Source organism: Cygnus olor, chromosome 19 (assembly GCF_009769625.2).
Source record: "Cygnus olor isolate bCygOlo1 chromosome 19, bCygOlo1.pri.v2, whole genome shotgun sequence".
NCBI lineage: Eukaryota > Metazoa > Chordata > Aves > Anseriformes > Anatidae > Cygnus > Cygnus olor.
The window spans coordinates 6,027,220-6,541,996 of record NC_049187.1 but is presented as its reverse complement, the minus strand read 5'-3'; the positions used below and the strand labels follow the sequence as shown (position 1 = coordinate 6,541,996).

The window sequence follows — 514,777 nt, the reverse complement described above, 5'->3', positions numbered from 1 at the left end:
CCTCGCCCTCTGCTGGCACAGCCGTAAATATATTTATATGTAGAAATACAGAGGCGTTGGACTCGATGAGCCTTACGGGTCCCTTCCAACTCGGGATATTTTATGGTTCTGTGAGTCTATGATAGAAATATACGCTTTGTCCCTGCACCGGGATACAACACGCCTCCAAGCGAAACCTCCCGTGCACACCCAGCCTCCTGGTTTAGACCTCCTCTGGCCTCCCCAGCAATAATTAGCCCCCCTCGTTAGGAGCTCGCCCAAACGAGGACGTGCTGGCAGGGCCTTGCAGTGCTCCTTTCCAGCAGGCTCGGCAGCACAGAGCCACCCCGAAAGCCTCATCTGTGCCGCGAGCCCCTCTGTGTGCCCAGCCACGGGGAGGGGGCTGCCGAGGGTGCGTAATTACGGGCTGCGAGACGCAATTAGGGGATATTAATAGCAAATTGCTCAGCGGCCGCTGCTTGCCAAAAGCACCCCGGCGGCTCCCAGCCTGCTGCGCTGGCAGCGGGGCCGGAGGAGGTGGGGACAGGCTGCACGCGTCTGCTGCGTAAAAGGGGGGAAAAAAAAAGGGATGTTGGCGAAGGGAGGAGCAGTGTTTTGGGGTGAGCGTGGCTCAGGCATGGAGCTGAGACACGACCACTTGTCCCAGCCCAGGAAGCGTGTGGGTAGGGTGTCCCCATCCCCACCGTCTGCTGGTGTCCCTTACAGCCCCTGCTCAGGGCACCCAGCACCCAAAGGTGGCACCCCCGGCCCCAGAGCACAGGGCGGTTTTGGGGGTGGCGAGAGGTGGCAAGCCCAGCCCGTGCCCCCCCGGAGACTGCCTGCCTCCCCCTGCTGCGCATCACAGACCACGGGTGCTTCGGTACCGTCATTAAGCTTTTATTTCCATTGTCACAAAGTTCCTGGGTTCTGTTTTCTTTTCATCTGTTTGTCTGTTTGTTTGGAACCGGTTGGTTTGCTCGGTTTGCTCTTGAATTCATCTCAAGACAAGGCAGCAGGGCATGCAAGCCGGGACGCCGGCACGGACGCGCAGACAGGCTTCACCTTTACAAACGAGGCTCTTTGCTGGAGCTGCTGCTTCTCAGCCCAGGGCTCGGCTGCTGCTCGGGGCAGGGCTCGCGGCCGCACGAGCAAAGAGAGAGAAGGGAGTGGGGTTTTCCTGCAGCACCGGGTCTTGTGCGGGCCACCGAGACCCCGGTGGGGACCTGCTCTGCGCGGCCAGCCCCGAGCTGCTGCGGTGCACCGGGGACTGGCAGCTCCCTCCTTCACCCCAAAACTCACCACCAACCTCCTGCCCCTGGCCTCCCCAAAGCCCTGGCAGAAGGAGGGGTGTGGCTGGCCTCCAAAATGCCCCAGGCCCCCTCACTTTACATGGGGGCCGAGTGGGCGAGCTGCTTCATGCCACTGTGCCGGCTGCGGGTCACTGCCTGTCCCCTCCAAACCCACCTGAGAGCAGCTCCAGCAGCCCTTGCAGCCACCCTCAGGCCCCCATGGCCCTGCTCCAAGCAGGGCTCAGACCCCCCAGGACCCTTTTTACCCCCTGGCTCAGGGTGGGGGGGATGCACTCCTGGTACCAAGAGGGCTGGGGTCCCCGTCCAGCTTGCTGGGAGCACTCCCAGGGCCACCCGATTGCAGCGATTAAAGGGCAGCTCCGGAGGAAAACCCCCGCCTCAATTCTCTCTCTCATACCCTGGTTTGTGCCGGTACAGAGGCTGGGGGGTTCTGCTCCAAGCCCCTGCTTTTCCAGGAGGAAAAAGCTTTCCTCCTGCTTTTCCAGGAGGAAACTTCTCAGCCCAGTCCCAGAGCGCAGAGAAAGGCGGACACAAAGCAGCGACAGTCAGCGCGCGAACAGAGGACTGAAAAGAAGGGGAGCACAGACACTGCATTTAATCAGGCAACACTGACGGGACAAATGAGGGGGGGGACACACGCTGCAGCCACCGGGGGGGGGGACCCACGCCTCTGCCTCGGGTCCCCCTCCCCGGCGTTGCGGCGTCACTTCAGCTGCGAAACCGAGCGCAGGGAACGGCCCGAAACGGACGGGCTCCTGCCGGCTGCTTGGTTTTAATGATGACCAGGTTGAAAATGAGGACTGAAATTAATTATTCCGTGGTGTCGGCTCCAACCCAGCAGCTCCTGCCATGCTCCTGGAGCTGCACGTGGGTGGGTTTTTGGTGGGTGCTGCCAAGCCCCCGTGGCCATGCCCAGCGCTGGCGCTCCCCTAGCCCAGCACCCAGCCGCTCTCCGGGGCTCACCCAATGTTTCATTGATGGGGAAACTGAGGCACAAGGAGGTTAAGGCCAACTTTTCCAAGCAGGAGGAGCTTCAAGCCTTATTTTCAGCAGTACCGAGGAGCTGCGGATCCCGGTGATGTTCAAGGAGGAGGTGGGGGCCCCAGGGAGAGACTGGAGGAGTTTCCAAGCCGGGGTCCCAAATCTGCAGCCAGGTCTGGGTGCTGTGGCCAAAATGATCTGCTCTGGGGCTTTCAGCATGCCAAGAGGGGGCAGGACAGACCCCACACCGGGACAACAGGACGGTCCTCTGCCTGGGAAAACTTCCCCTCATCCCCCAGCAGGGTCCTCATCAACCAGCAAAGAGCTCTTTAATGCAGGCAAAACCCCTATTTTTTTTCTCTTTTTTTTTTTCAAATGTGCAAATATTCAGAAAAGGGTGAGAGAGGGCAGAGGGGCCGAGGGACCACTCCATCCCAGCCAGCAGCAGCAGCAGGGGCTGCAGGCAGCCGCACTGGCTGGGTGGATGCTAAATTTTGGTATTTTTGGGGTGGAAAACTCCTTCTAGCTGGCTGCACACCCCGCTTTCTTTGCAGGTTCTCCCCAGAAACTGGTGAGGGGCAGAGCTCGCTGTGTCTGCGGTCAGACCTGGATGAGCGCTGGTGGAGCTGAAGCATGGCAGCGGGCTGGCAGGTGCAAAGCCAGCGCAAAAGGCATAAAAAAAAAAAAAAAAAGGAAAAAAAAAGAAAAAGAAAAGCCTTCCAGGGGGAAGTGGCAGAGCAAACATTTGCATTTGCCTGGGAATTATTCCAGATGCTGTGGGTCCATCATTTCCCAGCAGACGATTCCCGTAGTGTCACATTGACTGGGAGCAGCAATTGGCACCGGGGGGCCCAGCCCAGCAGGTCGGAGTTGGAGAAGTTGGAGGCACTGCGGAGATCTGCACGAGGGAGCTGCGTTTTGGCCACAAAGCGTCAAGAAAAAGGAGTTCCCAGGGTGAGGAGGGAGCGACGCCTTCCAGGAGCCCCCAACGGCGGGACACAGGCACCCTCGGGGCAGAGACGTTCCCGTGGGCTCCCAGGCTCAGGTCTTACAATTGCGCTCGGTGATCCAGTGGGTTTCCATGGTGGGGACGGGCTGCCCCGTGTGCTCCAGCTCCCGCAGCCCTTTCAGTGCACAAACCTCCAGTTTTTGGCTCTCCACCTGCCTCTTCCTCTCTGCCATCACGCACGGCACCCCCCAGCTGCAAAGCGAATCCTGGGTTTTGCTGAGAGGTGGAAAATCCTCCCAGCGAGGTCAGAGGCGCAGAGCACAGCGGGAGGAGAATGGGGACGAGGGGCCTTCACCCCACAGCCTTTGGATCTCCTGTGGGACGGGGCCGACCCCAACCAGCTCTTCCCCCAAATCCAGCCGCTGCCAGCGGTACTGCACACGGAGGGGAAGTCTGTTCTCCTTGGGCACAGGGAAAAGCTTTTTTGTAAGGGTATCCAAAAGCGCCTCAGAAGGAGAAGGCGTTGACAAAACGCGGGATCCCAAATGTCAGTGGGGTGGGAAAAGCACCCTCATCCCAACCCCGCCGGGCCCCAGCTTCAGGCTGTGCAGCAAAGCGACGTCTCTGCCTCTCTGTGCCGGGAGGGCTCAGACCCCATGGGGACACTGCTGTCACCTCCTGCCTCGTGGGGACACCCGTGAGAACGTCCCCCACGTCCAGCCACCACCCCACACCGTCCTGGGGGACATCCCTGGTGGCCAAGGGCTGTGGCACCGGCTGGGTTCAGCCACGGGAGCTGCAGGCAGGTGTCAGAAAGTTGGTGGCTCCATCTGTGGCCCTAGGGCCAAGCGAGGTGGTGGGAGAGCAGCGGCAGGTTGGGAGCAAAACGCAATGGAGCAGGAGGGGGCTGCAGCCTGGCTGGCTTCATGGAGCAGGATGATGGTGGATGGAAAAGGCTCTGGGCAGCACCCACTGAGCGCCCGTCCTCCCACGGAGGTGCCAGCACGTGTCCCACGTTGTGCCCCCAGGGCCGAGCCCGGCACTCCGGAGCAGCAGCGGGCGATGGAGGGGATGGTGGCAGCTCGGACACGGTCCCGTGGGGTGCGGTGACACCTCGGGGTGCTGCGGGTGCCTTTCTCCAGCCCTCTGCCTTCCCCCGAGGGAGAGGAGCACAAGCGGGGCGCAAGCTGGCTCCGCTTCGGGGCTGTGCTCCTGGTTTCCAGCAGAACCTCCCGTGTCCTATCCGAGATGCTACGGGGTGGGTCCGACCCGCCGAGGACACGCCGAGCTGCGCGTCTCCCCGCTGCTCCCGCAGCTGATCCGCAGCCAGCTCCGTGCGGGGTGCAAGCGCGCCTTGCCACCATTCCCAAAGAAAAATGGTAATAAAGGAATCGGCTTGGAAGAGAAACCCAACTCTTGGCTCCGTTAATACTTCTCATGCAGTAAGGAAATGAAACGATGCGAAGTAGCATGTGCTGGACACCGGCTGCTTCCTCGCTCTGCCCCACGGGGAGGCCCAGCTGGTAAAAACGGAGAGCAGAGGGATGGAGCAGGAGGGGTCTGCCCAAACCGACCCCTAGCTGAGCTGGCAAAGAGAAGGGAGACCAGGAAAATGCAGGAAATGGGGCAAATGGAAAGAAAAAAGAAGCTACGGCCAGCCCCCCTTCAAACATCAGCCAGCACACGGCATACGGGGGGCAGAGGAGAAGGGGGAAGGCAGATTTTTGGCTTCATCGTTATTGCAGGCTCCCAATGCCCCGCAATAGTGTATGAGCATGTAAACCTTACAGATCATCACCTAGGTGTTCGGACACACACACGAGAGACTAAACACGGCAGCAACATTTACAACGAATAAATAAAGATATCGATCGTCGAGATAGGCATATAAAAAAAAAGCCTCACTTCTTTCCACCAAAAAAAAAAGGAAAGAAAAAGCACGATACCGTCTCACAAAAAAAATAAAATAAAATAATCCTATAATAATATATATCCCTAGTGACCCGGGCTGGGCTGCCAGCGGCACCGCAGAGGGCGCGAGGGTTGTTCCCCGTCACCGTTCGTGCCTCGGCTCCCCGAGCAGCACCCCGGGGTGCCGGCGCCCCGCTACCTTTGGGCTCCATCTCCAGCCGGCCGGATCCCAGGAGAGGACCACGCCGGCGCATCCGCAGTCCGATTCCGAAACGTAGGGAAGAGGAGCAAAGGGGGCGAGGAGGCCGGGGGGGCTCTGCCTTCGGTGCCGCTCGACCCATTCCCCCGGCCCTGAAGTCCTGGGCGCTCGCCGCCGCTCAGACCGTGGTCTTTTGCGGGTTTTTTTGGAAAAAGCAGAAGTTGGCGAATGGCAACGGCTGGTTCGGAGTGCAGAGAGGGGGAGTGAGCTCGCGCTTCAGGTGCATCCTTTGCTCGCGGAACATAAAGGAAGGCCGGAGAGGGACAGGCAAGCTTCGCGCTGCGGTGGTCGGATGGCACGGAGAGCATCTTCCCCCAGGCATCTGCGGGAGGGGGGAAGAAAACCATGGAAGAATGAGGGGGGTGGAAAACGCTGGCCCCCAAAACCCTGCAAACGTCTTGGGGGTCCCCAGCTGGGAACACAAAGATTGTGGAAAGCTCAAAAGTCCAGGGGGTTAAAACAAAAACAGGACCCTGCATGGACGGTGACGACCAAACCCAACCCAAGACATCTCCGCATAGCCCCGTGGGGCACAGGTGCTCAGCCCTAGGATGCTGTGAGCCACAGCTTCCCAGAGACCGCCAGCTCCAGGGCATGATACAATGAAACAGAACATAATGAAGCATTTAATGGAATATTGCTGCGGAGCATCCCCGTGCCCCCAGCTCGCCAGCTGCCTCCCTGCCTCCCCTGCAGCATCTGAAGGCAAGAGCGAGATTCGTGCCGCGGGCCCTGCCACCACCAAACACTTGCCGGCTGGGTGGGTTTTAGGGCATCCTCGTGGACTGAGGGACTCTTGGAAGCATCCCCCGGACCCCCCACCCCCAGCTCCTGCATGCCGGACTCACCGCTGCTCGGCCCCAGGACTATACGAGCCCGTCGTAGAGGGAGAGGGCTTGCACGATGGAGGGGTCGGCCTTGGAGCCCTCCTGAAACTCCTGCAGCGTCAGCTTCCCGTCCGCGTTCTGCAAAACGCCCCCGTTGTGGTGCTGAGCACCCCAGGGCCCCAGCAGCACCCACGCTGTCCCCGCCACCGGCCCCCCTTCGGATCCCATTCCCCATCCAGCCCCCATACCCACAGCAGTGGAGCAGAGCCACAGGGCTCAGCGCACCCCTGGGACCTGGTGTGGATATGGGGACCCCAAAGGGCACGGATCCCGCAGACAGCCCCACGGCAACCCAGAGCCTGAATTTGTAGGGAGGGGAGGTACCTGCGAGAGCCCAAGTGTGGCAAAGGGGGCCCAGAACTGCCTCCTGAACCCACGTGTCTGACTCTGTGATCCTCACCTTGTCCATCATGGCAAAAATCCGATCCACCCTTTTCTCCGGTGTGTTTTCCTCCTCGGGAAGCTCCACCGTGTTGCCCTGCAGCAGCAGGATGGGACACAGTCACACGCAGGCACGGCTCGTGTCCTGCCGGACGGTGTCTCCAGGTGAGGGCACGCATTTTTGTCCCCCCCCCAGGCCCCCCCTGCAGCCCCCTCGCAGGACAAACCCAGGCAGGCCCGAGGGATGATGGCCCGGCGCTTACCACCATCTGGTAAATGGCATCCACAATGTCCAGCATCTCGTTCCTCGTGATGTACCCGTCGTTGTCCAAGTCGTACAGCTTAAACGCCCCTGCAAGAGCCACATGGAGATGCTTGGGGCCACGACACGTGCCCTGTCCACCTATAAAACCTGCTGCACCCCAACACCACCCCCCAAAGCCACCCCAAAGCCCAGGGCTGAGCCCACCAGCACCCCGCGGGGACACTTACACCTCAACTTCTCGTCCAGCGTCCCCCTGGAGGTGACTGACAGCGCCTGGATGAACTCCGAGAACTCGATCCTCCCATCCTGGGGAAGGAACAGAGGAGTGTGAAGGAGAGGAGGGGGCGAAGGTGCTGCTGCCATCCCCGTGCCACGCGAGCCATCCCCGTGCCACACGCCTGCATCCCGGCGGTGCGAGCCAGCTGCCGGCGCACAACGCGCAGCTGCCAGCATCCCGCTGCGAGCGCTGCCCCCGCTGCGAGCGCAGGGGACACCTTGCGGGTGGGCTTTTGTCATCGAGACATCTCATTTCTCCTCTCTCACTGCCTTTCCCCACGTGATTCTCATCGAATGGAACAAGCGCGGGGGCTCGCTCGCTCCAGCTGCTCCGTTTTAATTTCACGCCCCGGGGAGCGCTGGAATATTTTGCTCCTCGAGCGCTGCGCAGCTGCTTCGAGGCGCAGCATCGAGCCGAGCCAAGGGGGAGGCAGCGTGCTCAGTGCCTGGGGGTCCCCCTGTCCCCCCCCGCCCAAAGCACCACCAAACCCACCCTGCCAAAGCACAGCCGCCGGCCCAGCCTTGAGCCCCGTGCGCCGTGCCCGTGGCTCGCGGACTTACTTTGTTCTCGTCGAAGACATTGAAAACAAAGGTGGCGAATTTGGTGGGATCGCCGAAGGGGAAGAACTGCTTGTAGATCTTCTGAAAGCCGGCGGCGTCGAGCTGCCCGCTGGGGCAGTCCTTGATGAAGCCCTTGTACCTGCGGAGGAAGGGCAGAGGGACGGGCGTCGCGCGGCTCCGCTCGCTGAGCGCATCCCTGGAGGCACGGAGGTGCTGGGTGCCCCCGGCCCCGCTCCCCTCATTGCCTGCAGCACCCGACCCATGGGGGACGAGGTCCTGGTGGGCACCGCAGAGCTGGAGAAGCGCTGAGCAGCACCGGTAACACCGAGCAATGCCCGCCACCAGCCTAGAACTGAGCCACATTCATGTTGAGCACTGGCAGGACCCGGCAGGGGATGGGGACCCACTGCCTGGCCAGCAGCACTACGGAGCACACGTGGCACATCCAGACCGCAGGGCACAGCCCCAGAGCTGCAGCCACCCCATAAATCCCAAGCAAGGGAAGCTGACACCCTGCTGCCGAGCCAAATTCCCATTTAAAGACCCTTCCTCTGCAAGGCTCACAGCAGAAGCCCCACAAGCACCCCCAGGACCCCAGTGCCTCGTGCCCGTCCTACAGCAGCTCGGCTGTGCCATGGGATCAGGCACCCATGGGACCCAGCCCGGCTGCCCCGGCCCCGGGCAGCTCCTTGGGCTGGGCACAGGGAGAGGGGCAGGAACCCTTTAAACCCCAAAAAAGTGCTGCTGCACCGGGGGCAATCCCAGAGGGTGCAGGGGAAGGGGACGGACGGTTCCTGGTTGGGGGAAAAGCTCTGGGACCCCGTGGGATCCCGTGGGACCCCGCAGGGCGAACGAGCATTATGCAACGCGCCGCCCGGATCTGCCAGCGCCCGCTGCAGCGGCCGAGGGCTGGAGGAGGAGGGGAAGGGGGCGGCGAGGTGGGAAACCGAAGTGCCAGTGACATCTTTTCCACGCTGCTGCAGCGCTGACTCATTCGGGGGGGGGGGGGGGGGGAAGGATGAGAGAAAGAGATAAAGAAAGAAAAGCTTGACTGGTTTGATAGGGAGATGAAAGGGAAGCGGTGGCTTTTTTAGGGCGTCGCGTTTTGGGGGGCGGAGGGGACGGGGTGGAAGCACGCTGCCAGCGAGGCATCGCCGTGTCCTTGTCCCTGTCGGGGCCGGGCTGCAAAGGGACACACGATGGCACCACCTGCCCGCTGGGTGCTGGCGCCGTGCCTCAGTTTCCCCCACCTGGGTGCTGAAGGTCACCAAAGGCTGCGTTCAGCCCCAAAAACACCACAGGGTTGCGAACGTCCAGGGGCCTGTTACCGGGGGAAAGGTGCCCCATGCCTTGGGCAAACCCCTTGTGGGACCCCTCTCCACTCAGTCCCCGAGCACCCCCGGCTGCTGCCCCTCGCCCCCAGCCCCGCAGCCAGCACCTCACTGCCACGCCGGTACTCACCACTGCTGCACCTCCTTCTCCGTAACTGTAAGAGGAAACAGGAAAAAAAAGAGGGAAAAAGAAGAAGAAAAAGGAATTTAGTGTTTTCCCAGTGCTGGTGCTGCTCTGCACTTCCCATAAGCTGCTTCCAGGCCTGGAAGGGGGAGGAGGTGTCCGCGGGCACCACGTGCCCGAACCCAGGCATTGTGTCCCCCAAGGTACAGCCCGGGGCTCACCAGGGGTCACACCGGGTCCCCCCAGCCCCAAAAGCAGGGAGCCTACAAGGACGTTTTGCTCCAGCAAGGGGAGCACAGCGAGACGCTGTGAACCATTCGGGGCCGGGCTGGTTTGTGCGGGCAGGATCCGGCCCTGACCTCCCACCTCCCCGCAGCTGAAGCATCCCCGAAACACCTGCAGGAACGTCTGCTTTGGGGCGTCCCGGGGAAGGCGCCCACCTGGCACATACATCGGTGCCAGCACCCCCCCGACCAGGCTCACCAGCCCCTCGTCCCCCGCCTGCTGCTGCCCTCCAGCCCCGGAGGAAGCGCTCGCTGAGGCTCCGGAGCCCTTCTGATGCTGCCCTTTGCATGAGCCTGGTGCTTGGCAGCAGCTCCCTCTGGGTTCGCATGAATACGCGGCATGTGAAATTCGGTTCCTTTCTGCAGCCCCCCCCCGCCCCTTCCCGGGATTATTTTTAGCTGCAATTGTCAGGTTTCCATGCGGTGCTGCCCGCCGGGGATCCCCCGCAGCAAACTCGCTGCACGGCTCCGCGCCCCTGCGCACCTCCCGGGGGAGGAGGAAGGTGCCGAAGGCTGCGGGATTCACCCAGCGGAGCCACCCGCCCCCCCCGACAGCAAACCAAGAGGAGCACGCGGTGCCGACGGGGATGGTGACACGGACAGGGCTCTGATGGGCAGTGGGGACGTGGTGCTGCCGATGCCAAAACCACATCAAGCACACGGGACTGAGCAGGAGCTGTGCTGTGTGCAAGGAGGGCACGGAGCGCCCCGAGCATCGCACCCCAACCCACCCCTGGCACCGGTCTGAGCATTTCTAATAAGTTGTCGGGACACTTGGAGACCTGCGGCCTGCGATGGTTTTGCTTTCCCACCCTTTGGGGTTAGCCACGTGGCTTTTCCGGCTCAGGATACACCCGCCCAGCAATGGATGCTCACAACACATCGGATCCAGCTTTGAATTCGCACTTTTCACTACCCAGGTGCCCGCTGCCTCTGAGGCACATGGATGACGACGATGTAGCACATCACCAAACCCATGCCAGGCCTCTGGGGAGCTTCACAGGGCTTCAGAGAAACCCTAAAATACACCGACTAGAAGATGGTGCGCATCAACAGCCCTGAACGGCTCTGGGTGCTGTTCTGGAGCCCTGTCTGGAGCTCGCCTTGCAGACAGCATCCCCTGATTAGGGTGGCTGCACAGCCCAGACGTGCTCAGCAGAGGAAAGGCTGTCACGGCGCGGGTGAGCGATGGGGTGCAGCACTCCAGGGAGCCCCAGCCCCAAGCACCCAGCTGCGGGAGCGGTGCCTGGCTGGCACGCGAGCAGGGAGCCCGCTGCCAGCACGCTGGCACGGGGGAGCGGCCTCGTTAGTCATTTCCCTTGCATCATGCATCTAAATAATAATAAAAAAGCAATAGGTCTGAAATTCGCTGGGATAACGAGGCGGAGTGGAGATGTGTCAATGTGCAAACGGCTGATAAAAATAGAGACCCGAGCCACATCAACAGATGCCAATTACCTTGGGTGGCAAATAAAAGGAAGCAGCTTTCCAGCAGAAGGATTTATAACGCGCCTGGCAAAAGGCGCAGAGCGCAAAGGGCAAGGGCTGGCAGGAGGCGGGTGCGGGAGCACAGAGGGTCCCAGCCCCAGGCTCCCCACGCACCGTGGTCCTGGGAGATGGTGAAGGGAGCAGTGGGGTTGGACTCAGTAGGATGGCAGCCAAAGGGTCGGTTTGGTGCGGGCTGCGGGGGCAGGAGTGGGGAGAAGGGTGCGGGGATGCTCAGCACCAAGACTGGAGGACGCCGGCAGGCTTTGGCCACGCCACGGTAGGGATTTGGAGGGTTTTTTTGGCAGGGTTTTTTGGTAGGAGGAGAGTGGTCATGGGAAAGGGTCGCACAGAAGTGTCCTTCCAAAAGAGATGCTGAGCAATGTCTCGATCAGATGCAGCCTCCTCTGCACACATCCCCCTGGGCATCAGGACACCCGTCAGAGCTAACGGGATTCGCGCCTGGAGGTTGTGCAGAGGTGCCCCCGGGTACCAGCCCCGTGACCCCAGGCTCTCACGGCTACCAACACAGGCAGGCGGGAGGAGGAAGAGGAGGAGGAGGAAGAGCAGGACTTGGTGCAGCTCTAGGGGCAGCGGCAGCATGGGGACACAGCCAGGTGCTCAGCTCAGCATCTCTGGGAGACTCACGTTTCACTCTCTCCCACTCGGCTTTTCTCCCACCGTGCTATTTCGGTCCTGGGAGCTGCCTTTCAACTCCAGCAGGAAACAATTAAGAAATTTGTGCTTTTTTTAGTACAGGAGAAACGCTGGTAATGACACGCGCGGGCTGGGCAGAGAGCGGGGACGCAGCAGGATGCCTGGCACCCGCGGGGAGCGTGCCCTGCTCCGGGCGCTGCCCTTTGGGGCTCCCTGGGTCCGGCAGGGAGGGATCCCCAGCTCCACGGGTTTCCATATCTGCAGTTACCGAGCCCAGACAGGTTACTGCTTTGCGGCTGCGTCTTCCAGCCGGCCCATCCTCACCGGGTTTGGATGCCCCGAGCGGCACCGATGAGGGATGCTGACGAGTGTCCCTGCAGCAGGGAGCTGTGGCTACGTAAACCTGGGGGGCACGGCGCCCTCCTGGCCGGGCTGAGCTGCCTGGCCTGGGCACAGGACAGGGGGTGCATGCAGGGGCAGGGCTGTCCCCACACTCTCCCCCAGCCATCCTCAGCAGCTCAGGGCGCTCAGCATCTCTCCAGCTTGCAGAGTGCACCCGAGCTTACAGAAAGTGCGGCGGCTGCTGCATTCCCCTCCCCCAGCATCGATTCCAGTGCGATGCTGAGCTGATGCAAATCAATTTGCAGCGATACAACACAGGCAGGCTCGACCCCGAGCGCTCAAGGACAAGGGATTACCCGCAGCGCGTCCCAGCGGAGCCGGGCCCCGCTCTGCGGTGCCGGGGGCGCGCATCCCCGCCGCCCTGGGGCTCAGGCGTGGGCGGTGGTCCCCGGGGACAGCCGGCCCACAGAGGCTTTGGGACAGCTATAAATAGTGCACGTAGCAGCTCCTTAATGGATGCAGCATGCCCTGGGACCCTGCGGGATGAAAGGCACTAAATAAAGGCTGGGTTTCAGTATTCGTTATGAACCGCGATGCTGGAAGAGGCATCGCCGAGCTGGGAGCCCCCGCGCCGCGCTGCAGCTGCCCTCCCTCCCGCAGGCACAACGCCGCGCGGCAGCTCCGCCGTCAGCACCGTTGTTTCTGCTGCTCTTGTCAAAGCGAGGGGAAATGCATGGGGAAATGCTGAGCAAGGGGCTCGCACAGGGGCAGGAGCAGCACAGGAGCTACCCCAACCTGTGCCCACGGGCCCTTGTTGCCCCTTCGCAGCACCCCTGGGTCCGTCCCCGCTCCCATCTCAGCCAGGAGGAAGGTTTCGGCCGCACATCCCACACCGTGCACAGGGACACCCAGCACAAGGGGCCAAACCTCAGCTCTCAGCCCCCCCAAGCAGCACCCAGCCCCCTCCTCCCAGCTACCAGGACCCCAAACTCCCACCCCCCTGCCCCCTCCTCCCCATCAATTCCCAGCGGTGTGTGCGAGGAGTGACAGCGCTGTCACCACCCGCCCTCCGCATGCCCCCTCTCTTCCCACCACCCAGCTGCCACTGCAGCAAAAAACAGCTCCGGTTAATCATTGCTCGAGCCCGTTAATTTGCTTGCCAGGCTGCGAGGAGGGGAGGACACGGGGCTGCGAGTCCCCACCCGCCCCGTGTGGGAGCTCATCATTTATAGGACCAGGGCAAGGACGGGGACAGGGCAGCTGTAGGGCTGCAGGAGAGGTGGCTGGACCCCAACACCTATGGGGACACTTCTCTCACATGACAGCACCCTGACCCCAACAGGGCTGCCAGATCAGGAAAACCAGAGTTAATTATTTCCAGCCACAAATGGCACTCAGCTTTCAGCTTACCTGAAGACAACGCTCCCCGGACGGGCGGGTGGATGCTTGGGGCCGCCTAAACCTCCCTGGGATGCTCAGTGCAGCGCCCAGACGAGGGTAAACTGGGTGCCCACGTGTGTGCAGAGCGTGTGCTCCTGCGTGAGCAAAGTGTGAGCTCGCACGTGAGTCAACCGGGCACCCATGTGTGTGCTAACTGGGTGCCCATGCGTGTGCCAGCTGGGCACCCATGCCTGCACTGGATGAGCACTCCTGCAAAAATAAACTGGGTGATTCTATGTGGACAAGTTGGGCGCTCATGCATAAATTATTTGGGTGCTCCTGCGCAAATGAGTTGGGTGCTCATGCATAACTTCATGGAGTGATCATGCACACACTACCTGGGTGCTCAGGTGTGAGCAAAAGGGGGACTCATGCGTGACCGCGCTGGGCGCTCGTGTGTGATTCTGTTGGGTGCTCGCGCATTTATCGGGCACTCATGCATGAACTAATTGAGCACTCAGGAGTAAATTAGTGTAATTAGCAGATTACACACTTGTGCACGTACTAATTGGGTGCTCACGCGTGAATGGATCAGGTGCTCGTGCATAAATTAATTGGACCCTCGAGGGAGAACCGATGGGGGCACATGCACCAAGGATCTGAGCACGCGCAGGGACCAGCGTGCGACCAAGCACCAACCAACTGGGCACCCATGCATAAATTAACTGGGTGCTCCTACGTAAATTAATTGTGCGCTCGTGTGTGCACTAATTGGGCACTCATGCGTGAACTTATTGGGTGCTGATGCATAAATTAATGGGGCGCCCATGCATGAGCTAATTGGCCCCTCATGCGTAAAACAACGCGGCGCTCCTGCATGAACCTGGCGCACCCTGCAATTTGTGCCCAACACACTCCACCCCTCACCTCTGCGAAACACATAGTTAAGAATTGTCTGAAGATAAGTCTGTTATAAACTCCACTTTCAACATCATTACAACGTTAATCTGCATCAATTACAAACCGCGCTGCTCCTCCCCGCGGAACAGGCAGCCGGGACCAGCAGGACACATGTGTGCTCACTGAGATTTGCTCCTTGCCCTGGGATCGGGATTGCAGGGACGAGCATCACAGCCCGAACCAATACCCACCGCACGTGGAGCCCTTTGCCCATGGGCTTGCAGCAGGCTTCACACCTTGTTCTGCCAAACACGGAACCGGGAGGGTTGGGGTAGCTTGTACAGGACCCCCAGCCCAAACTCCAGCCCCTGTCCCTGCAGACTGGGTTGCAGGGTTAACAGCATCATAGCCGGAATGGCTGTTAGAGATTTCAAGCCTCTCCCCACAAAGCACGCACCGAGCAGGCAGCAGCAGCTCAAGCCCTTCACCAGGCTTTAGCCAGGACCACACCAGTCCGAGCAAGGACTGAAAGCAGCGCTGGAGGCACGCACAGACTCACGTGGTGGGGCTTCCTCCAGACCCCAAAACGCATTGAACAGCACCAGCCGGTGCTGCGTGGCCGTTCCCCTTTTGGGGAGCAAAATGCCCACCACGTGCCTCAGGACACGGCTTGTGCCCAGGGACTTTGTGCAGGCAGAGGGGGTGGAAAGCAGCAGCTTGCCCAGGGCCGGCTGGAGCGTGGGCATGGAAACTCCTTCAGCAAACAGCACGCCCCCAGCTCCGGCACGAAACTCCCCCGGCATGCAGCACGGGGCTGCGGGGACATGCTGCCAGGGGAGCAGAGCTGTGACACCCCCAGGCTGCTGCAGCACCGGGGGCTCACTGCTGGCCCCGGCATCGCCTGGCCCCCCCATGCCTCCTGCCTTGCTCTGCCACGTGGGGCAGGGGCCATCCATCACCCCCTTTTAAGGCACCACAGGGCTCCCCCAAATCCCCGCGGTACGTTTGGTGACGGCAGCTTTTAAGATACGACGCATGTCAGCACTTCAGAAATGTGGGTTGTTTGGCCCTGATGACTTGGTTTCATTTAAATTCTGGATTAAATATGTAACCAATGCCCTGGTTAAACATTACGGAGCACGTTGCCTTCCCACCCCCCAGCAGGGCTCAACCCTAGGGCTATCAGACTGCCCAAGAACTCGATCTGCTCCCCCTCCTGCTCCAGTGCAGGGAAGGGGCTGCGGTGCTGGGGTCACCCCCATGGACACAACCATGGGAACAGCCCGACTGCTGATGCTGTGGCCAGCCCAGAAGTATTTCCTTTTGCTAACCCAAACCCTGCACACCCACATCTCCTCCCCACGCACCCCAGCAGCCCCTAGTCCCGCTCCCAGCCGTACTGCCCACATGTCCCCACAGGGGTACCCGTCCTCAGCATCCCATTGCCACTGTCCTCCTCCAGGCAGCCTCGCTGTAGGGACACCAGCACCGCCAGAGCTCCCTACCTGTCGGACTGGGACACTGCCACCCCAGCACGTCCCCATCCCAGCATGGGCATCTCCCCACTCCTGTCCCCACAGCTCACACACCGCCAGCAAGGTCCGGGTGCCTCTGCGCTGTCGGGAGCACGGGAGTGGCACTGTGGTGACAGTGGTGAGGTGACAGCGGTGCCACCCGTTACGCTGAGATAGGAAGCAGCCCGCGGAGGGACTGCGTGTGCACCTGGCCCTCCTCTCCGGCGGCTGCCATTAGCGGCCTGTCTGCATACACGGGCCCGCGAGCCGCTCTGCTCTCATCTCCCCCGCAGCTGATACGGACAGGAAAACCAATACGCAGTTAAAATCCTTTTTAGACTTAATTAAATATTCAAGGGGCCGACTGCAGGCTTTGGAAATTGGGTTCGGGGAAAAAGCAGCAGTTGCTCTTTGCAGTACAGGCAGCAGAGGAAGGGCAGAGGATGGTGCCTTCGCTGGGGAGTTAATGAATCACGCTGAACGCTCCCATGGCACAAGCCGGTGGCTGCAGCAGGTTTATCCCTGGCCCTGTTTAACCCCAGCTTCCCCACGAGCCGAGGCAGCGATGCCCCACGGCGGGGCAGAGCACCCAAAATGGCCGGGAGCAGTGCTGGAGGAGCTGCAGGGTGGGCAGCTGCGTCCTGGCCACTGGCTCCATCCCTGCAGGGATTTGGGCATCGCCTGGTGCCCGGGTGCTGTCCCCAACCACAGAGTGATTCCTGACGTGGGCAGCTGAAGCAGAGGGTGCTGGAGGAGCCCAACACCCACTCCTCCACCAGGTTAAAGGGGACACGCAGCGCATCTCCGCGGGGTCCTGCCATCGGCGGGGAGATGCCAGAAAAGCACCCGCGGACGCAGCACGGCACAGCCAGCCCTCCCTCCACGCATAGACCAAGAACGAGCCCCGGAGGGCAAGCAGCTTGCAGGGGGCAGGGGAAGCGAGCCCTGCTCCAGCACTGCCCCCGGCACAGCTTGGATCCTGTCCCCAGCATGGGGAACCCGCAGCAGCGGCCACCGAGGAGCCACGGCATGGGGCTGGGCGCCCCGGGCACATAACTGGTGTGGGGGATACAGGCCCTGGCTGCCTTTTCTTAGGGCTCCCCCTGCCCTAAGAGGGCCCAGAAGGCGAGGAAGGCACAAAGCGAGGCCACGAATGTCCCCCCGATCATTGGGCTCCTCCGTGGAGCAGCCGCTTCCTTTGATGCCTTCAGAGCCTCTTGTTTCACAACCTTAATTATAACGGCAGCAGCAAAGGTCAGGAGAGTGGTTAAGCAGATCCATTAACATGTCAGGGGATAAATGAAATGTGATTCTTCTGATGCCTTCGCAGCACCAGGCCACGGCTGCTCCACTCAGTCGCAGGGGGGGCCAAGGTCCCCCTCATGTCCCCCCCCGAGCCGTGTGAGCACCCCTGGGACCACAGGGGCTGGGTGCTGCAGGTCTGAAGCCCCAAAGCTTGCTGTGCTCACACCTATCCTGGGACAACGAGATGTGGGATTCGCCACGAGGAGAGCAGGGTCTCCCCGGGGAAGGGGCTGCAGGTGCTCTCCAGGCCACCACAGCCCTCTGGAGACATAAAATCGGGTCCCTCCCCTCTAAGCTCGCAGTGACCAGGAGCCTGCACCACAGCCACCACCTCTGCAGCACCCGGGCTGGGCACTCCCATCCCAAAATTCCCTTTTGGGCTCCTGCAAATGCCCTTACACACCAAAAGCATCCAGCGGCAGCCCAGCCTGGGCTTCCAGCACTGGGCTTGCGCCCACCTCGGCACCCCAAGGGGGAGGCTGCAGCCCCACGCCACCCGCTCACCCCCAAGGAGAGGATCCCGAGGCCCTGGCTACCCCAAACTGGTGCACGTAGGGCAGAGAGAAGGGACACGGGGCTGACGCTGCACCCAGCCGTTGCGACCTCCCCATGCTCTGGGTGTTTCCCCCATCGTTTGCTGGTGAAGGGCAATGGGTGCTTAGGCACCAGGCTCGCTTCTCGCCAGCGTGCCCCGGTTTCCGCCGGGTGAGCAACAGGAGGGATTCCAAAACGAACCGGCCTGGCAGAGGAACCCGGAGCCCAGGGCCAAACACTTTGGAGGATAAAAATAAACCCGCAGTGGGAAGCCACCGACGTCCTCCGCTGCACCACCCAGCCCTCCGCTCCCCTCCGCCGGCACCACGGGGGCACCACGACCCCGGCTCCATCCCTGCACCCCCCCAGCCGAGGAACCCCCCCCAATTTCCTGGCTGCAGACTGCTGCGGCTGGAGAATTTTCTTTCTTTTCCCCGCAGAATTTAGCCAGCCGCCACATACCCCCGTAACTACCAATCGATATGTTTGTAGTTTGCTCTTAAACTAATGCCCATTAATTCAATGCATTACTGTCGAGCAGCAGAGCCAATTTTGCGGCTTATTGTAAAAGAGCAGAAAGTGATGATGCCGGAGTGAGCTGAAAATCCACAAAATAGATCACAGTGGGTGGGACGCGGTTCCTGGGAAAAGAGCATCTTCCTCTGCTCGCACCCTCTGCAGCCCGGGCACCGCTCCCGTGCCTCCCCCGGCACCCCGGGTCCCAGGGGTATCGCAGCCGGCGTGGAAATAACGTGGTGTTAGGGGGGCTGCACCTGGGAAAAAGCTATGGAGAGCAAACTTGGAGAGCCACCCCCAAAAAACGACCAGAAAGAGAGAGAAAACGTGCCTTTCTGAAGCAACCTCAGACTTTTAAGCCTGTTTCATGATTTTAAGGGTTGCCGGCACGGTGGTGGTGCTGCGAGCAAGGATACCCAGCGCTGCGTTTCTCTGCCAGGAGTCCATGTCGAGCTTTTCCCAAGCACAACGCACACTCTGCACCCACATCTGCACACGATTGCCTTGCACAACCTGCCTTCGAGGCCTGGCCAGGACTTTCACAAGCTCAGCAGAACCCTGCCCTGCACAGCTCATAAACCCATTCCCAAATCCCACCATTGCCCTGGCACAAGCACCTGGAGCAAGTTAAGCACGTGCTTAAGTCCTCAGCAAAGAGGGGAGCCGGGCACAGCCACGGGGAGAAGGGAGCTCCTCGAGTCTCGAGCGTTAACACCCCCGGGACAAAACACACAGCAACCAAGCCTGTCTCTGAGCTACTTCAACGAGGCATGGGGAGGATTAATAAATTAATGATTATAAAGCACTCTAACAGCTTTTGGATGAGAGGCTCCATGGAAGCACAAGGAACGAGATGATTTATTATTCATTATTATTGTCGTTCCTCCCGCACGCTCCCGCACAGCAGCAGCCCGGCCTCCAAGGAAGGCCGAGGCCTCGCAGGGCTCTCTTGGTGCTGCCAGATTTTCCTGGGCACTCGGGCACCTGGAAATGGTGAAGGGCTCACGGTGATGGGTCCAAACCAACAGGGCTTGGGCAAGCCCTTGGGCGTCCTTCTGCACCTTCAGGTGCCCGAGTGCCATTAAAGCCGCCCCCCGGCACCGTAACAGGGAGGCGAGCCAAGGTGAGGGTCCCCAGCTCCTGTCCTTCACCATTCACCCACAGCAGGCTCAGGACGAGCTGCTCCGAGCAGCAGCAGCGACACAATTCTAGCAGCCAACCTGCAGCATCCCCAGCAGCACCCCCAAATCGCTGCGCCCAGAGCCAGAGAAAGGCCCCGAGCAGCAGGCGCTGGTGTCACCAGAGGGGACAGGGGACACCAGAAGCCACCAGGCACCAGGACACGGCGCAGGCTGGGGGTGCAGGCCCCCCATAGTCCCGCAGGTGTGACAAATCTGCACAGAAGTGGCGTGGGGTGAGAGGGGGTGAGCGCTCTCCATCCCTCCCAGCCCAACCAAGATGGGGCTGGTCATCGTTCGCTTCGTCTCCTTTTCAGATCGCACAACCAGAAAATGATGCAATGGAAGGAAATCCCATCACGGGAGAAACCCTTCACGTACACGTTCTTCACCCTCGTGGGAGCATCCCTGGGGCACGAGCAGGTCCCCGTTATCAGCCCCTGGACAACACCCACCCAGATGTGCTGTAAGAGCAGCAGGACCGGCAGCAGGCACGGGGGGGCCCAGCACCCGCTCAGCAGCGTGGCAAGGGGCTGTGGTGACAGCAGCCACACACCAGGGACGGTCACCAAAGGGTGCTCACCACCTGCCAGAGAGGTGCTGCGACACCACGGACCGGTGTGATGTGGGCAGGAGCCACCCCAGCTGCAGGAGCCCCTGTCCCCTGCTCCAGCCGGCCCACCAGGCACAGCCCAGGGGCCTGCGTCCCTCCTAGTGCACCTGGTGCAAACCTGCACCGCCACCTGCATCTCCTCTGTGCCCAGATTCCCCCAAAAGCAGAAGGAAATCAGCATTTTCCAGGCTCCCAGGGGCTGGAGATAAATCAGAGGCTCCCAGAGGTGCCTGGGAGGGCCCCGTGCAGTGCTTGGCTAGCCAAGGGAGCGCGCGCTTGCCTTGACGGCTGCAGAGAAGGGGCAGAAACACTCAGCAAAAGGAATTAATCCCGGAGACGAGAGGGGGAATGAGCAGAGCTCAATAAGCAGGGCCTGGTATTAGTGATGGCCGCACAGCAGGCACCACCTGCATGGTGCTGGGGCACACATGGATGCTGCAGGGGCACCGACCACGCGGCTACCTCGGAGGAGACCCTGCAAAACCCCAACACGCTGGGGAGCGCCTCCAGGGAGCGATCAGATGACAGGAGGCTTTTTTGGAGGAGGTGTGGTGGAAAGGGGAGAGAGAGGTGTAGAAAGTTGCGAGCGAAGCGATTCCAAAGGCAGTGACCCTCCGCTGGCCTCATCCCGCAGGGGAGACACCCCCGGACGATGGCTCCACCGTGCTGCGTCTGTCAGCACCGCTGCTGGGAAGACGCAGGGCAGCTCTCCCTGTGTGCCGTGCCCGGGGGCAGCACCTGCCCCCACAAAGCCTGGGGCCACCCAAGGGTGCAGAAAGCCCAGCGCTTTCTGGACATCACCAGCGGACGAGGCTGCTCTCTCCATCGGAGCTCGGATGCTTGCACGGCAATACCCAGAACCAGCCCACCTGCACCCGCCATGGGGACACCACAACCCACGTCCAGCCCCAGCCACCACCGGGGGCTGGCCCTGGCACCTGTTTTTTGCCATTTCTGCTCTCCGAGCCACTGAGCCGGGGCGCCCCAAGCCGTCCTGCCACCCCTCGCGGGCTGGCTGTGCGGACGTGCCCCTGCGAGCTGCCCTCCTCCCGGCTGTGCAACGGCGAGAGAGAGAAGCAACCCGGCGTGTGGGGTTGTGCAATGCACCAGCATTGCCTCCTCTCCATATGGGAGAACTTGCTGCATCCTAATCTATTGCCTTTTTGGGTAAGCGCTGCTGTGGGACTGCAGCAATGACAGCGGGGAGAGCTCGCAGGTCTGGTGCACGTTAGCGGTTCCCCGGCGAAGGAGAGGGGGGAAATATCTGCGCCCGGCGAGCGGGGAGACAGACTTGAACCGCCAGAGCCTTTGTTTCCTTTGTGCATCCTTCAGGATAACAAAAAAAAAATAAAATAAAAGGGGTTGCTAAAACTGGATGGCTCAGCCGCTAGCCACACTAATAAGATTACAGCGGAGGATCAGAGGGGAAAGCCACTCACTCAGAAACCCGGGTTATTAAACTGCTACTGAGATACTCGCAGGAAAACACCGAACCCTCCGGTGTCGGCTCCTCTCTCCGCTTCCCAGCACAACAACAAAGGAGCCCCCGCCAAGTAACGCCCCCAAACTTTGAGGGCCACCCGGACGCCCTGGTTATGGGGGCAGAGCCCCCGGCCGGGGGTACGCAGCCGGCAGCGGGGCCGGGGGGCTGCAGAGCAGGGCCGGGGGGGGGGGGGGGGGCTGAGGGCAGGATGCGGCCCCCCGATACCAGCAGCTAAGAAACAGGCCGCGGAGAATTGGTTTGGGAAGAAAACGCCGGGTTCCTGCGGCTCCCTGCCCCTCTCCTTGCCCCCGCTGCATTATATATATATATATATATATAAATAAATAAACACACCCAGGATTTTTTTTTTCCTCCTCCCAGCCTAATCCCTGAATTCTTGCAACAAAGCCCGGCGGAGCCTGCGCCTTCTGCTCGGGAAACGGCCCCGGTGCCCGGGGAGCTCCCTGCGGGCCGCCAGGGGCCGGAGGGAGGCGAGGGGCTGCGGGGGGACCTGGGGGGACCTGGGGGGACCTCGGGGGGACCTCGGGGGGACCTCGGAGCCGCCGCCCCCCGCGCCCCAGCCGCCGCCCGAGGCACAGCCGCCCGTTTTCCCCGACCCCCCCCCCCCGGTACTCACAGTAGGTTTTCCTGGTCAGCTCCTCCACAACTTCGGGCTTCAACTTGCTGTTGGATTTCCCCATGGTGGCCGGCGGCTCCCCCCGGCTCACTGCGGGGGCATGGAGCGCCGGGGCCGGGGGTCGGGGGGGGGAAAGCTCCCTGCCGGGCTACATCCCGGGGAGGGCAGGAAGGGATCGGGGATGGTGTGGGGGGGGGAGTTAAAGGGGGGGGCTTTGTTGCCGGGGCTCGGCTTAGCAGAGCCGGGAGGCGCTGCGGGGCCGCCCCGTGGCTGCGCGCACCCTGCGCGCGTCGCCCTGGCTGCGCGCACCCTGCGCGCCCTCCCCGCTCCCCGCCCTCCTCCGGCAGCCGGGATGGGAAAGGATGGGGATGGGGAGGGGTGGGAAAGGTTGGGGAGGGGGTGGGAACGGGGGGCGGCCTCCCCCGGCACAGGGGGAGGAGGCTGCGCTGTGGGGTTGGGGTTTGGGGGGCTCCGGGGACGCCCCCCCCAAAGACCCCCCTGGGGATGCCCAGCGCTGCCCCCGGCTGAGGGCAGGTCCTTGCCTCCCCCCGCACCCCCGTCGGCTCTGCGGTGCGCCCATGGAGCCCGAGCTCGATGAAAAAGCCCCTGGATTCAACCTCCAGAGATTTGTGGCACTGCCAGGAAACCATGCGAGCGCTAAAAGCGGCGGCGCTCGGCTTTTTTTCCGCCTCGAAACCACGCAGGGCTTTAGTGCTCTGCCAAAGCTCTGCGTGCACGCAGGCACGGCCATGAGCTGCGCCGATGCACTCGATAAATTCGGTTTTTCTTCCCGCCTGTGTTGCAACCAAGGCCCCGCCGGAGCTGCCCAGGCATGCCTGCACTGCTGTGGCAGCAGCCAAGGAGGGGGAAAATAAAAAAACAAATCTGTGCTTGGATACAGCGAAACCTGTCCGCGAGGCTGCGGAGAGCACAGCACCAAACACGGGGGCCTGTGTTGTGAAGGGGAGGAGGAGCACAGCTCATGCGACATTGGCTCTGCACTTTCTTTTTTTCCTTAAACCAGCCAAGGGTTGCCTGCCACTCAGTTATCCAGGGATACGTTCCCCAGGTAGATGTTTCCAAAACACATAATCCTCCAGGATCCTGCCTTCCAAAACCGAGCTCGTTAAGGCAGAGGAGGAAAACCACCTCCTTCAGTGCCACGGCCCAGCTGGGGCCCCCAGCAGCAGTGTGCCCGCGGGGCGAGCTCCGGCTGTGCCCTGCTGCGAGCAGGAGCGATGCAGGATCCGCCAGGAGCAGTGCAGGATCCTCCAGGAGCGATGCAGGATCCTCCAGGAGCGGTGCAGGATCCTCCAGGAGCGATGCAGGATCTGCTGTGCCCAGCTGCAAGGAGGCAGCGAGGGTTGTGCTGCCCGCCAGCACCCCTTGCAGCTGCTAATGGGGTGTGGGTGGCTTTTAGGGACAAAGGCCCGCCTGCCACTCGTGCATCAACCCCCTCAGATTTTAGTTTTGCCCCCAAAGCTGCTGCAAAATGCCCTGTGTGACCCCTTTCTTCCAGCAAAACACCTATTTTTGTGATATTCTCCCCGAGCTGTGGTCGTGGTGCTGTAACCATGCTGCAGCAGGGGGGCCCTGCATGCACGCAGCGCATGACACCCCCAGCAGCTGGGGCAGGAGCACGGCTGACATCCCACACCCTCCCCGTGCTGCACAAGCCTTCTGGTACAAGCTCTGCTGATGCAAACCTGGTGTTGTAGGGATTTAATGCTATTTAAAACTCTGCCCTGTCTCCACCACTGAGAACACTGAATAGAGAGCTCGGATCTCAGAGGAGAGAAGAGTAATCAGAAACTGTGCAGGCCCGTCACTTTCTCTCCCTAATTAGTAGCTTTAACCCTCCTATTGCTTAAATAACACCACTAGGAGCATTTTCTGGGATGCAGTGACATTTCCACAGCCAGGGGAACGCAGCCCCGGCCCAGAAAGACTCCTGGGGCTGGTGGGTTTGAAATCAGGCACCGGGGCACAAACCAAGCTGCCCAGCCAAACGTGAAGCATTCAGAGGCGACCCTTGTGCCAGCAAAGGGGCCGGCTTGTCTGCTCAGAGAGGACATCCAGCGTGGGGCCAGCCCTCGAGAGCAGCTCTGCAAATCCCACTGGGGCTCCCTCCCAGCCCTCCTCGCCCCTCTGAGCACGCAGCCTGTGCAGCACAAGCTCAGGATTTTTCCTTGCTCACGGCACACCCTCTGCCTGCTCCCCAACGCGCTGCCATGGAAATCCTGGAAGCGCCGGGTCCCGCAGTGACATTTGCTGCCTGTCACCGCCGCGATGGCGCAGGTGGAAGCTGCTGCCTGTCCCCCAGGGGCCGGGAGCACGCTCCACGCCTCGCCGCGGGAACCGCGTGGGCTGCGCAGCCAGGTCTGCGCCCGCAGGGAGCTCGTCCTTCCCCAGGAATTCACTTCGGGGTTTAATAAAGCAGCGAGCTCTTTTTTTTCCCCAGGACACAGCGGGGCCGCTGGGCTCAGGCACGCCGCCTTCGCTCCACGTGGGCTGGCCGCGCTGCGTGAATTTAAGGAGCATCCCCAGGCACCATCACGGGGCTTCCAACACGTCCTCGTTGATTTTAGCATCCAGATTAGGGTCTCCTCGTCACAACTGCACTGCATGTAAGCAGCAATGCTCAGCCCCCTCCCTAGTACTCTCCAATTCACAAAAAGGCCTTCTCCTCCCTTCTCCCCCCCTGCAGATGTGTTCAGATCTGAAACCCGGCGGTGCTGCAGGGCTGAAGGAGCCAGGGGTGCAGCCTGCGGGTCCCTTGGGCACGGCCAGCACCAACGCTGCTGGCATTTGGGGACAGGGCAATACCCAGAGCTTGGCCAAATGTGCATTTAGATGGGAACTGGGGCAGGAGCTACCCCGGGGAACCTGGTTCTGGAGAGGGCAGCGGCAGGCAGCCTGAGCCACGCCATGAACTCAGCGAGCAGAGCACACACAGCCCATGCCGTGCCTCCTGGGGAAAAGCCAAATTTTGCTATGCCTGAAAATCAGGGAGTCGGGCGGCAGCGAAGGCTCAAAGCCTAGGATGGGGGATGAACACACGCGCGAGGTTAATTATATCAACTGCAAAAAGAGCGGCTATTTTAAGGTTAATACTTAATGATCGTGAGTCAGAAAAAAAAAAAAAAAAGCAAAAGAAATCATCGGCGTCAGCGCTGGCCGCTCCACCAGACAAGCTGTGGTCACTGCTGGCACAGAGAGCCGCTGAAATAGTTGCTTTGGAGTTGAAAAAATTCCAGCGGAATGAGTTCAGTTTCCTGGTGCCACAGCCGCAAGCCGAGGAGGCAGGAACGCGTCAGCTGGGCCCGGTCACATCCTCGCCTCCCCTGGTGTCACCCTGGGCTCAGACAGCAGTAATTGTACTCACGTGTGTGGTTTCATGGCAAGGGGGCTGCGGGCAGATCCAAACGGGGCTCTAAAGCTTTGAGCTTACCAACCAGGGGGTTTCCGACGCTCTTTTAGGCTTTACAAACGGGTGACTGATGCTGCTCTTGCTTTGTCCCTGGTTTCACCGCAGGCCGCGTCAAACACCCAGCGCCCGGTCCTGGCAGTCACCAGCACAATTGCTTGGATAACTGAGCCACACACGGCTAACAGAGGCCTCCGAAATCAGGCCTTATGACCCCAAACTGGGACACGAACACCAGCAGCTCTACTGGCTATCACCAGGATAAATTTAGATAGCACAGCCTTTTAGTGCCAATACGTAGCATGGTTTTGGACAAAGCACAACCGACACGAAGCACAGCGGATCTTTGGGTAAATGGCTGCAGCAGCAGTGCCTGCGGGTTCTTCTCCCAAGGAAATGGAGTTGTAGATGGTGAAACTCTGGCCGAGCATGGAGGAAGGCCTGGAGTCAGGCACCACCACACACAGGCTGCCCATGCAGCCGCAGGACTGACGTGCAGCCGATGCGCTGAGCGTTACAATTTGCTACGCTATTAATTTCTCTGCTAAATTCTATTTTTTTAAAATTATTTTTTCAAGACTATTCTCTTCACAGCCTCCGGGGCTGTCATTGTTATGCTAACGTGGGAACCTGCAAGGGGTGGCAGCGGGAGCCCATCAGCTGCGCTCGTGTCAGTGCCGAGAATTTGGCTGAGACAAAGCCAAGCAAGAGGCAGCGGCGCACGATCTTCCTTGGTGGCACGTCACAAATCCCAGCTGGCACCTGGGAAAACACCTTCTCTTCTTTTCTCTTCCCTTCCCGCAGTGCAGGAGCCACAGCCCAGCCTCCTGGAGCCTTCAAACGCCGCTCGCTACTGGAAGCAGGCAGCACCCTGGTGGGGAATAGAAAAGTAAAGGCTCCTCACGCTGCCAGCCCAGCACGCGCTGCGCCGCGGTGCCTGTGCGAGGGAAGATGCCAGCTGCACGGGTAGCAGCAGCTTCTTGCAGCCAAGACACCCCAAGACACCCCCACAGCTGCCACCAGCACCCTCGGGGCTGGAAGAGGGGTTGGAGAGGCCGCTTCACCACCCTGCGACTGTGTGAGGTTACTTGGGCACCGTTCGCCAATTCTACCGCCCTGCTCCAACAGATGTTTTTACCAAAAAAAAAATCTGAGAGAAGCATCCCTGTAAACGGCAAGACTGAGACCTAAAGCTTTTATCTTTAGAAATACACCAGAGCCTTCAAAATAGGGAAGCTGCTTTCCTGCCTCCATCCCTGCTCTGAAGGTAGCTCGGTGGCCGTCCATTAAATTCTCAGCTGAGAGCACTTGCAGGGAGCAGTTGCGGTGGTTTTCGCTCCACGAGCCAGATGGAAGGCAGCCTACTTCTGAGATTACCTGCGAGTCGTGTTCGACCATCAGCTTCTTGGTGCAGGAAGCCTGCCGGTGGTGTACACCCTGTAGGTGGCGGTGGCCCTGCTGCAGCGCAGCCCCAGGAGCAAGGCAGCGCTGGGCACTGCTCCCCTTGGCTGCTTTTAACACAAGAAACAAGCTTTTGGAGCAAGCTTGGTAAGCAAACGGTGCTCTCCAGCTATTTCTGTCCACCCAAACCCCATTGTGCTATAGCTGAATTAAAAAAAACCTCAAACATGCAAAAACCTTCTTGTACCTATTTTCAAATTTCATCGCCATAAGAGGTTGTGCGGCTGCCTCCCACAAGGCTGCTCTGATTCACGGTTCCGCACGGGCACTGTGGGGCTGGTAAATCCCAGCAGATATTTCTGCTCAGCTTCTGCAGCAGCAGTTGAAACCTCGACTGCCCAGGAATACAGATGAGGGAGCACATTTCCCAGCCTCGCTCTACCGGGGCACGTCAGCGCTCCTGCCAGGCAGCAGCCCAGCTCACTCAAGGTATGCGCAAGGTTTTATGGTGAAACTAAAAGGAGCCTCCACGCCAGCAATTAGGCAGGCAATACGCTTCCCACAGAGATAAGCAAATGGAAAAAGACCAAGTCAGGCATTTAGTCCAGCTCACGGCTGATAAGGGATTGTTCCCCGCAGTATATTTAGGAGGGATCTGTCCAGTCCGCTGTTCATTATCGGAAACAACACACAACTTCCTCCATTTCTCCGGGGAAGATTGTTTGCAGCAAAACCCATCTCCTTGGCAGAAGGCTTCTCCTGACATCTTTTTTTCCTCTGCTTTCACCTCTCCACACCGCAGCCCTCGGGCCCCACTAACGAATCCCCAACCTGTTTCCACAGCTCTCCCCGTGCAGCCGTTTTGTATAGCACTGCATCGTCTTTAATCATCGCGTAGTCAGGCTTAGAGCCTTAACTCCTGTAATCTTCTGTCATTGCCCAGTTCTCTCATCTCAGTCACTGCAGCTGTCCTTTGTAGTCCCTCCAGTTCGGCCAACACCTCCCGGTATGAGATCCATCCTGAAAGAGGAAAGTTTGGTTTCTCCCAGGAGATGCGGATCAATACCTTCATTAAGAGCTGAGCCAGGTGGGGGATTCCTCCCGACTTCCCAGAGCTCCTGTGGAACAAAGCATCCAGAGCAGCTCCACAGGAGAGGCATTTTCAGCCAAGCAGCAGCCGAGGCACCAACAATCACCTCCACACCCTGCGGGAAGAGCAGGGGGTGGATTTGTAGGGTGACAGACTGCCAGCGGGCTATTGTACTGCCCTACAAAAATGGCTTGAGACCGCAGATGGTATAGAAGATCACTGACTAAGAGCAGTCTTCCTGGGAAAAAAAAAAAAAAACCACTTGTATTTAAGCTTGCAGCAGATGCCCCATGAGCAGGAGCCCCCAGCTCCTCCCACCGAGGATGCTGGAAGTCTCTTGCCAAGCTCAGTGCAATCATCCCAAGAGGGAGCAGTAAGCTCTAAGCTCTCCGCTCCATTTTGATGCTCACCTATGCCACCTAACACCACCCTAACAGCCCCCCCGACATTCCTGTTTATTTCATTCAGCAGTACAAGAGTCATCTTATGCATTGTGTCTCAGCCATCCCACTAGAAATATTCTCTGGGGGGAAGCAGTCACAAGAAAGCAGCGCCACCCCGAGTTACATTATTTTCCATGAATGGGACTGGAGAGAAGAAATGGAGAACATGCAGTTCCTATTATTTCAGACACACGAAAGCCTTCGGCTCCTGACTGAGGACCCCAGTATCAGGAGCAGCTGTGGCAACGCAAGCTGTGTTATTACCTCGCTGTTCGAAGCAATTTGTTTTTATTGACCATTCGCTATACAGGGCACCACAACACACTCCTGCTCATTAGAGTCTGTCAGTCAGAAGGCAAAAGAAGGGAAAAGCAAGGTTTAAAGAGAAGAGATCTTCGCAGTCATGAAGATAATCTTGCTAGAGCATGAGCGCTGACAGCAGGCACCCTGTGCTGCGACGAGGAGCTGCACGCGATCAAGACCGCTCAGAATTTCAGACACTGAAAGAAAATCCTCAAAGCAGGTAGAACCATTTACCTCCTCTGGTCAGGACACCCACAAACGTGCATTCAGACACGGCACACTCAGGGAAGCTTTGTTAGGGCTCTTGTTTATCCTCACCCCTGTGCAGTTCCACCAGATGATCCCTGCCTGCAGTCAGCCTGAACCACACGGAGCTCTGTTACCGTTAGGGCTCGCCTCCCACCAGGAGGACAGGCAGAAATCAAGATTTTTCTCACATAACCCACACTTGGTCTCAAAGCTCAGGTGTGTCTTTTCACAATTCAGTCCCACTTGACATTCCCTTCCATTACAGCTGAACTGGTTTTGGTCCAGTACAACCAGCTCCCCTGGAGCCCCGTGTAGTCCATCAGTGATGAGTTTGCTGCCACTTCATGGGGAAATGTTTTAAGGTCAAATATACAACGGACAGAAAAAGCAGAGGATGTGCAGTTGGGAGAAAGCAAACCCCCAAGAACTACCTGCATGCAGTTTGTTTTATTCTACAGCAGGCTATTAAGTCCCAAACCCATGTACTTTTTACAGTTTAGCTCCCCAGTAAAACACCACCCACCCGAAAGCTCCAGGCGATGCACAAACGGCTGCTTGGGATTTGCAGGGAAGAGAACACAATCTATTTCTGGCACTACCCCTCGGTGGTAGCTTGGGAACTATAGGATAAACTGTAAAGCGTTCTGAAGACCTACATTTGGTGATGAAGGCCATATGCTTTTGAGGCAGGGGGTGGATCGTCAGGGAGGGCACTTATGGAAATACTCTGCCCTCCTCGTCCCTGCCAAGCCAGGCAGCTTGCAGAACTGAAATGCACGCTCAGACCCTGACATCTCACAAAGAGAACTACAATAGTCCCCAAATATCCTCAGCCTAGCCTAAAATCAAACCTGCTCCTTTCTTTAAAGCAGTACTTCCACGGAGATAATGGCACTGGATAGACAAGGTTATTATGGGTAGAAACCTGTATTTTCAGTAATTTGCCTCTGGTCCCAAGGTTCAGAGCACCAGCTCTGTGTACCCCCTTGCCCAGCAGGCTGACACCGAGCCCTGTGGCACAAGGAGACCCCGATGCTGGCTGGCAGCAGCGAGCCCTAGCTGCATCTGCCTTCCTGCCTGGCTGAGCCTGCAGGGCTGGGAGAAATGCTTCATTCATTCGAGACTCAGACCACAGGAATGCTGCTGATGTTCACCTTGCAAAGCCAAAAGGCTTCTCTCAAAGATGACGGGTACGCAGCTGATTTTTGTGATTTGGCCCCTGTACCCAAAACAATGTTAACGGCTGCAAGGGGATATCAGGCATGGGGAAAATAAGGACTTTAAAACCAAAGGTCAGCTCGGTTACTAGCAGTTCAGAAGCAGAAAACAAGATGCGTTAAACTTTCCAGTCATTCAACCTTTATTTTATACATTTGAATCACAGCAGGGAAGCCAAGTTGCACAGACCACCCTGATTTGTATCTGTCTTGCTTCTCTTCAAATACCGTTTGCTGTTCTTTTAATAAAGCTTAAAAAAATACTGAAAAAAGTTACTTACACTTCCGAACATGAACTGAAGAACAGGATAGTTACTGGTCACCAAAAACCCTGAAAGAGGACCTTGCTGTACAGGAGAGTCTTTGAGCTCTTTTGGAGATCATTTACTAAATGAATTCAGAGCTACGTTGTACAAGGTGCCCTAAAGCTGCTTAATGATACAAGAGGATCTGGAATTAATTATTAATAGGTACTGAAGGGAAAGGGAGGCCATTTAGGCCCATCCTCTGTTTTGATGGAGCAGGTACCAACCCAACACGCCAGTATCCTAGCTACAAGAGGAAGTGCTTCGGACAACGTGGAGGTCAGGCTCTACTTTATTACACAGAAAGCAGAACACCAAGCGAAATCCCACAGGAAAATATTTATTAAGAATTGTCCTTTCTACAGGATTGCTGCAGTCAAAACATAAATGGGTTCTTCAACCAGTCAACCTACAAGGAGTGACTCTTTTCCTCGGCCACTTTCTTCTTGTACCATCACTTCCAACAAGTGTAGCATCTCAGTATTTTTCTTAAATCCTGTTCCAGCCACTTGCAAGTACATATCATGCAGAGTTCTTACAGGATCATTGCTATTTCCAAGCAAACTACACGGGGGAAAAAAAAATGCACAGCTTTCTATATTACTAAGTGATTAATAAGCCTAACAGCATCATACCCAGCAGCTACAAGAGAAGCCAGATTAAACTGATTTAGCAATCAACCCCAGGGAACACGGGAACATTGGTCAAGTGCCTCTGGGGAGCACCGCCTCGGCTTTCGTGAAACATTCGGGTTACTGAAGTTACACACAAGGTCACAGGTTTTCGGCAGCAGAAGTCCAGTTATGTTTCACAAATCACTGTGCCTTCCACCTACTGCAGACCACGTCTCCATGCTTTTTACAGAAGTGAAGAATGGGGAAACAACTTATGATTGAGATGGAGGTCACAATGCAGAATCAATAAAACATTTGCTGTAAAGTAACAGTAGTCTGTTAGCTATTGTTACAGGTCAAACTGAAGGAGACAAACGAGGCAGACTGAAGGAGCAAGTGTTTCCTTCAATACCTGCGCTTTTACCTGATTTTGTACGAGCTAAGCAACTTCAGTTCTCATAGAGCTCAACAGAACCTACAAATACCCAGTATTTGCTTCTAATGCAGCCAGGCAATTTTCAAATAGACACACACTTTGTCCATTTGATCGCCACTGTTCAGCCTGCATTTCTCCTCGTTAAGAGAAGAGTACCATAAGGAAAAAGAAGAGTTAACACATTAAAAGCCTTCCATTGGACTTTCACCAAGTGTGCACACTGGAGTGGTTAGGACGTGCCCTTTCGTGGCCAGCAGGAACGCTACAGCGCTTGACATTTGGTGGATGCACGCTCACACTACAGAGTCCACCTAGTTTAGAAAATACATCTCCTACCTTACTAGCTCGAAGACAAAATACTGCAATGCAGCAAATTTTTACAACATGCTCCCAGGGTATGCCAGCATGGAAATCCAGGGACAGGGCAGTCAGATGGAGAGAGACAGCGAACAATGCACTGCGCAGACCACAACATGCTGAGTTAGATGACAACATTAAAGAGCATCTTAATAGGACAGCATGTGGCTTCTTCAGCTAGAACTGCTGCGTTTTGAGGAAGCAGCAGCAACGTTCCAGATGACCCCATTATGTCTTCCTATCTTTTAATGTGTCTCTTGATGAACCATCAAGGAAAATATTTTCAAGTCTGAAGAATGCAAGAGTCTGGCAGCTGCACTGCAAGGTTTCCTATGGAAGACAGCTTACTGAACAGTTACAGCAGTAAGGAGGAGTCCATCAGTGGCGTTTGTATGCCATCATCAATAGGGATTTATTGGGGCATAAGCTGCATTACAATTGGAGAATGAGCCAATCTTTTTTCTCTGCAGAGGGTGCCAAGCACTCCACAGCAGCAACATATGTGAATGCATTCATAGCCATTTACTCAGCACTGCGCCAGACCTCCCTTCCCAGGGCTCCTCTCAGCTATACTGCCGTATGCCCAGTGATTGTTTTGGCTGCTTGCTTCCGTAGGAGGCAGACAAGGAAGTAAGGCCGCATCCCAGGATGATCTGCACAGCCACAAGCAGCTCTTCCACTTTCCCTCCCTGTGAAAGAAAGGGAAAGTCTGTCTTCCTACCAGACTGACAGCAGTCAGCACATGAAAGGCAACCACTGCGATTATCCCGCCTGGCGAGCTGCTGCTTTTCACTAGCAGTAGTCATGCACTTGTCACTTGTGCAGATGTGGGTTTGCCTTGGGAGGAAGGGGGAAGGAGCAGTCCTCCCGTTGATGCTTTGTGGCACAGCACACACCGAGCCGTGCACAAAACTCAGCTGCAGCCACTCTCTCCATCCTTCAACATCCCAGCCGCTGTCCAATCCAACATGCAACCTCACAAGGCAGATTTTTCAACCTGCTCTGAGGACTTCTACGCTATAAAGGGGAAATTCACTTTGGACATGGCTGCAGTAGGAAAATACACCTTTTTCTTTTTCACTTGTATATCCACATATCATTTATTTTTTAATGCATAGGTCTGACAAGTCACTGTTGTACTGCTGGCTAGCGCCCTGCATTAAGTGCCAGCTGAAGTTGGTTGTGCAGCTGGTTGCTGAAGCTCAGAAAGCGAACTCCAGGAACAGCTCTTCTGAGAACACTTGCAGAGTCCTACCGTAGCTTTTCATGTCAAGACAAAGTCACCCATTTCTTGGCCTCTGACTAGGAAGGCAGGGTCTTGGCAGACACAACTACACTTTATGCAACGTTAGCAGAAAAGTGCACATAAAGAAACCTGAGACTAAGGTAAAAGCATTTGTCCTATCAGCGGCTTCACTGATGCTGAGGTACGGAACCGACAGCTGTTTGGAACCAGCTCAGCCCACGCTGGGACCCCAACACAGCCACCGGTGTTTTGGAGCGAATCACACCCATCAGAATTCCCCATTCCATCCACAAAAGGCATTAAGAGGTTCTAAGACAGCATCGTGTCTGGATTAACAATGTGTTATTGCACTTCTGTTCCTGACAGCAAATCCTTACATACCTCAGTGCTGACAGACTTTGGGTCTCCTGGACTACTCCGGGCAAAATTTACAGCCTGTTTGAGTAGCCCTTTGGGAGCAAATAGTGACACTTCCCCAGGGACAGAATAACCGTGCAGAGAAGGAGAGGATCACTTTTTCAGCTATCGTATTTAACTGTATGATGTGCTGGGGCTGCCTACATTTGTTTACAGTTTTAATTTCTCACACCTCAGCTACTTAATATGCAAAAGAATTTCTCCTACTGAAGGTCTAAAAGGGTGTTACATGATGTATGAGCCTTTCCAGCGGTGTAGCCTCTGTTTTCACTAAAACTTTATCTTCCCAAGACCGCGACAGCAAAAGTCAAACCAGCACTGCTGCAATTACTGTGCAGTTACAGCTGAGGAGAAAAATACAGAAGAGGACTCTGCACCAAGATAAGAGGGTTATTCTTTTGCTTTATCTGAAGAAAAACCAGTTCCAGGTATCAAAGCAGGTAGATTCATTTATACCACTTAGATGATGAATAGAATCAATACCGGGAAAAGAAGCTGCAACTGGAGAAAACAACGCTGCTCTTCAAACAGCAAGTCTTGGTACAGAGTGCTCACTTGTTAAGAGCTCTACAATCCATGTTCAAGACTGAGAAAGTGGTTCAACGTTTCAAACAAAAAACAACCCTGCAATAAAAAAAAACCTCACCCGCTTCTGAACTTAAAGAATGAAAAAAAACTTGCTGTAGGCCTTTAATCAGTTGTGCCCCAGAGATGCAGTCCCCTCAGTCAAAAAAAAAAAATCTCCTAAAAGTGTTTGTAAGACATCTTGGCACATCTGAAGCTCTGTGATGATGCCTGTCCCTGTCCCTGTATGTCTAATACCTCCACATGAAGATTAAGGCTTCATTAGGTCAGTGAGTTATACTTGATTTATTTTTCTTAAAGCCTATTCCCATTACATCCGTGAACCACTTCCGTCCTCCCACAAATTAACAATCCATCGCTATGCCCTACTACTACAGCTACAGGCACTGACTCGCCTTTCTAGCGATACCCAGAGCACTAGAGATAACACACTGCATTTGTAACATGTCTCTAAGTTTAGACTCCACTGCAGATTTGCAGCTGATAGATAAGACTTCTGTACTCCCAGGCATTGAACGTTCTGGCCATAACCCTCTCCTTTCCTGAGGAAAAAAACATTTATGACTGGGAGTTGCACTTGCCTGGTTTTCACAGCAATACCGTTTTGACCAGTTCAGCTCACCTTAAATAGTTCTATCACTACATAGCCAGAGATGTACAAGTCGCCATCCAGAGAGGCCAAGCAACTCAGGATAATGGTGAGCCAGAGATTCATGCTGCGGTACATTTGCTGGACAGATTTCTACTGGAGATCCTGGTACTGCTTACACGGTGCCAGGAAGGAGTGTCTTTTGAAATACCTTGAAAATATTTCAGAATGCAGATCGAAGTACTTTTGGCCACAGCTTAAAATTCGTTTAAGACTGCATGGCAGACCCCTAAGAAGTAAGCATCAGTCCTACACCTCTTGTGTACTTGTCACGTGGGCACGAATCAAGAGCAACCCAATTGACAGTGGAGAATTTACATTAATGCTTGTTGTGCTACAGGCTGATGTTTTCAATGAAACCAGTTGCTTGCTTCCTATACACCAATACATTTGAAAACCTGACGTGTTCAAGTGGAAACCTGCAGGAATAAGAGAAAACACTTCTCAGTGTTCCCACCGATGTGAGCACTGGTGGAATTCATCTGATCCAATACCCCATTTAGTTTGTCAAGTAACTGCAGTTATTTCTACTCATTTGTTTTGCTATATTTTGTCCAAGCCAAAAGAAGAGTTAAAAAAAAAATACTTACACCTCTTTTCTTCTTTTCCCCACCTTCTGTGATACTTTGCATTTCCCAGCATACGTTACATAGCGTGTGTATATATATATGCACATTATATAAAATATATACTTTACATACACACTAAAGGTCTCTCTTCACGTTAAAATTACACATTCTGAAGAACGCAACTGCAAACAATTCAGAATACCTAACTGATCCAGAAAGGGGAAAAAAAGAATAAGCCACCCAAAATCCCTAGGAAAGCTTCACACTCCTTGCAGGTACCAAGAGATCCCATTTTCTTACGATCAGAGGAATAGTTAGATTTCTGCACTGCTTTGCTCCCCCTACACACACCCCACTCTGCAGTTTCAGTGTTGGGAAGTGCTAGTTGCTCCCTTTCCACTGAGTAATATTAATAAATTAAAAAAGTTTCTGCAAAAGTGCTGCCTTAGTCCAGTCCATCATGCCATGCTTTCCCACTCGCCCCGCGGCTCTGCTGAACCATTCACCACTTTCTTGACCTTCTTCATGCCCTCCATTACTCCAGAAGTCGTCACCCTGGAAAAGAAGGAAACAACATCAGAATTTGAACTGCAACACTCATTTTGCCAACAGCCCATGCTTTTCCTGCACTTATCAAACAACATTTCTCCCAAGTGACTCTTTACCCAGACCTACCAGTCTTGATGTCCTGCCTTTCCTATTGATACCATTTTGTCGACCAGGCATCATCCTGGACACACCACTGATGGGTGTTGGGAGCAATGCTGCTGTCCTTGAGAGTCTCAAGACTCTCCTCATCTGTCATTAAACTAGAACAGACATATGTAGGCTGGCTCACAGTTTCCTGTTCAGACCAGGTGTCACAGCATTGAGAGAGGGCCAATCCTTTGTGCTTGGCAATGGGAAACAGAAGTCCCAACAGCCTTGGTGTGCCAGGATCTGCTACAGCTGTCTAGACAGGAAGAACTACCACCGAGGCCAGCTGACTTAGTTGCAGTTTTATCATAAAGATTGTTTATCCATTTATGCTTTACAGGGTTCAGATCAAAATAAACTACAGCGTGCTTTAGAAAAAAAGGTTCATGCTTATGGATCCGTATGCCAACAGTAACCACGCCACAGTCCCATCTACACTGCTTTTACCTCCTGAAGGAGCCACCCTCAACCAACCCAACAGACCAAAGAAAACCAAAGTAGCAGACTGCAGAGGATCAGAGCAAGAACAGAACGTAACATCAGAAACAAACGTTTAAGACACTTGTATCAGTACAAATGAGTGCAGCTCCTTAGTTAAAGCTTCTTCTCATGGTGGAGGAGATAAAATCACGATGGACTGGTAATAGACAAGGTCTAAACTGCACTCAGCTGAAACCACATCATTTAGTTTCCTTCTCTAATGTAGGGAAAGCTGTATCAAAACAGTATCAGAGACACTGCAAGGGAATAAGCATTATAATATTTGCTCATACTCAAAAGAAGTATGGCGTTGTTTAGTAAATAACCAGCTGGTATCACATTAAGTTTGAGCAGCTTGCTTAGAAACTTTTTGCTCTATAGCTGAGCACCCTTAATTCTGTGCATTGGACTTGCTGCTGCATTTGCAATGCTTTTAACATGTACCATGTCTTATACAAATGCACACGCTGTGGACGCTGCCCCAAGTGAACATTATTAGCTTAATGCACACCAACTCCTGTTAATAGCAAAATTACTCAATGAGCAGCAACAAAACAGAAGAGAGGTCATCCCATTTATACCAATCCAAGTCTGGATTTGTCGTTGCAATCTGACCATTGAACTACAAAGCCTCATAATGCTGTTCAAACACTAGGCAGACCGATCTGTTTATCCAACTAGAACAGCACCACTACTCTCACAACCACCTTGGCTTTCCAGCAAGCTCTTCAGTCCTGTACCTTTCTCCCTCGCCACACAACACAGGCTATTCACATGCACCAGACATTTGCTCTGTTCTTTTGCACAATATGATTCTCATTCCACACAGGTATTTTTTTTCCTACAAGTGTGCTGCAAAGGTTATTTTGGATGCTGGAAGTAAGAATAGCAACAGTTCAATGCATTCACAAGGGATGCCTGGAAGCATACATAAAACTGTCCTGTTCGATGTCACTGCTGTCAGTCTGTGTGTGCTTTCACCTGCTGTTTACCATGTAAGAATATTTGATCAGACTAGCTAACAGCATTTTCACAGTATCACCCAAGAGAACTAATCTTCAGATACACTCTTCTGACACCGCCCTTAGTCCCATACTAGATATCAGCTTCTGTTCATGTACTCTCTAAGAATAATTTACCCAAACAAAAACTTGTACATTTTGTCATTCTCTAGTGGTGGCAAAATTGGGAACATCAGTGGTTAAGATGCTTTGGAATGGGTCTAGATAAGTTTGTGTTCAAGGAAATAAAAAGGGCCAGAAGAGCACAGATCAAATACCAACTTTATTCCCTATTGAAATAAAAACCAGGGAGATTAAGCAAGCAGGTTGCTTAAACAAGAAAGACAGAATTAGTAAATGTTCACCTGGAAGAGATCACATCAAGCTTTTCAGCACAGAGAGCATACAGATCTCAAGTTTTCCCTGTTGACAGTGGTTTTCCCACAGCCACACAGGAAAAAACTGGGGAAACATGAGCTAGACAGATCTATCAGCGTAGATGCATAACTAATTGGAAAAGCATGCATTGAGATGTACTTAATGGTTTCCTGTCAAAAATGAAAGAACATTGAGTGTGGTTCCAGAGAGGTCTGTCCTGGGTTCACTTCTACTCAATATCTTCAGTAATTGCCTGGGTAATGGAATAGAGAACTTGCTTATTAAATCTGCAGAAGACACTAAGAGCTACATATTTGAGAACAGGACTAGAATGCAGAAAGGTTCTGGCAAATTGAAGTAATGGTCTGAAAATTATGGGACAATGTAGAAAAACAACTATAAAGTTTACTCTTCAGAAATAACTGACTTCATAACTACAGAGTAAGGAGTTGAGTATCAATTCTTCAGGGATGAGTTTAAGATTATAATGAACTACAAACCAAAAAAAGAAAAAGAACCACTACCATAGCAATCCAACAGCAGTCCTACTAGGATATATAAATAGGTGCTTTGCACATGCTTGACACCAAAGTAGTGCTAACACTTGACTCACATCTAGTAAGATCCCACCGGGCACAGAGTCTAGATTTTAGCACTGTACTTGAATGCAATTACAACCCATTATACATCACGAAGATAACAAAAACGATCAGAGGTTACAGCTCAGGGGGAAAGATCCATTTCCTACATTCATGGGGGGATAGGACAAACAGATACATACTGAATTTGCAGCCAGGTAAAGTCCTGCTATTTGTTTCCTGCACCCCCGTGCAATGATAGCACAGAACTGTGAGAGATTTTGGGAGGTGGGTAGGGTAAATTCCTCAGTGAAAATTAAAGACTGCCTGTCTGATTAGTGCTATTCTTGTCTCATGACAAGCGATCAGCATAACCCTTAAGGCCTCATTTTCTCAGACTGTTCATGCACAATGGGAAGTTCTCTTCCCTCTCAACATTAGTTCAGACAACATGCTTTAATGCCCAGTAAAATAAGGGCAGCAGCACCAAGATCAAGAACACTGCAATTCTCAGACTAATGCCCTGGGCAGTCTCTGAACTTGAGCTCTGACCTGCAACACTGCAAGTAAACATTCCTCAGCTGAACAGTTTGCTGAACTGCATTTCTAGCCCACAGATCAGTTGTAGCTGAAATGCAACAAATCCCCCTCACTAAACCATCTCTCCAGAGAGGACTCTGTCACAGAGAAAGAAAATCACTTCCAATGAAGAGCCTCATGAATCAGCCTGCCATGAAGCACAACCTGAGAGAGAGAGAGCAGAGAAAAGCAGCCAGCCAGGACGTTCAGCCTCAGCGCAGAATAGGCTGCCTCATGACACAGCAAGAAACTCCAGATCCCGAGGTATAAGCAGAGGTAGGTCAGCATTACCACAGCAGTTCACTATGTTGAGGTTGTTTGTGGTGTTAAGTAAACACAAAGTCAGCCTCCAAACACTCAGTAAAACGGATTTACTGAGTAAAGAACAAAACCGTTAATGTTTTTTCCTTCAATTCTTCCTCCCACGTAAGTATCTTAACCCCACATGCGTTTATGAGCACGATTTCAACCCAGATCTGTAGAAGAGCTCTTCTAAAGCAATGCCTACTGAGCTAATGAAATAACTTACTGCAAGAGTAAAAAACCAAAACTGCTTCCTCTGCCCTTCCTCACCCCACCTCATCTACTGCACCGTTTACATTTGTGTTCGTGCCCCAGAAATGGCATGAGGACTGGAAGCCTGACAGCTCTTTCTGCCAAGTGTGGCTGCACCTTTTCAAAGAGAGAACTTTAATCTAACAAACTGTCAGCAACAGGCCCACATACTGACAGAACAGGCTAAAGAAGCTGCCCAGCACAGAATGCACAGAGAGCCACTTTGTTGAAGATGAATGGCTATTGACCCTACTTGAAAAAGAGCAGGCTGGTCCTTAGTTCAGGTTTAGTCATCCTCTCCTCTCCACCAGGGCAACTTCTATTGAGTCTGGTATAATTGAAATGAGTCTTAAAACATTTGTGGATGCTTCCTCTCAAGACAGGCGTGTGTTAGCTGAAAAAAAAAAGTAGCTTTACAAGCTTATTACAAGTCACCTTCACTGTTCGTGATTCATAGAATATTTTTTGAGAATTACAACAGTCTACAGAGGGAGGACTTGTGCCTCACGTTGCTTCTGTCACCGACACCTAGATTTCGGATTTTTCTTTAAGCTCTGCAGATTGCCACACTGTCCTTAGCAATATTTACATTTACTGCCACACAGAGCTTTGTATAGTTTGCATTGCAAGAAAACAGGCATAAACTAGAGAGCTGCACTTCAAGCATCCTATTTTTCTTGCTGGAAGACAAGCAAGCCTGGAAAATAGACTTGCTGATCATACAGCTCTCCCCTCTATTGGTTCATGGAAATGTTGAGCCTAAAGAAACTGAATGCTTTTGCAGCAAGCTTTCTTTTCCCTTTTAAAAAAAGATAAATAAAAACCCTTTTAGAAAGCAAAACCACCTTAAAGCCTGGAAATAAGACATGGAAGAACACCACGAATTTTGCAACCTTTCAACTCTTCTGCCACAGCATCTGAAGACAAGTGGATATTTATCACATGAAAGACAAAACACTCATACAATGGTTAGTCAGGATGCTGTCAGACACTTAGTCACTTGCTTGAATAAACCTTGATATTTTTCCCTATAGAAACAACATTTAATATTCATAAAAGCAAACACAGGACTACCAAGATCAAGTCAAGAAGAAACTTTATACACATGCATTGCAGTGCTTCACCTATCACAGAACGTGTACACATCATGCTTCTGAAATGTGTAAGCTTAACCTCCCTGATGCAGCTAGGGAACGGAAAACAAGACACTTAGAAATTATCCTCTGCCAAGTGCCCACATGGAATAAAACTCATAGTGAATCAGATGAGAAAAAATCCAGCAAGGCTAAGGGGAACAACCCACAAGGCACAACAATGGAAACTCCCAAGGCAAAGACCAAAACGCCTTACTAGGAAGAGGCTCACAAAGAATTCTGATCCTCGAGTTTCTAGCAATGTCTGTATCACTGCTGCAAGATGTAAATCACTTGATTAGTTCATTAAACTTTAAGCTTTTTCCTGGCAGAGCCTCTAAAACTGAGCAGCTTCTCCAGTCCAGTGAAATCACTACATGTGAGAAATGCTTTATTATTAGGCCTAACAAAAACACAAACAAGTAAAAATTCATTAAGCACACAATGCAAAGTTAATTTCAATCTAGCAGGCAATCTTGCAGGAGCTCATTTCTGAACAACCACAAATCCTGCCACATCTTCCAGTTTAGATATTGCCTTCCTAACGAGGATGTTTGCTTACCAGCACCCAGACTGAAAACAGCTTCTTGTATAAACCCTTTAAACACCTTTAAGTGATAAGTAATGTTATGGTCACTTGGATTCATCTTTCAACAAAGAGGTTTTTATGAACCCAAAGCAAAAAATAACTATGCATTTGGCAAGAACATCTCTGTTACTGGAGACATTTCTGAGCATTAAAGTCCTTGGCATGACATTTCAGGCTGGATTCCACCTCACGCATCTATCCTTGTAGCAATTCCCTAGTAAGCTCCATTTCTTCCTGAGCTAACTATGAGGGTAGCAAACATACTCTAACTTTTTTGCCCCTGCAATAAAAATTGGAGGAGTGTTGATTTATTTCACACAAGAACAGGTAAAGGAGATTTGCCAAACGGGAAAGAAACTCTCAGAAACAGACTTCCGTGCCTGCACATGAATTGCAGCTATGCATGAAACGCATAACTACTAAGAGATTAGGGTAGCCCTGCTCCTACAAAGCCACAGAGTGTAGCAATTATAACCATGTTCAACACTTCCAGCATGCTGCACATCTTAGAGCAGTTTCTATCATAGAAAACGAGTGTCATTTCTGAAACTAAGTCCTCAGAAAATCACTGCAAAGGAAATGACAGGGATTAGGCTGACTCCCTCTTTATAGTTGCTCCAGAGTAATTCAGGTCCTACTGCATTCGTGGTGCCTCGTGGTTTAGCAGCAAAGAAGTGAACTGTGAAAGGTACTGTTAAAACCCCCATCTCCTTACTTAAATTTTTGCAGAGCTACAGACTGACCTCCATGGTAGAAGGGACCTTACATCATGCTCATTTATAGTCAGTAGACCGGTAGTTTATTTTTATGATTTGTTTGGTGGTTGCTTTTTTAACTACGAAGATTTATTTTCAGACACACTGAAAATACAGCGTTAATGACAGTCTATAAGGTATGTTGATGTTCAGCAACATAGTTTGCGTTTAATCTGTTTAGCCTGGCACTTCTCTGAGCATCTTTCTGCCCCATGAAATGCTTTACCAGCTTATTCTACTCTACTGCAATAGGTAGCTCAGAGATTCCTAGGCATATCACAAGCCTCTTTGGTAGTTTAACACACACCAAATAGACACCTCATCTTTAAATATGCAAGCAGAACCTAATCTTTTTTTCAAATAAAGACTTAGAGATTAAAACAAACTGTTTATAAACATTAGTTTTCTCAGGTCGAGTTGAGAGGTAAAAGAGGGAGGTTCTTACACAGCTTCCATCTCCAAATCATCCTCATCATCTTGAGAAAGCTGTAGATATGGGTTGTCTGATGCTGGACGGAACTTGTACCCAGTGAGGACAAAGAACACAAGTGTGGCCATTTCATCCAGCAGCTGTAAGTAAAAACACAAGATTAAGTTCAGTCCTGTAATCTTTGACAGTCATGAAACACTTCTCATTCATAAGGTTCAAGATTTTATGGCCAAGAAGCCTGTGCCATAGCAGAAATAAAAAAGCAATTCCTGTTCTGTTATCATTAATCCCAGGCAAAAGGCTGTCAAGCTCTTTGTTCTTCCAGCTTTCCCTGTCACTCTAAATACAGTTACGACTCTAGACATCACTCCAGTGCTTTTAAATAACTACAGCAAGACTTGGCTTTTAAATTGGAAAAAATACATATCCCAAAGTTGTTTGGTATTTTCAACAGTTAATGTATTCCAAAGACTCCCTGCACAGTTACTTGGATTATACGTTAAGAAACCAAGTATTTAAAAGTCACTAGGCAAATAAAGCCTGTAAGTGGAAAAGCAAAAGCCTATTTCACTGGCTCCCTGGGGCCTCAATTACACAGGGCAAACCTGACTAATTTTTTTTTCCTCTTTTGTATGTTCTTGATTAACTTCCTTCAGATATTTTTAATTTTAAAAGACTAAGATCAATAATGCAATTACTTTCAGACATCTCATGTGTAATCCAGCAACCTTGCTGGACAAACATAAAACTAAAAATACACTCCTGCCACCAGGAGCGATCAGTGATAAAAGTCAGGAGAAAACAGGGTGCAGCATTGTGCTTTGAGATGTTCTACCATAACATGAAGAACCCATTATGGATTTTTTTGGTGCAGTCATATTTAAAGATTACTAAGAAAAAAAATCAAGGAATGGATGTATTTTCCTTTGCAGACAAATACCTGGTACAGCCACTTCCACTGGAATGGAACAGCAATCTTTATGAGAATTGCAATGATCCGTGTGAAGTAAATGTAACACACAATCTGTGGGAAGAAAAAGGAGAAAGCGTGTGTGTGAACAACAGCATCATCCTGACTGAACCTCTTTTTCCAGAAAAATAGCTGAAACAGTTCCCAGACAACTCATTATGTCAAATTATGCTCCTTCAATAAACATGGAAGATATGGGCTGTGGCTCTGCAGCTTGTTGAACATCCAAATGACTCAAGCTGTTACTAACAAATTTAAGTTACATCAGGAAAATGCTTTAAGTGTCAGGATTTTGTAGAACTGAAGAATCAGTACTGTAATTTATTACTCTTAACACTCATAAGAGTCTGAAATGAGACCGCTGGAAATCATTAAGAAGGCTATGCTCTCTTGGGAGGTATGCTCATGGCTCCCACTGACTTAATCAGAATCTACACGCATGCATCTCAAGGCACCATTTGGTCCCATGTTTAGTTTAGCAAGTTTATAGTACGTTATTCAAGCTCATCAATTCAACTGGCAGCTGAAACTGTCTCCAGAGGAAATCAGTAAGCATTACAAATAGCTGGAGCCAATTTAAAAGATAGAGGGATGCAACTGCTTGGAAAAGAAGGTAAGTTGCTCTGAGGATTGTAACCCAGTTGGCCAAGATGCCAAAGAACAGCACTGCCACAGATCTAGGAGCATCTCTACCCCATTCATCAGCTATGGTAGCTTCAAAGAAGTAATCCATCACAAGGCTTGAACAACTTTGAAGCGCACTGTATGCATGAGTGCAAGATTTTTTTGTTGTTGTTGTTTTTGCTTGTTTACTTACCATAACATAGTAATGTCTGAAGAGCTTCAGCTTTGCTAGGTTAATGGCAGCTGTCAAAAGAACAAAAGTTCATCAGAAAATTAATCGAAATGAGAGTTTCTCCTGATGCTTGTCTACAAGGTAAGACTGTGACCAAGACTACGACTTGGGTAATTCCACACTAGAAGTTTTTTCCCCACAGCCTGCTGGGTGCTCTGAGGAATGCTAGTCTGGCTTGAATACATATTGGACAATCCCTAGGCTGTGGCGAATGACCTCTTAAAAAGGCAATTCAATGAGATCACCTTTACACTAAGTTTTACATATACACACACAACCTACAGCATAGAACCTTCCTCTAATGCTTATCTGTTAACTACTTACTGTTGCCTTAGGACTGCCACAAGGGCCATGCTGCTTGACACTATCTCAAAGCTGCTCACATCAGCTAAAGGCAGAGAACATGTCAGGAAGTACTCGATAAAAGACAGAGGTTTTCTAGGAGGCAATCCTGCATCCAGGAACCATTGCATCTTGTTAAAATACCCTGCTGCTGTTCAACAGCTAAGCTGTATTCTCCATCACTCACTGCTCAGTCATAATTTACGAGTGGAATGGGGAGACATACTACCCAGTTCGCATGGCAAATGCGTGTTTCAATCACAAACCCTGTGCGCTACAACCCCAAGCTAAGCTGCATTTATTGGACAGATTACATCAGCTCTTGAGGAACACGGCGCATATTCATGTGAATGAGCAGAGGTCAACACCAGATGGAGCAGCTGTCAGCTCTGGTTTAAGAGTCAGGTTTTAGAGGTGCAGCAGGATAACAGATACGGACTCCTGGTGGTTCTGTGACAACAGGAGAGGCAAAGAGTCCAAGATATGTTGACAGCATGCAGAGATGCAATTTAGAGCCAATGAACACATGTTGCCAGTTAGAAAACACTGCCACTCTCTTACTTGTATTCCCTCCAAGCCCTCCTTCTGTTTAAGGGAGATGGAAGTACAACACATGGCGCTTCAGTTTACCTGTGCTCCCCCACAGAAAACATCTGCTGCAAAAATCACATCTATAAAACACTGTGTGCATTTGCACATCAGATCTCTCCAAGGTTCACAACAATGCAAAATACAGTGTTATGCATCACAAAGAGAAGGACTAATGACTGCAATAAAACGTTTCACTTTGTGGCAAAAACAGTGATACGTTTCTTATGAAAAGGTAACTTCAGATGTACCACTCAAATTGTCTTGTATGTTCCCACTACATAAGTTCCAGTAAAGACAGATCATTTTGTTACAAACCTACTTCATTTTATCTAGAAACCAAGTGTCACTTTCCTAAACTTAAAACACTTCCCCTGGAACATTACAGGTAAGCTATGGCCGCCCTGAGACAGATACAAACCCTCCTCCAGTGGGCACAAGATCACCACAGCACCTGACTACCTGAAAGCATAAGGTGACTGGCAGGTGAATAAAACTCGGCTAAAAGTTGTTCTGATTTAGTACTGCCCAGCAGCATGTCAGTTAAGAGGAAGCAGAGCCACAGCTCCAGAGGGAGAAAAAAGCAAACCTTATTTGGGAAGGAACACCAAATTTGCTTTCATGCAGCTAAAACTCGTTCCATGGCACACTTATCCGAACGCCAGACAGGCTGCGATGGCTTTAGGAGAGTGTCCTTGTGGGGGCAATGTTATGGCACAAACTGTGTATCAAGAGCAACACTGGCTCTTGATTTTGGGAGGATGGTTTCTTGTGGACTGCATATGAAACACTGAACATAGAATAGCACTGACTCTGCAACGTGGGGTTCTGGACTCCAGAACGCAGTGCCCAAGCTGTAGGCTCACATTTGAAGAGTATCTGCAGTCGAGCACAAAGAGCACTTCCCTGTGCAACAGATGCCAAGACTTGCAACTGCTAGAATTAAATCCTAGATAGCTAAATCAGCCCTGAGACATTACCTTGCTCACAAATGCTAGTTTCCCACATTTAAATAGCAAAAACGTATGGATTTTCATAGGTCTAGTCCTCCACCAGACAGCTTAATGTTAGAAGTTTTCCATAATACAGTTAGAGAAAAATTAAAACATAAGTATGCAGAACTAACTCACTAAATCATGAAGCACAGAGGCAGTGTTGTCCTATTTAAAGAATTACATTAAGTGTGACCATGAACATCTTGTGATTCACCACGTATCGGTTTGTACAGAAAGATCTATTTTGAACTCAACGCATCCATCTCAAAGAACTGCTACCAACTGGTGCACTGACAGGCCACGAGAATTCCCAGGCTTTGTAGTTGAAGGAACACCAACTCAACAGCTGTGATTCAAACTGCCAGTCCATCAGTGTTTTAGTCAACAACCGAGTGAGCTGGGGAGTCATTTCTGTTGGATTCATGCGGCGCACAGGAGGAGGAAAGGATAGCGAAGCCAAAGATCTGGTTGCCAACTCAAGCATCACAACGCACTTCTCTCTCAACTGGTAGAGCCCAGCTCAACATCTCACCTGCCCATCTGATAATCAATACCAAAGAGTCATAGTGTTACATCTAGATAACTGGAATGGCTAAGCATGGAAAAGAAGGGTGAGGGGGAAAAAAAAAAGACAAGAAACACCAAAAAAAAAAAGACTGCAGAGGCACCTTTGGAAGCTGGCTTGCTTGGTTATCACAGCCAGGTGCTCCCCCATAGTTAACAACTTCAGGAATGCTCCTGTCCACTGTCAGATTCTAGAGTCAGTATTAATGCACAGTTACAAAATTCCACCAGTTTTTCTAAACAGCTCAAAGTTACAGCACACTTTCTTCTGAAGAAAGTCCAAAATCATCCTTGCTTGTCATCAGCAGCTTGTGAATTGTTTTATCATAGGCTGAAGGTGCTTCAAACGTTAATTCTTGAGTCTTGCTATACTGGACACTTTGAGACTTAGGCTCACCTAGCCTGGCAGCCCAGATACCAACAGCAACACTCCCAAGAGGGTAGGCCAGCAGCTGTCACAACTTAAATCACCTGCAGCCCCAGCCTGTAAAACTGTGATAAAACAGCAATCACAGCATGCAGTAAAGGTTAGGTAATTTTATATTTTGAGCATGATAATCATCCAAGGAACAGTGCCTAACTGCAGAGCATAACAAGAAAAGAGACTCTCTACCAAACGTTTTACAAACTAATTCATACCTGCATTCCACCTCTTTCATAGACTAATTAAGATGAAAGCCATCCTCCAAGATAGACTTATAACTTCTATAACTAGCTTCTTAGTTTCCCTTCTTCATCACCATTTACTTTAACAGCTTATGCCTGCAACAGCCTGATCTGCACTGATCAAAACATAACATGCCACAGAATTTTGGAAATCAATCACTTTTTCATTTTGCTCCCTGTGCTAATTTCAAATGCTGAGGCAGTCTGTAAGATGGAGAAAAAAAGCCAGACAGCGACAGCCCTGCACACTATCAGACAATAGCTTTCTGATGAGCAAATCTGAACTTTTCAGAATATGTATGTAATAACAGAAAAGGACTGCAGATAAGGGCAAAAGGAGCTCAAATTCAGACAATACAGTATGCAAAGACAAACCATAATGTGTCTAGAACAAGCAAAGTACAGCTAAGAGTATTTCCACAATGCACTGCACGCTATACTAACGTGTACATTTGAGATGCAATCTGTGCCATGACCAAATAGTAAACGGAAGTCTTGTATCCCCCCACTCCCCAGCAATGAAGGCAGCATGCAGATTTAGACCTCAAAAAGCAGCTCCAGGAGTAAGTCTGAGACATACAGCCCTATAATCTCTATGGCACTCTGCTTAAAAGCATTCCTACACGAGAAAGATGGGGTCAAGCAAACAGATACAGCAACTCTCCGTGTCATGCATTAGAAGGTGGCACTAGTTAATCTCGAATACTCTGAAGCACATTAGCCGTTTGGCACAGAAGTCCCCTGTCACAGTCAGAAGAAATTCCAAAGTACTGGATAAGCAGTGTGTCTCCAACACGTAACTGCTATTTCAACCTTGGATACCTAGAAGCAGTACACGAGAACATAACAGGTCCATTTCATTTCTCAACTTGCATTTCTCAACATTTCCCAGCCCTCCTGTGCTATCCACTGAGGTCTTGACACTTAAATCACTAAGCTTTATCTCAAGGTTTTGAGATGTCCGTGTACTGCCTGGAGCATGTTTACCCGTGCACTACCCCCTGCTCCTCGCCGGAGAGCTGCCGAGGTGTCTGAGCACAGGTCTGCACAGCCATCGCCTCCAGCGTCTGCTGAGCTCAGCTGAGCCCGGGGGGCTCTGCACCACGCAGGACCAGGCTCTTTATTCACAGCATTTGTGGCACAGAAGCAGGATGATGCTGAACGCAGCAAATGGTTTTTCCTGACATGGGGGCCAAGCATGAAAGCATTCATCATCATTTGCCCAGTGCACGGCACACAGGGGATGTTGCCTGGGAGCTATACGTTGCAATGTATTTCCCCTAGCACTGCTGCCAACTCTGCCATGCTGCAGTGCTTCGGGAAAATAGCTAACCATTCGTGATCAGACTGCACCGAGCTTCACATCTCTCACCACACGCAGAGGTACAGGCAGAACAAAAGCTGCAGCGGTGTTTCCAGCCCTCCGTTCCTCCCTCAAACAACAGACAACATGACAGGTAAGAGTGGGTTATAAGACTTCAGAGGTCCAGTGACCAAGAACTGAGTTTCAAATAAGGAAGTTTACTATATCATAGTTCTCCTCCTTTTTCTCATAATGCCTCTGAACAAGGTAGTGGTAGTTGAGCAGCACAAATGATTTAGCTTAGTTTGGCTCATTTCCTTAAATCTGCAAGCAAGACATTTGCAATGCAGATCCAGAAGTGGACAGAGAGCAGACTCCCTCTGAAAAACACGGTGACAGATCAGAAGAGCTAGGCACTCGCTTAAATTTGAAGGTGGTGATTTTTTTAAAAGAAGCTACTAAAATCCTATTTTCTACACCCATTTTGGTGCAGGACAAGCCTGTGTAGGTCAGGTATTTTGCTTCAGAGTTAAAGATCACCTTCAAAGGAATAAATAAATAAATAACCAACCAACCAGGCAGCTCAGACCCAGCTGTATCGCTGTGCCATGCCTATCTTTACCAGTAAACCACAACATCTGCGCTTGTGAGGTCATGCTGGTTACAGCTTTAGACCCATTCCTCTAGCTTTGCCACTTTAGGAAATCGTTTTTAAACCATCAAGTTTAAATGAACATTAGCTAGTGACTCGAGAGCACTAGCAGTAGTTTTAATGAGCCTTTTATATAATTGTAGATAGCTAATACAGAGGCCTACAGCAAGCACAGCTATAACAGACTGAATACTCGTAGCCAGGCCAGCTTGCTACTTCATTTCCATTCTAGTCAGACTGCAGTCATGACTGCACTTGACCCAAGGGAGTGCTATCTAATAAACAGGTTGTGAAGTAGCTGGAAGAGGACAAGACAAACAGTCAAGGAACACAAGCAGGATACTGAGCCATAAAGTCCCAGAGTCGTTAGTTCTGATGGACACAAGGAACCAAAAACAGTTTTCCTTAGATTTTCATCACCGGCTAAAAGGTCACCAGAAGACCCAGTGCCAGGAAAAACAGCTATTTCATTTTTAGTATCTAATTCCCCAAGACACCCTGTAAGTTAACGAAGCCTATGCAAGAGGAACAGTGAAAGCAGCCCTTGAGGTAATACTAGACAATAAATCCTAGCAAGCAATAGGCAGGCTGACCAGAACTCTGTCCACACAGGATTAAGACAACCCTAACCACAGGATAGATGGTGCAGCAGCTAAACTGCATATGAAAGGATCCAGAGGCTTTCACCACTTACGGAGAAAACAGTCTTCACCTGTGGGAAAAAAAGGGCTGATGAATTCAGCATTAGTGCTGGTTGTATTTTTCTTGTGAGAAGGCAAGACACTGAGCAGCACCTCTGCAGAACAGGACCTCCAAGGGAAGCTTACAGAGTTAGGAGCGTGTGGTTCCACTCAAGACACTTCATTTATAAGCCTAAGAATGATTTTACCTTATTGTAGTGCAACCAAATCATCTTCAGTTTCCTCACCAGGCACACCAGCAGCATGACACCATCAGGTAACGCTCCCTGTGGGCTTCCACCAGCCACCCCTAAACACTCCGACTACACGGTACCTGACGAGTGAGCCCCCACCACTGTGGCTGTCCTGGCCACAATCTGGTGACAAGTCTATGCAATGTTTTCCGCAAACATTTTCCTCTTTAACTATTCCTTTATTATTAGGCTTACAGCTGCCTTATGCTATGCTACCTAAACAATTATTGAACCTAGAGAATCTCCACAACTAAGCACGGTAACAGCAGTGGGTGGGTGACCCACAAACAACATTCACGGCAAAGATCACTGGTGCCCAAGCACAACAGTGGTACAAAACAGAGGGCTACAGGACAGTCCGAGGGGCTACTATGTGTACCAGTGACTAGCTATAAGGATACAAGCAGTGCTTCTCAGATCACCATTTTCTTTTACCTCCTTTTTTTTTCTTTTACCTCCTCTTTTACTGTCCATGTGACATAACACATCTTTCAGAATAAAAAGCCGAAAGCAATGCTTGGTTTTATTCAGATCAGGATCCCACCCATCACAGCATCAGACGGGCAGGTCAGGAGCCTTTATGTTGAACATCCTTGATGTTGTCCACCTTAATTCTGTCCTTCACTCAGTACGTTTTGAAGTTAAACTTCATAGCACCACCTTGTGATAAAAACCACCAAGTGCAAGGTGAGCACAGGCTAATAATCACCTTAGGACATATCCGCATAAACACGCTGATGAGAAAACTACCAATGTTAATTCATGGTAGATTAATGCTCACTTTTTGCATTGGTTTCTAGGGGTAAATAATATTTTTATCTCTTTTGTCTTACAGTCCCTCCAGAAACAATAGAATTAAAGGATAGGACTGGATTGAACGGATGTTTCAACAAAAGACCTTCTACAAATAAAGCCTTCAAGAAGAGTCAGCCCTAAATGACAGAGTATTGAAATGGCTGCCTGCTTCCTAGGAAGCCAGCGCTACGTTCCATGTGTGAATCCGCAGCCAACTGAGGAACTAATCTGGAAGCAGTGAGAGGGCAAGGCAGGAAAAGCAAACACCACAAAAGCCATATTTGGGCTGACTTTCCATCCATCGTCTCACTCACCGCTACAATAAACATAACGTGACTTTACACAAGCAGCCCTTTAAATTGCTGTACAAACATGGACAAGCCAAGAGCTGCATTACATTCAATGCCAATTTATGTTTTGTTTCCTACTGAGGTTTATTTCCCTTTGTCTAGGCAGGAACAGAATTCTGTAGAAATTAAATAAGGCTCACCATTAGTCAAAACGGACCCCCATTTCCAGAATTCGTTTCTAGATTGCTTCTGAACACCTGAGTCTGAGAACAAGGCAAAGCTGTCAGATGATTTGCTCTAGTTACCATGTCTAGCTTGAACACAGAGCTGTACGTGTATCAGGAAATAAGTCTCACGTATGAGTTCTGACAGTCAAAGCAATGCATGAAAAAGGGCATTTTCCAGAAGTTATTCCTAAAAGTCCACCAAGGAAAAGCAGCAAGGTAACAGTAACATTGTAGACTTATAGCTTTAGTTATGTATTTCAAAATCAACATTACACTGGAAATTTTGGCAATATCTTATGGCATGTAGCATAGAACAGCAAGAAAATTATGATTACTTGCCTTTCCCATCTGTTGCTGAAGCCTCCTGTAAATGTCTTATTGACCTGAAAATTTAAAAAAAGTAGAATAGCTATAATTTTCACACTCCCTTTTCACTGCAGCCCTCTAGAGCTCTAACAGTTTTGTTAGCTCTCTATGGCCAGGCTATGCCCATATTTAACTGTGCCTTAGCATGTTTGGCACTGCATACATTTCACCCCCATCTCAAGCAGTTAGTTCAAGTATCTGCACCTCCTTGTGATTAAGAAAGCTAAATTGCTAAAACCTGCTTCAGCCTACAGAAAGCTTTGAGGGATGGCGGGAGCAGAGTGAGAAACTGGGGCATTTTCCAGCTTAACGCTTTCCACTTGTACAAGTGAGCTGAGCTACTATTCAGAGTACTGCCAAGCATTTGGCATCTTACTGCTCTTTTAAGCTCTTTTCATTTAAAGACTTGATTACAGCTTACATGGCGACATAGGCAACTTATGTAACAGAAGCTACCCTGCAGGAATGGAAATTCGAGGGCCAAGTCTTAGTCACCTTGCTCATATGACTCAGCCCACCAGCTGCAGTGAGGCTGTCCAGATGAAAAGGGGCAGGATTTTGTGTCCTGGGCTTCACTGCCAGTTTATGTTGGTACCATGACAATGTAGGAGCACTGGTTGCACACTGTATAAACAGCTACAGGACAGTTCACACAAATGCATCTGTTCTAACAGTTCTGTTATGGAAAGCAAGTTTTGTACTAGCATATCGCTACACAGGACGCAAATTCTGCACATTATGCAGCTGAAGCTGTGGCTGTAAAAGTTCCCTTTACACAGGAAATCAGAATCTCTCTCCAATGAAGGTTATTATTCCTGTAGTTTTATTTACCCAACCCGAATGTTCTCCACCCAAATGCTCTCCTTCCAGTGGGGGAAGTGTCAAGTGGGCAGTGCAAATTTCTCGGAAGACATTTCCCTGCCTTGGCAGAAGGCCACTAAGACTGGGTTTGGTCCTTACAGAGGAGAACTGGGAAGCTGAAACCCACCCTAGTGAGCCAAGGTGAAGCTTACTCTCATCTACTGAGCACCGTGTATGTGTTTATACACGCTCATATGCATCATGAAACAGTTTTCTCCAAAACACTCAGGAGTTGCACACTATAGAGTGAGGACGTGTTTATTAGACAGACACATTCCTTCTGCATTTCAGAAAAAACATTGAAGATGCTGGAGAAAAACAAGAATATTGTGTTTACTAACCAATGAGCCAGAAGCTCCTTCATATCCTCTTTTAAATCCAGCTGTTTATCCAATTAAGACTAAAATGAATTTAGAATATAAACGTTCTGACAAACTGGCAAGCAGCAACAATAGTATTTATCTGAATTATCTGTGTTTTGGTTGGGTTTTATATAACCAACATTTTTCCTTGCCAAGTAGAGTGGAAGGAAGGGCAGGGAAATGTTCCCTGTGGGATTATTTCTTCTAAACAGTCAAGTAAATATGCAGCTACTCTGGCTGAAAGAAGCTCTGATCTCAGACAGCACTATTGTTTCAGAATATAGTGGCCTACTTTCCAACCTCAGGCAGTAATGCAAAACCCTATTTTTCAACATAAGGGAATCAGCACTCTGCCAAGTTCCAAGCTTCAAAGGCACCTATAGTCTGTTTGCACTGTGCTGGCCATGCTTTTAAAATGCCCCCCACTTTAATTTATCCTTTTAATATATTTCCAAAGCAAGCATCTTCCACAACATTGGACTGAAGTGTTAAAGACCGATACAGTTTAATTAACAGAAGACTTGACTCCACAAAGGACAGTCATTTACTTCTTTGCTTTGGTAGCATCTTAACCTTTAGCAGCCCATAACCATTAGCTGAGAAGCAGCCCAAGCCATCAGGGCTCAGAAACCATACATCACACACAGTGACTCACCATACCACTGGAAATAGGATGGCACCACAACACAGCAGGTCTACCAGGAAGAGGATTTCTTTCCACAGCCCATATTCAGTTGTTCCCTCTTCTGTCGACTCTATGATAATGTATGCCACGTTTGCCAGCACCTACAGGACAAAAGGTGCTTAATGGCTTCAGAAGCTTTCCAAAGAGAGATTAGACATGTGCTGCCAACTCGGTAAAAGCTGTCCCACAGTTGCAGAAAGAGGCTATTTGGTAACATCAATTATTCTTCTGCAGTTCTATGTCAAAAATAACACGTTCAGAAGCATCTTCACAGGATTCACAGAAATAACTGACTGGAATTAATTTCTGCTGACATTCAGGATGTAGCCCTTTTTGCTACATAATATGCTGAACCTACTGTACCAGTAGAGATTAAAAAAAAAAAAACGAACAAAATTCCCTTTTATTATTTTTTTACAATACCAAAACAGGAGTCTGCATACACTTAGATAGCAAACAGTCTAATCACATTATCCTAAGTCAAGTCAATAATTCAAACTGGTCATTCACAGCATTTTGTACTCCATACCCAAGCTCTACAAGAACCTCAGACACTAAGTATATACTTCTGATTTTGCAGCTGGGCAACAGATTCCATCTTGGAAAGCAGAAAGACTATTCTATCTACAACAGCAGATAGAATTGCTCTCTTCCTTTATTCTTCAGCTGCTCGAGTAGGACATAAGCTCTGACTGCTTTGAACATACTGGGAAAATTTCCCTCAGACGCAATGGGTCTACAAGTCTCAATTTTTCCCTCTCCTTAAACCCATTCAGCAAGCATTTCAGAAGTGGCAGCTTTCATTTAATAACTCTGCTGAGTAATTTAGTACTGTTTTGCAGCCCAAGTTTTGTCCCAGCGTGACTATACCTACATTACAGCTACTTGATGCTTACTGACACTATTCGATAACCATTATCTGATACTTGGTATGAGGAGAAAAAGGAGGAAAATTATAGAAATAACTTCTGGCCCTTTCACAGCTTCCAAAACACTCTAAACTCAACTTATATTGTAACCAAGAGACTTATACAAGAAGTAACTGTGATATTCTGTGTAGCATTCACAGTCCGTTACAGTTTCCACAAGCTGCTCTCTCACAATACATTAAGTATTGACACAGTTCAGTCCTCACCTGAAGCGGGATGACAATCATGAATATTTTTTTGTCTTTATCTGAAAGGATGTGTTTAATGAAAGCCCAGCCAGTTCCAATGAGAGCAATAGTGATGAACAGAAGAGCACCTTTCAGTCTGAAAGAGAAGCAGATAGGGCAAGGAGATTATTTTGTACTTCTGCCTGCTACCTCTCTCCTACAGACAGTAAAGCCACAAACCCAAATAAATGCCTTGCTTTTTGTAAGTCTGGCAAATGCTTATCCTACAAGAGTGAAGCAGATGTATTTGCTTACAACTGTGCACCACACAGCAACATTACCCTTCATTCACAACTGTCAATATAAGCGATCTTTTCCTGGGGGAGTCATCCATTTACCATCATGAACAGGAGAAAACACTGGCAGCTGCACCCTCTTACTATTCACACCAACAGCAAATTAGATACTTGAATATTACTATGAATAAAGAATAGCAAAGCATTTCTCCTTTTCCCACAAAGTACCAATTCTCTGCAGCTGCCCTCTGCAAGTAGAGCTTTCCCCTTTACACATGGCTGACTGTTGTCTTGTCACTCAGACCGTAGTACAAAAGGATCAGCAATTTCCCTGTTTTCTTTGGAGGGAGGGGGATGGCCACACCAGGAATTCAGTTTCATTGTTTGAATCTACCAAATCAATCTTCTGATCTACTTACAGGTGAGTGATGTAATAGACAACAGCCCAGCCTTCAATAGGAAATCCCTGAGAAGAAATGTAGTGATAGTCGATCTGGAAGCAGAAAATACAATATGTTACTTTATAATCCTCTCATCAGCACCCTAACCATGGCTATAAAATAGGTCTGCTCTCGCAGCCATGTCAAATTTCATTCTCCATCAGCATGTACAAACTCATCTCTTCCACAATTTAGAGGATGCTTCCTCCCAACACATTCTAGTTTTGTTTAGCACCAATCAGGCCATCGCCATTTGCTATATTTCCTAAGCATTAGTTAATACATTTTATACAATCTACATCCTTCCTACATAGCTTCTACACTTAATTACAGTTAAACAATTGCATATATAGCTTATTAATTCATTGCTCAAGTTCAGTTGCATTAGGGAACTAGAGGCTCCCTAGTTTTACTTTCTTTTGGAAACAAGATTCAAACCAGTAGACTCCAAAATTTTTGTAGGTATTATCCTTGTATGACCTTGATGGCGGAGATCATGACTGGCACTAACATTGGAAGATTAAATGTCTTTATCTTTGTTAATGGTATCTTTCAGCGGACAGGCAAAGTCAATACAATTCAATAGAGACATTATGTATTGAATGTGTTAAAGCTTGTAGTGTTAGGTCTGTCGTGGTATGCCATACTACGTCAGCTGAAGAAGCAGCCCTCAATTTTACAGACATCAACCAAGGCCAACCATTCATTAACATTTACTGTTAAGACATGTAGCTGGAGCTGTACCATTACTCGAGCTTCCAAGCCAGCCTCAGATGGCTGAAGCATTAGAATTCATGGAACTCATTCAAGCCTCCCATGTACGCTTGCTGCTTCCCCTTTTCAGGCCACAATCTCAATTGTATTTGAAGTCACAATTTGCTGATGAAAACTGAATCGCTTCCACCACACAGCTGTGGTTCAGTATCAACACTCCAATACGCAAGACATTTCTCTCCCCCTTCCCTTCTCTTTCCCACCCCCCTTGATGCAAATTCCTCTAACATCATGCCCTGAATTCCACATTTCTAATTCCCAGCTGAACAGCTTAGCGAATAAGTTATACGTACTGCATGGAAGACCAAGGACAGAGATTTTGTGAAAGGGAGGGCTGCCATTAGCCAGTGAATCTTAAAGACATCATTTCTGTGAAGAAGAAGAACTATCAGTTAAAGGCCAGCAGTAAAAAATCTGTTTCTGCAGGGATATTTTCTTTATCCTAAGTGTCAAAGTAACTCCCAGGAGGAGCTGACTATTAGTGTAGAGGGACTTTTTAATGCTGCAGTCCAAACTTCTGCAGCATCCTGAATAACATTTTAACTACATGTTCTACTATTACTTTTTAAATAGTTAAAAACGGTAGTTCATAGTTATGATCTATACATACAAGATGTTTTTTAGAAAATTACTGAATACGATTCCAATGGTATCACAACTGCCACCCCACCCCTCAAAGTCACTAAACCACACCACCAAATGAACTTCAGATCACCAAATAATCAGATCACCAAGTGAACTTCAGACTACCAAATCATCAGATCACCTATTGAACTTCAAACTACCAAATCATCACATCACCTACTGAACTTCAAATCAAGTCCGAGGGTCCAAGCTGCTCCTGGCTTCTGATGTTATGTTTTAACGATTAAGAAGCATGGTACATGGTGAGGAATTCCTACCACTTTGTCTATAATCAAAGTGTTTATGGCTCCCATCTGCCACTCCCCATAAGAAAACGATTATTAAAGATTTCTTGTTATGTAGCGTTACTTTCAAGTAGTATTCTCTGTTGTTCACTACAGGAATTTCCTGTGTAATTTTTGCCACAATATATTAAAATATGCATACTACATGCATAACCTCCTAACATAAGACTTGATAACTTTTGAACAATGGTCTCCTACAACAGCACTGATTAAAGTAACTGTTGCATCTAGAAGCAGTATTAGGTACATAGCATTGAGCAAGATTCAGAATTTTAAGTGATTAAATCTGAATTGGGTATAATAAGAGGAGGAAGAAAATTAAAGGTAGGTCCGTACTTGTCACTGATGCAGCATCAGTTTGCTTACCTGCGTTTACGAAGTATGTGGATCCACACAGTCCCAGACAGGAAAAAGAAGAGTGCCATGGAAATGTAAAGTTTTGGCAGTGGAATCTCACCCGCTGAGAGGTAGCTTTCAGGATTCTTTTCCGTAATTTCTATCTGAATGTTAAAGGTGTGTTATGCGTACAATTGAAAACAGATTTGGCTAAAGCACTGTGAACTTTAATTGTTAACTCAAACAGATATACTCATTTAAAATTAGCCTTTCTGAAGTAGTAATTTATGAAACAAAAAAATATAATCAGCTCTTCATCCTCAAGCATCTCAAGATATTTTTCAATATTTTTCAAATTGCACCTGTAATTTCCTTGAAAAGCAGAAAAGGACAGGCATTCCCTTCTGGTGCTTCAGTTATGCAACATAATTCAGAGAGAAAGAAATTTTCCCAAAGAACAGTTGCTCTATACACCAAATTTCACATTTGATTCAGTAACAGTATCTACACAACCTTGTGTGAACAAGCAGGGTTTTAGCACAGTCCTGATTTCAGGTGAGCAGAGAGTCACACCTAGCTGCAAGAACTGTTAGGTTTACTACAGTGGATTTCTTCACGTGTCAAGAGAAAAGTACTCTGCTGCAAGCCTATTACCTTGTGACTGAAAAAACAGCAGCTTTAACATCTTATTTACATCCCAAAAAAGCTTGCTTATGTGTGCTAGGACTTCCTTAAAATAATGTACCAAGACTAATTTGCAGCACTGAAAATGTCGTGCATCTCTGGATACAACTATGTAGGCTAGTTATCCAGGTTTTCTTCTCTTTCGAACTTCTTCAGGGGGTCAAAGCAACAAATTGCAATTAAAAGACTTGGCCTTCTAAACATACAACATTAGAAGCAGATTTAAAGCAGTTTAGTCCAAGTGAAATTAGGGCTACTAAGGTCTATCACCTACACATTCCCTTGCTGTAGCGTTAGCACAGCCACGTTAACAAGCAGTTCAGGGGCCTGACCCGAGAGTTACCTTAGTCAATGAGAGGATTCATTACAAAATAGGTTACATTAAATTCATTACAGCAACATGGAAGGCAGTATAAGCACAAGAAAGGGAAAAAATGTAAAGCGCACACTGTTCTAATAATCTCTGGCTCAAGACCACATAGGATTGAACCCTTGAATGATAAAAGAGATAGGATATGTGCTATGAAATACTACCCTTAAGGGTGTTCACCTAACACTGTAAAAATGCATCCTGATTTAGGCCATTAAAAGCAAAAAAACAATGAATTCACAAATACCAACAACTTAGATAGCAGCAACAGCCTTAGTATCTGTAACTGTTTAGAGGAAAAAAAAAAGTGATTTTGGAGAGTAACAAAACACGAACAGCTGTTTTAGCTCTCATCTCATTACAGCATCTAGTCACAACTGTGTACACTGAACCAATCCCACAAGCAGTCTTCGGATTTCCAAACATTTCTCTAAAAGTAGTATTTTAATTCTTCTTACTGTAGTTGCTGCCTTCAGAAACGCCACTACAGAGATTAAACGCACAGCTCTGAATCACTTCCCACCCCAGACATACACTCACGTACCGCATGTGCTTGGTATACAAGCTGGACTAAAATACACAGCTTTCAATTCTAAGTGAATGAGTTAATTATACTTTAGAAGCTATACTCACATCAAGACTAAATAGCTGCTGATTATTATTAGGCTGCCCCTTTTCGCCAACGCATTTATGGAAATACAGGCTGTAGAGACCTTCTTGGTTATCAGAGCTGATGTTAAAAAAAAACTGAAAACAAAGAATAGGAAAGTCAGCATTGTTCTCATTCACCACAGGGTTGCACTGTTAAGAAGCCATCTCTACTGGGGCCAGAAAAGTCATTTTGGTTCAGTTGGTTCTTTTCTGCAAACATACTGTTCTGAGGATACCTGCGTATCTGCACGTTTCAACAGTATTCCAGATACAGAATCACTATTGCTGTGCACTCTGGAAACCCAGGACATTTGGACATCAGTGTTTAAGTCAGTTCAACACAAAAAATAACAGGAAGTATCCTCTATTTAACATGGTGAAGCACAGAATTTTGATCATGCTTGCCCTAATGCATAAGAAGCTGTTCTGCTCCCACCACAACCACACAAATTTTCACAGCTATGCAAATTTGCTCTGTTTCACATTACGATCTAAAATACACTTGTTTTATAGTAACCACCAATGACAAATGAATCAGTGTACTGAAACAAAGCATTAATCTCGTTTCATGCAGAGCAGCTGTCCCTTAAGTGAATCATCAGACAGGTCACAGCTATTTGTTGTTAGAAATCTGCATGCACTAGCCAAATCCCAGTAAATGCTAAGGCTTTAACAGATTTAAGTATTTAACAAATACTTGGATATGCCAAGGCTCACTGACTATCATATTTAGTTGAACTGCAAAGAGTTTAAAATCAGTCCCCACACTTTATGAATGATGAGCTTTCTGGCATTTATCTCAAGAAGAGTCCGTCTCAAACTTACAAAGCTACTAAAGAGGCTCTGTACCAAGGAAACAGGCACTACAATAAGGAGCAGCAGACTTTTCACAAAATAGTATGTCAAAGGAACCGTCTGTACACATTAAGACTAGACAATGGCAGAAGCCCTACCTGAAACGAGAAAGTTCCTCCGTCGTTGCGAACATGATGCTCTTGTTCTATTATGCTCTGGGAAAAGGAAAATAGACACGAATTTCTAGGCAGGTACCTACCACATCTGGTTACATCATCCAGACAATCAGAACTGCCTCCTGTACATTTATAGTGGAAGCTGAGAGCAACAGAATACTCCTTTCAACTTTCTGGCCATACTTATATTGTAATGTTTTGCCATTTTTTTTCCGAATGAGAACAGCAGATTCTTACCTGAGAGGTTGTTGTACTTCGTTTGGACTTCTTATCTAGAGATAAAAGTATTAATGGTACGTTTAGAGTGTTTGCATTTAGACAGCTTCATAAGCTACCACCTTTTACACATTGCCAATACCTTACTCAAATATTCCTACACTCACCTGCGTGGCAGTTTCCAAGATGATCATCAGAGATTCTTCCCCAACCCCTCCTTACTTTCCCAGGACTCTTCCCTCCACTACCATTCATTCTGGATGCATCCTTAAATGTTAAGGCAGGCTTCCCTACTACTACACCCTTCCCAAAACCCTGCCCAAGGAAACTTTCCACCCCCTCCAGCTACAGGGATACAGGAGGCAGATGACATATACTGGATTCAGGCTACAGCTTTGTTTCATACACTCTACAACTACATGACTTTAATGTTATGACTGATTAGCCTCAATGTGCACGTGAGGCCTGACAAACTTACAAAAAACCTGACTTGTTTTGGGGAAGGAAAAGATTCTCAGCTCCTTACTAGGCAAGGTCACAATTTAAAAAAAAGCGACCTGTCAAGTAAAGATCTGTTCTGAACTGGAGAAATTTAAACTGGCAGGAGACTTCCACAGAGCAGCATGTGAAGTTCACGGTTTCACTCCACTCACTTCAACAGACCCTCTATGAAGCTTTCCAGACATACAGTCCTTCCATCCTACCAGAAAGTAAAAGTTTAAGACTTAAGCTTTGCTTTCGGCTTCCATGTGTCAGCACACTGTCAATGTTCACACAACACTACTGCAAGACAAGCAAAGCTAGAGCTGTCAGACAAATTATCTTCAGTGCCATCCAGCTTTAGCTCTTGACTTACTAAAACAGCTGTGCAAAATAAAGACAGCATACTCCATTTTCACCTATATCAAAGATCATGAACACGACACAACAACACAGACTCCAACTACTTCACATCAGACTGCTGCATTTAGGAACTCTTCCACAAAGAGATAACATGAACTGTTTAGAGCTAATTCCATAAGGGCAGAGATGACTGTCAAGTTGTTTCATATGGTCTGGAAGCCAGACAAAGATGTATCCCTGCAAGAAAGATTACCGGTATAGCTGCCTTTCCATCCCAGTAACTTCTAAGTGACAGACTAAATTTTAACCTCTCAGATAAGGAAGATCATCATCTCATAAAAATAAGGTCTGGAAAGGACATGTGGACGTCTCTAATCCAGCTTTTGAATCAAAGCAGCCCTACTGTCAGTAATGGACCACACTGCACACAAGCGTTTAAAATCTTTAAATACAGGGGTTCTACAAATGACATTTATAATCTGCTGCAATACTGTAATACCCACCTAGGAAAGTACGTATTGGCCTACCCCAACATTCAGAGTCACCCAAGACTTGATAATGGGAGCAACAGCCACAAGTTGCACTATGTGCCAATACATTGTGTGCCACTACTGAAAATACCTTCAAACCCCCCTTCAGTTTGAAGTAGGTGGCTATCAAATTCCCCTTTAGGCTTCTTTTTGCCAGATAAAAGACAATCAGATACTCCAACCCCTGCTCACAGATACTGTAGGTTTGACAGTCATGCTAAGCCACCAGGGGATATAATGCACGTCGCTGAGCAGGAGAGATTTAATCCCAAAGAGGAGCCCAAAGAATGGGCAGGTTTACACAAAACTGTGTCAAATTCTAGCACAAGGGGATACTGGAATGTGACCACAACACACTGCTGGATGCACATCAACCAGAAACTAGCAGTGACAGCACACACAGGTCAGGTTGAGCAGACTTACCTTTGCTGTCTGTATTTTGTTCAGTCTCCTCCAGACTTTTACCAGAATCAGCATTTTGTTCTGACGTTTTTGTTGGCTTGGTAATCGTGGCAGTAGCATTTTCCTCAGACACGAATGAAATTTTAGGTAACAGAGAAGAAGCTTCTGCAGAGAACCGTACTTTCACACTAAATAAATTTTTTATACAAAAGAAAAGCCAATCAACATTCTTAAAGAGGCTTTCATAGTCTACACATGACCAGTAAAAGACAATCACCTTATTAAAATACAAGAAAAACCTACACCAAAAAACCAAATCACATCCCCTCACCCCTTCAACATACAGAAAAAATTCTTGAACCACTTTATACCTCAAAATTTCTTTCACTCCCAATTTTCACGTAACCCACTGAGAATACAGCTACACACACTGCAGCTTTCCAAGCCCTTCAAGAAGTATCAAATGTTACATTGGCTTCAACTATCAAAGTAACCTAAGAATGCAAAGTACACTATTTACTCACACTTCATTTGTGAAGTCCAGAAGTAAGATTACAATAGACACATCTTGCTCTGGTTTCTTTCTCAGAATACAGTAATCCAATTCTTCATCCTGGAAAGGGAAGCAAAAACATTTTGGAAGCATCCTCCTGTTTATAAGAAATTGGTATGTTCTCCCGCATGTAGAGGCTACTATTTTTAGGGCAGCATCCGCATCTCTTACCAGGTAAGTGGAGAACCCATCGTTCCTTGTTCGATCCAAACTGAACCCCACCTATGAGACGATTAAGAAGAATCTGTCAACTTACAACAGCTCAGCCCCTCAGGATGGGAAGCCAAGCCACCATGGAATGAGTCAAAAATACTGCTCTCAAATTAAGCTATGTTTAAGGCAGAATTTTTTGCATTACCTATTTAGACAGAAAATCATTCAAATATAATAGACTTGCTGCTTCATCCATACCTACTAAGAATTCAATATATACTGACTCGAACTCAAACGAGAGTGCCTTCTGGCACTGATCCCTTTCAACTTGTTACAGTACTTTTCCAGATACTTTAGCTGAGGAGAAGATTTAATACTTTTCGTAATAAAGTAGAAGTATGCAGAAAAGTCAGAACACATCTGTTTTCTACCCAGGTATTTCAAAATCCCTACTGAAATCACTAATATAACGTACTATGTACCATGTAATGTAAAAGTTCTCTAAAAACCTGGATATGGTCACCGTACTCAGGATCTACTGACAATATGATTACGAGGCATATTCGAATGTAACAGGACAACAATATGAAGTGTCTCGCTTCAGAGGACTGTTTAGGAAACCTCTGTTCAATAGAGAATCGATACATACACACAGAATGTACTTTAGGATGTATGGGAATGGCACAAAGCTGCTCTGTGGGATGTTCAGACTGGACATCACGAAAACTTCCTTTGCCATGAGGATGGTCAAACACTGGAACAGGCTTCCTAGAGAGGTGGTTGATGCCCCATGCCTGTCAATGCTCAAAGGGCGTTTGGATAATGCCCTTAACAATATGCTTTAACTTTTGATTTGCCCTGAAACGGTCAGGCAGTTGGACCTCCCTTCCTACTGAGCTATTCTGTACATAAAATACATATATGGACACACACAGGTTCAGCAGAGGAGGTGATGAGTTAAAATTTGACCTTAAAGCAGAATGGATAGCACTTGAGGCTAAGTCCATAATGTATGTATCCTCACAGGTTGCTCGCAATGGGGAGCAAAGCGAAGAGCACCACCAGTTACAGTCTGACACTTCACACAAGTCCAAACATCCAGTGCAGGGGCAACTTGACAGAAAGCTTAACGCAGTGGTTGGACTCAAAGTGACTTACGTCTGAGCCCTTATCAGCACTCATGGGTGGCTTCAACGAAAGGTTGCTGACATTGACTTTCATGAAACCATCCTTGAAGAAGCCAAAGGTGTTCAGGTGCACTTTCTGCCTCACATCATCCTACGAGAAAGAAAAGATAAGTTTACAAACCCCATAAACAGGTCCTGGTTTTGGCTGGGTTAAACCACAACACGCAGCCACCTGCCCGAGCAATTACAGAGGAAGTAAGGTGACCGAGACTGACACTTAAGTATTCATGCAAAACATCTGTCTGACCACACCAAGAGCAAATCTCTTCAGGATACCTTCAGATACAACCAACCAACGCTTCCAACAACTTAGACTTGAACTTTAAACAAATGTGTCATTGCTAATTATTTGACTCCTGCGAACGTTGCAAGAAAAAAGTCTGGAGGAAATTAAATTGCTGGCATCACCGATTAAACAAAATATTGCTACCAAAAAAGAAAAGACTGGAGATGAATGAAGAAAACTCGTGTTTGAACCCTAGCCACCGTCACTGCAACAGACTGAAGAGGAATTAGTTGACTGTAGTACTCTTACCTGAGAGCTGGGTTTGGGCCATGTGTTTAGCAAGTATCGCGCCACATTATCGTCCTATCAGATCTTCTGTGTTAGGCAGGGTCACCGCTTGGCAGTCAAACACCTAACACTGGAAAGCTATCTGCACGGCGCAGATGAGAAAATATCTTATGTAGCCTCGTTCTTCCAACTGATTTTTAGTAAGGTCCTGGTAAAACTCGAGGCCTTGAGTCTTACAAGTAGGGTAAGTACCAAACATGGATAGGTGGGGTCCAACAGAACCACTAGGGTTAGTTTCTCTAATAGAAACCCCGATCTCCAATCCCTTCCTCTGCCCACAGGCTTACTTGCAGAATAATTTGCCTTCTCTCAGCCTGGCAAGAAAACTAGAAAGTAATACCTGCTTATGCCTTGCTCAGCTGATAAAAGTTCAAGTAAATTTGGCTTTTTCTTTTTTTTTTTTTTTTTTTTTTTTTTTTTTTTTTTTGGAGATCATGAAGCACCTAAGCTGAGAAGCAGTAAAAATCACACGCAGCTGCCACATCAGACAAGGCAAGGTCACATTCCTGGTACTTTGCATTCAGAAATCAGTAAGTAGGTATAGAATCACAGAATGGGTTGGGTTGGAAGGGACCTTAAAGATCATCCAATTCCAACCCCCTGCCATGGGCAGGGACACCTCCACCAGATCAGGTTGCTCAAAGCCCCATCCAGCCTGGTACATAACTGGACCCTCAGTCCTACGGGATCATAAACTGGAAGAAAAATAAGAACAGAGCAACAAAAATTAAAAAGCAAATTTAAAACCTAGTTTAAAGCACTTTTACAAGTGATCACTAAAAATAAGTTATTTCCTCCTCCTGCTACCTTTAGAAAAAGAAAATCAGATTTCAGAATACTTGAAGCAGAGAAGTCAACTGCTAAAGGCAATCAGACTCTTCTGGACAAGGCAGCGGAAGACTGAGCTGTGAATTGCACAAGTGAAATAAGTTGTCTCTTTCCCTTGATCACCAGTGTTAATTCTGATATCTGCATAAAACATTCCTTACACAAATGTCACTGTAAGAGCAGGACACCAAGCCTGGCACAGCTAACCTGTAATCTAGCTGTACTAAGAGATCACCCTAATAGAATCAAGCTAACCTGACAAATAACCAGATGGTTCCCTTAATGCTCAGAAGAGGAAAAAAAAAGTTAGTGACACGGCTTAGAGCAGATGCTTTGTTTAACCGAGTATTAAAGCGGTGCCATCTTTACATTCTAGGCACTTACATGCTTGAAACAAGAGTCCACCTGGGTCATTTAACAATGCTTTCTCTGTAATTTCTCAGTCAGAATAGAGGATTAATACCAGCTTTTTAGATATACACCTGGTGTGGTATTAACCACTTCTGGACAGAATCATGTGGTCGGCAATGAGAGAAACACAGCCAGCCGCAAGGCGTTCTGCATGTTGTAAATACAAACGGAGACACGGACGTCGTTCAGAATTCCTGCAAACACTACGCGATTTCAGTTCAATTTAATCATTTGCTTCATTGGTTCCCCAGTGTGCTTCCCATGAACAAACAGTACATAACACACACTTTCCTCCCTGGTTTTATATCAGCTTTGGGTGCTTAGAGTTTACGGATTTAGTTCACAAATCCTTCAGCTTTACAAGATCCTAACAAGCAACAGCACGCTCCCCAAGAGCATCTATTGCTCTGTGTATCAACAGCCTGAAGATGCTGGCTAACTAACAGTTGTCTCACCTCTCACGACAGGTTTAACGGGTTGGAAATATCTGGCTTTTACTTATACCCACTCAACTTCAGAAATATTTGATTGTGTGTTTAGAACAAAGGTGTGAACCAGGACAAATGAATACTTAAGCATCAGAGCTGTTAGCATGCACGTGATTTAAATTTATATAGGATGCCTTCAACATTTAAACATGCCCCTTCAAGAGGGGATGATCTGGGCCTTATTACTAACAGGTTACAGTTGTACCAACAGATTAAGTTGTTGGCTGCTTTCCATAAAAATGTTCCCTGCTTCTCTCACTCCTCTAGGATAAAAACCGATCCTGCACCATTTGAGTACAACTAAAGGGAAGTGGCATCCAAGATCTTACAGAATGGGTAAAGAAATTTTCTTTAACATTTTACCACAAATCTAATTGGGATGATGCTATCAGTATGAATCGCTTTGAAAGGTCTTTTCAACTTGTGCAACTGAAATCCCAGACTTACCAACATAAAAATGCCAGAGGGATTTACGGACAGAAACAACCACTGAAAACTAACATCTTCCAAATTAAAAATTAACATGACATCACAATCTTAACCGTGTCATAAAACAGGAGGGGTTCTACTTCCCTTTTGGAAGCCAGTGAATTACAAATCAATCTCACTTTAATAAAGTAACACCACGAACTGCTACACAGCATCGTCAGTTGGATGGTTCCTCTCGAGAAATCACTGGAAACCTCTAATTTCAGCTCGTCAGCATTAAACTTAACTGTGTACCTGACAAAGGTCTCATCTAGACAAACTTCCTCATTCTCTGAAGCAGTTGGTATTACGGTATTCAAATGTTAAGACCAAAAAACCCCAAACCCACAGCACATGCCCTGCTTACCATGTTTTTGGTAAACAGAAACATGCTAATTACCACCCACTTTTGGAAACCTCTGAAAATTGTTTCCATCGGTTTTCTTATGCTTGAACTTTCAAAGTGTTTTTTTGTTTGTTTGTTTTTTTAGGATACCACATTATTTTAAAGAAGGTGGTAAGTGCTAGCAAGGAAGTCTTCATTTGATGAGGTTATTCTAACAGCAACGGTCAAACAAATCCACTTTCTACCTCAGAAAAAATACTTGAATTTGTATGTTTCTATAAAAAGTTCTTTTCATAGCAGCAAGACGCGCTGATTGCGACTCGCTTTTCTGACATCAGAAGAAGTTTCACTTCCGGACGTTAATTACGAAGACAGAAGAAGGAGGCTTTTCCAACGTAAGCAACAACAGCTGGTTTGCGGAGGCCTCGTATCCAGCACTCGCTCAGAGCCGCGGCCTTCAGCTTGGCACAGCATCAAAGCACACACTGCCACCAGCAAGGAGCCAATGGCAGCAACACCAGAAGGGAGGTTTCATTGTGAAGGGGTAGCGTTGTTGGAAGCTGGTGTTTACATATACGCTGTAAAGCCACAGACGAAGAGGCTGCACTCTAACAATAAAGCTCCTGTTTGTACAGGTGTGTGAAGGCACGAAAGGACGTCTGTTTCCCTCAGTGCTTGGCAGCTCAGCAACGCAACTCATGCAGAATACCTACAAAACTGAAGCTATGCACCGCTTTGATCATAAGAAGGGAGCAAACAGTTCGGCACTTCAGAAATGCCCCAACAGGATCTGGGAACTGTGGTGTTTGCTGCTGAACACACTTGCTCGAAGCCAGCCCAAAAGTTTACTACGTAAAGGAAAAAAGTATCGCCCCAGGAGAAACTTCCAGCACTCAAGTGTTGGTCAAAATTCTTTCGAAACAATAAAGTAACCAGCAAAAGTTCCCTAATTTGTTGTTTCTGAGAAAGGTTAGCTTTTCCTGGGGCAGAACAATGTTCACTCAGTGGCACATCACGCAGCTGCATGGACTGGAAAACCCCCTACGGACGAGTGAGGAACGCATCTCCACGTCCCAACGGCTGAAGGGAAAATCCTGCAAGGCCTTGGCACTCTCCCTACACTGCTCCAGCAGTGCAGATCCCGCTCCTTTAGCGCTTTATTGACTCCTTTGGATGTTTTTATTGGCGAAACACGATATTGTTAGCTTTGCTGCGCAGAACTGGGACTGAACAACCCCGAGCCCCGCGGTGCGAAGCCCCCGGACACGCGGAGCCCCCTCAGCCCCACCACAGCCCCTGGCTCCCGGCGGCACGAGGGGCAGCACCGGCCCTCAGGGGACGAGGCAGAGCCGGGGCCGGCACCGGGACCAGGCCCGGGGGCTCCCTCCCAGCCCCCAGCCCCATCCCGCTCCCCTCAGGCGGCCCGGGCCTTACCCTGAGGGTGAGGTGATGGACGCGGGCAGCCGCCGGGCCCGCGCACAGCAGCGCCAGCCCCAGCCCCAGCCCCAGCGCGGCCCAGCCCGGCGCGGGCACGGCGCCGCGGGCCGCCATCTTCAGGCCAGCGTCAGCATCCTCCTCCGCGCCGCTTCCGGGGTCAGCGGGCGGGGCGCGAGGCACCGGGAGACACGCCCGCTCCCCGTCAAGCCACGCCCCCTGCCACCACGACCGCGCCCCCTGGTTGCGATGGCCACGCCCCCTGTCTGTGAGGGCCCGGCCCCGGCCCCTCAGCCCGGCCGCTCCCCTCACGTATTTCGCCCCTCGGAGGTGCCCTGCCCGGGTTCGGCTCCTCGCCGGGAGCCCTGCGGGGTGGTGTCAGCGGCACGCAGCGCGGACAGCTGAGAAAACGGGCTCATAAAAAGACGTGTTAGAGTACTGACTGGATATCTCAACGAAACAACCATAAAATAAAGCAAGAGGCTTTCAGCTTTCATACTAGGATGGCTTTGAAGCTTCTGAACTATTTGGAAGCTGTTTAGAACAATAGTTCCACTTGAAAATAAAATTTCAGACAGGTGGGGCCTGGCTTCGGTGCCTTCCCTTACTCAGAGCAGCACAAGAAGTGTAACACAACATAAATGTCTCTTGCTCAGAGTAACGCAACATAAATAGGGGTGACTTAAGTGGCTAACCCACTGCTAAAACCCTTTTTGAAAGGCTACACAATATATCTACATTATGGAAGCCATCAATGTAAATAAATGTAACTTTTCAATATTCTGCTACCTCATAACTCAAATGTTTTCATTTTCCCGTTTAACATATGAGGCAAGAGCTGCACAACACCCTTCATCCAGAGCCAGGTAAACAACTGGGCTGGCACAGGTGAGTAGCGAAGTGAGGGTGAATAGGTAGAGAAAAATCCCGACCTTTACAACAGCTACGTTGCGTACGTAGTATGTCACATCCTTGGTCAGACATGATTCAGGTCTTACTGTACAGGTTATTTCTTACAGTTTCGTTTCCCCTATTTTCTTGGATACTCTTAGGTAATAAAATAAACACAGAAACCTCGACATCAACCAAGGAAACCTGGACCGATACCAGAAAACACCTGGAAGCATGAAAACCGCACACACCCTGTGTTTTTCAAGCAGGATTTTTTCTGTAGGTAGTAACCGGGGCGTGCCGCTAGATGTCCTTTCAACACCAGGCCTTGGAGCGCACGGCCTTGTAGGAAGCCTACGTGACCACGGTCAGAGAATTTTTGAAAAGATGGTTCTGGTCCAGATATTTTCTCGGAATATTTTAATAGTGTAATCATAATTTCTGTGCACAGACCACCCTGGGAAACCCAGAGACAACAGACTCATGAGAAATGGTTGCTTGTAACCACTGTTGTAGCAGAGACTTCACGCCTTGCTCTGCCAAGTGTCAGCCACACTGACTTCTTCAGTAGCCAAATAGCATGAGGCTTCCCCCTATAATTCTGGAGACTGGTTCAGCTGATGAGCCTCTTCTTGTTTGAAGGTGCTTCCTAATAACAAGCAGGGATTTTTATGCCACAGACTGGAAGTGATCTGAAGACTGATTTGTTTTCTTTGTAACTCTCTACCAGCTATTGGAATATTTTAGTGACTAAGTTGCAACTAACAGACTAAGTGAACTGCACCTTGGAATTTGTGATGTTTACTTTCTTCGCCGAGGCACTTTTAAAAGAATATATATAAGATTCTATACTTAAATTTTCATCCCTATCAATATACCCTTGCCATAAAATGAATGGGATAGATCAGTTGGAAGGGACCTACAAAGATAGAATTCAACTACCTGACCACTTCAGGGCTAGCCAAAAGTTAAAACATTACCAAGGGCATTATCCAAGCATCTCATGAAGGTAAGGGCATATCATGGAGCAGCAAGGGCTCACTATTCCCTCAAGACCACAGAGGGCAACAATGCAGCCAACAGGGCAGGGGCCTCACCATGCTGGGTGCAGTCCCTCAGTTCTCAAGTAAGGCAAGCCCAGGGAGAGCAGCTGAGAGCCCAGGTCATCAAGCAAGTTTGTAGCAATAAGGCATGGATAAAACTGAATTGAGATGTTAACCTATAGTTCAGATGCTGAATTAAGAAGTTAGTATTTCAGGTGATGGTGAAGGTCAGACAGTATACCAATACCTGGATAACCTGGATAAGTTTGTAGTGATCAGGCAGGTCTGAGATCAATACTTCAGGGGAGTCAGATGTCCACATCAATATGGTCCATAGCCAAGCACATACACAGCTATAGTTGAACATAAAATGAGTACCCCTAAAACCCAGCTCAAACAGAAGGCAATGCCTCAGGCTAAAGCTTAAATAGGGCTCCTGCCTCTATGGGTGGAGGGTGTGAGGTGGAGGCCACAGGTGAGGATGACCATTAAGGTTTATCAGGCATTAATCAGGTGCTAATCAGGCCCCTCCGGGCCCTGATAGGACATGTAAAGAGAACCAAGGTCCCCTGCTGTGTGTCTGAATGAGCTGGATAGTGTTGCAACAGCAGAAAGGAAACAGCTGTAATGCCGGTGGCCTTAGGGAAAGGTGTGTCCTCTTCCTTTCCGGGTGCTGTTTTGGTCCTAGTGTATGAGAGGTTATAAGTAACATCTACGTTACTTGTCTTAGATGTGGATGATACAGGCAGAATTATAAAAAAATAAAAGGGAAGCAGCTGCAGGGGTGATGACTCCAAGGGGGAAAGGTGGGTCCTCTTCCTCTTTCTTATATCCTGGAAGCTGGAAATGCTTATACTTTGCAAGCTATGATTTTTTTCTTGCTTTGCATGATTAGACCCAGGGAGCAGGGATTTAAATTGAACTACAGTTTAGGGATTTGTTTTACATTGCTTGGCTGCTAAATGATTTAGAAGGTATTTAATCTAGCTACTTTTGATTAGGGTTAGAGTCTCTTAGATAAAGTTCTGTTTTAGAAAGGGAATTGCTTCTGCTTAGGATCCAGTTCAGAGACTATGCTAAATCATAACAGGAGGGGTAAACACAAAATTTACAGGAATAGGCCTGTATCTAGACAACAGCTCTGAATAGTCTTATTCCCACTGCAGGTGAGAGGAAAGCCCCCACTAGCTTCTGTACTGCTCTGATTTGGATTGTGTAAATCAGAAATGAAGAGAGAGAATCCATTTTCTAAGTGTTATTTTGAACTATACTTTTGAGCCTGGGACCTGCTGAGCCTTCCAGCATCATGCTGTAACATAAAGGGCTCGTAATGCTCCCATCATTGTTAATTACATTAGCAATTAGGGACCAATCATGCTGCAGGCCCTGCTGTTTTGGGCACTGTACAAATGAAAGTAATAATGTAAGTGGCAGTCCCTGTCTTGGAGAGTTTCAGACTAAATAATAAAGACGGGGAGAGTCTCCTTCCAGAAATATCTGGAATTCATTTTATTTAGTTTTTGTCTTGAGCTTCTGGCCACACATTTTAATAAATTTTCATACATTTTGGTATTGTTGATTCTAATGTTCCATCATAAATAAAAACTTGCATTTCTGGCCTGTATCTTTCTATAACCAGTTCAGCATTTTTTATCTTCTTTCAGCGTGGACAGGTTTCCCTGCCCGTGCTGGTGTAACAGGTTTGCCTTGTTCCCCTCCCAGGTCTTTGTGCAAAAGGAAATTCCACAGCAAATTTGCCTCAGATGATACTAGCGCTGCTCCGTTTGGACTCAGTACATTCTTTTTGCTTAAGTATTTATAGATTAAGCTCTCCAAAAGTTGTGAGCCTGGTTTTGTGATGTGTTCTGGGTGGACATAAGCCTAAGGAAGGACAGCGGGCTTTGGCATCCTTTTTCTGAGAGTCTGTGGAAGGACAAGCCCTTGGAAGACTGCAGTTGAGCTTTAGGCAGCATGGCAGACACAAATATTTAAATGTTGGCAATAGCAGGAAGAATTACTCTGTAAAATGAGTTGAAGAGCGTGTTTCTTAGTTGTTATGAAGTCAGTTCTTAAAAGTAATAACTTTTAATGATGAATAAAAGTGATGCCTGCTCTATGCATCCCTTCAAAGACAGCTGTGTGAGGAGCAGCACTCTACTCTTAAGTTCAAACCAATTGAACTAACCGGGAAAAATATAAATGCAGTTCCATTATATGCATAAAACTTGTCTTCATTGTTGTTCTAAACGTTGGAATCACTTAAATTATTTTCTTATTCTTTCTGATGTAAGTTAATATCTGAGTGCCAGCTAGTGAAAGGAGAGGTGCATTGATCTAAAGGAGATAAAACCTGCAGCAGCTGGTCAATTTTTATCTCCTTCATCAAGAGGATCCCAGCCCTCTATAAGCAGATACCTTTCTTCTCAGGTGAACAAACATGCTTCCCTTCTTTACCCACTGTGGAAATCTTTGATGAACAGATGCAGCAATAAATATAAAACAGCAATCTAAGGCTCTTTTTCAGCTACAAGAGATGTAAAAGCAAAAATGTAAAATCAGATTATGTATGACACAGCTCAAACAAATGTTGTTACAAAGGAAGACGAGCACAAAATAAATCTTATTTCTCCGGCAAGGAAATAAGCCATTTTCTGCAAGGCCAGCATAATTGCTACAACAACCCGCATTTATGCGAAAGCAGATAATTTGATTATTTTTGTGCTCGCCTGCTGAGCACGCTGGCGGCAGATGGCGGACTTAATATTTGTGGATTTGGGTCGGTTTGGGGCGTGGGGCTGGATTTGGGCAGCACCTCCCTACAGCCTGCCTGAAAGGCTGCTTTACTTGGCGGGACGGATGCCCGCATCCCAATACGTCCAAACAGGAGCGTTTACTTCAAAACACAAATAATAAAAATAGCACGATGGGGTGAGGAGAGGCGGCTGAGGCGCTTGAGGGGGGAGCGCGTCCCCGCAGCTCCCCTCAGGCACGGGAGCGCGCAGCGCCTGCGCAGTGGGCGCTTCTCCCCCTCCCCACGCACCCACCCGGCCGCGCCTGCGCAGTGCGGCGGAGCTGTCAAGCGCCCCCCCCCCCCCCCCCCCATCCACCCCCTCCGCCCCGCTCCGCCCGGGCCATTTTGCGGCGCGATGAGGCGGGAGCGGCGGTGAGCAGCGCCCGGCCCTGCCCGCTCCTCGCCTCCGCCGAGAGGAAGGGCAACGAGAGCCTGAGGGAGAGAGAAGGGAGGCAGCCTAGCGAAGGGGCGCCGAGACCCCCGGCGCCCCCCTTTTCTCTCAGCGGAGCCATGAGCTGGGGCACGGAGCTGTGGGTGAGTGAGGGGGGGGCGCCCGTGGGTGCTGAGGGGCGGCCGGGGCCGTAACGGTCCGTGCTGAGGGGGAAGGGGGGGGTCGGGAGGTGGCCTCCGGGGCTCCTCTGGGGGCGAGGGGTGAAAGGGATTAGGGTAAGGGGATGAAGGGGGTAAGGGGATGAAGGGGGTTAGGGTGAAGGGCTCGCCCTGCCCGCTCGCCCTGCCCGCTCGCCCCCCTTCGTGGAAACTTTTCTCGTGTGGGGAGATCCCGCCGGGGGTGCGGCGGTTTCGTTCGGCTGCCCCGTGGGGTGAAGACTGTGTGGAAAAATAAATAAAAAACCCACAACAGCCCTCACCAAAATGTAGCGTTAGGGTAGGGGGATTTCAGGTAGAGGTTTGTGTGGGGGCTATGGTGAGAGGGGAGCTTGGGAGGAGGTTGTAGCTGAGAGGCTTTTCGTGGGGAGAGGGCTGTGGGGGGGTGAGGGGGTATAGGGGCTGTGGGGGCTACAGTGGCTGCCCCGAGGGATGTGAGCAGGCACGGCTGGGGCTGGGGCTCAGAGGCTCCTTGGTTGAAGTGAGGCTGGAAAGTGGGAAGTGTAACGCCTCTGGTTTATGCCGAGACCCTGCTGGGAAAAGCGGAGCTGTTAAAGGCAAGTAGAAGGCCGGTGGGGATCTTCAGTGGGCCCCGCTCTGAGAAAACGAGGGGAGGCAGGTAGGAGAAGTTTGAGAAGGCGAAGGGGAAAGGCAGAGCCAGCCACAAAGAGGAGGCGATGCAGCCATGTTTGGCAGCGTGATGGGGGAGCTGGGAGCAAAACCTGTTCGCGAGGGCCGTGGCGGTGGGCAGCAGGCGTGCGAGCAGCCCTCCGGGCTCTGGGGGCTCCCTGCTTCGTGGGGTGGGCTTCTTGGGGGGCACGGCAGTGGTGTTTGCAGTGGGGAGTCAGAAATAAGTCGTGGGGCGTCATCTGGATTGCGAGGCGCTGCAGGGTTTCACTCCTGTATTCGTCTCCTTGTGCCTGGCAATCAGTGTAAGTTCAGATGTAAGCACATCAAAGCTTTTAAACCATCTCCGTGTAGAAATGGTTCTCTTATACATGCTGAATGCCATCCTTCTGGGATGCATTACTGCTCTGTTCAGTGAGCATCTCATCTTGCCGTGACATTGTGGTCATGATACAGCTAGATCTGGTTAGATCTAGATAATAAATTAAGGGGAAAATGCTTGCTGAGGGGTGGCTGTGGTATGCTTGTATTTTCCAAAGTAAGAGGCGATGTGTACCGATGAAATGCTGGAATGATGCTACTTTGATTCATCAGTATTTAAACAGCTCTGCTGCATGGGCATGTTGATGGGAAAATCTGCAGTTGCCTTCTGCATCTTGGATGCTTTGGGGGAGATTAAATAGTTTGAATGGAATTACAGTAATGAGCTGGTATAACAATTTTGACACAGAAAAATAAATTTTGAGTTTTCAAGATGGATTTAGTAGCTATTCTTGCATTTTTAAGAGTGCAAGCGATACCGAGAGGTTTCTGTATGTGAACAAGCAGAGAAGTGCTTATAAATAGTCCTTTCTGTTCATGGTAATCTTTGCAGGTGTGTATGCAGGCATGTCTTTGTAACAGCTTCTCTTCCCTAAAATTTTGTTGGTGAAATTCTGTCTTTGGTAGCATCAAAGTGTTATTTTCCATGTCTTCGATGTGCTTTGAGAACTGTAGCAGGTTACTGAGGAAAAGAATTGAGCAACCAGATTAAATGATTCTAGGTACCAGGTTGGCACGACTTGCTATGTTTTAAATCGCGCAGGGCTTTGAAAACTCATCGGTTTCCAGTGTCCTGGGTATCTAGGCCAAAACACTGATCTCCCTCTCTATATTCACCTTTTGCTGGGAAAGGAACCTCACAACCAACCAGTATTCAACAAAGGCCGTGGCATACACTGAGCCTGGTGGTTTTCAAACAAAATTAAATTTCTGTTTACCTTAAAACTTAGTATTTGTTTTAGGTAGTCAGGGAATGGGCATACAAACAGGTGTTGTAAATGTCAAATGCCTGCTTTAGGGTGTGACTGGGATATGGTTTGCTGCAACCATTTGATGGACTGGAAGCTGAGAAGGTAAGAAGTGTTTCCAATTGCAGTTTAGAAACTGAAAATCTGCTGGAAGATCAGTGGTGTTTGGTCAGGCCTGACTTGCAGTTTTTATCTCAGATGTGCAGATCTACCAGAGTGGGCACGTGTTCATCGTTTACCCCTTTCATGTAACAAAGGAGAAGCAAAATCAAGGTCGCTCTTTAGAGCACATAGCACGTTAATGTGCATGGATTTGGTAGGGTTTCTGTGCGTTCCTGGAGGAAAAAAGCTGCTTGCAGAAAGCCGTGTGCCTCAGAAGCAGTAAAACCTCTTCAGCAACATGGACGTCATTCCCAAGGCAGATTTTTAGCCTTGCACCCTGTTGGGAGGGTGATGAGTTCCTCTGGGCTGCAAATCCTATTGCAAAGTTCCTATGGCTATTTCACTTGAATCTAGACTTCTGGTTTCATTTTAGGATTGGCCCTGTGTGCGTACAGGGACCCAAAGCCAGCAGAACTATTAAAGGTACTAGGGCATCGTCTGCATCCAGCGTGAGGTTAAACACTCGGGATAATGAGATCAGCTGGGGCCTCCAAGCAATCCCGTGTGACAGAGCAAAACCTGAAGGTCTCGTGGAACTGACGGAGGTCCCCGTATGCGGGGCGCCCTGTGGGGTGGCAGCGGCTGCGCCATGCTCTCAGTACAGAATAAGTCTGTCTGTACCCCAAACAACAGGAGCCAGGGGGAAGTGGTGGGTGAAGGGCAATGTCGTCACAGGGCCAAAACGTTTTGTTTTCCACTCTGGTTCAAGACTAGCTGTTAGGGCTGGCGGGTAGGAGGTCACAGAACTTGCTTCGTGTTTGGTCTTTCACATTCACGCTGTTTTCTAAATACTTACGCTAGCATTAAGTGGTAATTAAAGATTGTGTACCAGCGTACAGACCCAACTTGTGACTTGGTTAACTAGGCTTTGGGGGAGATAGGCTGTAAAGCATACCGAGGTCTCCCTCCCTTCCCCTCTCTTGGGTAATGAGGAAGAACATGGTTACCCGTGTGTCGCATCCAGCTGCTCTGCCTCAGCTAGTGAAATGCTGCTGTGTTCTCAGCGACTTCCCGCCAGCGGCCTCTTCTGTGGGATGGAGCCCTGGAAGCAAGCGGTAGGAATTACACAGCAAACTGCGCTAAAACCGACCTCAGCCCTTCGGTCCTTGTCTTTTGAGTGGAAAAGGCTGTGGCTGCGCACGTGGTATATTGAAGGGAATGAACTCTCTTGATGATAAGTTTTGGTACAGTGTGTAGTTTGGGGGAGCTACGTGTAAATTTGTGGTTAAGTGGTCCAGAAAAACCTCTGGTGTTTCTAAACACTGTCTCACAGCATGGCAAGTGCAGCCAGCAAAGGGATTAAATGTGGGAAGATTCATCTTTCTGCTCTGAGTGTTTCAGAGGTGCAGACACCGTGGGTTTGATTCCACCCCCCCCCCCCCCCCAATGTAAAGTTCAAAAAAAGAAAAGATTAAGTGGTGAGAATGTGATTTAATCCAAGTTTTCGTTGACCTTTATGTGGCTGGGTGTCTGCTAACAGCTGTCAATGTCCTTTCAACCTGCGAGAAGGTGAGTAGTCTATTTGCAAAGGACTTAATTTGCTGCCTTTACGCAAGGGGCTCTGTTGGCCAACTCCTCACATGACTGACGCTTTGGGGACTGGGCCTTTTGTTTGCAGTGTTCAGTGTGCTTCAGTATGAAATAAATATGTCTCGTGGGTAGTTACTTTAGTTGTATAAAGTTCATTCTGCATATAAATGTGAATTGTCTCTAATGTTTTTATGGTTTAGAAAATGATTTTTTACAGTAATAGTAATTTCTTAATTCACAGAATGAAGACAAGTGGATTCATGTAGACCATGTTCTGCTAATTATTCCTTGTAGTCAGACAGTGAAATGTAGGTGCACATCTGAGAACTTAAGGCCTGCTTCCTACCTGTAACTGATAAATTGTTACCTCCTTCAGTACCCACATATCTAATTCATCAGCAGAATTTGTGTTTAAACAGCTGTAGTCTTGAATTTCTTCAACTTTCTTGAACGTAGTATTGTTCTTTAATAGTATTTATAATGTATAGGTGCTGCATTTAGTGGTGAGTCACATTCTGAATCTGTCTGGAGAACCTCGGTGGCTTTGACCTTGATGCCATTACCAAGTGCTGTTTCCTGGGCGCTGTAGTCAAATGTGATCTTAAATGAAGGCTCTGTTCTTGTCGGCGTGCTCCCTTGTAAGAGGATCTGCAGAGCTGGATCTGGGTTTGATGCACTGGATTATTAATTTTATTTGCCAAATCTTGTATTTATTTGCCAAATCACTGTATGCACCAGTGAAAGCTGAGTGCATAAAATAAAAATCTTTGTGTCCTCATGGTCCCTCACACCCAATTGCTCTTGGTTTGGGGTGTTAACCTTCAGTCTCTGTGAAAGGAAAAGCTGCTGATCTCTGATGGGACAAGGGCACAGATTAGTGGTTTAGCAAGCAAGGTTACTTGTAGTTAATTCTCTCCAAATTCATAATTAGAGATTCCTTAATGTAAGGTAGCGGGTCTAACCTTCAAAGGTGGTTGGATGGTTTGCTTGCAAGATAGAATTTTGTGATGGCAAGTGCTTTTATGAAAAGTGAGTTTTGTTGTAAATTGGTTGTGAGTTGTTACAATTTATTTGACGTAATTCAGACAACTCGTAGAGGCAGAACTGTGCCCCTGCCCCATTTCCCTTTGCATTTTAGTAGAAATTTGGTTTTCATTTAATAACGTTAAAACTTTCTTATATTTCAAAGAGGCTGGTGGAATTTGACCTACAAAAATATGTAAGGCAGGGTGACCAAGAGTAAGGTACCTTAAAAGTAAATAGTGAGAGTCTGATGAAGAAAAAAGGAGGAGGAAAAGAAAACCACACAACCACCAAAAAATTGAGGTCAGGAGTAAATGCATCATATTTATAACTTCGGCTTGTTGATTCCAAGGCTCTTTGTAAAAGTTGTGTACAGAATGCTGGAGATGGGCACTTCAAAGCAGAGTATGCTTTTCATTAGCTCAGTATTCTGCATAGTTATTTGGACAACTGTGAAGTAGCAAAAATGTCTGACACGAATATCTCCCTCTTATTTCACGGTGGATCACTGTCTGTTTTAAGTGGTCAGTCTGTATATGTAGATTACTGAGTAAGAAATTGTTTATAGAGATGTTGAGTCATTAGAGAGTATCTTAATTCTGCAATACACACCTCGGTGCATTTGCCTAGCACAGGATGGTATTTCAGGCTCCTGCAGCCTGTAAGTATGTGTACTTTAAAATTAATGCTACTGTAGTCCTTTTCCTTATCTTAAAAGTAATTCGGTAAGAAGATGTGTTGGGGGGAGCTCTCCTGCTGCTCTCAGAAGTCTAAGCGAAGCCGGTTGTGCTGCAGGGCTTCCACACGCAGCCTGTGGTGCTTCCAGGCACACTGAGTAGCAAGATTCCCTTCTGGTTTTTAAAGAGGTCGCTAGGTCTTGAATGTGTGTCTGAGTAATTTCATTTACAATTCTGCTTTGCTTTAAGAAAGGACTTCTATAATTCTGTCACTGGCCTATTCTTGTATTTTCTACCTATTCGTTAACTATCAGGGGATTTACGAGCTTTCAGCATGAGTCAAGACTGTAGAATATCTCCTTCTTTCCCTCCCAGTCACAGAATGGTCCCATCTGTATTGTGGCTGCCCGAGATCCCCCGCTTTCTTGAACCATGTGGGAAAGCAGTCAAACATGAGACAATGTTTTTCTGGACTCCTTGCAGCTCATTAGTGTTACTCATGTTGTGAAACATTCTGCTAAAGCAGAATTTCAAAAGCCATGCTCCACATGAAGAGCAGGAGCCGCTGCTGGACTGTAACTTAATAATGCACTTTACATGAGTGCCTTTGTTGTTGATGCTGGAAAGGTAACCTGCTAATGAATTTTTGGAAACTCATTTTCATCCTGTTTGAAATAGTGCTTCTGACATTGGTTATGCGTTGAATCTAATCCAGCCACCAAAATCCAATGCTCTGTTGATTTTGCTTAGCATTCATATAAATATTTTAAAATAACTTCCCCCTTCAACATAATCTTATGTTTTTCAGATGAAACATCTCCTCTTCCTTCCACGCCTAGAAATTCCACTTTTCTTTTTCACACTTTGTTTAAACAATGAGCTAGTTACATTGGCAAGAGGAAAAACACTGTTGTCTGTTGACATATTGAAGTCTTAGTTCTCCTTTGCAAGCAATAGTTTTGGCTCTAAAATCCACTACTTTTTTCCATCTTGTATGTGTTTTATGTACACATATCTATGTACAGGATGTGACAGTTTTCGTCTTCTCAAGCAGATGTGATGGGGGTGATTTGGATCCCTTTGGAATTTTTACATGATTGCTTTGCCTCTGTTGTCTGGATGGCCTTGGTGAAATGTTTCTCCTTGCATCTAAAAACGGGGGAAAAAAGTCAAGATGGGGTTTCTAGATTACCTGCAGTATAGAGCAGTGCAAAGTGCAGGAATTGAAGTGCTGATTATTCAGGGTTCCTTGCTGATTACTGCAGTAGCCGCGTGTGTTGTAAAGCTTGCAGAGAAAGAGTCCTATTGCAATGCTGTCCTTTATTTATGTGGGGAAGGCTCGATCTAATTGGAAATACAACCAAAAGAACAGCAGCAATCCCCCAGCCACCTTCAAAATCCAAGTAAAGGAATGAAACTTCTGAAATGGAGCCTCCCAGGAATTCATGTCTGGTTTAGAAGGGTGGTCCCCTGTGAGCTACCTAGGCATTCCCATGGCCCATAATCATAAAGAAAGCCATAGTGGGTTGTTGTTGTTGTAGGGGAAATAATGTAGGCTTCTTATCTCAAATACGTGTCACTTGGCTGTCTCTTGTTCAATATTTGTCAAGTGTTTCTGCTTGGTACTTAAAAAGATGTAAAAAGAACAAATGAAATCCTTGAATTCTACCCTTTTGGTGAGGCGGGTGCTGCTGGTAGCTCTGTGTCCGAAGGACAGGGAAGTTTGCAGAGTTTACACTTACAGTCCTGTGAACAGCAGGTACAATTCTTCTCACCAGTTACTCATTTTGTAGTTCAAAAGTTTTACTTGCATTGCACTCAGCCTGTGGATATGCAGATAAAGGAGTATTATCTATGTGACAGGAGAATATTTGTCTTGCAGAGATACTGCGAATATTTTTTTAACCAACTGGATTCTTGGAGACTTTGCTCAGCTTCTGTTAACTCTGGGAAATTGCTTATGGGCTGCGTTGCACGGTTTTCTCCCTTAGCCTGTGTTCTAGACTGAGCCGGTGGCTCTTCTCATGAAGGTGGTTTAACACTTTCTGCTAGGATCTTCTATTTTCTGCGGCTTAACATTGTTTCCAAGTTGGCATGCTCAGGGTGTCATTTTCTATGTGCCTACCTCACAGTTTTTTTATTTATATTAGTCAGGGTTATTCATTTGTTACCAGGGCCGGTGTCTTGCACATGCTAAATGCAATGCCTCTTTGGTTTTGGAAAGCTGCGGTGCTCGCGTTCACTGGAGGAAGGATTTGAAGTTTGGCAAACAATAGCTCTTGAACAGGGATATGCCTTCTGCCGGTCTTGAGAAAATCTGCCCAAATTAGGCAAGCTTGCAAGTCTTTGGAAAAATTTCAGTCTGTGAGTACTCAGTGGAGATAGCAGTGCTGAAGGCTTTGGCAGTCGTAGTGGGAGCAAGGTGCTCTGGCCTGGGAGGACTTTGTGTGGTCACAAGGAGGGTCCAAGGCTGTGCCGAGCCACAGCGAAGGTCTGTCAGCTGCTCATCTGCCCTAGGTGGTGGGCAGCGAGGGAGCAATACGGGGGCTGAGCAAAATGCCAGTGGTTCTTCTGCCACCTTCGCCTGCAGGGGAGGAGATGCTGTGGGCAGAGAGGAAGCAACGGGCTTGAGCCTGCAGTGGTGGGGAAGGGGGAGGAGAGCTCCGGGTAGGAACTGGGTGCGGAAACGTGGAGCTGTTTGCCTGGGAACTGTTCCTGGCGTTGCAGTGATGTGCCAGGGGTGATGGGAATGGGGTCACTGGAGGAGAGACGATTAGAATTGGCAGTGTGTGAGGTTCTGATTGCCAGCCTGGGAGGTTGAGACAAGCCGGGCTAACCGGGCAAATGAACAGCAGGAGGAGATAGGGTGTTTAAACCAAAAGGCCTGGGAACCAGGAACAGGGAGACAACTTATCTAAGGAGCGTGTGAGGACAGTAGGGTTGGTAGGGCCGGGAGAGCGAGGTAAGATCATGCACACAATTACAGAGCAGTACATTAGCAGTCACAAGCCAAGAATGTGATGGGATCAGGAGAGAGAGTAATGGAAAGGAAGAAGTGTGGGGCAAAGGATGAAGATTAGATGAGATGTAGGAAAGACGAGCAGTGGAGGGACCTAGCAGCTGTCTTTTGCATGTTTGGCTTCGTAGCGTTGCAATTTTTGTGTGGCTTTTTCCATGTAATATTTAAGTAGAGTTGACTTACTGGTCTAAATGTATGCACACTGACTTCTGTGGTTGCGTTTTGCATCTTTACTCACTGTGAGAGAATATTTGACTGCATCCCCAAGTGAGAGCTTTATCCAGAAGCACGCACGCTGTTTTTTCACCCTGCACTCATTTTTTCATTTTCTGCACTCATTCTGTGCAGAAAGGTCTGAGGAACTGTCTAGCAAATCACTTTTAAATACATATAGACACTGTTTTTCACTCTGCATCATGTTTTCTCTTAAAGCAAAAAACAAACAAACTACTTTAAGTCATTTATTCTGTATTTGCAAAAAGAAAAAAAAAAGATCAGCACGTAGCAGTGAGTGAATGAAAGTGTGTTTCCTCAGAAGTTAAAAGAGGAAGGGAAATATTTCTTGCCCTCATGAGTGCTGTTGATCTCTCAAATGTGGAGCGTATAGGAGTGGCATTCATTAAGAATGTGTAAGTAAGATTCTGCCGTAGTGAAAGGAAAGCTGGCAATGGACAAAGAGAGAAGGCTGTGATAGAGCACTACATAAATGTCTTTTCACCTCTCCTGTCTTAGTGTCTGAGATGCTTTTGCTCATGTTGTCACAGGAGAAGTGTAGACAGAAGGGCAAGAGGAAGGATTTGGGTGTGCTGGTCGAGAGCCTGTGTTTCCTTACAGCTCTGAAGTGTGAAACATCCGTGTTGCGCAGAGGATGCTTTCTGGTGTATGTTCTTAACGTGTAAAAGCTGAAAGACTGTGTAGCAAAGCTGTACCTCAGCTTGTGGTGTGCACAACCCCTGAGTGTTTCAGAAGTGCAAGTGTGGGTTAGTAATTTCAGTGCTGCTTTTCTCAAAGCCACTGTCATCAGATGATCCCAAAGGCTGCATGGGATCCTCCTCGAGGACGGCCCACCCCCAGTCATCGAGGCGTGCTTAAAGATCACCCTTGTGTGCTTTTTACCTGAAAACCCAAACTGCAAGCTGGGCAGATGCACCAGCCTATCTATCCTTTAGGTAATGAGAATGCGTATCACGTGATACGTGTGACTCGCTTCCTATTTAAATCAGTGCCCTGGGGATTTACAGCCTTATTTTTGGAATGGGGGGGATAGGGTTGAATCCTAGCTATTTAAAGGCAAAATAATGTTTCTGTGGCTGTGTACGGTCTTCTGAGGTGCAGTGAAGTAGGCCAACAAAGCAGTCGGGAAGCACGCATCCATTCCTGGTGCAGCATGATACGAGCTCTGAGTGCTTCTGCACCTCCTCTTCTACGTGACTGGGGGCTGTTTTCTTTTCCCGTTGTGGCTTTTGCTCTGATTCTCATCTGTCATCTTAATACCAGTATTATGTATAAAATTGCTGAAAGCTCCTTTTCCAGAGCTCCAGTATGATTGGCATGAAACTATCTTGAAATAGGAAAGCTATAATTGTTGGAAGCAGACGACTTTTGCAAGAGATGTGCTGTCGGGAAACACATGCACCTAATTTAGGGATCTTTGGAGACTGCATCTGCACTCTTGGTGCTGCTCTTTGAAAATACTTAGTCTTGACTAGAAAGTTGGTGTGTAATAGTGACAATATTGCTTGTGGGAGTGTGTTGAATTGTTCCGGCTAAGAAAAACATTTTCTGGGCTAAACAATACAAATATAAATATTTCTCTTGGTTATTAGCAGTTGATTTGAAACACTTAATACTTGCAGCTATTAACAATGTGACAAAGTTGTGCACTCCACTCATGCAGGGTCAGAAAACTTTCTTCAATATGTATGGTTTTCAGGCATATAAGTATAAATGTTTACATTGACTTGAGTGTTGAACGTCTTGTTGGCTTGGTACGGTTATCTTTTGTGGTTTGCTTGTGGGTTAATCTCTGGGAACAAAAAAATCGGGAACACTGATGGGGTGGTAAAAAGCTAGAATCCATACTTCTTGAAGAGTTTTTTTTTTTTTTCATTTAAGTGTCAAAATAGTGGAAATTCAGAACTGTATTTTAAAATCAGAATGAAAGAATTAAGTGTGTTTTTCTGTCTTCATAATACATCCGAGTATGCAGTGTTTGGAAGCTGCTGGCCAGTGGAGCAATGCTGATTTCCCTCTGGGGGCAAGGCATTCATTCAACCTTCGCAGCAGGGGGTGAGATTGATTCCTTAATCAGAATAGCAACAATCCATCCTGAAGCTTCCTCAAGGTATTAGGGCTAAATTAAACAGTCTGGGACTAATGTGTAAGCCCTAATGCACTTCGAGAGGCTTTCTGGGATGAGGAGAATTTTGAAAATAGTCAGAAAATGAGCCCCAAACAAAAAGAAAAAAAAGCTGCAGGCACAAATCACCCTTAAAGAAGACGACTAATACACTTTCTTTGTGTGGTACAGGGCTTAATGCTCGGATTCTCTTAGGGAAGAAAAGGGAAAAAAAAATACATGAACTACAAAGCTCTATTCATGGCATTGCATTAATAATTTGTTGTCCCTCCTTTGTGTTTGTGTTCCATAGTCATTCCAAAAATAGGTATGGTCACATATTAAATTAGTAGAATTAAGCATCTGAAAGCCAGGGAATACACCTTTCTTTTTTACAAGTCACTACAGAGAAAATGTGGGTACCTCTGCATATTGTATTACATTTTAATGTTGCAGCATTTCAAGATTGTGTTTACTTGTGTGTATTTACAGAGTCTACAATTACACGAGTCTCTTGAGGGTAAAAATGTCATGGTTGCATTCAGCTTTTCTGGAAATCCTATCATTAACTTGGATGAGGAATGGAATCGTATGACTGAGTTTTGTTCTGTATATTAAGTGCTCATAAGCAAGAATTAACTGTAATGTGTGAGTAACCTTGCTGAATACACATACTAATAATTATGAATGTCATTTGTGTACATGAGTAATCCAAAAAAAAAAAGCGGGGGGAGTAGAGCATATGACATTGCTTCTGTCTTCCTCTTTTCTTGGCCACTTTGTCTCATTTTACTGCAGTCTGCTCTCCAAACCAGGTAAGCAGTAGCTTCCCATCTTACAGGACATTGAGGTCCTTTCCATAAAAGAACAAATACATCCAAAAGACCTGAGGACTTCGTAAAAGTTGGACTATTTTAGAGTGACTCTTTGTTAATCGTGCCTGTGAAGATATGGGGAAAGTCCCTCATGGAAGCTGGTGGATGCTCTCTTCTTGTCTTCCGTTGAGCTCGGGCTTCAGAGATGCTCTGCCAAGGTATCTTACCATAACGTAAACTTCCCTGGTTCTACTGGTTCGTGGCCCACCCATTTGTATTTATCAGCCAAAACTCCAGTATTTGGGAAATGGGTTTAAACTTTAGGATTTGTGGAAAAATGAGCTCCTCACTTCCTGTTTCTTGGCTAAGGGCAGTAAGAGTTTCAATTGAACCTTTGAACCAAAGCTCTGGCTTCCGAACTCTAAGTGGAAGGTGCTGTCTGAATGACCTCACTGTCCTTGATGAGGGAGGGGATGTTCTTGGCAAATTGTGAGAAATTCCCGTTCTTCCCCTCATCCTCTGTGTAATAGGTAAGCATGCATTTGTCTTTCTCTTCCCCTCCCTCTTCCCCTGGTTCAGAGGCCAAGCTTTCTTCCCCTGCTTGGCGGATAAAACGTCTAGTAGATTCAAGTCAATATCCTCTCTCATATTTTTAGATGATTCAAATGGTCTGTCCCTGTGTTATAAAATAGTTGGGGAGTCATGGGACGTTCAGGGAGCTGTGCCCAGCAGCTCCAGTTGCTGTGTGGAGATCAGTAGGTCTAATCCACGTGTGGCAAAGGTTGGGCAGGAGGTTCCTGTTGTGCTTCTTTGAACGAGGATGTTTCTTCTGTGCTCGTGTGCTTTTCAATCCAGCAAAGTGGCAACAAAATGTAGTGGGTGAAAGGGGAAGAAGAGGAAGGCAGGCACGTGTTTGTTTTTAACAGTGGGAGGTGATACAGGTTACTGCAGGACAGTTAGACCTCCTATCACAGAACGCCGCTGTATCGAGGTTAGATTTCTGTCTTTTTTCTAAGATAGATGGTTTGGTTTACCTAAGAATTCCACTTCAACTAAACAATCAATTTAAAAACTGTTCTTAAAATGCAGTAAGTAACTGATCTTTGTGTTTAAGTCCAGATTTGAAAGATGTTTATTCTACATTTTGTCTTCACATTAAGAAAAAAAAAAAAAGAAAAAATAATATTTTTCTGATCTTCCCGTCCCAAGATAACGTTAACTACTGTTGTATAAATATTAAACTACGTTAAGATACGTGTTTTCAAACAACTGTTTTTAAAATTGATAAGGCGTGTGATTTTCTTCAGGCCAGACAGAAAAGTACAATTGAATAGAAACGTTAAGGGTGGCAAGGAAGCAAAGACATGAACAGTATACATACCTTTGGGGAGTTTATCTCTAGTGAAACTTATTATTTTTGCTTAAGTTACAGCCTCTTAATCTCAGGGAGAGGATAAACTCATGGGATTTATTTTTACTTTGCTACTACTATCACTCTAATATGAAGCCTTTATGATAAGTTTCATTTTGCATTATGTTTGCACTTGTGTAGAGCATTACTCAGATTGTCTTTATTAGCATATCTGTTTCTTTAGAAATGGCTTGTATTTTCAGCCGTTGATAAACTAAGTCACATAAGAGACTGGACCTTATTCTTCATCCCTTACTCATGTGAGTAATTTCAATTACTTTAGTGTAGATAAGAGCTAAAGGTCTGATCTTTTTGTTTATGTACCCGTTGTGTCTGTTTGCTTTATCGTTCTTTGCTTTTTTTTTCTGAGGTTAATAAGAAATTTAGATCATCATGCTTAGTTTAGTAATGCTGACTCTGCTCTCTGAACATCTGTTGCTGTTTGCATCAATGTCTTTGCAAGGCAGAGTAGTGTTCAGAACCTTAGGTCTCATTTCAGGCATGTTTTTCTAAAGCATTTGTGTTTTTACTATCCTCACTACAACTCTTTTCTACTTTTACACGCAGATGCTGCGTTACATTTCAGTCTTGAGCTCTGGTAAAGTAAAATTTCTCTCTTCTGATGTTCTGCAGCAGTGCCGGTTGTTCTGTTACTATCCCATTATCTTCCGTTGTCTCCCCACATGCCTTTATTTCAAGGAGTAGATTATTTATACTAAAACATACTCTTTTTCTGTGTCTCTCCTCTTGCATTACTCTTAAGATTAGCTCAAGTCACCATGTACTTTAGAATTTGCAATGTATGTTTCCAGAAATGTCAACAAAAGCATGGTGTGATAACCTTGCAGACTTGAGTTCTGAGTCAGAAAGTGTCATGTTTGATGAAGGAAGGCCTCTTACAGACTGCGACAGTTGATATATTCCATCAGAAATAGAAATAATTGACTTTGAATATAAGAATCCAGAGCACTGGAAAGAGACTTGCCAGTAGCAACTTGCTTCTGTGTCCTGTAGGATCATTCTGGGGAGACTTTATGCAGGAACTGCAGAGGCTTTTGTTTTGTTGCATACTTCTAACAACTCTTAATTCCTTGCGAACAAGAAATCACAAATATGCAGCACTTTTAGTGGGCCCTATCTTGCAGATTGTGTGACATGAATTAAAGATGAAGAAGATGGGAAGGAAGCAGCACGTGTCACTTAAGGACATAAAACTGGTACGCAGGGCTCAAACCTTTCTAACCTTTTCCTTGTGACTCTCCTGGCTTGGGGAAAAAATAATTTTTCATGCACCTGTATTTGTTATGAAAGTTCATGTGTTACCATATTGTAAATTAGTAAATAGTTATTGTACTGAGACAAAGTCACACATTAAAAATAGGTTATTTACTTTGTATCTTTGTATATTGAAAATCAATAGAATATGCTGATAGATTCCTAAAGTGGATTCACTTTGCTAGAACGGCTGTGTTCACTGAATGCTCTAAAAAGTCTGCATGTGTCTTAGCTGCATTTCAAAGAATGATTTTTTCCAATACTGTAATTAATTCCCTTCAAATAAATAGGCATGAAAAAAAAATAACATCAATATTTAATGGCATCTGCTTAAGCCTCCTCATCTAGACTTGTCAAGTTGTGTAGGGGTGATGAAGAGAGGGCAGAATGTTTTCACTTATGGCATTAATTACTCCTTAAAGTAATTGAAAGATGCCTAAAAGACTCTGTTCAAAAATAACGGGCTGTAAGAAGCATTTATCCCTCTTTGCAGGCTGTTGCACGGTGAGTACCCACTTGGCCGTTCCAAAGGCGGCTTCTGTCTCCCATGCAGCTGCGTGGGGTGAGCTGGTCGCCACCTTCCAGCGTGCAGGCTCCTGCTGTAGAACCAAGTGCGCAGAAGTCATGTTGGAAGTGGGCTGCAATTTTCCTCTTGCTTGAGGAGAGAGCGACCAAAGCGACTGACGTGGTATTCTGCACGTCACGTTGTTTCTGCTGCTGCTGGCAGAGCGTAGCTATGAGCTGGCCTAAATTTCTGGTTCTCTTGCAAGACGCCAGCCTACTCTTGAGCTGTCTGCAGTATTTTTATGCACGAACTGCCGGAATTTGGCGTCATTGCCGTGTTATCAGCTGCTTATTTTGAATGGCGGGCGTATGGGGAAGCGAACTTTAAGAGATTTGTATACAACTTGTGGGTGCTGTTTGCGCCAGACGGACTTCAGATTTGGGGAATCCATTACTTTGGAACCAGAGCGAAGAGTTGTTCATTTCCTCCCACAGCAGTGGTAGGAAGAGCAGCACTGTGCTTGCTGTCCTTTCTGATGCTTCTTAGTTTGTTATTGCTATGGTAGGACACAACACAGCTATCACGTTATAATGTAAGCATCCCCTCTGTTTATTTTTTTGTTGTGATAGTCCTCTACTTGCTCTTCCAAGAACATGAGAAGAGCGGAAACCAGCATCGTGTAGTGGTGTACTTGTATTCACAAGATTTCACTACACGTGCTCTGTGCATAGCATGCTTTTTTGTGACAGTCTTAGGAAAGTAATTCACTAAGAAATGCTCCTGTAGAATATAGTGTGCTACACTGCTGGCTCAGAACTGGACCAGCAGCTCTCCCATTACTTTTATTATGAAAATTTTAATAACGCTGAACCCTAGTTTGTGTTAGTCCTGTAACTAATAACGTCACTATTCATGTGGTGGTCTTTGTTTTCGTTTGTCTTCAGGAAGGAATGCTTTTTATCGCTGTCCCAGTAATCAGTCCAAAGTACAGCAAGCTGCTTTATGCTTGAAAAACTGTAGCACCCTTTCAGAAAATATCTTTGGCGCCTCAGATTTTTTCAGCCTGCTAACACATTCAGAACACAGGACAAGCAGCTTAAGATCTGAATGAGATTGTTCACCAAATGAGTTGGTGCAGCATGTTAATTTGCTAGCACTTGTAAATGCCTTCAGTGTTACAAGAGTCTGCAGTGTCACTAAAATACCAGGAGCTTTGTTGGTTCTAAACTCCTTAAAAGAGAGTTTTAAATTCTTGTCTACTTGCTGTAGCCTTACCAGCTTTATAAAGAATTTCGAGATCTGTATTTGAAAAATGTTGTGCTTAGCAAAGTTAGTAAGAACCTTTTCCTCGTAGTATTAGTGATTTTGGAGTTTCATTGTGCTCTAGGTTTTATTGTATAGCTCATTATTATATGAGGCTCATTAATGCTTTTATATAATGCCCATGGATACATTATTGCACGTTTTTTAATAAGCATTTAATCTCAACAGACAGTCTTAGGATTTATGATTTATGTCGACAAAGTGGTTGTCTTTACGTTTAGGTAAACTAAAATAATGTGGTTTTAATGAGTCAACCTGATATTTTTATGTGTACTTCCCATGGTGCCATTTTAGGCTTGCAGGTTGAGGCTTAAATGCCAGAGTACAACTGGTGTGTGTAGTATGCCAATACCTCCTTCTCCCTCAAAAACATTCTGTCTGGCACTTTTTGGACAGGAAGGATGTGAACAGACTTTTAAAGCTTCAGAAAGTTTTAGACTTTTTAAAAGAATTCTACTTTGGAGGTTTTCAATCTCTAAATCAAAGCATCCATTTAACACAAACGTTTCAGTGAGAGTTACCTAGATGGGTGAAACATAATTTTGTTACCTGCTGCAGCAGTACTTCTGTCTGACGAACATGAGGTCGTAGCAATTGACTGTTCAGAATGGGATATAAAGCTCTCACAGCTGCGTGTTTAAGAATTGAATCAAATCAAAACATTTATTGCTGATACTTATTTCAGTGATAATAGATTTAGGCAAACACGTAGCCCCGGAAGATGGGGTGGGGGAACTGGTGTGACAGACATGTGGCTTTTCATCCAAGCTCTGTTGCACTGCTGTTCCAAATGTTTTAATTTGGCTAGTGTTTTTATTTCTTGTCTATGCCTTTAAAACTAGATCAATAGATAATCAAAATTACATTAGTAAAGAATCTTTAGGGGTGTGATGATGCATCCTTATTCAAGTGTTCTGAAAGCTTGACACCTATACCCTGGTGTCGCTGTCACGGTATAGCACATGTTATAAAATACCCACGCTTCTGTCTGAACCCAAGGACCTAAGATCAAGCAAGCTGAATTGCCCCCCTTTGCCAGGCTAGGTTTGTTCGGTCAGTACTGCTGCCCTGCTTACTTCCTAGCGCCTGTAACTTCAGTTTACCTTTTAGCTAGCAGACTGAGCTTGAACATTTTCCATCGGGGCTCACAGCGCGGCCTTATTAGAGATGCTTTGTGGGACAGGCAGCAAACCACCTGGTCACACCGGCTGTGCTGTGGTTCCCCACTTGCCGCTGCTTTGTCGCCGAGCCTGGTGTCGGCACCATGTGTACAGCACCTCGTGTGCAGGCAGCGCTAGCATGGGGCCGCCACAAGACTGGCAGGGTCCTTGCTGCTGCTATCGCTGGTTTCAAATGCTCTGAGCAGGTCAGCAGGCGCTTCTTGTACATGGATGGGGAAGATGATGGGGTTACAAAACTCTAGTTTTGCGTGTTCCATGAATGTCAAGCTTGTAGGGTAGGAAACATCTATTTCTTCCTATTTTACAAAGCTCGGTGACGTGATCTCTGTACTGCTTGGATGAATGTTTCTTTGGTGCCATGGAGTTGCATTTACCTCTTTAGATGCTTGTAATTGACTTGTGCCTCTCGGAGAATCTCAAGCATCCTCGACCGAGTAGCTCCGATGGCTCAGCCACAATCCACAGAAGGTTGTAGCTTGGCTGTGTGCGTGCTGTGCTATTGACTCTGCAAAGGCAAGATGTGCGTGGGAGAACCTTCTTTTGTATCGTAGCATGTAATTTAATTGATGTTTGTTTGGTAATTTGCCTCTGATTCAATTATTCGTTTTCACCACTGAACAAATGCTTTGTGTGCTTTTGGTGGGTCAGCATTTTGCACAGTATTTCCCCTTCTTTATTCCACCTACTTTGGTGCATTCATTTAGTTTTGCTGGGATCTTATTGCTGAACTGAGAGAGGCTTCTATTGGGGAGGGCAGGGTGGTTTCAGAGAGGCTTCATACCGTGATTATTTGGCGAAGGGAAATGTGATTACTTTTCTTCAGATTTAATCTTTGACTTAAAATGAGCTCAAATTATAATTAATGTGAGTTGTACTACAGTACCTGAGGACAAGCTTTGTAGAAAAAGAATTGAACTGAGCATGTGAGAATGAATGAGTACGCGGTCTCTCCCTCCAAAGGAAAATATGCTGTCACTGAAGTTGTCAGAGGGTCCTTATTTACAGATAGCAATGTATGCCCTGACACGTAGGTGGGTGTTTGTGATCCCTAGCAAGATGTCAGCGGTACAGTTGGCACGTTAGGGTGGGTTTGGCCATGTCTGAGTTAGCTGAACATGGACGGGTCTGTGACTGCATGGGTGATCACATCTTCTGCAGGGGAGAAGGGGCACCTCAAGGTCCAGCTGGAGGTTTGGGTATGTTGTGCAGGTGGGCTCAGTCTGGAACAATGTCGGTGTCCAAATGAAGACAAAAGGCCTCGCTCTGCAGTTCCACAGTGTCCAGCAGGGGTTAGTCCCTTTTCTGAAGAGTTTATCATCTAAAAAGTTGGGATGAGAAACCTAATAGGTGATAGGAAAATATTTATCAGGATGTTAGCTAAACGGCTTGGTTGCTGTTTTCATAGCTGTAGAAAGTGTTGGCTCTTGCTCATTTAAAAAACGGTGTGGCAAACCCCAATGGGTGCATTCAAAGAAAACAGCCTTCTCTTTAACTCGTTTACTTTCTATTTCTGGTCTATTTCCAGAATTCATCTGTTATTTTCCAGTGTTGCTTGACTGTAGTCCGTGGAGTGTGGGAGTGGATAATACCGAAATATGAAATGCGTTTTTAGACAGTTTGTTAAGAAATTTTGAAGTGATCAACTTTGTGTATAAAATTTAAGGTGGCCTTATGCCTGTTTCTGCAGGCATTTAAATTGCTGTGAACTCAGAATCCCTTTCTTACAAAAAGGGAAAGTGTCATTCTCTTCATTGTGTTAGATTTCCTGACTCCCATGTAACTCTGATTTAGATGTATATGTCTCCTGTTTTGGAAACAAGCTATTTCTTGAATCAGAGCAGAAGCGCCAGATCTAATTTCTGGGTTATAAATGGAATGCAATGGTAGGTAGAAATGCTTAAGGCAAAGCAGTAATATTATTTGGTCCTGAGTTTGAAGTGGTCCTTGAAAAATCTAGGGCTGTATTTGTAATGGCCTGGTATTTCAGATGTTAAACGCTTTTTGAACCCCCATCTGCAAAGGAGTACTTCAGTCTTTATCAGGTGTTAGTTCCATTTAATTTGGAAAAGAGAGGAGGGAACGGTTAGCTTAAGAGATTTTTCACGTTTAATTTGAACTTCAGGGCAGGGCTGCAGACACACTTAAGGGGGGCTTTCTGACTGTAGATACCTCCATTGCTCCAACTGAAACAGAAGAAAACATGTAGAAAACATTTAATGACTGTAGGCAGCAGCCTCCTTCTGAACAAAATTGCAGCGACTTTTACAACATCCTTCTTTTCCAAACTTCAGCATAAACATCCCAGAAGGCCCAGGCCTGCAGTGGAGCTTGGTAGTCGCCCCTGAGAGTGCTTCGCAGCCAGAGGCGGTGGCAAAGAGGAGTAAGGGCTCTTCTATTTGGGGGAAAAATAAAATAAAAAATCTTTAGGGTTAGCAACCGTATAGAAAAGAGACCTAAGCCATGCTCAGTTCTAAATTCTGCACCTGACAGGTGATTTATTTTATGGAGATTAGAAGATCAGGGGTTTTGCTGTTGAGAATACCAGGCATTACTTTCTTATTAATGTAGCCCATATGGGCCACCTTCAGACAAAGAGATCCAGGGCTCTTAAATTTAACATGGTCACTGTTTGTTTTTTTTTAAGTGGTTATATAAAAAAATAAAAGACCACCACCATAATATAACTGTTTCAAAGACAATGAACAGAAGGGGATTGATCCTGATCCTGAAGTCCAGCTCTGTGCTTACACCAGGGATTATAACAGAAAAGGTTTGATAACCAAATCATGTGCTTTGAGGATGCGCAGAGCTGCTTGGATATTATGTGATGCATCCTGCGTGCTGTTGGTTTACAAAGAAGCTGTTTTGTTTCCCCAGAATGTTACCAGAGACTACTACAATTTGAAGTACTGTTCTTGTGGTTAAGATTCTAATATTGTAACTCTGTAGGATTTTGTGTAAGAGGGCAAAATTGCCTTTGTGTGTGTGTCTTTTTTTAAAGCGTATCAGCACACTTGTTTGTTTTTCTATTGTAGCTACCCGTGTGATGAGCAGGAACACTGCATGGTTCGCTCTTAATAATCAGTACACAATTGCCCAAAGGGGAACTGTGTGGGCAAGAGATCTTGTTGATCTTTGTTTTAACAGCTGGTATTATTAAGGAAGAGATTCGCAGTGGAAAAAAAAGAGGATGAAAATCAGTCAACAGTTAATCCAGAGGCATAGGCAGGCACCAGCAGATTTACTGAGAGTTAGTTTTAAAACTGCTTTTGTTGAAATAACTTCAGAATAAAAGAATGGCTGTGTATTAAATCAGGGAAGTGGGATGGTGCTGCGGAACAGTGAGAAGTTGCGACATTGTCAACTGAAAGATCTTACTGGAACAACAACAACAAGTATTTAGCATTGTTACCACGCTGCAACTCCGGAGGGAGGCAGCTCCGATGTGGAGCTGTGCTGCGCCTCCTGATTTATGCCGTCCCAGCGGCAGGGCGATACACGCCGGAGTCTGCTCATTTTCAAAGCTCTTGTTTATAGCGCACGCACCAGAACGACAAATCCCTGTGGGCCATTGCAGCTTTCAGTCTGCAGCTCTGGATACTGTCAGCAAAACTGAATCCTTGTCCCATTCCTCTTCCCCCAGGATGAGCAGAAGGAAGAGGTTAGCATTGTTTGTTTTGGTTCATTGTTTTTTAAATGAGTTTCATGGGTATCATTAATGCTAATGATAGAGATGCAGCATTTCTCTGGGCCCCAGAAGATTTTAGTAGTTACCAGCCTCTGCTTAGGCTTTGCTTAGCTAATGAGTCCGAAGAAATTTATCTGGATTTTAAGGTCCCAGTTCTGCTGTTTGCCCCCGTGTCTATTGGGATTAAGTCCGCATAAATCAGATGAATTGCACTAGTACCACCAAAAGGAGAAGCGGCGTGTGCACGTTTGTCTTCAGTTTAAGTGACTGAACATGTATAGAAAAAGGGTTGAAATGCAGTCCTCCACTAAAATGCTGGTATTTCCGACCTTACTTCTGGCATTAGTTGAGGTCTTATTATTTTGATCTTTAAGAGCGTTCTTATATCCTGGGTTGTAATTTGCACGTTATGCTATATTTTGAAACAAAACTCTGTCCCATTCTGGGATTTCTTGCGTGTGTTTTATAAGCAGAACTGTGTGCTTGAAAAAGAAGTGTTCATTGCTGAGCGGTCTGCTTGTGACAGATGGTTCTCATTGTGGCAAGCTCGTGCGGTACCTCAAACCTCAAAATGTATACACTTATTTGAGGGAAATGAGTCGCTGCTGCAGCGTGGTCATCTATGAAAAGTATCCTTGGACATGGCAAACGGTGCTTTTTAAGCCTTACCTTTTCTGTATTCGAAGAAAAGTGTAACGTTCATTTTTCAAGAATGGGACATTTTGACACCTCTAAGATGCACAGTTCCTCTTTTAAGAGCTGTATGCAACTTTTGTTTGAAACATCTTCCCACTGGTAACAGCAGATGACTTGTGTCGAGTCTGTAATGCCTCGGTGCAGCCTTTTTAGGTAATCATTTGAATAAAAATGAAAAGCTGCCTGAATAATGGCAGATAACGCTGGATGGACTTATGGTCATCCTTACGTGCCAGCCAGGGCACGTAACCTACATAATTTCACCTCAAAAATCTCAATTCTAAGAAAGTTGGACTTCCTGTTCTTCACTTGCATGCAAAAGGACAGCCTCACTGTCCCAGTCTGCCCGGTATCCTTGAGTCAGTTGCTGTTTGAGTCGCCTGTTGCTCATCGGGTCTGTCCCACCCTGGTTCAGCTGTTCACGTCCTCCTGTCCCGCTCCCCAGAATTAATCACTGCTCTCTGCTGTCTCCCCTCTGGCAGCACCTTCTGCAAGCTGCAGCAGCGACCACATCCTCTCTCCGATGGCACATCCTCTCGCACCTTCCTTCCTGTTACTTGCCCTGCTGCTAGAGCAGCACCACAAGCTCTGCGTTACCACATCCTTTGCAGGATACGTCGGGCCGGGGGAGCAGAAGGCCTTAGTTTGATACAGGGACGGCAGCGATGCAGGCTTTGGGGTTGTCCTCTGTGGACTCTGCTGGGAAAGGCAGTCTGTAGCAGCCCTGGGAACCAGGACAGGCGTCTGTGCTTGGATGAGGCAGGGCTGCCCGCAGCTGCATGGCTTGGCCCAGGGAGCGCCCCCAGCTTCGTGCTGGCAGCTCGGCGCTCTGCCGTTCAGCACGGGCACCTGGCAGCCACGGCAGCGGCTGTACTCGTGCAGGGAGGCTGCCTCCTGTGACCCGTGTGTCAGGTTCTCCAGGACTCCCGTAAGAGGTGTCAAAGTGGGTCACGATGCGAAGGGTCGGGCTGCGCTCCAGCCTCTCCCTCCCCTCGCTGCTTGCAGACCTTGCCAGGTCTTGTTTGGCACTGGGGCTGGCTCATGGTCCCTGTTCCCTGCTGCGGTGCTCTGGTGCTGTGAATCACTTCTCTGAAAGCCGGTTGAAAGCTCTGCTGGTACAGCGACGAGCTCCGCGTGGCGGTGGGTGGGGGATGTACCCGCACAGCTTTCCTGCAGGTGGGTCTGGTTGGCAGATGGCACAGCTTAACCTGCTCCCTGTGCACCCTGATGGTCTTGTGCTCCTGGACCTGGCGCAGCTCAGCGGGACCACGATTTTCCTTGTGCTGGCCCATGGGCTGTAGGCTCGGTGGCTTTTTCTGAAGTACCTCTTGTATGTCTTCAGTCAAATTTCTGTTAGGGGGTGGCCAAAACCTGCACGTGAGACAGCACTTCTGCTTAATTGGCAGGAGGGGTCACTCTTGAGTTTGTGGAAGGTGTTTTTTGGGGTGGGGATGTGTGTGGTTGGTCTCAGGAGCAATTAGAGGGATGCTCCATTGCCACCCTTTGCACAGGGCCCTGCTGGGGCAAGATTATTTTAAACCCCAAATTAAACCTGCCACAAGCATTGCAATTTACCTTGCTTTCCAGCTTCAGCAAAGTGCCGAAAATTGGAAGCGTCTCAAGGCTGAAAGGCAGACTGCTTAATTCCTAATGTTAATATTGGACAATTAGAGGTGAATTTATCTAACAACATATAGGATATTTCAACATAAACCGTAATCTGTTTCCACTCTTGATTTGTGGGATTTTTTCCCTACAAGTTTGAGGCGCACTCAGTTGTCTAAAAATGCAGCACGGAATTTTGTTTGTATTTTTCTTGTCTAGATCAAGTTCTGAGGAGAATCAGAAGAGAGAAAAGAATAAAAACCTTTCGGTCTTTATGGAAAATGAGTTAAGGGAGGGAGATTAAGAGGAAATGGAGGTGGGGAGAGCAGATTGGATTTTTCTGGGCTGCTCACCGTATATTTCAGGTGGAAATATGTCTGTTTAAGGTGGAAGGTCAGGAAGAATTTAAGACTTAAAGGTTAAAGTGAAACAAAGTGTGGATGAATAGGAAATCAGAAGGAAAAATGTGATCATAAATGGTTTTATCAGTGTGAACCGGATATACTAATGTAATCCTTCCATTACCCACGTAAAGCAGCCGGTAAAGCCACAGCACCACTTCAATGTCAGCCAAAAAGAGATGTTCTCCCCTTCTCGTCGGTTTGTCTTCCCTGGTGCTCTTAGTCCTCCTTATTTGTGCTGCTCGAAGCCAAAGGTCAGTGTCCGGTACTGTTTTAAATGCCTGCCGTGGATCAACACAGATGTTTGTTTAGTTGTCGTTAGCTGAGGATTTCACTGCCGAGAGCTGACAAGTTCTGTGTGGGACGTGGTCTCTCGCCGGCAGTGGCTGAGCCAACAAATGCTGAAGTGCTTTTGCGTTTTCTGCTCTTCTCTGCTCTCTTGAAGGCTCTTGCACTGGTAGTTTGTACTTCATGTTTGGTTTTTGTTTGTTTGTTTTGCATTATTAATTTGCCTGAAGGCTGCTACGTTTGCATGTAGCTTTATTGTAGGTCTGAGAACCTGTGTATCAGAACTGTCGTATTCTGCTAGCACTACATAGTGCCATATGGGACTTAACTGAGCTTGTGCAGGGCTCATCAGTCTTTTTTTTTAATTTGAAGTTTTTGAAATGGACTTAAAAAAGAAAGTAAATTAGAATTTGAATACTGTAATGTTCTTGATTTTTAATTCCTTTTTTCTATAGAAATGGACGTTTCCTCTTTTTAAATGAATGGGGGAGGGAAAGGTATGAACCGGAGAAGAAAAAAAATAATAACAAAATAACATTCAATTCCCCTATTCTAATATACATTTTTATGAGAGTGGATTCTGGAGTAAATGGAATGGAATTCTCTGGAGAGTGAGAGAGTAGAAAGTCTTAATAAGAGAACCATGATTATTAAATGCTAAAAATATTTATGTTGCAGGATTTAGTAATATAGGAGGATTATGCTAAATATAAAGGCTTTGTTTCTCTGCATCTGAATTTGCAGCATTCAAATTCACCACCCTTGGAGTAAAGGTTTTCCTCCTTTAAAGATTTTCCTCCTACCTAAAACCTACTGTCTTTTAGCTTAAAGCCATCCCCCTTGTCCTACCACCATACCCCCGATACAGAGTCCCTCCCCAGCTCTCCTGTAGCCCCCTTTGGGTTTGTTGGTGACAAATGAAGGTCTCGTCCATTCCTGGATTTGAATGAGCCCTGAGCTGAATGATTTCACAATAGATGAAAGCACTCTTGAAAGAATTAGGAATATCTTACTGACCTGATCCCTGAAGGCCACATGAATAACGTTATTGCTCAATAACTGGTTGTACTCCATGTTTTGTGGCTTAGGAATGGAGAGAGGGTTTTTTTAATGGCTAACTTTCTTCTTCCCAAAATACTTTGCTTTGTTGGGGAATGTGACTTCGGGAGAATAGTTGAGAAGTGAGGGAATTTGACAGCTTAAAGTAGCAGTTGAAACGAGGAAAAGCAAATAGCAGGACCATTTCCATTTTAAGCATTGTCAGTGTAAAAAGCCTGCAGCCGAGTTTCAGAAAGTATGCGTGAGCATGAGGTTATTTGGGTAAAAATACTGGGAGGGAATTAATGGAAACAGAAACAAAGTCAGAAACACTTTGCCTTAGGAATGAAATTTTCAAAGCCCTCTGGGTATTTGGATGCCCAGTTCCCATTCAGCTTAGCGATGAAGCTCTTCTCTTTTGAGTTTACATTTTTATCTAGCTGCTCAAGATGTTGAGCACTGAACAGATGCGAAGACGCAGTTTGTTTGTGGCAGCTCGCAGTCGGAGGCTGTGCTGTCCGCCCACGTGGAGCCGGGTGGGTCAGCTCGCGCGCTCGGCCCCCTGGCGCTCGGCGGAGGCTCGCCGTTTGTGCTGGCGCGCGGCACCATGGGTGGGAGCTGCTGGGGTCCAACGGAGGAGCAAGTCCCAGCTGTGTGAGCACTCTCATGATGTGCGCGTCCTGACCATCCTTCAGGACTCTGTGTCTCCTTTAGTGAGCTGTTGGTACCACAGGGAGTAAGCACAGGGATTTGAAAGTGGAGGAGGATGCGATTTGGCCCACTGGAAGGCTGAAGGACAGATGGTAACGTGGGGGCTGCGGCCACACGCACCTCGTTTGTCACTGTGGTGTTTTGCTCAGGAGCGTTTCTATATGCAAACAGGCCTCTGAGTCAGAGGAAAGTAGCAAACAGTTCTAGAAAACATTTGAGTTTACAGAAAACAGGCGCAAAGTGCCCTTCTGTCCCCCCGCCCTGTGGTCTGGTGGGAGCTGAGCACCACGCCATGCTTCTCATCTTGTTTTCTCACTTTTCTCGAAGAGTGCTAAGGCCTTGTGGAATGTATTGTTTTCTAACGCCCTCTGAGTAGGAGGGTGAGAAGACTGCAAAAAGGAACAGAGAAGGATGTGCAGGTTGAAATGAAAAGCTGAAGCAGCAGTTCATCGAGGTATCTGAGCCAACTTCCAGCTGCTGAGCACCGCCGTGGAGCCGTAGCATAGATGCTTTCCCAGTCGCCAGCTTCTCCCAATTGCTTTCAGTGGGACCTTGATACCTTTATTGAGCTCCGTGTTTGGAAACCCTCACCAAGTTTTGCTGTTGGAGTACAAGAAGCTGCTTACACCTGGTGCTACAAGTGCTTAAGTTAGCCCAAGTGCTAGCTGACCTGCTGCTGGCTCTGACCTCTTCATGATACCTTTTTTACTGGAATTACTTGTTTTAAGTGCTTGTTTTATGCAATATAATGATTCTGGAGTTCAGTGAAGACTGAGATGAAACGTAGTACTGAAGTACTGGGAGTCTTTCGAAGAAATGTATTCACTTTTTTCCCTTCCCAACCTACTTATGGGAAATGTCTTTATGGGAAGCAGTCTATTATGGAGAAGGGTGAAGACTTCATTGTTTATGATACTGAAACTAGACCAAATTTTCTACGGAATAGTTGAGGTTTTTTAACTTTTCAGATTCCAAGTAGTAATGCATTTTTGTAACAAACTTTGGAAATACTAAATGCCTTTTAAATCTTTAAAATTGTTAATTTCTTAAAGGCATGTTATTGTTGATGATTACTGTAAAAAAAACTCCTTTTAGAAATCGTGGTTTTGTACTGATCGCACGTACTGGCGGTATGGGAATTCTGTAAATTAAAGGTTGCACTTTGATGACCAAAGCATTCTGTGTACCCTCATTTGTCGTTACACTTCATTAGCTTTAATGTAGAGCCTTTCCCTACCCTCAGCTTGCTGAGCAGATGCAGGACACGAGGAGGGCATGCATGTTGTAGGCCCCTCTGGCTGCATTCTTTCCTCTGAAATCTCATTCTCTCAATTTTACCGACTTTATTTCATCCTTAAGGAGCACAGAAAAGAACTGAAGGTGGGCCACATGACCCCAGTATAACACATCGTTGCAGGGCGTTGGCAGTTCAGTGAAATGACACTCAGGCCAAAACTGTTCAATGCCCGGAAAAGGACAGAAACTCTATCTTTAGCAAAATCTACAGAAAGGAGCTAAATTTCACCTTGCCTGATAGCAGAGGTTAGTGCTCATTGTTTCATCTGGTCACGGTTCTTCTAGTTACCACTCGGTGCAGGACACAAGTTTCTTTCCTCACTTTATAAATAGAAAGTTAGCATCTTCTCACGGTGTATCAGACAGCAGCAGCACGGTGTGTTTGCCTCTGCACAGCATGGAGTTCTCTTTCTCCAGACGTGACATAACGAGGCCACTGAAACAGCCCAACAGATTGATCCAAAGGACCACAGAGCAGACCGTGTTAGCTTCTTGGAGTCATCTTCAGGTTTTTTTCCTACTTTAAAGGGTGCTCTGAGAACAGAGCCTGAGGGGGGGGAGGAGGGGGGTGGTGGTGGAAGAGGCTTGTACTGCTGGTGATTTTTGTTCAGAAAATAACAAGCCACTACCAAGATTGCTTTTCCAGGGTGTCTTTCCGTGCACTTAGCACAGTTTGAATTCTCTCAAAGGGCGCGATCCTCCTCAAAGGGCATTCTTTCCTAATGGGAAGCTATGACCTTTCCTCTTGGGTAGGGTTACAGTAAGATGCAAGCTAGTTTCTTGCTAGCAGTACAGCACATCTGAGAAGAGTGGTCTGATTTGCTTACAGGGGGTTGGTGCATGGATTTCCCTACCTGAGACTTCCCTTTTCAAAGCTGGGAGTGTGTGTGAATATATGTAAACTTGTGGGTAATGGACTGCCTTGCCGGGTATTTATTTTATATGTATGTGTTTATGTTAAATCATGTAAATTGTGGAAGAGCAGAGCGTGGGATAGCTATACGGCCTCTTTATCAGAACCCTTACAAAGGCCATGTTTGCAGCACTTTCTCGACGCCAGCGTAATCTGAGAGATTTAGAGATTTAGAGGTTGTATATTGGGAACCGAGCAGGAGATGCCTCTGTGCTGCGTGGTCCTCCAGCACTGCAGGGAGCCCCACAGGCCGAGGAAAGGTCTGTGTGTTACCCCAGCATTGCTGTGCTCTCCCTGGCTGTGCAGTCTGTATGCAAATACCTGCCGGCACAGTACATGCCTTTGCTTTCTGCAGAATACAGACATCCTCTTTTTGAGTGCATGATGTGACTTTGCTTTAAGGGTGACTTATTTTGCTGGATATCAGAGTTTTATTCTGTGCAGTTTGAGTCTTTTTTAGTTGCCTTTAACCATTTTTTCCATAGCTTCTGGAACGGGTCTCAGGGAATCATAGGAGTTCTTTGCTATTTTGGTATTGTACAGTATTGCCCTTTGCTGTTTCCCCCTGCCCTGTGACTCTTTCGTTGTCTAAAACTGACATTGTTTAAACCGAAGCCTAGTCTGCTTTGGCTGATTGGTTTAAAATAGTCCCTTATGCTAAACCAGAGCAACCGTGCAGCTACCCAGAGCCGATGTGTCCAGCTCCGTGCATATTACCTGCTGTTTTAACTAGTTTCTTGATAGTTCTGCACGTTTTCTTCCTGTAAGGCATTTCTGACTTCTTCCCTTCAAAATACACTTAAGACACTTTCATTAGCAAGTAGCAGCTTCTGTGTGCAGTTGTCTTACTCAGTGCTGGGAGAATCTTTCCTGATACGATCTCATTTTCTGTCCGAACCGGAAACGCTGCAGCGCACAAAGTGGTATTTGCTTAAAAGCAGCAGAGTCAGAAACGAGGCTCTGTAGTAGGCTTGTTATTTTTTCACTTTGTGCATCTAAGGAAGTGGGTTTATAGTGAGTGCCTTGATAACGCTTGATGATAGCCCTACGAACTGGTAATCAGAAGACAGATAGAAAGCAGCATCGCTTCTGTCAGAAGCTTTAATTATGGCAGCTAAGCATTTGACCTAAATCTCTTGGTGTATAGGTATTTTTGGAAAACATTGCAAATCTAACTTCTGTACCACAGATGTACAAAATCTATTCTTTGCTTTCCACATAATACAGAATGGAACCTGATGCCAAGTCATTCAGGCTGAAATTAAAGAGCTCGTTTATATTGCATTTCGGTAGGGCTAAGTATGCAGTATATCAAGTTTGCTTAAAACATAGTTTTAAAGTGTTGTAGAAACAGGGACTTTTGAAATGCTACGTGGAATCGATGACTATGGAATTTGAGTGCAGTTGAAGTAACTAAATTTAAAAAAAAATAAAAGTAATTTCAGGTTAACTCTGTATATACTGATAAGTTGGCTTGGATAATTAATTTGGATTTAGAGTTGCTTAATTTCTCTTGGCATTTGCAAATCCCAAACTGACTTGTGGAATGTTCTTGATTGAAAAAGACTTTATTGAAAACATGTGTGACTGTGTTTTTGAGGGCAGTGATATTTGAAGAACAAAGTAGCATCTGTATATAAAAGTAGATAGACAAGAAGAATTACTGTAAACATAGCTAATGTAATTTTGTGGCATCATTTGCTAGCACGTCTTCTATTTTTGAACAAATCGTGAGGCTGTAGGGGGAAGTAAATTCTATTCTGTAGAAAGCTTTAGCTGTTCTAAGTGGTATTTTAAATTCTTAGCACTGACAAAGGCTGAATACAAATTATTTTTCAGGCTAATATTAGAATTATTAATTAGGAGTAGGCCTCAAATTCATGGAACTCCTATTAACTCTTAGAGTACGATAAAATTCTGGCAAGAGTTTTCATTTCTTATCATTTGTCTTGGTATGTCTTGATATTAGAAAATTGTGTTTAGTTAAATTGCCAGAATTTTATGAAGTGGAAGTGATTCAGAATGAAGAATGAAGAGCATTACTGACTTGGCCTCATGTTAAAATATAGATTTCTGTTGATTTAAAAAACCTGTGTTGCTACAAAAATGTCTAACTGTGGTAATGGAAAATATTAATAACACTTTGTAGTGATATGTACTTTGGAAATTATTTTTAGTTATTTCTATGTTCAATGAGACTAAACTTTTTTTTTTTTTGCTTCATTGCAGGACCAGTTTGACAATTTAGAAAAGCACACGCAATGGGGTATTGATGTTCTGGAAAAATACATCAAGTTTGTAAAAGAAAGAACAGAGATTGAACTCAGCTATGCAAAGCAGCTTAGGTAAGTTGATATGCAAAGTTCTGGACTGTGAGTTGCATCTGTTCAGCGCCTGTAATCGTCTGTAAGTTCATGTTACAGTGGTGGTAATTTGTATAGCTTATAATGATTGCTTTTAGATGGAGAATAGCTTTAGTTTAAAGAATGGAAAGCTAAAATTAATTTAACATGCTGGTTTTTATCTCTGCTAAACATCATATGCTTTGTAAAGGTAAGGTTATTTAGGTGACTGAATAGCACACTAGGGCTTACTCATGATTTACTCATGGTTAATGGCTCAGGCTTTGGGGTAGCGTTGTAATGTTTTCCATGAAATTAGGACTGCACAGGAATTCTGAAAGCTTTAAGAATTCAGCACAATAATGATAATTTGTTACAGGACAAAGTTTAGGGTTTCTTTTCATAAGAAAAGAACCCTACAACCTCTCGTTGAACTGGTGTTGAAGAAACTGCAGGTCAGAAAGTCAGTCTCCGCACATGGAAATTTAGTCTACAGTCATATTGCAGCCTAAGATTTGGATTTTGACACTTCTAGAGTCTTGCCAGTGTTCTTGCAATGCGTCTTGAACAGAGCAGAGGTCCTGTGAATATATCTTAAGTAGCTAAATTACTGAAAATTCCTGCTAGGTGTCTTCTGGGTTGACCGTCAGGATACGAGTATAAGCGAACCAGACTTAGAGAACCAATTCCTTGAGGTCAGACCCAGTGTGAATGGAGAAGAGGGAGGAGGGAAGGGGTGTGAAGAACCATCCCACAATGGGTAGCTCTTACCCTTTTCCCCAGAAGGGCAGAAGAGATGAGAGGTGAACAAGGGTTAGTGGGGAGCACAGCACACAGCCCAGCTGTTGTGGAGAGAGGCTATGGTGCAACGTAGTTGGCAGCCGCTAGTGCCCAGGGTAATTAAGTGGAAGGGGTGAAGGGAATGGAAGCTAACTAGGGAGGGAAGTACAGGAGTAATGCTTCCCAACCCCTCCAGTAAATCCATCTCTTTTTTCCCCCTGCATGATTATAATGCATATTAGAATCTCCTCCCATCTTCCTGGTATTTATAGAGATTGAGATCTGCACTTGTAGTTGATCTGTATATACCTAAAGCAAAATGTCTATTAAAAAGAAAAAAAAAACTAGCTCAGATTTTTTGATGCTTTAGTTAGAATGGCTTTTGAGATGGGCAATGGCCTATTATTTGCTAGAGGCTGGTACCTGATAAAGCCCTGCCTTCATGGTTATGTGCTTTCTCAGGGGAATGCCACAAGGATTCCCCAGGGTTTCTGCTATATAGACAAGCAGGAAATAGAAAATAGAAGTTGTGCAGGAACAAATTGCTCACATCCTATGGAGATGAGAAGAGATTGAGTTACAGAGGCAAAGTGAGGTGGAAGAGAGGATGAGTAGACTGGGAAACCCCAGCAGATTACCTGTGTGAGCAGGTCTGTCTTGCAAAGAATCACACCCTTGACCCACTGAATTTCTTTGGATGATGAATTTTAGGCGTAAAGAGCATAATCATGAAAATAAATGAACAAACAAAATGTTAAGGGAAAGAGGGAGATGGTCGGAGAGAAGGCTATCCAAAGCTATTACTCTGACAATCACAAACCTCTGCTGAATAATTGTGTGAAAGAATAAGGTGTCAAAAGTGAAAATGAGGGAGCAGAGAAACAAGCTAGAAAGGCATAAAAATGATGCAGAGTGAAAGGCACACAGAAACATGAATTGGAGACAGGTGCACAGGCTAGCACAGAATCTTTTTAGAATTGCTATTTTATTGCTGATCTTTGTTTTTATGCATTAGTTGCTTTTTTAATTGCTGTTAGATTTGCAGGTGTCATTGCTTTACAAGCTTGAACCTGAGAAGTGCCAATATTTTGCTCCTGACACTGCATAATTGCATGCTGAATTTCAACATGTGAGAGTCAGATTGGCTCTTACTGGATGAAGTATCACTTCTGGATTCTGTATCACTTCTGTTTTTTGTGGGCATCATGGTCAAAACCCTATGTACTTTTTTTGATTAACAAAGAGGAGATAGAAACCAAAGAACCCAGTTAAATGATATACATTTTTATAAGTGCATTATAAGGATTAGCAACTGGGTTAAATGTTTTATTATTTTCTGTGTACCTTATTATATATTTTCTAAATCCTTTTTCTGTGAAAGCATACTGTCTGCTGTTGTTTTACCCTAACCCAGTAGCATTTCTGTACCTTTAGAGCTTCAGTAGACTGTAGTTTTGTGTGTCAGAATTACCTGGGCAGCATGATAGTGCAGGATGTCCGTCCTGAGTATGAAAATACCTTATTGGTTTAGTCTTTAATGTGTTTCCTTCTGTTTTTTTTTCTTTCCTCTTTAAGCAGGTGTGTGGAGGCATTCCTTCCACACTTAATCAGGCGGAACAGTTTGCATAATTCTTGCTGTGCTGATATTTGGTTGAAACTGCTGTGTGCAGAACTAGAGAAAAGTTCATTGTTCCAGAGCATCCTCTTTTCAGAGAAAGCAGAGACTGGAATGGAGATGCTTATCTGGGGGCCTCCCAGGAGGGATACTTTACATTTTGAGGAACATATGGCTGTCCAAGTCTGCCAGGGCTCTGGCTAGTACTCTGTTGGTGCTGATGCTACTTAATTCCTTAGGGAAAACAAAATGAGTAAGAAAAGTGAGGCAAGAGGCTCTGCTGTCTCCCAGTTAGCAGTAAAAACAGCACACGACAGGGATTGGGTTACGCCTACTTGAAAAGAAACTGCTTTTTCAGAGAGAAAAGACTTAATTCTGGGAATTATCCAAAAAAGTTAGCATAGATAGGCCAATGAATTTTAGTAGTTCCTCTGTCAGCGACTGCATCAATACGACTCAAATGTTACTTGGAATCAGTGAAAAACAATCCGTAAAATTAACACAACTGTTTTCTATTTAACTGTAGGGTAACAGAGGCTGCAGGAAGGCATAGAGTAACAAGGCTGAGTTTACAATGCAGGACATCCCAGGGCTGCAGCCCTGGTTTGCATCATGTGTGGTGTTATATTTTTGCTACAGTCCAAATATGCAACATCATTCTGAGTTTTAAGCATCAGCGAGGTGCACTGAGTGGTGGACAGCACACGATCAGTAAATCTTAGATTTGCTGCTGGCGAGGGGTTTGCAGTTATCTTTTTCAGGAAAAATGAAAGCTATAGAATAAGTCAGATGTGCTAACCAAGTTAGGTTCAGCTTCCTTGCTCAAGATACGATCACTGGAGAAGGATATCAATATTTTAAAATGAAATCATTAGTTGCGTATGTAGTAATGAGATGTAATCATCTGTGCTAATTGGAATAATCAAATTTCACATTTCTGCCAGCATCAGTTAACGATCACGGAACGATCCCCTTTGTATCACCTCTGTGCAGCTTCCCATAGCTTTACCAGGATTGTTTCTCTTCCTTGGAAGCATCCTGCAGAAGACAGGCGAACTTGCTGGGTCAGTCATCTCCTGCAGCAAATCGCACTTCAGTGAGCTGCCTGCCTTTGTGTGTGGAATAGCACCTTCTACTGGGGGGACTTCTTACAGCTTCTCTGTGCATCTGAGGGCCAGGAAAAGGGCTGTAAAAGGTTCTCTCAGGCGAAGGGGATGTGCATCAGCAGAACCAGAACTCAAGCGTATTGTGTATTGACTTTATGATTTTAATTTATGAACTTCTTGGGTTCAGAGCCTGTTAATTCATTGCAGTTACGCAGATGGAAGCACAATGGGGCCCCTTCTTTTGTGATCATACTTCTGATAAGGTAGATACCTAGCCAGCACAAATAAAAACTGAAGTGCCACTGTGTGCATGCAAAGACTATCCACTTAGTTTAAAGGGGATTTAAAATTTAACTTTGTATATGCTTTTAATTTTAGGAACCTTTCGAAGAAATATCAACCCAAAAAGAACTCCAAAGAAGAGGAAGAGTACAGGTATGTTCATGATCTACTGCTGGGTAAGCATTCATTGACAGAGGAAGGGGAGCTAGTTAGGTTACCTACCAGGATTTGGCTTCTAAACCAAAAACTTACATTGAACTCTAGAGAAGAGAGAGATCATATGTTCAGACGCAGGCTTATATGTATTCTGGGTATTAGAAGCCTGGCTTTTTGTCTTTGGATTTTTTTAATGTACTTTAAAATCTTCAAGCCAGACTATACGGTCCTGGTCCTTTGAAGTGAATGACCATACTCTAATTACCTTCAGCAGGAACAGAAGCAGTTGTTAATTTTAGCATGAAACTTGAGCAGTCCATGCAAGTATTAAATTACTCTAATGGACTGACGAGGCAGTCTAGTACGTTACTAAAGAGATCATGTTGTAGCTCCACAGGAGAAATCAGGGTCTCTTGAAGAGTAAGGTAGAGAGATGTAGCTTGTAACAGGCAGTGTCCTGGAGCAGATCGACATGTGACTTGCTGCTGTTGAAGGATGTTACACTGCCTCGGGTACCTGCTGTTTGTTTAGTTATTCAGACTGTGTCTCCCTGGTGGCAGGGGACTAATGTAGCGTTTGCAGATAGCGACTGCAGTCTCAAAGCACAGGTCCTTTACTCAGTGACACTGAAAATGCATATGGAAGGCTGTAAACCACGTCAAAAAAAAAACAAAAACACAGAACACAACACATTCCTGCCCTTGCTGAGATCAAAGATATTATTAAAGAGCGCTTTCTAGAGGAGAAGCTTTCCAATGGACAAGCTATAAGCCAGAGCTGTAACCTTTTCTGTGGAGCACTCTGACTTTTTTTCTAAAATTACTTAACTTCAGTGTTTTGTAATGCATCAGCTTTGAGCAAAGGCACTATAAAAGATTCTGACCCTGCAGCCTTAAATTGCAGGAGGCTGCTCTGCTTCAGAGTCGAACCATTGACCTTGAAATTTGAAACGTTTCAAAGGAGTTTGGATTCAGGTCCAACTGTACAATTATACTGATTTAAATTCTTGGGTCAGGACCCCCCTCCCCAGCTGGATTGTACAGCTATTCTAATGGTTTGTATTAACCAAGATAACAGCCTTTTCATTTTGTTTTTGATTGAATTTTAGTAACACTGTTTGGGAATCGCTTATTGATGCCATTGTTTCCTGAAACATTGATATTTACACAAGGAAGCTCATGTTACCAGCACTCTGGCTGTGTTGGTCTGTACACGGGGTTAGCAGAAATGTGTCTTTGGGTAGCTATACCGTACATGGGTATTTTTAGTTTACTGCAACCTTTTTGACACATCTTCCTTTGCTGGAAAAGGATATTGGAGCTAAGTAGCTCATGCGATGTGACACAGAAGACTCTGTGTATCCTTTGCCCTTTTAAATGTAGTGTCCCCGTGTCTCTCACATCTGTGGAGTTGTCATGTGACCTTTGGATGCCTTGGAACGCTGCATTGAAACAGCCTGTCTAAAAATGATGCATTTTCAAGTTTATTATCAGTCTGTAGTTCTGTGGTTGGATCCCCTGGCTTTTGCAACTGGGATGTCTTTTGAGGTACCGCAGCTTGACTGTGAATGTGGCTGCTTTTATTGGTTTGGGTCTCTTCTTTTTTTCCCCACTGTTTTTTCTCCAATGCCTTTCATCCACATTCATACCACTCCACTTTATTTCCTCTAAATCTCCCCCCTTTCGCTTTGGGTTTTCGCCTGAAGGTGATGTTATATGTGCAAACTGCTACCATTTAATACTAATAGTTTTTCTAGCGTGCGCAAGTGCAGCGCTTCAAAGCAGCGTTCTTCCAGCTGAGCAGTACAACAAGCAGAGGAATTTAAATGCAGCTCTGTTGGCTCAGTGCTGAATATGCTAGTGACATCATCTGCTGTTTTTGAAATTGTGTGCACAGATGTTCAGTTCTTCCTTTTAATAATATGTGGAATGTTGTATTGGAGATTAATATGAAATGTAAACCTTGCAATGGAAGGGACTAAAATATATGGTTTGACAATAAACACCTGGTTAGTAAATTCACTGTCTTTTGGAAAACTTTGTAAGTTATAGCTAATCTAAATCCAACTAACATTTTGAAAAGTTTTTTTTTTCTGCACAGTGTTAGCCAAAGGTTGGTTGGTTGGATTTTGCCAGGTGGAGTTCACTAACTCTGTGCCCTGAATTGTAGGACTTGAAAGAGTGTAACTAGAAAATGTTTGGTGAGTAAAGATTAGAACAGTGAAGTCCCAGAGCAGTACTGATAAAAACACTTGGCTTTCTGAAAGTGTTGTATTCTAAGAGCCAATGTCAAACTGTCGAAATGAAGATAAATTTATCAGACCGTCAGTGTGCGGGATCGGTTTCCTTGTGAGGAAATTTTCAAGTGAACCTGTGCTAATCCGTATTCAGTCTCGTGCAGCAACAGTAAATGCTTAAGAAGGATACAACCCCCCTTTGCCATGTGTATTTCTGAAAACAAAGGGACTAAAAGCAAAATGCATTTTTGTCCTCTGCAGGTACACATCAACTAAAGCCTTCCTAGCCACTTTAAATGAAATGAATGACTATGCCGGACAGCATGAGGTCATTTCAGAAAACATGACCTCTCTTATCACTGGAGAGTTAACACGCTATGTGCAGGAGCTGAAACAAGAGAGGAAATCGGTAACTGAATGTTTTTTATTATTCACAATTAATTGCTAATTAAGACAGATAATTAGTGGTAGTGGAGTTCAATGTTAAGCAAAATTAACATGCAGTTAATAAACAAAAGGTTTTCTAATGAACCAAGCATTAAAAAAGTGGGTTACATGCCCTGGCCAAGGCACTGAACCGTTTGAATCAAATGTTATAAAATCAGACAGCTACGCCTTCAGGAGAATGCCTGCTAAATAAGGTCAGAAACCCATCTGTGCTCAAGGCTCTGTTAGCCAAAAGCTTGTTTAGGGAAGAGTCCAGCAGCACCACGTAAAGCATGAAATAAACAGAGAAGCTGTATTACTGAAACTTTTATAAAGAATTATTATTACGAACTTGATTCACATTTTCCTGCTTCTCAGCCAGATCTGGTCAACAAAACTCTTTCAGAAAATATTTATAATGAGGGGTGTGGGGTCTGCTTTGTTTTGTGATGTTGAGGAATATTTTTTCAACCTGTTGTCTTTCAAGATTGCTAAAATTAGGATTTTGTTAATCCTGTATTTTAACTGATAGCAGGCACGCAGGTTCCTCAACTACAGGAAATGTTGAAAGCTGATTAATTTGCATGTCACCAACTCTGAAAGGCATATACTTGGTGTGTTTGTTTATTTCCCCTGCCTTGAAATCTTTTATCCCTGGAATGAGTGGGCATAAAATACTGTTTCTAAGGATTGGTGTTAAAAATATTCATAAGCCATGTATGAAATGGCTAAGCAAAGCGCAACAGGGTAAGGGAGCATCAGGCCGCATACTTCACTTCCAGATGGCAGCCAAACTGTTGGTCCATTATGGAAAGTGCAAAGTACTCTTGTTAGTCCAGCAAAACTTAAGCATTTATAAATAGCCCCACTAAATGTTAAGCCTGTGTTAAAGTGCTTTGCAAGACCAGACTGCTGAATATTACTGTATTTTCCTAAGTGTAGTATGAGAATAGTAAGCCTGTCAACAGCGGATGTGAACATACGGACACACCTTTCATTTGCAGAATGGTGTGTAATCTTTCAGAGAGACATTATTTGGCCAGCAGCATGGAAACGTGTTTTGCATATGGTTGGGATGGGAAAGTTAGCTCAGCTACTTCCATGACCTTTTATTCTATATGAACTCTGTACTATACGCAAAGCCAAAAAAAAAAAAAAAAAAGTATTCTGTATTGTGTTTTGTTGTCATTTCTAATTTTTACCTGATTTTTAAATTATAGGGACTTACGAGGTGATTATTATACTTAGGATGTCTAATAGATATTCCAATGAGGGGCTTGGTATCTTGTAAAGAATGCGAGCAGTAACTGTATTGCTTTTTTCTTACATTTGTAGAGTTTTATAGTAAGTTTGGCTCACAAGTATCTGATGGGTGAATGACAAGCAAATTATTTTAATATCAGTCCAGCAATACAGCATAGGAACAGCAAAAAAGGAACTGACAGTGTGTTTATGTGCTGCTGGTAATAACTTCTAGCTTTTAACAGAAGATAGTTGTCAGTCATGGGTGGTTGTTTTGTTCTCGTAACATGAGTATAAACGATGTGAATTATGAATCCTTGTCTGATTCCTTTGGATTTTTCGTTTATGAGCAAGTGGTGTTGAAAAGGGAATTGCTTCTGCCTTCAGGCATTTTTCATACATAGTCTCTCTCATTTCATACCATAAAACACAATTTCATCAATCATGCTGGGATCTGCAGGGTAAGGTGATTGTTGTGTAAATATCACAAAGGTCTGATGCTCTGGCAAAACCTCTTGTGATACGAATTGATGAATGGCTTGGGATTTCTGGTAATATTGCTGGCAGAGTTCTCATGCTTACTGCTTGATACATAATCAGCCATTATGCTAAATGTTGCTGTAAGCTATAGGAAAAGGTGATTGTTCCTGAGTCTAGGAATGATCCACAGATAGGAGCTATGGGGGGGCTTCTTGTCTAGAGTCTTGAATGATTTAATCCAAATAATACAAGAGCCTAAATACCTGTAAAATGGAACAAACTTCCAGTGTTTTCAGTATGACTGAGTTACATAAGTACCCTTGCTTTTATTGTCTTAATTTTCTCCATGGAAGAGGGGAATGATACACAGATGCATCGTAAGCACAAATATGTAAAAGGGGTACTCAGATACAGCAAAGTGGTCAGACAAATGCATCAGACTTGAGAGCTTCTATTTCTAAAGGGAATCCCTTTGAAACACAGTCAGTAGGAATTGTGCATTTAGCAGACGTGAGTGATGAGGCTGGTGACGTTTACACACATAAGGTCTTATGTATGCCTACATTATTCTGTTTTCATGCTCATTTAGCTCTATTGATTAAAGTGGAATTACACCAGTAGGTGATTGGTTGCACAGAAGTAAATCACACTTCTTTGTTTTCCTCCGTGACAGCTACAAGTCCATAGCCTGTAAGTAAGCAGCACAGAACCAGATAGTACATAAAGCCTTACACTAGTTTACTGTTGGATAAAACTCAGTTTGCGTGCAATTTTTAAGTACATTTGTTGGACTGCTGTGAAAGAGGTGTGCTTGATAGCTGCCTATGTAAAGCTTTCCATATAGCGTAGTTGCTAATGGTGAAAATATGGCAAGAAGCTAATTAAAAACAAGCAGGATGACTTGCAAATTCACAGTGGCTTGGTGCTGTTGTTCAAAAGACAGATAACTCCTATTTCTCCTGGTCTGGTTTGAAGCCTGGGGAGAGTCCTGGGTTACCTTTGTTTTTACAGATGACATGTATGATGGTTTTTGCTCACTAGAGCAAAAAAATCAGGCAAAGAATCTTTTTGTGAGACTTGATTATCTTCAGCGACGACGGTCAGTGTGTTCAGTGTGTTTTATTGTGTTGTGCATTCCTCTTCCATAGCCCACGCTGACGTTAACACTGTACCAGATGATGTTTTGCCCTTGCAGTCACTGGAGTTGCACATACACCCTGCCTGCTTTTCCCATACAGCATGTGTGTGTAAGAGGGAGAACTCCTTGCACTGTTTCAGTTCTTCCCAGCTCTCCGGTGAAGTGAAACTCGTACAGTACAGTTCCTCACTTTCACTTCTTTTTGTGCTCTCTTGATCTTAGTGTGTCTGTGCTCTCATGTGAGTAATTCTCTTTTTCAGCCAGGACCTTGATAGCTGCTTCCAAGCTGAAATGTCAGTTCCTATGCTACGTGTGAAGGTCATAAACCATCCACCTTCCTTTTGGGGTTATTGAGGCCATGCCTGAGTTCCCCTTCACTGTAGGAAGACATCTGTCACCAAACCACATCAACGAGTGGGGGATCGCCAGTGCAGTTCAGGGAAAGAACTTCTACAGGCATTCTTTGTGCATTCCCAATTTCACAAGGACCTTATTTTGAGGTAACTGTGGAAGCTGTCAAGTTTGAGCCAGGCACCCTGTGAAATTGGGTCTTAATCTTGCTCATCTGTGATGAAAGAAAAGGAGGTGCTCCAGGTAACATCAGGAGAGGCTCCTTTGAGGCTCCTTTATTTCACAAGCATTAACAGGTTGGAGATGTACTCAAGAATTATTCTACTCCCACTGAGTGTGACTGCTGGTTGTGATAGCAGCTCCTAAGCAGACCACTTGTTCTTGTTATGGGAGAACGATCACCAGCATTTTGGTTGCTTAGATGAGGGAGTCTCCTCCTCCACATTGCTGTGCCTACTGAGTTACTCAACACGTTTTATTCTGTTAAGAATATGTATACATTTAGACACCGGATATTTTTTGCTACCTTCTTTTTTGGTGACACCAATGCTTGGACTTCTGAGCAAACGTAGCCAATGCAGTCCAAGCACTGAGAATTTCTTTTTATTTTTTTTTAATTCCTTAAAGCTTCTCAAGAGAGATGATTTAGGTATTTTCTCAACTATGGCTGAGGAAGACTCTCAGTGCTGTCATTTGTCTGGATAGGAACTCACAAATTAATTTCTGTGACAATTCACATTTCGGGTCCCTGTTCACAAACCAGGTCTGACTCAAGGCCTTCTCTTGCAGCAGCTGCTTTGTGTTTCTGTGTAGCCACTGCTCTGGCATCAGCTTTGCTAAAAATGTGTTTGGGAGTCATGAACTATCCCTCTTGTTACTGCTTCTGCTTTCACCTCTACCTCCACCTCCCCACGGGGATCGGCTGGCTCCATACAATCAAGCATGAAAGTCAAGCACAAGCCAAGAGCCCTGCTGCAGACTGAACTGGTGCAGCACTGGGATTCTGTGGTTGGGGGAGAATTTACCTGATGTCAATACGTTCCATTTTGTGCCAGGATAGAAGCAGAGCAGGGAATGAATGCATCCTTATGGGTACTGCAAGGGTAAAAATGGTCTGGTTCTTCATGGTGGAGCATGTGCGCCCTCCCTGTGTGTATTCATACTGGGGGTGTGCATTTCAGAGAACTTTCTGTTTCTTAGAGACTCTCAGGTGTTGATGAAAAGTAAATAATTGGAGGAATTCTGCCACGTTCGTTCATTCTGAATAGTGCCCTGTTCTGCAAATAGTCCTGTGGTTTTCAACAGGATTTCTCATGGAGTTGCAGGCGTGAGGCAGGATGGCAGAATACAGCCCTGTCAAGTGCACAATGGATTTTCCGTGTGGCGTTCTGAATGTGCCTCCAGGTTGGAGCACAGCTGTGCTTTGTGCTGCAGAGGTACAGAGGCACACTGCTGCCTTCCAGAAACTAAAGAGGCAACGCAGACAGCAGGAAAAGAGACACAGTGGAAGGAAATGCTTTGCCATACTTCAAATTTGGGTTGATTAGATTCAAACTGAGCTTTCTCCAGCTCTTCTTCTGTGACTTACCCACTTCCAGTGTACTGCCGGAACGAATGCAGTTAGAGGGATTTAGGTTTGGCCTCAGCCTAGAGGTATAAAAATTAAAAATGAATTGATAGTTATGTTGCCAGCTAGAAGCCTGCAGGAGCTGTTTATGAGCAGAAAGAAAACTCTGGGCATTTATGGGAGGTTCTGTTGTGCTCAGTACACTGCACAACAGTCCACTTCCACGTGCTCGTCCTCTCTTGCAAGGCAGTGCAGCTGTATTTCATGAAACTAAATTGTGTCAGCGTTAGGCAGCAGCTATGAGAAATGAAGGAATGCAGAAAACTGCTTAGGAAAGATCATAATAAACTTTGTATATGCTTAATGAGCCCTTGTTTCTTTTTTCCCCAAACTATAGCACAAATATAATTGTGCTAAATATTTGGATGTAGCATCTAATCCTGCTGTGAAAGATTGTTCTGGAATGGGAGAAAGCAAGTGCTTACCCAAGTTTCCAAAACATTTGTGGGTGGGAAACTAACAATAATACCCAGTTCAGCTGAAAGGTGTCCTGTGATTGTTAGTTTTAGCGGGGTTAAAGCTTAGACCACCGGACTTGGTATCTTGCTCTACCCAGTTTTGAATGGATACAGTGAGGTATGAAATAAAAATGCGAATAAACTGACTCCTGTTTACTATGCGAAGGATGCTGGCAGACAATATAGCCGCAAGAAAATGTAGTCTCGTTTTCTGTGCATTCGCCAGAGTATTGCACTTCAAAGGAACAGCCTGTTACAGGGGTGAGATGAGATGTCTCCTAACGGCAGTCACATTCCCTGCTCTGTGCAGAACTCTGAAATGCCTGAGGGCCAGAGAGGCCGATCAGTAGCGGTAGGTAGCTCTTTTCTTTGTACCTTAGTGTTTGGTACTAATGTCGGATCTCCTGTGGAAAAGTCCCAAGATTTCCTCTTGCAGAGCACTTTGGCACAACTGGGCTTTTAAGGACGTGATCAGTCCCCAGGGCAGGATTTGAGTGGGGTGCATGATCTCCGAACACTGCAATACCGGCGTTTGAGCTCCCAGAAACCACGGCCTTCTGGCCTGCTGCCTTGGAGGATGTCAGCATGGCAGAACGTGCTGGAGGACCCCATGGCTCTGCTCCTGTGCTGCTGAGCTGCAGCCACGCAGCGCTGCTCTGCCGTGAGAATCAGCACACCACGGAGGCATCTCCATGCCCGACAAGTTGCTCGCTTCTGCCTTACGAGCCCCAGCAAGACTTGGGTGTAAGGAAGACTGTAAGACTACATAGCATGAAAGGGCACAAAACAACCACAGACATCGCTGTCACAAAGTGTCTTCTAGCTGTATGCTCTTCCTCTCCATACTGTCCCTGCTGGCACATCTCCAGGCAGGCGTGATCATGATCTGCTACTTGTTTGTTTTGTGCAGCTGATCTAGCCTTTGTCTGAGAACCTTGGGTTTTAGTGCTCTGTAACTGATTCCTTTGGCATGCACCACTCCAGGAGACAATTCCAGTCAAATTCACATCAGCTTTGGCTAGATATCCATTCACTCCTGTCTCAGGTTAGTTACACGTTAGGAATAACAATGTTCAGGTTGAGGATTGCACAGCAGAACAGGGCTGTGCCACAATGTTATGAAGTAGCAGTGATGAAAGTGTGCAAAGATAGGCACATATTTCATGTCATCATTCACAGGACTGTCTTATACTACTGCTATTACAAATGAGAGCGATAAGGCCTCAAGAGCATGTTGTTATTCTTGGAAACAAAGATCTCTTCTCAGGAGGCCATTTCCTGTCTTTTGCGAGGAAAGGAAAAGCATTTGACAAGGCTTTTTGCGAATTAAGCTGGGAAAATTGAGGAAAAAATGTTCTCTAACTTCCATCTCTATTTATGCTTTAGACACTGGTCATTATTTTAGGAATCATTTGTGATAAAAGCGTAGATAGTACTTCCTTTTATCAATAAAACTACGTTGCGAGGACTGACTTTACATTGTCTATTAATGTGAGTTGAGGGTGCAAGTTACAAAAGTCAAAGGTAGCTGTTTTTTCAATACGTTATCTAGTTTGAACAAAGAAAACAGAAAAGGAAATGTGTACGTGCATATCTTTTGAAAATTCTTCTTGTCAAATGAACCAAACGCTATGCTTATAAATTAACCAAAATATTTTTTCAGGCTATATTTTTATATTTATATATTATAGATATTTTCTGATCTGTATTTTTATAACTTAAACAGACTGTAATGTGCAGATCTTAAATTTAACCATGCAATCAATTGCTGAGAAAAACAAGGCACTTTAATTTTTTTAAGCCTTTCATAAGTAAAATATTCCGTATGATCACATTTTGATACAGCATGAGCACCCCTGCTGTCATGCTGGTCTAAGTGCCTGGAGCGATCCTTTCATTTAAAACTGCCCAGGAGCTCCTCAGCAAAATTACTGGATTGTGTTGTTCTTCACAAGGTACTTCTAACTACGTCTTGCTTTTCTTACAATGCTCTCAAAGGGTCAGAAAGAAGCAAAGTCATCTACCAAGCTTTTGTTGCTTGCTCTGAGTCGTGTGGCTGTGTAAACCCTTTTGTCTACCAAGAAAGTTTTGCAGAAATATCCCCCTGCTACTTATTGTAATAGTGCTGGCAGCAACTGGCGCTGTATTGGAGGTGACTCGCGAGCTGCTCCCAGTGTTTTGATCAACAGGGATGAAATCTGAGCCCAACAAAAGTCAATGAGAGTTTTGTCTTTGATTGCGCAGCAGCCAGGATTTCTCCACAGCTGTTACAAATACAGCGTGGTGAGGAAGAGAGCACACGGACTGGCATGACTTGATTTGGGATGAAAAACTCACGCATGCAGTGTGTCTTCACATGGATTTCCTGCTCTTCCTAAGCTTCTTCCTTTACTATTCCAAATATCCTTTGAAGAAGGAGTTCTTAGAATGTAATGTATGCTTCTCTTAAAAGTTGATCTAATCCACAGTCCTCATACCGGCAACTTAATGCTGTGCTGAAAATCTATCAAATCTTAGCCACTGTCGTGAGACCACCTAAAACCTAGATTACCAGGTCTCATCCTGCAAGAATAGTCATGGATAGAGACCTCTGGCCAAAGCATGTCCAGTGCATTGTTCAGAGCACCCTGCACCATCCTAAATGCACTGTGCTCTAATGCATATGAAGAAAGGACAGTCGTGGTCACGTAGCCAGTCTAGTTTTGTTTTGGCTGAAGCTGCAATGCTTTAAGCTACTTTTTAGTAGGTCTAATGCTTGGATGAAATATCTTTCAGGGAAATCATGAAGTCGGTGTGGTGACTGCTAGCATAAGACTCCTAAATGTAGAATAAAAGGTGTTTTGAGGAGATAATGAACACTGTTAAAAACAAACGTCTCACTGTGGCATTCAGAGTTCACCTGCTTGCAGGTTTTTGTGAGAGTGAAGGTGGTAGGACTGGCCCCATAAACTTCTGAAAATTCTGCACCTCATTTCAGGGGTGGAGGGTCAGTATGCTTTTTTTTTTTTTTTTTAACAAAGAACACTTTCCTTGTTACACGTTACCTTAATTTTCTTCTGTTGGGGTTTTGTAATCCATTGCACTGATCTTATTAAACCAGCCACATAGTTAAGAACACTGATTCCCCTGGAACTGCTCTTTCATGGGTGCTTCCAGTGCTGTGGATATGGCAGAAAGGAGTCTGGAGGAAATCATGGCACTTAAACAACCAATGCCACCATTGTAAATGTACTGGCATGCTTGGAGTGTGATTCATTAACTCAGTATCTTGCTTGGAGCGTGTGAGGTTTTAAATGGAAAGTCTGATTAGGGTGCATTAGTTTGGGTGTTCAGTGTGGGGAAAAAAAAGAATCTGTTGTCAAATTTATTACTGAAATGTGTGTGACTAATAAGGAATAGTAGCTTTCCATATGATTTGCTGAATCACTTGTCAAATTCCTATTTGCTGAATCTCCATGTGTAGAATAACCAATTATTATTTCATTTGATTAGGGAAAAAAAATCTTTAAATTAGAACATGCATCTCGAAACCTCGTCAAGGACAAATTGATCTTTCTTATTTTAACTAAATTAAAAAAAAAGCTGAAAGGCATTTGCTGTATCAGAAGATTTTAAAGTCTGTTAAAGGAAATGAGTTTGCGGAAGTTGAAGATAGTACGGGGTTTGAGGAAACTGCACGCTTCCTGTATGACTTTGAGCAGATCACTTAACCGAACTGTCTCAATTTTTTTAACCTTAAAATGGGGATAGTAAAGAAATGTAGGTAGTTGAAAGGTAGCAAATGCTACCGCTTTGTTGCTTTGTATAAAAATGAGGTTTTGGAAGGCAGAAATCATCCTTTGAGTGCAAATGATTTGCAAAAACAAGTGCTCTCAATATATATCTTTCATCACACAGCTTTCTCTCTACTAGCAAATGTATATATGTGACAACACAGCAAGAACTGAGGGGTTACAAATATATTTAGAAAATGGTTACAAGTGAGATTTGCAAAACACAATGAACTTGTGTACATCAGACTGTCACACATCAGTTCCTTGGTTTTGCTATTTACTAGTCTTCAGTAATGCCCATTGTACGTCTCATTGCTCGTTCCTGTAAATGAGCTTCTGAAAAATGTAGCAAGGTACAAGCAGCATGAGGTCTTCCTGCTCAGGCTTACTGCTCTCATATGTGCTTTGGCCAGCTTGAAGTTTATTTTACAGAAAAGACAAATTTAGAAGGAAGATGGATGGCTCCTGCAAAAATTAAAATTACGCTGTTGATTAACTACAAAGTGGTTTAAAAACTTGAGCTGAGGTTACTTTTATCTGATATGCTTTTGATTCCGGGTTCATCCTTCAGCCCCCGCATCCACCTGTGTTATGTTAAACTAACCTGGCGTGTTGCTTTCCTAGGGGTTATGGGTCACTGCCAGTATTAGGTTTCAAGCAGGCCAGCTGTTCCCAGATCCAGTCCCTTCCTACACTCCAGCGAAGTCGGAGGCAGAGGAGAGGGAAGCACACAAACAGAGGGCGAGGGAGGCTGCAGGCAGGAAGTGCAGTGTGAAGGCAGCCAAGTAATTTTACTTGCAGCTTCACTGTTAAAAATTTCCACGTATTCCTTGCTCATTAGCAAAATGTTTAAAAATGTGGTGTTAAATTGCGATTGTTCCTTGGGACTGTTTTCTTAAACTTTTAATTGCAAAAGCAAGCCTGAAATCAGGAGCATTTCAAGCCTCTAGCAGGGAAGATGCAGCATCTCAGTCATGCGGAGAGTTTAAAGGAAATGGGAATGTACAAAAGGAACTGAAATCCACATGGAATCTCCCCCTGCCACCCAGCAGTTTCACAGATGTTTGTTTTTAAATGTCACAGTGCGGTGACTGAGGTTTCGGAGAAGCCTAGCGTGGATGGCAGAGGTCTGAACTCCTGAATGTTGTCGGAGCTCATGGCAAAAGGTGGCTCTCCCGGCCTTCAGCTGCACTGCCCTTCTCGCCCGGCTGCTTCATGCTTGCTGGTCATGATAGGTAGGAGTGGTGGCAGAGCCGAGCGCTGCCCATGCCCCCGGTGAAATGTCGTGCCTCTGTTCTCTGCTTCAAGAGTTTCTGTGTAGAGAAGGACACTATCCAGAAGGAGTGTCCCTAGGTTCATCTTACAGTCGAGCACCCCTCTGTAACAGCAGGGGTTGGGGACTGCAGGGAACAGTGTCTGGAGTGCTGACGGGCTGAGGGGTTTTGTGATTTTAAGGCAATAGAAGTCTGTTGGACATTACACAAGAGAATTGCCGTTTGGGGCCTTTTTGCTCCTCTTGAGTGAGGGCTGGCTTGTCTGGTGGAGGCAGAAAGGCAGCAAGGAAATGTCGTAGCACACTTGCTTCAGAAACCTGCTGCTCTGACAGAGGAAAATGCTGGTTGGTTTAGTGCAGGATGCAGAAAACCAAGCAGCAGCCAACTATAAAGTGCTTGTAAGCAGATTCTTCCTGGCCTCGGTGGTTTGTGGCAGGCTGCTGTTCTGAGATCAGAGCTCTTCTAACCTAACAGGCTGCTGCCACCACGTTGATTAAGTTAAATCTAATGTCTGATTCCACGTGGGACAGAATGTGTGGGTTCTGGTGAGGTCCAGCAGGGTTAACTGGCAATATCAGCCCCTTATTTTGGGAGTTTGAAGCCACACCTGTGTTTGAGTAAAACATCCTACTTGTCAGAAAATAATACAGTGGAAACGCATCTCTTCATATTAGTAGTTTGCTATGTTATTTATTTTGCAAGGTGGCTTGTAAGGAGAACAGCCTGTTCCAGCAGTCATCTGGGCTCTGCGTTCAAATCCCTGGTCTCCACAGCTGTGTCATGGGCTTATGCAATGGTCTTCAGCAAATTGCTTATCCTGAGGAAAAGTGAGGCATGGGGAAGCTAGAGGGAGTAATACCTAAAGCATATTGGATTCTGATGAAGGGCGTTGTGTAAAGCCTAAGAACTGTTATTTAAACTGTCTGTAATTAATGTAATTAAGAGTCTTGCTCCAAAAGGCATGTCAAGAGATGTTCCTTGTCACTTAGCGTGTAGCTGACAGCGCATATTTTGGAACTTCTGTAATACCATAAGGCGCACGCACACAGTGTATGGGAGAGAAGGGTTTGTGGAGGGACCCAAAGCACTGAATACCTCCCAAGAGAAATAAGCAGCTGGCTTCACAAGCACAGTCAGAAACTAGAAGAGGTTTTTCTGTTGAGTCTGAATGAAAATCAGGATGAACATCAGTTGTTAGAATGTGTCAATCAAGGGCACATTGGTAAATTCCATGCAGAGAGAAATTTTAATTTAGAGCTAACGTACTGTCAGTAATCAAAAAGATCCTATTCAGCTGAAAGTGCTTCAGATTTCGTACTATGGGAAACCAATAATTATGAGATACAGTGAATAATACAAGGTAGAATTGCTAAAGGGATTAATTAGACTTAGACTAACTAACCACTATAATTGATGCAAATATACATCTGTAGCCTGCTGAGACATTAGATAGTCGTCATACACCTGCTCAATTTAGCAGAGCTGCAGAACGCAGCTGTCACAATCATTTCTGTTTTATTCTAGAAAATTCTATTCTATTCTTCGTATCTGGAAAAGAGCTCCTTGAACGTAATTGGCTATTTGTTCTTTCGTTGTTCAAAATATTGCCTTTTATCTTTTTCTAAACAGCACTTCCACGATGGCAGAAAGGCACAACAGCATATTGAAACTTGCTGGAAACAACTTGAAGCCGTAAGTGGAAATTTCCTCAGATGTGACATTTAAATCATTTTTATACCATTTTCATAGAGATGGTTCCAAACTTTGTATTTAGAATGTGAAAGGTGTGTGGATAAAAGCTGAAGAAATGTGATTTTTAGAACTTTGCAGTTTTAAATACACTGGTAGGTATGAAAAAGTCTGTTTAAATAGTACATTTGGCTTTCCATGGGATCTGTGTGTAGCATGAGTAGTGTTTCATTTGATACAACTTGAAAAGTGTGCCAAGAGTTGCTTGAAATGCATAGTCCCTAAGGATGCTATTCTGATATTCCTCTATAAGCTGAATAGTTTCACCCTGCATGAATAAATCAAGTGTGACCACCTCTTTAGTAAGGTGCTGTTTCTCAGAAGCAAATACGTTGGAATTTGCGCTCAGCATTCATCACATGAACCAGTAAGAAATTATAGGTGGAGGAGAGGATAAGGAAAGGGGACAAAGGTAAATGACAAATCCTACTTGCAAATAGCAGTGAAGTTGGTAGAATGAAGCAGTCTGAAGAATGGAAGAACAATGTGTTTATGGTAACTGTTATTAAGTTCTTTAATGTGGAAATGTATTCCAGTGTAAACAAGCTAGTCCTAGAATCTCCTGACAGTTGTTACAGCAGATCAGCTTAGGGTCAGTTATTGATTTTAGGTAGAGTTTTAATTTGTGTTTCTTTCCCATGCTGAAAGATTCTTTTTTTTTTTTTTTCCTTTTCAGAGTAAAAGACGGTTTGAACGTGACTGTAAAGAAGCTGATCGAGCACAGCAATATTTTGAGAAAATGGATGCTGACATCAATGTTACAAAAGCAGATGTTGAAAAGGTAAGCCAGAGGGTGGAGAGGCTGTTTGTAAACATGGGTGAGATAGGTTCAAGCCCTCAGTCCCACTGGTAGTATAGATCTTCTGAGGCTTACTGCCTCGCTGGTCAGTCCATGTGTTAATTAAAAAAGGGAGAGCTCCGCAGGGAGCTGTATTTGCATAAAAATTATAAACATGCAGTCAGATTTCTTCAGTAAGATGGTATCAGAATGTAACGTAGCTGACATGACTCTAAATACATTTATGCAAAATCAGTTTTAACTAACACACCAGAGTTTTTGTACAGTCAAGCTTGTGAGGGCTCCTTGCGTGTGAAGGTTTGCAGTTACCCAGACTTTGATTCAGGTGGACAAACTTCCTGCTTTCTTGAGCAACACCTCAAAAATGTCCTGATGCTATTGACTGCAGTGACAAAGTATCAGGATTGTTGTTCAGAGTCCTAGATTTACAGCAGGACAGCTTTTCATGTTACGGAGAACCCTGAAATCCCTGCTCGTCACAGATGGCATGTAGCTTTTATTTCTCATTTGCTGTCTGGTTGCGGTCACATGTGGCTTTTGTACAAGGATCCCCATTTTGTGAAGTTTTTGAACTGTTGTTTAATTTTAAACATAGATTTATGTTTCAGCATATCCGTCTTGAAATACTTCTTCGATTTGATTCAAAATTGGATGTACAGAAGGATGCTTGAAGTCTCAGTCAAGTGAAGTACCCGTATCTTAAGAAAGCAAAGGAGAGGGAAAAGGTGTCTTTAACTTGCTTCTCTTTTCGATGTTAAATATCTGCTCAGATAATTCAGTAATGTAGACCAGAAACACCACATTACAAAATGTAAGGGTAGTCTTTGCTGAAAAGTTTGATCGATGTAGGTACAAAATAGTCAGAATACTTGAACAGGTTTGTTTCTTAAAAAAAAAAAAGAAAAAGCTGAAGTGTACATATATCAAATACTTTGTTGCAGAAGTGCGAAGTGAATCTTCTATAGTCCAAGATTGCCCCTGTAAAAAAAAAAAAAAAGTTTTGCTCTTCAAGAAGTCTGCATCATTCTCTACTCAGTTAATTCAATCCTAGGAAGCTATCAAATACAAATTTTCTCTACATTTGTGGAATCTTAGAAAGTTTCTAGTATGCTGAGCATCATAGCACCATAATGTACTGAATATACGTTCAGTATAGCTGAGCACAATAGCGCAGATTGCTATTAGAATTGACAACAGTAAATGAAAACGCAGCTCAGGAAAATTTCCCAAAGTGTTACTGAATATTAAAAGGAACAAATAGCTTTGTGGTCTTGTCAACTGCTTGGCTGTTAGTTGTAAATTCACCCTGCAGATTTGATTATCTGTCACCTGGATTTTCCAGCCCACTTTACAGATGAATGAGTGCACAGGGTTGTCAAAGATGTAAGGCCACATGCAATTTTTCTGGCAGAGAAGGATCATCATCTCTGCTTTATCTGTATTAAATGATTTTAAGATACGTTTTTTCACAGATGAAATTAGGACTTACCCTAGATTTTTTTTCAAAGCTGAGGTCATGTCAAAGGGGATAGAGAGACGTGGCTTACTGTTTCGGATAGGGAGCTGGAACTCATTAGTCCTACATCAGTTTCTAATGCTGGCCTTTTTTGGTCAGTGTGGAAGGATGCGTGTTGGCAATGTGTCCGATGGATTTAGGTACATTCTGGGAAGCAATCCTTACTCTGGTGCTGTTTCCCTGTAAAGTGGAGCAGAGGGGCTTCTCATCTAAATTTTTCTAGTTCTTTTTTGTGTCTATTTGTAAATTACTTATTGCAAAATGAGGCTCAGTGGCATCTTGAAAGACAAAACTGCTGCAGCTCTGTGTGCTGGCTAATCTCTGGAGAAGGCATTAGTCGACTTTCCAGCCAGCCAGTGGAGTAGATGGAGAAGGAAAAGGTTATCAAAACGAGTGGAATGTGAAATAATATTACTGAACAGAGAGAACAGTGTTTTCTAAGTGCATGTGTTAAACTGGGTTCATCCATGCCGGGCTCTGAATAATGCCCTTTCTTTGCTTCCCTCGGCCCACGTGACTGGCTCTGCCTTACATAAGGCCCCAGTGAAAATAGGATATTGTTCACCCCGCGCTGCTGCCGGGCAGCTCCTGCGGACCCGCTCCAGGGAGAGATGCAGAACCCCGGGGTTTCAGTTGGAGCAGTATGATGACTTTTCCCTCCTCCTCCTATTGCAGCAGTTCTGATTTCACTTGCCCCTTACAGCTTGGCAGCTGCGCTCTTGCTCCCAAAAATCTGTCTGGCCAGGAAAGCAGACGATTTGGCTGTGTTCGGAGCCAGTGCTATTCACTTTGGCGGAACAAGGTGCTCTTCGAGCAGTGGGATCGTTTGTCCTCATTTCTTGGGCTTGAGATTGACACTTTGGCTACTTTAGCTTCTACCTGCAAATATAAGCAGACGCTAGAGTTATTTTTTGCATCATGCATTGCAGGGCAAAGGAATTAAAATTCTGCAGTGATCACAGTGACACGTACAATCAAAAGAATATGCAACTGCCTGATGCACCTAATGCTCAACTGTATGAGGATCTGACATGCTCTCATCTGTCAGTCTTTAAATAGTCGTAGCCTTTGACAACTGCAGCAAGAAATTCTGTGCTAGTGCTGCCAGCTACCCGCACTTAACGTGGCCTTGCTGAAAGGAGAGCCCTTGGCATTACAGTTTGCTACGATTAAGTAACCAGAATAGTGGTAGAGAAGCTAATTAGGAGTTACTTTCCTCCTTATTTCTCCGGGACTGTTTAGCAAAATAACAATGGGCCTCAGGTGTGTGCTTCGAGGCAGGGCTTGGATGTGCATGGGCGTCTTACACCAAAGCCCAAACTGCTCCTGATTGCAGAGGGCAATGCTGTCTGTGCCGCTCCTATGTCCGGCTTGGCTCCCTTCATGGGTGCAGCCAACCAGCCTGGGGTTGAGCTAAGAGAGCCGGGTGTTTAGCTTTGCTTCCTCCCGTCTCCTTTTTTGGTGTTAGTAGCGTGGCTGTGCTCAGGTCTCGGCAAGGGTCGCAGGCTTTGCAGGGGAGTGGGCTACAGCACTCAAGTTCCCCTCCCTGGGTTTGCACCGAGCCTCTAAACTGCAAGCTGCCGGCATTTGTAGGGGGAACGTTTGTGTGAATGCAAAGCGTATTAGGCTCAAAGCTTTTGTCTGTTCCATTTAGCAAAGTCAGAGTTACTGTGTTGCGAGCAACTGCACTGTGAAAATATCCTTATAAAATAAATAAATGGTGGAACGTGCTGATGAAAACACTGGGAAGGCTTGTAGGTATCACTGTGAGCTTTAGCTTTGCTTGGATCGCAGTGGGATGTGAGCTTTGAAAGCAGTTCTTTTTCAAAAAACCACAGTGGAGTTGCTTCAATTTTTTGACCATTTGGGGAAATGGTCTCTGTCACCAGCGCAGAGGCAGTGTACTTATAAGGAAGTGCTCTATTGTTTGTTCCTTCTCTTTAGAGCTGCAATCACTAAAAAGCTGACATCTTTATGGGATAATGTGGTACCCAGCGGTGCCTTTGCAGACTTCTTGCAATAAAAAAAAAGAAAAACAGCTGGCTTCGCTAAAGGTTTATTTTCAAAGTGGATTTTTCAGAATTTGTTTTTAAGGAGGAAGTGGTTTGGGGCCAACCATACGAGGGGATGAATGCTCTTTGCATCTTGATTAGCACAGAAGTTGAGGGAGAGGGCAGCAGTTTGAGATAGTCTGAGTCAGGCAGGACCTGTCCCTTTGCTGAAGAGTAGCACCGTCATGTGTTGGGGTCCTAGGTGATAATTCTGCCAGAAAACAACTTCAGCTGTGAGCCCCAAAAATGAGCTGTGCGTGAGTTCCCAGACTGCTGTCCTGAAGTCAGGACTAATCATGTTGGTTTATTTTTTGTTCCTGTTGTGTTGGGAGGGTTCCACCTCAAGTGGTTTTAAGGTTGATGTAAACATTTTATAGGTTTTGAAAGTAGTAAGAGACTAAAAGTGCAAATTTGACATTAACTCTCACAAATCAAAAGGGTCCTAACATTGCTCGTACTTGAGGTGGGATTTTTGTTTTGCTCTGGAGGTTTTGACTGACTTAGCTTCAGTATATCTTCAACCTACACTAAGAAAGACCGAGCAAATCTGCTTTCTTACACACTTACTGCTTTCTTACACAGTCAATTTTAATGCAATGTAAAGAGTCTGTATTGCTCCCCTTACCATAGCAGACGTCCATTTACATTGCATTGGAAAGTCATGAGCTGAAGCACTGGCAGAGTCGTACGGAACATAGATGAAGAAATACTGCTACTTAGAAAGATTCTTGGAATAAGCTGATCTTCCTGCCTTTGCAAATGCAGTTATACTGTCAAGTGTTAAACTGCTTTTCCAGCAGCCAGGCTGCTGCGCTGCAGGACGCAAATCTCTTCATTAAGAATTTACACATCCTTACAATGAAGGATGAACTAAACTATTCTTAGTTAGGCCCCAGAGAAATCTCTCATCTATGCTTCAGCATATCCTTCATACACCATTTGCAGCATGCTTCGTCAGAGAAGCATCAAGTCGCAGCGGAGCAGGACAGAGCGAGCATCGCTGAAACCCTGCGTACAAGCCACAAAGGAACATCTCCAGCTCGGTGCTGGATTGTTGCGAAGTGCGTCACTGAGGTTTTAGTCAATTAAGACTGTCAGCAGTAAACTCTGCAGCACAGCCAGAGACTGTGGGTGCCCTCCTTTTGCACACCATGACTGCTTAATGAGCCTAACTTTTCAGGACCTGCTGAGTCATCTGCGCTGTGACAATTAGGCTTATTGTATTCTTTCCCTGGCTCATCCAACTTTTGAGGCACCTACTGCCATACTGAACTTGTCAGCAGTTGGAAAATGTAGTGCCATGCGAGGGCGATGGTAGAAGCTGGAAAACCTCGACAGCGTTTGTGTCATTAACACAGGTGAGGTGGGTAAGGCTTAGCCTCAGACATAGTTCCAGAGAGCCCCGTGCATTTCTTGCTTAGTTACACGCTGCATAAGACTTTCCCACGTTCTCTGCGTGGTGCTGAATTTTCCTTATGTTTACTAGGCAGCTGCGTTTCTGTTGCTCCACTGATGGAACCGACTGAACCCCTGTGTGTCTTTAGTTCCGATGCGAGTCAAATTTCCCATAAATTCAAGGGCAGTCTTTTCTCGGTAACATGATTTGAAGCCATTAGATTCACGCTAACATATTTTCTCTAGTTTATGCAGATCCCAATCTCCTTTTTGAACTGCTTCTTCCTAACGGGCACTGTAGTGTGTAGGGAGTCCCTCCGGACGGTCATTTGCGTTTCTGGTAGAATAAGCCTTGTTTACAACCTGCTATCAGCGACGCTGAGATGATACAGCAGCTGTTTCCCTTTTGGACTCATGACTAATTTATGAGCTTTGATTTCTAGTCTATGAAGAGTTAATGACCCCAGAAGCATCATCTGGGAAGCTATAAATATCCTTATGTATCCCATACAGACACTGTTATTTGGTGTTAAGAGATCAAGAAGCAAAAATACCAGTCAGTTTTAGTATAGGATTAGGAAATCTATCTGAATTTGTTTCCTCTTAGCGGTACCCGTCTGCAATAATGCCCTACATAGCAATTTGACAGTTTCATAACAATGCAGCCCTACTGGGCGGCGGATTGCTAAGTGGAGCAAACAAGTCACGGAGGTAAAAAGGGGTTGTGAAGGGGAGGGTTAAGAACAACTCCTGAGTTAAGGATCAACCACCCTTCGAATCAAGGCGTAGGCATTCTTAGCTAGTGCAGAGCAATTAGTTTGTGCTATATGGTTACAAAGCTTATCTGTAGTTATTCTGTCAAAAATATTTTGACAGATCTTTTCAGCTGTGTCAGAACTAAGGGAAAATGAAGCAGAGACCTCAGAATTTGGCTGTTAAGTTTGTGAGCTCTTCAGTTTAAGTGAATGTGTGGTACCCATAAAGTGAGGCTTTAAGGCTAGCAGAATCATATGGTAACTTTCTTCAGCCCTGACTATTCATCCTGCATTGGCAGTGTTTATAAAATCTTTGTTGGAGAGAGATTACTAGAACCATGCCCAGTATTCAAAGTATGATCTAAGCAATGTATTATACAGTCCTGAAATAAGTTCCATTATTTATATTCCATACTTACATTTATACACTGCAGAACTTAATTGCTTATGTTAGTACAACTGAACAGGTCTCCAGAAATCATTTAAACAGCCAGCCGCTGCTTCAAACACCTCTCTGGTAACCTCCTCCCTCAATTCCAAATATTCTTCTACCTATTGTGCAAACACCTCGTTCTTTTGTAATAAACTAGACTTTTTAAAGCATCCTCTTGGGACTGGCTTTCTCCAAGCTGTGTGGCAGGCTACTAGTGGAGATTTGTCCATCTGACCCTCTTGCCCATTTGACTGTTTGGTCACCCAGACAGTTTGCATATTCAGTGCTTGTGACATGAGAGTGGCTGTGGAAGGAGACAAAATTTTGGATTTGAGGCACGAGTTTTTTTGCTAGGGCCTTGGAGCAGTTGCAGGCCTGGTTGCATAAGACTGACACAACTGGGTGAGTCCTTGTTGCTATTTAATTTTTTTTAGTAGTGCAGCTGGGACCAGTGCAATTTAAGAGCTGTGCAAGAGCATTGTGCAGGGTGCTTAGCGTTGCTCTCAGCTCTGCTAGATGTGGCCCACCTTTCTCACTAGAGTTTTGGTGGTTTGTTGCTTTAGTACATCTCTTATTAGCGTACACTTCGGTCATCTGGCAGAATTAGGTGGAATGCAAGTTCACCAGATAACAGTTCCTGAGATCTGACCATGAAAATTTTCTCTCCCATCAGCTCTTTGCTTGTTTGTGTATTTTATTTGAACAAAGGGTTTCAAGGATTCACAGGTTGTCATGAAGATTAATTTTTTATATCCCTTTAATATTAAAAGTAAGGATTTTTCTTCTTTTTTTCCTATCTGTTATTTCGCATGTCCCGTTCTGCCTTCTTGCTTTCAGGAAAGCAAATTCTGAAACTTTTTTGCGTGCCAGTTCAGAGAGACCAAACTGGTTATTGTAAAATAGTAAACAATGGAGCTTGACTTGGAGGCTATGTAAATCAAAGCCTGAAATCCTGGCCCTGTTTTGAAGTCCATGGCAGAGTTCCCACTGTTATTAATGCTTCTGCAAATGCTGCCAGTGTTGCTGCTACCAAGAGACGCCCCACTGCTGTTAGTGATAGTGCCTGCTCGCAACAGAGAGAAGCAATGTGAGCCTGGCTGTGTGGGGAGGGTCAGAGCCCGCAGCTGAAAAATCTGTGAGCAATTGAAAGCATTCCTGAAATTGGTGAAGTGTTTCTGAGTCTGCCTTTATCATTAACTTATTTTGAAGGGACTGGCCAGTTAACGAGGGGTGAGGGGGGGATTTTTGTGTTTGCGTTTCAGTCTGATCTTGGATTTACCAAAGACAGATCTCTTTTGGCAGGCAGCGGCCTGGCAGTGATGCATCTCACATGCTGTCTGGGTTTGTTGGTGTTTTTGAAAAGAGGGGGCAGGAGAAAGCAAGCTACACCAGAGTTTTGACTGGAAACTCTGCCATTCTGGACAAAAGCAATGGCTGAGAAGTTGAACTGTTCCACTCCGTGCAGATCAGCTTAATAGCAGCCAAAGCTTTTTTCTGCCCTTTTCAGTTATTCATATCACTCCCACCATAACAGCCCGGAGGGGCTGCATTTTTTGTCTGTGTAAACCCAAAAGACAGTGTGTCCATTGAGTCTCTAGCTGTTTCTGGAATGTGTCTTACAAATTGTTCTCTGCAAAATATCCTTCATTCTTTTCTGTAGTGAAGACTGAAGTGGCAGTGTATTTTTTCTTTCTCCTATGCTTCCTTTACCTGTATCTTTCTGTAAGTTAGTTACAGAAAATAGTGCTTTGGTGTGATTGTGTTCAGATCCGAACTGCCATGGCAGTGGAAACTCTAGGTTTACCAGTATACTTGCTGCAGGGCTGATGGCGCTGCAGATACTGGGCTGTCCTTCATTCTTGGGAGCGCTTTTCTTGACGAGAAGTACACTGGCATATGTGACCTTTTGGTTTTATTGCTGCCACACGAGTTCACAGAAGAATTGCCTTAACAAAAATAGACTTTGGAGGGGAGGTTGTGTGTATATACGCTGCACGTGTTTATTTGGGGACTAAAAGATGTTATGAAGGTGTGCTCTGGGGGTGGATGTGCATTTCTTTAACAAGTGCGTACAAGATCTGAGTATCTTTTGCAAAGAAAAGGAAAATGCTTTTCTTCCCCCCAGATCCCTCAAATGCATATACCCTTTTCTGCTTTTTCATGATGCTGAAAGTGACCTCACCCATTCTTCCTTTCAAGGGGATGGGATCTTTTTTTGTAGTGTTACAAGTACCTCGTCCTGACTTCTGTTTTAACCAAGAGTGATCTGGCAGTCTGTTGATCTGGATTGTGGTTTCGCATGTGGTGCTAGAAATCCCAGCTCTTACTTGATCATCCCTGCACAGTTAAAAGGAGAGAGTGTGTTGGCTGAAAGCTGCATCACAGCATCGTCCTCCCATATCTGAAGGCATGGTCTGGTTTTCCAGAGACTGAGTATTCCAAAGCCTTTCCTCCTGAAAATGCTGTTCAGAGCAAATATTTTAACATTAATTCTAAAAGCCTGAAAAGTATCTTCTCTGAAGCTGTTTGCATGCAAAAGTGAGCAGTGAAGAAGATAAAAATAAATTTTCTGTGAAGCTCAACTGTAAATTACTCCCAAAATAGCTCCTGTGACTGTGCAGCTCCAGGCCACTGCATCCATTGCTCTGAAAGTGACACTTAACGTCGTCGACTCATTTTTATCATTCTGTGCTTCAGCAGAGTGCAGGAACCCAGTTATAAAATGTAATTCTGCTAGTACGAGAAGTGATGATGTTAGAGTAAGTGACATACTCAAATGAAGTAATAAAAAAATCTAGACTCTTTTATGTTTTTATTTTAAGAAACAAATACCTCATTGGAAAAATATTTAAACAGTTTGAAGCTTGCCAAATGCATTAAATGGCCAGGAGAAACAAAACATCACTGGGGCTCTCATACAAAAATTCTTGGTTTTGGAATGTACCCAATTTTACTTATTCATCTGCTGCCTCCTCTTATTTGGGGCCAGTTAAGATAGTTTTGGAAACAGAGCATCTACTCCTGTATACATTTAGCTCAGGGTTACCATACCCCACCAGTGAGCTTGCTCATGAGAATGGACTCTGGAGGCTTAATGTTTGCTGGGTCTGACTGGAAATGTGTAATAGTGAATTTCTTGCTTTTCTGTTTCAAAAATAGAGTCAAGGGACAAATTCCTGAGTTGCCCTACGTTTTTTTTTTTTTTTTAAAGAAGCTAAGTGGGACTGGGCCTTTCATAGAAGTCAGCTCGAACAATGGGCTGCTCTTAGGTAGCTGAGGAGAATGGGCCTCACAAATGAATATTGATCTCTGGCAGCTGGGACTTGAGGAAGGGGCTGGGAGACAACCGTACATTACCCTTACAGCTGTCAGCCTTTCCATGGCTGACTTTGTTTTGCTCGTGTATTTGTGTTTGTAGTACAAGGCGATATTGTTTTCCACTTGTGTTTAACATAGCTATACATGAGTGCGTGGATGATAAGGTTTAATAAATCATATCGAGCACTTGGGTAGAAAAATGATTGATATGGCTGCTTGGAATTTCATCGCACTAGGTAGAGTTCCCGATGCTGCTTCCTTTGCAAGAGTGAGTGGACAATTAAAACTCTTGGGGAACAGGCAAAGATGCAAGTTTTATATTGGATCTATTTATTTGGTCATAGTCACAATCTTTTCCATTTGATGCTACTGTTTCATCTCCTGTTACACACTTAGTGCCCAGCATTTTTTCATTGTCCTTGAATTATTGTTTTTGTAGAAAGAATGTGAAAGGGGATCTAGGAAACTCCTTCAGTTGACTGCACTTGCAAAAGAAATAGCTGAATTGAGGCAAAATAAATTATTAGGTGAGAGGTGTGAGCTGGACAAGTGGAAGGGAAGCCTATTTCTTTTCAAATTGAGATTTGAAACCTTTTGGCAGAACTTGTTAGCTTCCAGTTATGATTACTAAAATGTTCCATGATTTGGTATTTCACGGATTTATTGTCAGGAAACTATTGTCTGCTTGGAACAGTTCAAAGGCTAACCCCTCTCTGAACTGTTTTCAATGGGAGCCCACTTCTTAGAATGTATTAAAATTATTTGTTGTACTGTTTTCCCTGAAACATCCCAAAATGCTTTAAATAATTTTTAAGCAGTCTTTCTCTCTCCTGTCTTAAAGGGGGTCAATTTGAAATTCGAGGGAATGATCAAAACCTAATATTTTCTGAATAATTGCAGGACTGTTCCAGGGCTAGGTAGACAGCAGAGGGTGAGGAGGCTTCAAGTGCCTGAAAAATAAGCGCAAGCAGGATGGATTAAATATACAACGCCAAAAGGCAAGGCTGTTGCTGGCTTCACTGGAGCAAGGATTTGATCCACAGCCATGGAGCCAGCTCTTCTGGGGCAGGTGGCAGTGTGAGGGGCTATATGGGAGCTGAATGAAAACGGCTCTGGATGGTTGGATGCAAATTGTGAATGAGCATGAGAGGAGAGTCTCAGCAAGTGAGCACAGGGTAGGGAGCGAAGGCAGGTAGGTGCAGGAAGCCGTGTGGGAAGGGAAGGGAAGGAAGAGTTTCTGTATGAAGGCCAGCAGCAAGGAAGGAAAAGGCAGCTAAATTAAACAGATGGGATAGACAGCAAGGGAATAGTATTGGGCAATGAAACAGACAACAGAAGGCCTTGGGAAGCAGAACTGTAAGGAGAGTAATCTGAAAGTACGGGAGGGTCACTTGGGGACAGATTGTTCTAGGGAAAGAAGTGAGGGTAATTGCCCAGTGCTTAGCTATGCTGGGCAGCAAATGATCTGTTGGTAAAAATAAGAAGGTAATCATGTTTCAGCTGCTCCTCAGGCTCCCCTTTCCTTGCACACTGCATGCCAGCTCTATTCAAGGAAGTGTACATAAAGGACTTTGCAGAGAGTACAGTGGGGACACAAATTGAGATGTTTTGTCATGAGTATGTTGGCTGAAGCGTGTTAAATGGGACAAACCATTTTTGTCCCTCCCCTTTCTCTAAAAGATACTGCTAGCCAACAGGTAGCTAGTGCAGTAGAGAAAAGCAGGTGCCAGCCGTTAGGGCATACAGGGGACGAAGAAGTGTCCCGAAATGTCAAAAAGCCTCTGTCCCTAAGGGGGCTACTAGAGGGGCAAACTTGTTGTGTTGTTTAGTAATAGGTAGTATCTTCATGTAGTATGAAGAGAGGCAGTTTATGGAATGCAAAATGATTGATGGAACTAACATATTGCAACACAAAAAAAGGGTAGCAGCTCCAAGCATAAAGGGGAGACACTAGATGGAGGAAGCAGGCACTGCCTTCTGCTAGATCTGTGGCAGCACATTCGTTCTATGAAGATGGCAAATGACTAGAGATGTTCATTCTGAGGATGCAGCTGAGCTGTGAGAGCTATCGCTTCTTAGGCAAACTAGGAACACAAGTCCTTCACATGCCAGATGTTGACCAATTTAACTGAAAATTCCAAATAGGAACAGGCAGGGATGTGTCGATTCAATAGAGGGCAAGGCCCTGCCACATTTAACAGAAGAAAGAGGACTGAATTCCCAGAGTGCACACTGCAGATTTATGCTTGAAGTAGATGAAATGTTTCACACACATCTGTGTATAGGAGTAAGCCGTAAGTGTTTGGAGATCCATATGCTAATGTTTCTGTGCTGCCTACTGGTAAGGGTGGTAAGATGAGGAGTAATGCAGTGTAATTTATTTCCATGTAGTGGAAGTTATAAACTACTTCTGGCATTTCTTTAGGCGAGACAGCAAGCCCAGCTGCGACATCAAATGGCAGAAGACAGCAAAGCAGAATATTGTTCCACTCTACAGAAGTTCAACAGTGAGCAGCATGATCATTACTACACACACATACCAAACATCTTCCAGGTAAGACTCGCTGGCACTGAACTAGAGTAGCTCATACACTTGTGAAAAAAAATAAAGGGATGCATTGCATGTTGGCCCGATTCTATGATCCTGTTTTATTCTTTGGCCATTTTGTCATTGTTATCAAATTTTGTACGCAATCTGCTAACCCAAGTGATGGAGAGCTTGGGTATATAAAAGTGTGCCTTTCTCTTAGGAGGAAGGCAACATTGAATTGTCATGACAGATTACGGTAGTCCTTGGAATTGTCACAATTTGCTGTATTAAACTCTTGTGTCCATGCAGCTGGGGAATGAGAGCATTATTTGCATTGTTGGAGCAGGAGGCAGCTGGGCATCCTTACATCTGTAAAGCCTCACAGTCTTTATAACCTGTTTTGAAATCAGATTTCACAGATGTTTGCAGAATTATTGGGGAGTTAAACTCAATAGTGAATGTCAAAGGGTTTAAGCACGCTTACTATGTCTTACCATGCCTAAAGAAAGACTGTAGAGAAAGTACAAATCGGATAGCTTTTTTTGTTCTGACTGAAGATCTGAGTGTGTGCTTGGCTGAACAAAGAGATTAATGTCATAGAACAGAAGTTCCAAATGACTGTTCCATTGTAATGGGTCATGAGAGTCAAGAAGTGGAAAAGACAACCTCTTTAAGGGAGAAAATGTCACATGCTTATCATCTGATCAGAAATAACGGATACTTGCATAGCAAGCAAGCATTTTCTTATCCATAACTGTAGCTTCTTAGCTAAATGGACACCTTCTCTTTTGTTCATGGTATTTCAAACCAGTATCTTGAGATAAATTTTCCATGGCATCATATATAAAATTCTTCCAGTACATTTGTATTTAACCCTAAATCTGGTAAGTGCTCTGTTTTGTAGGTGAGCATGCTTGTTGTAAGTTGTGCAGAAGTTTCCTTTTCACTACCAGTGCTCTAGGAAGCTTTATCACTTCCTCATAGGTGGTGAAATAAGGGAAAGAACAGAAATTCTTTACAGCACAACTTTTAACTGTTCATTTTTTGCTTTTGTTGCTTGCATATTAGTCAAGGTAATGGGGATTTCTAAGTTATCAATACTCAGTAAAATTCCTGCAGTCTAATGTGAAACAGCCAGTTCTTGTTCATGCCCTTCTGTATCCTGTTTTATAATCTTTTTTAACAGTGTTATACTACATTCACTTAGCCTCTGTTCTAAATCAGAGATCCGTGGAATAGGTGCTGGAGATCGTGGCGTTGAATCCACCAAGTAACAGGGAGCATGTGTTGAGAAACACTCATGTAAACAATGTGTGTTGTATAAGACTGCCCATAAACCAAAAATTATCTTCTTGGGGGAAGGGGAGAAAACAAAATTTTTTTTTGTTCCCTTGGATTCTCCAGTGGAATGAAAATGAGCTCTTTCACAACATGTCGTGGAAAATGGAAGATAATTTGTTGTTCCGGAAATTATGTTAACAGCCTTAAGAACCATTCTTACAAATGTCTAAAGCTGGGATTTTTGACAAATCAGCATTTTTCAGCATAAAAAAATAATTGAAAAATTCTTACTAATAGTAACAGATTGCTTTTAGAGTGGGATTTAGATGTTTGAGGGAATGATACCACTTGCTGCCTTCATGAGAACAGCTGTCCTAGTTTGCCTATACATTTTAAAGCAGTGTTTGCTGGGGAGAAAAATGGGTTGAAACTGTGAAGCTACTCTTGATATTTGATCTGAATGAAATCTAATGTTTTAGAAAATACAAGAGATGGAGGAAAGAAGAATTGTGAGGATAGGTGAATCCATGAAAACTTTTGCAGAGGTCGACCGCCAAGTGATCCCTATCATTGGAAAGTGTCTGGATGAAATTACAAAAGCTGCAGAATCAATTGATCACAAGAACGTAAGTATCATATTGCTTGGATTGTTAATTGCTGTCTTTAGTACTTATCGCTTTGTATATGGAGATTCAAATCCTGGGTCCAAACCACAGTGAGGGCTTTATAGTCATAGAACTAAAACAAATGGTAAGCTTTTGTCCCAAACTACTTTGTCTGAGGTAGATTATCTCCTAAATCTTCTTAACATCTGGAAATGCCACACTTTTTTTCTTTTAGGAATATTCTTTCCTTTTGATAGGATAATGATTTTTTGAAATATTGTTATTGAAGAATAGGATTCTGCCTAGAGTAAGGAAAATGATGGACATCATTTGAAGTATCAGTGATTCTTATTCAGATAGGTTCTATATCTAATAGAAAATGGATTGTTGCAGGAATGTCTTCTTGTTACTCTTATAATAGTAATAGAAGTATTTAAAGTGTTGGCTACATAAATTATTGCAACAACTCTGGCAAAACTTCTATTGTAAATTGTTTATTTGAAGAATTAAGACTTGCTAGCAATCTGTAAATGAGCTCTCACAAGTCTTGATTTCTGAATGTCGTTGTCGGAGTAAAAACAAGCCTTCCTGATGAAGGCCGATGAAGAGTTGGGCCGAGCTTGCTGATGTACAGTTAGCACAAGGGTGAATGTGTTTTCTATTTTCTTTTCAGAATGATCTGCTCTCTTTGTAAATGAAGTCTCTGCCGGCTCTTTCAGCCCTTCTCATGGATCACATTAGTGCTTCAAATACAAACAGCATGTGTCTTGCTGGCTGTTTGAAATTCCCATACGTCTTTTTCACTGGAATCTTTTCTAAGCTATTCAGTGCCCAGAGCCCGGAGACTGCAGTTAATTGGCAGCATAAGCCTGAGGCTGAGGTTTTGAAATGAATCCCCTACTTTTTGCTCAGCAGTTGCTCTCACAGAGAGCAGCATGGGAAACCAAGGAATCTGAAAGTTACTGTTTTGGGGTAGGAGAAGAGGGAGCTGGGGAACAGATTCCCATGTTTGAACAATGCACCCTTTTGGGGGTACAGTTCTTGGTGCTGTATGGTGAAAATTGCGCTAAGGAGAGATTCATTCTTAGGCCTACATTCTGCTCTGATGTTCGAGCACAGTCTGAGAGAAACTCACAAACCACTTAAGCTAGGTATCGGAACCAGCTTCACCACCACCACTGAATTTTCAGCTCAACTTGGTCTCTCTTGCACACAGATAAGTCAGACTGCTGGCTTACATGCGCAAGTAGGTATTTTGAAAAAGGTATTTTGAGCATTGAAAACCAAGGGTTCTCCTGAAAACACCATGCTAACCAAAATGTATTTAACCAAATTTGTTACATCTGAATAATTACGAAGGGTTTAGCATGTTGTGTCTGAAAACAGGAAAGTCCATAAATGATGATTCTTTTCTTAAAATATCATTAAGGACTTTTCATTTCAGGAACAGAGGTTTCTCACCTTCTTAATTCTAATAGAAGTGGCATGCTTGTTGCCGCCTTTTCCAAGATGCGGGTCCTGCCACTTTATAGTTGTGTCCATAAGTGCAGACAGAAGTAATTTAAAAGCTGTGTCTTCCCTATTTCCAGGTCATGTACTGCTTTGGCCGGTAATGCAGACTCTTATAGCAGACCTTTCCCATCTCACCCCTTAAAATTGTAAGAAACAAGTTTCAGTTCTTAGACTACTGTCAGAAGTTTCTTTTCTTTGAAAGATCCAAATTGAAGGGTTTCTCCTTTGCTCATCTTTTTCAAGCCTGAACATTTTTGGATAGGAAAGTCACTAGATCTGAGCTGTAGTCAGCTTTGTAAATGAGGTCAGATTCCAGGAAAGTTGAATGCAAGGACAGCTGGTGATAATAGAACTAGTACAATGGTGAGCAAAACCAAGAGCCTGCTGAGCAGGAAAAGCTTTGTGTGAAACTCTGGGCCCACACAGACATGTGTTTCCCAGCTGAGAGGAGATCTCCAGGATCTGGTAATCATAAACAAAGTACAGTATCACCAAACTTGAAACGCATGAGCTCAGAGACTAGGGTACTGACAAAAGGCAGTGATGCATCTGGAGTTCATATTTAGCTCCTTGTTGGTACTCTGGTTTTATTTTCACTCTTTTTGTCCAGCTATCGCATACAGAGTTGCTGAAGAAGGGGAGAAGTAAATGAAAGTTCTTTTTTTGGTAACTTCAGAAACCAGGGCTTTGAATGGAACAGCCGCAACTAGTATAGAAGATGTATTGGTCAGAAAGAAAATAATTACAGAGAAAGCACCAATTCTAGTGCTTTACCTTATGTACCACTGTGAGTCAGCTCTAGTTGAAGGGACGTGAGAACCTGCAAGTTCTGCAACTTTTTTTTTTTGCTGTCAGGAAAACCTTACCAGCTGATGGAAAGGCATTATTGTTTTAAAAAGGAGGGGAAAAAAAGCACACCCTTGCACTTCATGTGGGTATCTCTGAGCTTTCTGATGATCAGTTTTTAGCTTCAGGTAGGTTTATTACAAACACAGACCTTTCAAGGGATTCCTGTGGCATCTGTGAACCGCTGATCAAAATTGTGTAGTACTGCAGTAAGTCAGGACATAGTTCCACAGTCAAGTTGTAACTGTGGAGGTGCAGGCTGCTAGCAACAGGCTTCCTTTCTACAGCCAGCTCTATAGGTGCTAGCAGGAGTCTGGAAAACCATGTTGTTTAAGGGCCCCTGTTTCGTTAGATGGTGTTGAGAACCAGAACGATACATGGAATAATTTAATTATTCTCTGCAGCTTAAACATGACTAAGTTCTGCCTCATGCCCCTAACAAAACGGCCAGTTGTTCGGGCTCAGTTAGGGAACTTGTAACTGTGCAAGTAGGATTGCTTTCTGCCCTCACCAAAGTGTGTGCAGCTCCCAATAATATCAATGGAAACTGGCTGGATATAGCTGGGAACGCTCGTTAGCCTTGTGTTTCTAATGCAGCTATAAATATGCTTCTTTTCCATGTCCTCTTTCTAATAACACAGAGGTCACATTGCAAGGGTGAGCTGTGGTGACTGCTAAGTGAACCTAGGCAGAATTGGCTTCTGAAGGCTCCAGCAGCAGATAGAATGAATTTGTTACGGGTCTGGGAGTTCCTGTTATGACATTATCTCTTCGTGATATATGGAGCACGCTGCATATTTTTAGCTCCATTGTAGTGGAAGGATGTTTTGACGAAATGGAAGGAACACTGTACAGTTAAAAAAAAAAAAAAAAAAAAAGAAAAGAAAAGGAAAGAAAAAGAAAAAAAAAATGAAAGGCTCTAGGCATAGCATGAAATGCCTGTAAAGTGGTGTATGGAACCTCATGTGTGTTTGTCACTTCCTTCTTCACGATAATCATCTTCACAATTATTGTTTAAAATCTCTTCAAATGCTTATATCTACAAAAGTTTTAATGTCAAACTGGGATGAGATAATGGAGAAAGTGTTGTTTTACCTCCTTTAAAAGTTCTGGAGGAATTCTACAGTGCACCTAATAGATTGAGGATCTCAAGCCTTAATTTGCTACGCAATCCCCTGGATATTTTTGCAAAGCTTATCTTAGAGCAGTGTTTTGCTTAATTGTGTCTGGCCTCTGAATAAGTTTATATCCCACTAGATTTTTTGTGAACACTGTTTTACCTACGGACACGAGCAGAAGCTGTGAAATGCCTTCAAAGCAACAAGTTCATCTATTTCCTCCGAGCAGAATGATTGTGCTGTTCTCTGGAGGCTAATGAGATTTTTGTGTGCTATGGCACAGTTCCTCTAATGATCTTAGAGCGAAAACTGTTAGAACAGTATTATATAAAAAGCTCCCTTCCATAGAAGTTGAGTAGATCAAAAGTAGATTTTTTTTTCCAGACGCCATTAGATCTAAATGCATTTGGCAAGCTGAAGTCCAAATCTGCATTTATGTATAATTAATTGTTTGTAAGCCTGAATAGGAAATATGCTATATGTTGGTTTTGATTTTTTTTTATTTTTTTTAAAAAGCAAACCCACTGCAGAGTGTACAGGCAGTGTGTGGCTGACTTGTATCTAGTGCTCCTAGTGGCACCAGAAGGGTACGAGGCTTTAATGACAGCCCTGGAGTTAGCAGCCACTGCAGCACCAGGGTGCCTGGCTGCTCGCAGGACCCTGGGCTGCTCCAGTTGTAGGATAAAGCTCGGAAGATAAACTCCTGCCGCTTACTGTAGCTAAGTTCACAAGCACAGACTGGTTAACTCGTAGCAGTGTGGTCACTGGAGGTCAGTTATATAGGAGCATTTATCGGGGCTTTCCAGAAGCTTGCTTACAGCTGCATGCCCAGCAATTCTGTACCTCAACTTCGTTATGAGTTGCTTAACTTATCTGTTTGGTTACTGAAGTAGGATTTCTCTTCTAGTAAGTAAAGCTAACAATAATAAGCTCCTCGTCATTTTCACCAGTGGACATTTAAAAAAAAAAAAAGCCATTACAAGGGGATTGTATCAGAACTTTGATTTTTGCTTGGGAAACAAAACAAGGAGAAGAGTCGCTAGGTTGAGGTCAGACTGCAGTTCGTGGAAGGCTGGAATGAGGAGACCTGAATTTGCTCTTCCTGAGCATCCTCTGCAGTTAGCTACAATGACTCATGCTGTAATGATAGTTGTGTATGGTTTGCTTTCCTGAATAGACTACAGTCTTTTTTTTTTTATCTGTTGGTATTTTAAGTAATGACTGGTCTCGGTGATACCTTTGCAAAAGGAACTAGCATTTTGTAACACAAATTATGGACTATCTGAGAGCAAAGGTCACCTGCGTTATTTCAGACTTTGTTTTGTGTTCTATTCTGAAACTGAGATTGTGACTGTTTATGTTCCCAGTTGCAGTATGTTCTGACTGACACAGGTTGGGTTTCTTGTTGTTTTTAACTTCATTTGCTACTGAAATATCTGGGAACATTCAGTTTTACATGGCAGAGTGCCTTGTTTTGGTGGGATAATAGTCTCTGTGTATCTTTTTGAAGCACATCATGATAGTGAAAATAGTTCAAATGAAAAGTGCCTGGATTTTGGAGCAGAAAGTGGAGAAACTCGTCTCGGTCCCAAGTTCTGGGAGGGTGTCGATTTGCCAGGATGAAACTGGTCCCTGTAAAGGTTGTTTCCCTCAAAAGCACCCTTGTTTGTCCTTGTGTGGTTCTTCTATGCCACCAATTTGATGACAGCCTTCATCTGAGGTATTTACCCTTGTACTGGATCTGTCCCATTTCAGGATTCACAAATGGTAATAGAAGCCTTTAAATCGGGGTTCGAGCCTCCAGGAGATGTGGACTTTGAGGACTTCACTCAGCCCATGAAGCGGACTGTCTCCGAATCCAGCCTTTCAAACTCCAGAGGGGATGGGAAGTCGGAGCCGAAGTTTGGTGGCAAATCCAAGGGCAAGTTATGGCCATTCATCAAGAAAAATAAGGTACTGACTTGCAAACTTGAGCTTAGGGCTAGGATGTTTATAGTCAATAGCCTCTGTCTTGTCTAGTGAACCTGGTAATCGCAGTTTTTTAGAGAACTTTAGTTTCAGAAAGTTAATAACTAATGTCTTACTATGGTGTTTTGTGCAAGTCTTTAGTTAAGTTTTTATATCTTTGATTTTTTTTTCTTTGTAATTTCTTTAATTATGTTGCAGTTTTTATATTAATTTAACTTTGGTTGTCATGTCTGTGCCATGGTCCATTCCTGTTCCTAACTCAGAGAAGGAATTGTACATCACTTACGTAGTGTCACGTGTGCTAACTAACATGTTACTTTGGGGAAGCTTTAATGTGACATTACTGTTTGACACTTCTAAAACTCTCCTTAGCCTTTCATTTGAGTTACCTTCTCAGTCTGTGCGCTGGGTTCTGCAGTTGGGTGGCGGGGAACGAGGAATTTCTGCAATTCATTCTCCTTTAGCACAACTAACGGAGCACAACTAACTGAGCAGTTGACTTTAAAGACCATATTAACTGATGTATCCATTAAACCTCTCTCATTTCACTGTCATATTTTACACCATAATGCATGGCAACGTACATCTGGGGTTACCAGAACGTGTCAGGATGACTGGACTAGGTCAGTTTTCAGTAACACTGATGGAAGCCCAGAGCAGCTTCAGTGTTTTGATCTCCTTGCTCTGACCCTCATCAAACCACTTCTAATGATTCCAGTGAGTCCAAAAATCCTACCTGATCAAAATGGGTCATTCCTCTTGTGCTGGTATAAGAGGGAACTCGGCTCTCTGGTGCTTTCATCAGTGTAGCCAGAAGCAAAAACCAGGACCAACTCCTCAGCAAATTCTTAGGATTTGTAAAAGTGAAGTTTGATGCACGTTACTGAGGTATGATTTGAAAGCAGGAAGGAATGTGGTTTGCTGTTTTCCAGATAATAGAAACGCTACTGGGCACTAAGGTACCTTCCTTATCTGATCCATTTAAATTCAGGTATTTGAAAGCTCTATCCATATGCATTATTCTGAGCTGTCAACAGAGTGAGAACAGGGCAGTTTATGGGGATAGTGCTGCATGGAAGAGTCTGCATGAGCTTCCTGTCCAAATACTTTGTGTTACTGTTCTGTTGCATCACTTACTAAAAACTTCCATTTATCACATCCTTCATTTAACACAACTCTTAAATACTGCTCTCCCCCCTCCTTTGAACCATGGCCTTTAATGTTTAATTAATTGTTTTTTTTTCTCTGGATTTCAAATATTGTTTTTGATGCTTATTTTCGTTTTGTGTTTTATCTTTTTATTTTGATTTTTATTCTGTCACTTCTCCATCTCTTATACGTAGCTTATGTCCCTTTTAACATCCCCCCATCAGCCCCCTCCTCCTCCCCCTGCCTCTGCCTCACCCTCTGCTGTTCCCAACGGCCCCCAGTCTCCCAAGCAGCAAAAGGAACCCCTCTCCCATCGCTTCAACGAGTTCATGACCTCCAAACCCAAAATCCACTGCTTCAGGAGCCTAAAGCGCGGGGTAAGTTCTCCTCTGGATACCTCTCTTTCTTTCTCTTTTCTTTTTCTTGCGCTTTTATTGCACGTTCTGTTATGTAAAAACTTGTTTTGTTTTGTGAATGAATCCGTTGTGTTTTATCATAACATGCAGACAAATCCAAGGAATCCCAACCTAGAAAGTCATTTGCAGTCAAAAACCCCACAATGAAACCACAAAAAGTGCAGTTCCTGATGGAAATGGCCTTTTTTTGGGGGTGGTGGTGGTATGAAAGTGTGGTAGTCCAAAGTATAGAAGAGAGCTGAACTTTAATATTCACTTACAAGTCACAAAGTCATTAATGTAGCCCTGCATATGTCTGTGGCAGAGTAGGTTTGGAGGAGTGCCGTTCAGAGGCTTACTATGAACCTGATGCTGAAAGTTGCCCCCTTAGGTGGGAAATTTTCTTTTCTGCAGGGTGGATTGAGCTCAGTATCTCTGCCCAAAGGAGGGGAGTAAATTAGGAGGGATTCTAGAAAATAATTCTTCTGGTTTCAGTTGGTGCAAGTTCAGGCATTTCCCTGAAAAGACCTGACACCACTTGATGCAGTAGCAGGAACGTCACATCCCTGGGGTTTGTGGCTGAGAGTGCCACAAGTCTGTGTAAGCTTTCTGTTTTGGAGACTCAGCCTTATAGACAGTGTGTCAAGTGCTGAAGTGTTTGCTTGTTTAAGTCTGAGTCTTCAGGTAAAAAAAACATGAGATGTGAAATAGGAACAGATCCTAGGTGGTAATAAAGATGTTTATATAGTTCAGGTGTCCTTTAAACCAGGGCTGCCATGCTGGTGATGCTAGGGGACTGAATTTAATGCAGCCACTAAGAGATGCTGATTACAATTGGCTCTAAATGTTTGGGGTTGGCAGTTCCCAAGGACCTGCCTGTGTCCTGTGGAGTGAAGTTTCAGTAAGATAGGAAAATTTGATATGATTCTTGTAGAGTGCCTATGAAATCCTGCTCCTCAGCAAGTTTTTCATGTCTGTGCTGGGGCCTCCTAGAGCAGGTGATATGGATTGCACAGTTTTTCAGGTGACCATAGAAAAATTAAAGTCCTGCAGGGTCTTTGACACTTTAAATATCAATGAAATACCTTTGCATAAATACAAAGTTGAAAAACTGTTTTCAGTAGCCAGTAATAGCTGCTTTTCTTGCAAATTCTTGAGGAGACTTGAACTGAGAGCTTGCTAAAAATTAAATGATGAACCATAGCTATATTAGTAAACTTACATCAAGGTGTTTGTGTTGAAATAAATTTACAATAAATTAATAATTCCCTGACAAACTCAGACATCATGATTGTGCTGAGAAGTTGCTAGTGCAGTATTGCTTTGGCTCCTAGGTTAAGGTTCTTAAAATCATTGTTACAAAAATTACCGGAAGGAGACACAACCGTTCAGTATCTTACAGCCTGTTCTAAAACACATTTTAACAGCAAGGAAGTAACTATTTCAAAAAGTCCAAATTCTGCTCCAGGGGCTGCACTGACATTTAAGGATGAAGGCTGGAGCTGTATAAAAGTAGAGATGATTTCAGTGGGGAACTTCAGTGGTTAGTCACAGAGAATTGAAAACACTGTCGTAAACAGTATTCTGTCTCATCTGGTTACAGACAGGACACTTAAAAAAAAAAAAAAAAAAGAAAAAGAGCAGTTTTTGGTTCTTTTCTAAGGGATTGTTATTTAGTGATGTATTCAGGCTAGAATCAAAAAACCAACAAAAAAAGCCCTAACCCTTTTCTGGTGCTTTTCACTGGGGAAGCGGGAAGTTTCCAACTTGTCCTAGGGCAGGTTCTGTAAGTGTACCTCCTTCCCTCCCCTCAGTTGCAGTTTGGCCCACAGCATCTTTTCTCAGTAGCTTTTAAGGGGCGAAAGCAGTCTTTCAGTTCTGCTTCTGTACCAGCAGGCTTGGAGGGTGTGCTAGCAGTGGCTGTCTTCATGGCACTGCCATGGTGGGCTGGCTTCTGGTGGTCCTGTTCATAGGGGTGGCAGTGAGACGCTTGGGCCGGTCAGGCACTGCTGAAGGTGGGAGCTTATCAAGTCCTCCAGTAGTGCCATTCACCGAACAGATTATTTGAAATAATGTGGAATATTTCTAACTCAATTTAGAAATGCTAGTTTATGGTTCCCCGGGCAATTCGCAAGCTCATATTTCAAATGTACAAATTCTTCTTTAGTGAGTATTTGGCCATATAAGCAATTATGACTAGTTGCTTTTAATATTTGCCTGAAGAAATGCCAACATGTGTTATCTGGGAAGTGCAAGCGAGTCTTAAACATGCTTCGTTTTAAACTGGTTTGTGTGAAAAGTGAAATACTGAGAATATTTTCCTATAGCTTTCTCTGGAGTCCCTCTAATTTCTGCTGACATGTTCATTAAAAAAGTAAAAAGGGTGGCTCTTGCTAAATCTTGATTGGAACCTTTTGCGATGGTCTCCTGTTTTGTTTCCTTCCCCTGTTTGCTACCAGGATGTTTGTATCTAAATATTTTGCTGCCTGACTCATCCAAGAAAGTTGGTGGCCAGCATTCAGTTTATAGTAGCTTTTTCCAGAGGGGTGAATTCACGCCACTGAGTGCATCTAGAAATACAGAGCAGGAGAGGCTGCTAAGACCTGGCAGCTTGCTCTGTCTGACTTGAGAATTTGTAAAGTTCACGTTTCAAAGGTCCTTGGTGATTTGGGCTTTCAGACTAAAAGGTCATGAAAGTGCTTCATGATCTTCAGAAATAAAATTCTAACCAGGCAAAAGAAAGACAATCCTCCCCCCTAATCCTGTTTATGAGATGAAAAATGAGTTGTTTGCATTTGTTTCATCTGATAGGTCTGATGTGGCCTGTTTATATTCAGCATAGCTAGATAATACAGTTAATTCTGCTTTTACAATGTTAAATTTTGTAAGATTTCTTTTTCTCAGTTCCTCTCCATCTCCTTGTCCTACTGCCAAATCCAAGAACATCTGAATTTTGCTCACGAGCAGTAATGTTGCAAATACTGGATTGTGATATTACCAGAGAAATCAGATGGGAGGAGGTAGGGAGAAGCTCTCTGCACAGGATGTGTGATCTGTACAGATACACGTTAGTAAAGCCACTTTTGGAAAGGTCATGTGGGGAACCAAGAGGACAGTACAATGTAATGGGTGCTTGGCTTTGGACACTGAAGAATTTCATTTGCTTTGAATATTGTCTCTGCACTGCTGGTTTTGTTCAGAGGCAAAATTCCACTCTAGCCAGACACCTTGCAGTAAAGGTGGCCACAGGAGATTTTCAGTATTTAAGTAATTAAGATTATTTTAGATTATTCAAGCAAATTGTCAAGAAGCAGGTCATGGAATCATAGAATCATTAAGGTTGGAAAAGCCCTCCCAAGATCATCTGGCTCAGCCGCCCCCTACCACCAGTATTGCCCACTAAACCATGTCCCTAGGTACATGTCCTGGGACCATGTCAGGTCTTTCCTGGCTTTGTTGATAAACTGAGCTGTTAACTCCCACAAAAGGCAGGGTAACAATTTGTTTATTTCAGAGGAAACTGTATCATACTCCTTTTGCACTAGTCAAAGGAAGAAGTGCATGAAAAGGAACTACTTATTGTGAGCAAGCCTAGTAGATAACAAAAGCTTAGCGGGGTAAATGCAGGCAGCAGAACTGCACGTTGTAATTGATCCTTGAAATGGGAGTGACTGGGTTCCCATACAATTCCTTCATGAAGTCTTTGAGATCTGAATGTGTCTGGAAAGGCAGCATGTTTTAGTAATTTCCTTAAAAAGTTTTGGGTTAGCATCTTATGTTGCATTTGGAAAGAGAAATTACAAAACTAAAGCAGAAAAATCACTGGTGACTGTTAAAATGAATTATGTAATTAGTAATGATATGTCCTGTGCCCTGTCTGGTTTTAATTTTGCTTCCAAACTAAAAATCCAGTGACTCTTGTTTTCATGGAAGGAAACAGATGCCTGGGCAATTTACAACAGATGTGAGGTTAATGTAGAGGTACCTCTACCAGTATCAATGGTCATGGCCAATACGAAACTCTAGTCGGTTTGTTTAAAAAAAAAAAAAAAAAAAAGGAAAAAAAAAGTGCTGACTCTTGTCAGTGTCTGTGGTTTTCTAACCATGTTTTCCTATTTTCTTTAAAGTTTCTTCTAACACCAACAGAAGAAATGTCCACTGTAGCGAATAATGTAAAACTGTTACAGCATTTAGCATGGATCAGAACTAGAAGAGGAGGGGAAAAAAGTCTTCTAAGCAGAGTTTTTCAGTGCTGTTTTTAATAAGATGGTATTAAAAAAGTATAGTGCTTAAAATCAACTCTGTTTCTTAGGGAAGTTAAAGCCAGAAGAGTACAAAAATGAGGAACCACTTACATTAAGTCATAATTTCATTTATGCTTGCTCTGCTTTTTCTAATTCCATTTTGAGGACAAAGAAAACTCAGTACTCTGCTAGTTGATATTAATTTTGTGTTCTTTTCTTTTATTGCTATACCGGCAGTAACATCAGCACCTTTATTTAAAGAGCAATACTTCTGAACTAACAAAATCCAGGGGTAGAACTTACACCTTCAAGCTGCCGTGTGCCACTGTGCTGGTTTGCTTTTTTTCTCTTCACTCGGAGGCTGGGCTGGGATTAAACAGAAGATGGGGCTGGGAGTTGGGATGCAAATCCTGCTGTCGCTACCCAAGCCCCAGCCTCCCGGCAGCCCCGTAAGGCACAGTGGAGGTTTTTTTGTGGTTTCCTTCTTAGTGGAAGTTGTTGACTTCATTACAATGTCATTTTATTTCCATTGCACCAGTTAACGTTTTCCCTTACCACCTTGTCCTGCCTGTGTGATGCTCTGCGCGCTCTTCCCCCAACGCTTGGCGGTTGGTCTGCCTGAGTGACTACTACTTGGTTTGTGACTACTACTTGGTTGTTCTGTGAGCGAGCAGAAACAGCAAACAAAACCAAGCACCCCTTTTCTGTGTTCCCTGCCCATAGGAATACTTGTTATTGTATTGCAAGTGTGTGCATCTCTGCCAAGACCGGGGTGTTGGGTGGGTGGGGTCGGTAAAGCCGTGGTTTATTCTAGCAGAGATGTTTTCTGACCTGGCATCTTTAAGCTAGCCTTTAAAAATATGAGATGTAAATATTATGAGTGCGCTAAACCCTATTAATACTCACCTAGTATCTAACAAGCTTCCACTTTGCACTTAAAGGTTCGTTAAGCGTCAAGCTGTCTTTTGCTGTAGAAGCAGTAAACGCAGGTGCTGTGCTAGTCTCCACCATAACGGATGTGTTTTCTTTTGCTGACTCACCAGCAGACACAGTCTTTGTATTTTCACAAAGAACTCATGAAGAGGACTTTAGGGACACCCACGTGTGCCATTGAGGCTAGGGAGTATGTTGTAAGTCCGCGTATGGCGTGATCAGCCCATACCGTCGCTGCACAGTCGCTAACCCCACTTACAACACCGCTAGAGTGTGCTTTGGAAATGTGCTTTGTCAAAGATAAATGGGAAACTGCAAACTTGGTGAGAGGCAAGTTGCAGCTTACTGTGTTGTGTGCAGGAAGATTTGTCTGCTAGTCCTGGAAATGCTGAAATTGGCAGAATTAAAGCAGATGGACCTGTGAAATTCAGACTACAGTGGGAACCACTTAAAGTGTGCTTGGCTGTAAAATAAAGAACTAACAAAAATAATTTGAAATTGGTTAAGCTTGTAGGCTTACCCAATAAAAAGCTTGTAGGCTTTTACAACTAAGCTGTTTTGTGTAAAAAGTACTACAGGTGGGTTCCGTGCATTTACTCTGAATTATTTTATGAGTGCAGTTTGGACTATCAGGAACTGACCCTTGATTCACAGCAGTGTGGTGACACGTTCTCTGCCTTGGTGGTAGAGCACTCTGAAAAGCTTTCTGAAGCTTCCCCGAGCTCTCTCTAATGATGATAGTTCATGGAATCAGTACTTGTGACCTCTAAATCCGATACCCAGATAAAGCATTGTATAGGGCAGATTGCTACAGGAGCACTAAAAAAAGACAATTTCCTCTTGGAAGCACAGTGCTTTATTTCAACCCTGTTTTCTGTAAGTGAGGTTAGTGTCTGTGACTGTCCAATAACACATGGACTTGCTGGCTTTCGTGCTCTCTCATGTGTTATTGAAGCTTGTGGCTCTTAGGCTCTTCATTTTTTCCCTGCAAGACTAAGCTAGACGTAGGTTAAATTGACAACTTGAAACAGATTTGCGTATTTTATAGCAATGCAATTTATTTGATCGTTTGGAGGGCAAAATGCTCCGGTTCTTCCAGGAGCTGCAAGAAAGTTTCTAGCTTTGAAAACCCAACTGACTGGGCAAAAGTAATTATTTAGTGAATGTTTAATGCAGATTTATTTTGTCTGCTTATATTTGCTTATAGCAATTGAATCGCTGTCATGTAGAATTACCAATGCATTTCAAAAATGGAAAACGGACTATGACTTATTTCAGCATTTCACTGTTTTCAGTCCATGAGCTGCTTTGTTATTTGTACTGGTTGTAACAATCCCTGATGTGGTCTTTTTGGAAATGCTTTTAATAAGTTCTCTATTTTTGTCATACTTAACAGTGTAAGAATTTGGCATACAGTGTCTGTAATCACTTTCAAATTTGCTGAATTTACAGCGAAAAATAGTCTTGATGCAGATGGTTCCTCGCAGTAGCGTAGTGCCTTTAGAGTGAGTAGTGTTTAGAAACTAGCGCATGTAGCCTACATTTGTGCCTTTTATAGAGCGCTTCATAGGTAAATATTTCTTCTGCACCATAAGTCTTGTCTGTATCTATATGTACAAGGATCTCAGTTTGTGCTGATCATGTCTATGCTAAAGTTCACAGGAACGCTAAAGCAATTACGCAAACCAAAGCTGCCTCCACTGAATTTCTTCAGCAACACGTTTTAGCTCATTCTTTCTCCTTCTGTGATTATTCTCTCAAATGAATTAGTTTTGTTTGGTTTTTCAGTGGCCTTTTAGCTAACAGGGTAAATTTCTTCACTGCACTGTGATTATCAAGTGTTTACGTACCAGTAGAATGAACTTCAGAGGGAAGTTTAACTGCTGCATTGTCACTGAATGTGTCAGTTCAAAAGGAATATTTCACTATTTATTTTAAGACCATATAGTTTCCTTGAATGGTTGACATATATCACTGTATAAATTCTAACTAACGATAATGACTGTATTTGAAAATTTTGTATTTCTTAAGCATGCTGTCGAAAACACCATAGATGTAGAGCCACCTTTATTTTAAATCCAACCCTAAAGAACTGTGCTCCTGCTTAAAAAAAAAAAAAAAAAAAAGGAGCATTTGATTCTGAGAACACCATATCTGGGAGCTATCAGTGGTAATAATTACAGAGAACTCTTGAATGGAAGAACATGCAGAAGTCTGACGATATGATCATCACCTAGAGCAAGAGGCATTTCCCTATTTTCACCTTTCAGCTGTCTTTAACATACAGCATTTACGTACTTAGAAGTTTTGCATGGTTTGAGCATTTCACGACTGTCCCCAGAGATCTGGTAGCACAGTCACAGTGCATTTTACTGGAAGAGGAGGCCGGATGCAGTTTTCATTTTCCCTTTAAAATCTGGGTTTGTATCTTGAATAGCAGTCAACTTGTGCTGCTTGGCATAGAGCAGAAAGGCACTGTGACACTGTGAGGCTCCCTATCTCTTGGAAAACGTCACGAATAGCAGCTGTCATAACATCTTGCAACACTGGAAGAGGGCTTTGGTAATTCTGGTGGTCGCCTGCCCAAGCACATTTGTCCACCTGTCAGTTTGAGGCCCTGCAGCACTGTTGAGAGCTGTACGTGTAAGTGATGTAGGACAGAGGTGAGCTGTGCTGCTGTGTAGGCTTTTTAAGCGTGTACACTTCACTTTTTGCAGTCTCCTTTCTTTCCCAGAGTAAGTAAAAGATAATGTTTTGGCTCTGTACCAGGAAATGTGTTAACCTTTGAAAAACTAGATCATGTAAATCATTTAAGGGGCTTGAATAATGTCTTACTGGGCTGTCTTTGAATCAATTTGGTATAAAGAGAAGGGATTTTTTTTTCCTTGTTCTTGGTCCTGACCTTGTCTGACCGTGTGGCCAAAATAAATTTGAGATGATGAGTATCTGTGTTTGAATTGTTCAAGAACATGAAATGGCTTAAAAGACTGCCCGGATGGCGCTGTCCCCAGTAAATAGGGGTATTCTGGGAGGATTGTCGTTTGGCCATGGGCCTGAGAGCGAGGCTCTGGCTCCTGGAAGTGGCTGGAGATGGCACCGTGCAGCAGGAGGCTGAGCAATAGCGCCTTTCCTCTTCATGGCATTTTGGCCAGGCTTCATCATCCCTTTCTCTTGCATAAAGCAGCTGATGCTTGTGACTGCGTTTCAACGTATTTTTTGATCTAAAGCAACTTGCATACATTTGCAAGTTCAGAGGATTTTTTCCACTTCAAAGTTGTTGCGTTAATGCGAGAATCACTGTTGTAGCTGCTGTAAATGAGCCAGTCCAGGGCAGATTTTCACCTGCAGTACTGAAGCACGTATGTAGAGGTACAACAAACACTTCCATCCCTGCTCCTGGTGAGGAAATGGCAGCTGACTGGTAATGCTGGGCCGTCTTGTGAACTTTTGCACAGATCTGTTAGTGTTACCCATTTTGCATTCCGACAGCAAGGGGAGTATGTGTCATTGTATTGTAACGTCAGTCTGAAAAAGTTCCTCTTCTACTGATGCACTGTTGTTTTTTTTCTCTTTTTCCCCCACCCTGTATCTCTCCAATTTTACATGAAGCTTTCTCTCAAGCTGGTAAGCACATTTACAGCATGCCTGTCCTGTGTTTTAATCACAATTTTCTGTGTGTGTTAATGTGCACTGTGCCACATGTGACATGACACTGAAATTGTTAAATTTGTTTCTTCTTTTGTGTTTGCTTTTTTTTTGATGTTTATCAGATAACTCTGAATACACAGGTCTGGAGTCTAATAGAGGTGATCGGAACTCAGTCTTTCTAATAAGTTGCTAAAAAATTAACTCTAATATCTAGTTTAGCTTTCATTTTTGTAATCTAGGGCTACAAAAATGTAGAAAAACAGTATCAAGTAATTCTGCTACTGTATAAGTATAAATTAAAACATTAAAAGAAATAAAGGTGTCTATATTTGGACCCTTTTCAGAGAGAAATGCATGCATTTTGTTTAACTGTAACATAGCTGCAAAGTTTACTTTCTATGTCCAGGTATTACTGGAAATGTGCATCATCGCCTACATTTTACAGCCCTATGTAGTCCTTCAGAATAACTAATAATGGTATTAATTACAGTTCTGTAAACCTTAACCAACAAGGTTAACTCAGTCTGATTTGAACTTGCAAATTATGTGTACAAATCCTAAATTCTATCTTGGATGCAGCTGCGAAGGTTGCTTGAACTACGGTAAGATAAAGTTACTGAGTTGGAAAGGGAGCGGGTGAGCCTCTTGGGGAAAGCAAATTGGGTGGTCAACTTTACATTCAAGGTACTGTACCGCTTGAGATATTCCACGCCTTGATGTTCCTGATAGCTTGTCAAGATTCCTTTGCCTTTGATGATTCCAGTCACAAGGAGAACACGACTGGTTTGCTGACCCACTTGGTGCAAGCATGTTGGAGCCACAAATGACTGGTTGCAATTTCAGAAAGCTTCCGAGGATCCACAGTAGCTCCTTAACTGCATTAGCTTCAAAGTTTTCTTTTTCCTCACCAGTCAGTGCCTTTAGGTTCTCTCTGCCTCTTATTCCTCTCCTCCCTGCATACACCTTGTTCATGGATGCATCATTTTGGACCTGTTCTGTTCATAGCAGCTTATTCTGAGGAAAGGGCTGTGCCCTGAAAGCTGCCTGGTGTAGCTCTGGTGTGTCTCTGGAGGTTTCGAGCCCTGCTGCTGCACTGTGCACCACAGTGACTCGCTTTGGCTTCACTGCAGTATTGCTTCCTTGAAGACCTGTGGTAGACCTGAGGGATGATGGAGATCCCAGGCTTACTTGCAAACCTCGTTCTTTTGGCTGTTGCCATCCACTGGCCTATTAGTCCAAAGGGTTTATACCAAGAATTTCCATGTCTTGTTTTCCTGGCCACAAAGTGTGTTGTGTAGCTGAGCCAAGCCTTAGTGAGTAGGAACACATCCTCCCCAAACAAATGGCTGACCTGGCCTTTCCCCAAGAATTACACAAATCAAAAAGATGTGCATTTCTAGAAAACACAGGCAATGCTTACTACTAAAGAGACAGCCCAGGCGTGTTTCGCTTGAGAGCATGAAATGTGCCCAGCATGTGCAAAAATTGCTCCTTGACTCTTTCTGCTAGAAGAGGATCCGTAGCTTCTGTTCTGGTGGGAAGTTACCAAGCATGGAATCGAGTCTCAGTGAGTTCACCTGGTCTCAGGCATGCGTTTCCACGTGACACTAGTGCTTTGGTCTGAAGCATTGTCAACACAAATACTGAATTTAGTCCAGCCTGGAGCTTTTGATTGAGGTTGAAGCAAAGAATCCAAAATAAAAAGCTTTTCCAAATTGGTTTGACTAAATCTAGTATAACTGGGGATATTTTCAAGCATCTCTGTCTCTTCTGGATAGAATTGAGTAGAACACCTTAGAATCTTTCTTTTACCTACTCATTTTTGAAGCTATATCCAGATGCTTTGCCTTAAAAATGTATGCATGGCTTTAGTGTGCAGATTAGACTGTTTTAATATATTTTAAAGTTAATGTGATGTGGGGGTTACTATGAAGCAAAATGCTATCAACATTAAAGAACTAATTAAAGTACAGCTTTCCTGTACCATGCGCAGCAAGTAACGTGAGCAGTAATTCAGAACTGCAAGGACTGCAAATGACGCAAGTTTTAGAATGTGTCTAACTTATTTAGTTGTTTCCCTCATTTATTTTAAATTTGCTTTCCCATTGCATCATAAAACAGAATTTTAAGAGTTTGTTACACAGAAGATCAGGCTTTGATTTAGCTGCATGTGCTGTCTTGTACTGAAAATTTCATTAGGCTACCCTGCTCTGCTTTCCTGCAATTACTAGAGCAGAAGAGGAGGAGATGGCCTGTCTGTAGTTCTCCATCCTCTGACACCCGCATGCTTTCTTTATAAATAGCATGTCCTGTGAATGCAGAATAGAGAGTGCGCTGTCTCAGAGGGCACACTCAGTGCAGAGCTGAAGGGGTCTAATAGGTAGCCTTTGTGGTAAAGTGTCCACTAAATCACTTTCCTCTAAGAGAAACATTTGGCATTTGAGTAAAACTAATGTTGCAACTTTACTCACAAGCGTTCAGTAAGCTCCTGAGCTATTGAATTGCGTTACTCAGCTTTGTGGTTTTCCCCTTCTGTCTTGCACATGCCAGTATTCCCCCTTAGAAATCGCATGGGGAATGAGCAGAAACCAAGACAAGAAAAACCTTTACAAATTGTAGATTACATGAAAGAAACTCATTCTTTTACAATGCAGCTAGTTATCACTGAAATGTGTTTGTTATAGCTCACCCAAACTTTCCTCCTTGCCTTCTTGCAAGCCAAAAATTGTTGGTACTTTGAAAATAGTGTGGGCACGTTTTATGTAAGTTTACCTGCTATACCAAACCGGGGCAATCAAGAATAGGCATAGCAGTCTGAGGGCATAAAAGGGGGGTTTTAAGCAGAATCACACATGGGAAACCACTGTGGTCTTCCAGTTTTTTCCTTGAGTTATGACTTCAAATAGATTCTGTGGCTTTGACAAAATTCCTGATTTCTATGCCAATACAAGTAAGAAAGGAAATATCGAGGATAATCCATGAAATGTGGATTCCGGAGTGTGTGCAATGTGCTCTTAAATTATATAATCCCAGATTAAGTGGTTCTGTTACCTTTGTTTGGGAGAGTCCTGACATAAATTAAGCATATTGGACCAACCGTCAAACTACATAGAGCAAGCCAGCAATTAGTAGTGGGCACAAGAAGCATGACTGTAACACAGGAGTAGAAGCTAACAACTGCTCTAAAGAGTTGCTGTCTGTAGAAGAGTAGGGAAAGGCAGGGAAGATGAACTTTCCGTGAGAATGTAACTCTGTTAAATAAAATCTGCTGTTAAACGTGGATAAAAATAGATTTTCAGCTTTGCCATTGAATTCTGGCATTCTCTGTTAGCTGATCTCCCAATAGCCATTTGGTAGGAAAGTGGGACGGGGTCCTGGGATTATTTGTTAGGCATTCAGATTCCTAGCCATTCAGGGACTGATAAGTACTAGTACAAGCAATAACAATGCTTCAGACCATTCATTGTGGTTTTTGCACAGATTTTTGTGAGATATTGTCAAAATGCAATCCTGAAATGATTCTTTTAGATCCTGATTTTTTCTTTTTTCCTCCATTCCGCTCTGCAGGGAGCTGGGCCAGAAGACTTCAGCAATCTTCCACCTGAGCAAAGAAGAAAGAAGCTTCAGCAGAAAGTCGATGAACTAAACAAAGACATTCAGAAGGAAATGGATCAAAGGTAAGCCAACACCCACAATGAAAAATGAAATAGGTGGTCTTATACAGCAGAACTGAAACAACTGAAAAGTAAGAGCAAGGTTCTAGGGTTTTCTAAGGTGCTATTCCAAGAAAAGGCACAGAGGTTACATATTGCTAAAGATGGGAATTAGATACACGGTAACTGCAGACAATTTTTCCTTCTTTGTGGAGATTCTGTCTTGGGCCTTTGCAGCAGAGTAGCAGTTTAGTCACGATCCAGACAAAGCTCAGTGTTGGATACACAGTTTTTTTGGGTGATGTGATCTGGTACTGGGGGTGAGTGATGGTGGTGCGGTTTTCGTTTTATTTTTTGTTAGTTTATTTTAGGTAAGTACAGGATGTAAGTACAGTCTCAGTCATATAGTCTCAGCTATAAACATATGATGGGCAAAGGTGGGCATGGGTAGATCCCAACAAAAGAGGCTATTATGAGCATGATAACATTGTCAGAAGTGCAGATTGATTGTTATGTATCTTAAGGCTCTGGTCTGTAGCATACATTTCCTGGAAGCAGAAAAGATGAGTCCTGTGCTTTTGTGGATGTTTTTTCTACAAGGCTTGGTTTATCATTGTGGTTGAGAACAAGACCATTTTAGTTACACACTTTTTGTTGATTCTGGCAGCTCGTATTTGTTGCTTCCAGTGATTGCTCATTTTCTGGCTCCTGCAGTTGCATTAAAGATTCAGCATGCTATGTTTGTAGAAGACGAAATTTTTCTTCTCTGAATGATTTTAAGACTCAGCCTCACTGGTATTAGTCCACCCCAAAATACTGCTTCGCATTTGCAAAGATATGCCTACGTTTTCTGCTATTTTGCTTTGAAGATCCTATTTATGTTGGTTTGGTAACCCAGACTATCTCCTTTGTATTTTATATCATAAAAGAGAAAGGAAGACTGCACATGGTTATATTACTTCCATAGCATTTTTCCCTCTGTGGTAACTTAACGTTTGTTTCTGTATAGATTTTCTTTTCTGTTCTGTATTGATTCTGAGGTAACCCAATGTTAAAACCTGATAGGAAATCAGAGCAGAATGAAGCGATTTTAAAATGAAGATAGTATACGATTGAGGAAGTAGCACCAGCAGTTAAGCAAGAGTTAAAAAATTAAAATCATCATGACTCATAGGTTTGCAATATTGTCCCTTAGGGCTTCAACCACAGAGCAGTCCCACTTCCTTGCCACCCACTCTTTTTCTCATTTTCTCTACACACAAAGCAAAAGCAGGCACAGGATTGCAATTGTCAAGACTTTGGTGGGAAACTCTAAAATATAAAGAGTGTTAACTTGAGTCGTGGGACTGCCATTAACCTTTCTCCCCCCAAGTAATGCCTAGAGAAAAGCCGAATAGCTGTGCCAGTAATACAGGAAATTGGCTCGTAAGTCACCCATCTCTCAGCTCTGAAACGTTCATCATGCAGATAACTTTTTTCCTTAAGTTCAGCTTCAACTTGCCTCATGTCAAAGGCAGCACACTGCTGTCGGTGAAAGCTCCGCAGGCTTCCCTAAGGGATCTCATGCATGTACTACATTAATGTTGGTATATTCATCATAGTAGGCCCTAAAATTAACAACTCTGAAACCCAAGGCATTTGGCATCTGGGTTGATATGAAACACAGCCCCCAGAAATAGTCTAGTAAAAATAATGTATAACTTAACAGGATGCAGGGTCGCATTATGTGGCCTAAGGTCCATCTGTTGCTATGCTGTGACAAATGCAAACCATCTGGATTTCGCTTCATTTTAAGCAGGGTGAAATAAATATCTTACAAATTATTTGCATTGCAAAGGACAAAATCCAACAAGCAAGGTAGGAATTCCTGGTTATCATGCCGTTTTTGTTACTAATACATCCATGTCCAGCTCTTCGTCCTAGTTTCTCAATTGGATTTCAGCCCATGATGGAGGAGAATGTTGCAACTGTTTGTAGTCTCCCCCCCCCCGAGATTGCCACCCCACCCCCTGGCCTGGCAAGTGGAAATCCTAGTACTAAATAAAACAGTGTGTCAGGCTAAAATTCAATACCAAATTCCTTCTTTTGCTTTGCAAAAGGCAATTATCCAAGCGTCCAGTCACTTCTCTGCTGAGGTTGTTCAAGTGGGCCACATGGAGCTTGAATCATTTGGTCTAAATGCAGTGTGCGCATGTAGCAGCGCAGTACATCTGTGTGGCCAAACAGTTCACTGGTGAGGCTCCAGCTGCCAGCCTTGCTCATGTGAAAAACCCTCTGCTGATTGTAGAGCAAGAAGCTCCTTTTAATGTAAGGACTGAAGAGTTAGGCTTGTAGACAGTGCCTCTCGTATCACCTTGTAGGTAAAGGTGTCACACACTTTTTTTTTTCCCCTCCACCTCTGACAATGTGAATTCTCTTTTGGTGAGTGATTTTGCTGTTGCTTTTTGAGGGTTGGTTCTATACAGGACAAAAGCCCCTGTCTTGATGTTTCCCATTACCATTGTAACAGATAAGACTTGAACCACAGAGTAAAGAAAAGGCAGTTTATTATCCTTTTGCTTTCCCTCATTTAGAGAAAGAGATTTGCCCCCAGCTGCACTAACATTTATATACTTTGTTTTTCTTCTCTTTCAGAGATGCCTTAACGAAAATGAAAGATGTGTATATCAAGAACCCACAGATGGGAGATCCAGCAAGTGTGGACCACAGATTAGCAGAACTTGGACAGAACATTGAAAAGCTACGATTAGAAGTTCAGAAATTTGAGGTATGGGAAGAGATACAAGAGTAAGTGTACAGTAGTGATGTTGGTCTAAGTGAATACGCCCTGCTTCAGTGACGAGTAGCTCAGCACATGCTTGATTCTAAGCAGGTGCTTCAGTGCTTTTCTAGATAGAAACATATTGAAGCATTTTCTCCCTATCTATGGGGAAGTGCTACTTAAGCACTTAAGTTAATTGAGATCTTTCAGCCTATTTGTGTAACATAAATATGTACCATCTCTTGTGATTGTCAGCCAACTTGCATGCTCTTTAATTTGCCACAGAAAACAAGCGATGCTAAGTAGAGGATAAGAGAAAATGTAGTGCTCTCTGGACTGCTCAGAGGGCTTCAGATGCTTATTTAATTAAATAATTTGAAGCATCGTGTTACAGATGTCTGTGGAAAATCAGAGGAACATAAATGTAAAGTACCGTTTAAAGTCTTAGCAGCAGGACAGAAGCCATCAGAAGAAATACATTTTAAGGAATAGTCTGCCATTAACAGAAGGCTTCTTAGAGATGCAAAATCTCAGGAGTATAAGAAGTATTTGGAATATAAGAAGCCATTATAAGTGTATCCCATTATAATTACACCAGAAGGATTATAGGACTGAGGAGAGGTTTCACTCTCTAAGTTAGCCTATGAACATAAAAAGATATAAAGCTCGTTAATTTTAGATGTTTCGTACAGTCATTGGCTTTACTATCCATTGCTTGCTTAGCCATTTGAAAATCACTGGCTCTTTTTTTCTCCCCAGATTACTCCTCTTGCATTCAGCAGTCACTAGGACTGCTGTGTCTGACGTTCTTGAGACTACTTTAAGCTGCCACATATCTTCGTACTTTATTGTGACGAGAGCAGCAGCATGTCCAAACAGCTATTAACTGCTCCTCTTAACTCGGTGTTTTCAGCACCCAGCGTCACAAAAGAATCAAGTTTTCAGTAAGCGTGTTTTGTGGCAAGACCAAGAGTTTTAATAAATGTTGAACATACAGAATCTATTTATACCCCTGAGAACTGCATCTCAAAAGAAAACTTTTAAATGTTTACAATCTGTTTTTAGTTCCGTAGTCTGAATGTCAAATATAACAAAGCAAAGTAAAAACAACATATGTCCCCCTGCAAGTCTAAGCACCGGGAATGTGCGAGACCGCTGCTTTTCCTTCGCAGGGCTGGCTGGCCGAGGTGGAGGGCAGGCTGCCCATGCGGACTGAACAGGCCCGACGGCAGAGCGGGCTGTATGAAGCCCAGAACACGTCAGCAGTAAACAGCTGCGCACAGGACCGGGAGAGGTACAGTATCTGTACAGAGCTGACTTGTTTGGACTGATATTGAACTTGATTTCCTGAGCTTTAAACAGGAAAACTGCTGCTCTGCAACGTTCAGGAGTTTATTCAGTGACCAGACTAAAGGCAGGCACTCCATGAAGGGAGTCTTGCTTACTACTTTTAGCATATAGAATATTCCAACTTTAAGCGCTGCTTTTCTAAGTATGATGAAATTTATAATAGCCCCAGTGCTCAGTGCTGTGAAGGCAAGTGAGATGGATATATTTTACAGCTTTTGAAGAGAAAAATGACTAGTCTTACCCATTGTGTTGTGACAGCTGCTAGTGGTAGCAGCCTGTCCTGAGCGTGCTTTGGAATCGCTGAGCGGCTCCAGCTCGAGTTGCTCACCTTGACTTAAGTGCCTGGTAAACAAGCCATCCTCTTTGCTCCCGAGGCTGGTTGCTATAGTTGCTCTGTATTTTCCTCTCTTGAGCAGCCCAGATGGCAGTTACACGGAAGAGCAAAGTCAGGAGACTGAGATGAAAGTACCTGCAACAGATTTTGATGATGAATTTGATGATGAAGAACCACTACCGACCATAGGAACATGTAAAGCTCTCTATACATTTGAAGGTATTACTCAGCTTTTACTCTTCGTTTTGCTTACTGTTTTGTTTGGTTCCTATTACAAGTGGAAAACCTCCGTTTAACCCCTCCAGCGCTTAAGTAGGCAAAGAAAGGCTGAGTGAGGCTTTGGCATGATTCTGTTTTGCAGAGGCACCAGGACAGTGATCTGCCTTGCATTTTGCAGGGCCTCAGCAAGAAAAAAAAAACAAGAATTGTTTATCCTTATAGTGCTAAATAGGGAGGTAATAAAATGTTTTCTATTCAGTGTGTTTCTTTCCCTCAGTGTGCTTTATCCCATACTTACTGAAGGTCTCCATGAGAATTTTTTGACTGGGATTGCTTGCTGGGGGATAAGCTCTAATCATATTATCACAGGAGCACTATATGAACCACGGTCACTGGTGGAAAAATCTGTTACGTTACGTGTTTGGGAATTCTGCTGTGAGGAGAAATTTGTGTAAGGGTAGCATTATTTAGGGTTATGATGCTCATTCAAAGTAAATTCTTAGTGGTACGTACGTTGCCTTGTAATTTTAGCCTGCCTGTGGTAAATAAATGCTCTGGCCTGTGATCACTGCTTTCCAATAGAGCAGTAGTAAAAGCTGGACATTAGTTACAAGAAATTTTGTGAGGCTCATGGGTGTTTTCTCTCTGGTGGTGGTAGTAGAATTTCCTATAGCAACCCTAATGTTAGGATCACATTTCTCTGGTTGTTTGAGCGTGCTTTCTTGGCTCCAGAATCATGTATTCGTGTTCATGCTGCAGTGACACAACAAAGGTGTCAGCACCCTGTCCCGACATGCCATAAGCATCTCCCACTCCATCTGTGATCCCCATTGCACAGGGTAGCCTAAAATCCATGTTATTGTGTTTTTCAGGTCAGAATGAAGGAACAATTTCTGTAGCAGAAGGAGAAATGCTCTATGTAATAGAAGAAGACAAAGGTGACGGGTGGACGCGAATCCGAAGGAATGAAGATGAGGAGGGCTACGTCCCTACGTCGTATGTTGAAGTCTATTTGGACAAAAATGCCAAAGGTGCTATGACTTATATTTAATACTATTATTATTATTTGCTTTCACAGAGATACCCAACCCTGCAACTGCTCTGTGTTGCAGATAGAGCCTTTTAAAAGTCTGTACAATGCCACCAAGTGCATTATTTTGTACATGGACTAATACTGTGTGCTGTACGCAAAACATGCTTTTTATGGATCAGAGGAGGATAGTGTGGTAGAGGGAAAATGCAGCCTTTCCTAGTAGGTGCTTATTCAACTGTCACTGCCATCGCACACCCAACTTAGTGCAGGAAACAGAGCCATTTGGAATGATTATCGGCTTTCCTTAGATATCGAGGGGGCACCTCAGACGTATTCACAAGTCAATTGTTCCAAACTGGTTCAGTGAACTGTTACATAGGAAATATTTAGCTGCTGTTTTGTATCTCAGTGTTGTAGCTTTTCAGAGCCTAATGAGTTCTGTGGACCTTTTGAATTGAAACCTGTTCATCATTTAGTTAGTGTCCTTGGAAGAGGAAGGAGAGATCTTGCCAGGTGTCTACACGGCACTCTGTCATCCTTAAATCCTTGACATTAAGGAAGATACTCTATTCTTTTCCATCTTGGTACATTTCAGAAAATGGTTTTTTGGATGTATTTGCTATTTCAGATGAAATATGGCTATTTCAGATGACCCGTAAGAAATGGCTTCATCTTTTGCTCACACAATCAGTGGAGGCATGCTGAGTTTAGACTGGGCTATCTTCTGTTTCCTTTTTTGCTTTTGACTCCTCATAAATAGATGTGTTGTGTAAGCAAGCAGAGCATACAGGGAAATACTGGCTAGAACACATGCTAACATGTAAACACCTGGTAATATAATACACAGAAATTATTTTAATCCTGTTCCAAAACAGGACATTTGTTCCAAAACAGTTATTTTTTAGTCATTTAATCCTTCAGATTATTGTGTTTCCTAGCCCTTGAAGTTCTGGGTGTGAAGCAAGGTGCCTCATCCAATTTAAAAGAAAGTTGAACCATTCTTACAGGGGATTGCAGACAGTAGGGAGAGAGTAGAGCGCTCTCTGTAAACAACAAGCACTATAACTTGATTAGTTTGCCGTTCCTGGATTCAGTATTAAACAGCGCGGTGCCTTGTCTGCTGCAGATGAATGTCTGGGGTCTTCTTTTATTTTGCCATCATACAGTAGTTTTATGTTTGTGTTGGCAAATACAGAGTCAGTTGAGATGCAAAAGAGCGCAGAAGGCTCAGCGTCCCTCTGTCTGCTTTTGTTAACCTTTGAAAGACGGATGTGGATCGTACGTTTTCCTTCATGTTCAGAACAAGACAGCACAGAATGAGAGACCCCTTCTTATAATTCTGTGTCTCTCCTTTGGAGATTGCCTGCTCTGTGTATGGCAGTAGTTGAAAGCAACATGATCATTCTGCTGGAAAAATTTGTTTTTCAGCAGAGTAGGCTGCTTGAAACAGCTAAGCTACTATGGCATTTAAATCTGTCTTAAGGAACAAGCGTGGCTCTCCTGCCCAAGATACACAGTGTAGTTCACATCAGAGGACGGGTACAGCAAATCGCCTATTTATGAGCAGAGCAGCGGGTTGGATAGGAAGGATAGGAAATGAAACAAAGCATGTCTCTGGGTAGGGTGAGAAATTCTGGCACAGTCCTGTTAACTGAAGCAGCGAAAGTTTCCTTTAACTTACTCTCCTGAAAAAAGAATATTGCAGGAGCATTACGATACCAGCCAGAAGATAATATTAGTCTATTAATAGTATAATGCAAATTACAACATGAAGCTGAATGGTCTGAAACAGGCAGTCTGTGCTGGGGGTAGGTGAGTGCTGCTACAGTTGCAGCCACTTCTGTAGCAACATTGGGGGCATTACAGATCCCTTAAGTTTTTCCATTAATTTTGCTGGACTTTAAGAACAAAATCAACCGTATGTGTGAATATCTGATGTAAATTAACTATAATATTTACATCTTTTTTCTCAAATCTCTGATGAAAAAGGAAAGCTAAAATTTAAATTCCCATAAAATGTCACAGTAGCAGTATAAAGATTTGTGGGAGATGCTGCTGCGTTTAAAAGTGAAACCTTATTGCAAGTTGAATATTTCTCATTTGATATTAATACATTAGTAGAAGTGACTTATTCAGTCCTTGCATACTTAAAATGGGAACTACAACTTTCCTGAAAATGTCACTGTAAGTGCTAAAGCATTTATAAACTTTGGTAATTCTTTCCTGCTTTTGAAAAGATGCTCGAGCAGCTGGTACCTCTAAATGCAGTTGTGTGAAGCGTAAGAGCATTTCCACCAACTGAGCACGTTCATGACTCTTCCAGCCAGCAGAATCGATAGTATTGCAGGCCTGCCTGCACGACGAGGTTTTGCCTGTCATGAGCTGCAGGTTCCTGAGAATGGGGTTGGTAAATGCACTGTGAAAGGCCACTCAGCAGCTGGTGTGCTTTTTTGGTTAGCTGAAAGCTGTGTTGTCAGGGCTCTAGTGCTAGAGCACCTGAGATGGATGGGACAGGTAAGTCATGTGCTGCAGCCACTCTTCTGACCGCAGTCCTCACGCGAGCCAGGCTAGGGCGATGTGTTTCTGCAAATACTTTTATGAGGGCTGCCTGTAAAGTTTACAATACCTCCAGTCAGAGGCTGGTAGCAAACCCTATTGAAAAAGAACGGTAATGTCTATCTTGTTTTGCCTTTTTTTTTTTTCAGATGTGTACAAATCACTTCAGAAAATCTCTGAGTAGGTTTGCATAGGCCTGTTCACCTTTTACCCTACTGGTTTGCTGCTACGATTGTTTTAAGAGATCTATTTCAGAAGGTTTTCTTTTAGAAGAGATGAATGCACAAGTCATATCTCCATCACTGAAAGACTCCGTTAGGTACAGTTTCCTCGGCTGATGCATGTATAAGTTCTCCTTGAAATTTAAATGTGCATCACTGCCAATAAAAGTACTGGCCTGATTGTACCAATTCAGTTGTAAACAGCATTGTTGTCCTTCCTAACATAAAGGAGAGCCAACACGGTTCATTCTCCTTGTGATGCATGCAGGAAATTATTATAAATGCTAAAAAACGTGCAGACTAAGAACTGGATCTCTTGGCTGTAAGCTCACATTCTGGGACTTGTGCCAACCTCTAACTGCTAGGGGGATGAGGAACACAATTCCTCTGTGCACGCATTGGTGTAGCTTCTTGCAGGGCTTTTACCTGTCAGGTGTCTGGTGCTGACAACTGATGAATACTGGAAGTAGTTGGACCTTTTCACTCAAGACTGACCATACTGTGTTATTAAATATGGTACCTCGTAATCTGCTTGGGAACGAAGCTTCCTTTCGCTGAGGGATGTTGTGAAATAAAATGTGATACACACAAGAACTTGCATGAAGTAACTGTTGTTCTGTAAACTCTGCATTGCACCGAGCAAAAATGCTGTGTGCTCTCACCAGAAGGACTGGCTGCTTGGGCTGATGTGCAGTGAACAGACTGTTGTGTGAAATTAAACTTCTGTGGGGGGAGAACAGCAACAAGGAGAAACAACTTTGGAGCCCTGGGCTGATTAGCATTTCAGTTCCTTTGCCACTGTGGGTCTGCTCCTGTTTACCTCCCCACCCCCCCAGTTATATAAATAAATCCCTTACAGCATTGTGGCTCTGCTGTTTGCTTGCTCTAACCATTATGCAGAGCCTTGACTTATATAAATAAATAGGTGAAAGTTAACCATGCTGATGCACTTTTTATCTAGGATATATCTGATTATTTAATGCTTGCCAAATTATTTAGGAAATGGTAATTAATTATGAACTGGACTGTGTCTTTTTTTAAAATCCTTTTGTTAAATACTTGTCCTTAGTTCTCCCAGTATATAAAAAAAAATGTATATAACATAACTTAAAAAACTAAAGTTACTTGAATTTGAATTGGTTTTATCCTTTTATATAAATATATAAATATAAATGGTTTTATAGGTTGTTCTGCTTAACCTAGCTGTTGTTTTGATAACTATTCAGTCCTTATGTTGATAAGCCTTTTTGGCTACTCAGCTGCCTGCATCTGGTTGGAACTGCATAGAAACTTTTGTTTTGTGTTAAAGTTTGTTAAATCTGGCCAGTGTGGTTGTTCCATTTCTATTCTTATTTTTTAAAGAATCATCATCTGTCAGGAATCTCTTTATAGCTTGATGTACCGTGGTGTCTTCTTCTAATAAACATTATATTTTCTCATTCCTGTGAGTTTATTAATGGCTATTCATTTTACTTTATTAATGGCAAAGAAATGGTCCAGAGCTGCTTTTCACTTGCTTCCCGCACAGAGAAACGCTAAGTATAAATGCAGTTCTTTTTCAGGAAGAATATTTTGTTGTGAATCTGTGAAAACAGTTTTTGTGCTATCATTTGGAGTTTTTTCTTTTGTTATTGTTATGGAAGTGGGTGCAAAGGAGATCTGAAGGTTCCAACCTTCTCCCAAGTGTCAGGGAAGTTTGGACTCATCCTATATTCCCTTTGATACAGCAGCCTCTTCAGCCAAATCAAACTTCTGGATTGTAGCTTTATTTGACCACAGAGAAAACTTACCCTCAGCCAGCAGTCTGTGGGTGGCTACAGGAATGTGACAGAACGTGAGTTTAGAAGCTAAGAGCACACCTGCTTCTTACTTGGCTTCCCTTAGGAATGAAGGATCTTCACAGCCTGTGTTGTGTAAAGGATAGCTAGTCTGGTCTCATCTGCGAAATTCTTTATCTTTGTGTTTTAGCTTCATGCCGCTCTTCAGTATCAGTCATGGTCTTTGGAGCTATCACTTGATCAGCTCCAGCACTTTGTGCAGATCGAAAAGGAAAAAGCTGTTTGTTTTCTCTACTGTTGCACTGAGAAAGTGCTGGCAGGGTCCTGCTCCAGGAATTTACATCCTCCTCCCAGAGGGGAGCAGCGATCCAGTGATGCTTCCTGGAGGGAAGGGCTGAGGGTGAATGATGACTGCTGGTGATGTATGCCTGAGTTCAGGAGCTTTTCTTAACTCTTTGTAACCTGGTAGGTGCTTGGATTTCCTTTAACCTCCTGCAGGCAGTGCAACTCTTAAGGGATTCCTTTTTCCCCAGTCTCTTTCTAATCCAGTCTCTTTCTTTTTGTCTTTCTTATGTTTTAGATTCCTAAAGGTGTTTGTGCTGGTGCAAGAACCTCGGGGCGAGCTTGTCACAGAAGGAGAAACAAAATGGTCTGTTTACCCTGCAGGCAGTTAAAATACACCCACGGAAAGCCAGGCTCCCAGTCTTGTCTGGAGTTCCCACTTGAAAAATTCAGACCTAAACTCCATCCCAGTATCATTCAGATGCTTGCTCTTTTTCATGGCATGCTACTTGTGGCTCAGATTAACTTACCAACCTTCCTTGCTCTTCTGCCAGCTTGGCACAGCCCTTCCATAAAAAATAACCAACACTTCCCCCACCCAGTTGCTCCCAATACTGGTCACAGAACCGCTGGCTGCCCTTTGATGCGAAGGGTAACCAGGGAGTCCCAAGCATGTATTGGTCTGTCTTCTGTCCTCCCTTGTCCCTCAGTCCATCTGAATGTACGCACTGGTCCATCAGCATTTCACATGGTGCCTTTAGCGCTAATCCTGCGGGTAGTTTCATCAGGTAGCTTGGAAAGGAGGTGTAATATACACGGAAAGCCACTCTGGGAACAGTGTTACGGCAGCTGGACTGGACTCTGAATTTGCAGATATTAAACTTTATCCACATGCATTATTCAATACTCTGCTTTCCCCAAAAGGTCACTAATACTTTTCAGCCTTTATTTTTTTTAAATCTAGGCTGATGCTCATTCCAAGTATTAAATCCCTATGACCTTACTGTTTCCTGAAAGCCTTCAAGCTCACGTATGTACACTTGCTTTCCTGCTTGTTCTCTCAGCCCTCTCCTCTTTACTCCCCCTTCCTTTCTCCCTCCTCTTCCTCACACACACACAGACACACACACGAACACAGACACTGGTGTTTTGGTTTGAAGCCCCATTTTGCTCGTCACAAAGACCTCATTTTGCTCTTGTTTCGGTCTGCATGCTCGCCCTGTTGCCTTGCCTGCGCCCACCTTCCTGAGGGCCACGTTATTTTGTGGCTCGTCGTTAATCTCTTTGCAGTTTTCTTTTGTTGGTTTGTTTTTCAGCATTTCAGACTTGCCTTCTCTTTTTGCATGACCTCTTTGTGCGTTCTCATCAGTTAATGTTTGAGTAACAGAATTTTTTTAGAAAAATAAAAGAGAAGAAAAAAAGAAACCGCACTCTATTTCGTTCTCCCACCTTGTCATGGACTGGACCTCGACCCAGAAGCCAGACAGGAATTGTGACTTACTCCTCAGCCACCCTGTTCCCACGTGGTTTTATTTGAAGCAGAAGTAGCATAATAAGCGATGCTGTACGGTATCATGTCATGCAGTGGAGAGAAAGCTTTAATATCTCCAAATACCACATGATCTGGACCTAAACTGGCTAAAAAGGGGGTCAATTGCTTTCTAAACCTCTATACTATTAAAGTGTTGGTTTCCCCTGCATCTTTACTGTTGCTAGGATATTACAGTAATCTTGTACATGGTTAAGCCCTGTAAGAGTCAGTTGCTCCTAATAGCTCCTGAGGGCCTAATTTATCCATAAATCAGCCCATCATTTGGGGAAATCTACTTGCTCTTAGAGAACTTCAGCATCTCTTGTAAAATCCCCAGAATTTGAGAAAATTGCTATGGAAGCCGCTCTGGCTAGCAACCCTAAAATGCAACCTCTCAGGTTTAGTTTGCAGACAAACGTGTGTGCGTGGCGTTTTGCTGCCTGCTGCGCTTTTATGCGGGGTCAGCATACGGAAATGTGTCCAGGAATCATGTGCTCTCCATGTTGGGGACTGCTTTGGTCTTCCCCACTCAGGATGAAGTAACTTTTGAATTAGTTTCATGTTGTCTTCGTGACTTTGTCCCTTTCTCTCCATTCAGGATACCGATTTTTGTTTTCAGTAGCACAAAGTCCCTCAGTCCTACAGTTAGTACTGTAGCTGTCGTATTATGGTGCTTAATACCTGTGAGCATCAACCAGCAAAAGGTTACGTTTTTTAATCTAATTAAAGGGGCTCAGGAGCCTGCACCCTTGAGCAGGCACTACCAGCACTGACACCTCAGCTACAGTGTTACCGGAGTCGGAAGGGTCATCCCCAAGGGAATTGCCATCCTTATTGCTGCTACCGTAGTCCCTTAACTGCTTAGATCCACGAGCCTCTGATAGCCTCGGCACCTGTGGCTTTGGCCAGAGGTCCATGACAGCAGTGCGAAGGCTTTGTTGCATTGCACAGCCAACGTACATCTATCAGGGGATCTAAATGGTTAAGCAGTTAACAGGCGTGCAAGAATATCTTTAAAATATTTTAGCTGCAGTATTTTTATTCTCGCGTCCAATGCACTGTTGAATCAGCAGCTAGGAGAATTCGTTTTCACCTATTGTTGTGCCATCTATGTAAAAATTAGATAAAAGTTTGCTTTTATATATTTAATCTAGGTGGACAGTATATTATTGTCAGCCTCTGTGGAACATTTGAACAATTGCAATGTCTGTGTCGCTAAATAGCGCTTTAGAAGGAGCATTAGCTTTAGCTGCCTGGTTTTCTTTGAACGTTTTAATGAAAAGGCCAGAGTTTACAGAGTTTTTATAAACTTGGCAAGTAGTTCCCAAATGCCTGGATCTTAAAACTAAATACAAGAAAAATTAGCGACAGTCACGTATTGTAGCCTACACATCTTTATTCTGCTGCCTTTATTCAGGGTAAAGAATGGGTAATTTTTGTTGAGTTTACCTTTTACAGAATCTGAAGGACTAAATATGTGACTGGCTTATAAAAACTCTGCTTGAATTTACTAATCCTGCCCAGAACTGCGGACTGTACAGCCTACAAAATCACATCGTCCTCAGCAAAAGTCTCTAATGCCCTTTCTTAACATCTGTAAATAGAGAAGAAACATATTTACTGATACGGAAAGTTGTGTTTAATGCTGAGTATTTTTCAGAGGTTCATTTAGTTTGATGCATATTGTTTGTTTGTTTTTTCCTGCCTGAAGTGTCAAAAGACCTAAAAAGAAGCCAAATTCTATTTTAACATGATGATGTCGAGCACTTTTTTTATTTGTATATGTGTGTGTATGTGTGTTTGAGCACTGATCTCTAGATTTTGGTGGCATCTCAGTGTTGTGATTTCATTGCCAATGTAAAAGGTTCTGGTGTTGCCCATTCATTTCTGGAGACAGAATTCAACTTAAATAAAGTGCTTCCATTTGAAAGCGAATATTGACCTTGTAACAATGAAAGGAAAGTCATCCACATATTTAAATAAACATTTAATTCCAGAAATCTAGTTCACTGGACCCTTTTGATCTTCCAGGGAAGAAGAAAAATGGTTTTGTTCCTTTTCTTTCCCAATAAAAAAGGCTCTGCCTCTTTGCTGGGGCTTCTCTGATTTGTCGAGGCATTATATCCATTGCTCTCCAGTGACCGTTCAGTCTTGCCACAAACATTTCCAGTTGAGAATGGGAATTTAGCTGTGACTTATTGTTTCAGCCAGATATAAATTTTATAGCCTGAAACTCCCCTAAGCTGCTCTCATACTCCTCAGCATTCACCTTGACTGGGAATGGATGTTGTAGTCATATCCAGCTGTAAAATTTTCAGCGGATAAGCGGAAACAGCCTGTTCCAGCGCAGTGTTTGTGTCTAGCTGCTGTATTCACAAGAATGATGACATCCTTACTCACAGCGCTTGGCTTTTGGTTCTGTTTCTCATACCAGAATTTGCAGGTGTTTGGAGTATTGATTTGGCTCTGCCCGGTACCTTTGGGTGGCTGTCCTACGCAGCTAGTCCCTATTAGGTCACTTTGAGACACAATTTTATCAAAGCCTTACCTTTCTGCAGCTGGCACTGAATGTTAAAAAGGGGCGGGGGGGGGGGGCTTGTTTTTTTAATTTGGTCGTTTAAGGGGAAAAAAATGCATTGTTCTGGCTGGAGTTGTTGGTGCACTTGGGTAAGGCAGGTATTTTTTGTTTGTTGTCTGTTTTTTGTTTTAAAACTTTCCTACTTCAATAGGAGGACACAGGAACTGGAAGCTTGGGGAAAACATTCCCTCTAACACGGAATTGTGCCTTGTGATGCCCATAGTGAATGTTTTGGTTTAACTGGAAGGCTTGGCAGATGTTTTTGACAGTAATTGTTTATAAACTGAAACTTAGTCCGTTGTGACCCTAGCAAATAATGCACTTGTATATGCATTCAGGAACACAGAGGTACAAAATACAGTACTGTTTCCCTTCACTGAATAATCTGAAAACCAGATACATTTCTGTAAGGCTGGATAAGGATATTTACAGTTCTTTTTTAATATGCAGGGGCTGGTCAATAGTGGATGGAAGGGGCTCCAAAGAAATCTTCTGCCAGGCCACAGGTGCTGTGGGTACTGTGCGTGTACTTTGCTGGAGCTGGCTGCCTTAAGTCGAGATTTATTTTCCTTCAGAAGAAGAGAAACAAAAAATATCTTTAGAAGGTTGCATTTTAAATGTCTGGAGCTCACCACAGCCCCGGAGAGATCTGAAATGAGTGCTCAGGTGCTGCTTTGTTTCTCAGCCCATGCTTGTGCTTTCCAGCATTTGCACATGTACAGCTGCCTCCTGTTTGAGCTCTTTCTGCCCAGGTTTGGGGAAAGGTGGTTTATCGAAGGGGATGGGAACATGGCTCCCTGGCCAGCAGGTGGATGGGGGCATCATGAAAAAAATGTAAGGGATGCAGCTGAACACAGCAGTTGGTGGGTGTCTGCGAAGAGGACTGAGACAGTCCCTCCCTGCAGACATTTTTCTGGCCACCGAGCTGTGGGGAGGGAGCAGCACAGGGCTCACAATTGCATGGTTTAGGACTCAGACAACTCGTGAAGTTCCTTTGGCAACCTTAGTTTTGCTTTTATGTCTTTTGTCCAGCATTAACAACACAAAGTAACTGTGGCTGGACCAAATTTCCCTTCTTCTTTTTTGAGAAAGAAACAGCTTATGCCAAAGAGGAAGCGATCCTTGACTGGCAGATGGAAGGTTCCCTCGGCTCCCTCAAATGCTGCGGTAGGAAAGCCACGGCTCTATAAATCAGGGTGTCAGGGAAATACAGAGAAACAGGGCAGGTAATTAAAGTGTAACACAACTTTCTCACTCTGTGGGAAGCAACACCTCCTTTACCCTCTGCTTGGTTGCAGGGTCGAAGTGGTGTGCCAGATTTGTGGGCGGTGCTGTGTGGTGCCATGTTGCACACAGCGCTGCTCTGCTGACACTCTGGCCTTGCAACTAAGCTCTAGATTGACCTAAAAAGGCTTCCCTGCCTTGAGACCATTAATCTAAGAATCTCTTCTTCCTCTCTCTAGCTGAGCCAAAAAGTTGACTAGCTTCTGGACAGCTTCTTCATCACCTGTTAGCCCAGATCATTGGAAATAGCCTCATCTAGGAACCATGAGGATTTGCAGTTGTGCAGCTCATAGTAGGTGATACTTCTAACTTGAAGCAGTTATATAGAGCTCTAAGATCAGATTGCTGTTTTGTTTAACAATTTCAGTTGTTCTTTGTCAGCACTTATTAACAGCATTTATTAAAACCAGGCAGAGAGATAATGTGCTCCATGTCTGCATTTTTGGGGGAAACAACGAACAGCAGGGAGTGTCAGTCTGGCGCTTTCATTTATCTTAAGCAGTATTAATTAGCATTGCTAACTTGAAATAGAAACAGCACACCCAAATGAGTGAGTGAAGGCAGGAAACTGAAGCCAAGGTGAGCAATAACTAGGAGAAAAATAAAATGAGCTTTATATACACCAGATGTGTCGCTGAACATGTCCCAGAATACAGAATGCTATTTACTTTGGTCATTCTGGAGGGTGGAGGTGTGCCACTGGCACTGATGTGCTACAGAATAAGGCTGTGACCGGGTGAGCAAGGGGTCACGAAGATAAGCTGTGGGGTGAAGCTCCAGTACGGTGGCCCTGCATCACCGAAGGAAGAGCTATTTATTTCTCCTTTGCATGGGTTGAGGTGTGACACGTGCATCATAAGGTAAGTGTGTGGTGCAGGTCACTGCAGGGTACTTGTCGTCTGTCTATCACAGCCTCAGCTGCCTCAAAACTGCGTCTGTAAGGCCGTAGTCTAAGGATGAGAGTAGGCAACAGAACAGCAACTCCTGCAAACCAAAGTCCCTAGTACTTGCAGAAGACTGGGGAAGGGAGCAAATAATCTAAATAGCGAGACTAGCTCCATCAGTCCAATGCAGGAACAGTTCTTTCCTCTTTTTACAATGAACAAGAGACCTGATAAAATAGAGGGAAAAGGAAGTGATTTGCAAAAAGAGCTGATACAGCTCAGCCATAACATTTGGCTGACATTGACAATGAGTCACAGAGCTAGCTGCATTGAGAGGTGCTCAGAAAATACCCTAGACACCTACTATGGGAGGCAGAGAAAAGCAACAATGAGGTCAGATTTCCAATGAAATATAGATGCCGAACTAAGCTTTTGAGTGTTTTAATGGATAGAGAATAACAAAAAGTACTGCTCTGGTTTTGCCAGTGCAGTGCTCGAGCCGTTTGTCTAGACACTATATAATCCATCCCTAGGGGAGGTAGTTTGTTAACGTCTCCTGGAATGCTACAAACTGTTCTGCAGTTGCTGAGGTTACGGGGTTTGTTTGCTAGATGCAAGTTTTGACGGTTGACTTCAAGTTGCTAGAGAACGAGCTGCGTGTCCTTATTAACCCAGCTCCAGCTCTGTTTCTTCAGATATTCCAAGTTTCAGCTAATGCGGTATCATTTGCCAAGCTGGCAGAGAGCCGCCCGCCTCTTCCAGCCCCGCACCCCTGGGGGCAGCGTTCCTATCACCTACCTCTTTTAGCAACCCTGTTGTTCACAAGGGCAGAACTTGCCAGCCTGTTAGTTAGCAGTTCCTGGCACGCGGTAGCAATGCTGCTGCCTGCATTGTGCCCACGAGCAAAGCTATGCACACGAGTGTTATCAGAGAAGTGGATTGGATCAGTAATGAAATCGTCAGCCACCCAAGGCTGACAGAAAACCACACAGGCTCTACGAACAGCTCCATGGAACTTCAGCCTCTCCCCTCGCATGTTACTTTCATCACGCTGATGGTCATGGATAGCACCTGCTTCCTGGACAACACAGGCTTTCGGAGACACAGTCAGCTGAAACTCAGCAAATGAAGCAACATGAACAGGAAATCTCTGTAAATAGAGGCTGGAAGGGGAGGGTGCAAGTGCAGTATGATTTCATGGACTGGGCTACCGCTGCTGCTCAGAAGGATCTGTTATTGCGAGGCCTCCTGGCAGCAGCAAACTTGTTTTTTTGTGTTTTTTTCATTAACACTGTAAGTGCCATGGAAACTGTCAGACCCTCTGGCCCTGCAGGCAGCAGTCATGTAACTCGTTGAATGCACATATATTTATTGTAACACATTTTTAGCACAGAGTTTAACACTTAAGCACGGGAGTGTTATTACAATCTGTACAGCATCCTCCAAACAGCACAGACAACACAGACATGCAGCCCTACAGGCTCTGCAGCAGCTTCAAAGAAGGCTGCAGTGGCTAACAAAGCTTAAAACAACGAGAAATCCCAACAGTGGCTCATTCTTTGACCTCCCCTCGGGCCCGGCTGGATATATACAAGCATCCAATAAACAGGATAGTAAAACTAACATGCTGAACCATTTACAGACACTCTTTTTAAAGAAGAATTTGCTGTTGGCAGCAAACATTTGGTCTAAAAAATCTGAAGGCCACGTTTTTCTTTTCTAACTCTCCTCTCCTACACGCTTCTCCACCTTTTATCTGTGAGTCAAAGAGCAGCCTTCCTCTTCCCCCCTCCTTTTCTTTCCCTTTTCATGTGGGGAGCTCAGAGCCCCAGACCACCACGGGGTGGCCAGACTTGGTGCTGTGGAATCATGCGGGTTCCAGCACCACCATGAGTACACGCTTTGGGTCCTCAGCCCAAGAAAGGTCACCTCTGCCTTGCCAGCTCTGCCTCTCTCTGATTCCACTAAAGCTCACTGAAACATTTGCAAAGGCGTACAAGATTATACTATTGCCTTGCTGGCTTAGATGAAGGAAGAACTTTTGAGAATAGCCTTGCTAAGAAAAATAGTGTTTAGCCTCTTTTGTCTTTATGCCTCTCTGTTGGCTGTTATCAGATACTCTATGGCTGCATTAGCGGCAGTAGATTAGGGAGCTAGTTATTTCTGTTCATTAAATGAGCCACTGTATACACAAGTAACATCTGCATTGAGAAGCTAGAATGACCACAGCACACAGGTGGGGGCTTGTTTGCAGAAAGCAGCTCGTTCCTAAAAAGCTGCTTCAACAGCCTGGACCTGCTCAACCAGGCACCTTCCCCAGCTCTGAATTACTGCCCTAGCCAAGGCTGACCCATCTGAACAGGCCCTGTGCAAACAAATGGGCTCCTCCTTCACACACCCTTTGCTTCTCAGGAGAGCTGTGGAGACAGATCTAGGCTTACAGCAGGGTCCTTCTGAGAATAGAGGCTGGGCTTATGAACCAGACCAGGAGCCGCAAAGCCTGCAACAGAGCACTCCTGTATCCTGCTCCAAGGAAATCTAACCATCAAACAGCTTTGAGTTGAAGCTGCTCACGTCCCAACCCTGTGGGTTTAATACCTGGAAGGCTGCATCCCATATCTACAGAGCTGCCAGGAGCTTTAGAGGAAACAGTACAGCGGGAAGCCAGTGTGCAGGAGAACTTGTCTTCCAGCTTTGTTCTCTGAAAACATGCTGAACACATGACATCAGATACAAGGAGAAGAAAAGTCTGCCAGGATGGTGAAGGTGTGACTTTAGGGCTTGGGGGAGAAAGAAACAGCTTATTTCAAAATTTCTGAGTTGCAACTGAAGTTGCAGGAATTGGATAAAGAGCAAAACTAGGAAGTTGTGACAGCTGTGCACCATCAGCACAAAACTACAAGGAGACCTTGTGGCTTTAGTTAACTTCAAATAAACAGGTTTCTCTAGTTGCAACACTGCTCACTGGAAACATAAATAACATTTCATTTTATCTTTACACATTTGGGTTAAAAAGGAAAGTGCCAAAAGCAAAACCTGCAAAGGAGCAGAGAGATTCAGTTTGCTCGGGGCAAGCTGGGAGTGCTGATTTCTTGTTAGCAAACAAAAGGGGGAGGGCTCAGGTCAAAACATATCCTAGTGACGGTTAGCTGCAGTCTCACCACCATTTTTTTCCCCACTGGGGCTGCAAAGATGAATTACAGAGAAATGATTTCTCCCGGTCTTTCCCAGCACTACCCCTATATTCAAAGCCCCGTGAAAGGATGGCAGAGGAAACCTGCCTTCCCCAGCAGTGGTGGTGGGAGCTGCACACACCTCAAGTACCAGATAAAGGAAGCGTTTTGACTCCTCAGAGTTCCCCAGCCATCCATCCCCACGCGGACATATTTGTGCCATACCTTCCCTGCCCCCTCCTGCACAGATCACACAGCCCGGGTCTCTGCTTCAATCTTCTGCTCCCCATGTAGGTTTTCCAGTTCTTGGACCTGGGCCACGTTCTGTCTGATAGCAATCTCTGGCCCCCCTCCGTACAGTGTGCTTAAATAAATCCATGTCTCCTCGGAAATCTGCCCATAGTCAGCACCTGAAAAGGACAGCAGACATGCAGATAAGCAGACATGCAGCCAGTATGCTTTGTTCCACGCAGCCATCGGACAGAAAGGCTTGTACGTGACAGCATGGAGGACGTCTTCCCAAAAGCAAGGCACACCTGGTGCCTGCAGCTGCACTGTCCAAGTCACCCAAAGCCCACGCCCGGTGGCAGCCCTGCACCAGAGCAGCAGCAGCGGTCTCCTCCGGCCCTCTGCAGTGCCACCTGCTGCTGGAAGCCACCGAGGCTCCACTGCAGTTCAGTTGACAGTTTTGGAATCCACTGCAGTCACTTCTTCCTGTCCTCAAAGGGAACTGAGCAGCAGCAGGCCACAACAGCAGGGCCTGCCTGACCCTCTCTCATGCACAGCAGTGAATGAGCTCTGGCAGCCCAAGGGGCCTACAGAAATGCGCTCAGACACTCCAGTCCCAGGCAGCTGGGGCTCCACTGCCTCAGAGAGACTAAAAGTGCTCCTCTAAGCTGTCTTAGGAGGGACAAAAAGTGGTCAAAACACAAAGCAGGGAAAGCAGAGACCTTTGCTAATGAAGGTTACAGAGGAGGAGGAGAACAGAAACGATTGCTTTGAGAGATAACCGAGATACAAATGCAATCTTCATCTGCTTGGCAGGAAAGCCCAGCAGTCCAGTGAGGACAGCATAAGCAATGCTATTTCACAAGCTGGACCACAGCAGATGTTGAGTAAAGACAAGGCAAGAGCAACACAAGATCACAGATACAACACTGGGAAAGGAAAATGATGGAAAGGATCTGGGGGACAGCAACAGCGGGAGATGGAGGACAGCAGGATTTGCTCTAACAGATCACATCAGCAAGCTGGTCATGCAGGAGCTGCGAATGGAGAAGCGAGATGGCTCACTCAGGGCAGTCAGCACAGGGATGTGCAGCGAACTGTGTTCCTCTGCAACACCATCTTGTTCTGTTCCTGCTTCATTACAGACAGACAGACCCAGTGGAATACTCTCCCTCAAGTTTTACAAGCACTACGAGATGGCAAGGACAGGCCTTACCCTGCTTAACTTGCACGTGGCCACCGGCTTTTGTGAGTGCAATCTTGCTGTTGTCAATTGGTCCAGGAGGTTCTGTAAGAGAAGAATAAACACATTTAAAGCCATTCTGCATTCCTTGTTGCCACCCAATTCAGCTTATTTCCCATGCTAGTTCTCTTGTTATTTCTGCCCTGCCCTGGGGGACCTGCAGGCAGTCTGGGTGGCTGGACTCCATGCAGCCTCAAGTCGTGCCTGTCAGGTACAGCGCTCACTGAGAGCATATGCACTTATTTCCATTCTACCTCTCACCACCACCAGTCTCCAGCGGTCTCTGGCTCCTTACCATTATCTTTCCCCTTGACAAAGGCTTCCCACTCACGGAACCACTGCATGCTGATACAGTAGATGACGCTTGGAGACTCCTCTGCCTGGAAAGCCTTGTTCAGCTGGGAGAGCAGAGGAGAACAGAGAAATGCAGAAAAGATTTAGTCACTGCTGAGATCTGGAGGAGCCCCTTCCATTAACTGTAAGGCAGCCTTTCCATTCTTCAGAACTACCCTTTGTAATTCCACCACCTTCTTTGCAACCTGTTCCTGCTAACTAGAGCAGGCAAGAGACTAGGATGGCTTCAAACTTTACGTCTCTGCACAGTCACACACAGCATTATCGTATTCCAGCTGCCCCTCCCTATGGTGTTAGCTATGTGGAACCCCAAGATGAGTCTCCTGACCATGTTCTAGATTATGTTTGAAAAATGAGGGCGACAGTTTTCCACTGACTGTCTGTGACAGATCTCCATTTCCCACCTCAACCTTTTGCCATTACCTCCAGACCCTTCCCACACAAACCTTGATGAAGGTGTCGATTTCAATTCTCCTGCGTTTGGCAAGTGCTTCGATCTCCACTTGGCAAATGGAGCACACGTATAGATGGTTCACAGCAGGGCCGCCCCCAAACCTGAGCACAGGAAGAGAGGGAGAGGAATGCAGAACTGCAGGAAAATGGAAGTGCTTCCCAGCCCTGAATACCACACAGATAGATTCTTACACTACTCCAGACAGCGGTGAAGGAGGTGCATCTGCAGCTATTCTCTGAATGGAGAGTGCTGCCTTCATGCAACACAGAGAGGGTCTCAATATTGTTCTGGGACAAAGCACTGATACAGCTCCTTTTGCTTTAGATCAGTAGGCTCTAGCAAATACAAGTCTTTGCCAGTCCACACCAAGTACTGCATGCTTTTAACGTGCCATTGGGAGGCACTGTGTCTTAGTAAGTGCCTGAGATGGGAATACCCCAAGCAGACTATCTAATAAAACAAAATATATTGGGACAAATAACGAAATGGTAATATTTACCTGTTGTAGAGATATTCCCACACGTTCTGGGGCAGAATCAGAACCAGGTCATCAATGTAATGGTATTTATTAGGAGGGATCCCTGTGAAAGAAAGGCAAGGAGGAGAATTAACCAGGGAACTCGTTATTGCTGGATAGACACAAATAGCAAAAAGGGAGATCTTCCTCACTGAAAACTCCCCGATTCCAGAATCTGCTTCCTCTGCTAATGGAAGACCCTAGAGAGTTTATTGATTTTGAAAGTTTCTCAATTCACAGCCTCAATTTCGAATCAAGTGCTTCATTTCCAATTGGAGATACACAAACACAAGGGCTCCCAAGCATGACGGATGTAAGAGAACAGTAAAACGTGGTATCAGGTCCCTTCAGTAGTGTGCGCTCCATTCTCCAAACACTGAAGGACAACCTTGCTGATAGGGTAACACAGATCAACATTGTCTTATGTGCTTTCTACAGGTTTGTTTTTTAAAAACAAGTAAAGAACTGAATACTGTTGTTTCCCAGCACTAGCCATTCCTCCGGTCCTCTGATCAGCAGGACAATGGGGTAATTTTCTTATCTCTCCCTGAGCGGGCTGGAGCTTCTGCAAATGAAGCAGATCCTACTGAAGCATGCACTGTAACAGATCTACAGCTGAAGCCTTTTTTCTGCATTTGTTAATGCATCAGGAAGCAAAAAGGCATAGCTGAAAGTTGCTTTTCCCAGGTTCAGCAGCACTGCCTTACCTCCATGAGAGCACAGAAAGGTGTGATTGGTGATGGGACCAGGCTCAGCAAAGGTGTTGAATTTGTTGAGCCATTCTCGAGAAATGTAGAACTGGAGTAAACTGTGCTCCTTCATGCTGGCAAGGGACACGACTTTCTGACGCTCTCGCACAGCCTCTTCACTGCTTTTCCTTAAGGAGGGAAAGAAAGAGAAAATGAAGCAATTCCTGAACCAGTTTTGAAGCAATGAAGCAATTCCTGAATTAGTTTTCCACCAATATTTCTAGGTATTCTGCAGCCATGAAGGGACTGCTGCATCTGGGGTGCTGCTCACCTGTAGAACAAGACATAGGCTTCTGCATTCTGTACCACGGTCTCATGGACTTCGGTGACATACTGGTCATCAAACTCGTACCACTGGCCATTGATCACGTTCTGACAGTAGGCTATGTAATGCCCACCTGCATCAAAAAGAAATACAACGCAGCTGAGATTCAGAGTGCAGGTGGAACTCAGGCCTGGGATAAGGTCAGCAGCACAACAGGATTAGCTGCTAGCAGAAATAGGAGAGAGAACAAAATAATAATAGTAATAGTAATTCCTGTTCAGGCAAGCTTTGCAGGAGCAGGGGAGTCTGTCACTGTCACCATGGTTTGCCTTCCTTGGAAAGGGCCTCTAGGCCAACCCATGGGTGAGGCCACAGCAGCTGCAGAGAATCTGTCAGAAGCTGTCTCGTTCACTTTTCAAAGGGCAGAGGCTGAGCAAGGCTGGGAAATGGAGGAGCAGGCCTTACACTGCACTTTATCCCAGAGGAGGGATGGCAGAACACACTCTGCCTTGCTCATACTCATCTCGTTCCTGTTCGCCTCTGCCATATACTCACGGGAAGAAGGACTTACTGCCTGCTGTGCCGTGATGGCAGATGACTGACAGCAGGTCGTAGGTGGTGATCTGGGAGACACACTCCTTGGCTAGGAAAGGTCGCAGGTCCAGCCCTTCCAAGGGGAAGGAGACGTGACTGTTAATCTTGAAGGAATACATCACCTCATGCCGGAACCGTTTCAAGTGGATGCAGAGAATCTAAAAGACCAAAGACAGAGAACACCAAAGTGCAGTTTTGCTGTGGGTATTCTAATCCAACAGCATACCTCTGTGCATCTGATCTTTGCAAAGCTTTTTTTCCTTTTAGCCACAAATCCTGCTGGCTCATCAGCTTAAAATGGGAAAGTCTCTTCTGGTCTAGATACAGGATTTTGCCACCAAAACAAAATGATGTTTCAGTTCTACAGCCAGCCTTACCTCCTCAAACAGCGGCTGCTGAAAGAAAAGTAAGAAACAAGGTGCTCTTACTCACCTCTGGTAGCCGGAGGACTTTGCAGTACTTTACTCCATTCCTCAATCTGAGGGAGAGAAAATTAGCTGTGAGAGAACTCTAAAGCAAAGGGATGCCAAAAGGCAAGGCAATTGTCTGGCTGCATCTTGCTCACTTTGAAATCCAAGACAAATGCTGACTTTCAGCAGCAACAAATTCAGGCTTTTTGCAACATCCCTCCCAAATGAGGCACGGCACGAGCAGTTTGTCAGGCCTCTTCTTTCTAATGCAGTAACTCCATTACTGCCAAGCCATGTCCCTGTCCACACCCTTCTTCCTTTCTTTTCTCTGCTGAAGCCAGCACTTTTCCTACCTGCAGTCAGTGACTTCTCAAGACTCAGTAGAAGAAACTCAGTATAAGACAAGGCAGATTTTACATGACACTCAGCAGAAGAAATGTCCCGGCAGAGGATTTAGCAATATGTTTAACAGTAGTATAAAGAAATAATTTCCAGAGGTATAATACAAGTAAAGCAGACTTACTTTTTACACCGTTCACAACTGTACATGTTGTCCCCTGTAGACAAAGAGAAGAAAGCCGTTATGCAGTTACTCAGAGCACACAACTCTGATACGAATACGTTTCCATCTCATGCAGAAAGATCACATTAAGTTGATCCTGACACTATTCTAAGGGTGAGAAGAGATCCAAATAACTATTTCCCTCAGTAAGTGTAGGCAAGAGAATGGAATCAACTAGGAGAAAAATTCACGCAGAAGTGAATACAGCAAATTGTTTAAGTCCTCTAGGACTTAGGGAATGGATGGAGAAAGCAAAGAATCTAAGAAGGATAAAGATCCGTGGCACTTAAAGACAACTAACAGCCATGTCTGCTCCTTGCTAAGAACAGTCTCATCCAGATTCAAAATGAAAAATCACCCTTGAGCACATGCAAAAACTCCTTTCTGCTCAGAGAAGCTGAACTGTCAAGTATTGGTAGTGTCAGATTCTAAGTGAAATACTAGAGCGTGCTTTCCAGACTTAATCCGCCCCCCAAATGCATGTGAAATATGCTGCAGTTTTTCTTGTTTCTGGCTGTCAGACCCCACCGAAGCTAACTCACCTTTCAACTCATCTGCTGCAAAAAAGGCAGCAAGACAATCCTCCAGTGTCACAACGGGACCCCAAAACCAGCTAGGGATACAGGACACCACAAATCTGCAGGGGAGAGGAGATCAAGAGTTACATGTAAAATAGTTGGACACTTTGGCTTACAAAACCCCACGTGGATGGGCATTCTTCTAGCTGTACTTCCTAAGCTCATCACACACCCCCATGACACAGGGAAAGCACGATTTCTCCCAGCTGATAACCCTATTCCGATTGCTCAAACTGGAAGCAATTTGGAGAACTACGCTGGTAATTCATTTGCTCTGGAGGGCAAGACAGAGCTAAAGGCAGAGCTGAGGGATTATCATTTGCACACGAGATCTCAAGGTGAATGACAGAAGTAGAACAGCAGCAGCTGGCTTACGTGAAAAGGCCAAAACAGACCCGTGAGGTACCACGCACTGTCTTCATCCAAGGAACGGCTACAACTGGCATTTCTGCTGTAAGCACCACTGGCTAGGGACAGCTGCCTTCCAGCCACTGGAGGGCAAACCCCAGAAGAAAGAGGTCCCGCACAGGGAACACACCTCCGGATATACTCCATGATGAAAGCAATCCAGCCTTGTGAGGCATAGTTGTCCCCACATGCCCCTGTCTTAGCTGGCACGTTTTGGTAGATGGCAGAGTGCAGCTTGGCCAGGTCCTCCTTCCCTGGGATTGGGAGTGACAGGTCCTGGAATGTCTCCACTGTTGTAGAAACCTGGAAATATCCAAGAGGAAGAGTTCTGGGTTTCCTGTGCATGTAATGGAGCTGGGACCTGACTTTCATCATCACCTTTTATCGATGCTTGGATTTTGTCTGGGCTAGAAACCTGGCCTGGCACTAAGAGCAACTCTCTCTGGCTAATTATTGAATAAACTGCTGTCAGCAGGAAGACTTCTGTCATGTTTGTAGCACTGGAATCTGTTTTGTGATGTGAATGTGATATTGCTAGACCAACTAAGTGACACAGATAAACAGACCACTATGGAGGCAGACAATTTCTTGGCACAGCAGGTCTCTCACACCTCCTCCACCACCCACATATCAGCATTTTAGTTGGCCTCCAAAATGCATCCCACAGTATTTGGCAACAGGAGCTCCATTTCCAAAGAAGAGGTCTACGAGCTAGAAGACTGCTCTTTGACTGACAGCTATCAAGAGACTCACTCTGTCACAGGTGAGGCACTGCACCAGGCTGAGAATGGAGCCATCAAAGATGTCAGAAATCACACTGCGATAACGAAGTTCTTTCTTCTTTTTCCCGGAAGCTTGCATCTGGGCTGAAAGAGAGACAAAGAGGCTCCATCACGTAGCAGCTCTTTCCCAGTCTCTGGTCTCATGCAGAGTCACGCGGACACGCAATAACACAGGACAAGAAGTGATTGATCTTGGGTGTTTTGCTCTAAGCTTTACACTTGACTTCCTCTCCCCCTCACCTGTCCGTGTATTTTGTCCCTTTTTTCCCCTCTAGCATTTACCAGGTGTTCACCAGGTGTCTTGTGCTGGAGAAGACTCTCCACAGCAGGGACTGGCCAAACACAGAGTTTTGTTTAATAACAAACCTCCTTCCCTATGCACATACGCATGGAGACAGAGTGCTTTTCATCAGGCCAGAACATCTGCAGCTGCGCTGACCTCAGCCAAGGGGCTGGGGCACAGTTTTGGACAGAATGGCATTACTGAACAGCTGTAGGGACGGTGCTATAAGCACATGTCATTGTGTTTGCTGGCTACGCAACGTTGAGATTTTGTTCTGCAATTTGCTTGGGACAAAGAGGACAGTTTGACACAACAGAAGCCAGGCTCCACTCCGAAGGGTAACAATGCTCCCGGCACCAGATTGACATTTGCAGCTTAATTCTGTTACTGTGAGCCCAAGACATCTAAGAGCCCAGAAGCTCTCTGTCAGTAAAACATCATCTTACAGTTCCTGGACCCAGATGCTATGACGTGCGAGCCTGGCAGACAAACGTTTACACATCTCCACACTCCTCTAAAGGGACGGAGCTCGTGCCTAGGACTTCGTAGCTCTTTTATTAATAACAAACACAGCATGCAGACATAGACATGGAAATCATTTCGTGCCCCACTATAAGAGCATACTAGAACATCCGTTGTATACAGAGCTTGACTTTACCTGCAGGTTTACTGTAGTCTTTGCCTGGTATGATTTTATAAAGCACTGATATTCCAGGGGGATCAGCACTTCTTACAACTGTTAATCAAGGATCATGAAATACTTCTTTCCTCTTTGAACCCCTCCTCCTCCTCCTCATGCTCCCCTTTGCCTCCCAGCATACCCTGACCCCTTTGCACTACCTTTCTTGAGCACATAGGAAGGTCCGAGCCTGGCAGGACTGGAGCGAGGAGGACTGCTAGAGAGCTTGGAGTGCATTTCGTGATGGACAGGACTGCAGGGGCGTGAGGAGCAGCGCACATAGGCATCGTTATCAGGTTCTGTTTGGGAAAAAAGGGGAGGCTGAAGAGCACTGGTGAAAACCCGTTACGAAAGCCAACTCTGTTAGAGTCAGTGTCAGCCCAGCTCTGTGTTCCAGCACAGAATCTTTCTCAGCACTCACAGTTCAGATGTTACGAATTGTCTTACTTGCATGGGTTGGCAGATACAGCTCTCAGTGCATGGATAAGAGTGCATACAGAGCTATACTGAACAGCTAATAATTATATATAGAGAAAAAAAAAAACTGCTATTTTTTCACACTTGTGACTAATTAGGTTTTACAGCTTGCTCCTGTATCCCTAATCCACATAAACAACATTGCTGCCTTCAGTGCCAGTTGGCAGAATAAGACTCTTAAAGAAGTGTTGAAAGATCGGATGTGTTCAGTTCGGGGCGACTCCACACCTACATCTTAACAGCTGCTCTTTTCCCTAACACACCGAAATGCACAAACTGTGCAGCACCCTCTTCTCTCCAGAGTCTGTAGTCCAACATTAATGAACATTTTCTTCCATGTCTTTTTTCCACAGCCAACATTTCCCCAGGCCAGCCTAACAGATAAAGCAATGCACATATATGAAACCTTTTTCTTAAATTAGGAAAAAACACAAATACTGCACCTGCAGGCTTGGCAGAAGCAGCTATTGCTGCCTCAGGATGTAGGCTTTGCTCAGCTCCATAAGCACTTCAGCCTGACTAAGCACCTCCCTGGTTTTCTTACAGAAGCAAGTGTGCACAAAGGCAGAAGTACTGCCAGAGACACTGCAGAGAGTCTTGGATGTAAAATCTTTTCGAACCCACAGAAGGAACACACACACGACGTGCTGTTTGCCACTGCACTACACCACCACCCATGTAGGACAATACCACATCCCACAACCAACGTGACTGGAAGAGGTTTGTACCTGGTGTCCTACATGGGCTGGCAGGACGGGGAGCTGGAAGCATCTCAGGCGAGGCTCTACCATCCACTGGCATCATAGTAGTGTCCACATCTGCATCCTCGTCCACCTGCTCCGAGTTGCTGCGCCGATGGCCACAGGAGAACTTTCTGTCCTTCATCCTCTCTTTCTCGGAGATCCCTCTCCCTGCTTCATCCTGGATCAACAACTCTGTCTCTGCCAGGGAGCTGCTGCCCACGCCCCCTGCGGTCCGGCTTTGACCGTCTCCTTCACCCCTGTCACTGCTCGAGTCACAGGAGAGGAACTCATCTTCTGAAGGACTTCGGTCACCCTCTCGCTTGTCATCCTGGTCACTGGTATCCAAATCTCTCGTCTCTGCAACAATCGGTTCCTTCAGTTCTTCGTGAAGCTGGTCCATCAGGCAGCGCAGGAACTCCTGAGTGTCCTGAAAAGCGGGAGTATTTCCATGTTAGCATCCATCCAGGAACAGGGCAAACGAGGGGCAAAATACAGATACAGCTCCATTCATAGCCTCTTTCAAAGCTGCCCACAAAAGTTATCCAGCTCCGTAACACGCGGAGACCCTCCTAAAGCAGGGAGTTGGAGATGTATTTTTATCTGAACATCTTCAGCTGAAAAACACAGAGGAAAACTAGAGAGCAGCTGCAACATGCAAACCATGATCTTATTTACCAGGGTATTACCACTGATAAGAGGCAAGAGACCAGGAGAAAGCTGAGGAAGGCAGCAGGCCATAGAAAACAGACTCCTAACCACAAAACAATTTTCATGAACACTGACGTCTGCTTATAGGAATCCCTCTCTTAGAGAGGGCAGATTAAAATCTTTAATAAATAGGGAATGGAGCCAGAAACCAAAGCCTATACAGTCAAGGTGCAAGCTCCTAAATTTGCAATGCGTGGTAAAAGAAGTGATACGTTGCCTTCAAAGGAACTGCTGAAAGCGACTTGGTATTCTGACAATTCCAGAAAGTTAATTATGATGTTTCTGTTATTTTAAAGAAGCTTGGCTTTCAGCCTGCCCTGTCTTCCTTTCAACTCTATCCCTTAACAGCTGAGTTTTCCAATCCAATATACTTCACATCAAAGATAAATAGAGAAATTCTTTCATTAATCATGATTTTTATCCTCTGTTTTGACTTGCTGTCAGAATCACAGTTTAGATATACTGTCTACTGTCACTTCTTTTGTAAATTTACAAATTAAACATAGTTTGATGTTTACGTTTTATTCTAAAGAATAAACACTGGATAAATACTTCAAAGAAAAAGATACTATTTTTCAAATGAGATTCAGTCAGCTGTAATTCCCCAGAAAAACAATATAGATCATCGGTATTTTTAACTTCTTAGTACAGATTAATCCAGGTTTCTCAGCTATAGTATGAATAAACAATACCCAACTTATATAGTACGTATCAATAGATCTCAAAGCCCTTTATAAAGGAGGTCACCATCATAATTTTAGAGGTGATAAAGCTGACACAGGAAGATGCACTGACTTGCAACCAGCAAGCCAGAGGCAGAGCCTGGAAGAGAACCCAGGTCTCCTGAATCCCACCCAGGTGCTCTATCAGGTCACTAATATTGACACAAAACAGGCGTGACTCCTGAGCTCTAGCTCTTCTCTCTATACACAAGCACCACCATTGCAGGAAGGAAAAAAAAATCACCATCTTTGTAATAATGGTATGTTTGTGTTGAGGCCCCACCTGCTGTGCATAGCCTCGGAACATGGGGTTGACGAGTTTAATTCCATGAGATAGACTGCTTGGAACAACATAACTCGGGCTGTTTAAATATGGAGAAAAAAAGAAGTTAGTTTGCTTATCAGGCCTGGAGCCAGTTTGTGTAATAAGCAACAGAACAGGGTGTGGTCACTCGTTAAAGAGGACACAAAATAATTATGCACCTGCAAATCCTGGTCTTAGTTTCCCTGTTAGCTGGGTGACATACAAATTAAGAGAAGGAAAACATCTTAGTCATTTCGGCCTATCCTTCCAGAGAGAATCGCCCCTAGAGCACATTTAATGTAAAGCTCTGTCCACACTTTGAATCCTCTCAAGTGATTCTCTCCAGAGCAGGGTTTTGCAGTTAGTTACTCAGTTTCATCTTGCAGCAGCATGTCTGTCTCAAAATCTGGGTGGGCTGGCCAGGGACCAGTAAATGAGATAAGTCAAAACCAATACTAAATTGATCTTTTTCTGCTTCAAAGTCTGCAGCCTGCTACATAAAGTTACAGTTCACGTTTGCTCTGCATCTTACTTATCCCTTGTTAAAAACTAACCTGAAACAAACATCAAACCAGGAGTCTAAATGGTATTGCATTTTTTTTCCTCAATTAATTACAGTTGCACAGAGCAGACGTTTAAATTTCAACAGAGCAGCATTATTTTACACTGTGCTTGGAACCAGACTAGAAGGTGATTCACTAGCAAACAGTTCCCAAAAAGCCACCTGCATTTTCCACTCTCTTTGGTAAAATCTCAGTGTCAGCTCTGTACCACTTTCTCCATCCAAATCATCAGTCCCTCTGCTAATCAAGAGCAGCGCCTTCAAGTGCTGGTCAGTCCAAGCAACAGACTCAGAAATAGCCAAGAGAGTTCCATTATCCCATCATTTTTTTCTTCTCTGCCAACAGAAAAGGTATATAAAAAAAAACTCTTCCTTTTAAAAGTTATTAAGAATGCATTCTTTTGATCACTGACAACAACATGCGCCAGAAGCAGCATATAGGATCTCCTAGATACAGGGAAATCTATGCATACCTGTCTACGTAGGGTTTGACTGCCTTAGAAGGTGCACTTGTCACCGAAGATCCCATTTCTTTTTTTTGATGCCATATTTCAGAACCAACACAAATGTGAAAACTGTCCAGATTAGATTAGGGAGCGACCACTCACCGTTTCTTATGCCAAACCTCAGACACCAGCTTCTGGTAACTTTTGCACAGTGCTGGTTTCTTATCTGTACGGACCAGTCCACCACATTCCAGAAAAAACTGTGTGAGAGGTGGGCTATGAGGAAAAAACAAAGAATTCAGTGCACAGAGACTTCTCATTTGCCTCTATTTAAGGATTTATCAAAACTTAAATGCATGTCTTTTTGAAAACATGCTTAGGATACTGCTTTTAAATCAAGGGAAGAATTGATTTCAGATGCAGACTTAGTTTCTAACTTAAATAAAGAAAGCTGACGTGAATCTGTATCAGGTATAGTACAGAACAGATCCTGAAACTAGTTTTCAGCAGGATGGCTACAGAATATTTTAGGATAGGAGTTGTTACAATGATATCACTGGGGAGAACAGAAAGAGGTGACATGCTTTCCTATGTGATAAACACGTTTCTGTCACAGTGGAAAGGGGTTTTACTTCCATTATTCATCTATACACAAGTCTTATAAATGGCCACAAGTTCACTCACTTCCTACTTTAAAACTTCTATTTTCACTCATTTTCCTACGGTAAAACTTCTATTTTCCTAAACACTAAATTTTTCATATTCCTTTTTCTGCACCTAGCCTGGCTGATTTCTCTTTGCATGACTCACAGAGGACTCAGATCAGAGGTGCCACTTTTGATATTTAGTGAAGTCTAGTAAAGACTCAACTGAAAGGCCCTAATGCCTACCAGTTAGAGAGAGCCTGAAGTGCTGCATTCATGTAGCAGGAGTTCCCAAGATTTTTCATTCCAGTAAGGCCTAAAGCACAAACAAGAGAAGCATGAAACTTTCCAGAAGTGCTGCTTTCTATGTTCCTTCCCAAAGGAGAGGGAATCTGGCCCTTGCTAGGTAGGCTTTTCCCTCTGCTCCTAGGAACCTCTCAGTGCAGGTCCTAGAGATTGCAGAGTTACCCTCACAGCCCTTTCATCAACTCGACGCAGAGTTACCTCTTGGTTTCAAATCATCATCCTCTGATTCGGATTCGCCTTCATCAGCCACTGCAATTGGAACGGCCTTCAAAGGGTGAGCAGGCAATGGAGAATCCTAGATTAAAGACAGAAAAATAAGCATCAGCGAGAGTCCTGCTTCAAAAGATGAGTTATGAGAGAGATCATCTTATACGTAAATCTAGCCAGCCTTTAGAAAAGCATATTCAGGAGAGAAGAACCAGTTGCGCTGTCTGTCCTTCTCAGTAATGCACACAGGAAATAGAAATGATACAATTATTGCTTCCAGTGTGCATGATGAAAGAGGCATCAGGAATATGCAACAGTGTCACAAGTACACGTGTTTCCAGTCTGACAGCTAAAATTTTGATAGGCTGTGCAATGAAAATTAAGATGTCACAGCTCCTGTCGTTCCTCCCAGAAACAGATGCCCCACAGAAGAGGCTAGGAAAGGTTACAAAAATCAAAATGGATATTGAAGTCATTTGGAAGTCATCTGGTGGGGAGCTTCTGTAAGACAAAGCTATTGGAATATGACTACAGTTTGCCACCTTCCGTGAAAGAGTTCTTATCACAACAACAGCCTGGACAATTGTGGAAATTTCTTGGCTAATTTTGCAAGAGGTAAACAAAAAGCATGTGAAGCATTCACCCCCGTCATGCTGTGTCACAGACCCACCGATTCAGTGAACTTCACTGGCGGTGACTGCGTGTGCGCTGCCAGCCGCTGGTCCAAGAACACCTCCTTCTCACAGGCATAACACCAGACCCGGAAAGTGGTCAGATTCACTGTCAGGTTGTGCTTTTTGGCCTAGAAATTGAAAGATTAAATAATGATTTGACAGCTGGCTCAAACTGAAGCACGGGACCACCAGATTACCGTAGAGGAGGACTAGGGAATGGGAAAAATCCAACTCTGTCTGTTTTAAGGTGGACAACAGAGAAAAGCTCACCTGTGCGTGAAGCGTGCTGTGGTCAGCAAAGGACTCCCCGCAACCAACATAAGGACAACCGAGCTGGTGAGAGAAAACAAAAGTACAATGGCACACCAAATTAAAACTGTCACAAAACAGTCTGCAACTCCAGTCCCACCAGCAGCTGCAACTTCAGAACCGATCTTGCCATTTTTCTAGCTTTCTTCTTTTTCCGGGGCCCAGAATAAGACAGGAATTTGGAATTGCTGAATTTAAGAAAGAAAACCTGCGAACCCTGCATGGATTTGCACCCATGTAAAGTCCCCATTCCAAGGCAACTGCTCCAGCAGGCAGCTCATTTGCCAAATCTCCAATTGTCTGGGCATTCCAGTGTAAAAATAAACTGCCCCTGCCCACCCTCATGCCTTTTGTCATTCCTTTCTGCCTCCCTGCCCTGAGCACCTGCCCTCTCTTCCGAGGTCTCAGACTTGCAGTCTCCCTTCACAGCTGCCAGCAGAGGCAGTCGATGCTGGGAATTATATTCATTCCTGCTGGGGCTACTGGGGGGAAATCACCTATGAGAAGCAAACTGTTAAATCTCAGTGTATTCTGACAGCATTAGCTTTTAATCTTGGGAGACTTTTTCTTCGAATCCATCAAAAAACAGTGGATATTTCTACTGAGAAGCCCCCTCTTCATTTTCAGGTTTTTTTTTCTGGTCAAATACATCTTCTTTTTATATTTTTATTTAGATTTATATTTAAGAAAAGTCCCACCATATCATGCACACGAATAGCAAGCCATTTTTACCTGAAGACAAGCCCAGAGATTTGGTCCCACAGCTCCACATGACTGGCAGGTTCCCTGCATATTCATGATAAAAGAAGGTTTGTTTGCTTGTTTGTTTTTTTAAGTAACCTAGTCCTTCAAGATTGGGAAACTTCTCAATGAGAAAGGCTTCCCCAGCCTGCAGCTCCCAATATTTCATTTCTTAAACCCATGCTTCTGATTAAACATACAATTTGCTGTGTGTTAGGTAAGTGACACATTTGAGCAGGATAAAGTGTCAGTGAGAAATACACCAGATGGGACTGACAGAGGCTTGCTTTACGGGACATGTGCAAGGTACTTTTCTCTACAGAGACAGGCAGCATTTTCTTTGAAAAGCAAATATGCAAAAGCATGCACAATAGCACAAAGGGAAAGGACTGACAACCAGAACACCCTGTACCTTGGATTTGAGCAGCAGATCATCCCTGGTCACCTCTCCTATGGAATCCAGGTGAGGACAGATGTCTCTTGTATCCCCCATTCTCACCTGTGCGAGGGTGTTTTTTCTAGGACAGGAAAGGATAGCACTACTCAGTCACGTGTCAGAATTGCTCTCACAGGCTGCAAGAAGAGAAATTAGCTTGTTTTGTATATTGGAGATTAAAATATTCATCTTTAAGGTTCAATGAGATCAAAACAAATCTAAATCAGGACCCAGTGACATTAGCTAGCACAGTTCTGACCCCCTGTTGAGTGGCTGCGTTACGATATTGTAGGTAAGTGAGCAAGGCAATGGGGTGTGGAGGAAATACACGAACAAAGCTAATAATGTGTGTAACATGGAATGTGCGTTCAGAAATGTAGGAGGGTGCTCAGCACGCAGGGACAGCTTCAGGAGCACTGCTGCTGACTTGGTCTCAGGTAAGCTATCGAGCCAAGGGACAATTTGCTGTAGCTGGTAAAATCACACCACAAAACAAAAGCAGTGGTACAGTGACCAACTGACCACCCTTTTTCTTAATCTCAAACTCCCAGACTGATCACGTAGCATCTCTGAATGATGCAGGGGCCTAAAGCAATAAATAAAAACTGCCATTAATTCACACACGCCTTACCTACATACCTTAGCTGGGCTTACATACCATGAATACGTGGTACTCCATTAACCTGACTAGACTGATCTACTCCACTTTTCCCCCTAGAAAATGGGTTTTATGTTCTAGCTCAGCAGGTAGGGTGGGAAAACAAATGTGGTGGTCTGAGCGTAATTCCTCTTGCCAAACATAAACACGCGGCACGAAGAGATACAAATCTAATTAGCTTGTTTGCATGAAACTCAGATTAAAAGCAAAAGGGTGCTGCAGCCCAAGACAAGTACTTAGCATACGGTGTCTGGGGGCCTCGAGGTGCCCGTACTGTGCTGATCTGGATCTACCGTTTAGTTCCTTATTACACTACTTTATCAAACGTTAAAAATATAATTTAATTATATTAAGTTTTAATGAAGTTGTGCAAGAGGGAATTAGACTTAAAAGATCTGTAACTGATAACCAGTCTTCAGTCTCTGAGAAATTTATCATTTAATATAGGTTTTAACGAGTCACAAAACTCTCAAAGACTGTACGAAATGTAACACGTTGTTCCACCCATCTCATGCACCCAAGCGCTGCAAGCACAGAGGATTCCAGAGCTGCATGCTTACGAGCACAATAAACACTTTCATGGTGGTCCACGGGTACATTAAAGACTTGAAACGTGTCTCAGAAACGTGCAGCTACAAAAAGAAGATGAAAAGGGTTTGTGTTTCTTAAGCATAGATCAAGTAACCTCACTTGTGACTGTTAAAAAAAAAAAAGTAATATTAACAACACAAACCAGGATCCAAAATATTGCTATTGGCTGGAAATGAAGCAGACATGAAAAGCTTACATCATTACCAAAAAAATCAAAAAATTGGATGAACTTGAAGTTAAGAACGGTTGCTACTCTCTGTTGTTTTCACATTTTGAGGAAATTTGAAAGAATTTCCATTGCTACCTGGTCTGAATCACTAACAGTAGAGAGAGGGGAAAAAAAAAAAAGGAGAGGGTAAACAAACAAGCCATTTCAGCATCACTTATCCTGGGAGCCGAAAAGCTTGCCTAGCACCTTGCCTTGGCAGAAGACAAACCTCAAGGATAATTTTGTAACAGTGTTTTTGCAACACTCTTTGGAACTGAACTGGAGGAGCAAAGCAAAACTGGAGGGGGAAGGAATCATATTTACATCCTACAAACAGCAGTGGTTGGAACCAGGACCACAGTAACCTGTGAAGAGATGCTTAACAGACAACCGAACAACGTCATGCAGCTTCACAGACAGGCAAAGCAGTGTCACGTACCATACACTGATTTAACAGACAAGTGACAAGACCGCTGTATCCGTGGCTAACACAGAAAACCGGGACACTTTCAGACTCAGAGATCCTTCTACAAAACCGACTCCTTTTAGTATCAGTGCCATTTTTGCTATTTCATCTTCCCTGGTTTCTCATCCCTTTCCCAAAAGAGGTTTCCCAGAAAACCTAATGAACAAAATATTGTTTCAAAATGAACTCCAGACCCCCTAATCTCCACCAGTTTAAGCTAACTGGGGACTGCTTTTGGAACGCGCTATGTTAAGTACAGTCCTGTGGATGGTTTTACTGCATTCCACGGGACCACCCCTCTATTTCAAATCAAAACCGTGCCTTTCAGCTTTGCAGCACTGGGATGCTGAGCTTCCCACCTACAGTTTCCTTTCCTAAATAAAAGAGCAAAAACGTCATTTTCACCTCTCAGCCCTGACCGAATGCATCAGAAAAGGTTCGAGCTGTGGCTGTTCAGAAGAAAGTATTGAATCCCTGCCTCCCCACAGCTCAGCCACAAGAGCTTTACCTGGCGCAAAGAGCTCTCAAACGCTGCTCAGGAAACTAGGAATTTAATAACAAAAGCACTGCCAGAAAGCTTAGTTTTGCTTGTCAAAATGTATTGAGTATGATAAGAAAAGAAGTTACCTTAAAACAAGTCCTCCAGCCTGTCTCTCTCAAGAAGCGCTGGGGAAGAACAGTATGCGAACATGTCAGAACAATTCCACGGCAACTGCAACCTACTTTTGCTCGCTTCAATCGCTGCCAAAATCAGCAGCTCTGCCTGCACGGTAACACGTTTCTCTTTTTATTTTCATTTCAAAACAACTGCTTGGTCTAGTACCAAAACGAAAGCCAGTTTTCAACAGTTCAGATTCAGAGAGCGCAGATTCGGAGGGGAACAAATAAAAACAAATAAAAACAAGCCTGGTACAAATAAAAACAAGCCCCAGCGCTGCTTTCACGAGGCAATCACCAGATCTGCTCGCTCATCCCGCACAACCCACCACGACGATCCGCGGCCGCTGCCAGCAGCGCCGAGGCAGGAACTACTTACGGAAGTGAATTACTTACCGAACCGCCCTACGGACGAGAAAAAGCCAGAAACCAGGCGTTCCTCAGCGCGACGTGGGCTCGGTTTTCCTCGCGGGCACGTTTTCACAGAGATTTAGCCGTTGGGGGTCAGCACGGCGTGGAGATTTGGGGACCTGGGTAAAAACAGAAATTAAATATTGAGGGGCGGGGACCCCGCACACATACATATACACCCCCACAGCAGCTGAAGCTCACTCCCCTTTTATCAGGGGCTGCCTGAGGGGCACTGGAGACCCCACCTGAGGCTTCCTCAGCCCAGACCCAAAACCTGGGCCCCGCTCCTGAGGCGCAAAGGCCGCAACGGCGCCCGTTGGAGGCCTTTGCGCCTCAGGAGCGGGGCCGAGGGCCGGGACCCAGCCTCCGCCTCCCTCTCACCTGCTCGCAGCCCAACCTTCGGGGATCCCTGAAGGACCCCAGGGGATCTCCGCTGCCACAGCCCCCGCCCCGCCGCCGCGAAGGGAGCGGGAGGGCGGCGGGGGGAACGTTTGAGGCGGGGGGCGGGGGGGGAACCAAAGGAGCGGGGCCGCGGGGCGCGCCCGGACCGGAGGGAGGGGGACACGCCCCTCTTTTTGCCAGGTCGAAGTGCTGGCGGAAGGGGCGGCGTCGGTGCGGCGGCGTGACGTCATCGCGCCGTGACGGAGGGGGGGTGGGAGAGGGGAGGGGCGGCATGGCGGCCGCCAGGTCGTTCAGGAGGCGCAGGGAGGAGCCCGAGGAGGACGAGGAGGACGAGGAGCTGGCCAGGGAGGTCAGGTGAGAGCACGGGAACGCCGTGGGAGATGGGCTAACAGCGCTGCCTGGGTCCGCCGCGCCGCCGTGATGTCATATCGCGTCGTATCGCGTCGTGTCGCGGCGTTCCGGCGTCACATCGCGCTGCCGTGCCTCAGCGTCGCGTCATACCGCCGCGCGACGCCGTTATGTCGCGTCACGGCATCGCTGCGCGGCGTCACACTGCGTCATATCATGTCACGCTACATCCTATCGCGTAGTATCGCGTCATATCGCGCCCCCCCCTCCCCGCTGCCGTGCCCTGCGCTTGCACCCCGCGGAACTCGGCACCTGCGGGCGGTCTGTTACCCCTGCAGCCCAACAGCACCTTGCTGGTGGTGTTTTACTTCTGTGAGGCGCTTCGTGGTGCGCCCTTGATGACAGGCAGCGGAAGGCGTGCCTCCTTAGGAGGCGTCTCAGTGCCTGTAGAATTTAATAATGCGAGCGTAGAGCCCTGGAGTTAAGTTTTCACTGAACCTTTCCCTGATGCGCTGATAGATCTTCACGAGCGCTCAGCTCTGCTCCCCTGAGCGCTGCCGTTGGTTTTGCTGTTAGTTGTTTCATCACATCCCCATTCTTCAGGGCAACGACTGCGTTGTTGTGTTAGCTCGCGTGGGCGGTTGAAGGAGTAAAGGAGCCCCATGTTAGTTCCTCGTGCAAGGCGACCCTCTGTCTTGTGAGGGAGATCTTTATTGTCTGGAGATCTCAACAAAACGAAATCAGAAACAGGGATTGTTGGCTCGCATTTCCCATATTGGCTTCTTAAAGTCTTTCGGTGTCTGGATGTTTCGTGCCTCAGCTGAGGGAAGATGTGTTGGAGGGACAGCCCAGCAGATGCCACGTGTTTCTTCTGATCTCTTTAATAAAACTTTTAATAAAATAAAATATCTACTTAATCTGTAAGCAGAAGAGTAGATGGGCACTAATATGTAAATGCAGGAAATCAAACTAAGTTAATTAAAACCAAAGCATCAAGTACTAAGTCCAGTGTTTTTTCTTCAGGTTAAAACTCGAGGAAGCCAAAGAAGTGCAGAGCCTCAGAAAGCGACCCAATGGGGTGAGGTAAGGGCTGTAGCACCAGGGGTGTGAGGATGTGCTCTGTCTGGTGGTTTAATATAACGGTAAATTTCTCTATTGCCACGTGCCTCCTTTCCATAGAAACAGTTACTTGTTCAGTAGTGCCAAAAGTATGTTATTGATAGAGGATTCTATATGTTAAAGCCTGAGGATAGAAAAGAGGGCGAGTCAGTTACAGACACACCATGTCAGTTTAGCATACAAAATCTGTTCTGTGTCCCAGCCATGAAGAAGAAGAGTAAGATTGGGATTTGTCATGAAGTGCATTTAATCAGATTACATCTGTCCCATACACGTAACAGAATGGTAGGTGTAAGTTGGACCCTTTCACATCTGCATCCTAACTTCCCTCTCTCCTCTCTTACCTATTGTCATTGTGTTTGAGATCATCTGTTAGATTTGGTGAAGGGCGAACAAAGATGGTAAAGATGGTATTGTTGGTGATATGTTTAGTTCTACTGATTTTTATTTTTTTTTCGTTATCTGACTGAATAGCGCTGTAGCTCTGCTTGTGGGAGAGAAGCTGCAAGAAGAAGCGACGCTTGTGGTAAGTTCTGGATACTTTCACCACCTCACTGCTAAGCTGTAACGATGTGAGAACATCGGTGTGGTACCGTGGGTCGCTGTGGCAGTCTGGTGTGGAATAGGCCTGATGTCACAACTCAATTTTTGTTTTCATTCAGATTTTGAAGACTAGGATTAAACTGAAGGGAATCTTCAGGGTTTCTCATTTTTTTCTTAAATTCCAGGATGACCCATTTAAGATAAAATCTGGGGGGATGGTGGACATGAAGAAACTGAAAGAACGAGGCAAGGACAGGTGGGTGCATGTGAGCTCCAAAGGCCTTTCCCTGGACTAATATTAAGACACAGCAATAAACTGACCAGATGTTGCTGAATTTAATATAATTCAGCTTGGCTAGCTACTGCTATGTTAACTTGTCAAATTAGTTAAAACAAACAATAAACAACTGTAGCACTGTGGTTTCCATTTAGGATTAATGAAGAGGAAGATCTTAACTTGGGAACTTCCTTCTCGGCTGAAACCAACAGGCGAGATGAAGATGCTGACATGTAAGTTGAGCTGCATTGTGCGTCTGTGATGTTGAATTCTGGGTTGGGTGTCCTCTCACAGTTGTTGTGTGTGGTTTTTTTTTTTTGTTTTTTTTTTCCCCCTATCTTCAATACTGAGTGTTCCCAAAACATCTTCCTGATTCTCATAGAAGCCTTCACTTGCTCTTTCACCTTTTGGCTGCCAGACTCGAGAAGGCATTTTCATGGGCAAAGCTAGGAGGTGCCAGTCAGCCAGCCGGTGTGGTGGCATTAAATACCAGCAGCCGCCTTCCTTGCTGGTTGTGAAAGAGCTCAGAGGATCTGATCATTTCTTGGACAGAGTTGAAAATACCTTGTTTCGTGCAGTTGATATTAGCTGAGTACTTTTGGAGAGATTATTCATTCCTCCCTCCCTGCCATTGAGTGCTCACAGAGTGCTCGCAGCTGTGCACAGCAGTGTTGGGATAGAGTACAGAAAACAGAACTAAATACCACATGTCCCTTGTGTGCTGCACTTTAGGATGAAGTACATTGAGACAGAGCTGAAGAAGAGGAAAGGAATTGTGGAGAATGAGGAGCAGAAGGTGAAGCTTAAGAATGCCGAGGACTCTCTGTATGAGCTGCCAGAGAACATCCGTGTCTCCTCTGCCAAGAAGACTGAAGAGATGCTGTCCAACCAGATGCTAAGTGGCATCCCTGAAGTGGACCTGGGAATTGAGTATGTTGTTCACAGACCTGTTAGTCATGGCCTGAATGGCCAGGAGGAGCACCGTGACTAGAAACTGTCAATTGGCAGAGCAGTGGTGTGGTTGGATTACACAGCTCCCACTTCGCTCTGTGATGGGATTCGGCCTTGGTCTGGATTAGTGAGGTGTTCAGCAGATGTGAGCTTCCCTTTTGCCTTTGAAACAAAGCGTCTGAGCATCAAAGTTTCTATAGCACTGCTTTCTCTCTCAAAAAGCATATCAAATACAATAGCAATGCTATTACTACACCCAAATCCATCTGCTCAGGATAATTCCTTTGCCTGTTACTCTTTTTAAATATGATTTTGTTGTTGTTTTTAAATATGAATATTTTTTCTTTGTTTTTCTTCTAGTGCAAAAATAAAAAACATTATCTCAACTGAAGAGGCGAAGGCCAAGCTGCTGGCAGAGCAGCAGAACAAAAAGAAAGACAGTGAAACTTCCTTTGTTCCTACAAACATGGCAGTTAACTATGTCCAGCACAACAGATGTAAGTCTCCTGTAGCTCTCCTGACCCAGGTGTGACCTGCTCCTCTCCTAAAGAAAACCGGTCAGCTGGGATGGAGTCTGGTTCAGGAGAAATTAGTTCATGGATCAGCACAAGCAGCTGATTCCTTTCTCTGGGATGCTCGTATAGACCCCATGTGGCTTGGCCTGTTTTTCCCATCCATCAGCAAGGAGAGGGGATTATTACTTACGGCCTAACTTTCTGCTCTTGAACTCCCAGTTGACAGTGCCTCATAAATTTCCAGACTTTTTCTTTAAGTTGTTTCGTGAACGTGTGCTGTAAATGCCTGCCTTCTCTGTGGTTATAAATGATGGGTTATAATTTAGAGAATCAATTTTCTGGGCTGCCAAAGCACACAGGTGGTCAAGCATACATAGATCTTACTAGACAGGAGATGGGAATTAATTTCCGGGAGAGACGCTCATACTGCAGCCATCTGGAGGAAAGGCAGCCTTCTACTGTGTCTAACCACGCCTACAGAGGTGATTTGGAGTCAGATTTGTGTGTTCCAAAGGAAATGAAGAATCTTTGGACCACTTCTGATGAAACAGTGCTACTGAAACTTGCTGTATCCCATCTTGCATGCATTGATTATCCATATAAACCAATTACAAGAATGCTTGTTCTGTTCTTTCTGCTAAAGATCAGTTGTAACAAATGCCATAGAAATACGTCTGTCTAAATAACACAACTGAAATGTTCCTTATCTGATGTTTCCTTCCTTCAGTTTATCACGAGGAACTAAATGCACCAGTGAGAAGAAATAAAGAAGAGCCAAAGCCCCGTCCTCTGAGAGTGGGGGATACAGAGAGACCAGAACCCGAGCGTAAGTTCCGAACTTGAAGTGTCGTAAGAGGAAGATGCTGAAATGTAACAGAGTACTGACCTAGCTGCTCTTGCTTTCTCTTCTCTTGGGTGCCCTGAGTTAGTGGGGAAATGGAGCAATTTGTATTTGAAGTCCATAGGAGGCAGTTACACTTGTACCCACGGCAGGTCACACAGGATGGAGGATGTTTTAGGGATTCCTAAAGGTGGAGTAGCAAAGGTCAGAACTGAAACACATTGGCCACGCTGACTGACAAGGGTTTGCGGGGATGACAAAGGGGCACTAGATTTAGGAGCACGGGTGGCTAAAGGAATAACTTTTCTCATAGCAAGGGGCTGTAGTTCTGTGGAGTTCATAAGGGAAGTGATAGAATTAAAACTCCTTTCTGTTGCATATGTGAAAGGACAGGAAATGTTATTTCCTTCTCTTTTGTTTGAAGGGTCTCCTCCAAATCGCAAACGTCCACCCAATGAAAAAGCAACCGACGATTATCACTATGAGAAGTTCAAGAAGATGAACAGGCGATACTGATGAATGTGGACTGAAGTCTTTGCAGACGTTCTTGTTTTCTACTAATAAAGAATTTTGTGTCAGTGACCTGAAACGGAGGTGGGGAGAGTCACTGCCTTCACGTGCTGGTGTTAACTACAAATCTTTTCTTGTGATCTTGTAGTGAATCAGTTTGCAGGTGATTGTGAACTCTGGTCGGTAAAATCTTGTATATAACTTATTTTCAGTTATAAAACTTCTTTTATAAAAATGTGAGCTTTCTTTTTTTTAGTGGGAAAACAAATTTGCTTTTACAGATTCTTACAGCTTCAAAATATTGGAAAAAAAAATATTTTAAAAGCAGCAGTGCTGTTTGCCTTGTGAATATGAAGGGAAGGTTTAAAGCCACCTTGGGGGGATGCAACTTTGTAAAATGCTTCTTTGTTCCCACGGGCCCTTGCTGGTGGCAATAGATAGCAGCAATATAGATAGATAGATATAGCAAAATAGATAGGTGGCAATAGCAGCAAGCTCGGTGCTGCTGCTCCTCAGCTGGCCTTGCGAGTGCTCCTGCAGGAGCCTGGTGTTGGCACTGCCTCGCTGGGTCGTGTCAGAGCACAAGGAGTGACAGCGGGCACCCGGTATGTGGGTTATAGACTCTGTACTGTGCGTGGCGTTTTGTATTTTTCTGCCTGTAGACCTCTGTAGCAGCTCACTGCATTTTATGGTAGCTGTGAACAGTGAGAAGCTCGGCTCGGGCTGTACCCGTGGAGTCTGAGGAACGTCTCATTTCAGCTCCCTGGGCAGCTGGGGGAGAGGCCCTGCAGCCTGCAAGCCAGGAACTGTCATGTGGGGGAGCCCGAAGGCAAGACTTTGAATTTAAAAACAATAAAAGTGTTTTTAAGCTATCACAAATGATATTTTTTTCTTTCTGGGCTGGATGCAGCTTCCTGAGCCCCTCCACAGGCCTGGGGGGATAGCCCCCATTGCTCCTTTAGCCAAAAATAGGGGAAAGGGGAAAAATCCTCCAGGTTGGCTGGAAGTACAGGCGCAAGGGACACCCGCGCTCTCCGGCCCATCCTTAATGAGCAGCCCTTAATTACAGCACCCTCCCAAGATGGCCGCCGTCACACCCAACACGACATGTGCCACACCCAAGATGGCCGCCGCCCCGCCGCCAGCTCCGCCTCTGCCCGGGCCCAAGATGGCGGCGGCGGAAGCGGCGCGGCGCGGCGGAAGCGGCGGCGGGGCGGCGGCGGGGCCGTGCGGGCCATGACGGGGCTGCGGGGCGGCCCGCGGGCGGCCCCGGGGCTGGCGCTGCTGCTGCTGCTGCTGCCGCCGCTGCTGCTGCCCGGGCCCGCGGGCGCCGTGGAGCCCATCAGCCTGGGGCTGGCGATCGCCGGCGCCGCCGCCTCGGCGCTCACCGGCATCATCTCGTACCCGCGGCTCTACTGCTACTTCAGGGAGTGCTGCCTACAGCGGCACGACCTGCGCGCCGCCGCCGGTACGGGCGGGACGGGACCGGGGGGAGGCTGAGGGGACGGGGGGGCCCTTCCCTGAAGGCTGCGGGCTGAGGGGTGGCGGCCCCGGGGGACGGGGAAGGGGTCCCGGGGGTCTCGGGAGAAGGGGAAGGGGGACGAGGAATTAGGCACTGGGGGGACGGGGAAGGGGGACGGGGAATTGGGGTCCTGGGGGATGAGGAAGGAAACCCGAGGGTAGGGGGCCCCGGGGCTCCGGAGGATGGGGAATTGGGTCCTGGGGGGACGGGAAAAAGGGACCCCAGGGGACAGAGAAGGGGGTCCTGGGGCATGGGGAATTTGGGAACAGGAAAGCGGAATAGGGAAGGGGGACAAGGAAGGGGGACGGGGAATTTGGGCCCAGGGGACAGGGAAGGGACTGCGGCTTGACTCCAGCTTGGCCAGCCCTTTGATCCCGTGGCTCCAGGGAAGGGCCGGGAGCTGCGGGTGGTTCCTCTCTTCTCGCTTCTGACGGCGGTGTCCTGCTCCCCAGCCCTGCAGGAGAACCTGGACAGAAAGCTCTTCGGGCAGCACCTGGTGAGCAAGGTGATCGTAAAGGCCGTGAAGGGCTTCCTCAACAACGAAAACGCCAAAAAGCCTCTCGCCCTCTCCTTGCACGGGTGGACTGGAACAGGCAAAAACTTTGTCAGTAAGATAATCGCCGAAAGCATTTATAAAAAAGGTCTGAAGAGTAAATACGTCCATCAGTTCGTGGCTACTTTACATTTCCCTCACGCTCAGGACATCAACACCTACAAGGTAAGGCGGAACTCGCGGCAGGGGGCAGCAGTCACTGCTGTGTTCAGTTGTAAACATTACAGCCCAGAGGTGCTAAAATTATTAACCTTTATGATTTGAGACATATGGCTAAGTTTTGCCTAAGAAAAAGAACATTCCTCGTGCCTAACAGCTGGCAGCATGGGGGTATTTGCAACCTCTGTATCCAGCCTAAGGCATTGCTGGCTGTGCCACCCCGTAGGCTCTGCCAGCACCGACTGCACGCTGTCGGTTGTGGCAGTTAACAAGCAGCCACAACTCCCAGGGTTGGGTACCTGGCTTTGTTAACGTTGGAAGGATTTTTTTTCCTCGCCTCTTTGAAGCAGCACACAAGTCTCTGCAGTCACTGGGCAGAGAACAGGGGCGCAGAGGGGAGGTGCAGCCCAGATGCTTTTTTGCTGCCATCATGGTTAATAAGCTTCTGTCTGACCTGTCTAAAATTGTATTCCCATTATTATGTATTTGGACTTCCTAGGTTTTCTGGTAGCACCATCAGTACTAAAAACCTAGGTGCTGTTTTACGCTGTAAAATGTACCCCGTGCCAGTTTTGGAACCTTCTGCATAGCATTAGGTAAATCCTAACATACAGCAGGACTGGTTTTCCTGTGAAAGTAAAGACTTTTTTTGCATGTGTTTTGAGCCTCTCTTTAGGGAAGAACGATATGGTTAATTTTTATTGTTCTACGCTTTACTTAGAGATGTGTGTGACTTAATGATAACAGTGAATCGGCAGGCTTCCATCGTTAGGTGATATGCTGAGGGGCACTGCAAAAGACAAGGAATAGTTTGTGACACTGAAGAACCGTCTGGTGGCCTCCAAGCACGTTAGGTACTGTGGAAAGCTGAAGCTTTCTGTCTGAGGTGCGTGTGTAACTTCCTGCTTCTTGCACTGAGCAGGTTGTTTAGTTTTGCTATGCTACCATCTCCCAGCTGTAAAACAAAATAACAGAATACGCTGTTGCCAGAAAGGTACGGGTGAACTTATTTGGAATCATTCCCCAGGTTTGGGAAGCATCAGTGCAGCTTTGTAGGCCAGTGGATATTGTGGGGCGGTATTTCAGATATACGTTTTCTGGTGTTTTTTTTTGTTTGTTTGTTTTTGTTTTAACTTTGTTGACAGCAGAGTTTGAATGAGTAGTACTGTGTTTTCTAGTACCGAATGTTTATATTCTATTTGTATGTATTGAAAATGGGAATAGGTCTACAAACCTACTTTCTAAATGGCAGAAGTAGATATTTCCTCTTTTACAGCTTGCTTTTATCCTTCTTGCAGCTGAGCTGTTCTAAAATAAAACGGATCCCTTTCTGCTTTTATTTTGAGATGAACACACTGCTTGGTAAACTTGCTGCCCATGGCAGTAGGAGGAACTATCTATCACTCTTTATACACAGTATAAAGTATAACATTACTTATTACTTACTTTTTTTTTAGCATTACTTATAACATTACTTAACATAGTATAACATTACTTTGTTATTGATTTTAAAGGTCACACACAAGGAGAGAAAAAAGTAACCATTAAGTGAGAGGATCTTTACAGTAAAGCATTACCCTGTCTGAGCAATACTGTGGTTTAAGAAGGGCTCATAGTTGTCTTCATTTAACTTGGGAATGATTAAGGGCAGAGAACTGAATTCTGTTTCAACTTGTGCTAGTGACTGCAGGTGGAATTTCCTAGTGGTGCTGTTCACGTAGTAAATATAACCTTGTTTGTAGTTTTGACACCTAAGGATGTTCAGACCAAAGTGCTGCCAAAAGTAAGCAGCTTACTTGACAGGGCTTTGATTTGTGTTGCTGTTCCTTGGTGGTACCTGTCCTTTGTCCTGATGAGCAGACTTTCATTTTTGATATTTTTTCAGGAACATCTTTTGAGGAGATTTGCTGCTTGTTCTGTGTTGTTCTGTCTCTCTTAGTGTCTTCAAAATTTCTCAGAGCTAGCATGACATTTGGTTTTATAAGTTTTATTTATAGCTTTCAGCCATGTTTTAGCCAAGAAGCCAAAGCTATTGAAATGACACAATTGAAAGGAATACAAAACTCAATAGGCACCAGTCCTATTTTCTGTCTTTTCAACACAAATTCTTTCAGCTGCTTCTGTTTTTATGCCACTCAGGACCAGTTGCAATCATGGATTCGGGGAAATGTGAGCATCTGTCCCCGATCACTCTTCATATTTGATGAAATGGATAAAATGCACGCAGGACTCATTGACTCCATCAAGCCATTCCTGGACTACTACGAGCTCCTGGATGGAGTGTCTTACAGGAAAGCCATCTTCATATTCCTCAGGTAGGAGGAGACGTCTCAGGCTTGCTGTCCTGTGCACTCAGTGCCTTTTAAAACTAACTTCAGATACAACCTTTGTTTTCTCTTTACTTAGCAATGCTGGAGCTGAAAAGATAACGGAGCTGACGCTAGATTTCTGGAGAAACGGGAGGACAAGGGAAGACATAGAGCTCACAGACATACAGAACGCACTGTCTGTGTCTGTCTTCAACAACAAAAATAGTGAGTGAAACTCTGATTGTTTTTGAGGTAGTGAAAACCCCACAAAAGTGATGGCCTTGTTTAGTGTACGAGCTGTACTTTGACAGCTCTGATTTCTTGGTGTGGCCTCTGAGTTTTGGCTACTGAGGAGCCACAGTGCAGTTTGGAGGCCTATGGGACAGCTCTTGTGAGGAAATAGAGCTCTGCATGTACCTTGGTTGTCTGTTGGCTCACATACGTGTGGGGAAGTCTGTGCTGTGCATTTACTGACATACTAGTGGACTAAGGGGAAAGCAAGCATAAAAGAAATCTAAGGCTGGATGAAAGCTCTGGGGAAAAAAAAATCAGCTCTCCCAGAGCAGCTTGTCTTGCTCTTAATAGAAAATCCGTTCTTTATGTGGAAGGGGTGAAGGTATGAGACCAGTATCTGGGGAGCAAGGCTTTAAATGTGTTCATTTGAAAGAGATCCAACAGGCCACACACATCTGTGTGTCTAAGATTATGCAAAAAGCACTGTGAGAATGGACTGATTTGTGCGTTATAGGGCCCTAAAAATACAGATAAACTCTTACTGGTTTGTAGCAGAGGGCTGTGATATCGTTGTGTTTAACTACAGGAGAGGAAACAAGGCCCTTCTCTTTCCCTTTGTAGGTGGATTTTGGCACAGCACCTTGATTGACAAAAATCTCATTGACTACTTTGTTCCCTTCCTGCCTCTGGAATACAAACATGTGAAAATGTGTGTCAGGGTTGAGATCGAATCACGTGGCTACACCGTGGATGAAGACATTTTAACCAGGATAGCAGACGAGATGACCTACTTCCCCAGAGAGGAGAGAATTTATTCGGATAAAGGATGTAAAACTGTGGATGCGAAGCTGGATTATTACTATGACTTCTAATGCTTTATAGCTGCAAATTTAACTTAATCACAAAATGAAGAACCCAGGACATTTCATTTTTAAGCACTTTGTAAAGAAAGGACCATTGTTTTAAACTGGTGTGTAAATAAGTGGCAGTGCCTCTGCATTTTTATTCTGTCACTAGTCACGGCTCCCAGGTACGTCGCGTTGTGCCATCAAGGTAAGGAAGAGCTGCTCTATGAACGCAGGGACTCTTTGTCTGATCGTGCCCAAGACTCCTCTCAAATCGTGTATTGATCACCAGAACCATTCGGCAGGCTGTTGGCATGTAGAGTGGGACTAAGATTATGACCTGATTTTAATTAGGTTTTGGATTGGTGTGGATGGTCTCTAGGCAAGGTTGAGAATCATGATCAAAGTCCCTGCTTGTGAAAGCCGTCACTGGGCTTGTGTGGGTAAACTCCTGTAACAGCATTAAAAGCATATGTGTATTTTCTCGTCAAGTAGCTTAAAAATACGTGTATTCTTTCCAATGCTGTGCAGTACCCATGTCTGTCTCAGAACAGTGCTATGAATTGGCTTCCTTTGAGTCAAAGTTAATGTGAAACTCTTTGGTGTGAATACTGTTCAGTGAAAAGACTTAATATTAAGTAGAAAGAGGAAATAAGTTAAAATCCTTGACTGTATCTTTATTGTAATTGGTTCCAGTTTTTGGTTATTTTTTAATGGATAAAGTTGCCCGCAGTTCTCTCCTAGGAGCGGTCTTTCTAGGAGAAAAGCCTGTGTGAGTGCTGGGTCAGCTTCATGGGAAGGTTGTAACGTAATGGGAAACGTGTACAGGTTAAATTTTACACCTAGGAACTGGAAAAGAGGTTTCTCCTCTTCACCCCCGTGTAGAATTCAGAAGCCAAACTGCAGGGTTTTGCCTTTCCTGTTCTCACAATCCTGTATGCCTTGGAGGTAAGGATGAAGACCGATCCAAATGCGTTTGTGACCAATGTGAAACGTGTCAGCTGAAGTTACTGCAGAGTGCCCGACTTCCTTCTAAATGTGAGCACTGCAGAGGCTTTTTTCATTCCAGTTTCTATTCAAAATAAACTTTCCTCATCAGAAACGTATTTCGTAGCTACCTTCTGGTGGTGTGTGTTGAGTGACCTGGTGTTGTTTTCTGAAGCATTCTGCTGTGCTTGAATGCAGGCACTTCCCTTTCTGAGTACAAAGGGAATGGATGCAGGGAGCTGTGATTCTTTTTTCTGCTGCTTGGTGAAAGGGAAACAAGTGGACTTTGTACTGGAAACTAGAGCGTTAGTACTAGCTGCGCTCAGATGCTTTTTGCAGAGGAGAGCTTTTTAGATACAGATGTGCTGAATGCTGTTGTAAGGATGAACTTGTCTTCTAGAAAGTAGGTAAAACCCCGCTTCTCGTCTCCTCCCGCCGTGGTGCCACTGACTGCCTACCTTCTAGGCTGTGATTGAAGCCATGCCCATTTTCAGAAGCAGCACGTTGAAGTTTTCTCCCCAAGGGGATTAAAAAAAAAAATCATTAAGACTTCAGCTGTCTACTTCTGCTCTGAAGCTGCGTCATATGCTAATGAACTTACCAGTCCTAGAATCTGACGGCAAGCGGGTGCTCTCACCTCAGGTATTTATCTGCTTCTTTGACCTAAGGATTGCAGCAAATGACTAGTTGATGGAAAAAAGCAGGCGTGGAAATGATAAACTTCTAGTGCTGACCGGCACCTTCTCATCAGAGGAAACTGTTCAACAAGCAGTGCTGTGGCTCTTCCAGCCTGAGATCTGCTCTTAGTTCTGCTCCATGTGCTATTGCAGCATCAACACGAGCATTTGACAGACAGTGGTAGCAAGTATTTCATTATATCCGAGTCTGAGGTGGCTTGGGGTGGATGGAAGAAGCTTCCTCCAGAGGAGGTGGAAGTGATGGTCAAAGGGTAGAGACTGGCTCCCTGTCAAATCTCCCCTCTATGCACCAGCAGACCTGGCTCGGAGCATCGCCTGCGTCTGGGTGAAAGAAATGTTTGTGTGCCTGACCCCGCTCCCGGATTTGATCCTTCTGAATCCTGCAGGACTAAAGGAGGCTTAATGGAAAGCTGCCATAAAACAGTCCTTTTCTGTGGCTGGAAATAATTAAGGCAAGAGACAAAGTGACTTAAGATTTATTCCAACTGCAGTACAGTAGTATTACTTAGTGTTTTGAAACTGTACAAATAGTTGGCACTTGGAGTAACTGAAACTGGTGACATTTACACCTACGAATAAGTCAGTTAAGAGGCAAAACGCTACTTAGGAAAAGCAACAGTCCAATGTCCCAAGGTTAACGGCTAGCTAGCATTGGGCTCTGGAGATTGCATCAGTGTCAAAGAGTTTGCCAACGTTTGACAAACTCCACGTGGAGCTGTAAAAGGCAATTGACACTTTTAATTTAGAGCTTTACATAAACACTGAGTTCCCTGTTGTAACTTCTCAACATCAGTATGTTAATTTGCCTATAAGTTTTGCATCACATTTTTAAGCTTAAGTATGGGTGAGGGATTAGAAGCTGCAGTTCAAAGAGCCCGCTCCCTTAAAACAGTTTAAAAACACTGCACTCAGACAGGTGATAGGTACTTCTGCCCTGCACGAGGGATGGATAGATGATGAAAGAATTGAAGCTGTAACAACGTCTAAACCCCAGCCTTACCACACACGTGAAGGTTACATCAATCTTTCCCAGCCTCCTAAACGCTCACCCGCCCTTCCACACAGACACCACTTAGTATTAAAAGCTACTATAAAACATACTTCACTAGATAGGTGTGGGGTTATCGGAGGCTGATCTCCTTCCCCATACTCCCTTCTCTGGTTCTCTAGCATTGCATTTTTGTTGCTTACACTTCAGTATAAAAATACACTATTAAAAATAACTTCAGCCATGGAAGTATCTTCCAAGCAGCGTGAGAGGAGGATTACCCACGCCTAGGCTCTTGGGTGCAGCTCGGGGGACTGATGAAGATCTTGAGGACTTCAGGCCCTGGAACACACGCCCAGAGTAACCTGACAAGTTGCAGCAGTCAAATCCTTGAGAGTTTTCCGCTTAAGAAGAGCATAACAGCCTAGTAGGTTGCAAGTCAGACCCCTCTGCTGGGTCCCTGTGCTAAGACAGACGCCCTGGAGTTACCATGTAAGTTCACTCAGTCCCCTCAGAAAAGTATTAAAAGAGAAAATATCACCATTTCTTTTTCCCCAAAGAAGTGGAGTGGCAAGTAATTACATTCATTCCCTTTCTCCCCCATTTAGTACCAGATCTTCTGAGCCCATCGTGACTTTTTGTATTACCATAGCAGGAGATGTGCTAGGATGTAACAGACACAAACTATAATCCTGCTGTTCTGTTCCTAAATAGCTGGATCTCATCAGTAGAAGCCACAACAGCATCAGACTGCTGTGAAGGACAGGGAGCCTCCCAACACTGCACTTTCTTACTGTGACATGGTGAGGTGTGTACCCTTGCAGACGCTATCACAGGCAGGATCACGCCATAAACTCCTCTAACTTGGCTAGCCCATGAACTAGAGCTTCCGTGTACATGGAAGGGAGTATAATTGTCTGCAAGAGTTCCTCAGTTTTGAATTGTTTTGTGGAAAGGCAAATCAGGGATTTAACAATCCCAGCAATTAATAAATCAGGAGAGGCTATATCCAGCGCTGTGTGTGCCATGCTCAGAAGTTTTCTATAGGTTAAAAAAGGGGGCAATATTTGGATATCAGCCAGTTTAGAGATGAACAGTGGGATTTTATGTTTTAAAAAAAAAGTTTAAAAGCCCACGCTGCTCTCTCCAAGATTTTCACCACACTCCCTGCAATAGTAAAAAAATAAAATAAAAAAAAATAAAAAGTGCAAATAGACAAGTTTCCAAAAGCTCTGGCAGTGCTTTGGAGAGGTGAAGGGTAATCAATCCTTGGCTTTCGTGTATTTCACTGCGATGTCTTCATGAATATCCAGCTTGGCCTGTACAGTCTTGCAGCCCTTATCAGAGTAGATTTTCGCTTCTTTTGGGAAGTACGTCATTTCATCAGCCACTGCCTCCACTACCTTCTCATCGACAGCATGGCCACGGGCTTTCATTTCAGCTCGGACGCACATCTTCACGTGCTTGTGCTCCAGGGGCAGAAAGGGAACAAAGTAGTCGATGAGGTTCCTGTCGATGAGGCTGCTGTGCCACAGTCCACCTGCAGGAGAAGGGGGAAGGAAAAGAAAATAGCTACCAAGGAAGGACTTTCTCTAAACTTGGGCCTGCGTAGGGCAGGAACTGCAGACCAGGCTGAATTCACAAAGCAGTTTATCTCGACTGCTGCCCCAGGGAGGCAATGTGTGCTGGTTAGCTGCATGGGTCAGAGGGACTGCACCTTGCAGTTGTCGCTGCTACTCTTCAGTGTCCCCACATAGCACCTTCTGTGCTGAGAGCTTTCCTGTGGCGGGATGACATTGGAGTGAAGGGACAAAAGGGCAGGGAGCTGGGACACCACAGGAAGGTGTGTGGGGGTGTCACAGGAAGCAGGGCAGGGTCAAGGCAGGTGAGAAACAGATTGCAGAAATAACCCTGTCTTATGAAGTAAGGCAATTTCCCATTTTCTGGGGAAAGTGACTTACTGTTCTTGTTATTGAAGACTCCTACAGATAGCACAGGCTCCAGGTCTTTCAGCTGTATCTCTTCCCTGCGCTTCCCACTTGTCCAGAAGTCAAGTGCTGCTTTATTAATTAAGTCACCACCAGCATTGCTGTTCATAAAAGAAAAGTTTACAGCAGTGAGCTGAGACACAATTAAGCCAGAATTCCTTTTTAGCTGGTTACATGAATCGCTAGTCTTCTTGAAGTCAAACAAGTAACTAAAACAAATCTGTAAGCCAAAATGTAGGGGAAAATCTCCAGTTCTTATCAACTGCCATCAGTGTGGGGCAGGTTGACCCCAGCCAGCAGCCAAGCACCCACACAGCCACTTTCACCTCCCCCCACTGCCCCCAGCATAATGGGAGGAAAAAACAGGAAAAACAGAAGTCAGAAGACTTGTTGGTCAAAACAAAGACAGCTTAATAGATAAGGAAAAGAGAAAGGACAAAATTTTTAAAAAGCACACAGCTAAGGAAATCACTCACCATCCTCCCAGACAGACCAGTGCCCAGCCAGTCTCTCGACAACTGTCCTTCTGGAGGCTGACACCTCACACTTCCTTCTCTACCCCAATTTTTCTTGCTGAGCATGGCACTACATGGTTCATGTCAGCTCTCCTGGCTGTGTCCCCTCCCAATGTCTTGCCCACCCCCAGCCTGCTCTCTCTGTGTGCGTGGGGGGGGAAATCCTTGAAGCTGTGCAAACACTTCAGCAACAGCCAAACACCGGGGTGTTATCAGAACTGCTTTAGCCACAAATGCAAAACAGCACCAAACAGGCTGCAACGGAGGAAGTTAACTCCATCCCAGCCAGACCCAGTACAGGGTGCACCCACCCCACAGAACTGTCCCAAAATCTGAGCTCTCAGCTTAACTGTGCCCTGGACCAGTCTCCTGAGCTCAGCACACTGCAGTGACCTGCTGCGCTGTCAGACCTGCTCCACCATAGCCACGGGCCCTGCACTCACGAGCCCAGAGTGTTCCCTTCTGTCTTCGAGGGATGTTCTTCACCCCAGGGCAACTATTTCGCTGTACCTGAGCAAGGTCTCATGGGAACATCGTTAGCATCGTAAATCCGGGTTTATTTGGATATCTCCAACAACTGAAAAAAGTGCTACCAACCTGAGGAAGATGAAGATGGCTTTCCTGTACGACACCCCATCAACCTGCTCGTAATAGTCTAAGAACGGTTTGATGGCATCAATAAGGCCCTGGTGCATCTTGTCCATCTCATCAAAAATGAAGACGGAGTGAGGACAGGCACTGACATTGCCCCGAATCCAGCTCTGCAATTGCTCCTGGAACAAGAAGGTGAGAAACACTGAAAAGCCAGGGCTGCAGAGGGCGTACTGCAGGGTGGTTGTGCGTCACAGACTCCAGAGGCGCCCTTCCAACCGCCCAAATCCTGCACTCACTGGTTGTATCCTTAACCCTAGAGAGGACCACAAACATGTTTGTGATTGAACCATTTAACGTGACACTGAATTTAATTGTGAATTCTTTTCCTGCTCACAAATCAGAGACTTTCTTTTTCTTCCTGCTTAGCATACGGATACGACGCTACAGTCAGGCTAGGATGGGAAGTTTTGGAGAAACGAAAGTGTTTTCTGTTTGATTTAACAGCGTTTCCTCCTTCATACAGGAACCACACCTACCAGCACATCAGCTTGGGGCACCTTCAAACATTGAAATGTGAAGCCGCGAGGTCTCTTGTTTCAAGGAGTGAAGTCACCTGAAAGCTCTCACACAAGTTACACTTTCTCATGGCCCAGTGATGTGGTTTTTAGAGCTCTGCACGGTGCTCCATGGTGCAAAACACCCCTTGGTGACTTCAGGCCAGCTCTCCCACCTGCGTCCCCCTCCCAGTCCACTGTGGAAGAGGGGAGAAGCAAACAAGCCTCGAGGCTGCACAGGCACTGCTGAGCACCACCGGGCTGTGCCCAGCGCTGCTCCAGCCGCAGCCACAAAGCACAGCACCACGGGGCCGCAGTGGTGAAGGGCTCCAGTTAACGGGAGGGCTTTTAACGATGGGCTCCTCTCCCAAAAAGCCAGCAGCGGATAGCACCGGCGGGCGGGCTGTCCCTCGCTGCTCTGGGGCAGCTGTCAGCCGCTCTCCCAACATTTCGTGCCCGTGTGGGATGCGCTCACCTGGTAGAGCTGCAGCTGCTGCGGGTGCGGGAAGTGCAGGGTGGCCAGGAAGAGGTGCACGAACTTGCTGCGCAGCCCGGCGGGGTGGACGTGCTGCGCCAGGAGCTGGCTGAGGAAATTCTTCCCGGTGCCGGCCCAACCGTGCAGCGACAGCGTCAGCGGCTTCTTGGGGCTGGGGTTGTGGCTGAAGCCCGTCACGGCCCGCAGCACCACCTCCTTGGCCAGGTGCTGCCCGAACAGCCGCCCGTCCAGCTGCTCCCGCAGCGCTGCGGGGAGAGCCGCCCTCAGAGCCCGGCTGTGGGGCAGGGGGTGCCCGGGGCTCCCCGCTTCCCCCCCTCCGGTCCCCTCGGTCCTCCCCCCCCCCGCGTCCGCCCGGTACCGGTGGCGTTGAGGCGGTGCCCGGCGCTGGGGCAGCACTCCACGTAGCTGCAGTAGAAGCTGGGGTGGGACAGGTACCCGGTGAGCGCCGAGGCGACGCCGATGGCCAGCCCCACGCTGAGCGGCTCCAGCGCCGCCAGCCCCGGCAGCAGCAGCAGCAGCGGCAGCAGCAGCCCCCGCCGCCCCCGGCATGGCGGCTCCGCGGCCCCGCTTCCGTCCCGCCGACAGCGGGCGGGAGGACGAGGCCAGGCCGGCTCCGCCTGTAGCCGCCGCCGCCATCTTTGTTAAGGGCACTGGGGGGGGGGGGGGAAGGGGGGGAGCGCCCTTTTGGTGATTCGGGTGGGTCGCGACGTAACGCTGGGGGTGACGTCACGGGTCGCAGTGACGGCATTAGGTTCTGGTGACGTCATGGGGTGAGCTGGGACCAGGCCTCGGTGCCTCAGCTCCCCCCCCAGAGCTCCTCTGGGGTGGGCTGTGGGGGCACGGCCCCACGCTGTGCCTGAAGGGCACTGGGAATGAAACCCGCGTTCACAGAGACATCAGCGTTGGAAAAGCCCTCCGAGATCATCGGGTCCAACCGTCCCCTACCACCAATGTCACCGCTACACCCTGTCCTAAGCACCACATCCAGCCTTTTCCTTGAAGAAGCTTCCAGGGCGCAGTGTGGCTGCACTCCATGCAAGTTCCCTAGGCCCCCGACCTTAGATGTTGGCCACGCTGGGGGAGCTCGGTGTGCTGACTGTAAGAGGAGCACTGCGGAGCTCGGTGTGGAGCAGAGACAGACTTATAACAGCTAATTGGGCATCACTCCCAATTACTTTAACACAACAGTGCCTCAGCCCCCAGTCTCCTCTCTCTCTCCTCCCTCACCACAGCCCAAGGGAATGGCATGGCAGCCTCAGGCACGGGGACGTGGCAGCAGGCAGTGATGGCAGCCTGCCGAACCACTACCTCAGCATGCTTCCAGCCCCCTCTGTGAGCATGGCAGCAGGCAGCTCCCACAGACAGACACACGGTGAGCCAGCACCGGTGCCTAGAGACCAAGAGAAATGGCGTGGAGACACAAAAGGTTTCTCCGTGCCATTATCTGGCACCGGTGCGCTGTGATCCCCAAGCAGACAGCTCAGCAAGGTGTGATGGCCGCGTTGGCATGAGGCAGTGGTGCCATGCGTGTGGGCTTCTGAACTGGGACCGCTGCCTCTGGCCAGGCCGCCTGGGTTTGAACCACTCGGTCTCCTCCTTGGTGCTTTGGTTTCCACATCTGTAAAGCAGGAGCTGTGGTGCTGATCTCCTGCGTGATTTCTGTGAAGAAGGTGGGTGACAGGCTGTATAAAGCAGGCTGATACTACTCCACATGATGGTTATTTATGAATAGATTTTATTAATTAGGGCAATGCTGGGTGCAAACAGTCCTGCCACAAAAGTGGGAGATTGTCCTCTTTAAAATACTTACACTTGGGAGTGATTGTGTGGCAAAGAGAGCAAGCCTCATCCTCCATGCATGTCCCTCTTCTGCTTACTCTGTGCTATGATTGTTGCATTGCCCTTTGTATTTATTTAAGGGCTCTTCTGAAGGTCCCTCTGCTATGGAAAAGCCCGAATCCCATCAAGGACGTGTAGCTTGATGGGGAAGGGAGTTACTGGTTCTTTCATCTGCTTTGGTCGTGCAGTAGGAACACAAGGCGTTTGGCCTCAGAATGTCTAGGTGCTCAGAGTCACTTTGGAGGCGACAGTCTTGCAGCCTTTGCTGGAGTAGAGTCTTTCTTCACTGGGGTAGTCGGTCATTGCCAAGGCAATCTCTGTGATGAGGGCCTCATCCTCAGGATGCCCTTGCGCACGCAGCTCCTCCCGGACACACTGTTTCACGTGTTTATATTCAAGAGGAAGGAAAGGGATGAAATAGTCAATCAGGTTCTTCTGGATCAGTTGACTTTGAAAGAAACCACCTGGAAGAGAGAATGGGGAGCTTTCCCATCTGAGTGCTGCAGAGGCCAGCGCATTGCTGCACACTTCCCAGACCAGTCTGCAGAAGACACCAAACATCAGCAGTCCTGGAACTGGGGCCCAGAGGTACTCACTGTTTGTGTTCCTGAAAATTTCCTCAGATAGCAGATGCTGGAGCTCCTTCACAGGGATGTCTTCTCTTCTCTTCAGACTTCTCCAGTAATCAAGAGCAATCTCTGTTATCTTATCTCCACCTGCATTGCTGTTAGGAAAGAGATTTGTGAGCTCATTAGAGCTGTATCTTTGCCATCTTTATTGCTCAGATCTTGGCAGTGGTTTAAGTTGCAGTCAGCCACAAACCTATTACCAACTGTTACTCCCTTTGTCCCTGCTGATTCTTTGGGACTGTAATTCTCTTTTTTAGCTTTCCTTACTTCAAGAAGATGAAGATTGCCTTGCCATAATAAACTCCATCAATCTCTTCATGGTAGCCAAGGAAAGGCGTAATCGAGTCTATCAGGCCATGTGGCATCTGATCCATTTCAGAGAAGATAAAAAGGGACCTTGGACAGGCACTGACATTGCCCCGAATCCAATCCTGCAGCTGTTCCTGTGAGAAGAGGCAATGTTATCTGGGGCTTGCACTCACAGTTGCAGACAAATTAGAGAAAATGAGGTGCAGCTGGAAGTACCTTGTACAGATGGACACGTGAGGCGTGTGAGAAATGCAGTACCGTGTCAAAGTGGTGCACAAACCTCCTTCTTGCTATACTAGGCTGATAGAAATTCTCTGCGATGATACTGCTGACAAACGTTTTGCCTGTTCCAGTCCAGCCGTGGAAGGACATCACCAGGGGTTTCTTGGGCCGTTTGGAGTAAATATTTGCGCTCAGAGCTCTCAGAATTAATTGGACAGCAAGATGCTGGCCAAAGACTTTTCGCTCCAAATCCGTTTTCACAACTGGAAGAATGAGAGGGGAGACAGAAAATATCATTTATTCGTCCCTTTTTTTGACTCTAGCTGAATGACCATCAGAAAGAACAATTATTCCCTGCCCTCAGCCCATGACGAGATGGGCAGGCATCCCAACAACATGGTAGCTACTGCCTCCTGTGAAGCCCTGGGATGGGTTCTAATTTACTTGAGGGACTTGTTCTCTACATATGCTAAATTCTCCTTAACTGTTTTTGTGGCATCTAACGTACCTCATATTTATAGAAATAAGTCCTTCTGTTGCTGTATCATGTCCTCTTAAAAAAGAACCACGACTGTTTTTTTTCAGTGGCTAAAGTGTTAAAAACCAGCCCGTTTGTAACCAGCCAAATCCAGAGCCGGTATGAAGAGATGCATTGAAGTACCTGGAGGCACACAGGTCTCAAGTGCTTGAGAATTTCCTTCAAAATCTGTGCCCTGAAGTTAAACAATATTTGTAGTCCTATGACAAAGGGGTTGGGGATTTCCAGGTGGCAGGATCTGGAATTTACGGTTGAAAGGTTGCGTAAGCTTTTTTCAGACTCTGCACTAGTTCCCTACAGGCAGGGTGAGCCAGCTGCCCGTCTTCCCCTTTCTCAGGAGACTTCCAGCCTGCTTGGCTTGGGGAAATGAAACAGCAATGTTCTGACTCTTAGAGCTACCACTGATCGCTGCTCATTTGACATCGATTATAGGCCACTGCTGCCTGGGGTCTGGGATACCACCGGGGTGTCCATCTCACGATGTGGGATCGTTAGCTCTTAGTCTTAAATTTAGCTACAGAATTTTGCCTGCTTCCGCCAATGAAAACCAAGACACGAGCAAGGAAAAGGCTCCAGTAATTGTACAGCAAGCAGGGAATGTGTCCTCATGCGGGATAAGCTAAATGAGAAGCTTTTGCCTTCTGGAGCTGCTGTGGGCTTTGACTCTCATCTTTCCACGACCACCCCGGGGATGCTGGTGTTAAGAGGGAAGCCATCGCCACCCTGGGACCGTCAGCAGGCCCCACTGGCAGCTGGCTCCCGATGCCCTTGCCACTGCCTTACCTGAGAAGTTCAGCGTGTCCTTCACATTGCAGCACTCCAGGAGACGGCACTTGAGCCAGGAGTGAGAGGAGAAGAGCTGCCAGGTGATGGCGGCACCCCCCATGAAGAGCGAAGCGCTGAGCGGATCCAAGGCTGGCAACAAGGCGGGCACGAGAACAAAGAATACACCAACGCTCAGAAGCTTCATGGTGGAAGCTGAAAGCCAGCCTGGCTCAGGAGGGAAGGAAAGCGAAACAGAAATTGCAGAACAACTCCCTGCAGCGTGGTGCTTCAGGCTGCTCCAGCAAATGGGAGCCGAATTTCCTGTAAGCTGGATGTGTTGATGATTTCATGTCGCGGGCAAAGTTACCGCTCTGTGTGGTGAGAAGTGAAAGTGTCTGAGCAGGGCATCGCCCAGGAACGGGCGGCATCGCGTGGGGAGAGTGAGAATTTGATCAGAACAACCCCAGCTCTGAGGAGAGCAGGACTGGGACCTCATCTGAAGTGAGGTGCTAATTGATCTGGTGATTACAGGACCATAGCGGTGCTTGTTCTGGGCTCAGCGCGGGGGGCTGCGTGCAGCCCGGAGGTTTCTTTCTGTGCAGCTCAGAGGACTGGACACATGAGAAAGCTGCTTTTTGAAAGCAGGTTCTCAGAGCAGGTATTTTGTCCTGACAGCTTCGTGATCCCTGCCCTGCCAAAACAGCGTACTTGCAAAGGGGAGGGACAGACAGCGAAACGTTTTTCATTTTCTCAGTAAACATTTTTTAAAATGATAAAATGTGAAAAGCACATGTAAGTAATCCCCATTTTATTTTTAAAAGCGTCGCTGGAAAAACACCGAACAGCATTATTTAGTAGTCAGTGCACACGTTTAACACTTGATGTCTCTTGAAACAAGGTTTGCCCTGTGCAGCTTATGGGGAAAGCCACGGCGTTGCCCATTTCGGGTCCTCTCTGTCCGCTGCCCTCGAGCCGGGCACAGCTCCTGCTCTTGGCTCCTTATTCCAAGGCAGCTTGCCCAGGCGGCTCCCCTACGGGGGGTGTCCCCAAAGCCCCATGCCCTGGGCTGCCCAGGAGCTGAGGCACACGGAGCTGGGCTCGCTGGGCTGTCAGGCTGCCACCTCTCCTTCAGCTCAGCCGGAGCCTGCCTCGAGGAAGGGATCAGCACTGGAGGCGTCGTGCAGGTTTCCTTCTTGCCTGGACTCTCCTGAGGTCAGTTCAAAGGATATTTTTACAGAAGTGGCTTGATACAGCTGAAAAAATACTGGGAATTTTCCGGTCAGCTCTGTTTCCTCTATGCACCAGTCCTCTGCATTTGGCTGGGCTGAACGCTAGATGGGGTGTCAGACAAAGGGTTTGGGCCAGAATTTACGGGGGCAGGACGACTGCAAAGACTGAACGTCGTTCCCGAGAAAAACAGGAAAGGAGGTTTTTAAAAACATCGCCTTAAAAACAGAGGTTGTGTTATGAAATGTGATTTCTTGGGATATCAGACAGGACAGTGCTCACGGCTGCTCGGGCTCCCCGAGGACAAGAGCCTCACAGGCAATCTCAGAGGGGACCGAGAACAGCCCAAGTTATCTCCCAAAGGAGGACGGAGAGTTTGAATAAAGAAATGAGGCGGCAGAGCTGCGATCTGCAGATTCTTTTGGCTGCACATCCGAGTTAAAGGTGCAGGCAGGTTGCACTGCTCACCTCGCAGAGCTCAGCAGATGTTTTCCCCTTCCTCTCTAGGAATAGCGTGGTCCTGAGAGTGGTGAGATGGGTGGTCAGCCCTGAATCTTTCTGGGATAAAGCACGGCAGCAAGTTGTGTCTTAGAAAGGTTGTGTAGGCTTCGCAGTTGATAATCTGTATTTTCTCCTCAAATATATCTGGAACTGAGCCTCTTCTGACTGACTGTGTGAGGGGGACAATGTCCGTAGTAAATTCTTCACTTTGGTCTTCTGTCCTTCCACGAGGTTCCACCAACCTGCAGGGGACCACATCTCCCAAACTCGGTTAAAAAATACAAAGTGACACGCTAGAAACAACACAGAGAAGGAGAATTATCTCATTCATGTACAAAGAAGGGGTAGCATGGGACACGTCTATAGATCTTCTCCTTTCCATATGGGAGGGAGGTGGCATATATTTCCTATACAACAATAGGATGTATGCTGCCTAACAGGTACCAGATGGGTGTTTAAATAACCTTCAGCTGCAACATGTCATGCTGTTATCTCATTATCCCTTACAACTTAAATGGGTTCAAGCTGGGCCCGGACATAGATGAGATGTCTAATAGTGGTGCTGAGGCTGACACTGATGGCAATTTCCTCGAACAGCTGTCTGGAAGCTCCAAGTGGAGCACAGACCCTGCACACGCAGCGTGCGGCGTGTCGTCTTGTTGCCAGTTGTGCTGTGCTGATGAGCACCTTGCTCTGGCCGGCTCAGCACCCTCCTGTGCCCCCCAAAACCAAAACTGGCCTCCTGTCCTGTGCTGACACCAGCCCCCATCGGCGTGGGGCTGGGGCGGTCGGCCAGCAGCCAGTCATCGTGAATCAGCCGCCCCAGGCTGAGGGAACTGGAAATTTGTGGCTGAGAAGAATTTTCCAAAAGCGTTTGGCGTGTAATGGGCGGTTTGGGGTGTCCGTGACCTGTGGTGATGATGGGTGGTGGGAGTGGAAGGGGGGGAAGGTGAGGGTGTGGGAGAGGTAAAGACATGGGGAATTACAAAATGGGGGAAAGTGAGGATTTGGGGAGCAGTGGGGTGGGCTGGAGGACGTGGGGTGTTTGCAGCGGGTAGGCAGGGGTGGGATAGGGCAGGTGGTGGGCAGGGTGCCTTGTAAAGGGAGAGACAAGGGATGCAGAGGTGGAGTACTGAAGGCCAAGGATGAGGAGAAGAAAGTCCCAGGAGAGAGCTTTGCCTGCCCTTTCTCTGCTTTCCGTATGTTGAAATTTTCTGTCACCCGCCCACGGTTTGATTTGTGCGTTGTTGGTTTAAAGGCAGCGCTCCCGGGGCTGACTGTGAGCTTGAAGCCCTGTGGCAGAGAGCCGAGGGAGTTTGGGATATGGCTGGTTAGCAGTATCAGTACCTGGAGAGCCAGGAAAAAACATCTTCAGCCATGGTTCAGGGTGATAGGGATCGGGGTTGCAGCCCTGCCTGGTGTCCTTGGAGTGCAAGAGGTTTCCAGATAAGAGTTGTAGGGTCAAGGAAGCAATGCTTTTCCAGAAAAAGTCTGTGTTTTTGTCGGAAGATGTGTATATTCTCTATATTTCCAAGGTTCTCTATATTTTCCTCCATGAAAGAGGTTTGGTAACGTGACTGCTGGTTTACATGAGGTGCTGGGCTGGCAACAGGTTCTCACTGGAAGAGAAGAAATGGAAATTCTCTTTTCCCAGCATTCATTTTAATCTCTACCTAAGCACATCTCTTTCCACATGCTCCTCTCCCTGCTGTCTGACCCTAGCTAGACACTCTCTAATGCTAAGAATTTTTCTGAGGAGACTTTGATTTATTTTTACTTTTTTTTTTTTTTCTGTATGTGTGGTTTGGGTTTGTTTTCTTTCCCTTCTTCAATTTCAGCATCATCTTCCAAGTGTTCCTCGTCCTGAACACAGAGACGAGGCAGCGACAGGAAAAGGCTGTCGCTCTGACGTACTTTGGGATCTCTGAAGGAGGGGGTTGCGGTGGGCTTTATCCAAATACAGAGCCTGGCTAAGCTCTGAGGACGGCACTAACGCTGCGGGAAGGCTCTGACTCACTGGAATGCGTTCGTTGGCCTTTCTATAATGTGATGGTTATAGAAATAACACCAGGCACCAAAACCTACATTAACGATGAGCAAACATTGTCTAATCCTGGCAACACCCCAGGAGTCAAGAGACTGTCATCCTCCTCTCGTAGTTAGGGAAATTGAGGTTTGCAGACAATGAAAGTTCTTCTTAATGTGACCGTGTGTAGCTGGAAAGCTTATAGCGAAGGGATTAGCAGCTCTGCTCTCTCTTTGATATCTTTGCTCAAGAGCTTGAGCTGTGATTTGCCTTGAGCAGGTTTAAAAATCCTTGTCTGAGACACAAAATCAGAGTTCCTCATGTCAGCGTGCGCTGCTGGGGGTGGATGGTCGGACAAGGAAAGGTACGGAGGAGTTTGGGATGTGGGTGAAGGGGAAACCAACCTCATGCACATGTACAAAAACCTCTGCCCGTGTGAAATAATTCCTTTGTCTGAGCCCCTATGAAGTTCTGATGTACCTGTAGGGTTTTTTTTTTTTTCTTCTGGATGCTGTCTCTAGAGAGCATAGCTGGGAGGTTCTTCCCTACAAAAGAAAAGGATTTCCCATCTGGATGCCCAACCTGGAAGTCCTTTTGCCTGAGCCTATATTGCGGTCAGAGAGCAGCCTCAGTGCATTGTACAAGCAGAATAAAAAACTAGCCCTGGGGGCGTTGCAGCAGCACCAACCCCGAGCAAGGTGCAGCAGCTGAGGGGGCAGCAAGGTTTATCAACGCTCCTGATGCTGCTAGGCCATGGTGAATGCTGACAGTCTGCAGAGGGGAGAAAAAAAAAAAAGGGGGATTTTTAATCTGATACCAGGTGGTTTTCAGCAGGTGGAGCTAGCCAGGTGGTGTGATCTGGTGGGACAGGAGCGAAAGCAGGAGGAAAGGTGGGACAGGAGTGAAAGCAGGAGGAAAGGTCTTCAAAGCCACGCTTGATCTACAGCACCGGCGTGGGTGAGCGAAGCTGCTGCCTTGCCTCCTGTGGGAACTCCCCTGAAAGGTAATGTTTTATGGGTAGGTGCAGGGTGGCAAGCTGGCGGGGTGCTGCTCTGCTCCTTAAAGCTCTGCTCCTTAAAGCCTGGGAGCTGTTGCTGAGGTGCCTGTCTGACTTTCAGTTGTATTCACCCCCTCCAGCAACGAGGAAGGAGAGGGATGGAGAAGGGCTCTCAGGACAAGCACAGGGAGGCATTTGAGTGCCCAGCACCCAACCTGGCTCTGCTCCTCCTCACCCCACAGGTGCCCGTGAGGGAGAAGGGATGGTGGGGCAGCACTTTGGCTTTGGGAGGACAGAAATTTCTGCTCACCTGAGCGGGAGATGCCAGGGCTGCTGTAGTGACAGGATCTGAAAACGGGGTTTTTAAATCTGTAGCTGGGCAATATTAAGAGGCGTTTGTTCCTAAAATGGATTTTTGTGGCATCGACACACTCCAGGCTCTTCTGTTTTGGTGGCAGGAGTGAAGAGGTTAAGATACAGTTTGGAGAAAACCTTTGTAAAGAGTATAAGTACCTGAGCTGCGAGGACAATGGGGCTCAGGGTGTTTTGTGAGCTGGTTTGAGTGTCTCTGGTTGCAGGGCAGGAGGATACAGTAGCTCCAGGGCTGACGGTGTCACCCAAAGCCAGCCGTACAACACAGCAGCCACAGGAGGACCATGCAAATGGGAAGCAAAATTTGGGAAGCAAAGCAGGAGGGGGCTGGTGTGCCACCAGCCTCACCTTGTCACCCGTCACTGCCCAGAGCTGGCCCAGCTCCTGCATGGTTGCATCCGGGCTTTGATTTCAGGGCCTGTGTTGTGCAAGATCGAGACTGAATAATGGGTGAATTTGAAATGACAGAGCCAGTGGACAGGCTATCAGGTTGCACTGCGTGCTGTTGGTTAGTGTCTGTTTTGACTTGCAAGCTCCTGGTGCAGACATCACGTCACCTGTGGTTCAGTGACCAGGTCTGGGGACTGTGCTGTGACCCCGAGGGTCTGGCCACGGAGGTGTCACCCAGCTCTGAGCAGCACAGAAGTCACCTTAGCTGTGCTGTGAGTTCCTCATCAGTGGGGTGGGGATGCTGTGAGGCTGGGTTTGCCCGTCCCAGTCCCATATTTACTTATTTTTAATTGAGATCAGAATCTGAAACTGGAGACTGTTCCTGCTTGGCTTGCAGTGGGTTCCAGTCTGGGACTAGGATCTGCTTTCTGGTTTTGTTCTCCAGGCTGGCTTGGAAGCAGCTGGAGCGGAGTGGTTCTCGTCTGATCCCATCTGTGTAGCAATAGTTCTCACTAAGAGAGCACGAAATAATAGGGAAACTCTACCCCATGTTTACTTCTCTCTTAAAACTTGATTTCTATGGCAAATAATAACGTAGGGATGAAAACTGTGTGAAAGGGATGAAGTCTAAACTTGACTAAGTAAGAAAACACTGCACTCAACGTGGCGGGGGAGGATCGCTACGGGAAGAGGATTATAGGGCGTAAGTAATGCGGTGCCCTCCGGTCACAGGCTCTCTGATGTGGCGAGTGGCTTGTATCTCATCCAACGTACATAAGGTGGTGGAGCTATTAACCAGCCATCCCCGTCCAACGCTTCGGGACCCTTAGGTGAAAGAAGGTCTGAAAGCATTCAGGAGGCTTTGGGCTGGACTCGAATCAGAGGCTGCATTTGGCTTGGGGTTTGCAAAACTAAACACCCTGCTCCTTCTCCCATCTCCTGTGGAAGAGCAGTAAATACAGGCCACTAAAATTAGTCCTGCAAAGCAGCTATTCCAGCTGGCGCCTCTGTTTTTCCTGCTCCTTTGGTTCATGCTTGGGTAAAGACCTCTGTCTCGTTTTAACCTGACTTTGAGGGACACGTAGATCCACCAGGAGGAAGCCATGCGCTGCTGTAATTGTACCCCAATTTGTTCTGACAGGCAGAGCCTGGCTGCCCTTGGAGGTTTCCGAGCTGGGCTGGTGCTTGCTGGCTGCTCATGAGGCATGAGGAGGCTGTTTGCCAATGTCAGGGAGGGATCTGAAAAGGTTCGGTTCTTTTTCCAGGAGAAACGTGGTCTAACAGGGAGGAGAACGGACTCTGCTATGAATAGATGATTGCAGGCAGGGCCTCAGTTTCCAGCTATTGTTAAAATGTGTGTGAGAGCTGGGAACCCTGTGGCTGGCAGTGAGCTGGAGCGAGATGAAAACAGCACGGAAACGCTTGACAAAGAACAGTGTTCGGGCTATGCTAGCAGCAGAGGGGACTGTGCTGGGGGATACAGAAAGGCCACGGAGGAACAGAGATGAGCAAGGCAGATCTGCTGCCGGATGGCTGCGGGGTGAGTGTCTCAGGCTTGTCTTCTGCCAGAACATAGCTGGAATTCCTTCAGTTTGGAAGTAGCCCCTCCAGAGTACTAAATAACTTGGTGCGGAGTCATCCTAGCCCCCCCTCAGTGAGGACTTGTGGCATTTAAAAGAAAAACGAGCTCTTAGGAGGCCGAAGGACGGTTGGAGTGTAGTGAGTTGGGAGTCATGTGCTGGTCATCTGCTTGCTTCAGCGTTGGAGGGAAATAAGAAAGTATGACTGGGATAATCAAAAGCACGGAGGAATCTCCTTTGAAGAGAGATGAAAGTGAACGGGACTGTGATAAAGCTGAGTAAGAGGTGATTTCACAGATATGTATCAAAGGAGGAGTACGCTAGACAAAGCTGAGCAAGGACTGCCATTCTTCCTAACCCCCAGCGTGCCTCTGTGATATGAACGAGAGGGGAGGCAGATCCTATAAAAAGATTATTATCATCATCTTAACTTAAACTCTGTTTTATTATGGAACTCTTTGTCCGTAAGGAATTCACTGTCCATTGTCAGCCAGGTAATTTAATTTTAGCAGTTTGGGAAAGTGACTCGACACATATAATTATCAAGCATTACCGTCAGCCATGACAACAACAACTTGGGAAGGGGAATTAAACCTCGTGATTCAGAGCTTAAATTAATCCCAACCTTTGAAGGGCACCAGGGTGTGTATGGGGCCAGTGAGCTCTCTACCCCTGGTAGGTCGTGGAAATGGTGGTGGACCTGAGGCTGGTGTGGCTGGGCAGTTCCCTGCTCCTGTTGAGGGGAAGCAGCCCCCTTCTACCAGCAAGCGTCCCACAAAACCCTTTTAATCACCCAAGTCCCCTTGTGGGGCAGCTCTAGCCCTGAAAACGTGGCCTCAGCATCCTGCTGCCCCCATCTCTTCCCACCTGGTCCACCTTCTCTGTTGTTAATGAGTGAGCTTGTTCAGTTTTGGCCAAGCTGGTGGCACTGTCAACAGAAATGTGCCGTGCTAGGCAGATGCCTTCTGCTGCGCTGTAAATATTTGTAATGAGAACCTCTCTCCTCGTGGAGGGCTGCGTAAAGCAGTCGTGGTTGCATAAACACAGCGTGGAGCAGATTTCTGGAGCGCACGTCATGGACACGGGAATATGGCCTGCGAGTCGGGAGAGCCATCAAGGCACCGGACCCGTCAGGTTGCTGGAGGCCTGCTGGTGGATCGTTCAATGGGGAAGAAGTCGTAGGATGGTTTATCTGAGTGTTGTTGCCCACGATGTCACTTGGACATTCCCTCTGGAAGGTTATCTGGTCCTACATCCCCTTCTCTTTCCTTGCTGTGGGTTTAGAAAACATGCCCTGACTGCTTCTAAATTCCAGCTCAGTGGATGCCGCGCTGCACAGGGCATGTTGTCCCTGCTCTGACGTCCAGGAAGGGGTCTGTGAGCTTCCTTCCCTTCTCCTTATCTGCTGCTCTGCCACCTTGGGACGTGACTCTGCGAGCGATCCTGGTGCTGTGAGCAGGAGGGCAGCTGGGATGAGAGCTTCCAGGCAGTGGGGACTGGGAAAAACACAGCTAAATTGCTCCCTGCTTTCCAGGCTGATTGCGGGGAGGGTGTTCTTAGCACTGGTGGGGTGTACTTATTAATAACGTCAGCACCAGGGCCTGGAGCACCTTTCTCCTGGCTGCTGAGGTGCAGTTGCTGCAGTCGCCGCTGCCCACGTAGGCCCAAATGACACGTTGTGCATTGGTAAAGGAAAGGGAAAGTTGTAAAATGCACTTGGAGCATTGCTTACGGGCTGACAAGTGACTTCATCCGAACTGTGAAAAATCTCAAACCTCCAAGAAGTGTTCCTTGGAGGCCGAGCCAGGCACAGGGCCCCAGTTTGGGGCTGTTTATGGGGGGAACAACCCATCCTGCTAACAAGCCACCAAAGCAGCCTGATTTCACCTCAGGCAAGGTAACCGAGCTCCTGGGTGGGGGGAAGAGACGAGGGCAGGAAGAGGAAGTGCAATTTTTTGGTTGATTTAAGCTCTTCACGGTGTCTGCCACATAATTCTCGGTGACTAAGCTCGGAAGGCATGGCTGAGGTGAGTTGAGGAGCTGGCGGCGGGGATGTGCTCGGGGCAGTTCGTGCGGGCCTGCTGAGGAAGGAGGACAAGCGCCTCGCTCCAAGAAGTGCGAGCCTCCAGGAGATCAGCGTGTGTGATAAAGGGGTTTAGAAAACATGACCTATGAGGAGGGGCAGGAGGAATTAGCCCTGTTTAGTCTAGGGGCGATGGAGGGGACAGAGAGGACTCGGGGTTTTGAAAATAAGCGCTGTGTTTTGGAAAGGTTTGTGGTGGGTGAAGCTCGGTGGCAGGCTCTGAAGGGAGGCTCTCCGTGGAGCTGCTCTCGCCAGGAAGGTGTCACTGCTCCGCTGGTTTCGGGAGAGGTGAGGACGCACTGACCCTTCCCTTCCCCTTGTGCTACCTTTGTGTCACTGCAGCAGCCTGAAAATGCCTTTTTAAGACCTGTTTTCAACAGAAGGCTTCAAAATGGGTGAGTTCTGCTGTTCTTCCTGGGTTTCAGAGAGGGTTAGTCTGGAAATGAGAGGTTCCCACTTACCTCAGATAGGTCCCTGACATTGAGGTGGGCACAGGCTGCACTCCCGAGAGCGAGCAGAGCCCCGCGGGGCAGCCCAGCAGGTCACAGTGTGCTCAGGCCCTGGAGAAAGGCCACCTCAGGTTGTTTTCTCCTTCAAGCTCCTCTTCAATGTCAGGCCTCTGCAAGGCTGAAACGTGGGCCCACATCTGCGCTCTGTCCCGGCCGTGTTAGGCAGCCAGAGCTCTCACAGCTGTAAAACGTGCCCCGAAACATGGCATGTGGAGGCAGGACCGTGCAGCATCCCTACCTTCGCTCTTGCTCAAGAGCATCCCAGCAGGGCATCTGTAATTGTTTTGTATGTTTGCAAATGCTTGCTTCAAGTCTCGGGAACGCTTCCTGATTTTGGAATTTTTGGCAGCAGGATTTAGTTCTCTTCTCTCCCCAGCCTGGCTGGGAAACCCCCTCTTTTTGGCCAATAACTTAAGTGTTTTTTTTGCATGCTGTTTACAGCTGGTAGGATCCGGTTCTGGGGAAAAGAAACGCGTCGTGAGTTGCTGCAGTGTGAAGCAAGAGAGAAGCTGGCTTTCCGTGCCCTGTCGCCTGTCGCCCACCGTCTCCCCATGGCAGCAGTGGCAGGTGCAGCTCTGCAAGGAGCCAGCCTTTGGGCCAGCTGGGTAAAAGGGAGAAAAAAGCAGGGAGAGGAGAGGAGCTTCCCTCCCAGCTGGGCTGCATCCCTGTGCGCGCTGCAGCCCAGCCAAGGAATTCTTTCCTCTAAGAGAAAGCTCAGGCGTGAATCCATGTGAAGCTCAGACCAAGAAAAAATAATCTGCCTCCCACATGCTCGCAGCCTGACAGCCTCTTTTCCAGCAGGCACCTCCCTGGGGCAGGAGCGGGGCTGGGAGCAGGGCAGCAGCCCCGTGGCGTTTGGGAGCAGATGGAGCCCGAGGGAGAAGCGGGGAGGACGTGCCACTGCCTCGTGCACTTGGCCTTGGCAAGGAGGAACAGCAGCTGCCTCTGCCATGCCAGGGACCCCAAGCCACAGCACCCCTTCCCCAGGCCCCTCTGCTGCTGCCAGCATCTGGTCTTCCCGAGCACGATGCACAATATGGGAGAGTCCCATCACACATTCTTGTGCCTGAGGCCTCCCAGGCAGCTCCTGCCAGTACAGCTGTGGGGAAAATGCTTTACAAAGCAACAGACAAAATCTCTGAGAGTTTGCAGGAAGGATGAAGCAGTTTTGGGAGATGCTCATGCTGTTGGTTTTGCTGCTGAGTTACTTTGCGGTGTCTTCTCCTGTCCCACACACCCCAAAGAGCAGCGCAGACCCCAGGGGACAGGGAGCTGCATGTGGGGCAAGGGCATTTCACTGCCAGCTGGGGCAGAAGGTGCGGCACGGGCAGGGCCCAACCACGTCACCCTGGCTTCATGCAGGCTGAGCAGGGAGCGCAGGTGGAGCACCTTTCTGGTTGATAAATAGCTGAAACAACTCATGCCTTTACTTGAAAATGTGGCTGTGTTTGAGCCGGAGCAGCGCTGCCTGCCGTGGGTCACTGGGTTCCCCCAGGGTTGGCGCCTCTCTGCCTGCTCCTGGGCTTTGTGCTGGGAGAAGTGGGAAAGGAGGCACCTGTGCTGGCAGCAGCCTCCAATCAAGCTGGGAATGTGGCTGAGCACTGCCTGCAGCCCTGGGCAGTGGCAAAATCCCAGCTGTGCTCAGGGAAGGGCTCTGCACTGTGTCCAGCAGCAGGTAAGAGCACCCTGGGGCCGTGCTGCTCCCTGCCTGTCTCCGGGCTGCAGCAAAAGCCTCCTCCTTTCCCCACAGCTCCTGGGGTCACTCTAACCTTCCACTAAATCTGCAACCCTTTCAAAGCCTGGCCCTGATTCTTATTAATCATTTCTCCAAAGAACACTGTGTTTTTTGCTAGCAGGGTTGGTTTGGGGTGGGTGTTTTCCTGAGCTGAGACCTTGTGCCCTAAAGGCTTTAGGGCACGGCTCATGTTGTGAAGCCATACTGCCCTTAGGACATGGTTTATGTTCAGATGATGGCTCTGTCCTAGCAGGATGTGATCTGTGTAGGAGGATCAGCACGCTGACAGTAACAGCCTGCTTCCTCCTAAATCTGTGGGGTGGCTGAACTTGCTCCTGGTAGCCGGTGTTGCCCCATGCCAGGAAGGTGCCGCCCTGCAGAGGCTGTGTCCTGCAGTGCAGGACCCCAAAATGTGAGGCTGGGACCCCAGGAGCATCCCGTCTGCCTTCAAAGGTGGCTTCTGCCCCTCATCCCCATCCACAGGGGTGCTGTGCCCTCCGTACCGGGCTTCAGCTCTGTGAAATGCAGAAACCCATGGAAGAAAGAACTTTCTTTGCCTGCTGAAGGTTTGTACACCGTGGATCCCACCCCGCACATCCAGCACGCGTGTCTGGGTCTGCTCCAGGGGCTTACACCTACACAAACCGCGTTTCTCGATCGCTTCATGTAATTTATATTGATGCGAGTTGCTGGTGCAAATTGGCCAGGACTTCCTGCCAGCACTTGAATAACACCGCAGAGAAAGTCCGTCCGTCTGTCTGTCTCCAGCTGCCAGGAGAAGTCCTGGCTTGTCTGCAGGTGGTACCGAGCTCGTGTGTTCCTGCTGTTCAGCAGGGCGTGCTGCTGCCTCGGGAGGGGAAGGCACAAGAAGGGGTTCTGTGGGATGCCCGTGGGCTCGGCTGACAAACCCAGAGCGGGTCCCTGCAGGGTGTGAGGGGTCGGAGAGGGGCCCAGCTGCCTGCCCCAGCTCCAGGCTCCTGGAGGAACCCTTGCCCCCGTGGCAGGGCTGGTCTGTGCCTCGCATCGCCCAGCCCTTGGGCACCGAGGTCCCCCCCGCTGTGGGGCTGCTCCCCTGAGCTGCACCGAGGGGAAGTGGAGGCGAGCGGTTTGCACCCGGCTTTGCCATCGGCTGCTTGCGCTTGGCAAAGGCAGAGGAAACATTCCTAATGCTCAGCTTAGAGGGAGACGTGCATGGGCTTGGATGCAGCCCTGTGGTGACACAGGACCTGGGCTCAGGGTGAGCACCCAGCTCTGACTGCAGGGTTTGGATCCCCCCGGCCGTTTTGGGGTCCCTCACAGCCCTGGGAAGCAGCCAGCCGGAGCCATTCCCTGCCTGGCCACCGAGCACCACACTGCGCTGTGCCAGGACTCGTTCCATGGCCTCCTCGTCCCCAGGGTTCTGGTGACTGGCTGTGAGTGCCTCCCCTCAAGGCTGGGCATTCGGGGTGTTCAGGGGCTCTCTGCATGCTCACAACATCGTGGGGCTGAGCCGGTGCATGGCAACGGGTGGCACGGCACCTTTGGGTCCATGGCATCACCCCACACCCACCCTGCAGAGCAGCCACGGCGAGGGACATCCAGAGGTGGATGCAAAGAGGTGGCAGATCTCTGCACCAAGAGAGGGGGCTCCTGCTGTCCGTCCTGCCCTGAGCCCCCCCAGAGAGGGGGCTGCCACCAGCATCCCACCGCTGGGGACAAACCTGTCCTTGTGCAGCAGGGAGGGCAGGGGGGAAGCAGCACCTGAGCTTGGTCCTGGTTCCTCTTGGACCAAAGCTTGCTCAATGGGTAGTTAAAAGGTTAAAAAGCACAAAGGAACAAGAGCAGACCTAGAAGCAGCAGTGCTTTGGTAGATTCTTTTGATAGATACCAGCCATCCTACTCTGCTCGTTGGTTTTCTGGGCCTTTTTTTTTTTTTTTTTTTGTGGCTGGAAACAACTTTTCTGTTCTAAAACATCAGTTAATGAAACAACCCACTGACATCCTCAAAGCACTGATTTTCCGCACAATCTCTGGAAGTTTCCATGTGCCTGACACACGTCTTTTCGTGTGTTTAAAGGAAGCCGAGCCCCGGACCCAGCCCTCCCACCCCCCCCAGGCTGGGGGAGCCCCTCTGTGCCCCACGCTGCAGGCTGGGGAAGGAGGAGTTAAAGGCTCGCAGCTGAGCAGCAGCCGAGCTGCGACCCCTCCATGCAGGCTTAGATCCTGCTCTTTCTTTAGCTGGCCGAGGAAAGGCAGCTCCAAATTCAGGTGCCGCTTTCTAGACCGGGGATAACGTCGTACCTGGCTCCCCTGCTTCACCTTGCTGGAGAAATCCCAAGCCTTGCTGTCCCCGGGGCCGGGAGACTTGGTCTGTGTTTCCTTCTGCTGTTTGGGGCTTTGGGGTTTTGTTCGTGCTTGGTGGCTTCGGGAGCATCCCAGTGCCCTTTTGGGACAAGGGACGGCTCTGTCCCCTGTCCCTTGGCAGGTGGCAGCGGAGGGGAGGGCTGGCTGCCTCTGCCGGGGAGTGCTCAGCCCATGCTGGGCGGGACTGGGAGCAGTGGGAGCGCTGCCACGGAGGGGTGGCTGCGGGATCGGAGGGGTGGCTGTGGGATCAGAGGGGTGGCTGTGGGATCCAGGACGGAGGGAGCGCGGCAGCACAGGCTGGGTGCAGCCGAGGTAGGTGCCTTCCTTCTTCCCACCTCCTCCTCCCTCCCAGGGCTGCTGATGGGCGAGGGATGCTCTTTGCAGCTCCAGACACAAACAGGAGGGGAGCTGGGTCTGGGGGGCCGTGGCGGGGTTTTTTAGGGCAGGCTGCTGCTTGCTGTGCACCCCAAGAAGCCGAGGGAGCCGTGTCCCAGCTCGGGACATCCCTGGGGGGCACGAGAAGCACGGAGCAGGGCGAGTGGCTTGGTCTCCTGCCCACCCCTGGTTTTCGCTCCCCGTTTGCTTCTGCCCAGCCCGAAGGGGCTGTGGGCTTGCACCGAGAGAGCGGCCGTGCTGACACACCGCTGTCCCTGTCCCTGCCCCTGCAGAGCCCTCGCAGCCCAGGCAGGAGCTCGGCGGGCTGGAAGCGCTGCAGACGGCCGGGCAGCTCTGATCCTTCTCCCACGATGATGGAGAACAAAGTGTTCCTGTCATTTGCGTTCTACAGCACGATCCTGATCGTAAAAATGTACGTTGTTGCCATCATTACGGGGCAAGTGAGACTCAGAAAGAAGGTACGTTCCAGTTTCCTTTCCCCTCTTCCCCTGTTCTGCTTTTCCCTTGGGTTTCTGTTTGGGTTTTCTGCAAGCCCTTTCTTCTTTTAATCCTGGAAAGGCCGACACAAAGTTTTGCAGAAGCAAGCTGGGTTTCCTTTGACTTGAGTTGAAAGCAAAACATGTTTTATAGCTGCGGCAGATAAATATCTCGCTTCTCTTTGGCTCTTTTTGTTTGTTTCTACCATCTGTAGCTTGATGTTTATCATTTCTGAATCCTAATCTAAATAGCAATTTCAGATTTAAAATGCCATGCAGGTGAACTGCTTCTGGAAGGAGTCTCTGTTTACAGTTAATTTGCTGTGTCTGGAAGAACAGGAGAAAAAAATGGTTTGAGCACAAATCGTTGAAATGCCAGAAGAAATGATTGCGATGGAGCAGAAACCTTTCGTGCTTTCAGAGGCTGAATCGAGCAGAAAGCTTTTGTGCTTTCAGAGGCTGAATCGCTTCTTGGGCGCTCCAGGAGAGTGAAAAGTCGTGGCAAAAAAAAACAATAGCGAGAGGAAATGGTTCTTGGACACGGGGAGAAAAGCAGCAGGAGCTTGACTGCCTGCATCCTGGTGGGAACTTGTGGCAAAACTCCGCTGTCTGTAAAAATAACTTTAAAAATATTCGAGAAGTTTCCGACAGCATCAGAGGAGTGCGAGGGCGATATTTCTGCTCTCAGGCAAAACGCAAAGATGGACACTCCTGTGCTGCGGCATCATCATAGCTAATGACTTGGCTTTCCCCCGAGTTTGTGAGCGATGCTGCAGCCCCGGAACAGCTTGGGCTTGTAACACGACTAAAAGAAACGCCAGGGTCCCTTCCGGGCTGCAAAGCGAAGCTGTCGCGTGTAAACAGGCCCCTGCCGAGCAGCTTCTGAGCATAGGTGGGGAGCTTGCATTAATCATTTCTATTTGTGAACCTATCGATGACGGATCCAATTCCCCCAGGGCTTGGTTCAGTCACAGAGCATCAGTGCCCAAAAGCCAGCCAGGGAATTTTCTGTCTCGGTAGGGCAAACCGATCTGTCATTGCCGGTTATCTTTTGGACGCTGCTTTCGCTGTCTGCAAGCGCTGTGCCAGGAGTGATCTCATTCAGTGGTTGACAAAGGCTCTTCCAAATGGATTTCACGGAGAGAAGTGGGCTGGGGCCAGGCCAGCACAGGACCCCTGGGAGCTTGGAGCCCTGATTTCTGATCTGCTCGGTGGGCAGTGGGGTTTTTCAGGGGAAACCCATCAGAATGAGCGGGGCTTAACCCCCAGGGTCGTGCACGTGGAGGTGTGTTTGCCCTTGTGTTTGTGAAGGGTGGTGAGAAACTGGAGCTCGGAGATCTCCTTGGTCTTGAGGGCTGGGGGCAAAAAGCCCACCTGTAGAGTTCCAGGAAGCATTGTAAGCTCTCCGAAAAGGGACTGGGACAGATTGGGGTGGAAACTCCCAGCTCCATTTGGGGCCTCCTGCGATAAACGGGATGGATCAGCCGCACCTCCTTGGCGTCCAGGCGAGGTGCCGACCCCTCCCCAGCCCTGCCCGCTGCCCAGGGTGGGCTGGGGGACCCATGGTGAGCTGAGGATGGGGGCCTGGCAGGGATCCGCACAGCCGAGGGCACCCAAATGATCTCCAGCGTGCCCAGAGGTGCAGCACAGGAGGCCCCGAGCAAGCACTGACTGTGCTCCTCCCGTCTGGCTTAGCTGATTTAATGATTTTTTAACCTCGCCATTTAAGATTTGCACGGAAATCCAAACAAAACACCTAAATGAAGCCCCCGCATTGGAGACGTGTCCCCTGACAGCCCCCCCGGGGGACTTTCTCTTGCAGGCCTTTGCCAACCCCGAGGATGCGCTGCGCAACGGGGGGCTGCAGTACTACCGCCAGGACCCCGACGTGGAGCGCTGCCGCAGGCGAGTATCGGGGCCGGCATCGCTCCCTGGTGGGGCTGGAAAGCTAAAAGGCTCATTAATTAAGTAATTACCCAGATGGGTGGAATGCCGGCAGGCCCCGTACACCAGGGCAGTTTAATCTTTAATGGGAGCCTGGTGTGTGCTACAGCGAGGAGAAGTGGAAGGGTGCACGTTTGGGGCCAGCAGACACCACAAAACCCCAGTGCTCAGAGCCCTGCTGGCCCCTGGGGGCTTGTCCCGTGCCCACAGCCGGGGGGTCCTCGTGCCCTGCTCTGACACGACCCCGATATCAGCGTGGCTGCTCCCAGTGCCAGGTGCTGCCCTGCTTGGGGACCTGGCACGGGGCCGGGCACAGTGGCAATAACTTCTCCCTCCCCAGTTAGGCAGCCCCACACCTTCCTCCTGTCCTGTGGGGCTCACCCAGAGGAAAACTCCAGGTGATGCAGCCCCGGGCTTGCCTTGGCTCCCCAGGGGAAGGTGCCCGGGTGCTGGACCTGATGCCACGCAGGCTGGTTATGCACAGGAGGGCTGGAGCTGTGCCCGGCCCCGCTGAGCCCCAGCTGCCAGCACGGCACTGGGGGGGCTCTGCTGCCCCCATCGCCCCCGCCTGCTGGGTTGGCTTTGCAAAACATCCCGTACCACCCAGTCCCCGGGTGGAGGAGGAGGCAGTGAGCTGTTCGCTTGCTAGGGAAAAGAAAATAATAGTAGCAGTGTTAATCATAACCCTTTTTTTGGTTAGTCAGAAAAAAAACAGGCTTCCATAAAAAATTAATAACCGGAGCTGGAGGAGCAGCCTGGGGAAGTCTGGGGCTTGAACTGTGCAGTGAGCACAAGCCAGGGCTGACCTTACAAATCCTTTTGCAGCCCCGGGGGAGCCAAATTAAACCCGAGGCCTCTGTCCCCATTAGGGTGCAGCAGGGCGTTCGGCCCTGGTGCTGTGCTGGGGGCTGCGGGGGCTGCGCGGAGCAAGTGAGGTTTCCCCCTCGCCTCGCCTGGAGGCCCCTGGCTGTGCCTCAGCCCTGGAAGGACAATTTGCTTTTTTTTTTTTTTTTTTTTTTTTTTAACTTTTTCCTCCCTGTTTTTCGCCGGTCCTTCCAGCCCTGCCACAGCTCTGCCGGGCTGGGTTGCTGGGGACTGCTTTGGATGTGGCAGGGACGAGCAGCCACAAGGAGAAACCCATGCACAGCACCCACAGCACCACGGTGGGGCTGAGGGACTCATTTCAGTGCCTCCTCCAGGCCAGTTCCTCCCTGCTGTCCCCAAACCACGCAGAGAGCTGCTGGAATGGGCTGTCCAGGGGGCTCCTTGCCACATCCATCCCTCCTTGCCGGGGGACGGAGCGGGCAGAGCCCTTGTGCTGCTGCCACCTGCGGGGCTCACGGGGTGCTGGAAGCCCTGGATAAAGCTCTCCTGGGCACAGCAGCCTGGGCATTGCCCTCGTGCTGTAGCAAAGCTGGGGCTGGAAACAGCTCAGGTTTTGGCAGACCTTGTCCTGAGGAGCTTGGTATGTTCTAGGCGCGGAGACCAGGGCGGACACCAGGGCATCTCCCCTGCTATGAGCTGCCTCCAGGGGCAGGAGAGGGGCTTTATAACACAGCCCCTCTTCTGTTTGCAGTCAGCCTCCAGCCAGGCTCATCGCAGCCATGTCTGCGCTAATGAGCTGGGACTGAGCGGCCTAAAACCTCACGGCCACTTCACTTTGCGCAGAGTAGCAAATGTGTCTTGGTTTTTGCTTCAGAGAAGAAACTATTGAAGACTTTCTCTGGGCTTTGTGGACATTTGAACGTGCTGGGGCACAGGAGTTAGGAAGGGGACAGGGTTTGGCCCCATGGCCATCCATGGACCACCCTTGGGCCACAGCTTTCTCTGCAGCCCCAACGCACCGCGCTTCCACGGGCACGGGGCGTGGGGCGAACGTGCCACGAGTCCTCCAGTCCTGGGACATATGGCCGCCTGCAAACCACCCGCTCGTTGAGCAACTCGGCCACATTTGGGGCCGTGCCGCCCTGGCCCCTCGCCAGCTCGCAGCGTTTCGCGGCTCTGTGTGGGGTCTTTGGCTTTGTTTGTTTATAACTCCAGCCCTCGAGCTGTCATCCACCACGGCAAAGGTGTCCCAGGCACGGAGGGCAGCTCGCCGCCGGTTTTGGGAGCGCGGCACCCCCTCCAGAGGGATGCCAGGTGCAAAATCCTGCCGTGTGCATGTGTAAGGGGGGGTCTTTTGGGGGCTGCATCCACCCCATCGGTGGGCTGGGACACAACAGGGAAACCCGGTGGGAAGGAACAACCTTGACTCCCTTTCCAGGGCGCACCGCAACGACATGGAGAACATCTTCCCCTTCCTCTTCCTCGGGGCCATCTACTCCCTGCTGGAGCCCAGCCCCGCAGTAGCCAGGCTCCACTTCTTCGTCTTCTGCGCGGGGCGCATGGTGCACACCGTGGCTTACCTCCTGCGGCTCAAGGCGCCCACGCGCTCCGTGGCCTACGGCGTGGCGCAGCTGCCCTGCTTCTCCATGGCTCTGCAGATCCTCCTCGCCGCCGCCCCGTATTGGTAACGCCCAACAAGACCGGCCACCCAAACCCCCCTCGTCCTGCTCTCTGCAGCTGCGTCGGCACAAAGATGGCCCCGGCTGGAGCGGGTTGGGGTGCGGGGGTGCGTGCGAGGGTGCTGCTGCGTGCGAGGGTGCTGCGGGGATGTGTGATGTGGCCGCAGCGAGGTTCCTGTGTCTGCGGTGGAAAACGGGCAGGGGAGTCCCCAGGGAGAAGGGGAGGGGATGCTGAGCGGGCTTCCCTCACTCCTGCGCACGTCCTGTCCTCGAGGAAGGGGTTTCACCGAAGGAAAACAGGTTTTCTGGCTAACTGACCCAGACTGGGGTGGGGAAGATGTGCCCTTTCTCCTCAGTCATTAACACCCCATGAATCAGGAGGGAAAAGCCACAACGGTCCCACGGCTCAACAGAAACTCTTGTTTGGCAGATGTGGGTGCTGGCAGAGGGAGGGAGTAAAGCAAACACCGTCCTGGTGCCAGGAGCGCTGCAGAGCCAGCGCAGCGGGGGCGAGCGCAGCCCCCTGCAGCCCCTCTCGCGAGCAGGGGCGGCTGCTCCGGGCTTTGGGTCTCGGCCCCGTCACGGGATGCACCGGGGACGTGCCCAAAACAGCCGGCAGGAATTGCCTGCCCTGCAGGGAGCTGCACCCTCGCACACATCTGCATCCGCACGCTGATGCCTGGAAAGGCTCCTGGGGCTGCGGGGTAAATTTCTTCTCTTCCGCTTGCAGCCTTTCCCTGGCTGCAGGGCAGCCCGTTGCTATTTGGGGAACGTGCCGTGGCTGCTTTGGGGTTGTTTTCTTTCAGCTGTCCCCTGCCGTCCACCGCTGCCGTGCACAGCACGGATCAGCTGGTGTTGGCAGAAAGCTCTGGAAACGAGCGGAGCGGCTTTGAACGCGCGCCCAAAGCCGTGCCCCGGCGGGAGGAGGGTGCTGCTGCTCCGCGGTGCTGCACGAAGGTGCGGTGGTGGAGTGGAGGGGTTGGGACCGGAGCCCTGCGGGAGGACAAGCCCTGCAGGACAAGCCCTCTGCTGCCACGCAGCTGTCCCCGAGCACCAAGGGGCAGCAGGTGATGGGGCGCCCCTTTGGAGGACAGAGCAGGAGGGAGGAAGCCTCTGCTGCTCAGGACCTGGTGTGAGGGCAACGCAGGGCTTTGCTAACATCACAGGGAGAAGGCAGAATGAGCAGGAAATAAACTCCCTTTCCACCTGTCCTGAGCACAAAAGCTCTTCCCTTTGCTACGCTCTCCTCTTGGGTGCTCTTAGCAAGAGCTCATGGAGCACGGGGGGGCAAGGGCAGCTCAGGCTCTGAGCCCCCACCCAACTTGGGGAGCAGCCCCCGTGCCAGCCGCTCCCAGCCCCAGCAGAGATGTGGCCTTAGGCTGAGCAGCTCGGGGAGGCCTCAGCACGTTGCTCTTGGCCACATCTCACTCACACAGCCCCGGCTCAGCAGATGGCTGGATAATTCCCCTTTTAACAAGCCTTTGCTGTCTCACACGGCGCACAAGGTCTCAAGCCCCCTGTACGTTCCTCTGCTGCCGCATATGCGTCCTGGTGGCAGGAAGCAAATATTCCCAATAAAAACAAATCGTTATGCTCTGATACATCCTTCCTTTGGGAGCAGCCGATGCAGCTGGGCAGCAGCTGGGCCCAGCCCCAGCAGTGCCCCCGGGGTCCTGGAGAGACGAGGACCCCCTCCTCCAGGCCGACCTGCCCTGCAGAGGAATTTTTTTTTCCAGGTGGGCATCATTTGTGCTGATCCTTTAAATTTAGCAGAGCTGAGGCTTGTGAAGCAGCTGTGCTTGGTTGTACTGCCTAGAGCAGCAGGCTGCTGTAAGGTTTGGTGTGCCTCCCAGCTCCTCTCCATCCCTGCTCCCAATGGGAGATGCTTCTTCCAAGCAAGTTTTCTCTGTACCCTGCCTGTATTTCTTCCCCATGGAGCCAAGCTGGTGCTTAAATCCCGGAGGGCTGGAGATGTGCAGGTAAGATGTAGTTGCTTTCCATTCTGTCCTTGTGCCTTATAAAGGAGCCACCTGTGTTTTCTGAGCTCAGCAGCCCCCTCCTTTTGCTGTAACTTGCTAGGAAGCAAAACCCTCACCTCCCTGGCTCCCTCCTGTCTTCTTAAGCTGTTGGTGTTTGGGAGGCGCTGCCCGCTCTGTGTCTGCGCTAGGTGGCTGGGATGGACAAAATGGTTCCCCTTGGCAGGCGCTTCTTTCCCTCTGCTTTTTGTTTTCAAGCGAGAAAGGCGGTGGCTTTGTGAGATGGACTCCATCCAGTACATGTTGCTGTGTTTTGGGATGTAGCTGGATTGAGACTCGGGATGGGAAGGAAGAAGCGGGGCTGCAGGAACCCCAGCCCCCAGAGCTACGAGTTCTTCCAGCCTCCTCTGAGCTGCTGTTCTGGTGCCTGGGGCTGGTGCCCTGCTCGGGGAAGCTGAGGTTATGTGCAGAGCTCTGCTTGCTTTTTTTTTTTATTAAAAAAATAATAAACCCTGCTGTACTGGCTGTAGGGAAAAAAAGCTTGGGAACGTGAACTCTCCTGGCTCCGAGAAAACAAACAGAAAAAGCCCACGAGGCAAACTTCAGAGAGGCCCAGCCATCACGCTTGTTTTGAAACGCTGGAGGCGGGTGGGGGACCGGACAGAGCCCGGCTGGTCCCTGCACGGCCGGGACTGGGACCAGCACCGTGTCACTGGGAGCTGCTGGCTGTCCCCAGCACGGCCACCGGCGCTGGCTGCACGTGGGGAAATAGGGAGCCTGGGTGGGCACGCAGCAGGCTTGGTGGGGAGCCAGGGTGTTGCAGGCTGTTTTGAGGGAGGGGAGATGGGTGATGGAGCCAGATATTTTCCCTCTTGCCCTGAGGAGGTCGGGTCTGTTCACAAGTGCATGCCAAGGTGCTGTCCCCTGGGGCAGGAGGATGCAGAGCAGCGAGGAGCTCCCTGTTTGCACCCCAAGCCTCCTGCAGGCGGCACCTTCACCCAGCCGTGCTCCCTGTGCTGTGCAGGGCGGCTTCAGCCCTTTCACTTCCGTCTGGCTTCGGGCATCTGGCTCAAATGTTATCCTGAAGCTCCAAATTCCTGCTCTGGCCTCGGTGCAGGGGGAAGGCATCCCCGGTGTCCCCTGCAGCTCCTGGAGGGGCTGCGGCTGCGCCTACCAGTCCCTGGGTTAGCGCGCGTGCTGCGTGTGCCAACGGTTTGTTTTTCACACCTGGCTCAGACACGAAACGCTCACCCTGCACAACCCGCCTGGGACCAAACATCTGCGGAGTTCGGTGCTGAAGGATTTGAATATGAGTCACTCCGCCAACACGTGTCTTCCCCTCCGCCCAGCTGAGCCCTGGGACTCTGGAGGTGGGGGAAAAGCAAGCGGGGACCCAGCGAGGAGCCCCTTCCCCTTCTGCAGCCACCTCGCTCCCCTGGGCTCTGTGCTTGCCCCTTCCCACCCTGCTCCATCCTCACCTTCCCCTGGGCTCTTGGCCCAAGTCTCCCCTGGGGCATCTCCATGTGTGCGCAGCCTGCTCCGTCCTCACCCTAAATCCCACTTCCTCTAGCAAGCTTTTTTTTTTTTTTTTTTTGTCCCCTCTGTAGGGTTTTGCCATGCAAATCCCATTATTCCCCATGAGGATTTGGGGTTCCTGTGACTCAGGGACAGAGGGAAGAGCCAGCTCTACAGGTACAGGCATCCAGGAGGCTTGGCCCCTGGGAAAAGATGAGTGTTTCCCTCCTGGTCCCTGGCATTTACAGGGCTCAAGGTAGCCCGTGGAAAGCCTTATCCTGGAGCATTTCTCCTGCTGAGCTGTGGGGTCTGCCCTGTTTGTGGTGTGTCCTGGGGGGCACCCGGGAAGAAGGAGCTGCGCTGGGGTGGGTGCGGAGGGGGCAGAGCGGCGTGGTGGGGGGCTCTGGTTTTTGGGGCAAGTAGCATGAGGCTGGGGGGGTTCCCCCGCTTTGTGAGACGGGGGGAGACGTTTCCAATCCCTGCTGGAAAACCCGGTGGGAGGGAGCTGCGGGGCCGGGCTCTGACCCCAAGCCCCGCTGGCGGCCCCGGGGCCACCCGGCGCTCCGCTGCGTGGTGCTGCAGCACCCTCGTGTGGCAGCGGGCCGGCCGGAGCACCCACTGCCGGGGGGGGCCGGGGGGAGGCACCCCAGAGCCACCCCCAGCCCTGGTGACAAGGGGACCCCCGCCTGGGAGCCGGGGTGCTGGGTGCTGGGGGGGGGGGCTGAGGGTCCTGGGCAGGACAAGGGGGGGGGGGGTTGGAGCTGGGGAACCCCCTCCTCTGTGCCCCACGTCGAGCCCGTCTGTCCCCTGCTGAGGATTTGGTGACTTTGCTCCTTGGTGCTGCTATCGGGGGGGCTTGGGGGGTCCTGGGGCAGCCGGGGGGGTCCTGGGGCGGCTGCTTGGGAGCGGGTTGGGGAAGGGGCACAGGGGGCTCCGAGCAGCAAGCGTGCTGTGTGCTGTGACTCTGGCTTTGTGACACCCGCTGCAAAAGCGGGTCTCGCTTCCCAGATTGTCCCAGATTTAAGGGGCAGCCCCTTAAAGCCCCGCACCGGCCCTGGGCTGCGTCCTCTGGGGCTTTGGAAAGGGGCAGCGAGGAGCAAAGCACCGGCTGCGGGGCGGAGGTGCTCCCTCCGAACAGCTCGGGTTTTTGGGGGGACTGTCGCATCCCCTGGGCCGGGAGGGGACGTGTTGGTGCCCTGCAGTGGGGACTTGCAGGAGGTGGTGGCGGGGGGACCTGGAGGGGCCCTGCACCTTCCCCTTGCCACCAGAGGGCTCAGCGCAGCCGGAGGGGAGGGTGCTGTGCCGCTAGGTGCCTGCCGGGGTCGGGCTGGATGGGGATAACCGGGCTGGACGGGGATAACCGGGCTGGCATCCCTGCGAGCTGGAAAATGTGAGCTCTGTTTTGTCTCGCTGCCGTGGCAGCCGGTGCTGATGACAATACAAAAAATCGTTCGCGTTAAAACATCGCAGGGGCGAACTTCAGGTTTTCATCGGGCGGAAAGCCCCGTGCAGGCATCGGGCTGTGGGGTCAGGGCCAAGGAGAGGGGTGCGGGATGGTCCTTCCATCAGCTGAGACCTCTCATCTGGGACTCGGCTGGCTGAAAACCAGCTGCTTCAGGGAAAGAAACAGGCCGAAAACCACGTCCCTGCAACCCTCCCAGCCTCCAGCCGAGGCTAGGGCGTGGGGATGGAGACCAGAAATCGGTTCTGGTGATGGATGTGTCCGTGACAGACCGCTCCCTAGGAGGAGAAGTCTCCTGTGCTGGGAGACGAGGAGGCAGCACGGTGCCTTTGAGCTCCCCATCGCTGGCAGACCCCTCCCTGGTGGTGTGCGGACCCTGCCTGGCTCCTGGCTTGCAGCCCACCAGCTCCCGGAGCCAGCAGGACATCGGCTGGGACCTTCTGCTCGAGCAGGGGCTGCAGTGGAGCTGGGGCAGCACAGGCAGGAAATAAGTGACATATTTCCAGCAGCTAACAGGAGTGAGTCACTGGAGCAATCTGCCCTGGGATCTGCAAGGTCTTCGCTTCCAAGGGTCTCTTGACTCGGGGCTGGATGCCCTCCAAGGGGATGTTCTGCACTGGCCGCATGCTGAGGATGTGAGGATGCTGCCTGGGTGATGTTCCCTGCCTGGGGCCAGGCAGGACAAATGGCCATAAAGATCTACAAGGAGTCACTTATTGAAGAGGCAAATAAGTGGTTATGGAGCAGCAGTGAAGCAGCACAAAGCCCGTGGGGTGGTCAAGCTGCTGTTGTGTGGGACCACGGCTAGTGCAGGGGGTTGGTGTGGCTTTGTGGGGTGCGTGCCCTGCAGAGCTGCTCCCCAAATTGCACATGGGGTGCCTGAGTCCCGGAGGCTGGCCGTGGGCATCCACACGGCTGCAGGTGCTGAGATAAAATCTCTCCTGTGTCTGTCCACGGATCTGCCCGATCCACACGCAAAGCTCTGTGTCTGGAGCGTGGAGGACTTCTGACTTCCAAGCAGTTACCGTGTGGCCACCCCATGGGTTCCCTCCCCAGAACCGATGGCAGGGTGGGAAGGCAGGAGAGCTCCTACCACTCAACCCGCTGGTTTTTGGTCTGTGGGAGCCCGACGCTGTGAGCAGCAGCCAGGCGCTTCAGGTGGTTTCCCTGGGCACATCTCACCCCTTGGCATTGCACCACTGCTGCTTTGGGGCTCAGCACCACCACGGCCTGGATCTTCCTGCAGGCAGCATTGACCGGGACCGCTCAGTGTCACCTTTGCTGTCCTCCTGCGTTTTGGAGCCCTGTGAGAGCCGGTGCCTTGTTCCTGCCCTTCTGGTCCTTACATTCACCAGCTGTCAGTGCTGGGTCTAATTCTCAGGCTAGTGCCTGACTTGGTGCACAGGATGGAGCTTGGAAGAGCTGGGTTTGGTGCTGACTCCTGCTCCTGGTGATGCTCAGCCCCTACCAAGTCAATGTCCTTGGGATCAGCACGTGGCTGCAATGAGAGCGCAGAAGGCCACCTCCTTAGCTCAAGTTCTCCTCCAGTTCTCCAGGCAGGTCCAGATCTTTCTGCCTGTTCTCTTGGCTCCCAAATCTGTGTACTTTTCTGGTCTTTGCTGTGCCTGCAGACAAACGCTTATCCTAGGAGGACAGGACTTCTGTAACAGATGCTCTTCCATGACATCTGTGGAACATCAATTAGTGGTCGGAGGCTTCCACCCCCATTTGTGACGCTGGATTTGACCTGACAATGTAGCAGCCAGGGGTCTGCCAGCTGCTGCTGGCCTCGTCCCATCTCAGCCCCTTGCCCTGCTGCTGGGGGACGTGAGCTGCTGCTCCAGGGGGTCTGCAGGCTGCTGGGGGCAGGTGCTGGTAGTTCTGCTGCTCCCAGTATGGATCTCAAAGGGGAAAAGCGAGCTGAGCCCACCTCTTGGATGCTTCTTTCCCTTCATAGCCCACACTCATGGCCATGTAATGAAGTAAGATGGACCTGGCAAGGTGCTGCAGCTGGCTGTTATGTGGGGCCTTTGATAGGCTGACTTTGGTCACCTCCTACCACCGGGGTGAGCATCCCCAGCCTGAGGACAGGGCTCAGCTGCGGGACCGAGGTCCCCTGGCTCCATGGGACCCCCCCAGTGTGCCGCCCCCCGCCCCTCTCCCAGGGTGCAGGGACCAATTGGGACCCCAGGATGCAATTTGGGTCCGAACAGGGGAAGGTGTGAAGGCAGATGGGGCTTCTCCCCATCCTTCAAAGCCTTCCTGGGGACCTGCAGCAACTCCTGGCATGAACAGCAGCCCTAGGCAGAGAAACCCTCACCTGCCCGGGGGGGCTGCAAGGTGCCACTTGGCCAGGGCAGGTAGGGGAGCAGCCACATCCCCGTCCCGTGTGCAGACAAGTCTCTACTCAGTAAAATATTTATTCCTCCATTATTTCACAAGAGTTGTTTTTACAAAAACCTTACAAAAAATTTCCAAAAACACAGACATGCAAAAAAAAAAAAATTAAAAATCCACCGTGGATCTTGTTACAAGTAATTGAAATGTACAAATAGAAAGGGAGAGAGCAAGCTCAGGTTACACTAATCCCTCCGTCCTGATATCCCTCCGTGGGTGCAATTTGCGTCTCGTCTCGGTGAGCCTTCGACGCTGACTGACAATCCGTGATAAGCTGCCAAGAGCGTGGCGAAGGAGGGGCCCGAAGATTAGGAACGAATGTTTTCAAATATATATATACATATAGATATTTAGTGAAGAAATATTTATTCCCTGCTTTTTTTAGGTTTACAGAAACGGCATCTGCAAACTATTAGATGGGTTTATTTTCATTAATGCTCGCAAAGAGGCAGCGACATTTATATCCCTGTGGTTTCATCTCGTATGACTGGAAAAAGAGCCCCGTGTTTTCCATGGGAATGGGACCCCCCTCGCCCCCCTGCCCCAGAGTTGTTCCTGGGGGGGGGGGGGGATTGCTCTACGGGGAACCTGCCCCACCCCGGCAGCTCTACAAGGTCCCTGCGGTGTCTCGCTGTGGCAATCCAGGGAGCTGTGTCCTTCCCACTGAGCACAGGGGAGAAAAGAAGGACTAGGGGTCCAGGTTGGGCATTTGGGGTGGCTGTACCCCCATTGGGGTGAACTGTACCTCCAGGAGGGGTGGGCAGTGTTGGTTGTGCCCCCGCCGGCTGCAGAGCATAAGGCAGGGAGGTTGGAGCAGGTTAGGGGCCAGGCTTGCCCCCAGCTTGGCTGCCGTGGGGGTTCCATGCACTGGGTGAAGCCCCCGGGCAGGCACCACCTGGGGTGTCCCCGAGGTCCTGGTGTCACAGCTGGGAACCATGCAGGGCTGCAGCCAGAGCCCTGGGGAAAGAGGGACAGGATGCTCTCGGGTGGGCATGCGAGGGGTTTGGGTGCTTTTGGCCTTGGCTTTGCGCACTGGTGGGTGCTTATCTCAGTGATCCCTGCCTTCACCCTGGGTTCTGCTGCTGTATTTCAATGGTAATCTCTTGAGGTCCCTTCCAACCCCTGTGATTCTGAGATTTGTCCACTCGGTATTTGCTCCACCGGCCTGGCTGGGTGAAGTCCTTCTGCAGAGGCAGGGCTGGTGCCTTCTCCACCCGTCCAACCTGGCGCTGGGCTGCTGCTCCTTGCAGAGGGTTCCGTGGCCTCCCGAGGACACTGTCCCTGGGCTCCAACCTCCACCACCCCACCACTGGCTCGTCCTGCATCGCTGCAACGTAGGTGTTGGAGGCCTGGGGTGAGGCTGCCTCTCCCGGGCCCGCTTTGCAAAACGGAGCCCCCTCGTTTGGCTGCGTGCTGGGGTGGGGCGAGGGGGAAACCATTTCCTTTCGGCACAAACACAAAAATGCCCCATGGAGCCTCCGGCCGCGGGCTCCGCGGCACATCTGCAGAGCTGCCGCCGGGGAGGCTGTGCCTCCGGAAGACGAAGCCGGCTCTGCCGTTGGCACGAAGCGCCGGGAGCCGCCTACTCAACTGAAACCAACAGCTTTTTCCAATTTTCTCTTTCCCTGGGACGGTTCAATGACCTGGGGCTCTGCAGGATTGCTGGCAAACCCACGGCCGTGGGGCGGTGGTGCCTGGCCAGGGTGCGGCGATGTCCCCCCACAGCTCGAGGGCTCCCGGTGAGGATTTTGGGATGCTCCAACCCCACTCACTCCTCTGGGGAGGGGCAGAGCCCGGTGGCACAGGCACTGGGAAAGAACCTTTGGCTTGCAAAAGTCTCTGCCGAGCCCCACGGCTGGCGATGCACAAGGAGGCGAAGGCACGGGTCGGCTTCGGCCGCACGGGCAAGTGCCGCGGGTGGCAGCCCAGCACAAAGGGGGGGCCCTAAAGATCGGTCTCACACAGCTTCATGATCCTCCCGGCGCTGCGTGCCGGCCCTGCGGGAGGAGAAGACCCAATAACTCTTTGGCTCTCCAGGCAAGATACCCAAATTGGTCAAATCCAAAAGTCCAAGATCCTTCCATGTTTGGAAGCAAATTCTTGTTCGCTTGGCAAGTCTGTTTGTCCTCGAAGAGCGTGCGGGGGGTATGTGTGTGTATATATAGCCTTTATTATAAGGGTGTGCGGAAAAGCAAGTTTCTAACCAAGTTTGCTCCATATGTGGCTATAATTATGTGCCACTTCGGACTGGGACTTGACTCTACCTTCAAAAGGGAAGAGGAGAGGAGAGGAGAGGTGCTGAGCCGTCGGGTGGGCGGCGGGGTCGTGCCGGCCGGTGCAGGACCCCACGCTGCGTCCTGGATGAGGCCACGGGGGGGTTTCCCCCGGTCAGTTCACGGTCGGCACCTGATTCTGATGGAGGCTGAACTCTTTGGCTTTGAGGCGCAGGCTAGCAATGCTGTTGGCCATGTTCACCCCTTGGGTGGGCGTCGCGGTCCCGCTGGAGCTGTAGGACGGCACAGTGCTGCAGGGGGAGCGGGGAGGAATGAGGCACAGCCGAGGAGCCCCCGCGCCCTGTCAGCTTCCCAGCCCTCATCGGCTGCTCCCTCTTAGGCATCTCCCACAAGAGCAGTCAAGGCTCTTTGGCATTTTTATGTGGCTGGACGCATGTGGGAACCCCTCGAAGTATGTGCCAGGAGGCCCTGCCTCTGGCTTTTGGAGAGCTGGGAACCAAAGGGACCCGCTCCACCCCCTGTGCCGAGATGTGGGAAGGGTCAGCGCGAGGCCAGGAGGGCCTCTCGTGGGGACCAGGCCCCCCCAGCCCCAAAACACATGGAGGCCGCTCTGCATGGGGCAGAGGATGTGCAGCCAGGGCTGGTGTGGGTTCCCAGAACAAACCTGGGTGAGCTCCTGCCCCTAGCTCCTTTGGCCCCTGCAAAGCTCCCCGTGTCCTCGGCAGCAGCACGGGGCTGCCGCGGAGGTGGGGACGGTCCCTGCCCCGGTGCCCTGTCCTTGTCGGTGCCTGCACCCACCTGTACGGGGAGGTGCTGGTCCAGGAGAGGTACTCAGGGCTGAGCGCCGTGGGCCGCGGTGCCATGGGCTGCTCGATGGCGGCTTCTTGGCTGTAGGACTTGAGGAGCGACGCTGACCTGTTGGCCAGCATCGCCCTCTCGTTACGGCGGAACTTGGCCCTCCGGTTCTGAAACCAGACCTGCATGGGGAAGGGGAGGCATTAGTGGGATCCTGGGGATATCCCCGGTGTCCCTCCCACCGCCCAGACCCTGGTGGTGTGTGGGGGAGGAAGGCAGAGGGGTTCTTCTTCTGCCTCACAAACCTGCGCTCACCTGGACCCTCGCCTCGCTGAGGTTCACCCTCCTGGCCAGCTCCTCCCGCACGAAGGCGTCGGGGTAGTGCGTCCTCTCAAAGACTCTCTCCAGAGCCTGGAGCTGGCTGCTGTTGAATGTGGTGCGGTTCCTCCTCTGCTTCTTCTTCCTCTTGGCCGCCCCGCGGCTCGGGCTCAGGCTTTCGCCTGGGGGGGACATCGCAGAAGAGGCCCCTTGAGATCCCACAGACCCCACCAGGCTCCTCCGTGCGGAGCTGCTCAGGACCAGCCCCGATCCCCTGGGCATGTGTGATGGCCACATGCACACAACCCCGCAGCCTCCACGAGAATCCAAGCCTATTTCGGGACCTGCTGGAGTTTGGTGTCCTCATGCCTGGCTAAATCCCTCTGGGGTCTGATTTCTGCTGCCAGCCTCCAGAGACTCCCGTGGGGCAGCGCTCGTCCTGAACCCAGACCTCAGAGGTGTCCTGGGCTCGGCCCTTCCTAAACCTTCCTAAACCGAGGTTCAGCACCAACACCTCTCCAAGCTCTGGGGCTCAGCTCCCACCTCCAGCAGCCTCCGGAGCTCCATTGGAGCAACACCATCCCGCAGCCAAAACCTCAATGCTCCCCAAACCTCATCCGTGCAGCCAGGGAGAAACACAACAGCATCCCTTGGGGCTCAGCTCCCCCCGTGTTTGTTTCAGCCTCCGCTGGCTCGTGGAAGCATGGAGCAGAGGGTGTAGCTTCATTTCTCCCTATTGATCTTGGGCTTTCCGCCAGGCCAGGATTAATCTCCTCTTTGTCACTAGATCCTCAGGTTTAGGCAAGTTTGTGAAGAGCTTTTTCTGATACCCAGCCTGCTGCCTGCAAAGGCTTCATGGGAAACGCGTCGTGCTGCTGATCTTCCTTACGGAGGTACTGGGTAATTATTTTTTCCATTAATAAAGCATCTGGATCCAATCTGTACCTACTGGTGGGAAAGTATTTGGGAATTATTTGAAATGTTAATAGTTTTATGGCATCGCTCTGATTCATAGCAGGGTTATATTCGGGTTTTCTGTTCTGTATCAGTGCAGAGGCCACGATGGCAGGAATTACTGCTCCCTGTCTGTGCTGAAGAAACAAATACTTGCTAATAAGCTATCCTGATACTTATTAAATAGACGTGCAGCGTTTTCAGACGATACATGAGCAAGTAACAAAATCTACTCGAAGGGATCTTAACTCTCCTGCTTCAAGACACCACCGAGCTGTTGAGCAGGAGGAAACTACATGTTCCAAGATCTTAGGGCCAAAAAACCCTTCTTGGCCCTTAATTCTGAATAGCTCAAGCTGTGAAACCTCTGCCAGCAAGCTCTCCACCAAGCCCCTCGGGTCCCTTTGTGCATCACGCTCGGGGGCAGCCAGCCCTGAAACACGAATGGCTTGGGGGGATGCGGCAGAGCAGGAGGGGCTGCAGGTTGGTTATTTCTATTGCTGGCCATGGCCTGGAAGGAGCAGGTCAATTTTCCAGTGCTTGGCCACACGAGGACCAGAGGCAGGGTCTGGGAGTACCAGGGATGCCTCCGGCACCATGACCCACGGGGGGAACAAGCAGGAGGCGCAGGGACACGGCACCGTACCCAGTCCCTGGGCACACGCAGGGATGCTGCAACATTTTGGTCATGATGGGGCCAAGCTGCTGGGACCGTGGGGAAGAAAAAGCATCCTGGGGCTGGAGGGGATGGCCAGGAGGACAAGCAGCTCCGTCCAACCCCCGTGGCATTGCTTCAGCCACCGTCTCTTATCATGCTCCGGGTGTGTTTGGACCTTGGTTGACCATGCGCTGGGCTGGGAGCTGCCCGTGCCGCTGTAGGTGGGATGTGGGCTTCTTGGTAGGGCAAAGACGTTGTGGTCGGTGTCGTGCTGGTGATACGTGTGGGTTTGGGGCCCTTCTTCTGCCTGGGAGAATGCAGGCTGCCCCTTGCTGCGGTTGGCGTAAAGGCTCACAAATAAAATTCCCCAGATTCCCTCCAGCCCTTGTTTCTGCCGCTTCAAATGTTCTGCCAGTCTCTGCTTTCCAGTTGCCCCTTTTAGTTAAACTCCTTTTTTGGTCCTGTTTTCCTTCAGCGAGCTAACGAGCCGCTGGATTAAAATACATGGAGTCCGGCCGTGGTTGTCCCTGAGTTTTCTGGGAGCTTGGGACCGAATCGGGGCCATGGGCTGGGAAGGACATGCAGGACGGAGCGGGCGAGCGGCTCCTGCTTGTGGGTTGTGCTCACTTTGGAGGCTCCTGGAGAAGTGTGGGACCAGGGTTTGGGTCAGAAAGTGCTGTCCCCCGCTGCCCCCGCCCAGCTGGCTCCAGGCAATGGTTTCAACAGACCGCTATTAAATGTATAAATAAAATTTATGAACCCCATTTGATTTCCTCCCGGTTAAAATTCTGGCTATAGGACTTTTCCATAAGCGATGGCTGCTCTCGCCCATCCTGAATTGGAAAAAAAAAATGAAAAAGGAGGAGAAGGGCTTGCTTAAATTGACTCTCACAGCATGCAGAGCTGGGATGGATCGCTCCTATAAGGGACACCTTCATAGCCTGAGTCAGCTTCATGAAAACGAGCACCACAAAGCACCCAGGGAGCACAGATGGGGTCAGGGTGGGTCCTGTCCCCATGTCACTGCCACCATGAAGCACAAAGACCCGCTGCCACCCCGTCGCCAGCCAGAGGGAATCAGATTTAACCAAATTCACCAAAACCCTCATGGCAGAATCAGAAAACCTTTCTGCACTCAGATGAGTTTCCAAGAATAAGAGTCGCAATAGCCCGAAGTCAAAAACAGCTCGATGCTGAATTTCTTTTGCCCCCGAAGCCTCGACTGGGGAGGCTGGGGGGAGGTTTTGGTGAAAGCTGAGCCTCCGCATTTGTCACTTGTAACCTGGGGGGGCTGCCAGCAGCGTGGCTGGGGCTTTGGTTGATTGTCCAAGCCGGAGGTCAGAGGGGACCTCTGGGAACCCCCCCCTCGCCTCGGTGTATTTACCTTCCACTGATTACAATTTCCGCTGAAGGGGGAAAAAAAAAGCACGGGGAAGGGGGGAAAACAGGGGAATAACGTTACCGCCCAGCAAAGGATGGCACTGGGGAGGGCGGAGGGGGGCTCAGCATCTCACACAGCCCCATGGCTCACGGCACGACACGTCCCAATGGGGCCAAGCCCCGGGTCTGCTGGCACAGGCGTCCCCAGAATCACTTCGGGACCCCCAGTGGTGCCCCAAAGCGCGCTGACGAGGGCAGGAGCCCTGCCAGGACCGCGTGCTGCTGGAGAACGGCCCCGCCGCAGGGGAAGGGGGGAGCGCGCGGTCGTGGCCCATTTGCAGAAGCAGTGGCCCCAGCACTGCTGGGTCAGAGCCGTGTTGGTTTAGCTGAGCACGGAGCAAGCCTGCTTTTCCGCCTCTTGCCCTTTTCCCCCGTGCTTCGACTCGTTTTCTGCAGAAACGACGTGCCGGGCTGCAGGAGCCCTAAACCAGCAGACATCAAGGGCTATAAATTGGTGATTCGTGCTGGATTTCCATCCAGGCTCCAGCTTGGATTTAGGACCGTGGGGCTGTCCCCAGCTCCAGGCCAGTGCTGGCCTCGCGGGGATGCTCGCAGCATCCTCCCCACCCTCCGGACGGATTTCGGTGCTCCCTCTCCTCCCATGCTTTCCATTTTCCATCGCAGCACCGACCCCGAGCCCCGGCCCGGCCACAGTTGTCTGCCGTTAAATTATTTCACACGTTCCATTTATTTGCAAGGCATTTGCCAAGGACCTTTTAAGCCTTAAATTCCACCCCCCACCCCCCAGCCAGATGATCAAATCTGCCGTACCATTTACTTTCCTGCTCCTCCTGGAACAGCATTTTTTTTTCTTTCTTTCTTCTTCTTGGGTACAATTTAAGGGTTGAAATAGCCTGGAGGGAATTAGCTGTAAATTCTTCCTAAGACAAATAAATTCAGCCCTCTAAGTTTCTACGTTTTTCAAACTGTTGAGAGACGTTTTAGGTTTGTTTTACTTGAAATAATGATCGCGGCATATCTGACCCTCAGGCTGCGGCCGGCTCTAACCAAATAAATAGCTTTTATTAATTAAGGTTTATCCTTAACAAATAAAACCCCAATTTGATCTCGGCCGGCTGAATTAGCAAAAATAAACAACTGGTTCTCCGGGCACTTGATGTGGATTTAACAAATTAACGCTGGGCCTTCATCAGGGAAGCCGCAGGGTGGTGGAGGCCTTTTACAGCCAAGAAATCCTTTGGAAAAACAATGTCTTTCGTTTCTCCCATGGTCTCTCTCTCGGTAAACATGTGGACTGCCTTCATCCCTTTATATACTCAGGGGAAGCGAGGAGGCTCCAGCGATGACGTCCGTGCGCGGCCGGTTAACTTGTTCCTCGCAGCCCCGTAATCGGGGAGGAAGCGCTGCCCTTGGGGTCGTGCCGGGTGGCGTGAGCAGAGCTCCCTGCTCCGGGAATTTCTCCCCCTGGGGGTTTCCCCCCCCTGCTCCGGATCCTTTTTTTCCCGTAACTTGCAGCCGAGCTGCCCGAAGCAGCTGGGGACATTGGGTCTGTGCTCTGAACGGAGCTGGGTGAAGGATGGGGGCACGGAGAGGGGTCTGTCCCCCTCCATGGGAAGCAGGAGGCACAGGGCTGGTGGCAGAAGCGACGCTGGGAAGCACCCCCCTCCGATCTCCCCAAATCATCTCCAAAAGCCCAGGGAAGGTGAGGAGCAGCTGGAAGCTCCCGCAGAGAAACCCTTGGGGCCACCAGCCCCAGGGTGCCAGCTCCCAGCTTTGCTCAGGATGATGCAGCATTGCCCAAACCCACCCCAGGACCACCCCATGGGCATGGGGACGGGGTGTCCCGGGGCTGCCAGCCCCACTCCGAGCTCTCGGGGCGTCCTGGGGCTGCCAGCCCTCCTCTGGGCTCTCCTGCTGTCAACACAGGGCTCCAGTCCCTGCCCTATCCCACCGCCTCTCCCTGCGCCTCCAGAGCAGCCCCAGCTCCCCCAAAACCCCAGCAAAGCCTCAGCCTCAGGGGGAGGCCAGGGAGACCTGGGGGGGTCCAAATGTGCTGAGTCCGAAGGAAACTTTCCCGGCTCAAGTGGCCTACATGAAAAATTTAAGAGAGGGGCAAGTCTCAGCTACCGGAGAAACATTACAGCGAAATGTTTCCGAGGATGTTTCACCTCATTAATTGTGAAAAAACTGAAACGCTGACACGTTTTTACAGGCTGCCAGTTTTGCTGGGGGAAAAGTGTCTCCGTTAAAAAGGAGCAGAGAAAGCCTGTACCAAGAAAGAGGCCAAGGCTGTCCCGGGAGGGTCTTAGCCTCTGCTCACTGACAGGCAGCAGCCGGCTGTTTTATGGTTATGGAGCTGCCGCCGCACCAGCCAGCAGCCACCCAGCGCCGCAGACGCCCGGTTTTCGGCAGGGTCCTGCCCGCCGGTGCTGCGGGGAACCCGGGGAAGGTTCTGGGGAAAGGGCAGCAGGACCTCGTCCTGTATCCCCGCGGGGATGTGCCCGGCCTGCGCTCAAAACCCTCCGTCGGCTGCTTTGTGTCACCAAAGCCATGATCACCTCGGTTTCGGCCCATCCTTATCTTCACACCTCATGGGACCGTGAGGGTTATGGGGTGTGGGGGCCAGAATGAAGCTGGAAAGGAGCAGCCCAGTCCCATGGGATGCCGCGTCTCATAGGGACGGTCTGAGCCCCGCAGCAGCCACGCTTGCAGCTCGGAGTCAGCTCTCCAGAAAAGGCGGTGATTTTTCTGCTGCAAACCCAAGCGCCCCGGAGGAACGAGATCGGGAGATGTCACAGTGAGGAGGGGACAAGGAGACAGGCAGTGGAGCAGCCAGGAGATGACCTGGATGCTGTGATTTGGGGAGGACACCCTGAAAGACGAAGCCTGTGATTTCCTCCAGCTCTCCACCAGAGCAATCCCTGGCCGCTCGGTGGATTGCCTCGGGGACAAGGGCCTGGTCCTGCCCTTCCCTTCCCCAGAACAACCCCAGTGGGGACACAAAACTCCCCAGGCAGGGCCGCAAGGCTCCGGTGATGGGTGGCACCAGCCCTGGGCACCGACCTCATGCATCCCTCGGGCTCCCTTGGGCGCACACAAAAAATTCCCTCCTGTGCCCACGGTCAGCCCGGCCTCGCGGAGGCTTTCAGGAGCAGAGGAGGCAGCCACAGCACCCGACCCAACGGCTGTGCCATCTCCAACCATCACCTCCCTCGTGCCAGGTCCCCGTGGGGACGGAGCGGAGCTGGTGTCCCCGTTGGTGGCAGGAGCTGCGCGGCCGGGGCCGGGCGCTTTCTGCGCACCGAGGGGTTTTCATTTGGCCTCCAGGCTGCTCTGGGCGTGCCTCGCTTGCACAACTCGCCCGAGCTGCTGGCTGCTACCAGAACACAGCACCCGGTAAATAAATAAGCACTCATCCTGCACCCCGCTTTCCCCGGTGGCACGGAGAGAGCTCAGAGACTCAGGGGGATCAGGGCTCCTGGCAGCAATGGGGCTGGGGGCACACGGAGCCCTAAAAAAACTCCTCGGTGCCATTCCCGCTGTGGGACGTCCCTTGAAAATGCCCCAAATGGGTCAAAAGGCAGATATGGAGGCTATAAGGACGCGGTGTGTGTGGTGGGGCTGTGCCCGAGGATGCTTGCAGAGCATGCACCGGACGGGGGGGCTCCTCGGGGGGGATGCTCGTGGCCGGAGCTGCGCCACGGTGGGTTCATGGTGCTGAGCCAGGCCAAGTGCTGAGCAGCACAGAAGCAGCGGGGGACCGGGATTTTTTAATTTTGTTCTCCCGCAAAACTGCCAGCCCCCGCGGCGGGGGCCTGCGGGCCAACAAAAGGCGCTGGCTCTGCCCCAGCCACCGGTGGGGAGCCTCCCCGGCCAGGAGGCATTCACGGGGGGGGGGCAGAATTTTGCCTTCATCTGCCAGCCAGGAGAGCTACTTGTGGTGGGAAGAGCCCAGCACCGGGTCTGTGCTGAGCCCCGGGCTGCTGCATCGCCCTGCCAAGGGGCCCCCCGGGCACCCACCCGGGGCGCAGCCTCTCGGCTTCACCAGCGCCGCCGGTGCCGTGCAGGAAAATAGCTGAGCGCGGGGCCTGGCAGCGCCGTGATGGCTAACAGATGTGGGAGCGGGCTGCTACGGTGTGTGAGAAATCAAGGACCGAGGGAGGAGAAAGCTGCAGAAATGGAGAGGTTTGGGACAGCCCCGGGGGACTTTGGGGTCCGTCCCAGGGTGGGCAGAGGGGACAGGCACTGCAGGATGGGATGGGATGGGATGGGATGGGATGGGATGGGATGGGATGGGATGGGATGGGATGGGATGGGATGGGATGGGACGGACAGTGCTATGACTGATGATACTGGGATGGACGATACTGGGATGGACGACACTGGGACAGACCCCATCATCCTGCACTAAGGCTTATGGGGCCGGATGCTGCTTCCCTCCCATCCCACAGGCACAACCACTTTCAGACCCACTTGGTGCATCCAGAACCGTGACCCCGCAGCTCCCCCGCTGCAGCCACAGAGGTGCTAACATCGCTCGCCTGCCGTACCAGGTTACGCATTCTCCCAGCAGGGCACTGGGCATGTGTAGCTAATTAACGCTAACGAGACTCATGCAGCACCAACCCGGGCAGCAGCACCCGCCTGCGACTGCGAAGCCCCACTGAAAACTCTGCTCTGACTACAAAGTGGTTTTCCCCGGGTGGGGCACGGGTGCCCTGCCCGTCCCAGCATGGATAGCGCCCGGGGAGTTTTGCACGGTGCTTAGAAAATAAAAATAATCAGCGATGGCTGCGTAGCAGGAACACTATGTAGGGGGCTGGCTCCCAGCCAGAGCCCCCTGGCATGGCAATCACAGCCTTCCTCTCCACCCCCAGCAAAAAAAAAAAGGAAAAAAAAAAAAAAAAAAGGTGGTTTCTTGAAATTTAATAAGCAAAAACCCGTAGCAAGCCAGCCCCAATGGCATCTGGCACTGAAACCCAACACCAGCCCTCCAGGTTAGAGCGCAGACCTAATTGCATTAGGGTCATTGCCAAGATGGGGGGAAGAGGGCGTGCATGGACCGGGGGGGACGGCGCAAACCCCACGGGACCCCCCCTCAGGCCAGCTCTGGGCACAGGGACCGGCCCCTGGCACCCGTCTGCCTCTCTCCTCGTTTCTGAGGCCAGCTGGGGGCTGAGATGCCACCGAGCGCCCGTGTCATCAGCAAGCACCGACACCAGCACCTGCCAAAACCCACCCTGCAGCCCATGGCCATGGGTCACGGTGCCAGGACAGGGCCACTGGCATGTCTGGGTGGGCGAGGGCTGGGCACAAGGTGCCATTGGGGACCCCGTCCCCCCCCCCGGCTCCGAGGAGCACCCCGTGGGCGCCTGCACACGCATTCATCCTGGAAACCCTCACCAGCCAGCAGAATTGCTGTCCTTCGGTCTGGTTTTCATTTGAGGTCGGTGGCCTCTCGCCAAATTTATTGTAAAACATTCATTTTAATAAGTGGCTCGTATCTTTTTTCTTTTTTTTTTTTTTTTCTTTTTTCTAAACCCAGCCCGTTTAACCGTTTCCAGGTTAACGCGCAGGATCCTGGATCAGGATCCCGGGGGCAGGTGCTGGCTGCGGGATGATGCTGGGGGGGGCTCGGAGGTGTTGGGGTAGGGGGGCTGCTTCGGGGTCCTGCTCTGCAAAGCGTGGCAGAGCCGAGACCCTCGCGTTCATCACACCAGCGCCGTCCCCTCTGGCTCCCTGGGGAGCCCAAGCACCTTCTTGCCGTGCTTGGGACCCCAAAACCCATCCAGGAGCGCTGTGGGGGACACATTGGGGCTGCTGTTTGGGGTCCTGGGGCACCATTCAGCAACCTCTGGGTTCTCTTCTATGAATCTCGTTAAAACATACAACCTGATGGGTATCCTGGTGGTGTCGGAGCCAACGCGCACCGAGGGGACAGTGCCTGGTAGTTCAGTTTTGACACTTGTTTTAGGTTTCATAAACCTCTAATACTAATAGAAATGCTGCAGTGTCTTTTAATTTAAACGAAAACAGTTATTTTTTTAATTTAGGAATCCCCCTGAGGTATTTACAACCCCCAAATTACAGACATGTGGCCGGCCGAGGCTGCGAAAGTGAAATCGGGGAGGAGGGAGCATCCCACGGCCACGGCTGTGCAGGGCTCGGGGCGCGATGCGGGGCTCCCCCATCGCCAATCCCCCTGATTTGGGGTGCAATGGGACGCACCCGCATCAATGCTCACCAATCTCTGGCACAAAGGGGCTGCACTGTGATGTTCCTGTCCCTCTTGCAGCGCCTGCACGGCTCGGGGTTCAGTGCAATTCCCCCACGGTGGCCCTGCAGTGTCCTGCATGACTTGGGGTACAACACAGTCCCCCTGCACGACTCGGGGTGCAATGCAGCCCCCCCCATACCACTGCCATGCCCTGCACAGCTCAGGGAGCAAGGTAACCCCCCCATCAACCTCCTGCACAGCTCAGGGGGCAGTGCAACCCGCTCGCAAACACTGCCATGCCCTGTATAGCTTGGGGTTGTGATGCCACCCCCCAAAAAATGCCATGGTCTGTACAGCTTGGGGTGTGAAGCCACCCCCAAAAAAAACGCCGTGACCTGTGCAGCTTGGGGTATGATGCCACCCCCCAAAAATGTCATGGTTCTTTATAGCTCAGGGTGTGATGCCACCCCCTAAAAACCACCATGCTCTGTACAGCTCAGGGTGCAATGCACCCCCCCCCCCCCCCAAAGAGCCATGTTCCGTACAGCTTGGGGTGTGATGCCACCCCCCCCAAAATACCACCGTGCTCTGTAGATCTCATGGTGCAACGCACCCCACAACACTGCCATGCCCTGTGCAGCTTGGGGTTGCGATGCCACCCCCAAAAAACCACCATGATCTGTACAACTCGGGATGCGATGCCACCCCCTAAAACCCACTATGCGCCGTAGATCTCACGTTGCAATTCACCCCCCCCAACACTGCCATGCCCCACACATCTCAGGGTGCAATTCCACCCCCCGTTAACACCCCCCAGGCCCCGGGGAGCAGCCTACACCTCGGCGAGGCACCACCACGGCCGCGATGCCCCCGCTCCAGCTTTGTCCCGCGGGTGCTTCCCCCCCCGGGGCCGGGCTCTGCCCCCTCCCCTGCGCCCCGCTTGCGCCAGCGCTGCCATGTGCTCCCCGGCGCTCCCCCGGCTCCCCTGCCATGTGCACTCCAGTTTCCTTGCGTGTGAAGCCTGCAGCCTCTCAGATTCAGTGGCTGGAAAGGATGGCGCCTCCACACATCTGGTTCAATGCGAGAGCCTGGCGCCTGGCTTAGCCACAGTCTCCATTCAGAGACACACAGACTTTAATAGACTCATACAATTCTTCCTGATCTATCACTGCAGCCGCAGCTGAAAAGCTGCTTTATTATATGCGCTCCAAAGGGGGAAGAGGAGGGAAGGGGAGGGGGCCGGCGGCTGGCGCTGCCGCTCTCTGAAGGCTCCGGAGCCCCCCGGCGGCTTCGTTCCCGCTCCCCCAGCCCGCCCGCTGTCCCCCCAGCCCCGGGGGCAGGAGCAGCACGGCGGCCTCGTTAGGTCCCCTGCTTAATTAGCGCCTGCCCGGGGAGCTGCTGTTTGCAGCCCGGTGCCAGGCACAGCCCCGTCCCCAATAAGGACCCTGCTTGTCCCCCTGGTGTCCCCAGAGGTGTCCCCTGCCCCAGGATGGGACGATCTCGCCAGCCCCTCCAGAGCCAGCGTCCCCTTTATCCCCCACCCCACCCGGGGACACACAGGAGGGTCCTGTCCCCCGCAGCATCCCCCGGTCCCTGTGCCGGGGGTGGTCCCTGGGGGCAGCGAGGGATGCTGACGGTTTCGGTACACCGTGGGAAGGTCGCCCGCGTCCACGCGTCCCTTGGGCTGGGAATGCCTCGAGGGCGAGGGTTTTTTTAACAAATTCTCAGAAATTTGGGGGTGTCCAGTGAAAAAACAACCCAGTTCTGAAGCACGGCAGTAAGCGGGTGATAGATCTCGCCCTGAAAGCCCAAGGCAGTCCCTTCCCAGCAGGAGGGCTGGCTGTCCCCATCCTCCCTGGTCATCGCTGGCCCCACACAGGGGATGGTTGCCCCTGGCCACCGATGCCCGGAGCTTGTTCCCTCTTCCCTGCTGCATTTTCCAGCTGGGATAAAACCGATCCGTGTTCGCCCTGAGCTAAACCCATCTCCATTCCCAGCTCAGCCCCCGACCCTGGCATTTTACAGGATGCTCCGGGCTTCCCCCGTGGCACAGGGATGCTGTCCCAGCCCCGCCACCCCCCGCAGGATAAATCCTTCCAGCTGCTGCTCCTGCTGAGCACGCCGCGGGCAGGGACACGGTGCCAGCCCGGGGGACGCCCAGGCTCTGCCAGCCCCGAGCCATCAGGGGCTTAACCGCAGCAAAGCACCCGGACCCCATCCTGCCTCCAACCCCGTCCTTTCGGCTCAATTATTTCACAGCCCCTGGGGGGGGGGAGGAATTACCCATTGCCGGAGGAAAGCAGCCCTGGGAAAGGGGGCGATCGCCCCGCTCCCTGGGAGAGAGGAAGGGTTTCTAACCAGGCAGCCTCAAAGCCCTAAATCATTTCATCAGCCTCCCAGCTACAGACACACGCCCAGGCTCTCTTAAAATGCTGATTCGTTGAAATTCGCCCATCTTGGCCGTGCGGAGCCGAAAATTTCATATTTTTCCTGTGAATCAGCCCCATTCCCTGAAATAACAGCCCAAAAAGAGAGGGGAAATAGTCTTGCACTGAGCTGTTCCTGGTCATGCTAGACATAACAGCCCGGGGGGGCGGGCAAGGTGTCCCCGTGCCCTGGCTCCCCCTGGGCTGGACACGGCGGCACCGGGCACCCGGAGGTGCTGGGGGGGCTCCCGATAGAGCAGGGCAAGGCCCCGTGTCCCCAAAGCACGCAGGACCCCACTGTCCCCTCCGGACCCCGCCAAGAAAAGGTTTTCACCCCCTTTCCTTGCTGGAAAGAAGGTGGGAAGGAGCATCCCCTACGGCGGTGCCACTGAAAACCCGGCTCGCTGGGGACGCAGAGGGGAGAAAAATCACAACAACGGGGGGAAAAGGGGAATTTCCAGGCACTTGGTTTAGGATTTTTTCTCTTCTCCCCATGGCAGTGGCTCCCTCTCCCCCGGCACTGATGCGAGCAGCCCCACAGAGCCGTGCAAACGCTGCACGACACGTGCTGGTATTTCTTCAGCGGGAAGGGCTGCGAGCGCACAGCACCACTGCCTGGGGCTGCAGGTCCCCGAGCTGCAAGGTGTGCACATTGGGAGGGGGTCCTGGAGCCCAGGTGAGGGCGTTCAGCCCATTTGTGGGCAAATCTCACCCAAATTGGGGCCCAGGTGCCACCAGTCTGTAAGGGCTTGAAAGCAGCCCGGGGCTGCAAGCATCCTCCCAGCGCGCAGGAGGAGGGTGATGGTGAGCTCGTGGCACCCTTGGGGGCTGGAGGAGGATGGGGAAGCAGGGAGCAGTGGTACCGGGGTACCCACGCCAGAAACCCCATTTGTAGCTGGGGTTTCTCCTTGCCCACACCTGGCAGGGGTTTGTGCTCTTTTGGGGTGGTTTGCAGGGTTTCTGGATGCACAAGACCTGGGGACCTGTCCCACCGCGCCTGTGGAACCACCAGGCGGGATGGGGGGGGTCCCGTGGCAGTAATGTGGGGTGACCATTTGGGGAGGGGGTGTCTGGCTGTAGGGTCTGTGCTGCAGGCTGGGGGTTAGGGCCAAGGTGGGTCCTCCCCATTATTTCTTTGACTGGGACGTGCTCGGATCCCATCTGCGAAGTCGACCATGATTAATTGGCAGTTAATCAACCTGCACGATGGATGCTGCACCTCTGGGTGAGTGCTGGGCTTGGGCACCCAGCCTGGCTGTGCTGCCCCCCCCCTCCCAGCTCCACAGACAGCACCCCTGCGTGGACACAACCCCCTTGCCTTGGGGTTTGCATCTCTCCCTGCAGGGCAGGAGATGTCCCCACATCCTGGGGACAGCGATGGTGGCACACAGCCCCTGGACACCACGGCCACGTGAGTTTTGCTCCTGTCCCAGCCCAGTGTGCCGCCCGTGCTGGCTGTGCTGGCCTTACAAGGACCGAGGCAGCTCGCCTCCCCCGGCCCCCCCGGCGGGTGCCACCCTTCCCAGCTCTGTGCAGGGACAGTCCCCAAAAGGGCCCTGCAGGAGGCTCGCGGCTCCTGTGCAGGCTCAAAGGGGGGTGAAACGGGGTGCTGACACCCCCAGCCCCTGCTGAGCATCTGCAGACATCAGCCAGAAGCCCCCCGGGGGAGGCGCAGGGGAAATTTCAGTAATTTTAGGGCTGAGATTTGCAGGTCCCTAGGGGCCTGTACTCCCCTGTGCCAGGCTCAGGGGTTGGCCACGAGTTAATGATGCTGTCCCTAATTGCAGCCCAGTATGTGCACACACACCCCAGGGAAGGCAGCTCCCAGGGCCTCACGGGCACAAACCAACTCTTTTCCAGCAGCTGAGGTGTCCCTGAGCTGTGCCCCCGCCTGGTGGGGACAAGCAGCGTTTGGGAAGGCAGGACAGGCACGGCACAAACGTGTTTTGTGAACTAGGACCCCGGGAAATTTTGGGGCTGCTTGGGACAACTGGCCAGCGTTTGACCCCAAAAGAGAGTCCCTTGCTGTGTCTTGCTGTCACCAAGCCCCTGCTTCACCTCTCCTTTTTCTTCTGTCCTTGTTTGTGTAATTAAAGCTGATTTGCTGTAACATCCATCACCCTAACCCCTTCTGCCCCTTTGGGTGCAGCCTCTCCTCGCTTCATTGCGGGACCAAGGGCAATTCTTCCACCCCATTTCCCAACAAGGGGATGGGGCGAGGAAGGGTCTGGACCTGCTGGTGGGGTGCCTGGGGCGGCCACCTGGCCCCGTCCCATCGCACGCTCCCATCTCACCGCTGGGACTAGCCAAAATATCACGTCGGGCAAGCAACGGGCACCTTTTCCCCCACCCAACCCCATCCTTGGGGATGCCCCCATGGGGCCGCAGCCCCTCCCCGAGCCCATCACGCCGGTGGCTCACACCCAGCTCCCAGCCAGCCCCAGAAGCGTCCGCTGGAGCCAGTGCCCGACCCTCTCCCATCCGCAGGCAGCACCAAAAGGCCGCTCATTGTTTGAAAAGCCATCAGTCAGGGCCTGCTGGCTAAAATTACCCTCCTGCTTTATCATCTTGAGAACATTAAGGGCTGTTGTTAACAGATGTTTCGCGTTACACATTATTTGTTAGTCTAATGAAAGGAGGTGAACAAGCTTTCAAGACCTCAGAAGTTGTGCGGAAGGTTTTTGCCGGGAGGCTGCTGCGCCGCTCCGGGGGAGGACGGGACGGGGACGGGACGAGTCCTCGCTGCCCCCCGTGGCATTTCCTCTGCCGCTGTCCTGCCTGGCTTGTGGGATTTCTGCCTCTTATCTTTTGGGAGAAACGTGTTGCACGGCTGATATCTGCGCCCGGCCCTCGGCAAAGATGCGCTGGGTGCCCTCGGGGCTGGTTTGGGGCAGCGGCTGAGCAGCCCAGGAACCCAGGTATAGGGCTGCGGGACTTGGGGTGCTGAGGGAGGGCAAGGAGGGCCCAAATCTTCCTCATCAAAGCATGAAACCTGCCTCAATATTTTCCAGCATCCACAGGCCATGGTGAGCCCTGCACGGAGGAGGGGGGGCGCCCGCAGCAGGTTTGGGGCCACCCTTTCTACAGCCCAGCAGCGCAATGACCCCAATAACCACTGCCCGGCCAGACACAGAGCCGCAGCCTGCGGGGACACAGTCAGATACGGGGCCGTTTGCACTGACATTAACCTGCTGCCACCAACCCGTGGGGCTCCAAACCTGCACCCGGTAGGAGGGAAAAAAAAAAAAAGTGATGGCGAAGATGAAGACGAGAGAAGACGCCAGGAGCCTGTTTCGCTTTAGGGTGACAATAAAAGCTAGCGCTACCAGGAGAAGTTCCTCTGCTGTCATCACGCTGATGCCAAAAGCATCGCAGATGCGTAGCGAGATCTGATGCTCGCAAGGGCAGGGCGTTTGCGTGGGGTTTGGTGTTTCCCCATCCCGACTTCGGAAAGTGCATCCCAGATCCGGCAGTGTCAGTGGTAATGGTCCCACACGGCAGTGTGTTCACGCACAGGGGTTTTCTCTCTCCGTTTCCTTGCTCGTCTTCCTGCTGCTTTCAGCTCCCGTCGCTCAGGTATTTCCCTTTCCAGGTGGGATCGTGGGGAGAAAGGTTTCCATTCCCGCACGCGCTGCTGGTGCATCCTAGATGCCGATGGTGTCTTTGTCCCCGTGCCTTTGCAGAAGCAGGTGCCAACGGGAAGCATCCCCCTGGTCCAGGTGGTGCCAGGATCAGTGTGCCAAAACCCACGGGGCCTCTGCCCCAGGAAGAATGGGCTTTTAGGGTAAAAAATGGGCTGGTGAGGATCAGCCAGCCCCCTCGGCTCTCTCTCTGGTACTTGCATCACCCCTGGTCCCCGCTGAGCCCCTTTGGGGTATGCTGGGATTTCAGCAGTGCGGTAATTTCTCTGCCCTTCTGCAAATAGCCCCCTGAGATGAGTTGCTGCTGCGGGACAGGATGGGTGTCTGAAAGTTGTGCCCACCCCGTGCTGCCTGCAGGCCCCCCGTATGATCCCATCACCGGGCGAAAGCTCCCACACGGTCCCAAAGGCAATGTGAGAAGCACAAACAAACCCCCCGGGGAAGGGGAAGGAGGACGGAAAACACCACCAAAAGTACCTGAAACCATCCCAAAAAGCAGCACCCAGCCCTCAGCACCGTGAGCAGAGCGCAGGGCGGGGGGCTCCAGGGGCTCTCCCTGCAGAGGAAGGAGGTTGTGCAGGGAATAAAGAAGGATGCTTCTGCCCCAAGGCGCACACAAGGAGGGGGCACGGGGTGCACCCTGCTCCCATCAGGACCCCTCACTGCAGCTCTGGGGGGGCTGAGCCCCCTTCCCCTGGCCAGGCACGGGTCAGGCCCTGGGCAGGGCGCAGAACAAGCTGGGGGTACCCGAGCCCAGCCTGGCAGCAGGTTTTGGGGCTGCGCCTCCACCCCGAGCTCCCCAACCCCTTCTCCTTTCCACCACCCCAAGGGGACTCCGGGGGGGCTTCCAGGTACCCCAGGAGCGGGGCTGTGCAGCGGGGACGGGGCCAATCCTGCTCGCTCCAGAGCCGGGCTGCGCCCGGGCGGAGCGGGTTTGTCCCGGTACAAGCGCTCCTCCCGCTCGGACAAGACGAGACCCGGGGTACCGAGAGGTTTCCCGGCCCCAGCATCCCGGGGCAGGATGAGACCCGCTCCGGGGGCTGCGCTCCGGGGGCTGCGCTCCGGGGGCTGCACCGGCTCCCACCGGCTCCCACCTCTTGGCCCGGGGGGGGAGCGCACGGACAAAGGCCGGTCCCGGGGCCGGTCCCCCCACTCCCCCCGGGGCCGCCTCTGCTCCAGGGGTGCAGAAACCGACCCGGGGAGCCCCGGGAGGAGGGGGGCGCAGCCTCGCAGCCCCGGCAAGCACCGGGAGGGAGTTCGGCACCGGCCCGCAGCCGGCACGCCCGGTGGCGGCGGTGTCCCCAAGCCCCCGGCACGGTGTCCCCGGCCGGTGCCGTGCCCGTGTCCCCCCCCCCCCCGAGCTCCGGTGCCCGGTGCCTCCCCTCCCGGCGCGGTGTCCCCCTGTCCCCGGTGTCCCTGTCCCCCTGCCCCCGGGCTCTGTGTCCCCCTGTCCCAGCCGTCGGGGACTTTCGGGGCGGCGGCGGCTCCTCTCCCACCGGCATCCCGGAGCCCCCCCCGGTCGCCCACCCCTCCGACGGCCCCCCCCCAGCCTCCCCCCGCCACATCCTCGTCCCCCATCCCGCCCCCCCACCCCGTCCTCGGGGGGACCCCGAACCCCTTTTTCCCCCGTGCTCGGCGCTGCCCACGGGCCGTAACCCGGACCGGGGCGGGGGGGGCAAAGGGGTGCGGGGGGGTCACCCCAACCCCAGGGCTGTCGGGTTTGGGGGGGGGGGGGGGGACAACCCGGGGCGGCGGCACTCACCGTCCTGGGGCGCTGCTTCGCTGCCGCTGCTGCCTCCCGACGGCTCCGGCATCGCCTTGCCGCCCCCGGCGGGTGGGGGGCCGGCGGGGGGGGTCCCGTTCATGCCGGCCGCCACCTCCTCCAGGTCGAGGAGGTGGCTCACGCTGAAGTTTTTCCGGCCCTGGGGGTTTTCGGGAGGCTCCGGACCGCGCACGGTGCCGGGGGCGAACGGCTTGTCCATGGCGAAGGCTGGCGCCGAGTCCATGGCTCCCACCCCCAGCCCACCCCGAGGTGCCGGGCCGCTCCCCGGCCCCTTCCCCTTCTCCACCCCCCCCCCCCCCCCCCCCTTCAAATAAATAATAATTAAAAAAAAAGAAAATAATAATAATTTTAAAAAAAAGGCAAAAAAAAAAAAAATAAATCCCGGCTGCCCTGCGAGTCCGGCTCCCTCCCCAGCCCCTGTTCCGCCTTGTGCTGACGTCTGGGGAAAAAAACCACGCTCCCAGCCCAAACTTTTTTCCCCTGCTCTTTGCTCTGGAGCTGTTCAAACAAACGCCCCTGCTCCGAGCCGAGCGGGGCGGCCCCTCGCCCCTCGCCCCTCGCCCCTCGCCCCTCGCCCCCCGGGCCGGCGACCTGCCCCCAGCCAGGGGCCGAGCACCGGCGGCAGCCCGGGCGGGGAGCCCGGGGGGGGGGTTTGAGGGGGGGGGGGGGGGCAGAGACCCGCTATCCCCCCTTTGCCCCCCCCTGCGAGCCCCCCCGGCCCCTCTCTAAGTGCTTCTATCAACAAGTGGAAGCGGCCGCGCTCCGTGGGGAGGGATGCGGGGGGGGCTGCGCTACCCCGACCCCAAACGGGGCTGGAGGGAGAGGTGACCCGCGGGTGACAGGGGGACACGGCCCCCCCCCATCCACCTCCAGCCCCCCCCCCCACCCCCCCAAGCCCCAACAACCCCGGAGCAAGGTCACCTCTCCTGGGAAAAGCCTGGCTCTCTCGCCTTAATGAGATAATTACGTCCTGCACCACAGTTAAAAACTCATAGGCTGCTTCCCTTGGGGCTTCGAAAGAAACCTCCCTAATGAAAACCAGCCGCCGGGAGAGGAAAAAGGAGTTTTTCCCCTCTTTAAAAATCCAATCCCGCTAGGGGTATATGTGTGTAGACAGAGGAGGAGATGGGGGAGAAGGGGGCAGAGCTGGGGGGGCTTGGGGCTGGGGGGCGATGGGCAGCCGGGGGCTGCGGGAGCACGCGGACGGTGCTGGGCGCACGGGGGCTTCGAGGCGAAATGGGGCGAGCTCGGGTGCTGGAGCCCAGCTCTGAGCTCCCAAGCAGCCCTCCCAGCAGCATCCCGGGGAGGCGAGCCCCTGGCTGAGTTATTTTAACATTTGTCGCAAGCTTTTTCCTTGCGCTCCCTCTCCCCTTCAAGTCGGAGGCGTGCGGATTTCGAAGCGAGCCAGCGCTGCCAAATCTGATCTCCCTGACGGGGAAGCAGCTTCCCAGAGCTCCGCAGATTGGAAGGGGTGTAGCTGAAGGCATGATTTTGGCTCTCCGAGTCCGCGGGGGGCTCCCGCAGTGTGCAAAAACGAGCCAGCCCGGCCTCCCCGCCCCCCTCCTGCTTTTTGGGGGCTGTTTTACTGGCCCGATCTGCTGGCCCTGGGGTTGCTTTACAGGCCGGAGTCAGCTCCGGATCCCCATCCTCCCCCTGGCCGTGTAAACCCGGGGGTGGTGTCACACCGGTTCTGCCGTGCCACCCGGCACGGCACGGGGCACACGGGTGGCACGCGTCGCCGTCAGCCCTCCGGGCAGCTCCGTGCCTTGGGGGGCGATGTGCCACGTGCTGGGGCCGTGTGAGGAGCCAGCACAGCCCCTCCTTGGCCCGATATCCACATTATTCCGCTTTTATTCCCCGCGGTGGCTTCGAGGACATGCTGTCCCCAGGATGGGGGGGGACAGCCCGGGCCCTGCGGATGGCGGCGGCCCCTTGGAGCTCGGCGTCCCGGTGGCGATGCGCCCCGCTCCGTCGGGGTTTTGGGGGGTTATTCGGGGGCCTGGGGGGCTTGGGGTTTGTTGGGGTGGGAGGGGGCAGCCCCGGGCACTGCCGCCCTGCCTCCTCGCTCAGGGCCAGAGCTCGTTCTGGAAGCGTCTGGCTTTTCCAGGGGAGACGCCTTTCGCTCAGCCCCTGGCATTAGATAATTAAATGGGGGGAATAATCGTCAGCGAAACCCCCTCAGCTTCTCACTTCCTCGGGCCCTGTGATTGCCGATTTTTTTTTGGGTGAAATATGACCTTTTTTATGATCAAAGGGGATCGGAGTTCCAAAGGAAAGTGAAAAAAAAAAAAAAAAAAGAGGGCAAGCATTTTCTTTTTCCCAATCCTAGCGGTCTGGTAAAGTTTCTTTAGACATGCAAAGATTTACACACCTTTCTGCAGGGTGCCTTAAATTACCCTCCGACTCTTTACACATTTCCATGAGCAGAGCAAGAACAGTAAGTCATTGAGAAATTAACTGGCCTTTCAGTAATATCCCCTGTCGGCCTTTCAGAAGGAGAATGTCTAATGACTTTTTTGAAGTAGAGGTCAGGGTTTGCTTTTTTTAAATAAAACAATCTGTATTAATGCAATTTCCTTTTTAGCTCTAGGATTTGCCTTTTTTTTTTTTTTTTAAGCATCTTTTTTTTTTCAACTCCGCCAGCCACACAAGGCATCTAAAGCTAGACCCATTTGTCTGAAACCCACTCTCCTGTCGTTCCCCAAGCCTCTCGTGCGAGATCTTCTCTCTTTTTTTTTTTTTTTTTTTTTTTTGAAAAATGCATTTTAAGTGATTAAAACTGGACCTCGGAACTGGCAAGGTGGCTCTCAGCTGTGCTGAGCAAAGCATGTTTGGGGGAAACGGAGCCAAGCACGTTTGCTTTGCCTAAACCCGAGCGGGGCGGGCGCTCCGACACCGAGTGGAGCTGCGGGGACCAAAGCGGCACCGGAGCTGCAGGGAGCTCAGCCTGCCTTAGGGTGCCTTAAAAAAAAAAAAAAAAAAAAAAGGACAATTTGGGTTCATCTCGATTTGTGTCCTTCTAGGGGATTCCTGGTGCTCCTGAGCCACCTCCCGTGGCTGTGCCGTGCTGGGTGGGAGTGCCGCGGGCACCGGTGCTGGCGGTGCACTCAGAGCTCCCGTCGGTACCGAGATGCTCGTTCTCCTTGATATTCCCCAAATCTTGCCCTTTGTATATTATTCTGCAAAGAAACTGGGCTGGGGTGCCCACATCCCCAGGGGAGGGAGGTTTCTGGTTATGGAGCTGCTCCTCTGCCCCGTAACAAGGAGGACGCACGGGATGGAGGCAGGGGGCTGACGGTGCCCGGCCAGGACACGGTGAGGGTTCCAGGGTGGGTGGCACCGCTGTGCCCTGCTCCGTGCCAACCTGCTCCCCAAAATTGGGCTGGGGCGGCCCCGGGACGGCACCTCTGTGCCCCCCCCTTGGGGATGGGGTCAGCCATCCCCACACCAGCACCCTAAACCTCGCAGTGACGGGGATGCTGCCCGCGGAAGGGCCCTGTTGACCCACGAGGACGGAGCAGCTCGGGGCCAGCTGAGCCACGGGGGGGGGGTATCAGGGGCTGAGCACTGTGCTCATTTTGCCCCCCAAAATGTGGGCACCCCCCCCGGCACCGCAGGGCTTTCACCGCCCCCGAGCAGCTCCCAGCTCTGCCTCCGTCCCTGCCAGCCCGCAAGGGTGCCTCGTGCCCCGGGTCCTCGCCTCTTCCTCGCCCCCCCGGCTCTCCCAGCTCCCCCCGCGCCCCCCCAGCTCCCTGTCCTTGGTGGCGTCGTGCCCCCCCCGCCGGCCCGTGGTAAAGGTTTTTCTCCCCCATTCCCCATTCCCCCCCGTTTCTGTCTCTTTCTTTTTGCTCGTTCTTTCTCTCTCTCTCTTTCTTTCCCTGCCAGGAATCCCAGTCCCAGATGAACCAATACTCCGTGGCTCTGCTATTTCCCTTTTATTCCGCCCCCCCCCCCCCCAATCCCCCCCCCCTTCAACGGCGAGATGGGAAAAGACTGAACTAAAAAAAAAAAAAAAAAAAAAAGAAAGAAAGAAAGAAAGAAAGAAAAAAATCAAAGCTGCACATATTGGATCCAGATGTGCTCACAGCCCTTTCCAGCAATTTAATTAAATTCCCCCAGACAGCCAGGAGGATTTCTTAATGATCAAATTTCCCTGGCTTTCCTCCTAAAATGCCCCTCTTTCTTCGGCTCGCCGCTGCTCTGTCTCCCTGATGGATCGCCAGCTCGCATTCTTCCCCGGCCGCCCCACCAAGGCGCTGGGGAGGCAGGGGGCTGATCCCGGCGCTGTGATCCCGGCCGGGCACCGGCACGACGTCCGTGGTGACCCAAGGGGGGTGGGGGGGGTCTTTGGGGTCGGGGTCCCCCTCGCGTCCTGCTCACCGGCATCGCCCTCCTGTCCCAGCTCCTCCTTGGGGTGAATTCCCCCCAAAACGGGGAAATTTCCCCCGGGGGAGGTTGGACCCTCACGGTCCCCAGCGGTGCTGTGCGCACGGGGATGGTGACGACGGCCATCTCATGGAGGGTTCGGGGGTCCACGGAGGGTTTTGGGGGGGTCCACGGAAGGGTTTTGGGGGACCACAGAGGGTTTTTTTTTTTTGGGGGGGGGGGGTCCACGGAGGGTTTTGGGGATGGGGGCAGCAGAAAAGTGCCCAGGCAGCGTGGCCTCCTTGCCCCCTCTGCCACACGCCGCAGCCTGGAAGCGCTCCGCCAGAATAAAATAAATACCCAAAATAAAACAAAATAAAATAAAAGTAAATAGGAAATCCGAGGCGGCTTCGGTTAGTGCCGGCTCTCCGCAGCTCCATGCATCTGGAAATTCCACCGGAATAATAATAATAATAATAATAATAATAATAATAATAATAATAATAATAATGGCGGGGGGGGCACCCGCACCCTTGGGTGCTCCGTGGGGGACGGAGGTGGTTGGGGCACGGGGCTGCACGGCCACACCGCCCGTGGGTGTGTGTTGCCATCGGGCACGTGTGTGTGTGTGCACAGCCTGGGTGTGAGCGCCTGGGGGCACGCTGGGCTGTGGCCGTGCCCTCATGTGCACAAGTGTGGGTGTTGGGGGGGGTGTTGGGAGGGGGGGGGGGGGGGGGCCCTCCAGGGGTCTGCACGCGGCTGGTGCACACCTGGGGTGGGCACCTGGTGGGTGTGCGTGTGCATGGATGGGTGTGCACGGGGGGGGTGAGTGTACGTGGGTGTGCGTGGCGGTGAGTGTGCATGGATGGGTGTGCACGGGGGTGAGTGTGTACCCCATGTGCATGCACAGGGCTGAGTGTGCACCGGGTGCGTGCACGGCTGGGTGTGCATGGCTTGGGGGGGGCTGCGTGTGCACCGTGTGTGTGCGTGGCTGGCTGTGCACTGTGCGCGCGTGCACTGTGCGCGCGTGCACGGGGGTGCGCGTGCACCTTGTGCGTGCACGCGCCTGGCTGGGCGTGCGTTGGGGGGTGCACGTGCACTGTGCGCGCGCGCACGGGAGTGCGCGTGCACCTTTGGTGGGCCGTGTGCGTGCCCGGCTGGGCGTTCCCGGGCGCGCGCACCCCCCCCCCCTCCGCGCGCGCCCCCGCCGCCGCTCTCCTCTCCCCCCCCCCCCACCTGCCGCGCGCGCCCCCGCCCCGCCCCGCTCCCGGCCTCTGCTGCCCCCTGGCGGCCGCGCGAGAGAGGCCACGCCCCCTTTAGACCACGCCCATCCAAACCACGCCCATCCAAGCCACGCCCATTTAAGCCACGCCCCCCTTAAAACGCCCACCCAAGCCACGCCCTCTCCAGTGAGGCCACGCCTCCCAGCGAGGCCTCGCCCCCTCCGGGCCCAGCCGCCGGCTTCCGCTTCCGCTCCGGGCGGCGGCGGCGGCGGCGGCGGGCAGGTGGGGGGGGGGTTGCGGTACCGGGACCACCCCCCCCCCCGGGGCTTTCGGAGCCTTGTGGGACCCCCGCGGGCCTCAGGGGGCGGCTGGGAGCCCCTGGGGCCGTCCCGGTGCCGGCTCCCGGGCGCTGCCCCGGGGTTTGGGGTGGGGGTTTGGGGAGGTCTGGGGGCTCGCCCCGCCGGTGAGGGGCCTGCAGAGCCCCGGTACCGCGGGGCCTGGGGGCTCCGGGGCCCGGCCCCGTGTGTGGGGCTCGGCACTGTGCGGGTGGGGCCTGCCCTGGGCCCGGCTCTGCCCCGCTCTGCCCGCAGGAGATAAGGGCGGGAGGGGGGGGGGGGGGGCTCTGCGCTGCCCTTTGTGGCCTTTTACAAGTACATAAGGAGGCTTGTTATTTTTTATTTATTTATTTTTTTTAACTGCTAAATTACTCGAAAGCCGCGTTCGTTTTAAAACAGGGGCGATCCTGTGGAATTCGGGCCCTGCCGGCGTCTGCCCGCCACAGTCCTGCGTGGGGGAAGGCGGCACTGCCATGCGGGGAGCCCCTGGGCGGGAGCACCATGCCCTTCCTGCACGGCTTCCGCAGGATCATCTTCGAGTACCAGCCCCTGGTGGACGAGATCTTGGGGCTGCTGGCGCTGCGGGATGCGAGGCAGAGCGCGCTTGAGAGGTAACGGGATGGGGCTGGAAGCGGAGCTCGGCGCCTGCCTGGTGCTCAGGAGGTGGCAGCCGGAGCTCAGCGTGCAGCGTCGGTGCTGGGAACGAGCCCTGTCCCGGGGAGTTGCTGGTCCCTGGGACCTTTGGGAGCGTGGGGTTGGAGCAGAGCAGGCACGGGGCTGCGTGCGCTCCCCAGGAGCCTGCCTATGTCAATACAAACTGCACTGGGGTTCAGCCGTGCCCCCCAGTGCTGCTGCTTAACCCCATAGCAGGACAGGAGGAGAGACCAGGGCTTTTTCTTTCTCTTTGGTGCTGCTTTGACCCCTGCAAACCCCTCTGAAATGCGTGATATTCACGTGAGTAACTGTCTCTCTCTGTGCGTCCCCAGCCCTGCCTGCCTGGGCAGCGACAGGAGCCAGCTCTCGGCTGTGAGGCGAGTTTTGGAGAGGGAGACCCACTCCCCGTTCTACCAGGAAGGCGTGAGCTATGCCCTGCTGAAGGTCACCGAGCTGGGGCTCGTCGCCGCCGCAGAAATCCTCCTGGAGTTCGGCGCCGACCTCAGCTTTGAAGGTACGGCTGGTGGGAAGGGGGCTGTGCGGGGCTGCTCCCTTCTCCCTTCTCCAAAAACACCGCGTTTTTTTTGCCCCCAGACCCCGTTACCTACTACACCCCGCTGCACATCGCGGTGCTCCGCAACCAGCCGGACATGGTGGAGCTGCTGGTGCGCCACGGGGCGGACATCAACCGCAGAGACCGGGTACGGACCTGGCTGCCAGGGCATGGCTAACCCTTTGCGAGGGATTGTGTGGGGACAGCCCCCCCTGCTCCCCTCTTCCAGGGCCCCCCGGTGCGTCACCTGCTGTTGGTGGCCTCCTGATTGCTGCCTCTGGCCAAACCAACCCGTCCCTGCTGTGGAGTGGTGGGTGGGAGGAGGCTGGTTTAACCCAGCTGTGAACACAGAGACACTGCGGAGGGGCTGTCACTCTTGGTTCTGGGGGGGATGGGGTGAAATCTATGCTCTGATGTTGGCCCTGATGAAGCCCCAGCAGGGATTTCCCAGAGGAGCTCACAAATAGGCATTAACGCTTGTGTTTTTTTTCCTCTCGACCTGCGCAGATCCATGAGAGCAGTCCCCTTGATCTGGCCAGCGAGGAGCCCGAGCGGCTGTCGTGCCTCCAGAGGCTGCTTCAGCTGGGGGCCGACGTCAACGCAGCCGACAAAAACGGTCGGTGTGCCCCTCCAGGTGCTCCTGCAGAGAGCAGGGAGCTGCTTCTGGGGTGAGCGTTTCTAGGTGGAGCTCTGTTTTCATCTGAGCGTCTTCTCCCGCCGCAGGAAAGACAGCGTTGCTGCACGCCCTGGCCAGCAGCGACGGCGTCCAGATCCACAACACCGAGAGCGTCCGTCTCCTGCTGGAAGGAGGTGAGGACAAACTCCCCTCTGCACACAGAAACCCCTCCAGCCAGGCTGATTCTTTGTACAGCACCGGGTGCTGCCCTCCCGACTCTTTTACGTTCCTGGTTTAGCAAGAGTAAAGCCCGGCAGAGGCAGGGTTAGCGCTGTCCTGGTCCCTCTCGCTGCGTTTTTTCCAAAGGATGCTTCCCAGACAAACGTATCAAATATGGAAACCGTGCTCTCTGCTTCTTGGTTCTGGCAGGAAACGGAATGAGATAAAGAGAAAAATGTCTTTCTCAGAAATCACGGCCTGCAGCGTGGCTCCTCGTGGAGCACGTGCTGGGCTTTTCATAATGGGGAGGCAATGGGCTTGTCCTGGTGGCGCTGCTGGGGCAGGCAGCGGGGAGGCTCTGTGGTAATTCCGTGTTCTGCTGGGCCCGTCCCTGGAAGAAGGGAGGAGGGTTTGGTGCTGGGCGACAGAGACCAGAGACTCGGGATGTTCTGCAGGGACTGGTGCTCTGGTTTGAAATCCTTTCCCAGCAGGCAGCAGCAGCGTGGCCGTGCTCTTGCTCTCGTTTTCAGCTCCGCCGTGGGTGCAACGGTCGCGTGGCGGGCGCGTGGTGCATTTAAGCGCTGGGTTTCCTCCCTCCTGAAAATACCAGGGGGTCTGCGCCTCCCGTGGTGTCTGTCACAAACCCACCCGTGTTTCTCTGCGCTGCCAGGTCTGTTCTCTGTTTTCCCCCTCCAGGTGCAGACGTCAGGGCCACCACCAAAGACGGCGACACCGTCTTCACCTACGTCATCTTCCTGCTGGGCGAGGTGGCGTGCAGCAGCGCGGAGGAGGCGCGGGTGACAAACCGCTTCTGCTTCCGCGTCACCCAGCTGCTGCTGGCCCACGGTGCCAACCCCAGCGAGTGCCCGGCCCCCGAGTCCCTCACCCACCTCTGCCTCAGCAACTTCAAGCACCACTTCCCGCTCCTGCGCTTCCTGCTCGAGTCGGGCGCTGCCTACAACTGCTGCCTCCACGGCCCCGCCTGCTGGTCGGGCTTCCAGATCGTCTTCGAGTGCCTCTGCTCTCACCTCAGTGGCTCCGAAGATGACGGCTTCTACGCAGACCTCATCCAGAAGGGGCAGACTCTGCTGGAGCTCATGATGGCCAGCTCACAAGCCGTCCGGCTGCCCAGCAACTTTGAGGTCAACACCAGCAGCTGCAGGTACCACGGGGAAAAGATCAGGACTCTCTTCTGCTCCCTGAAGCAGCTGGAGCACACCCCCCAGGCACTGAAACATCTCTGCAGGGTGTTTATCCGGCAGCGCCTTAAGCCTTGGCCAGTAGACGTTAAAATCAAGGCTCTACCTCTTCCGGACAGGCTGAAGTGGTACCTCCTCATCGACCACGCCGCTGTTGGGCACGAGGACCTCTGAGCCTGGCTGGTGCCTCTCCGTCTCCCCTCTCCGCAGTCATGGTGCCCGTGGCCGGCCAGCAGATGGCTGACCTGCACCAGTTCTCCCTGCAGCGAGAGGTGCTGCCCTCCCCGCGCCCACGGGGCCTCTCGGCTGTGTTTCAGGGCTGTGCTTCTCTGTGCACGGTGCTGCACGCGCGTCCGTGGAGGCTCTGAAACGAACGTGCTGGTTTTTGATTTTATTTTACACCAGAAGGAGCCCAGGGGTACTCCTGGGGCACGCTGTGGGGGGGGCGGAGGGGGCCGCTGGGAATCGGGGAGATGGACGCTGGGGAGGAAGGTTTGTGGGGACGTTAGGCGGACGGCCGGCGGGGCAGTGTGACTGCACAGGTCCCCTCCTTCCAGCCCTGCTGGCTTTGGGGTGGGCGAAGCGGTGCCTTGGACGAGTGGCAGAGCCGTGAGGCGCCTCGGGATGCCGAGAGAGGAGTTGCTGCCTGAGCAGGAGCACGGAGAGGTGCCAACGGTCGGGCCCGGTGCAGCCAGACCTCCAGGGGAGCGCTGGCATCCAGCTCCGTGCCTCCTGTTCTGTTGGGGGAAGCAGCTGAGGCGGAGGCGGGTCCTGCCTTGATGTGGTGCTTTCCTCGCTCACCTGGGCTTCTGAGAACGGGAGCGTGGAGGGGTTGAGGGGGAGCAGGGCTGGCAGCAGCAGCCTGGCTGTTGAGCACCCTCAGAGCTTTTGCCAAGAGCGCTCGATCCTCTCGGCACAGGGGACCATCCACCAACGTGTCTTGGAGGCGCTGGGCTCCAAGACAAGTGGCTGTTCCTCGGTGTGTTGTGTGTGCAAGGAGGAGGAAAGGGCAGCTGACTGCTCGGTGCCTTGCTCCTCCCCGTCCCTTGGCCCCTTACGCGCTCCTTTCCCTGCCTGACTGCACGCTGGACGTTGAGCTCCAGCGCCTCTTGCCCAGGAACAAAAAATTGCAGCAGAGCTCAGGGTTTTCTTGCCAGGCTGCTACAGGAAGCCCCGACCTTTGGAACTGTGCCTGAAGGTCCCGAGTCCCAGCCTGCCACAGCTGTCTGGCAGCTCCTAGGCATCCGCTTCCTTGTGAAGACCAAAAGATGCCGTGGAGCTGAGCCTTCCCCCTGCCCCAGAACAGGTGCAAAAGAGGAAGGAAATCTCCCGTGAGCAGGTATTTACAGCAAGCAGAGCTGGGATCCGCAGGGGTGTCTCCCCACCCTGCGCTCCTGGCAGCAGCTCCTGTTCTTCACCTTCTCCCACCCTGTGGAATCGGGGCTGTGCGTCTTGAGGAACCGATGTTTAAAAAAAAAAAAAAATACAAAACGAAAATGTGAACTACCCCCCTGCTGTCTGGAATTGAAAAAGAGCAATTAAACAAGGCCTTTTGTAATAGCAGCAAGGGGCTTGTTTCTTCGGCGGGGGGGGTCGGGGTGGTGAGGGCTCCACGTGGGACCTGCCCGCTCCTCGTCTCGCATCTGTGCTGGATGGGAGGAATCGCACGGGACGAGCCGCAGCGGTTCTGTGCCTGGTTTCACCCCGGGGCCAGCGTGAGCAGTGGAGCGTTGGGCTGGCACAAGCCAGGGGCCAGGCTTGGCAGAAATGCTCCGGATGTGGCAGGGGAGGAGCTGGGAGCGATCAAAGCCGGGGGGAGCAGTGTGGGGTGTCGGGGGGGCGGCTCAGAGCAGGCGCCCTGCTAACACCCGGTGCTCACTGGATCTCTCCTCAGGGTCACTGGGGCCGGTAAAAGTGTTCCAGGAGGCAAGGCAGGGCCTCGTCTGCGTTACGTGAACGCTGGAGAACGTGAGGGAGCCAGGATTACATCTACCTTCTGTTTTGCCGCGTACATGGAAGACCTGCTGGTGGGTTTAAAAGCCCACCTCAGAGCCCCAGAAGCTGTAAGGAAACGGCAGAGGTTTCTCCTGTTTGCCTTACCCAGCTTGTTGCTGAGTTAAACCCTCACTTCTGTGAGCAGCAGCGAGTTTGTGAGTGGGAAAGGGGCAAACTCCCAAGCGAGGAGGGGCGTCCAGCCCGTCGCAGCCGCACCAAGCTCCTGTGCGCAAGCAGGGAGCACCTTGGGACCCTCTTGCTCTCGGCGGTGTCAGGCACCCGCACGCAGAGCCCCCGAGTGTGGCGTCAAACCAACGCGCTGCGCCTGACAAAGCCCACGTGCAGAAGCGCAACAGCAGGAGCATGTATTTGGCAAACACCTCTTTTTTTTTTTTTCCCCACAACCAGCAGCAACTCGGAAGACAAAGCCCCGTCCTCGCCACCAGCCCTGGAGAAGGGGGAGTCGCGACGCCCTCGCCGCTGGCTACCCCCCTGCGGTGAAGGCACGGTCCTCGCCCCTCCCGGCCCCGGCAGGACCCTCTGTCCTTGCCCGTGCTGCTCTGAGCTGGCCCTGGAGAGACCTCCTCCGGCCGCCGGGCACCCTCATCTCATGGCAAAGGTGTAGACGTGGTAGATCTCATCGGGGAAGTTCTCCTGGCGCTCCTCGGCCAGGAGGTGCAGCCCGGCGCGGCGGATGATCTTGCGGACCACATCCAGGTCCCGGCAGACGCTGCTGTCCACATCGTCCATGATCACGCCCTCCTGAGCCATGTTGTCCTTGATGACCACGATGCCGTTGGGCCGCAGCCCGGCGCGGCACCGCTTCAGGAAGTCGGAGAGGTGGTTGTCGGTGAGGTGTCCTGGGGGGCAGAGCGGGGGTTAGCGGGTGTGAGACCCCCTGGGCAGCACGATGGACGAGGGGAGGAGAAGGGGAGGCTGTGTTGGGATCCCTCCTGATCAGAGCAGTCACATATTTTGAGTTGTTTTCAAGGGAAAGCTTGGGGATGTCCAACTTGTGTCCCGTGGGCTCAATCCAGCTCTGTCCCACCCCTGCCCTGGCCTTGAGGGTTTGGGGGAAAAGACCCTACAGTGTGACACCCTCCATGGGGCAGGTCCCAAGTCCAGCCCCACCCCAGTCCTCCCACTCTCCTCAAGCCCCCCCTGGTGCCCGTGGGGCTGGACGGGGAGAGGACAGGCCACCGAGCGCCCCTCACCGATGACCCACTGGATCCAGATGACATCGTAGGAGTTGGGCTCGGGGCTGAAGTCCTGGAGGCCGCAGCAGAAGTAGTTGCGCACCCGCCTGCCCTCCTCCCCCAGGTAGCTCTTGGCCTTGGTGAGGAAGTCCTCCGTCACGTCCACCATGTCCACCGTCTTGAAGAGGGGCAGCAGCAGCCGCTTGGTGATGCGGCCGATGCCCGCCCCGCAGTCCAGAGCGCGGGTCGTCCCCGTCCTGTTGGGGCCGTCCTGGAACGAAAACCACGAGGGGCTGAGCTCCCCGGCAAGGCAACCGCGTAGGAACAGCCCAGAGGGAAGAGCCCAGCCCAGAGGGAAGAGCCCAGCTCCACGCCGGGAGAAGAACAGGGCTTTCGGAGCACCTCTGCCCGTTTTACCCACCCGCAGGAACCGCTGCAGGAATTTCCTGGAGCTGTTGATGTCGATGCTGGAGATGTGGCCGTAGCCGCCCAGCATGCCGTCCACCGTGGCGGGCACGTCCTTCCAGTACTTCTCCGCCTTGGAGTAGAACTCAAACTCGTCCTCCACCACCTCGCTCGACATGCTGGCCGAGGGGCACGTGCCCACGGGGGACTCGCTGCTCTTCCATGAGGGGAGAAACCACAAGTCAGGCCCGGAGCCCCCCGACCCAGGCAGGGCTTTGGGTGAGCCCCACAGCGGGACAGCACCACCACCAGCCCCAGGTCAGTGCCACAGCTGTGGGATCAGCTCTCTGCGCATCCCGACGTGTGCCTGACCCCCCTTTCCCTCCCAACAGGGCTACTTCGAACCCTAAAAACTTCTAGGAACAACAAGCAGGAACAAGGACCTCAACCTTGGTATTTTTGGAGACCCTCCCAGGCAGGGATGCCTTAAGCCCGCTCAGCAACATACCCCAAAATACCCAATTTTATTTTTTTTAAGGCTGACCCACCATTTTCACCTCTCCTGCCTCCTCTCTCCCCCTCTTAAGAGCGTTAACAGCTCAACGCACCTACTCGGTGGGGGCAGCCCCATCGCTCACCTCCGCTTCCAGCGGGAGTTGCCAAAAGTTCCCCTAAGCACCTACCTGAGGGCCGTAAATCTCGGCCGCGCCCGGGCGTTAAGATATTTGCAATATAACAAAGCCAGGCTCTAATCAGCGCTACGAGCCATAAATCCCCCCCCCCAGACATCCCATAATTCACCCCACCATTGGTTCCATTAACGCCGCGGGGATTAGCGGCGGGATTTGAGGTGGCCAAAGGCTAAACTCAGCCCCTGCAGACGCCTTCGCAAACGCAGAACTACACGGGGCTCGTGGCGTCAGCGCGCCGCCCGGCCCCCCGTTACGACGCAAAACCTGCTCGGGGGGGGGGGCTCTGCGTGGGTTGGAAGGCCCTGGGGACCTCACCTCACTGCTCGGGGGCCAGCTTGGCGTGGAGCCGGTCTGCGCGGTGCTCTGGGGGGGGGGGGAGAGAAAAAGCAGGTTTTTAGCCCCAAAATAGTGCTGTAGGTGGGCGTGAAACCAACCGCAGCCCCGAGGAGGTGGAGGTGAGAGGCCCCCCCCAGCCCCACGGGGACCCCACGGGGACCCCCTGGCCCCACAGCCCCGTTTTGGGGGGGGCTGCGGGTTAGGGAGGGGGCCCGGTTTCGGGCCTGGGGACCCCCCCCCTTTCTCCACCGGGGGTGGCGGAGGCACTGCCACCCTCACCTCTGGGGGCCTGGGGGGGGGCCCGTGTGTCCCCCCCCCAACCCCGGTTGGGGGGTACTGGGGGGGTCCCGGTGCTGGGGGGGGGCGCATAAACCGGGTGGGGGGCCCTGGTGAGGCAGCGAGGCCTACAACGGAAACCTGCCCCCCCCCCCTCCCCGAGCTGCGGGCTCGGTGTGGTCCCGGTGTGTGCCGGGGGGGTCCCGGTGAGACGCGGGGGTCCCGGTGTGGGGGGGTCCTTGGGGGGGAGTCCCGGTGTGGGGGTCCCGCTGCCGCAGCTCCCCCCCCCCTCCCCGTACGCGGTCCCCCGGTGTTCGCCCCCTCCCCTCCCCGCCCGGTGCCCCCCCCTCCGTCCCCCCCCCAACCCCCCAAGCACCGCGCGGCCCCGACCCGCCCCCCCCCGCTCACCGGGCGGCCGCCGGCACCAACCGGGCGGCGGCGCTCGCCGTGACGTCACCGCGACGGCACATGCCGGGGGGGGGGCGGGGCTTCCCTCCGTTACCGGCGGGGGGGGGGGAGGCACCGGGCAACGGGGGGGGGGGAGGCACGGATTGGGGGGGGTACGGGGGGAGCATGGAGGGGGGGGGGGGCTGGGAGCGGGGATCCAAGGGGGGGGGTACGGTGTGTGTGTGGGGGGGGGCACCGTGAGCCCGGTGCCGTCCCGTCCCGGAGCGCCGTGCCCCCCCCCGGCCGCGCGGTGCCGCTGTTGTCCCGCTGTAGGAGCGCGGGGCTGCGACGGGCACCGGCTGCCGGTGGCCGGGCCGGGCCCGGGTGTCCCCCCCCCGCGGGGACAGGGCTGCCGTCGGGGGGAGCGCTGCGCCCGGCAGGCACCGGCCCCGGCACGGCGGCAGAGCCCCGCGTTCAGCCTGTGGCAGTGCCCCGGTGCTGTCCCCCCACACAGTCCGTCCTGGTGGCACCACAACACTTAAAGTCCCCCGGCTCGTCGCCCCCCGGCCCGTCACCCCTCAGCCTGTCACCCCCTGGCCCATCACCCCTTGTCCTGTCACGCCTTGTCCCATCGCCCCTCACCCCCTTGTCCCTCGTCCCGCCACTCCTCATCTTGTCACCCCTCAGCCTGTCACCCCTTGTCCTGTTGCCCCCCGTCCTCCTGCCCCCCGTCCCGTCACCTCTCCCCACAAAGCCCTTCTTCTCCCCCCCCAATCATGCCCCAACCCTCCCATTTTTGCCTCCCCTCACCCCATCCCACCACTGCCCCCCTGCCTCCGTGCCCATCCCACCCACAACACCCCCGTTACTCCCACATTAACACAGACCACGGCCCAAAATTAAGACGGAAACAAAAAGCAGAATCAGAAATGGGCCGAACATCCCCAGGCACTCACAGGCACCTGGACCAGGACACAGCACACAAGCCCCAGGGACACTGCAGGGCCCCAGCACCCGGTCTGGACAACGGGAAATTGCCCCCAAATTGCTGCCCCCACACCTCCAAGGGCCACGGAGACCCCCGAGGACAGAAGGGGCGATGGGGCCGGCGGGGGCTTCACCTCTCTGAGCTGTGGAAGGCTCCAGAAGGCAGCAGCTTGCTCTTCTCACCCAGCTCCGGCTGTGCCAGGCTAACGGCCCTCGCGATTTTACCCAACAGAAAGAAAAAGCTATGCACGGAGTGCTTTTTTTTAATAAAAATCCCCCATCTCACAACAAACCCAAGTATCCCCTCCACAGCACAAGGCGCTGGCCACCCGCGGCCCGTTTTGCCCCGCTCCCTGCCGCAGCGGGCTCCGAGCCCCCAGCCGGGTTGTGCAAAACCGAGTGAAAATGTGGCAGCTCCGGCAGCCTCCGTGCCCAGCCTCGGCTCAGCCTCCCCGTGGCCGTGGGCTCCACAGCTCCCTGCTGCCTGGAGTACTTCTCCTCCACCCGGCTTCAGTCCTGTCCCTGGGTGGCTCCGTGTGCGAGCAGCCAGCAAACACCCCCGGACCCCACCGCCAGCCCGTTTCTCTCCTCGCACGTTTGCCTCCTGCTCCCCTCGTTCGCCGCCTCTCAGGGCAATCACCCTCGCTGCAACGTTCAGGGATTTTTTTCCCCCCCCCTCCCCCCAGGTGCTTAATCACCCTTATTACCCTTTTCTGATTAATTAATTCTAATTAATTTTGCGCCAGCATTTGGAGGAGAGGTGACCAGGGCTGTGCGAGCTGTTCCAGGTGACCGGCAAGGCGCATCCCTCCACGTGCCCTGCTCGTGTTCTGAACAACTTGGCGGGCGCGGGGCTCACCCCCCGCAAGCTCTGCCCCATGCCTGCGCCCCCCGACTCCTTCAGCTGTGCCATGGCTCGGTCTGGGCAGTCACAAGAAATTAGCTGAGGGTTCTCCCCACACTGGTGGCGATGTGGGTGCCCCAGCACCAACCCCAGCAGCTCCGAGCCCCCCCAGCCCCGGTGCTGGTGTCTGCCCAGTGCAGCCGGGGCTTTGTCCCCGTGTCCCCTGGAGCTGAAACGCAGCTGGTTTGGGTGACCCTGCCCTCACCGTGTGCTTGCCTAGGGGGCAGAGGCCATCGTCCCTTTGCTGTTTGTCCGGTGCCCGGCAGCTCTAAGTATATAAAATCAATTTGTTACGTGAGAAGTGTAGTCTATGCTATGCACTATATGTTATATATGTTATACACTATACACTATATACTATATACTATATTTTACTTTATACTGTCTTATACTATATGCTATATACTATTTACTTTATGCTATACATTTTATATTATAAGCTATATATGAGATACTTTGTACTACAGGCTATACATTGTATACTATTTACTTTATATTATGTTATATACTAGATACTGGATAATAGATAATATAATGTATATATAAAAATTATCTCTATAGACCGCGTGTATAACATTATGAGTATAATACCACGTATATGTGTGCATGTGTATGTACATATACATAGAGCAATTGGACTATGTATGTATATACATACAAATATTTACGTGTGCATACATGCATATACATAGATGTAGATGTACAGCATACTGTATACACCATGCCTACATACACATATGTTTACACACCAGATAGGTAGATATAAGTATGTGGGTATATGTATACATATATATCTATATATGCATACACAAACATATGTATACATATATAAAACTTTTTAATATGTATATCTGGTGCAGTGGGGAGGGAGAGAGCAAGAGCAAGCGAGCAAGAGAGTGAGATAGGTTGCAGCAGCGTGTCTGATCAGCACATCTTGCCGTGCCCTGCGAGCCACCCAGGACGAGCCATGGTGAGCACCACACATGTCCCAGCTCGGTGACGGTGACATGGCCCCGGGGCACGGCCAGTGCAGGGCAGAGGGGAGGGAGAGGCGGCAGTGCAAAGGGAGAGACGCGGGTGAAGGCAAACTGCTCCGAGTTACAAACGCTCCCTCTTTGATTAATTGTACTTTCTGTTTGATAAATGTTACTCGTGAGTATAAAATATGCAAAGCACTTAGCAAGTTCACACTGTTTAAAGAACTCAAGTAACCAAATTAAAATTCTATGCTAGGAGCCAAGCCGCTGCAGAGCAATGTGGGGATATGATGCTTGGGGAGCCGATCCCAACACAACGCCCACAACAGGGCTACCCTGCTGCCCACGGGAAGGTGCCTCGGTCCCCTGGGGCTTTGGTGAGGCCATGGGCAAGGGCTTCTCGTGCAGCACCCCCCGCCCCCCCCCCCCCGGCCAGTCCCTCTGCTGTATGTGATGAAGTTGACCACTGCCAGCATGCTGGGGCAGGGGCACGCTGCTGGCTTGGGTATGGGACTCAATAATTTTCCCTAATTCCCAACCATTTCGGGTGGGGGCAGCCAAGCACCCAGAGTCTCCCCCAGAAAAGTGTGGCTCTGGTGGGGCACCCAAACCCCCAAAACAGGGTTTTTCCTCCACTTTGGAGCCCTGATGCAACACATCCACCCTGTAACACCTCCATTGAACCACAGCATCATGGTACCTTGGCAAGTGTGACATCTCCCTGCATACTCATAGCGCTCTGTACCCTGCCAAAACTGCACCCTGGGATGAAGGGGAGCCCCCTGGCTGCCCCGGACAGGCAAAGAGAACAGCAGCCCCAGGCTTCAGCACCGGCTTTGCTCATGCCCCCATGGGATGGAGTTTCCCTGTAGGTACGGGTGACTTTCTGGTCGTTCTTGCAGCTCTCCATGGGTGAAGCCACCCTTGGGTGGGGGCACCACAGCTCAAGCACCAAGCAGGTCCACACCTCCCACCCACGGTGTTCTCATGAATCGTTTAAAATGTAAGGCTTAAGCAAAGCTGCAGATGGGAGAGGCTCGTTTCCAGGCAAAAGCAGCCCCCAGCCCTCCTTGGCACAGAGCGGCGCATCCTACAAGAGGCCACAAACCCGACCTCGGGCTCTGCTCTTGGTTTAGGGCATGTCCACCCTTGGTGGCACTGGAGGCGGGTGCCCTCGGGTCACTGCACGCTGCTGAGCCAGCAGCTGGTGCGCGAGGATCTGGCCCTTCCCGTCCCCACCACCTCACAGCCTAAATGTTGATGGAGCTTAAAGAGTTTGCGTGCCAAAAAAAAAAAAAAATCCCTGCTGGTCTTTTGCTGCCGATAAACCCTTTTGCAAGGCGTGACCCACAGCAGCACGGCCCCACCTGGGACAGACCGAAGTGAACCACTTTTTGCAAAGCCTCCCACCAGTTTTGAGTGCTGCATGGGAGAGCCAGAGCATGGCCCCAGCACAGCCCTGAGCACCCCACACAGCCAACACCGGGCTCCTCGGTGGCAGGAAGCCCAGCCCTGTGCCGTGTCAGCCCGTCCCTGCAGTCTGAGCAATGCTTTAGCACCCACTAAACCATGCGGCCGTAAATCCTTGCGCAGACAAGCCCCAAATACTCGTTTCGGGCGCTGCAGTTTGTGTCATTTCAGCATTAACATGCACACTCTTATTAATTAATACTTGCTAAACCGGGACTAAAAATAAAGTGCTCGGCGTCTCATTTCGGCAAACGCCTCCCTGCCCGTGCGGAGCAGAGTGCCTGGGCTTCGACGGGCTCGGCACATAAGGCTTTCTCCCTTCCACAGCCAGAAAGAAGAAAAAAAAAAAGGGCTGCACGGAGCCAGGAATGCCGATAAAGCAAAACCTCCTCTTTCCATCCAGGCAAAAGCGCCCGTGGCAGCTATTGCTACAGCGCGCCACAGCGTGAGGCTCACGCTCACCTCCGTGCCTGGCTGGGATGAGCTTTGGGGTCAGAGGGCTGCCGCATCCGGGGCGGGGAGTTAACGTTTCTTTTCCATCCCAACTTAACTTTTTTTTTTTTTTTTTTTTTTCTTTGCTGCTTTTTCCTTCCTGGGCTGGGCTGCTTTGGTTGCACTTCCCACTCGGAGCCGATCGCGTGCCCCCAGCCGGCAGCGCGGGCTGGATTGCCACCGAGGGAAGGGTTTTAGCAGCCGGGTGCTGCGGGTGGGTTTGTGCATGCACCCCTGCTGGCTTCGATTAAAGCCGAAGGACAGCGGTTGTTGCAAAAGTCCCTTTTCCCTGCAAGGGGCTGCTGCTACCCACCAGCACCCCCCCCCCGATTGCAAAGCTGCTGCGTCCTTCACCCCATCCCGGCTGGGAGCAGCCTGGGCTGTGCACAGCGCGTGGATCTGGGGGCACAGCGCCAAGATGCTGAGCTGGGACAAGAGAGGACCACGGGGACTGAGGGGACAGGATGGAGCCCCCAGGACAGCACCATGGAGGGGACACAGGGGCAGGGAAAGGTGGCATCTGGGCCTGGAGGGCATCGCCGCGGGCTGGGGTTGTGCAGGTGTTGCAGAAATCATGTGAGTTATTGCAAGGGGCAGCAGCTTTGTAATAATCATAGTAATGGTAATAATAACAGTAATAAGGAATTAATTCATCTTTATTAATCTTTATTAAAGAAAAAAAAAAGCCCACAACTTTATGCAAGTCTGGGACAGCCCAGGGCCACCAATTTGCGTCACGTAAAACCCCAACTCCTGCAAGATTTGAGGCTGCTCTTGGCCCCCAGCTTGGGTCCCATCCCCAGAGCACTCTGGCTGTCATTTGGCTGAAAAACCCAAGTTTCCAGCCAGCCCAGAGGCTGCAGAGCAAAGCCTGAAGCCAGGGTCCCCCTGGGCACGGCCAGGGCTGAGCACCGCTGGAAGCACCCTGCTCCCCTCCCCGCTGTGCCCTTCGTTTTCCTAAAAGACCACGGTGACGAAAATAAAGCAGCCCCCTTCCTGGGGGTGAGGATGGTGCCATGTGAGGGTGCCTGGAGGGGGTCAGGGCTGGTTCCCCTGTCCCTCACCCCCTGGCCAACGCCAGGCCCCGCAGCGAGGGCTGCGCTTGGCGCTGCAGCACGGCTCGCTCGTGCCAGGAGCGAATGTTAATGGTGCCGAGCTCCTCGGAGAAACGCTCAGATTCTCCCTCTAAACCAGGGAGGAAAGGAAGGGAAGGGGGAGGAGGGGAAACTAGCTCCGCAGATTAATTCTGCTGATGAAAATTAAAATCGGGCATCTCCAAAGCGAGCCAAGACAGAGCTGCCTCAGCGCTGCAGCCCACCTCTCCCACCCTAGCCCCTGCGAAAACCCAGCTTGGCTCCGGTCTCCTCCAGGGTCGGGTCGGGTGAGCAGGCATCTGCCCCGGCTTTGGTCACGCTTGTCCCACCAAAGACGTGCTGAGGCAGCGGCTCCCCGTGCACGTAAATGTGCTGCAGGTGGTGGGGCAGGATCAGGCCCCCGGGGATGCTCTAACCCAGCTGGGAGCGTGGAGAAGGCGCGTGCCTCCTTTGGGAGGGCGAGTCGGCCACCCAAAATCGTGAGTTAGTTGCAGTGCCAAGGGTTTAAAAAATGAGCTGTTGAGGGCTTTTTTACAATCATTATTAACTTCCTGGGCTTTGGGGCTCTACGATGTACTTTTTTGTCCCTGTGCTTGACAGCGAGGACGGCTCCAAAGATCCCCCAGGGCTGGGACGAAGGCAGAGACCGTGGGACTCCGGGAGCTGCTGCTTTATGAATGAAACCATCTGGGCAAGGTAAGTGCTGGGGGCTGCTGCAGGATCCGACCCTCCCGGCCGGCACCTCCCTCCTGCTCTGCTCCCACGGAGCTGGGAAACCTCGTGGGGTGTCCCTGCGGCACGGACACGGCTCCGGCCGGGCAGCCCCGGGGTGGCTCTGGGGACAGAAGGGGACTTTGCTCTGCTCGGACAGCTTCGGGCACGTGGGAGGGCACAGGGCACTGCGGAGAGGGGCCTTGAGGTACTGGGGTTGGGCACCCAAGGGTGGGACCCCTGCTGTGCACCCCGCTGCACCCCACCTTGCGGCTCCCCCGGCAGCGTCCCCGCTCCCTGGCGGCGAGTTGGGTTTTATCTCCGGCTGCTTCCCTCCTCCCTCCCTCCGCCCGCTCCCTTCTCATCCTCGCTGCCAAGTCCGCAGGTTTCCTGCTGTGACCTTGAGCTCGTTCCTGGAGCTGGTTGTGGGCTTCTTAAAGGAGCCGTGTGGGCAGCGGGGGCCCCCAGAAGCCCCCTCCTGATGCCCTCACCCTCACTGGGAGCCCCGGGGCTGGTGGACACTGGGACGAGGGTACAGTGACCTCTGAGCACACCAAAACTGGGAGAGGGTGCAGGTGGCCGATTTGGCATCCCCAGGGTCACCGTGGTGGTGCTCCCCCAGCACCATGCAAGGGGTTTGGGTGGCAAAGCCCCCACCCATTCCGGGGGTCCCAGCAGTGCTGAGACCCCAGGGGTGGCAGTGGCATGGGGAGCCTGGGGCTGGCACCAGGAGGCTGGGGCTGCGCCCACCGCCCCGCACCAAAGCAGATAGGTGGCCCTTGATGGCACCGTGGTGGCCCTAGGTGGCAGCTCAGTGGCCCTCGATGGCAGCATGGTGGCCCCACTGCTTCTGACAGTGGTAAAGAAAGTTTGAAAGCTGCGCCCTCCGCTCCCAGCTCCTCTCGGGACCCCTCAAGCATCCCCCGGGGGCTGCCGGTGCCGTGCAGGAGCAGCACCCGGAGCCGCAGCGAGGCAGAATGCGCCCCGGCTGCCCTCACCCCACGTGCCAAGCACACAGCTCGGACTCACCTCAAGCCCTTCCAGGAAAAATCCTTCTCCGTGGGATTTCCCACGTGGGGAGCTGGCCTGGGCTTGGGTTTAGGAGCTGAAAACCCAAGGGGAAGCGCAGCCAGCTGCGGCGGGACGTGTGTCGGAGAGCCGCTGCTGGGAGCAGCAGCAGCATCCCATGCCATGGAGGTCTGAAGCCACAGCTTGGTAAGCTGAACGGCCTGAGGCTTCAGCCAGCCCAGGACATGCTAAAAGCTCCATCGGCTGGAGAGGACCCCGATCTATAAGTGCCTTCGAGGCACGTAATAAAACTTTGAAACTATGCAGGCATTGCCTGGCACTGCGCGGGGAAGGCGGTGTTCAGTTCATGGGGGTGCTCCTGGGGAGCCGGGGAGCAGGGGGGCTGAAATTAGGGAGAAAGGACGAGGGCCCCGGTGCTGGTGTCTGTGGGTTTTGCCACATCAAGGACTACGTTAGCCATAGCCATGGAATTACGTTATGATAGCCATCCTTCCTGCTATCGAGCAGCAACCTCGGCTGCTCCGGGCACGGCCGATGCTTCGTGATTCGTAGCTGCTGGCCAGGTGGTGCTAGGGTGAGATCTGCAAGCCCGACACAGCCAGGGCACGATGCAAATAAAAAATCAGAGCATAGAAAGAGGGTTAAGGAAAATATGAATTGTAGGAGTCACGAGCTGGTTCACCAGAAAGGCATGAATGCGTTCTGGTGGCTGCCTGCTGGGGCCGTTGCTCAGGGTGGGGACTGCACACCCCTGCGGCACCGTCCCCAAGCTGGAGCGAAGCACACGAGCAGGGGGTGCTGCATGCAGCGTCGCTCCCTGATGCCTTCTGGTTGCATGGATTTGGGGACCCTAGAGATCAGTGCGGGGACCCCAAAACCAAGCCCTACCCCAGGCCCTGTGAGCTGGGAACAAGCCCCGGCTCCAGCCCTGGGCCCAGACCCGGCTGGCTTGGGGAGCAGGAGGGGTGTTCTCAGCACCAGCTCTTGCAGCTACGCATGGGGAAACTGAGGCACGGTGCAGTTACAGACATAGAAGTAGTTATAGAGGAGAAACTCAGCAGGGCTCATGAGCTAGCGCAAACCGACCCCACACAGGATGAAATCTTAGAGCTTTCCCCGTGTCACTGAAAATATAAGGGCCATGATGTAAAGGCTCCAACGGGCCACTAAATCCACAGCCCGGTAGCCAGGGCACCCAACGGGGGCTCCTTATCTCCACAAAGGAGAGGTGAAACCACTCCTCTGCAATCCTCGTGTCGGATGCTGAGCCCGATGCTCAGTGCTGGCCCACGGGAGATGGGACCAAACCTCCAGGACTGTGGGCTGGCACGGGACGAGCAGCCCAGGGCTGCCACCACGCATGGGGACAGCTCCACCAGCCCGCACCCCACTGGGCGAGGGGACGCAGCCTAAGCTCGTCCGAAGCCCCTCTGGCAGCACCAAGCCGGGGGTAGGCAGGAGGGAGCGGGAGGAGGCTGGCGAGAGGGAAGAAAAAGAGAAAAATGAGTTTTCCTGCTGCCCCAGCGGTGTGGCGATTGATCGGGTGCAGGTTAGTGTGGAGCGGTGCTGAGAGCCTCATTCCCAACAGCCGGCTCACAATTATTGGAAAAAAACCCGCGCTGCTGCTGCAGCGAAATTAGTTATTGATCTCTTGTCTGGGTGACGAGCGCGGCGCTGGGGCTGCGGGGCTGCTCTCCCCCGGGGGGCTGCAGCCTCCCCGCTGCGCTCAGCTGGGGCCGTGCCGCGGCCGGAGAGCTGGGTGCTGGGGTGCTGGGGTGCTGGGTGCTGGGTGCTGGGTGCTGGGGTGTTCAGGTGCTGGGGTGCTTGGTGCAACTCCAGTGCTGCTCCCTGGGGGCATCCAGCTGCAAACTCAGGGGACAGAAAGGTGCTGAGCACCCCCAGCTGCCCTGTGCCAGCCCTCCTGCTTCGGCCCCCACCCCAGCAGAGCTTTGCTGGGGGTTCCAGCCCTTAGGGAGCGGTGTCCTGGGGCATCTTCCCCCTCCTGGTAATGGGGAATCACAGAGGTGGGGGGGGATCCAGGAGGTTTTGTGGCCCGAGAGGCTCCTCACCCCCTGGTCGCAGCTGGCCGGAGAGGCTGGAGCAGCGTCAGCACCCAGCGCCATGGGGACAGGGATGGGAAGGGGGAGCTGAGGCTGGGACAAAATGTTTCCACCCATCCCGGGGCTGCTTTCACAGCTTCAATGTGCACACACACACACAAACAAACAAACAAACAGAGATTTATTTTCTTCGTGTGATTCCTGATGCAAAGCAGGAACAGGCAACATCTGCAGTGCTCCCGTCCAGGGGCTGCCCTCCAAAGGGTTCATTTCGGGTCTCACCTTTTGCTTTTGGTTAATTCCGGAGTTTCTTTTACGCAGCACAACAGCGTCACGGGCAGGGAAGGTGGCTGGAGGTTTCCCTGGGCATATCGGGGTTGTTCCACCCTCCAAAGGTTTCATTCCCCCAGCTTCTTGCTCCAGAAGGATACTGCCTGAAGCGATGCCTGCCCAGGGCGTTTGTGCCTTGGCTTTTGGGATGGGAAATAAGAAGTGACCCGAGGGGTTCCGGGTGGGCAGGGGTCTCTGCAGCACCCCCAGGCTTTGGTTTGGGTTTTTTCCACCAGGACGCAGCCAGGGCCCCCCTCCTCTGAGGTCCCATGGGTGCTGGATGTGCATTACCATCTGGGGGTGCTCCGGGGGGTGAGGCCGATGGCCATACCCAGGTGAAGACCCGAAGGCTGGTGGCGATGTGACATCAGGAGGGGACAGAGCGGGGACAGGACGAGCAGCAGCTCCCTTCTCCTGCCTCCAGGGACTGGCAAAAAGCGGCCGTGCCGTCAGCGGGGGGGGGACAGCAGCTGGCGGCCACCGAGGTGGCTCTGGGGGTGTCCCCAGGCCCTGTGACAAGGCACAGAGCCAGCCCTCACCCCCTGCCTCCTGCTCAGCACCCCGGGCAGCTCAGGACCGGGTCCGCATGGGGGTCCCTGGGGGAGGCCGGGGGGGGGGGGGGGGTCCCGGCCCCTTCCCGAAACAAAAGCCTGGGAACAAAGGGCTGCTCGACGCGGGGAGGCATCCCCAGGCCGGGGGGTGGTGGTGGTATTTGTTTAACCCACGGGGGAGGTGGAAGGGGGAGAGGAAACTGCATTTTAAAGCCTCTCACCCTTTGTCAGCCCCTGGCAGCCCCCCCTCGGCGCAGGCATTCCTGGCGCAGGGCCGCGCAGGGGGGTCCGGTTACACAGCGGCCCCCTCCCCACGTCCCCTGCAAGGGGGTCCTGGCCCCTTCCCACAGACCTCCTCTGGGGGGGCACAAGGGGAGAAGGAAAAATGCAGCTGGGAAGGGGAGCAGAGGGGCCCAGGAGCATGTTCCCCTGGCTCAGCCCATTTTGGGGCTCTGAAGGCTGTGCCACTGGCCTGGGGACCACCGTGCGCAGCCCCACGTGAGGTTTCCTGGGGCTGTTCTGGGGTTCGGGTGCACTAAAAGCATCCCTTTCCTCCCCCGAGGCTCCTGGCCCAGGCGGGGAGGCTGAACACAAACTCCCTGGCGCCTCCTCGGAGAGGCAGCTCCCCAGTTTGGAACTGGGCACCTTGTTGGTGAGAGCCGAGCTCATCTCGCCCATTGCTGGCACTGCACGAGCACAGCCCCAAAACCCCAAAACCCAGCATTGGGATCCTAAAATCTCCTGACAACCTCCATTTAATTAATGAACGAGGGGCCCCGAAACAACCCGCTGCCTCATACCCCTGGCACCCAAGGATTACCAGGCCAGGCCAGGCTGCTTTCACCCCTAAATGCTTTCCACCCTATTTTTTTTTTTAACCCTAAAGGCTGCCCTGGCTGTCATGGCTCCGTGTCACAGAACTAAGGGGACAAACACAGGGCTGCACCACCCCGACCCCGTCCCCATCCTGCCCCGCTCGTCGGAGCTGGCTGAAGCCGAGCCCAGGCCGAAAGCAGAGGCTGGGCAGATGGGAAGACCAAATGATGGCTTTGCAGGGGGGCTCGGATTTGTTTGAGCCGTCGCTGTCTCAGTGAGCGCCTTCGAAGAAGGGACACACTTGAGAAAATCGCCATCTGCTCCCGGACAATTCGCAACCAGAGGAAAAGGTGAAATAAATTCAGCGGCTGCGTTATCCGCCCGGCCCCGACGCCGGCACCCGGGTCGTGCTTTGTGTTGTGTCCTGAAAGCAACTGGGGAATGAGAGGATGGTTTTGGGGTGAGCAAAGCCCAGAAATTAGGAGAGGGCGGAAGAGGAGAAGAGCTGGGCTCGAGCGCCAGCAGCGAGGCTCTCCGAGCACCCAGGTTTTGGTGAACTCGGCAGCAAGAAGAAATCTTGCCAGATTGATTTTTTTTTTCTTTCTTTCCATCTCTCGGTTTCTAGTGCCTCCTGCTTCCAGCTGGGCTGGAAATACCACAAAATCAGATGCTACAATGCAGCACTTCAATGCTTCGAAGCCAGGAAGAAAACGACACGAAAAATAAAGGCAGGCAGGGAGCAAGAGCCCAGGGCACGGGGACGGTGACAGCAGGGCTCCTGCCCCTTCTTCTGCTCTGTGCTGGGCTCCCCCAGGGCACGAGCCTGCGTTCAGCTTGGGGAAACTCCACCCAAAGTGACACTGCTGGCTGTCACCTCGGCCACCTCCCCCAGCCTGAATGCTCCCCGCGGGGCCCACAGCTCCAGTTTTGGGTTTTCCAGCGGGCTGGAGGTGGGCAAGGGGCTTCCCCAAAATGCTGCTGGTTTGTTCTGAGAGGGCAAAACGCTGCAGTCCAGCTGAGCTGTGCCTGCTGGGGAGCACCCAGCTGGGTGTCCCTGCTGGGAGACCCCCTCCCAGTGTCTGGGGGCTCAGGAACGGGGGCTCTGTCCCACAGTGAGCCCCCCCCATAGCCACACATGGGTTTCCATCAGTGTCCTGGGCATGGTGCTGCCAGGTGGCGATGGGTTTGATGCTCTGGTCTGCGTTTTGCCTTGGTGTGGGTGCAAGCATTGCTTGTGGGGGGTGCTGGGGGTGCTTCGGCCGCAGGGGATGGCACACGGAGCCCCCACTGGGACCCCCCTGCCCCTGGCCACGCCAGGCCCTGCGCTGAGGGCAGGTCTCACCCCACACAGCAGTGAGCAAGGAGCCCGGAGCAGGGAGCAAACCCAGCCGGACACCCCGTGAGGATGAAGAGGAGGATGAGGAGGATGAAGAAAGGGAGGCAGAACGGCAGGAGGAAAGCGCAGCCGAGCCGCAGCGAGTGGGAGAGGCTCAGGCACGGCCGGGCGAGGGAGAGGGAGCCGAAATCTGCTGGGCAGGCTGCGCCTCGCTGTCAGCCGGCTCTGATTAACGGGCTGCCTTCCAGCTCCGCGCCGGCTGCGTTCCTGGCAGCAGCGGCGGCCCCACGGCTTCCTGCCGTAGGAGCGGCTTGCTGAAAGGTTACATTTGCACAATGTGCCGCTGGAAAAGCGGTGCCAGAGGTTGCAGGCGGGGGAGCCGGGCGCGCGAGGCAGCTCCGCTCTTGCTCTGCCTGTGTAATGGAAAAAACCCTCGGGGGGACGCGCAGGAAAAGAGCACGCTGCCGTCCCCCGGCGCAACGCGGCTGCGGAGCGGGGCGAGCCGCCGTGCGAGGGGCAGCACGGGATGGGGGGCACGGGGAGAGGGGTGGGGGGCTGCCAGCGTGCCCCCCTGTAAGCTGGACGCCGCTCAGTGCCAGCCCAAATGGGGGAAAACTGGGGCAGATCGGGTTCTGCCCACCCGGCCCGCCGCCGCTCGCCAAAACGCTGCTTCGTGTCGCCTGGCATCATTTTGCACGTGCCATGATGGAGATCGCGGGGTGCTGCCGCTTGGTGGGGAAAACTGGGGTTGTTCAGGGGGAATTCGCAAACCTGGCCAGGATTATTTCCTTCAGTGGAGCCTCTGAGCTGCAGCGCTGCGATTTACAGTGCTGGGCACGGCCATGGCTGCGACCGCACGCACGTGCTCCCCATCCCGAGCTGTCCCCGTAACTTTTGGACCAGCTCCTCGTGGGCTTGCTGAGCCCACCCCAGCTGCTGTCTGCTCCACAGCTTCCCTAAAAACCTCTGCTCGCCTCTTCCACCACACCTCCTGCACCAAAACAGTCTCCTCCAAGTGGCCCAGGCTGCAGCTGAAGCCACCTTGGCATGCAGGACTTCCCTTGTGGAGCTATCCCGACCTGCCAAACGTTCCCACTCCCTCTTTCAAGGCGAAGGACTCCATCTTCTGCCACTTGCCCCCCCCGTACTGCCCTTCCTTTCGCCTTCTCCCCCTTCTCCTGCACCACCACCGCTCACCTTTGTGCCCCAGCACGGCAGCACCCACCCTCACCCCGGGGTGCCGCAGCCAGCTTGCTCCGCCTCGCAGGAGCCGACGTTTTCCTTTTTGTCTCCCTCGTTTCCTTGGTTTCAAGGTTTTTCTTCCTCGTGGAGCCCCTCATTAAAAAAACCAACAAGGAGGATTCCCAGATTCAGGGTGCTGCTGGGCTGGGAAGGGGGGATCGCAGCCACCCCAGCCTGGTTCTCCCTCCCTGGTTGTAGGACCCAACAGTTTTGCCCCAGTTCCCTGGTTTTGCCCCCACGTTTTTTTATAATCTCGTTTCCCCTGTGCTGTATCTCTTTACCAGAGCTGCCCGGACCCCAAACCAAGCCACATCCCCCCGCACAGCATCTCCCAGCCCCAGCCCCATCGCGCTTGGGTGCGAGTCCTCCCCTTGCAATGTCCCTGGCTTCCCTCCGTGTCTGTTTTCATTAGGATTTGGAGATAAGCTCCAAAATAAAGGCAGTGTTTTTAACCACTCTGCCTTATCAGCCAGCATCCAACAGCGTTCGCCATCCGCCCAGCAGGACTCGGACCCTGGCTGTGTGGCACAGGATGCTTTCGGGGAATAGAGACCCCCAAATCTCCAGGACTCCCCTTCTCCACATGCAGAGCAGCCCCACAGCCCGCGGCGGGGCTCCAGAGGGCACCGGAGGCTTTGGGAAACCAGCTGTGCACCGAGCAGCCCCTGCCTGGGGACAGCAGCGTGCGGCACCCACGGGTGTGAGCACAACCCAGGGACCTCAGCACACCTGGGTTTTATTCCTGGTTCTGCTGCTGGCCCAGGGATGACCTTGGGCGAGTTGTTTCCCTTCCTGTGCTTCCTCTCCCGTTTTATCTCGCACTATCAGCCTTTTTTTTTTTTTTTTTTTTACCACTGACTCTGCCCATTGAGGTCTCATCAGCCCACGGCAGCCTCCGTCCGGCGGGCATCACCGTCGGGCAGCATCTGGCCAAGGCACCTTGCGAGTGTGCCACGATGGCCAAGCTGCCCCACCACCACCCCCAGCAGCATTTGGGCCACTTAAAAAAATAAATAATAAAAAATAAAATAAAAAATAATAATAATAAAAAAACATGGCCCCGGCAAAACAGCTGCTCCCTGCGGAGCCGCATCCTGGCCACGACTGCCACCAGCCATGGGGAGATTTTGCATCAAGCCCCCAAAATTTGTGCGAACGACCCCTGAGCATTCCCAGGGGACAGCAGGAGCAGCAGTGGGTCCTACAGCCCCTGAGCGCTCAGCGAAGCCCCCCAGCTTCGAGCCCCCTGCCCACGAGGCGCTGGCTGTCCCGTGCTGGATTTTATGGCTCAGGGCGCTGAGTATCCAGCCCAGCTGCAGGCAGCTTCCATCCCCCTGCTGCTCCAGGGAAAAGCAGCTCCCTGCGTGTGCCTCACCACCGGGGCTTCCCACAGGGCAGGACTGGGAGATGCCCCCCCCCCCCAAAGCCCCGGGGGTCTTGCAGGAGGGCAGAGGTGCAAGGAGCAGGATGGAGGTGGGACCTGGCCCGGGGGACGGCGGCGGCAATTTTAGCCCGTGAAGTGCCTCCGGTGCAGACCAGATGTTCAGAAGAGCTCGGCTCCCGGCCACCCCCGCTGCAAGCCCCGTTGCCAGATCATGCGAAGAATCCCGGCCCCGAAGCGGAGCCAAGACACCCAGCTCCTCGGGGAGACAGACCTGGCCAGCTAGTGGCAGGCAGCAGCGGTGGTTTCGGGGACAAGCGTGTCACCCGGCAGCTGCTGGCTCCTCTCGCCTCCTTCCCGCACCCTCGAGGCAGAGCCGGTTCGGAGGACAAGGCATTTTCCCCTCGCCCCTTTTCCCAAACAAGGTCTCCAGCCCTAGCAAAACGCATCGAGTCCGCCGAGTGCTCGCCTGTGGACGGTGGAGATCTGGCTGATTGCACGGGGTTGGCATTCATCCTCGTTTCCAGCTGCTAAATTGCATTATAGACAGTTAAAAATACAGCGCATACTTTCCTAATGTGGCTTTTCCGTGGTAAGCAAGCAGCACGGCCGCCACCAAGATGCTGGGTGATGGCGAGCGGGGCAGGGGGTCGCAGGGAGAGCTGCTCTGCCCACCAGCCAGCACCTGACCCCCAAATTGGACCCCAAAATAAGAGAATTGTGTGGCCCCATGGGGGCAGCAGGCTGGCCGAATGGCTGCCCTGTGCCGTGCCTCAGTTTCCCCACCGGTAAAAGCTTTTGTGGTCCTTCCTCTGCGATGAGATCTGGCAGCAAGCAGGATACGTCTGCAAGAACCTGGCGTTATTTAGCTGGGCTTTACAGAAAAAGGGGCTTTTGCACAGGGATCAGGGGTTAATAGAAGTCCAGAACTGAGCTAGAAGCACTCTGTTAATGGTGCTACGGCACAAAAACCTGATTTCTGGGCACGACTGGAACTGCCACACAGCACCCTGTTGAAATGCCAGCAACACGGAGACCGTGTCCGGTCCAAGGCAGCAGCAATGCCATGAGCTCAGACCCATCTCCCCCCGGCACCAACGTCCCCATGGGCCTGTGGCTGCAAAACCACCTCCTTTTGGCTTGCCGCAGCACTGCAAGGAGCAACCCAAGTCCCTGAGAGGGCAGGGATGGGTTCCCTCAGGGCTGGGAGACATCCCAGCGAGTATTTGACCACGCTTGGAGTTGGGGCACAGGGGGCTGGGGAGCTCTGCCACACCCCCGGGGCTCCCAAATGCCTTCTCCCTCGCCAAGGGCTGGGCGTGGAGGTGACAGAGGCGCTGCAGAGGCTGTCACACCTCCTTGGACCTGCAGCACCGCGATGCTGAGGGATGCGGGGCACCCTCCTGGGGCACCCAGCCCAGCCCCGTCGGGTGCCGGTGGCGCAGGGAAGGGGCGCGCAGAGAGCTCCGCACCCATGGGTGCCAGGGTGGAGGTGCCAGGGGCAGCCCTCAGCTCCTGGCACGGGGATTGAGGCTGCTTCCAGCCCACTGCAACCCCTGCAGGCACCTCCTGGACCTCCAGGGGACCCACGGGAGCCCCACAGCCAGCACCCAGCACCCAGCGCAGGCGAGAAGGGGAGAGCCGCGAGAGGGCGAGGAAGGAGTTAAAGCCCGGCGCAGGCAGCCCCCACCCTCCCGCTTCTCTGCTAACTTTGGGAGGAAGGGAATAGCATAAAGGTAAGAGTGGAGGAAGGAGAGCGAGGAGACAGATGAGGGAAGGAGAGAGAGAGAGGGAGAGGGGGAGCCGGGAGAGGAACAGACGGCAGAGAGGGAGCGCGTGGGGGGGAAGATGCTGACGCTTCTCCTCCATCTCCGCGAGATGCGGAGAGAGGGGAGCCATAAAAAAAATAAATAAAAAAAGAGGCAAAGACCGAGGGAACATGGGAGAGGGAGAAGGAAGGAGCCCGAGCGAGGGAGCATGTGTGAAAGTCGCAGCGAGAGAAGGGGCCTCTTTGATTCCCCGTGCCTCATACCAGACAGTGTCTAGACTGCAGCAATTATTGTCAGCTCAGAACACCCAGGCATTGCCATTTCAGCTGAAAGGGAGCTTAACAAAGAGCGGGGAAGAAAAAAAAAATACCCTGCCAGCGGCGAGCTGGTCTCCCTGCAGCACAAGGGGCTCTTCGGAGGGCCCTCCGTCACCCCTCGCCCCCAGCAGACCCCGGCCCCGTGCGCCCTGCGTGGGGGGGGGGGCAACGGGTGCCAGCCCCAGCCCGCAGACCCCTGGGGGTGGCAGCGGGTCCTGCTGCAGCCCCGGGGCCCTTCGCTGCTTTTTGGGTGCTTTTTGGGCTGTCGGGGTTCTGGGGCACAGGGATTGGGGTTGGGGAGGTCGGTGCCTCAGGTTCCCCGTGGGCACCCGAGGCGTGCTGCTCCGGCAGGGCAAGCTCTCCAGCTCTGCTGGTTTAAGGAAACGATGGGAATTCTCCTGGGCAAAATCCCAGGAAAATATCCTTCCATCTCTCTACTGCTCCCTTCCCCTCTCCGTCCTCCCTCCCCACTGCTCTCAGATGAGTTACCCCTTCCCCTCTCAGGCCCTTTGCCCTCTGAGGGGTTTTTCTGCCTTTGGAGCCTCCCAGCAGGGAATTAACACCAAAAACTGGCTGAGAGTCAGGAATTCCTGCCGTGCACCCAAATGCCCGCGCCGTGCCCACCCCGGCCCTCCGGTGAGAGCCAGCTCCGAGTAAGACGAAGGGGAAGAGGCCACGAGGAAGGCTGGGTGTCCTCCCTCTGCCCTGCCTCCAGTTTGGGGAGCTGCAACGATCCCACCCCACGGCTCCGGGGCTTCTTCGCCCGTCCCCAAAACGTGGGTGCCGAGAGCAGGGAGCTGAGCGAGCAGCGCGGCCAAAGGGCCTTCCCCTGCCCCATGGCTCCAGGGACCGTCCCCGCGGCCTCTCTGCTGGGAAAGGCAGCTGATCCCTCCCGACACCGAGCACAGCTCGGGTTTAATTAGCACTGTTAATGCTCAGAAGGGAGACGCGAGGGAATACCTGGCGACTCGCACGTTTTGCTCGCTGGAGAGCCGGGCTGGTGGCGGGGGAGCTCCGGGTTGCGTGGCCAGGACGGGGTGAGCCTGCCCTGGGGGCTGAATGTGGGTGAACCCCACCTAGACCCATCAGAGCAGGGGCACCTCGGCCAGGAGGTTGAGAGCTTTTGTCGGTTTAAACAAAAAATAGACGGAAAAAATAAACTGCTCTGCAGTTTGAGAGGCGACCGCTCCCTGCTCTGAACCAAATCTGGCTCGGGCGAGCTGTTTGTCGTTGTCACCTTCGGGGAACAGGATCCATTTTCTGACCAGGCCTGGCCATGTCTGCCAAACCAAGGACTTCTCCTTGAGAAGATGGCACCGACGTTGCTGTGTGGACAAATCCAGACGCATTCTGGATCTGGCCACTGCAGCAGACCAGAAAAAATGACAGCAGAAGTCCTACAAAGGACTGAGATGGCAATACCTGTATGGGGAGGCACTCGTGCCCCTCGTTTGAGGTGGGCTGGCCATGAGGAGACACATTTCTCCACGCAGGGCTCCCCAGGTGATGGTCACAGGACGAAAGCGCCCGCCCTGCCCACTGCTCACGTCCCTGATGTCTGGGCAGTGCGGGGGGGAGCAGGCAGGGCCCAGCGAGCGGCACAAGAAAACACAAAACTGAGGATTTTTACCAAGGAGAACGAGATGTTTTATGGAAGGACTCAGGGTTTGTCAGGCTGGTGGTACAGCCACGGGGGACACCCAGCTTCCACGCAAGTGTGGGTGCTGCAGCAATATAGAAATACGGGGGGTGGGCAGCTCTTCACCTTGTGGGTTTGGGGAAACATTTGACCTTCACGGGGAGCTTTGTGCCAGCCCGTGCTGACCCTGGGCCGGGAGGAGCCCGACCCACAGCGTGTCCCATCAGGGTCCCATCAGCGCTTTGAAGCCACCGCCCGGCTCTGCAGCGCCCCGGGGCTCGGAGAAGAGGCTCCCTGAAGCTCTGCCAGCTGCAGGGCTTCGAAACGCCCGCCCCAGGGCTTTGTACCTCAGACCAAACACAACCACGTAATGCAGTGGGAACAGCACCAAGACGGCTCTGCAGCTCTCCCATGCCAGACTCCCATCGCAGCATTGTTGAGCAATGAAAGAAGTAAGACCTTGCTTTCTCCTCCGCCATACCTTCTCTCCAGCTTCCTGAAAAAAACCCCAAACCTCCCTCGGGCAGCCTGGCCAGCCTTCCAGAGCGATATGGGGACCCCCAGCTCCCCATGGAGCCCCTGCCAGCCCCAGCCCTGCGGAGATGCAGGGCTCACACCAGCAGCCCCAGAAGGTTGCAAAGCCCCCGCTGCCCTCGGGGTCTCTGACACAGCCGCAGTCCCAAGCAGGGGGAGCAGAGGCCTGCGGGATGCGGTGCCCTCTGCATGCAAGCAAAGGCTGGGAGGAAACCCAGCCACATCCAGCAGCCCTGGGGCACCCAGCGGGGACATCCCCAGCCGGGGCTGGCACCGCTCTGCGTCCCCGTGCCCATGCACCGGGCACCCCAGCGCCTCGCCACCGCCCTCTCCCGCCCTCTGCAAAGCTGTGTGCAAATGCCAACTGCTTGTTTTCCAGTTCCTCCAGATTTACTCCCCCCCCTTTTTTTATTTTTTTTCTACCCCCCCCCCCCCCCTTTCCTTCCTTTCTTCTTCCTGGGTTAAAAATAATCAAGTTTCTGGGAAGCAGCAACTCCTGCTGCGCCTGCCTCCCCGCACTCGCCCCGGAGAATAGCTGCGCTCGGTGCTGGGCTCCGGCCCCTCCTCGCTGCCTGCTCCTTCCTCCTCCCCACCCCCTACAGGGATCTGACTAATATGCTTGGGCTCTGCTTGCCAGCTCAGCTGGAAAGGAATTTAACCGTTGCGTGCTCTGTTGCGAAGAGCGGGGAGCCGAGGGCTCCCCCAGAGAGGAGCCACCCTCGCTCCATCGTCCCGGCACCCCTGGGTGGGCTCCGTTCCCGGCCACCTTGCCCTGGGCACGGGGAGGAGGGTGATGGAGGAGGAGGGATGCGTCGTGCTGGCACCCTTGGGTGCCAGCCCCGAGCCCCAGGTGGGTGCGATGATCCCAGGGGCTCCCTTGGATGTGCCCTGCCTTCCCATGGGGGAGGCGAGATGGAACGCGGCACCCCAGGTGCCGTGCTCCCCACGGAGCTCCTCACCCAGCCCCGGGTGCTCCCCTGGGCACCTAAACCCCAAGCGGCCGAGCCTGCAACTTGCCACAGGCCTCAGCAAAAGGCGAGGGTGCAAGCTGGGGCCCCACGGATGCTCTTAGGGGTGGCGGTGGGACCGGCTGCCCCACGGCCCCAGGTCTCCTCCGGTCCTGCAATGGGGCTGGCGAGCCCCGGGCGTGGGGAGCTGCGGCTCAGAGCTCTGCAGTGCAGCTCTGGCAAGAGCGAGCAGCCTCCTCCGAGCAGCCAGGAACCAGCCTCTCCTCCAGCTCTGTGGGTAGGAAGCGGCGAGCTTAAGGCAATGTCATGCCTGGGTGAAAACCCTGCGGGGAGAGAGCTCCCCCGGTCCCCCCGGCAAAGGTTAGTTGCTAAAAAAGCAGGGGTTTGTGGGGACCCTCTGCTCCCCTCCCTTCCCAGCCAGGAGCTGAGCACAATCAGGTTTAGCAGCACGGCAGGAGGAGCAGGGAGTCCTGTTTTAAAGCAGGACAAGCCACACAAAAAGCCTTGACCGAGGTTATCCCAGGAAGTCTGTGGCAGAGGCAAGAGCTGACCCCCCTTCCCCGAGGCTCCAGCTCGCTGCTGTACTGCAGCATCTCCCTGCTCAGCTGAAAACTCCCCCTGAAGCCTCCTGGCCGTTGCAGAAGCACTTCAAAGCCAGGAAAGCCAAGCCCAGCACCCCGGCGCTGAGCAGAGCCAGGAGGCACTGGCCGGGCTGCTGCTCACCCCGCTCCCGCTGGCTCAGCCCGGCTGCCCCGGTGCCAGGGCACGCAGCGTCCCTGAGCAGGATGTGACCCTTCCCGGAGCCACAAGCTGCAAGCGTGGCCCTCCTGGAGATGGGGCTGCGGAGGAGGAAAGGAAAGGGCTCTGGGCACAAAGCAGGGAGCTGGGGAGGCTCAGGGAGGCTGCAGCCAGCAGGGGACCCTTTATCTGCCGGGATGCTCACAGCGAGGTGCAGCGTACCCCAGGGGATGGGGATTGCTCCGGCAAGAGGGAATTGCAAAGAGGAAGATGGGGCTCCTCTCCAAATCCTCCCTTACATGGCAGTTCTGCTGTACAACAGGGCGGGATGGAGCTGAGGGTTTGTTTTCTCCGCAGGACCCAAGCAGAGCCTGGGACTGCAGAGCCGGGCTGGGCTCCTCGCTGGCAGTGCTGCAGCAGCCGAGGCTTCTGCAGCCCCGGTTCTGCTCGTGTAAGCATCCTGACAGAGCCACTGCCCGGGGCAGGGACGTGGGACACGGCGTGCCACCTCCCTGGCTCGCCAGAGGGACGGGGAACAAGCACCCAGCATGCTCCCACCTCTGGAGGCAGCACCCGGGGCTGCAAAACCAGAGCCTGCTGCAAAACCAGAGCCTGCGGTCAGGGGATGAAGCAGCAGCCAGGCAGCTGCTGGAGCAGGGTCAGGCTCCAGCCATCCCTGGACGAGCCAGGACGCTCCCGTTTGCTCCTCGATCCCGAATTTCCCGGTGCCTCGGGAGCTCCCCCCCAGGTCTCGCTGCTCCCCTGCTGCCCCCCGGGCCCTGCGGCAACCTCAGCAGCCAGGAAACGCTGGCAGGAGGGAAAGGGGGTTGAGAAACTCCAGGCAGCAGGATGAGACACGCGCCAGCACAAGCAGGATGTGACTAGGGGTGACGGGGACTGCTGGAGGGGTGCCACGAGGAAGCAGTACCCGGGGGGCATCCTGTAGCCTCCCCCTTGCACTCGCACAAGCCTCCAGCCCCAGCCAGGGCTCTGCTCCCTGCACTTCACCGTGGCCCTTCCCTGGCCCTTCCCCACCACCTAAATCCTGTCCCAAGTGACTCCTCCTCCCTCCGGCTGCTGTAGGGTGCTGCACTCCCCCGGGTGCACGCAGGGCTGTCACCCAGCCTCCCAGCCCCGTCACCGTGTCTGCCTGGCAAGCCTGGCAGTTCCCAGCGATTCCTCAGCCCAGGCTTGGTGGAAACGTGGGGAGGTTCGGGGTGAAGGGGGCTTCAGGACGAGGCCTGGCCCTTATCTCTCCTCAAACCATCTGTTTTAGCACTGCAGGAAAAGGGAACGGAGAGGATGGAGGAGGAGATGCAGAGGAAGAAGGAAAAGACAAACAAAGAAAAAAAAAAAAACACAGAGATTATTTTTCCCCTGAAAATAATTTTCAGGCAGCTTTGCTTGGTTTTCCTTCTGGCTTTATCTGACCCCAAGGCGCTGCCCCCTCCCCAGCTGCCCCCTTCACCCAGCTCCCGGCTCCTTGTCCTTCCCCTGCCTGTCTCCTCCATGTGCCGTTGTGCCTGGCGGGGACCCCAGAGCACATCCTTGGGTTTTGTAGCTCCAGCGTGGCCAAGGGAAGCCTGTCCGTGAGCCCCTCCTGCACGATGAGCTCCAACCCCAGGCACGAGCCACAGCACCCACCCCATTAAAAGCCAAGAAGGGAGATGCAAAGAATGCCCCCAACCCTGCCACACCAAAACATGTTAAAAAGCATCACAGACAAAAACCCCCATGGGCAAGGACGCACGCAGACATTTGTTTTGTGGCAGTTCACCATCGCTCTTGGCTGCAGCTTGCCCCGGTGCCGGGCAGCTTTGCAGAAGGGATGTTTTCTTTTTTTTCCCTGGGGAGGAGGCAGGAGATGTCGCCCACCACTGCTTCACAGGGAGACGGCTCACACAAAAAGCCATTGCTCAGCAAGCAGCTTTAGCTGGGTTAGCACCCTTGCAGCCAAGGGGTTGAGCTTGATTTCCAACCCCTACCTGCATCCAGACACACCAGCACCCCTCCACGTGGGGAGTTATTTACCCCAAAGGAGGAAAACCAGCAACAAGGAGATGAATCCAGCAAAGCCCACAGATGGATGAGTTGCTTCCTTGCACCAGGGAGGACAGGGAGCCTTGCTCCCCTCTGCAGCAGCCAGGACATCAGCCTGGTGGGGCCAAGCCTGACCTGCTGCTAGCCCCGAGCCCCAGGCACTGTCTTCCTCTGCCCAGAGGCACACAGTGACCAGCATCTCCCTCCCCAGGTGGCCAAAAGGATCTGGGGAGCGGGCTGGAGCTTCACGGGAAAGCTGCTCCAGTGCCTCTCGGGCTGAGCAGGCATCCCGTATCTGCTACAACAAGTCCTGGACGTGGGGGAGGGATCCCACGTCCCTCGGAGAAGAGGCACGGTGGAGAAGACCCCGTTATTCCCCAACGCTGCCCCCCAGACAACAAAATCTCAAGGGCTCCGGGATGCTGCAGCTCTGCTTTTATCATGGGTGTGGGGCAGGGAAGGAGGCTCTGAAGATGCAAACCATCTTCTTCCATCATTCACGTGATGGATCGGTGTGTTTGGGCATTTTCTAAAATAATTTTTTGACCTTTTCATTCCAATAAATCTACTTTTTCCAGCTCAAATATCATCTCAGTGTGAAAGAGGAGACCTAAAAAAAATAAGTTAAGGACCCTCCAAGCACAATGAAACAAAAACCTTTCTGTCCAAAGCAGACCTGAGACAAACATTCATACTGGTTTGGGGTATTTGGTGGGTTCTTTTTACCCCTCTGTGAGAAAGCCCCTCATAACTCCCAGCTCTGGGTTGCCCTGGTCCAGCTCCCACACCCAACACGACCCCTTTGGGCACCAACCATCGCTCCCCATTTGTTTTCCCAGCAATGTGGTTCGCCATCCGCGGACCAGACCCGTTGGACTCTCGTCTCCAAGAGCAAGGAACGCTTGGGTTCACCTTGCTCACCTCCGAGCCTGCCCTGAGCATCCCCCGGAGGATCTTCACCCGACCTCAAACCCCCAGTTTTGGAGGAAAAAAAGCCTCCTTACTCCTCCGTAACTCAACACCGCGGCGGCCACCTCTGCTCTTACGCTGGAGGAACCTCCTCTTGTGTGGATGTCTCTTCTCAGGAGCCCTCCCCAGCCCAACCCAAGCTTCTTGCCACCACCCAGGTCCCAGCCTCCGACCCTCCTACCCAGAGGAGGTGACGTTACGGCGAGCACCAAGCTCACCGTAGGGCCAAGAAGAGGGGTTCAGCACCCGCAGGAGACGGCTTTCCCTGCAACGGGGGATGCTTTGTGGGGAGGGGGCTACACAAAGAGGTGCTGGGCTGTGTTTCCAGCCGCCCACCCCTCGCTGCAGAAGGAACCAGAGGCAGGGCCGTGCCCTCCGACCCGAGGCAGAGAAGTGAAACCCCAGCGAAGTAGCAAACAAGTCGAGGCGCAAACACGGCACGGATCCGCGGCGTTTCACCGCGGCTCGTTATCTCCGGTTAGACTGGAGACGGTAGAGCCGGGTTTGAGAAGAGCAGAAATATCAGCAATTAAAGATATGTCGTGTCAAAAAAACTCTAAACTGATTAAAGTTGAAGGCTCCGTTTTCTCCTTTTCATCAGAGAACGGAATCAAAACCTGCCTGGAAAGACGCGCTCCCCCCGTTCCCAGCGCTCCGAAGGCAGCGCCTGCATCCGTCCTGCTGTGTCCCTGCATTTTAATTACCACCTTATTAATATTCATGAGGATAGGCACTCAAGGGGGATTGCAGTCTGTCATTCTCTCTCTCTCTCTCTCCCCCCCGCCACCTCTCCCTCTCTCTCTCTCGGCTGAATCTGTGTTTTTTTTTTCTCTCCCCTTCCCAACAGTTGGCGTGCTGCAGATCCGTGCGCGGCTGCGTGTGCACGCAGAGCCGCGGCGCTGTGCGTGCAAGGGGAGGGCGCCCATGGGTGCGACGGGGTGGGTGTGGGATTGCCCCCGTGGCATGGGGCAGCCCCGGCACCCAGAGATGAAATTGAACCGTGCTGCTCCGCGGGGGAGTGAGCATGTGTGCGCCTACGTGGCGGCTGCTGTGCGCTTGGTGGCGGCATGGCAGCGGGGAGCCCCAGTGGTTGGTGCACGTGCAAGGGTGTGTGCGAGGATTGTGTGCACGGCTGTGTGTGTTCGTGCTCGCTTGCATTACTCTTGGCATCTCTGAGTGCTCGGGTTATGGTGCAGGACCTTGCGGAGCTGCAGGATGAGCCATGAGGGTGACGTGGGGCCTCGCGGGTGCTGCATGCACCCAGCAAAGGTGGGGACATACCCGGCTGTGCCCGTTTGGTGGTGCAGCGTGCTGGCCAGGCACAGCGGGGCCCGGCTGCCTTCTAAGGTCTGTGGCACTGGCATGGCCTGGGAGGAGAAGCAGGAGAAAGCCTGGCTTTTGGGCACATGGAGGTTGGCAATGGAGCTGGAGGTAAATGGATTTTCTCATCCCTAAGCTGAGCAACACGGGGTTCACCCACTCCTGGCTGCCCTGCAGCGTGCGACCCGTTCTGCGTTCCCTACTGAACATAAAGGCCACGTGGCAATGGAGGGGAGCTTGCTTCCCTTATGCAAACCCACACACGCCCTGCTCCCCTCTCACTGGAGGAAGGCTCACAAGGGCCGGGCTGTTCCCAGCCAGGTCCCTATCCCTGTCCCTGCAGGACAGCGCTGGGGCGATGCAGAGCCTGGAGCTGTGGGCAGATCCCCATCGCCCCACACTGCTCCCAGCCCTGCACAAACATCCCAGCCACCACCAGCCCAAGCACCAAAGCCCCGTGTGCTGCACCTGGACCACGGCCCCGTCTTCCTCCATCGTCTTCCTCTTGGCTAACACCACCCAAAGCGCCGTCAGGAGCCCAAAGCCCCTTTGAGGAGACTCCTGCAGCCCGGCGTGTGGCCCCGCCGTCACCAACCACCTGCAAGAAACCTGACTAGAGACACTCCAACTCGGCGGCTCCCCAACGCCCCACTTGCTCAGCTCCACAAATATTTGAATTAAGGTCCCCTGGGGAGCCGCAGTCACAGAGTAACTGATTTCTCCTCCTTCATTATATCTCTGTGTAATTTACCGAGGGACGGCGGCGTGTGCCTCTGTTCGAGTGAATTCCCAGCAGGACTCCCCAGAGCTCACAAATCAGGCAAAGGCAAGGCATTAGAATATGAAAGGTGAGGCTGGTCTCCCCACCAAGACTCATCTCGCTCTTCCCCGGCTCCGGCAGCCCCGAATTACGTTTTATTTCCGCCTGCCGCCTGTGAGCAGGTTGGTGCTGGGCACGGGGCCGTGGCCCCAGCTCCATCCCCAATAGCTCCTTCTCCCTTCTGGGCAGGGAGGGGACGAGGGTCACCTCGCTCCCGGCAGCATCTCGGGAACCAGAGGTGCAACGAGCACAAAGGGAGCAAAGGTTTCCAAGAGAAAGCCAGCAGAGATCCCTGCCCTAAGCTCCGACTGCTTTTCATAAGTAGCCCGTGCCTCAGTTTCCACACCTTCAGATAAGAGCAATCTCTCCCTCCGTTTACTGGTCTAAGACCCCAACGTTTAGATGTAGGTCTGTGAAACCAAGCAGGATGGATCCATCTCCAGCCAGGAGGAGCTGGAGGACAAGTTTGCCAGTGCGTCTCGATAGTTACCTGAAAGAGAGCAAATAGGCACCGAGGAGAAACGGAGGAAAGGGAGGAATGGAGGAGTTTGGTCTAAGGATGCACACCGAAGCTGCGCAGGGCTGTTATTGTGTGAAACGCAGTGAGAGGAGGCTGATCTTCAGCGGACCCAACTTGGTCCAAACCGAACCCAAAGCTACGCCCTTCGTCGATGTGCGGGCTGGGAGCCCCAAGAGCAGGAGGCGTTTGGGATCGGGGGCTGGTGGAGGGTCACAGGACCTCCTGCAGGTCTGCGCAGCACCTCCAGGCTGGGCAGGAGCTGTCCCTCCCCGAGCCTCCTGGCATGGGAGCAAGGGGCTGTGGTGCCGGAGCACGGCACCAGCTGGGCTGCGAGGCAGCGAGCTGTGTTCCAGATCCTCAGCAAACAGCGGAGGGCAACATTTTGCTTCCTGGAAACCCAGAGAAAGAAGTGTTTTTCCGAAGAGCTGCAGCTCAGAAGCAACCTGTAATGGAGAGCTCAGAAAACTGGGTGTTCCCCCTGCCACCTCCTCTGCGAAGACAAAGCCTTGGCAGATGGTGGTGGCGCTTCGCAGCGCTCCTGCTAGGGTTTGGTCTGGGAGCTGGGTGCACGAACCCCAATTCTCTTTCTTCCCTTTAGAGGTACGAGCGGTGTAAAATCAGCCCGTCCCTCGGACACCTCAACTTCCCAGAGCCCACGTACTGTCTCCCCGCACGAGCTGACTTGAAGACCTCAGGCTGTTCAATCTGTAACAAAGAACTCCTTTCTCCCAAACGTTCGCCAGTCGTCAGAGAGAAAGAGGCTGTGCTGAAACCAAACAAAACAAAGCCCCTGCAAAAGGCAGCTCCAAATCCCCAGCTCCAGCAGGGCAAGTTCCCTCCCCGAGCCTGGGCGAGCCCAGTCCCAGTCTCAGGAGCATGGGCGGGTGGGCTGGCATTGGGCTTCCTCCTGTGCTGGGCATTTGTAGAAGGCTATGAGAAGGTACCTGGGAGGAAAACACGCCACTAACCCTGCTCCAGAGCATCTGCAGGGGATGCTAGCCATACTTCTGGAGCCGCAGAAAGCCCTGGAGCAGGTCCTGAGCTGTCCCCGTGGGTAACCCACAGTGCTCGTGCATCCCCCACGGGTGGTCCCTGATGGGACCCTTCAGAAGGCTCTGCCCCGGAACACCCCCAGTGGGTGCTTCCACCCCACCCCATTCGGGGCCAGGTCCCTCCCACGGGGCAGCAAGGAGCCCTTCTCCCCCCGCGCTCAGCACCACTGCAGCACCCATCTGCTGGAGCAGCCGCCCTTGCCGAGCAGGGAGGTGACAGCAGATGGGGGTCTCCATCCTCCAGAGGGGGGAATTTGGGGCAACGAGGGGCAGAGAGAACAGCAGGGGGGTTGGCTGCTGGCTCCTGGGGCTGAGATGTGTGCCCAGGACCCCTCGCCCGGGGGCTCGGAGCGGGAGCAGCGCGGGATCAAAGCGCCGAGCACAGCCCGGGGCCGGGGGAGGCAGGCGGCACGAGATGAAACGGAGCAAAAGTTCTCCGGGTTCGGACTCGGGACTTGGAAAGGATTCGACGGCAGCTTGGAAAAGGAGGAGGAGAGGGCCGGGAGCAGCAGCGTTCAGCAGAAAGGAATGTCCTGATGGGCCGGCAGCCTGAACGCCAGCCAGGACCCCCCCTTCCCGAGGCTGTTTAAAAGCCCCGGACCTCTCCAAGCCCTTTAATTGGAGCTTTAAAAAACTTCCTTGTTCCTTGACGCGGCGAGCTTTGCGTTTCATGCCCAAAATGACTCAATTCCCCCTCTCCCCCCCATGCGAGAAATCTCCTTTGAAACCTCTGCGAGGAGCCAGCTCCGTCCCCTCCCCACCAGCCCCGGTAGCCCCCAGCCCTCGCCCCCCCAGCCCCCCGTGTGCGTTCTCCCCTAATAACCCACAGCCCAGCTGCCTCCCTCTCCCTTCGCCCTCCTCCTCCCTGCCTCTCTCGCTCCCTCTTTTCTCTCTCCTCCCCCCCGCCTCCCCCCTTTCCATAACTCAAAAGCTTGTCAGGCTGGTTCCAGACTGCTGGCGCCAGGCTTCACTCCAGGAAAAAAATAAAGCAAAAGAGAAAGGCATGCAAGGCAAAACAGCCCCGCCACATGAACACACATCAAACCAGCCCTTTATCTCCCCGGAATGCTCTCCCCTCTGCACAGTTCCCTACCCCGTCCGACACACGCACACGCTGTAACCCTAATGCAGCACCGCCAGGCTGCGAGCGCGCACGCCCCGCCGGAGAGAAGCGAAGGAGCAAATACAAGATCTATTATTTATCAGCGTATCAATTATTTAGAGCCCCGTCGCGGGGAAAGGGTGGGGAGAGGAGGCCTTGGCAGAGGCGGCTTTTACCCCGGTAATTCGGGCGAGGGGGGTGCTGCCCCGACCCGCCTCCCGCTGCCCCCGGCTGCTGCCTGCCTGCGGGGAGGTTACGGGGTGCCTCCGGTGCCGACCTTCACCCTTATGTTCCACCCTGGTCCTTTGCCCTTGTGTCCCACCCCAGTCCTTCCCCAGAGCACAGCAGCCCCATTATCCCACCCCAACAGCATCCCGGTCCCGGAGGCATCGGACCCTTTACCCGAGGGTGACGGCTCCAGCACCCTGCCTCCTGGTGCAGCCCGCAGCAGTGGGAATTTTAGCATCCTTGTGCAACGCCAACCCCACTTGCCTCGCTCAGCAGCAGATCCCACATGCCTCCGTGGCACCTCTTCCCAGGGCCACCACCAATGGCCACCCCAAATGGTGGTCGGTGCAGGACTCTGGAGCCCCAGGGGAGCCCCACATGCAGCCAGTCCCCATGGGGCCGCGTACAGGACCCATGGTTGACCCAAGACCCCGTGGAGCTGCTCCTGAAAGTCCCCTTTCCCTTCAGGAGGTGCAAGGTTCACAGCTCTCCACCTTATGGGGGGTTTCAGCTTGGTTTGGACCACAAAAGGTCAAACCCAACAACACGGGACCCAACCCATCCTTTGGGGGAGGACTACACCAGGGTACACAGCATCTCCACGGCCTTCCAGCCCTGTTTTCTCCTGAATTTTGGAGCAAGCCCCAGCCCACTATTTTTGTGATGGCCACAGTCCCCAGGCAGGTGCCACCCCAAAGTGCTGTGCCCATGGGCTCGGGTTCGCCCATGGGCCATTGCTGCAAGCTCCCAGATGGCTACCGCAGCCCCCCTCGAGGTAGCCGCGTTTCGGCAGCAGATCACACTGAAGGAGCTACAGTGGGAACGTGTGAGGAGGTGGGTGTGCTGAGAAGATTTTTTTTGGCAGACTTCAGGATGACTTTATTGCTCACAAGTTTTCGAGTCATGGCTGAGTAACACACTCATCGCATGTCTGAAGCAAAAAAATATATAAAAAAAATCCCTTACCCCAGCACAAAATAAATAGCCTGGACGGAGCGTGGTTGTTTGCTCCCCTTCCCCACTCCGGCTCTGCACGGCTGGGGGCTGTAAGGCTCCACAGGGGCCGCAGGCAAGGCACTGCTGGCACACGGGGAGGTTGTTTCCCCTGTAGCTTGGAAGGGAGGTTCACAGGGATGCGAAGATGCACACACAAGCACCAGCCCCTGCCCAAGATGTCCTCTCCAAGCCGAGGGATAGGGTACGTGGGGCTGAGCCGCACCGTCCCCTACGGCACAACCTCAGGGGACGATTTGAATTGGCGTGGCAGAATCAGGCACGGCCTCAGATATTTTTTTCTCCTGGCACCAGGAAGTTTGCAAAGCCTCCAGCGCCAGAAGGATCGAGTGGCCCAGGGCATGTCCATCACACCAAGAGCTCAGCCCTGGCACCACGTCCCCGGGCAGGCAGTGCGGTCGTGCAGCCCTAAACCTACAGAAAACTGCTGCTCCTGGGCTGAGCCAGGCACACCAAGCTTCTGGCACATGGCTTGCTTTGGGTGCCGCTGCTGGGCACCAGGGTGCAGGGAATTGTGCTGGCTAAGGACAAGAGCATCACCTCCTCTGGGACCTTCCAGTCCTGTAAAGCAGCAGCTGCTCCTGAAAAGCACCCAAATGTTCCTACCCTGGGAGGAAAACTCCTGCCCCTCGCTCCACCCGAGTGGGTCGTGGCTGACCAAATCCCTGCAACAACTTGGCATGATCAAAGGGGTTAACTGAACCCTTGGGTGCAAAGACAGAGCCCTCCTCTTTCCCAGGTCAGGGAACCAAGGCAAAGAGGGACAAAGTGGCTTCCGCAAGGTCACCAGAAAACGTGATGGAGAGCCAGGAAGGGACCCCAGAACCTGGGGTCTCTGCCGTACTGCTCCCAAATCCCTGCACCCACCTGACCCCGATGCTTTCTGAGCATCCCTCCACCGGAGAGAGGGGATGGTTGGGGTGTGAATCCCTCCATGTGTTGGGTTTTTGGTGGCAACAGCATCACGAGCTCCCAGGGCTCCTCTCCAGCCCCAAAGGAAGACAACTGGGGGTAAAATCCTCTCCTCTTGAGTAAAGAAAGAGCAAAGCAAAGAGCTGCTCGTTGCCATTCGCTGTCCCAGCCCTTCCACACCAAAAGCTAGTTTGAAGAAGGGAGAAAACAATAAAACTTATTAATCCCACTCCAATTTAATAGGCTCAAAAATATATTTTTGTATTTTTTTCTAGTACAGTTTTTATCCTTTTTTCAAAAAGCAACGCTGCAGAAAAACCACTCCCTGTAGTTGCTGCTACTCCTCCTGAAGGAGCTTATCTCAGGGAGGAAAACAGGGCAACTTAGGGAAGGAAGAAATTTCACTGAATATTGAGGGGGAAAAGCAGAAGGACGGGAGGAACCCTTCATTTAGAAATGTCACAGGCAGTTTTGCGAAGAAGAGAAAAATTCCATTATGTTGAGATTTTTTTTTCACGAAAACTTTGCGTGCGTTTGTTTTTAAAGGCTGGTTGTTGGGGCTTTTTTTCCAGCTAAAAATAAAACTCCACATGCAAAAAAAAATAAAAAAAATGTCAGCCATCCCTGGGCAGAGCTGGGAGCGCTTGCAGGGACAGCAGCAACCCTGGGACGGCTTGTGACACTTCCCAACATGCAGCCCTGATCGCCGTGACACTGCCGGGGAAGGTTCGATGGCCACAACCTGTCCTGTGCTGCCTTTAACACCACCAGGGTGCAGAGAACCAGGTCTGGATGCACCGTGGTTGTCAGCTGTAGGGTTTTCAATGAGCAGTGATGCTGAGCACAAGATGGGGGCTGGCTCCTCGAGCTGCCTACCCATGGCATGGGGACGCAGCCACATGCGAGCACTGTGCTCGGTGGCACCAGGCTGGATGCTTTTGCTGCAATCCCTGGGCACTGGTAGGCACAGAAGTGGTATAGAAAGGACCCGGCCAGCTCCCCTGGACCACACTGGGATGGTTCATCCACAAAGTGTGCCCTTAGGAAATTGGGAAGAGGCGAATCCAACAGTGACGGCAAGCGCGTGCCGGTGCACAGGGCGCGGACAGTGGCAGCGTTGGCCGGTCCCAGCTGTATCCTCTTCCCATTTCCCTTCCATGCATGCAGCCGGGCTCCCCACCCCGCTCCCGCCCCGCTGAGGTCAGCTCCGGCTATTCTCTCCTCCGCTTCCCCTGCTCCTTCCACGCACTTCCCCTTCTCCCTTTGATATTTCACCTTCGCTGCGTCATTCCCCGCGTGCCATTTTGGGGCTCGGTTGCACAGGGACGTGCTGTTGCTCACTGCCGTCGCAGGGTGAATCGGGGCTGACCCTCACCGTTGGGGTGCACATCACCAAAGGCCAACCACCCCGGTCCTTTTGGGGCTCGTCTCAGGCCAGGCGGAGGAGCTGGGATGGGCGAGGACAGGAAAGGCAGCCTGGCTCCCTGCACCAGCACCATCAGGCACTCCCTTAGCTGCTGGCTGGCTGGTTTCTCACAGGCATACAAGAAATAAGCCATCATGCACAGATAAACGCTCAAGTGAACACACACAAGCTTTTAAGGGCACGAGATTACCAACCCAGGAACCCTCCAACCCTATGGATGTGCTGAGTTGCAGGTCTCTGCCCAGCACCATGAGCCAGGCGCTCGAGCACCCACCCCACTGGCACCAGTAGCAACGTGCCAAACCCCGAGCAAAACCCCTGCCGTGCCTGGGGGTGAGCGGCTTCCTTGTGCTCCCCCAGCCCCACAGTGAGCTAAATGCCAAGAGGAGCAGCTGGGCTTCTCCCCAAGTTGTGTGACCACCGCTCGGTAGCAAGCCCACGTCCCACTTTGGTGAAATGTCCTCTCCAACGAGGAGCTGCTTGGTTCAGAACAATTCCCCACTGGCCTTGGGCACTCCCTGCCCGCACGTCCCACATGCACCGGGCCAGGACCCTTAACAAAAGCATGAACCAAAGGACAGCACGCGTTAGCTCTGCCGTGGGTTTCCCTTGAGGGTCCTCCTCCAAGCCCCATCATCCCAAGCCCACAGCAAGCGCATCTGCTGGGCACTACTTGGGCATCTCCCCGGGTTCATGGCATCCCCAGGGCACCGCTCCAGCTCCTCACCATCTGACACCTGCTGGAGACCTCCCGGAGCACGGCAGCACCAGGCCCGTGTCAGCGAGCTGCAGGGCTGAGCACGGGGGCTGCTCCCTGCGGTTTTAGGGAGGGGGCGGAGGGAGTCTCCTGACACGACAGCCTGGAAGAGGTGCCTGACCCTAGCTTATGGATTTTCTCCAGTTTCGATGGCAATCACTGACAAACGCTCACAAGTAATATTTCTTGGGAGGAGCACAAGCGCATTAAGACTGGAGAATGAAGGGAAAGGGTTCACTCCTTTGCCCCCGTGCTCCTTGCCCATCTCCCACTTTCAGTCCAGGCTCAACCAGCCCGGATCCATCCTGCCACTGGGCGTGCGCCGCAGATGGGCCTCGCAGCCGGTCCCATCCTGCTCTGCAGATGGTTCCGAGCAAAGCGCAACACAGCGGTGGTGTGGGTGAGACCTCGAGCACTTGTTTTTAAATACCTCTAGGGCTTCCCCTCCCCCTCGGACAGCATCCACCTCCACCACTGCCATGGGATGGACTGGGGTGTCCCCAGCCTTCCCCCCGCTGCCCTTTCCAAGCCGTGAGCTATCGCACGGCCGTGGATGTGATCCCAAACCATCAAAGACAACACTGCTTGCTTCAAGTCTCTCAGATATCACCTGCAGGGGAAAAAAGCCTCAGCACTCCCTCCAAGCCCTGCAGAGCACCCAAAGCACGCAGGAACCACAAGCACCACCCACATTAGGGCACGAACTAAGCAGAGGCTTGGCATAAAAAGGCACCTGCTTGGTGTCTTTTCACTGAGCAGGCACCACAGTGGCAAGACTCATGCTGCAGGACATAGCGGGGTGCAAACGGTTCCAAGAGATACTGGATAAAAATGTGGAAGAGGCACCAGCAGCAAGCAGGTACAAGAAGTGTTGGCCAATGTTCCCAAACCTCCTCCCTGCCTCTTGCAGCTCACGGATGCTCCCTCCAGGGTTGCAGCCTCCAAGCACTAGCACAGCCACCCCCCTACCCATACCCTGGGGGTCCTACAGGAGTAAGGAGGGGGCTGAGAGAGGGGAGACGTAGCAAAAAGGAGTGGTGATGGCCTGGGGACTAGGTGGTCCCATCGCCCAAGGAAGCGGGACCCAGCTCTGGGTGGTGGCAGTCTCCCAGCACATTGCAAGGGGCAGCAGGGAGCAGGCACCATTTTCTGGTTTCGGGCTCAAATGCAAATTATTGGAGTGAGTCACAGGGATTTTTGCCTCTCTCCTGGAGGCCCTTCATTCATTCATTCATTCTTTTTGTCATTTCCGATAACCTGAAATATTAGTCAGCTGGACTGAAGGTGCACCTCCAAAGGAAAACACAACCCCAGCACTGAAGGTAAGCAGCACGCAGACACAGCAGGGTCAGCTCCGAGCATTCAGATCTCCCAAAGATTTCCAGACCCTGGAAAAACCAGGGAACAGCATTTAAAATGATGAGATTTGCAAGAGAAAAAAGGAAGGAGAGCGGCTGGCTTGTTTTTATTTCCCTACTGGCTTTTGAGCCTGTAGGCCACTCTTACATCATGCTGCTGCGCTCCTCTCTGCTATGGCGAGGGAAGGAGCCCCGAAAGCAGCGAACCCCCTGCCAGCACTCTGCAGCCACACAACTTCAAAAAAGGAGGTTTTAGGGAAAGAAGGAAGAGATGAGAGAGGAGGCAAATGGTGGGAGCTGCACCCTGGAAGCCCCTCTCCATCTGTAGCCACCCCAGGGGGGGCTCTGGGGAGCTGCAGACACGGCCAAGAGCCAGCGCGGCCGAGTCTCTCTCGGCACTCAGGGAGGGTCCCAGGAAAATGAAAAGACTTCCAGCACATCTCAGCAATTTCTCTCTGCTCCCAGAGGAAGCCTGTTTATTGGAAGCCATTTTCTGCATAAATAGCCCTTTCCTGCTCTTCTCACAAACTCGGACTGAAATCATTTCCTAGGCTTGAGGACACCAAACCACAGCCTCCCAGATGGATGTGCAGAACTTGACCTTATGCAGGAGACCAAAGACATCCCTTAAATCCCATCCAGAGCCCACCCAGCTCTCCCAAAGATGCCTCTGTTGAAGTTTCACATCCCCTCCCCAGCAGCTCTGGTGCCAGCTCGGAGCTGCCACAGCCCCCAAATTGTCCTCAGCGCTTTCCTTAGGGGGGTCTCAAAGCCCATTTACCCCCCATACAGCAAGCATGGCCCCCGATCCCCGCTCACCACACACAGAGCAAGGAGCAGCTCGCTCAAAGGCAGCACGTGTTATGAGGTAAACCTGCATTATGCGCGCCTTGAACAGTGTGCAAGGCAAACAGCAGAAATGGAGACAGTTCTCCCACCTCACCCTAACGTGGGACACCAGGTCTGCTCCCAGGCTGGTGATGGGAGCAGGCAGACATGGAGGTGCAGCTGGATTTCGGGGACTAAAGAGGAAAACAGCAGAGCCATAGAGCTGCAGAGGCAGTGCTGCCCAGGGCAAGGACTGCAACGGGGCCCCCTTCTGCCCTCCCCATTTTGCAGCCCAGCACGGGGTCCCGCCGGGCTGCACACTGCTGCTGCTGGCTCTGCTGCTCCTCCTCGGTGCCCAGGCTGGGACAGGCAGAGCTTGTGCAGCAGCCTCAGCAAAAAAAACATCTTGAAGGCCACAGCTGTGATGGTGCAAACCACCGTGCACATGGCCTGACCTTCCCCAGGAGGGCCCTCGCTCTGTCCTCCAGGGGTAAGCAGCCCCCGGCCATCGCTGCTGTCCTCGATTTCGGGGTAGGGAGCAAAGAAGGATTTGGAGACGTCCCTGCTTGAAGCTGCTCAGGGGGGTCAGAGGCAGATGGAGAGCGGTGCTCTGGAGCTGGACACAGGCAGGACACAGCTAACGCCTGGTTCCTTGTGCCGCACCAGGAGATACTCTGCTTTGTACATCCCGTGCTGGATGTCGCAAGGGGACAAGGAGCCCCGGAGCCCTGCGTGGCTGCAGGAAACCGCCCTGAGCAGGGGCATGGCCCCGAGGGACGGAGCTGGGCGGCCGGGCGAAGCCGGGGTGCTCCAGAACCGTGGTGGCACCGAGCCACCAGCTCCAACCACGCCACCGGGCGATGTCCCAACCCGGGCACTGCCACCACGGCCGGGCAGGGATGCATCCCCGTGCGTGGCATGGGGCAGGGGGCTTCGCACCGCCTCGCTCGCCGGCTCGGGGAAGCAAATACAAAGGCTGGGCTCCCCAGCCCTCGCTGATGGTCGACCTCTCCGTTGTCCTCGCCGCACGCCTGTCCCAGTTCCAGCAGCCGGTTGCTACAGCAACTGAGCTCTGACTAATCATTTGCGCAATGACCTTTTTTCCCCCCAGAGAGAGGGAGGGAGGGAGATGGAGAGGAGGGAGGGAGGGGAGGAGAGGCAAAGCAAGCGGAGGTTAGCAAGAAAAAGCAGCCGGGGAGAAGGGGGTTTTTAGGAGATGCGAGATCTGGGGTAGGGTGGGGGGGGTGGGGGCAAAAGTGGGGGAGGAAAGGGGGATGCATTATGCGGGTGCCCCCGCTCCCCAACCAGCCGCGATGGGGAGAGCAGAGGCAGCCAAGCTGTGCGCCGGCGGGTGCAGCGTCTTGCTGGGGCTGTTTTCATGGTGAGGGGGTGGTGGAGGCAAAACGGGGCTCGAACACAACAAAACCCTCCACCCCCCCACCCCATGCCCCCCCCCCCCCCCCCCGAAGGGCCAAAAGTCAAGAATTTGGGTCTGCCGCCAAGTGCCTGCGCAGGGCTGACGGTCAGCCCTCCCCACGCACCCCCAGCACAGCACCAGTGGGTGCAGCTCCGGGGGGCTACACGGGGCTGAGCCCAGCCCCCAACCCCCCCCCCCCCACCCAGTGCCACACCGAGGGGCAGCATGGCCGGACACTGCTGCTGGGCCACCAGATCCATCTGGTGAGAAACCTGAGCCCAGCTCCAGCCACCGGCACCGTGCCACCGGGAGGGGTTCGCTCCCTCCGCTGCCGATCTCAGCCGGGTGAGAGCAGGGTCAGGGCTGGCTCCGTCTGCACAGCACGGTAAATAATGCACGAGCCTCTCTGCACAGACCCAAGGAACACGCGTGAGATCGCATCCTCCTGACTCAGGGGGGAGGAAAGTAAGTTTAGGGGTCGCACGGACCTCTCGTCCTCACTGGCACGTCCCCAGGAGGCAGAAGTGGTGAAACCGGGAGCGGTGGCAGGCAGGTGCTCACCGAGGGCGGACGGCTGTGCCACCAGCCCCGCGTTTCCACAGCAAAAGGATTTGGGCTCGTTTCCAGTGGGAGCAGAAAAGAGAAAACATCTGACCTTGACCAAGCGCAGAGAGCTAAAGCCAGCGGAGATAGCCAGCGACAGAGATCCCCAGTGGCCGAGGGCAGAAATCTATGGAGACTCATAGAAGAATGGGTTGGCTATTTGGGTAAAAAAAATAAGGAAAAGAAAAAAAGGAATTTTGAATAAAACAATGTTTTTGTGGAGAAAGATTCCACAATTGGGAAAAAAAAGCCTGATAAGCTCTGCGATACTGCGGGACGAGTTGGCAAGTTAGGGGAACGAGAAGAGGAGACCTGGTGTGGCTCAGGGGCAAAGCAGGGGAGGAGAGAGCTGTGCCCGGGGTGCTGAGCACGCACCCCACATGCAGGAGCTCGGGAACACCCCGACAATGTTGAGCTCTGCTCAGCTCAGACCCAGAACCGCTCGGAGGGATGTTCTGGTGGCCTTGGCTAGCCCTTCCTTGCCCTTTCTGTGCAGAACACAGGCCCTTAAGCGCGCTCGGACAAAATCCTTGCTCCAAATACCTCCAACGTTTGGCCCCGGAGCACATTTGACTTTTACCGGCACGGCTCGGCACCTACAGAAATCCCCCCTGCAGGATGTGACCCCAAGCTTGGTGAAACCCACAGGGACTTAGCAGAGGGCTCGCAGCACGCCCGTAGCAGTGCCAGCACTACGCAGTGAGCTGCAGGCAGCCACGGCTTGCTCCGCTGGAGCTCGAGCAGATCAAAGCCATGTCGAGCCCAATGCGATAAGCGCTGCTGAACAGCGAGAGACAGAAACTCAGCCTTGGTGCTACACAATGCAGTCTCACAGCTCCCAGATCGGGCCCAGGGCACGGAGAGCCCCAGCTCACACCTGCCTCCGAGCCACCTTGTAGCCGGGGGCCACCGCGAGACTGAAACGCAGAGCGCAGAAATAAAACTGCTTTCCACCTCTTTTCAGTTAAATCACTGCAGCTCGCAGAGCTCCACCAAGGACAATTATTTCCAGCATGTGCCGTGCACGAACGCTGCAAGCGAGGCAGAGATGGAGTTTCATCACAGCCCGGCTTTGTGTGCAGGGCGAAGGAGGAGGAAAGAAAAAAAAAAGGGAACTTGGAACTCAAGGCCCCCCCGGCCTCACCCTGATCCCGAGGAGGCTCCGCTCTGCTCTTGCTCAACCCGACACCGAGAATGAGGAAGCGGAGGAGACAGGCGGGGGAGGCGGAGGAACGGTCAAGCTGAAGACAAACAGCCTCCGCGCCGCGCGGCTGGGGAAGCTTGGCGAGCCAGAGGGCGCGGGAGCAAAGGGCACTCCGAGCAGAGCCCCCGGCCCCTCTGGGCTGGGGTCCCTGCGGCACGGAGCCGGGGGTTTGCTCCGGGTTTGGGTAACCTGAAAGCAGGTCTTCAGGTCTGTGGTGTCCAGCACCCGGAGCCACAAAGCCAGCCCAGAGCTCGCCTTCCCAGGTGGCAGCCGGTGACAGCCGAGCCACCACCCGGTGCTGCCTTACCCTTGTAGTGCACAGGGATGGCACAGCCGTGCCAAGCCGAGCTGGCCACAGCCAGCCCTCTGCCTTCCTTGCTTGGTTCTAGCCAGCTTTTGGCCCAGCCAGCAGCTCCCTCATTCACCTCTGCCCTCCTGAATGCCAGGAACCACAACACCTCGTTCGTCACAAACGGAAGCTAGCATAAAAAATTAAGCCCAGCCAGGCGTGAGGCACTCTTGGTGGCTGCTGGAGCCCGGGGCCCTCTCCCTTCCCCACGCCCCTGGTCCCAGCAGCTTCTGTCGCCGTCCCCATCCAAGCAAACAGCTGCTCTCTCCTCATCTTGCCCCGAGGGAAGAAATCCTGGTGAGGTGAGCCCTGTGCACCCCCAGCCCAGCAGGTGGGAGAGCAGCACCCCAGCGCTGCCACGCTCCTGTTGGTTTGCCCTTCCACCTGGTAGGACAGCCAGGAGGTGCCCTGACCCTCTTAGAGAAAAAAAAAAAAATGGTAGCAAGGACATCAAGAGACTTGCCTGGAGCCAGGACAGAGAGCCACGGAGGAGTTGGTTAGACCCTCTTCGCACCAGGCAGCATTAGCTCTACCCCACCTGCGCTACTGCCCCTGAGGGACGGTCAGACGGCTGCCAGTGATCGATGCTGGGCCCTGCAGGCACCAGAGGGACACGGGCACAAGGCAGGGGCCTGCTCCGGTTTAATTTCTGCTACACCTTGAACTCGCCCAGCATAGGCTGCGTGTGGGAGATCCCTGAAGGACTTCCCATTACTGGAACCCAGAGGAAGGTTAGAAACCAAGGCCTGTAAGACAAACCCCGTTCACATTTTCTTATTTCTCCAGGACAAGCAAGAACGAAGGCAGTACCCAAGACAGGGGGGTGCCTCAGCTCGGTTACCCATGCCTGGCTGTTGCCACCAGGCTGCCCACAGGGATGGGGATGGAGCTCTTTGCAGGTACCCAAGCAGGACCATCGCTAAGCTCTGTGAAACCTATCCCAAGGGTTTGCTGTTTTCCAAGGACAGCAGCAAATCCCATGGGAAGGAGACCTTCAGGAGCGCTGGGGAGGCAACCAAACCCAGACAGGGACCAGACAGGAGAACGCAAACCCAGCAAAGCCCTGGGGAAACAAAACCCAGCAGAGCCCAGTGAAAAGAGTTTTCTTTCCCCTCCCTGCAGCCATCCCAGTGCAGGAGCTGGGGTGAGGGTGCCATCACCCTCTGCCTGGGACAGCCAGGAACTTTTAGCCAGGAGCAGAGCCCGATGGCAGGGACGCCGTGGGAAGGCAGAAGAGCACCGGGACCCGTGTGATCACTCCCAGCAAGCGGCAAATGCTGCAAGTTCACACCCAGCTCACATCTGACCCCAGGGGCATTCTGCATCCAGAGCATCCCTGGAAGGGAAAACTGGCTGCCAAAACCCAGGAGGCTCCACCTGCCCAGAGTTTGCATTTCCAATTTGGCTGGGAAACCGGAAAAATACAGACCTGAGAAGCCAATTCCCCCCGGAACATCCATCACCACCCCCAAAATACACCAGGCTCCAGCCCAGCAAGGTGCCAGGCTGACTCTGGGCAGGGGGTCCATTTGCCACAGCAATGCTTTCATCAGGGGGGCATGGCATCTTTTTGGAAGCGAGGCCAATGGAATGGCAAACATGCCAGGATGGGGTCCGGGTGCACCTGCTTGACACCTTTTTCCACCTTTTGAGTGATCCAAAAATGAGCAAATTGTCCCTGCCTTCTCCTGCAGCCCCATTCGCGGGACCTGGCGAGGAGCGAGCCCCTCTTAGCAACAGCGCTGGATTTAAATAAATGCAATTCTGCTGAGAGGGGGAAAAAATAAAAGGAATAAAGGATGTGCCTCTCCAGCTCCTCCTCCCCTCCCAGAAACCTGTGTGCTATGCAAATATATGCAAATGAGACATGGAAGGGGGGATGAAACTGGCTCTCTAAACCAGCATGGTTTTAGACTGGGAAGCATTGGAAGCAGCTCAGTGGAAAGTTGAGGCAGAAATAGCTACAGCATGAGAGGGACGAGCAATGACGACTGGAGGGTGCACGTCCCAAAACGCCTCCGGCAGCGGGATCAGCTCCCGCAGCAGCACGCAGCCCCAATCCTCCCTCTCAACATCCCATTTCTGCAGCTGATGCTAAACCGCTCGCAAAATCCCCCTTCCCTTCACCCAGGGAAAAAAAAATAAAGGAACAGAAAGCTTGCTTTGCTGCTGCTTACGATTCCCAATGCACACCCAGCAAGGGATGGCAAAAAGCACCACAGCGCCTGCAAGCCCTTTGCCACCACGGTGCCCGGTGCTGAGCAGGGGCTGGGGACCACGGGCAGACCGGGGTCATGCTCTGCAGGGTGGGCACTTGCCCCAGGAACTGCTGGAGGAGCGACACCTTTCTTACATGAAGAATGGGATCGTGTGAATTCCAGCTCATTTGTTCCAGGCAATTTATCCACCCCGGTATTGCCTTGTTTGGTAACATTTTCTCAAGGGGGTTCTGCCGAGAAGCAGGTGAAATCTAGAAAGTCTGAAGGCTTCGGGGTGTAAACACCATTTGCCTGAGTGATGCTGCTCACGTTGATAGTCAATGCCTGAGCATTTTTACTCAGAAACAGGAGGATTTTTTTTTTGGATGTTAAACATGCTCTGCTTGAGAACAGACCTGGCTGAAGCAGTACCACTTTCCTTCCTTTTGAATCAGACTAGGAATTTTTTATTTTTATTTTATTTTATTTTATTTATTTATTTATTTTTATTTTTTTTTTTACAGAAATAGTTCAGATGTTCTGAACTCAGTGGAAAGTTTCTGGTGAAGTGCCAAGGGCCTGGGCAGCCCTGAACCATGGCAGTCCCACTTCGGTCAGCGTGTGATTTCTGCTGGCAGCAGCGGGGAAGGCGCTCCCAAAACCCGGCCTCAGCAGCAGGAGGGAGGGGACAGGGCAGCAGAGAAGGGCTGGTTCCAGCCCCCAGAGCACTCTCCATCAGCCCCGAGGCTGGAGGTGGGATATGGGGACCTGCTTCCTATCTCACACTGGGACACACGGGTGGGTGTTTGTGAAAGGAAAGGCTCTCTCCATCACCTCTGTCACCATTCACCACCACATCTTCCCCCAAGGAGGTCACAGCACCACGCTCAAGTCAGCCCCCACAGCTCAGTGCCATACTTCGCTTTTGATTTTGCCTCCTGTGTCTCAGAGTCTCCAGCTTGGGGGTCACCATGGCACTGTGGTGACTGGAGGGCTAGCAGGGTCCATCTGGCCCCGTATCAGCCCCCAGAAGCACCCGCTGGGGGATATCACAGCTCCACATACCACATCCTCTGGGCGGAGGTTCCTTACAGACCCTGCATGCATGGCTGCAGTACCCAGCACATCAACTTCCCAGCATATATAGGTCTGGGCAAACCTTGCTGGTTATTCCTATATCACAGACCCTTTATCTGACCTGATCTATAGGAGAGGGACAAGTCTGAACATTTTTCTCATTGATGTGTATATGGGGCAAGAACAAAGCTTCTCCGGCTGTTCCCTAGGTTTTCCTGTCCTCCCATCCATCCTTTTTGCCATATTTCCCCGACACTTCTTGGGGAGCAGCTCCGGGACCAGGGCTCTGACAAGGATGCATTTCAACGCACCTACTTTTACCAACAAACACGGTGCTAAACAAGCCTTCAGAGCATGCAACAACCTGTGCCAACAGCATTTTGTGACCTGTAAAAGATTACAGCCATCCCTCAGACCCCAAAGAGAAAGGTACCGTGAGGATGTCACGGATGAGTCCCTGGGGAAGGGGAACGAGCTGCTGCTCACTGCCCCCCCTCCCGCTCCCCACCCAGCAGCCGCCTATTTCCCCCCAGCCACACGGCAAAGCCCTGCACAAAGCTCCCTGCAGGCTGCACAGCACAAGTGGCTGCAGCACATGCGGGATTGGGGGCAGACCTCTCAGCAAATCACATCACCCTAAAACAAAACTGCACCAAAATCAACCCCACAGCTCCGCAGATGGTTGTATGCAAAGGGTTACACGGGGGTGGGAATTATCGCCCTTTCTCTCAGAGGTTAAAACCAGCCCCATAAACCTGAGGAATAAAAGGTGCAGACTAGCTGGGATTTCAAATTCTGTGATTAAGGACGGAGGCAATTTTTCCCCTCCCCGGGCTGCTGGAGCACGCAGCGGATGAGGCCAGCTTTCTGCGCGCTGCCAGCAGCTGCGATATGCGCCTCTGCCGTCACCAAGCAGAGAGATTATTCCCTGGATCTCCCAGGCTGTTTATTGGGAACGTTCGCTGCTGCAGCCGTTAAAGCATCTTAAACACCAAAATTAAATAATAATAATAATAATAAAATCACTTCTGTAACCTCAGAAGAAAAGGGAAGGGGAGGTTAAAGCACCTGGGAGACAAGGCGGGGTCTTAAAACAGCCCTGGGTGGTGCTGGGAAGCCAGCAGGGAGGTTCAGTGGGATGAAGTTGGCCGTGCCCACACACACACACACACATCTCCTTCAGCAGCAGTTTTGCACAGTGCTGGCACCCGAGGAAGAGGCGCAGGGCAGTGCCCCCTCCCCACGCAGGGCTGGAGAGGCAGCAGCACACAGCAGGGATAACAAACCGCACGAGAGTTCGGAGCTGGGGACTGCACTGGAAGAGGAGCCACGAGGTCTGATTTCCTTGGGCATCCAGAGCCTTTGAAGATCAGAAAGCAGCCAAGTGCAAGGCAGGCTTTCAAGCTGCCAGTGCGGGTTGGTGGTGGGCCTGGGACTCCCTGGGGAGGCAAGGATGCAGGATCCTGGCTGCTGGGTCCGATCCTGCCTGCCTGCCACACGCGGGTGGAGGGGAACTGCTCTGTTGACATCACAGGAGCTCATCCTCCCTGGGTCATTAATACATGGGTGCGAGCTCAGGAGCACCCAGCTGCTTGCTTGGAGCTGGCTGGCTGCTCACTGGTGTTGGATCACCCCAGCACAACTCCCTGTTCCGTGTCCCCTTGCAGCTCCTGTTTGGATAACCGCTTGTGCTGGAGATGGGTACAGCTCTGGGTACTGCAGCTGGGACCCCCAGGAGCATCACCTTTGGATGGAGGGCTCCTGCCCTGCTTTGGAGGCAGAGTGGGAGCCTCCAAACCTCCCAGTCCCCTGAAACTCAGGACAAGCAAGACCCTTCCCGGGGCTTCTGGCAGGCAGGGGACGTCCCAGCCACTTGCATGAAAGGTTAAGACCACTTTCCAATTAGAGAGGCAGGAGCCATCGCAATAAAGCTCTTCTGAGGGGATATTAATCAGGGCATCTTCCTCTTGCGGAAATGCAAATCAGCCAAATGGAAACGGGAGCGATTAGAGCCAGTGATTAACATGGGCACTTCGATCCCTGCTCTCGACATGGACAGAGGGGTGGAGGAAAACTGCCCCAAGGCTCCACCTGGGAGCATTGAGCAGCAACCCCCAGGTCAGTGCCTAATGCCCCCAGTCCCCCCAAGCTCTCCAGCTGGCTGCAGGCTTTTGGTTCCTGGTTTCCCACCCAGCCAAGAGAAGCAGCGGTCTCATGGGGGGCTGCTTGGTGGGCGCACAAGAGGCTGGAGAAGACATGGGTCAGGGACCTGGCAGGAGGGAGAGTGAAAGGAGGAGGGAAGCAATGGAAAAATGGGCTGAAAAGGAAAGAGGATGAAGAGGGAAAGGCAACGAGGAAAGGGGCCAAAGCATGGGCCAAGATGGTGGCCCCATTTCTCCCTCCCCTGCCCGGAGAAGTGCCGCACCAAGGCCGGAGCTGGCTCTGCTCCTCACAGCAGGAGGCATTAGATCCAGCTGAGCTGCTTCAACGCAGCATGCATGTAAATCAGCTGGACAGGCAGAGAGGAGAAAAACAAGGGGGATGAGATAAGAGGATGGAGATAGAGAGAGAGAGAGGCAAGGGGAGGAGAAGAGGGAGAGAGAAAAAGGGAGGGAAGGAGAGGAGCAGGAGTGGAGAGAAAGAGAAGCAAAGAGAGGGCAAAGGGAGGAGGAGGACAGGGAGAGGGGCATGGGGCAGCCACGGGCAGGGGCTCCCACTGCTCCAGGGGGGAGAGCAGGGGGTTCACAGGGTGCCCTCACGTGGCTGGGTCATGATGACCATGTACAGTGACACCCGCTCCTGCACCCTGCAGCACCCCCATGGAGACCAGTGCCACCTCTACCCGTGTCCCTCCCAAAGCCTTGGGGTACCCAAGCACCGCAGCATGCTTTTGCAGCCATGAGGGAGATTTTGGCACCCAGTCGTATTGCCATGCAAGTAGCCAGAGCCTGCTGTCCTATAATCCCTCCTGGAAATGTGATTCCCTTGAATCACCTGCCCTGAAACCTGATGTGCATTTATTACGGACAAGTTGGTGGGCACCAGCCTGGAGGTGACTGCACCTGGGGGATGAAGTGGCTGAGACACATCGCTCCTTTAAGTCAGCAATATCTTGCAAAGCACATTGACTTCTGAAAAACAACAGCCTGGCACCGTCCCTTTCAGGCAGGGAACTCAAAGGCAAAATATTATTTTAAACCCCTGCGTTGAGGATCAGCAGCTTCATGAGAAGTTCTCATAACAAAGGCAGGACACAACGCTCTCCTGACATCAACACACACCAAGCAACCAACACTGATGTAAATACCACCTGCTGTAATCATGACATCACCTCTAATTGTATAACAAACAAGGATGACACCAGGTGTAGAGCCCTGACATCACTAGCAGAGCTGGAAAAAAGTCCAGAACAGGATGATCAAAAACATGAGACCACAGGAGGAAGACCTCAGCCTGGAAAACAAGCAGCCAGAGAGGCATGTTTGTGGCCTCAAGAAGGTGAACCAAGATTGATTGCTCGCTGCATCTCCCAGTAAAAGAATTAGGAGATATCCAATAACATTAGGAGGCAGCAGGTTCAAAAGACACAAGAGGAGATGGTTCTTCACGTGATATGTGGTTAAGCAGTGGAAGTCCTTGCCACAGCTCTCTGGGGATGATTAAAGCTTGTGTGTTTACAAAAATCAACTAGACAAATTCATGGGAAATCCATTGAGGAGTATTAAAGACAAAACGCCACTCCGGCTGGGGAAGTCCCCGAGCTGCCACGTGCTTGGGGCTGGGAGGGTGCTCAGGAGGCATGTTGCTGAGCCTGGCTCTGCTCCTTGCACCACGCTGAAGATCACAGGTGACATCTCCAAGACCGATCACTGATGTCAGCGCCTCCTGCATTGCACCCCGGGCAATCCCAAAACCCCAACAGCCCTCTATTTCATTTCCAGCCCCGTCTCAGGAGGTGCTGAGCCCCCCGCAAGCTGCAGAACCAGTGCTGCTGTCATTGTCACTGCTCTTACAGAACAATCCTGGTTTTACACAAGGCAGTAAGAAAACCACCCAGCCCAGCACCGGGTCACCGTGCTGTCACAGTGCCGAATGCTGCTCCCAGGGCCCCCAGCCCTGCTCCATCCCCTGGGACACCGGACTCATACTTCCCCACGAGCAGCATCCCCTGCGCCCACGGAGGCAGGCGCGCAGAGCCCGCGCACGTAGCCACCCCAATTAAAGCCAAGCGCATCGCAACAGGGCCTGGCAGCGCTGCATTTATCAGCCTGCCTGGAAGGGGCTTGTGCAAGCTGTCCCCCTGGCTGACGGATTAGACAGCAGACAATTAGGTTTCAGGCACACACACACACACACGCAAGCACACGCACGCACACAAATCCTTTTCTCCATCCATCTGCACGGCCAAGGCGGCTGAGCACAGCTGTGCGGCTGTCCGGTGCTTCTGACACTGCGTGCAGCTGAATAAGAAAGAGCCCCCACGCCTCGGCTTTCAGCGGCCGCTCGCAAAATGAGCGAGAGGTCCCCAAAGAGATGACACAATTGCAGTGGAAATGATTAACCCTTCCCGGGCTGGTTTCACTGCCTCCTCCCCGCTCCAGCCCAGCCGCAAACTCTCGCTCGTTGGGTTTCCAAGGACGAAGCTGGAGCAACTTAGCACTTAGGCAGCTCAACCGACACAGAGAGCGAGCGTCCTCCTGCATTCACGTTTCACAGCCTCAACCTGGGCTTTTGGGGATCATTTTAGGCACATCTCATCACCAGGAGATCCCCAGCTCCTCTAAGCAGGGACTGTCTCAACACACGCAGCACTTCTGCGAACATCCCACCAGAACCATCCCTCTTGGCACCCGAGAGCAGAAGCTTCGATTGCTACATCCAGATCCTAGGCACAACGAAAGTCAGTGGTGCTCCTCAGATCATCCCTTCTGAGGGCTATTCAGAACAATAACTCGATACCAGACAAATTAATTGAAACATTACATGGCTAAGAGAGAAACGGAACAAACTGGGGGCTTCGGAAAGGCGAGGAGTGCACGTCTGCTCTGGGAGATGATTTCTGATGGAATCAACAAAACAATGGATAAAGGGAACGCAGTAGATATAATTTACAGGGATTGTCCTAAAGCCTTTGATAAAATCCCACATGAGACGCTATTAAGGAACCCGGGCATTACTGGTCGAGATGCAAAATGCTGCCGAGGAGCAGGACGGAGTGAAGTGCCACAGATCGGGCAGGCAATGCCCCTGTCTGGAGGGAGGTCAGGAAAGCCTTGCTCCTTGCCCAGCTCCCCACTCCCTGAGAGGGTCTGTCTGCCAGAAATGGTCTGTCTGTCCCTGCTGCCTGTCCTTCTGTATGAGCCAGGGCAGCAGGGCGGTGAGCAGCTCCATCCTGCTGTCGCTCACACGTCCTTGAGGTTAGATAAGCTGAACATGACACCAAGAAGGACCGTGTCAGCCCCTGGCCTTGCTCCTCGCACTCACAACCCTTGATCTCCCCGTGTCCTTTCAAGCAGTCTTTCATCTGTCCGTCTGGAGAGGAGAAAGCCCAAGGAGAGAAATCTTACTTCCTGCATTAGGTGGGGGATATGCAGGGGAGGGAGGACCCTCAAGAAATGCCACTCAGCTGCACCTAAAGCTTTCTGAAAACACCCCATTTTAATTTTTCTTGTAGCTTTTGAGGAAAGGGAAATCAGATGAGAAGAGCCATCTTGGTGTGTGGTAATCCTCTCACAGAGGCAGCTCCAAGACAAGTGCTCAGTTAGAAATGACCAAAAAGGCAACTCAGCCCATGACTCAAATCAATGAGCAATTTTCTGCATTTTATTTACAAAAAACATAGATATCAGCCCTAGTGCTACAAGATACATCACCCACTAAGGTAGAAAACTCTCCAGATGCACTGGAAACGTCTCGATGTTTGCCAAGGAAGCCTGCTGCTCTCTCCAAGCTCCGATTATTATTAGGAGCATAACACTGGACACGTGAGGATGGCCCCAACCTCACAGAGCACGCCACACAGGAATTTAGGACTGGCTGGAAGCTGCCAGTTCATTGCCTGTGAGCAGCCAGGTCATGCAGCCAGCTGTGCCCCATGCACAAGCTGCTCCATCTCCAAACCTGCTGACTTCCTCAAATGCTCCAGCAGGGCTGGCCAGATACTCATCCCTGCCTCCAGCAGCCACCAGCTCCTCACTTCTTACCCTGAACTTATTCCTGGGCAATTCAGGGCCATTTTGTTGCACACCAACAAGACCTGTACAAAATCTGTCCATGAAGCAGCTTGTCTCTTGCTTCATCGCCCTGTGGTCTACCTGTTTTGCAAAGCCAAGTCTGCAGAGTCTCAGGACACAGGCCACTCACTGCTGCTCTCCTTGGGGACTTGGCCATCATCTCTTGAATCAATCCATAAATCACCCCTTCAGATTTACCAAGGACCTCTACATTTCCCTCTGCATCACTAAGCATGGTATCAGGGAGAATTTTCTGATAACTATGCTACATTTTCCTCCCCTTCTTTCATCCCATTACCCATATCCCTTAGACCACTCTAAATAATTACTCAGCTGGGTGTTTATGACCTTCAGATATTTGTCTAGACCCAGTTTAAGTGAACTCTTAGCCAAGCTATGCTTAATATTTAGACTGCACAGAGAAATGCTCATGTTCAAAGTACTTCCAGGACAATACTTCCAGGACAAGGGGGGCAGAAAGCAGCAGCTTCCCAGGCACTGCTGTGCAGGTTGGGAAACTGAGGCACAGGGGAGCACCCATGGATTGATCCTGCATCCCACCACCTCCAGACCCCCAAGGACACTGACCAGAAAGCACATAAGACCAGGGGATTTGATAGAAAGGGCTAATTCTGCACAGTTCACTACAGCTTTGAGTCCATTCTTCAATCTCGGGCAGCTTTCTGCTTCCTCAGCCATGGAATATTTTCCTATGAAGAATCCCAAAGCCTGGAAACCTCACCTGTGCGCTTCCCCCTCCTTAGTCTGGGAAAAGAAATGAAGGAGCAGTCTGTATGGGGTGGTTTGCATGAAGCTGGGAGGTCAGAGGCTCAGCCCTCACACATCCAGGTGCATCTAAACACCTCCAGCCATCTCCTCTGCAAGGAAGAGCTGGGTTGTATGGGAAAAAAACACTGGAAATCATAGGCAGCAACTGCCCGTGCAGCTCACGAGAGAAGCCAGCCTCCAAAACAACAGCTAAAGAACTTTCCTTTGTGCCAGGAGCATCATCAGTGCAGACATAAACACATGGTGGAAGCCGGGCATGGAGGGTACAAACACCTCTACTCCAACAGCCCAGGCAGAGCCAGTCAGCAGGACTTAAGAGGGTGGTATTAAAAAGTGAGTGTCTATGGAGAGCTCAGTTTGGGCTGGTTATCAAGCGTCTTCAGCTTTCTGGTGTTTTAGGTCACATTTCCCTTCTGCTATAAGAGTTGCAAAGACTACCGTAAGCTTTTTTAATTCAAGCTGAGACCTTCTCACAGCCACCAGATTGCATGAGCTGGAGCTTTAAAGGCAGCATTCGCCACTGAATAAGCAAAGGGAACAGGTGGGTGCCACGGGTCCCTGGGCAAGACCCCAGCCCCACACAAGGACACTCCCCAGCGCAGACCTCAGCCAGGCCCACGGGGCAGCCCGGGTTTCTGTTCCTGAGAGCTTGGCCTCGACAGTTGGTCCCCATATACACCCTGCGAGAGGCCCCGGGTTGACTCATGGAGGGGAAATGACTCGTCGTGGTTACAAAGCACCACTTGGCCAAAAAGGAAAGCGATCTGGCATGTGAAACAGAAGCTCCTTCCTCCCGTAAAAACCAGGCATCACCTTTCAGGAGACAACAGACAAGGCAGCCCAGCCCGCATGCCATCTGGATAACGAGCCTTGGATCCTCCACACCACAAATTTCTCTGCTCAGTCACCAAAACCTCTTGGCAAATTCCCAGTCCAGCGATGATGAAAAAGGGCTCTTGTGGGGCTTCTTGGGGAAGACAGGGGAGAGCATTTTCAGCAAGCCTGTGACAGCCCAGGGATCTCCACATACTGTCCTCAGCCCTTCAACATCTAACCCCAAACCTGTTCAGGTTTTCCCTGGGGGACAGCGCTGCCCCCAGACCCTCAGCCCCAAAGGGAACAGCTCTGGCTGCATCCAGCCCTACAGAGGAACATCCTCCACTCGCTCTCTTCAGCCCCAGCACCGCAGAGAAACAACTCAGCACCACCTTGATGTCTCCAGCTCCTCGGGGAGGAAAACCGAACAGGAGGGAAGGAAGGCAGGGAGAGAGGAAGGAGGCCAGAAGTGGGGCAGGGGAGCGGGGGCCTGGCTGCAGGCCTCACCCCACACCGGGTGATTTTCTGCCTTTCCTCTTCCTCGTCGCATCGCCATGGCAACACACCAGCCCGAGCAGCTCCGCTCCAGCTCCGCTTCCCTCCCCATGGAGGTTTGGGGGGCTTTTTTTCCCCCCTTCAGCCTCCCATCCTTCTTCTCACCCTAATTTTCCACTCTGCCCACCTCAGCCCCCATCCCTGGAGGCTCCCAGCCAGCAGCTCACTGTGCCGACAGGGGATTTACAGGGGTGCTCATCAGCCCCCTTGTGCAGCAGGGCTGGGGGGACATTTCCAGGACCCACAGCCCCGGTAATGGGAGAGGGAAGTGGGTGGAGTGCCCATGGAGCATCCTGGGGGGCACAGCTCTCGTCTCCACCCCCAGGGACTCCAAGCACCTCCCCATCACAAAGGGGACACACGGAGCATTTGGGCAGCACCCACAGGAGTGGTGCTGCTCTGGGATGCAGGCCTCAGCCAGAGAAACCCCCAGGGAGCAGGGTGACAGACCCTACCTGCTGGGGAGAAGTTCGTAAGGGCCAGCTGGACTTAAACCCTCCTGCCACGGGGGTACGTTGGTGCCAAAGGGTCCCTTCCAGCCCTGTTTTCTAGGGCCAGTAACCAGAGAAGGCTAAATGTGTCACTAAAATGCTAGCTGAGCCAGAACCATGGGTAAGCCTGTGTTTTTATAATCAAATAGAGACATAGCAAAGCCAAAATGGTCATGGAAGATGCAGAGGAGCTGGAAGGAGAGGGCATAGGAGGAAGAAGAAAGGCTCCTGAGCTCAGTTCAGACACATCCAGGAGCAACAACAGAGACAGCCACAAAGAAGATTGGGTGTTGGGAGCATCCCCCAGCATTATCTATTTTCTTCCACGTAACATCACAGCTTTCCTTTTGCTCTTTGAAAGCCCCAACCTTAAATAACAAAGAAAATCCCTGACCCCATGAAAGCTCAACTTTGGGGAGACCAGTATCATCCCCAAAGTACAGTCTCATCTTCCTCACCTAACATTTGGCCCTGCTGAGAGCCGGGAGGGCACATCCCCACAGCTCACACCCCCTCAAGCCTGCCAGCCCCTCGACAGGACAGCAGAGTTCCTATGGTTTGTTTCGCATTGTTTTTGGTGCTTTCAAAATAGCTGTGGCTGGAAAGCAGAGGCTGGGTTAATCTGACCCTGTCATACACATCAGATGTGCAGCAGAAACAGCCCTCCAGTAAATGTTACCATGCTGCTTGTGGAGGCTTTTTTTTTTATAGCGGACATCTGCAGCAGGAGAAGAGAGATGGAGCAGAGAGGACTCAGAAGGGACCACAATTCTCCCAAAAGCTGAACCCCACCAGCTCAAAGCTCCCTGGCCCCAAGCCCCAATTTGCTCTGCCCAAAAGCAAGGCAGGGAGGAGCAGCCCAGGCTCAGGACCGCACAGCACAAGCCCCTTGCATGCAGTTATCCCCGTGCACGTCCGCACCAAGCTCGAGGTCTCTTTATGCGCAGAATCACACTGCCTTAACTTAAGGTGCAATTTTGCAACCGCTGCAGCCACTTGCTCTTGAAGCCGAGCTCCTTTCAATGTGGTCTAAGTCAATTAGGAGCAGGTTGAAGCTGAAGGGAATTAAAGCATTCAACCCCAAATACAAGTGCCTGCCTGGAGGAGAGGGGAGGGGAAGGCAGCTCTGTACCACTTTTAGCTAATCCAGCACAGTTCGACCAATATAAATCTGAGAACAGACAAGGCAGCATCCTTTCTCCCTCCTCCTCCCTGTTCTCACTTCGCTCCCCCCTATCCCCTCCCCAAAGACGCTCCTGCTGTTCATCCTTCCCTGTGCATGCAGCCCCCCCTCCGTGCCCACATGCACGAGGGGGCTGCGAAGCAGTTGGAGAGCAAACTCCTGGCAGCGCCGAGGCATCGGACGTGCCGAGAGCCTGAGACAGCTCCGGAGCAGGGAGGCAAAGGAGTGGGACGGGCGAGAAGCAGGGGGTTTCGGGTGCAAGCAGAGGAACCACGCGCAGCTCTAGGGTATAAGGAGGCAGGGGAGAGCGGCTGCTTCACAGCAAAGAGCACACGCAGCCGTTGGGCTTTGCCCCCGCGCAGATCTGCCCATATCAGCAGTTTAAGGTGCCTTAAGCCCAAATTTTAAGGTGTTTAGAAGTCTGTAAGGAATTTTAATGAAGCAGGAGGATGCATTAACATGGATGCCACGGGGTACTTTGGAAGTTTAAATGCCCCTAAAATACCACCTTCCCCTATCCCTCAAGAAAAAGCCCTTAACCTCCCAGACTGACATTTGATTTTTCTCTTTAGTTTCTCCTAGATCTCATCCAGCTATTCAGTTGTCAAATCCCTGGAAGAAGGATTGCTTCTTGCCAGGGTCCCACTCAACCCCATGCCGTGATGGCAGAGGGCACAGACAGCTCCCGCACACACCAGGAGCCAGCTCCAGCTGCCATTAGCAGCTTCCCTCAGCAAGGGGAAGAGCACAGAGAGGATTAAACAGCCCCGTGCCTGGACTCTTGGACCATACAGGGCTTCTCTGTGGCTGCAGAGCATCTGCATCCATCCCCTGCAGCCACAAGCGGGGTTTCCCTGGGAGGCTGGGGGAGAAAAGGGTAAAGATGACAGCAGCCTGACCCCACAGAGCTGCTCAGATGCAACACTCCCACTGCTGGCCATGGGATGCTGAAGCTCAGTGCAGAGGTACCTACCATGCTCTGGCTGCTACCTGGGACTTGCACATGGCACAAAGAGCCTGCACAGATAACACACAGCCACAATAAAACCCCCACACCCTGCTCCACACCACAGGCTGAGCTGCAAAATCCTCATCCCTGGGTGCTCTTTGCAAAAGGGCAAAGGCACCAGCTATTTCCAGAGCTCCCTGCTGCAGGTTGAGCAGGAGCGCTGTGAAGCTAGTCTCCGTGGTTCACGGCATTGGCTGCTGCCAGCAAAGAAAAGGAGGAACTGTTGGGGAGAGCAGAACAAACACAGTGTGAGGATGATTAATTAGAAAAGCTGCCCGAGATGTGGGCTTTCTAGATAAACTTTGGGCTGTCCCTCCACTCCTCATCAGTGCAAATGAAATGGGAGGACCTGGGGGGACATCCTGGGCTCTCTTTTGGATTTATACCCGAATAACTGGGTAACAAGGCTGGCTCTCCTCAGCCCTGGTGTCCCCCAGCCCATAGCTGCAGCCTTTTAGCCTCCAGCAGCACCATCTCAGACAAGGACATGGGAGCTGAACCTGCTGTGTTTGTAAAGAAGGCAACACCAGAAAGAAACTGTGTGGACAGACTTAAAGGAACCCACAGACACCTCTCCCCCCTCTCTGCTTCCCCCCAGCAGTCCCTGTGGCCAACCCTGCTTGGTAATTCAGCTACACCCCGCATTCGCTCCAAGAGCATCCTTCAGCTGCTGCTTCCCTTTACGTCCTGGGAGCAATGAAGAGAATTGAATAGATGGAGAAAATATGACATAGATATACGCCAACTATCTGCGCTCCATTCGGGGGAGAAAGATCCAAAGCATAAAGAGCAGGGAACGACTGAATCGCAGAAGGACACGAGGAATGACGTGGAGCAGGCGTGTGCTGAAGGCTGAAGAGGAAGGCTGGGCACACAGGGCAGGAAGCCAGAGCCCATTCCTGGCTCTGCCACCAGCTTCCTCCCTGACCTTGGACAAGCTCCAGGGGCACCAGATCTCCATGAGTCTTCTACTCCTCTTTGGGCCCAGACCTACCCAGGCTGGGTCTGCTTTGGCACACGGATCGCAAAGCCCCACGGTTCCTTGTCCTTCTGGAAGGGCTTCTTCAAGGCTGCTCTCCTGCAACCCCATTTCCAGCTCATTTGTCAGAGGCACTTGGGAAGGAAGGAGATGCTTCAGATCTGTGCAGCTTGCTGGGAGCTGGGGGAACGTCACTGTCCTCCAGAATGGCTTGGGGGGGGGGCCAGAAAAAGAAGCAAAAAAGAAAAGCTACCCTAGAAACAAAACAAAAGCAGTGGGTGCTTGTGGATAGTCAGGGCAGATACACAAGTCCCGTTCTACCAAAGGAGGTCAAACACTGGAAAATCCTTCTGGGCTAAGCTGCAGCAAGGCTTGAAATGGACTTGGAGGGGACTCTGATTTCTCCCCAATTCTCTGTGGTGCCTGGAGCCTAAAGCTGCCCCAGAACAGGCAACACCTCTGCTTTAAATGCTTGCACAGATACAAGGAGCTAGGAAAAAGCAGCAGAAGCACAGGGTCTGCGTGTTGCCCTCTGAGCCCCAGCACCCACTGGACCAGGCTGGCCTCTGCTCCCCTTTCTGCTGTCCCCAGCAGAGGTGCAGCCGTTGACCAGCACAGCTTTTGGGAGACCCTGTGGGTCAGGGCAGCCAGGGCAAGCCAGCACCTAACCCTGCAATGTCAGCTCAGAGCTCTAGCCCTGACAGCAGCAACAAGGAGTGGAAAAATACAGAAAGGATCTCAGCAGAGCTCCCGTTAAAGGGGCTCGGGCCACGCTTTGGACCCGATCTTCCACCTTTGGTCCCTTGTCATGACAGCTGCAGTGTATCCACACACAAGGAGCAGATCCAAGATGCAAACTTTGGGGAGGGGGGAGGAAAAAAAAAAAAAAAGGAAGAGAAAAAAGGAGAGAGGGAGCGAGCAAGCGAGAGAGAGAGAGAGAGAGAGAGAGAGAGAGTCTGACTACAGCCCTAAGGGCTGTCACAACAGATAAAACCTCAGCCAGGCTTCGCAGTTTGAGCTCCTGCACGCTAATGCACAGCAGAGCTAAAAATACCGACGTGTGGAAAAGCAGAGGCTGCTGCTGCTGCGTTTGGAGCTGCTCGCAGGCTCCAGCTTCCCAGCCAGCCAGCTGCGTGCCCGCGGAGGTGGAACGCAACCCCGGGCAGGGACAGGGGCACCTGGGGGTGTCCCCAGCACGGTCGTGGGGCTGGTTGTGCCCAGCCGAGCTGTCTCACAGAAAGGGTTGGGTTTGTGCTGATGTGGAGCAAAATATCTGGGCCAGGCACTTCTGCTTTGCAGGCAAGGAGCAGCCTTGAGGAGAAGGCTTGATGTGCTGAGGCAGGGAAGGACAGAGCCTGGGATGGGGATGATGCAGGGAGGCTTTGCGGGATGGCAGAGGGGCAGGACGAAGCCAGGGCCCCGTCCCCCAGGCTGGGAAGGAAGCAGTCCCAAAGTCAGCCTTGTGCGATGTGGCAATGAGCTCCTGGCTGTGTCGCAAGCCTAGCTCCTGATTTATCGGGCCGTCTTCTCTCCCACAATCGTTACCCTATCTGAGGCCCGGGAATGGGAACACACTTCACCATACACTTAAATTCGAGCACGCACTTCAAGTCTATTCTCTTCAATGGAACAGAAGGACATGCTTAAGGGCTAGCACATGATGAGCTGCTTTCAGCAGAGGTCAGTTCTCCAAGCCAGGGCCTCCAGGGGCCTCCTCATCCCAAACCCAGGGAGGACACCCGGGTGCTGTTGGGCTGCTACATCCCCGACCATGAATTCAGACAAAACTCACCACTCCTGGTGCTGATTGCCCTCTAAAAGGCTGATGTCCTGCTCCCTGCAGCAGGTTTGGGCTGACCCCAGCATCCAAAATCACAGCCCTGCAGTGTGGGAGGCACAGCAGCAGCTGGGAGCCGGCCGAGCTCCACTAAAAGCACCCAGCTTGCAGGGGATCAGGATACTTTTAGAAGCCATCTCATTGCTGAAGGCTGAGGTGGTCTCCCTCAGCTCCGGGACAGACATTTATCACGTGCTGTGCTCCTGCCCCATCCCACAAGCAGCTCAGGGGCACTTGGCCCCAAGACCCAGAGCCCAAACTCAACCCAGAGGCACTGAAGACAGAGCCTCCGAACCCCCACCCGACCACAACAACCACAGGCTCACCTTCCCCACCCAGCACCCCCGTTTCAGCCCTGCTTTGTGCCTTCCTTACCAGCACTGACCCCCCCGCTGAGTTCACAGGGCAATTACCCCACGCTTCACCCAATTTCTTTTCCACTCACAATAACATCCGCAACACAAAGTCCCCACAGGTTCGCTTCAAGCTGCACTATCAGCACATTCAGCATTTTCATCATGCTCAGGACACCGTCCCCTACAAGAGGCCAATTTATCTTTACCCCCAGAGGCTGTGCTCCCCTCCAGGCAGCAGCCAGGCCAGCGCAGCCCCCCCGTGCCATGCTATGTCCCTGTCCAGGCACGTGGCCAGGGAAGCAGGGACAGCCCCAGCCCCACAGCACCAGCTCCCCGGGTCCCTCTGAGCCCAAAAGGGGGATTTTCACCAGAGCAGAGCTGGCCAACTAGCAAGGCAGCTCCCGAATAACAACCATTACTCAGATTAATTAATTGATGCTTCCACAGTGCATTGAGGGATTAAAAGAGGGAGAAGGGCAAAGGACGGGGCAAAATAACACCAGAAGTGCTACATAAGCTCAGAGTATAAACAGCATGCGGGAAGAGAGGAGTGGGTTTTGTAGTAACTACAGCATCAGCATTTAGGGTTACCCCAGGAGGGGCTGATGGCAGCTGGGCCAGCCTTGCATTGGGTCCTCTCTCTTTGAGTCCAGCACAGCCCATCCCTGCTGAGCATCAGGCACTTAAACACCAAAAAAAAAATAATAAATTAAATCAAGATTTAGGCTACTTTAAACAAGAAAAAAATAATAAAAATCAAGCAGATACTCGCCGGCCAGCCCAGCCCCACACTTCCAGCATTTTAAGGACTCTTCCAGCCCTCTTTTTTTGCTGCGCACAAGCTTATTCGTATTATAGCTACACTAAATACATAAACCCTACACATCACCATCCTGTTATAACCCAGCGTTGGCAAATATCACAGCAATATCACAGGATGGTGCGAAGCCTTTTGACTTCCACAAAGCCCAGCTCCCACAGTCATGAAGTTAAGGAAGAAAAAAATGCAGAGCCCACAACTCTTCTTTCGTTAAGGAAAGAAGAAATTCACAGCCCTCGTGGTTAGAGGCAAGAGGATGAGAATATGAGTCCTGAAAACATGGCTCCTAACCACACAAAGCAGAAAGCACGTGGAAATCAAGGTTTTCCACACAAGTCTTAAAGCAGCTGATGTTACAATTGCTCCTTATTTGCTTACATTTGAGGAGATGAAGAGGATAGCTCCAACAGAACAGCATTCACAGCCAGGACTGCTCCTTCAAGGGCATGGATGCTCACACAGAAGCCTAAGCAGGGTCTGATCCCACCTAACAAGCAGCCCTATAACCCAGCCACTCACCAGACCCCTTGGTCAAGAAAGAAACTTGTTGTGCACCTACCCACCGCTCCCAAAAAGCAACCCCAGCTCCCTACCTCTCTGATGCTGAAGACCTTGGGCAGCTCTCAGCACTTCTGCCAAACCACCCTACAGCTTCATCACCAACCTTTTAACCTAGAACCAACCCTTTAGAGGCTGTGCTTCCCCAGCTGTGGTCACTCATGAAGGTCTCACTTAATTAACGCTAATTAAAGGGATGGCTCAGCCAGCGGGGAAAGGGTCAGGGGGCTCTCACCTGGAGCGCTCGGAGCTGTCTGTACCAGAACCTGAATGCAGCTCCCCAGTTCTGGGGGGCTGATGCCCTGAGTGACCCCACGAGGCTGCACTCCTTCCTTACTACATCCTTGCTCCCTCCTTACTCCCACCCCTACTAGGACTGCAAGATCCATGGGGCAAGGAGCAGCATCTTACGTACCAGCCCAGCACTCAGCCCTGCCTGCACCCCCTCTAGCAAACCCAAGCAGCAGCTCAGCTGGCTCCTAACCAATATTGCCAGACCCATCACCGTGCCCTCGTTGGTATTCCCAGCAGTGTCCCAGAAAGAGAGGGGCTTTGGGCTTCCACACCTCACCGTGGTGCCTCCATCGAGGTCATGAGCCAGCACACAGAGCTCACCCTACAGGCTTTGGGGCAGGTCAGCCGGCCCCACCTGCTACCTCTGTGCCCCATCCCCAACGTTTTTTGGGGAAAACCCAAAGCCATTCAGAGCTGCAGGCAGTCATCGGGGCAAAAAACAAGGTGTCTGGGCAACGTGCAATGTCCCAGAGCCTGTCCTGGCTCCAAACTCCTAAGGATGCTCCCGACCTGGCGGGCGCTGCCCCGCTCCTGCCACGAGGTCTCTCCGCCAGCTCCCGCCTCTTGAAATTCTGCACACTAATAAAATCCTCGCTCATTTACATCCGAGATGGGGAGTGAGTGGCAGCTGTTGCTATAGAAACCCTCTCCCGAGCCCTGGCTCCCGGCTGCAGCTCCGGGAGAACACGTTCGAAGCCAGGTCCCCCGGCCTTGGTGGCACGGGACATCCCTTGGCGCCCAGCCCCACGCGGGCTGACCCCAAATCTGCTGCCCTTGGACCTGCTAAAGAAGGGAGAGGGGTGCATGGGTGTCCCTGTCCTCCTCTGCCCTCCATCTCTGAAGCTCCCTGCCACCACCCGTCCCCAAAAAGCATCTAATCACCAGCTCCTGGAGGCGGGGGGTCTACATGCGAAGCCCCTCTCTGGTAAGGAGAAAGCAAAGCACGAAGGCTAACAAGGCAGAAAGGCTCACTGAGCCTCCAGGCTTTGGGGAAACGCTGTCAAACCTGAGCCGAGGAGCTCACCAACAGGAGGGAAATGTGCTTACTATGTAATGTGGCTGTTTTGTGTGGGTTTTTTTTTTTTTTTGGAAGTTGGGCTGATGATTATTCAGCACACGACCCATGGCGGGGTTAATGCTCTGGATTGATAACAGACCTTACACAAGACCTTCCTTTGGCTCTGCCCAGGCTGAGCCCTGGTTTGTAGCAGCTCAGCTTCCAGCGTGAACCTGGGCCGGCCACCGGGGACTCCCCACTCCCTGACAGCATTGGCACGGAGACATCACCTCTCCAAGGTGAAGCGCCTAGGAGTGAGCTTTTTGAGCCGAAAAGCGAGCAGAGGACACCACATCCACCAGCCACCGGTGCGAGGGAGGGGGAAAAAAAAGCTCCTCTTTCAGCAAAGCAAACAGCAGAGGCACACTGAGCCTCACCCCCAGCTGCACCACCACTGGTGCTGTGCCCTGACCCGTGCTGGTGGTGCCTGGATGCAGCCCTGCTCATGGCAGTGCATGGGAGGGTCAGTGAGGTTCCCGGGGCCAGATCCTGCTCTCGTTTACAGCCAGAGAAAACAGGAGGGAATCAGTTTTTGAGCTGGCACATCAGCTGGTGCGTCAAGGAGTGACAAGTGCATGCGTCCTGGACACGTGCTGGTGGGGAGAATGCCCTTCCTCTCCTGTGGACGTGTTCCTTGGGTCTTCCCCGGCGCAGAATCCAGCCCACAGCACTCCTGGACCAACCTCCCCCTTCCCTTGGACAAGATATCAAGGCTGCATGGAGTTCACACCGCAGGGACATCTCCCTCGTCTCCTGCAGACGTGCTGTGCCACGGGGGCACCGCGAGTCCGGGATGGACTCGTCCTTGTCCCCAGCAAAAGCTCCCCCCGGCATGCCTCAGGAGCTATTTCTTCCTCCCTGCAGACCTCAGCCGCTTGCTCCATCGCACAGGGAAAAACTGACTCAGAGCTTCCCAAGATAAGGAGACCACATCTGCAGCCCAGCTCCCCAGGAATGCAATCAAAATAGCGACCGGCAGGCGAGGCGAGGGAAGGAGGGGGCAGCATTTTTCGCTGCTGACTCCGGCCCCCTGATGGACTGTTGCTATGGAAAGGCAGCGAGCAGACCCAGCTGGGGTCCTGCTGAAGGATTTTCCCTGCTTGGCCTGAGGCTAGGGCAAGGGGAAGGAGGGGGGAGCACTGCGCAGGGGCTTGCATCTGGCTGCGAGCGGGCTCCCCCGTCACCAGGTGCAGAGCTCACCTCCCACTTGGCTGGAGCATCCGGAGAGGTTTTGCATCCAGTGCCAGGCTCAGGTGCTGCTCGGCACTGTTCGAAGCCTGGTGCAGGAGCTCAGCTAATAAACCCAGCTCCTAATTAATGACAGAGGTGGCAGGGAAGGGACGGAGAGATGGTAACCTAAGCCTGGCCCGTCCTCCTCCGAGACTGTAAGCCTCCAGGGCACCCATCTAGCTCCTCTCCCCTTCAGCCTGTTTCCAGTCCCTCGTTTTGGCATGAAGAAATAGGACAGTGATTTCTCTCCTGTGGGGAGAAACAATACAGAAGCTAAAGCAGACCCCTTCCAGGCTGCAGGAGCAGGCTGACATTCGGGGGAAGATTTGCACAACTTTCTCATTGTTAAAAAAACCCACTCGGTGACAGCATCGGGCCGGGACCCACACAGCAGGAGACCCTCAGCTCCCTCAGCAGCCCCTTCCCATGTCAGCTGCCACCCGGGGGGTCGGGATTCATAGGAGAACCCACAAGGACACATGTGGGGCTCCTCTGAAACCTCCCTGCTGCTGTGCACCAACAGCACCAGGAGGCATTGTGCCTCCTGCCAGCCTCTCGCCCGGCTCCCACCGCGCCATTTCTGCAGTTAAAGCCCCTTCCAGCCAACAGCAGCCTGAGGATGAGCACCGAGCTGTGCTCCTGCACTTACACCACCCCAGCTGTGGAGCTGAGGTCGAGCCTCTGTGCCTGGCTGCAGGAACTCGCCCCTGCTGGAACCCCGCTGGTGCCCCCCAGCAGCACCCACCCCGTGGGGAACCTGCAGGGGGCTGCAGGTGGAGACGTGCTGGTGGGGGGGTTCACGGCAGCACGCAGAGACCCCAGGGGAAGCAGCACGAGAGGCGACCACAGTGCAGGTGTTGTAACGCCAAGAGCTGCCTTCCCCGTGGCCGTGGCCACCTCCACGGTCTGCATCTCCCCGGGGAACTGCGCGGCCACGTCTTGCTCCGTGCGCTGAGATGAGCAGGGGACGGCCGGAGCTCGGGGCTGCCTCCTTCCACCAGCGCCTGGCACCAGTCACCGCGGGATCTGCTGCCAGCAGCAGGCACCCAGAGGAGCCGCCACCCCTCCCGCTGCCTCGCTGGGAGCTGGCAGGAGGGGACAGACAGCTGCTTTTCCATAATCATTTCTCCGCCACTGATGACAGGCTGGAGCTAATTTTCGGAAGACACCTTGGGAAGAAGAATGCGTTTCCAACAGCCAAAGCAACAGGGAGAGCATCTCTTTCCAGACACCAAGGATGCACAGCAAAATAAAATGTCGCTTCTTGTTAACCCTTGCAGGCTTTGAAAAACCATCCCAAGCCCAGGAGGGGAAAGGAGAGCTAGAGAAGGTGAAAGGAGGGGAGGGGGAACGCCACCTGCTTATTGATCTGCCCGTATGAAAAAGGTTTTTCCTCTGGTTCCCGAGCTGGAGACAGGAACCTATTGGATAAAACCCGTAGCTCTCCCGCTGCCCTGCTTTCAGCCTCTCCAGGCTGCTGGTTAATTAGATGAGCGGGAGCAGAAAGGCAGCTGGGCGGCCAGGAGGGGCCCGCTCTCTGCACCCACGGACGCCGGCCACGGGGCCGTGCCGCCCGGGTGCCCGCGCGTCTCCTCCATGCAGACGGCCGAGGACCAACCCAGGCACCATCGTGCGGAGCCCTGGGCTCCCTCCCAGGACCCAGTTGCCCAACACAACGCAGCCATTAACCCCTTCCCCCCGGGTTTCAGCTGGTTTCTTGCTAGAGCAGCTCCTCTCGTACCAGCCCCGGGGTCAGCTCAGCCTGGCCCTGAGCGCAGGGCCACCGGGAGCCAAGGGGGCTGGAGAGCAGAGCAGAGCATTTTTCCTGCCTGCATCCTATCCGGGGGAAATTACAACAAAGTTGTGAAGGATTTGCAGTTATTTTCACCCTCCTTTTCCCAGATTAACACATGGATCCACTTTCTGTTCTGCAGTCAGAGCGCACTGCGTTGTCTCTGTCGCAACCTTGCCGTCCCGCATCCCTGGGCTTCCCAGCGCCCCACCGATGGGTATGGGATGTGAACAGGAACTCGCTTTAATTAGCGCGCGCTTCTTAATTGGGCTGAGAGCTTCCCAGCAAGTCAACTAGTATTTCGTCTTCATTTTTCAGACCTGGGAGAGAGAAGGCTGCGGGAGGAGCAAGGGACGTGACCAAGGGGCAGCAAGAAGCTGGTGGGTTATTGCAGAGACACGAGGAGTTCCCCTGTCCCCATTGCCTCCCCCGACCCCAGCAGTGACACTGCCAGGAGACAGCTCACCAGAGCACTCTGTTTGCAGGGAATAATGGAAGATCTCAGGTTAGCCACTTGCATAAGCCAGCCTCTCTCCCTTGCTATCAGCAGAGCGACACAGTTTCGAGGAAATTGGGTTAGCTCCACGTTTGTATCGGGATGCAACACTCACAGGTTAAACAAAGTTCCCCTGACTGATGCCAAATTGCGCCAGGGGAAGGGTGCTGCCCAGACGGGGCTTTATGTCAAGGCTTTTTGCCATGAAGAAGTTGACATTTGCATGCAGCTACCCCCCGGTGGAATGAAAAACTCCCTCAGCTCTTCGCCACACCGACTCTGGGGGATGGCAGCATGCAATGAGGTCTCAGGGATGAGCGTGGCACCGGTGGCCAACTCCAGCCTGTGGACAGGCACCTGCGGGCTGCTCCCAAGGCGGTGTGCATGTGCTGCACGGCCCAGACGGTGCTCCCTTCAAAGGAGATGTTCAAAAGAGGGAAGGGAGCTGGGCACCCAGCTCCTGTTGGATTTAATTCCTCCTCACTTGCTTTAAACCTGCAGCCTCGGAGCTGCCCGCCCTCGCAGAGCACCGCGCGGGATCTGCTCCGCACGGAGTGATCAATGCCGGAGAGGGAGAAGTGCGCGCGTGCTTGTACCCACCTTGCACGCCTCACTCTGCACGAGGCAAGCACAGGCACACGGACCCCAGCCAAAAGCTGAGCCCTGGCAATAACAACACCCCGAGCATCCCCCGGCAGCTCCGTGCACGCATGCACAGCACCAAGGCACTGCGGGGAGGTTTTCTCCCAAGCAATCCCGCCCGACCCCAGCCCTGCAGGCGTATGAAAAGCCCCAGCTAGGGAGACAGGGGGTAATTGTATGCTGGGGGAGCAGCTGATTCAAACCCGTGCTGACCCCAGGCTGAAGAGTTCTCCGGATCGATCATGGAGATGCTCTTTCATTTTCCTTGGGCGTTTCGCTGACGGATGGAAAAATCAATGCCCCACCGAGGAGTCTGGAGGGGGTGGAGCAAGGGGAAGAGAGGGAAAGAAAAGGGAACGAGGGAGCAGAAGGGAGGCGAAGGGAGAGGGGAGTGTGCCGGGGGAGGCTGGGGGTCCCCAGGGGGTGGTGGGAAGGAGGGTGGGCTGGTGGCACCTACAGCCACCCCCTGCCCCTGTGGTTTGGGGGTCTCCTTGCTGCAGGAGGAGCAAGGCAGAGCAGGGCTACTGCTGCCTGCACGCTGTGGTGCTGGGGCATTACCACCCCAAGCCCCTAAGGACTGGTGCCTCCCCACGCCCAGCACCACTCCTGCAGCCCTGATGGAAGCCCCAAATCCACACCTTGGGGTCCCCCCGCAGAGCCACTGCTGCTTTCCGTGGAAACACCTCCCCATTTCAGACATCCTTGGTACCCACGGCCAGATCTGGGGGAAGAAGCCCACAAGGCCCACAAGGATTTTCCCCCTTAGCTCGTTTCTCATGAATATTGCTGTGCTGAGCTCCCCCAGCTCGGGCTCCCTGCATACGCACAGCCCAAACAGCACCTCGGGGTCCCATCCTGCCCACGGGGGTGCCCAGGCAGGGCTCCCCAGCGCCTCTGTCCTCGTGGGCTCTGCCTCTCCAGCACCTTGCCAGTCCTGCTGAGCCGAGATGCTGGCAAGCGGGACTTCATCCCTTCGGGGGCTAAATCTTTGCTAAAGAGCAAGCTAAGCCCCACGTGAGTCATTCGGCTCCTCGGCTCTGACTGCTGTGGTTTTCAGAGGGATGGCCGAGCCTCTCTGTTAAGCTCTGTGCCTGCTGACAGCAGTCGCTGGAAAAGACACCTCCTAATCTCCCCTTGGGTCGGGGAAAAGCCAGGCCCACGCTGCTGGACACAGATGAAGCAGCGGCTTGACTCGAGCTGTTGGGGCTTTCCAGTGTTTTCTCCCCCACGTCCTATTAATAATTAACCGAGCTGCAACGAGACCGGCTCTTAAGAAGCTTCACCGCCATGGGCTGGATTTCAGCCCCTCTTCCAGAAGCAAAGGTTTATCTGTAACCACTGGAAACCGGGAAGGCTGCGGTCTTGGCTGGGGATGCCAGCCTCAAGGGAAGCCGTCTGTGTCCCCCCCAGACTGAGCCAAACCGACCCATCGCGCTGCTGGAGCCATCAGCTCCTTCCCCACATCCCATCCTCAGCTGGAAACGGCTCACGGTGCCACTTGAAAATCACCACCCTCTTCTCCTCCAGGCTGAGCAGGGCACAAGGTCTCTGGACAGGAGGACAGGCGAATGCTCACCCTCGAGATGGGCTTTGGAGGTTAAAAGGCAGAGCGCAGCGGTCAGGGTGACCTCTGCCCACGGACGCACGGCCCCTGGTGTCTGCCAAGCGGTGGGCACGTGCCGCAGGAGCAAAACCAGGGCAGCTCCGTGTGGGTTGCTCCTTGGGGTGTTTTGCAAGATCTCCATATGGAGAGCCAAGAGCACTGTCCTTTGTAAACTGGGGGAGCACCTTCCAGACCACCACGGCTCCCCGCTGCCCGGCCATGCTCTGAGCCCCCTGAGAAGGGAGAGCAGGGCTCGAGCCACCCAGAAAGACACGGTCTGGGTGGAGCGATCGCCACTCGAACGCCTCGCTCGGGACAAACGCAAGCAGAAACCGAGGCGCGATGGAAACCAAAGGCACGTTGGAGCCCCGGGGCTGCCAGCAGAGCTGTGCTTGCCGTGGCCGGCCCCACGCGGTGCGGCGGCACCAGCCCGGCCGGTTCCGGCGGTGGCGGCGCCCCGGGAGGCAGCGCGGGCCCTGCCGGCTGCCTGCAGCAGCCCTGGCGAAGAGCAGCTTCCCCATGCACTGCTGCGTTGCCTAACCGCCCGCTCCCCGCCCTGAAATACCAGGGAAATTATTCATCCGGGAGCCAGGGACCCGAGCAGTGTCGGCAGCGCTTGGCCACGGGCGCCCCACGGGGTCCGCGAGCACCCCATTGCCACAGAGCGCACATCCCGCGTGCCCTGGGACCCCAGCACCACCAGCCCGTCCCACGGACACACTGCAGGAGCCCCAAACACCAGCCCCAAGTGTGGGCACCGACGCTGGCAAACCCCTTTGAACCTTCTTTTAAACACAAAGCTCTCCAGTTCTCCTCCTCCCCGTGCTGCAGAGCGGGCTCGTCCCACACTCTTTGCGCCCTCGAGCCGTTGTGCCTCCCCGCTGGTGCTGCCTGGATCCTGCAAACAGCTCCCGAGGAGCAAACCCACCCAGGCTCGAACCCATAACAGCCTTTTACCCCCAGCAACAGCATCCCAGCCCCCCTCACTCTCCTCTCTATGGCAAAACCTCTCAAATTAGGGCTTGGAAAGGGGCGCAGGGAGGACGCAGCCATGGGGACGCCGGGGACACGCTGCCCGACGGGAGCCCAGCGCCGTCTCCGTGCCCAGCAGCCTCCAGGGCTGATAAAGCACCTCCGAAGGCAGAGAGCAGGCAGGGCTCCGGCTCGCTGGCATCCCGGCGGGTTTACGAGGGGATTTTAGCAGCACCAGGAGCAGTCCCCGGATTAGAGCTCAGGCTTCAAAAGGAGCTGATGAGCGCGAGAGCCGAGGGCTGGAGTCACCACGGCTTAAAAGGGAAGGCTGCACATTATAAATAGCTGCCTCCCTGGCAGCACATCTGTTTCAGGCAGCGGCTCTGGAAGGCTGCGCGTGTTCTGTTTTGGCTATTTTGGGGGAAAGAGATTTGAAACTCACTCATTATTATTGTTTGCCCAAGAGATGTGAATGATGCGTGTTTCTTCTATGCCTTTTGGAAAAAAAAAAAAAAAAAAAAAAAAAAGGAAAGGAAAGGAAAGGAAAGGAAAGGAAACAAAACGGGATGTGTTTCAAAGCGTGCTGCAGCAGTCGGGTCCCCAGGAGCTGCAGCTCGTGCTGGGCTGCGGTATCCGCGCCCCGTGCCACCGGCTCGAGAGGTGATGGCACTGGATGTGGCAGCACCGCACCAGCCCTGGGGACGGCCACGGGAGGGGACAACAGAGCCCTCCTCCCTGCTCAGCTGTGAGCCACCGCATGGCCATGGGACAGAAACTGGGCACTGACGTGGCTCTGACCCCTGCGGGCGCTGCGGGAGATGCCAAAGCCCTGGGAGGGCAAGCTTGGCACGGCGGGGATGGGGTGGGGTGGGGTGGGGATGGGATGGGGTTGGGGATGGGGATGGGACTGGGGTGGGATGGGGATGGGATTGGGGCTGGATTGGGGTGGGGACAGGGAAGGGGACTGGGGATGGGGATTGGGGATGGGATTGGGGATGAGGATGGGGTGGGGATTGGATGGGATGGGGATGGGGTATGGGGATGGGACGGGATGGAGGCTGCAGCCCCAAGGATGCTCCAGCACCAGCACCAGCACGCTTGGGGACACCTCTCCATCCCTCGAGGGGCCGATGGCCCGCAGGGCACCACCTGCCCGGGCAAGGCAGGGCAGGATCTGCCCGGGGCGAGCAGAGGAAGGCGGCTGGGGGCTGGTGGCAGCGGAGCAGCCCCACGGCGCCCGTCCCGGCCCGAGCATGGCCATGCAGCCCAGCGCCGGCTCATTAATCACTCAGCACCGCCGCGGGATCGAGGGCCTCGCCGCCCGCCGCCAATCCCCGCGCCGTTACCACAGAAACAACCCTTACCCTTCACAGGCTTCAAAGGGTTTTGTGCGTGTGCCTGTGTGTGTTTCTGCATTTCTTCCCCCCCCCCCCTTCCCTCCCTCCTCTTTCCCCGGTTGTTGTTTTGTGTGTGTGTGCGAGCGAGAAAAGAGTTTTTTCTCCTTCCCGGGAAGCGCTTGGCACCGGGGCTCAGATCATGTGAAAAGCGAGCGCGGGAGAGGCAGGCAGACGGAGCAAAGGCGAACAAGCAGAGTCGTGATAGTTGCAAGGCTGTCGGGGGCTTCGGGAAGGAAAAAGGGAAGGGTTTTTTGTTTTTTTTTTGGGGGGGGGTGGGGGGGAGAGGCGGCTGCGGTGCTAACGACTCAAAAATAAATATTTATACGGGGAGAGTTTTGAAACCCTGTTTTGCATCGTTCTGATAAATTATTCATCCGCCGGTTTCTCCCTGCCTGCCTCTCCTGTTGGGGAGCCGGGAAGGGGGTTGGTGGGAGGGTTGGGGGGGGATGAAGGGGTCGTGGATGAGCAGGACCCAGAAATGGGGCCACCCCGTGCCCACGGGCGTCCTGGGGAGAGGGGCTGGGGGTTTGGGGAGCGGAGAAGGACCCAGACCTAGCTCGAGGTTGACGATACCAGATGGTGCGGGGTCAGGAGAGGCGGGAGCTCCACAGCTCCCAACCCCCTGCCCACAACCCTTTACCCCCACACATGTGCCAAAGCAGGGGAGGGGATGGGGGAGCCCTGCTCCACCTGGGGCACGGCTTCCAGGACCCATCCTCACCGTTTCTCTTCCACCTATGTGCTTCCACCCAACGCAGCCCCCTGCAAAGCTCGCTGCGGGTTCCCAGCAAGGACCTTCGGCAGTGTCCTCAAGGCTGTCCCAGCCTCGATCTTGACCACTCTGGGCACAGCAAAACATTTGTTTTGGTCGCTATTGCGTGTCCCAGTGGGCTCTGATTGCAGCTGCCGTCATTCCCACTGGCGTACGAGTGCTGAAAAGAGCCACCGTGCACAAAGGAAAGGTTTTTTGGAGGAGCGGCTTCGCCGGGGCTATTTCCAGGCTTGCTGCAATCGCGTCTGCCAGAACTGCTGCAACAGAGACAAAAAGCACGGAGAGGGAAAGCAAAGAGCCCGGCTGAGCAAGACACAAAAAGCTCCTTGCCTAGCCAAAGGCTTCCAGCACACGGAAGGGGAGCTAAGGGGGTTGGAGAGGATGAAAAATGATCGTTTGGATCACCCCTGCTCCCCTCGGCTCCCCTCAGCCACCCCCGACAGCTGCCCCCATGACCTGCCCCTCGGGACATCCAGGCAGCCCCCTCGGTGCCTCAGCCGCAAGATGTCTGAGCACCAAACCTAAATCTCGCTCGCGCTGCAGATTGAGCCTGTAACTTCTTGCCCTACCCACGGGAGGACACGGGGAATCGTTTATTCCCACCCTGTTTGCAGCAGCCGCTGACATATTTTTGAAGGCTGTTATCACATTTCACCTTCAGTCTCAGACCTTTTCATGAAAGATGGAGCAGGAACACGGGGCTGTGACGGGGAGGAAGGACAGAATAACAACGAGGGTTTCTGGATCACACGTGGGAACCAGGAAACCCAGTGAAAAGGCAGGGAGCCAAGGCGCGGGCAAGGGGCAGCACACAGCACTGAAAAGAAGCCTCAGTGCCCGGAGCCAGGTCCAGGACCCAGGGAGAGATGCTGGAGACAGATCAGCGGAGAGGAAAAGCGGTGAAACGAGGGTCGTGGTGACATGGTTGAGAGCTCCGAGGCAAAAATGGGCCTGGGGTTCTGCATGCAAGGCGATATGGCAGTGGCAGAAAGGGCTGCTGTGCCTGATCCGAGGAACTCGCTGGCCTTGCTATCACCGTTATTTGCAGCTGGCAGCGTGCCGCCGCGGTCCCGGGTGCTGCCCAGCCAGGCTGGAGCGGTGCAAGAGAGGAGCACGGAGACGGGAAGAGCAGGAACCCAGCGCTGCGATATGCTCATCACGCCTTTACACGTGTCAGAAGTACTTACGAGAAGGAGATAATCTAATTTGATAAGGGAGAGGGTAGAGGAGCAACACTGTGGGCACATGGATATCAGGAGCAGGAAACAAAGGAGAGGCTGCGGCAGGCATCTGCTCCAGACCCCCAGGACTTGGGGAGAGAAAGAAAGAACAAAAAGATTCCTGAACCAACTATCAAAGAGCTTGCAAACACAGGATACTTGTACTCAGGGGGCACTTTAACCACCCCGACATCTGTTGGGCGACAAACACATCAAACCCCAGTCAGAAGGGTTTCTTAGTTGTGCAGAGGACAATTTACAGATGAAGGAAGTAGAAAGGCTCCACAAATCTACTCGCCAGTAAAAAAGAAGCTATTAAAAAGGCAACCGTAATAGGGGAAGTTTGGAGCCTGTGATCACAAGCGACACGAATTCGCCAGAGTGAGGATCCAGCGGCACAAGATATTTATTTTATCAGCAGCAAACATCACGAGGGGATGTAGTTGCTTATGGCAGCCCTGTGCCTTGCCCTGTTGGCCACCATGGCTGGTAACCAGGGACAGAAAAAGCTTCCCAAATGCCAAGAAAGAAGAGAAGCAAAAGAAGCAGCCCTTTGCGTCGGAGACAGCCCTAAACTTTTGCCCAGAGCGAGGGGAGGTGAAGGGAGGACCGGGCTGCCTGCAAGAGCTCTGGACTCGTGGGCACTGAAGCTTTCCATGCCTGTTGCACGAACAGAACCAGCCCTTGCACATCACCGGAGGAGCTGAGCACGTCCAAACACCCAGCCCCTTCTTGAACATCACCCCTTGATCCCTCTGACAGCGTGCCAAAAGCAGAGACGAGGGCTGTGCTTTGCAGATCCCCAGCACCGGGCTGGGCACGGCCAGGCTGTTGTTCTGCTCTGGCTGCTGCCTGACCCCCCCTGAGATGCGGGGGCACGTCCGTGCGGGCTGCTGGAAAGGGCTTTCACAACACCCGGCACTGCAGAGACACAAAACACTCTTGCACAACTGGAGATGCAAAAGTAAACATCCCTGACAAGCCTGCGCCGCAGCCGAGGGGGTTTCCCAGGGCAAAAAGCCCGTTCATGGCTCAGTAAAGGAAAGGAAGGAGCCCCTCGGAGGTGGTTTTGGGGAGGAGATTGGGAAAGGTGCTCCAGGCAGAGCCTCGGGGGGCACAAGCAGGAGGAGGCTGCCTGCAGCCCTCCCGTGGTGCTCCCTCCCCACACCCCCACGCCATGCGGGGCGCCCAGCCAGGCACCGCAGCTCTGTAAAACAAGGCTCTGGCTCCGTGTAACGGGGTTCAGAACTAAAATAAACATGAAAATCTGGTCTTTGGATATTTAAAGGACCTAAATTTCATCGAAAAGGGTGGGAGGCAGCACGAACCTCCATCTCTCTTCCAGAATGATCGGGGCGAGGAAGGGACGCGTCGTCCCCTGCTTCTCGCAACAAGAGCCAGGACCTTGATTTAGTGGAGGACTTGGTCAGGTCAGAGGTTGGACTAGGTGATCCTGGAGGTCTCTTCCAACCTAGATGATTCCGTGACCTCTTCAGCCTTCTTGGTTACCTCCAAGCAGGTGCAAAGCCCGGAGATCTGCAGCTTCAACCAACAGGACATTAAAAGGCGATCTCATCACCTGGGGATGGGAAAAGCTACCCTGCTTTTGGCCACGGAAGGTGGCTCCCACATTTTGGTGCTAGCTGGTGCACACGGTTTCCCATTTTACTTATACAAACATGTATGAGAGTCCAAGTTTCACGGGTGCTGCCTTTCAAGTGCTCTGGAAAAATACAGCCATTAAAAAAAAAGGAAGGAAAAGAAAGCAGCAGCAGCCATATACCACCCTTTGCTGGGAACACTTCTGGACACCTCGCCCTTTATTTACCAAACAGGAGACAACATTGCTTTTCAGGACCAAAGCCCTGACTTCGGTTACAACACGTGTCTATTTATCAGGAGAAAAACGGAATATTTCCGCTATCACAAGATTATTGCCAGTGCCTGGATTTTTCCCTCACCTCCAGCTAAAATCCTCTGAGCTGACGCTCTGAAAATGGACCGGCATACGAAATCTACGCTCCGACCCTCCGAGTTGGAGGCCTCCCCCCACCCTTTTCTCCCAGTAAACAATTTTGCATATATTTAAACCTCCCTCCTCTGCTTTCCCAACTCCTCCTGCCTCGCCCCCCCCCAGCCAAGAAATTACGAAAATCCGTCATTTCTCTCTTTTCCCTTGCACCTCCATCTATCAGCGTTTCAAAGGCAGTCTCCTCGAATGCCGAGCGGAGCAGGAGATGGGCAGCGGTAATGGGAATGTGCTCCTGACTGTGCAAACCCACACAGAGAGTGAGGACAGGAGAGACTGCATTTGCATACATATTAAACGAGAGCAGTAAAAAATGCAGACGTGCAAACCATTTGGACATGGCTCGCCTCGGCGATGTGCCCTGCAAGGGAATCAATCTTCTGCATTCTTAAAGGGAAAAACCTGTTACGGAGCAAAAAGCAAAGCCAGAAAGGCAGCCGCTCGCGAACACGGTCAAGGTTTGAAGACGATCTGAATTTCTGCCTTCGCTGGCAAAGGCTGCCTGCTGGGCAAAGGCTGCTGCGTAGGAGGGTGAGACCCTGGTGGGAGTTTCCACCTCCAGCTGCTGTCCCTGGGGGGAGAGCTCCCGGGACCCCCATCCCGAGCCAACCCCGTGGCTCCTTGCTTGAGCTGGAGCCAGGTGCTCCAGGCACAGAGACCTTCCTGAAATGGCCTGAGAAGGGCTCCAGGGAAGAAATAGGCGACACCTGGGTGTGCTGAAGAAGCCCAACCTCCGCATCCCAGTTCAGCATCTGAAACCCAGAGAAGTGGGCACGAAGAGTCACGTCCTGCTTTGGCCCCGGGTGCAATCCCAGTTGCAGCCAGCTCCAAAAAGCGGGACACCGAGCCTGGAGGGCGCAGCTCCCAGCAATGGCTTTGGACCAAAGCTGTTGGGAGTCTCTGCTGGCCTCACGGCCCTTTGCATCTGCCCTGCCACAGCACTGCGCACGCAGGTCTGTATTTTCATGGGCATCTCCTGTGCATGGGATCTCCCGTGCCCCATGACCCACCCCAAACTCACCTCCGTCCATCCCACTGTCCTGCTTAAGGATGTTCCTGAGATGGGACGTTACCCCCAAGACAAGCGCAGTGAGGTTATGGAGCAGATCATCCCCAGGTGCCTGCAAGGTTATGGACCTAACGAGGCAAATCACACAGGCAGACCGACTGATTTCAAAGTCTGCAGGTTCAGATGCATGAAAAGTGCAAAATCAGTAACTTCGTGTTGCCACTCAAGGAGCCACAAAGATAAAAGCAATATTCTGGGAGTGAAGGTGCCATGAATATTTCTCATCTGCACTTATAAGGGATATTTGGGACCAACGGCTTGATTCCGCGTTAGCCTTGTTCAAATGAGATAATTTACATTCCCTGCCGGCTGCAAACAGGCTGTCAACATATTTACTTGTGTCAGCTTTCACTTCCCAACCACGGCGCTGAAAAAACGCACGTGGGGAGCGGAGGTGAGCTCCGGGACCCGCAGGAACGGCGAGGACGGGCCCGGTGCGGGCACCCCGGCGGGCTCCGAGCCAGCCAAGCACAAAGGTCCCGCGGGGAGGGACACGGGGAGGCACCAGCAGCTGCCGTTCTGTGTCACATCCTCCTGGCTCTGTCCTCCCGTTGTGACACCGGGAGCTTGCCAGGCTCGGCTGCCCATCCCCGAAGGTCCCAGGGCTGCAGACGGGCGGCGGGACGCAGCTCCGTGTCCCCGTTACTGCGGGCACCACCTCCTGCTGACCAAGCCTCACCCCAGCAGGGCTCGGCCCCTCTGTTCCTGTGGGAAACGCTGGCTTGGAGCCTCCCTCCTCCTCCCCTAGCAGCTACCCCCTGCTAGGGCCAGATTTAATCTCACCGCCTGCCGGGAGGCGGCTGACTCACCCCCGCCTGCCCTTGCACCTACAGACCCTAAAGGGGAATGCGAATTTTCGGCGAACCTTGCCCACCAGCCCCACTCCATCCAGGTTCCCCCAAGCCATGGTTATCAAGGCTGTGTTTAATTGCCCCTCTACCAAGCTCCCAACAAGCCCCCGGCCAGAAAAGCGAACGAAGCACGCTTCCCAGCAGCCTTCCCAGCGTGGATTCTCCGGTGGCTCGTAAGGGTTGGGTTCGCACGCGGTTACCGAGCGCTCGAGTCTCTCCTCTTTAGCCACCCACCCATTTTCACAAGAGTTGCGGGAGCCGTGCAAGAGCTCTACCCTTCAGCCAAACGTAATTGAAACTCATCGCTGGGTAGAAAACAGGGGGAGGCGGGAGCAAATGGAGAGAGAGAGAGAGAGAGAAAGAAAGAGGCACGTACACGCACATGCACAGACTGGATCGCGGAGGCCCTATTCCCTTAAAAAAATAGGGAAAGAACAACCAAAAAAAAAAAATTTAAACCCAAAGTAAGGCTACGGTGGCGATGGGCACCAGCTGAGCTGTTTGCTCGCGCCACACGATCCCAGCCCTCCGGGTCAGCTGCTGGGGATTTGCCGGCACAAATGCTCCAGGCAGAGCCGGTGCGCCGTTCGTGCAGCACCCCGCACAAGAGTGGCCCCGTTCCCAACAGCAAGCGGCGATACGTAGCTATTTTACACTGCTAATTATAGTCTGATTAAATTTTTTGCAATCACGTTGCCCCCCATGAAAGGGCAGTGGTGAGGATCTCAAAGGGGAACCTGGGGATTTCCACCCAGAAATGGGCCTCTGTCTCACCAGAGACATAAGTCAGAAGAAAGTGGAGTTCGAGAAAGCAACAGGAAAACAACCTATTGAGTAGTGTCATTTGGCAAGTATAAATATATTACTGACTGTGTTGATATTAGGCTCATATCAAAGTAGCTAAATTTGATAATTGCCCGTGCCAAGAAATTAAAAAAACAAAAAAACACAACACAACCATCAAGTCTATTGCCACTGGCATCCGAAATGCCTCTTTTGGTTGAATAAATTTCTTTTTTTAGCTTATCTGTAGTTAATAAGAAAGTTATGGTGTAGCCACTATCCCAAACCAAGCCCACTTTTTATTCCATTACTGACTTATCTCCCCTTGCGCCCTTTTTGACTGATCTTATTTTGGCATCAGCCTGACAGCCTGGAGCAATCGAGGGCCAGGGACTTTATTTATCACTTTGGGGTAGATTAAAAGACAGTAGGGGGAAAAAAAAAAGGAAATTCTTTTGCGCCCCCCTTGAGGCAGCCTCACATGTGCACCCCATGCTGGCGGCTGCTGGCAGGAGGGCCAGGAGCGCGTGCGAGGCGTCCCAGCACAAGTCAGCGATGTCAAACTCACCCCACGAGTGGCCCCGAACGACATTTTTAGAGAGGCTCTGTTATCTGAGCCTACGAAATTAGCACCGCGTAACAGCCTCGCTCCGCAAGATGGTTCCTGCCAGCGTCGATGGCAGCGCTGCGCGAGGATCAAAGGCAAAGCACGGCCCTCGAGCCGCAGCAAACCGAAAAAAAAAGCTCCAGAGTGAAAAATTATGCCTGCCGCTTGCCTAAATTAGGCAACCCACGCGCACAATTCTTCAGGAATATCCAAGAGTCGTTTGTCTGAGAATTTAGCCGTAAAAGCATCGCCCTTCTGCCGAAGAGTTAACAGCCCTGGGAGTAAATCAGCGGTCTTGCTCTTGCTGGGGGACTTCTCCCAGTGACACCACGTTCCCACTTGGAGACAAGTTTCTTTGTTTGCTTTTCCCCAGTTATATAAGGGATATAAATTTTTGGTGCAGAGAGAACTCCAGGCAGCCTGCATCCCCCCTCCGAGGCGTCTCACTACATTTTGGTTTGAATTCTGCTGCCGTGGCTGCAATTTTCCAGCTCCTGCCTGCGTCTGCACTAACCCCTCTCCCATGCCCCAGGAAGCAGGAGCCCCTACGAAACACGCTGCCAGACCCTTTGGGGGCATCCAAAGCCCTTTGCCACCCCCCATCCCTAACCCGTGGCATCACAAAGGCAGAGAGGTGAGCACGGACGAGCCACAAAACCTTGGGCCAGCACCAGGACATGCCCAGAGACGCTCCCTTGCTCACGAGCATTTTGGGTGAGCGAAGCGGGGGAGCCCAGGGAAATGCTGTTTGGCAGCTTGACCCTTTTCCAGCTCTCCTCCAGTCCCTGGTTTTGCTCTCCCGGCAGGTCCCAGCTCCCCAGCCCCATGGCTCAGCGCCGGGGGGAAGAGCAGGGGAGGGGAGGCCGTGCCGGGAAGGTCTCGCAGCGCTCGGGCGAGGGCTGGGTGCTCGCGGCCGGCCGGCGCCGCATTGCACGCATACCAGCAAACCTCAGCAGCCCCGGAAGGGGAACGCAGCAGCAGCAGCAGCCGGCGGCTGCTCCCAGGCTGGGCAGCGAGGAAGCCTTAACCCCTTCCCCGCTACCAGCGAGAGGCTCCTTGAGAGCTGGGAGGCAGCGGGAGAGAGGAATCCACCCAAAGGCCAAGCATCGCCGCGCCACATCCCTCCCTCCCTAAAAAAAAAATCCATGCACTACCCTAAAACATCCCTGGGAACGCAGCTCTGCTCTTCCCCTTCCCATGGCCCCGAAGGGGGAGGCAGGGGACAATCTGGCCAAAAGCCATACATGCTCCCAGCACAGCCCCAGGCACCACGGAGCCCTCCCCAGTGCCCGAGCACCCCTCTGCTGGGAGCCAATGACTGGGAAACTCACACCCTGCATGCTGGCCCCCATGGGGAACCCAAGAGACGGCCACAGCCTGGCAAGGGCACCTCCATCCCCAGCACCTAAAATCATGGCTAGCAAGGAGGGTTTCTCATCGATGTTGGTGGAGGAGAAACCCCTCGAGATGCAGTTTTGGTGGGTCGGAGTGAATCCCCCTGAGACTTGAAGGCAGGGATGTGCACGGGGGCGCTTACACCAGGCGAGAGTCTGTCCCCATCCTCACGTGCCCAGGGAAATCCCACCCATCCTGGGTTTCTCTGGACCTCTGCCCCCGAAGACGCTTGGCTCTGCTCTCCTGCACAAGGCGCAGCCACCGCCTGTGTCCCCGACAGCCAGGGCAGGAGGAGGTGGCACGTCACCAGGGGCAGGCACCAGCACACCTCTCCCTGAAAAAGCAGCAGCCGGGTGGTGCCCGAACTCATGCGAGTGAACCAAAAATGCCCTGAGCAGGGCTGGGCCACCCCGTTTGGAAACCAGCTTGGTCTGAGCAGTTGCCAGCTGCACTTGCATGAGCAAAAAAAATAAATAAATCACATTTATGGATCTGACAAAACAGCAAAGACTTTTCCCTTTTTTTTTTATTTTTTTTTTTTCACTTTTGATTAAGTGGGGAAAAAAATGGACAAAGCCCTTCCTAGCAGGTAAAATCACTGAACCCCAGGGCTGAGCCCCTGGCTCCAGCAGGCAGAAAGAGCAGCAGCAGCTCTGCGGGCAGCGGGTCCAAGCCAGCCCCGTGGCTGCCCTCGGTCCGGCGCCGATATTCAGCCCTGCTCAGTTCTCGCCAGCGCCAGGAGGATCAGATCAGGCCCAACAGGATTAACCACATAACAGCGCCAGCGGAAAGCAGATTTGCCATTTAACAAGAAAGACACGCACACGCCCCAAAGCCCGTGTTAAAGGAACTGCCTCGGTGCGAAAGTGGCCTCCAAATTTAGGTTTTCTAAAATTAAGATTTCGTATTTTTATAAAGATAGAATTAGACCCTCCATAACAAATTAATAATCAAAGGCCCACAGAAATGTTTCCATGAACTCTTTTTTTTAATTCCGAAGGAAACCATTTGTTTAAAAGAAGCAAGTGTTCCCCTGCAGAGTCGGCACTCCAGTAATTGCAGCATGATGATAGAAAATGGGGCTGGATAGTAAAAATAACTTAAAACTATTCTAAACAACCATGAAGCTGAGTAATCTGTTTCAAAGTCCAAGTGGAGATATCCCAGTGACAGGGCGCGCAGAAAATGCTAAGGTGCATAGTTAGAAGGGGAGGGGAGAAACAAAAACAAACAGTAAAAATAGTACAAATTCCTTCGGATACTATTTGGGACAAAAGATGAAAGCTGGGATTTTCATCTGCTTCCCAACATCTCTGCTGCCCTGCAGCTCAGGGGCTTCACGAGGGGTTCATCACATCAGAACCCCCTAACGCAGCGGTCCCGCGGGTGTGGAACAAATACTGAACACCAGAGCACGGCCTTCCTCTAAAAAACTCAAAGAAAAATCAAGGCACCTTCTCCCAAGCTGGTATCAGCCAGCGCAACCCCACGAAGAACAGGGGAAGGAAAGGCCAAGCCCCGATCTCTCAGGCTGTTGTGCTCCGTCCTGCCCCGTACGTGCTGCTGTCACGTTACAAAACGTGTAAGTGGCTGTGTCGGTGGCAAGGTGCCACCAGCATAAATACATTCGTATCTGCACAAAGGATCTGTCCCCAAGTCAGGATCTTCATTAAAAATGAGTGGGTAAGCATTTCCCCTCATTCTTTCGGCTCCTTTCCACCAAAACAAAACGTGTCGCTGCGTCAAGGTTGCAAGGACACCCAGCACAAGAGCAGACCCAGGGCTCGGCGCTTGGACCAAGCCAGCTGGGTTCACGTTGTGTTCCCAGCTCTCCCAGGCTGGTCGAGGTGGGGATTTAAAGTTGTGGCAGTGAGAATGATTAGCAGGAGTGATATTGGTGGGTACGCCTTGAGAGCAGCCCGGGGTGGCTGCAGCACGGCCACGGGGAGAGCACGGCCCAGGAATGAGCATCCCACATGGCATGGGATGGCACATACCATGCTGCGGATGCCCAGCGGTCATGGGAAGTGAGTGCCAAAGCCACAAGGAATAAAACCACCCTGGATATCCAAGCAAGGGGATACAGGGCCGGTACCTTGCTCAGGAGGCTTCTCAGTGGACATTGCTGGAGGTGGGAGATCTCCAAGGGAAGGTCTCGGCACGCTGCTCACGTGTGCTCCCTCACCACCTCCCTGCCAAGCAGACCTGGCCAGTCCTTTATGCCATGCCAAGCCTAATTCATGGCTAGTTCAGGTAGATCTGGCACGTGTTGCCCATGCCAAGTTGACAGCATGGCAATTGAAAGGCAACTGGAACATGCTTTGAAGCAGCACGTGATGAACAGCAGCGTTTCAGGAGCTGCCTCCAAATCAGCTCAGCCCCACGGGGTCCCCAAGACCTGGGGCACTCCCCTGTGGCCAGGCCCCAGGGACAATTACCCCAAAATTTCACAAGCAGGTGACAAAAGTGGGAACCCTAGAAGGAGGTGCCAAAGTGACAGCAATTCCTGTGGGAACAAGGGGCAGTGAAAACCCTCTCCGTGTGCGTGCTGGACAAAGGCACGTTGGAAACCTCGGGGCCATTCTTCCCGCTGGCACCTCTCTCTCTCCAAAAACCCCTGCAGCCTTCCCTCTTCTTCAATACCTGACCACCTTAAATTCTGCCTCGTGCTGCTGCAACAAGGGATGGGCTCTTGCTTTCAGATTGCTGATGAGGAACCAACGTCCAAAAAATGAGCGTGGATCCGAGGCAGACGGAGTTTGCAGGGAGAGGCCGTCGCTTTTATCAGGCCAACCGACAGAGCCGGAAAAACAACAGGCTGAATTTGGGGCACAACTGGCTTTCTTCAAGGTCTTTCTACGTTGCATGCAGGAGAAGCCTGCAGTTACAACAGGGTGTTCCAGTTTTTTTTTTTTTCCTAGGCTGCACCCTGAGTTAAAAACACCACTGGCTGAAGAGCTGGAAAAAAAACGAGGAGTTCAAACGGGCAGGGAGCTGAGAGGGGGATTTCCAAAAAGGTGGGGAAGAAACCATCAAAGCAAGATTTCCAAAGAGCTCGGTGCGTGGGGTGCTCTTTGGGCAGGGAAAGTTTTCCAAGATCTGACGCCAGCACAAGTTCAAGACGTCGACGCGCAGAGCTGCCGCAGTCCCCTCTCCTCCGACAGAGGTGCAGGCAGGCAGCTGGGGCTAAGAACAAAGCATGAGGGAAGATCTGAACCTCATGTCCCTGTCACACAACACTCTCATCGGAAAGAAGCCATAAAGCAGAACTATTTTAACTCTTCTTTTCAGCAGAGAGAGGCATGAAAGGGAGGCGGTGCGCAGAGAGCCAAGCCTCACACCTTCATCACCACGATTTGATCCTCCACCAACCAGCAGCCAGGCAGAAAGGCTTTGGGATTTATCCCAGGTCACTGCTGGAGCATGGAAACATCTTCCACGTCAGACGTTACTGCATCAGGGGTCAGGCACCTGCTGGGTTTGATGCCTGGTGGAGGGAAGAAGGTCCCCTCATCTGCCAGAAGAGGATGGGTTGTTCCCTAATGGCAATCACCGGGTAGATTCGCCCAGCCTCACCCAGAAGATTGCTCCCTCTCACGCCTGAAGTACATCTCAGGCTGTCATTAAATTCACAGGTCTCACCATCTCCCATGTGCTTGCTCTCTAACCACCCCCAGAAGCGAGGCAGCACTCACCTATCTTTCACAGACAGGTCACTGGAGGCAGACAGAGATGAAGCCCCCGCGTCCCTCTGCTTCCTCAGAGCACCAGGGCTGGCGATCAGGTGTTCAGGCACCTGAACCTTGCTCCAAGGGGTAAGGAACCAACCCTAAAATCCCAGAACCCTGGAGCCCTGCCTGCTGCCCCCCTTTGCCACATCCTGGCCAGCTGAGATTGCTCCCCTAGGTTTCATGCCCTGCTCTGGGTTGTCTCAGAGGAGCAGCTCGTGCTGCTCGCAGAACCAAATCCTGCCTTTGCTGCTGTTGGCACTTACTCCATCAGTTGCTTTGAAGATTAGGGCCAGAGCCTTCCGTTGGCTTCGGAAGCTGATGGGGAGCCAGTGGAGCAGCTTGAGCTCACTGTGGCCTGGCCCTTTGGGGAGCTGGGTGGTCGTGCCCTGCACCAGCTGGTCCCACCACCACGATGTTTCTGCTCAGCTTCGGCTACAAGGCAGCAGAAGAGAAGGCGGCAGCATTTCTGGAAATGATTATTGTCTTGTCTTCACAGCTAGCGCAGGGACAAGCGAGACCTGGATGCTCCAACCCTCCCCTCCTAGACCAAGGCTGCACACTGACAGCAGAAGGCAGGGTGTCACCAGTGGCTTCTCCAGCCTGTCCTCAGCAAGACCCAGCTGCTCATACCCACATCCCACGGCAGCAGCATCTCTAGTGGTGGGGCCAGCCGGGAACGAGCACTGCCCGGCATCTCCCCCTCCTCGCACCCCATCCCCAGGCTGCCCAACTTGGGGACGACGGGCAGCAGCAAGAGCAAGGTGTCCTGGGGGTAAGGAGGTGGGAGGAAGGCTGGGAGCATGAACAGCCCCGATGGGAGCCCAGAGTGGGAACGTGCAGGCACGTTTTGTGTTTCTCTCTGGGTTTTTCACTGGACCAGTTCCACGCCCACAGTCTTAGGTTCTGCACACCCACAAACACGCGCACAAAGGGACCATCTCTGCTCCGATCAGTACAGTTTCAGCACAGATTACTGTCTGTGGAGTCCTGCACACAGAGCTCAGACAAAAGCTCCGTCCCCCTGACCACGTCCCCTCCCTGGCTCTCCCAGCTGGGAGCCGTGTATCGGCACAGCCGGATTGCACCCGCACCCAACCCCGCACCCTTTGCCCAAATTCCCCCAGCCCTTTTGCAGACTGCCAACTCAAAGGACGCTACGGGAGGAGGCACACAGACCACAAGAAACTACAGCTCCTCTCCCCACTCAGGCTGAATCCCCAAACGAGGGAGGAGATCCACGCATGACAAACTTGCTTCCAAAGCATCTCCCTGCGCCAGGGCACAGGGGCAGCGAGGCACTCGGTGCCGCCAAGTGACATGCATCGAGGGAACATGTAGCACAGCCACAGCCACTCTATTAATTTAAGTTAATTTCCTGCAGTTCTGTCTTAGTTTTCCAGCAGATTCAGGACTTAAAGGTTAAAGCGTAACCTTGTCTCAGTAGCTTGCTATTCGCTCCATGCAAATGTCTACCTACAGCCTGGTAATTACATGCATTTCCAAAGAGCCAATCCGCCGTCAGCCTGACAGATACTGATCTTCCCGTTTTATTTTTAGCTCTGTGCTTCCCCCTCTAGATGCAAAAAAAAATTCTGTTTGTTCCATCTTTGCTGCAGCCTCTTTTTTCCCCGGCTCACCAGCAAGCTCCTGCCTCCGCTGGGCTGGAGCCGGCAGTGGCACGGGGCAGTGGGGGGCACCCAGTGGGACACCTCCACGGGTCCCCACGCAGGGTGAAAGCGTGTGGTGGTCGGCTCCTTTTGGGCCACCGAGGGAATTTGTCTCCTCTGGCAGAGGAGAGCTTTTAAATCAGAAACTCAAGCGAGACATAAGGAGCTGCAGCCCCCTTGGTGAGCGCGCGTGCCTGCGCCATGCAGGGGTGCTGGGCGCTTTCTCTTTGGGACATCACCAGCACACACACACACATGCAGCCAGGTCCCAGCAGAGAGAAAAAGGGCCAAATCTGGCAAAATCCAGCCACGTGCTCCTGGCTCTGCAAGCCCAGGATCTGTTTGCCACGCAGGGCCACCCAGAGAGAGGAGGCAATGCTGGGAGCGGGGGCAGCGGAGGCAGGTCAGCCACATGCAGGCAAGGCTCAGTTGATGCTTCCAGCCCCTAAAATGGGCACACGTGAGATTAAATGTGTGCGGTGCTGCTGAAGCCAACACGCTGCCCACCTCCATGAGTTGCCCTGGTGGCTGTGGGGAAGAGGCGAGGAGCGCAAACCACTAGAAATGTGTATCCCTCAGCAGTTTGTCCCAATCTGGCCGCCCACTGCCAGAGAGAAGCCCAAAAAGCTGTCTGTAAATCATGAGACTTGGAAGAAACGGGGTCAGGTTCTTCTTATTTGCCTTTCCTTCTGGAAAGTCTTGGAGTGGGGATGGGTTGGGCTTTGAGGGGTGAGGTCTGCACGCCTCCCTTTCTCTCCCAAATGCATATTTTACACTTAAACCAGAACAGACTCACACAAACTTTAGTCACACGATGGAGAAAAAAAGACACCGAGCCTCACAAGCAGCGTGGTAGGGAAGGGCTGGCTGTCGGCACCACGGCACAGAGGCCAAACTTACCATGGGCAATGCTGGCACATGGGGCACAGCTCTGGGACATTAGGGGAGTAGGGGAGAGCAGTGCGCAGGGCACAGAAAGGAAACCTGGATGCAGGGAAGGTATGTATTAAAATGCATGACATAAACATCTGAAGAGGAAGGAAAACAGGAGCAGGGATGGGGTGAAACAGAAGGAAAGTCTGGGAGAGGTGTCTAACCCCTACCAGACTCCAGTAAGAGCCAACAGAGCTGGGGCTGATGCCTCTCTCCAACACCACCGACACCTCCCTGGTGCTCAGCCCTGCGTCAGCAGCAGCCCCCACCACGCGGGAAGTCATAATTACATCTCGTTCCTGCAAGGAAAGGATTGCTAATCTCTTTACTCCTGCAAGGATCCTCCCAGTCACAATGGCACAAAAATCCAGGAGTTATCCCCGCACGGTATTACATTTCCAGGGCAGTCTCCTCTGAGATCCTGTACAAATAAAGCACGCGACGCTGGAAGATGCCTGTCCGGTGGCCTTCAAACATTTCCAACAGGTGGCTTTCGGCAGCTGGTGGGAACAATGCCTTTACAGAGCTCCACAGCCCCAGTTTTCCCCTCCCATACCCACAACCTAAAGGCCAGTCTGACCCACCATCGGGGAACAGAAGCCACCCCGCAGCTGCATGAGACCGCAGGAAGGCAGAGCGGAGCGCAGGGAGCAGAACGCACCCGTCCCCATGGCAGGAGAGCCAAGGAACAGAAATTCAGCTATTTACTTAACAGCCCACAAGCTCAGAATTGAGCTCAGATCCCAAATCCCCATCCTTCTGCGGAGAAATAGATAAATGAATATGCTTCATGTTGAGGGGGGGGGTTAGGGAACTCCCGGGGAGCTCTGCCACCCGCAACACCTCTCCAAACCCCACACCATGGCCGAGCTCTGCGTGAACCGATTCCTCCAATGCCAACAAGTTCAGCCAAAGGAATTCAGGGCAAGCAACGAGAAAAGGCTGGTGCAAAACTACCCCTTCACCACGCTCCTGCAAAACATCTTTAAATCTGAGAGCTTTGCATAATCGTGTTTTAAACAATTCAAACCTGGCACTGCCAGCGTTTCGTTTGCGAGTCGCTTTCTTGCTGCTGGCTCATTTGTTTTTTTAACCGCTATTCAGCCTCCATCCTCCTTTGTGCAATTCAATCACGTCGCTCCCACCTTAGCTTGAAATTTTAAAGGCTGGGCACCCCCAAGCCTCTTCCCTTGCATTTGTACCCTTATTTTACAGAGAACAGGGACAGCTTCTGCCACTCGCTACCTAACCAAGGCGAGCTTTGGTTGTTCACCACGTCCTGGACAGCCCCTGCAAAACAGCCAGCAGAATCTGGGGCCTTAACTCTTTGAACCTCTCCTCCCACACTCACCCCTCAGGCTCTGTGTCATCCCAGTGCCTTTCTCCAAATCCCTTCCCAGTGGGTTTCCACCTGAATGTCATTGCAGCGCCCAGGCTTGGGCACTGGGAAACAGCGCTGTGAGCGCAAGCTGGAGAGGAAGAAGGAGGGTTGTGTCTCCAGGGCTGTCTGACACGTGGCCTCAGCATCTGTTGCCCCAAAAATATCAAAAGGCAGACCTTGCTTTTACACAAGACATGCACAACAGAGGGTTTGAGCTTCTCTGCAACCATAGCTGGCTTCAGAGCTGGATCCCCACCAACGCCGTATTGACCAGTGCTTACGCTGTGCTCTCCAGCCACGTGTGCTGTTCGTCCCAAGTCTTCTGGCTCCTCAGCTCTTCTCCAAGAAGCTTTCCTTCTGGATCTCTCTTGCCTTTATACTCACTTGCCATTTTCCAGGTCACATAGCTATTTCTGCCCTCTTACAGCTAACCTGCCCAGGTTTTCTCTCTCTGCCTTTCCTCCTTGGTATTTTCAGCTTCTATCTGCATATCTGCATCTAATGAACACATTCACCAGCATTTGGGAGAGGGCTGGAAACAGTGATATGGACTACACTGAGCAAAGCCCCACGCTGGAGGATGGCGTGCTGGACACCCACGAGGTGCTCCCTGTCCCTCAGCCTCCTCCTGCTCACCTGCACCTTTCACCTCCAGCACCTCCCTGCAACGTTTTCACATTGAAATCGCAGCGAGATGGCCGGAGGCACTGGGAAAAACTTGCTGTGGGGTGTTACATCCATGGAGTTCCCTTGGGCTGCCGAGACCCACAAAAAAGCCCTCGTGCTTGCCATGATGTGCTCTTCCAGCAGCCCTGGAGCACTGTTTCAGGCACCGTGGAAGCAAACATTTAACTTCAGGTGCATTGCCAGGAGCCATCTGAGCACAACGTCTCCCCTGCGCCTGCTCTGCACCTTCACAAGAGACTCGCACCGACAGGACATATGGAAATCGCCCAGACCAACCCATTTTTCTCCCTCCATCTCGCCTTGCCCCGTGCTTTCCTCTCGCTGCCACAACCCCGGCAAGGTGCACATGGCAGCCCCGCAGCAGGGACATCCCCACCTGCCACCACAGCCTCCCAGCGCCGCGTCCAGGGAGCCCACGGAAATTTCCCCCCCGACTTCCCCAGCCCTGGCTTCGTTCCACCATTCCTCTCGGCCTGCCTGTTGCCTCGTGGGCTGCTTTTCTATTTTGGAGCCCCTGATTGTATCTGACAAGGTCTCCTAATTGTCTCCACTGATTTTACCAGAGACTGATTTTAAAAGCAGCTCAGTAACTTCGTCACTTCGGTATCGTTGCTTGAATTCAGCTCCCTCATTTATTAATGGGTCTACTTCTGCTCTTTCTCCCCTGATATGTTTGCAAAATCCCGTTTTATATCTCTTAACCCCTTTGGCTAACATTAACAAGCAAAAACTCAGTAATATTTGATATTATATGTGTATAAATAAAAGCAGGAAAAGATCTTATTCACTCCTGTTATAGCAGCTAAAGCGGGCCTAGGGCTCTGGAATAGCAGTTTTACTGCATACGTTAAATATCTCCATTACTTTATTAATGTGCAGAATGTTGGAATTTTATCGGATAGTTTGGTTATTTACCTTATAAAGCAACACAGGCATCACAAACCACAAAAAGAGGGTATTTAGTACCTCCTCCTTAAGTCTGCTTCGCTACAAACCGAGTCAAGGCAAGGCTGCGCAACCCAAACCCCACGTGCTATAAATGATCTGGCTTTCTTTTCCAGGAGATGGGGAGGAAGGGAAAGAGGGGAGAACAGCAGTTATCCTGGCAGCAACACCACCGCGAATTTTTGCTCACGAAGATTTTGTATGGGCAATTTGCAAAGAGCAACCCGAGCCTGGTTGTACGGTCATGACAACCGCCGCCAAGTGTGAAGCGCCTCTCATCTGCCAGAAGGAGGTCCTGGGGTACCAGCTTCGACAGCCTGCACCAGCACTGGCACGAGAGAGAGAGAAACAAAAACAACCCAAAACCCAACACAAAAGCAGGTTCCAAGAAAGATTTTTCCATCTTCCATGTCTTTGTTGACTTCCCAGCTATGGTTCAAGTGATGCGCTAAATGTCAGTAACGTTGGAATAGTCGGACCCACACAGCATAGTGACCAAGAAACACTTCCAAAAGTCCTAGAAAGACTTTTAAAAGGACTAAAATAAACTGGATAAGTCAAGTCAGCCCTGATGAAAGAGGCCAGCCTCCTAACTGCAGGCTGGACTTGTATTTATCGTCCTTTAAATCACTGCCTCCAGGATTCCCCAACCTGGGCACCCGGAGACCTGGTGTGGCTCCCTGCAGGCAGAAGCTGACCAGAGAAACTCAGGCAATCGCTGGAAAGAGCTGCTGGAGGTTCCTGTCCAAGTTCTCAGCTTTGCAGCTGCCTTGGGAACCTCAGACTGGGGTGCAAAGGCACATGAGACCAGCTTAGGGAGTGCCTTTTGGAGCTGTGAGATATCTGTGCTAGATGCCCCAAGAAGACATTCACAGCACTTGCCTTTTCGATGTAAAGCTGGGGTAGAACCACTGATACCAAAGAAAGAGAAAAAATGCCGAGAAAACAAAAATGGGCGTCTGGGGCTCAACATCACTCTTGATTTCCCCCAGTCCAACCAGTACTGGTCCCCCCAGGGGGGGCAAAGAGACAGGAGCATGGCTGGCATGAGGTGGCACAAACCCCTGGGGCCGTGGTGCAGGGGAGGAAGGATGCTCAGACGCCACCTCTACCAAGCACATCATGGATGAGCAGGAAAGGAGCCGGGAGGCACAGCTACAGGTTGAAACCCCCAGGTCACCCCCCAGCAGGGCTGAGGTGACAGGGGACAAAGAGCATCCCCAGTTTCACCCCTGCAAACACGTCCCACCTTCTTTTTGGGGGGGTGCAGAAACCGCAGCAGCCCGGATCCCTCCCCTTCCCCATCGTCCTCAGCCACGCTCCCTTTTTTTCAAAAGCATAAAACTTCCCCCACTACCCACCTATTTTTAAACCCAGCCGAGCCCGAGCAGGGGCCGGGATCCTTTTTTTCCCTGGGGGCTGTGGCTGCAGGCGAGGCGGGGAGGCAGGAGCACCTGCAGCCACCACCCCGCAGCCGCGCGCGGGGCTCTGGCGGAGCAGAGCGAGGGCGGGAGAGCGGGCTCCCCTTGCAAAGTCTGTCCTGTGCTGTCTAATAACACAAGGTGTCATTGTATACCCAAATCAGTGCCTGGAGCTTTATTTATAACAACTGAAACACAAAACCCAGCAGGCCAGAGACAGCGAAGGGAGTGAGAGAGCAGAGAGGGCAGGGGAGCAGCTGGGCGAAATCTCCCCATTTTGCAGGATTCGCCCGGAGGTTTTAAAGCTGGATCGAGGCTGGGGGGGCTGCGGGGGGGCCATGGGAGGAGGAAAGAGAGATGAAAGGGAGGGAAGAGCATGCTCGCAGAGCATCAGTGCCTCCCTGGCCGCGGCAGGGTGACAGCGCTGTCACCACGACACGGAGCCACAGGGGTGCTTCGCTCGCAGCCCCCCGCCAGCTGGCAAAGGGAGGGGGGGACAAGCTCCAGCTCCCCTGGGACTCTCTGGCTTTTACAGCTACGCTTCTTTAAAGGCCATTTGGGGGCTTTTCAGCCGTCCCCTCATCCCAGGAAGAGCTTTGCAGCTCAGCAGCCGGCTCCAGCAGACTCCCTCTCTCACTGGAACAGGCTCTGCACCCGCTGCCTCTGCAACCTTGGCAGGAGCCACCCGAAAGGGACTCGCCCAGCCCAGCAGGCAGCAGCCCCGGCACGCTGCCTCGGGCACACCTCCGACCAGACCCGACTCCTGCGAGCGGCTCAGCGCCCTGAACTCTTGCTGAACTCAGCAGAGGCGTCTCGGCACCGAAAGGTCCCAACCCTGCACTTACAGCATCGGGAGATGCGCTCTCCTCGGGTGGGTCCAGATGTTATCAGCACTGCCGCCACCCCCGGCGGCTCCTTCGGCTGCTCCCTTGCGCCCGAGGCTCCTGCTGCTGGTGGAACATCTCTCGTGCTCTCCTCCATGGCTCCTGGGCAAAGCCTGGCAGCTTCCCCTAAAGCCCCTTTCCCCAAGGAGCTGAAAGGAGGATGCTGCCAGCCCTTGTACCGAAGCGGCTCAGGTGGGAGCATTCGTGTCCCATTCTTCTGAGCCGGGGTGGAGGTGGGAGGCAGCGGCAGGAGGGAGAGAGCAAACAGCTGGAGGGGAGAAAGGGGAAGGTAACCTCTCGAGGAGGTACCCAGGGATGCCGTTTGGTGCTCACCTCCCCTGCAGACAGATATTTAAATCGCCAGGTGCAAAAGCCACTGAAAGTTCAGGCTGAGTCACGGCTCCCAGGTTTGACCCATTACCAGGTACGAGGATGGACCCGTCGGGAGAGGAGGCTGAATGAGGCTGGGTCCTCTCCTCTGGGGTCTCTCCTGCACCCAGGGCCCCTTGGGTCCCCTTTGGGCCAGCTTTGGTTCTGCTGGAGGCAGTGGGATCCCAACTGTGCTCCCTGCAACCAAAACCCAGCCAAACTACAACAGTGAATTCATAATCAGCAAGGGAAACTGCTCCCACCAACTCGACCAAGGACTTAAACTCTCCCTCTCCTCCCACTCTGCCCCGGTGTTGGTGTCAGATGTTTTCTCGCTCTCCATCTGATAAGGGAACACAAAGCAGCACCAAACCCGCACTTGCAGAACTCCTGCCCAGGAAATGTGCGGCTAAGTGCTGTGAAATCAATGTGCCTGGGATCAGACGTTCCCCGTGTAGTGAAACAAGCGTGCCGTCAAATCTGCCTCCGCCTTTAGCCACGCTGCCGCAAAAAGGAGAGGCAAAAACGCCCAGCTTGTCGCGTTTCCCCACCTTGGTGCTGGAGATCCCGGTCCCCACAAATACACAGGTTGCGGGGCCCGGCCAAAATCCTTCCCCGAGGGCTTCGGGAACACGGCAGCAGGAGGAACGGCGAGGTCAGGGCTCCGCAGAGCTCTACACACGTGGGCGAGGTGCAAAGCGTGACCACGAGGGCTCAGAAAACACGGGGTATTGCCCAACGAGCTGCAGCACGCAGGAACTAGAGGACACGGGTGGTCCTGGCTGCATGGTCTCATCGAGGTGAAAACGGGAGCTAAAGTGGGGAACAGCAGGACCTCAGGAAACTCAGGTCTGCCCGGCACCTTCAGGGTAAGCGAGACGTCAGTCCTGCATTGAGTCAAGAGGGTGAAAGTTGGCTCCCCTCAGCCCACACGCGGGCTGGAGGCACTGTCACCGGTTACTCCAGAACAGGCCTCAGAAAACCCAAACCTCACTGGAAAGTTCCGGCAGGTTAATGCAGAAGGGTTTGTCCTATACAGTAGGAGGGCAGAATTTTTTCTTGTAAGGTCCCTGTGGACAGGAAAACATCTCTCCTCCCCCTCTCTGAGCTCACCATCCCAGTCTCATGTCCCGCTAGAGCAAACCACTGGACAGATCCCTCCTGCTTACACCTTTTGCAAGCAGCAAAGAGGCTTTGGCTCCGTGCTGCCCTCCTGGGAAGGCTGAGGATGAGCAAAACGGGAACGGTCCCCCCCGTGCTGGTTTATTGTCACAAACCCATTGACAGTACACATTTTGGGGAGAATATCCAAGGGGAAAGCCTCAGCAAGCAAAACCTTACAGCAGAGCATCCGCACGCTGGACGGAGAGCAGCAGCATCGCAGTGTCACCCTGACACACGCAACCTGAAGCCGTGGCCAGGTAGGAAGCTGCAAATTTCCATCAAGCAATGGCCAAGCTTCACGGAGCATCCAGCAGAGGAGGACAACCTGTTGTTTGAACACATGCTCAAGGAGATCTCCTTAGAGAAGGGTAGCAGGTCTCGCACATGAAACAGCACGCTCCCAGTCTGATCCAGAGGTTTCAGCTAGCCTGCAAATATCCGATATTATTTCTCACCTGCTGATGGGTCCTGACTGTGGGAGGGTTACACAGTCGGCCACAGACGGCCCTACAGGCTGCAACAAGGGCTCCCCGACGGGGCAGCTTCTCCCTCCCCAGCCACCCTGCCTGCACCGCCCTCGCTCCGGGCTGCCCACCTCCTCCCGCTCTGCCTCCAGAGCTCTGAAACAGTAATAAAAAAAAAAGCCCCAAGCTGAACTTTGAGGCCAAAACAGGGTTTGAAATGCAGGGGAAGGGGGGTGGCGAGGGAAGGAATCCGAGTTGCATCACTTGGAAATACCCGAGTGCTGCAGAGATGTATGTACATGTTCAGCTTCCTACTGCTTCTTCAGGAAACTGCTGGGGAACAGCGAAGCGACACCAGAAAGAGCCCAGTGACATTTGCCTACAGCAAGTAAAAACAGCCTTGAAATGAACACAAACTGGCCCATGTGCAAAATGTTCCCCTCCTTGGAGCTAGGCGCTTTGGGGTTTGGCTCTCCAGGCAGACAAGTGGGGCAGGAGAGGTTTGAAATAAAAACCAGCCAAGAACTTTCGTCCTTTGACCGGACTCAAAACCAATCCAGAGATTTTAAGAACACGGACTGAAACTGCCTTTCATTTCCTTCAGCAGAATCGACCACGATGCCTTCACGACAAGGAAAATAAATCGGAGGGGAAAGCCTTATTTCCAGTAAAAGTTTCGTTCCTTCAGAAGCCCAGGCTGCCTTCCAAGCAGCTCTCCTGCAGGCAGAGCTGCAGCCAGCCCCGAGAGGCTGCTCCCGCTGCCACCCACGCAGGCGCGCTGAAACCCGGGGAGAGCACGTGGATGGTGCTGCAGGCGTGATCCTGCTGGTGAGATGCGACGTGGCTCTGGAGAGGCCAGCCTGGATGTTTGGTGCTTGGTAAGGCCACACAACTCACAGGGACCACGCTGGGTCCGGCTCAGCCATTTGATGTGCTGGGCTAGAGCAGACCTGGCACTTCTCTCCTGGCTTCAGTTGAGCAAAAAGCTTTGCTCTGCTGCAAAAGGCTTTGCCCTGCTAACCCTCCAGGGTCTCCCTCCTGCAAGCTAGAAGGGAGCAAAAGGGAAATATGACAACCGTGGGCTTGATGCTCCAGTTCCAAAGCCACCACAAGCCACCGATGCAGCCTGGAGCATCCCGGCTCGATGCCTGCAGCCCCAGGAAGGGGGCTCCTGGCCGAGGCCGGTCCCTCTCCCCGCAGCATCCCCAGCCCCTGCCCCCACCCCACGGCCCCTGGCCATGCGCCCAGCCGCTCCCCCTGCCCAGCTGCACACCAGGGTTGGTGCAGCGAGGAGGCCAGGTGGCTCCGGTGCGTGCCAAGCGGCTCCGTCTCACCTGCAGGGACTTGTCGAGGGGGGGCCGCGTCTCTGCCCTTTCTTGTCTGGCTTTAATCTGCCTGGGGAGAAGGGAGAAAAAAGGAGCGGGGAAGGGTAAACACAGCTTAGGCAGCTGCAAGTCCCGGCAACTGAAGGGCTGAGCAGGTGATTCAGAGCGGGGGGCCTACAGACACCCCGTGCCTCCCACCGACGGCTCCGGTGACAGCAGCAGCCTGGGAGGTGCTGGGGGGAGCGAGACAGATGCTGGGGCTGCAGCATCCATCGCTGGTCCAGCAAAGGCAGGACCTGGGGTAAAGTATTGCCTCTCTCTCTGTTTTACCACCTCCTTTCAAAGTCTGGTCCCACCCAAAGGATGCAGGACCCCAGATGAGCAAGCAATGCAGAGCATCAGTGTGTGTGACCCCCCCTCAGACACTTCTACAGCATCGTGCCTACAGAAACACGGCTGCACCAACTGCCCCAGCCCACAGCTTCCTCAGCATCGCCCTGCTCTGTAGGACCTCTGCAAGCCGTCCGCAAGCCCTTCAGCTCCGCAGCTTCGCCACCGACGCATCCTGACATCAGCAGCTCCCGCACCCTGGGCAGAGAGAGGAGCCCAGGCTCAACCAGGCGGAGGCTCATTTCCATCTTTGCTTCCTTCAGCCTTCCCACAACATGAAGAAAATCCCAGTTACATGCATTAAAAAAAAAAAAATGCCCCAAAAGGGGGCTGAAGACTTCTGGTACACGAACATATGACTTTTCACAGTGGCTCCGTACGCAGCCCTGTCACAGACGTGATGCAACCTGACGCGGCTCCTCCCGTGTCCTTTGGGACGCAGGAAAACCCACAACAGAGCTGAGCCCTGCTGAGCCCAGCCTAGGGCTTCACATGGGCGCCTGTGCATGGTGGGAAGGCTCAGGACCAAGGGCGTTTGGTCTTCATCCAGCCACAGAGACAGATGCTGCCATGGCTCGGGAGAGGAGGGAGCCTTTTCCAACGCAACCAAACCACTGAAGCCGCAGCCTGAACGTTGCCCAAGCCCTGGTACCCAGCCCAGACGAGCAGGCAGGGATGCTGGGGCTGACCCAACCTCACTGGTGAAGGACGGGACAGGAACACAAGCAGCGATGGGTGAACACAGGGCAGGCAAGAAGAAAGGGCCAGACGGGCAGGGACGGGCAGCGACTGCCTCAAAACTAGGGCACGGCTCCGGAGAAGCCAGGAGACATCTCCCCGGGCACCACCCACGCAGGATGAGGGAGAGGAGCCAGGCTGGCCCCATGCGTGACAGCCACCCCACGCTACCCACAGCGGCCCCGCAGGCAGGGCTGGGCAGGCAGCACGAGCCCCGAGCCCTGGTGCAAAGCCAGGAGAGCCGCCGGGCTCCCACCCACGCTCCATCCCGCCTCCTCTGCTTCCTCCCGGGGGCACGGGGTTACCGACGGCTGGGTGAGGCTTCTTGTCCTTGCAGAGACTTTTTGGCTGCTCGGTGGCTCTGGGGACAGCCAGGACCTCGCAGATCCCCTGCCCCTGCCTGCCTGGACCCTGCTGTCTGTGCAGGGCACGGCTGCACCCAGCGCACCCCGACACCTGCCCCAGCCTCGGCCCCGGGGAGACGGGCGAGCCAGTCGGACCGGGCGAGGAGCCGGCCTCGCCTGGGAAGCACGGGGAGACCAGTGCTCCCAGTTACCTCCCCAGCAGGTCAGGACGAGGGCCCTTCATCTCCCAAGCCTTTGCCCTAGTTATTTTCATTCCTGTCCCCACACCCTGCCCGTCGCAGCGGGGATCAGGATGCCTATTACGGCACACCGAGGCGCTGCCCTGTCTGCAGGGAGCACAGGGGAGGTGAAGTGGCCGAGCCAGAAGGAAAGAAAGGGCTCTGCAGGGCCAGCCTCCGAGGCTGAACCCAATACCAGGCACATTTGGGGTGAATTTGGGGCAGGGCAGATGAGAGGATGGGGCGGGAGGGTCCCAACTGCAGATGCTGACACCAAGCTGGGTTGGTGCCCACGCATGCAGGCAGCTCGATGCTGCCACATCCATGCTGGTGTCTGAGGCTGTGATGCGCAAAAACACCCCCCAAAAAGCCACATCAATTCCTAATTGGCACCTCCTGGTGCCCCGAGTGGCACCTGCGTACGGTGAGGGCTAAACATGCCTCAAACTTTTAACCTAACCAACACCAGAGGGGAAAAATAGGTCTGAGGATGAAACCTGCGTGTAGGGAAGGACAAATCAGACTGAAAAACCCTAAAAGAATGAAATAAGAAGAAAAGAGGGTGGGGAAAAGACAAATGTGGGTAGGAACAGTCAGGCTCTGGCAGCAGCTAAAACTTCCATGTGTTTAGATCCCTGATTCGCCGGCCAGAGATGCTACAACAAATGTCACCTTCACGCCAGCACCAGAACTGCAATTTTCTCATCATCCCTTTTTTTTTTTTTTTTTTTTTCCCCCCACACACCCTTTTTATTCCTTTCTGAAGCCTGTTCGGAGGCTAACCTGTTGGGGGCAACCCCGGTACCCTGCACGAGCTGAGTTTTCCTCCTCGGCTTCCCCTCCCCTCTTTGTCCTGCTCCGCCGCTCCCGCACGCACCGGCTCCCTGTCAAGTTTCTGGCGGATCCGGAGGGAGACGCGGGTCCTGCCAGCCCCAGCATCCAGCCAAATGCTCTTCCCCGGGCGCTGCAGTAACCATAGAAACTGCAGCCAACGCGCAGGCTCCGCTGGAGGGGCCCGACGCGATGCTCAGCCACATGCACGGGCAGGTAGGGAACCAAACCAGCCAGGGCTCCACCAAAACCGCCTCCAAAACCGTGCCCGGGCCGGCCAACGCGCCGGGAGGAGGCTGACGGTGGAGGCTGAGCTCCCCGGCGTCTCCCCAGGCGGCCCCCGAGGCTCGGGGTGACGGCAGGAGGTTTTTCGGCTGCAGGCTGAGCGCTGCTGGCTGGTGGCGGAGCTGACGGTGCATTTTATGGGGAGATGGGAGAGGTAAATCGGGAGGATTCTGGTGCTGAGCTGTGCCTCCGTCTGCCCCGCGCTGTGGCTGCAGGCGAGGTGGGGACCCAGGGCTCCTGCCAGCCCGAGAAGTGATCGGCCATTAATCCTCCGGTCCTTTTTGCACCGCAGATATAACCGGGCCAAATCCTATCCCCGGCTGTGCTGGGGAGACGCACGCACCTCCAAGGGCGAGATTTGGAGCAGCACAGCTCATTAAGGAGCTGATCCAACACTGCGCTCGTTTACACCCCTCCCGACGCAGCTACAACCCGCGTTTAAGCAGCACGACTCCGGGCAGGCTCCGACCGAGACCACCTCTTCAAACACCTCACATTGAGCCCTGAAATCCCCATGCACACATGGAAAAGGCACAATTTTTGGACGTGCTGGGCACAGCAGGTGCTCAGTGTGTACCAGAGCCAGGCAGCCCCCGTCTCCGTGGCCGGAGAGCGGCTCGGAGGGAGCAAGGAAGGGGGAACGCTGCCTGCAGGCACCCACGTGCACCCCTGGGTGGGAGGCAGCTCTGATGGCCAGAGAGGAGCCTAGGATCAGTGACTGGGATGGCACACAGACATAGGCACACACGTAAAATGGGGACGGCCTGGTGCCACCAGCTGTTGAGCGCATCTCTTGTCCCCATCACTCCAGCACTGGCACCAGCAGGGCTCCCATTTTGCAGGGAAGCGTAAGGACCTACAGGAAATTAGGGGGGATAAAAATACCAACGCTTCTGCCTTTTTAAACACACGCAAAAAAAAAACATAAGTTCATACAACTGCCCGGCCCCCTCCTTCATTTCCTCCCACCCACCCCCCAGCTCCAGGCCACAAATACCCCACGAAAACCCCACGCGCAAACAGGCCGCGGCCTCTGCATAAAGAAGCCCAGCCTCCGAAGGAGCCACCCGGCTCCTATTTTGGGCTGTGACTCCGCCGGGGTGGAACAAGCGAGCTCAGCTGTCCTCCCCGTCCGCAGCCCGCAGCCGGCCTGGCCGAGCCGAGCCCCCGGCTCCAGCCCTCAATGGCCCCATTGTTCGGGGCCGGGAGCTGCGCTGCGGGGCGGCCCCTCTGGCTCCCCGACATCCGGCAGGGCACGGGGCTCCAGCAGGGCACCCAGCACCCTGCAGACCCCCCCAGAAGAAGGAGAGGAGGGGGCTGCGCCCCAGCACACTCGGGGTCCCCTCCCTCCCCATGGATGATGTGGGGCGAGACGGCCTTTTCTCCACGGGAAGGATTTTTTTGGGGGAAAGGGTGGGAGTACAGCAAAATGGGACATTTGGGAGTTGAGGTCTCCTCTCCCACCCCAAAGATGCGGTGTAAAATCTCGCTTCTTCCCCGGCTGGCTGCCCTTGGCTTGCTTCTTTCTGCCAAACCGGGGGGGTGAAAGCACTTCCCCGGGCAGCTCCCGTCCCACAAAGCATCCCCCAAGTGCTCTGAGAGATGGCCGGACACGCACGCAATCCCTCCGAGACACCCGGAACGGGTCCCTGCCCAGGCTGGCGTCAAGACGGACACACTCGAGCGGATCCCAGATCGGCAGGAGATCCGGCACCCAGGGAGGTGCTCGGGGACGGGCCGGCCCTCCCGCGGCTCGGCACCCTGCCAGCCGCGCTCTGCCGAAAATCAGAGCCCTCGAGCTACGGCGTTGAGCAGCTCCAGCACCCTCCGCCCAGGCGGCGGCTTCAAGGGCTCTGCTCGACACGCAGCCACCTCCACCAGGGGCTGAAATTTTCCGAGAGGTCAGCGTCAATGTTTCTTTTTTTTTTTTTTTTAAACTCCCAGGAGTTTCCCGGTGAAAGATGCAAGGGAAGGGTTGAAACAATCCCTTCCTTGCGCAGCGCGAGTGAAGCATCCTCAGCCAGCTTCAAACACCATCCGAGGAAAAAATATATATATATATTAAAGAGAACAAAGAAACCCCAAAAGCAGCCCAACCTCCCCTAAACCACTGTTCTTTATGGGCCGGAAGGGGGGTGAAAATGCCTCGGGAGCAGCAGCGGGGCATCGCTCCCAACACCAACACGAGACGCTGGCGGCTATAATGGGCCGCATCCTGCACCGTGTCGCACCCTGCGCCTGCTGCACGTCATGGTGCAGCATGCCACCCGGGGCTGCTCGCACCGATTTAGCCGGAGGTGGGTTCCCTGCACAACCCCAGCACGCCCCACGTGCCCGCAGCCAGCCCCATGTGCAGCGGTGCCACCGCGTGCCGGCGGAGCTGGCAGGTGCTGCCTATCGACACGAGACGTGCCTCCTTTCTGCACAGCTCGTTTCTCTCTCCTGAATGAGAATAGCTCTCCTGGCAGCGGCGGTAGCCCACGCGCAGGAACAGCTTGCTGCTTGCACTCGAAGCAGGGAAGCAGCACCCGGTGCAGGCGAGCCCCACTCCGCTCGCTGCTGCCGACGGCGTTATTGGGGTTTTAGCGACTGCTGCCCTGGTGCGAGGCTGTGCCGACCCGAGCGGGGATCGGCGAAACAAAGTCCTCGGGGTTTTCTTTGGATTTTCCCTCGAACACACGCACACAGGCGCCGATGGGGGCGGGGAGGCCCAGGCTGTGCTGATTTATTGGAGGAGATACAACTTCAAACCCGCTCCCCCCCCCCCCAGCAAGTCTGCAGCTTTTCGTATGTAGCGTGAGCACTTCTCGTGCTATCCACACAGATTGCCTCCTGCGCCTCGATCCCAAACGAAGAAAGCAGCCAAACAGTCCCCAAACCAGCCACAGCCAACACGTGGCTCCCAAAACAAGGGGGAGAGGCAGCATGAGCCTCTTCCTCCCAGCATGTCCCCAGACCAAATTCGGGGGAGAAGACAACCCATCACCCCAATGCACTGAGGGTCACGCAGTTTCACCCTCCTCCCATGCTCTTCTCGCCCCCAGTGTCCGTTCCCCTCTTTGGGAGAGTCTCTTTGATAGATTAAAAGAAAAAGCCAAGCACAAACCTAACTGGACCATCTCCAGCTTTCCTTGCAGGATTTCTCTCCTATGGCCTGACCCCTCCCTGTGCCACACAGGCTCTTCTGCATCATTCCCGAAGGTCATTTGGCAATCGGTTCCTTCCCGTCTTGACCTCTTGCATCTTTTATTCTGCCACTCACCCCGTCTCAGCTCGCACAGGAGGATCTAGCAGAACAGCCAGGTGCTTGCTCAAGACCTGGAAGAGCCCCGTGATGGGCCTTGCAAGCTCAGGAGGTGCTTCTGTGGAGCAGGTTTTGTGGCTATTCTCCCTAAATTGCTGCAGGAGACAGCAGCAGCAGAGCCCACTGTTGCTGCAGCCCCTCTGCTCACCCTTTCCACTGTAAGCTCTGGGTGCTCCGGACATCCCAGCAGGGCTTTGCTTGCTATTGCTGAACCCAAACACCCAGGGAACCGAGCTTTAGCAGCAGAGAGCCCCATGATGCTATTTGTGTGCCTTCTTCGAGTGGTTTCACCCAAAGAGCCTGCAAGCGATGTCACATCCAGCAGCAAGGCGCTGCGAGAGCCCCGTGCCAGATCCCTGCGCTGATAGCTCCAAAAGATGATTCACCAGAGAGATATTCAACCCAGGGTCTCCCCGTCCAAAGGGAATACCCAGGGATCTGATCTCCCAGGCACTATATTTTACTCATCGTTTAACACTGGCAAAACACTTGATAGGACCCAGGGGGATTTCTGCATCTGCTAACCCGCTGCCTCTCCTCTCTGTTCCTCTCCAAGTTTTCATTGTTGCCTCGGATTTGACTCCAGTCAGCTTCCCTTAAGGTATGAGGCTGATAGGATCACACCATGTCTCCCCAGAAGTTGTAAACCTACTGACCCACTTCCAGCCCAGCTTTTTGGGGCAGGCAGAGACCTCAGGCAGCGCTCCTGCAGCCACGGGGCACGATGGTGGGCCAGGCTGGGGAGCAAACCACTTAGACATCACTCTGCACACAGAGAGAGACACTACGACTTCCCCTAGCCACAGGGAAAGAAAACAAAACAAGCTTTGGGATTGGAGCTCATGGTTTAAAACCCAGCTGCTAAACAAAGGCAGGGGAGTTGGGCATTGCAGGCTCCAGCCCCTGCGAAGCAACACGTCCAACGTCGTTCATCTACAAGGCCAGAAGCGAGGTGAGACCTGAGGTGTCACTTCAGGCACCTCCAGCCTGCCGGTCTGTGCCTCAAAGCAGCAGCCCTGGCCCCAGATATTTACTGGAGGGGCTGTTTTGGGACCAGCCACGCTGCAGCAGCCGCTGCTCCCCCAGCAGAGAGCCCACGACCCGACAGCGATCCCCGCAGACCCACGGTGTGCCTGCCCCCAGCGCTGCTCACCACCAGCCACAGCTGCCAAATGACAAAAAAAAAAAAAGCCCAAGGACCCCAGCACTAATGAGCCATGGGTAAAGAGCGGGAGAGATCAAGGACGCTGCAAACACCTCGTGGTCCTGCAAGACCAGGGCAAAATCCCCTGGTGATCGGGCCCCATGCTACAGAGCAGGGCTCCTGCCAGCACAGCCAGACCCAGGATCAGAGAACTCAAACCTCGTAGGCAGCAGCCCCCCGAAAGAGGCATCCTGGAGCTGCAGCATCCCCGAGGAGCATCAGCACTGCCTTCCCTTTACAGCACGCCTCTTGCTGTGCCCAATCTCCCCGTTTAGAAGACAGCAGAAAAAACAACTTCAGGTGCCAGCTTGCTACACCAAGGGCTGCAATGAAAAAAAAAAAATCATGAAGAAAACCTACAGAAGCCTTCAAACAAAGGATTCAAGTTCACCCCAGCCAATTGCTCCCCCTCTGTATCTCCTCCACCCCTCCTGCACACCAGCCCGTGCGGGCAGCCCTGCATTAGCCCTTAGCCACAGGAGCAAGGTAGGAGAGGGTCACAGACCCCCACCACATCCCCCGGCCCGGAGGGAGGGTGTCTGACCCCCACCACATCCCGGACACCCAACCACCCTACACCAGCCCATTACTGGACGTCCCGTTTCATTAGGAACGAGCCGTCAGCGCGCCGGCTCACGCAGCCTCCCCAGCTGGCTGCCCAATTTGCGCTGCCTGCCCCAACTCGGGGCCGCGAATCTGTGCCAGGCGACCTGAGGTTGTTATCTGATTAGCCCGTTTGATATCGCGGCGCCTGGTTCAGTACCCATCGAAATCAAAGGCCCCTTGATCTCATCGGGGCCCGGCTCCCTCCAGCCGAGCACAACCACCCCATCGTCACCAGGCGCTCCGGCAGCCCAGGCCTCTGCTGCATAATTAGAGGGCACAACGCGGGGTTTAACCCAACGCACCAACGCGTTTTTTTTTTCCTTAACAATGGTGAATAATTTCTCCTCGCTTTGGACTTCCATCCCCGAGGGAGTTAAGCACCGTTAAAAGCTTCCCTAACCGCTCGCATCTGAGGATCTCAAAGCACCGCGGAGACACCGGGGAGTTGTGTCGGTGGCTCTCCCAGGAGAGTTTGAGCAGTGTTTAATACGAGGCAGAAAGGGAAGCACCAGGAGATTGAATTGGGTCTATCCCAAAACGTTCCTGGGCCCAATCATCACCTCACTCTCACTGCAGACACAAGTCAGAAGTTACTACCTCGAGCCGGAGAGAGAGCAGGAACCTGGCCCCGTTGCACGCAAGCTGCAATTTGAGATGCTATTTATTTTTCTTCTGCTCATTCAGGAGCAGAGCTGCCCATGTTAGCAGACACGTCAGTGCTTGGCTCCTCGGGACCCGGGCTAAAGGACAACACAGCGAAGGGAAGCGCAAACCGGAGGCTGCTCCGCGCTGTGTAAACGAGTCAAGGAGCAATTCTGGGAACCTGATGTATTCCGGAGCCAAAGGGGACATGGGATCCCTGCCCTTCCACCCCAGGAGACTGGGTTCCCAGTTTAGAACCTTACAAAACACATCTGAAGCAGCAGGAAGACAACCGCAAGGATCTAGTTATTGCTGAGCCTTGGAGCCTGCCTGATCCCAGAACATCATAGGGTGGGTGACAATAAAAGTGGGGCTCAGAGCTCCCCTCCAACAATGTTCCTCAGCCCCATCTCCCAGGCTGTCCAAGCAGGGCTGGAAAGCAGCACAAGGAAGCAGAGCTCCTGCCTCGGGCCCAGGAGAGGTACCCTTTGCTGCTCCAAAATCAGCAGCCGAGATGGTAAAAGCCTTCTGCATGAGCAGGGGGGAGAGAGGAACGGGGCTGGCAGTGAGCAGGATAGGGCCTCCCTTGCTACAGCGGTCACTTCCCATCCCACTCTGCTGAGAGAAGGAAAACACCCTCAATAAATAAATAAATACACAAAATAAAACACCAGGGGCGGGGGAAAAGGGGAAAACCCCATCACTAAGCGCATCTGGCTGGATGGCACCGCAGCTGAGCAGCAGGAACAGCAAACAGCAGAGCCCACAGCAACAGCACCGGGAGCCGTGGGGCGGGTGGTTTATAGGCCAAAAAGTGGCTTTATAAAGCCGGATCTTTAAATATTTGCTCCAACGTGCCTTCCAAGTCACATCTGCTGCAGCAGTTAAACGCTCGCCATCCTCGCACGTGGCCGGCTCCGGCACAGCACGCAGCGACCCCTGCCCCGGGGCGAGGGGTCCCCAGGGGCTGAACGGGGAGCACCGGGGTCCTGAGGCTCCAGGACCCTAATTCGAGAGACAGAGCAGCTTTGGATCTCGGCCACGCAGTGGGATTAGAGGCTCCAAGAGGTAACGTCCCTGTGGGGGAGAGAGGGGGCTGGGGCCAGGCACAGCGGTGCAGAGCCCGGACCCAGCGTGCCCAAACACCGGCGTTTCCATTCAAACCCAGACCCATCCTCCCCAGGCTGTGTAAGAAACAAACGTAGCACAAGCAGCTTCCCCGCTGACTTCCAGCACATCAAAAAGAAACACGAGGAGGCCGAATTCCTCCCAGTGCCACACAGAGCCCAGCCTGGATGCCTCTGGGCTTCACAGAGCCCTGCTGAAATCCCGTGGGCTTTCCGAGCATCTCCGGCAGCGCAGAGGAGGCAGGAGAAGACCTCAGCTGAGCCGGGCAGGAGGGAGGAATTAGGGCCTGGGCACCCAGAAGGTGCTGGAGGTGCAGAGCAAGGAGACCCCAAAAATGCTGTGGATGCACGTTAGTGCCTGCTTTCCTGCCAGAGAAAGGGCCAAGAGCAGGGATGCGCGCAGGAGGGGACAGGCAGCCAAGAAGAAACAGGAGGCAATGGGAAGAGGGGCTCAAGGGGTCTGCGTGAGAGGTGGGGGAGCAGGGGACATCCCTGAGTCCAGCAGGATGATCCATGCCCCAGCCATTGCTGCCCGCCCCTTACCAAGGCTTTTTGCCGGGTTTTCTACCTCTCATCTCCTTCCCTTCCCATGCATGGGGGCTCTGCACGGAAACTCCCCCAGTCCTTTCGCAAAAGCAGCAGCCTCCAGCTCCACACAGCTCCAGGATGTCCCTCCCTGCTCCTGGCAAAGGATTTTGGGGTGACCAGAGACTGTCTACAGCCCCCCCTCAGCTCCTGCTGCCTGGCTGCACCATAGAGGGACAGGGTTTGGGATTTTGCTGGTGCTGGGCTGGGAGGAGGCGCCTGACCGAGCCCTTCTGGGGCATCAGCATGGGCAGAAAGCTCGCCTCGATGCCTGGAGGAGCCAGGAGGACTCCAGCCACCCCGGGGCCAAACACGCTCATTTGCCTACAAGGAGCCTGAAGGTGCCTCTGTGGCACAGGGGAGCAGCATCCAGGCTGCTTCATTTTCCTGCTCTTCTCCTGCCCTGCCCCTTGGCTGGGGCACAGGAGCCTTCCCCTCCTCGCTCCATGCTGCCGAGCAGCCTCCAGCTCCCCAGCTCTAAAAAAAAATAAAAATATGTTTCTTCCCACTCCCTTTGCACCGGATCCGCTGAGCAGCTCGGGAGCAGGCAGCATGAAAGGTACTGACAAAATAAAGTTGGATTGTACTGCATTATTGAAAAAGTGACCTCCAGTGGTCAATAAAGCCTTTGCCCACCGTTTCCAGGCAGCGGTGCCTGTTGTCAGCCTCTGTCTCGGTTCAGCGGGACGGCGCTCCGTCTCTCCCAGTCCCAGCTCCCACGGGTGGCTCGTTAAAACTCGGAGCCCGCACTTTGGTAACGAGGAGCTCGGAGCCCGTTAATGCACGGCTGCAAGCACGAATGCAAACGGGCTGCAGGCAGGAGAGCGGCGTGCCGGCAGACGTGTCCCCCAGCCCTGCAGCTGGCTCCGGGCAGAAGCGTGGGGTCTGATCAGGGAAGCTGGCAGGAGGAGCGGTTCGAGGAGAAGGCTTTTTGGGGTTTTACTGCAAACCTTCAGCCACACAGCACGGGGAGAGAGAGAGAGAGGGGAAATTCAAGGGATGCCGAGCTCAGCAGCTGGAGCAGGAGGAGGCAATGGAACCAGCGCAGGTGGCACACAGGTTCCCCTCCTCTGCGCCACCATGTTCCTGCTCCTTTCATGTTTGATTTCTAGGAACAATTGCACAAGCAGCTTCCTCCTTCCCTCCCCTCCGCCCAGCCTCGCGAGGAGGTTAACCCCGGCTGGAGCAGGAACAGCCCACCGGCAGCACCCCTCTCCCAGCACGGGACCTCCCCTGGGACCAGCAGAGGCTGCTCCCCTCCGTGTCGCACATGGAGAGGTGTGGGCACACAGCTGGGGGCTCCAGGTGAGGTTTTTCTCATTGGGATTAGCTCCAGGTAGGGCCCAGCTGCAAGAAGTTGAGCTGCTCATCGCGTTAGGAGGGAACAGCGAAGGATTTTGCATCCCCCAGAGAAACGGAGGGAAGGACGGAGGGAAGGCCCTAAAGCAGGCTGGCTTTTTAGGCTCCCCCTCATTTGCCAGTGCCCACATGGCAAGGGATGTCCCCGTCCCTCCCATTTTGTGGAGGAACACAACAGCAGCCTTCTGCTCCGAGTCCTGCGCCACCTCAGGACCAACACCGCTCGGGGACGACGCTGTCCCACCTCGTCCATGATCTGGGCAAGAGCAAGGAACGGCCCCAATGCCTTCACAAGCCAGGCTAGGTTGGGAATTGCTCCCACACCTTGGCAGGACCCGCCAAGGCTCAGCCATCACTGGCAGGACCCGTCAGGCTCAGCCACACAGCATCCTTTTCTCCCCCGAGAGATGAGGACATGCCGTACCCTAGGAGTACAAGTCAAGGCAGGATTTGGGATGCCAAAGGCAGCCAGGTTCACCCCTCTATAGCTTTGACATCAAACCTACAGTCTAAAGCCAGGACCCACGGCTGGGTGAGGTGAGGGACAGGGTGGGTGGTGGCACCGTCACCAGTGCCCCTCGGAGCTGCACCAGCCCCCAGCACATGCCCAGGCCCCACATCCAACCTCGTGTCCACATCCCCATCCCCAGCAGATCGGGTCTATCCGGCGATCCTGGGCCAAAGTTACAGCTTTTCAGCTTCAAGCTTTAGGAGTTTTAAACAAGTCCAAGCCTCGCATCCTGGATCGAGCTGCCTTTTGGCTCACCCAAGCCCCAGCGGGCGCTGAACCAGACAGGCAGGACCAGAAAACCTTCCCGTCCTACCTCCGCAGCGAGGCTGCACGCCCAGCCTGCCCCTGGGGTACCCGGCTGGCGGGCGGAGCGAGGCTTTGTTCTTCGAGGCAGCCTCATCCCACAGCCCTCCGTCAGCGGGGCTGGATCCTGGCTCCCAATTCCACCCAAGGTCGGGCCCTTCCCAAGGGGGACACAGCTGGGGAGGGAGGGGACACCTGCAAGAGGGGGCCAATTCGGGGCCACCACGCACCAAGCAGCCAGAAGCAAGCTGCAGGGGCTGCTCCCTTTTCTGTGCTTCCCTCCTGCCCCTGCAAACCCCTCTGGGTTTCACCTCGTGAGCGAGGCTCAGCCCGAAACCAGGCGGCAGCGGGGTTGCACCTGCACGTGGGAGTGAGTCAGAGCCGGCCAGACACGCGCAGGGTGCTCCCCCAGCCCCTTCCAGCCTCTGCCTCCCTGACGTGCCCTCACCAGCAGCTTAAAAAAGGATTTTTTTCCTCTTTTTTTTTTTTGTTTTTGTTTCCCCCTTCTTTTATTTTCTTTTTCTGCCCCCATTTTTTTTTTCGCCTGTCTTCAGTCCTCCTAGCGGGTGGGGAAAACCCCTGGTGTCAGACTTCAAAAGGGAAGGCTGCCTTTGCACCGGCACTCACGGCCGGGGCTCAGCCCAACCGCAGGCTCCTGCCAGCACCCACAGCAGGGCACCCCGCGCTGGGTCACCCCGCCAGGGGGGTGCTCCTGGAGGACGCAGCAATGCCCGCTGCCTCCCCTGCCCAAGCCCCTTCCAGCAGGGGACGTCGGTTTGTCCATCCGTCCACCCACAGCTTGGTCTCGGTGCTCTGGGAGAGCCCAAGGTGAGAGGAGGGTCAGGACGTGAAGCCCTGTTCCCGGATTTGTAGGGTCAGCGTTCAGCCCCCTGCCAGCAAGCCCACCCCAACAGGCAGGGCTGCAGGAAAGGAGCTTGGCAGGAGGGGGAGGAAAGCCCATGCCTTCTCCCTGCTCAGCAGCACATCCCCATAGCAGCACCGTGGCACGAAGCAGCGCTGCCACCCGCCCCACGAGACATCTCAGTGGGGCAGCAGGCTCCGAGGATGCTTCACACCAGATTTTGCTTTGGGCATTTGGATTTCACTCCCAGTCCAGGTGATTTTTGCGAGAGGGTGCCCAGCCACACAGGGCAGAGGAAGAGACAGGGTGAAGACCAGCACAGAGGCACGAGATACACTCTATTCTGCAACCAAAAACCCAGCTGGGCTGGAACACTGGGGGCAGCTCATCCTCTCCAAGGGCTTCAATGGATAGGAACAACTAGACCAAGCCGTCCGCCCCAAACCCACAGTGCCACACAGAGCCCGGTGCTCTCCGCACACCTCAGAGCCAAACGGGGCACCGGAGCCCCCCAGCCCACAGGCAGCAGCCCCACCAACTCCTCCTTCACCTCTCCTGGCTGCCAGGTAGCAGAGCGGGGCAGCTGGAACCCGGTGCTGTCACAACAAACCTGTTTTCTTTCCCCCAATTCACCTGCAACAAAGACAACCGGGCGCACAGACAGTCGGAGGGGACATGGCATCTGTTTGATTTCCCATTGTCCTCCTGAATAGGATGCTCAAGCCTATTCACAGCTGATTTGGGTCTGGTTTTGGTGGCGTTTGAGACCCTCATGGGGAGATGAGCTCCTGCTGCAGAGGAGCTGCCAGGAGCCAAAGCAGCAGGGTTGGGAGCCTGGATGGTGCTGGGAGGCGAGTCCAGAAACCCATACAGCAAGGGGAATGGGGGGGCTCGGAGCTGGGGAGACAAAAAAACCCTGTGCTCACACCACGAGCCCACATTTAGAGATAGGAAAGAGATTCACTCCCTGCCAGGAGCAGAGAGAAACACCAGGGTTACCCGGGCGGCATTCTGCTGAAAGGCAACGAGCAGGAGCGTGGGAGGCTGCGTCGCTGCTCCCTCCCCGGAGGAAAGGGCAGAGTTTTCAGCAAGGAAAAGCTGTCCCTGCTTGGTAGCCGTGCTAGGGAGGGATGGGAGTGTCGGACGGGGAACGCCACAGCCTCCCCTGCCACCCAGGGATGTCACAGGGCAGCGCTGACACCCAAAGTGACCCTCAGCACCTCTGGCAGTGTGCCTCTGCCAGCCATCACCTTGCAAACACAAACCTTGGTCCTGCCCTCTCCATCGGGTGCCCAGCTGAGCTTCAGCAGAAATGCACCCTGTGTATAACCTGGAAAAAAAGCCCTTTTTGATTGCATTTGCCTTCCGCTGTCCCTCCAGGTAGACAGGACCGCGTTAGCGCCCCAGCACGCTGATGGGGTGAAGGATGCTTTGAGCAGCACCCGCTGCAATGGAATAAGGCTCTGCTCCAGGACTGCTGGGACAAACCCAGCTCAGGAAGCCCCAAGAAGTCCCCCAGCAGCCCCCCAGCACCCCTCGGCAGGGTTTTCCACTGCAGGACCTGGGCAGGAGGCCAGGAGCTGAGGGAAGGGGGCTGCCACCCCCCCCGGCCTGCGAGCCAAGGGGGACGCACGTGACGAGGCGCTGGCTTGGATTTCCAAGCCCTGCCACGGCACCAGCTGCTCCTGCCCGTCCCTTCACCCCCAGAGAGGCCCGCAGATTGGGTTTCCCGAGCGGATACATCCAGGTGAGTCCCCGCAGACCTGGCCAACGTCCCCCTGTCCCCAGCCATCCCAGGGAGATGCTGGTCCTGCCCTGCACGGGCGAGCACCGGAGCAGCCCCGCGGGGGCGAAGGCAGCCGGGGCTCTGCGCCCCCGCCAGCACCGGGGATGCGAGCGCGGCGCTGGGCAGGGACTCGCCCAGGCAGAAACTAGATCTGGGCTGCTCCAGGACCAAAAATAACCCGCCAGCTGCCCGGGAAGAGACGCCCAGATCACACACGTGTCAGGAGGGGAGTCATCTGCACCCACCTTGGGGGGTAACGGGGGCAGCACGGCTCTCGGCACCATTCGGTGGGTAGCAGCAGCGCAAAACAGCCTGCAGGTAATTTTGGGGAGCAAAGCAGCAGACGGATAACACCCCCAGGGCCCTGTCCTCCATCTGGGGATGAGCTGCAATGCCTCGGAGCTGCGGAGACCCCAGTGCAGCTGTGCCAAGGAGCAGAGATCCCTGCTCCTTCCTTCCCTCCCTCCTCTCGTCCCAAAAGAGGCGGCAACGGGGAGCCCGGAGGACCAGCACATTTGTGCTGGGTAAGAGGGTGTTCCTCCACACCCCGCTGCAGCTGTGGGGACGTGCAGAAGCAACATTTACCAAGGAAAGCCTCCCAACATGAGCAGAGGTTCCTGGTGCTCGGAGCAGGCTGGAGAAGATGGAGGAGAAAAAACAGATGTGCAAAACAAAGCAAAGGCAACGTGCTCCCTTCACTTCCCATCCCAGCACCCTGCCAGAGGACACAAACCACAAGCTGCTGCTCCTCAAAAACCACAAAGCAAGAGCCTTGATCCGCACAGCTTTCAGGACAGAGCTCTTTGTCCTTTGGGTTAGCTGTGATGTCCTCCCAGGGGACGGGAGCGATGGGGGCACAGCATCCAGAGCTGCCTCGGGGGTGAACGCGGGCTGTTGGACCCCATAAAAAACCACCTGCTGGGCAGACAGGAGTTACCACATCCCACACACATCCCACCAACAAAAGGGGCAGAGAACAAAACACTCAGTCACCAAAAACCTCTGCTACCAGCACTGGAGAGGTACAGTTCCTTCTCCAGGATTCCCTGGTACTCCGTCACTCAAGGACACTTTCCCTGAGGGATGTTCCCAAGCAAGGGCACAGGTTTTCCATCATCAGAAAAATGTGATTGTCCAGCTGTCATAATTACATGAGGATCACCACCCGTACTGGCGTGCAGGGTTAGGCTGAACTAGAGAAACAGCCGATAACATTTCTGCACCAACCCATGCTTCCAGCAGCCATTTTCCCCTGATCTTCCCCCAGTATTTCCACTTTTCCTGCTTTCTCCTGCCAGCAAAGCACCTGCAATATGAGAGATTTCAAGACCTGTCACCTCAAAGCAGGTCAGCACCTGCCTCAAAATGCAGGCAAGGACCAGACAGACCTGGCACGAGTTGCTCAGAGCCCCGTTTTCACCGGCGTACCAAATGCACCAGCAGTGCTCATCACCAAATACCGGTACCGCAGCCCAAGGGAGGGCATTCACGGGGCACACCTTGTGGAACAGCTCCATAAAATGGGGCCGAGCCCCTGGCAGGTACGAGCCGACCTCAAGGGGAAGGCAGGAGGCTTTCCAGGCAGCCCTGGGAGGGGAGCTGGCAAGAGCAGCGCGAGGGCGCAGCGCTGCGGGATGCCAGCGCTTGCATCCACCCGCAGCCTCCCGGGGCTGTGCACGGGATCGGGGCTGCTCCCACTTCCCCGGGCAGGAGGAGACAAGCAGGGAGCTCGGCACTCCTGGAGTTTCCGTTCTCTTCCCTGCCCTGGTGAGGGAAGAAAGCAGCGAGCGCTGAACAAGTCCGGGGCTGTCAGCTGCCCGGCACCCTCGGCAGTGCTGCCCACGCCAGCGCCACGCTCCTCCGCTTCCTTCCTCCTTCAGCATCGCCGCGGAGAGAGCGGGAGCGGCTCTGCTTCCCCAGCCCGGGGGCAACGGGAGCTGGGGAAGGATGGAGCAGGTTCCTTGCAGCTTCCCAGCCCTGCCGTGCTGCACCGGCCAGAGGGGACGTCTCCCTCCTGCTGCCCCAGCTCCTGGCAGCAACGGCCAGGGAGGAAACCCCTGCACAGGGCTGTCCTGGGAAAGGTTGGATGGAAGAGGAGGCTCCTGCTTTGAGGTGAAACCAGGATGTTCTGGTGCTTCCCAGCTCCATCACCAGTTCCCTGCAATGGTTTGGGCAGAGCTGCTCCATGCAGGTCCTGCTGCTGGCAGGGGCGAAGCCGCGAGCCCACCTCGCACGCCTGGACCCTGCTCTCTGCACCTCACCAGGCTCCGCGCAGCTCCGAGCCAGCCTCTGGTTGTCATCAATGAAATCTTCCGGGTGGGAAGCTTTAGAGCCTGGCACTGCTCGCTCTGCACAACTCAGCATCAGGGAGAAAACCCTTAACTCTGCTCTCCGGTGCAGGTCCTCAAAGCGTCCACCTGGGATTGACCCTCGGCATCCCAAAGCACCGAGCAGTAGCTCAGGCACACAAGGAAAGCAGGAGCTCCACGTTGGTGCTCGGCGCCATCTAAAAGCCTTTTATTTCATTCAGCTTGCTCTCTCATCTCAAGCTAGCCACCAATACCTTGGGAAACCCAAGCTAGAGAGACTCAGGATTTATTTTTGAGAGCTTAACATCCATTACGCTCTTAAAAAATTTATGCCCTTAAGCATCTCCACGGTGGCTGCTGAACACCCATTAAAAAAAATTTCATCCGTTGCTTAAGCCTGACGAGTCTCACCTTCGAGAGATACCCGTGGAGTCCTGGCAACACGCTCAGCTTGAGCCCTGGGCTCCTCAGACCTGACGCAAACAGCCCTGGGAAAGATGTTGTCCCCCCCGGAGGGCGAGACCCCCGAGGAGAGGTTACGTCCCAGAGCAACCGCTTGGCTGCAGGTGGCTGCGGCAGGACAGCTCGATGCGTCGGTTGGAAATGCAATTAACTTCAACGTGCAGGGGGATAAGGGAAAAACTGAGCTTCCTATGGATGGCTCTTAACTCCCCCAGCAATGCTAGCCCAGCGATGTTATCCCCATTCCTTTTCTGCCCTTTCTAGAGGGGGAAAAGTCCCCTCCAGGCTTGCGAACAGCGGTGTGCTGGGACAGACACGCACCGGGAGCTGTTTGCAAACAGCTTCACCTCCAGGACCCCAACCCCCAGCTCCTGCTGCCTCCCCCGGGGGCTGCATTTCACCCTTTGGGCCTTTCGCTCCAACATCAGAGCGAGACGGGGCTGGGCTCTGTTTGGGAGCGGGATGCAGGCGCCGAGGAGCAGGGCTGTGTCAGAAGCAATCAGCTCGGGGAGCGCGGCGGGGCGCGCACCTTGGCAGGCACCGGCACAGGCTCCTCCGAGGCACCCGCTGCCACGCAGCCATCGCAACGCGTTAGGCGGCCGGTCCGAGACTCCCAAGGAGCAGGCAAGGGGTGAAAAGCAAAAAGGAACGAGCAGCAGAGCTAGGCAGGTGCCTGCAGGGGAGCTTTCTGTGCTCTCCCCCACCGGAGAGCTCCACCAGGTCCCCACGCAGCCCGTGACGCCCTCCCACAAGCTGTGTCAGGGCTCAGAGCCTCACAGGTGGGTCCCCCAGGCATCTTTTCCCACTCCACTGCTCCCTCCTGCACAGCAGGGGCCTGGTGCAGATTCTGCAGCAGCCCAGATCTCTTTTCCACCGCCCTCAGCGTGCCCAAGAGATCTCAGCTGCGCGGGTGGCGATCCAGCAGCCAGGTCCTGGCACCACAGGTCCCTCCGCAGCTCCGGAGAGCTTCAGCCCGTCTGCTCCCGGCAAGCCAGCCATGCAGCAGGAGCTTTCTGCACCCCGGGGGAAGATTTCATCCGCTCTGGCTGAGGATTTCACCCAGGCAACCCCGATTCCCAGCTACAGCAGGGCCAGCGCGGGCTGGAAGCAGCACGGACACGAGCCTGAACTCCCGGCAAATCCAGCTGGAGCCTGGGCCCAGACAGGACCCGACGTGCCCAGTGCTGACTCCAACACCTGCACCCGGGAAGGAAAAAGGATCTAACGCAGCCCCTCGGCAGGGAAGCACCCCCCCAGCACCCCAGGAGAGAAAGCCTGGGCTGCGACCAGCGGGCTCAGCGCTGCCCCAACCCTCCCCTTGCCTTCAGGCCAGCAGGAGCCCGCGATGAGCTGCGGCGCGTGGCCACGGGCAGGCCAGGACCACCTGCCCCAGAGCATGGCTCAGCACCAGCCCGCTCGGCTGCCAGCTCCCCGCAGCACCCCAGCCCTCCTGCCAGGCGTGTTTCGGTGGCAACTCCAGCTTTTCCAGCCACTGAGGCTCCCATGGCACGCTCCAGCAGCCCCTCTCCGGCACATTTTTTTTTTTTTTTTTTTTTCATTTCCACAATTCCAGCCCCTCTGCTGCAGCTCGGAAGCGAGGGGCAGAGCAGCTGGAGGCAACCGGGTGCCAGCGGATGGCTGGACGGCTCTACCAGGACCGGCATTTCACAGACAACCCCATCCCATTATGGGCTCCGCACCCAGGTGCTGGTCCCACCGTGTGCCCCGCTGCCAACCCCAGCCCTCACCCCTCGCCCTCCAGGGGTGGGAGCTTTGCTCTCAGCTCCCCCCGGGGCCTCGTGAGCTGCCTGGAGGTAGCCACTGGCCGGGAGCCAGGCGAGCCGCGGTGGCTTTCGTGTGGGTGTCTGGCTGGGCACACGCCAGGGCCGGGCTGGCTGGAGGCACCGTGTGCCAGACTGCCTTACGCCGGGGGGGGGGGGCGGAAAAAATCCCCGGGTCACGGCCGTGCCACGAGAAACGCGCACGGCTGCCCACGGTGCTGCTCCCTGCCTCTCTGCGGAGCTTTTTATCCGCAGGACTGCCGAGCGGGGATGTTCCCTGCGAGGAAACGGCCTCGGCACCGATTTTGCTCGGCCCTGGGAGCACCGGAGGATGCTCGGAGGAGGATGCTCCGAGGGGATGTGGGAACAGCCCAACGGCGAGGCCACCGGTGGTGCCCAGGCGCCGAAGGAGTTACGGAGCCCGTTAATCCCAAAGGCCACGCGAGTGATTTTTTATCTTTAAAAAGCCCACGGCCCGGGTTGCGCGGCTCCGCTAGGGAGCTCGCTCGGGCGCAGCCACTGCTCCTTTAAGGTATTTAACAACAAAGTGGGTGAAGGCGCTGGCTCCTCCCCGAGCCCGTACATCCCCTCCGGGTCCCCCGCCCCAGCCACCGGTGACAGCGGGGACCCCACAGCGGGCCCGGGGACTACCAGTCCCGGCATCCCCCCAGCACTTCGCTCCCTGCCGGGGATTGTAGTCCTCCGGCCATCCATCCGTCCGTCCGTCCATCTGTGGGCATGGCAAGGCCACGCTGCTCCCCAGCTGCAAGAGCTGTGCGGGGGGAAAGTTGCCATTTCCATTCTGCTTCACCACCCTGGAGCCCCGTATCAGCTGGCTGCACACACTTTGGGGCACTCCCCAAAAGACGGGACCCCCACCGTGCCCGGGTCCCAGAGCCCAGGCAGGTCCCACGTGCTGTCACAGCCTCCACACCCCATCCGAGCCGTGGCTCCAACTTTAATAGGATTTTTGCTCAACCCACCCGCCCCAACCGTGCTCCTTGGGGGCTTGGCAGGCAGGGGGAGAGGGGAAGGACCCGCTGCGGGGGCTGCTCCCAGTGCCAAGCATCGCTGCTGGCACCCCGAGCCCCTGGGGATGGGCAATTCCCATCGGGGCCAGACGCTGCCAGCACAGCGGGACGGGCCCTGCCCTGCCCAGGTTAGCACCTCCAAACCACCAGACAGGACGGGTGGGAGGGGACGCGGAGGCAGAGAGACACGATCAGCCCTAGATCACAGGCGCTGGATAACGCCCAGCTCCCCGAGCTCCTCCAAGGGCTCGCTGGTCCCGTCGGCGGCAGGGAGCCCGGCTGCAAAGCCCGCTCGGTCCCCGGCGGGTCGCATCCTGCTCCGGCTGGGATGGAGCTGCGGGTAGCAGCCCTCCTTGGTGCTGGAGGCTTTGCAGTTAGGGTAGGGGCTGTGCTCAGCAGTTAGATGAGGTTGCTATCAGGTACCACAGCCCTGGCTGCCTAGGGCACCCCACCCTCCTGGCAGCGATGATCCAGGGGCAGCAGCGAGTTCCCCAGGCAGCTCCAGGATGCCAAGAGCACCCCCCAGCTCTGCACTGAGCCCCCCGATCAGATTCGCTTTCTCCAAGGACCCTGTGCTCCTGTCCACAGCCTCCGGTGAAACCCACACCAGGGAGCCGGCCCCAAATGCAGCAAAAAACTCTGAGGGCTTTTCTTTTGTATTTCCCCTGTGACGATGCACAGACACTAGCAGGGAGAGGGAACCTGGCTGCTCTGCCCACAGCCAGATTGTGAGGACAGAGGCACAGTTCCCAGGCAGGAATGGAGCTCAGGGCTATCCTTTAGCCTGGCATTCACCTCTCCAGTGGCTCCAGATGATATTTGTTCCCTACCCTACCCCAAGAGACTCCACAGGTCACAGCATCCCCCCAGGAGTCACCCCACGGGCCATGGTTATAAGGCCACCAGGTGAGAGACCTGCCCTGAGCAATCCTAAGCCCCTGTCTCCAGACAACAACCCGTGCTGAGCACAGACGGACTGCATGGACAGCAGCACCCCAGATTTTCACCCCTGGGTCCAGGGGAGCACCCAGTCCGAGGTGCTTGCTGAGGGACTGGACACCAAACTTCATCCCCCCTCCCCAAAAAGGCAGCTCAAACCTGTAGCACCCAGTTTATCTTGTGGCTTTCCCATCCTGCAGCAGTTCTGCAGGGAGCCCACGTTCTCCAAACGCCAAAAACGAGGAGACGAGGCACCAGCAGAGACCAGCACAGCACGATGGGCTCACTGGAGAGCTGGGGAAGCGCCTGCAGCAGAAGCACCGCAATGCCACCGCTGCAGAGCATCACCCCAGTGGCTCTGGGTGCCAGGCGAGCCAAGCAAACCACGCAGGGACCAGCTGGGGTGCTGCAGCCTCCCCAGGAACACCCGCAGCTCTGCTCACACCAACAGCTCGTTTCCCCCAGCTCTAGCAAGGAACAGATCTGCTAACGCAGCCTGAGCTGTGGGAACAGCGAGCCAGCAGGAAAACGGTGCATGGGCTGAAAAAACAGCGACACAGGCAGGGACCCCCTCTTCTGCTGGGTCATCACCAGCCAGTATTTGCCCACTCATGGCAGGATCGTGTCGCAGAGAGGATCAGCAATAAGGTCCTGGTAGCAATCACCTCCCTAATGCCACCCTGCCAGGATTAGTCCAAGCGGGAGCCACGTAGCTCCTGCCAAGCACTGGAAGGGGCGCAGGAAGCACCAGCGCCGTCTGTAAGCACCGCCTTGGGCACTGGGCTGGGTCAGAGCCCGCTTGGCCGTGCAGCAGGGAGATGCCATAAAACAACGCCGTGGGAGCTCGCAGGTTCCTCCCATACCCTGCACAGCAGGGCCCAGGCCAGCGCACGACGCACAGCACCAGGGTGCCGCACAAATGGAGGAGATGAGTCAGTGAAGTTGGGGAGGGATGGATCGGATCAAAGTCCTGACCGCTTCTTCCATGCCCCGTGCTGCGGCGGTGTTTGGGAGGCATTACACAGCTCCCGGCTAAAAGCAAGGGGGGGGAATAATCCAATTAAAGCTTCTACAGCACGACTTCCACCCCATTTTCAGCAAGATTTTAAACAAGATATGTGACCCTGGATAAGACTGTCTTGCTGATGGGACCACAGCTGCGAGAAAGAGCTAACAGATACCATGGTGAGACGACAGCACACCCAATAAATACGGACGGACACACTGCCACCGAGGGCTGGTGGCTTCTGGAGCCGACGTGCCCCGTCCCCTGCGTGCTGCAGCCCCCACGAGCCCCACGCTGCGGTGCCACCAGGCTGCGTTGGTCCTGCTTGGCACAGGGGATGGAGCGGGCAGCCCAGCACCCAGAGCTCAGCCTGCGCCCTTGTTCTGGCTTGTTTCCCCACTAGCTTTGGGTGCCTGACTCGTAATAAGCGAGCCTGAAAAGCAGGCTCCTTTTCAGACATGCCAGGCACCCACAGCTCGAGCTCGCAGACGCGTCTCCGGGGAGGCAGGTTCCAGGTGCGCCCAAAAAAAACCCATGTTTCAGCCAACGCTTCCTCGTCTGCAAGCAGCTCGGCAGTGCCCGGGCCTGAGATCGAGGCTTAGGGGGAAATTGCTCTGTAGCAGCTAGTCTAATTGCACTGAAATTAGAAGATCAAGCAGTAAATTCACGTCTGCGTTCGTTGCTCGGGGTGGCAAAGACACACCAGGCAGCCTGCTCTCCCCGATCGCTGCAACAACTTTCGGGTTTCAGTGGGAAGGGAAGGAGGGGGTTAACAGAGGAGAGCGTTGCCAGTTGGAAGTGCTACCTAAAAAGGGTTTCTCCTGGTAGCTGAAGCAAAATGGTTTCTCTTGCCAGCTTGTTTACTCTGCAGCTGAGAGCCGCCGACCGCCAGGTTTGCTGCTGGAGCCCGCAGCAGCACGGATGGGCGCTGGCACCGGGACACCCGCGGGGCAGCTGCGCCCTGCTCAGCCCCACGGCTCCCCCAGGACCAGCATTGTGCAGGGGAAATGCACAGCTACAGCCCTCCAGGCAGCCCTGGGCCCTCCTTCCCTTTGGGGCAGTGATGGCACTCGCCATTTAATGGCCAGGTGAAAGCTGCAATTACGTTTAACCGAGGTGGTTCCAGACCAAACGGCCCCTCCAGCAGTAGGGTCCCTGGGGGCTTTTCCCATGGGAAGGACGCACAAACCCCAGCAGAGACCAGGGGCTGGGGATGTCGGACAGGACAGAGTGATTTTCCTGGGAGAGGCAAGCACTGAACAACCCCATCCTGCCCCGGCTTGCTGCTGCAGGGCCAGAAAACGGACAGGACTCGCTACCCTCTTCCAGAAGAGCAGAGCTCACAGTCATGTGCCGAGACAGGTATCGGCCAGTCTCCATCTCTGGCAGATTTCGGAGTTCCCAGGCCAAACAGGAGCAGCACAGCTCTTGCAGCACGCGGCCAGCCCCAGCTCCAGGATTAAAGCCACCGTGTCTGCGAACAAACCGCTCACGCTGCCAGCAGAGCCAGCCGGGAGGAGAGGCAGCAGGCAGCCGCCGCCGGCCTCGCCAGCAGCAAGAGTGCCCAGCAGCCAGCCAGAGGATCGGGCCTGTGTTTTATAGCCTGATATTAATTACCCAGAGCGGAATCTTATTTACATCGTCGTCTCCTAGAGGTTCCTACCGTGCTCTTGGGTTTTCTTGCTGCCACGAGGCTTTGCAGGCAGCTACAGCAGAGGGCACTTCTCTGGCAGGCAGAGCCAGCAGCATCCCCTGCAGCCGGGTGTCCCACGACACCCAAACAGCCCCGAGGACACACCACCCTAGGACGCAGCACCCTCTGCACCCCAATAAATGCAGCACCACTGCACGCAGAGCCCTGCAAAGTCCACCTGACCCTTTGGTTAAAGCCACAACCTTCAGCCAGCAGGGCCACGGGATGATTAAAACAAGGAGGGCCAGTGCAGGGCAGTGTCCCGAGGCCACGCTGCTTTCCGAGCCAAGGCAGGATGGTGAGCAGGAGCTCGAGGCAGAGGACGCTTGCCAGGACAATGTTTTGTGGCTGGCACCGTGCACGCTGCCCGAGCCACCCCGCAGCAGCCGGCTGACGAGCAATCCAGGCTCTCAGCCTGGACCACCAGGGCTGGAGTTTTACAGCTGGAGATGGTCCAGAGAGCAGCAAACGTGAGCTGGGTAAGGCAGCACACGCTGCCTGCATGGGTCAGCAGCAGCACTCACCGTCTTGGCTCCCCACTGCCCCGGGGGCCCCAGGAATGCAGCAAAGCCGCAGCCGGAGCTCAGCCTGCAGGCACCAACACCAGCAGGAACAGAGCCTTTGGTCCCTCTGAGCAAGAACAAAGCAGGGTCTAGACACAGAAACAGCCAAAACTCAGCATGATTTGCCCCAGGAGCCAGTCCTGTTCCACCAGATCGCCTCCTGAAGCTGCAGCACACCCTTGGGAAGGGCAACCTGCAGCAAGGAGGGTCTCCAAGGGAAGGAGACTAGCAGAGGAGAGAAAGTGCAATCCCACACCTCAAACGCTGCCCGCACCCACTGCCTTTATCTACAGCCCCGCTCTGGACAGGGCTGTGATTAGTTTCCATTTTGCAGATGAGGAAACCACAACATAAGGATCCTACAAGAGCTCGGTAATGCTCAGTGTCACTCACCCCAGTTTGCACAGCTGAGGGCAAACGATGAAGGCAGGTGCTCCACGAGCAAGGATTTACGCCAGCTGCCTCTCAGGGAACAACAAGCTGCCCCAGCCCAGCTGGGGTCCCACAGACCCTTCCACAGGGAGAAATCCCCCATGGCACTGGGCTTGCTCCCCTGCCCCTGGGCGAGGCCCACCAGACGCACAGGAGGATGCAGGAGAGCCGAGCCAGCAGAGCCCAGCCGAGCCCCTACAGATCCAGCCAGTACAGGGAGCCCCCAAAACCAAGGAGACCAGGGAGGGCAACCCAGTGCCCACCAGTGCCCCTACATTCAGGGGGCTGGGCTGCTCTAGGGGGCTTGGGGGGTTTTCTGCCCAACACACTGCTGACCACCTGCAGGCACGGGGTGATCACTGCTCAGGTACACACTCCAGCACCAGCTTTTCCATACCCCCATGCAAAAGCCATCGCCCACCCTACCCCAGGCAGCAAAGGGGGGACCCCCAGCGCTCCCCACAGCCCTTCTCCCACCCTGGTGTGGCAGCCCCCTCCCCAAGCATCCCCTGCCATACACCCACACCAGCTCTTACCTGCAGGCCAAGGGCAGCTCCCCCGTGCCAGGACAGCCTTCCTCACATACTGCTGCCTCTGGGGTGGGTGGGGGGGGGTCCCTGGGTGGCCAGATCTTTCAGCGGCAAGCACAGGGGCATCCCTTTAGTACCTCAAATGCCCCTACCCCATACGCCCCTTGTAGGGCACCCCTCAGAGCAGGGGCCATGCAAAACAGAGACTGCTGCATGCACCAAAGCAGGATGGGAGCCCTTAATTAGCAGACCCTGATTAACAACAACCCACACACGGTCCCCATTCCCGATTTGGGGTAAAAAGCAGTGGGATTGGAGCTCCTCCTAAGCAGTAACCAACACATGGCCCTGCTCCTAGGAGGGGAAGGGGCTTGCAAGGTGGGCGTGAGGCTGAGCCTGGAGACCGGGGAAGGTCTCGGGGCGAGGGGCCGGTGCCCAGCCGGGGCTCGGGGTGCAGGGGCCGGTAGCCGGCGGGGGTCGGGGTGCTGGGGGGGGGGTCCCGGTGCCCCCGGGGTTTCTGTGTGTGGAGGTGCCACTGTAAGAGGAAAGTCGGAGCTCGGTTGGGAACCGGTGGTGCCGGGGCTGTGCCCCACAGGGGCAGGGGGACTCAGCCGCTCTGGGCGAGGGGGAGGCGGCGGAGGGGGGGGGCGCAGAGCCCGCACCGGGACCCCCTCAGCCCCGGCCCCGCCGCCCCGCTCGGGCTTCGCCGCCCCTGTCAGCGTTTGAACGGCGCCAAGCGCCCGCCTCCCTCCCATTGGCCCCCTCTCCCGCCCGTCAAGCCTCCCGCCGCCTCCCCGTTGGCCGCTCGCCCCGGGAGGGGGCGGGGCGGGGCCGGCGCCGCGCTATAAAAGGCGGGGGCTGGGCGGGCGGGCGCTCAGTGCCGCTGCGCGACAGGTACGGGCCGGGGGGGAGGAGAGGAAAGGGGCGGGGAGGAGGGAGGAGACGAGAGGGGCGGGGCGGCGGGCGGGGCAAAGGGGAGGGGCGGGCGCGCGCGCGGGGGCGGCGCGCGGGGACGGGCGGGGGCGCGCGCGGCGCTGGTGGCGCTGCCTGCACGCGCCGTGCCTGCTCGGAGCGCGGCGGCGGCGGCGGCGGCAGCAGCAGCAGCAGCGGGAGCCACCGGCGCGCACGGCGATGCCCGCTCCGCTCCCGCCGCTGGCCGCCCCCTGAAGACAGCCCTCTCTATTCCCCCCCCCTCCGCTCTCCAGCGACCTCGAGCTCTGCTGTCCCCTTCCCCTTTTTCCCCCCCCCCCTTCCCCTTCTATTTCCCTCCCCCCCCCCTCTCCCCTCCCCTCCAATCCGCCTTTTTATCCTCCTTTTTGCAACCCTCCGCACCCTCCCGGCTTGCCGTGTGGATGCGGCCCGGGGTGCCTGGCTGCGCGGGTGGCGAGAGCAGATGCTGAGGGGCCGGAGGAGGATGGAGTGCACCCTCGATGCGCAGAGTTTGATCAGTATTTCCCTGCGGAAGATCCACAGCTCCCGCACGCAGCGAGGCGGCATCAAGCTCCACAAGAACCTGCTCGTCTCCTATGTGCTCCGCAACGCCCGGCAGCTCTACCTGAGCGAGCGCTACGCCGAGCTCTACCGCCGCCAGCAGCACTACCCCGACGGCGCCCCGCTCCTCGCCATGCCCGCCTGCCCGCCGCCCCCCGCCGCCTCCGCCGCCGCCCCACCGGAGCTGGCGGCGCTCCCGCTGCCCCCCGACACGCAGGACCGCGAGGCGCGGAGCTGCTCGGCCGTGCGGGGCGGCGCGGAGCTGCTGGAGGTGCCCGTGTGCGCGGCGCCCCCCGAGCTGCAGCGAGCGCCTTGCAGAGACTCGTCCCCGGCTTTCTACCGGGCTTCCTCCACCGGTCCCGGTCCCGGCTCGCCCCCGGGGCTGCTGTACGCCGCCGGCTGTGACTTCGGGGCGCCGCACTGTAGCAGCCGCACCACGGTGCTGGATTTGGACACTCACGTCGTGACCACGGTGGAGAACGGGTACTTGCACCAGGACTGCTGCTCGCAGTGCCCCTGCTGCTGCCAGCCGGCACCGGGGCTCGCCTCCCCGCCGCCCGCACCGGGCACCAAGCGCAAGTATTCCCGGGGGCTGGTGGATGTGGTGGGGGTGGTGGATGGGGAGCCGGGGGGAGGCGGGGTGGCGGGCGGCCCCCCCTTCGCCCCGTGCACCAAGCGCGCCCGCTTCGAGGAGTACAGCGCCGAGCACCCGCAGGACTCTTCCAACATCTCCAACTTGATCTCCATCTTCGGCTCCGGTTTCACGGGGCTGGTGAGCCGGCAGCAGGCGGACTCGGAGCAGCCCCTCAACGGGCAGCTGTGCAGCAAGCAGGCGCTGGCGAGCCTGGGAGCCTGGACTCGGGCCATCGTCGCGTTTTAGAGAGGAGCGGGGAGCCGGCGAGGGGAGGGGGGGACACCGGCGGGGGCTGGGGGGGGGGGGGGCGCGGAACGGGGGTGCGGAGCCGAGGGACTCTCGACGGGGGGGGGGGGGGGGGACCCAGAAACAAAGGCGGGGTGGGGGGGGGGAGAAGGTTGGGGGCGAGGGGAGGGGGTGCGGGGGGTGCCGTGGGGTGCGCAGGGGGGGGCGGGAGGGCAGAGCCACGCTAGTGTTTTATAAATTGTACAATAAAGAAAAAAAATCTAAGATCCTGGGACTTTATTTTTGCAGAGATGAGAGAGAGAGAGAGAAAAAAAAAAAAGAAAAAAAAAAAAACAAAGCAAACAAACGCAAACAAACCAACAACAACAAAACCCCACCGCCGAAAGCACCCGTTTAAATAATCCTCTTTGTGTCCGCTCCGCTCGGGGGGCTTGGGGCCGGGGGTCGCCGGGGGCCGGTGCTGGCGGCAGCGCCACGTGAGAGCGGGGTCGTCCCCCCCCCCCCCCAACCGGGGTGTCCCCCCCCCCCCCAGCCCCGGCTCGCTTTTGTGCGTTTCTTTATCCGGGGTGGGGGGGGGGGGGGGGGCAACAAAATAATTAAAAAAAAGAGAAAATTGAACTTTTCCTCCCAGCAGAAACGCGTGCGGGGGGTCGCGGTGGGACCGCTGCTCCGCGCCGCGGGGGGACGCGAGGTGCGGGGGGGCCGAAGGGGGGGGGGGGGCCCGGCCGCTGCCCCAGGTGCCGGAGCCCCGCTGCCCCCTCCCGAAGTTCAGCCGCTCTCGGTTTCAGCCCTCCGCCCCCTAAAACCAGCATTGTTCGGGCTTGTGAAGAGATCTGTCTCCTGTAGAGTCTCTTGATTTGGTGTTTTTTGGGGATTTTTTTTTTTTTTTTTTTTTAAGAAAAACCTTTTGTTGTAAAAAGGTGGGTTTTCTGCTCTCCCCCTCCCCTCGTTTTTTTTATTTTTTTTTATTTTTGTTTTCTTGCAGCCTGCCCCCTCCCAACTCCCCGGTACCAGCACTGTGTGTAACTGAGGATGCTTTGCCAAACGGTCTGTTGGGGTTCGTTCTTCTTTTTTGTTGTTGTTGTTGTTGTTTTTTTTCCTCCCTTTTCTTTGTTTGTAAGCCTGTATTTTTGTGCGTATGGAATTGTATATCACCGGGTAAAACTGTTCAGATTTGTTTAAATTTATAATCTTAATAAAAAGTCGATTATAAACTTGCTGTGCCCTCGCTTTCCTGCTCACCGCAGCCCCGCTCCGGAGCCCCCCGCGCCCTCCCCCCCCCCCCCCCCCCCGGCACCGGGCAGCCCTCACGGAGCTCCGGCCCCCCCAAAACCCCACAGCGGCCCCCCCAAAACCCCACTGCGGCCCCCCCAAAACCCCACAGCCCCCTTTGTCCCCCCCTCCCCAGGACCCTCGGCTTCCCCCTCACCTCCCCCCCCCGCAGGAGGCACAAACCCTCCCCTGGGGTTTCGGGGGGCTGCTCGAAGCCCCCGGGGGGGGGAACACCGAGGCTGCCCCCCCCCCCGGTTCCCCCCGTTCCCCCCCGGGGCATCTCCTGCGCGCTCCCCGCGTCCCCCGGTGCGCTCGGGAAGTTTTTTTGAGTTGGAGTTTGTTATCACCGCGCTGTGCCACTTGGTGGTGCGTGTGGGTTTTTTTTTTTTTTTTCCTCCCCTTTTTTCCTCTCTTTTTGTGTGCCTTTTTTTTTTTTTCCCCCCCTCCTTCCCTCCCCTGCTCTAAACCAAATGAATGAACGCAACGGGCGCTCCGGGCCCACCTCCGGGCTCACCTCGGGACGCGTGGATTCATTTGAGAATTATTTAAAAAAAAAAAAAAAAAAAGCCCGTGAAAAACGCTCGGCGGCACAAACCCGACAGCTGGTGCCGCCCCCCCCCCCCCCCCCCCCCCCGGCACCCCTCCAACACCCCCCCACCCCCCACCCCCCCCCCCCCCCCCCCCCCCCCCCCGGAGATAGATGGGCTGGGGGGTGGAGCGGCCAAAAATCGGATCCGGGGCCGGGGGGGGGGGGGGGCAACGGGGGGGCTCCGTCAAGGCCTTGGAGGGAGGCAGCGGGGCCGCGGCGCCCCCCCCGGCGCAGATCCGAGCCGGAGCGCGCCCCAAAACCCCCCCGCACCCCGCGCCCCCCCCCCACGGCCGCCGCTCCGCGCCCACGGCGCCCCCTGGTGCCCGCTGCGGGCCCCGCAGTGCCGGGGGGGCGGCCCCGACCCCAGTTCGGGGCAGGGGGCGTCCCCCCCTCAACAGTGCCCAACCCCCCCCCCCCCCCCCCCCCAAATTAAAATCCATCAAATGAAAATTCATCAATAACCCCCTCGTCCAGCCGAGCGCTCCTGTGGCACCCAGGGGTCGGATGCTCCAGTGGGGGGGGGGGGGGGGAATTCTCCCCCATCCCGGGGGGGGGGCAGAAGCCCCCTCCCTGTGCTTGAGAGCCCGGGGCCTCTCCCGCCCCCATCCCACTGCCCGGCACCCCAGCAGATGCTGCGGTCTGCCCTCCCCAGTGGGAAACCCAGAGCTGCAGGCAGCGTCTGGGGGAACTTTTAAAAGCCGCGTGCTCCTGCAGACACCCACAGGTCAGAGGTGCCAAAGCCCGAAGCCCCCCCGGAGCCCCCCAGCTGGCTCTGCCTGCCCCATGCCCTCCTGCACCCCGCAGCCCCACAAACCCCGGGGCACACCGCCGGCAGCTTGGCCCCAGCCCGCACCCAGTCTTCCAGGTGCGGAGATCACCAGCAGAAGGAAGGCAGCACCTGGAGGCCCCCCCCCCCATCCCCATGGGACTCATCCCCCCCCCCAGGCGTACCCCTCACTCCAAACATCCCCTCCCCGGGGGCAGCCAGCCCTCGGCACCACTCCCGGGGGAAGTTTCTGGGGCTCCCGTCAAGGTTTCAAAGCCCAGAAGGGACGAACACATCTCTGCACCGCAGGTAACCACGCAGGGTGGGGGAGACGGGGTGCACATGGCAGGGGGACACGGATAAACCCCCTGGAAGTGAGGAACGAGCAGATCCCGCAGCTCCACGGAGCCGCTGAGTCGGGCGCTCTCGGCAGCACGGTTATTTATTTATTTTCAGCCCCGGTACATGACATTTCTCTTCTGAAGAAGGCAGCAGCGGCAGCGAGCCCATCACACAGCCTCTCCTGAAAGCAGAGCCTGGAAACCAGCGCCTCATCTGCATATTCATAAGTACCTGATAAATTAATCATGATGGCAGAAGCATTCAGGCTAGAAGGGAGGTGACAGGGGAAGGTTGCACCCCCAGCACAAGCCCGTCCTGGCGCTCGCACACACACGCTCCTCACCTCCCAGGCACAAAATGTTTTCACCCCTCCTGAGCTCCAGGAGCGCCCGCAGGGAAGCGCGGTGCCCCGGGGGTGAGGTGCCGAGCAGATGGGCTGGAGCACCCCAAATCTGGGGGACCTCACGCACGGGAACCCACCAACCCCACTCCGTGTCCCAAACCTGCCCTCCACTGGGCTGCCCCACCTCCGCGCTGCGATACAGGTGGCGTTGCTGAGTTCTACCCCCAAGATCCTTTCGCGTCCTTTATCCTTGCACCCATTCGTGTGCCTTGATGAAGAGTCATCACAATTTTGTGCCTGGCAGCCCTGGGGCAGCAGCAGCCCTGGAGGGGCCCCTGAGGATGGAGCGTGGCAGGGGCAGAGCCGCAGGAGGTGCGAGGGGAGCGGGGGAACCCCACGGCCAGCACAGCTCTGCCCAGAGCCTGGGCTCAGCCACAATACAGCCAGATGCTCTCCATGGGCAGATCCAGTCCTCAGGGTGCCCTCCGTGTCACTGTGCTGAACCCCCTTGGTTCGGGGGACGAGCCACCCCACACCAGGGGAGGTGCTGCTCCAGTAACTGGGCCAACGCTGCCTCCCCAGCACGCAGCTGAGCCGCTTGGGCTCAGCACCCGCCTGCTTTCCTCCCCCGCCTGCCACTTTGGTCAGGGCTGCCTTGAGCCCAGCAAGAGTCAGCAACACACTGTGATGTTTGCAGGGCTCGCTACAATTTTATGCATTGCTCTGTGTGCAAGAGCTGACAGCCCAACCACGTCCTCGTGCTGCTGGACTACAAAGAGCCCGTGCCCAGGGGGACATCGCCGCGCACCCAAGGGCTCCCTTGGCACCAGGAAGAGCAGCTTCTGTGCTCTGCAGATCCCAGAGCAGGATCCATCAGCTCTGACGAGCCCCCTGCCATCTCCCCAGCTCAAGTACGAACGAGCAGGAGTGTGTTTGGGGACCCGCACGTGTTAGCAGATGTTTGAACTACTCCCATGCAGAGATAACAGCACGAGAGCTACGGGGGACACAGCAACGCGGACCAGAGGCTGCTCCTGTTAGCGGCGTGTTTAGTATGTTCGGGCTGGTCTCAGCCCAGGTAATTAGCATCCGAGCGGTAATTATTCACATTTGGCCTTTCTATATCCTGCTTATAGATTTGATGATTAATGCTGCTCCCCACGCTAAGCCTACCCTGGATTCACCGGTGCGCGCCATGAAAGTTAACAGGGGGCTGTCGTGCGAGAACAGCCATCGGCCGCTGCATCCACCAGCGAACAACACACCGGGAAAACCGGAGGAAAGGCACTTTGTGGACAGCCAGCAGGCACCGAGCACAGAGCAGCCATCATCAACACACAGATCTCAGCTGCAAAGCAGGAGAAGCAAAACCCCGAGCACCTGGCAGCCACCACCAGGTACTTTGGGGTTTCAGTGGCACCAGGCAGACGCACAGAGCACATCCCGCAGCAAGCAGAGGCACAGACTCCCCCCAGGCAAAACCCAGCAAGGGGTCTCCAAAAAAAGGAGCTGCTTGCCCCCACAGGTGAGGAAACAACAAAACCCAGCTGCTACACCCCCCAAATCAGGGCTACGACAGCTTGGCCAAGCAAAACCCACCAGCCTTCAGCTTACCTGCCCTCCTCAATGCCTGTTCTGTTTGCCAGCAGAGGCTCGGGGCAGCCCACACCGAGGGAAGGAGCCAGCCCAGAGGGAGAGGGCAGCAGAGGAGCCCCACAGCCCCAGGTGCAGCTCCTGCAGGGGCAGGAGAGAGGAAAACCAGCCCCAACCTGCTCTTATTTATCCCCACCTCTGGCCCCACGGTTGGGCCAGGTGAGCAGCGGACACCTGCCCCACGCCTGCGGGGGGGGACGAGGAGCAGCATTAACTCTGCGGCTGCTGCTGCCCAGGGGATGGGCGAGGGCTTTCCCTGGTGCTGCCCCCACAAAATGCTCCTTGTCACCCCCTCACCTGCTCTTACGGGACTGGAGCTGCTCCTTCTCTCCTGCCACGGCCCCAGCTCTGATGTTGAAAATGCGCCCGGTGGCCGCAGGGCAGAGCAGAGCGAGGCGCTGCTGAACCCCGCTTTTAATTCCCCCAAGCAGGGCGAAGCAGAAAGTCACCCCTGTAAGGATGGGGCCGAGCTCCAGCGGTCGTGTTGTGGCCCCGCAGGGCAGGAGCAGCCCGTGCTGTAGGACCTGGCACGCCTGCCTTTGGTCCGTGAATATTTCCGCAGTCTCATTTGGGGGGCTTTTTTTTAACTACCAACAAGCCCTGTTTTCCCCCTTTTCCTCTCCACGGTGAGGCTTTGCATTGAAACGCGTGAAGAGATGGTTATTTTTTCCCCATTTCCCCCGGTTTTACCCCATGAAAGTGAACGTTGATGTGAAGGGAGTTTTGAAGTGGGGAAGTCCTGCTCCGAGGTGCCGTTTGCTCACAAAATTGCCCGTTCCCAAGCTCCCGACGATGTTCTGCACAACCTCCTCCTCCTCCTCGCCCAGCCGCCCGGTGCCCCGTGCTGCTCCAGCCTTTGTTCCCCCCTTGCTCGGGGTATGGGGCATTCGGGGGAACTCACCCCTAGGAGGGAGGCTCGTTGGCGGCACGGCTCAGGGAGCAGATTTTCAGAAACCCGCTGTTTGGTTTGGTGCTGGAGAGCAAACACCAGCCCAAATACGAGTGTTGGGCTGGGGGCTTTGCCCTCGTGCCGGTGGAAGGCAAGGGGAAGCTTTGCAGGCAGCGTCCCGCGGGACCTGGGGTGCGGGGTGACCCCGTGCAGGGATGAGGCAGTGCCTGGGGGGTCCCCCCATTAAGGTTACAGGGCTCGGAGCCGGGGCACAGCCACCCCAAGCTCCACCACCGCCCTCCTCCCCTGGCTAGGGCCACACTTGGGGTCCCCACGGCACCGCAGTCACCCCGTCTCTTCCACCTCTGTGAACCCGAAAGGAAGGAGGTGGCTAAAAGCCCCCCCCCCCCCCCCCCAGCCAGGACAAGGCCACCGCAGCACACCCACGGCTTGCTCCTGCGGCTCGGTGACAAGAAGGGACAACGGGAAGGATGCAGCCCCCGTTTGTCCCAGCGTTGGTTAAGGAGTGTTCACACGAGAGCTTCTCTGGCACGGCCCAACGCTGCCTGCTGGTTCAGGCGTTGCCACGGGCTTAAACCTTGGCTCGGGATCTGTTGACTCTGGAAAATCCCCAGGTTTTGGAGCACGCGTAGTCCAACAAGCAGCACCGGGGTCATCCCGGCTCTTCCCCTTCCACCCACGGAGCACGAAGGCCACGTGCCCTGGTCCCGCGTGAGAAATGCCGGAGGTGTAGCAACGGCCAAAGGGATCGGATCCAGCGGGGCAGGATCTCAAGAGCCCCGCTGGGCTCTGCGCTGTCCCCGTGTCCCCCAGGAGCACCCCAGGGACGTGCCCAAGGGACAGGCAGGACGACGGGCACAGCCGGAGGCTGGCAGCAAGAGCAGTGCATGGAAATGCTGGGGGAGGGAGGGAACCTCATCCCTCTGCCCCCAGTTTCAAATTTGTCTCTTTTTGGGGACCTGTAGGTCGCGGTGAGCACGGCCACGCCGCCTGGCCGGGCTGAGCCGAAACGTGAGGAGGTGCTGGGAGCTGGGAGATGCTCCGGCCGGGCAGAGCAACGTGCAGGGAAGCCAACCAATATTGCACGGTATTTCATGTAATGATGTTTTTGTGTCACCTCCTGCCTGGATTTACTGGTTTCAGGCAGTGGGACCTGCTCTGAGTTCTGGTTCACAGGTGGGAAACTGAGGCAGCGTGCGTAGGGTATGGTGGGGCTGTGGCAGAGCTGGCAACCCAACCCGCAGCGTCTGCATCCACCAGGACCCCGCGCAGCTCTCCCATGTATATGCAGTTGGTGTTTTACTCCCCCCCCCCCAGGGAGTCCTCTCCCTTCTTCCCCCTTTAATTATAAAAATTAGTGGGTTTGAGGTATATTCGAGGGGGGTCTCTTTTCCTGCGTTGACAAAGCGCACCACTTGATGACTCTAACCCCAAATTCTCCGTGACACAGATACCCTGGCAATTATAAAATACTTCCAAGCTCGCTCCATAAACCCCTTTGCTGTTGCTATTAGTATGCATTAACATTTTATTGGTGTTACAGGATGAAACATCCAGTCTTGCAGCTCCAGTGGGCTTGGGGATTTCCAGCATCCTGCAATATGTATCCGTGCAGAGGAAATTAAAATGTGGATGGATCAGCAAGATACAGTCAAATCCTCTACAGTAATTTGGAGAAGACTAAACTCTGGTGCTAGTGGAGCATATTCCAAGCTATCTAATAGAGAGCTGATGATCTCTGTAACAGCCTTTTTGTAAGTTTTATTCTTGCCTACAAGGGAATTTGTTCAAAGGGGAGATGTAATACCTAAACTAATATTTTTAAAGGTGCATGCTCTGCGCGCAGAGAAAGGAAGACAGCCGCTTTCGGTGATCAGCTAGCACCCCATAAAAGAACATAATCCAGTAACTTAACATCTAGCTGGAATTTCTCTATCACCACCCCACCAGACGATTTTACGTAGTTTGTCGCCGTTGCAGGATGTGTCGACGCTTACCAATATTGGAAGAGTTTGGTCCTTTAGCAATGGCACGTTGATTTCCTCCAGCAGCATTACCAGTTCTGGATGAAACCCCAAGCGCTGTGTCTACACGGAGGCTGCAGAAGAGCAGTGCTGTACTTTGCAGAAAACCGGGAGGAATTCAGGTTGAAATAGATAATTGGGGTATCTTGACTCATGCAACGCAGTCTACTTGGATTTCTCCCTCCCAGGTGTCTCAGAAAGACCCGGTAAGAAACTGTTCCTCTACTTTCTCTCCTTCCTCCCCTTGTAGGATCAGCAAGGTCCTTAACCTGCTTTGTAGGAAGGCAGCACGTGCTCGGGAGGACCTGCGCACACCGGTCGGGGCCCCCAGAGCCACTCCCGCGGGACCCAGCCCTGGTCCCAGGGGTCCGCACACGTCGAGCATCAAGGATCCCACATTCTAACAAGGGATTTGGGTGTTATTTATTATCAGCATTGCAGCTGCAACTGGGAACGTGGGGAGTGACTCGTTCCAATTTTAGCGACGACTGCATTCACGCCCTGCGTGGAGCCGGCCAGTGTGGACATTCCCGAGCCCAAGCTTTTTATAGCTACCAGAAGCGCCCAACTCCACCCCCTCAGAAGCCTTTTCCAACCCCCGAAGTCTCCGAGCTGAGGATGCCCACGTGGCTCAGCCCTCGCTAAACCCTGTTGAGCTGCAGGCAGCCCCGTCTCAGTTCGGCTCACCCCAGCTGGAAGGAAGCTCAGCGCCGCTTTCCCAAGAGCAGTCCGGAGAAAGCTGCATTTGCCCCAGGACACTTGAGGAGTCAATGGGAAGAGCACTCACCCCTGAAGGGGAAGCTGTATGACACGTTAGAGAACAAAGATCTCTTCTCTGGCTATTAGAGCACCAAGTGACCTCCAAAAGTCCCGTTGAATTCTGTATCTGGGCCAGGAAAATCCTTCCTGAAGCAGCAACGGGACCCCCGCAAGCCTCTCCATCACAGAAGGTTTCCACCAGCACGGCAGCAGAAGTGAGGTTTGGTTTTATTAGCAGTTATCATAACCACCAATTCTGCCTTTTCCCACCCATTTCTGCCTCTCTGCCTCTCGCAGGACGGGAGGAGGTCAGCGTGGCTGCAGGGACAGGGTGACACCTTCATCACCGCTCCCTCCTCGCTCCTGCTCCCCTCTCCATCCCCTCACTCTCAGCAATCTCCACGGTTTTGGGGTGCGCCAAGACCCCCATTTTCACCCAAGTGGAACCGGTCGGCTTCAGCCAGCCCCAGCGCTGTCCTGAGATCCACCACCGGCTCCTTGGGGTGTGAAGTTCGTCCTCGAGGCTGCCAGCTCGGGTTTTGCTGCTCAACGAACACCGGTCCTGCAGCGGGGACGCCTTTGTTTATTTAATAGCGGGAGCCCAGCGCTATGCCATGGAAGCAAGCCGCACACCAGGGACAAGTTAACACAGCAACAATGGCATGAAACAGTTCTATTTTTTATTCTTTTCCTACTATCACAGCGCGAGGCTGCTTCTCTTAACTCTTACTTCATTTATTACGGGCTGTCACAAGCGGTCATTTATAAAAGAGGGCTGCAAAGAGACGGGGGGAGGTTGGCGGCGATGGGCGAAACGCGCCCCATGTAGGGGTGAGAGCTGCTGACCAGAAACCTCTCACTGACCGGCCCACGTTCTGCAACCCCAAAGGATCCAGTTCTGAAATCCGGATTAAAAAATCTGGCTCGGTCAGCGGGCTGAGTGGGACGATGGGGAGGAAGCCACGGCGTGTCCGTCGCACTCACCGAGGGACATGTTCAAGACGAACCCGAGCGCCTTCAGAGAAAACATCTGGGATCCAAGATGACATTTTCTGCTCGCCATCCGCCCCTCCACGCTGCTGCCACTTTTAGCAGCGCACTCACACAGTTGGCCTGTGTTGATGGAGAGGATAAAACGGTGACAAGGAAACCAGCATTTGCTCAGCACATCCACGCCAGCTCCGGCTGCTCCTGCAAAGACCCAGGTAAAATTTTCTGCATAAATCCAACAACGCCGCCGAGCTAACCCGACGCTGGAAGTCCTGAGTCAGCACCTACAGCAGGACGGGAAAAACATCTGAAGAAAAAGGGTTCCAGTTCCCAGCCAGCCTCAGGAACAAGGCTCAGACGTCCTTTGGTCACGAGAGGCTCTGATCTTCAAGAAGAATTTGCTGGCTTGGGAGCAGGCGGCGCACATCACCCACCTGCCAAACCCAAGCTGGGAAAGGGTGGGGGGAAGCAGGCATAGCACAGAAGTTAAATAAATAATAAAACATTGTATGACAGAAAGAAAGAGGCTAGCAAGGGCACAAAGACGGGATGAACGTGCTTGCTTCATGCAGTTAAATAACGAGTCAGTTTTGGTGTAAGACACCGACAAATACAACAAATGCCTCCGCACAGCACCTGCCGAAGGCTGCAGGCAGCAGCGAACACCCCGAAGCGGGAGCAGATCCCAGCCCAAGAGAGACCAACACAGGCACCGGTGCAAAACACGGAGACTTTAATTAAAACCACAACGTCGGCGGAGGTGGGGAGCTGCGCTGGGCACGGAGCAGCCCCGGTTGCTGCTGCTGCATGCGCGGACCCAGCGGGAGAGGAGCAGAGCCCCCAGGGCCAGCGGCACCAGGGGAGGTGGAGGAAGGCGAGCGGCCGAGCGCCATGCTACAGGGACACGTCCCGAGTGGTGGGTAAGACCCAAAAGTTAGCTGCTTGAAGTCCAAAAAGCCCCAGCAGGACAAAAGTGCAGAGGCGGGCAAGCAAAAGCTCTCCGTGAGCCCCGTCCCACCTCCTTGGAGGGTCCCAAGCCCAGGGACACCATCCCTGGGGGTGCAGGGGAAGGGAGCACCTCCCCACCCGTTTCTGGTGCTGTATTTCACATTCTCAGTGTCCCTCCCAGCATCTAGAGCATGGATGGGCGTCAACATTTCCACCCGTCCTTCTACGTGCAGCCCCATTTCCCTAAGATCACCGGGAGAGATGCGTTCCCATCCCTTGGGCAGCTTTGGGAACCCCAGGCTTTAGCTCAGCCCTCATCAGCCAGACGCCGTACAGCCTCTAAAGCAGGGTGACACTTGCCAAAAGCCACGCAGCGAGGCGAAGGGACACAGATGGAGGAGCCTGGGGTCTCTGCTCCAGCACCGGCGCCCCCCAGCCCCAGCAGACACGGAGATCTCCTGCCCCGTTCCTGGAGCGGATCCGTTTGGAGAGCAGAGGTGATACGCACATCCTAGTAACAACTTCGCAGCAAAACAAGTCTTGAGTCTTTCGTTTTCATTTCAAATGCACTTTTATAAAGTTGTTTGGGGCAGCTCAGAAGGTCCTGGCCCTGTCCCCCCCAGCTGCTAGCCCAGGACCAAGCCACGCCGCAGCCAGGACAGAAAGCTTGGCTCCAGCTCTGCGGGCACCTGCGCTTCCCTGCCTCTCATCTGGCCTCTTCTCTTGCTCTCCCTCCATGAGCTCCTAGGAGGGCCTTCACAAGAGGGAGGGAGTAGGTCTGGCAAGAAGGAAATTGTGAAAAACCCTCCCAGGCAGGCATTTTCTTTTCCCCCTTGGCAGGCAGAGTAAAGCAGTGCAGCAGCACAAGGCAAGCAGCCCGGCTGGGGCAGCCCCACCGCCCTCCCCGCAGGCTGCAGGAGCACAGAGAAGGGACCCTGCTGCCCCCGGCCCCAGCAAACACCCGGCCAGAGCTCACCCCCCTGCCAAACCCAACTGAAGACCCCCCGCCACCCCAGCTGCAGGCTTGCAGACCCCCTCGGCCAAGCCACGTGGACACAACAGCGCTGCTCAAACACGGCACCAGCCACTTCTGCCCCCCAGGTGATGCTGGCGCCCATCCGGATCGCGGCCCCATTCATTCCTCTGCTGCTGGTGGCACTGGGAGCGTGGTCCTGCTGCCCGAGGTCCAGCACAGCAGCACCAGCAGGTAAGGAGAGGGAAAAGAGCTTTTTTCCAGGTACAACCCGCTGTCCTGGGCTACTTACGCCTTTTGTTTCCAGCACAGGTAGCACAACGCGTGTAAAGCCGCATGCTTGCCCCCATGCTGCCTTCGCCCCGGGGATGCCTCCCTAAAAGGGCTGGGACCATGCTGCTTGGGGGGGAAAGCCCCTCGCTGGGGGGCTGCTCTGCAGTTTCTGACCATGCAGCAGCAACCGCGGCCACCTCGCCCCATTGAGGCCAGCAAAGCACGGAGGGAGGAGGAGATGGGGAGTGCAGAGGGCAGGTTGGACCCAAGTGATCCCTAAACAGCGATGAAAGTGTGCGAACGTGTGATGGTTTGTGCCCGTTGACTACGGAGGGGAGGGAGCCTGAGCAGGCGCTGCTCGAGCAGTGTCTTTGCATAGCCATTCCCACAGAGCCCGGGCCCTCAGCTCCAACTCAGACCCCACAGCCCAGCAGGCTCCTCGCTTCACCCGAGAGAAGAGGCGGTGGTGTGAAAGGAAGACCCAGGGAAGCTTGCAGAAGTGATGGAGGGAGGTGGCTTTCCTTATCTAGAATAAGGGAGAGATGGTACCCTGGGCTTCCAGCAACCCGCAGCCCTTCCCTACAGCTTCCTTTACCCATTTAACAATCCCCCGTGCAAGCAAAGGTGGCCGCGTACAGACACGTGCAGGTTCACACCTCACCCCTCGCAGCGGTTTCCAAACCAAACAGCAACAGGAAACTTCAATGAAATTCAAAAGGGAAACTGCAGTTACCCCTGCCCAGCGCGTACACATGTGCCTTCCTCCCCTCCACACCCCCTTCCTCCCAGGAAGGAAAGCAGGGGGAATTTGCTGCAAGGCAGCCCCTCATCAAACCCCCTTTGTGCCCAGATCCGTGGGCGCAGCAGAGCGGAGCAGCGCAGCCCCGGCTCGGTCGCTTGTGGGACAGCCCCGCGGCGGGGGCTTGCAGGAGGAGCTGCTCTGGTCCCGTCTCTCCCGTGCGAGGCCGCCGAGTGCTTCGGATCCGTGGTTGCCTGATGAGGATGCGCAGGAATGAATGGGCTGTGCGACGGGCGAGGTGATGAGGAGGGGGTGAGGGGAGGAGGAAGAGCGCCGCGCTGCGCCTCCGCGGCCTCGGCTCCTCCCGCGGCCTCCTTAGGACGTCACGGGCTGGATGGGGAGCAGGCTGCCGAACTTAAAGTGCTGGATCACGGGGAACTTCTCCAGGCACTGCGGGAGGGGAGATACAGAGGGGTGAGTTCGGGAGACAGTTCCACCTGGCACAGGCAGCCAGAGCTACGGCCTGCCCCCGGGCGCGGGAGGCAGCGAGCTCGGGGCCGCTGGCTCAGATCAGGCAAAGCAGCAGCTTGTGGGGGGGACCAGTCTGATGCCCCCCACCCCATATTCCAGCAGGCTCTTCACCCCAGTAACACTTCATACTGGTGACATCCCCTGAACATCCCCTTTCACTGAGCCAGAGCCTTTTCCTTGCTGCAGTTCAGGCCAGGAGCATGAGCCGAAGAGGCACGTTTGTGTCAGCAGCTCTCTCTCTCACCACCTCTCATTGCTCTAGCTGATTCCTTTGAAGAGTTTCACCCTACAAACCCTTGGAGAAGTGCAGAAAGCCCCCAGGGAGGAGGCTCTCCCTCCCCAGGACGGTGTCGTCCATGCTCCAGCTTTGAGGCACCATCTTGCAGCCACGAGGCGCTGCCCAAATCACACTGCAGATTGTCAGGCCTTTGGTAGACAAGTCCCAGTGATTTCACTGCCACAGTTTAAGATGCGATCCTATTCCCAGTGAGCCCTCACTCCTGAAATTCCCACCCCTAATGCAGAGTAAGGATAGAGGGAGAGAGGATCACAAATGTCCACTGCAAGCAGCTCCAAGCTAAGCTGCCTTTCTCCAGCTGAGGCCGGGCTCTGTGCAGGAACAGCCAGGCTGGAAGGGCTCGTCCCTTCTGCTCACCTTCCTGCCAGGGCACGAAGACCAGTGACTGTGGTCAATGACCACGTCAACGTTTTCCAAAACTTGCCTGAGAGAGCCACTCAGAGCTCTATTTTTGAGTCATTATGGATTCAGACCGCCCAAAACTCACACAGGACAGACTCATCTTCAGACACACAAACCTCGGCACTACGTGTGCTGCGTCTGCACTAACGTCAGGCACGTTACCCGCGGGTGGTCAGGCTAAACAGGAGGGCTGCAGACCCTCCCTGTGCTGCAGTGGGGGCTCTCATCAAGAATGACATGGGCACGGCTAATGGCATGAGGTGAGAAAGTGGCCACGAGGTAGAAGGCCAAGTTATTCCCTCCCTAGACGGCACAACACAAAGAAGAGATCTCCATGTCCTGGAAAGCCTTTCTCCTGTTCCCAGCTGAGACACAGTTCTGCAGCTAGGAGTCTTATTCCACAGGAGATGTGAAGTACATCCCACCAAAGCACAGCAGCTACGAGCTAACAGGAGTCCAGCCAGTCCCAGCAAGTCCTTGGCACAAGCAGCCCAGAGCCAGGGCGGTGGGGACGCTGCACGAGGCAGGCACCCCGGCTGCACAGGAGCAGCAGGAGGGTGTCCGACCCCACCAGCAACCCCTCAGACAGACCTTGGGACAAAATACAGAGCCCGTTCCTCCAGGCACTTCTGTCAAAGCACAGTTCTTTCTTACCAAAGGGAGGTGAGATCCACGTGGCAGACACAACTCTCCTTTCCATAGAAAAGAGCCTCGTGCCCTGCACAGGCGGAGGCAGGAAGCCTGCCCACATGCTGTCATCACGGGCAAGCAGCAGGATTTGTGCTCAGAAGCCCAGGCCTGTGGCAATCCAGTTGGAAGCAGAGGTCAGACAACTTCCAACAAAACCAAACTGCTTGCAAGCAGGCTGGAGCCAAAACAAGTTTGGAGGGGGTGAAAATACACCATGGCTGTATTCACTCTTGGGGAAGAAGTCATGAAAAAATCCACACGGCAAGGCACCCTCAAGAAGTCAGTCCTACAACCATTGGGGCACATCGCCTTCGAAGCCTCCCCAACACTTCCAAGCACGCAGAGTGACCGCCATCCCTCTGCACAACCACTCAGACAAACCCTCAGAGGAAGCAGCGCAGGACAGTAGTGACGTGAAGGAAGGACGGGGAGGAATGAATACTGGAGATGTTGACAGCTGGAAATGTCATCCCAACTGGCTCCAAGGAGTCCCACGGAAGACCGAACTGGTTTGGGCTCCTGATGAAGAGACTTTCCCAGCAGTTGGAAGAATGGGAATAAATCCATTCCAGTTAACAAATCGACAGCCCGAGAAGAAAGGAGCAGAGACACTTCTCCTCCTCTCTCCAGCAGGACTGGCACAAATCGTGTGGATTATTAGAGGTGCCAAGAGGATCCTCCTTGCATGGAACTGCTGTAGGCAGCACTAGCTCGATGGAGGGGACAGGCTTTTTCTATTCTTCCCATCAGCCCAATCATGCTGAAGTCCTGGCTTGAGACTCAACTGGGGAGTAGCTTCATGCATCGAGTCCAACCTTTAAAGATGGAACTGGGACTGGATTAGTTACAATGGAAAGTATTTCCCGTCTGACTGCAGTAGAGAAGGAAAGGTCAGGAGACTCAAAAGCAGGCTCAGGGGAAAAACATCAAGGCTGCTGCTTTAACCACACTATTCTGTCGACTTCTTCACTTGCCTTTGAAGGAGAGAGTAAGAAAAGCCCTTGCACTTCCAAGCTAACTCTTCTTCACCCATTATATTTATATTATAAATAGACACATCTGAGATCTCATAAACACACAGAGCAGAAGACACACTGCCTTGAATCGACTGCCTGTCCTCAGACCCTGTAGCAAGCACGCTGGAGTGCCTGGATCCAGGCAAGAGCACATCGCCATGCCTGAGGCTTGTGCTGGCTGTTTAAAGTCATCCCATAGCAGGGATAGAGAAGAGACAAAGCGCCCATACTGCACGTTAAACAAACCAGGCCTGGGAAATGCCCCACTTCTGCCAAGTGAGAGCGGGTTGAGAGCAAGCCTCCGATTTCTGTTGGTCTGCTCCTGGTGACCGCCCCCTCCGTCCTGCTGCTGCCTCCACTCAAAACCAGTCGGTGCCGAGCCCTTCTCAGTCACCCCCAGACGTGTTACGGAGCTGGACCGTTGGAGCCTCCATCCTCGATTTCATCTGAGCTAATTGCAACGTGTGATCAGAGGGTGAAGACACAGGTAGGAAGAAGAGGGTGGGAAGGAAATCTTGCTCTCACGCGAGCCAGCCAGCCAAAAAGCAGCATTACAAACCCAAACCTTCTCTCTCTTCACTGCCACAAACTCGGATTCCTCAGCAAGCCTCCCTCTCCTCTGCCCATCCAGGTGAACGCAGGTCCCGTGCAGTGCCCAGACAGGACTCTGCTGCGTGAGGACCATACACTTAGGATTAGTCCTTGAAGACCTACAAGTGTTCTTGGAGGAAAAAGCTAAATTTGAAGTCACACAGCAGTTTGGTTGACTCAACATTTCCTGTACCTTAGCCTAAATTTGTGTTCTTACTCTTCCCAGCAGCTCCCCGACACAGCTACCTCTCTGGGTATTTCTAGAAACCCACCAGATTCAGGTCCCACATTTCTCCACAGAAAGTCATCTGCTATTTAAAATAGATGGCGGCCTCCAAAAAAGATCATGTCTTGGGTGTACCTAGAAACGAGCAGAGCCTCTCCCACACCCTGGAAGGTCCCAAAGCTGCACTGTCCCCAGCAAGCCAGGTAAATCTGCCAGCACACGGCAGCCCCAAGGCACCAGCACACTTCACCCGACCAGAGCAGGGTGCGTGGGGAGCCTGGGGAATATCAGAACCCGTCCAAAGGAGCGGGAAGACCAAGGCGGTGCAGCAGCCCTTGCTCCAGGACTTAGGAAACCCGTGTTTGATTTAACCGTGCTCCCAGGGCTGGGGACTCTCTGCCAGGACCCCCAGCTCTCCCACCAGGGCCTCCAGCTCAGGGTTTCCCGGCAGGCAGCGGCTCCAGCTGCCGTGAGGGGAGCTCTGAGCTGGGGCAGTCCCACAGGGGCAGCACAGAGGCACCCCTCGGGGGTCGACCCCCGGCCCCGCTCTCCTCCTCAGAGGCTGGGAGGAAAGCTGAGCTGGGGGCGGAAGGAGCCAGTGGGCCTGGGAGTGACACCTCGCAGATTAGAGAGGTATGTGGCCTGGAACCTAAACACAGGATGTGAAGTGCAGAGGAAGGGCTGGGGGAGGGAGAGCGCCGAGTTCGGCACAGTTAACCCCTTTGTGCGCTGCAGCTGCCCGCCCAGCCTCTGCCCCACGTCCCAGCAACGGGAGCACGGCTGGCCCGAGCAGAGACTGCAGGGTGTAGAAATAACTCCTTCGAGCCCTACCTGGAGGGGATTGTCGCACCTCTAGCAGCGGGTAGCTGTGCCACCCCTGCTCCTCCACCGTGTTTAGCACAGCCGCTGCCTCCCCAGCACGAGATGCCGCCTCTCGGCCGGGTCCTGCTGGAGGCCCACATGTGGCGGTTCCTGTCCCGCTTCCTCAAGTTCAGGGTTAGCTTCAGCAGGAAGGAGAGATAAGGGACAGCCAGAACTGCCCGGTTCCCCGGGTCAGGGTTCGCCAGGAAAGCCTGCGGAGGCTGGCGGGTGGAGGACTGCCAAGCCCCGGAGGCTGTGGCCTCGCCAGCGTGGTGCGCTGCGCAGACACGACTCGCAGCCAGGGGAGGCGGGCAGGAGGCATTCAGCTCTGGGGCTCTTAAAACACGGGATGGGGTTAAAACCAAGCCTCCTCCAGTTGGGAACAGAGCGGTGTGGGAACCAGAAAGGTGAGTGTGTCAAGATATTGGACCTCATTTGGAGACCTGCGTCTCGCACTGTGGGAAGACGAGAAATGGCAGAAGCCGTGCCTGCAAGGAAGGGCAGTTTGGGACTGGTTTTTGGGGCAAACACTGGGCAGGCAGGAGCCTCCTTCTGCACTGCCAAAGGTCCCCAAGCCACATTCAGCAAGGAGCAGCCGCTGGGTGTGATGGGGCCCCCACACCGAGGGGCACGAGGCAGCAGAGAAGAGCTGACCCGCGGCGAAACGGCCGCAGGGATGTGCACGGACAAGAGCAGGCGAGGCTGAGCCAGGCCCCCGCTGCCCACGGCGCTCACCTCTGCCTTGTACATGCGGATGAGGCCCTGGTTGACCTTGGACCAGGAGGGTACGGCGCTGATGTTCCAGAGCTGGTTGGAGTGCTCAGCGAAGGGGCCCGTCTTCATCTGAAAGAGACCCGAGAGCGGGGCTGAGGCGCGGGGCCAGGCGGGACGCTCGCAGCCCGGCGGTGACTCACGCTCACGCTCTCCAAGCAAACGTCCCCGCCGGGCCCTGCGACCCACGTGCCGGCCTTTCCTCCCTCCCTCCCTCCTTCCCTCCTGCTGCAGCCTCATCACATAAAGCCGTGGCAACCCAGCTCCCCCCATCCCTGACAAAATCAAGCCTTTCCCTGCCGCTTTGCTAACCAAACCTCCCTACGCACACCTCCCTTCAACGACCGCATCAAAAAACCCCACCTAAGTCCTGCTCTCCCCCCAGCAGAGCTCGGCTTAACGCCGTTCTTATCCTACCCAGAGCCCTCCCAGCGCAGCACTGCTGGGCTTTCCAAGAAAATGACTCATTCCCCATTCAAATCAACAACAAGCGGCAGCGACAGCCGCGCTGCCTTCCCCACACGCAGAGGGCAGCGCAGGCTGGCGGCAGCTCCGCACCCACACCTGCCCGGAGCACGAGGCCCTGGGGCAGGCAGGAGCACGGGGACACGCTCAAACCCCGCTCTCCAGCCAGGCTCCAAAGCTGCAGCTCGCTGGCTTGCAGCAGGCACTTTTTGTTGGTATTTGTTTTAGACACTCCAGCGTTTCTCCTCCCAGGGTGAGGGGTTTGGAGGAGGGAGGGCAGGGGGGAGGCTGCAATCAGGGACAGTTGCACGCAGATTCCCCGGGTAGCGCTCTCCCTTCTTCTCCGTGAACAAAAACAGACCCTCGGGGAGAAAAAGAAATATAACGCAGCCTCCCTGACTGAGCAAAGTTCCCATGACATCAGAAACCACAAGGCCGAAGCTCATGCTAGAAAGGAACGTGGGGAGAGAGGAATCTCTTGGACTCCCGTTCTCGACGCGGGGTTGAACAACTAACCCCTTCCCTCCACGCCGGCACTGGCCTGGGGTGAGGGTGGGAAAGCAGCTTCAAAACGCAGCGCTCTGCCTGCTCTAAAAGAAAGCCAGGCTGCTCGATCTGCCCTAGGAAACCACGCTGCCCTCCTGCAAGGTCTGCGTGGCATCAGCCTGAGCAGAGAAAGAGAGAAGGAAAGGGAGGGGGGGGGCACAGTACCCGGAGGACAACGTGTTTCGAGCAGGCTGACCTCGGGGCTGGAGCCCGGTGGGAAGCAGCTCTGCTGGTTTGCACAGACCTGTCCCTGCTCTCTCACGAGCTGGGCAATGACTGCTGAGCCGCTCCTGCTCCCCTCCGCCGTGTCTTTCCCTTGCAGATACAAGATGAAACGTGCACATACACAAAGCACAACAGCACCCGACAGAGCCGGCGTGCCGTTAAGTGTGGGATTTAGCACCGGTGGGCAGCACGTGGCGGGGGAGCAGGGGGCACACGTGTGGCCGAGCCTCGCGTGCTGGCCGGCACCAAGCATCCCCCGGCACGGCAGGGCTGGTTGTGTGCGTTTCAGCGCCAAACCTTCCTCCAGCATCGCCATCCTTCACGCGGGCACAGCTTGCAGCAGCCCCCACAAGCGCGTTTTGCTTTCTTCCCTCCTTCCTGAGCCGCAGCGGATGAGCGGGGAGCGTGCGGAGGCGGCGAGCTTGGGCAGCCAGCCCCACAATCGAGCCCGTTGGCTCCGTGAGCCCCCTGGCACGGCCACGACCGCGGGCCCCCGGACCCAGGAGCCCGGCAAGGGAAGGCTCGGCTATTGTTTCAAACTGGGGCGGGAGGAGAATGGGGAACAAGGGGGAAAATGAGCTCATTTCAGCCACAAAGGGAGAAGAGGGAGAAAGCGAGCGGGCTGGGGGGGAGCGAGAGCGGCAGCGAGCGCGCTGCAGTCCCGCAGTGACCCCAGGGGAACGGAGTGAGTCAGAGCAGCCATATTGAGCAGGAAATTACTCACAGACGCTGCGTTCCTGCCTCTCTGTTCCCAAGAGAATCAGCCTTTTGTAAATGGTTCCTCTGTCAGTAACTGGGGGAGGGGGACGGCTGAGGCTGTGCTTTCCTGTCAGCTCCTTCCCTTCCAGCCGAAACCCGAGCCCTCCCTTCCCAAACCTCCAAATTTAGAAGCCAGATTGGAGATGAAATTCTTGCTGCCTGCCCTGGACTCTTAAAGCAACACAACCCTGGCCGTTCCACGCTGCCCAGCCGCCCACGGAGGGGGCCCGCTGTGCCCCAGGTGGCCCCAGGGGAGCTGGCGCTTCCAGCGGGCTTCGGTTTCAGCTGGCTCAAGAGCAGGCTCTGTCTTTTGCCCCCCGTGAGGATGGGGCTGTTCAAAGACAGCGTCTGAGTGGCTTCTCAGGGTGACACACGGCACCCTTCCCTGCACAGCTCAGGAACAGGCAGGACCCTGCTGAGCTGGCGGCTCCATCGCTGCTCCTGCTGCACACCAGAACAGCCCCAAACCAACCTCCCAGCCCCGAGCACCAGCCTGCTTTCTGCCCACAGCACCTTGGAGAACAAGGCGACAGCAGGGGATAGCTCAAGCCCCGGCCAGCCCCGTAACCCTCCGCCAGTTCACAAATCGAGCATTCAGGTCTAAAAACCACCCCCCAGATTTCCCAACACCACGCCGGCTTGCGTAAGGCTTGCTGCCGTGTCCATGTGCAGCGCGGGGTGGTGCTACGGGGAGGAGGTTTCAGCGGGTTCAAACTGGACATCATCTCGCCGTGTTACTTTAAGAGCCCGAGGTTTAAACATACACGTGGCAAGCACCACCACGGTGTACATTCACATCCCTGAGACGTCACCCAGAGGCTGAGAAAAATATCTGCTCCCGAGAATACTCACTGGGTTGAAAGAAAACAACCTACCCTGGTCGTAGCTTGCTGAAACAAAACCTGCTCTCACGTCAGTATAACCTACCAGACCCGGTATGGGAGCTGCTGCGGTGTTTACTATTTGTTTAACACCTTTAAAGGAGGGCTGTTTTCAGCTGAAAAGCTCAGAAGAAAATAATATCATTAATGTATTAAAGTCGTTAATCCCTTCTATCGTTTTGCCTGGTATTTTGTTTTGTTGTTGATTTTGGAGAGAAAGCAAGCATTCAGGGCTGTCTCAGCACCCCCTAGTGGCAGTAACAACCTTCCCAAGCATTTTAAGGGAGGAAAATCACATTTTAAAGGCAAAAGTTTTATAAAAAAGGGAACAGTGCTCGCAGGAAAACGGATCGAAAATATCATGCGTTTGATAATTCAGGTTGTGGCAATCCCTTAGCAGCTCACACCAGGGGTGACCGACAGGAGGTTTCCCTGCCACCAGGTGGCACTGAGGAGCTCAGCAGAGAAACCATGGTTCCGAATAAACGTGCGGAAAAAAGAAGTGTAATTGCTCATTAAAAAAGCCTCCTAAAAAGCTACGTTTCTGCAGGCAAAAGCGGAGTGACCAGAAGCAGCCTAGTGCTGGGTATTTTAACTTCGCATGTCATCTGCGTACTGCAGAATTTTCTGTACACATCAAGAAATGTGTGTTTTTATGGTTTTTAACAGGCTAGTACACTGTCTTCATGTTACAGATGCCCAAAATAAAATAAATCTGAGAGCATCTTGGCTTCTGCTTGCAGCAAGGACGAAGCAGGAACAGATTTCCTGTCCTCAGCTCAGCCCCTTCAGGCAGTGCCTCTTCACTGTCCATGGAATGATTTAAATCCGCACCGAAGGTTAAATCCTGTGAGGTGCTCAGCACCAACGAGCCCTACTAGATTCAGCAGGGCTTGATGCGGCATCTCCCGGGGTTTGGGCCCAAGGCTCCTAGGAAAATTTCCTACGTGGAAGCGTAAGTTCACATTCTGTAACCTCCCTTCTCATCTAATCACTAAATGACGGAAGAGAGGGGGGAAAAGCGAAGAGAACAAAGGGGAAGAACCGCACTCTGTCCTTCAAAATTAATCCCATCACCTCTCTCTTGCCAGAGACAGGAAATCCCTCACCACAACAGAGCATGTGGTTCTCCTCTCCCTACCCAGACCGTGCAGCAGGGGGGGGGACGATAAAAACACAGGCAGGTCGTTCGCTGCAGCTGAGAGAAGGAAGCTGTGAACTCCTGCATTCAGAAACATCGCCCCGCGTATTCCCAACCGTGGGCATCGCCAGTCCCTTGCCCAAGGACCCCATAATACACGAGCAGAAACATGGTCCTGATACTGGTCCTGATAACAGCTGGGTTAACCTCAGCACTCTCCCCCCTTTGGATCGTTTGTGAAAAAAAGGCACATTTTATGGGCAACTCTTGGCAGAATCTGCACAGATCTGGAGGAGACCGAGCTGCACAGAGGTATGGGAGCCTGCCCTAAGCAAAGGGAGGCCCAGGACCTGCCAGGCAGCGCCCAACGACTGGAGGCAAGGGAGGTTATCTTGGCAAGCCCAGCTGTTTTGCAGCTTCCACTTCATCTTCCTAGCACACTTACAAGCACCAGTCTTCTCCATCCAAGTTCCCACTGACTGATCCAAGTGATGATCCAAGGTTATTTGTTTGCGATCCACAACCCATCTAGCTTAATTACACTTTCCCTTCAATATCTGTTTCAACTCATTCAAGGAGAGCACCTCAGACATAACGATTCTTCCGCACACCTCCATGAGAGCAAACCAAGGAGGAAGAGAAAACCACAGCCAGAACTATCTAATACCAGGAGCACTTCCCTGTGGGACAAACCTCACCTCTGTAATGAAGAGGATGCACTCCAGGAACATGAAGTCTTTATGGTTTTCATTTACCACCTTCTCATCAACAAAGTGTCGAGGCTCCAGATTTGGATGGTCTGAAAAGAGTAAAAGACAATAGGAAGTAACCTGTTCGGCACCCCTTTCTGAAAGCAAATTCAGTTAGGTCTTGTCCTGTCTCTCCTTCACAAGAAGGATGATTCTCCCACCAGAGCTTTTCAGAAATCAGCACAGAGCTGCTCCCTTCCATCTCATCTCCAACTCTAATGCCTTAGCAATGAGAACAACTGGAAAACTCTCGAGGACAGAAAATGTGTTTTCTAGCACCAAAAACAAGGCTCACCTTTCAAAAAGCTTGTAGTACTGCAATAAAGACAGCTGTACTGTACAACGAAGCCTTCCATCTCCCAACCTAGGCAACTAGCTTTATTTGGAAAGCTGAGAAAAAAATCCAAGCCCCAAGCAAACTCTGGCGCTGTATTACACAAATTCGACACATTTGAATTTAAAAGTCAGTCCCAAGCCCCATCATCTTTGCAACCCAGACAGACAGGGCAGAGGGCAGGCTGGGACACGAGCAGATTTTTATTAGTACCTATCAGCTGGGAACTGCCCCATATGAAAGGCAGAAACTGGAAGTCATCCAAGCCCCAGACGCCCTGGCTGCCAGCAGGTTCCATCCTGTAGGTCTTCTGAAGTTTTCGCATCACTTCTAGGTACCTGATACAAAAGAGAGGAGTTAAGGCTGCCTTCTGGACTCCAAACACAAAATCCAGATTTCTCCCTTTACCAAACACATGGGAAACCCAAACAGACAGACCTTCTACTCTTGGAGAGTCCCAAACCCACTTTTGGACCCAAGAGAAAACCACGATTCAAGTTTAGCAGCTGAGGAAGCACCAAGAGGCAGTCTTGAGACAGAGCAAGGGACTCAGGTTAACAGAAGGAAAACGATGAGCTCCCAGCACAATGCCCATTGGGATTAAATTACAATCAATGGGCATTCAGCATCACCTCTCTCAAACGAGATTTCCAAGCCTTTGTAGCTAGAGGGCTTGTGTAACCAACCCTGTCCTGTTCAGGCTACCTGAAGAAACATCAGCTACCCCCAAAGCTACCCATGTCTGAGGAAGGGGACTCACAGCCTGTTTCAGTTACTCAGCTACAAATACCGGAATGCTCTGAGGGGACGGGAAACAGCATTTTGCCCAGGGGAGAGGCTGGAAGTGGGTGATGCTGGCAGTGTAATAGAAAAGCAACAAATCAGCTGGGCCTCAATCTCCACCGGAGAAAGGCGATGCCGATAACGTTCTGCATCACCTAGCCTTTCACACCCAACATAGAATTTTCCCTCCTCGTTGACTTACATGAGGATAGGAACAATCAGCTTGGCAAAGGACACAAACTGTATCACTTGCGAGTAGGGCCCCCCATACATTACAGTACATAGGATGTATATTCAGCTCCTCTGCCACAGAAAGCAGCCTGACAGCAGGTATAGCAGCAAATGCCAGCACTTCTTTAAAATTGTGGCCTTGTTTTTTGTTTTTTTTTTTTAAATTTTTTATTTTTTTTTACACCAAATTTTCACTAAGAGAGCAAGTGACAGGCGTTTATTTTATCTGCAGTGTCTTACGATGGTGCAGATCCGTCCCCACCCCCACCGTTATTTGAAAACGTTGATACTTCTCACTCTCCTCCGTAACTTCCAGAAGAGCTCAGAAAGCTTTCTGCCTTACAGCAACCACTACTTCCACTTTTCAGGTGGAAAATTAAAGCTGGAAGTACTCCTGAAGGAAATTGTTTCCATGCCACCAAACAGCGATGCAGCTGGGATTAGATCTCTGGGCTCCACATGCCCAGTCCGCTGGTTTCATCAATACCAGCTCCAGCTCCTGGGCTGGAAACACATCTAGAGGAGCAGTGGAGGCCTGCCAGTTTCATATACTATTTTTTTTCAGTGCCTGAAGAGATGTTAGATCATCTGATCAGATATCGTAGTCGATCACAAAGCACAGGACTTCACCCACATACCTCTGCAGAGCTCAATACCTTGCACCCGACTATAGCGACTTCCCAGAAAGGCAGCCAGCCCCTAAAAGAGGAGGTGCTGTCACCCCTTTAGGAGGGGGTTGTAATGGGTCACTATACACTCCATTAGAAGTACATCTGCCTCCTTATTTCGTTTAAATTTGTCCTGTTTTCCCATTCTGCCCTTCTTCCCCAGGCCGGCAAGCCCTTCAGCACTCTTGCTCTCTAATTACACATGCGGCTTCATAGGAGGCCCTTGATTTTCACAGCTCACACCCCAGAAATAGGATCTTGTTATCAAGATCTTATCTTCTTACTTCCAAATGGGTGTGGATGAATGGAAGAAAGGGGGCACGACCAGCCCAAACTACGGGAAGAGTCTGGTGTACAGGACAGGCGGTAGCAGCTCGCACATCTCAGACAGCTGCAAGGGGACAGTGTCTGAGGTCTGCCCTCAGACAGCCCGATGTTTCCAGCCCTTCTCCTTCTGTTACCTCACCTGTTAAATACTTTAAAGACAATGGCCATCTGGTCATCCACTCTGAGAACACCGATTTTGCAGAGGCAGCAGAGAAAGGCTGCAAACGCAGCTTCGTGCCCTGGAGCGAAAAGAGACGAGAGGTGACGCCGGTGCTCCTGGTCCACAGGACAACCTCTCCGTGGGCACCACAGCAGCTCCTCAGAAACCCCAGCAGTCCCATTCCCCTAGAAAAACCCCAGCCAGCTGTCCCTAAGGTGCTACCTTATCCTATTAATGACAAGAGATGACAATATTTCATCCCCACGTAGCACCCACCCGAAGTATATCTGCTAGATATTTGTAAGGCTGTTATTAACTTTGAGAAAAAAGTTCCTGTGGAAAATCAGCTCCAGCGCTGGGTGTGCTGGGAGCAAGGCAGGAGCTCAGCACAGCAGGGGAAGCGGAGCACTGCAGAGTCGTCTGCTCAGAGGATGTGAGCGAACCTCACATCTGCAAGTAAACAGATTTCCTCCCACTTCAAAAATATCTGTGTCGGAAGGATGCGGATCCCATGACGCTGCCAGGAACAGTCCGTCCCAGAAGGTACCGGGATCTCTGGCTGACCCTCAGCAGCTTGGTCCTCCAGCTAACAGCAGGGAAAGAAACAACCAGCAAAATCAGAGCGATGTTTTTTTGGTGGAAGGGACCACAGAACAAGGAAGAGCACAAGATCAGCAGCTCCACGCTGTAAAATGCAGCTCCCAGTGTACGAACAAAGCGTACCCATGGTCTAGGCACTGCGAGTTAGGACATGGGACACGGGCTTGGGACACGCAGGAGGGGAGGAAAGGCTGAATTTCCTTCCCCAGGCTGACAAAATCCCAGCCTGTGGGTCCCTTTCCAAAGACAACATCTCCCCCTGGTGCTGGCGAGTCGCAGCTCTCCTAGCACGCACTGCTCAGCCTCCAGCTCTTCAGCCTTTCACCCACGTCCTCCTCCTCTTCCTCCCCCTGCCCCAGTCCGAAGTCAGGTTTCCTCGCACCCACAACGTCCTGCCCTCCTGCCACTTGGTGAGGACACCCCTGTCTGCACACCTGTCCTCCAGACAGAGGAGCAGAGTGTGGAGTAACCACATGGTTTCATACCAACGAGGCTGGATTTCGGTCTAACTGCAGCCTGCGCAATTACTCCAGCCCGTAATTCAGTACCTTGTTTGGTGCAAAATGCTTTAATGTTCAGATTTTAAAGTCCCCCTGTAAGCAGCGACGTCACTTCAAGGGAGCACCAGACCTCGAGCGCTTCCCACTGACCACAAACTTGCTTCCCACTCTAGTCACAACTCAAGCAATTGTATTTTATTCTGAACTGCCTGCTGTGGATCAGCTGTGTGACACAGCTGTATGTGCTAAGGCTGCTCCTACAGCCCTGCTCCCAGCCCCAGCTCTCTCCCAGGCCCTTTGGTCCTAGCCCACAATGAACGTAGGGGTGAGGAGGAAGGTGTTTGTGGCAAGCTGGCACTAAAAACGGTTGCTAAAACGCATTTAAATACACGCAGCGCCAGGCTCCAAAGGGTCGCTACCCAAAGGAGTCCAGCCCTGACCACTGTGCATGCCCAGGTACCTGTGCCGTAGTCGATGCGGGTGGAGTTCCCCACAGCCTCCTTCAGGTACACGGCCACTTCTGGGGCAGCACTGGCCAAATGCTTGGGGATCACCGCTGCCACCAAATTTTCTGCTTCCTGGAAGACAGAAAAGACTCCCTCGAGTGAGTACAGACCTGTCACGGTCCCCAGGGACAAGTCACCCCCTGCTCACACTGCTGCAGAAGGGGAGCTGCAGTGGTGCACCCCTCCAACAGCGAGGGTCAGCATGAGCGAGGAGCAAATCCTGCTGTTGTAGAAGTCACCTCCAGAGACGGAGTAATTCTGGGAGAGCTCATTGTAACGCTTATGCGGGCCACATGCATCCTGGAGAAAAGAAACCCTCCACCACCCAGGTACATCAACCCAGCTACCCACTGGGCCATCTCCAGGACAGCAGCGTTAGCAGAGCAGCAGGCCACGCGCAGGGACATTGCTGCCTGGGCTCTGCCAGTGCCACCTCCGGAGCTCGGTGCAGGAAAAGCGCTCTGAGCTGAAGGAAGTCAGGCAGTTTCGCAACCTTCCTCTGATCTTCTCTGTCATCTGTTTGGGAAGTTACAAAGCAAAGGACTTCCTTGGGTTTGGGGGGCCCTCAAGGCTCATTCAGGACTCGGAGACTCAGCCAAGAGCATTTATACAGACCGTATGGTATCACAAGAGGAGAGGGCAGCACCAGTAAGCGATGCATGGCAAGAAAGAGGTGGATCCTTCACAGCTCACCCGTGTAACACACGGTGATGGAGCCATTCCGTTACCCTGCTGCCCTTCTGCAGGAGCTGCATTTAACATCACACGTGAAAGACGCTCACCTGGTCTAGTTTGGCGTACCAGGTCCTGAAGGCTTTGTTACCAAAGCGAGAAGGTTGATCCACCGGCGGAGTTTCATCAATCCATCTGTCGAGGGTGTTCAGAAGAGCCACCAGCTTTTCAATGGGCTGCAGAGACAAGGAGACGAAGGGGTCGGAGACATGAAACAGAACAACCCCTCAGGCTCCAACACCCCTGCCCTGTACTATGCCCACGCCACCCTTCCCAAGGGTGCTAAGCAGGAATGGGATGTGCCAACCCTCCCCAAAAAGCAGAGGCCAGGCAATCCTCGTTCCCCTCAGATCAGCCCAGTACAAAGCCCAGCCCGAGGCAGGCTCCAGTCGCCCACACAGCCTTTCATGAGCTGCAACAGCACTGTGCCCTAAAACCTCAGGGAGAAGGGCTGAAGCAATCTCCCAGCTGTAGGACGTACAGGACTGACGAGCAGGGAACTGCCACACAGTTCGGGGATCTCCAGCACAAAACCCAGGCTCTGCATCTTTAGGGTCCTGCGCGTCCCACAGCACTTGGAGCATATCCTCACCGGTGGCTGGTTGTGTGGTCCTGCTCATGAACTTCCCTTCCCAAGGCCTCTCATCCTTGTCCTGGGGTGTCTCGGGAGCCAGGACCAGCAGAGAGGGCGTTTGCACTTGTACAGCACCCAGCTGGGCCCAACTCAACCTTCTTCGTGTGTCCCTGTGGCTTCAGGCTCGTACCGGCCAGGCTGACGGGGCAGCTCCAGCCCCACGATACCCAGTGCTCACGGCACCTTGCAAATATGCACAGCCCAAGTACAACCCACCCCTGGGAAGAGACAGCCTCTCTGCCTCATCAGGGCGAGGACGAGAAGCCCTGGGCTCTCAGAGAACGTCTCGACACAAGCATGAAGCTGACGGGAAGACAAACACACCAGCAAGGCAGCAGAGCCATCTTTCCTGCACCCGCTGCTGGGAGGACAACGCGAGGAACCTGTGCAGGACATAGGAGAGCGGCTGGAGAAGGCACTGCTGTGGCCACGAAGGAAGAGAAGCGAGGTGCAGAGAGCCACAGGCAACACAGCACGGCGTCTCAAGCTGCAGCGTCAGCACCAGGGCCGCACACAGCCTCCTGCGTGCCTTGCCCATGAGCTGGGGAACCGCTACGCTGCCACACGCCGCGAGGCAGCACCGCAAGCGGCTCCGAGCGGCTCGAGGAAGCCTTGCTGACAACCACTGGAGCCTGCCAGGGGGTCTGGGATTCTCCTCGGCCGCCTCCAAGCAGCCAGAGAGCCGTCAGCAGCCACAGCAGCTGGCCAGGCCCTGGGCAATGCGTAGGCTCCTGTCTCGAGAGGGGTCTCCTCCTTCGCGGGGACAAAGAGGACGGCAGAAGCGGCGGCTGGTTTGACTTTGCTGGAGGCATCGACCGCGCGAAGCCGGCTGGTCTCCTGGGCTGCGGTTCAATTCTGCCTGCCGGGAGGACGAGCAAACAGCCGAGCCCAGCAAGTTTGCAGCCCTTGAAGTGCCGCTCGAAGGGGGCAGGGAGGAGAGACAGGCGCGCGGCCGAGGAGCCGCCGACCATCCCCACCACCTCTGCCCCGGGGGGAACGGCCTCGGAGCAGCTCAGCCTCCGGTGGTGCTCCCTGGGAGCCGAGGACACAGGGGGTGACACGGGGCGGGAGGACGAGACCCGAGCGCGCCGGGAGCGCAAATGTCCGCAGTGCAGGTGCACCAAGGGACGCAGCAGGACAGAGGCTGGTGCTGAGGGTCCGCACGGACCGAGGCAGCGCTGCCCCATCTGCTTCGGCTCCCCAAAACGCACCCCAGAAACCCAGCACCTCCCCGCTGCCCGGGTCAGGTTCGGGCTCAGCCCTACCCCTTCCCGGCTGCTGCCTTCCCCTCCAATTAAGCAAGGGCGTCCCCGGCACTGGGCTGCATTAAAGAATTAAATCGTGCCGGTCATTTATCCTCCGGCACCAGCAGTTCGTTACGAGCGGCTCCTGGATTTCCAACCCCTCTCGGTCTCCTTCCCCCTCCCCAGATCCTCCTGCAGGCCTTGGGGGAGCTCAGAGCCGAACCTCCCCTTCCCCTTCCCCACTCGCTGCCTTTAAAGGGATTAAGAAGCCCGGCCCCGCAGAACGCGAGGGGCGAGCAGGACCCAGCTGCCGGCTCAGCCACGCCAATAAATAATTAAAGAGATGCGGCTCGTTTTGGGCGCGCAGCCCTTTGGAAAAAACAAAAGGCGGGGGGGGGGGGTTATTAAAAGCAGCAGCTTCCCATTGTCCTGCAGAGGAAACTCGGGCACGCAGGGCTGACCCCAGCCGGGGGAAGGAGGGAGGGGGAGCGCAGAGCTTACGGGAACACAACCATCAGCGCCGCTGCAGCCCTGTTTTGCCTGGCTGGGTTTTTTAAGCTCTATTTTTGCCTTTACCTTTCCAGCGATCAAAGCAAGGGCAGCCGCACAGCCCCCCCCCAGCTCTCTGCTCCTCCTGTTGTGCTGATTTTGCATCCCCTTGACCGTGAGCCTGCCACGGGTCCCAAAGGCAAGCCGCCAAGCCTCCTGCGGAGCGGAGACCTGTCAGCATCTCTCAGGAGCAGGGGCCAGGCAGGCGGAGGTGCTGAGGAGGCAACGCAGCAGCCAGGGCTGCCCGCAGGGACCGAGCCTGCCCCAGTGGGCTCCTCGGGCCCTGCCGGAGCAGGGAGCTGCTAATTCAGGGCTTTTGCTGCTTCCCTCCCAGAGCCAGAGCAAGTCACCAGGCTGGCCAGCTTCTCCCAGTGCCAGGGAGGCGGGTGGGCTGTTTAAAGGCAAGCGTGCACCTCTCGCGGCCAAAATTAACCTTCCCCTCGCTGCGCTGCTCCTCTGAGCCAAGTCACAGCTCTGAAAAGCTGCCCCAGGCCGCAGTCGCTGCACAGATCCCCAGGAGCTGCGCTCCCTCCAGGAGAAGGCAGGTCGCAGCCTGTCAGCCCCGCAGCCTCGTGCCCGAGCCCCAGGCACCCACCCAGCTACCGCTGCTCCTCAGGTGCCTCCAGCAAAGCTCCAGACAGCTCCGCGCAGTTTCTCAGCTGGAGCAGAGCAAGCTCAGCACGTCTCAGAAGGGGCTCAGCCCCCAAAGGATCCGGCTCTCGCTGCAGCAGACAGCTCGGTATCGACACGCACCACTCTGGAAAGCATTAGGCTGCCTCTTTCCAGGCGGAGCAGACCACGCTCTTTTTTTTTTTTGTTGTTTCTCCCCGTGGCAAAGCACTACCAGTAAGTCGCAGCGGATACGCGTTCAGCAGAAAGAATTCCAGGAGGTCATTTGCCAAAGGAAGGCGTCCCCGGCATTTGATCAGGGAGGAAGATGGGACGGCACAAAAGCACATCGGCAGCAGGTACAGCAAAAGAGAAGAAAGCAGAGCGGAGATGCAAGCAGAGGCCACAAGGGGCCGAGCCTTTAAAAGCCAGGATCAGCAGCTTGATCTACAAACGGAGCCGCGCGAGCGGGCAGCCTCGTCAACAAGGCAGCCCAGGGGATGCTCCACCTGTGCCTCGAGTCACAGGTTTGTGCTCTCCCCCGTGCGAGGATAACGGGACGCGCTCCCTGCCGCTTCCCAGGCGGACGGGACCATACCTCTTGTTTATCGCCCGTGCTGGAGCCGCACGTGGAGCGCATTCATTGCGAGAGGGATCTGCTGCACGGACACAGCCCTGACACAGCGACTGGGAGACGGCTGCCGGCTCAAAGGGGTTGGAGGAAGAGCGATTTTTTTTTTCCTCCCCCTTTGTTTTGTTCATTTTTTAATGCTTTGTTTCCCTAGAACTGCTCTGTGAGTGAGCAAGATCGTGACAAAGACAAAACTCAGAGGTGAAATACAAACAGCGGAAAGCAGGAGCGGCATTTGACGGCACATTCTGCCGAATTAACGGAACAAAAGACGCCCACAAAGCCTGTTAGAGAGGCGTTCATTATCCCCGATCCCCCCCACGAACTACAAGCAAGTTCTTCATTCGCACACGGGTTCCTTGTAGGGGCCTAACATGCCCGACGTTTCAAACAGAAAGGACTCGGTTAAAGATCGTCGCAGGCTGCCTTCCCACACGAGAACGAACCTACAAACACACAGCCCCAGCCTGCTTCCCGTTCTGCCTAGATCTTCCCTGGGCAGACCGCCCCCAGCTGTCTTGCACGGCTGTGATAAGCTCCAACTGTAAAAAGATACCCAAGAAGCTCCTCGCTGCAACACAGAACAAGGGAGAATTCAGCACGCGACGTGGAAGCGAAGCAGGCGGCCAGCATGTGCTCTGCAGATCGCTGCGGCATCCAGCGACCTCGCGACAGCTTTACCCAAGGCAGTGACAGCAGGGAGGGTGCCTGCCCTCCTTTCCGACACCCACGCCGGCCCCAAATGACCCTGCTGTGCCGCAGAAAGGTGAACGGGCATTAAGAGTGGCCCAGCACCAGGCAGAGCCAGGCAACGGTCACCTGCAACGGGCAATCCTGGCCCACGGGCTGAATTTTCCCCCCAGCCCAGCTCTATATCATGCTCCTTGGCCCCTGCAGCCCTGAGCACGACACTTGGGGATGCGGGTCCAGCTGGGCATGCCCTGAGCTCACACACACACCAGACCTCGCACGGCTCAGCCGTGGTGCGGGCCGAGATGGGTGCTGTTAACACAGCCTGAGCAACGAGGAAGCCCAGGGACAGGGAGAGAAGTGACTTGGACGAGGTCACCCAGCTCCCTCTCTGGCAGCGGGAGAAGCAGGAAGAGAACAGCCATCTCAGCCTTTTGGCTGCAGCCAGCAGGGAGTACCACATCTACAAAACACCCCCGGCTGAAGCCAGACTGTAAAAGCAGGGACGAAACACGTCCTTTCTGCATCTTCTTTTCTATCAGCAGTTTCCATGCACCTGTAACTCGCTCGATTTCCTACCCTATAGGCACACGCAGGGCCTCTGCATCCTGGGGGGAGCATCGCAGGCTGACATTTGCATCCCCAAACGCAGCTCAACCACATTGTGTCTCCCTGGCTCCCAGATACGCTGCCAATTCAATCCTTGTTTAGGAAAGATATTGTAGAGACCAAAAAAAACAAAAGCAGAAAAAAGGGAGAAACGAGTGGATCCAAGCTCCTCTCCTACCTCGGACACTTTGTAGTCGCAGGTCAGCTTCTTGCCTCTGACGCCTTCGTTCAGGGTGAGGATGAAGCCCATGTAGTCCGCGTACGCCTGCGAGCACACCCGAGAGGGAAGGGCGTTAGGGAGTACCCACGGTCTGTCTGACCAAGCGCCGTGGCATGGGAACACTCCTGCACACCGAGGGAGCCCTTCCCAGAACACAGCGCTGCCTTCCTGGAGACACCCAGGGCGCGGGGCTTGCTGTGAGGTTATTGCTATTTTTGGCAGACCTCAGAGGCAGATGGTGACTGCACTGAGAGCTCTGCATCGCCGCAAAAATTACAGGGGGGAGAATTCAAAGAAAGCTCACGCGTCCCTGAAATCCTTCCCTCAGCTCCCTGCCTCTTATCGGGTCAAATTCAAACTCCGTGGCTCTGCAGAGTCTCAGCTGTGTCCAGACATCCTGCCCTGCACTGCTTCTCCCAGACCCGTGCCATTATCTCCCCTTCTTCCTTCCTTCCTTCCTTTCGTGTGCATGCGTGACGGAGAAATGGGAGACTGCTATTTCCTTTAAACGTGCTGCTTCTGAAGCATCAAATCCAGAGCAGTTCAGTAGCTCGAAGTCTCTGAAATGGCTAGAGTAGCATTCTGCCATCTCTTCCTCCATGGGACCCTCCTGAACAGAAATCCTGGTCAGGAGCAAGCCCTTGAGCCCAGGAGCCTCAGTAAAGGGAGCTGCATCCACAAGTTTGCTCAAGACCTGCCTATAATTTAAGCTTCTCAGATCAGTCATCAAGCAAGAACTTGTTCCTAAGCAGCAGGACCAACAGGAGGGACAAGTCTGGGCCATAACCCCAATCCCTCAAAGGCAGAGGGCAGAGAAGCTGCCTGCCCCGCCAGCCGCACGCATATTATAAACAAAAATTACCCAGGAAATTGAAGGCCTTGGCCCCTTCCATAGAGCAAGGTGGGCAGGCGCCAGGAATCCACCCAGCCCGATGCTATTAGAGGGCAGGCAGCAGGACCACGTCCAAGCTGAGTTCAAGCAGTGCGGGGTAAACCCAGTTTTGATATAACTTAAAGGGCTAGGTAGGGCGAAATAGAGACCAGCTTCTAGTCTTGCACACTGGCAGGGAGCAGCAGCAATGCTTACGCGCCCCCAGTCCCCCCCAGCCTTTGGGCTCTCCCTGGCTCACACCCTTCTCAGAACATTTGGCTGCCAGGCTCCGCACCACCCCCCTGCCAAGTCATTTTCCTACAAACAGGCGGTGACTCTCCCTCTTTAACACGGATCAATTAATTTCTCATTACTTGCCCGCGCCTGATTTCCCCAGTGGCTGTCCCCAGACCGGACCTGGCACTCACCAGTTATCCCTGAACCCGGAGCCATACCTGAGAGCGCTTCCACTTGCCCATGTCAGAAACGATGTTTATCTCCTTCTTGGGGATCATGAAGTTCTGCTGGATGGGAGGAGCCATCTCCTCCGAGGTGCCTGCGAGATGCAAGAAAGAAGTAAAACAGAGGCAGCGGAGAATAACCTTCCTCTCTTAGAAATCAGCAGTAATTTCCCAGGAGACAGAAAGCAAACAAACCCATCCCAGCCTGCGCCATTATCTCACCGTGTCCCGCTCAAACAGTATCCTTCTCAATCCCCGGAAACATTCCCCTAAGGACCCTTCGGGGCTTCAGGAGGCTGCATTACGTTTGTTTTCACTACTAAAGACACGTTTCCAATCCAGGCAGAGAAGTTTGCAGGAGCCAGCACAGCCAACATGCAGCTAGTTTCATTATTTCTGCCCAGGGAGGACAAACCTCGGGTCATGCTGCAGCACTGAACTTCCCTGACAAACTAACCCTGCCTGGCTTTTAGGGTGCTAGGCACAAACCACGTTCCCCTAAAAGGGACAATTCCTGCAAAGACAAAGCAGGAACGATTCAAAGGACGGCAGTCCAGAGCCGCAGCCCCCAGCCCAGGGGCTTGATGGGACCCAGTACCTTCCAGGTAGAAGCTACAAAAAGCATTTAAATCGTAAAGCTCTACCAGAGCCCAGTTAATATAACATTTGATGTGCGTGCTGATCACTAACGCAGCTCTTCCCCTGGGCATCCCAACCCAAACACGTTCCTATAAGCGCAACTTTAATTAGCATGAGGCGGTGCAGCAGACCCCTGTTAGGGGAACTGGGTGCTAATGTGAATTCGTGAATTCTCTTAACAGTCGCCCAGTTCATCGTTTTAATCCTAAAAAACCTGCAGGCGTTTGTTCAGCGCTGGCAGCACTTCAGTGGCTGCTCTCCATGCTCCAACAAGCTCAGGCACTGACTCCGCAGCATACTCCTCCAAATTGGAACTCCCCAAAACATCGCAGGCTGCATTTACATCGAGATACTCCCCAGAAGCAGCAGAGCAGCACTGTCAAACAGGCACATCAGGGGAAAGGGAACCCAAAATCCCAGGAACCACAGAGAATCTGCTACAGATTTGTCACGTAACCTTAGAAATGATTCTCCGTCTAAGAACTGATGGAGGCTCATCACCTGCCTCGGGCATTAGGTTTGCCCCTGATCATAGGTTCCAGTAAAACCCCGGACATAGGGATGAGAGGAACAAGATGTGAGGAATTTAGAAGAAAGACGTGTCCCTGCCTTCTGAAAATTCACCCAGCGATTAGCACCATGATGACGGCGCTCTTTATAACGCAGCTTATGGCACGAGCGCAGTGAAAACCTCCAGAGCCGCGGTGGGAAAGGCAAACGCCGACTTGTTCGGTGCCACAAACGACGTGCAAAGACCCGAGAGGAGGCCAGGGCCTGCCCTGGGGTGCAGGGCCCCAGGACCCACACGCTCCCAGCCCGGTCCCGGTCCCAGTCCTGCCGTGAGAGGGGCTTGGTGCTGCCCATCCCTCACCACGGGGAAACTGAGGCACGACCAGTGGGCGGCACAGCCCAGCCCCGGCCTGCTGTGGCGGTCCCAAACCCCTCAGCACAGGGACCACCCCCGGCCCGGTACCAGCTGCTTTAGACCCCAAAAGGGGAGTTTTAACCCCAAAAGAGGAGCTTTTCCCCCCAAAAAGGGGAGCTCCCCCCCATAAAAAATAGAGCTCCCCCCCAAGATAGAGGAGCTTCCCCCCAAAAAAGGGCAGCTCCTCCTCCCCAAAAAGGGAATTTCTCCCCCCAAAAGGGCAGCCCCCCCCAAAAAGAGGGCTTCTCCCCCCAGAAACGGGGCAGCCCCCCGCCACCCCCCAAAAAGCCGCCCCCCCCCAGCCCCCCGAATCCCCAGGACCCCGTCAGGGCCCCGGCGGCTCCCGGCCGCGCTCCCCCCGTCACCTGCCCGCTGCTCGCTCTCTGCCATCTTCCCGGAGCCCGGCCGCCGCCGCCGCCACCTCTCCCCTCTCACCCCCAGGACGCGCTGAAGCCGCCCGCGGCCATCTTTGAGAAGGGCACGGGCCCGGCACTGAGCGGCAGCGGCAGGCAGCCGCCGCCTTGGCCCCTCCCGGCCACCGTCGCGCCCGCGCCGCCATCTTGGTGTAGGGCACGGCTTTTGCCCACAGGGCCATGTTTGTGAAGGGCGCCGCGGGGAGCGGCTGAGCGGCGTTAGGAGGGAGGAGAGGCGCTCCTCAGCGGGCAGGGCGCCGCCTCGCTGAGCCCCGAGCAAAGCAGCCTGCGGAGGAGCCGCCTCGCCCTTCAGAAACCACCTCCTTCCCTCAGCGGCGGGGCCGCGCCCTTATCCAAGATGGCAGCGCCGGCTTCGCCCCGCTCCAAGATGGCGGCGGGGCGGCCCCGCCCCTTGGCGGCCGAGCGGGGCGGCGGCGGCGGTGGTGGCGGCGGCGCCCGGTGTCGCCGGTGTCCTTGCGGCGGGCGGGCGGCGGCGGGCGCGGAGCCATGCTGGCCTTCGTGGCCAGGGCGGCGGTGAGTGGGGGCCCAGCGGGCCTGGGCCGGGCCGGGCCGGGCGAGGGGGCGGCGGCGGGCCCGGGACGGGACGGGACGGGACGGGGGGTGCTGGAGCGGGGCTGGGCAGGGGGCGTTCGGGGGGGGGGGGGGGCGCAGCCCTGCGGGGTTGGCGTTCAGGGAACCCTAAAACCGTGAGGGAACGTAATTCTGGGTGCGTCGGGTTGGAAAAGCCCTTCGGGATCAGCTGGTCCAACCGTCCCCTGCCACCCGTGTCACCGCTGAGCCTGGCCCCAAGCACCGCGTCCAGCCTGGCCGTGAGCCCCCCCGGGGACGGTGACCCCAGCACCCCCCTGGGCCGCCCGTCCCAACGCCCCTCCCGAGGAGCAGGCAGGGGAAGGCGCCCCCCCGGCAGAGCCGCCAGCCCCGCACACGGGCAGATCCCCCAGGGAGGAGGCGGCGGTGGGAGACAGCGAGAGCTACGTGACGGCTTCGCTCCCCGAGACGCTTTCTCGGGGTGCGAGAGGGCTCCGGTTTCTGATTTAAAAGAAAAGACAAACCCCCGCCATCTGACACCTACAGCCGTGCTGGGAATCGGACACGGCTCTGAAATGCCTCCTGCCCTCCAGCCCCAGCCCGCAGGTGGGTTTCCCAGCAGCTTGGCAGGCTCTGGGAAAGGGCAGCTGCCGAGCTGGAACGGGGCCGGGGAGCGGCACCGGCCTGAGCTGGCCACGGCTGCACACCCCGCTCCCCGCTGGTGTTCGTTTTCCCTGTCGCTTGTGGGGAGAAGGTGGGCTCTGTGCTGTCTTTGCTGCCAGCTGCCTCCTCCGTTCGGCCTCGATCGCTGCTCCTCCTCCTCCCACCAAGCGCTGCGCTTTGACCTCGCACCAAACAAGCAGAGGACGTAAAAGAGGAAAGATGCAAAACCACTCCGTGCTTTTAAATTGGGGTGTTCTCACTTTGGTTTGGGATTTTCCTGGTTAACCCTAGGGAAATATGAAACTCTTTGCTTGGGATCATCATACTTGATCTTAGCTACGTTAAAACCTGCTCCTCTGCCCCGCAGTAGATCAGACAGACATAAAGATGGGGTAATAGTCCTTGCGACAGCACAGTTCTGTTGGTGCCCTGCTTTGGAGATAGTTTTTTTTACTCTTTTTTTAAGGGTTGGTGGCCCAGAGCTCCCCACAGCCTTGCAATAACGATCATATGTGCATGGGGGCGAGGGCAGTAGGACACCACCTTTAGCCCCAAAGTGAACCTGCTCCTGTCCCCCACTAATTCCCCTACTGACGCAGTCACTGACCCGTTCCTGCTGGAGAGCTGTTCTCATCCAACACCTTCTGGCCACCTTTACCTGAGTAAAGGGACTAAATTCTCCGTCACCCACAGAAGTGCTTCCCGTGCTTGTCCCCCTGGTGCCGCCTGCTTCCAGGACAGAACCTGGGGTCCCTCCTGCCCGCAGATATTCTGCTTTCCCTCCCCCGGCCGCTGCAGCTTCACTGCAGGCAGCCTCTAAGGGAGAAGCCCCTCACCGCTCCTGCGTGCTGAGGGAAAAACATGCCCAGCACCCTCACTTCTGCCATGGCTGGGGGCCCAGAACTATCGATCGAAGAGAGAGCAGCAGGCACCAAACGGGCAACACGGGGCTGACGGGCAGCAGCCGAGGGAGGGCTTCCCGAAGAGGTGCCTTTGCGGCGCTTGATGCAATCGGACGGTCCGATTACCCCCGGATTACCCCCGGCTCTCCCGGGCCTGCATCTGGCCTTTAGCCCTCTGATCAGAGCAGTCATGTGGCACTTTGCTAATGAGGTGACGCCCTGCCTGGGCAGCACATTGTCAGGGGGAAGAGGAAACCAAGACAGGCCGAGGGAGAGCTTTACGATCATTTCTGTCCTCCCAGCCATGGATAGGAAGCAGAAGCAAGCAGAGAAGGTACAGTATGCCCACGCTGCCATGATTAACCCCCTTCATTTCTTCCCAGCCCCTCTCCTTTCATGCTTCAGTAATTCCCCCTTCTCTTGTTTTTAACATTCCTTCCCCAGATCTTGACCCCATAGTTCTTAGCAGGTCCTACGAGGAGCGTAGAGCATTTTCGCTGGGGGCTCAGCACTGCACAGAAGGCTTTTGTCACCTTGCAGACGTAGCTTTCTTCTTCTCTGTGCTTAACTCTTGGGAGGCGGGGGCTGGCGGACACCTATTTTCTTATTGCTTTGGAAAGCAAAGGGCATGTTTCTCACTGGCTTTGCATCCTCAGGCAAAGTCCAGAGTCCTGTAGAAGAGCATCTGGTGCGGTGCTTTCTAAGGGCTTTTGCTCCCTGTCCGATCTGTGCAGCCTGTTGACGTCAGCCACGATTTCCCGAACAGTTTGCTCTGACCCCTCTCCAAAGATCCCTATAATTTGGCCAGATCCGTAACGGCACCACTGGATAGAGGTTCTCCTAAAATAGCTGGGTGCTTCATGAACTGGGGGGTTCACCAGCACAAAGGAGCGTTGCCCCAGGGCCAGCACATCACAGCCAGTCCTCCCCGGCCGTCGCTGGTGATAAACCATCCCTGGCCAAAGCTGGGGCGGGGGGAGTTAATCGTGCCTCAGATTTGACTCGCCTTAACTACATTCTGCCTCCTCAAAGTGTAAAGGGTTGTTTGATTTGGCACGAGGGTATCGTACGACGCTGTTGTACATCATAAGAAGCGATGAAACAGTTTCTGGCTAAGAGGAAATTTCTTTCACAATTTACTTTGTTCCCACTTACCATGGGATGGAAGGGTTTGACATTGTCAAACGCAGCTGAAACATGCCCAGACAGTGGGAGATGTTTCATTATCCTGGCGGTGTTTCCTCTGATGAGATGGGAATCAGGATCTCGGGAGATCAAGCAGAGATCCTTGGGAGATCCTACAACCATCTAGAGACGAGACTAGAGATTGCTAGAGCATGCAGCCAGCAGACCTGAACCTTGCGCCGGCGCTTCGTGTGCTCTGCTCCCATGCTGAGACCTCCGTGCACCTTCAATCTGGGATGGAGACTCCCAGATCTGGGTTATTTGCTACCTCACGGACATCGGGGGGAACTTGTGTCTCGACATGTGCTCTGTGCTTTACAGGCCAGGCCCTATGGCCTGCTGAAGCCGACGGCTTTAGGCAAGATCCCGGGCAGATTCCTGCTTCATCAAGAAGCGCTGCCCCATCTCCCCGTGCCGCCGCTGCAGCAGACGCTGGACCGCTACCTGCAGATGCTGCAGCCCATCATCAGCGAGGAGGAGCTGAACCACACGCAGGAGCTGGTGGCCGAGTTCCGCAAGCCGGGAGGCGTCGGGGAGAGGCTGCAGAAAGGCCTGGAGAGGAGAGCCAAGAAAACAGAGAACTGGGTAGGTCGGGACTTTGGCCCCGGGCGCTGATTAGGGAGGGAGGCGGTCTGCTGCACACCTCTCCGATGTGCTGGCTGCATCCACTGGGATCTGTGTTTTTATTGCATCATTTTCATCACCAGCCTGCCGCTGGCCTCCCTGAGCTGTGCAAGTTCACCAGGATCTGGGTGAGCGGAGCTTACGAAACAGGGAGTCCCTGACCTTGTTTGTGGTCACTAAATCCCTTAACCTGTTAGCATCGCACAGCTGCCCTGAGAAGTTGAAAGAAATTCTCTGCTCAAGCCCTGCACCAAGAGCCCCCGCTGCCTCAATCCCCCTCTACCATTCCATAAGCAAAGCACAATCCCCAAACGCTGTTTGCAAAGTGTGGGGCAGAGCTGGGGGCAGCGTGCTGAGAGCATTCGCCTGGGCTTGGGTCAAACAGCAGCAGACGCCGTGCCTGCATGTTTGCCTTTCTCCATCCCAGCTCTCCGACTGGTGGCTGAAGACAGCTTACCTGGAGTATCGCCTGCCAGTCGTGGTGCACTCCAGCCCTGGTGTGGTCTTACCTAAGCAGGATTTTCTGGATCGACAAGGTCAGCTCAGGTAAAGTCCATTTCTGCCTTCCCCTGGGCTTCAGATGGGATGAGCTACCTCCACCGGGCAGGGAGGAGGGTGTTCAGGCTGACTGGGAAAGGGAGTAACGAGCATGCGATCACCTAATTTGATAGCCTGTCTGTGCTGCGCAAGCGGGCTGTACAGATAAGGAAAGGGTGGTAGGCTCTAAGGAAAATCCTGGTTGCACCAGATTGAGTATCTCACCAAGGCAGAAAACTGAGGAGTCTGGTGGTTCAGGCACCGAGCTGAGACTCAAAACCTAGGTTTTGGTCTTTGCTTCAGCACAAATCTTCACTGCACGATGGCCAACGCCTCCTCACTGGAGACATTGTGAGGATGTACCTGACACACGAAAGACGAGAAGGCGCTCAGATTGCGTGTGCAGTTGAAGGAGATATGAAAACTAGGCCAGGTGTGTAAGGGAGACCAAACAAACGTCTCTGGAATTTGCTAGTTCTTAGGGATGGGGGAGGCTGCTGCAGGGACTGTCCCCTATTTTGTCATTTCACCTGCAGATTTATGGTTTGGAAAACTAACAGTCCCCACCCTCTCTCCATCCCCAGCTCCCTTACAATCAAACCCTGCTTTTTGTCTGGCTCCTTTCTGCCAGCGAGCATCAGTGTCCCCCGGCCAGCTCCAGCCCACTGCTGCCCACGCACACAGCTGATTCCCTCGCTCATTCCTGCACCAGCCTCTGAGTCGTATCCTCTCTCTCGTGGGATCCCTTTAATTTTTAACCACCTCCACGTGTGTGTTTCAAACTCCATCTGCGATTGACCTCTGCACTGACCTTTACACAAGAATACCTTTCCCACCGTTACACGTCACCACGGCTCCCCGCAGATCCCCACACCAGCCAGGGGAGCAGCGAGGGTGAGAACAAATCCTCCCTTCCGCACACCTCACCAGGGTGCAGAGGGGGAGCCTTACCAGCACAGCGCAAGATCACACAAACATCTTTGAAAACTCTTGCTCATATTTCCTCACGTTACCTAAACAGTAGATAGTACCCTATCGGTGCTTCAACCAGTAGAATGGAGCAGCTTCATGTTAATATGGGCTCCTGTATAAAATACAGTTTAAAAGTGTTCGTACATCTTGTGACTGCATAAAGAAGCTCGACAGCATGGCTTGAGGCTAAAGCTTCAGATATCAGAGGGCAAGTTTAGAAAGTATTCTTCAGTCCTCAATCAGGCAACGCTGCTGACTGAAAGTAAGTCAACTACCAAACCTCTCCACCGTCTCCCACTGAAGCCCTAACTGCTCCCAGGCTCTTTGCTCTCTGGAACAGAGCACAGGCTGTCCCGCTTCTGTTCCCCAGCTGTCTTATTCTTCAGGTTTTTCAGTATCTTCCTGAAGTAACTCAAAGTAATTTTCATTGAAAACTACTTTTGCGGAGATGCGCTTTATTTGTTTAACAGCCCTGAGGTTCTCAGAGTTCCTGCCTTTGATCTTTACGAGGGATGGAGACGCTGAGCAAACCTAGGTGACACTGCCTGCAAACGCCAAATGCTCCTACCACGTGGAAGCCTTTGAAGCTCAGCTGACTGCAGCCTCTTGTCACAGTGACCTCCGGCCTCCTTCCTCCCGTGCTTGGGTGGGAGCTCCCAGGCCGGAGCAGGCCCATCTGTCACTCCCAAGCGAAGCAGTTTGATGTGGCTCGTCACAGGCTCCCTCCCTGCTGGGAGCTGACATTTGCAGTGTTTATGTTGATCCTAGTAAACCCAGCACCGAAGTGTCGGCGTGCAGCATACCTGCATTTGTTTCAGACCCTTCGGTGCCAGAGGAATGCTCTTAGGGTTGCATCAGCAGCAGAACACTCAGCGGGTAGGAACTAAATCAGCAGCGATGAGTCTTGGATACAGAGATAGTGCTGTGGCTGAACTTGAAACTCACAGCTGGCTCCTGGCCAGGGAGAGGCACAAGTCCCCTTTTCTCAGTACTGCCACGACTCTGAACTAGGATATGACAAAAATCAAAACACATCGTAGAAAATGCATCTGTTAGAGGGTCAGTTATGCCTCCAAACTATGCCCTTTCTTTAAAGTTGCCTAGAATTCCCTGGCAATATACTCACGTTAAAAAACAAGTGCCACATGGTTGGACTATCCAGCAATCTCAATCTAAAACCCCCATAGTGACTGCATCAGCTAAGCAGAGCTGGACACAACAAGGGCTTGGCAGAAAAGCTGAATTTCCTACGGAGCAGAGAAGCTCTGCTACTCTTCGTGATGATCAGCTAACCCCTCAGCCCCAGATACTCCGTGTCTGAATCTCAAATTTGTTGCATTTGGTATTTTTCCAGGTTTGCTGCCAAGCTGATCGAGGGCATCCTGGACTTCAAGACCATGATTGACAAGTGAGTTAGCAACCTTCCTGACTTCTTACATGTTCCTTACTGTCACGGAGAGGCCTAGTCTAGTCAATTAATCTCCTTTTTACAGAGAAAGCCAAAAGAAAACAGCACATATTTGAGAAGAGATACTGTAATCAACATTGTTGCTTACTGCCAAGGTCACCACTGCTAGAGAAAAGCAAATTTACTTTCCTTTCTTCATGTTCTTTGTTTACCTTAACACTCTCATTGGCATGCAAACACGCTTGAAGGGATCGAGCCTGACAGTCTTGTGGAGTTGCAGACTTGAGTTTGCCCACAGAACAAGTTATAGCTCAGGCAGCAAGAATTTGTCTCTCTCCTTTTGGGTTTCTGGTGTTTCTCATCTTCCAGCTAGCTTTGGAGAAACTCGTTCCTCCCTACCCTCTCTCTTCTGAGCACCAACAAATCTCTGCCAAACATACATTATTTATGTTCCCGAAATAGCATCTGCTCACACACTGCCAACGTCACACCCTTAGAGCCAAATTCAGACAGGGCTCGGGGCCAACCATGAGAAGGGTAGTTGAAGTATGACTGAGGCCCAATCGGGTTCACAAGTCATAGCAGATCGGGCACCCACCACCCTAGATTATAGCTGAAAACCTATTTTTGCCATTTTACTGGAATCCAGACACCTCCCAGCATAACGTGCCCTGGATTCTTCTCTGCAGGCAGCATGGTGTATGCTAAGCTACGTAGGAGGCCCACAGATCTATTCCTCTGCTGTTGTAGAGGGGACAGTGTTTTTCCCCTTCACAAATAAAAGGCAGCAAACAGACACTTTCTGCGAGTCCTGTTAAGAAATTTAGTAGGAATGGGGAAGGATGGCCCTTTTACGCCACCAGCACCCATATTTAGGTCTTACTGGAGGGAGATGTAGCAGCTGCATGGCTGATCCTGTGCCAGTTTTGTGGGGGAGTGCAGGCCTTCTCACTGCTGCTTTCTCTCCCCGTCATTCCTTACCTTGCTGTGCCTCCAGTGAGACCCTTCCAGTGGAGTACATGGGTGGGAAGCCCCTCTGCATGAACCAGTACTACCAGATCCTCTCATCCTGCCGCATTCCTGGGCCCAAGCGGGACTCCATTGTCAACTACGCCAAAGGCAAGAAGCAGTCCAGACACATCACAGTGGTTCACAACTTCCAGGTATGGCAGCTCTTGGGCTCTCAAGGTTTGTTTCAATGCACGTGTCTCTCTCAGCAAGCTGTGCCGCTAGAGAAAAGCGAACAGAAAGTCTCTACCCACAGGGTTTGCCTTACCAGGGATGCATTCCAACTTCCTTTATCTTCTTTGGCCTTAGCTGGACAACAGCTGGGATTGCCCCATGTGAGCAAGGGATGAGGCAGAAAAAAGCTTTTTTTTTTTTTTTCTTGTCCCTGCAATTCCCATCTCTCAGTCCAGACTTAGGAGATTGGGTCTCAAATTGGAAACCGCAAGTGGAAATTAGTAACAAATTTTACCGTGGTGGGTGAGTCTAGGAACTGGGAATTCCTCAGGTGTCTTGGCCCTCACTACCATGGTTTCTGAGCTTCTTAAAACCTGGGCTGTATTTACGTCCTGCAAGGGAATTTGGACTTGAGTCTCTCAATTCTGAACATCCTTCAAATGTCTGCTTACAAGCTGCGTTCTTAGGTCAGCTCTTACCTCCTCTGAGCGGCTGCTCCCTTTTTCTGCAGGTAGACTTCTTTCATTCACTATGTCTTTGCTCTTTTCACCTTCAGTTCTTTGAGCTGGATGTTTACAACAGCGATGGAAGTCCCCTTACCACTGACCAGCTCTTTATTCAGCTGGAGAAGATATGGAACACCTCCCTCCAAACAAACAAAGAACCTATCGGGATCCTCACCACCAACCACCGAAACAGCTGGGCAAAAGCTTACAACAACCTTCTGAAAGGTCTGTGCAGCCCCCGATGTGCAAGTGCTAACAAACACCACAGATGTTTGAATACCAGCTTCACCACTGTGCTCTGCTCGGTTCTTTCCTTCGGAAAGCTTTCGAAGCTTGGTCTGGGCAGATATGTGAATTTTCCACCCCAAAAGAAGAAACAATTTCATTGCAAAGTGTTGCTTTATCTGTTTTATAAGGTACACACACGAAGTCTGAAGTTTGATGCGTTAACCTGAAATCCTTGAGTTTGTTGCCTTGCAAATGGGTGAGATGTAAGAACCATGAAAATACGAGGCTGAATGCAGCATGCTGTAGCAACCCAACTACCTATAACTGTAGTAACTGATTAACCCCACAATGACAAATACTGCCTTGTGGTACAACGGGGATCCAACACTGCATCCTTCAAACTTCCTCTTTCAAATTCCAATCTCTCTCCAATTAAGATGAAGTATTTCATCTCCCCGTTCTTATTTGCTGTTCCTTTTCTCTCCCAGATAAGACCAACAAGGAATCTGTGCGTACGATTGAGAAGAGCATATGCACTGTCTGCCTTGACGCCCCAATGCCACGGGTGTCTGAGGACATCTACAAGAGCCGCGTGGCCGCTCAGATGCTGCACGGTGGAGGCAGCCGCTGGAACAGCGGGAACCGATGGTTCGACAAAACCCTTCAAGTAAGTGCTGATGCTCTAAAGATTTTGAAGACGTGGGTCTGACAGAGATGATTTTTCCTGAGATTATAAGGGCCCAAGAAGATCCAGAAACTTTTGCAGGAAAGTTTCTTTAATACCAAAGTGCAAAAATAGGAGAGACAAAGTAGGGAAGCTGACAGCATGCGATCCTTTGGTTTCCCTTGCTGTCACCACAAACACTCATTCCTGCTTCAGGGACTTTTCATTCCTTTCACTGCCTCTGCCCACGCTTACTCAGTGTAGCTATTCTTTGTGTTCCTTGTAAATCAATTTTCTGCCTGCGGTGAACAATGCCTCATCTGCTTGGAGGCAGCCCAAACATAGGGAGGTCTGTTTCTTGTATTTTCCCTAGGCTTGTCACTTTTCCTGTTTCTGCCAGAAGCTGCCCAGGGTTGTAGAGTTTAGGTTTTTATTTTTTATTATTTTTTTTGGTTGTGGTGGTGTTTTGTTTCGTTGTTTTTTTTCTTCCAAGCATCAGCTGCCATCCCACAGCATCCCTCTGTTCTCTTCTCCATTCAGTCTTGTCAAGAGCGTTCAAGAGCAGCTGTTATTCAAGCTTCTCCTGTCTTGGCTCACAGATTGTCACAGTGGTGCTTTAAAAGATTCTCATCTCTGCTGAACTCTTTGTGTTTTCAGTTATTTTATTCCTATTTGGAACTCTTCATCGATGGGATAGAGCTTAGATGCTTCAGCTAATTGAAAAGTAAGGCTAAGTCAGCACATGGCGATATTATTCCTGTATTACGTGTGCATCTAAATAAATCAAATCCATTGAACCACTCTGTAGTGCCAGGCACTGAGCACACCAGTATAGCTATCAGGCACACTCTTTTATCCAGTTAATTTTGCAAAACTAACAGTGCTATCAGATCCTTCTAGACCTGCTCAAAGACTTCTATTGCTAAATGAGACCTTTGCGTTACCTTTCGAGCACACAGGAAAAGGATCGTTGTCCATTCTGGTATGGAGCAGTGAGATACTAAGAGCTCTCTCCGGGTAGCTCCTGCTTCACGTACTGGATGTCCATCCTCAGCACTCTCCTTCACTCTCTCTCACAGTTCATCATTGCTGAAGACGGCTCCTGTGGTCTCGTATACGAGCACGCTCCCTCAGAAGGCCCACCCATCGTTGCTCTTCTGGATCACATCGTGGAGTACACGTGAGTCCTGCCTTCTCTGCTTTTCCTCGGCTTTGGAAATAGGTTTTAAACCACCTGCTTCCCCAAGAACATGCCTCTTCCTAGCTCACCAAGAGTTTGTTCTAGAAGGGTAATGGCATGCTATTCAGTTATAGTAGTTCTTGCATTTACGATGAGAATTGAGTGTCCAAGCTCACGCTGCTTCCATTGTTAGGGAATGCCATTGTTCAGAGTTAGCAGCACTTTTGCCTGGGAGAGGCATTCCTTTTGGGCAGGAGGCACGGAAGAGACTGCTCTTGGCCCTCAAAAAGCATTGTAATGGCACCGTGAATATTTCAGCATGTGACAAGCGTCACAAAGTGCCAGGGCTGATCTCCTGTGCATTTCTGCACAGGTTCTACTGTGCTTAGCTGAACTTCGCATCAAAGGACTGGTTAAAGGTAGTCATTTTTCTGAGCAGGAAGAAACCTGAACTGATGAGATCACCGATGATTCCTCTGCCAATGCCCAAGAAGCTGCGGTTTAACATCACTCCAGAAATCAAGAACGACATAGAGAAGGCAAAGCAGAACCTCAACATGTACGTATATACACTCAGAAGTCTGCACTCCGGTGACTCAGAGTAACTCATGCCCCCATTTGAAACATGTCAGCCTTCCCCTGCTGCAACCAGGGGCGTTTCCAAGTAACTTCTTGGGTCAACAGCATCGAACCTAGCTGAAAAGCACGCTAAAGACACCTGCCAAGAGGAAACAAAGGTGCCGAAAAGGGGCAATTGCTCATCCATCCCACTTTACTGAGAAAGAGCAAGGCTTTAGTGGATCCAGCTAGGGTTACTAGATATACACAAAGACGTAAGCCCATCTAACTCAGTGCAGATATGTAGCAGTGGCCAAAAAAGCTCACCTCCATGATGCTGTCTAAATGGCTCTGTGTATGATGGAGCTGTGGGTCCCTGCGTAGATCAGGTCCAAGTACCCTGTTCTCTCTCAGCCTCATGGAAGCCAAGTCATATCTTTATGTTACAAAAATAGGCAACAGGGTGAAGGAACACTTCCTCTTTCTTTCCTTGCAGAATGGTTGAAGACCTGGATGTTAAAGTCATGGTCTTTCATCAGTTTGGGAAAACCTTCCCCAAGTCAGAAAAGATAAGTCCTGATGCTTTTATCCAGCTGGCCCTGCAGCTAGCATATTACAGGTAAGACCACTAACATAGTTTTTCAACCTCTTCACCTTCAGACTCAAATATGTGAGCTCGATAAAAGCGTCACAAACGAGTCTCTAGCAGGCTGACCTGGTCTAGTGGAAGGTGTCCCTGCCCACGGCAGGGAGGTTGGAATTAAGATGATCTTTAAAGTCCCTTCCAACCCAAACTGTTCTACAATTCTGACTTTCTTCTCCCTCTCCCAGGATGTATGGCCACGCCTGTGCCACATATGAGAGTGCATCGCTAAGGATGTTCCGTCTGGGCCGCACAGACACCATCCGCTCCACTTCTGTCGACTCTCTTAAGTTTGTGCAATCCATGGACAACCCTGACAAATCGGTGAGGATCTCAAAAGAAGTGGAGTGAGAGGACTCCACTACAGAAAATAAGGAAAGCTACTTATTTGGCTAACCCTATATCAGCTGGTTTCAGCTAAGCAGACCTGTACCTGATAGAAAGGTTAAACTGAAACACAGCTTGGAGCATATAATTGCACACCTTGGGTTTCATTTGGCTGTCCTCTCACACGTTGTTTCCCTAGCTTTCGATACAAGTGAAGTTATCTAATCTTACCGAAAAGAAGTCTCTCCCTTCTAGAAGTCTGCTTAGCCACTCGTATTAAGTTCTCCTGCTGATGGATGGAGAACTCTGAATGGTTACATTCAGAGTGATGTAACACAGCCAAACAACAATTTAAAGATTAACATCAGTTTAACATAGATACACAAGGCAGAAATGCCCCCATCCAACAGGAACAGCCAAAATGAGGTTACCCATTCTGGACAAAAACTTACAATCTGTGTATTCTCCTCAGGACCAGGAGAAAGCAGACTTGCTGAGGAGAGCTACCCAGGCCCACAGGGAATACACGGATATGGTAAGTGATCTCTGCAACTATGCTTGGGGTTTTACACAGTAAATGGGGGTTCTGGCTAAAGATGAGACCTAAAGAGCATTATCTCTACGGCATAACAATGTGGCCATTAGTGCTGTTGCACAGAGCTAACTCTGATCTGACAGTGCTCTAGGGCACTGCCTGAACGCCTTCTCTCTAGCTAGCAGTGTAAGTGCCCCTTGTGACAGGAGAAAAATTAAAAAAACAAATATCAAAATAGCTTTGGTCTTCACTGTCATTGTAGCTAATAAATGTGACAGCTGCATGAGGCCCCCTTAAACCACAGGCACATAGGCAGGAACTGTAAGGTTGGTTCCACTGGGGTGTTTAATTGTCAGGCGTTTGAAACAAGACTGACTATTGCTCCTAAAGGCAATACCCAGTTGTAGACTTGACAGATATTTAGAAATGCTTTTGTTTTGTTTTTTTCCCCAGAGTTGATAGTGTTGCTCACTTTCATGCTAGACGACAAGCTCTCACCTACTCTTCCTTCTATACAGGCAATAAGGGGGAACGCAATAGACCGCCACCTCTTAGGTTTGAAGCTTCAAGCTATTGAGGACCTAGTGAGCATGCCTGAGCTGTTCATGGACACAGCATATGCTGTTGCAATGCACTTCAATCTCTCAACCAGCCAGGTAGGCCTCATTTGAGCAACGATGGAAGCGCTCTGTTCATTGCCTTCCTTCCCCACATTTGTCCCTCATCCCTTTCCATTAGAAACTAATCTCCATTTGAGGACAGAAAAGTTTAAGCCTGCTACCTATCCCATTAAGCTGCAGCTCTGATCTTATTGCTGCCTCTCACCCCTGTAAAAACACCAGCATAACCAACACCTAGATCACCTGCAGTGCTTGGTGTCTACATGCAAGTGGTATCAGTTAGAGTTAGATGCCAAAATAGCCTTGTTTATCTGCCATACTGTGGTTCTTACTGAGTAAGTTCTACTCATGACTTACTACAAGCTCGTGTTGGGGAGAATTCTCCTTTGCGGAAGCACAAGAAATCAAATTACTACAAAATGGCAGACTCCAGCAAATACGTGTGCACTGGTAGGTGTGTCTGACCAAAAAGGCCCTCTGTAGAGCATTTTCATGAGATAGCAGTTTCTTCTACTGTTGACACAGTTGTTAGCATTTGATAGCTGTGTTTCTGTCTGGCTAGTTAGAAGCTTAATTACGTTGTCTCCACAGGTCCCAGCAAAGACAGACTGTGTGATGTGTTTTGGTCCCGTGGTTCCAGATGGCTACGGAGTCTGTTACAACCCGATGGATGAACACATCAACTTCGCAATTTCAGCATTCAACAGCTGTGCTGACACAAACGCAGCTCGTATGGCACATTATCTTGAGAAAGCACTGCTAGACATGAGGATCTTGCTCCAGTCCACTCCCAAATCCAAACTGTAAGAGGCAAATATGATGCACAGTCCCCAGCTAAAGGCGCTGTCCCTCATGCACTGAAGTTCCCAGTTCCTCAGAAAATGATTGAGAGGACAGCTTGCCCTGACTGGAACCCAGGAGGGCATCTACCATTTGTTTTCAGCAAGACATTACAGAATTGCCATCCGCAGATATTAGACTGTGCAGTGAGAGGAAGCATTGTCTTAAACCAAAGTGGAACTGACCTGTCCTCTCCCATCAATGCAAAGTGCACCTTCCTGTCCTCAAAGAGGACTGAAATAGGATCTTTTTATGGAACTTACTGTAAAAGAATATAGAAAGCACAGTCCTTACCAGTATCTAAATCCATTTGGTGAGGAAGGGAGTTCTTCTCCAGGAAAAGCAGGGAATGTTTGTTTTATGATGGAACTACTGTAAGACCAAGCCTTTTTCCGGTTTAGTCTTCTGGAGAGTGCAGCATCTTTGAAACTTGTCTGAAGAGTTTTCGTATACTCCAGCAAAACATCACCATTGAACTTTGGCAAGGGGAGAAAGAAGTTCTTAAGTCAGAGCAGACCCAGTCTTGTTAAGAGTGCACTTTACTAACCCCAGACACCTGGTCATTATGTGCTTTATAGGCCTGGGAACATTCCCTTCCCCTTGTTTTAAGATGCTGAGATCTCCTTTCTGTTGCACTGACCCAACTAACAAGAGTACATCACCCACTACAAGCTAAGGTAGTTTTTTGTTGCTGTTTGCTTTGTTCTGGGCTTTTTGTCGAAGCTTGCTGTTGCAGGCCTAGTCATACAAAACTTCTCTCTCACACAGGTTTTGCTAAGTTTGGCTTTAGGTACTTTAACTTTTGTGGAGATGAAAAGGAATTGCCTATGCGTTTTAGCAGAACAGTTGCTTCTTTGTACCTTTCTTTGGAGCTGAGGAAAAGAAACAGATGCTGACGTTCTGTTTACTAGTCAGAGAGCCACATGCCTATTCTCCTTCAGGGCACACATTACATCTAAGGTGGTTTTATACCTTGCTTTCAGAAACCACATTTATGCATAAAAGGTTATGCCTAAGTTGTGGATAAACAGAAATATTTCTGATCAGCAACTCCAGAATACACTTTTGATTTTGGCCCACAGAAATCAAATCTGTCAGAGCCAAAGAAAAATCAGCTGCAGAATATCCCTCCTACACATCATTCTGTGTTAGAGGCACAGAAACACTTGAAAAGAGGAAGAAAGCTGAGAACATGGAGGCACTTTACATGTTTGTCCACTTTAGCAGCCGCTGTTCTGCAGTAACAGTACAGCACCTTTTCTGGAATTCTTTCTTACTGCAGCGTTACTCAGATTTGTGCCAGCTCTATTCTGTGAAAGACATGGAGCTTGTAATAGCGTTTTCATGTTCAGCTGATGTACTTAAGACAGTAAAAGATTATATAAAAAACATTAACATACAATTTTAGCATAGGAACTTTTGTAAGCATTACGTCCAATCAATCTGCCAGAATCCAGGCTCCTTTTATTTTTATTTAGTAAAACTGTATGGTAATGAAGAATTCTAGTGCTATTTCTGCAACAGGAATTAATTTAATATTTAAACTGCACACCCTTCAAGATGTGACTGTTAGAACATCACCATAACCAAGAAGCATTACAAGTCTGATGGCCTGTTTTGTTAGAGGGAAATATTTTATCATAATTGCTACTTTTATGATGATAGACTAGCAAGGGACGTGATCAAAGTGCCTTGGTAAACATATATGAAGTTTGCACTAAACCAGTTTAGAGAAAAATATTATTCTGATCTGCTTCTTGAAAGACACACGCGTATTGCATTTTTTTCTAAAAGGATTTTACTTTAAATCTTCATATACCTAAATAAACCTTAAAAAGGAAAATTTAACTGAAACTCACCTGCACAGCCAGTGATTGTATGAACTGCCACTTTCACATCATTTACATGGATTTAGTTGATCTTTTAGAAGAATCCTGAATGGAGTAAGATAGTGGGGAAAACAAAACAAAACAAAAAAACACGCACAGTGGGAACGCTACAAACCTGTGAACACACATCCCTGCTCTGTTACTCCTCTGCTGTGAAGTAGACTGAAAACTGCAAGAGGATACTTGGTATTATCAAAGTGTAAGCTATTGTAAATACTACATAAAAGACCACACCTTGCTGAAATAACAGTATCTACTTTTATGGAGCCTTTTAATTTGAAAAATATTTGTTTTGCTAAAGTAATCCTTCCCCAGTACTGAATCAGCCTCTGTGCTAGGGGATGAGTTACTTTTGTGTCTGCAATGCCTTCAACCACCGATACTACAGTATTGCCACTTAAGTATTTGTAACTGACCCTTTTCTACTGTCTTATGAAAGGCAAAGGGTCTCAAAGGAAAGTGCCTATTAAAAATTAAGCAGAAGCACACTCTGCTATGAATATATCTCAGAAGATGGATTGATCTGTCTTGGATCTAAATCTGGATATCCCACTAGCTTCAGCAGAGTACCTGCAAGAAGAACAGTATCACAGTGAAAGACGAGATTCTTAAAGCATTTTATGCATTCTTAAGGATATATGGAGGTGAAATTCAGATGAAAAACTTTTTTGAAGTGCTTGAAAGGACACTAAAATCATTACAAGGTTTCTCCTTTTTTTTTTTAAGAAAAAGTCTTTTATTGTGCAAGTTCTAAAATGTGATAGTATTCTGATTCATACTTCCAATTTTTTCCAGCGTCAGCTTACTGAGTACTATTCTCCTCCCTGGTTTTGATTGTCTGATTGCTTTAGTGAGAGATGTCCATAGTCTTAAAGCCACGTTAAGTACACAAAACTTAACTTCTGGAAAAACTACTGATTTGGAGCAAACAAAGAAATGCATAGACTGAGAACATTCAACTAACTCCTGGGGTATAAGTGCAATTTCTGATAGAGCCTGGTAGTGTTTGCATGCTTTGCTGGTTAGCTGTATTAAGTTCTGTTTTGATAGTGTAATCCATGTCGTGCAAAGTTTTGAAATGTTCTTCAAATAAGCTTCGAATAAACACAATAAACAAGTGTTACAAAAAGGCTTAAATCTTAGTCACTGCAGAAGTTACATTACTGCCCTTACAGGAGAACGTTTGTGTGTGGGGACAGCAAGAACAGCCAACCATGACATTCTGTCATCTTCCTTTTATTGTCTTAACATCTCCATCCAGCCCTTGAGTACAGGGGAGGAACTTGAAAGCATCTGCTTGCAAAGCCATCTATTCCAGAGGAAATATTTTAGAAACTAGTGGCAGGAGACTTCGTACAAGTATAGGATAATAAGGCAGAGCCGGAATCTTCTTCCTGCACAGCACCATTTAGTTAAGAAAAATCCATGGGATCACTAACAAATTTCTACCACCAAGTATTGCAAGTATTTCTGGAAAGGTACAGGAAGAGCAGGCAGAAGATGCAGATAACAAACAGATCACAGAACACAGGAGAGTTTATTACAGAGTCTTACAAGAGCTCTTCTCCCTCTCTTACTCCTAAGCATTACTGTAGGGAGCTTGGGTTTGAAGGCAACATGAAGAGGAACAGCTTTGTACGTTATACTGCTCTCCACGAGGAGATGCAGTCTCTTCCCTGTGCTCTAGTTCAATTGGTGCTTCCACACAATTTTTCCAGCTGTCTTTCAAAACAGCTTACAAGAAGCTGGGAAAGTGCTAGTCACTCTTTAAACAATCTTCTTTCAGCCTTGTCCTTGGAAAAGAGAGCTGTGATCCTCTTTCTTGCTTTGTAAGTTAACTTGTAAGAGATACAAGGAGAAAATAATTGGGTTTGCAAGTAGTAAGTGATTAGTACCAGCTTTCAGATTCAAACATATGGTACCGCCATGTCACATGGCCTACTTGATGTCCTGTCCCAATTTTAATAGAGCTATTTTAAGTCAGACTGAATGTCCTTGTGAAAGCTGTAAGGTGCCTCTTTATTCTGATACACCTTCAAAGCAGATCCAGTGCTCAGGTCCTTCAGATGTTAACAGAAACAGGACTGCTTATGTTATGGGGAAAAAAAAAACTAAACAGTTCTTAAATCTGGTTTGATGCAAGTGAAAAACAGTTTACTATGCAAAGCTACCTGAACACACAAGCTTAAACAGCTTAATTCCTGATCTCCTAGATCAGGATCACTACTTTCTACAGTTAATACTCTGGTTGTCCAACAGTTTCTACAGCAGCCAACTCCCACTCCGTATGAACACACAAATTCCTATGGCAACAGGCACAGACGAAAACTTAAAAAAAATAAATATATATATATATATATATCAAAACCAAGGTGAACAGAAATACATCTCACTTCAAGCAGCTTTATAATGCAGGAGTCTGTTTAAAGTGAAGATAGTAAAAACAGGCAGCAAGACTGAGATGTGACAGTCATTTTACCTCTGCTCACATGACTGCATCGAAGGCACACCGATGACCTTTGAGCCAGTTCAGAAGCTGTCCTTTATCTGTGAAAGTTCAAGTCAATTGTGCTTTGAATAAATATTTCTCTGTAGTTACACTTGAACTGCTGCATTATATACTAGAAATACAGAAAGTGTCCATGCACAGCCCTGAAGCACGTTGAGTATAGCCCTTGCCAGGTTAACTCATGGATCACTGAAGTTGGAGCACACACAGATGGCAGGCACACTCCCACAGAGACACAGCATCCAGAGAGCTGACTGGCCAAACGAGGAATCAAAATGGAAGAAGGATGGAAAGCAAAACTTGCTTGCAGGAGTTTGGCACTCAAGATTATGCCTGCAGAACCCCAAACAACCCCCTGTAAGAACTGGTAGGAGTATCTGCTAAAATAAGCTCACTACTGAGTTCACAACTGGACTCTAACAAGACTTCAGAAAATTCAAACAGCAACTGAGCTAGTTATTAGTTGTTCACCTTATTGTTTCTTTATGGTTGTCACTGTTCATTCTTAAAAAAATCCCTCCCTTAAGCTTGAACAAAAACATAAAATAAAATAAAAATCCAGTGCTTAAGACAGAGACTAGCAACTGAATTTTGTAAGGCTTTGGGCTGACTTATTGGAGCATAGCATTGCTTATAACCAATGGGCTTTCGAGCGCCATCGGTAGCACACCAAGTACAACAACAGAAGCTGTACAGATCCCAGCAACCCTGAGGTAATAAAAGAATAAAGGAAGAGATGAAATAAACATGAGATATGTATGGTAATCTTGCCACCTAGAAGAGATTCTCAGAAAGACAGCCTTGCTAATTACACACCAGGAGCAGCAGTGGAAAAAAATATATATATCAGTGTATTTCGGTTCTCCTTTGTTTTTTTTTTTTTTTTTTTACACACACACTCCCCTTAATGGAATCCGTGCAGGCTTCCCCACAGAACCATCACTAGTGTTAAAAATCAAATCTTTAGTGCTTTCTTTCTATCTGTACAAAGTGCAGTTGGAATTGAATTTGATCTCCCAAACTGGTGGCAGAAAGGAAAGAAAACCTTCCTCTCCCTTCTACCTATGTTACACCATCTTAGGTCCCCTCCCCTCTTGAGAAATTTCTCAAAACTAAAAGCCCTAATTAAGCACGACCAACTGGAGATTAGTTTTGTCATCTTCTTCCAAAAAGAAAAACCCAAACAAAAAGCAAAACAAAACACACGATGCCTCACCCACCCCAAAAACAATAGCTCCGTTTAAAAAAATAAATAGTGTGTATATTTCATGCTGAAGAAAAAAATAAAAAGAAAAAAAGTCACAGAAACGATTCATTTTTGGTTTTCCCTCCCCCAAACATGACACCAGACATTGTCTCCCCCCTCCCCTGACGTAGACACGATGGTACATTCCAACCGGCAATGTGCATCTGTGTTGAAAATGAGTTTCTACTCCTGCACGGTCCCACATGCATCAGGGAGCATCCAGCTAGCTGCTAAAGCAGAGCAAAGGCTTTCAGGTTTTGGGTATGGTCCCTGCCTGTTCCTTTGGTCCATCTGTTAAAAGGCTCCTTGCTGCTCCCAGGTCTCTGCTCTTGTCTGTCTCCATCAAAATGCGCGCGCTGGTCCCCACACCTCCTGAGTCACTGGAGCTTCGTCCCCAGCTTGCGCTGTCTGTTTCTGCAACGTCAAAAGAGAGGGCAGGGTGAGGGAGCGGGCCCCAACCCTGTACCAGTGAACTGTGACAAGCCAGTGGGCAAAAGACATAATTAAAGTAAGGCTCTGCTTAGTTCCACACAAAAATAAAGCTGCCCCGCTGTACTCTGCGGGCAGATCAGTCCTTCCTGCCCTTTACAGTCCCAGAACAGCCACCACGTCTTAAGTGCCCACAAACTGACATGTGGATGTGAGACTATAAACACCTGCTGGCAAAGAACATGGGCTGGGGAGTTGAAATAAATGATTTTTTAAATGAAACGCTAATCTCAAATGCTCCCGAACAGACTCGCCTTCCGGATCTGGTAGTTAACTCACAGCCTGTTCTATCCGCAGCAGCTCTCTACGTATTAGCAAATAGTAACTACACCTAACGAGTCACACCAGCTACAGCTCTTCCTCCCCTCAGATCACTCACCTCGCCTCTGCTCTTGTGACTGTATATTCAAACCACAGGATGTTAGGAATGAGGCTGGTGTCTCGGATTAAAAAGAACTCTGAAATTGGCCTGAAAACAGACAAGGGGGTGGAAAGGGGTGAAATAATTGGGCTTTTTCTCTACCTTAATTTTGATCAGCATACAAAAAACAAAACAACACAGCCACACCGCATAAATTCTTGTTCAAATTTGACATTACTTTCCTATTATCCTTCCATTTGTGAAGAAGGCTCCTTATTAAATTTCATCAAAGAAAAAATACTGTTTTTTCATTCCTTATATAACATTTCTGGACTACATTACGTTTAAATGGCTTTACAGTCTCACTTGGTTATTAAACTGATTAAGGTCTGTTATGGTTCAAAAGTTACTCTTAACCAATACTCTGCCACATCCCATAACTTTTAGTAGGGCTTTCAAACATGGTACGTAAATGTCCTTTCTCTCCTACCCATATCTGGCAAGGGTGTGTGCTTTTTGGACAGGCATACACAAGAAAACATGGAGGAACAAGTTACATAGCTACACAACAGTTAGTACGCAAAGCTGGAACAGAACCCAGGAATTCCCATTTCTGTGTGTAACACAGTTCACAGAAGTCTTAACTTTTTTTTTTTTGTCAGGGATTTGTGCTTCATCTGTGTTACGGGATTATTTCAAGAAGCTCACGTAACGAGCAAAACAGTGATCCAAGAAATGCAGACTTGAAAGAATAAAACCTTCACAAAATAGAGAGACTTACCACGCAGCTATCCTTGGGAAGAGAGGAGTTAATATCTCCTGTGTGAAGGCAAACCAGGCTATGGCCATAATGCTTCCTGCCACACCTCCATATAAGACTTGGCTCCAGGTGTGGTAAAGCAAATAAACCCTGCAGTGGAAGAGAAAAGTCACCAGACAGACTTTAAAGCCAAAGGAGGCATGATTCAAGGGCTGATGTTTCACTGGACCCTCCAAAGTTCTGAAGAAGTTATCCTCCAGATGTTAGAAGTGGATGTTTTACTTAAGTTTTCATTATGAAAAAAAAGGGGGGGGGGGAGGAATTGGGAAAAAGCCTTCCCTGCTACAGCAGTTTCAGCTTAGGGCACTTCTAATTTGAGTTTAACTCAATAACCCTCCACATTCTTCTTCACGTATCTTTGGATTACTGAAGAACTGCTGCCGTTGGTTCCCACAAGAGACTTCTCCAAAGCCAGCAGCAGAAAAAGTACCCCCCAAACCACCAGAGCTGGAGCTTAAAAGCTTTCAAGAACAGACAGCATTTTTGCCTTGATGTTTCAGCTCTGAAGTGTGACAACACAAAGGCTGCACTACTACAGAGCAGCTACTGTGACTGCAGCCAGCCAGAAAGCTGTATTAATGATTTAAGTTATCCCTGCACAAGAGCTACATGAGTCACATTCAAAATTCTTTTCACCCATTTATCATGGCCATTAAGATCATCTTAGGTGGCCTTCTACCTTGCACAGGCCAATGAATTTCCTCAAATTACTTTTTATTTGAATCAGACCAACCATCTTTTATGAAATTGTCCTGACAATTTTAAAAATAACCAGTAATAAGGAATCAGCTCTAGTATACAGTCAGCTGTGCCAACAGGTAATTACTTTTCTGGGGAAAACATGGCCTGATTTCTAGTTTGAATCTGTCTGGTTGCCAACCACTGGAGCTCATTATATTGTCTACTAAAGGAAAAAAAAATCATCAAAACTTCATTTTCTTTGTTCATCATGTTAACGTAACTAAATCTTGCAAGTCAGACAGCTATACACATCTGTATTATCTAATGCTCAAGCAAAACAAAATCAGTTTGACCAACTGTAGCAGTCCACATGCTGCAGATGCTGGTGTGCCAAGGCATGGTGCGATGCTTTCATGATTAGTGCTGGAAAGAGGGCTAGGCAGCGAGGCTAGAGCACGGCAATGGAGCCGACGGAGACTTGGTGCAGGCTCAGCTGATCCCGGGTTCCATAAAGGCACCTGTGAAGCACCACACATGTAGCACCTTTGTTTGGGTATTTAAAGGGGCTCATGGCAACGCAGCAACCTCCGCAAAGCTCTCGCTTGTACAATGCGGTCGTTGAGAATTAGATCGGAAAGGCGGGATAACGAACGGCAGGTCTGCTGGCTGTTAGAGGCCGCAGGACTGTATGAGAGCATAAGACAAACAATTGCTCCATACCTACTATATGAGACTAGCAAAGCCACTGTGACGAGGCAGATGGACAGCACATGTCGCCATAGTAAATCCAGAAACCTCGCATTGTTTGTTTGGTGCATTCTGAAAGAGATGGAGAGCCATTAGCACAGTGGCAGGAAGCTGAGCAGTCCTTGTATCTATTCTCGCTATCTCCAAAACCCTAGGAAAGCTCTACTCCGAGGGATCAAGGGCAGCTCGGTATCATCCCAGCATCAATCTGTCCTGCTGGCAGCAGTTAAAGAGAAGCCAGAAAGCCATACTTCTTTCTCCAACTATTATCAGCACTCAGTGTGATGGAAGGCAGAATGCTCGCAATTACCGCAGCTGATGTGAAAGACACATGCTGAGCATATGCGACAGGGAGCAGAGACGGAGTCCTCCATCACCCACAAAGCCAGGAGGAACCGGGAGCTTTGTCTTCCTCCACGCTTGGAGCCACAAGACAGAGCCATGCCCCAGCGAGAATTTCAGGAAAGCACAGCACAGCAGAAAAAGACAGTACTCAGTACAGGAGATGGACTGCGAGGTCATGCAAGTGGGCGAGAGGTATTACCTAAAAGACTGCAGACAACCCCGCTGACGAAACCGAGTAGACACATGAGAAAGCAGCTCTTCTTTCCTCCTCCCTCCACGCCCCCCCGCCCCTTCCTTCACGCTGGTGGGTCATCGTGGCTTACAAAAGCAAGTCGGGAGACCTGTACCCAGACAGGCAGCAGGAGGCCCACCCCTATCCTTCCCTTTTCGGCAGTGGTAAGCACAGTCCTACGTTCAGATTCGCATAGACATGCTCCACCCGCCCTAGTTACAGCATTGTGCAGGGCCTCAGATTTAATTCTGCCGCGTGCTGAAGCGGCGCGCAGCAAGGGAGCCATCTATTTGACGTGTTTCAACGTACTAACAGCCAAACACCTGACAGTGAATTTTTACCTTAAATAAAGGAACAGAAATGAATAGACTGAGAAAAACCACATGAACTGGGAGTGGCTGGACGGCATCCCATATTTTGTGGTCACTGTTGAATGGGCTTCTGGGAAGAGAAGAAGAAAGAGTATGGTCAAGGTCTACTCCGTACATAGCAGCTGGAACACTCCAAAGGTGAAGCCAAACCACTCCACCAGTCTGTGCACACGAGTTCACAGGACACATCTCTGCCAGCCTTCTTACACCCAAACATCCAAAGCCAACGCGAGGCAAAGGGGAAAGTGCCCTCCAACACCCCACAATTATCATTCCACTCGAAAGGAACCAACACCGTGACACCGACGGGCCATACCATACCTTCACAAGGCCGTGGCTCCCGGATAACGTTTTTTATTAACCAGTTCACTCCCTCGTTGAATGCCAGCCCTCCCAAGAAAGAGATCTGTGAAGGCAAGACAACTGTGTCATCCTATTTAAAATATCCATCTACTTACCAGGCCCCCTCTGTTAAGAAAACCCCAAACCGTGCATTTCTATTTTTCATCTACTAGACTTGTAACCAACAGCTTCACCATTCTCTAGCAGAGGAAGAAAAGCATTTATTTTTCAGCCTGCTTTGTGTATCTGGCACCACGTTGCGTACACACAGCTTTTCAGCAGATGATTCACAAAGACAGACAAAAATGACACCGTACAGCAACAACATTTGTATGCTCCCATCGGCAAGCGCAGAAAGCGAAGCGTCCTGACAGGGCAGGTTTCTAGGGGTTGTCTTTCACTGCCGACCAACAGGGGGAGCACACACCCCGTTATTCGGGTAACCAGCCAAAAGAAAAAACTTTTTAGGGTCTCTCTTTTCCCTCTACGAATGTTTTTTTCATCCTGAAGCTCCTGTAAATGAAGTCACGTTCTGAGCTGAGACAGCCTGCTAGCATTTGTTTTCGCTGTCATTCCACAGTCCATCCACCTCCCCTAAACTAGTCCCGCTGCTGTGACCGAATTCCCAGCTGGTGACGATCCTCTGACTCCTTCACACTCAGTCCCATTTCGGATGAAGCAATTTTCCACCCTGTGTCCTGAGCTACGGGTTAGGCTGCTGCAAGCCAGCTGGCGCCTCACCCCGGCTCAGCGAGGACTTCTCCATGAACTGGGAACCAACCTCGACGCTTGCCACATCACCACCATCCACAACAAGCTGGGTACTCAAAAACCCACGAGTTTGTGATGAGTTACTCTAGCTTATTCTCCTGGGCTGACAAAAAACCCTTTGGACTGCCTGGAATTAACAGCTGCCTCTCTAGCTAGCAGCAGTTTAGAACCTACAAGTCCCATTCCCAGGTCCCTTGGGCCACTGGTTCCCATGACACCACGGCCTCGTATTGGAGATGTGCTGCCAAAAGCCTTTTGCTGGCCCCGTTTTATCTGTTCACTGAGGGCAAACGTCAGAAGTTTATACCTCCTGAAGGGAATTCAGCCATGACACTGATTCCCAACTACCTGGCAGAGCAGACAAAGCATTATGCATTAAAAGAGTCCCTCGTTGCTCCCTGGGACAGAAGCAAGAACCAATTCTGTCCCTGCTGTTCAACACGCAGCTGGGAAGCAGCCCTTACAGGTAGATCCACTCCCTTGGGAATTTGTAGGTTTTACTTCGGACCCCATTTCGTGCCTCAGTACGGTTCAAAGAAAGCACATCCTACTGAATTACAGACACTGTTTCCTGCATACCCTGCCCAGCTCACAAAACCCACTGATGCTGGGATCCTGCTGGATCTAGGGACAAGGTAGAAACACTATTTCCCACCCTGCAACAGCATTCTTCAGTTTCTCGGACATCTCCCGTCGATGTCTGTAGACAGCTAACGCCCAAAATACACCACAGAGTAACAGAATGTCAGCAAAGACTTAACCTGTTACAAGTGACAGGGTCTCCTGCTGCTGACAGGAGATCACCTTACCTAAGCTAGCTCTTTCAAACAAAAAGAAGTGTAAATACAGGAGCAGCGAGCCATAAATGAACAGATTTCTGTCATAAGGAGAAGCTGGAAGGGAGAGGAGGACTCACCGTGTGAAGCTCTCTCTTGAATATGATGAGCGTTACAAAGCCAACAATTATGAATATCGGACCAAGGCTCAAATAAGCTAAAAGCTGACCCGAGAAATCACCTAGGGAAACAAACGAGAGAAACAAGTCAGCTGGAACTTGTACCTGCCACCAGGCCAGTTGGTGCCCGGGTCGCTGAGAGCACTGCAGCCGGGCTCCGTTCCGCACCGAGCGCTGCTTGAGCCCAACGGGAACCGAGGCAAGAACGGCAGCAGTGCTCACGTGTGGCTTTCAAAAGCAGCGGGGAGAGGACCTCGAGATTACCGCCAGCCAGTTTACAGCAGTGACCACGGGTGCGGGCCCGGGGTCACTGTAATCCAGCACGAGCACATGCTGCCGCGGCAGGGGCGGCTCCTTCCCTCCCCTTCGTTCACATCGCCTCTCCCTGCCCCGACAATTACCAGCAAACACTCCCCGAACAAATCCTTCCCTGCTACCTTCCTAAAGCGGGTTCCTTTTCAGCTGGATCAGCTCCCTAATCTGTCTCACCATGTGTCTGCACCAACACTGGCATTAGCAGCACGGGGAGGAAATAAATAGCTAAACATTGCAGGAGATGAAAGAGGAGAGGGGAAAAAAAGGAAGGAGACTGCTTTTTACCAGCAGCCCACTTGTACCATACAGGAGTGCCTTTGGGCCCCCACCCCGACCAGCAAGCGTCCAGCCATCCCCGGGGAGAACTGGGGAGCAGTGCCGGGACCTCCCAAGAGGACATGAGGCACCTCAAACCCACCGCTTTATCCTCCACTGTCACAGAGGCAGGAGGAGGCAAACATAAGTAAAGAGTTTCAGCCCAAGCCTCTCCCGTCTCTGTTCCCTGAAAAAGGACACTCAGAAGTATTTGGAGGGAAGATGTCAGCACAAACTCTGAGGAAACAACAAATATCAGTCACTTTGCTCCGAGCTCAGCAACTCACGACCAGGAGAGAGACCGCAGAGAACCTTTAACCACACCGCCGCTGCAACAGATGCCGAGCGAACCCGGTGGACAGCTTCGGAGACGGGGGCTTCTCACGCTGCTTTTCACAACCCCATTTTCTTCATCCCACCGCTGAACACAAAAGGACGAGCCCCCCACGTAAAATTATCCTTCCTCCCTCCTCGCAGAAAGGAAGCGGGACGGGACGGTGCTGCGAGGCTGAGCTGCGGACACACTCCTTGATCAACTCCTCCCCGGCCCATGCGCCCCTTTTCAAATGGCTCCTGGCACAGCAGACTTTAACCTCAGCCTCTGAGCACGGCAAGCGGGAAAAAAAAAAAAGGCATTGCACTGCTACAAAGTTCACGCCGCTGCTGTTATAGCTGTGGTTGCATCAGGTACGGCACGCAGATTCCTCTTCCGTTCCAGGCTGCATTAGATTTGGGTACCGGCAGCACCAAGGGGATCTCGGGGTAGTTTTAGTTCACAACCCTGGGGAAATTAGGAGGAATTGGAGGACGAAACCCCAACAGTAGGTTTTACGCTGGAGCGTGATAATATTTTGTTTTTAAGGTGAGAAGTGTTGGAAGACCCTGGACTGGAAAGTTTTCTTCCACCCTACGGCCAGTTTGCCCTGCGTCAGGCAGGCTCCACGCACCGTCACGGCACAACAGCAACACACTGCCCCTACATCCACTGCGCGTTCGCCTTACTGCCCCAGCTGCCCAGCCACGGCGAATCGAGCCCCTTATGGCTCTGCATCAATCCCAAACACTCCGCGAAACAAAACCTGTCTCAAATGAAGAGGAAATTCATGATCAGACAATCCAAAGCACCCCAAAAGCTTCAGGAGTGTTTCCCGCAGCCTGAGTTCCCGTGGCATCGGTGAGAGATTTCCGCACCGAGGCACCAGCGTGGTTCAGGTCGTCCACGCTGCTAATCCACGGTACGCAAAGACTTTGGTCTTTAAGACCAGGACGTGATTTTGTCAGGCAATAACCAACCCAAATCAGTTATCCTCTAGGAGGGCTCTACGACTGGCACAGATGGTGGAAGAACGTATAAGGAGGCAGTCTTTAATTTAAATAGCATCGGCAGCATCCAGCTCCAGGTCCTCCATCATGTTACCATGTAGCACACCCAGTAAATCCCGCCCCAGACTTCAGCGGCACACGTCCCTCACTCGAACCGAGCCCAGGAGCAGAAACCATCGCCCCAGACACCGCCTGCAGGCAGAGCGCCGCGTCCTTTACTCGGGCAGCCACAACTCTGCACACCGTAACTCCCCAAACATTTCAACTGTCCGTTTGAAACGGAACAGAGGTGGCACTAATAATATTTCAGATTACTGTAGCCAGCAGCAACCAAACACAATCGCGTTCTGAAGCTGCTTTTTCTGGGTGAGGAGGCAAATAAGCAGCCGTGCATTAACTGGAGGCTCAGCTCTGCCCTGGAAACTCCACCAGCAACTCACTAACACCATAAACGTGCTCTGACCACTGCACGGCGCTCCCGCAGCCCCGGAGGTGATGCCTTGGGTCACTTCTGTCCACTCTCCCACTCCACGTGCTCGCAGACCTCTTCCCAGGGAACCGGGAATTGCAGGAGAGCTGGCAGCTCTAAGTCCACTCAGACCTAGCAAGCAGGTTCCCCTTTACCCTTCTATAAAGGTACTTTTTTCTTCATTTTGCTTCAGCTTGAGAATAGAAAGAAATTCCTACAACAAGAGCAGAGCCCACCGAAAGCACCAGAACCTTTGGAAATTGCAAGAGAAAAATCTGTTTACGGTCTGGGTTGGTTTTTTTTGTTTTACTTTTGCTAATTTAAAGTCCTGCCTTCCCTGGGCATTATCTGGGGATGCAGATGCAAAGCAGAGAACCTAACCACCTCATTTTAGGGATTCGAGAGAGAAACGGATGAAACAGCATCCGCAGACCAGAAGCACGCTGTTTCTTCAGCCTCCATTCAGCATCTACTTCTGCTCTAATTCAACATTTTACCCAGCGTTCTTTCAAGGGAAACATGCAAGGTTTACCACACCAGCTTAACCTGTACACAACCGAAATATGAATCAACAGCACTAACCACATCCTACCACAAGATCTGGCATTACCACCGCCGCCGCTTCCTACCGAAACATCTATTTGCGGCGCTGTCGCTGGCCATACGTTCTGTCGAGATGCACGCGCGCGAGGTGCCCAGACAAGGACAGCGCTATTTCGTTTTACACGTGTTTACACCAGCAGATACTCCTGATGGATCGTCATTTCCTCTCCTTGCACGTATCCCGATATCACGAGCTGGGGAACAACAAAAATATCTTCAGGAAGCTTTAAATTCCAGCACACGGCGCGCAGACGTGAAGCTTCTGCTGGAAGATTAAACACACGACACAGCACTGAAGAAGCCAAACAAGTGAGCTTCTTTCTACAGATATTGCTGAGGTGTGAAACGAGCCCCAGCTGGGCAGCCAGCACCCCGAGCAGAAGTCACAGCAGGGGCTGGCAGACCAGCCGTTAGCAGAGGACCGCAGGCTGATGCTGAACAGCCAAGAACTGAGCACGAAATACACGCGCAGAGCGAGCACCTTTGCTCTGACACATCATTTCTCTCATCGGCTGATGGTGCACGCTTGCCTCTCCAGCTCTGCCTCATCTTAGAAATCCTTCAACACGTGAGGAAGATTCTGTCGCCCCGCAGAGAAGGGGTTTGCCTCTCCAGGGTTCTCTCCTTGCGGAGTTTGTCCGACGTGAGAAGGCTCAGAAGGTCGCAGAGCTTTAAGAATCCCAGCTGCGCTGAAGAGAGGAGGGTTTTTTTTCTCCAAATAATAATAAAAAACAGAGCAGGAACTCGGTGTCTCTCCAGTGAAACTCACCCTACAGACAGGAAGTCCCTGAAGATGAGTTTCAAGTCTGCAACACAAAGTCATCCCATGCAAAGTAATGCATACGGGAAAAAACAACCCTAATTACACAGACACGGTGATGGGACTTAGGTTTGCTGTTTAAAAAAAAAATAAAGTCATCTCTGGCTTTGTGTAAGCACAATACCTCCAGAGCAGCATCCAATGCTCTGCAGCAATAAGCCAAGAAGAACATTTTTAAGAGCAGAACAAAAGTCACTGTTACAGCACTACCACAAATTTATTACGCGATTCTTGTCGCACCATCTGAAAAAGGAGCAATAAACACAGGAAAGGCAAATAGAAAGTAGACAAAGATAGCAGGAACGGAACAGCAGCCGCTCAGAAAATATCGAGTAACTCAGATTTTCAGCTGAAAAGGGAAAAATAAGAATACAGCAGTTCTGTAAGATCATGAATGATATGGGGAAACAGACAGCAAACATTTGTCACCTCTCACTGAACACAAAATAGAGAGCGTTCAGTGAAATTACTGAGCAGCGGACTTAAAAGCAGAAAAGAAACACCATTAAATTACAAAGCTCAGTGCCAACGGTAGAGATCCAAAGCGGAAATAGGTTCAAAGAGCAATTAGCCACATTCGGAGTATGGCTTTTACATACCCATAAAGGGCATAACAATCCTGATGCCATCACCAGCTCATTACCGGAAAACAGACAGAAGCAGCATTATCCCTGCCCACCTAGTGCCAGAGGCCCGACACCATGCCAAATCTCACAAAAAAGCACAGTTGCTGCTAAGAAAAGCACCAGGACCGACCGCTCCCAAAAGTGAGAGCATTTTTAAAGACCACCCTCTTAAGCAGCATGGTTTAATGCACTGTCAGGTAACGCTGCATTGATAGTTTCTTCTCTCCAAGCTTGATTTTTGACACGTTCTATCGATAATTTTCCAGTTCCATCTCAAAAACACTGCTCAGAGCACTTGCAGGCAACTCCACCACAGCGTTTATCTGCCGTTTCTCAGTTGATCTCGCTCAAAGCTGACATTGCAGAAAGCCCCGAAGACCGAGCAGCCAAGCAAGCGCTAAGGATGGGTGCTTGGAGTGCCTGAAATACCACGACCGACAAGGGAACGCCAGACGGAGACAGGAAGGACGAGCACCCTCCTGGAGGCACCTGTCCCTTCCACAATCACAAGCAGAAGCCCGAGAACAGGGCTTCATCTGTCAGACAGAAATCAGCACTGACTGATTTTCAGCTGGTCGCAGCAAAAGCGCCCGTCGCTCGAGGCAGATGAAAGCAGGAACAAAACCCATTCTGCACTGCAAGACTTCAGAAAGGAGAGATTTTAAGAGCCAGTCGCCACAGCAGCTCAGCAGCCTCAGGGACCGGCCAAGAGGCAGCGAGTTCACCACACAGCCGCGTGTGTCATGCCAAGACAGTTTAATAATTGATGTCGGTAAAAGCAGGATCTATTTCTCATTCCATCCCTCTCTATTAGCACGGGGTTACATTAATTCCACTGTACCGAGCACACTGCCAACATCGTTATTTTATAAATGTATTATCTAGCAGCTTTATGGACTTGGACAAAAGCCCTACACGGACAGGACACAAACAGCTTTCTAAATAAAGTTAGAGCGCTCTCCCCAGATCCAGGGGAAAGCATCAGACCTACCATCTTGCTGCAACTCATTTTTCTAGACGAAGGTAAATTAAGATTTTTGTACCTCCAGCTGTTTTAATTTTTAACCTTTTTTTCTCCATTTTACGGGCTTCCAGCATCACGTATTCTATCCAAGCCAAACACAACGCTCCGTAACACGTAACCCCAACCTTGGTGGTGATTTACCTGCCCTACACAGTTACCTTCTGTGTTGGCCTGTATAAAAGCAGTGAACGCAGGGAGAAAATAATCAACTTGTCACATTCTTTAAGACCTGACAGACAACCCTCGTGCAGCGAAGCCTGCAGACTTCCAGCACCCTCGCTCCCCAAACCAACCCAACAAATAGCACGTAAGACACACCGTGTCTAACACCAGGTTTAAATAAAGACATAAGAGGAATCTACCAGCATTACAAGAAAGATTATTCCCCCTCCCCTCCTGAACTTTCACATGAATAACTTTGAGAAGGGACAGCAGAAGATCGTACAGGGTGAGGGAAAACACAAGACAGACGAGGAAATGTCAGCATTTCACAGAAGTGTCAGGGAAAACCCTACAAACCAGCCTTGCTGGTGGCACAGGGATTGTATTTCCCGCTCCGAAACCTTTCAGTGCCATCGTGTCCCAAGCCTCGTGGCTAAAGCAGTACTTTTGATCCCGGAGACCCCTGAGGGCTTTGTAAGTTTGAGGCGTTGTGCTTCTGAGGGCAGCTTCCACAGGAGCTGAAGCCCAGCTACTGAGGCAAAGGGCACGGAGCAGCGCTTTATAGCGGGTAAGGGAGCAGCAAGGAGCATTAACCCCAGATTCGGGTTCCGACCCGCACCTCACAGGCTTATTTTTCTCTACTTTTCGGCAAAAAGCCGCCAAAAGCACCGGGTCCGCAGCCTGCCCCCACGGCAGCACCGCACGAGGCGCCTCTACAGGAGCTCCCTAAGACCACCAGCACCACTGAGACAGCTGTGGCGGCCGCTCCAGGGCGGGTAAGGCCTCGCCCTCCCACGCCATGTCGCCGTGTCGCCATGTCGCCGACAGGCAGCGCCATGAGGACGCCCCCCCCCCCCCAGCCCCTCAGCCCCCGGGGCACGGCGCCCCTCACAGTGCGCATGCGCAGCGCCCCGTTCTCCTCCCCCCCTCCCCAAACGGCGGCTCACTATCTGGCAGCGCCCCCCATCGCGCAAGCGCGCCCCGCCGCCTCCGGCTATCAGCTCAATGGCTCACTATTTCGCAGCGACCGGCCCGGCTCTCTCTGAGGGGGGGGGGGGAGTCGCAGGGCGCCGCTGATGGGAGCGGCGCGGCGGGGGGGGGGGGGGGGCGGCGCGGGGCTTTACCTGCCGGGTACTCGACGTGGGTGAGGGAGAGCGGCCGCCACGGAGCGGGGAGCGAGCACTCGCCGACTGCGGCCATCTTACCCGGATACCGGGCCGGGGCCGCCGCAGCCAATCGCCGCGGACTTAAGGGGCGGCGCGACCAATGGGCGGGGGAGGCCAGAGCGGCGGCCCAATGGCGTTAAGCGGCAGGTGAGGCGCCGGCCAACCCGCGGGCAGCCAATTAAAAATCCAAGCCGGGGAGCGGCGGGGCCAATAGGTTGCTAGTAGCGGTGGCCAATGGGAGGGGGGCGCAGGTAGCAGTGAAGCCAATCGGAAGAAAGGCGGGCCTCATCTTCTTTCCTCATTGGGCGAGGGAGCGATGCAGATTAGCCAATCAGCGGCTGTCGTTGCCGCCTGCTCTTAGCCAATGGGCTGCTGTGCTGGGGGGATGGCGGGGGGCTGAGGAAGGGGCTCGGGGGGCGCCCAAAATGGCCGCCGCCGCGTGAGGGCTTGGGGCAGGGTGGGCTGGGGCTGGCACGGTGAGGGGCCGCTGCCTCACCTGGGTCGCCTGCCACCAGGAACCGGCCAACAAATAAGAGACAAATCGCCCTCCTCTCTACGGTGGGGAAAAGATAAGTTTTTAAAAGGTAACGGTTCGTTTTTACAGGGCTGTTGCGATAGCTGAGCGTAACGGTTCTGTCCTCACAGGAGGGCAGGGGATAAAGCAAAGCGCTGCTGGAAAGGTGGGGGCTGGAAAGAAGGGGGGTGGTCAGAGCCACGGCTCCTGTAGAGCTCTGTAAACGAGCAGCAGCTCCTGGGTGAACACACGTGCACGAAACTAAACCATGAAATAAAATCCTCACAGATTCACTCGCTAAAACAGCTGCTGCAGATACTGCGCCTGTCCTGTAAGTCCAGCAGAAGCCCGGTAACAGCTAGTTCAGGTAATACTTCTGTTTCCAGTCCTCCCACCTTTGACTACTGAAAATACCCACTCTGAAGCCCAAATCTAAATACACGTTTCCCTATTTGACCGCAGAAAGTAATACTTACCTAGGGAGCCTGAGCAAAAAGCAGAACACAAGAAGTGCAGCACTCCAAAAGCTGTGTACGCAAGCACACAGAATTACACAGAAAAGCCCCTAGAAGGCAAATATCTCCAGAGCAAACCACCAAAATTAAATCGAGTTTAAAAAAAAAAAAGTATGCAGAAGCTGTGCAGGAAGTAATAAACTTAAGTAAGGGACAGGGGTTTGGTTTTTGTATCTCAGGATAGCATACACACTAGGATTTCTATCCCTTAACATATTCACCTTAGAGTTAAGATTTCAGAATTGATAACAGAAGTGATGAAGCACACCTTTTCCTGCGGTCATAATACACCAGTTTTCAGGTAGTAATTACAATTATGTCCAGTTAACTTAAAAGCCTTTTCAAAATTGACACTCTTCTTGGCATTTCAAGGAAAACAGCATTAAAGTCTTTCTATTGGGAAAGAAAATATTTACTGCAGAAGTTCAGTTCATTTCAGAAGAGTGATATAAGGTAGCATGAGTGATTTACTGCTTTCATTATTCAAGTTAAATAAGTCTCCTCCTTTCTGAGCTGTTGAATATAGAGTTATGCTGGCAGAGTGGATTACATTTGATCTATGTACCATGACAAGTACTGAAAATTGTGGGCTTCATTGCTATATTCACCCACTCCTTCCTGAAGATAAGAAGAAAGTGTCAATACACGGAGCAGCCTTTGCTCTGTTCCTTCAGCATAAGAAAGCTGAAAGCTGCTCTGAAGATGTAATGAGTATACAGTCTGACACCATGGAAACCAAGATAAACTCCTTTTTAACTCCTTCAACTAATGTTCTGGGTGGGGCACGAGACAAAAATTTTCCTATTCAGGAACATTTTATTTGCATATATCACAGTTCACGACAGGCTTGCATTAACACTAACTGAAGCTTAATTTTTTATTTTTTTTTTAAGTGTATGGATGAAATTTTAATCACTGTGGAAGCAAACAACTTAATCAGATTTAATCGGGTTTCTGTATCAGTTGAAAAGGAAAGTATTTACATATTGTAATTGTTTCAGAAGAGTAAGATGCGTTTCCTGCATTGCTCAGCAGATAAGCATCTCTGATATCAGCCCAGTCTTTACTCTATGTTTATTTCACATAGTCTGGGAGGCTGGTAAGTATACTACTATAAGAACTTGGACAATGTTTAATAGATTCTGTTCCTTACTGGGATTTCTGTTATCACTTTATTGCAGCCTGCTAGCCTACCCACACCACACCCAAACACAGTCAAACCACCAAGGGAAAAAAAAAATATGAAAGAGTGAAACCCCAGAGTTTTCAACCACTGCTTAAAGTACAATGAGTTGTCTTGTTTTGTTTATAGCTTGCTTAATCTCAGGACTTGTCTGCTGTAGAACCAGGAAGACTCCTCATAAAAAAAAAAAAAACAACCTTAAAATTTACTTGCTATAAGTTTAGAATTTTGAGTCTAGGACAAAGGAACCTTCTTTAAACCATCACTCTAGCATGAGAGGTGTCACCACAACTGCAACCTATATTGGAAACCAAATACCAAGTTGCTAGCACGTTTCACCAGAAAGTTTAAAAACAAAACCCATGGTCGTGAAGGAAAGTTTTATTTTGCTTGTAATGCCCACATCCTAAGATTAGAGGTATTAAAAGAAATAGCTGCAAAGATGAAGAAAGAAGCAAAACACAAATAGATTTGTACACCCTTAGGAAATCAAGAAAAAAATAGGCACAAGTTTACATTCATTAGTTTGATATGGCAGAGGAATGTTCAACCGAAGAGGGGTAAATAAAATCCTACTTTCCCACATCCTTGTATAAGACAGCACAAGTCATGCTTTTCACAGCCACGCTGGTCTTGTAGATACAAGAAGGCAGACTTTTCCTCTTTTTTTTTTTTATTAATATATTTTGGCTTTAAAGATTATAGAGACCCTCCTAGAGCCATGTGGTATAGTCTCTGCATACATACTGAAGTACTGAGTATGTACTTTAACCACTAGTGAAGCTTGTTACAGCAACCTCCACATAAAAATGAAAGTCATGCATATTTGAAGTTCTGTTTAAGCATCAGAAACTAGTGAAGGGTTTTATTTCATAGCTGGTAAGCCATTTCAAATCCCCATCAATGTTAAAATCTCACAAGTGTCAGCCCAGCATGATTTAACCCCTTGAGAATAAGGGTTCATTATGAAAGTAGCAAATATCTTATCTCTTGAGATCTATCCAAATACATCTCATCTGCTGCTAATACTGAAGTAGTTCCTTTGTTAAGCACAATATGTGAGGAAAAAAAGATTTTCTAGTGTCCCCTGACTAAGCTGGAGAGGAAACAGTTGCTCAGTCCTAACATTTTACTCTGCCCTGCAAAGCAGATGAGTTGGTTGCCATTTCAGCCAAGCACAGCTCTGGAAGGGATTAGTGGGAGCAGCCCAAACCCCTGCTCGAGTTCACATCCAAAAGGAGCTGAAGGCAGCGGGAGACAGACCAATACCTCTAAGGTCAGAGAGCTTCTTGCACAGGAATATCTCCTCTGAACCCGCTGATCTCAACAGTACCCTCTAGAGGCTAAAGCATCTTTCTTTTGCTTTTCCTTTCAAGCTAGAGTGGGATTGGGGAGTGAGAAAGCGCAGTAATCAAACAGGAATGGGCAGCATAGAGAAGTTTAACGTTGTCCCCAAGAAATAGCAAGTCAGTTTGTCTCAGCAGACATCCATGGCTTGTGCAGGAACAAGTTGGTAACGGTGCGTGGAAGGGGCTACAAAAAGCTGCAGATGTTCTTGGGGAACATCCATCTTTACCTTCACTGGAAGGGCAGTACACCCCATGTGGAATAAGGGCTGAGGGAAAGAATAAAACTGTAATACAATTGTCTTCCATTTCATTGATTAGGAATTTACAGTTTTAATTTAAAAAGCTACAATGCACGTTAGCATTTGCTTCACGAGGACCCTGTTTTAGCATCCTCTCCTGTGATGATGCAAAAAGACCGGAGGCAGCCATCACCATCCTCGGCCGTACACGAAGTGGGCAGGCTGCCCCAAGCACCGAGGCCTAAAGACACCCAAAGTACTAAATAAATACACATAAAACAACACTAAAAATCTGAAGTGAACAGCCCTGATTGTTTAGAATTACAACCCATCTTATTATATCAATCTTCACATTTTAGCATCTTTTTAACCACTATACAAAGCTGCTGAAGTTTCTCTTCCTAATAAACCTGCCATACAAGAGCACAAAGCACTATGAAATACTTTTGGCAAAGTAACTTGCTTCCAGAATTGAGCATACTTTCAAATCACAGTTTACATATAACAGGTGTGCCATGCTTACGCAACATCCTCTGTTTCCTCTCTCACTACGTGCTGCCAGAAGCCAGACACTTCAGAGACCTTTCCTAGTTCCAATTGCTCTCTTAAATCCTTCCCATAACAATTTATTTCACGCAGCCTCACTCAGCTCAGCTGCTCCTCCTTTCTGCCTCAACATTGTCTTTGTTTATTGCATTAAACCTAGTTGTCAGCATAAGACACATTGGTCTGATGTGCTTACAGAACAGATGTTATGTGCTGTGCACTTGCCCTCTTGCAAGCATCCCAGGAGCATTATTTACTCCTTTTACATCCTCTTGTTTACTCTTTCCCTGCTTACTTCCTTCCCACATTTGCCAGCGGAATCCACATTAGGCATCTGAAGAGGAAGGAAGAAGAAAATTGTATTCTTCAAATCCATGCACTGAATTTCCGCTCCTGTGGAAACTCCAGTTTTTTTTCCCCTTACAAAAATATGGCTAGATAAGACTTGTGCTTTTTATCTGGGACAGCACAAGGGATAACCAATCAATCTGGAGAAAACCAGCAAAGTCCGTGTTTTTGTCAAAGTCCCCATTTTCTTCCTCCTGAATACCTCCTCATTCTGAGCCTGGGATTTGGAGCCTCGCGTGGACTAAAACAGGACAAAGGACAGGAAGGCCCAGGGTGCAGCCTCTGTGGCATTACAATCACAGAGGACTCAGAAAATCTCTGCAAGCATTGCACAAAAGCCAGGACTTCCAAGTCCAGTATACTCGGATGCTGCTGGTATCTAATTCAGCACACGATCTAAAGCAGGCAGACTTCAGGAGCCAGCTGTGCTGTCAGCATCACATCGTGTGAGAAGAGCCCATCTCAGCGCTACGAGGACATAGATACACATGCATTTGCTATATAACCAAAACTATATTATGTTTCTCAGGATAAACAAAATAAATAAGAGTTGTTTTCTCTCTAGCAGCTTGATCCCAGATCCCCATCTACCTGCACATCACATCCAGCTGTGTGTGTCTTCTTGCCTTGTGCGTAATAGGAACGAGCACCACAGAACACCAGTTCTACACCAGTTCCCTCTGCTTGTGTACTTCACACCCTGCACCTCCTACCCAGTGAAAACTGCTACTGACTAATTCTGAAATACAGCAAGGCACTTGGATGGATGTTAAAGACTTTGTGCGTGCACAGGCAGGATGCAAGTCCTCCCCCTCCTCCTGCTAGCTTGCCTTAAGGGCAAACGTAGACCTCAGCAACCTCCTAAGGAAAGATGACCGCAGCACAGAGCAAGTCACCTGGCCTGTGAAGAACAGCAACGCAGGGGAACAGACCAACTTCCTTAGAGCTTCAGGCCACTTACAGAAGTCTGCATTTTACTTCAGTGCTTTACAGAACTATTTCTTCCTCCCTGGGAAGAAAAATCCTTGCTATTCACATTACATGTGCTAAAATATGTAAAGTAAAATCAGCAGTAATGTCAGTGGAAATACAGCAGAGAAATAGTTATAATAAAAATCCCAAAGCAGAATAAACCTTGAGAAGCTACAGGTCAAGTGGAGAATTTACCAGTGATGCTCCTGCACCCCACACAATCATAAACATCAGGGATCGTCTATCTGCCAGATAACACACAGGCAGCACAGGTACGTATGTTGCCCTATTCATGATATTTGGGCAAAAATCTCAGCCCAGACAGTTCGTGGGTTATGACACATTAAAAATAATAATAAAAAGGAGGGTGGAACAAAGAAGAAATTCAAACCATAAGCTGGCAAGTGGTCCTGGATCCATCCCAGCAAACAGTACTGGCTACAAAAAGGAGAAGGTCCCACCAGGTTGCTGCGTGTTGAGATAGTCTCGTGGCCACCACTGAACATTGCAGGTAGTTTTATCCAACTCTGGGAGGAAAAGAGTCCTTGTACAAAACCATTTTCCTCCTCTGACTGACATCAGATGAGCTCCTTCAGTGGCTCGTTTTCACCAGGAAGGGTGCCGTTCATCTCGGGGGAGCTCTCAGTGCCCAGATATCCCAAGAGGATCTCACTGCGCCGCCGCGACAGCTGCAAGATGTCTTCTGCCAGCAGCTGCACCGTCGTGTACCTCACGTTGTCGAAATCAAACATGTCCTTCAGATATTGCACTATCTGGTGCTGCAAAGAGAAGAGGAAGGCTTACAGTAAGGAGAGCTTCTCTCACACCTGCCAGTACCACCTGCCTGGATGGCAGCAAGCAGAGAGCCCCAGAAGGAATTTTGTGTGTCTGCATCCAAACAGACCTCCGGCTGGGTATTACTTTTGTGGCTAACTCCCCTCCTGCCTCTGAAACAGGACAGCAGAGCTCCTGAAATTTTGAATGCTGATGTCCATGGCAATATCCATGCAAACATTTAATGAATGCAGCATCCACCTCTGATGATTTTATCCATGGGCTTTAAGACCAAGTATGTAACCCTTATGATACCATGTACTTGGACAATGTATTCTCTCAACATACGCATATGCACCCTTAATCTCTTCCAATACTGATTTATCAATTTATATAAAATTGATCTCATCACACATTTTCTTGCTATCAGTCATGGTAAACCACATTGGGAATTCTATCAATCTGAATTCAGTGATCTGCATCTCAAAAACCAGTCATTTTTTAGAAGGCTTTTGTACCGAGCCAAGTTTCTTAATACCACGTCAGTCAAAGCCAGCCATCAAAAGCACACAGCTGTAGCTTGAAGCCAAGAGCCTGCAGGACTCCCACACAGACCAGGTACAGAAAAGCCACCTTACCTTGAAGAAACCACAGACTTCAGAGAGCTGCTGCTTGGGCCCCAGAAAACCAAAGGCTAGAACAGGACTGACATGCTCCGATACGGAGTAGAAATGAGAGATAAAGCCATCTGGTACCTGTCACAAGGAGGGGAGGAATCAGTTCTCAGGCAGAATCAGTAGCTTATTCCATATTAACTACCAGTTTCTGTGCCAAAAAGCGCTATGCTTCAGCAACTAAAGAGCTGCCTAAAACATCTCTTCCTGCAGAACTACATTTATGTTTCAGGTTCCTCGAAGGAGGACTGGAGCTTTCTATTTTCATGTTTCTAAACTACTCTTTCAGGAGAAAAATAAATAGCAGGCGGCCACCAGGCAGTCTTTATAAACACTTCATGATCTCCAAACTAAGCCAGGCAAGGGCATGCAAATACCTAAGATGGAGGTTCTGCATGACAACACCAATGCAGCTTCCAGAGCGCTCACTGAAGCTAGTCCCTGGTCAGCGCCAGGAAGCCATGAGCCACTCACTGCACCACCAGCAGGGAAACTGCAGCTCAAGAGTGGTCCCTTGTTGCTTGGTGTCTGTGACCATTCCTACGGTACTGAGTGGGGAGAGGGGACACCAGACAGGGAACACTGTCTTTTGAATCCTCACATTAAGGAAGAGTGAGAATAAACTCAGAACGGTGAAACACTGGCATTGCACTGGAGCAAAGAAACGACAGCGGGACCCCAGCACTCCAAAGCATCGGAGAGGACGCAGTTCAGTTCATTCTTATACCACTAAGATTTATTTTGTCTTTCATCAAGATCTAGGCGATAGCTTTTCAGCTTCATACGCATTAGGTTATTTCCTTTTCAACTCATTTTGCTTACCATCAGAAGCCTCCTTTTTGCTTTCAGAACTGACCAACAGGCAGTTGCTAGGGCCTACAATTAACAGAGAGAGACCATCACTCGCTGGGATTACTTTTCAGAAGAAACCAGTTTACCAACACATTCCCATCAAAATATCAAAGCAGGCCCTCTTGTGCCAACAACTCTACAGTGAGCTAAATAGTCTATGTGAACTGGAGGCCGATTTGTCCACTCCAGACAAGCAGAAGTGTTTCTGAAGATCGCTAATACGATCTGGCACAGCTGCCAAATGCCCCAGAAAGCAGACAGTAAGCAGACAGCTGTTGAAAGGTGCCTCCCAGCCATCTTCTGTCTACAAAACTGATGTCCTATACATGCAGTTGGTGGCCAGGACTAGAGGAAAGCGCTGCTATTTGAGCCTCAGTGTCTGCTGAAGTACCCCCAGAAGGACCGGCCAGCTGCAAGACAAACATCACCCATGTTTCTCCCTACATTTTGATCCTCTCGTTCTCATTCACGAAGATGCACACTGTCATCTTTTATCATCTCCATATCATCACTGATAACAGCCACTGCAGAGAGTTTATCGGAAGCAGCCAGATGCCTTCAAAAGAAGGAAAGCTTTCTTGTAAACAATTTACTTGTACCAGAAGGCTGTTGTTTAGAGTTTCAGGAAAGCGTGGTATTTCTAAAGAGAAGATGTAGCTCAGCTAGGCCAGCCCTTTTCTAGCTTTGGCAGCGTGGTCTCGCAGTGGGCACGAGGAGTGCCTGGGTAACGCACCGTCTCCTTAAAGCTGTCGGAGAGCCAGCGGTTGCGCAGCACAGCCAGCACGGAGGAGGGTGGATTCTCCAGGTCCTCAAAAGCATCCATGAGGATAAAGTCCAGCACAATATCAAAGAAGCTCATGCACACCACCTGTCAGAGAGCAGAACAGTGTGTAAAGGAAACAGGCTTTAAAAAATAAAAAAGCAACTTTGAAGCAATAAAATATAATGAACTGAATTTTGCCACCAACACAGAAGGATTGAACTGGGTTCGTTCAGTTCACTGGCCTGATCCCAGAGAGGGGCTGGACAACAGGCTTGCTATTCCTGAGCCCAGAAAAAGTCCAGTCAAAAGGGCAAGCAAACCTTACGGAGCTACAGACACTAGCTTGTGCCCTCTAGAAAGAGATGTTTGGGTTTTGATTGTTTTTTTTGTTTGTTTGTTGTTTTTTTTTTTTTTAAACACAGTGATGCTGACATTGCTGAAAGTTTGCCATGAAGTTTAACACCGCACCAGCCAGTTTTCCTCTTGCCCTCCTTCACAATGAACAATTCCAAAAGAGTCACATTTTCAGCAGTTCTTTCAGTCCCAGGCTGTTCCTACACAGCTGTTATTCTCCAGCTCATCTATAACTTTTAGAGAGAAAGCCTTTACCAACCCCTCTTCCCTCCAGCTCCTGCTGGGTGGTTGGCCAGGTCTCTGGCTTCAGCGCGTAGTGCAGCATCTCCTCGTAGCTTTCCAGAAAAGCTTTGGGATTCTGGAAGAGCAGAGGAACAAAACACTTCAGAAGGTAAAGCAGCTGCAGGCACGTTACCCCAAAGGCTGACCACTACTTTGAACTAACAAACATCAACACATGCAACACCCATACGCTTTGTGCGGAAAGAGAAGGTTTATTTCTGGGAGGCAGAGAGAGCCCCAGGCTGTGACTTAAAACACTTACGTTGCTCAACTCTCTTCAAAGAAGAGGTTAGAGACACCTATACACAAACCAAGTCCAGTAAGAGACTAACACTGGGCAAGTGACTCCCTTTTTAGGGGATAACCAGCGGCTAAGTCGGTGATCTGAGAATGGGTATGCAGTTGATGCAAAGGTTTCATGATCATTTCCCTTTCCTGTATTTCTTGATGGTGCATTCTGATTCTTCTGATGCATTCTGTAACCTCTGCTCTCTCTATAACGTGTGTCAAACTGTGTTCAGGAGCTGCAGAGAGCCTCTTTCAAGAGAATTTGGTTAAACAACGCTTAAAAACAGACATTTTGTTTCTCACAGTGGCCACCAGCATACAGATGAAGCTTTCCCCTTTCAACACACTAGGAAAATTATGGGTTGGGGTGGAGCAACAAGCATCCCCATGTTCACAAGACGCAGCTGAGCCACTGTCAAGCTTCCTACCTTTTCAGCCTTTGTCATCAGTCCTATCACCATTTGCTTCCCAACCTCCCCAAAAAACAGCTGATTGCTTTCATCCTCCAGCAGCTCCTGCAAAGGGAACAGAAGGCTCCGTAAGTGGGAGCGACAGCTTCTGGGCAGCTCTGAAATTTCCAAACTTTCACTTCCCGGAACTAAAACAGCAAAGCGGCCAGGTAAACACCACCAAAGCTGGGCACAGGGGCCAGGGGATGCTCTTCCCCTCCAAATGAAATCAATCAGGACAGGATTACAAAAGTTAAGCAAGGGGAGCTTGGGCTGTTTCTGCTTTTACTTGCTCTAGAGGGGCAAAGACTTCGTTCCTGCTTGAATGCAGGAGAACACGCTGCCAGAAAAGATGTACTATGGGAATGCAGGAGCCACAAGGAAGGCCAGCCTCAAGCCGCTCGCTGAAACATTCTCACCTGGAAGGCCTGCCTGACGCAGTGCAGCTTCGCAAGGAAATCCTGGTCACTGTAGCAGCCGAGGAGCTCAGTCCTAAAAGGAAAGGGGAAGGACTGCATAAATTTCAGTTCTCCTGGCATCCATGATCCTAACAACAATGCTCCTCTGAAAAAAAAAAAAAAATCCCAGTCTCTGCCTAGGAGAAAGTAACAACTGCATTCCCTTTGTACATCTCCTTGGAGGACCACAGCACCCATGCTAAGGCTGTTACAGCACAGGACTGTGCAAGCCAGCCATGAAGAACATTTACACTTCTTATCACTGATTTCCTGAGATAATTACCCTTTCTTACCATACATGTCCAAAAAATTTAGGGATAGTTCCCTGGGAAGTCCAAAGAAGCAGGAAAGATACTAAAAGCTTCCTGCCCCAAAGGGTTATTCTGGTTATAGGGCTGCTCAAAAGCAAATAATATGTTCACGTGCAAAGGGGCCGTGACACCAGGACCTACAACTCCAGATGGCACTCACCTCAGCGTCCGGCACGCAACCTTCCCTTCTTTCACTAACTGCAGAGCTTCTTCATATGCCGCCACTGGCTTTGAGAGATGGAATGGTATTTCCTCAAAGTGAAGGGAGTCAAAGAGCTGTAAAGGCGGCAAGAGGCATGGGAAAAAAAACAAGCGATCTCTAATACCTGCAAATACCCAGACACTGCACACAAGCACGATTTACCTTCTTCAACCGGGAAACTTTTGTTAGTCCCAATTATTTCACGCAGATAGTTCTTTTCCCAACAGTTTCAAAGCTGCCTCAGCTCTGACAGCTCAATATCCCCTAAAATTACACAACCAAGCCACATTACGTTAGATTTACAGTATTTTCCTAGCTGTTGTGGCATGTTTTCTAAGGTAGATTGGAAAATGACATGTAAATGTTGGTTGGAAAGGACCCCCAGAGGTCTCTAGGCCAACTTCACGCTTGGAGTAGGACTGTTGCCCACACTAGATCAGGTCAGATGTGGTTTGTTCTGGGAAGTCCTGAAAGCCTCCAAGGAATGAGATCCCCTGACCTTCCCAGGGAGGGCTGCACCATGCCCCTCATGAAAAATCTTTTCCTAATATCCACCCAGCTCCACGTTTTATCATCTTCCTCTACTAATATATGTTTAACCCCGCTGTCTTTGTGGCTCCCCTCCAAGCAGCTGGTCTGCTACCCACAGCTGAAACTGAAGTCACCTCTGCTGCAGAGAAGAAGGAGTCCTCAGAAATGGAGCTGTCCTCATCATCCGTCCGAAGCCGTAACGACCCATCCGTCAGTGGCAGCATTAAGGTTTTCTCTGGATGTGGGAAAGAAGCTGCATGCGTTGGAGGTTACAGACCAGTAGTCCTCTTAGCCACTGTGCTTTCTCTTCCACCTGCCCACCCCTCAAAAAGTGCTGTCACCATTTCATCGCCTGGCTTATGGAAAAAGACAAAAGCATAGAAAGGAAACTGCGAGCTCACCCAGATCCAGCAGCATGCTGTCCGATGGAAGCGAAGACCCAAACTCTTCCTGGAGGTGGTAGGCTCGGTGCAAGAGGGACTCCAACTTCTCTGCAAACTCCCTTTTCTGGGACTCCCCCTTGAACATACATAAATGGCACACTTAATTAGTCAGCTGGGCAGGAACAGACTGACAGCACAAACACGGGAGGAAATTTTCAGTCAAATAGGATTTACAGTTTGCAGATTAAATGATGAAAGAGAACTTAATCCTAAAATACAGCTAATAATGCAAGGGAAGGAAAGCTTCTATACAGCCTATTCAAACCCTCCGGCATTTTTAGCTTCACAATTTCATTTTCCTGGTAAAAAAACAAAAGTGGAGGAAAGAACTTTAACCTGCCATCCAGAAAAACAGGTGTTTTTACAGATCACTTAATTCTCCTGACTTGTGACTTTAGCCTAATTTCAAGAGGGAATCACATCAGAAAACCTGTGTTGAATACAGCAGAGTATCCAGAACTGGATAACAGAGTAAGAGTCCTTGGGTTAAGGTGCTGGGCATAAGCAAAGTTTGCTGTAAGCATGAGTGGATAGACAAAAAGGAGGAGAAAAATAAGACTTACACAGCATCTTGCCTTCATGCCCCTTTGTCTGCATGAGTATCTCACCCAGTAGATAGAAGCATTAACAAGAAGCACAAAATCTATTTTGATAATGAATCAACTGTTTAAGTCAGTTGTAGAAACACTACAGGACAGTTCAAGAAGAGACAGCAAGGAGAGAATCCAGATTTGATTTGGATAATTTATCCACCACAAAAGGCCATACATGTACTACACCAGGGCCTGGGAACATTCTTAGCTCCTACCAAGTTACCACTTGGCTTTAGTCGTTAACACACGCAGCTGGTCCTGCTTCTACTCAGCGCTCCCTAGGAAGTCCTAGTGACTACCAAGATTTCCACTTTCAGCACATTAAAGAATTAGACACAACAGTGCCAGGCAAAAAGCTATTTCTTCCTTCCTCTCAGGTGCTGTGTTTGTCGCAGCCTTTTTCTCCTGCAGTCTCTACTGCTCAAGAACTTGCATGACATTGCCTGACATGATCTGGAAGGTGGGCAGAAAGCTGAAGAATGAGGGGGAGAGACTTATTAGAAAGAAAAAAAAAGAAAAAATAAGAATTCGCCCACTCACGCTACATAAGGAAGCCAAAAATATAGACAGCTCTTAAACATTGTCTAACCCAGCTCTGCCCTTGATTTGCTCTTCTTCCACCATCCTGTAATGACTCCTCCTAGCAGCCTGGCTGGCCTTTCAGCGTGTTCCCCAGCTGCCAAACACAAAAGGGAAACGGGGGGACCTACCTCTGGGATGCTCTCAGACAGGGTGTCTTGGTGCTTCTTGCTGTCCCAGGGCACGGGGGTGCTAGTGCTAGCACTGTCCCGCTGCCGGATGGTCAGCGCCTGCTCCCACTTCTGCAGGGCCTCCTCGAACAGCTCCATGCCTGGCAATGCAACCAAACAAGCTCTGAGATACTCGGGCTGCGTAGGAACAAAGCCATACATTGAGTCTGCTCGCTCAGATAACCCAGTAAAGCGGGAATCTTCTCCCCAGCTGATGAGAAAGGATACATGCATCCTATTTCTTTCCCTTTAAAATATGGTTTTATTTGGAATAGAGGTTCAAAAGAACATCCCCGAACCGATTAAAATATCAATCATGTTATTTTCAAAATGCTGTTCTCCACACGAGATGAACCTGATGCTCAATGAGTAGTATTTTGGAAGTAAATTGTTCACTGAGAAAAAAAAGAAAAGTTTCTTTATGTGAAAGTGGGATTTTGTAACTACCAAGTGACTGAGTTCAAGTAGAGGATGGAAGAGCGCTGCCTATTAGAGCACAAAGGTGCAGCCACATGATGCTGGTGATGCTCTGTGTAACTTCACGCTGTGTATTTGTTCTTGCAGGGACAATCCCGACCTGGTGATGTTCCCCTTGTGCTCGTTTACCTTGCACGTAGAGGCTCTCTGCGCTGGAATCACCCCCAGCTCCAGCGTCCCCCATTGCCTGGGCCTCCCACGGCCCTGCTGCTGCTGGTGTTGGACTCGAAGAGTTCACTGCTACCATCTGCAGGAAGGGAGCAGAGAGCAACAAATGCCTGTTGAAATGCTGATTGCCTTGGAGAGGTTAAGCCCCTTGCCTCAGAAGGGGAAGTTATCAGCAGTTACCACCCACCTCCTGCTTAGGTTCACACCACACCATCAACTGCCCAGAGCTGCAAGGTGCTGAGAGGAGAGGTGAGAAGTCCTGCCCTTCCCCACCCAGCACCATGACAAAAAGTCATGGGAAACACCTTCCCCACCAATTTACAGCAAAGCTTCCTTAGGAAACGGTGAGGTATGCAACTGGGAGCACAAGTAGGACAGCACTGATGGAGGCGACAGCCCGAGAAAGCTCCAAAGAACCACTACAACAGCACAAGGGTTTTGGTGCAACTGGCATGTCAGCCCCAGCTTTCTGCACAAAATAACATTGGAAGCTGGGGTAGCAACAACAACAAAAAAAAAAAAAAAAAGGAGAAAAAGGAGCAGTTTATCAGCAAAAATACAGCGGAGGACTTTGGCCAAGGGAAATTCCAGCTTTCCTTGTAACCAAACCTTCTTGTGGGAGGGCTGAACACCAAGATCCACAATGCAAACGGCCAGCTTTCTCAAATTTCACCCTAGTGCATGAATGTCTTCTCAGGTCTGACACAACAAAGTGCTGCGCTCAGGTACTGCCAGTGACCGGTGTTTTCATAGTGTTTTTCATACGGCTTTGAGAAAGATGCCCAAATGGGAGCCTGATGCTAGAGAAAAAGCTACAGTAAGTGGCTGGTGGATGAGCTCTTGCCCTGCCTCCATCAATTCATCTCTGTGGCACGGCAATAAATCATGCTGAGATCCAGGCCTGCAAATCAGTAACTCGCTGCTGCTGACTTATTTACTAGATGACAACGCTTGGGAAGCCAGACAGGGCAGCAGGGAGAACCTGCAGCTGCAGGAAGGATGAAGGATGTGCCGTTTTCCCGTCAAGTAACATAAAAGCAATGAGGACAACGTGGCAGAAGCTCCTTCCCACGCAATAAAGGGGGTACAGGAATGGATTTCTCTGCATGGATATGATCACCCGTGCACCAGCAGTGGAAAAAGGAATGTAGGTGGTTTATCTCAAGTGCACCAGCCTTCAGCAGCACAAACCCTGCGGCTTCTCCTTTCCCACAGTGGTCTGGGAAAGTGAATGGATGCGAGTCCCTGAAGGGGAGGAGGCCAGGGCTGGACACAGCACGGTCTGCACCGACAGGACACGTCCCATCGCAGCCAGTTACCCCAGGGGAATACCGGGGCAAGCTGCACGCCCAGCGCCGTGTCAGCACTGCCGCCTGCTGGAGACACACTTCGGCCAGCGCCGGCTTTTGGCAACTTTCTGCTGCTTGAATCGTCACAGCACGCTAAAATAAAGCGATGCCTGCATAGTGCACGGGTTGGCTGACCGACAGCTGCCTTCAAAGGGGGAATTTTTCCCCCTTCCTGCCCCAGCATCGCTAACTAGACACCAAGCACCACTGCTGATGCCGAGAGGTGTTTTGTGGGACTTTGTGGTGTAGGAAGCTGCTGTTCCAGCAGGAGCGTGCGAGGCTTTGAGCAACGGGGATGTAAAACAGGCTTTGAAGGCACGAACACTCCCCGGCGCTTCCGCCTCTGGTCTCTCAAGAAAAGTGGATATGAGCAGCGATGGCTTCTGCTTGGTAAAGCCTGAACTACCTGTATTTAGAGGCTGTTCTTGGGAGGCGGTAGAACTGCTAAGCTGTGTTCTCACCCTGCACTGTTTCATTAGCAGAGCTACCTGGTTGTGGTAGTCCACTTGGTTTTAAGAACCAACCAACCTGTGAGCAGCCTGTATGGAGGCAGGAGGGCTGCACTGGCACAAGAGCTGCTCGACCACCCAAATCTCCACCATAGAGGGGCAGAGAGCCCCAAGGAATCACAGCCACATCCCACACAAGTCCCTCCTGCGGCCCCTCAGTGGCCGAAGACACGGGATAGACCCTCGGGTGCCCCTGGCTACAGGAAGACACTGCTCTGATTTCAGGGGCACGCCTGCCCCAGACAACTCCAGACCATCGCTGCTCAGTTCTATCTTAGCCTGTCCTCCAATTACACTGAACCTCGTCTGCTCCAAAGGTTTTGGCATCGTCCCTCAGCCAGCACAAGCCCAAGAACCTGATGGTCTCGTTACATGGAGGTGCACCCACATCTCCCAGCCCATCTGAGAAGACCCTTACCGAGGCGAGGCTGTGGGAGGAACTGGAATGTTTGCTGGGCTCGATGGACGATATCCCGCTGAGCGTGTCATTGCTCTTGCTGCCGGGACTCTGGACTCTCTTGCTGGAGTACCCTGCAGTTGGGAAGGTCACACAAAAACAGGGTTTTAGATGTGCTGGCCTGTGACTGCAGAAGATGGAGACACGCTCCCCTGTCCCAGCAAGCACTGTTGGCTGTGAGGTCCCTGCAAACTTCAGCAAGTGTGGTCCACATAAGAAACTACAGCAGTCACGGGAAAACCTGGTACAAAGCAGAACAGTTTCACTGCAGCTGTGAATTAGGGAGGGTAACAGCACCCTGTGAAGTGTGACTGCAGCTAGGCAAAGCAGCATCCAATACCTAGGAACGAGTCATAGATCTCCTATGTGCTCTATTTTCCTCTGAGACATTAAAAATCTGCTATCAGTGGGGGCCTGAGGCTGAGGATTGAATATTTATTCACCGCCTTGGATGGCGGGAGGGGAGCACAAACGGAAAGCAGCAAGGAGAAACTCCTCCAGCTTCCCCCAGGCTGGGCAGAGCACGGACGCAGCAGCTGCCAGCAGTGCTCCCGTGGTCATTACGAAGCACACTTACGGATTTTCATGTTTTACAACACAAACACTTCATTCCCACAGTGCTCTGCCAAGGAGCTGGGTCAGTCATACCCCAAAAATCAATACAAGCAGGTGAAGCTGCCCAAGGTCCAGGAGCCCCAGCAGCATGGAAAGGACGCTCCCAACTCCCCAGCCTGGCCAAGGCCACCCTCAGCTCCGCCCTCCGCCCTGGCAGAGGCGGCTGCACGCAGCACCCACGGGCCAGGCATCACGCCGGCACCTCCGCAACCAATACACAGCCAGGTCACGGCGTGCCCCAGGCCGTTATCATCAGGGAAGCGTGGCGAAACAGCTCCACAGTCCTTCTGGGGCAGGGGGATGGGAGCTACAAGCCTTGGGGAAAACCTCAGGGTCGCTTCCCCCCACACAAGGGCTTTGAGCTCAGGGTCTCTCCCGTTCCTCCTGTAACCCCGTGTCCACGGCACGGTGCTGCAGCTCTGTAATCCCACTCCACATCAACGCATTGCACGAATTGTTTTGCTTTCCTCCCCACTCACTTGCCAGGAATGTCCCCGGTCCCATTGCCACCTTTACACCCTCTTTCTTTGGATGCTATTTTAGCAATGTTCTCTTTGCTGCCTCACTACAGGGTTTGGGGGACTCCCCCTTTTTACAAGACCAACCTTTCTTCACAGAAGAGACCCTTCTCGTTGGCAGGATGGGCACTGTGATGCCTCCAGGCTTAAAGCCACACTTGTCTGGAGCAATCTGCTTCTTTCGACGCCGACGCCGCTTCAGCTGATGAGCTGCAAGAGCCAACGCAACCGTCCCGAGAGCTGTAGCAAACAGCACCTTACGTAGGCCTGGGGAGAGCCGCAGCTGAGAGAAGACAGACTTTAAACACAAAAGATATGAAAGAGCAACAATGAAAAACCAATTCCGCCACCCTTTTTTCCTTTTAAGCAGTTGTTAAAAATAAGGTGCCCAAAACGTATCTTGGCATTCCCCCTCCCAGCCGCAGAACCCCTCTCATTATCTGCTACACAACCTAACAGCAGGGAAGCTGCATAGCATGGATCAAACCTGGAGAACTTGGTCTCGGTTCTCATCACCAAAGCACGCTGCAAAATTTGCATGCAACCCACAGCAGATGAGATCTGAGATAACCCAAGTTGAGCCCCAAAACCCTCGCGTGTAGCTGAACTTTATTGCTCTAGGCGTTGCATTAATACAAGCAGGAAATATATTAATAATCTTTAAAGATAGCTAGATTTTTTTAGTGCCTTTGAAAAAGGGCAAGGTCACAGAGGGATGTTGGAAGCCCTTCTCTCCCTACTCCACATCCATCCCCACTACCCTGGCCTCTGTGCAACTCTTACAAGCTGCCACATTCCCCCAGCATCACCCCACCGTGCCTCTGCAAAGACTCAACTAATGCAGGTTCTTCTTTCTCTGCAGACAACCCTCAAAGAGAAAACCCAAGGAACCACCCAGGAAAGCCTCTTCTGCTCGCTGTACCTGCCCAAACGTCGTGTAAACAAACACAGGGATCTCTGCCACGGTCATTGCCAAGGCCTGGATGATGGACATTCCCTCGGTCCTTCTAAATGCCATGGCTGAACGAGGACCTCAGCACCTCCGGGAGCATCAGGTGGGAAGGGTACTTCTGGATGCTGCGTGAGCCGCTCACAGGGAAACGCAGCTTTCCTCCGACATTGGGCTCAGAGTCCTGAGGTCAGCCTTCGTGCAGCAATCCTCCTGAAGAAAGAGGAAAAAAAAAAATGAGGTAAGTGAAGGCACGCACAACCTGCCCCTCCTTGTACTGAACTTCACAAACAACATCAGCTCACTCGGAGCAGCAACGCTGCTACAGCCAGGAGATTTAAAGCATCTCCTCACCAACAGCAGCAACTTTTGCTTCTCCTAAGCACAGGGGCAGATTCCCAAACTACTCTAAAGCAGCAGCGCCATCCTTGCACTCAATAGCTGCAACCGTGCCAGAGATTTCCACGTGCCCCAGAATTGGCTGCACATGGTTGGAGGGACTTTTTGTCAGTCCCCATACAAAAATATATAAACAGATAAAACTCTGCTGTCCCTCAGTTTCTGTGGCTGCATCAAAGCTCTGCTCAAGAACTCCCAACCAAAGGGTGCTTCCCCAAGCGGCTTCAAAGCTGCCAGAGTTTACACAGCGCTTTGCTGGGCGCTGGGAAGCAGGGACATGCTTCTTGTCAAGGAGAGAGCTACAAAAGAACGCACTGCAAAGCGGGAGGTGTCTTTTAAACGCCACAAAGTTATAAACGCTTCGGGCCTGCTCACCCAGCCTTTACAGCGAGCTGCCTCTGCTGCAAGACGGAGACGCTGCCCTTAGCCACACAGAGCCGCGCTCCAGCCCGCGGGGCTCTGGTGTCTTCACGCACCGACACGACGAACCCATCCCGCGGTCCAAAGCCACGTGAGAGCTCCCTGCGTCTACCTGACCGCATCGCTCACAGCAACCTCGCACCCCGCAGCCCCCGGGGTGGCACAGCCCCGCTCAGGAGCCCCGTTTGGCAGGGGTCTCAAAGCAGCAGGCACCCCCAGGGAGCAGCCACGTGCGCCGAGCTCGCAGAACAAGGTTAAACGCAGCGTTTTGGCTGGAGGTGAGCAAAGCGCGAGAAATTTTGGGGACAGCATCAGCCCTGGGGCTTCCTATCCTTGAGTGGCTGGGGGAGCACGCAGCCAGATGCCAAGGGAATCGCCCCCAAGGATAGCACAGCCCTGCTTAGCCTGGCCTCTCGGGGCAAGGCGGCACTGGCAACCCATGGGGACATGGGACCGTTGAGCAACGCCCTACACCCCATGAGGCTGGGGGATCCCCATGGGATGCCCCATAGCAGCACCGCAGCGAGCTGGGGCTCTGCAAGCAGGGCTCCCCAAGCTGCCTGAACCACTGCAGCAGCCCCCTAAAACCCTGCACCCCTGCAGCAGCCCCCTTACCCCCTGCACCAGCGCCTTTAAACCCCCTTAAACCCCCTGCAGCATCCCCCTTAAACCCTGCACCAACCCCCTTAAACCCCCTTAAATCCCCTGCACCAGCCCCCTAAAACCCTGCACCAACCCCTTTAAATCCCCTTAAACCCCCTGCACCAACCCCTTACCCCATACCCCAGCCCCCTTACCCCATACCCCCCCGCACACCCCCCACACACCCCCATACCCCTTTCCCCTTCCCCCTTTCCCCTTTCCCCTTTCCCCTCTCCCCTCTCCCCTCTCCCCTCTCCCCCCCCCCCGCGCAGCGCAGTGGTACCGCCCGCCCTGCCCAACCCCCGCCCGCCCGGCCCGCACCACTCACCGCAGGGGGGGGGGGGGAAGGGGGGTGGTTGGCCGCGCGCGCTGCCCCCCTGCGCGCCCTGTTCCCCCCGCCGCCGCGCGCCATGGCCGCGGAAGGGCAGCGTCTCCTTCCCCCGCGCCGCAGCCTACCCTGCCCGCAGGGCGAAACCCCGCCCCCTCACCCCCACCTCAGCCAATCGGAGCGCCGCCCGGCCCACCGGCGCACCAATCGGAACGCTTCCCTTAAACCCGGCTGGAGGCTGCGGCGGCGAGCGGAGGGCGGGGCGAGGGGCGGGGCGGGCGCCCATTCGCCGGCGCCTGACAGCTCCCCCCGCGGCCCCCGCGCGCCTTAAAGGGGCCGCGCCCCCCGCCCCGAGCCGCACCCGCCGCCTGCGGCGCCGCCCGGTTCCCGGGGCCCGCCGCGCACCCCGCGGCCTCCCGCCGCCCCCTCCCGCCGCCCCCTCCCGCCCCCTCCCGGCCGCTTGCCCTCTCCTGGGCCCCTCCGCCCAGCCCCGGCCCTTTTAAGAGGCCGCGGCGCGGCGCTATAAAGCCCGGCCGGCGGCGGCCGCGGGGACAGCGGGGGCGCGGCACCGGCACCACGACCGGTACCGCCGGCAACGCCGCCGCCATGGACTTCAACGTGAAGAAGCTGGCGTCCGACGCGGGCGTCTTCTTCTCCCGAGCCATGCAGGTGGGGGCCGGGCCGCAGCGCGTCGCCATGGCAACGGGGGGGGCCTGAGGTGGCTGAGGGGGGTCTCTGGGGTCTGAGGGGGTCCCCCAGAGCCTGGGGGGGTCCCCGGGGCCTAAGGGGCGGTCCCAGGATCTGAGGTGGGGGTCCCCGGAGCCTGAGGGGGGCCTGACAGGAGGGTCCCCAGGGCCTCAGAGGTCCCCAGAGTCTGAGGGGGGCCCCCAGGGCCTGAGAGGGGTCTGAGGGGGGGGTCTCAGGGTCTGAGGAGGGCCTGAGGGGCGACCCCAGGGTCTGAGAGGGGCCCCAAGGGCCTAAATGGGGGTCTCAAGGCCCCAGCCCTGCCCCCGTGGGGTTCCCCGTCAGCCCTGCATCGTCCTCCCCCCTTCCTGCCCTTCTGCCTCCCAGGCACAGAGCATCCCTCACCAGGCCCCGGGATCCTGGGGGGAGGCTTCCCACAAACAAATATTGTGGGTTTAGTGCAGTTTTGTTGCCAATTTGTTTTGGTTTCCAGCTGGAGGAAAGGTGGAAAAGGCATTTTGGGGGTGGCACTGAGCTGTTGGTTGTGGCTGTGCAGGCTGGCCTGAGCTGCAGCCCCCGAGCGGGGACCTCTGGGTGCTGAGGGCTTGGAGCGGGGCTGGGGAACCCTCAGCAGGAACCCACCTAAATCCCACTGCTGCCGCTTCCCTGGGGTGTCAGGGGAGGCTGCCCAGAGCTTCCTAAAGTTGGTGGTGCAAATGGCCCCAGAGATGCTTCTAACCCCTGCATCGAGAAGTATACAGAGGGTAGTGCTTGCATTGTGAAGGTTGTTATCTTAAAAAAAAAAATCTTGCAAATAGCCGTTGAGCTAACTGTCTAGGCAAGTGGCCAGCCCCATTGAGGAACTGTTCCTTTTCGGTAGGCAGATGTGGTAGAAGCCTTTCACGGGTCGCGTTTCAGTCGCGCAGGAGGTCAGGTTGCAGGAGCTCCCAGGACCCGACAAAACGCAGCGCTGTTAGAGGTGGGAAGGAGCCGCTGAGGCTGAGCAGGTAGCGCCTTGCTGGACTACAGCAGCATCAAACCGTCCTTCCCAAACCTGCTAGCAGCAGCTTGCTGGGGCTGCAGTGCTGTCCTGAAACTGTAGACAGAAGAAACTTGGCTACCCGTGAGGAACGAAGCGTGCAGCAGGTGGTGAGATGTGGCTGCCGGCTCCGTCCGCTCCCCAGGCGTAACAGCTGGAAAGGAAAACTGCTCCTGGTCAGGCAGGAGAGGAGAGGCAAATCGGAGGTGTTTGGGATCCTGCCTGAGAGCTCCAGTCCAGCTGGTGGCTTCAGGACCGGGCTCCTTTTCTACCCAAGGTGTGGGGGTTGATAAACAAACGGAGCAGCGCTGCCTCGGTCCAACCCGTCTGTGCCACGGGGTAATCCTGGCTCTTTTAGGAATCGCTCTCCTGTAAACAGATACCATCTCCTGTAATCATGCCAGTGAGTCATGTGTTATGAAAAGAGAAATATTAACTACAGGTGCAAAATAAGGAGCAGATGGAAGGCTTAAAGATGCTGTTCTCATGCAAATGACCTTGGTGGCAGAAGAAAGGCAGAAATGCTGCAAAGAAATCGCATGTTTAGAAGCCTCATTGTACGTCTCTGATAAGCGTTTTTTAGCTTCAAAGCGTAGGAAGGAGACAGGCATGGGAACAGTGTCTGCACGCCGGTTCTAGAGCAAGGAGGCGTTTATAAATAGTGGCTTCTGCCTGCTACACCTACTCCAAATCATCTTGGATGCGACTATTCGTGTGACTAATTAAGGTAGTAATTACTTGAAACGAAATGGTCACTAGCATTCGCGGACAGCACTCGTGTGTTTGTGCAAGCAGGGGAGCCGGGAAGGAGACGCATCGCCGGGGCAGAGCCCCACCTCCTGAAATGCAATCCCGAGGAGAAGTAGGTCCATTTGGGGCCGTCCCACAGAGCCCTCATCCAGCAGGGGCGAGCATCGCCCTGTCACCACCAGGAGCCAGAGACGACAGCCGAGGTCTGCTGCCGGCAGCAGGGATTGGGTTTGTAGCAGTCTCTTTGCACAGCAGATCTTCCAGGGGAGGAGTACGACCTGGCCGGAATAAGCTCCGTCTTCTGTAGCACCAGGGATGCTTTCTTCAGCTCCAGGCATTTAACAAAGCGATGCTTTACTGGAACTGCAGCGACTGGAAGATAAATGGACTGGCCATTATGTGCTGTGCCGCTCAGACAGCATTAGCTATTACTGTCTGGCGGAGACGCCTGGCCAACACACGAGAGCTAACTGGTACTGAAAGAAGGGCTGTAGCACTGCTCAGCCTGTTTGAAACCTGTCAAGTACAGCCTGAGGTGGGCACTGGCTGAAGAGCAGGAAGGATTTTAGGCCTAGGCTTAACCTGGCTCCTGACAAAACTCAAACCATCACCAGCTTTACATGGCTTTTTGTAGCTCAGGCACCAGTTTGCTGCTCTCCGACCTGAGGAGCAAGCTGCCTACCCGAGCTAGGAGCTTGCAGGGCTTGTGTGCTCCTGGGTGGGCAAGCCTGTACCCACTGCCAGCAGGAGAGGCACAGCTGTGATAAAGAAGCTGTGCAGCAACTCTCTGAGGCTGTGTATGCAGTAAGTACCTTAACGTGGCACCCTGACAAGGCACTGTCCCGTGGGCTTTATGGCACCTCTTATGCTCCCAGAAAACACTCTTCAAAAAAGCAAAGCAGAAGGTAAAGCAGAGGGAGGTGGTGGTCAGATCTGCTGCCCTGGGAGCGGGAAACGAGCTGGAAATATCCTACAGATAACAGCTGCGTGGCTGAAGAGCTTGTGTAGGATTCAGCAGTCCAGCCGAGGGTGTGCCGCACTGACACTGGCTCCGTGAATCACAGCCATCTAGCTGGCATCCTCACAGGGATGCAGTTAGGTCCCTAACAGCTCTGGTTCCTGCAGACAGACTCCAAACAGGTCACTCTCTTCATCTTCACTGAAGGAGAATACGGCCTTTGTTCACCTGCACCTTCCAGGTACCAGTAAGTGGGCTCGATCCCAAACCTCCGCAGAGAAAGCGATGATAGCAGCTCCAGCCTCCCTACAGGAACCGGCGTCTCTTCCTCCAAAGTAACGCTCTGGGTGCCTCTGTTCCAGCCAGGCTGCGAGCCAGGCTCTCTCAGGGACATCTGGAAATAATTGTGGGTATCTGTCTCCTGTCAGTTCTGATGGAAACTTGCTCTGGGCAAAATTGCCCGAGCGTGAGTAGAGCTTTTGGGTGTGTATCCCACTGCTAATGTAGTTACCAGTGGCAGCTATAGGTTGACTTGTTCTGTCCTGAAGCTCCTGAGGCAAGGCAGACTTCCCCATCTCTCCAAATCTGGTGATTAAAATAGACCTGTCCCCTCTGCTTGCTGCCCGTGCTGGGGCTAATGCCTTGCCTACTGGACACCTTCACGTTCAAGACAACAGGAGGTGACTTAAGGAAAGGGTTTGAAGGCAAGAGGTACAGGCCAGATCCTGTTTCTGTTTGAAACACATCTATGAATCCACAAGGGCAAGGTTTTTTACTTTCCTAAATGCTTTGCTCCTGAGTTAACAAAGCCGTCCTGTTAATGGCTTCCTTCTGTCCTCTAACACGGTTTTACTTGGCTCGCAGCCTGGCTTCCCTGACTCCCGGTGACCAAACACTTGAAGCATACGCTGTATCTGGTCCAAAGCCGTTGAGATCCAGGTAGTTTTTAGATGCTGACTAAGTGGCAGTGGCTTCTTTCCTAAAGCAGCCCTGTACAGGGGCTGAATCTGACTCTGCCGTGCCTCTGAGCACCGAAAGAGCAATGTTCTAACAGCCTGGGCGTTAGGAGGCTTCAGAAAGTCCAGCGCCCCAAATCTAGTGGCAGATGCAGCAGACAACTTCTGGTTTAAGGTCTTTGGCCTCTGTTTGATCCTTGTGACAGCAGGGTGACTGCATTCCACCTTAGATGTCTCAGAAATAACGTCCAGCTGGAAAAGCTGGTGAGCCTGCAAGTGGTACGAGGGCCTGATCTCTGCCACTAGATCCTCCGTGAGGGGGCTGCAGCCCCCCGTTAGGGCTTCCAGCCTGGGCCTGCTGAAGGGGAGAGGCGTGGAGAGATCACACGAGCCTGGAAGAGACGCAAGGCAGTCAGGCTGCTCTGTGTGGAAGCAGTGGGACTTATTCCCCTTGGCTTAGAGGGGAGGAAGGCGGTCACGCTTTCAGCAAAGAAAACAACGCGTGTGATATTTTAAACCCTAACCTTGGTGGCCTCAAGTAGCTGGGCTGCAGGCACAGCCTGTCTGATACCGTAGCTGTAGTACAGAGGGACATGTCCAGCTCCGCTCCGCTCTGCTCTCTCACCCTCCTGGCTTCCCAGCAGTGCCTTTAACAACTCGTGTGGGGAAAGAGCAGCTTTCCCCCAAGCTGTAAACGCTGGCAGCTGCCCTGACTGCAGTCCAGCACGGCTGCGGGTTTTGCAATCTGTGCCTGTTGCCCGAGTGTTGCTCTCCTGCTCCGTCAGCCTGCCTGTCCGCTTGGTCCCTGAGAATGCATCCAGCGTTCCTGCTGGCCAGCCAAGCCTCCCAGAGGAAACCCAACCTTTGGCTGAATTATTGATGCCCTGGAACGCAGCGTGACTCTCCTCTTCCTGGAGAGTGCGAGTGGCACTCGGCAGAAGGCTGCCCTGCATTATTAATCGCTTCATCAGCTTCCCCGCACAAAACCGGGGCTGGCGCTCAGCTGGGTCAGCTTCAGGGACCAGCAGGAGCCTCTCCGCACCGTGACCCAGCACGTGGCCCCAGGATGTGCCTCCTGAGCTGGTTCGGGGCAGGGCTGGTTCTCCAACCAGCAGCTTCTAGGAGACACCTGGGAGTAGTTCTGTGGCAGCAGGACCGAGGAGCTCGAGGTTCTCCCCTGGCATTGTGCTTGCACAGGCTCTGCCTGCCCTGACTCTCCTGGGTGGATGTGCACCAAACCATGCGTCGGCTCGGTACAAGCAAACAAGGCTCCCACCTGTAGGGTTTGGAGTATTTGGAGCTGCAGGAACCACCGATGCTGCTGGTCTGGGAGCAGCAAGACACAAAATATTTGTAATCTGGCTTTCTACAGTCAGGAGGAGTGACTGCACGGCGAGCCTGTTTGTTCCCCTGCATCTCTCAGCCTCACAGTGGAGTCTTATTTCTGTCCAGTGGGAAGGAAAAATGCAATCAAATTTCTGAAAGTGTTATGAAAACAAAGGATTTCTGTTGCTAGGAATTTAAGTGTGGAGAGACAGAATGGGGGGAGTTCTGCTCGAGCAGCCAGACTTCACAAGCTGCTGTTCTTCCACCCCGCTTCCCCCTGGGGACACGGACTTAGGCAACCAGCTACGAGAATCAGCTGAGACCTGTTGCCACCCGAAAGCTCAGACCTCCACTGGCACCAGCCACGAGAAAGAGCCAGCTCATAGGATAAGGCAGTGTAACTTACCTCTAATCCCCTTTGCTGGCTGTGCGTTCATGAGAAGCTTCATCTAATCCCGCTGGAAGCTGCTCCTGGGAGACGTGGTCAGCTCGCCCCTGCGCCTGATGGCAGGTTCCCAGCGACACGGCGCAGACGAGCGAGGTCTCTGATCCCCCTGAAAGTCACATTAAGAGAGAGGTGAGCTGGGTCAGCGTCTCCCCACGCGAGTCCAGGGTTGCCAGTCTGCACAGATGAGGAGCTAGAAGCGTGCTGCAGGAGGAGGACGGAGGAGTCCCTGCCGCAACGTGCTACCAACGCCCCGAGGCTGTGCCCTGCTCTGAACCCTGCAGCGTGGCCAACATCGAGGTGGGTGAGGGAGGCACTAAGGGAATTAAGTGGGAATGGAGCAACAGCCTCCCTGCATGGAGCTGCAGCCTCCCGTGCCCTTGCACCCACTCCATGACATTCAGGCTCTGCTTTGCTGCTCCGAAATAAAGCCTGAATAGGAGATTGTTTTGTGACCTGCCCCGCTGGAGCTGCGGGCTGTGACTCACATTCCTGCCCATCCTCCCCTCCTGGCACAGCCCAGGCTTGCAGTGACCACGATGTGTCCTCAACCCTCTTGCAGGACAACCAGCTTTGGTGACCGAGTCCTGGCCCAGCGCTCCGCGAGTGACCATGTTCCCAGGGCACCGGGAGAAGGGCTGCCATACAGAAAACAGCAGCAAAGTACAGCGCTTGTGAATATCACAAAGCTCCCCGGAACCGAGTGATTCAAGAGCCTGCCTACAGCCCTGTGGAGGGCTTCAGCAGCGATCTGGCTCTGCAGCAATGCTGTGAGCAGCTCACTAAAATCGGCTGCTAAGAAATTGGGTTTAAGCTTGACAGCTCCAGGGCAGATGCTGGTGCAGGATGTCGAAACTGCAGGGAGAAGAGCTGGACTTGAAAGTGAGCTGAGTTCTCAAAAAGCTGCCTGGGAAAGGGGGGCGAGGGAGACTGCTACGCTTGCATCAGAGAGTCTTGGCTTATTTAGGAAAGCTCTTAAACAGATGACTCGAGCGTCGCTGCCAAATACCTGGGAAGCCCCAGTTTGCTGCATGGCAGTGACTCAGCCCAGCCTGGCAGAGTCTGAAAACAAAACAGCCCAGGGCTTCCCACAGCGACAGAGGAAAAGATGCTTCAGCTGCTCGCTCGTGTCCGATAGCTGTGCGTGCCCCCCAGAGGCGATGGGGGGCAGAAATCAGGTACGAAGCAAACCAAACCCCTCACTTCGATCACCCCTTAACCGCTGGCTCCGGCCTGAATCTTACCCAACAGGTCACGGTGTAACCATACCTGCAGGGCTCGCATATCTCGGACATCTAGCAGCCTCTGCACGTGGCTGATAGCTCGACTCCCGAGCGCTTGTGTGCCTGCCCCACGCGCCGCTCCTGGCCTGCTCTGTCTCCCTTTGTCCCCAGCACTGTGCTGGGTGCACACACGGCTAGGGGTAGGCTTTAATCTCCTGGCACCTGGCTGTGCCAGGTGTTGCGCAGTGCCACATCCTGATAGCTGAACAGGGGCACCAGAAGCCAACAACAAGGACTAAAAGGACAAACGCAACCTCTGTAGGGCCCCAAGGGGCATGGCTGTCTAAAGGGTTCTTTTAGTATGATCCAACGAGATGCTGGCTCCATCAACAGCGGGAAACTGCTTAAAAACATACTGAAGCTGGCCAGCTTCCTGAGAAGAACGAATGAAGAATGGGGACTAGGAAGAGGGGGAATAGGCTCTTCTCCCAGAGATCTCTCAAGGAACCAACGGGGTGTCCAGGCCACCCGATGCTGCCCCTCCAGGCTGTCAGATCGCGTGTCAGATGTCACTGCCCCATACGCAAGCGCCGAGGACTTGCACAGCCTGCTTTTCTCTGCTGCTAATTTCAAACTTACAAGAAGCAGGGCGGGAGGGAGAGTCCATTGCCAGCACAAACCTGAGTGCTGAGAGAGGTCCGGCACCATCGTATTTCTCTCAAGACCCTGTGTCAGAGGCTGTCCAGCCACCACGTGTCCTAGAGGAAAACGTGAAGAACCGCCACTTGCTGGAGGCGTTTCCATCTAAAAGATGAGTTTGAGCCTCCTTAAACCCCAGGGGCTCAGTCAGCAGCTTGCTACCAGCAAAGCAGGAGGTGAGCTCGGATGCTGTGCAGGGCACGCACAAGCCCTGTGGTAAGACAGGTAGTGTGTGTGCTTGTCTAAAGAGATGGGAAGTCGGACTTGTGCGGTGACAGCGGCATTTCTGATCCCAGGGGGTTTGCAGGACGTGGAATTGCTTAGGAGGAGGTAAAAGGAGACAGCCCATTGCCTCATCTGGAGGACATCTGTTGCCACATGCATATTTAAATAGATTCCTCACAACTACAGAATTTTTTTTACCATACTATTTGCCTTAATAAAAGTTTCTTATTCTGGAACACCTCTCAAACCTGGCCTCTATTTTTAGCTCAATGTTTGTTCTACTCTTCGGTAAAAAATTGCCTTCTTCCCCTGAAAGATGCCTGGTAACAAAGAAAGACATTTTGAAGGCTTTTATCTTAATTTTAAGATAATTGCATAAGACAGAAGCAGCCTCTCCAGCTCTTAATAGCTCTGTATCACATCATAATTTTGCTTCAGTAGAACTGAACTTCTAACGACTACCTCCTTTCTGCAGTTTACAGAAGAAAAGTTGGGCCAGGCTGAGAAGACCGAATTAGATGCCCACTTTGAAAACCTCCTGGCCAGGGCAGACTCGACTAAGAACTGGACAGAGAAGATCTTGCGCCAGACTGAGGTTCTGCTACAGCCAAACCCCAGTAAGTCCAAATCGTAACTCTTGAAGGACAAACATCGCTCGTATCTCAGCGTTAAGACGTGTCCTCTGGCAGAAAGCCCTGTTTGTCGGGGCTGGATGAAGTGCGTCTTTGCGGGGCCCGTCCTTCATTCCCTTGTGGCTGAAAGGTGACCGGCTGCTGCCCTGCGCAGCCTGGCCGTGCTCCTGAGGACGGGGAAGGATGGGAAGGTGGCCAGAGGGAGGGGACGTCTTCTCCCAGTGCTGCTGTTTGCTTCCCAGTGCATGACTGAGGACTGCAGGCAGTGGGCCACTGTGAATGCCAGTTCCACGGGCCCCTCCTTCACCTTCCTTCCTGTAACCGCTGGTGGCATCCTCCTTCCAGGTGCCAGAGTAGAAGAATTCCTCTACGAGAAACTCGACCGCAAGGTGCCCTCCCGGGTCACCAACGGGGAGCTGCTGGCGCAGTACATGACAGAGGCAGCCAATGACTTTGGACCGGGGACACCTTACGGTAAGCCGGCCTGGCTGAGCCCTGGGAATCGTCCCCCCCAGGAGGGTACCCCCACTGCCCTTCTGGTTAAGACATCCACAGCATGCCTCTTGCAGCAGGGTGCCTCGCTCCACCCATGGCAATCCAAGCTGATGCCAGGGAAGGGTCTGCTCTATAGCACAGGAGCAAATAGGCCACCTGGAGGAGGAAGGCAGTCTTGCTCTGCAGCAAAGCATCCTCCACGTTGTGGGGGAGAAGGGACAGGGGTCTCCCCAGCCCTTATGCAGTCCTCAAGTCTGGCAGAGCAAGAGAGGAAGCAAAGACATACCGATCCAGGGTAGCCAGTGGAACTGGTTACGGGATGCAGAAACTATTGTGCTATTTCCATGGCTTTCTAAGTTACCCTGAACAATGACTTGCACTGAACAGCTGTAGCTTTGTCAAGTTTGAGAATTTTTTTTTTGTCTAAAGTGGTATCTGGTTGTAGTTTCTCTAGGCTGTGAACAGAACTGTCCTTTAAATGTGGCTTGCAATTAGAAGGGAAAAAAATCATTTCTCCAGCAAAAGAACAAGAAAACAGCTTTGGGGGAAGGCTGGTGCTTGGTTACAAGCTTCAATAGGCCCCTTCCTTATCACGCAGTGCATCTTTCTGCTCGTAAATCCTAGCAGTTCCCCCTTCCTAGGGGAATTTAGGGCTTCTTTAAGCAGCAGACCCACACAGAAGCACTGCTTGAACTTCCAACTGCCCTTGCTTCTGCCATAAGCTTTGTTACTGCTCACCAAATCGATAGTTGTTCAATAGCGAGTCCTGTTGCAGGCAGAACAGCTGTAACTGCATCTATAGGCAGCACTGCCTCAACCGGAGCCTAATCAACTCATTTTTTCTGCTCTGGTGCTTTTCAATTTGCTGCTCTGTTCCTGTGCCTCTCTTTTATGAGACAAAGATCATACTGCCCAAGCAGGTGCAGCAGTAAAAGAACATCAGTGGAATAAGTGCCTCAGCAGCCAGATAAGATCAAAGCTGCATTGGGAGTGGTTGAGAAGAGGCCAGAAGCTAAAGGCGGACTGATGTTAGGACTGAAGCTGGTGCGGTACGGGCACGGTCACCTTGTCGAGGCGAGGTACAACCGTGCCTCCTGCTGCCCAAAACTGGAGCCTGGTAGCACTGGGGGAGTTGGCTTAAGCCAACACAATGTTTATTGGTTTCTCCTGGAGTTGAAGGCTCCCATCATTGCAGGGAAGACCTTGATAAAAGTTGGAGAGACTCAAAGGCGCTTAGGTGCAGCAGAACGGGACTTCATCCACTCTGCCTCCATCAACTTCCTGACCCCACTGCGCAACTTCCTGGAGGGGGACTGGCGAACCATATCTGTAAGTGTGGTGGCAGGGAAGGGACGCTCATCACCTCACCGGGGAGGAGGAGGGCGGGGGGAAGTGGAGACAGTGCTGGAAGAATGCATCCTCCTTCCCTTTGAGAAAGGATGAGCCCACATCTCTCCCCTTGGAGAACACAAGGAAGGGGAAGTGCCAGCCCTAGATCTGCTCAGGGCTCCCTGTGCTGCAGGGAAGGATTGCTATTTGATGTGGGTGAGGGCGGTACCTCCTTCCCTGACCCCTGCAGCTTAGTGGGCACTGCAAGCCCACAGTCCCCTGTCTCCAGCAGGTTACCCTGTATCCTTAGCAGCCATGCCCCGAACTCCTGCTAGCAGGATGAACACAGCAACTGCTTTTCTCACAGGCACTTTTTGCTTAGGAAATAGACTTGATTCCCAGATGATCCCTTGGCCCTTTCCCTCCCCAACAGCTCCTAAACAGCCTGCTCTTACCCCTTTTCTGTCTCCTCCAGAAAGAACGGAGGATCCTGCAGAACTGCCGCCTGGATCTGGACGCCTGCAAAGCCAGGCTGAAGAAAGCCAAAGCTGCCGAGGCAAAAGCAGCGGTAACTTTCTCCTTCATTCTCCTCTGTCCTTCTGACCCCAGGGTTTGGCTCACATGAGCAATGCCACAATCTCTCTGGATAAAAATCAGGCTGCCCTACTACCTCCTGGCTCTGGCAGGCATGGGTGGGAGGATTCCTTATCTGGTGTGCAAGGCAACTGGGAGCAGGAGCCATGTGCCTGTTCCTTAGATGCCCTCCCATGGGAGAGTTGTTGAAACAAACAGTTCTGAGACGCCAGAGTCTGGAAACTCACACTTACCACGCTCCTGCCTCCTGACTGACAGTGGTTCCTGGCTGTTCAGTTACTAGCTGGGTGATTTGTGCTGGTAACTACGAGGCTGTATCTTCTGAGGACTTGCTAAATCTCCCTGGGGATCTGGAAGCAAGCCAAGAGAGAGCTGAGCTGGAAGGTGTACAAGAGGAAAGCACGCTGGGGCGCTGCAGGACTCCCAGGATTTCAGACTAGTTGTCTTTTGGCCAACTCTGTCTTACCCAGGTAGAAACGCTGGGGGAGCTTGTGAGGGGTGGCGAGGGTCAGGCTGGCCACCAAGAGGCCCCTCCTGCAGCCTCCCCGTTCAATTAGTTCGCGGTGCTGTCTGGTTACCTGCTGCCTTGCCCTCTGGCTTTGGAGGATTCACGGCTGGTAAACTAGCAAAGCTCCCGGGTCAGCACAGAAGGGGCAGGCAAGTCAACCGGTGTCCCTGTCCCCAGGCCTGAGCAACGGGGATGTGGGACAAACTCCGCAAAGTGCTCTCTGAGGCTGAGACCTGCCAGCTCAGGAACGTTCCCCGGGCCTCAGGTACCTCTTAGAGCTGCCCCGGGCAGAGGCAGGGTAGCAGGAGGCAGAGGGGACGTAGCTGGGCACCGATGGGCTCCCTGAAGGCCTTGTTGAAGCAGGTTGCCATCCTGCACTGCTCTGGCTGTGGCAGGAGGAGTCGACAAGTTCTGCTTCTAGCCTGGGGCCAGGATCTCAACTACCAAAACCACGCTATCAGAACGAGCAGGAATCCTTGTCACTCTCTGGGATACCGGCCTGGGAGACCTGCCACGAGCCTGACTTGTAGCCATCTGTTTGGCTGGGTCTATGGCCTGGCAGCTCCCTGGGTGGCCAGCTCCCAGGTGTTTTCCCTTCTCTCTGAACCTAACTATGTTCGTGCCATGTGGAGAAGCTGTGCTAAGCTCAGAGGCCTCCATCAGCAGGTCTGACAGCACTCAGGCCTCTGTGGGAAATTTTAAACAAAGCTTTGGGTGAACAAAGGCAATAGCTACCCTTTAAAAAAAAGCCGCCTCTCATCAGTCAGGTCACCCAGACCCACTGAGGGTAACTTGAGGAATCCCCAGTTACCCTCCTGAAGGGGGCGGTGCCCCTGCTCCCAGCGGAAGCAGCAACCATTGCTTTATCTTAGGCTTAAGTCAGAGCAGGAATTCAGACAGCTGGTGTGCTTCCTCCCTTTCTACCCTCTTCCTCCTCAACTTGCTTCCAACATGAAGTGATCCCAAGGGCTCTCAGCTGCAAACAGACCCTTGGGTGAGGGACTTCCCTGTAGCTGGAAAAGCAAAACCTGGTCTCCCACTGGAACCGCAGTGCTGGAGTGCTCCAGGTAGGATGCAGAGCCAGCCTAAAGGCTTCCAAGCCATGCCTGAGTAGCTCTGCCTCTTTGAAACAGATCACCAGAACAGAAAAGCAACCTCAGCTGCTTTTTTGAGCACCCAGCTCTTACCCAGCTTAGCTTAAAGGTGAGGTCCCTGGCCTCAGGCCTCAAGGCGCCTCGCTGGCTACCAGGGGACAAGGCACAAGTGGAAGCTCCCAGCACGGAGGGGTGGGCTGCTGCCTCGGCACCAGACGTGTTAACACATGATTAGCCCACGGTGTTCCCTGCAGTGTGCCTGGAGTCCTGTGTCATACCTCTCCATCTGAGCTGGCCTCAAATAGCGCACCTCTCCCAGCTCACCTCTCTCTTGCTGCTCTTCTCGTTTGAGTGCAAACCTGTGTTCCCACAGCTTCTGTCTCGTGACTGACCCTCCAAGTATGCTGCTGCCCAGACGCGTGAGCTGCTGTTCGATTGTCTGGGCTTGTGCATTTCCCTCTGATTTTGTGCTTTGTCCTTCCTGTTGATGCTGTTTTGCTTACTAACCTTTTTGTTTTGTTTCTTTGTAATTTGCTCAGTGTGAGGGAGATGTGAGTATTGACTGTGCTAACGGTGCTGTGATTTTTCTTTAACACCTCTCATTGTCTCTTTCCCATTTTAAATGAAAGTTCTTATCTCCCTCGTCCATCAGGACTGGCCCTGCAGCATGTTCTGGTCAGGGCCGTGGCTGCCAGGGGAAGCTGCCCCAGAAAGCTGGGAGCATTTGTCAGCTGCCTGCAGCCCCTCTGGAGCATGCACCCAGTTCCATCAACACTGCTTGCAAGCAGTGCTCAAGGGGCTCACATAAAGACCCCCTCAGGCTCCTCTGGCCCCAGGCAGGAGGAGGTTGGGCTGGGTGGTGAGTCCCTCCCTGGAAGGGAGGCAGTCCGGAGACAATGACAGGCAGGTTGACCTGGTTGTGGTGTTGTGCTGCCCTTCAGGCTCAGGGCTCTGCCCGTTTTCACCATTGCAAGAGTGGAAGAGGGAGGGAGGAAGGGAGGGGGTCTTTTTGACCACTGCTTGCAAATACAACTTGCCCATGCACAGGAGCGCAAGAGCAGCTTGCCTCCTTCATCCCATGTGCTTTGACTAGTTTTGGGACTCACCGGAGACCAGGGAATGGGAGGAGAGGTTTCTTAAGTTGCTTTTGATTTAAAACTAAAAAATATTGTCAAATATCTCCTCTCCCCATGGGGAGGAGCCAAGCCCAGCCACTGTACTAGCCTCAAATTTCACCGGTGCATTCCTCTCCCTGTACTCAGGTTTGACTTGTAGTAGGAATCACTCCTCCTTATTCTGTCCTCCTGCTGTTCCCAAAACTCCTAGACAGTTTAAAAATCTCTTCTTGCTGGGACCGCCCGACTGCACTTCCACCCACCGGTCACTCATTCCAGCAGGATGCTCAGGGCTGCTGCAGCTCCCAGCAAATGGGGTCAGCTTGTATAAGTAGATCTGGGTGAGCCGCAAGGAGATTAACCTGGGAGAGGAAACGCGGGGCCCGAGAGGATTAGAGACCTGTCGGGGTTACAGCTGGGTTGTGTGCCAGCCTTGCACCCCAACCCACTGCAAAATAAAGGCTGACCGGGATCAAGTGCGATGTGTCCTGATGCGAGCTAGCAGGTTGGCTTATCTCTGTGGGGGATGCTACAGCCAGGGGCCGGCCTAGGAAGAGCTGACAGGAGTGTTACACCATGGTTAGCGAGCCCCCACTGTGCGTGGGGATAGATTGGAGCCCTTGCATGCCCAACAAAGAAAACCTCTGGAGTACTTAAGTCTTCCTGTCCCAGGGCAGGGGTTTAGCTGTCAAGAAGCTGGCTTGGAGGTTTTCTGACCTCTAGGCTGAAAACTTGCACGCTGCCTTTGGTGGCAGCAAGGCCTCGGGCTAGATCTGCTTTGATCGAGCCGTGCCCATCGCTGAAAAGAGCAGATCTGAGCCTGCGAGGTAGAAACGTGCTGAGAGGCTTGTTGAGAGTGAGAACAAGTAGATGGCTCCCTTTAAAAGGCACTGCAGAGTATGCTCTGGAAGTAATCACGCCCACTCCAAGGGCAAGGCCCTGTACAGGGACATTTTAGGACTGTAGGTGGGCAGCAAGGGAAAAGAAAGTCCTGCCCACTGGACTGGGCCAACATGAGAAGAGCAACCTGCTGGCTGCAAGGCAATGGGGAACACATTCAGGATGGTGCTGTCTCATCACCCCTCTGACTGGCTGCAGTAGGAGCAGACACCTGTAAGTACAGGCAGAGTTTCTACCCGTAGAAACACCTGCTGTTAAGTACCAGGTGTGACCGCATGAGCCAGTCCCCCTCCTCTCGCTCTGTTTCCCACCTGGGGAGAGTTTCCAAGCACCACTGCCCCGACTGCTGGGAGACTTCCCTCCTGCAACCCTGGGAATTTGAGCTAAGTTCCCAGAACCAAGAGGAAAAAAACAACAGCCCCTTCTTCCTCCTGTTGCCCAAGTGACTCCTGTCGACTCCTCTGCGTGACTTGTACATGAAACTCTATTCCCCTACTAGGCTGTGCCTGACTTTCAGGAGACTAGACCTCGTAATTACATTCTCTCCGCCAGCGCATCAGCGGTAAGATTGCTTCCTCCTAGATGTTGCCTCTCCAACCTCTTCCTGCCCCACTCTTCACCTGACAAACTTAGACCTAGTGCTCTGCTGTTTTCAACATTTTAATGTGACATGGGATGCCTGGAGTTTCTCTGACTCGATGTAAGGACGCAGGTCACCTTTTGAGGGTGCACTGGCAGGGTCTGGCAGTTTGGCTGCTTGGTTTCCTTCACAGTTTCTCTCCTGGTCTGTTCCCACTTTTTTAGTGGGAATCTTCTGACAGCATTTCTATTGCTAGTGGAGCAATTGAAAGGAAAAAAACCTCACAGGTTAGCCTTTCTGGATGGTCCCAACCATATACTGGCAACATCACATGTTGTTACCTGCTCAGTACTGTAGCTTCAATGCTCAGAGGCTTTCTAGCCAGTCAAGAAAAGCAAAGGCGGAGGAGTTTGCCACCCGTGGTGTCAGTAACCCTGACATACAGGCTTGTCTGTTCTGCAAATAGAGGTCCTTTCTTTTTGGCTTCCACTTGGGGCCTGCCCTCCTGCTGGCAGCTGTTGGTGGCTGTTGCCCAGGCACGTGCTGGGGGTGGATGAATAGCCCGTCGCATCTCTGCTGTGTGGTTGTGGTCAAACAATTGACTTTCTGTGCTGTGTTCATGGCTCCCCATTGCACAATGTCGCATTTCTCGTTAAAATGTTGAAAACTGACCATCTCGCTTCCTAAACAGCGTTCAGAACAACACTGATGCCTGTTAGCAGAGTAATCTGGTACTGGAAGGGCTGGGGAGGGGGGCTGTAGATATGAAAACATAGTAGGCTGGGCCTACGAGCAAACCAAAATGTCTCAGCAGCAAGTTGGATGTGGTTAAGGGGCAACCCGTCCCGTTTGGAGAAAGGTTTGGGCTGCTAGCATCAGTGTTAGTTCCCAGGGGTATCTGTCCTGACCTTCTTGAGAGTGATGCTGGGATCAGAAATAGCTCTGCACAAAAGCTAGAGAACTGCCTCAACAGGCAGCTGGCTGGGCGAGGAGACTCCTCAAGGGGAAGCTGATGCTGACAGTGCTGCAGCAAGTACTGCTTCCGTCTCTCCTAGCACACGAGGAGCAGCCAGGGGCTTCTCTGCTGGAAAGGTCTGTTCCAAGGACAGCGCAGGAATTGTTGTAATGGACTAAAACTGAGCCCTGGGAGAATCAGAGGAGAGAAACCGTGCTCTCCTTGCCTCCAAATAACTCTGACTAGACCGGGGTATCCTGACTGTCCCCTGAAGGCACTTTCATATCATGTACTGGCATCCTGAAGAGTGCCCAGGTGCTCAGCTGAACACATCTAGTCATCATCTAACTGCAAGCTGACCAAGTGCAGTAACATGACCAGGGAGACAGATTCGAGTTTTTGCTAGCCTGCAGGTACCGACCCTGGCACATCCATGCCTAGTCATTGATCCCTCTTCAGAGCTCTGCTAGGGAGGCTCTGACAGCAAGGATGATGGCATGGGCCAGTGAAGCCAGGCTCCAGGAGACAGACTTGCTCAAGGTAAGCAGCCAGCACTGACCTTTTCCCATTTGAAGGCTGCACAGGAGCACCTGTGGCAAGCACTGCCCCTGCCAGCAGTGCTCCTTATGGCTTCCAAAACACCTCTGAGAGGTTGCAGCTGGGGGCTGAGTGCTGCCTGACCTCAGCCTGCAGGAGCAGGATGACTTCAGCAGCAGTTGGCATCTCTAACTTGCAGAGCAAGGGCTAAGCCCAGGCTGCTCCCCAGCTCAGTGCGGGCAGCACTGCCCTGCACCCAGCCCTCTAATCCCAGCATTCATCCCAAGGGGTCAGGCGCTGCAGCGAGCTCGGAGCATCTCATGCTGTTGCTCTGCTTCTCCTCCAGGCCAGAGGCCTTTGTGCCACTTCCCTGTCAGTACACAGGCTGCAGAGCAGCTGCTGCTGCTAACCTTGCTTTTAAGCTGTTCTCTTCTGGGGGAGGGCTTGCTTATGCCCAGGTAACAGCTTGCTCTTGCAGGTGAGCAAACAGGTCAGCTCTTTCCTGGACCACATATCCTTAGCAGGGCCTGCTGCACTCTGATTTTGGTTCTAAACTCACATTGTTGTTGTTTTGCACAGGTGGGTAACATGGTGCTTCTATTTGTCCCCTTCTGTAACAGGGGGCTTAGCTGGAATTAGAAACAGCCGGAGACAGGCCCCTTGACTCAGCCCAGTTTTGTTTAAGTTGGAAGCTGAGGAGCTATTTCTCCTCTCTCCCACACTGACCTTTTGTTGCTGTGTAAGGTATACATGGGCTGTGTAAGCCTAAATATCCCTTTCCCTCAAAGCCTGCCACTTGCCATGCTCTGTCTTCCCAGGAACGATTCCAAGAAAAACATATTGAGTACCTTAAAGAGGGTTCCTCTGGCTTGAGCTGTGGTGGGGGAAGACAAATGCAGCTCATGGCCCTCTATTCTGCCCCCTGCAAGGTCTGGAGTGTTTCTGACTAAAGCTGTGTGGTGCCTTCACCCAAGGCCAGATCTGGGCAAAGCTAGACTGCCCCAGAGTACCGCAGGGTCACAGCTGGAGGTTGGGCCAGAAAGGCTGACAGAAGAGAAACAAATCTGGCTGTAAGTTCAGTGGAGAGTACAGAGATCAGCTGGGCCCCAAATGGTTTAGGTACTGCCTACACAATCTGTGTAGGAAGACCTGGGCCAGACCAAAAGCTTCCCCTCTTGCCCCTGTAGCAAGTCTTGCTCCAAAAAGGCCAGGCTGGTCTGACAGAGGCTGTGAGCCAGGGCAGCACTCCAGGCCAGGACCTGCTTCCCAGTTCCTGCAAGGATTTTCCCTTCTCCTGGGGTGGGAGCTCTCAGAATGAGCAAGGGCAGGGGCCTGTGTCCTCAGACACTGATGGCATCACCCAGGCCTTTTCTGGGTCAGCCCGTGACTTGCGATAGCAAGACATCTGTCTGAGGGTCAGAGAAAACACCCGGCCCCACTGCCCTGCGTGTTGCAACAGGGACGGCCTGCGGTAAGGGAAGTGGCTGCCCTAACCCTGCCCGAACGGGGCAGAGAAGCCGGCTGGGTACTCACCAGGCAGGAGCTGAACTGCAGGCCAGGCAGCAGAAGCCAAAACAGGGGCAGCAACTCCAGCAGCCGGTGCTCCTTATATCAGCTGCCGAGGCTGTCCGGCACCTGGCACCGCAGCACACCTGGGGACAGTTGGTGACCGATCCCCAGCACAGCTGAGCGGGGAGGTGCTGGGCCCAAGCAGCCCCAAAACACCAGGACACCCAGCACATCGTCCAGAAACGGTGGCTCCCGGGTGCTTTCAGTGCAGGTTCAGCAGTGCTGGCTGTCTGCCGAGGAAAGGCCGGGCCGAGGACCTCTGGGAAGGACCAATGTGTTTTTCTGCCTCTTCCCTCCCTTCCCCATCGCTGCGCATGACTCCCGTCACTTGTTTCATGTCCTGGAGCCAGATCCCAGCAAGCAGCTGGCGGAGCTGTGCTGCCCGGCACGTGCCCTGGGGGGATGCTGAAAGGAGAGGGGAGGCCTGGGGGGAGCGTGGCCGAGGAGCTGCCCGCTCCCCTCCGCGGGGCTAGGGGAAAGCGGCCAGGGAGGAGGGTGGGAAGGAGCTGCTTCACGTTTTGCCTGGCTCAAAGGCAGCACCCAGCCATTGCTTGCCTGCTAGGAGCTGCAGGCTGCCTGGATTATGACCCCATCAACCTGAGCTCTCTTGACCAGTGGGTGAGGAACGCTGGCCTCTGGCTTAGGCTCTCAGCACTTCCCAGGACCTTATTTGTGGGCTCCAGCAGCACACCAGCCTCCCAGCACTCCTAAAAGAAGGGCTGTCCTTCAACACCCTGCTCTGCAAGCTTCAGCCAGGTAATCCACGTGCTCAGAGGACCCTGCTGCTTCATCTTTTCCTTCCTGGAGCCCACTGAACGCGGTCACCACAAAAGCCCTGGCAGGGATTGGAGCTGGGCTGCTGGCTGTGGTGGCACAGCCTTGCTCACCCACTGTGAAACCGAGCTCGAGGGTGCGGGATGGAGGGGAAGGGGCACCAGCCTGACAGCTGCTGCTGGGTGAAGGGCTAGCTCGTCCCCGGAGCCGGCCTGCTGCGTCCGCGGAGCGTCCTTGCCCGTTGGTGTTAATGCCGAGTGCTTCTCGACGTCTCCAACACTGATCTCCTTTCCTGTTGCTCTGTGGCCCCCACAGCTTTGGAGCGACGAGGTGGAAAAAGTAAGTACCCGGCTGCAATCGTGCTCGAACCTCTCCGGGCGCGTTGGTAGCGTTCAGGTGGCGGGGAGCTGCCGGCTCCATCCCTCCCGTGTGTGCGCACACGAGGGAAAGGGGCGCGACTGCTGTCAGCCCCGGCCCCCATGCTGTAGCTGCGTGGCTCGGTGTGATGCCGACAGCAGTTTGGGAAGGGGAGACCCAGCCCCATGGGCCAGTCGGCCACACCGAGCGTGAACGGCTTCCTGGGCAAACCAGGCGTGTGGGATGGGATAGAGGCAGCGCTGAGAGCCCGGCACTGGTGTCACGGGAGCAGAGGTGATGTGCTGCAACATGGTTCAGCTCTGCTCCTGGGGGAAAGGCCCTGCCTGCTCCACCTCTGCATGTGCCTTGCGTTGGCTTCTAGCAGCCCCTTACCGCTTGTTCTGGGGTCCGAGCAGGAGCGCTGAGCAGAGCTGGCGCAAGGACCAAGGGTCCTCACGAACAGCCCCTGCTGATGGAGGGCACGGCTCTGTCCGGAGGGCCGGGTGGGAGGTGTGGAGCCTGTCGTGGAGCCACTCTGGGTGAGCTGCACTTACCCTCCTGAGTGGATCCAAGGAGGCCAAGCCCCAGACCCTGCTCCTTTTCTGGGCTCCCCAAGGGGAGCTGACTCCTCCAGGCAGGTGGGTGGGGGGCTGCCAGCAGGCTAGGGAGCAGGGTGAGCTCTGTGGGGGGCTTCCAGAGGCACCTTCTGGGATCCCGTTGCCTTTCATACCGCAAATACCCCCAGCGGATGTTAGCCTGAGCTGCAAGGTGGTAGAATGGCACGCTCCTGCATGCTGTGCATGATGGCATCCTACTGCTGCCTCACTCAAGGCGTCGGCAGAGCAGACCGGCTGGTTTTACTTATTCAGTCCCTCAAACGAATGAACTGACTGCAGTCAGCTGTAGGCATGTAAGGCTCTGTTCCTCCGGTCTTGGTTGGATAGACCCCAGTGTCGCTGGTGTTGGCCACAACAAGTTTCAGATAGTGCTGCTGCGACTGAGGGCTCTGCTCTGCTCACTGGAGCAAAAATCTTGGCGCTTAATAGGGCATTGCACTGATATTTCCTGGTGTATATCCCCCTCTCCTCCTTTAAATAATCCCTTTTATTCAGGGGATGCAAAGAAATAGATCAGTTGTAGCTTAAAATAGACAAATCTGATTAAAGGCCAGCGGAAGCATCTCTTTGTTGCAGCCTGTCTGTACCCCGGTGCTGGTAACGCTAGGCCAGGCGTGCTGGCGCACAGCAGCTCCCCCAGCTTGCCCTGCCGAGGAGGCTGGCTGTCCTCCGGGGACGCTGCTCAGAAACACCAGCAGCACGGCCTCTGTTGGAGACAATCAGCCTGTCTGATCAGCCCTCTGGGGGCAATTCCAGGCGTGCCACTCCTGTGCCAGACTGATGGGGCATCTCCAAAGCAGCCGAAGGACCTCTGTCCCCAAACCGGTGCCGTCCAGGGACCACCGCACCGAGGCAGGCAGCCCTTGGACTGCAACATCACCCTGGGGAAGGGGAAAGGGGCACAAAACCCTTACTCCTCTCCTTTTAAGCTGTAGCTAAATGGATGCCAGTCTTCTGTGCTGCTGATCACAGCACAGCCCAAGGGGGAAGTGGCACATTCTGCTTGGTGCTAAGGAGCGATGCGTGCTGCGGGACAGATGTGCCTGTTTGTCGCGCCTTTCCCCGTGGCAGTGGGGAGGGGAGAGCAGGCAGCGGCACATCAGCCAGCTCCGGTGCTGCTGGAGCTTGGTGAGCTTCAGGTTTTCCAACCCGACTGAGTCTGTGATGCGTCTGGGCTTTCTGGTACTGCAAACGTGCCAGAGTGGAAATCTGCTGTTTGCTGCTGGGGAAAGAGATGTTCTGTCTGCCTGGTAAAAAGGTTTTTGGGTGTCAGTCTGTCTTCAAATTCCCAGTGTCGGGTGCAGAGCTGCCTTCTAACGCCCATTGTCAAATTCCTCCCAGCTCAAAATAAGCAACAAGCCTCAAAGGAGAGCTCAGGTAGAAGCTGTAATGTGATGTCCACCTCCTCAAGGGCAGCGCAGTTAGGAACAGCAGTGAGGTGAATGCTCCCTGGCCTCAGCCTTGGTTCTGTGGGGATAAAAAGGAGACTGGCAACAGTCGCTCGTCTTGAGAAAAACTGAAGGAGGCTGCCACATTCTCCGAGCTTGCATGCATAGGAGAAGGTGTTAACAGAGCTCCACCGCTGCATTTCGGAGCAGACTCAGACATGCTGGCAGTGGGAACTGTCCTGCTGCCAGTGACACCTTTGCAGGGGACAGACACTGACGTGCAGCTTTGGCTGCCCAGTTCTTGGAGTCCTCCAACAGGCAACAGAAGGGGGGGGTAGCACAGGCCTGGCTTCCTGCCTATCTCAGGACTAACAAAACCTCTCCAACTTCACGTTTGAGTCTTGCGGGAGCAGGAGCATGCTGGCCTGATGTATCAGTCTTGGGCTGCCATTCCGTGAGCTGCAGTGATCAAACATAGGATCAAGCAGGAATACAGGTCAAATACAGCCAGAGCCCACTGGGATCCCAGCCCAGGGTGTCCTGTGCCTGCTGCTCAGTGTCAGAGGTGCACGTGGATCCCACCGAGCACCCTTGTCTCAGTGCCAAAGGGGAGGGGGATGGAGGATGAGGAGGGTGTTGCCTCTCCCTGGAAAAGGCAGAATAGGGGTCCGTGCCTTGGCTGCCTTGAACACCCTGTCCCGTTTTGCAGGCAGAACACGAGCTGCGGCTCACTCAGACCGAGTTCGATCGACAGGCAGAGGTGACACGGCTCCTGCTGGAGGGGATCAGCAGCACCCACGTGAGTCTGCGTGGGTACCTGGGGAGGGGGCTGAGAGGCACCCGTGGGCCTCTGCAGCAATCCCAAACTTGGCGAATGAGCGTACTCTACTCAGCCATGTCTTAAATACTGGGCTGCACACGGCTGCTCCCCTTGGGGCAGGAGCTGCAGGAAGAGGGTTCTGTGCTCCGGCACCCAAACTCACTCACGGTCCCTCCCACGCAGGTGAATCACCTTCGCTGCCTCCATGAGTTCGTGGAGTCCCAGACCAACTACTACGCTCAGTGTTACCAGTACATGCTGGACCTGCAGAAGCAGCTGGGCAGGTGAGACCAGAGGCTGCTTTCACCTCCCCAGGGGTTACTGGCTCATCCCCTTACTAGTTCAGGCCTCCTTCCTCTTGGAGAGAAGCTTACACCCCCCCGCTCCAAGCTGCGACAGCTTCTGAGCGTACAGAGCGGTGACCAGTCCTGGTGGCAGCATTTAGAGTGGGCTTTGCCATCAGATTCATCTGGGCCTTATGCATTCATCTCAAAGCACGGCCAAGAGTCTGAACATCCTTCCTCAAGATCAGTTAAGTCACGCTGGAGACTAATTCCTGTTGCCAAGCGACGGGCTGAGGGTCTCAGCCGCAGCAGTAACCGAACCTGAGCTGCTGGCTGCACATCCTGGGTGCGGGTAGGGCTCTTCTGGTACCTGCTACAACGGCACGGTGGGCTGACCCCGGAGGGGCCTCTGCATGGTAACTCACCACTCCTGTTTCGTTCTTTTCCATGCTTGCAGCTCCAAAGGAGAAATGTAAGTATCATGTGCAGGAGTGGCTCTAAGAGCGCTACACCACAGCCAAACTGCATGCAGCCTTGCTCCAAAGGCCAGAGCTACGCTCCCCTAGCACGGGGGCAGATAACCACAGATAAACAAGACCTAGCTTCATTACTTTATCTGGAGAGCCCAGAGAGCCGGGGAGCCTCCAGTTGTGGTATCTAGTTTAACAGCAACAACGAGTGTCCCAGTCCTGAAGAACGAGCAGGCTAAACAACATGTGAGAGCAGGGCGAGGATACAGCAGTGCAGAGACCAAAGTAACACCCGCCCAGCCCCCTGTGGTGCCACCCGACAGTCTCGTCCCCTGCACGTTAGGTAGCAGTCCTGTAACAGGACGCTGGAAGGAAAGTAAGCAGACAAACACCTGTAGGATGGGCTCAGCACCTGAGTACTAGGTGCATTTCCCCACTTGAAGGGCAGCATGGATACGTTACAGTGTTAGCTGGAACTCTGCAGCATCATCCCTGCAGTGCAGCCACTGAAGGAAAGAGCTTTCTTGGCTCCTCACACGAGAGACTAACTGAACTCTGCTTTTTTCTCCTGCGTAAGATTTTCAGGCACCTTTGTAGGGAACGCAGAATCCACATCTCCTCCCCCAGCTGCTACCTCTCCGCCAGCTGTCGGTGCTGCCACTCTCCCTGCTGTGCCTACCATCCCAGTTGTACCCACAATTGTCGGGGTGCCCAATACCGTGGCAGAGAGCGTACTGAACCCCAATGAAGTCAAGCCTCCTGCCAGCGGGACACGGAAGGCCAGAGTCCTGTATGATTACGAAGCAGCTGACAGCAGTGAGCTGGCACTTCTTGCAGATGAGGTTGGTGGCTTTTCTTTGCATCGAATGTTGCTGTTAAGTGTCCAGCAGCAGCCTGCTGCCCAGTCAGCAGCCTCTTGGTTACTTTGCCTGCCCCTAAAAACCCCATTTTGTGGAACTGATAATAGAATCTTTTCCTTAACCGTAGTATCTTTTGCAGTGAGTTTGCGCTCAGGGCCATTCGCTGTTTAAGACTTGTACAGCCTGTTGTACCCAGCTAACAAAACACCCCAACATTTGGTATCTTCACTGAGACCCTCAAACCTAGCTAGCTTATGGGCTAAGCTACTGCCTGGAGACCTGGTCTAATCCTGCTGAGAACAAAGGAAATTCAGCAAGCTGCAAATGGTTTTGGTGACTAGACTGAATTTTTGTATCCAGAAAGGATGATGACAGAGCAATATCAAGCCACCCAGTATGCAAAAATACTTTAAGTCAATTTGGAGAATGAAAAGGCAGCAGGGACATCAATGGGCAATAGATCTTCTGGTAGAGCTGCAAATAGTTCCAGGAAGGCTCCAGGGGAAAAGTGCAGATGCCTGCTAAATAAACTTTAGGAATTAACTTACTGTTTTTTTCAGTACACATCTGACTGCACTTCTTGGCTCTGCGTGCAGAAGCAGGTCCTGTTTAACGCTGTCTTCTCTCCCCAGATGATCACTGTGTACAGCCTGCCAGGCATGGACCCAGACTGGCTCATAGGGGAAAGAGGGAACCAGAAGGGGAAAGTTCCTGTCACTTACTTGGAACTGTTAAGTTAAATGTCTCCAGGAAGAAGAATGTACAAGCGGAATGCACCCCTCATCTCCTGGCACTTCTAATGCGGATTTCTTCATCAGAGCCCATTGCTCTCGTCAGGGCTGACACACATTGCTAATATGGGAATTGTGGGAAAGAAGTGGTAAAACTATGACAGGTTTTGGGAAAGGGCTAATGGCACCCCGAGACTGAATTCATTAACTACCAGTGCAGCCTGCTTTGAGGTTAGTCTTGTCGGCGCAAGATTCCTTGATTACTTTTTCTACCCTGCCCTAGTCTTGTTTATCACAGTGGCTTTCCCAGGGCCAGCAAACTGTCTCCTTCAGCAGCTGCTCATGGAGTTTAAGTTAATTTCCCTTGTGTTTGGTGTGGGTTAGTGCCTGTCTGCCCCTCCCATCCTCTCTGTTCTTCAGCAGTAGAATTGTCTGAGTCAAACCATCAAGCACTCCGCTGGGGAAGCGTCCCACATGATCCCTCTGAGATAGTCTAGCTCTTAAGGCAAGAAAGCTGAATTTAAGAATTAAGAGCTGGTTAAACCCAGCTGGGATAACAGTAATGCAAGGCTTTCTAAGAGCCATGCTTACTGCAACAGTGCCTGATGGCTTCCATCTAGAACTGTCCTGTGAAGCTGGAAGGAAATCCCATGGTAGAGACCAACCTAATAACATAGAGCCTGTATGTCAAAAAATCAAACCTCAGTACAAGGGACCACGCATCTTGCTTGCATTTCCTCTGAGAAACTGCTCTTGGACTGCAAAGAGTTTACAAGCCTTTTTACAAGCTTTGCTCCCTGTGTTAATTGTCCAGGCTTTTCTTACAGTGCATCTGTTCCAGGCATGTTTTAGCCTGACCTTATTTTCACCCGAGATCACTGATTTAACTAATACTTTCCCCTCCCGTCTCAGCAGTGAACAGACTTGGTGCATCCTAGTACAGTAACGAGTAGTCCCACTTGCTGTTATCTCCAACAAGCCATTCTTGGCCATATACACATCTAAACAATTCAGGCTGCCCTTGGTGTCTGTGGTTTAGCTCAAAGGGAGCGGTCAGGTGTGTATGCATTTTAATCCTATAATGCTCTTTTTAGCTAGAGCTCCACTGAAGGACTGCTGTTGCTGTGTAACTAGTTTCCCACTCAAGCTGGATTGAAGAGAAATTCACCGGCACCAAGCTCTCTGTTCACTCCCTTCCCTTCGGTATGTCAGAACTACCCTTGCTTGTTTATTGATCTTTTGCACTTTCCCCCACTGGTATTGTGACCACTCTAATGTAACAGGGCACTGAGCGCCTGTGTATGTAGGGCTCATGGTTTTCTGCACTTATTTGCCAATAAACAAACTGCCTGACCTCCTGCCTCGGTGTCTGGTGTGGGTTCAGGGCTGCTCCAGCCGTGTGACTGCAGCTCGTAGGGACAAGCAGCGCTGTCCCAGGGGCAGAGGGATGCAGGGCAGGTGGGAGCTGTGCCACGCTGTTATCCTAGTCCTGGAAGCTGGGTGTAAAAGCAAAGCAAAGCTCCTAATCCTTCCTGAAACTCTCAACGTGCCTTAAGCTTGTTAATGTCTTTCACTCCCTTTCCAGATGACACATCTGAGTTGTACTACAGATTCATGAATTTTAAGAAACAACAGCTCCTCCTTAACCTGAAGCAAAAACAGAGCAGCAGTGTGACTTCAGCTGCTGAGAGACTGCAAACGCTATTCTAACTCTAAGAGCCCTTTTTGTTGTTATGGAAACTAGATCGGCTGCTAGTTTAAAATCCTAAAGCCTCGTCCCTAGCACCCAGCTTGGAAAGGAGGGATGGAAGGAACTCCTGGGAAAAGAAGCTGTTAAAATGCTCTGTAATGTAGCAATAGCTCCGGTTTTTACAACTACCAATCTCAAATGGAGTTAATAGAGAATCAACTTCTGCTGCCATTTCAGTGAACTCTACCATAGCAATGATTAGCTTCTGCAGATCTGTACCTGCCCCTTCCCCTCCCACTGTGTGTACCTCTCCCCCAGTACGGTGGCATCCCTGTTACCCCTCTCCTTGATACATTACAGAAAGAGAAATAACAGCTTTAGCAAAACCAGCAGCG

General features: G+C 51.8%; 20 protein-coding genes and 5 long non-coding RNA genes across 110 annotated transcripts; 13 read left to right on the top strand and 12 right to left on the bottom strand.

The window, feature by feature from the left end:
* Positions 1–860: 860 nt before the first annotated feature.
* Positions 861–22,396, bottom strand: NCS1 (neuronal calcium sensor 1). The gene is made up of 8 exons (XM_040531764.1): positions 22,043–22,396; positions 9,221–9,245; positions 7,760–7,898; positions 7,150–7,228; positions 6,921–7,009; positions 6,677–6,754; positions 6,238–6,354; positions 861–5,711 (listed from the first exon to the last, which is right to left on the bottom strand). The coding sequence occupies exons 1-7, from the start codon at positions 22,104–22,106 to the stop codon at positions 6,256–6,258; spliced, it is 573 nt and encodes a 190-aa protein (XP_040387698.1). The 5' UTR covers positions 22,107–22,396; the 3' UTR covers positions 861–5,711; positions 6,238–6,255.
* Positions 22,397–30,303: 7,907 nt separating this feature from the next.
* On the bottom strand, positions 30,304–71,231 carry GPR107 (G protein-coupled receptor 107). 3 transcript variants are annotated; one of them, XM_040531385.1, is made up of 19 exons: positions 71,151–71,231; positions 64,383–64,502; positions 63,243–63,293; positions 63,043–63,131; positions 62,540–62,706; positions 60,765–60,799; positions 60,510–60,566; positions 59,539–59,652; positions 57,882–58,015; positions 56,880–56,955; positions 55,792–55,865; positions 55,116–55,233; positions 53,951–54,081; positions 52,046–52,089; positions 51,680–51,742; positions 44,312–44,361; positions 43,465–43,548; positions 42,540–42,664; positions 30,304–35,905 (listed from the first exon to the last, which is right to left on the bottom strand). In XM_040531385.1, the coding sequence occupies exons 1-19, from the start codon at positions 71,214–71,216 to the stop codon at positions 35,809–35,811; spliced, it is 1,695 nt and encodes a 564-aa protein (XP_040387319.1). In that variant the 5' UTR covers positions 71,217–71,231; the 3' UTR covers positions 30,304–35,808. The 3 variants fall into 3 exon arrangements, with proteins under 3 accessions (XP_040387319.1, XP_040387318.1, XP_040387320.1); XM_040531384.1 differs by lacking the exon at positions 71,151–71,231 and adding an exon at positions 68,961–69,128; XM_040531386.1 differs by lacking the exons at positions 51,680–51,742; positions 71,151–71,231 and adding an exon at positions 68,961–69,151.
* A 2,729-nt stretch (positions 71,232–73,960) lies between these two features.
* On the top strand, positions 73,961–173,823 carry FNBP1 (formin binding protein 1). Of its 45 annotated transcripts, none has more exons than XM_040531519.1 (18): positions 73,961–74,219; positions 104,332–104,447; positions 108,324–108,380; positions 110,881–111,028; positions 123,018–123,080; positions 123,814–123,918; positions 135,830–135,958; positions 137,695–137,841; positions 143,052–143,249; positions 144,608–144,790; positions 153,595–153,609; positions 153,756–153,791; positions 157,201–157,310; positions 159,921–160,053; positions 161,220–161,341; positions 161,811–161,950; positions 162,823–162,981; positions 165,689–167,198. In XM_040531519.1, exons 1-18 carry the CDS (start codon positions 74,196–74,198, stop codon positions 165,721–165,723), a joined length of 1,920 nt encoding a protein of 639 aa, XP_040387453.1. In that variant the 5' UTR covers positions 73,961–74,195; the 3' UTR covers positions 165,724–167,198. The 45 variants fall into 45 exon arrangements, with proteins under 45 accessions (XP_040387453.1, XP_040387462.1, XP_040387457.1 ...); XM_040531511.1 differs by lacking the exon at positions 73,961–74,219 and adding an exon at positions 97,985–98,110; XM_040531507.1 differs by lacking the exons at positions 73,961–74,219; positions 165,689–167,198 and adding exons at positions 101,550–101,697; positions 168,119–169,250 and having other exon boundaries at positions 161,814–161,950.
* On the bottom strand, positions 168,902–195,760 carry USP20 (ubiquitin specific peptidase 20). Of its 3 annotated transcripts, XM_040531502.1 has the most exons (25): positions 195,205–195,237; positions 192,632–192,735; positions 192,211–192,264; positions 191,440–191,502; positions 191,166–191,297; positions 190,487–190,583; positions 190,229–190,298; positions 189,501–189,614; positions 188,310–188,388; positions 186,582–187,023; positions 185,538–185,675; positions 184,386–184,498; positions 183,763–183,935; positions 183,189–183,283; positions 182,608–182,641; positions 182,107–182,152; positions 181,652–181,832; positions 181,087–181,213; positions 180,774–180,943; positions 180,049–180,130; positions 179,542–179,650; positions 179,037–179,139; positions 178,715–178,786; positions 177,496–177,680; positions 168,902–172,498 (listed from the first exon to the last, which is right to left on the bottom strand). In XM_040531502.1, exons 2-24 carry the CDS (start codon positions 192,710–192,712, stop codon positions 177,520–177,522), a joined length of 2,736 nt encoding a protein of 911 aa, XP_040387436.1. In that variant the 5' UTR covers positions 192,713–192,735; positions 195,205–195,237; the 3' UTR covers positions 168,902–172,498; positions 177,496–177,519. The 3 variants fall into 3 exon arrangements, with proteins under 3 accessions (XP_040387436.1, XP_040387437.1, XP_040387435.1); XM_040531503.1 differs by lacking the exons at positions 168,902–172,498; positions 195,205–195,237 and adding an exon at positions 195,631–195,760 and having other exon boundaries at positions 175,450–177,680; XM_040531501.1 differs by lacking the exon at positions 168,902–172,498 and having other exon boundaries at positions 175,450–177,680.
* On the top strand, positions 192,631–201,387 carry C19H9orf78 (chromosome 19 C9orf78 homolog). Of its 2 annotated transcripts, XM_040531555.1 has the most exons (11): positions 192,631–192,735; positions 195,205–195,244; positions 195,632–195,769; positions 197,420–197,479; positions 197,990–198,041; positions 198,244–198,314; positions 198,491–198,568; positions 199,068–199,265; positions 199,647–199,783; positions 200,529–200,627; positions 201,067–201,387. In XM_040531555.1, exons 1-11 carry the CDS (start codon positions 192,693–192,695, stop codon positions 201,156–201,158), a joined length of 1,008 nt encoding a protein of 335 aa, XP_040387489.1. In that variant the 5' UTR covers positions 192,631–192,692; the 3' UTR covers positions 201,159–201,387. The 2 variants fall into 2 exon arrangements, with proteins under 2 accessions (XP_040387489.1, XP_040387488.1); XM_040531554.1 differs by lacking the exons at positions 192,631–192,735; positions 195,205–195,244; positions 195,632–195,769 and adding an exon at positions 196,254–196,402.
* Positions 201,388–202,356: 969 nt separating this feature from the next.
* LOC121057403 (torsin-1A-like) lies at positions 202,357–207,880 on the top strand. Its single transcript, XM_040531564.1, has 5 exons — positions 202,357–202,620; positions 203,127–203,392; positions 205,526–205,701; positions 205,793–205,920; positions 206,551–207,880. The coding sequence occupies exons 1-5, from the start codon at positions 202,389–202,391 to the stop codon at positions 206,799–206,801; spliced, it is 1,053 nt and encodes a 350-aa protein (XP_040387498.1). The 5' UTR covers positions 202,357–202,388; the 3' UTR covers positions 206,802–207,880.
* A 733-nt stretch (positions 207,881–208,613) lies between these two features.
* Positions 208,614–237,013, top strand: PTGES (prostaglandin E synthase). Of its 4 annotated transcripts, XM_040531570.1 has the most exons (6): positions 208,614–208,626; positions 212,397–212,404; positions 231,911–231,971; positions 232,328–232,513; positions 234,354–234,436; positions 236,739–237,013. In XM_040531570.1, exons 4-6 carry the CDS (start codon positions 232,406–232,408, stop codon positions 236,986–236,988), a joined length of 441 nt encoding a protein of 146 aa, XP_040387504.1. In that variant the 5' UTR covers positions 208,614–208,626; positions 212,397–212,404; positions 231,911–231,971; positions 232,328–232,405; the 3' UTR covers positions 236,989–237,013. The 4 variants fall into 4 exon arrangements, with proteins under 4 accessions (XP_040387504.1, XP_040387501.1, XP_040387505.1 ...); XM_040531567.1 differs by lacking the exons at positions 208,614–208,626; positions 212,397–212,404; positions 231,911–231,971 and adding an exon at positions 224,793–224,949; XM_040531571.1 differs by lacking the exons at positions 208,614–208,626; positions 212,397–212,404; positions 231,911–231,971 and adding an exon at positions 231,505–231,663.
* LOC121057406 (torsin-1B-like) lies at positions 208,920–214,235 on the bottom strand (the record flags this gene model as incomplete). The annotated part of the gene is made up of 5 exons (XM_040531572.1): positions 208,920–210,987; positions 211,409–211,536; positions 212,548–212,723; positions 213,574–213,839; positions 213,953–214,235. Coding segments are annotated over 5 exons (1,131 nt in total), but the record flags the coding sequence as incomplete, so codon positions are not given.
* LOC121057402 (torsin-1A-like) lies at positions 214,235–231,852 on the bottom strand. 7 transcript variants are annotated; one of them, XM_040531557.1, is made up of 7 exons: positions 231,597–231,852; positions 227,534–228,038; positions 220,972–221,243; positions 217,915–219,917; positions 216,588–216,856; positions 216,330–216,505; positions 214,235–216,157 (listed from the first exon to the last, which is right to left on the bottom strand). In XM_040531557.1, exons 4-7 carry the CDS (start codon positions 218,099–218,101, stop codon positions 215,653–215,655), a joined length of 1,137 nt encoding a protein of 378 aa, XP_040387491.1. In that variant the 5' UTR covers positions 218,102–219,917; positions 220,972–221,243; positions 227,534–228,038; positions 231,597–231,852; the 3' UTR covers positions 214,235–215,652. The 7 variants fall into 7 exon arrangements, with proteins under 7 accessions (XP_040387491.1, XP_040387497.1, XP_040387494.1 ...); XM_040531563.1 differs by lacking the exon at positions 220,972–221,243 and having other exon boundaries at positions 214,235–215,897; positions 216,030–216,157; XM_040531560.1 differs by having other exon boundaries at positions 217,915–222,421.
* A 7,323-nt stretch (positions 237,014–244,336) lies between the features above and the next one.
* PRRX2 (paired related homeobox 2) lies at positions 244,337–265,003 on the bottom strand. 2 transcript variants are annotated; one of them, XM_040531566.1, is made up of 4 exons: positions 264,736–265,003; positions 247,674–247,858; positions 247,362–247,540; positions 244,337–246,835 (listed from the first exon to the last, which is right to left on the bottom strand). In XM_040531566.1, the coding sequence occupies exons 1-4, from the start codon at positions 264,977–264,979 to the stop codon at positions 246,718–246,720; spliced, it is 726 nt and encodes a 241-aa protein (XP_040387500.1). In that variant the 5' UTR covers positions 264,980–265,003; the 3' UTR covers positions 244,337–246,717. The 2 variants fall into 2 exon arrangements, with proteins under 2 accessions (XP_040387500.1, XP_040387499.1); XM_040531565.1 differs by having other exon boundaries at positions 244,337–246,853; positions 264,736–265,001.
* Positions 253,052–255,479, top strand: LOC121057407. The gene is made up of 2 exons (XR_005813780.1): positions 253,052–254,874; positions 255,141–255,479. It is a non-coding gene; the product is annotated as an uncharacterized LOC121057407 (long non-coding RNA).
* On the top strand, positions 259,294–262,663 carry LOC121057408. Its single transcript, XR_005813781.1, has 2 exons — positions 259,294–260,557; positions 262,344–262,663. It is a non-coding gene; the product is annotated as an uncharacterized LOC121057408 (long non-coding RNA).
* Positions 265,004–270,538: 5,535 nt separating the features above from the next.
* ASB6 (ankyrin repeat and SOCS box containing 6) lies at positions 270,539–275,478 on the top strand. Its single transcript, XM_040531766.1, has 7 exons — positions 270,539–270,626; positions 271,079–271,290; positions 271,666–271,847; positions 271,928–272,034; positions 272,394–272,502; positions 272,610–272,696; positions 273,418–275,478. The coding sequence occupies exons 2-7, from the start codon at positions 271,181–271,183 to the stop codon at positions 274,092–274,094; spliced, it is 1,272 nt and encodes a 423-aa protein (XP_040387700.1). The 5' UTR covers positions 270,539–270,626; positions 271,079–271,180; the 3' UTR covers positions 274,095–275,478.
* Positions 275,479–276,283: 805 nt separating this feature from the next.
* Positions 276,284–279,315, bottom strand: NTMT1 (N-terminal Xaa-Pro-Lys N-methyltransferase 1). Of its 4 annotated transcripts, none has more exons than XM_040531768.1 (5): positions 279,229–279,315; positions 278,524–278,571; positions 277,533–277,728; positions 277,130–277,382; positions 276,284–276,775 (listed from the first exon to the last, which is right to left on the bottom strand). In XM_040531768.1, the coding sequence occupies exons 1-5, from the start codon at positions 279,288–279,290 to the stop codon at positions 276,519–276,521; spliced, it is 816 nt and encodes a 271-aa protein (XP_040387702.1). In that variant the 5' UTR covers positions 279,291–279,315; the 3' UTR covers positions 276,284–276,518. The 4 variants fall into 4 exon arrangements, with proteins under 4 accessions (XP_040387702.1, XP_040387705.1, XP_040387703.1 ...); XM_040531771.1 differs by having other exon boundaries at positions 277,533–277,733; positions 279,229–279,295; XM_040531769.1 differs by lacking the exon at positions 278,524–278,571 and having other exon boundaries at positions 279,229–279,278.
* Positions 279,316–287,374: 8,059 nt separating this feature from the next.
* Positions 287,375–396,547, bottom strand: LOC121057266. Of its 2 annotated transcripts, none has more exons than XM_040531133.1 (4): positions 396,421–396,547; positions 370,562–370,622; positions 367,192–370,272; positions 287,375–293,299 (listed from the first exon to the last, which is right to left on the bottom strand). In XM_040531133.1, exon 4 carries the CDS (start codon positions 291,855–291,857, stop codon positions 290,733–290,735), a length of 1,125 nt encoding a protein of 374 aa, XP_040387067.1. In that variant the 5' UTR covers positions 291,858–293,299; positions 367,192–370,272; positions 370,562–370,622; positions 396,421–396,547; the 3' UTR covers positions 287,375–290,732. The 2 variants fall into 2 exon arrangements, with proteins under 2 accessions (XP_040387067.1, XP_040387068.1); XM_040531134.1 differs by lacking the exon at positions 396,421–396,547 and adding an exon at positions 373,141–374,306.
* On the top strand, positions 290,878–305,368 carry LOC121057267. Its single transcript, XM_040531135.1, has 2 exons — positions 290,878–290,978; positions 303,432–305,368. Exon 2 carries the CDS (start codon positions 303,664–303,666, stop codon positions 304,735–304,737), a length of 1,074 nt encoding a protein of 357 aa, XP_040387069.1. The 5' UTR covers positions 290,878–290,978; positions 303,432–303,663; the 3' UTR covers positions 304,738–305,368.
* An 898-nt stretch (positions 396,548–397,445) lies between the features above and the next one.
* On the top strand, positions 397,446–398,821 carry IER5L (immediate early response 5 like). Its single transcript, XM_040531136.1, has one exon. It carries the CDS (start codon positions 397,808–397,810, stop codon positions 398,783–398,785), a length of 978 nt encoding a protein of 325 aa, XP_040387070.1. The 5' UTR covers positions 397,446–397,807; the 3' UTR covers positions 398,786–398,821.
* A 12,514-nt stretch (positions 398,822–411,335) lies between these two features.
* On the bottom strand, positions 411,336–436,136 carry PTPA (protein phosphatase 2 phosphatase activator). 6 transcript variants are annotated; one of them, XM_040531140.1, is made up of 10 exons: positions 436,118–436,136; positions 432,872–432,972; positions 431,504–431,590; positions 426,410–426,535; positions 425,582–425,699; positions 424,001–424,100; positions 422,066–422,190; positions 421,468–421,568; positions 416,717–416,824; positions 411,336–411,816 (listed from the first exon to the last, which is right to left on the bottom strand). In XM_040531140.1, the coding sequence occupies exons 2-10, from the start codon at positions 432,956–432,958 to the stop codon at positions 411,742–411,744; spliced, it is 927 nt and encodes a 308-aa protein (XP_040387074.1). In that variant the 5' UTR covers positions 432,959–432,972; positions 436,118–436,136; the 3' UTR covers positions 411,336–411,741. The 6 variants fall into 6 exon arrangements, with proteins under 6 accessions (XP_040387074.1, XP_040387076.1, XP_040387073.1 ...); XM_040531142.1 differs by lacking the exon at positions 436,118–436,136 and adding an exon at positions 435,944–435,962; XM_040531139.1 differs by lacking the exon at positions 436,118–436,136 and adding an exon at positions 435,937–435,958.
* On the top strand, positions 435,059–451,585 carry CRAT (carnitine O-acetyltransferase). Of its 3 annotated transcripts, none has more exons than XM_040531130.1 (15): positions 435,059–435,388; positions 437,200–437,302; positions 438,475–438,738; positions 439,205–439,323; positions 441,641–441,694; positions 442,692–442,857; positions 443,433–443,607; positions 444,099–444,277; positions 445,354–445,454; positions 445,894–446,013; positions 446,509–446,631; positions 446,844–446,979; positions 447,455–447,517; positions 448,036–448,173; positions 448,729–451,585. In XM_040531130.1, exons 1-15 carry the CDS (start codon positions 435,213–435,215, stop codon positions 448,942–448,944), a joined length of 2,133 nt encoding a protein of 710 aa, XP_040387064.1. In that variant the 5' UTR covers positions 435,059–435,212; the 3' UTR covers positions 448,945–451,585. The 3 variants fall into 3 exon arrangements, with proteins under 3 accessions (XP_040387064.1, XP_040387066.1, XP_040387065.1); XM_040531131.1 differs by having other exon boundaries at positions 435,298–435,388; positions 437,211–437,302; XM_040531132.1 differs by lacking the exon at positions 437,200–437,302 and having other exon boundaries at positions 435,204–435,388.
* Positions 451,586–454,674: 3,089 nt separating this feature from the next.
* DOLPP1 (dolichyldiphosphatase 1) lies at positions 454,675–467,671 on the bottom strand. 2 transcript variants are annotated; one of them, XM_040531143.1, is made up of 8 exons: positions 467,517–467,671; positions 460,697–460,797; positions 458,989–459,073; positions 458,638–458,737; positions 457,693–457,791; positions 456,253–456,381; positions 455,490–455,579; positions 454,675–455,035 (listed from the first exon to the last, which is right to left on the bottom strand). In XM_040531143.1, exons 1-8 carry the CDS (start codon positions 467,590–467,592, stop codon positions 454,999–455,001), a joined length of 717 nt encoding a protein of 238 aa, XP_040387077.1. In that variant the 5' UTR covers positions 467,593–467,671; the 3' UTR covers positions 454,675–454,998. The 2 variants fall into 2 exon arrangements, with proteins under 2 accessions (XP_040387077.1, XP_040387078.1); XM_040531144.1 differs by lacking the exon at positions 457,693–457,791.
* Positions 467,672–467,972: 301 nt separating this feature from the next.
* On the top strand, positions 467,973–481,597 carry LOC121057263. 2 transcript variants are annotated; one of them, XR_005813732.1, is made up of 3 exons: positions 467,973–468,142; positions 468,379–468,439; positions 481,512–481,597. It is a non-coding gene; the product is annotated as an uncharacterized LOC121057263 (long non-coding RNA). The 2 variants fall into 2 exon arrangements; XR_005813731.1 differs by lacking the exon at positions 481,512–481,597 and adding an exon at positions 472,220–472,335.
* Positions 470,136–487,946, bottom strand: MIGA2 (mitoguardin 2). 7 transcript variants are annotated; one of them, XM_040531119.1, is made up of 16 exons: positions 487,779–487,946; positions 485,963–486,202; positions 485,128–485,323; positions 483,869–483,981; positions 481,554–481,671; positions 480,909–481,048; positions 479,564–479,681; positions 479,297–479,415; positions 478,590–478,705; positions 478,080–478,152; positions 477,640–477,726; positions 476,901–476,999; positions 476,258–476,392; positions 475,495–475,548; positions 474,637–474,753; positions 470,136–474,003 (listed from the first exon to the last, which is right to left on the bottom strand). In XM_040531119.1, the coding sequence occupies exons 2-16, from the start codon at positions 486,056–486,058 to the stop codon at positions 473,803–473,805; spliced, it is 1,782 nt and encodes a 593-aa protein (XP_040387053.1). In that variant the 5' UTR covers positions 486,059–486,202; positions 487,779–487,946; the 3' UTR covers positions 470,136–473,802. The 7 variants fall into 7 exon arrangements, with proteins under 7 accessions (XP_040387053.1, XP_040387050.1, XP_040387055.1 ...); XM_040531116.1 differs by having other exon boundaries at positions 485,128–485,338; positions 487,779–487,941; XM_040531121.1 differs by having other exon boundaries at positions 479,297–479,397; positions 487,779–487,941.
* On the top strand, positions 481,679–482,096 carry LOC121057264. The gene is made up of 2 exons (XR_005813733.1): positions 481,679–481,841; positions 481,931–482,096. It is a non-coding gene; the product is annotated as an uncharacterized LOC121057264 (long non-coding RNA).
* Positions 487,947–488,136: 190 nt separating the features above from the next.
* SH3GLB2 (SH3 domain containing GRB2 like, endophilin B2) lies at positions 488,137–514,046 on the top strand. 8 transcript variants are annotated; one of them, XM_040531122.1, is made up of 12 exons: positions 488,156–488,447; positions 496,559–496,700; positions 497,061–497,189; positions 498,406–498,539; positions 499,015–499,107; positions 503,250–503,312; positions 507,481–507,504; positions 510,237–510,326; positions 510,531–510,631; positions 511,089–511,103; positions 511,679–511,943; positions 512,594–514,046. In XM_040531122.1, exons 1-12 carry the CDS (start codon positions 488,385–488,387, stop codon positions 512,699–512,701), a joined length of 1,227 nt encoding a protein of 408 aa, XP_040387056.1. In that variant the 5' UTR covers positions 488,156–488,384; the 3' UTR covers positions 512,702–514,046. The 8 variants fall into 8 exon arrangements, with proteins under 8 accessions (XP_040387063.1, XP_040387057.1, XP_040387056.1 ...); XM_040531123.1 differs by lacking the exon at positions 511,089–511,103 and having other exon boundaries at positions 488,138–488,447; XM_040531124.1 differs by lacking the exon at positions 507,481–507,504 and having other exon boundaries at positions 488,229–488,447.
* On the bottom strand, positions 489,238–496,517 carry LOC121057261. The gene is made up of 2 exons (XR_005813730.1): positions 493,898–496,517; positions 489,238–493,609 (listed from the first exon to the last, which is right to left on the bottom strand). It is a non-coding gene; the product is annotated as an uncharacterized LOC121057261 (long non-coding RNA).
* Positions 514,047–514,777: the final 731 nt, after the last annotated feature.

Coding starts and splice junctions, on each gene's coding strand:
- CRAT (XM_040531130.1), top strand. CDS start 435,213: ATGGCAGCGCCGGCTTCGCCCCGCTCCAAGATGGCGGCGGGGCGGCCC. Junction 445,455..445,893: donor GATCACATCGTGGAGTACAC/GTGAGTCCTGCC, acceptor TTTTCTGAGCAG/GAAGAAACCTGAACTGATGA. Junction 446,632..446,843: donor CTGCAGCTAGCATATTACAG/GTAAGACCACTA, acceptor TCCCTCTCCCAG/GATGTATGGCCACGCCTGTG.
- NCS1 (XM_040531764.1), bottom strand. CDS start 22,106: ATGGGGAAATCCAACAGCAAGTTGAAGCCCGAAGTTGTGGAGGAGCTG. Junction 6,755..6,920: donor ATGCCATTTACCAGATGGTG/GTAAGCGCCGGG, acceptor CTGCTGCTGCAG/GGCAACACGGTGGAGCTTCC. Junction 6,355..6,676: donor TTTTTGCCATGATGGACAAG/GTGAGGATCACA, acceptor GGCGTTTTGCAG/AACGCGGACGGGAAGCTGAC.
- FNBP1 (XM_040531504.1), top strand. CDS start 101,587: ATGGAGTTCTCTTTCTCCAGACGTGACATAACGAGGCCACTGAAACAG. Junction 137,842..143,051: donor AATCAATTGATCACAAGAAC/GTAAGTATCATA, acceptor GTCCCATTTCAG/GATTCACAAATGGTAATAGA. Junction 153,792..157,200: donor AGGTCTGGAGTCTAATAGAG/GTGATCGGAACT, acceptor TCCGCTCTGCAG/GGAGCTGGGCCAGAAGACTT.
- C19H9orf78 (XM_040531555.1), top strand. CDS start 192,693: ATGTCTCTTGTATCCCCCATTCTCACCTGTGCGAGGGTGTTTT. Junction 195,770..197,419: donor GTGGAGATTTGGGGACCTGG/GTAAAAACAGAA, acceptor TTTTTTCTTCAG/GTTAAAACTCGAGGAAGCCA. Junction 198,042..198,243: donor AAGAAGAAGCGACGCTTGTG/GTAAGTTCTGGA, acceptor CTTAAATTCCAG/GATGACCCATTTAAGATAAA.
- DOLPP1 (XM_040531143.1), bottom strand. CDS start 467,592: ATGGCCGCAGTCGGCGAGTGCTCGCTCCCCGCTCCGTGGCGGCCGCTC. Junction 460,798..467,516: donor CCACGTCGAGTACCCGGCAG/GTAAAGCCCCGC, acceptor TTGTTTCCCTAG/GTGATTTCTCGGGTCAGCTT. Junction 455,036..455,489: donor GTCACAAGAGCAGAGGCGAG/GTGAGTGATCTG, acceptor TTGACGTTGCAG/AAACAGACAGCGCAAGCTGG.
- LOC121057266 (XM_040531133.1), bottom strand. CDS start 291,857: ATGCTTGCACCCACACCAAGGCAAAACGCAGACCAGAGCATCAAACCC.
- MIGA2 (XM_040531116.1), bottom strand. CDS start 486,058: ATGGCATTTAGAAGGACCGAGGGAATGTCCATCATCCAGGCCTTGGCA. Junction 481,049..481,553: donor AGAGAGCCTCTACGTGCAAG/GTAAACGAGCAC, acceptor TTGCATTGCCAG/GCATGGAGCTGTTCGAGGAG. Junction 477,727..478,079: donor GCGTCAGGCAGGCCTTCCAG/GTGAGAATGTTT, acceptor TTCCCTTTGCAG/GAGCTGCTGGAGGATGAAAG.
- GPR107 (XM_040531384.1), bottom strand. CDS start 69,077: ATGGCGGCCCGCGGCGCCGTGCCCGCGCCGGGCTGGGCCGCGCTGGGG. Junction 63,132..63,242: donor ATGGGTTCTCCACTTACCTG/GTAAGAGATGCG, acceptor TTCCCTTTCCAG/GATGAAGAATTGGATTACTG. Junction 35,906..42,539: donor GATTTGGAGATGGAAGCTGT/GTAAGAACCTCC, acceptor CTTCTTTTCCAG/GGTGACGACTTCTGGAGTAA.
- SH3GLB2 (XM_040531122.1), top strand. CDS start 488,385: ATGGACTTCAACGTGAAGAAGCTGGCGTCCGACGCGGGCGTCTTCTTC. Junction 488,448..496,558: donor TCTTCTCCCGAGCCATGCAG/GTGGGGGCCGGG, acceptor TCCTTTCTGCAG/TTTACAGAAGAAAAGTTGGG. Junction 507,505..510,236: donor GGAGCGACGAGGTGGAAAAA/GTAAGTACCCGG, acceptor CCCGTTTTGCAG/GCAGAACACGAGCTGCGGCT.
- NTMT1 (XM_040531768.1), bottom strand. CDS start 279,290: ATGTGCCGTCGCGGTGACGTCACGGCGAGCGCCGCCGCCCGGTTGGTG. Junction 278,572..279,228: donor TTGGTGCCGGCGGCCGCCCG/GTGAGCGGGGGG, acceptor CCCCCCCCCCAG/AGCACCGCGCAGACCGGCTC. Junction 276,776..277,129: donor CTGGATCCAGTGGGTCATCG/GTGAGGGGCGCT, acceptor TCTGCCCCCCAG/GACACCTCACCGACAACCAC.
- ASB6 (XM_040531766.1), top strand. CDS start 271,181: ATGCCCTTCCTGCACGGCTTCCGCAGGATCATCTTCGAGTACCAGCCC. Junction 271,848..271,927: donor CGCCGACCTCAGCTTTGAAG/GTACGGCTGGTG, acceptor TTTTGCCCCCAG/ACCCCGTTACCTACTACACC. Junction 272,697..273,417: donor CCGTCTCCTGCTGGAAGGAG/GTGAGGACAAAC, acceptor TTCCCCCTCCAG/GTGCAGACGTCAGGGCCACC.
- LOC121057267 (XM_040531135.1), top strand. CDS start 303,664: ATGTCTCTTCTCAGGAGCCCTCCCCAGCCCAACCCAAGCTTCTTGCCA.
- PRRX2 (XM_040531565.1), bottom strand. CDS start 264,979: ATGGACTCGGCGCCAGCCTTCGCCATGGACAAGCCGTTCGCCCCCGGC. Junction 247,859..264,735: donor CGAAGCAGCGCCCCAGGACG/GTGAGTGCCGCC, acceptor TGTCCCCCCCAG/GCGAAAGCCTGAGCCCGAGC. Junction 247,541..247,673: donor TCAGCGAGGCGAGGGTCCAG/GTGAGCGCAGGT, acceptor TTCCCCATGCAG/GTCTGGTTTCAGAACCGGAG.
- PTPA (XM_040531137.1), bottom strand. CDS start 434,831: ATGGCAGAGAGCGAGCAGCGGGCAG. Junction 432,973..434,806: donor AGAGAGCGAGCAGCGGGCAG/GTGACGGGGGGA, acceptor TGCATCTCGCAG/GCACCTCGGAGGAGATGGCT. Junction 424,101..425,581: donor CCGCATCGACTACGGCACAG/GTACCTGGGCAT, acceptor TTTTCGCTCCAG/GGCACGAAGCTGCGTTTGCA.
- LOC121057402 (XM_040531560.1), bottom strand. CDS start 218,101: ATGAAGCTTCTGAGCGTTGGTGTATTCTTTGTTCTCGTGCCCGCCTTG. Junction 216,857..217,914: donor GGACACGCTGAACTTCTCAG/GTAAGGCAGTGG, acceptor TCATTCTTCCAG/TTGTGAAAACGGATTTGGAG. Junction 216,158..216,329: donor GCAATCTTCATCTTCTTGAA/GTAAGGAAAGCT, acceptor CTTTCCTAACAG/CAATGCAGGTGGAGATAAGA.
- LOC121057403 (XM_040531564.1), top strand. CDS start 202,389: ATGACGGGGCTGCGGGGCGGCCCGCGGGCGGCCCCGGGGCTGGCGCTG. Junction 205,702..205,792: donor GCCATCTTCATATTCCTCAG/GTAGGAGGAGAC, acceptor CTCTTTACTTAG/CAATGCTGGAGCTGAAAAGA. Junction 205,921..206,550: donor TGTCTTCAACAACAAAAATA/GTGAGTGAAACT, acceptor TTCCCTTTGTAG/GTGGATTTTGGCACAGCACC.
- IER5L (XM_040531136.1), top strand. CDS start 397,808: ATGCTGAGGGGCCGGAGGAGGATGGAGTGCACCCTCGATGCGCAGAGT.
- PTGES (XM_040531567.1), top strand. CDS start 224,914: ATGAGCAAGGCAGATCTGCTGCCGGATGGCTGCGGG. Junction 224,950..232,327: donor TGCTGCCGGATGGCTGCGGG/GTGAGTGTCTCA, acceptor CTGCCCCTGCAG/AGCCCTCGCAGCCCAGGCAG. Junction 234,437..236,738: donor GACGTGGAGCGCTGCCGCAG/GCGAGTATCGGG, acceptor CTCCCTTTCCAG/GGCGCACCGCAACGACATGG.
- USP20 (XM_040531503.1), bottom strand. CDS start 192,712: ATGGGGGATACAAGAGACATCTGTCCTCACCTGGATTCCATAGGAGAG. Junction 191,298..191,439: donor ACAGCACGCTTCACGCACAG/GTGAGCTTTTCT, acceptor TTCAATTTCTAG/GCCAAAAAGCACAACCTGAC. Junction 184,499..185,537: donor TTCCTATGTGCTCAAGAAAG/GTAGTGCAAAGG, acceptor TCTCTCTTTCAG/CCCAGATGCAAGCTTCCGGG.